General features: G+C 41.2%; 4 protein-coding genes, 1 long non-coding RNA gene and 1 other non-coding gene across 10 annotated transcripts; 3 read left to right on the top strand and 3 right to left on the bottom strand.

Moving 5' to 3' along the window:
* Positions 1-2,555: 2,555 nt before the first annotated feature.
* Positions 2,556-33,496, bottom strand: PROSER1 (proline and serine rich 1). 2 transcript variants are annotated; one of them, XM_086328473.1, is made up of 13 exons: positions 33,357-33,496; positions 30,254-30,319; positions 27,930-27,998; positions 23,087-23,181; positions 21,990-22,083; positions 20,792-20,902; positions 19,199-19,282; positions 15,567-15,645; positions 14,844-14,939; positions 10,462-10,506; positions 5,364-7,038; positions 4,544-4,694; positions 2,556-3,948 (listed from the first exon to the last, which is right to left on the bottom strand). In XM_086328473.1, the coding sequence occupies exons 1-13, from the start codon at positions 33,399-33,401 to the stop codon at positions 3,826-3,828; spliced, it is 2,733 nt and encodes a 910-aa protein (XP_086184599.1). In that variant the 5' UTR covers positions 33,402-33,496; the 3' UTR covers positions 2,556-3,825. The 2 variants fall into 2 exon arrangements, with proteins under 2 accessions (XP_086184599.1, XP_086184600.1); XM_086328474.1 differs by lacking the exon at positions 30,254-30,319 and having other exon boundaries at positions 33,357-33,493.
* Positions 33,497-34,512: 1,016 nt separating this feature from the next.
* On the top strand, positions 34,513-75,689 carry NHLRC3 (NHL repeat containing 3). Of its 2 annotated transcripts, XM_086328475.1 has the most exons (8): positions 34,513-34,833; positions 35,189-35,347; positions 35,640-35,787; positions 38,214-38,414; positions 39,117-39,208; positions 40,338-40,450; positions 41,403-41,630; positions 74,858-75,689. In XM_086328475.1, exons 1-8 carry the CDS (start codon positions 34,750-34,752, stop codon positions 75,009-75,011), a joined length of 1,179 nt encoding a protein of 392 aa, XP_086184601.1. In that variant the 5' UTR covers positions 34,513-34,749; the 3' UTR covers positions 75,012-75,689. The 2 variants fall into 2 exon arrangements, with proteins under 2 accessions (XP_086184601.1, XP_086184602.1); XM_086328476.1 differs by lacking the exon at positions 41,403-41,630.
* LOC147361525 (uncharacterized) lies at positions 75,231-81,942 on the bottom strand. Its single transcript, XR_015137583.1, has 2 exons — positions 81,494-81,942; positions 75,231-76,929 (listed from the first exon to the last, which is right to left on the bottom strand). It is a non-coding gene; the product is annotated as an uncharacterized LOC147361525 (long non-coding RNA).
* Positions 81,943-222,956: 141,014 nt separating this feature from the next.
* On the bottom strand, positions 222,957-457,234 carry LHFPL6 (LHFPL tetraspan subfamily member 6). 2 transcript variants are annotated; one of them, XM_086329271.1, is made up of 4 exons: positions 456,917-457,234; positions 454,889-455,464; positions 250,276-250,374; positions 222,957-224,068 (listed from the first exon to the last, which is right to left on the bottom strand). In XM_086329271.1, exons 2-4 carry the CDS (start codon positions 455,271-455,273, stop codon positions 223,950-223,952), a joined length of 603 nt encoding a protein of 200 aa, XP_086185397.1. In that variant the 5' UTR covers positions 455,274-455,464; positions 456,917-457,234; the 3' UTR covers positions 222,957-223,949. The 2 variants fall into 2 exon arrangements, with proteins under 2 accessions (XP_086185397.1, XP_086185398.1); XM_086329272.1 differs by lacking the exons at positions 222,957-224,068; positions 250,276-250,374 and adding an exon at positions 405,918-407,865.
* Positions 303,188-303,322, top strand: LOC147361524 (small nucleolar RNA SNORA48). The gene has a single exon (XR_015138537.1). It is a non-coding gene; the product is annotated as a small nucleolar RNA SNORA48 (small nucleolar RNA).
* Positions 457,235-501,257: 44,023 nt separating the features above from the next.
* On the top strand, positions 501,258-555,892 carry COG6 (component of oligomeric golgi complex 6). 2 transcript variants are annotated; one of them, XM_086329269.1, is made up of 19 exons: positions 501,258-501,456; positions 503,726-503,869; positions 506,092-506,163; positions 507,467-507,525; positions 511,029-511,140; positions 512,982-513,064; positions 513,402-513,472; positions 516,452-516,545; positions 521,610-521,738; positions 521,816-521,907; positions 523,369-523,433; positions 524,504-524,595; positions 526,021-526,138; positions 535,846-535,977; positions 536,307-536,474; positions 539,355-539,462; positions 540,540-540,593; positions 542,007-542,086; positions 554,320-555,892. In XM_086329269.1, the coding sequence occupies exons 1-19, from the start codon at positions 501,304-501,306 to the stop codon at positions 554,465-554,467; spliced, it is 1,974 nt and encodes a 657-aa protein (XP_086185395.1). In that variant the 5' UTR covers positions 501,258-501,303; the 3' UTR covers positions 554,468-555,892. The 2 variants fall into 2 exon arrangements, with proteins under 2 accessions (XP_086185395.1, XP_086185396.1); XM_086329270.1 differs by lacking the exons at positions 501,258-501,456; positions 503,726-503,869; positions 506,092-506,163; ... (2 more) ...; positions 512,982-513,064; positions 513,402-513,472 and adding an exon at positions 514,237-514,341.
* The last annotated feature ends 9,381 nt before the right edge of the window (positions 555,893-565,273 follow it).

Below are 565,273 nucleotides of genomic sequence, written 5' to 3'. Positions count from 1 at the left end.
GCTGCTAAGTTGCTTCAGTCGTGTCCGACTCTGTGCAACCCCATAGACGGCAGCCCATGAGCCCACGAGGCTCCCCCGTCCCTGGGATTCTCCAGGCAAGAACACTGGAGTGGGTTGCCATTTCCTTCTCCAATGCATGAAAGTGAAAAGTGAAAGTGAAGTTGCTGAGTCTTGTCCGATTCTTAGCGACCCCATGGACTGCGGCCCACCAGGCTCCTCCGTCCATGGGATTTTCCAGGCAAGAGTGCTGGAATGGGGTGCCATTGCCTTCTCCATATATCATGCATGTATGTGTATATTTATTGAATAAAATGAACAATGAATATACTATCCAACCTTAGAACGAGAACATTACCAACACCACAAGCTATTTGAATATTCTTTCCTAAGTCTCACCCCATCTCCCTATAACCACAATCCATAATTGTGTTCTCTCGCTTTTACAGTTTTTAAAATAATATACATATAGGACTTCTTTGGAGATCCAGTGATTTTCTGCTGTTGCTCATATTTGAAACTGGGATTGACTTTTGAATATAACAATCTGTAAATCTCACGAAGCATATATTTCTTTCCAATAATTATACCTTTTACTTCTTTTTCTGTACCTTTCTATGCAAGCTAGGATGCTAGTAAAATGAGGAAATGCATTTTACTTGATCAGTCTCTGATTGTAAAAGGACATTTCTAAATTGTATAATTAAAAACTGTGTGTTATGCTTTTATAATTCCTTTACCTGATAGTCTCCTCCTTTTCCTAGTTTGCTGTGTGTATGTGAAACATTACGGTGATTAAGTTTTATCAGATTTTTTTTTTTACAGAGACTGAGAAAAATTTTTTCTCTACTTGCTAATGTGTTGAATTGCACTTTTAGATTTCTTTTTAAAAATATTTATTTGGCTGCCCCAGGTCTTAGTTGTAGCCCTTGGGGTTGTCAGTCTTCACTGAGACACGCCAGATCTTTAGTTGTGGCATCTGGGATCTAGTTCCCTGACCAGGGATCAAACCTGCTCCTGCATTGGGAGTGTGGGAGCCACGAACCACCAGGAAGTCTCACACTTTTAGCTCTATGTTACTTTATCCTTGCTCTCCTCATGTAAATGCAACTTGATCGTGGTGTATCATATTGTTTAAGAATAATGCTCTGTATATGTAGCTCATGGGGCTTCCCTGCTGGTTCAGACGGTAAAGAGTCTGCCTGCAATGTGGGAGACTTGGGTTCAATTCCTGGGTCCAGAAGATCCCCTGGAGAAGGAAATGGCAACCCACTCCAGATTCTTGCCTGGGAAATCCCATGGACGGAGGAGCCTGGCAGGCAGTCCACGGGATCAGAGTCGTACACGACTGAGCGACTTCACTTTCTTCTTCATTATGTAGCACGTATTTCGTTTTGATGTTTTACTCTCTTCTTGAAAAAGGTTGACTTACATTTTTCTTTCACACTATTCCAGCCTCAGTTTTTGTTTCAAGGTTATAATGTCTATAAGAATGTGTTGAGGGGTGCTTTTCTATTTTCTTGGAAGAGTCTGTTCAGTTGAACCTGCCTGAAAAATCATCTGAGCCTGCTTCTTTCTGTCTTCACTGTTGTGAAACCAACAGACAGGCAGTCAGAGCTAACTAACACCTTGCTGTGTGCTTATTTCTTCCACTTTGCTGTGCTTTCTTTCTGGATGATTTTTTCTTATTCTATTTTCTCCTCCTCACCAATTAGGAGTTAAAAACACAACTTTTAACCCTTAGCATAAAATTTTATTGGGCCTAATGTTTAAAAGTTAAACATTTATCATAAAGTCCCTCCTGAGTACAAGGACCCTGGGGATATGTTAACTTTGATCATTTTTCTCAACTTACTTTATATTGTCTATTATTTCATATGTTAATTGAACCAAATTTGACATTGTTTACTACTATTGTGTTACCTTTAAAAACAAAAAAGGCTCATTAAACTTGATTTGATGTTAAGTCTTCTCTAAAATTCTGGGACACTACTTTATAAAGGCAGATGAGACCCATCTAGCAAGCCAAGTGTAAAGCTTAAGATTAAACTTATGAGGGTTTCCCAGTGGTACTGTGGTAACGAATCTGCTTGCCAATGCAGGACACACATTATGATCAAACTTCCCAACCCAAGTTTGATCCTTGGGTTGGGAAGACCCCCTGGAGGAAGAAATGGCAATCTACTCCAGTACTCTTGTCTGGAAATATCCATGGACAGAGGAGCCTGGTGGGCTACAGTCCATGGGGTTACCAAGAGTCAGACACTACTGAGTGACTGAGCGCGCGCGCGCGCGCGCGCGCGCACACACGCACACACACACACACAGTGTAGACTCAAAAAGAACAAATAACAACTTCTAGTCTGTGCTGGAAGATAATTACAGCCATAAATAGTCCGTGTCAAGTGTTAGTTGTGTTTCAACATTCACGTGAGGTGTTAAGTGAGCATCAGTAGTAGACGCTGACTTCCAACTAAATTCAGACAAAAATGCCTGTATGTTAGCTCCAAGACAAAAACTTAAAATACTTATCCAAGCGCTGAATAAAACACATAAAATCTGTTGTATCCATAAAGTTTATTTTAAAAAACTGTTAAAAACTGACCATACAGGAATATTTATTAATATACTTAAAAAGTTTGTTCCCCATGTTGAAGGAAAATACATTAGCAACATCTTCTAGACACCGTCTTTATAAAAGTAAAACTTCTAGATGCTGAAATGTACCACAGTAGATTCTATAGTTCATACTTTTAATCACAGGATTGGAAATCATTCTTGCTACTCCCCCGATCCCCCTGAATGTGGCAGTTATTTTACTTAAATTAATGACATTCAATCATGTTATACTACCACAGGTCCTTAAGTAGAGTACACACTGCATATTTACTAACAGAGCAAAGTCTTCTCTATCTGTTGTCACTTCATTATTTTAGATAAGCATTTGATTCTAAGTACAAATAGAAATACTACATCCCATGATTGTAAACATTCACCAAGAGCTTCCAGAGTACAATGAGTAATAGAGGTGGCCCAAGGGTCAGTCCAATGTTCCTCACTCACATTTGGATACTGCTGAGATTAAGAAATATGTTTTGAAGGCAAATTATCACAGGCCTTACTTGTATTTCTGTAAGAAAGTAGTTCTGGATATATATATATATATGTTTTTAGTTGAAAACACCTGAAAGTCATTCTAAGGACTATATGAAGCACCATTTTCACTTACCTGAAATACACTGGGTTAAATTCAGCAGTACATGTATGTTTGTTAATGTCAGGGGTTAAAAATAATGGTGGGTCTCAAGTTCCCTTTTGTGGATATATCTGGAATATGGATACTGAGTTCCAGCGATGCTAATAGGAACCACTTAAGCGTATCAAGGGTGGTAACTCCCCCAGGGCCACATGCAACCTGTAAGTCTGAGGCACGACCATTACGTCTGTCAGTGGATGCTGTACAGGCAGAGTTAAGGCTGTATTCGGCTAGAAAGAGTTCAACATCCTCTCTAGTAGTCCCCTACACCGCTCACGTACACCGTTCGAAATGTCATAGGGTGCAGGTGAAAAGTCCCCAAACACTTTTTAAAATACTATTCTCTGTACAATTTGTCATCAGTATATTTACATAGGGGAGTGTTCACACTTAAAAACATTTTTAAAGAACGCAACTGTGTTTTTTTTTTTTAACTCTTATCACAGTTTCCCCAGGATCATCCTTAGCCCCATTTCCTGACTTCTGGCCAACTTCACATTTGTCAGATGGTTCACTGCGGTCCTCGGGCAATTCTGACGTTGCTCTGCAGGAGGATATGCGTTAAAATGTATTCACTGCCACCCACTCTGGGACAGGCCTGGCTGCAGAGAAAATGGTGTTCCTGGTGCTGAAGGGTAACTAGGAAACCCATCCGGCTGAGCTGGGTAGCTTTCCAGAGCTGACGCTGAGTGGACCTGACAGAAAGAACACACAGGTGAGCAGAGTGCCAAATTCCATCAGGCCTGTGCTTGCTTTGGCCAGTCCCACTTTTTTCTTTCTTTAAAAGAAAAAAAAAAAAAAATGCTGGGGCAAGGTAAGTCTGTTCAGTCTCCTGAAATTTTTAAGAAACATTCAGACTTCTTCAGATGGTAGAGGTGCATAGAAATGCCTTTAAAGTGTTTAACATTCTTTAAAAAAAGAACAGGTTTTCTGGAGAAAATTTGCCTCAATGGTCCACTACTTTAGCTTTAACTAAAGAAGACAAGCTAAAATTTAACTGTTACATCTAAAGATTCTGTATGTAAAAATCTCCAGACTGAGATTTAAAAGTCTCTAAGCAGAAAAAACACACAGATGAATATATTCTACCACCTCTGTTACTCTCCTGAAGGAAAACAAGGATAATTTGTAGATTTGGGAGAGGGAATTAATCATCAAATCTCCAGACATTCTGCTAAGAGCCATTTTGGGTCAGTGCTGGAATACCACTATCTGTATGGCAAGGTTATCACTACAGAAGCTATGTTATACCTATTACCATCCTTATTTGCTCCAGGCAGGGCTGCTCACCTGCTGTAACAATGCTGACTGTGCAGCTGCATTATGCTGCAATTCCTGCAGGGATGACTGTGAGGGATTCTGGGAAAATCCCGGGATGCCTGGGAGGGACAAGAGGCCTGGAAAAACTGAACTGCCTGCAGCTTGAAGTCCAGATGATAAGCTGAAACAGAGAGAACGGGTCAACATGCAAGACAGACATAAAAGCTATTGTTTCTACATCTGTCAAATACTATCTTAAGATGTTAAAAAACATCCTAGAAATTCTCTATTGTAAGGAATTTAAAATGTTTCACATAAGTCTTACGCACTGACGTAAAACTTACTTTCCATTATCAAGTCTATTATTCTGAATTCAGTGAGTTTATGTTTTGCTGTTTTGTCAACATAAATCACCAAATGCAAATCTTAAAAGTTATCTGAAAGTGAAAGTGAAGTCAGTCGTGTCCGACTCTTTGTGACCCATGTACTGTACTGGGCCAGGCTCCTCTGTCCATGGGATTCTCTAGGCAAGAATACTGGAGGGGGTTGCCATTTCCTTCTCCAGGGTATCTGCCTGACCCAGGGATCGAACCTGGGTCTCCCGCATTACACTCTTTACCATCTGAGCCACCAGGGAATCCCTGCTGATTATCTGAGCAGGCATTGATAGTTTATACATTTATCTCAAAAAGAAACAGGTTAAGATAAACATTTTAAGCCCTTTTAAGTGTCGGCCCAGAAAAAGATAATTTTGGGCCAACAATTCGCTTCTGACTCATTTTAACTTCGAGATCACGCACGATCAGTCGTGCGAAAAACCATCTCCCCTCTCTCCAGACCATGCACGTACCCGGCCTGCGCAACCAGAGCCGAGTTGAAATTGGAACTAAAGGCAGAGGCGAAGCCCGGGAGGACGGGCGCTGGAGACGGAGCAGTGGCGGCACCGGTGGCGGGCGGCTGCAGCCCCGGGAAGGCAGGCAGTGCGGGGGCCCCAGGGGCGCTGGAGACGGAGAAGCCGGGGTAGGAGGGTGCCGAGGCCGGCAGTGGGCCCTGTGCCACGGAGAAGAGTGAGGGCACGGCGGCTGGCAGGCTGAGGGGGAAGGCCGCGGCCGCCGAAGCAGGTGTCGGGGCCGAGAGTCCGGGGAGCGCAGGCGCTGCGGAGCCGGGGCCAGGGTGCGGAGGCGCCGCCGAGGTGGAGGCGGGGGCGGCGGGCGCGGAGACCGGGGGGTTGAGGGCTGGGGTGGCGGCCAGGGGGAAGTTGCTGGTCAGAGACGTGAATGGAGGCAGGGCGGTGAAGACTGGGGTGATGGGTGTGGAGGAGCCGTGCGGGGCCAGGGGCAGGGCGGGCAGGGCACTCGAGCCCGTCAGGGGCGCGCTCAGCCCCGGGAGGCCCGGCAGCGCGGGGTTAAGGCAGGATGGCAGGCTGATGGGCACCGAGGCCGCGGGGTATGCCCGGCCCAGGGCCCCGGAAAGGCCCAGCGCGCCCACGGCGGCGGCGGGGGCCGGGCCCTTGAAGGCTGAGGGCGTGGGGCTGGGGCTGGTGGGCTCCGTCTTGACCACCACGGGCAGGGTGGTGACGGCGGGAGTCGCGGGGCCGTGCGGGTGGGCGGCGGAGGAGCCGCAGCCCGCTGCGGCCAGCCCCGAGGAGGCCGAGGAGGGGGCGGCGGGTGTGGGCAGGGCGGGTGGCGTGGAGGCCGCCGCGCTGGCCACGGGCGAGGGCAGCCCGGGGAACAGCGCCAGGCCCGGCGTGGGCACCTGCGGTGGCCCGTAGCCCTTGTTAGGGGCTGAGCCCGGGAGGTCGGCACCCTGGTTGGCCAGGGAGGAGAGCGAGGCCAGCCCACTGGTCACCGCGGAGGGCAGGGCGGAGGAGCTGATGAGACTGGTATCGCTGGACGTCAGGAGGCCTTTCAGGGCGGACAGGAGGGGGCTGTTCACAGCCAGGGGACAGGCGACACCGGGAGCCGAGCCCCCGGCGATGACGGAGGGTGTCGGGTTGGACACGCCTTGGGACGCCGGCGTCAGGGTCAAGGGGAGCCCTGCGAAAACCGACGACAGTGAAGCGGAGTTGAGGTTGTTGGTGGCGGCAGCGGTAGAGGCGACGGGGAAGGGGAGGCTGGTGAACGTTTCACTGGAAGCCGGAGTGGCCCGAGGCGCAGCCGTGGCCTGAGGGGCCGGGGCTGGGAGGGTGGGAGGACCCGGCAGGGGAACGAGGCCAGAAAACACGGAAGGAACGGGCGTGGCCGTGGTGCTGTGGACAGAGGTCACTGCGGTGGCCGGCAGCGAAGGCGTCCTGATCACCGTGGGATTCGGCGTCATGGGCTGAGGCGGGTGAATGGCGGAGACCTGCCCCGGGAACACAGGAAGGACGGTATTCGCCAAGTTCATCCCTGGGAGGCTGGCGGTGGCCGACGCTGATGGATGAGTTCCTGCTTTGACGGGGGAAGCCGTAGGAACCGGAGTTGCAGCGGGTGTCGAGGGATTGGAGCCATGCGGGGGAAAGAGTTGACTGGCTGGGGTGGAGAATGCTGCGTTGGAAGAGGAGGAGAGGCAAGAGGTTATCATCACGGCTGAGAGTTCAAATGTTAACTCAAAAGAAAATGGATAAAAGTTTATGTAATATTTAACAGATGTCAAAGAAAAACCAATGACAGGTTTAAGAGGCTACTGCAGTGTACACATTGCTGGATTCCATTTTCACCAGGCAGCCTCGGTTAGATCCTGCAGAGTTCTGGACTCTGATCAGCACAGCCTTCCCGTTCACAGTGAGGAAGCCTTGACAAGTGAGCAAATAAAACTTTCCTTTCCTAGCTTCCCAATTTTAAAAAAATTCAAAGAATTTATTTTGTGATTAGTGTTGGTGTACTCATTCTCTCAGGCTACTTGTCTAGAGCAGTATTACAAGTCATTTCCTCTCTGAAGAGCTGTCAGGACATCATCCCCTCTAGAGGCACACAAGGTGATCGAGTATACTCAGGCCATCTCTGCAGTATTCTTGGTTGCCACTGTGGGAGTTGATTACCAAAATCTCTACAGATTTTCCCCCAAGCACTTTCTCATACTGACTCCTCTTAACCTCTAACTTTACTTGGTTTGTCCTAGGCTTTAGGGGCAAAAGCCATATCAAGTTCATCTTTAGTCTTCACACCTAGCCCAGGGCCTGGCATTTACGTGTTTAGTTAAGTGTTTGCTGCGCTGGATACCTCACGATTACTTCAGCTACAGTTCTCAAACCCACCCAAAGACTTATTCTCAAAACTTCTATAGTACTTCTATTCTGATAAACTCTACAAATAATACAAGCATTTTGGGAATGCCTGGGATTCCCTCCTGAATCAATAAATGAAAACCTTAGCTTCTGATCTTGTTGGTGCCAAATGGAATGCAAGACTTAGGTAGTTAATGTCATAATGACACCTACCGTCCATGCTATATTCACACTGAAGTCTGTTTCAGTTGTAAATAGAGAATGTTCCCTTTGCAGTGATAATCAACTGAAAGACCTTTTCATGGACTAAGACTTCACTTTTTAAATCTACGCATAATAAAGACTCTGGACATAAGGAAGCTGACATGGTCCATAAAGTGATGCACTGTGTTAATTACAGATGGAGAAAGGACCACAGGACAAGAATGGAGGAAGCCCACATCCACGTAATGCATTTGTACTAAGTGATGGCCAAAGGGTGCTGCACTGGGCTGAACAAATTTTACAGCTGTTTTAGACAATCAATATGGGAGGAGAATTGACAAATAGTAAAACATAAATATATAAACATTAAACTCAAAAGATCTGTGAGTAAGTGAAGTCGCTCAGTTGTGTCCGACTCTTTGGGACCCCATGGACTGTAGCCTACCAGGCTTCTCCGTCCATGGGATTTTCCAGGCAAGGGTACTGGAGTGGGGTGCCATTTCCTTCTCCACAAAAGATCTGTAGTTCATACCATATTCATATCATGAGCCGTAATCTAGTTTCAAGAAAATCACTATCATTTTAAATTGAGAGTACATATGAAAATAGGTTTGTAGCTCTGTATTCCATTTGTTTTATAAGAACTAGAAGCACAAGGAATATATGCCTAGTTTCATGTTTGTAAATAATGTACCAAAAAATGATTTAGGTTAACATTGGGTGGGAAACACCTGGTGGGGAAAACATTTGAGAATTCCCTGTCTTATTTAACTTCATGCTGAGGACCATGTAGTTAATGACAGATGGCAAGGGAAAGCCAAGCTTCCCACAGTGTTCTTTATAGCAACCTCTGCTGGAGAGCTTTACGTATAATGACACAAAAGCCACGCACTATTAATCACAGAGCCTGCAGTCAAAGTGGAACAAAACAAAAATGAACCCCCCCACCCCTCAAAACCACACCATGGGAAATAACACTTTCCTTTTGTGGGAAATACCACAAAACACGACGTGTTAGATCCTGTGCTAAGTACTTTACACCCATCATTTCATTTGTCCTCATATAACCCTGACAGGCACTGATATCCCCATTTTAGAGATGGGAAATCCCAGGCTTAGTTGTGATTAAGTCATTTGTTAAAAGATCATGCAGCTATTGAGTGGTGTTCAAAGGACATAAAGTTTCAGTTATGAAAGATGAGTGAGTTCTAGAAATTAGCTGTACAACACCATGCCTCCAGTTAACAATACTATACTGTGTACTTAAAAATTGGTTACAAGGGTAGATCTCAATAAGAGATCTTACCACAGTGATATCAATAATGATGATGATAAAAAGGTCATGCAGCTATGAAGTGACAGAACTAAGACTTCAGCAAGGTCTGTCATACTTGTGTTCTTAAGCACTATACTTATTTTGTAATATGGTTCAAAAAGGAAAAACAATCTTAAGTATGCTAACATAACACAGCAAAGGAAAAGCAAAGTGTGCTCTTCCAATAAAGGTGCTGATGATACTTAATCTGTTTATTCTCTTTAAAAACAGATCTATTAACAAAGCTGAGCATAAAGGCTGAAGTTTCCTTAATCTCCCTTTGCTAGAAGCTAAATCAGCTGCTCAAGGTTACAAAACCAGGTGGTACCAGAGCCAGGATCAAATACTATTATGTCCTGACGTCTCACTTAGGGTCTTTTCCTCCCTGCTATGCTACTGCCTTAGAAATTACCAGCTAAAAAGCACTGTTGCCACACATTCTCGGGGAATGGAATTCTCCCAAGATTCCTACCTGTGCACTGCGATGCTCAGATTCATGTGCTACTCTGCTACGTGAGAACTGGTCCCAGGTTTTGTCTCACAGCAGACAGCATCTCTTTCCTGAGCACACATATCCTCCACTGTGGGGAGGGGAAAACGTCACAGAGCCGCTGCCACGTGGAGGCCTTGCCTCACCTTCACCTGCTGGTTGCGCTTCCTGCTCTGCTGCCCCTTCGTCAACTCTTTCTTCTTTCCTTACGTTAAATTACACTACTCTGAATACTTATTGAAATAACTAAGTCTAAAAGATCTATTTCACACAGCATTTGTCAAAAAAGGGTTTTTATCAAAAAGAAATGTTGTTTATATATTTAAGAATATGAGGCTTCGAATATCATACAATGTGAAGTGAATGCAGATATAATGCCACATAGCACTGAGACGGCTTCAAAGTTTTACAAACTGCAACAGAGACATATAATTATTTTTAAATCCAGTTAATATGGATTTCAAAGCTTTCTTAGATGATTCTGTAAGATAGACATTTTATAGATTATATTTTATATATTGCATGCAATGTCTTTAAAATGTACCACCATCAAAATTTCATTTTCTAATAAAATGTATCACTCTTAAAGTCACTTTTAGCAAGCATTGATTAATTAAATTTTTTAACCAGGAACTTTCCCTAAAGCATAAAGATTTCAAATACACTCAAACTCAAATTGATCTCAGTGGAAAACAGAGCAGGCAGCCAGGACAGACATCAAATTTGGTGCTTACCTTGATTCTGTGTAGGTTTTGACTGACTGGAGAGGTCTTCATTCTCTATGAGAAAATAAATAAATAAATAAAAGTTGATTTCCAGCTTTAATCAAATTATTCACCATCATAATAATCAGAGACTGGGGTAAAAGAAAAAAAATCCAGAATATGTTATGTATACTGTGTTAGGAAAAACAATATATGCCTATTAAAAAAAAAGGAAATAAACAAAAATCATAGTAGTAACTATAGGAAGACTGCAAGGATTATGAGCAATTGTTCCCACCACTTCTCCATATCGGGCTTTAAGCAAACACTGTTGTTTTATAGATTCATTTAAGAAGGCTTTTCGGAAAGACGGTGGAAGGCCTGGTGTGCGTCTAGGAGGGAGTGCAGTAGGAGTGCAGACAGGAGCCACTGTCACCGGCTAAGCTGACAAGCACTGCTGGGCAGCATGCCTACAGTGCAGGGGAGGCCTGGAAGGGGAGGTGGGCGCTGAGGGCAGGATCCACTGCCGCCCGAGGGGCCAATCTCACAAGGTGGGTGCGTCACCAAGCAAACAGAGAGAAAGTGGCTCTGTCCACTGCTGTACTCAGTTCTAGAAAAGGCCCCACGCTAGGAGATGTCAGGGGGAACTGCCCGAGCTGAAGCCATGAGACCAACAGCCTAAAGCACACCCTCTCCAGCCCCATGGGAAAGGACCCATCTTACCAAGCCATTATTCAGAGATACAGTGGCAAACAAATGACCTCTCGTGGCTTGTCAGTAACTGCCCAAGAAAGCATCAGTGTGACAGGCGTAAAGTGCAAAAAGGGAACCCACAAGCCCTGACACAGAGAGTAAAAAAGATCAAGCTTGTTTAAGGGACTTGAGTACAAATAAACTTAGACAGTGTCTATCCAGAGATTTAATGGAAGAAAAAGAACTTTAAAATCCTGTAATGCAAATGAAGAATATATACACACATAATATTGTAAGAAAACAAGCAGAGAAGCTGAAGATTTTAGATATAAAAATCTACTCCAAGTTAATAAATGCAAAGAATGGTGAAGATCAGAAATAACACTACTGAAAGCTAAATTACATAGTTGAAATTAAAAGTTCCATTTAAGATGACAAAAAAAAATTTTTTTAAGTACTGAATGACTAGCTAAGAGACTTAGAACAAATACACTGAAAAATAAGAGTACTAGAAGGAGAAAAAAGAGATAAAATATCATTAATTAAAGGAATATAAAGACAAAATTTTCCAAAGCTTTAAAGACTTGAGTTTTCACATCTAAAGGGCTTACAGAGTTCTAGAAAGGATTAACCATAAGATCCACACCTAAATATCCTGGTGAAATATCTGAACTCCAAGACTAAAGACATTTGTGAACTCTAAAGATAAGGAATGTCTTCTTTGTAAGTTTATAGAAAGAGACTAAGGGTCTCATAAAGAAAATTAGTGAGAATTGGGTTTCTCATCTATAATCCTACAGCTCTACCCTTTTTGAAAAAGCTAATTAGAGAAATTTTCTACTAAAAGAAAATCAGAGTGAGTATATGAGGACAGGGCATCAAAGAGAAGTCACAAAGTTAAGAAGCCATGAGTTCAGAGGCACAGAAGGAAAAACGTATTCCATCAAGAGACACAAATTGATGATCAAGGAGAGGCTGTATGGAAGTCAACGGTGGGATGCAGGACAGCTGTTTTTACTTTCTGTACACTGACAACCACTAAGAATATGAAGATGGTCACTAGTGATATTTAAAGATAGAAATTCTAAGTTTGAGTAGGAGCAAGGAAAGAAAAGTTTTTAAAAAATTTTAAAGCAATGTGAATGAATTCAAGTAAACAAAAATCAGAAAAATGAAAAACTTGGATAAAAGAATAATAATGAGCATAAAAATAAAATGGAAGGACTAAGAACAAATATGCAATTTTTATGAATATCTGAAACCCCTATTAAGTCTCTTCCCCACTGGTTTACAAAAATCAGATTCTAGTATATATCATAATATTAAAAATAAAGATACAGGCAAAAGACTTCTGAAAAATGAAAACAAAAAAGAAGTGTGGACCCAATAAGGGTCAATTCCCAATAAGGCTGGGGTGGGTGGGGCGGGGAGGGCAGGCAGCTTACTTATACTCAGTAAAGTATAAGTCAGCTGACATTTTATACCCAGAAGAGACTTTCAAAGAAAAAACTAAAATAGGAAATCAGTAACAAGCAGCTACAAATAAAATATCCATTTATAATTGTAACAAAAAAATTCCTCTAAAATTCCTAGATACAAACCTAAGGCAAAAAACCTATATGAAGAAAACTACAAAATCTTCTTGAAAGCAGCAGAAATTAACACATTGTAAATCACCTATAACTCAAATAAACCTCCCCCACCCCAAAAAACACTTACTGCAAGCAATAACATAAGACCTGGAAAAACACTACCACTTGCCATGATTTAAAGACACACACGTACATATATATATAATTAAATGGTAAAATTTAATATCATAAAAAAGTCATCTCTCCAAATTACTATATAACTATAAATACATAAATTCAACTCTTTTCTAATTGCATAAGGTGATCTTAAAAGTTCACATGGAAGAATCAATTTCCAAAACTGGGTAAGAAAGATACGAAAATACAGTGAGAGAAAGCTAGCTTTATTAGATGTCAGAATACACTGTAAATCTGCTAATTAAATCAATATAGTATCATCGCAACATAAAGTAACTAGATTGGAACAGAATAAAGAGCCCAGAATTAGAGCCATGTGTGTAAATGAAAACTTAAGATAAATGTATTATTTCAAAGCAGCAGGGAAAACAGATTAGTTAATAAACAGTGCTGGCATGGACGGACCGACTACTGTCTGGAAAAAAAAATTAAGATAACCCTCTACTTCACCCGACATGAAAATGAATTCCAGATGGAGTAGGAATCTTAGAAGACCCAGACTACCTGGCCTACCTACTTAGGGTTAAAAATACCTGACTAAGGTAACATGGTTCCAGCTCTTCTTCCACAACCTCTGTCTGTCTGTCTGTCTACACAAAAATGTAAAACCCTAAGGTTAAAACATACTGTGAATAAGGGCAAGAAATAAAATGACAGATTTTAGAAAAAAGATTTTGCAACTTTAATCAGAGTACTCTTGGCAAACACCAAAACCATTCTGACTAGAAAAAAAGAATTTATTAAACTTTAGTAAGTAACTCTGAATCCTGGGGAAGGGCAAAAGTAAATTAAGACAGAACTTAATTTCAGTTCTAGCCCTACCCTATACACATACAGAAATAAATGGCAAGTAAATGAAAAGCTATACACTTAAAAACAATCATTACAACAGTAATTAGAGAATATAGATGTTGCTGCACTTCTGGGTTGGGGAAGGGTTTCCTAAACAAGACAAAATTCAGGAGAGTCAAATCAAATAGCTGAATGAAATAAACTTTTGTAAAAGACAGACAAAAGAAGGCATCAGCTGAATCAGTCTATCAGATTGGCAAAAGTAAAACAAAAAACCTGTTATCATTCCATTTCAAAAGGGTGTGAGAAATGGTATGCTCATATACCCTCACTGGCTGGTATAAACAGGTGCAGTCTTTTGGGGGAACAATTTGACAAGATAGAAAAAAACATTTACACTTCATATCCTGAGTTCCCAATGGGCCCAAAGGAAAGGCTGGCCTGGAAAGCGTGTGGGCAGGCTCAGCGCTTCTGAGCACCTTCTAACAAGCCTTTCCTCCCCACGGCAGACACAAGGTGCCCTAAGAGCGACGCTCGCCAGGTCAGTGATGCTCTTCCACTGCCTGTCAGCGTCCGACTCAGGAGAAATGGTTCTGTTTCTACGGCCTGGTCATGTTCACACTTACCTCAACATAATAAAGGCCATATGCTACAAACCTACAGCTAACCTCATACTCCATGGTGAAAAGTTGAAACCATTTCCTCTAAGATCGGGAACAAGACAAGGATGTCCACTCTCTCCATTTTTATTCAATATAGTTTCGGAAGTCCTAGCCATGGCAATCAGAGAAGAAAAAGAAGTAAAGGGAATCCCAGTTGGAAAAGAAGTTGTTAAACTGTCACTGATTGCAGATGACATGATACTTACTATACACAGAAGACCCTACATAGATGCTGATCCTAAAGATGCTACCAGAAGATGACCAGAACTCATCAGTGGATTTGGTAAAGCTGCAGGCTACAAAATTAACACACAGAAATCTGTTGCATGTGGACCGAGACCACTCTAGTGGAGCCTGGATGTCACACACTCGGCTCCATCAGCAGGCTTGGGGGCTGTGCTCCCTGTTAGGACAATAACACACCACACATCTGTCCCCCCGAATGTAAGGTGAGAAAGTTATTGCCTTTTAACACCCCATAACAACCTGATTTTACCTGCTGCTACTGGATTAGGAGTATATGGAGGTGGCGGGGGCACTCCTGGAGCTATGACGTTGGCTAACGGTACCAGACCTGCATTGTTATAAGCACCTAAAATAAAAATATAATAGAAAAAAAAAGTACAATTTAGCATCATTCCGAGTTCAAGCTGTATTGACACAGCCACCGACTTTATTTCTAAAACTGTGTCATCTAGTACAGTTGCGTTTTACATGGAGGCTTGGGTGAAGAGTGAGCTCGAATTAGACAAGCAGAGACTTCTATTTCCAGTGCAGGCTCGCTCCAGGCTCAACTCACTGAAGGGCACAGTGGGCAGAACCTGCCAGATGTGTATGATTTGCCTTTTATGTCAAGCACACACACTTGGCCCTTTCAAGTTAAATGCACTAATGATGTCTTTGAATACCAACTATCAAAAAAGGGATTCAAGATGATTTACCCATAAGCAAAAGCTTATATAAATAAGTAACAATGAAAAAAAAATCTACAATTAATTTATCAAAAGGAAAATATCCTAAATGAGATATTAATCCTCTTAGTCCTCTGCACTGTTGTAGACCAATACCCTAGAGTAACCAACTATGGGCAAAGGAAAGCTCAGCATAGCATATTTCATGAGTGCTCCAGATTTCCAGAGTACATATACCAACCTTTACTTTCAACTTAATAAATACAGAGCAAAAAGGAAAAAAAGTGAACTCTGAAAGAGCTCCTTACTTGGTGCAATAGTTGCGTGTGGTCGGCATGGAGGTATCGGGTAAGGAACAGGTTTATGTGGATTGTATGTTGAAGGAGGCTAGAATGAGAGGGGAAAGTACAGCAGTTAGCAGAACATCAAGGAAGCCGTCTCCTGCCAAAACAAAATACAACTTGTCTTTCAAAACATTTAGGTCTAAGACGACAAAACTGCTCCAGCATATCAAATGCCATTGCACTAACAAATAGCACAAAGGAGGGAAATTTCTTTGCTTAATAAATGTGGCTCCTATTAAAGTCCAAAGAGAGATCCTGCCAAAGACTGCTGCTGCTGTTGCTGTCGTTCAGTCGCTCAGTCACGTGCGACTCATTGCGACCCCATGGACTGCGACCCGCTAGGCTTCCCTGTCCTTCACCATCTCCTGGAGTTTGCTCAAACTCAACTCCATTTGGTCTGGTGTAGAGGTGTTAATTTTTTATTTCAGTTGCAGATCATCTCCAACAAAAGGCCAACCTCAGCCTGAACAGCAAATTCTTCTCTGACCCAGTTTAGGTTAATCCAAGGATTCCTGTCTCCTCCCATGGAACACAAAAAACCCACCAAGTTTTGGAGTCTCAGCTACTCAAGGACTTCCCACATCCTCCTGGAAAGTCATCTTGATCGTAACCGCTTTTCTCTTTTTGAAAGAAACAAGCACTGTTTCCTTTGGCATTTGGCATTCTGACAACTCTGGTAGAATGCAGACTGGAATTATGAATTCAGTAGCTTAGTCTTTTTACGTTTGAATCCACAAATCTTCCATTTTAGAGTGTACAGGACTTAGGTATGAAAGAACATTCAAAGAGCTGGTCTCCAGAGGACCAGAGGTAAGCAAAGCTAGGCCGCATGCTGCAACTGTAACTACAGAGATGCAGAGGATGAGAGAGCACACACACCCCCTCGAGGGGGCTGGCACCTACATCTTGGAGCAGACGGGATGCCCTGGAGTGAGGAACCTAGACTCTCTCCAGCACTCTTAATGGCAGCCCTGGATAATGTGCTGGTTCCGTGCAAGGACTATGATCTGTGACTATTTTACTGTAAACAACAGCCACCCAAGTTCTTGTCAGGTGGGCAGCCAGGACTGCAAGGCGGCTGTGTGTTGGCCTCTCATAGTACAATCCTTCAACTCACGAGGTTGTCTTCTCCTGCTCAGTTTATATTCCAATCACTCCCTTGAAAATACGCTCTACCTCCTGGCTCCATTCTCACTTCACTAACACTAATCCAGCCATCATACCTCAACCTTCAGCTCAGTTCAGTTCAGTTCAGTTGCTCAGTCGTGTCTGACTCTTTGCGACCCCATGAATTGCAGCACACCAGGCCATCCTATCCATCACCAACTCCTGGAGTTTACTCAAATTCATGTCTATCAAGTCGGTGATGCCATCCAGCCATCTCATCCTCTGTCGTCCCCTTCTCCTCCTGCCCTCAATCCCTCCCGGCATCAAGGTCTTTTCCAATGAGTCAACTCTTCACATGAGGTGGCCAAAGTACTGGAGTTTCAGCTTTAGCATCAGCCCTTCCATTGATTACCCAGGACTGGTCTCCTTTAGGATGGACTGGTTGGACCTCCTTGCAGTCCAAGGGACTCTCAAGAGTCTTCTCTAATACCATAGTTCAAAAGCATCAATTCTTCGGTGCTCAGCTTTCTTCACAGTCCAACTCTCACATCCATACATGACCACTGGAAAAACCATAGCCTTGACTAGACGGACCTTTGTTGGCAAAGTAATGTCTCTGCTTTTGAATATGCTATCTAGGTTGGTCATAACTTTCCTTCCAAGGAGTAAGCGTCTTTTAATTTCATGGCTGCAATCACCATCTGCAGTGATTTTGGAGCCCAAAAAAATAAAGTCTGACACTGTTTCCCCATCTATTTGCCATGAAGTGGTGGGACCAGATGCCATGATCTTCGTTTTCTTTTTTTTTTTTTGATCTTCGTTTTCTGAATGTTGAACTTTAAGCCAACTTTTTCAGTCTCCTCTTTCACTTTCATCAAGAGGCTTTTGAGTTCACTTTCTGCCATAAGGGTGGTGTCATCTGCATATCTGAGGTTATTGATATTTCTCCCAGCAATTTTGATTCTAGCTTGTGCTTCTTCCAGCCCAGCGTTTCTCATGATGTACTCTGCATATAAGTTAAATAAGCAGGGTGACAATATACAGCCTTGACGTACTCCTTTTCCTATTTGGAACCAGTCTGTTGTTCCATGTCCAGTTCTGTTGCTTCCTAACCTGCATATAGATTTCTCAAGAGGCAGGTCAGGTGGTCTGGTATTCCCATCTTTTTCACCTCCACTAGCTTTCTTCCTAGTGATGCTTTCTAAGGCCCACTTGACTTCACATTCCAGGATGTCTGGCTCTAGGTCAGTGATCACACCATAGTGATTATCTGGGTCATGAAGATCTTTTTTGTACAGTTCTTCTATGTACTCTTGCCACCTCTTCTTAATATCTTCTGCTTCTGTTAGGTCCCTACCATTTCTGTCCTTTATCGAGCCCATCTTTGCATGAAATTTTCCCTTGGTATCTCTAATTTTCTTGAAGAGATCTCCAGTCTTTCCCATTCTGTTGTTTTCCTCTATTTCTTTGCATTGATCGCTGAGGAAGGCTTTCTTATCTCTCTTTGCTATTCTTTGGAACTCTGCATTCAGATGCTTATATCGTTCCTTTTCTCCTTTGCTTTTCGCTTCTCTTCTTTTCACAGCTATTTGTAAGGCCTCCTCAGACAGCCATTTTGCTTTTTTGCATTTCTTTTCCATGGGGATGGTCTTGATCCCTGTCTCCTGTACAATGTCACAAACCTCCGTCCATAGTTCATCAGGCACTCTGTCTATCAGATCTAGTCCCTTAAATCTATTTCTCACTTCCACTGTATAATCGTAAGGGATTTGATTTAGGTCATACCTGAATGGTCTAGGGTTTTCCCTACTTACTTCAATTTAAGTCTGAATTTGGCAATAAGGAGTTCATGATCTGAGCCACAGTCAGTTCCCGGTCTTGTTTTTGCTGACTGTATAGAGCTTCTCCATCTTTGGCTGTAAAGAATATAATCAATCTGATTTTGGTGTTGACCATCTGGTGATGTCCATGTGTAGAGTCTTCTCTTGTGTTGTTGGAAGAGGGTGTTTGCTATGACCAGTGCGTTCTCTTGGCAAAACTCTATTAGCCTTTGTCCTGCTTCAATCTGTATTTCAAGGCCAAATTTGCCTGTTACTCCAGGTGTTTCTTGACTTCCTACTTTTGCATTCCAGTCCCCTATAATGAAAAGGACATCTCATTTGGGTGTTCTAAAAGGTCTTGTAGGTCAACCTTAGTTAAAGTGAACTCTCTACTCTCCACGTCTCCAAGTGAACTGCTGAATATGGCTGCAGAAAAAAAAACACTAATAGCAGTTCAACTGGTCTACCTTTACAATATGCCATTAATCCTCAAAGGGGCCTTTAACACGGCTAACCAATTGTAGTGTATTTCCCTAGGAACCATTTACTTTCCTAGAGTTTCTATTGCACTTTAGACTGCCCAACAAAAAATGAAATTTATGCTTTGAATAGACAGAAAACCAGATATAAGCATCAAGACTTGTTCTGTCACTTCTTTTCTAAACATACTGGTTTGGATGGTCCAAGAATCCGTGCGGCTATTCCTTTGCCTTCATTGGAACAGTCCTCACCATCTTTCTTCAAAGGGGTTCCCTATTTCAAAAAAAAGAAAAAGAAGGAAAGATAATTGAGATTAAAAACAAAACAAACCCATACAAACCCCAAAGCAAAAATAAAACAAATCCAGACCCTTGCTGTGCTACCCTGAAGAAAGAACATAACTTGGCAGGAGTGTAAGGATGGAGCACAGCCCCAGTCTTGCTCTGGCTCATGATCCTGATGCAGCCCTCACAACACGTACAGAGGTTCAAGGAAATACACAATACACATGGGGAGACAGAGGAGGAGAAGTATGTTCTAATTTTTTCACTGCACAGTAGGAGCAGCCAGAGACAGCTCCAGTGCTACAGTGTCTGATGCTCAAAGAATCAAAAACAGTACTTATATTACAGTTGAAAATAAGTAATAAGAAATGGTGTTCTCTGTACCTATTAAGTGTGATCGCTTATACTGACCTCACACGAGACTGCTCTAATTAACAGACGAAAATAAGCTGACACCCTATTACAATGTGTCCCCCAACAGTTTGTGTTCTAAGTGGTACATACTAGTTTGGAGCTAGTTTCCAAGGCGGCTCCCAGTGATCCTCAGCTCCTACGTGTCCCTGTGCAGCCCCCTACATGAACAGGACTGACCCATGTAACAAACAGGATGTTCCAGAACTGAGGGCATTTGACTCCCAAGACTGAGCCATAACAGACAACATGGCCTCTGCCGGCCGTCTCCAGGACTACCTGCTCTGATGGAAGTCAGCTGCCGTGTCTAGAGGTATTCGAGCAGCACTATGGAAATGTCCTTATGCTGAGGAACAAAGACCCCCCCCTGCCTGCTAACCTCAACACTAATTTGCTAGGTTCGTGACTCACCTTGGAAGCTCAGGCTCACGCTCCAATCAAGCGATCAGATGACTGCAGCCTCATGAGAAACCCTGAGCCAGAACCAAACAAACTAAACTATTCCTAGATTCCTGGTCCAGAGAAACTGCATGAGACACTAAACGTTTATTGTTTCAATCCACTAAGTTTTAAGGCTATTTGTCACATTGCCATTAAAAATACACCATTCTTTGAAAAAATTATTTCATAAAGAAATCTGAGGAACACTGGGTGACATAAAAATAAGTGTCTTTCTTGTGGGACTTCTCAGAGACTTTATTATGCAATGTGATTCTCCAAAAAGGAGACACTGCATGCAGGATTTCCCAAACACACAAGTGTGAAACTGTTTGAAGAATACTGAGAATCTGAGAAATAGTCCTTTATTACATGTAAATCAGTGCTTCTAAAATACTTGCCAAAACAAGTCAAAACCAAATCACTCTCTTTTCTGTCTAGCTTGTTGTTCTGTATATTTTACAGAAATATTTTAATATAGCTTATGTATGAGCTTTCTTTCAGTGGTAAATCTATGAATTATGTTGCTGACATAGTAAAATTCCTTTACTTCGTAGAAGCATCAACAACTGGCATTTTCTGTAAATACCATAACTGTGTTCAATTTTATACAAAGAAGTTGCACATGGAGCCACACAAGTATGCTTACTGGGAAAATTCCATTGATGCGACTAGGTTTTCCTTTGGGATACGGATTTCCTGGGATTGTTCCACAAGAAGATATCATCGCATGAGGAGCTTTGCAGCCCCCTTTGAAAGCCTGTAACATAACAAAGAGGAGGATTGTTAAAAAACATAAAATAAACTCACAAAATTTAGCATTCTGGATATTGGGAAGCCCTGCTAAATAGGATGGATTAAGGAAGAGCATCACATTCAATCTGTTCATACATCAGTCAGCACTTCCACTGGTGAACATGACTAAAATTAGTAAGTAAAATCACTTCACTTAAATGGAATTATTTAAATGGTAACCGAATGTTTTTATCGTTGCAACTAGTAGACTCCTACCCAAAGACCTCTTGACGATGGATTCTATAAATTGTGTGCAAGGACTAAATACGACTGGGCTGCAGCTCCTGGGGGAACAGTCCATGCCCTCCTCGAGCAGGTTTCTAACCTCTAATCCAGTTTCCACCTGTCAAAATCCTAAGAAATAACTACCTTGAATGACGAATCAAGTTTTCTAGACTTGGACAAGTACAACTTCTCCCACTAATAGAGACTTTAAATGAACAAACTGGAATTTAGCCTTATAATTATTCATCTTTTCTAAGTTTGATGAAAATAAGCCCGATGACAAATAAGTCAAGTTCCTGGTGGTGGTTTAGTTGCTAAGTGGTGTCTGACTCATGTGACCCCATGGAAGGTAGCCCGCCAGGCTCCTCTGTCCATTGGATTTTTCCAGGCAAGAATACTGGAATGGGTTTGCCATTTCCTTCTCCAGGGGATCTTCCCGACCCAGGGATCAAACCCAGGTCTCCTGCACTGCAGGCAGATTCTTTATCATCTGAGTCAGTTCCTCCTAAACACATAAAGTTAAAGACAAAAGCTTGGAGACATGGCAGAGCTACCAAGGGATTGAGAAAAACACCCCATGAGGCTCATACTGAGTCGCCACTGGCTTCTCACTCTCAAACCATCTCTTCACACCCCAGTGTTCCCCTCTCACCCCTAAAGGCTCTAGTTCCCCACCACAGACTGCAGGGCTGTCATTATTAACCCATCACAGAACAGCAGTCAGGTTATTCATCAAAAGTTAGCACGGTAATAAGATCGGTACTGTTTTTTTCATCAGCATTCAGGAAAACCACGTGCCACTTACATAGCAATCTTGAGGAAATTACCTGTTCAAGCACCCTCTTACACCGTTTCTTCTCAGACATATTTATCCTGAACAAATCTTCAATGGGACGAGAATTCTGTGCATCAACAATGTTTCTACCAAGGAAATACAATTTAGCTTTTCATTTAAGAACCTGGACACACACATTTATACACAGATATATGTGAGTAAGCTTTTTTCCATGATGTAACAAGAAGAGTATGGTTATTCAGTTTTGATTGATGAGTGTAATTAACATGTTTATATAAATATGGTACATATAGTAACTGAATAATGTTTATCTGGCTACTTGAAAGTAACAAAGCAATATTTCAAATTTAAAAAAAAAAAAAATCACTATTTTGAGATTCTTGCAAATCTACCCTGTCTGTGTCAGGAGAGCTAATGGCAATAAAACAAACCCTTGTGGTAAATGCATAAAAATCAAGGTTGATCTAAAAATGAAGTTTTATCTTATGTTTTATTTTAAATTTGTGTTTTTGTGGTCATTTATAAATATATTAGGGACTTAAAAACTGCATGTGCTGGAAATACATAGCAATTTGTAGACTCTCATAAATACATTATAGGAGAGTAGGTTCCTTTTCTCTAACATTCATTTCTCAAATTTATTTCACAATCATTTCTCAAATGCTGTGCTGGGTGTTTTAAATTTTATAGTACTAAAAATCTGCATCCCTACCACGTAGATAAGATCCTTATTTTCACAATTGAGGAAAACAAGATCCAGAGAGAATAAGTGTATAGGAAGCAAAAAAATACATACACTGTCAGAACGTGGAAAACCCATCTAGCCATATGTCCTCTGGATTTACCAACAAGCCTCTCAAGTTATTCCCAGTGGGAAGGCAAAGCAAGTCACCGATACGCAGCCAAATCAAAATAACTAAACTCAATAAGCCCCACTAATTTTACAAGTTTATAATCATGTGTAATGAGCACACTACTTAGATATAAGAATTCAGCTCTATGCTTTCATACATTTCATTAGTTCCATTTACCAATATAATTCTGACACATTAACATACACTAATGAGTTAAAAGATGTTTGAAAAGTTTTCCAAATTTTTCTGAGTAAAAAGAAGAAGAAATACTTACGAAGCTAACAGTTCAAGAGCAACTAGTTTGTCTTTACTGAAGGTGAAACAGTTGAGTATATTGACCACTTCTCCTGGGTGAACAGCCACCATTTTCTATTAATAAAAAAAAAATAATTCTACTTTCAACATGAGAAATTTTCATGCCAGAATCTGTCTTTTGGGGGTGGGGGGTACTGTAATTAAATGTTCTTAATATAAATATGAGATGAAAGCTGCTTAATCAAAAGTAAGTCCTAACAACTATGTGGATTAAAACTAGGCTTTTTCAATGTAATTACTTTAATTGAAGAACTAAGTTCTCCTATGTGCTCTTTCTTATCCACATCTATCAATATGTTCATCTATTAAAAAAAAATATATATTCTACTTTCCTCAGAAAGGCTGTATAAAAAGAGGCTATTTACAAATAAGGGAGACACACTGCTTGAAAAGTTAGAAAACAATCGTAATTTCTCAGTTGGAGTGCTAGGTTATGTCACAATCAGCACTTCTAGTGAAGTCCATGGTACTAAATAGGGTTATTAAAAAAAGGTACTCCAATCACACGATTAGGGGATCAGATCAGATCAGTCGCTCAGTAGTGTCCAACTCTTCGCGACCCCATGAATCGCAGCACGCCAGGCCTCCCTGTCCATCACCAACTCCCGGAGTTCACTCAGACTCATGTCCATCAAGTCAGTGATGCCATCTAGCCATCTCATCCTCTGTCGTCCCCTTCTCCTCCTGCCCCCAATCCCTCCCAGCATCAGAGTCTTTTCCAATGAGTCAACTCTTCGCATGAGGTGGCCAAAGTACTGGAGTTTCAGCTTTAGCGTCATTCCTTCCAAAGAAATCCCAGGGCTGATCTCCTTCAGAATGGACTGGTTGGATCTCCTTGCAGTCCAAGGGACTCTCAAGAGTCTTCTCCAACACCACAGTTCAAAAGCATCAATTCTTTGGTGCTCAGCCTTCTTCACGGTCCAACTCTCACATCCATACATGACCACAGGAAAAACCATAGCCTTGACTAGACGGACCTTTGTTGGCAAAGTAATGTCTCTGCTTTTGAATATGCTATCTAGGTTGGTCATAACTTTCCTTCCAAGGAGTAAGCGTCTTTTAATTTCATGGCTGCAGTCACCATCTGCAGTGATTTTGGAGCCCCAAAAAATAAAGTCTGACACTGTTTCCACTGTTTCCCCATCTATTTTCCATGAAATGGTGGGTCCAGATGCCATGATCTTCGTTTTCTGAATGTTGAGCTTTAAGCCAACTTTTTCACTCTCCACTTTCACTTTCATCAAGAGGCTTTTTAGTTCCTCTTCACTTTCTGCCATAAGGGTGGTGTCATCTGCATATCTGAGATTATTGATATTTCTCCCAGCAATCTTGATTCCAGTTTGTGTTTCTTCCAGTCCAGCGTTTCTCATGATGTACTCTGCATATAAGTTAAATAAACAGGGTGACAATATACAGCCTTGACGAACTCCTTTTCCTATTTGGAACCAGTCTGTTGTTCCATGTCCAGTTCTAACTGTTGCTTCCTGACCTGCATACAAATTTCTCAAGAGGCAAATCAGGTGGTCTGGTATTCCCATCTCTTTCAGAATTTTCCACAGTTTATTTTGATCCACACAGTCAAAGGCTTTGGCATAGTCAATAAAGCAGAAATAGATGTTTTTCTGGAACTCTCTTGCTTTTTCTATGATCCAGCGGATGTTGGCATGGGTTAAATATTAACAGGTTCTTTTACTGCAGGACTTCTAAGAAAGTTAATGTGCATTGTGACACTTGAGGATTATATGGACTGTTACGTAATTTAATATTTGTCTAGGATACCTATGTTTTTGAAAAGCAGGTCAATTTATATATTGATGTTAGCAGTGGAGGAAATTCAAAATCAAAGTCAACATAAGGAGATTCAGTTCAGTTCAGTGGCTCAGTCGTGTCCAACTCTTTGCGACCCCGTGAATCATAGCACGCCAGGCCTCCCTGTTCATCACCAACTCCCGGAGTTGACCCAGACTCATGTGCATCAAGTCAGTGATGCCATCCAGCCATCTCATCCTCTGTCATCCCCTTCTCCTCCTGCCCCCAATCCCTCCCAGTGTTAGGGTCTTTTCCAATGAGTCAACTCTTTGCATGAGGTGGCCAAAGTACTGGAGTTTCAGCCTCAGCATCAGTCCTTGCAATGAACGCCCAGGACTGGTCTCCTTTAGGATGGACTGGTTGGACCTCTTTGCAGTCCAAGGGACTCTCAAGAGTCTTCTCCAACACCACTTACATAAGCATCAATTCTTATTGATGTTCAAAGTTCAAAAGCATCAATTCTTTGGCGCTCAGCTTTCTTCACAGTCCAACTCTCACATCCATACATGACGACTGGAAAAACCATAGCCTAGACTAGACGGACCTTTGTTGGCAAAGTAATATCTCTGCTTTTCAATATGCTATCTAGGTTGGTCATAACTTTCCTTCCAAGGAGGAAGCGTCTTTTAATTTCATGGCTGCAATCACCATCTGCAGTGATTTTGGAGCCCCCAAAAATAAAGTCTGACACTGTTTCCCCATCTATTTCCCATGAAGTAATGGGACCAGACGCCATGATCTTAGTTTTCGAGCTTTAAGCCAACTTTTTCACTCTCCTCTTTCACTTTCATCAAGAGGCTTTTGAGTTCCTCTTCACTTTCTGCCATAAGGGTGGTGTCATCGAATCAACTGAAGTTGTTTTTAAACACTATTGAAGACTCTTGAGAGTCCCTTGGACTGCAAGGAGATCCAACCAGTCCATTCTGAAGGAGATCAGCCCTGGGATTTCTTTGGAGGGAATGATGCTGAAGCTGAAATTCCAGTACTTTGGCCACCTCATTTGAAGAGTTGACTCATTGGAAAAGACTCTGATGCTGGGAGGGATTGGGGGCAAGAGGAGAAGGGGACGACAGAGGATGAGATGGCTAGATGGCATCACTGACTCGATGGACATGAGTCTGAGTGAACTCCGGGAGTTGGTGATGGACAGGGAGGCCTGGCGTGCTGCGATTCATGGGGTCTCGAAGAGTCGGACACTACTGAGCGACTGAACTGAACTGAACTGAACCTGTTATCACCAAAAGAATTAGTAAAACTGCATGCTCCCTTACGTGTTTGTAAACAGACATCTAAAAGTTTTATCGGACGGTTACATATCTGCAAAAGATTGATTTCCTTATATGTAAGTTTATTATATATTTCTGAAGACCTTGGATCTACTGCTGTAGCTCATTTATGAAAATGTCCAGAACGTAACCTAATTGTCAAAGTCAGTCTTCAGTATGAACACAGTGAAATCAGACTGATTTTGTCTCTAAGTGCATGAAGGTGTGCCTGTGCAGCATTCCCACTTCTGAGTTTTAATTCTAAGGTGGGTGGATAGGCAAGGTGGCTTCAGAGCTTTGTCATGAGTTTGCTGTTCTGATAAAATAAGCCAAGGTCCCCAACAGTATTTTTTACAGAAGCTCTCTGCTTTGCTCTCCTTTTCTTTGGTCCTTAGAGAAACATTTTTCAACCCTTGCTGATAGGTGAATGAGTGAGACAATCTTTTCTTTTTTTAAATAAAGCAGAAAAAAAGCAATTGTTAAAGAGAAGAAGCACTAACAGACCCAGACACTTCCTTAAGCAAATTAGTTTAGGAAGATAAGGATCTGTATGTGCCTGTGTGCTCGCTCAGTTGTACCAACTCTTTGCAACCTCATGGACTGTAGCCCTCCAGGCCCTCCTGTCCATGGGATTTTCCAGGCAAAAATACTGGAGTGGGTTGCCATGCCCTCCTCCAGGGGATTTTTCAACCCAGGAATCAAACCAGCTTCTCCTGCATTGGCACGTGGATTCTTTACCACTAAGCCACTGGGAAGCCCTCAAGATCAGCAGATTTCTTTAAAGCTAGCAGTGCCTGATACTCCCAGGGAAATCCTCTATCCATCCAGACCCCATTTGACTTCAGAGCCTCTGAAAATCTAGGCTTTAGCACTGTGCCATCCATATGGTAGCCACTAGACATGTTGCTTGCTTACATGAAAATCAAAGACCTTAAAAATACCATTCCTCAGACAGATGACACATTTTAAGTGCACAAAAAACATATGTGGCCAGTTACCATATTGGATAGAGCAGATACAAAACATTTGTATTGTCACTGAAAGGTCATTTGGACAGCATTGGTCTAAAAAAATGCAGGCATAGATCAGTCTGACTATTCTTCTAAGACTAAATACAGGAAGGTGAAGACACACAAAAACGGAAGTAAATAAAAATGCTGCTGCTGCTGCTGCTGCTAAGTCGCTTCAGTCGTGTCCGACTCTGTGTGACCCCATAGACGGCAGCCCACTGGGCTCCCCCATCCCTGGGATTCTCCAGGCAAGAACACTGGAGTGGGTTGCCATTTCCTTCTCCAATGGATGAAAGTGAAAAGTGAAAGTGAAGTCACTCAGTCGTGTCAGACTCTTCGAGACCCCATGGACTGCAGCCTTCCAGGTTCCTCCATCCATGGGATTTTCCAGGCAAGAGCACTGGAGTGGGGTGCCATTGCCTTCTCCAAAATAAAAATACTTATGAATTTGAATCTTATGTTTTGCTTGCCTAGAAATATTTTCTACTCCAATCTGCCAATTAGAACTCTACAATTTAACAGTATAGTACATGTGATTGAATTTTACAATTTGGGAAGCTTTAATGTTTTTAACATAGTTATTTTTGAATAAAGTATAATGGAATTTAGTGCCTGCAACTAAAGCAAACAAACTGCAACTTGAGATGAATTACAGAATACGAGGAGAGAATTCAAAATACTTAAAATCCTACATTCTAAGGAAAAATAAATTACTTACATGCTGTAATGCTTTCATTGCCTTCAACTGAGGCTCCGCCCAGGAGAAATATCTCAGTAAATCAACCACCTGAAAAGCAAAGAACTAATTTAGCTCTACCGACAACGTGTTTGCAAACATTTCTACAAGATTTATTTCTGTACTCTGAATCGTTATTCAAAGTGTGCTGCTGGGCCCAGATGACGAGGCATAAGCATGACACCAGAGTTTAGACTGTGAGACGCAGTAGCCACGTGCAGCTACTTACATTTAAATCAAGTGAAACCAAATCAAAGAGAAAACTCAGTTCCTTACTGGCATAAGCCACATGGTAAGGGAGGGCTCAACAGCCGTGTGAAGCTGGTAGCTACCATCGTGGTTAGTGCAGAGAGAGAGCATTCCCACTGCCGCACACAGTCTTGGACTAGAAATAAAGGAATGTATAAGGCAGGGAAAGAAGAAAGTACCTGGAGAAAAAGAAAGTTGGAAAAGTACTAGATGGACATAAAATGTTCGCTTAGGAATATAAAGATACAGTATGAATGGAAAGCTTTAAAACATTTAGTGGAGAAGGACAGTTTTAATCATAGAAAAAGGTCTTCAGTAGTGTGGGTTAGTGGTGGCCCACTAACTTCTACTCTCTAACTCAGATGTGGAGAGCATACTATTCTGATTTAGACCACAGATCTATTCTCTAAAAAGGTGAGAATTACCCTGAATCACGCCAGCAGCTTCTAAATAGTAAGTCACTTTGAGAGCACAGCCAGCCAGGCTCTCTCGTACTACCACCAGCCAAGTTCAAGTGAACGAGGGAGACACTGTGCCATGGCCAGGGAGAGGTGCGCAGAAACCACAGCACTGCAGTCTCCGGGTTCACCGCCTCCAAGGACACCCCAAAAGGAACAACAACAAAGACTCAGGATGAGAGGATAATGAAATCTGGGTTAATGAATTCTTTTACTCTGAGTTCCTCAAAATGTTACGGGTTCAATTATTCCACAAAGCAAAGTTAACACTAGAAAATGGGGTGGTATGTAAAGAAGAGTAAAAACACTTCTCACTCTTCACTGAGAGATACATAAGTAGCCAACAGTTATTGTACTTTCTATACAACTTGATAAGAGAGCATGTCCTTCCTTTTATGGGAATAATGTTTTTACTACACACAGTGAATGCACCCGGGACTACACCAACCATAGAACTTTATAAACTATCATGTCTGATACAGGATGGGAGATATGCTTTATAGTAAGTAGGCTTATAAGACCACACTTGGGAAATAGCTTGATAAAATTTTTAATGACTGTAGCAAAGTCATTAAATTTCTACTATGGGAAGTTTTCTACAAAATTTCACACATATACACAGAAACACATACAAGAGAAGGAAAGAAAAGCTATCAGCTATGTAAAATTACAAATCTTCCTGAAACATTTACGTTTAAAAAAAAAGCACTGTGAAAAGTTATGGGACATCTGGAAACCACTCATTAAACAGGTAGCAACATGTGCAAATCACAGAGTAGCTCTCAGGAATTTAGGAGGCAGAACTAGTCTTAATGTTATTCCAGTTTTGAAAGTCTTGAGAAAGAGATGAAAAGTTGGGGCATTTACTTACTAACTCAATCTACAGTTTCATCCACTGTCTACCTTACTCATGTTCCCACCATTTCCCAGAACTGTTCTCCAGATGTACATTTCTATTTCTGCTTCGTATCTCTACCAAGTATTTTCCAAGTATTCCTTGGAAATCCAGCTGTCTCCGCATGTGTGTACATACACGCAAACTTATTTTTCAAAATCAGCAAACTCCTAAAGTTGGGTGAAAGTTTCCACTAAACAATCCCACTTGATAATATCAGTCTTCTGGAAGATACAGAAACTACTTATTAGACACTATTTCTTTTTCTTATTCGTGGCTTCACATAAGAACATATATTACCATTTGTTCCAAGTTGTATAAATTGCAGTGAATTCTGCAATTACTGACTCATAAACACTGTACAAATTTGGGTATGTTAACTGTTAGAAGTTTACAGACATGATACTGTGCTCAGAATATAAACACTTTGAACTGTGTTTTTCAGACACTGCATTTTAAAATCATTTTAGCATATGATACCGTGATGAAAGTGGGTATGCTTATAAAATATGCCAACTATAAATTATGTAAAGTTTTCTGTTAAAACCAAAAGCTTCTAAAGTTCCTGAATAAACAGAGCAACAAAGTAAAAGCAATTCTGAACTTGATCAGTAGGTAAATAAGTAAAGGCACTAATCAGAACATCACTGTTAAAAAAATATATTAAAAAAAAAAAGCTTTTGCTTAAATAAACAAAAGAATACCTGTTCACTAGAGAAATATCCGTGTACATATTCAATCGCTTTTAATTTGTACTCTGTCAAAACAGCCTAAAAACACAGAAAAACAGAATAAATATATGTAAGCAGAACAGCAATATGCATACATGAAAGTTGCCTATGCAACTCAAACAGCGGCAGACCTTCTGTAGCCCTGAGACAAGGAGGCTGATAAAGTCACCATGGTGATGTGACATTCTACCTTTGGGGTTCCATGCTGTTAGGGATACAATTAGACACCAGGAAAACCCCTGGCCTCCCTACTCACTCCTACAAAGGAAAGGAGTAGAATTTTAACAGATAAGATTCTACATTAATAGAAATTAAGTATTCCTGTAAAAGTGATTGCAGTTTTAAATCACCCCAAACTCAACCAAACCATCATTTTTAAAGTTAAATGTACTAGCCATTATTCATTCAGCAGATAATTATTTACTGCACACCTATATGCACTAACTGATAGAAACACATGCGTAAAACAAGGTCTAGTCCAGGCTCTCAGTGTTTCTACTGAGATAGGAACCTAGACGCCAACCCGTGTGCCTGCCACCAACTGGCAGTGTGGTCTCTGGGAGGTATTTTAATTGCCCTGAGAGCCTCTTCACCCACAGAAGGGAACACCAATCACTACCCACCTCAGGATTAAAAGAGTCAAGAGTAAATGTGACACAAGTTCAGAGAGAAGTTTGTGGCCTTGACGCAGCACCATCTAGAGCCACAGGAAATCATGTATGATTCTCCTGGCAACTACATGCTAAGCTTAGAGATGGAAATAGCAGACTGTCACAATCTGGTAACAACCACTCATTAAAAATCCACTAATCCCCTTTGTATGGTGCCAGATCATAACTAGATTTACTGTAGGGGTCACTTTCTAGTATATAGAAATATGGACAGTACTAGTATATAGTACTTTCTAGCATATAAAAATATGGTCAATCATACCCCACCCCCCAAATGAACTAATCCCTTTGCATTCATTCCAGAGCAATCATAATTGTACTTTCTACATGCATCATGCTGCTAGAACACCATGACCAGTCAACAAAGAAACATGCAGGGAGCTCAGTAGTTGAATTTTCATGAAAAAGGGAAAGGAATAGGATTCTGGATAATGTACTCTTGGGAGTTTATTATTGCCATTACTGGACACAATCAAGAGCAAGTTTCTGGCCCAAATCCTGGACTGTGTTGATGCCAAGTCATGTCTTAATTCTTTTATCAGCACTGGAGAGGCCCAGCTGTATCCCCAAGCACACCATAGCTGGAGTCAGAACCCCTGACCTTGAACACTGAACCCCCTCCCTTATCAGTTGGGTAACTTTGAGCTGGCTAGTTAACCTCCAGAGACTAGAAGTGCCATCTGTAAAATGAGGGGTATAGAACTCACATCTCCAGAGCTATTCGGCAGATTAAATCAAATAACGCATGGAGGAAGTACTTGGAACAAGTACCCTCTAAGTGCTCAATAATGAATATTATTATTAGCCTCTTCTTAGAAAGCAGATTACATATTGCTTTCCCCCCTCCTTTCTTCTTCCTATTTCTTTTTCTAGTGTCTTCTTACATGCCTTTGTTTTTAAATGACAATAGTGACAGCTAGTATTACCTACAGACATAATGCTAACACTCAGGAAGAGATTACCTGGTTTAAACTGACTTACAAAGTCTGAGAGCAATTTTGAAAAGCTAACAGTAAATCTCATACTTAGATACACTATATTTTTATCCTATTTTAATAACCTAGTACTATGTTGATGTATCTAATTATTTGGCACAGGCAGAAAAAGATACATCTTGATTTCAGACCAGAAATAAGGGACTTATGTTATGAATTTGACTTTAATCTCTAGAAAAGTTCCTATTCCTTTCATTAGTATTTACCATGTCATCTTTCCACAATTTAGCAGGGAGAGAATATACAAACCGACACCCTAGAGCATCCAAAAGAAATCGACTCCTCTCCCTGAACAAATTGTTTTCTTATAGACAGTAGTTTAACATCAGCTCATTAACAAATTGTGGCAAATTCTAAGTATGTACTCAGCAGGCTGACCTTTTATTGCAGATTTTTATTGGGCAAATTGGATTTGCAAAAGCAGAAATTTTATTTTGACTCAAAAAAAGAATACTCAATAGCATTACAAATGTAGCCTAACATGCAAATTTGAAAAAAAAACATTAACAAAGGATGAAGGAAAACAGCATTTTGCCTTATACAGAATGAAGAAAAACAGGCAATTTTATTAATAATTTCATATGCTGAAATAAATAATAATCACCAGTGCACAAGGTAACAAGTCTTTCCGCCTCAATCAAGGGTCTTGAAAATAGGAAAATGGCGAGGAAACAGCACTGACATTCTAAGCAAAGGACCCTGTATTAACATACGAATGGTCTGTCAGTATTTTCAGGTTTAATTTTGTAAAGGCTTAACTTTTTGCGCTTAAAATACTGTTAAAGCCTCAAGGCTACATTCCAATTTTTTTTAATTTTTTGCTGTCTGGTGGGATGTAGGCTACAATAGTCTCAAAACGAAGCAAAAACCTGGCAAGCAGAAGGAAAAAAGTTTTGAAATGCGAGTTATTTAAGTCCATTCCTAAGAATCTGCCTTTAAGCTTAATGCCACACTTTTTATTAGGATACTAATTTTGTCCTGCCGAGGCAACAGTCTGCTTACACTCAAACTTAAAAATCCTGTCATCATAACCACCGTTAAATAAACTTTCTACGTATTTTTAGTTTTCAGTCAATCTTACTGAAAGATGAGGAAATCGGTTCAGAAATACGAAATCACTTATCCAAAAATACAGTGATTCAAGATTTGTAGGGCGGGCTTGGGAACCGAGGGCTCTAAATATAAGCTCCGCAATACCGGTCTGATTCTCGAGCAGTTTGGAGTTAGCAAAAATCTCCGTTTCGTATCGTGAAACGTATCAAGATATAAACTCCTACCACTAGACGTTAAAATTCCAACCAGTTTTGCAACCCTTATATCCGTATTTTACACAATCTGCTCGCAGTTCCCCAAAAAGGACAAATCATGAGAATTCGTAACTCAGAGATTGAAGGAATTAAGTGTAATTACCTTTCTAATTTCATCCAGCACCATTTCAAAGGACTTTTTGTCCATCTTGACTACTATCTCGACGAGGTTTTAACAGTTACAGTTTCAATTACAAAACGATCATCCCCGGTCCGCTCCGAGAGTAAAAAATGTTTCCAGCTAAGGAAAAAGACTCGAGGAGCAGGAGGAAGGATGCGCAAGAGGTAGAGGACTTCAAAGTCTGCAAAAATTTCTAAAAATGGGGACTTATAAAAACTTTTTATTAAAAACAAAACAAAACAAAACCCGTCAGGCTTCCCCGGCTTCTTTACACAAAGCTTCAGGACCGCTCGGGGAGGAGCCGGGTGCTCTGAGTCCCGCGGAGAAAACCCGGCGTTCGGCGGCCCGAGGCAGAGCGTCTGTCCCCGCAGCGCAAGGCCAGGCGCCGCCGGAAGAAGATCGGGGAAGCAGCCTTCCCGGGGGTAGCGGCCCGAGAAGCAGAGGCACCCGCGCCCCGAATCCTGCGGCCGGCGAGGAGGGAGGCACCAGCTTCTCGGCCCGCACCAGCGCCTCGGCTGCCCCTCACCGCGGCGAAGCTGGCCTCATGGCCCAGCTCTCGCTCATTCCCCGTAGCTACCGCCGGACTCCTGGGTCCCGCAGCCAGGGCAGTGGCGGCCTGGCCGGCTCTTTGTTACCAGCTGCCACCGCTTCCGGGAGCGGGCCGGCGGCCGGCGAGCACCGGGAGCCGAGCGATGGGGGTCACGGTCTCGGGTAGGGGGGCTCCCGAACACCGCAGCGCCAACAGCGCCGGGAGCGCTTCCTGGTTACCCCCACGGCTTCCCCCGCCTCGTAGGGGACCTTCGATGGAGACCGTCGCGCCCGAGTCAACTCAACTCTGCGCCGCCAGATTAGGCCCCTCTATCCTGAGAGCCCAAGAAGGGGTCCTGGTGTGGGAAAGCAGGTGTCCCTGTCAGATGCCTGTACATCTCGGAATTGGATGCCGTAGAAGTCCTTCCCAAAGCCTGAAACTTATTTTTGGAGGGTCACGCCCTTAATTCTAGAGTTTGATTGTGCTCGGTTTTGATTGGTAAGTCCGAATGTAAAAGAATGTACGTCTAGTGGTTAAGGCATATCCACCAGCACCCTGACTTGGTGGCTTGGAAAGGTCCACAGCTAGGATGGGCGGAAGGGCGGTCACGTGGTAAGCCCGGGGCTTGTGACGCGTAAGCGGGGAGGGAACGCGCCGGGAATGCGGAGTCCCAGTGGGGACTGTGTTTCGCTCTGGTGTCCGGTGCTTTTTGGTTCTGAAACCTCGGGCATCCAGGGTAGGCGCTTTGGAGCTAAGAGCTCACTGCGGCGACGAACTGCCTGAGGCTGTCCTTCGGCCCCCAGCAGCTTGCCAGTCCTTCTCCCTCGCCAGTCTTCCCGTCCGGTCATGACGAGATTCTGGGTCTGCATAGCCGGCGCTGGCTTCTTCCTAGCGCTTCTGGTTTTGCATTCGCGGTTCTGTGCCTCTCGGGTGAGCTGGATGGTTAGGAAATGGCTTCTCGGGTAGCAGCATTCTTGGGAGGTGGTCTTGGGATGGAGATGGAGCTGGTTCTCTCACTGGCTCGTCTCAAAACTGCATCTGCGGCCGAACCGCCGACGTGTTGCCCCTTAGCGTTAAAAAGTTTGTAATGTGGTGTGTGTGTTCGGTCGTGTCTGACTCTTTGCGACCTCGTGGACTGTAGCCAGCTGGGCTCCTCCGTCCATGGGATTCTCCAGGCCCCATCCAGGGAGAGAACCTTGGTCTTCTGCATTGCAGACAGATTCTTTACCGTCTGAGCCACCAGGTAAGTACACTCTCAGTTTCCTTATTTTCTTTTCCTCCCCAGCTCCCACCACATCTGCACTTTGCTTTTAAAATTTCCTGGAGAGCTGAGGAGATTCTTTACCGGCTGGATGTGGATTGGCCGAAGTATTCAGAATACTTCACTGGAGCAACATTTTGTGTTGCAGTTGACTCCCTCAACGGATTGGTTTATGTAGGCCAGGTAAGTAAAACTGGGATTTTTGTTTTTGAAGTTATGAACGCAAAGAGAACAGCTTTCCTATGTTACTGTACTAAGTATCTATGTACGTTTATGTTACTCCAATTGTGGAGTTTGTTTTTTTAAGTTAAAGTTAGTGTTTTGGTTTTGAGCTTGATAGAGGTTAATATTGTTTGGTTTTGTAAACATTACGTCATTTCTTGGTTAATCTTTGACTTCTGTTTCTCGTTGTGAAAATAATGATTGCTTCCTTAAAACTGATCCTATCTAAGCAGTTATTTTTGTATACCTTCAGAGAGGGGATAACATCCCAAAGGTATTAGTGTTCACAGAGGATGGATATTTCCTACGATCCTGGAATTATACAGTTGACACACCTCATGGTATATTTGCGGCCAGTACACCACAGGAAAAATCCGTCTGGATCACAGATGTAGGAAGTGGTATGTGTAGTAATATCTCTTAAATTATCTTGCTAGAAACCTCCTCTTTACCCATCTTCTTACTTGTCCATTTTAAAATCAGAGTGGCCGAATCTATTTGTAATTTATTCAGTGATTTGTGAAATCGCCTTTCGAAATTTTTATATCGTTGTTATGTATAATTGAGACATTTAACAAGGAGGCTATCATTATTGTGACCTTTCCTTTAATTTGTCATGGGACTTTGGCATGTTAAAATATCAGTTGCTCTTCTTAGACTACTTCTGTGAAGCCAAATAAAATGGTAGTCTCTAAAAGCTAATAAATGGGGTCTTTGCCTGTTTTTTTCCTTTACCACTTGTCTGAGAGATTCTGCTGAGAAACCAGAACTGCTTTCTTGCCCAGAGTGCAAGATTTGCAGAAACTGCTGGTGGTGTGAATGCTTCTGAAGTCCTGCTGACTTCAGCATGTCTGAAACCTTTCCATTAAATAATTTTAGTAGAGTGTGCAGGCGGTGCTAGTGGTAAAGAACCCACCTGTCGATGCAGGAAACATAAGAGACTCAGGTTTGATCCGTAAGGTAGGAAGATCCCCTGGGGGAGGGCATGGCAACCCACTCCAGTATTCTTGTCTGGAGAATCCCATGGACCAGGGAGCCTGGCGAGCTATAGTCCATAAAGTTGCAGAGAGTCAGACATGACTGAAGTGACCTAGGACACACGCATGCTGCCAAAGTAAGCACAGTTGAAGTTACAGCTGTGAGATAAGTGTTCAGAGATAGCTGTTGCCTGTGCTTGTGATTTAAGATAAGATGATTCAAGAGATAAGCTGGTATTATTATTTCAGGAAAGAAAGAGATCTTAAAGAAAATATTTCTAGTCTTGTGCCAGATAAGTTCATGGCTTGAAGGTCATTCTGTTTCCCCACTTTGGGTTAATTCAGATACCATTCTGGAATTAAAGAGGTCTCAGGTTTTGAGAACAGTGCACTAACCATATCTGTTCTCAGTACCCAGATTTCTGAGCCTTAGTCCGTGAGTCCTTTATTTCAAGCTATATTTTGGATGGTAAGATTTTGATTAAATCAGAAAATCTTGGTTACTTCTGAGCTCATTGTTAGACCTTACTGAAGTTTGACTATTTTTGCTTCTTTTTTTTTCCCCTTTTTGGGATTCACAGTTAAAAGGAGGCCTTTACTTTTTACTTCCTTCCATTCATGTGATCCTTTTTTTATAAAATACTTCACTGGTTCCCAGAAATAAAAAGAACACACAGTTTGCTTTCATTCTTTCCATTATAGCTTGTTTTTCCATGCACAGATCTGAAGACAGTTTTTCTATTTCTTCCTATATTTCAAAGAATAAATGCTCTTTAGTTAAAACATGGCTGCATGTTAGCCATTTAAAAAAAAAAAACACTATTTACGGGTATCCTTTTTCCAATTCCTTAGAGACTTTGAAGTTTGTTTTCTTTACTGTTTTGCTCTCAATTACTGCTACAAAGTTTAGCTCAAGTCTCCAAAAGAAGTATAATAATAAGTCAAGATAGGATGTAATGCAAGCTGATTCACATTGTTTCCAGTTTATCATTTGAATGCGTACCAATTTAGTTGGTCTTGATATGCCTTCAAGTTGGTTTCTGTTAACCGCTTTATGGTTTTTCCTTGTTTATTAATATTCCAGCTTATGCTTTGCTTGTAAGATAATTTTAACTCTATGGAAAGATTTATTCCTTATTTAGGAAAGAAAAGCTAATGGATTAAATGTTGTATTTGTTTCCACTTGGAGAAAATGTGGCTTAAAAAAAGTCAGTATTGTTATAAGCCAATGTTACTTCAATTTAAAAAGAAGCTTTAAAAATTAGCATGAAAATAGATATGTGTGTCTGTATTATAAAGAACTTTTTCATTGAGCTACTGAAACTGGAGATGTGCCCATGAGTAACTGAAATAACAGTTTTCAGATATAAGTTGTTCAAGTTCTTCTTGATTTTCTTTTCTTATGATTCCTTTTTCTTTTTAAATTTTACACCTGAGTATAGTTGATGAACAATGTTCTGTTCGTTTCAGGTGTGCAGCAAAGTGATTCGGTTATATGCATAGATGTAGCTTGATTGTGTTGTCCAAATCATGTTTATTGAAAGTCATAAGATTAAAAAAGTCATGTACCAGTACTTTTACATCATGAGCCTTCTGTTTTAGGAGTCAGTTCACTTTCGTTGTATTTATTTTATTTAGAATCTACTTAATTTTGGAGTACATGAGATTCTAATCTGTGAATAGAACCAATGAAGCTTTGTTGCTTGTCAAATATAATATATTTAATTATTAGCATTTAAACTTTTTATTGCTGTTTAATTTTGTCAATTTTTTTGCCCTCAGCTTACTTGAAAAATGTAAATGTTTGTGCAGTGGTTATATTTGTGAAATATGCATATTTGTCTTTATAGGATTCTATGGTCATACTATTAAAAAATACAATTCCTTTGGTGATCTTGTTCAAGTTTTGGGGACCCCAGGCAAAAAAGGCACTGGTTTGAACCCCCTGCAGTTTGATAACCCTGCGGAATTACATGTAGACGACACAGGAGATATTTACATTGTGGATGGAGATGGAGGCTTGAATAACAGGTTGATCAAATTGTCCCAAGGTACGTGGCTTAGTTTTGTGTGCTGCTCTAAGAGTATGGCTCAGTTGGTTGGGTCTCATTTGTCTGACACTGCGCAGAGCTTCGGTCAGCGCCTCTGTCTTCACATTGCCTTCTGTGTGTGCCCTGTGTCTTCACACCTCCCTTTTCTCTTAGAAGGGCACTGGTCACTGGGTCCACTCTAAACCCATCATCTCCACCTCAGTATCCTTAACTGTATCTGCAAAGGCCCGGTTTCCAATAAGGTCACATTCACACCTTTGGAGATTTGAGACTTGGGCATGTCTCTTTTTTGGGGGGGGTGGGGGGCGAGAGGGACATCTTCAATATGATACAGGGGCATTAAAAATGGCCACCTGTGAAATTGTAATTTGTAAACTCAGAGACAAGGTAATACTAAATAACATTGATTATGAGGGGGAACCAATTTGAAGGAGAGGTTGGCATGAACCCTAAACAATGATATTTGGGTTGTGAAAAATTTAAGTGGAGAAAGCCAGTTGAAGAAGCAGATTGCTTGAAACAGAGAAGGAATTTTTTTTTTAAGCATATACATTAGACAGATTTACATAAACAGAAAGCCAAGAAGGCATAATCAGCTCAGGGTGTACTTGAATAGTTTGTAACTCATGACATACAATATAACATGCTAATGCATAAGGCATTCTACATATTGTACCGACCAGATGTGTTTACCATTTGTAGATTTTATGATCCTTTGGCTGCGTGGAGAAAATGGAACAGGACCTGCTAAGTTCAACATACCCCACAGTGTTACAGTGGATTCCACTGGTCGGGTAAATATATGGTCTGATCTCTGTGTTTGGACTGTCTGATTATATGGGGGTGGGGCATGTATCAATATATATGGATCTTGGTGTACATATGCCTGTCTGCACACCTGGATGTGTGTGTGTGTGTTAGTGAATGTGTGTATCTCAGGGCATCTGGGCTGTTCCTCCAGGACTGGGTATACCCACGTACTCTCCTACATAGCTCTGCAGCCCTGGGCACATGTCACTAGAAACCATTTCACTGAGACTTCCCTGGCCATCCAGTCGTTAGCCCTCCATGCCGCAAATACAGGGGGTGCAGGTTTGATCCCTGGTTGGGGAACTGGGAACCCACATGCTATTTGGGGCAGCCAAAAGATGAAGAAGAAAACAAAACCAAAAAACAAAATCTATTTCACTGTATGTATGCCATGGGTTGTATACATCAAACCCAGTACACTGAATGTCACTTAGAGCCAGTCTACCTTTCTGTATTACAGTAACAGTTCCCTGAAGAACTCAAGACAGCCTGTCGCAAACCTAAGTGAAACCTACTGTTATCATGCTTTATATGTCACTAAAATCTCTCAAGCTTCCTCTTTAAGTGCTTTGGCACTTTGAACAAACTCTCGTAAATCGGGTGGAAGTTTAAGGATGCGGTACGAGTGAACAGCTGGCTTCCCACTGGCCTCAGCCCCTAAGGATGCGGCCTGGTTTTCCACATCTTGGTCTCGTTGGCTGACCCAGGAACTAGGAGGCTGGTGAGACTTGGTGATAGCAGACACTTGTTAGAGGAGTGAGTGAATGACTGCTTCTCAGTGTCTCCTGATCCTCTGCATGACAGTGGAGTGTTCCAGCTGTTTAGCTAGCCAGATGCTTAGCATAACAGCCAGAACATGCTAGGCTTTGGGTCAAGGCCACGTGTGGCTTTCCCATCTGTTGTAAGCTGACTCCAAAGTATTTAACCTTTCTGCAGTTGAATTTCTTATCTGAAAATGGGGCTTTAACATGCTCTTCTTTGGGGTCCTCTAAGTCCTCGATGGGAGTGCTTATGAAACTGCTGAAAATAAAGTCATTTTCTCCCCCTCTTCTTTTTCCTTCCTTTTCATTATGATGTGGACATTCTCCGGTCACTGTCTTTCTGCGTTTGCAGGTGTGGGTGGCTGACCGAGGCAATAAAAGACTTCAAGTGTTTGATAAAGACACAGGGGATTGGTTGGGAGAGTGGAAGAACTGTTTCTCAGAAGAGGGGCCTTCTGCAGTCAGGTAATCATTTCTTTTTGTCTTTAAATGCTTGTTTGATTTGATTTTTGTTAGTTTCTCTGAAGGGCTAGCTGAAAGTTTAAAATATTTGTTGTGAATTTTAAGTAGGGAAAAGGGGGAAGGAAAGAAGTACTCAGAGAACATGTAATCACGTTTCAGATTCAGGCAGAGTGCTCAGTCACTTCAGTCGTGTCAGACTCTTTGTGACCCTATGGATTGTAGCCACCAGGCTCCTCTGTCCATGCAGGCAAGAATATAGGAGCGGGTTGCCATGCCCTCCTGCAGGGGATCTTCCTGACCCAGGGATAGAACCCTTGTCTCTGGCAGTTCTGCATTGGCAGGCAGGTTCTTTACCACTAGCACCATCTAGGAACCGCACCCCGCCCCCTCGCCTCCCCCAGGCAGAGTGCAAGTGGTTAAACTCCCATGTGTTTGAGATAATAAAGGCTGGCCCTTGCAGCCGCTGCCATTGAGGTGCAGTGTATTTTTAAACATAGAATAAAAAGTAAAACCTGGAGTCTATATAGTTTCAGACCCAGCTTGACACCAATTCTCCATTAGTTTGTTTGTGTGTTATTTTTAATACTCTGCTCAATGTTGTGTGGCAACCTGGATGGAAGGGGAGTTTGGGAGAGAATGGAGACATGGATATGAATGGCTGAATCCGTTCTCTGCCCACCTGAAACTACCACAACATTGTTAATCGGCTATACTTCAGTGCAAAATAAAAAGTTAAAAAAAAGTAGTAAGCTAGTCATTTTTGGCTAAGTCTATCATCACAAATCTCTTGTTCCCTCAGGGGCAGAGTCAGATCAATTTTTAAATGTCCTTTAAAAGAACCCTTCAGCAGGTGGGTCTTTTTAAGATATAATATCGTAGGGATACGTACGTGTATTGGAAAAATGAAAATTTATGTTAGTTTTGCACGGCTGATGGTGTGACATCTCCTCCTCAGGTTTACTCCTGATGGTAAATACGTGGTCGTGGCCCAGCTGAATCTGAGCCGGCTCTTAATCCTGGCGGCGCCCCCAGTAGGAAATATCGGTGACTGCTCTGTGGTCAGCACGATCCAGCTGGCCGATCAAGTCTCCCCGCATCTCTTAGAAGTCAGCAGGGAGACCGGAGCAGTCTACGTAGCTGAAATTGGAGCAAAGCAAGTGCAAAAATACATCCCCATGAATAGGTATTTCTCTTTATTCAGTTCATAACTGTTAGTTTGTTTTTTTTTTTCCTGGAGGTTTTTTTAGTTGGAAGTTCAGATCCTCAGATTCTCGAATTTGCTGTTAGATACTCTCAACTGATGTTGAGGCACAAGGATTTGTTTCCTTATTTTTGCCTGACCCCGTTGTCAGAGAGACACATGTTTTTATATCATCATGAACCAGGTTGTGGGGCATTCTTGTGATTTAGTTCCACTTGAACACGCATATGGAGAAGGCAATGGCACCCCACTCCAGTACTCTTGCCTGGAAAATCCCATGGATGGAGGAGCCTGGTAGGCTGCAGACCATGGGGTTGTGAAGAGTCGGACACAACTGAGCGACTTCACTTTCACTTTTCTCTTTCATGCATTGGAGAAGGAAATGGCCACCCACTCCAGTGTTCTTGCCTGGAGAATCCCAGGGACGGGGGAGCCTGGTGGGCCGCCATCTATGGGGTCGCACAGAGTTGGACACGACTGAAGCGACTTAGCAGAACATGCATAAGGATGTTTTAAAGAAATAACTAATGAAGAATAGGATGGGAAAGAGGGACTAGGGTAATAACCCAGTAATTTGCCCTCTAGACTCGTTTGCCCTGGAGGGGAAGCAGAGAAATTAACATGGGTTTGCAGCATAATTTATTGAATTTCATATAAGCAGCACAAACTTTCTCTTTATTTGCTTCATAAACAATGAACTGCTTGAGAGATGGGATCTTGATTAACGAGAACCCACAGGGCGCCACGCCCTGAAGATGCAGAGGTGAAGAGTCAGGGATGTCTGCGTGCCTTTGAGTAGCTCACAGTCCACACGATGTGACAGTGACACGTGCGATTGGACTTCTGGAAGGAGGAGCGACAGGTCTGAGTTGAAGAGTCTTTGCAGGGGAATCAGTTTCAGCTTCAACTTGAAAAACTGAGGACAGGAAAACCATGAGTTTTGGGTAGAGAAGTTATGGAAAATTGCGCCCTTGCTGTGAACCTCGGTAGGCTTTCTTTTAAAGGCCCAACTTGGCTTTGGTTGTTTAGCTCAGGGGTCCCCAGCCTTTGGGCTGGGGACAGGTTGGTACTGCCTGTCCGGTCAGCAGCAGCATTAGGTTAGAAATAAAGTGCACAAATGAATGTGATGCACTAGAATCACCCTGAAACCATCCTCCCCACCGCCCGGTCTGTGGAAAAATTGTCTTCCACGAAACTGGTCCCTGGTGCCAAAAAGGTTGGGGACCGCTGCTTTAGCTGTAAGATGCTTAATCTCAATCCTTAAACAGGAATAAAGTGGCTGGTGTCTAAGCCCTTTACCAAAAGGGATCTTAAAAATAACTAGAATGTTTTTAAAGGTAGCAAGAAAAATAGGTCCTCTTCTCGGTGCCTCTTTTCTTTTTTTCCTTTTTTTACATGACCTCTGTCCATTCCTAACTTTTGTCTACCTCAAAGAAGTTTTAGATTTATTTGTATAAGAGTGTGTGCCAAACACTTGGAGCAGATGAATACTTTCCTGCTTTTTTCTTTCTGCATCTTTTTTTTAACCCGTTTGTTCTGAATATTAGCCTCCCAATTAAGACCATTTTTTCAGTTTGTTCTAGTTTATTCTTGGGTTGGCAGGAAACTTGCCATATTATAGTCTCTTTCACATCATTCTTTGCCTTTGCTCATATCAGCCTCCCTCTTTATCCTAATCATGTGTCATGTGTGTTAGTCACTCAGTCGTGTCCGACTCTTTGTGACCCCATGGACTGTAGCCCACCAGGTTCCTCTGTCCATGGGATTCTCCAGGCAAGTTGCCATTCCCTTCTCCAGGGGATCTTCCCGACCCAGGGGTTGAACCCAGGTCTCCTGCATTGCAGGCAGATTCTTCACTGTCTGAGCTGCCAGGAAAGCCTCTTTATCCCAGTGTTTACAGTAATCTACCAACGGGACTCTGTCCTGTGCTCCAAGGCCGTTAATAAGTGTGCTTGTGCCATCGATTAAGCTGTGTGACCTGAACCAGTCACCTTCATTTTCTCGTCAGTGAAATTGGACTGTCATTGTGTTTCCTCCTTCAGGAAGGCTGTGAGGTTCAGATGTGCAATAGTGAGGTTCACGTGTGCAATAGGTACAGATGTGCCCTTTGAATTCTGTAGTTCCAAGTACATTGAAGGCGTCTTGTTAGAAAAGGTCCTTCTAAATGTGCTGTTTACCTGATACCAGCTATCAGTTTTGCCTTAATTTTGCATTTATTAAAATGCCATAAATTTATGCAGTTAGCCAAATAATAAATCTACTTGGAGGAAAATAAATAATTTGAGGTTTTGTTTGTTTTGCTTTCAAGTCAGCTCAAGAAGTGCAAATGTCTCTTTGAAGGAATATAGGTTTGATTTTTGTCATTTCAAAAATGTTGTATTTAACTTCGTTTTACGCCAGATTCTTACACAACTTGCCGAAAGTAATATTTGCGTGGACCCTGCTAAATGTGTTTATTAGCATGCTTGTAATCCTGGTATTTCACCTTTTTTCTCTGGATTAATGGTTAAATTAATTGAGAAATGCGTTGTATTTTCTGTTAAATAAAAATTTTGCAAAGAAAATGCAGTATTGTCTGGTTTTCCAATTAACGTTTGATTCTGTTGTTATAAAAGCAGTCTATAATTATGCCATTGAATAATTTCAGCGATCATGAAATCACTGGTTGATACTGAGAGTATATCCTCCTCTTCATTTACACGTGAAGTGAGGGCTGAAGTGGGTAAATATTGGGAGAGGTTGTGGCTTTAAGATGGTGGGTGGTACAGATGATAGTGGTAACTACGTCTATTTTTGCTTTAGAAATGGAATCTCTTTATGCCTCTACCATCTAGATCTGTTCTGGGAGAGAGGGGTAGGGTGTTCTAAGTTAGAAAACCAAGGGTAATCCTGCTATTGTGTTAAAGTCCTATAAATCTTAATTATGTTGAGTTGGTTCATAGTGCTTTTCAGGTCTACTGTATCCTTCTACTTTTCTGTCTATTCATTCTATTAATTTTTGAGAGTTTGATATTGAAATTAAGATAAAACTCTTAATTTATCTACTAAAAAATGATTGTAATATATAGTGGAACTATATGTAACTTTGTTCTGTATTTTCCAAGTCTCCCGTAAATGTATTACCATATTTTCATAATTTAAAAAATAAAAAAGAATGAAAAATTAAAAAAAAAAAAGAAAACCAAGGCTACAGGTAATCTTTCTTAACCTCCATTAAAGCATTGAGCCTTTAGATTGGAATGTTTGTCCAGCAAAGCATACATGCAGTCTGATGAGAAGCTAAGGAGACCTATATACTTTGTAAAGCTCAGGCCATATTAAAGAACAACTTCAAGCAATGAGGCTGCTAGGTCAAAAGTAGTCAAGGCTCTACTTCCATTTTGCCTTTGTTGATTTTAAACATTACTGGATTTTAAAATAGGATCGATTGGAAAGCCAACATTAAAACAGGAAACTCAGGTTTTTGCTCCTCAGCCTCAGGAGAGTAAATCCAAATCAGTCTTTTGTAGAGAGTCAGAATAAATCAAGTTTATTTATTCAACAGAAATGTTTGAAACAATGTATAAATGAAGACACTTGGGTGAGTATCATCTGCCCCAGCTCTTCGAACTACCTAGTTTGTAAAACAAAGCATGCTTGCTTTTCAGCTTTTCTGGAAGGGGCCATTTGACGCTTGTGTTACCTTCTTGATACGCAAGAGGGCAGCAGAGTCCTGCTTATGATAAGCACTTCTTACAATCAAAGTGGGCATCTTTATACTTGACCTATACGTGACCTTCTTTATATTTCTGATTTTTTAAAATCCAAGGCTGTAGTGTTAACCATACTTTTAATTTTCCTTCAGCTTTTTTGCATCTTGAGGAAATTGGTTTATAGGTGACATCTTCCAAGGGTTGTTGGAAATATTTACTGCTTTATTGAACGTTTCCATGCTTAAGAAAAAAAGGGTTAAATCTTTTCAGTAATTCAAACTAATATCCAGAAGTGAATAACTCATTTTAAATATTTAAAATTGTAACCTGAAGGCGTACTTAGTACAATAGAAAATGTATCTGTTACCAGAAAGTTATTCTTTTTCTTCCTACTAGCTTTGTTGTTGTGTTTAACAATTTTGCCATGTGGTTGCTGACTCTTACCGATAAGAAAGATGGATTATTTTATAGAGAGGCCCAGGGATTTATCCACTGTGCGCTTACCCATAGAATTCCTGAGTGTATTAAGTAAATCAATCCTCTGAACATTTAATGACATTTAATATAGATACTCTCTTAGTATGTAAGAACTGAATGGAATTTGAACAATGGAAAATAGCACTCTTCGGAACTTTTGTTTCTTCCGTTGTAAGCAAGAAATGATACTGTTATGATTCACTTCTGCTTCTGTGATATTTGTGAAGAAAAGACATGGTGTAACACGTGAAACAAGCATGTTTTGAAATGAGCATCTTGTTAAGTGGAATCTTTTGGATTAAATCTTTTAAAAGGTAGATTAAATTACCTTTGTAACGTCTTACAACAGTGTCATATCCTAAATTTGCTCCTCAGTTTTCGGCCACTTCATTCTCAAGAAAGAGAATGGTAGTAGCATGGTCCAGATCTCAGATTTATTCTTTACCAGAGTCAATGATAAAATCGATGTGTTAAAGTACTATAATGTGTTAAATTTTTTCCCCATAAGACTTTTACATACAAATGGCCACAATCACCGAAGTTTATGTAACATTTTACTTTAAATGTACAAGAGTATTTTAATGATTTGATGTTTACTGTATTTAAATACTAATTTTTAATTAACTAAAGGGATATAGGAACTATGTATACATTTGGTTTTGATCACTAATTTTAAAATTTTATCCAGTTTTTTTCTTTGTGTTTTCTGTGTGTGTGTATGTGTGTTTAAATAAATTTATAAAGAGCATTATGCCCAAATAGGTCAAAACAACTGTATCAAAAAAATTAACTGTAAATTACCATGGCTGAATGCAAGTTATATACATTTAAAGACTCATGGAGGAAAGCCTTATTTGGCAACAAATTGTCTAAAAAAGATTTGAAAGCTTTGTTGGCCAAAAGTATTACAAGCCTTGTTAGGAAACAAGATTGCAACAATCTTGTTGCAATCTCAGATAACAGTAGGTATAAATATAATGGCAAGTTTATAAGACAGGATAGTCTGTGACCCTGGTAAACAGATCTGAGGTCTTGAAGTTTCCTTTGGAATGCCACATTTTAAGGGAAAACCTCAACAAATAGACTCCAGTCCCAAAGCAGGTGACCAAGATAACACAGTTAGGAAATACTTCTGAGACCTTGTAAGGTGATCCTGTAGTAGTAAACGACTCAGTGAGCTTTCCTCTAGAACTAAGCCAATGAACAGAAATAGCACAGTAGCCATTGGCCCAGCCCAGTGAAAGAAAGTGAAGTGAAAGTCCCTCTGTTGTGTCAGACTTTGCGACCCCATAGACTATATACAGTCCATGGAATTCTCCAGGCCAGAATGCTGGAGTCAGTAGTCTTTCCCTTCTCCAGGGGATCTACCCAACCCAGGGATCAAACCCAGGTCTACCCACATTGCAGGCAGATTCTTTACCAGCTGAGCCACAAGGTTAGCCCAAGAATACTGAACTGGGTAGCCTATACCCTTTCCAGTAGATCTTCCTGACCTAGGAATCAAACGGGTTTCCTGCATTGCAGGCAGATTCTTTACCAACTGAGCTATGAGGGAAGCCCTTAGCATTGCAGTGGACTGTGTTAATACTGCAAGTGGTAAAGCTTATTGGTACAGAACTTGAAACCTGGAGTTGGTTTGACCTGAGTTCTGATCCAGGCCCTGCCACTTACTGTATCATTTTGAGGCTCTGCTTCATTTTTCTGATTTGTGAAATGGAAATAATAGTATTTTCCTCATAGGATTCTCGTGAATACAAATAAGATCATGCTTGGAGAGCATTATACTCAGTCCCCAACACACAGGAAGTACTTACCAAGCCTGGAGAGAGTCTCCTGCAGTATTTAAGCCAGAGATGGGCAGCCATGCCACCTTGGATCCTCCCTATTTATAACTCCTGTGTTTAGTCACAGTATTGAAAACTAAACGTATAGTTGTGATAGACTAAGGTACCTATCACATAGAAATGCTATTTTTTTAAAAAACAGACTGTTCGGTTTGCATTAAAGCTATTTATCAAACCATCAGCCAGTTACCAGGAATCCAGTGATCAGATCAGATCCGTCGCTCAGTCTTGTCCGACTCTTTGCGACCCCATGAATCGCAGCACGCCAGGCCTCCCTGTCCATTACCAACTCCCGGAGTTCACTCAGACTCATGTCCATCGAGTCAGTGATGCCATCCAGCCATCTCATCCTCTGTCGTCCCCTTCTCCTCCTGCCCCCGATCCCTCCCAGCATCAGAGTCTTTTCCAGTGAGTCAACTCTTCGCATGAGGTGGCCAAAGTACTGGAGTCTCAGCTTTAGCATCATTCCTTCCAAAGAAATCCCAGGGCTGATCTCCTTCAGAATGGACTGGTTGGATCTCCTTGCAGTCCAAGGGACTCTCAAGAGTCTTCTCCAACACCACACTTCAAAAGCATCAATTCTTTGGCGCTCAGCTTTCTTCACAGTCCAACTCTCACATCCATACATGACCACAGGAAAAACCATAGCCTTGACTAGACGAACGTTTGTTGGCAAAGTAACGTCTCTGCTTTTGAATATGCTATCTAGGTTGGTCATAACTTTCCTTCCAAGGAGTAAGCGTCTTTTAATTTCATGGCTGCAGTCACCATCTGCAGTGATTTTGGAGCCCCAAAAAATAAAGTCTGACACTGTTTCCACTGTTTCCCCATCTATTTCCCATGAAATGGTGGGTCCGGATGCCACGATCTTCGTTTTCTGAATGTTGAGCTTTAAGCCAACTTTTTCACTCTCCACTTTCACTTTCATCAAGAGGCTTTTGAGTTCCTCTTCACTTTCTGCCATAAGGGTGGTGTCATCTGCATATCTGAGGTTATTGATATTTCTCCCGGCAATCTTGATTCCAGCTTGTGTTTCTTCCAGTCCAGCGCTTTTCATGATGTACTCTGCAGATAAGTTAAATAAACAGGGTGACAATATACAGCCTTGACGAACTCCTTTTCCTATTTGGAACCAGTCTATTGTTCCATGTCCAGTTCTAACTGTTACTTCCTGACCTGCATACAAATTTCTCAAGAGGCAGATCAGGTGTTCTGGTATTCCCATCTCTTTCAGAATTTTCCACAGTTTATTGTGATCCACACAGTCAAAGGCTTTGGCATAGTCAATAAAGCAGAAATAGATGTTTTTCTGGAATTCTCTTGCTTTTTCCATGATCCAGTGATAGGCAGGGTAAATTTTCTGGAATTTACATTCTGCTTGGGGGGAACAGAACAGTTTGAGTGGAACAGTAAGACACTGATTAGAATTTGTGGTGCATGTTAACGCTTGATTGGCTAAATAAACACCCATCCCCAGTCTGCTTTACCTTTTACCACCTTAGATACTGGAAGAGCTAGGTGCTTGCTTCCTCAGCTTTGCGGCATCTAGAGGTGATGTGTTATGGTCTGGCCATTGTGGCCCTGGGACTTGTGGAAGATCATCTGGTTTCTTTGACTTAGAAAAATGTATCTTTAGCACCATCTTCTCTCTTGAACTTAAATGTGATGCCTGGAGTGATAGCAGCCCTTTTGGAACTATAGAGCAGCAGACCAATACTCTTAAGGAAGGCAGAACGCTGGGAGGAGCCTGGATTTTTATGATTGGGAAATTACCGAACTGGTCTTCTAGTTCCTTTCTCCAGACTTATGATGTGAGATAATTAAATATTTTAGTTACTTAAGCCTCTGTTAGTTGAATATTTTCTTGCAGATTAAATTATTCCTAAGAAATGCAGTGTTGAATTAACCTGTATTAATTTGGGAAGGATGGATGTTTTTTATGGTTTTAAGGGTCTGTATCTAAGAAAATAAGTCACTCTGCTTTTGTGTCTTATGTCCTTTCATAAGATTGTATTGGTGTTTTTTTTTTAAAAAAAAATACACATCCCAGACCTTTCTTTTGAGACACATTTTGATTCTTGTGTCAAATTTATCCTGTATGTTTATTTATAGTAGTTACTATAGTAGGATTTTTCCCCCCATTTCCAATTAGTTTTTGGTGATACAGAGAAAAAGTATCAATTATTTTTACATATATCTACTCACCTTTATAAGTCTTACTCATCTTAATTAGTTATTGGAGATATTCAGATATTCTAGGTATACCACTCTGAAAGTAAGGGTGAGTATACATCTTTCAATATTTTTATTGCTTGTTTGATTTTTAAACTTTTATTGCATTAGGTACACTATTCAAAACAATGTTGAATGATAGTCATGGTATGGAACATCCTTATTTCTGATTTTAATGGAAATGGTACTTCACCAGTTTATACAGTATTTGCTATTAAATTTTGATAATTTTAATAAGGTTTTTCAATGTCTTGGATTTTTCTTTTGAGGGGGAGGGCATAGGATCTTAGTTTCCCCACCAAGGGTTGAACCTAGGCTGCTGCAGTGAAAGCACTGAGTCTTAACCACCGGACCACCAGGGAATTCCTGTCTTCGAATTTTATTAAAAATACTTGGTTTTATAAAATGGTTTTGGGGATTGATGTTTGCAATATGTTAATTAAAGTTATAGTATTTTCCACATTTATTGTTGGAAAAAAATTTACTTGCTCATAATTTCTTGCTTGGGATTTTATTCTTGAAAGAAAGAGGGCAGTAGAGTTCCATTTATATACACTTCATTATATACACTTCCACCCATTTTCAAAAGGAATTTGAGTTTCTTCACAATAAAATGTTTTAAGTATGTTAATATAATGTCAAAAATTGTGTGAGATGAGGAAAGTACATTTATTCAAAACCTAGGTTAATAATAGGTACAGCAACTAAGCAGTAAGTTAATTCTAAACTCTCTTGTAGCCATAGTAAAGAAGGAAACATGAATATGAAATTTTCATCTGATACAAGGAAGTAGATCTGTTTTTAAGAAACAAAAACTTTTCCCCCAACTTTTCTCCTCATGAGAAGACTGAAAAGGGACACAGAGGTGTGATAAAGACACGAGCTACCCAGGTCACCTGTGTTCCCTCCTCCCCCATCAGTAGACTTCCAGAACCCGGAAGACTCGCCAGGGGATGAGTGAGCTCCTGGGCTTGGGTGTGAAATTTAAGGCTCACCAAAACACTCATCAAGATAAATGATATTTTAAGGCAGTATTTTTTTTTTTTTAATGCAGAAAACCTCTGATGAAGAAAGTATCAGACTTTTAAATAAATACAGGATTCGGCAAGATATGTATGAGGTTGAGGCAATGGAGGCCACGTTATACAAGTGGAGGGTTAGATCCTACTTTCTTTTTTTTTTTTAAGTTTTTGGCCATGCCATGAAGCCTGTGGGTCCCAGTTCCCCTACCAAGGATGGAGTCTGTTCCCTCAGCAGTGAAAGCATAGCCTTAACCACTGGACCACCAGGGAAGTCCCTAGTTTACTTTTCTGTTGTAGCTAGTTTATTTACTTTGTGTTGGACCTGATACCCCAGCAGTGAAAGCCCAGACCTCCAAGGAAGTCCCTGGATCCTACTTTAATTTAAAATGTTGATATTGTCTTCATTTCTTGTAGCTTTGAATTTTAGAATGTTGTATTAAACTATTACTTACCTTGATTACCATATTTTGGGCACCCCGTTAAATTTTGTGCGCAAGCAGAGGGCCTCACTTGCCTCACCCTCATCTGAATTTTTGGAAGAAAAGAGACTGGAAAACCGATCGGAGCCTGAGGAATAGTCCTGGGGACTGACAAAAGAAAGACAAAGGAAGCCTCACTAAGAACGTCCCAGATCAGACTCCTTTTCATGCATTATTTCATCTACAATTACTCCCCAAGGCAGCTATTAGCATAATGGTTTATCTAAGGAACCGAGTGTCAATGTAGAAGAGTAGAAAGCAACCGGACGTGGTTTCACCCAAGATCTACGGGCCCCAAGAGCCTTGGTGTTCCCACTGTTGATAACAGGTGCCTCCTCGTGCTCAGCAGAATTCTTGACATTTGCTCCACCTTTCAGGTCAGAAGCTCTACCGTGTGAAGACAAAAACCACAATGAGAAATTTCACTTGAAGCTGCCTGAGATTTTAAACCCTAGCTTTTCTCCCCCTGACGCTCTCTAAAAAATAACTCTTCTTCCTGAGTTGCTTGTATGTTCAAGGAAGAAGCTTCTGACAGAGTGGTGGTGGGATGCGCCCTTCTCTGTATTGGTCTGCCACGTGCTGGGCCACAGCATTGCTGAGACAGAAAGGGCGGTCAGTTAAGTGAATCCAGTGGCCGTGTACACTTGTGTTATAAATCTAGCCAGTTAACGGTAATTCATATTGAGTGTGGTGAGAAGAGAACTGTGTTTGGAGTCTGAAGTGAAGTTGACTGCCAATACGTGATTTTGAATCATTTATTCATTTCTCTAGGGTTTCAGATTCCTTTTGTATGGGATTTTTTCCATGAAAATATGATTGTATAAAATCCTGCCTTCTTTTAAGCCCACCTGATCCATTGATTTCAGTGTTGACCATCTGGTGATGTCCATGTATAGAGTCTTCTCTTGTGTTTTTGGACGAGGGTGTTTGTTATGACCAGTGCGTTCTCTTGGCAAAACTCTATTAGTCTTTGCCCTGCTTCATTCCGTATTCCAAGGCCAAATTTGCCTGTTACTGCAGGTGTTTCTTGGCTTCCTACTTTTGCATTCCAGTCCCCTATAATGAAAAGGACATCTTTTTTGGGTGTTAGTTCTAAAAGGTCTTGTAGGTCTTCATAGAACCGTTCAGCTTCTTCAGCATTACTCGTTGGGGCATAGACTTGGATTACTGTAATATTGAATGGTTTGCCTTGGAAACGAACAGAGATCATTCTGTCATTTTTGAGATTGCATCCTAGTACTGCATTTTGGACTCTTTTGTTGACCATGATGGCCACTCCATTTCTTCTGAGGGATTCCTGCCCGCAGTAGTAGATATAATGGTCATCTGAGTTAAATTCACCCATTCCAGTCCATTTCAGTTCGCTGATTCCTAGAATGTCGACATTCACTCTTGCCATCAAATTCCTGATGTTCAAGCTGGTTTTAGAAAAGGCAGAGGAACCAGAGATCAAATTGCCAACATCTGCTGGATCATGGAAAAAGCAAGAGAGTTCCAGAAAAACATCTATTTCTGCTTTATTGACTATGCCAAAGCCTTTGACTATGTGCATCACAATAAACGGTGGAAAATTCTGAAAGAGATGGGAATACCAGACCACCTGATCTGCCTCTTGAGAAATTTGTATGCAGGTCAGGAAGCAACAGTTAGAAGTGGACATGGAACAACAGACTGGTTCCAAATAGGAAATGGGGTTCCTCAAGGCTGTATATTGTCACCCTGTTTATTTAACTTATATGCAGAGTACATCATGAGAAACACTGGACTGGAAGAAACACAAGCTGGAATCAAGATTGCCGGGAGAAATATCAATAACCTCAGATATGCAGATGACACCACCCTTATGGCAGAAAGTGAAGAGGAACTCAAAAGCCTCTTGATGAAAGTGAAAGTGGAGAGTGAAAAAGTTGGCTTAAAGCTCAACATTCAGAAAACGAAGATCATGGCATCCGGTCCCATCACTTCATGAGAAATAGATGGGGAAACAGTGGAAACAGTGTCAGACTTTATTTTTCTGGGCTCCAAAATCACTGCAGATGGTGACTGCAGCCATGAAATTAAAAGACGCTTACTCCTTGGAAGGAAAGTTATGACCAACCTAGATAGCATATTCAAAAGCAGAGACATTACTTTGCCAACAAAGGTCCGTCTAGTCAAGGCTATGGTTTTTCCTGTGGTCATGTATGGATGTGAGAGTTGGACTTTGAAGAAGGCTGAGCGCCGAAGAATTGATGCTTTTGAAGTGTGGTGTTGGAGAAGACTCTTGAGAGTCCCTTGGACTGCAAGGAGATCCAACCAGTCCATCCTAAAGGAAATCAGCCCTGGGATTTCTTTGGAAGGAATGATGCTAAAGCTGAAACTCCAGTACTTTGGTCACCTCATGCGAAGAGTTCACTCATTGGAAAAGACTCTGATGCTGGGAGGGATTGGGGGCAAGAGGAGAAGGGGACGACAGAGGATGAGATGGCTGGATGGCATCACTGACCCAATGGAGGTGAGTCTGAGTGAACTTCAGGAGTTGGTGATGGACAGGGAGGCCTGGCGTGCTGCAGTTCATGGGGTCGCAAAGAGTTGGACACGACTGAGCAACTGATCTGATCTGATCTGATCCATTGATGAAGAAAGTACATTGTGATTTCAACATTCACATGGGGAACCTGGGCTCAGTCAATACTTCTACCAATTGCTAAATGTAAATAAGGCATGCAGCCTATCTTGATCAAACCTATCAATAAATGACTGCATAGGGCTAGCTCCACTAATGACTTCATTACCGCTTTTTGTGGTGATCACTGGGACATCTATCAGGATTGTCCTGTCATAAATAGAGGATTACTACGAATAAATGCATTGTTGTTCGTCTTGTTTGTACAAGTTCTTTTGTGGACCATAACCATTGCCTAAGAAATCATTTGACTTCCAAAAACTAACGTTTTAAGAATCAGACTGGACATAGTCTTTCAAGCAGAATTAATCAAATAGCTCTTTGCACCTTAAGAGCTGAGGCACAGTTTGGTTGTATTTCTTTCACTTTTGTATACCCAAAGCCAGGAACAGTGCCTGGCTGATAGTGGGTTCCTCCGAAGACAAAACATAATTGTTTTTGCTTGTTTATTCTATGCTTAAGAAAAATAAACACTCCAAACATTTAGGCTCACAAGCCTGTTACCCAGATAAATATCTGTATGCCCTTTGGCAAATAGGGCATGAAACAGAGCGTTCACCTTGAAGAGGAAAGAGTTGGACCCAGAAAAACTGGTGATTGATGTTAATCAAGTTTTGCCTTATTGGAGCTTATTTAGATCAAAGGCTAATCCTTGCCATTTAGCTCCATTTTCTAACATTTAAGTATTTAATCTTTTAGGAGGATTTTCTTTGGATTTTCATTCATTCAACAAATATATTATTTCGGATATACAGGGTCTTAAAAATGTTGAAGACACTCTCTTTAAGGATATCACAGGCTAATGGATAATAGAAACGTGTAAGGAAAGAGTTAAATGCAGTTAAATGCAATTATAGGAATATATTCAAGCAGAATATGGGCATACATTGGCAATGTTTAACTCTGATTTCCTGAGTCTAGGAGAATTTAGTAAAGAAGCTTGAAATTGGTCTAAAGGATGAGTAGGAGTTCTCCATGTAGAAAAAGAAGAGAAAGACATTCCAGAACCAGGGAAAGAATCTGCAAAAATATATAGGGACAAAATCGCATAATGAACCTGCATGGGTGCTTAGTCGTGTCCGACTCTTTGTGACCCCATGGACTGTAGCCCACCAGCTCCTCTGTCCATGGGATTTTCAAGGCAAGAATACTGGAGTGGATTGCCATTTCCTTCTCAAGGAACTCTTCCCGACCCAGGGATGGAACCTGGGTCTCTTGTTCATTGGCAGGCAGATACTACTGCAACACCTGGGGGCCGTAACAAATTTAGGGGGTTATAAATAGCTTAGTACGGCTGGAACAAAAGATTTTTTGAGATGGTGGGAGATTGCACAGAGAATTAAGTCAGGGACCAGGTAATAGTCCCTGACACCAGGGAACTCTGTGACTGCTTGCTGAGTGTTGACTGGATTCTCCTAATCGGAAGCTCTCCATAGTCCTGAAAGATACAAGGTATGGTGGGGGTCATGTTCCCATAGTATGAGTGGATCCTGCAGAGTGCTTCATTTCCTTTCATCCATGGAATTTGGTTTGGCCTCTTCCTCTAAGAATTTCAAACCTGGCTGTGCATTAGAATCTTCTAGTCGTAACTTTTAAAAAATACACATTTCTCTTTCTCTTCCACGTCTTCCATCAAATCAACGTACTGAACAGTCCCAACCAGCCATCCCTGAACTCATGTTTAGGGGCTTCTTAAGTGGAGAGACATTGACAAATGTGAAACAAAGGTTTAGTGTCAAGGTAAAATTTACTACTTGGGGAAGGTCACATTGTCACTGTGGGCTTTTCCAGTGGCTCAGTGGTAAAGAATCTGTGTTCAATGCAGGAGACCTGGGTTCGGTCCCTGGATTGGGAAGATTCCCTGGAGGAGGAAATGGCTACCCACTCCAGTATTCTTGCCTGGAGAATCCCATGGACAAAGGAGCCTGATGGGCTATAGTCCATGGGGTTGCAGAGGAATCAGACACGACTTAGTGACTAAACGGCAACATTGTCACTGCAAGTAGGATATTTGAGAAGGAAGATAAAAGGCACAAATGACCAATGGCAGGGATTCTCTAAATCATTGTCATAGTTTAGGCCAACTATAAAGAGGGTCTGAACTAAAGCAATTGGATATAAGGAAGGAAGTAAAAGTGAGTGATCTTAATGACTTTAGAATCTATGGCACTTGGATTCCATAGAACTGTATGGAGAGAGAGATAGTAAGGGATTAAGAGTGACTCCAGATGTCCAACTTGAGTTTTATGGAAAAGGAAATGGAAGATTCTTAACAACTTTGGAGAAAATGGCAATGACCTTCATTTGGGACATTGTTTCAATTTGAGATGTTTGTGGTATATTTATCATCACATTTCTTACAGACAGTTGTACATCCCAGCCTAGAGTTTTGGAGAGAGGTGTGGGCTGAGGATAGGAATTTGGGGGACATCTTTGCTTACGTATAAGTGGAAGTGAAACCAGTAGGTGATGTCACTCAGAGTGGAAAGAGTAACAGAAGACTGAGAACCAAAGTCTAAGAGTCAAATTTTAAGAGGAGCTTAAGAGAGAAGAGTTAGCAAAGGACACGGAAAAGGATCAGCTAGAATGATGGGAAGAAATCCAAGAGAGAGCAACATGACCAAAGTCACAGGAGCCAAAAGAATAACTTCAAGAAGAGGATGTGGTCAGCACTTAAAAACATGCTTAAGACACATCAGATGAAATGACCATTTGGTGAGCAAAGAGAAGGTTGTTAGCAACTTTGGTGACAGCAATTTCAGTTTAACAATTAGGAAAAATGAGCCAATTTGCTGTGGGTTGAGAAATCAACTGGAAATGAAGAAGAGATAAGGAAGGAGCAGTTACTTTTTTAAGAAGTTTGCCTAAAAAGAGACATAGAGTGGTAGCTAGCTAGAAAAGATACAGAATTGAATGCACATATGTGTCTGGTTTTCACATGAGAGACTAGTAAAAATTTGCTGAGAGGAAGACAGAGTTTGAAATTTTCAGTGAAAGGATAATTGATAGAGGAAGAGAAGGGAGTCTGGAATGCAGAGTGGGGTTTACCCTAGTTTTCCTTATGGTTTCATCTTCCAGTCATTTGGGGAAAACAAAAGACTGTACCATAGAAGAAGGGAAATTTTCTTTTTTCTTATCTCCCCACCTGTATCTTCCCACTTTCTTCTCTAAAGTGACTCCATCCCACTTGCACTCGCTTTACACTTTGAAGACATACCTTTCATAGGCACAGAGATTTTGTGGCATTTTATGTGGTAGCATGATAAAAGTATTGTCAATAAAAGTATGGTAGTGATTAGTATAAATTCCTCATTCAAAACACACAAAACCATTGACTTAACCTCAAAAACAAGGTAGAATTGAAGTTACTGTTCATTCAATGACCTTACGAAGATCATGGCATCTGGTCCCATCACTTCATGGGAAATAGGTGGGGAAACAGTGGAAACAGTGTCAGACTTTATTTTTTGGGCTCCCAAATCACTGCAGATGGTCACTGCAGCCATGAAATTAAAAGACGCTTACTCCTTGGAAGGAAAGTTATGACCAACCTAGATAGCATATTCAAAAGCAGAGATATTACTTTGCCAACAAAGGTTCGTCTAGTCAAGGCTATGGTTTTTCCAGTAGTCATGTATGGATGTGAGAGTTGGACTGTGAAGAAAGCTGAGTGCCAAAGAACTGATGCTTTTGAAGTGTGGTGTTGGAGAAGACTCTTGAGAGTCCCTTGGACTGCAAGGAGAGCCAACTAGTCCATTCTAAAGGAGATCAGTCCTGGGATTTCTTTGGAAGGAATGATGCTAAAGCTGAAACTCCAGTACTTTGGCTACCTCATGCAAAGAGTTGACTCATTGGAAAAGACTCTGATGCTGGGAGGGATTGGGGGCAGGAGGAGAAGGGGACGGCAGAGGATGAGATGGCTGGATGGCATCACTGACTCGATGGATGTGAGTCTGAGTGAACTCCGGGAGTTGGTGATGGACAGGGAGGCCTGGCGTGCTGCAATTCATGGGGTCGCAAAGAGTCGGACAGGACTGAGAGACTGAACTGAACTGAACTGAAAGTGCACTTTTAATTTTTTGCTGCATCACAGAAGTTGGCAGTCATCCTTCCCAAACATACTTTTTCCTGTTACCCTTGGGAGTATTTTTGAAAAATTATGTATTTATTGGCTGCACTGGGTCTTCGTTGTGGTGTAAGGGCTTCTCATTCCAGTGGTCTCTGTGGCAAAGCATGAGCTCTGGGGCACGGGGGCTTCGGTAGCTTCGGTGTAGGGGCTCAGTAGTGCAGCTCCTGGGCTCTGGAGCATGGGCTCCGTGGTCGTGGTGCACCGGCTTTAGTTGCCCTGTGGCGTATGGAATCTTCCCCGAGCAGGGATTAAACACGTGTCCCTGCATTGGCCGGCAGATTCTTACCCATTGTGCCACCAGGGAAGTCCTCCTTGAGAGTGTTAATTGAGGTACTTCTGAAGGGAATTAAAGTCTGTCTCTGTGCTATGCTGCCCTATAGTCAAGTGAGCCGAGTTAATATTTCATCCAGTTCACCATCTTTTTCTCATTTTTCAAAGTGAAGAGACAGATCACTATGGAGAAAATGTCTTCTCATTGTGGAAGTTTTAGGTGTCTGCAGAGCCTAATGAGGGCACTGTGCATTATGGATTTTATATATTAAAGAATCACACCCTTCCTAAGTGTAAAATTATTCAGACACACCTCTGTTGGTATCATTTTGGAAGTTGTCACACAAAGCGTGGGAAATAGAAACAGCACATAAAGATAGACACAATGTACCTCAGGAAATCAAGATTTTAACCTCAAAGCATGTAACAGAAGAGGCAGTATTTGAACCCAACACACCTATGTTGAGAATGCATCTGTGGTATCTACTGTGTCCCTTATCTTCTAAACCCTCCTGGCAAAGGTGGGATGCCTCTTCAGTGGGACAGGAATTTCTGCAGACACTGTTTCAAGTCATTTTTAGAGTTTTATAGCTATAGCTCCTGGGCACTTATGAGAACCTCACAGTGAAAATAAAAAAATTTTCCCCAGATTTTCCCAAACTGCCCAAATTAAGATCTGTTATTTGTACCCTGGAGATGAGTACAGAGATTGACTTGGGGAAAAGTAACCTCTTTCTGGCTATGAGTCTGAGGAGGCTTGGGAGCAGATAACCTGTCTGGTTATGCATGAGCACCATGGTTGGGTAAGTTTTCTTCCCTCTGAGCTTCTGTGGTTGAATACTTCAGTCTTTCTCTGTCCGCATTTCTGTTGTCTGATGAGGTGTACAGATTGCACAAACACGAGCCTCTGTAGATTGCAAGGTGAGCTTATACCTGAAGAATGGAATATTCATATTCAGCATCGAAGAGCGAAATATCAAATGAAGTAAAACAAAAAGCAGCAGCTGGTAAAGAAAAAACCAAAGCCCAAAGAGGCTAAAATAGGAGCTTCCTAATACTCTTGCAAGGGCTTCCCAGGTGGCTTAGTGGTAAAGAATCCGCCTGCAATGCAGGAGACACAGGTTCAATCCTGAGGTCAGGAAGATCCCCTGGAGAAGGAAATGGCAACCCACACCAGTATTCTTGCCTGGGAAATCCCATGGACAGAGGAGCTAGGCGGCTACAGTTCATGGGGTCGCAAAGAGTCAGACACGACTCAGTGATTAAACAACGGCAACAATACTCTGGCCACCCCCAACAAGTGTTCTATGATTCTTTCTGTAATGTTCTCTTTTCATTCCTTATCTTGCTTATTTGCAATTTCCTTCTCAAAAAAAATCAATACGTCCAGAGCTATATTTCTCTTTCCAAAGAACCAATGTTTGCCTTAGTTCATTGTTTTTGTAATACCTTGGTTTTTCTATTTTGGCTCTTATTCTTTCTTCCCATTCTCTTTGGATTTATTTTCTTCTTTTTATAACTTCTTAAGTGTATGCTTAGCTCATTCTTTTAATATTCTGCTTGTATTGCATAATGGTATGAATCTCCATCCAAATTTTCATAGGTAGTATCTTAATTATAATTTGGTTCCAAATACTTTATTTCCATAATGACTCTTCTTTGAAGTCTGTTCTTAAATTTATAATTATGAAGGACTTTATCTTTGCATTTCTGATTTCTAACTTAATTGTGTAATGGACGGAGAAAGTATTATGTTTGATACAGACTATCTGGTATATTTAGACAGGGTTTTTAACCATGTATATGGTCAATGTTGTTAAGCTCCATTTATGCTTCTGAAGAGTGAGAATTCTCTGTTGTCATTAGATAAAGCTTACTAATTGCATTATTTGAATTTTATTTAATTTTTTTCATCTCCTTGAGCTATTATTTAGTGGGAGAAATATGAATTTGTTTATTTTCTGTAGATTTCAATCAGATTTTGCTTTATATTTTCTTATATTCTCTCTAAACTATAAAAGAGCCTCAGGAGTATTAAAGAACATAAACCCTGGAGTAATTGATTTCCATTGATTGAATGTATCATTAGTTGGATTAGATTAATTTGAATATTTCCTCCCGCTTTCACTTTTCCAGGCTTTTTAGCCTGAGGCTCGTTTAATGCCTTGTTACTTTTATGGTTCCATTAAAGTCACCATGCCCAGGGCAGAGTGTGAAAGGAGGCAGGAGCTGTTTCCAGGAGATCTCCAGCCACCCGGATCTGGACGGTACCTGCTTTCTGACAGCTTTCTGTGGAGGTCTGCCTTTTCATTAGCAGGATTTGTCACTTAACGGGGGACCCCAGCAAGTGGAAGGGGTGAATGGGCTCTGTGTCCACACACCTTCTTACACAATCTGACATAGTCAAAGAGGTAGCAAAAAAGGCCCTGCCAGCCCATCAGATGAGTTGAATTTAATAAATTCTTCTAGTCATAATTTAATGGCCTTCTATTCCCCATCTCATCTTCCTTGTTTCAGTTTTTTCTCCTGATCCCCTTTATAAACTCAAGGAGATACACTGGGTCATTGATACCTGTGGGTTTTTTTTTTCCCTTTTGTAACAGTTAATTTTTTGGAGATAATTTTAGCTCTCAAGAATTACAAAAACTGTACAGTGTTTTTACACTCTCTTTGTCTTCAGATGACCGTCTTTCCTAACCGTATACACCTTTGCCTTACCTGAGCATCTTTCATGAGCACAGTACATTTATCAAAAGAATAGAAATTAACCCTGCTATAATATTATTAACTGAAGTTAATAAAATAAATAAGATACAACCAGATTCACCAGGGTTTCCATTAATGTCATTTTTTCTGCTCTAGGCTGTGACCCAGGATCTCACATTAGATGTAGTGGTCGCATCTGCCCCGTCACCTCCAATCTGACGGTGCCTCCTTCTTCTCTTGTCTTTTATGACTTTGATACTTTTCATGCACAGTTATTTTGTGGAATGTCCCTCACTTTGGATTTGTTCGATGTTTTCTCATGCTGAAGTCCTGCCTTGTTGGGAAGGACTGGACAGAAGCGACGTTCCTTCCCCAATGCACTGTTATCAGGGGTACCTGACGTCAGTATGGAGTGATCATCGTATCAACCATGATCACTTGGCTAAGGTGACACCTGCCAGGAAGCTCTTCTGTAAACTTACTACTTTTCCCTTTGTAAATCGCTACATATTTGCAGGGAGACACTTTGAAACTATGCAGATACCCTGTTCGGACTTAAACATTTCTCCAGGCTACCCAGGGTCTAGTCTTTTGGGAACATAAAATAGAAGCTGAGAGGCTCTGAAAGTTCCTCCTTCCTCCAAAAAAGGAATCTCCCACTGGTTTAGCTTACAAGCTTCCCTCGAAGGTTTTCAGTTTCCTTTTCATTTTGGTCACAGAGGAATTGCTTCTTACTATCTTACAAGCTCGGTGAACACACTGGAAAGAGTATTTGTGTCTTGTCCATTATTTCTCTGTGTTTTGTAATGGAAGATTTTTTTTTTTGGATAATTCAAATATCCTGCTGAAAGCGATCCTTGCTCTGCCCACACGCATACACTGACACTGATATCCATCTCCATATTCTCAAGGCCATCATTATGACGGCTGTACTTTCTGAATCTAAAACCAAGATTCCTCTTCTGAAAAAAAAAAAAAGGACTCCTTTTGATTTGTGAAAAATTTTTATGGGAAAAGACTTAACAATTGTGTAACACTTTTCATATAAAACGTTCCATGCATCATGGGAACTCTACTCAATGCTCTGTGGTGACCTAACTGGGAAGGAAATCCAAAAAAGAGGGGGGATATATATGTACATGTAGCTGATTCACTCTGCTGTACAACAGAGACTAACAACATTATAAAGCAATTGTAGTCTAATAAAAATTAATAAAAACAAAAAGAATTACCATTGTATATACATTAAACTGTGTGATTAAATATTGTCACTTTCAGTCATTTTTTAAAAATAAGATTACCTAAAATTGAGACAATCACAGAAAATACTGGACATATGTTCTCTACACCTCCGGCTCATTAATCACATTGCTCACCTTCTGCGTTTCTGTTTTGGGCACGTGATCTCTTACAACACAGTTGCATCTGTGGAACATCGAGCTCTACTGTTTTTCTGTAGTTGATGATGATGATATGAGCGAATAACTACTGTTTCTAAACAATGGATAGATATACAGTATACTCAACAAAATTGTTCTTAACAATTCTTAAAAATTGTTTTGACAATCTCCTACTACAATTTTATTACGTCTCCCATGTCTGACTTCTATACTCATACTACCGATACCCTTCCTGCATGTTTCTTTCTCTAGAGCTGATTTTTTTTTTGACTAGTGCCATCTGTCATTATAACTCATCTTCCATGCTGAGTGGCTTTGCATGAGGCGATTGCTGGTTCCCTAGCCACTTGGACCTCACAGTTCCCCATGAAAAACCAGAGGACCCCACTCTGGCAGTATTCAGATACCTGACTCATCTGAATTTCCTGCTGAGATGGAAACCTGCAATGGAAAGTCAGTCAAGTGTTTTCTGTTTAGGCTGGAGTAGAGGTTGGGTTCTGTGTGTGTATGTGCGTGTATGTGTGTACAGGCAAGTGTGCTCATTTGGAGAGTGAGGCTAAGTCTCAGTGCGCAATAAAGCAAGGAACAGATGGTGCTGTCAGTTCCAGGCACCGCACAATCGCACACCATATGAGCATTCCCCAACAGTGCTGCATATGCAAACCCAAGCTGCCAGCAATCCCTCTGATACTTAAATTCCCAGAGCTCCGAGAGAGCATATTGCACTGCATTCCTCTGAACAATAAAAATTACTTGACTTTCTGCCTTTCCTCTACATTCCTTCCCACACCCTGCTCCCTGAGGCTAGTTGGAGAGGAGCTTCAAACTAAAATGTTATGAAATCGAGTCTTTAGTCATTTGTTCTCTAAGGTAAAGCAACACTGACACACAGCGATGTTAGAAATAAACGAGTGGGACTCATCATCATAAACGTGAACATTATTTATTCACTGAACAAGTAAGTGAAAATCTCCCTTTATGAGCAAAAGCCCATATGGAGCAGACAATTTTTTTTTTAAGTACAATTCCTGCCCTCAAACCAGTGATCAATCAGAGATGATAAGATACACAATATAACCAAAATATGAGTTGGAATATAAACAGTATAAAGTGAAAAAGAGTTTACATGAATGACATTGTTGTTGATTTCAGGATAAACCTTATGGAAACAGTAACTTTGAGTTAGGCTTTGAGAAAGTCAGAGTTTAGGTATAAGACAAGGGTTATAGTTTACTAATAAATTAATACAAATTATACACATAGTCCCAGATCTATTGCCATCACTAGTTGTTTAGCCAATGGAAAATTAAAACGAAAAAACATTGTATTATCTAGTTTGGAGATTTGGACATTTTATTCTCAGTGAAGACAGTCAACTGCAACATGTTCTCTGTTTGAAAGCTTTCAGTTTAACTGGAACTCATACATTGCTGCTTGAATGTAAACTGGTACTACCACTTGGAAAAAGTAAAGCTGAATGTAGGCATGTCTTAGGATCCAGTAAGTCCATTCCTATAAAATAGTCATCAAAAGGCATAATCTAGAATATTAATAGCATTATGTAGCCCCAAACTGGAAGCTACCCAAATGCCCATTGACTTTAAAAAGTGAAGACTGTATCATGGAATATTCACTCAATGGAATATCATATGGAGATAAATGGATGATATATATATTTATGTGCGTGTGTGTGTGTGTACACAGAGATGAATCTCTCAGGCATAAAGTTGAACATACAAGAGAATAGATAATGTATGATTCCTTTTATAAGTCTTTTGTGCTAACTGCTATGGACTGAATTGTGTTGCCCTACATAAACTGTCTAAAGTAATCTGAGCTGTTAGAAGTCAGAGTAATTGTCACCTTGAGGAATAGTAAGTGGATGGAAGCACAGGAGGGGCTTCTGAAGTGTCAGTAAATTTGCAATTTCTTTTTCTAGGTTCTGGTTAAATGAGTGTGTTCAGTTTATGAAAAAATATCAAACTTTATTTTTATGAGACATCATACACTTTTCTATAATATATTTAATTAAAAGCCTTAAAATATTTTCTTAAATCAAGATAACCTAGATTTCTCAATTATAAAGCATAGTAGGCTTTAGTAGAACTTCCTCTTGATCTTTGAAATCTAATTCTTTGTCTTATTATTATAAAAATCTGACTCAATTTCTAAGTCTCTGATGACTCTTCTAAACAGACAGTATGTAGTTTTCTTCAGTTGGGACTAAGAATTGACGCTCTTTAGGTTCTTCTTCTCTTTAAATGTTGTTGTATACAGTTCTGTCCTTATATTGCCTCTTTTTGCTTTCTCTTCCATCTCTACGTGATCTGTCATCCACCTCATTGCTTCAGTTTCCACCACTGATACGAAAGACCCACATTTCTGGCGCTCTTTCTCCTTTGGTCCAGAGGCCTTACGGGCATCTTCACCCAGATGTCTCACAGGCCCTTTAAATGTCACCCGTACCAGGTGGAGTTTGGTGTCTCTCACAACAAGCTCCCTGCCCTGTACTCTCTGTCCTGGGGGAAGACCACACTGTCCACTTCAGTCAGACTGTCATCCTAGACTCCGCTCTCTCCCTTCTTCCTCATCTAATTAGTCCACAGCTTCTGGCACTTCTGCTCCCTCAAGAGTGCCTCAATCTTGATTCTTTTTCAGTCCCAAGTCCACTCAAGAAAGCCTAAATGACCCTCCTCCAGATTTTCAGCCAGCCCCTTCCTACACACCTTTTCCTTCTACAAGCCTCTATTTATGAAGATAATAAGTCTATTCTTCTAGTTTCTCAGAACAAAAATCTTTGGTTTGTCTTTGACGCATCTCTTACATATCCAAGTGGATAAGTCTATCTCAAAATAGATCCGGAATCTGACCATTTCTTACCACCTCGCTTCCCTCGTATGATCCACACTAGCCGTTCTCATGCCTGTACCTTGAGATCCACCCACCTTGTCCAATGAGCTGCGCCCCAGTGCCACACCATTGCATGTGTACTCTCTTCTCATGCCGGGAATGCCCATCACTCACTTTGCAAGTTGAATAATTCTTTCTCATAGAGTAAGGTGCACAGACACCACGGTCTCTCCAAGAAATCTTCCCTGGACCTTTCAGGCTGAGCTAATAGTCTATTTATCTTTATTAATATATTCTGATGAAAGGGAAAGTAAAATTCAATTAAAGAAAATAAAAAATAAAAAAAAAAAAGAAAAAAAAAAAATATATTCTGAGTGCTGAGGACATTGCCTGCCATGTAGCTGGTTCTCAGTTCAATTCAGAGGGGCTAATGATGAGCAAATCTACTGCACTGGAATAGAGCCCTGCATATTCCCTCTTACATTTCTTATAATAAGTGTCACATCCTATTGTGATTTTTCATTTTCATGTCTAACTTCCTCACCAGGTTATGTGCTATTCAAGGTTAGGAAACGTGTGCTTTAATCATTTATACATTCTCTGTATGCTCATAATAGTGTTCAAGAATGATTACTGAAAGGTAAGAACACAAATGAGTTGAGAGTCCATTGATAAATCTCTCATTCTCACTGCTATGGGCTGAACTGTGTTGCCCTAATATCCATATGTTGAAGCTCTAACCTTCAATGTGATGCTATTAGGAGATGAGGTCTTTGGGAGTTAATCAGGTTTAGATGAGGTCGTAAGGGGAGGTGCTTATGATGGGGATCAAAAGCACCCCTTTATAAGCACTTGTGTCCTTATAAAAAAGACACAAGATTCTCTCTCTCCTGTGTTAGAACACAGAATCAGCTGTCTGAATACTAGCAAAAGAGCTCTCACCACACGTCGATCATACTGGGATCCTTGTCTTGGATTCCCAGCCTCCAGAGCTGTGAGAAAACGAATTTCTGTTGTTGAAATCAAGCAGTCTGTGGTATTTTGTTATGGCAGCGTCACCAAATTAATACACATCCCATCTAATCTAGCTACTTCTAGTTAATTAGTAGCTAATTAATTAACGTGTATGCTAAATCACTTGAGGTGTGTCTGACTCTTTGGGACCCTATGGACTGTAGCCCACCGGGCTCCTCTGTCCCTGGGACTCTCCTGGCAGGAATACTGGAGTGGGTTGCCACACCCTTCTCTGGGGGATCTTCCCAACCCAGAGATCTAACCCCTGTCTTATACAACTCCTGCTAGCTAGTAGCTAATTAATTAATACTTCTGGATATAGTTGAGAACAGGGACTGGGAGCCTCCCTGAAAACACACATAACAGTTTGTCTACAAACTGACTTTTCTGGACGCTACGTTTCAAATTCTTAGTGTTTGGCACAATAAGGCCAAGCTCAATCAGTCTGTCGTAGTACAAAGTCACAAATTTCATTCTTAGCCACAACCAGTCATCTGACAAAAGTGAAAATGAATAACCCCACTGCTGTGAAATCAATCAAAGGCCATTTCCTCCTAAGTAGACATCTATAAGTGCCATGTTTATAAATTAAGAGCAAAATATTGTTACGATATACTTGTAATTACTTTCCTGTAATTGACTGTTAACGTTGGTAACTAATTTTTTTCCTCTTTGGTTGACTCATAGGATAGTAAATAGCTCTTTATTTATGTCACCACAAATAACTTAATTTTTGTAATGAATTAGGTTTTCACGAATCTGAAAAACCAGTTTACTTAGTGTGTTTTTAGAAGGAATATTTCCTTTCTCCACTTTTCAATTTCTCTCCAGAGAGAATTTACCTGGCTCAGTTGATCCCCATGGAAGGAGAACAGGTGGCAAACCTATCTGTGTTTAGAGCCTTGGATTTAATATCGTTAAGTCCAGCATATGTCCATGGCAGATACCCCAGGCAGCTGCGTTCACAGCACCATTTTCTTGGACTGTTGCCAACGGGAAGGTTGCCGTAAACTGTAAATTTGAAACCAGAAAGGCCCAAGTCAAGCTGTAACCTCCTAACTGGTTGTCTGATTCTTTTAATTTGGAGAATCAATTGAATATTCAGAAGGGAGGACACTTTGAAGACTAATTTAAAACGGACCAAGTAGGCAATGATTCTGTAACATTTCCCCATCAACTTGCTTAAAGGAAACCCCACATTAATTCTGTGTGTCTTGCCTTCTCAGTTTGGGCACTAGTTTATTCCTTTTTTTTCTTTTTGCAGTACAAAGTTACATTTATTTATTTATTCTAAAATTTGTATTGGGGCATAGTTGGTTTACAGCATTGTGTTAGTTTCTGCTGTTCAGCAAAGTGAGTCAGCCATATGTAAACATGTATCCCCCTTTTGGGATTTCCTTCCCATTTAGGTCACCACAGAGCACTGAGTAGAGCTCCCTGTGTCATACAGTATGTTTCTCATCAGTTACCTATTTTATCCATTGTATCAGTGATGTATATACATCAATCCCAATCTCCCAAATTCATCCCACCATTCTTTCCCCACTTGGTGTTCATATGTTTGTGCTGTGCATCTATGTCTCTATTTCTGCTTTGCTAATAGGTTCGTCTGTACCATTTTTCTACATTCCACATATATGTGTTAATACACAATTGCACTCATTTATTCCTAAATAAAGAATAAGGAGGAGAACAATAGGTTAATGGTCGTGGTCCATGCTGTCAGTACGTAGCCAGCCTGGTTATAGGATGGTGAATGTTCCTCTTAAAAATAAATGCAAGCAACAGCAACAACAGACTCAAAATAGAAAAGGCGAGTTCCACTAATTTCAGACTCATGCAGTTCAACACTATTACAGTGAAACAAAACCCGTGCCAGGGTGCTGCAGGCTCACAAGTCAGTGCTCTGCCTTTAGGTTCTTACTCCACTGTCTCATGCCACCCCTATGTGTCTCCTGTACTGGATCCTCAGCTCTTACCCTTAGGAGCTCCTTTTTATTTGGGGGATCCCTGGGTTGGGAAGAGCCCCTGGAGGAAGGCATGGCAACCCACTCCAGTATTCTTGCCTGGCGAATCCCATGGACAGAGGAGCCTGGCGGGCTTATGGTCCATTGGGTCGCAAACAGCTGGACACCGCTGAGTGACTAAACAACAAGTATCAGTCCAGGGCAGTTAGTGAGGCACCGGGCATCTCATTACTTGAGTGATAAAATATTTACTTCATCAAACTTCTGATGTCACACATTTTCTCTAAACAAACTCCCTCAGACTCCTTCAGATCAGATCAGATCAGTCGCTCAGTCGTGTCCAACTCTTTGCAACCCCATGAATCACAGCATGCCAGGCCTCCCTGTCCATCACCAACTCCCGGAGTACACTGAGACTCACATCCATCGAGTCAGTGATGCCATCCAGCCATCTCATCCTCTGTCGTCCCCTTCTCCTCTTGCCCCCAATCCCTCCCAGCATCAGAGTCTTTTCCAATGAGTCAGCTCTTCACATGAGGTGGCCAAAGTACTGGAGTTTCAGCTTTAGCATCATTCCTTCCAAAGAAATCCCAGGGCTGATCTCTTTCAGAATGGACTGGTTGGATCTCCTTGTAGTCCAAGGGACTCTCAAGAGTCTTCTCCAACACCACACTTCAAAAGCATCAATTCTTCGGCGCTCAGCCTTCTTCACAGTCCAACTCTCACATCCATACATGACCACAGGAAAAACCATAGCCTTGACTAGACGGACCTTTGTTGGCAAAGTAATGTCTCTGCTTTTGAATATGCTATCTAGGTTGGTCATAACTTTCCTTCCAAGGAGTAAGCGTCTTTTAATTTCATGGCTGCAGTCACCATCTGCAGTGATTTTGGAGCCCCAAAAAATAAAGTCTGACACTGTTTCCACTGTTTCCCCATCTATTTCCCATGAAGTGGTGGGACTGGATGCCATGATCTTCGTTTTCTGAATGTTGAGCTTTAAGCCAACTTTTTCACTCTCCACTTTCACTTTCATCAAGAGGCTTTTGAGTTCCTCTTCACTTTCTGCCATAAGGGTGGTGTCATCTGCATATTTGAAGTTATTGATATTTCTCCCAGCAATCTTGATTCCAGCTTGTGTTTCTTCCAGCCCAGCGTTTCTCATGATGTACTCTGCATAGAAGTTAAACAAGCAGGGTGACAATATACAGCCTTGACGAACTCCTTTTCCTATTTGGAACCAGTCTGTTGTTCCATGTCCAGTTCTAACTGTTGCTTCCTGACCTGCATACAAATTTCTCAAGAGGCAGATCAGGTGGTCTGGTATTCCCATCTCTTTCAGAATTTTCCACAGTTTTAGCAAGAAAGAAAACCACAAAGTTCAATGTGCCACCCCATCAATGGAACATCCAGAATCTGACCCATCGAAATGGTACCTGGATGTTTCTCCCCAGCTCCTCCAGGAGGGAAATGGCCTCTGTTGGAAGGTCTGAAGGAAACTGATGGTTCAGTTGTGCTTGGCTAGGCCTTTGTAGGAGACCAAGCATACTGGCAAGAGAGAGCCAATAGAATCCAAAACTCGTTGGCTTAGATTTGCAGCACGAATCCAGGCGGATGAAGGTCCTCTTTGGCTGTTGTATTCTGCCCCTGCTTCTTTTGGGCAAACCAGCTCACCAGCTTTGCTGTTCTGGCACTGTAGGACTGGCCAAGCAAGGAGGCAAAGCTGGCTGCAGCTGAAGCTTGACTCTCAGCAGACCTCTAACCCCTTTCTTCCTCACTTTGCACTGTGTGATCCTTAAAAACCGATCAATGAAAGAGCCTACATCCAGGGACTTCCCAGTGGTCCAGTGGTCAAGAACCTGCCTTGCAATGCAGCATACGTGGGTTCAATCCCTGCTCAGGGAACTAAGATCCCACAGGCTTCAGAGCAACTAAGCCCTTGCGCCACAACTAGAGTCCGTGCTCCACAGTGGAAGATCTGGGATGCTGCAACTGAGACTCTAAAGAAGGCTGAGCACTGAAGAATTGATGCTGGAGAATTGGTGTTGGAGAAGACTCTCGAGAGTCCCTTGGACTGCAAGGAGATCCAACCAGTTCATCCTAAAGGAGATCAATCCTCAATATTCCTTGGGAGGACTGATGCTGAAGCTGAAACTCCAATACTTTGGCCACTTGATGCAAAGAACTGACTCATTGGAAAAGACCCTGATGATGGGAAAGATTGAAGGCAGGAGGAGAAGGGGACGACAGAGGATGAGATGGTTGGATGGCATCACCGACGTGATGGACATAAGTTTGAGTGAGCTCTGGGGTTTGGTGATGGACAGGGAGGCCTGGCGTGCTGCAGTCCGCCTGGTGTGCTACAGTCCATGGGGTTGCAAAGAGTCCTACACGACTGAACAACTGAACTAAGACTTGACACAGCCAACTAAATAAATTAATTTGAAAAAAAGAGAGAGAGACGATATCCAGTCTACAAGGCTCTCAGTTCAGACATGATCTTCTTCTTGACCTGAAGTCAGGATCCATTATGAATTAAGATTTGGTTTTGAATTTTGTCATATGCAGCATGATTTCCAGCTAAAATCCACTGATGATCACAATATGGTATTCAATGAAAAAGAAGAATGTGCATAAATTGAAAATGCAAACAAAACTTTATTTTGTTGGTCAAAGAAAATAACTGCAAATTTTCTTAAAGAGAGTGGTTAATGACTCTGTTAGTCATAAGCAGGAATTCTAGAGCAAGAAAATTCTGGCTCTGTGTTTCGTTGCCATCTCCTCTTGGATTTCTCTAACTTTCTTTCCAAAGAGGCCTTTTAAATGCATTAAAACTCATATGCCCAAGTAAAATGTAATAGAGACAGGCTGAGCATCCACGCCTATACTTAGACTTCCTGTAATTCTATTCCTCCAAAGAAGGGTACCATTGAGGAGACATCTGATTAGCTATCAGAAGACACAACAGGAACCCCAGGGAAAGTCAGGTTCAAGTTGCCCTGATGTAATTACTGATGCGTTTAATTAAATCATGTACAAAGGCATTAAATATTTCAGCAAAGTCTGTTTTAAGTTGTTTTACTCTTGGAAGACACTAATACAAAATGATTTTCTCAGGTAAATGAGGTTTAGCTGTGTTGGTGGGTTGAGCAGACACACAGCAGCTGCAGGTTTAATTAAACGTTTGCCTAACCGTATAAAAAGACAGTGATATATCTTCATAGCATCTGGCAGCTCCAGCATCCTCCAGCCATTCTTTAATTAGCATGCTGGTGAATTTAATAGAAAATGACTTTAACTCAGGAGCAGATGGCTCTTCTGAGTGACAAGGGGAATGGCAATCTCTGTCATGTTTACTTGGTCTGTGGCTTTCTAGTGGAAGGATCCATTTGGAGCACAGTCCTGATGAAATCAGGGGTCAGGTTTAATATCTTCTGAAAGCAACCACTTTCAAATCTTCTTCAGTTGAAGACGTCCGACTTTCCAGCTTCCAGAGATGGTTTTCCTTTGTCTCTCTGTCTTCATTTTCATATTTTATGACACTACTAGCCTTTCAGTTGTTGAGCTTCATATGAATTTTCAGTTTCTCCAAGGTAGATAAAACAGTCTGTTGGACCCAATACAATCTCTGAAATAATCATTATCAGAGTTTTAAAGCTTAAGAAGCATGAACCACATTCACTCCTAGATGGCAATTGGCTTGAGAGAAGAAGGGAAGAAAGTGTCTTTTCTTTTGCTTATTTCTTTTCTTTCTTTTTTTCTTGCTCTTTCTTCCTTCCTCCCTTTCTTTCTTTTTCCTGCCATGCCATAAGGCATAAGTGAAGTTAGTTACCCGACCAGGGATCGAACCTGCACATCCTCTGCATTGGAAGCGTGAACTCTTAACCACTGGATCCCCAGGGAAGTCCCCATAGATTTTGCTTTTGAAATGAAAGAAAAAGGTAAGAAAATCCTAAGGAATAAGAAAAATGAGAATGTTCATAAGTGTTGGTGTGCTTTGGTTCCTATGGGTCAATTTTTAGGAACTTTTTTTGTATGTAAATGCTCATCGTATGGGTCTCTGGTTACTATGTGCACACTCGTGAGACAGCTGTGCTGCTGCCCCTAGGAAATTTTAAACAACGAGTTTAGTTCACTATGTGGTTAAGATTGACTGGGTCAAAAATGGACAATATATCTATCTGGATTAAGAATATTATTTTTCCATTTATTCTCAGGTTTTCAGGTATGAATTGCAGACAAACTAGTCCTAATCAGTCATATGCAATGTGCATGCCAATTACTGCCAGGTGTAATGTTAAAGTATTGATACTTAAGTTATTATAATAAACCCATAAGCCTGTAACCCATTATTACAAATGAATAGGTGGACTAAAGAGGTTATAAGAGTGGCTGGGCTGGTTTTGGATGTAGGACCATCAGACAGCAGAAACACTCTCTTCCAGGTGCTATACCGCTTGCGTGCATGCTCAGTTGCTAAGTTGTGTCCGACTCTTTGCAACCCCATGGATTGTAGGCCGCCAGGCTCCTCTGTCCATGGGATTTCCCAGGCAAGAATACCGGAGCGGGTTGCCATTTCCTTCTCCAGGGGATCTTCCCAACCCAGGGATTAAACCTGCATCTCCTTCAGTTGCAGGCAGCTTCTTTACCACTGAGCTACCAGGAATGCCTGTTATACTGCTTAGAGACCATCCATTGCTCATGCCTGGAGACACATGTATCACGCCTAACCATGTGCCAAACAGGTGCTGGGGATCAGGAGTCCCTTGCCCTTGCCCTTGCTGAAATCTTCTCTCAAAGGGGTAGAGAGATGTAGAGTCATAAGCATAGTAAAGTGGTGAGAAATACAGTTAAGACACAGGCAACTACTTTGTGAGCCTAGAGGCAGAAACAGAAGATTTTTCCAGGTATCATGTGCAAATTGACTTTAAATTTGGTCTCTCTCTCTTTTTCTTCACCCCAGCTTGATTGAGGTATAATTGACAAATAAAAATTGTGTATATTTATGGTGTAAACGTGATGTTTTGATACAAGTATAATTTGTGAAATGATTACCACAATCAAGTTAATTAACATTTCAATCACCTCACTGAGGGGGCGTGTGGGTGAATGGTAGAATACTTAAGATCTACTCTCTTAGCAAATTACAAGTACACAATACAGTATTATTATTAGTATTCGTGTATCTGGCCGCACCAGGTCTTAGTTGCAGCACGTGGGATCTTTGTTGTCTCATGCGGGATCTTTTGTTGTGGTGCACAGGCTCTCTGGTTGTGGCACATAGGTTTAGTTGCTCCACGGCACATGAGATCTTAGTTCCCTGACCAGGAATTGAACCTGCATCCCGTGCATTGCAAGGTAAATTCTTAACCAGTGGACCTCTGGGTGAGTCCCACAATACAGTGTTATTAACTGGAGTCACCATGGTGTACATTCGATTGACAGAGCTTACTCATCCTCCATGATTAACTCTGTCCCCTTTGCCCATCATCTCCCCGTTTACCCCATCCCCAGTCCCTGGAAACCACCATTCTACTCTCTGAATCTATGAACCCAATTTTTGGAGATTCCATGTACACCACATTATGCAGTATTTGTTGTTCTCTGAGTGATTTATTTCACTTAATGTCCCCCAGCTTCATCCGTGTTGTCACAAATAACAGGATTTCCTTTTTTAAAACAAAATGTTCCACTGTATATATTTATACCACATATTCTTAATCATTCATCCATCAATAGACACTTGGGTTGTTCCTATATCTGAGCTATTGTGAATAATGCTGAACTGGACATAGGAGTGCGGGGATTTCTTCAAGGTTCTGATTTTATTTCTTTTGGATATACCCAGAAATGGGGTTACTGAGCCATGTGGTAGTTTTTTTTTTTGAGGAACTGCTATACCATTTTCCATGTCTGTACTAATTTACATTCCCTTTTCTCCACATCTTCACCAATGCTTGTCTTTTGTCTTTTTGATGATAGCCATCTCACAGGTATAAGATGATGACTCATTGAGGTTTTGATTAGTGATGTTGAACACATTTTCATGCATCTTTTTAAAAAATTCTGGTATTATACTGTTTTGATTACTGTAGCTTTGTAATTTATTTTGAAATCAGGAAGTGTGATGCCTCTAATTGTTCTTCCTGCTCACAATGGTTTTTATTATTCAAGATCCTTTGTGATTTCATATGAATTTGGGGATTTTTAAAAATATTTCTGTGAAAAATTCCATTGGAATTTTTATAGAGATTGCACTGACCTTGTAGCTCACTTTGGGTAGTATGGGCATTTTAACAATATTGATTCTTCCAGCACATGAGTGGAATATCTTTTCATTTATTTGCATCCTTTTCAATTACTTTGATCAGTGTTTTGTCATTCTTATTGTACAGACCTTTCACCTCCTTCATTAAATGTATTCCTAAGCATTTGATTGTTTTTTATGTTCTTGTCTTCCAGTTGGCACATGGCAGAACTACCTGACCTGCTAGATTTTTATCACTTCGCTTCTGGAAATGACTGTACAGCACTCCTAATCGGCCTCACCCGATTTGAGCATCACACGTTTCACCAGCAACAAATTATTACTGATGTATTTTATGCTACTCAGTAGATCCTCTAGTGCACTTTTCACACAAGCACAGGTGAAGCGAGTAACCACTTCTGCAAGTGGCATGTAGAGGCTTGATTAGAGAGTCTCAAAATGCTAATTAATTGTGCTAAAGATTAGGGTTAATTTGTACCCAGTCATCTCTTGGTTTTTGTATTGAAATATTTTAAATTCCCACATGGACAACATTAGAGCAACCAATAGATGTCCACTATATCAAGCTCAGGCTTTCTGACTCCAAGTTTATTGCTATTTTTAATACACTACATAGGAAGAAGGAACCGTGTCAGTCAGTCTCAGAGTTGGCCTATGTTGGGCAGGTGAGGCCCATGGTTCTGATGAACTTCTTGATTCAAAACATCCATGTGTATCACAGACACACTACTCAGCTACAAGAGCCCGGAGGTCTCCTTCAGCATGGAACAGGCAGACGTGTAGCAAAAGATGGAGAGTTTGTGTCAGCATGGGAATGAAAAGGTTAACTTTAAACCAACAGTATCTAGCAGCATTGCACCAAATTGCCCTGTGTTTCCCTCCACCTGGAGTGTCGGCTTTCCTTTCCTCACATTTGGTTCATTGTGTGCTGTTCTTTTGAGCTCTGAGTGGGGTTTTGCCATATTCACCTGTATGACCAAGTCACCAAGGCAATAAACCAAAAATTAATGTTAGTTAAAAACAAAATATTTGTATCATTTTGAAAATTATTTAGTAGATGAATTCTGCTCTAGATAAAAATATCATTCAGTATCATGTAATAAAATAGTTTCTTTCTTGAAATACCTCTGAAGAAATGTCTAAAAATATTTTAGGACAAATGTTCATGGTATTAGAGTCAAAATGAAGCAACTGAACTCTAGACAATAGAAGAGCTAGAAGTGATACTTCTAGTTCAGTTCAGTTCAGTCACTCATTCATGTCCAACTCTTCACGACCCCATGGACTGGAGCATGCCAGCCTTCCCCATCCATCACCAACTCCCAGAGTTTACTCAAACTCATGTCCATCGACTAGGTGATGCCATCCAACCATCTCATCCTCTGTTGTTCCCTTCTCCTGCCTTCAATCTTCCCAGCATCAGGGTCTTTTCCAATGAGTTGGTTCTTCACATCAGGTGGCCAAAGTACTGGAATTTCAGCTTCAGCATCAGTCCTTTTAATGAATATTCAGGACTGATTTCCTTTAGGATGGTCTGGTTGGATCTCCTTGCAGTCCAAGGGACTCTCAAGAGTCTTCTCCAACACCACAGTTCAAAAGCATCAATTCTTCCACACTCAGCTTTCTTTATAGTCCAACTCTCACATCCATACATGACTACAGGAAAAACCAGACAGACCTTTGTCGGCAGAGTAATGTCTCTGCTTTTTAATATGCTGTCTATGTTGGTCATAGCTTTTCTTCCAAGGAGCAAGCGTCTTTTAGTTTCATGGCTGCAGTCACCATCTACAGTGATTTTGGAGCCCCCCAAAATAAAGTTTCTCACTGTTTCTATTGTTTCCCCATCTATTTGCCATGAAGTGATGAGACCGGATGCCATGATCTTAGTTTTCTGAATGTTGAGTTTTAAGCCAACTTTTTCATTCTCCTCTTTCACTTTCATCAAGAGGCTCTTTAGTTCTTCTTCGCTTTCTGTCATAAGGGCAGTGTCATCTGCATATCTGAGGTTATTGGTATTTCTCCCAGAAATCTTGATTCCAGCTGGTGCTTCATCCAGCCTGGCATTTTGCATGATGTACTCTGCTTACTCAAACTCATTGTGTTGGTGATACCATCCAACCATCTCATCCTCTGTCATCCCCTTCTCCTCCTGCCTTCAGTCTCTCCCAGCATCAGGGTCTTTTCCAGTGAGTCAGTTCTTCACATCAGGTGGCCAAAGTATTGGAGTTTCAGCTTCAGCATCAGTCCTTCTAATGAATGAATACTTCTAGTAATGGTGAGGAAAAGTGAAACAATTGAGTTACACTGACTCAGTGATAAGAAAGATAATCAAACTGAAAGCTATTGAAATGTAAGTGGAAAGTTAAATTACCACCATCCATTCTTTCATGCAACTAATGCCTTTTCATGATTACCGTACTTGAAATAAGATGAGTTGGGTTTTAATCTTAGATCTACAATTTTCTGAATCACTGAACTTCTTGAAGACATAATTTTTTCTCCTATAAGATGATTCTAAATACTATCTGCCTGATGCCACTTACAAGAACGTTGTAAATTCACAGGAGAAAATAAACCTCAGTCATCTTACTGTTTGGCTACTCAACATCTAACTGGTATGGGTTTTCAGAATCTAACTCAAAAGTATCAAATAAACATTAATATATATTTATTTCAAGCCCACGTTCTCTATGTAGAGAAAACAATCCAGTTAATTGTAAGCAAATACCATCATTTCAAGTTTCAATCAATACAAAATCCCTTCTCCCTTCATTTATTCCTCATGATAGCATGAAAATGCTAAGAGCCTTTTTATTTCATTTAAGTATTTTATTTTGGTTTATCTATAGTGTCTTTGAATATACTTTGAGTGTGCATGTGTGTTTGTGTGTCTTATCACTGGTTAAGTGATCACTGGTATTGTCATTTAACTGTTTGAATGTAGTGTAGGACCTCCTTTATTTCCCTTTATGTCCCTTTGTGTGTGTGCATGCATATACTCAGTCTCTCAGTCGTGTCTGACTCTTTGTGACCCCATGCACTGTAGCCCACCAGGCTCCCCTCCCTGTCCATGGGATTTCCCAGGCGAGAATGCCATTTCCTTTTCCAATGGATCTTCCTGACCCAGTGATCGAACCCATGTCTTCTTAATTGGCAGGTGAGTTTTTTACCACTGCATCACCTGGGAAGCCCCATATCCCTTTGTTTTTGCTTAGTTGCTAAGTCATGTCCTATTCTTTGCAACCCCATGAACTGCAGCACACCAGGTTTCCCTGTCCTTCACTATCTCCTGGAGTTGCTCAGACTTGTGTCCATTGAGTCAGTGATGCCATCCAACCATCTCAGACTGTGTTTCCCCCTTCTCTTCCTGCCCTCAGTCTTTCCCAGCATCACATCTTTTCCAGTGAATTGATTCTTTGTATCAGGTGGCCTAAGTATTGGAGCTTCAGCTTCAGCATCAGTCCTTCCAATGAATAGTTAGGGTTGATTTCCTTTAGGATTGACTGATGTGATCTCCTTGCTGTCCAAGGGACTCTCAAGAGTCCTCTCCAGCACCACAGTTTGTTGCTCTCCCGCATTTATAATACAGTTGCTTAAACATTTCCTCTACATAAATTTATAACTACATGAGATAGTGTAGTAATAAATAAATTTTGGCAGTGGCAGATAAGATAGTTATACTGTGTTCTGTAGAGCTGTGTCCTCAAGCAAACCCTAAGAAATCCTACATAGTCTATGGATAAGCCATCCCTGCTGAAGAAATTGGCAGGATGGAGCAAAACTGCTTGGTGTTGAAGTTCATGGAGATGTCCGCAGTGAGGCTCAGTCAGGGTTGACCTAACCATGAACAGTTTGTCTTCCTGTGATTTGAGTAGCACAGGAAGTTTCATCTGCTTGCAAATATTCACCCAAGCAAGTGCCTGAAATTCTTTCACTAGAGATTAGTGTATCCAGGGTTAAGTATGAGGCAATAATGTGTGGTTTAGTATCTGGCAGGTGGACTTCCCAGGTAGCTCAGTGATAAAGAATCCACTTGCCAGTGCAGGAAATGCAGATTTGATCCCTGGGTGGGGAAGATTCCCTGGAGAAGGAAATAGCAACCCACTCCAGTATTCTTGCCTAGAGAATCCCATGGACAGAGGAGCCTGGAAGACTACAGTCCATGGGGTCAAAAAAGAGTCGGACATGACTTAGCAACCAAACAACATCTGACAGGCGTTCACTGCATCCACCGCCATTGTTCTACCATAAGCGTGCTCCTCGTACATGGTGAATCTTAACTGAGAGTATTTGAAGATGTATAGGAGCACTTTTTGGTTATCACAGTGCCAGAAGATAGGGCTAGGAAAGGCAGAATTGACTCAGGCAGGGTGACTATATTTCCTGCAGAGGTGAGGCTGTCTTATATAAGGACAAATTGTTCTGCTCCAATCACCAGGCTTTTCTTTCATCATGTATTATATGTAGGGGGAAAAAAAATCAGATTTTTTCCTCTCCCCTTAATGTGCCTTTATTGATCTGACTTATATTCTTTTTAATCTAAGAAAACTACATATCATGCAAAACCTGTGTGCCTGAGGAGATGGGGAAACCCCAAAACAGACCTGGTCTAATTTATAAGCACAACCATGATCAGGGCAGGCAGGGGTGTAGGAGGGAACGGAATTAAATCAGTAAGTCTCTTGGAAATCAGCCTGCTCTGTTTTGCACTCCCAGCCCCTCACACATGTTTGTGTGCAGATCTAACTTCAGAATATCAGAGAACATATAAGAAATGGAGAAGCCGGGCGATCCTTAAGACAGGACAGCGCAACCCTCGGAGATTTTTAGGTTGAAGCTGACTTAGACATGGGAAGGAGAAAGGCAGCCGGCAGCCCACTCAATGACACGGGCACTTCAGGATGTAGGAACAGGTGGAGTTTATCCTGCAGTCATCCCTCAAGTCGTTCCAGCCGCCACAATAGCCTGCATTGAGCCCATTGTGGACACTGGCTAGCATTGATCTCGTTCTGTCCAGTGGGCCGTGATGAAGCCCACGTGCCTCCCAGACAAAGCCTGACTTCCTGTGGGTGACATTTTCGGAGGAGTGCAGAGAAGGCTCCCTTTGTTCTCCTCCAGGTTTTTTTTTTATTAGCACCTGCCAGCGTCTATGGTTCTCCCCGCACCTGCTGAGTTAGCAATCTTGCAGCGTAGTTTTGTCCGCCCGGAGAAGATTGCCCTGACAGCGGAGTTCTCAAGTACTGCAGCCTGCCCCAGGGGCTCTAGCGGTGATAGATTTAGAGAACTGACTTGCCTACTCTCTTCTTAAAGACCACTTGGGGATCATGCAAACATAAACACGTGGACTTTTTTTAGTGTGTGGAAAAATAAAATCCTCAAATGATTTGGTGTGTCTGATATCTGGGTTTAGCAGCCTCTGTACAAAGAACGTGCTAAAATTAGCCTTGAGCAAATGCCAGTGTGTGTTATCAGGAATTTGAAGATATTTAAAATAGGACCAGGAGTCAAGATGGAGGGAATCAATAAGTGTTTTCCAAACAGTTAAAAGTGAAGTCCTATTTCAATGGGATGTTGTCTGAACTTAGATCCAGAATGGGCTATCAGTAGAATAGGGTGATAATTGCTTAATAATTCCTGGAAAACAAGCTTACCCTCTGATTGTAATTGCCAAAATGTGAGGGCTGAACTTTGTACTGATAATACCCTGGAAACAAACTATAAACTAAGCCTCATTTAAAAGGTAAAAGAATTCTGACTGCGGAGATAAGAAACAAAATTTTCCTGTGATCCCGGTCTATCAGTTTCTTCCCTTTCCTGTACGAGCCCCATCTTTGCCTCCATCTCTGTCTCACTGTCTCACCCATACATATAGGGGTCATCCTGATACAAGGAAAAGGTGGAACACTGACTTCTCCAGGGACTGTTCCAAGTGAAGACCCTGGGACAAGGGAGAAAAGAGATTGCAAGGCACATATTTAAACTGGATGGGGTCGCGCTTCTGAGCGCAAGGTCTCCTAGAGATGAGCTCTTTACAACAGAAAGTTGGGGGCCCCTGCATGACAGAAACTCACTTCTGGCCACTGTTCTAATCCTGTGGTCACACACTGCAGGCCAGCCAAAGGGCAAGCTCATTGTTCAGAAGCCAAGTTATCATGATGTTTATTTTTATAGCCAAAGAAGACACATTCATCCATCCTTCTCGCCTTTCTTTTTTTTTGAATAAACATTTAAAATGCCAAGTGTTGTACTAGATTCTGGAAATGGAAGACTGATAAAGACACATTTCCAGCAAACAGATACTTTGTCTGTCAGAAACCATGAACATGTAAAGAAGTAACTGTATTATGGAGAGATTTAAGCTAATAGACAGCCAGGGGGTCTTTTTTCTGCATAATCAGGGGTATCAGGAAAAGATCACCTGAAGAAGACTTAAAAGGCAACCAACATTTCAGGTTAAATCATGGAAAAAAGCTTGAACTAAGACTTTATCCTGAAAAATGATCCACAAAAAATGGAAAATACATTTGTATCTCCAAGAACCAAAATTTAGTAAGAACTGCTTCTGTATACTAGTCCACATAATGAACAGTGATAATACAAGGGTTCATGGAGAGAGGGGTGGGAAAATTCTCCTCTGAATTATATGATGAGCCTACCTGTCCTTTACTTTGTGTTTGACCATCTCCACTCAGACAGTTGGTGGGTCAGCTTGCAAAAACACTCGAGGGCTTACCCATTTTTTCAAGAACTTTCTTAATCTTCTGGGATAGAAAGGATTCTCTTTTGGAACCTCAGCGATCTGTCTATATAGGAAATAAACTTCAACATACCTGGATGCCCAGCCAGTGCATAAGCAAGCTTTTAATTAATTCTTGATTTTTCAGCCAAGGACTTCACTGCCTCTTCTGTCTCAGCTTATGTATGCAAGTCCTGAGAATTTCTGAGGTCCCATGAGGGACCCATCAGATTCTTCTAGACCTTGAACTTTCCAGTCTCCAAGTCATGGTCACTTCTTTCTTGTCTTTCTTTCTTCCAAAGATGCACTGGCATTTTTCATCACTGACAGCTCTAATTATTTTACATTCTTTCCTTCACCCTTATTTAAATGAACTCCTGTGAAGGCTTCCAGAACATGACGTGAGGCGCGTCTACCATGTTGAATCAATAGCCTGTGCAGATTTAGATGTTGACAGGATCCCCCTTGTATCCAGGAAAGTGGAAATAGGCAGAGCCAAGGCAGGAAAAGTGGCTGGGAGGCTGTCCCTCTCTAACTCACAGTGAGCTGCTAGAGAGCAGTCTGCATTTACTGCCTCTACATTTTTCCCTGTGGACGTTCTTTAATCCACTTGGTCTGGCTTCTGTCACCATCACTCCAAGTGAATCTGCTTTTGCCAAGTGTACCAAGAATTGGTTACCAAATTTAGTAGACACCCAGTAGTCTTTCTCTCAGTTGATTCATTGCAAGCTTTTCTTTAAAGTCTCTCCTCTTCTGACATAGAGATGGCCAAGAGGCACATGCAAAGATGCTCAATATTGCTAATTACTAGAGAAATGCAAATCAAAACTACAATAAAGTATCACCTCACACCAGTTAGAATGGTCATCAGTAAAAAGTCTATAAATAAGTGCTGGACACAGTGTGGAGAGAAGGGAACCCTCCTGCACTGTTGGTAGGAATGTAAATTGGTGTAACTGCTACGGAAAACAGTATGGAGGTCCTTAAAAACTTAAAAGGAGTTACCGTATGATCTAGCAATGCCACTCCTGGGCATATATCTAGAGAAAACTGCCATTTGAAAAAATACAGGTACCAGTGTTCACAGCATCGTTATTTACAATAATCAAGACATGGAAGCAACCTAAGCATCCCTTGACAGAGGAATGAGCAAAGAAGAAGTGGTACATATATACAATGGAATATTACTCAGCCATAAATAGGAATGAAATAGTGCTATTTACAGCAACGGGGGGGCTTTCCCGATGGCCCAGCCATAAAGAATCTACCTGCAATGCAAGAGCCGCAGGAGCTGTGGATTTGATCTGTGGGTCAGAACGATCCCCTGAAGGAGGGCATGGAAACCCACTCCAGTATTTTTGCCTGGAGAATCCCAGGGGAGCCTGGCGAGCTACAGTCCACAGGATCGCAAAGAGTCAGACATGACTGAAGTGACTTAGCATAGCACAGCAACGTGGATGGACTTAGAGACAGTCACACTAAGTGAAGTAAGTTAGACAGAGAAAGAGAAATGTCATATAATATCACTTGTATGTGGAATCTAAAAAAAAGAATGATCTAAATGAATTTATTTACAAAACAAGAATAGACTCACAAACATAGAAAACAAACTTATGGTCACCAGAGGGGATGAAGGGGCAGCAGAGGGTGATAAATTAGGAATTTGGGATGAACATACGCACACTACTGTGTATAAAATAAACAACAAAAATCCACTGTATAGCCCAGGGAACTATATTCAATGCCTTGTAACAACTTATAAGGGAAAAGCATCTGAAAAAGAATATATATGTATATATTTTTTATCACTTGGTTGTACACCTGAAGCTAACTCAATATTGGAAATTAACTATACTTCTTTTTAGAAAAAAATTTTTTTTTAATTTTCTCTTTGGGCTTCTCTGATGGCTCAGTGGTAAAGACTCTTTCTGCCAATGCAAGAGACATGGGTTCAATCCTTGGTCCGGAAATATCCCACATACTGCAGAGCAGCTAAGCCCGTGCGCCTCAACTATTGAGCCTGTGACCTAGAGCCTGGGAGCCTCAAGTACTGAAGCCTGTGCGCCTAGAGCCCATGCTGTGCGACAAGAGAAGCCACTTCAGAGCAGCCCCTGCTTGCTGCAACTAGAGAAAAAAAGGCAGCAACAAAGACCCAGCACAGCCAAAAATAAATTAATTGCATTAAAAAACATCTCTCCTCTTTTGGTTGCTCTGCTTTCTCTCCAGGTTCTTCCAGCTGCTGTTGTTTCATCTTTCACATCCCTGCCCCATCTCCTTTGTGTCTGTCATTAAATGTTGACACGATCCAATGTTCTATCATCGGCCATCTTCTGTTACATTCTTCACTATCCTTTGATTTCAAATTTAATGTCAGTCTCTTTCCCTTTCCTGAAGTCCAGACTCTTGTGTCCATATAACTAACATATCACCTTCGTTTGGATTTTCCATGGGCACTTCAAACTCAGCATGTTCAGAATGAAAGCCTGCTTCCTCAACTAATCGGTGTCCCCTCCTTCTTCCCCCATTTTCATGAATGATGCCATCACCTCCTTGGCTGCTGACCAAAGGACCTGAATTAAACCCTTAATGCTTTTCTTTCCTTCATGCCCCATTGCTAATCAGCCGCTAAATTTTGTTGCTGTTTCCTCCCTAAATCTCTCAACGTTTTTTCCTCCTCTTAAACCCTAAAGCCCAAACCTTAATACAGGTCTTTATCACATCTCTACTTAATTACTGCAACAGCCACCTAATTTATTTGACTGTCTGCTTCTGTCTCCTCGCCAATCATTTCTCCATAATTCATAATGCCATTACATTTTTTGTTAGTCTGATCGCATCTCTCCTCCTTTTTTATTAGTTATCTCTTGCTGCCTAACAAATCATCTTAAAACATATTGGCTTAAAACAATGAGAATTTATTAATCTCACTGTGTCTGTGGGTTAGGAAATCACACATAGCTTAGCTGGGTATTTCTGTTTCAAGATCTTTCAAGAGATGACTATCAAAATGTAGGCTTGACTGAGGCTGGCAGATCCGTCTCCACGGTGGCTGTCTCCTGTGGCTGGCCAGATGATGCTGGCTGTTGGCAGGAGGCTCCAGTTCCTCCACACGTGGTCCTCTCCACAGGTTGCTTGAGCTTCTCACAGCATGGCTCTTGCCTCCCCCTACAACAAGTGATCCAGGAGAGAAACAGCCACACAGGAGACCCATTTTGTGACCTAAACTCAGGAGTTATTAACATCACTTTGTGCCACATTCTGTTTGTTAGAAGGGAAAGGAGGATAATTGTGCCATTGTTTGGGGAGAGGACTGGCCTTCCTAGGTGGTTCAGCAGTAAAAAAAAAAAAAAAAAAAAAATTGCCTGCCAATACAGGAGATCCTGGTTTGATCTCTGAGTCAGGAAGAGCCCCTGGAGAAGGAAATGGCAACCCACTCCAGTGTTCTTGTCTGGAAAATCCCATGGACAGAGAAGCCCGGTGGGTTATAGTCCATGGGGATGCAAAGAGTTGGACACAACCAAGCATGCAACATTCGTTCACTCGCTCACTTGGGGGAAGGCTATGAAGAAACTCAAAGACACATTGTAAAACCATCATACCTTTTAAAATCTTTCCATGCCCTTTGCAATACTCATACCATTTTCTTCATATCCTTATCCTTCAAGTCTGAACTACTCATAGCCATACAGACTCACTGTAATTTGGGTTTGGCTGCACCTTTGTCCAGGCCACTCCCTGTGCTTGTAATACCCTTCTTCTTTACACCACTGGTAGCTATTTATCCCTCAAAACCTTACTCAGACACCGACATCACCAAAGTCTCCTCCCTGGTTCTGCATCCCCTCCAGTTGCCTTCTATGAATTAGACTCAATACCGTACATTGTTTTGCCTTACCCTCCTTTGGTTTAACTATTTCTCTATATCTGTAAGGCAAGCCTGGCATCTATAATCTCTGAGTCATCATTGCTTAGCACAGCTCCTGCCATACTTGTGGCAATACCTGGCAACGAAGGGTTTTAATGAAGGTGCAAATCTATTAATAGTAGTGCCTGACCCTCACAAAATTTCAACAAATAAACAGACAAGCAAAATAAAGGACCAAGGACTTTACCAAGTCAGCAGCACAATGTATGAGAGAGAGTAAAGGGTTTGAGGAAAGAAAGAAACAGGATGCGTTGGGAGTGTCTAACTGACCTATTGTTGTTTAGTCGCTAAGTAGCTTTCAACTCTTTTGCGACCCCATGGACTGTAGCCTACCAAGCTCCTCTGTCCATGGGATTTCCCAGGCAAGAATACCGGAGTGTGTTGCCATTTCTTTCGCCAGTGGATCTTCCCAACCCAGGGATTGAAACTTCATCTCCTGCATTGCCAGGTGGATTCTTTACCACTGGAAGCCCAATTGAGCTATTAGGTTAAGACAAAAGGAGAGTGAATTATAAGGGGAGAGAAGAGAATTTGGTTTGGTTCTGAAGATGCAGGTTTGGGAATGCCTGTGGTTCTTTTATAGACTTGCCTCATAGGCTCTAGAAAAAAAAAAAGTGTGTAAGGCAGGGGAAAGTTTACACCAGATATAACTGTTGGAGATATTGTCTACCCCTCAGGTTACTTCATTGTTCTGGCTATAGAGGGAATCACAAAAAGTGGGAAAAAATATTATCAGTGAGGGAGAGAGGCAGAACAGTTCAGTTCCCTTCTCTACGGTCACAAGGGCAGAGAAAAACCTGGCGTGGCTGACTCCCGTCATTCTCTGGGAATCGTTCACACCAGGTGTTCTGGCCTGCTCCCGGCACTGCCCTCTCGAGCGTCATTCAGGAACCACTGTGAGTATAGCACTTGCCACTCCCTACTCCAGCATATGGTGGTTTAGTGATTTTTACAATTTTCAACCGCGGTGCTGAATGTGGTGGTGGTGGTGGTTTAGTCATGTCTGACTCTTGTGACCCCATGGACTGCAGCCTACCAGGCTCCTCTGTCCATGGGATTTCCCAGGCAGGAATACTGGAGTGGGTTGCCATTTCCTTCTCCAGAGGATCTCCCTGACCCAAGGATTGAACCCACGGACCCACCTGCCTCTTCTGTCTTTTAAGCCGATTTTACCACTGAGCCACCAGGAAAGCCTGAAGCACTGAATGTTTGCAAGGTCAGTTCAATTTAATTCTTAATTTTAAAGCAGCACTTAGAATTGTTGATAAGCCAATCCGCATGTAAGCTTGCTTTGTATTCTAAACGCATCTTATTTATTATTGATTTAGAAATAAAAATGTTCTTTCTGTTTTTGCATATGAGAGATAAAACTATTCCCCCGGAAGTGAAGCTAGTTCATCTGTGACACACTTTTTATTTATTTGTATTTATAATTTATTTTTTAAATGTGTATTTATTTACTTTTGGTGGTGCTAAGTCTTCGTCGCCGCACCTGGGCTTCCTCTAGTCGTGGCAGCAGGGGCTGCTCTCTAGTTACGGCGCTCAGGCTTCTCGTTGCAGTGGCTTCTCTTGTTGAGGAGCACAAGCTCTGAGGCACGCAGGCTTCAGTCGTTGTGGCGCTCGGGCTTAGCAGTTGCAGCTCCTAGGCTCCCGAGCACAGGCCCAATATTTGTGGCGAACAGGCTTAGTTGCTTCGAGGCATGTGGGATCTTCCCGGATCAGGGATTGAACCCCCGTCTCTTGCATCGGCAGGCGGATTTTTACCTTTACCATTGAGCCATCACGGAAGCCTGATACCCTTTTTAACCAACATTAGCAGGAGTGAGAAATAGGCTTCAGTGTATGCATTTTTTGAAAATTAGTCTAATTCTGTCATCATCCCATGAAAAATTTGAGCCATGTGCAAATGAATTTGGGGAGAAAAATCAGTGTTCAGGGTAATTTATTTTATTTTTTTCCCCAGTCAATGTTTTTCTCAGTCAATGTGTTTTCTAAACCTTGTTTGTTTCTGAAACTTGGAATACATTTGAGAGAGTTCTCAGATTCGATTTCCCTCTGGAGAGCCTCTATCCATAGAATCTAAGAGTTATCAGGCTTCCAACCATCTCGGCAACTGTAAAAGGAGTCAGCCGTGGAAGCCAGAATGGCATGAATCAAAGCAACTTTGATCATTTTATTAGCAATTTCACCCTTTCAAAAGCTGGAACAAGAGGTTGTCATAGACTGTGTAACTCCCAGTGTGTGTTTTCTCATCCCGCTCTTCCTCCTCTAACAGCAGTTGGCAGCCGGGAAGATTAAGTTTGTCTTTTCTCTCTTCAGTTGGAGTGTCTTAGTGACACAAGGGCTTTAGGCAAACACAAGCAAGTGTGTGTACATCTCAGCCTGACCTCCACAGCCTGTGCCTCATTGGAGAAGCAGCACATCTTCCGATGAGTTATGTGTGCTCATAAAACACAGTGCAATTCACAGAGCTATCAGCTCAGTCATGAAACAAAAACACCTGTCAAAAGAGTCTTATTCTGACTAGTTAATGACACCACCAATAGACAGACAGAGGACAATGCCATCATTTCAGGGGACAGTTTTACACAGCAGGCCTCTTCTGGGGCATTCAGAGTACAGCAAGCTACCTCTGGTCACTAATTAGAGACGCTCCTACACGGATGCGGTAAATCAGTTGTCATTCGGGAACCATGCTCCTCTGTACAGAGGGAGGCTTGGCATCTGTAAGCAGAGACCAAACCCCACAGCAATTACCACTGCCCAATAGTTCCTGGACAGGGCTCCTGACTCAGCAGATATCTATTTTTTGGTCATAGTTCTGAGAAGATAAAGTAGTTTATTAGGTACCCTTTTGCTAATTACATTCATCAGTGCTCTAGAGACTGGGATAAGTTTGGAGAACAACTCACAAAAGAACAGGATCCCTTATAGCACCAAATCCCTGAGTTCATCCTAAGAATACAGAGCTAGATTTGGGGTAGCCAGGCTTCAGCCAACCTAATATGGGGTGCATTGTGGGATGTGGGGGTCTTCTGTGCTGAGCAGAGACAATCAGCCCAGTTAATAGCGTCTACTTTTAGGAGTCATCTCTCAAAAGAAATGTCAGCAGCGGACATGGCATTATGCTCTACTATGGGCCCAATACTCCTCCACCTCACCCTTCCCTAGATCCCGTATGTTGAAGCTTTTAATCCCCTCAAATGAAAAAAAAAATGCACAACCTAAAATCTGAGAATTATATTTTATTTGGTAGAACTTGTTGAGGGTTCCAAGCCTGGGATACAGCCTCTCAGATAATTCTAGTGGACTGCTTTGAAGTGGTAAGGGAGGAACCAGGATATATAGGAGTTTTGCAACAAAAACCAGGTAGTCTAACATCAAAGGATTACTGTTAACTAATGAAAACCAAGGGCTTCCCAGGTGGTGCAATGGTAAAGAATCCTCCTGCCAATGCAGGAGATGCATGTTTGATCCCTGGGTCAGGAAGATCCTCTGGAGGAGGAAATGGCAACCCACTCCAGTATTTTACCCTGGAAAATCCCACAGACAGAGGAGTCTGGCAGGCTATAGTCCATGGGGTCACAAAGAGTTGGACGCAACTGAGCACACACACACACACACACACGCACACACACACAAAGAAAACCACACATCTCAAATCACTGGATTTAGCGCCTCTCCCTGAAGGGGAAGATGCAAGAGTCTGGGCTCACTGAAATCATTCCTTTGCTCCACATCTCAGCTATCTGGGGCCAGTATCTGGGGCTCTCCCGTCCTGAGTCCCCTCAGGGTACACCACTGGAGGTGGCTGCAGTGGTTGAGGGCTTCAAAATGGGCAACTGGTTTGTCTCCACCCCCATAAGGAGTGGGTAGTGGTAGCGACTGGTGGCTTGGTAGTAGCAATCTTTGTTTGCTAACATGGCAGGCAGTATTTTTAGTTCACAGCCTCTTACTCAGAAGGTGATGTGTTTGGAGATAGGGTTTTTTTAAGAGGTGATTAATTTCAAATAAGGTCAGTAGGGTGAGCCCCAGACCAATATGACTGGTGTCCTTATCAGAAGAAATTAGGACACAGACTTAATTAAGACTCATAGGGAAAACCGTATTGAGGCTAGGAGAAGACAGTCACCTACAAGCCAAGGGAGAGGCCTCGGAAAAAAACAACCCTGCTCTCACCCAGGGCTTGGAATCTAGAACTTGATCTTGGACTTCAAGCCTCCAGAAATATGAAAAAATAAATTTCTGTTGTTTAAGCCTCCTAGTCCATGGTATTTTGTTGTGAAAGCCCTAGCAAATGAATATAAGCATTTTCTAAAATCTCATATAAAGATGTTATTTAAACAGATTATGGCTACCTGATCACCAGCATGCTTCTTTAGAAGAGAAAGAAACAAGAACAGCCTTTTCTTGCCACGTTCAGTGGTTTTAATTGAATTGGCTGCACAGAACAATAGTAACAATTTAATCCAATAGATGTATAGATTGACTTACATTTACATGAAATGGCAAAAAATAACTTTTAAAAAATAAGGAGAAATACTATTTGTAAGAGTTTGGGAAAAATGCTTTCTAATAAAGATTTTTTAAAAATTAAAATGGTCAAATCTATTTCTTGGATTTACTGTGAGCAGATATTTTGTAATAAAGAATGAGTTGTCTTTTTTTTTTTTTTTTTTTTTGAGGTGGACCGTTTTAAAAGTTTTTGCTAAATTTGTTAAAATATTGCTTCTTCTTTATTTTTTAAATGTTTTGGTTTTTTGGTCGTTAGTCATGTGGGATCTTGGCTCCCAGACCAGGGATCAAACCTGCAGCCCCTGCATTTGAAGGCAAAGTCTTAATCACTTGCCTGCCATTAGAGTACAGTTAACTTTTTCAAGTAAGTTATCACATTACTAGTTGACTTTGTTGGCCTTTATTTCCTACCCTAGATATTGCTACCTATTTACTCTTTGCTCAGCCCTGAAGGATGAGTGAAATCCTTTCTGCTCAGGGTCTTACAAAAAAGGAATGTAATTTACCACTTGCAGCAGTGTGATCACTGCTCAAGGTGTTTGGGGGAATAGAGAAGAGAGATCAAGAAATCTGCCTGAGAGAAAAAGAATATCACTATCAGCAACATGGATGGACCTAAAGATGACCGTGTTTAGTGAAATAAATCAGGCAAAGGCAAATATCATATGGTATCACGTATATGGAATCTAAAAGAAAATTGACACAAATGAACTTACTGACCAAACAGAAATAGACTCACAGACATAGAAAACGAACTTATGTTTATCAAAGGAGAAGGGATCGGGGAGGGATAAATTTGGAGTTTGGGATTAATAAATACATCCTACTATATATAAAATAGGTAAACAGCAAGGACCTACTGTATAGCACAGGCAATTATAGTCAATATCTTGTAATAATCTATAGTGGAAAAAAATCTGAAAAGAATATACGTGTGTGTCTGCATATAACTGGATCACTTTGCTATACACTTGAAACTAACACAATATTGCAAATTAACTGTACTTAAAGATCCCCAGGTGGCTCAGTGGTAAAGAATCCACCTGAAAATGCAGGAAACGCAGCAGATGTGGGTTCAGTTCCTGGGTCAGGAAGATCCCCTGGAGAAGGAAATGGCAACCCACTCCAATATTCTTGCCTGGAAAATCCCATGGATAGAGGAGCCTGGTAGGCTACAGTTTGGGGTCACAAGAGTCAGACATGACTTAGCAACTAAACCACCACCAGTTTCAATATCTACCTTTGTGCAAAGAAAATGTTTTGCACCCATAACTCATTGGCGTGAGAACATCCAACTTCTGTGGACCTCAGTCTCCTTATCTTTAAAATGAGTGTTGGAACAGATGCTCTTCCAGTGTCAAGACTTTCTATTTTATATCTGTCAGTTGCATCCGGGTAAGCCTCCGTTTTGTTGACATGGCAAGCAATCAGTCCTCTAGGAAACAATGGTGAAAACCCATTCATACTCTCTATGGTCACATTCCTCGAGTCAATTCAAATAGATGAGTCATTGGCCATCTGTAACTCTCCATGCGTTGATTACCAACACCATTGTCAAGGTTCTTACCTGTTTTGTCTGTGCTTCGAGAAATATTTTTTGTGGTTTCGCTCTCAATTTGGTCATTGTTGTTCAGTCGCTCAGTCATGTCCAACTCTTGTGTGATCCAAGGGACTCCAGCCCACCAGGCTCCTCTGTCCATGGGATTTCCTAGGCAAAAATACTGCAGTGGGTTGCCATTTCCTTCTCTAGGGGGTCTTCCCAGGCCAGGGATCAAACCTGTTTCCTGCAGGCAGATTCTTTACCACTGAGCCACAAGGGAAGCCCTAATTTGGCCGTAGCTGATATTAATTCATACGTTATAACTCATCAGTGTTTCACAACTGTCATCTCTCACAAGCAAGCTGATTATGCCACCCACAAAAACAGAAGCAAGCACCCAGCTTGTAAGGTAGCAGATGAACAACGCTCAGTGGATGAGTTTTATGTACTAAATGGTGCATGAGGTTCATCATGCTCCTATCACAGTCAAGAGGATTTGCAACAGAGAGAAGAAATCAGTCATTTAAATCAACTGGAAGAGATAAAAAGAAGAGTTCAAAATCACTCAGCCCGTTAAAACCAATTTAATACCTTCATTGAGTTTAGGACCTTTCTGCCTAAAGTCCTTCAGTAGATTAAATATCCAAGGACTTGGCAAAGAGAAAGGAGCTAACGTTTATGGGCATCTAATATTTGCCTGACATTGTGCAGCATCTTTAAAATACTCATAAAATAATAAGAAGAAACACTTGTGTATACACAATGCAAACTGCTTTACAAGTCCCATCAACCCCAAAGAGTAAGTATGCACCAGTTTTATCCCTATTTTATTGCACTCAACCTTACAACAAACGTAAGGGAGAGTCAACATTATCCTTGTATTGCAAACAAGACACTGTATTTCAGAGAAGTTTCTAATTTGGCCATGGTCCCACAGGTAATAAATGACTAAGGCAGAATTCAAACTGATATCTATCTGGCCCCAAAGTTGTGGTTCTGTATTTCCCTGCCTCACCATGAATCCCGATGTTATTGAAAAACTCTGCTTTCTGTCTTGCATCTGAGAATTTCTAAGTTGGAGAGGACCTTGACGATCCCAAGTTCATCGCTTTTATTTTATAAAAACTCTTGCACTAGTGGGAAGCTTCTGTACAGCACAGAGAACTCAACTCAGTGTTCTGTGATGACCTAGAGGGGTGGGATGGCGGGTGGGAGGGAGGCTCAAGAGAGAGGGGCTATATGTATCCTTACAGCTGATTCACTTCATGGTACAGCAGAAACTAACACAACCTTGTAAAGCAATTATGCTTCAATTTAAAAATAAATAAAATATTCTTTTAAAAAGCCATTGTTTTCTTCAAATGGTTAGCTGATCTGAAACCTGGGTCCCCAACTTCTTTCCCTAAACCACCTTTACTTCTGTAATTGCTAATCCATAGAACTCACACCCAAAACAATGACGTGTAAGCTGGGGTATGCATCAGAAAGCTGATCTACAGTATTTTATTTTTAAATTTTTATTGATTTCTAGTTTTGGCTGTTTTGGGTCTTGGTTGCTGCGTGTGGGCTTTCTCTAATTACAGCAAGTGGGAGCTGTTCTCTAGCTGCTGTGGGTGAGCTTCTTTCCCTGTTGTGGAGCACAGGCTCCAGGGTGTGTGAGCTCAGAAGTCATGGCACACAGGCTTAGTGACTCTCTGGCATTTGTGATTTTCCCAGACCAGGGATCCAACCTGTGTCCCCTGCATCGGCAGGCAGATTCTTAACTACTGAACCACCAGGGAAGTCCCTACAGCACTTAAAAAATTACAGATTCCACAGGGCCACTGTAGATCTAGCTATTGAATCCGATTACCTAGTCAGGAAATGTGTGATTCTGATCACTCTAATTCCACACAGTAATAATATAATTACTTGCTCTAAACTCCTAGAAATTAAAATTTAAGGCACCATATTGCTGCAGAATGACCGTGGGCTGGACCTCAAGATACACTGGGACTTCAGTAGAATCATCAAGTAGACTTGATCAGAGACTCTGGATTTTGACTCAGCGGGACAGTCTCCTGTAGATCTGACCCTAACGATGTCTAAACACTAACCCTAACCCAGGAGGTAAATGACACTCATCACAAAATGACATTTAAGTTCTTTTTCTTTTTTAAATTGGAATATAGTTGCTTTACGTTGTTATGTTAGTTTCTGCTGTACACCACGAATCAGCTATATGTATACATATATCCCCGCCCTCTTGAGCTTCCCTTCCACCCCTAACCCCCATCCCACCCCTCTAGGTCTTCACAGAGCACCCAGTTGAGCTCCCTGTGCTATACAGCACCTTCCCACTAGCTGTCTAGTTTACACATGGTTGTGTATATATGTCAAGGCTACTCTCTCGGTTTGTCCCAGACTCTCCTTCCCCAACTGTGTCCACAAGTTCATTCTCTATGTCTGCATCTCTATCCCTGCCCTGCAAATAGATTCATCAGTACCATTTTTCTAGATCCCATATATGTGCATTAATGTACTATATTTAAGTATCTTGTCATCTGCATGTTTCCCCTTAAATCCACTTCACTCTCCAGCTATACTGACCAGCCCAAAGGCTGGTCTCCTTTCAGCGCTTTTTCCTCTACATGAGAAAACTCTCCCCATGCCCTCAACCTTCCTTATCTTCTTACCTGTCTTTACTTACACTTCTGGGAAGACTTCAAGCCCTTCCATGCGCTGTCTTGCATCCTATACCTAGCCCCTCTCAGTACTTATCACAGTGTTTGTTCAATGGAGAGTTGATTGCATTAAGCAATATTCTGAATAGTAAAATTGATTAACTCAAGCTTGCTGACAACTGCTTTAAATCATGACCTAAAGTGATTCGATTTATCTCAAGATTGTCTCGTTTTCGAATGTATTTGTTGTATCCATTAAACTGATCGTAAAAGGCTCTCCGTGAAAATCTTTTCATTCCACATGTGCCAGTTCTCTATAAGGCTTGAACTGAAATAAAGCTGTGCTGAAGGGCTTTAAAAATATCATTTCACAAGTAATCTGTCTGAGAGAGAATTTCTGAATCTATTTGCAGAGCTGCCATCAATCTGTCACCTTAAAATATTTTCACTAGCCGTTCCCACATTTACCAGTGTTATTGCCATGGAACTCACACAGTGATTTTGTTGAGTGAATGAATGTTGATAAGCATATGATGATGATGCTTGTCAGATGATCCATTGAGGAGAAGTAAACTGAAAACATCACCATGAAAATGAGTGGGTCTCATTATGACCCTCCAAACTGGGACCTGTTGAGAACACAAGACAGACAGGGGATGTGGCAGAAGAAGGAGACAAGCAAGAGAAGGAAAATATTAGAATCAAAGAAGGAAACCAAGCTTCTGCATAAAATGGCTGGCCTAGACAGCAAGAATGAGAATGACATTTTTTTATTGATCACTTTCCCAGTTATTTTATCTCCTCCACTGAACTTATACTTAAACCTTTGCAGAGAACAGAGCAAGGAAATACCAAACAGAAAGATGGGCTTATAATGCAAAACAGTCTCATATTGACCATGTTAGCCCCAGTTCTTTTTCACACGCAAAAGAGAGCTGCTCTGATTGATTCAAGCACAAATGAAATGTATTAAAAAGACACTGGGCAGTTCACAGAATAGCAACAAGGCCACAGACTGTGGCTTTACACAAAGCCACAATACACAATACCCAAAAAAGTGTAAGCAATGCACAAAAAGTCCCCAAAGCACACATCTAAGCTTGTTACTAACTTACACAGCTTGTGCTGCTGCTGTTTTTGGCCCTGGAGCTTGGCCAGCGTCCAGAGGACACCGTCACGAGTATTTGTGCTCCCTTGCAAACTTCATTTACTTCAATTCTCATCACTGTGTGAGAAAACCCTTTGCCTTTCTGAGTCTCTGCTTCCCAGTTAAACTCAAGGGCAGGTAAGTTAGATGGTCTACAGTGAAAAAAAAATGCCAAACATCTTCCATAACCAAACACACAAATCGATAGACTATATTGCATACGTTCAACTACATTAAAAGTAGGGGTTCTGTTCATCAAAAAACTTCATCAAGAGATTTCTAAACCAAAAGAAGATACTTGCTTCAAGTGTACCCAACAGAGACTTGTTATTTGGAATATATAATAAATTCCTCTGAATCCATAAGAAAAAATAAATGAGCAACCATAGCAAAAATTTTACAGAAACCTAAAAAGCCTATAAACATGACATCTTTAATGTTATATATAACCAGCAAAATGGAAATTTACAAAAAACAATTAAGATACAATTTTGTATTCATCCAATTAGTGAAAATGAAAGTCTGACAGGAAAGAATATTTATAAGGACTATTTCTCATATACTGCTGGTATCAGCCTCACTGAAAGTAAGTCTTTTGGAAAACAGTTTAGTTTGGGTTGGTAAAGTTCAACAAGTATGTAGGTTTTGGGTTAAACATTTATTGCTAGGACTATAACACAATGAAAGTGTTGCTTATGGGTAAGTATATAGCAACATGTTTGTGATATAAATTGGAAATATCCAAGTAGAGTGAAATAAAAGCAAACTGAATCAAGATTTTTTTCTTTTTTAGTGAAAAAAATCAGTGACCTGCAACTACGCAGATCATCATTTATGGCCCTTAAAGATATTACTGCATAAAAGAAGCAATTCTAGAAGAAAACTTATAATGCATTCTGTTTATACAAAGATTAAAAACTCAACAATATATTGTTAGGGATAATCCGAGTGATTAAACAACAAAAAAAAGTAACATAGTGATTATTTAAAATTCAGAATGTGCTTGAATGAGGAAAGGGAGGGAAGGAATTCATGGCAGCCACAAACACAGCATCCAAAGTACTAGTTGTCTTTTATTTTTTAAGACTTGTCTGGTGGGATGAATTGTGAGAGTAGCATGGAAGCATATACATTACCATATGTATAGTAGATAGCCATATAGCAAATGGAAATTTACCATATGACACAGGGAGCTCAAATCTGGGGCGCTGTGACAACCTAGAGAGATGCGATGGGTTGGGAGGAGGGAGGGAGGTTCAAGAGGGAAGGGACATCTGTATACCTCAGGCTGATTCATGTTGATGTATGACAGAGACCAGTACAATATTATAAAGTAATATTCTTTGATTAAAAATTAAAAAAAGAGTTGTCTGGAGATTTTATGGCTATTCAACTTACTGCTACCCTTTAATCAATTCAGTTCAGTTCAGTCACTCAGTCGTGTCCAACTCTTTGCAACCCCGTGGACTGCAGCATGCCAGGCCTCCCTGTCCATCACCAATTCCCGGAGCTTGCTCAAACCCATGTCCATCAAGTTGGTGATGCCATCCAACCATCTCATCCTCTGTCATCCCCTTGTCGTCCCGCCTTCAATCTTTCCCAGCATCAGGGTCTTTTCCAAGGAGTCAGTTCTTCACATCAGGTGGCCAAAATATTGGAGTTTCAGCTTCAACATCAGTCCTTCCAATGAATATTCAGGACTGATTTCCTTTAAGATTGACTGGTTTGATCTCCTTGCAGTCCAAGGGATTCTCAAGAATCTTCTCCAACACCACAGTTCAAAAGCATCAGTTCTTCGGTGTTCAGCTTTCTTTATAGTCCGACTCTCACATCCATACATGACTATTGGAAAAACCATAGCTTTGACTAGATGGACCTTTGCTGGCAAAGTAATGTCTCTGATTTTTAATATGCTTTCTACGTTGGTCATAGCTTTTCTTCCAAGGAGCAAGCATCTTTTAATTTCATGGCTGCAGTCAATATCTGCTGTGAATTTAACCCTTTAATATATATGTATCAGCTTATTCACTCTTTGAAATGTGTCCTAAATTTCACGATTGAAAAGGCTGAAGTGTTAGGCTATAGGAATGGTGATGGTGGTGGTATTGGAAGAAATGACCATATTTTTGAGCCCTGTGTGGCACCTACATTTTGGTCCACGGGGTGTATTTTTAGAAGCCTACCTGGAGTTTAGTGTTGGGGACAGCTTCTTCACAAACCTGTTCTTACGCGAGTACCTGTGCACCTCATGAGGGTTTAGCAGCTGTTGATTGTTTTTAGGATTTTCTTTTTTTAAATTAATTTTATTGGAGTATAGTCGCTTCACAATGTTGTGTTCATTTCTGCTACACAGCAAAATGAATCAGCTATACATATACATATGGTGGTGTTGGTGGTATAGTTGCTAAATCATATGTGACTCTTTGTGACCCCATGGACTGTAGCCCGCCAGGCTCCTCTGTCCACGGGATTCTCCAGGCAAGAATACTGGAGTGTGCTGCCATGCCCTCCTCCAGGGGATCTTCCTGACCCAGGGATAGAACCCTTATCTCCTGCGTCTCCTGCATTGCAAGAAGTTTCTTTACCACTGACCCACCAGGGAAGCAACTTACACATGTATCCCCTCTGTTTTTGGACTTCCTTCCCATTTAGATCACCACAGAGCGTTGAGTAGAGTTCCCTGTGCTGTGCAGTAGGTTCTCATTATTTACCTATTTCATCCATGGTATCAATAGTGTATCGATAGCTGTTTATTGAAAGCATTGGGGGAGGGGGAAATGAGTGCTAGGTCCCAGGAGAGAGGATGTGGGTTTAGTGCCCTTGGTGTAGCCTTCTTGTAGCACAACTGCAGTGTTTGCTGTCTAGGCTTTTTACCAAGAGTCCCACGTAGAGACCTCCCTGATCCCTGTCTCTCTCATTCTTTTCTTGCATCTTGCAAAGCCCTCTCCTTCAACCCCTTCTCCCTCCTGTGTTCCTATTTTGTCCGCCTCTGCATCCCCACTCTGTTTTACTTGGGTCCCCCTGACTCAACCGTCTCTTCCTATTTAATACGCTTTGCCACCTAGGATGTTGAATTCCGGCCATGTTTCTGCTCCAGCCAGTTACTGCCGTGTCACAAAGACGTGTGAGTGGTTTCTGGTTGACGTGACTTTATAGCCCTGGGGATAAATAGTAAAGTAAGTTTCAGCCCTGAGGAGGGTGGGAGGCATATGGGAGGGTGGGAGGCATATGGGGTTGCATGGGGAAGGCGTCCACTCTGGGCTGCAGTCACGCCTCTCCTATGGTACCCAGTCAAATCACACCACAGTGCACACTGATTTCCTGCCAAAAACATCTAGTGTGCAGAAAAATCCATATTCTGCCTATCATGTAATTTTTTCTGGCTGTGTGACATGTGGGATCTCAGTTCCCTGACCAGGATTTGAACCTGCACCCTTTGCAATGGAAGCCTAGCATCTGAACCACTGGACCACCAGACAAGTCCCCCATTATATAATTTTGACCTTTCTTTTTCTTTTGACAACCAATACTAAATACTTAGGACTCATTATACTAAAATAGCTAAAAAATATTTACACTAATAAGGACCTACTCAATATTCTGGAACTCGTCTCAATATTCTGTAATGACCTATGTGAGTTTGGACTCTAAAAAAGAGTGGAGATATGTATATATGCAACTGATTCACTTTGCTCTTTAGCAGAAAGTAACACAACATTGTAAATCAACTCCATTAACAAAAGTTTTAAGCAAAATAAATAAATATGTTTACCCCATTTTTGAGTTGCATTAAAAAACTCTCTGTTAACTGACCCTGGCTGCTAAGAAGCAGGACAGCTAAGGGAATGTTTGTGCTGCTTTTAGAAATGGGTTGTTTGAATTTGAATGTCGGCTTCACCCCTTCACAGCTGGCTAACCTCAGACGAGTGACTCAACCACCCTGGAACAACTGCCTCCATCACATGGAAATAGCCATGGTCCTACCCCATCAATTAAGTGAAAGAGTCTATGTAAAGTTCCTGGCACATGGCCAAGGTTCAATGTTAGTTATTATTATGTCATGCACAAGCCACATCTGTCTAATTATAGGGTTTTCCCTTGTGAATGATGGTGTGTGTGTGTGTGTGCATTGGGAGGTGCAGTGCAAGGCAAGGGAGAGATGAACACGTTCACACTGGATGTTTTTATCCCGAGTGGTATGTTCTTTGGGAACGTGACATTCATTTCTCTGGTGGGATAAGCTGGTAGATGTAAAAACAGCCCAGGAGGATGATCAATTTAAAAGTAAGAATATTTCTTAACCCTAAATAGATCACTTTTACAAAGTAATCAAATCTTTTACTTGATTTCCTTAAAAAAGAATTATGCCAGAAAGACATTTGGGCATGTTTGCTTTTAGAAAGAGGTTTACGAACCTGTCTCCATTCTAAATTTTCCTCTGAGGAGGATAGATACGGCAAATGAATGTTAACAGTTAAGGGTTGCTTGTTCTGTTTTTTTTTTTTTTCCTGCCAAAAGACAAGGCTGACTTGCTAAATTTCAAATTGGATTTGGAACATAGATTTTGGAAGAAAAGTCAGCTCTCAAAAGTTTAAGAGAACACCGGGAGGCAAATATGAATTAGATGGATGGGGGAGCGGCATGCCAGGGCTGCCAACAGTTGCAGATTTAATTTCCCTCTGTCCTGCCAACATTTTGGGGAAAGGAGCTGGCTGCTCTTTTAAACAGAAATAAACAATAGAAGCTGACAGGAAGCTTAAGGAAGGCAAAACCTGTGTGTGTAATGGGGTCACCAGGGACTATAAGGCTCCATCCTGGAATTAGCAGGCTTTCCACGTTGGATTCTTCTAGAACTCCAAATCTTCAAAATGTATTTTAATACATTGTTAGAAAAACACGTCTCAAGCCGGTGCTTGTATCTGAGATCTCCTTAGTGATTTTACCTGTAGCTAGTAGTTTTGAAAATTGCGGGGGTGATTTTAAGTCTATTTTATTTAGCTTTCTAACTTCTTTCCTGGGCTTTCCAGGTGGCTTAGTGGTAAAGAATCTGCCGGCCAGTGAAGGAGTCACAGGTTCGATCCCTGGGTCAGGAAGATGTCCTGGAGAAGGAAATGGCAAACTACACCAGTATTCTTGCCTGGGAAATCCCATGGAGAGAGGAGCTTGGTGGGCCCAGTCCCTGGGCTTGCAAGAGTCAGGCACTACTGAGCAACTAACACTTTCACTTTTCACTTAGGTTGGGAGGCAGGAAGTATGGATTCTAGTTGTGTGGGTCTCAGTAATAAATTGGAAGGCTTAAACTATGATTCAGTTTCTCCATTTCAGGATGAGCAGGATTGCAGTAACCAAATATAATACTTTTTCTCTTCCAAGAGGGTGTAGATAAAGAGGGGTAGAGATGGAAGCAGGGCTTCCCTGTTGGCTCAGAGGGTAAAGAATCCTCCTGCCAATACAGGAGACCCAGGTTCAATCCCTGGGTCGAGAAGATCCCCTGGAGAAGGGAATGGCTACCCACTCCAATATTCTTGCCAAGAGAATGCCATGGACAGGGGAGCCTGGTGGGCCACAAGTCCATAGGGGTTGTAAAAGAGTTGGACACAACTGAGCAACTAACACTTTGAGAGAGGAAAGCTAGTGAACTAATAAGCATTTAAGGCATTGCCAAGCAATAGAGAGAAAATGGAAATATATACTACTCCTGAGAAACTTACACAAAAATACTCATAGAGTAACTTTAAGTCAAACTATACAATATGGGGGTCCCACTATTTATTGGATCTTTTCAAGTCACAGGATTACAATGCTACAAAGCCTGTATTTGTCTTTCCATCCATCTGATACCTGGGCCACTTCCATAGCTTCCCAAGATCACCCATCCATAGCTGGTGGCTCTAATCATTATAAAATTCCTCCTCTAGTTGAGATAAAGTCTGCCCTTTCTAGATTCTTTTCATTATTATTTAAATCCATTCCCTTTCAGCCAGAATATGGAACAATCATACATGGGCAAAGATAACTCCCTGAAAGGACTATGCATCACTGCAATCTATGGAAAGTCAACCTTTGACAATAAATACATTTTTTTAAGAAGAGGGATGATGCAAATGCCATTAAGCATAGGAAAAGAAGCACACCCTCTTTAGCCATCAGAGGACTGCAAATGCAAACCAGAGTAAATTATGTCTGCACAAATATCAGAATGGCAAAAATTTTTAAAGTCTAACAAGTCCAAGCATGAGCAGGGAAGTGAAGCAAAAGGAACTCTCTTAGATTGGTGGGTAGAATGTCAAATAACACAAGCACCATGGAAAGCTGCTTGACAGTTCCTACTAAAGCTAACACAGGTCCATCTTATGATCCAGCGATTCACACCGAGAGAAAGAAATATGTTTGTCCACCAAAATACGTGCAAGAGAATGTTCAGAGAAGTTTTATACATAAACTCAAATTAGAAATAACTCAAGTGCCCAGCAAATGAATTAATAGTAGCATGTTCATACAGTGGAAAACTACATAGTGATGAAGAGGACAAAATACTGAAATATACTTCAGTATGAATGTATCTCACAGAAATTAGGTTCACTGAAAAAAGCCAGACACCAAAAGTCACCTCCTATGAGGCTTTCATTCATTCGAAGTCCAAGAAGTGTCAAAACTAACCAATGATGATAAAATTCAGAATTGTGGTTCTCTTTGGGGGTGGGAGACAGATGTAGAGTTGGGAGGAACACGAGAGGAACTGGTGGGGTGTTGGAGATGTTCTATATCTTCATCTGCATGCTGATTACAGCAATATATGCATGCGTGAAAATCGTCAAACTGTGTTATTATTATTAGTTCACCTTATGCACTGCTTATCTCTCAATAAAAAATAAAGAACAGTGAGTAAAGCCATCAAACAAAAAAGACATGAAGTGTGGAGCAGGAGGAGCAGGTTAGAAATAGAAATGAAGAGGGGACGTTGTGTGCTTTGGATCTAGAACACACAAGGAACTGGGGACTGGAAATATGACATTGAACTCGACTAGAACCACTCTAGAGTCTGCAGACAGTACAGTGGCTTAGTTTATTTCTCTCACACGAGTGGATCAAAATTCTGTAAGCTTTCAGGGACTGGTGCTCACTGGAGCTCCCAGAAAAGGAAAGGCAGACTCATACCTCGAGTATGTTACTATTTCCAGTCCAAATGATTCAACCACTGTCCCCTGATGAAAGAGGTTCAATGTAGCCAATTTGCCAAATGGCTGATTTGTTCCTTCTAGGGATGGTGCTACCTAGGGGTAGTTTCCTCCAGGCATAGGCTATCAAGGACTGAGCACTGATCTACTAATATGTTGCTGGCACTTTGGACATTCAGAGAGCACACATCAAGCTTACGGTGGGAGCTCATGCTACTGGAACCATGTATAGCCTTCTTCTCTGACTTCATGGCTGTATTGTGCCAGCACTGGGGAGGAAGCCATCAACCGACTGAGCATTCTGTCTACCTGGTTGTCTAGTGCCTCTTCTATGGTGAAACTTCAATACTTTGGCCACTTGATGGGAAGAACTGACTCATTGGAAAATACCCTGATGCTGGGAAAAACTGAAGACAGGAGAAGGGGACGACAGAGGATAAGATGGTTGGATGGCATCAAGGACTCAATGGACATGAGTTTGAGCTAGCTTTGTGAGTTGATGACAGATGGGAAGCCTGGTGTGCTGCAGTCCATGGGGTCGCAAAGAGTCAGACACAACTGAACGACTTAACTGACTATGATGAACACTCTCAGGTGGGTGCCAACCTGTGATGCCTATATAGGTCTTCATATTTTGTGCCCACATCTAGGTGGCATCCACATGCCTCTTCCCAGACCTCTTTCTGTCTTTCCACTCCTAGATCCCTAGCTTATAAACTGAGCCATTCACCACTGAATATATTTATTAATACTTGTATGTATTTATGGCAGAACCTTTCTCTTCATAAAGCAGGTGATCCGGGATCCTTCCCACATATCTCTGGTAATTGAGAGGATTTTCCATCACCTGTGTCTTTTAGCACCACTTGGGGATGGAGTTATATAAAAACAAAGGTTTATGTTTCGCTTTCACCTATGTAATGAGACTGGAGGTGGTGGTTTAGTCGCTAAATCCTATCTGACTCTTGCAACCCCATGTACTGTAGCCTGCCAGACTCCTCTGTCTGTGGGATTCTCCAGGCAAAAATACTGGAGTGGGTTGCCATTTCCTTCTCTAGGGGATCTTCCTGACACAGGAATCGAACCCAGGTCTCCTGCATTGCAGGCAGATTCTTTACCAACTGAGCCACCTGGGAAGCCCATGTAATGAGATTATCCATTCTTAAACCAAATCTGGCCCTTTTTCTTCCTCTGTCAGCTGGGGACCCCCATATGCAGCAGTAGATGTGAGCTGAAACACTGGCAGTGATATAATAGTAAGGAATGACATGGGGGTCAGGACCCCCTGACTTATACACTCTGGCTCTGGCTCAAGTCCAGACACTGGGCAATGGATCATAACTTTTAAGGGGGCAGCTGCTTCAGTCTCTTGATCTTTCTCCTCAATTTCTTTCGGTTTTATAGCTTGAGCAGTAAACTTGTTGGTTGCCCATCCATCTTGTCCTTAGGGATTCCATTTCCTATTGATCATCTCCAGAGCTTTCTCTGGGTCACACCTCCGTAGTTGCCACATGACCTGAGCACTTATTATGATAAATTTATTCACTTGCTTTTGGATGTTAAGCACTATCAACTGGCCTCCATTATTTCAGTATCTTAACCTCCTCGTTGCTGTCTGGGACAGAATTCTGTAACAGCATCTCCTACCATCAGCCAAGTCTAAAGATAAAAAACACCACTGAGCTTCTCAGTGAGGCTGGTTTCCTCCTGGCTCTCCCCTTGCCTATAGGCAGTTGTGGGTTTCCACTTTTATATGGTATATTCTCTCTAGTAAACCCACTTCTCTGAGTCTTTTGATTCCTTCTACCACTGTTTGCCAAAACCATTCTGGCATTTCTACTTCATTTAGTGTAAGCCATCATTTCTCCAAAGCTTTCGAGAGCTATCTTACTAGCATAATTTCATTGTCTCATGAGCTCTTTGCTAGAGTGCTACTTTCTGTGTCTCTGGAGAGTATACCCACACTGATAAATTCTCTTATATGACTGATACTCTGCCTCTCCTGGATCTGGTCCCCAGTGCTCTCACAGATCCTGTGTTCTTGTTCCTAGAGCTTCTTCAGGGCTGGTCTGTTTTCTGTCCTATGAGGATCAGTGCTTTCCCAGCTGGGTCAGTGCTGCAGGGCAGATGCCTCTGCATCATCTTTGCAGGGTGAGGAGGGGTGCAACCCTCTGAAAGGAAGGAATGGACCACTTCTGCAGGCCCAGGGAGTTCAAGATGACCAGAGGTTTCAAGGTTCTCGAGTGTATTGACCCAGGTGTCTCTACCCCAAATCTCAGCCTCCTCTTTCTAATCAAGACATAGCAGACTTATTGGAGTTGAGAATCTAATAATCTCTGTAGCCCCAAGATTGTTCCTTTTTTTTTTTTCCTATACTCTAGCAGTAGAGGAGATGAGAGTCTTTTTTGTGTGCCATAAATGAGGCCATCTGACTTTTACAATTCACCTTATATCAGTGATTAATCACTCTGGTGGTTTTAAACATATCAGCAAATTTTGACTTATCAGCCAGCCTTCGTGATTCCCTTCTAACAAATCAAATGTGGTCAGATTGACGCTGCCTGACCTGTGAAGCCCAGCCATAAAAAGCAATACAGGGACTTCCCTGGTGGTTCAGTGGTTAAGAATACTTTGCCCTGCAACGCGGGGGACACAGGTTCGGTCTCTGGTCGGGAAACTAAGATCCCACACGCTGGGGGGCGACTAAGCCTGTGCTGCAACTATTGAGCCTTCGTGCCACAATTTGAGAGTCTTTGCATCATAGTGAAAGATCCTGCATGATGCAACGAAGGTCCTGTGTGCCACATGCTCAGTCGCTCAGTCGTGTCCGACTCTCTGTGATCACATGAGCTGTAGCCTGCCAGGCTCCTCTGCCCCTGGAATTATCCTGGCAAAAATACTGGAGCAGGTTGCCATTCACAGCCAAGGCTCAAATGCAACCAAATAAATCGGTAAGTAAGTGTGTGTGCGTGTCCATGTTACGACCCCATGAATCCCATCCCACCGGGCTCCTCTGTCCACGGGATTCTCCAGGCAAGAATACTGGAGTGGGTTGCCAGTTCCTTCTCCAGGGGATCTTCCCAACCCAGAGATCGACCTGGGTCTCCCACACTGCAGGCAGATTTGTTACCATCTGAGCCACCAGGGAAGCAAGTAAGTAAATAAATAAATACAATTAAAAAAAAATCAACACAGCTTCCTTCAGCTATTTCCCCTCTTGGAATCTTTGTCCTGGGAGCTCAGCTACCACGCTGTGAGAAAGCCAAGCAGCTACATGGCAGGAGGACCACACATAGCTGCTCCACTGACAGCTGGCATCAACTACCAGACCTACGACTCGACAAGCCCTTGGATGACTCCAGTCTCTAACGTTTCAGCCACTTCATTTGCTGCTGAGAGGAAGAGAGATGTGCTCCCTTTTCTGGGTCCTGCCCAACTGCAGATTTGTGAACAAAATAAATATAGTCATTGTTGTCACTAAGTTTTACGTTGACTGGTTACAGAGCAATAGATACCATGACACTCACTCGCAACCTTCCATCGCCTTTCTGCAATACGTGGGCAGCGCTTGGTAAGTGCCACCCTGGTTCATAGTCTATACGATGACTATTTCCCTTATATCTTTCAAGCACATGAAGTATTATACCAGCTGGCATCTTCTTTTTCTACCAGTATCTCTTCTGGTTCTCCTCTGATGAAAGTCTTAACAAATTATACAACTATAGCATATGGCTATATGGCAACTGTAGCTAATAGCATATAGCAAAAGCTATGAGGACATCACACACCAAGGGTGAACGGGTTCACACTGTCATAAAAAAAATCTTATTTTAAGTTCTGCTTTCTAGGGCCTCTCCACACAGATCTTGTCACAGACCTCTGAAGATGGGCATTGTCTGAGAAGAAAATTTGTGTATAGGGTATATATGGGGGATTATATTCAGAAATAACATACATAAGAAAATAATGGAGCCAAAATTGGGTAAAAGCAGAAATGGGACTGTGATACAGACTCAGATTAGACCTTGGCAAAGAACATGAGGTAGTCTGCAGCTGGGCTGGCCATTTCTAATTGTCCCAAATTCAAATAGTATGCTAGGTGTTTGACTCACATTAACACAAGTGCAGGGCATAACCTTGAGTGAAGCATCTCCCAGAGGGCAACCCCAGAAAAGATGGTAAAAGCTAACACTGTCAAAAGTTTTGGCAAATGAATCCCAGAATGACTTCTGGTGCAAAGATCTGGGTGATGCACTGCGATTTCTATCAGAGTCCAGATGGCTCTGGGTTGGGAAAGCTGGTGGGGGCTGAAAGCATGAAAACAAGAAGTAAGGGATTTTCAGGACAGGGGGAGAAAAAGCATATGAGGTCATGCATTCTTTGCATCAGGTTATTGCCGGGGACCAGCCCCGGCTGATCCAGGGTATTCGAAGCAGGGACGGCATCGGCGACCTATTTATTTAAATATTTTATCAAAGATATAAAGAGTAATAGGATGAGGATAGCTCAGTAGGAAAATTCAGTGGAGAAAAGAGGCTGAGTAGCTTGGTTTACGCGGGAGACCAATAAAACTTCAAGAAATTTGCACCGCTTACGTAGGCCGCAGGCGTCCTTCCGTTCTCCTGAAGGAGAGGAGACACTAAGGCCTCCCCGGTCAGATCTTAGAAGCCCAGGCATAATTAGCAAGCATGGTGGGTTCCGCGCTCCAGATGGAGACTCAGCCAGAATTTGAGAGAGAGAGAGAGCGACATGGGGAGACCAAGTTTCGGTGAACAAGGCCTGCACTTTATTTTCCAAAGTAGTTTTTATACCTTAAGTTAGCATAGAGGATAATGGGGGAAGGGGTGGAGCAGTTCCTGGTCCTAATCGAAGCCAGGCTTTCAAACTTATCATATGCAAAAGTTCAGGTGAATTACATCATCTTCTGGCCAGGAGGCCTGTTAACATTTTAAGAAACTTATCTTTCTCTAAAGGTGATTATTCCAAAGTCAGGCACCAGCCTCCAAAAAAGCATTGGACAAAGCTGCATTCCTATAGGACAAAGGTGAGGTGGGCTCAATCAAGAAAAGAATTAACTCAAGGGTCCAAGGTTACAAACATTGAGGCTCTACTTACATTTCTATACACCCATTATATCAATCAATACACTGCCAAGGACACAGTAGGTAAGGGGTATGGAGACTTAGCAGCAAACATTGGCCCAACAAGTGAAAAACCCTTCACCAATACAATTTCTAATCAATCTTTTAACTACTCAAAGGAATCTGTGTTTAGACAGTTTAGAACATCTCCTGCCTCTCACAGTTGGGAGGCTCTGAACAATCACATGTGGCCGGAAAAACCTATTCAGGCAGGCTAGAGGATTTCCAAAGGAGTTTGTAGGTTGAAACACTGTCACACCCAGGAATTATTAACTGGAGCTGTAAGCTAACTCTTTTTTCAGAGAGACGTAGTGGGGGACAGCCCCCTGTAAAGTCAGAGGTGTAGGTGAGAGCACAAAGCAGAAAGTAGGCAGACTCTGGTTTGGGGGGTAGATGCTCGAGAATTTCCAGGGGGACTCCTGAGGCTCGATCGCGCCTTTGCGTATGCCGAGCCTCCTTCCTCATGACCTTTGTCATGGGTGGAGCTCCTCATGCTGGCTCCCGGCAGTGATAGAATTCTAGTTGAGCTATTCCAGATCCTGAAAGATGATGCTGTGGAAAGTGCTGCACTCAATATGCAATATGCACTCAATATGCAATATGCCGGCTCCCGGCAGGTTATCCCAGATCGTGGCACCCCATGTAACCAAATCAAACAGAGACCAGAAACATGCTTTATTTTCTGCCAGCCAATGAGTCAGTCAGTTCAATTGCTCAGTCGTGTCTGACTCTTTGTGATTCTATGGACTGCAGCACACCAGGCTTCTCTGTCCATTGCCAATTCCCAGTGAGTACTCATACGTATATACATATGAGCCAGTGAGTACTCGTACACAAATACATAATCATTGCTCCAAACTACTCAATGTTGTACCTTGGTATTGCATCACTGCTCTCCGATCATGCTCAAGAATCATTTATCACATCCCTTTTAGAATCAACTCGTTGAGGACATTTTCTTTAATATCTTTACTGACTTGCCCTTAGTTCAGCAGCAAGTCATTAATTCCTTTTCATCCTACCCCAAATGTCCCAAATATTTTCATATCATGTTAAAATATTTATCCTGGACCAGTTTCCAGTCTTACTTGATTCATCTCATCTCGCTTCAAGGCAAAATTTCCTTTGATGTTAATAGTAAACTGCTTTCTTGAAATGCTACATATGGTCATTGAAAACGATGAGAAGGGATCTTGATCAGATCACTCTGTCAGCCTGTCAAGTCTTTCATTCTTTTAAACTTATCTCCACTGAGTTCCTGTAGACCCTCTGACCTGTGTGGGTATGTTTTCCATTTTAGAGGGAATGGAATTTTTTATTTTTCTGCTTCTTTTAAAAAAAAATTGTTCTCATCGTGGAATGGCAGCATGGACCTAAAATCTGCTTTAAAAATATTTATCTTAAACAAAATTTATTTATGTATTTATTTTTGGCTGTGCTGGGTCTTCATTGCTGCTTGGGCTTTTCTTTAGTTGCGGTGAGTGGGGGCTACTCTGTCATTGTGGCGCACGGGTTTCTCATTGCGGTGGCTTCTCTTGTTACGCAGCATGACTCCAGGGCGCCTGGGCTTCGGTAGTTGCAGCTCCTGGGCTCTAAGGGCACAGGCTCAGTAACTGTGGCGCATGGATCCAGTTGCTCCGCAGCATGTGGAATCTTCTCGGATCAGGGATTGAACCTGTGTCTCCTGCATTGGCAGGTGGATCCTTCACCACTGAACCATCTGGGAAACCCAGAAACACTTGCCTTAATAAAGTTTACTTCCACATTCCTTCCAATTTAGCAGAAAAGTAACTAGTAGATTCTGACTTCTGGCTATATTTTAAATACCTTTTCTTTATCTTTTTAGCAATTCTCAACTCATGCTTCAATATTTTTGAATTGCAAATATCACCTTCTCTTATAAAACTCTTCTTTATCTTTCTAGGCAGAGTTAGTCATATTTTCTTCTGGACACTCACTCACACTAGTTCATCTATTCATTCTGCAGGTGCTTATCGAAGTCGTCTATGTGCCAGGAATTGTACTGAATTCAGAAAATAGATATAGGAAAAGCCCAGCTTTTTTGACCAGTGGAAGAGAGAGAGAAATAAACGGTGACTATACCATAGTGCCAGAACTTTCAACAGAGGCAGCGAAGGATGCTATACAAAGAGAATGCAGACATTCCACTTGGACTGAATCTTAAGTGATGAAAGAGAGTTTCCCAGTTGGGAGGTGAGTGGGACATTTTTTGGTAGGGATGAATCAGTCAGAAGAGAGGCAGACCTTTTTTTTTTTTTTTCCTTTTTTTAAAGAGATTACATGTAACTAACAAAAGCTTATTGACTACAGCCATGAAATTAAAAGATGCTTGCTCCTTGGAGGAAAAGCTATGACAAACCCAGATAGCATGTTAAAAAACAGACACATCACTTCGCTGGCAAAGGTCTATATAGTTAAAACTATGGTTTTCCAATAGTCATGAACAGATATAAGAGTTGGGCCATACAAATGCTAAGCACCAAAGAATTGATGCTTTCAAACTGTGGTTCTGGAGAAAACTCTTGAGAGTCCCTTGGACTGCAAGAAGATCAAACCAGTCAATCTTAAATGAAATCAGCCCTGAATATTCATTGGAAGGACTGATGCTGAATCTGAAGCCCCAATACTTTGGCCACCTGATGGGAAGCACCGACTCACTGGAAAAGACCCTGATGCTGGCAGAAATTCCCAGCATCCCTTCTGGGAAGACAGAAGGAGAAGGGGATGACAGATGAGATGGTTGGATGGCATCACCGACTCAATGGACATAAATTTGAACAATCTCCTGCAGATAATGAAGGACAGAGAAGCCTGGTGTGCTGCCATCCATTGGGTTGCAAAGAGTCAGACATGCCTTAGTGACTGAAAAACAGGAATGAGAAAAGTTAATGGGCTTCCCAGGTGGCTTAGTAGTAAAGAATTTGTTTGCCAATGCAAGAGATGCAAGTTCAATCCCTGGGTTTGTTTGTTGTTTAAACAACGAAAGAAAAGCTGATGAGCCACAGAGATAGAGGGAGGGCTGTCAAGAGGGTTTGGAAGGAAAGACAGATCCTTACTCAGTCACTGGGGAAGCCAGTGAAGATTTATCCCTATGGGAGGGACATGATCACATTTGCATATTATTTTACTATGAAAGAGTTAAATATAAAATACAATAATAATCATTTACCTAATGTGCTTAGTTGGTCAGTCATGTCTGACTCTTTGCAAACCCATGGACTGTAGCTTGCCAGGCTCCTCTCTCCATGGCATTCTCTAGGCAAGAATACTGGAGTGGGTAGCCATGCCCATCTCCAGGGGATCTTCCCAACCCAGGGATCAAACCCAGGTCTCCCATATTGCAGTTGAATTCTTTACCAACTGAGCCACCAGGAAAGTCCTTTTATTTAACTAAAGGAAGAGATAAAAATATTGGATAAGCAAGTAAAAACTCAAGAGTAATATTTATAACAAATAAAACATGGTTTTAGTAGTCTTAGTATTAGCTCTTGAAATCATTTAAGAACACCACTAACATTCCAAAGGTGGGTTGCTGCTGCTGCTGCTAAGTCGCTTCAGTCATGTCTGACTCTGTGCGACCCCATAGACCGCAGCCCACCAGGCTCCCCCGTCCCTGGGATTCTCCAGGCAAGAACATGGGAGTGGGTTGCCATTTCCTTCTCCAATGCATGAAAGTGAAAAGTGAAAGTGAAGTCGCTCAGTCGTGTCAGACTCCTAGCGACCCCCTGGACTGCAGCCTACCAGGCTCCTCCGTCCATGGGATATTCCAGGCGAGAGTACTGGAGTGGGGTGCCATCACCTTCTCCACCGAAGGTGGGTAACAATTCACAAAAGAAAACACCAACCATGGTTTTCTTCATGTTGTTTTTGTTGTTTAGTTGCTAAGCTGTGACCAACTCTTGCAGCCCCGTGGACTGTAGCCTGCTAGGCTCCTCTCTCCATAGAATTTCCCAGGCAAGAACACTGGAGTGGGTGGCCATTTCCTTCTCCAGGGCATCTTCCCTGACCCAGGGATCAAAACCTGCATCTCCTGCATTGGCAGGTGGATTCTTTACTGCTAAGCCATCAGGGAAGCGCACCCAGTGTACAAGGCAGTAACAAATGTAAAAATGATTTCTGTCAAGAAAAGTACAGTGGTCAACAGTAAAGCATAGGGACATAGTTAAAGAAGAATGGTTAATAATTCTCTTGGGGCAGAGAAGGGCCCTGGCTAATCTCTGGAAGGAATTCCCTGGTGTGCGGATGGATGCATCTTTAAGTTATCCCATTAATTAAACTTTGGAGTCAGCATGTAGCAGTATCTCTCTTTATAAATGAATAAATTCCCATTCTGCTTATACTGCAGCACACAGCGTCTTGCATGATTAAGTCAACTCGAGCCTGATAAACTCTGGAGGGTTGAAAATTGAGTTTCTGGATATATGTAAACTGAGGGTTAAACCACAAAGCATAGCCAATATTCCAAGATAACTCAACACGCTGCCCTCTGCTAGCCCTCTCTACTTCCCCACTGACTTTCCTTTAAACTTCAATATCTTCTTGGGGGGAAAACTTTTTCATTTTGACATCACCACTTTGTAGATAAGTAACAGGCACATAATTGGTATCAGAATAACATTGCACTCATTTTTCATGGAAAGCTGCAAGAATAATTGTAGTCTTTGCTTTCTGAGTCCTCTGATAAAGAGATAGAGAGATCTCAAGTGATAGACCAAATGGTGATGTATACAATTCAATGATTATTTTCAGCAAAGGTGCTTCTTGGCTAGTTCCATGAAGTTCCTGGGTCATACCTGAATCATGATGTAGGTTCTAAATAACTAATGAGGCTGTTCTTTAATGTTGAATTTATCTTTGGTTTACCTTCTAATATTTTCTACCTTTTCTACAGGTATATGCAGCCAACCTCAGGAAAAAGGAAGTCACATCTACAGTGTCCCCAAGCTCTCGGTTTAACCATTATCCCCAGAATAGATGCTGAACATGTCATTTTATGTGCTTGCCATAATCTTTCAAAGAAGAGCTGATTCATGTTTTATGGCTTCATCCTCTGTCATGAGGAGAGGTGGTGATTTGTTCTTTTCAAAATAGAACACGACGGGCTGTACACTTTTAGGAGGCTTATACACAGTGTATTCTCAGGTGGTTCAGTGGTAAAGAATCCGCTTGCCAATGCAAGAGACTCAAGTTCAATCCTTGGATCCGGAAGATTCCCTGGAGAAGGAAATGGCAACCCCCTCCAGTATTCTTGCCTGGAAAATCCTAAGGACAGAGGAGCCTGGTGGGGCTACAATCCACCAGGTCTCAAAGAGTCAGACACGACTGAGCACACACACATTTCAGTTGGTAAATGCTTTCTGCTTTGAGTGACATACGGTCCGTGCCACCTCATCCCCATTTAAATAGTATCAGGAAAGGAGGGAGCTAGATGAGTTGGGAATGGACAATGCATCAAAGAGTAAGAAGCTGAGGTCAAAGCGTTACAGTTTATTACCATCATGTTTCACGGAATATATGAGCCATTAAAATTCCAACACCGTGCCATATTATTGAGATAAAGGTTGTAATGGGAACAAGGAATGACAGCACATGAATCCGCCCTAATAGCTCTGGTGAGCAAGGAAAGGCACAAACAATGCCCATTGGTCTTACGACATTGAAATGGGCATCTGATACTCCTGCTCTGAAACCCAAGACTCCAGCCACATATCAAAGCAAGTAAAAATAACACCAGGATGATTAATAATGTCATATTTTAGTGGACAACTTGTATTAATTATTACAAGTGATTAATCATTCTTAATCCTACAACGTGAGAACCATTCCTAACCTGCTCTGGCTCAGTTTTGAACGTGTCTCTTCCATTGCTTGTCTTCACAATGAAGCCGTAGTGAGAACTATGCTGGGTATCCTGGAGCTGTTAATAGCTCATCAGGCACTGGTGTCACAAGTCCAATTCTGCATTCATAAGCAGTACAATCCTTGTATGACTTACCCTTTCTGCAGCTCCGTTTCTTCATCAATCACGTGAAAGAAAATATATCTGCATCAAAGGGTGGCTCTGAGATGAAATAGCGAGCCTAGAGCATAGCCTGTAAAAAATCAGCAGTTACTGTAGTAAAAGCAATCAGGGTGTAATAGGGGAAATATTTTTCCTAGCTTAGTAGGAAAAATTGAGATAGTGTTATACAGTTACAGCTCACTCAAAAGTAAGGTTTACCCTCACACCAACAGAATCCATTGAGGTGTCCTGATCACCCATCCTCATTAGGGAAGGTGCGGTTTACAAGCATCCTGGTGTGTCTGACAGGGATGGTCCACACGGGAGTGAGTCAAATGGGATGCTGGGCAAGTTTTTAGAGCTCAGTTAAAGACAATTGTAAGAAGTTGATGGCTAGGTGAGATCTTTTTCTTGAAGCTTGGTGGTCTCAAGTGGTGGGAGGGGACACATGCTGTACCTTAGGTCTTTCTTGGTTACCTTTTTCATTGTTATTTATTTATTTTCAATAACCTCAGATTCTCAGAGGACACCACCCTTATGGCAGAAAGTGAAGAAGAACTACAGCCTCTTGATGAAAGTGAAAGAGGAGAGTGAAAAAATTGGCTTAAAGCTCAACATTCAGAAAATGAAGATCATGGCATCTGGTCCCATCACTTCATGGCAAATAGATGGGGAAACAGTGGAAACAGTGGCAGACTTTATTTTTTGGGACTCCCAAATCACTGCAGATGGTAACTGCAGACATGAAATTAAAAGATGCTTAATCCTTGGAAGAAAAGTTATGACCAACCTAGACAGCATATTAAAAAGCAGAGACATTACTTTGCCAACAAAGGTCCATCTAGACAAAGCTATGTTTTTTCCAATAGTCATGTATGGATGTGAGAGTAGGACATTAGAGAAAGCTGAGCACTGAAGAATTGATGCTTTTGAACTGTGGTGTTGAAAAAGACTCTTGTGAGTCCCTTGGACTGCAAGGAGATACAACCAGTCCATCCTAAAGGAAATCAGTCCTGGGTGTTCATTGGAGGGACTGATGGTGAAGCTGGAACTCCAGTACTTTGGCTACCTGATGCGAAGAACTGATTCATTGGAAAAGACCCTGATGCTGGGAAAGATTGAAGGCAGGAGGAGAAGGGGATGACAGAGGATGAGATGGTTGGATGGCATCACTGACTCGATGGACATGAGTCTGAGCAAGCTCTGGCAGTTGGTGATGAACAGGGAAGCCTGGTGTGCTGCAGTCCATGGGGCTGCAAAGAGTCAGACGCGACTGAGCAACTGAACTGAACTGAACTGTGATGGCCTCTGCCATGCATGAGCATGAATTGACCACAGGCATACATGTGACCCTTCCCTCCTGAACCTTCCTCCCATCTTCCTCCCCTCCCCACCCCTCCAGGCGGTCACAGAGCACTGACCTTGGGGTGCCTTGCTTCCTACGTCGAACTCCTCCTGGCTCTCTATTTTACGTATGGGAATGTACATGTTTCAGTGCTATTCTCTCCAACCATCCTACCCTCTCCTTCTACAACTGAGTCCAAAAGTCTGTTCTTCATTCTGTAGTAACCCAAAGGGGAAAAGAATTAGAAAAAAGAATAGATACTTGTAAATGTGTAACTGAATTACTTTGCTGTACACCTGAAACTAATATAGCATTATTAATCAAGAATACTCCAACGTAACATAAAGTTTATTTAATTTAAAAAAAAGGAATATACATTGCTAACCAGCAATCCAAGGATCAGCTATTAGTGGAAGTGCAGAATGATACAGATGACACAGGAGGAATCTGGCACCTTTAACAGCAAGTAAGTATGCATTTCATTGACTCAGCAATCTTGCTTCCAGGAACGCATTCTACAAATGCACAAGTATGGAAAGACATATGTACCAAATTTTGCACTGTGATATTTTTTTGAAATAACTGAATGTCCGGCAAGGAGACTTAATGGTTTAATAAAAAGTCCATAGAGTGAAATATTAGGTACCAGTTTAAAAAAAAAAAAAAACCACGAGGATGTTCTCAATACATTCACTGATTTGAGAAATTGCCAAGATATATTTTAAAAGAAAAAAGCATGATATTTAGGCAAAGTTAAAGTGAGTCTGGAACATGGAGTTTTACCTTAAAGCAGGACAGTAATTGAAGATGATCAGAACAGGTGAAAGGATATAGGACCAGGCCAAACTGGAAACATCAAAGTTTTGAGCATCAAAAAGGATAAGGACTATACTAGAGAGGGCTAAAGGTAAATTTCATCCAGGATACAAAAATAATACTACATTAAAAAGTGTGTATGCAAGAGGAAGTTCCTCTTACTGAGAATTTCAGCTAATAAATGTAGAAGGAATGGTGGAATTGCAAACGTATTAATACTTTTGTGACTCCAATGCAATAATTGATTCAGACAAGGATCATCCATCAATAGTAAGAATTGTTGGATGAAAGCTTGTGAAAAACAGGATAGTCACAAGAACCTTAAGATAATGTCACAAGAACCTTAAGATAAATGTTACACAGGGAAAAGTTTCCTAAACAGTTGGGAGATTTGGTGGACAAATCTCAACCAAGTAATCAAATGTAGTGCCATCAATAAAGGAAAAGGCTGAAAACTCAGTGCTTCCTGATGCAATACAATAGAAAGAGCATATCACCACCCATGCAGAAGTCTTGCCAGAAGAGTGTCTTCAATGTAAATACAAGTAGAACACGATCAGACAAACCCAGAGTGTGAGACCGTCTGCCAAACCACTGCATGGAGGCTGCAAAAATGTTAATATTGTGACCTGTAAGAAAAGTTGTGGGAAGCTTTTCTAGACAAAAGTACATTTAAGAGACATGAAAATTAAACTCAATTTGTAATTTTCTGAATTAGAAAAAAAGTACACAGTTACAGAGGACATTGTTGGCAGAACTGGGGAGATTTGTCTATGAATCGTATATTAGATGTGATTGAAACAGTGTTAACTTTGCAAAGTGTAAACATGACATTTTGGTTATGTCGAAGTTACACACTGAAGTATTTAAGGATTATATTTGCACCTCACTCTGAAAGTGTTCAGTAGAACAAATAAAGGTGAATAGAGAGAAAAATGTAAAGGTGGCAAAATGTTAAAAATCAGAAACTTTAAGTGAAGTACATGTTAGTGTTCCTTGTACTAATACACTTTTTGGGGTTTTTTCACCATTGTTTTGAAATTCTTCAGAGTAAAGACTGAACAATACATGTTTAAAATCATGACTTTTTTTTTAAGTAAGTAGAACAGCGTATTTGCGATGTTACCTCCATGGCAGAGACTAAGAGGAATGAAAATATTCATATTTACATAAAGAAACTTTGAAAGGGTAAATTTTAAAATCTAATAAGGTGTTTTAATAGGGAGGAGAGAAGAGGGTAAGAACCATATTCTCAGTAGATAACTTTTACTGAGAGTAAATTTTGTTTTGCTTCTTTATGTAAATATAATATCTATTTAAAAAGCATCGAATTAAATAAAAATGCAATAAAACACGGAAGAAAGAACATAGGCTCCTGAGTCAGACTTCTTGGGCTCAATCCCAGTCCTATTACTTCCTAGCTTACTATCGCTTTAGGTGAATTTCTGAACCATCAACCTCTCAGTTTTCTCATCTATAAATGGACATAATAATAATACCTTCCCACTAGAGTTGTGAGCATCAGAGTACTCAGAATATGCCTGATGTTCATCAAAGGAAGTTTCCCAAAGGAAGAGAACCCTCAAACCAGTAGACAAAATAGAAATTGTCTCCATTTTGTTTCGATTCTCTTTTGTAGAAAAGCTAAATTTGGTTCTTTAAAAGAAAAAAAAATCTGATATATTCAGAGCTGCCACATGGTATGAATTTCCTGGGATCATTGTGTAATGGAGCTGCTTGCTATAGTTTAGTTGCTAAGCTGTGTCCGACTCTTTTGCAACCCCACGGACTGTAACCTGCCAGGCTCCTCTGTCCATGGGATTCTCCAGGCAAGAGTACTGGAGTGGGTTGCCATTTCCTTCTCCAGGGGATCTTTCTGACTCAGGAATCAAACTTGCATCTTCTGCATTGCAGGCAGATTCTTTACCACTGAGCCACCAGGGAAGCTGGAAAAGTCCTTAAATATCATAAAATCAACCTTGTCACTTAATAAATGCATAGGTTTGATTTTTAAAAATCAAGTGATAAGTGATAAAATGCAGGGCAAGTTCCTTACAACTGTAGGAAAACCAGTGCAAATAGACTAGTATGAGCAGATTAACAGCATGGTCATCATATTCCAATTATATCTTCCCTCTTGAGGCTCCTTTCCTTTCTTACTTTTCCCAGATTTAGTTCAGGGGTTGGCAAAGTAGTAAATATTTTAGGCTTTGCTGGGCAAGAGGCAAAATCAAAGGTTTTTATGAAGGTAATTATGTAACCATTCTAAATGAAACCATTAGAAGACATTTTTAATCTGTGTCCCATTAAAAAGAGAGAGAGAAAGAAAGAGGGAGGGAGGAAGGAAGATGGAAAGCAGAAAGCTGAAATTCGCCCACTGGCAATAGGTTGAACAATCCCTGATTTCGTTGCGAGTGATTTAGCTTCAGGAAATTGACACTCATTTAATCTAGTTTTAAGGAGTTCTTTTTCTAACTTAATTAAAACATGACGACTTTTGTTGTTGCTGTTGTTGTATCCTGGTGACTTACTTTAGGACATGAGGGGGTTAAACCTCACACAGGTCTTACTGGACTTACTCCAGTGGAATCACTGGGAATTTGGACTGCCTCCACTGTTTCTCTTTGAAATGTTTACCACTTCAATATTTTTGGGCTTCTTCCATAACCTATTTAACAGAAACCACATTTTCATCAGTGTCTTTAGTCTTTTCCATCCTGGCATCCTTGCGATCTTAAAAAGGAACTCTGTTGGGCTCATTAATTACTTTGCAAGCACTCAGCACTCAGCATTCTTTTTTGTTATTAGCATTGGTGGATGTTAGCCTAAATTACTAGAATTCTTTTAACATACTAGTATTTCTTGGATGAGTAAATATTTCCTTGGATAAATGCCTTTTTGGAATCCAACTTTTCTTGGGAGATCAACACTCACAGAGCAACTTGGGCTTTTCATTCCTAAATAATTGAAGTGAGTGAGATTTCAGTTGAGAGAGTTCTGTGTCCTCTCTTTTTCCACATTTGGATCTCAGCTCCAGGAGAAATGTCAGCAACCACGTAGAACTCTGTCTGCCTAGGGTTTGCCCCAACCAATATGTTACACTTTTCCCACCCTCCTCTGAGACTATGGCCCCACCTCCACATTCCTCATTCTCAGTAGATGATCTGTCCTCATTTCGAATAATTGAGAACATAAATCAGGACCTTAGCATCTATGCACCTACAACTCAAAATTTATGGGCATCTTCACTTGCCTTTTCTTGCTTTGTTCTTATTTCTGAAGACAGCATTGTTTTTCTCATTAACACACCCAACATCTTAGCAGCTTCTTGATCTCACACACTGCTGCTTATTCCAGGATACTACTCTATTCATGAAATATTTATTGCATTTTCCTTTTCTTCTTTTCCACGACTCCTTCTGTGGCCGTAAGTATACTAATATGTCTCCTGTCATTGAAAATGATAACCTTGCTCTCCACCAAGTAAGATAAGAACTAAGAAATGTACATTAAATTCTCTGGTGACTTAGGCAAGACTCGTTCCTATAGCTGTGCTATGCTGTGCTTTGTCGCTCAGTAGTGTTCGATTCTTCGTGACCCCATGGACTATAGCCTGCCAGGCTCCTCTGTCCATGGAATTCTCCAGGCAGGAATACTGAAGTGGGTTGCCATGTCTTTCTCCAGGGGCTCTGCCAGGGATCAAACCTGCATCTCCTGCATTAGCAGGCAGATTCTTTACCACTGATCCACCAGGGAAGCCCCGTTCCTATAGAAGGGCAGGTATTTGAGTCCAGACAGCAGATGTGTGGAGGAGTAGTAAATAGTGCTGTGGTAAAGATGAAAAGTGTAGAGAAATCTTTCAGTTGGAGAAAAGAAAGAACAGTATCTGGAAGATATTATGAGATCAAAGCATTTTTCTGTATGGTTATTTTTTTAAAATCTGGGCAATTTGACTATGTTTAAATGCTGATGGAAAAAGTTGGTGAGCTCAGAATCCCAGACAGCTAGAGAGTGAAGGCTCAAGACAGAGAAAAAAGAAGGATAATTCTGAGATGGTCAGGGGAATGGGATCCAGAGATTAGACAGTGGATCAGCCTCAGACAATGGAGGGGAACCTCTTCCCCTCCAGCTAGAAGCAAGTCAGCTTGCAGACATGGTGCAGGGAAGCTAAGGAAGTTCCTCCTTAATGATACCTAATTTTTCTGTAAAGCAGAGAGCAAGAGTATTTGCTGGGAATTAGGGAAAATAATTAATTTCCGAGGCTGCCTGGAAGTTCTTAATTTGTATTTCTATGGGACATATGTCATACCCTTAGGACCTCCCCAGGAACTGTTAGTAATTAAGACTTTTTAACAGGCCAACTGTAAGTGCTGATTTTCATCATTTATTTCCTAATTTATGCTGCTCTCCAGCAAGAAAATTGCCATATTATTTGGCACAGCTGGACGTCCGTCCCTCTCCTCACAACTGTTGGTTATAAGATTCCTAAATTCTTTACCATCAGGGATTCCTTTCATACTATTTTCCCACTAGTCCTTACATATTTGAGAGATACTGTCTAGCAAACAAACTGCACTTATAAGGTAATAAATAAATTTCTACTTTTTGTTGATTTGATGTAACATCTGCTCTCAGTCAAAAAAAGTAACTGATCAGCATGAGTAATCATGTTCGATTAATCTAATTCTAATCAAGATGGAAAGAATATGACATTTCAGTCATCCTGTGCAGTCTTACTGAGGATACACATTTGATGCTTTTGGGTTTTTTTTTTAATATTAAAAAGAACTTTAGGACTCTAATTTTTTTTTTTAATAGAATCTTAGGGGAAAGGCTATTGATATACTGTAACCACCTCAGCCTTGGTTTTTATTATGGTTTAACCTCTAATCTTAAGGTATCCAATTTTAAAGTGTTTTCTTTCCTGAACCAAGGATGTGAACTCCAGTTGGCCTCTATGCTTATTAACCCTTTAGTGGACCTTTTAAAAGCATCAGCTTGGAAGTAAATAGATACCTCATCAGCAAACCAGACCATCGTGTACAAAACTACTTCAGTCTTGAGAAAGCTATTTCAATAACCCAAATACTTTGAAATAATGGAAAGTTTTTAGTTTGTCTTTGAGAAAAACAGTGAGTAGCAACTTTATAATAAAGCCATTAAGGATGGTTTTGTCTATTTCAGTTCCGGTGTTTTAAAATATGTTATGAAGGTTATGCAGGAAAGTATCTATCAATCAACAGTATATCTTCAGCTCCCTCTTCTGGGCCACAAAACATTCTGGAATACAGATGTGGATATAATAGTTGTAAACACTATCCTTGTGTATCTTCCATGAGAGAAACGATAATAAAAATAACTGCAGTATTATAAATTGCCGAAATATGTAAGAAAAGTACAACAAATTGAAACACGAAGGAAAAATATAGTGTGCAATGAGGTATTAAAACAGGACAGCCTAATTTAAATGGGGATTGAAAGGCTTCTCCAAGGAAGTTCCATTTAATCCTTTCAATGTGAGTAGGTTTAGCTGGAGACTGAAGGCTGGGACGAATCTCCAAGCAGAATAAATAGGACCTTTGAATGCTGTGTGGTAGAAACCACTAGAGCATAAGAGTCAGATGGATGCTTATGGGCGCTCAGGGGATATGAAAGAATTGGAAAGAATACATTTCTGGTAACAGTTGTAGTTTTGGACTGTTGGTTCACTTGCCAAAATGATTTCAGCAAAGGGTGACTGACTCATTTACCATAAACATTTTCCCTTTGACAGTATCTTAAATTAAATTCTGAAGAAGGAGATGACAAGAAAGACTAAGTGACCTTCTCTGACCACATTGAATACTCCCAATCCCTAGTATATTTGTTTGTTATTTAGTCACTCAGTCATGTCAGGCTCGCCTGTCCTTCACTATCTCCCAGAGTTTGCTCGAATTCATGTCCATAGAATCCGTGATGCTATCTAATAATCTCATCCTCTGCTGCCTCCTTCTCCTTACCAGCATCAGGGTCTTTTCCAATGAGTCTTTGCATCAGGCTCTTTGCATCAGGTGACCAAAGTACTGGAGCTTTAGCTTCAGCATCAGTCCATGCAGTAAATATTCAGGGTTGATCTCCTTTAGGAGTGACTGGTTTGAATATTCCTTAGTCTATACAGTGTTACAAAAGTATCATCCATCAATTTCAGGAAAAACTGAGGAACGCAACCACAGGGATGCAAAAATTAAAATAGAAATATTACTATCCTCTCTACCTACTCCCAGTGAATCACACACATGATCACTTTCAAATCTTCACAACCAGAAAGAGCTGGCGATTCATTCATGTATTCATCCGAATTCCTCACCTTGACTTAGGAAATGAAATGAAAACCGCTGGTTGTCAAGTTCATTCTATTTACTCATTGTCCAGGCGGGGCACTGGTGATGACATGGCTTTCTCAGCATCACTTAATCCGGAGGAAGGACATGATTCTAATTATAAATGTCACAGGTCATCAATCTAAAGGTTAACTTAGCGAGATCAGTGCTATTATTTGCAAGAGAAAAGCAGCACAAAGTTAATGCATGTGTCTTCAGTGAATGGAACTTAAAAGGCGCTTTCCTATTCCAGAAGACACAACAGACATGATTGCCCTGGGCTTCAGCCAGTTATAATGCACTGTTCACCTTCTGAAGTCACAGAGAAATCTTTTGGTTAATGACTGGTCTACTAAAGACAAACTTCTGAACGTATATTTGCTCTCTAATGGGATTCGGTCTTAATCAGTTCTCACCACTTCATTTTAGACAGTTATTCTACCTGTTTTTAGGCAAGTAAGTTGCCAGGTATAGTTAAAGCTGAGAACCTAAGACATTATAAGACATACAAAAAAACCCACTAGGGTCCTTCTCAACCATTGCTACATGGCCGCTAGGGAGTTCATAAGGTAATTGCAAAGGATCTAAAAATAAGATACATACAAAATATACACTTTACACACAGATACAATTATTTTCCAAATGTATATGGTCAGATATGCAGATGACACCACCCTTATGGCAGAAAGTGAAGACAAAGTAAAGAGCCTCTTAACGAAAGTGAAAGAGGAGAGTGAAAAAGTTGGCTTAAAGCTCAACATTCAGAAAATGAAGATCATGGCATCCAGTCTCATCACTTCATGGCAAATAGATGGGGAAACAGTGGAAACAGTGGCTGACTTTATTTTTCTGGGCTCCAAAATCACTGCAGATGGTGATGGCAGCCATGAAATTAAAAGATGCTTACTCCTTGGAAGGAAAGTTATGACCAACCTAGACAGCATATTAAAAAACAGAGACATTACTTTGTCAACAAAGGTTCATCTAGTCAAGGCTATGGTTTTTCCAGTAGTCATGTATGGATGTGAGAATTGGACTGTGAAGAAAGCTGAGAGCAGAAGAATTGATGCTTTTGAAGTGTGGTGTTGGAGAAGACTCTTGAGAGTCCCTTGGACTACAAGGAGATCCAACCAGTCCATTCTAAAGGAGATCAGTCCTGGGTGTTCATTGGAAGGACTGATGTTGAAGCTGAAACTCCAATATTTTGGCCACCTGATGCGAAGAGCTGACTCCTTTGAAAAGACCCTGATATTGGGAAAAATTGAAGGCAGGAGGAGAAGGGGACGACAGAGGATGAGATGGTTGGATGGCATCACCGACTCAATTGACACGAGTTTGGGTAAACTCTGGGAGTTGGTGATGGATAGGGAGGCCTGGCGTGCTGCGGTTCATGGGGTCACAAAGAGTTGGACACGACTAAACAACTGAACTGAACTGTGATTTAAAAAGTTGTAAGTTTAAAGCATTGCTAAATTCATAACTTTTTATTCATTATATTTTTTCAGTCATTAGGTAGGAAAAAAGTGATCGTATTACCTTTTTTTTCAAATTAAAAATTAATTATGCTGTACACACTGCTATATTCAAAATGGATAATCAGCAAAGACCTGTTGTATAACACATGGAACTCTATTCAATGTTATGTGCCAGCCTGGATGGGAGGGGGGGTTTGGGAAAGAATGGATCCACCACGTGTATGTATGGCTGAGTCCCTTTGCTGTTCACCTGAAACAACCACAGCATTGTTAATCCAATGGATAACAATGTTAATCCATTGGACATACTCCAATACAAATCAAAAGCTTAAAGTTTGAAAAACAAATTATGCTGCTCTGAAAAATTAGCAACTATGACTACATGTTGAGTTGATTGCTGAAAGCCAGTTTTCAAGTTTTGATCATGCATCACTATCAGTTAAAAGAAATTAGCTCACACATCCCAGTTAATGGATATTTATTAATAAGCAATATGTGTGTACTGCTATGCTATATAATTCAGTGCCTTGTAAAGGTTCTGTAAAAGAAAATTTTAAAAAAATCAGCTAAAAAATAAATACAAGTGCTAAAAATTTTTGTCTGTACCCCTGAAATTCGGAGTCTCATCCTGGAAGCTCACTAGATAGAAGGAAATTAAGGGTTGTCTGTAGAAAGAAGAAGAATCGGGTTAGTATGTTCCGGGAGAACTGTGTGGGTCAGTTAGACCTTGTGGAGAGGGCTTCTGGGTGTTGCTGACATTACATTTTCTACTGACTCTGGCCGTTAGTACTGCAATAAATCAAAGACTCTGATCTACATTGTCTCACCTGTTTTAACATCAGCACTGCTGTTTGGAAAGAATTATATGGTGGGCAAGGCAAAAAAACCTCACTGTCCTGGTGCCCTACATAGACTGACCTGTATTTGGAGCAATCTCGACAGCCTGCTGTGTCCTTCAATTGCCACTTTCCCTGTACCCTGAGGGCTGAGCCTTTTATCCTCACGACAGCGTGAACAGTCCTTTTGAACTGATCTCTGTGGGGACTCACTAGGCCTGGCGTGATCTCACAGAATGAACTTTCTTACAGGGCTGCTAAATCCAGGTCGGTATACATTTGATATTGTGTATCTTTCAAAACGGCTTCCCTGCTGGCTCAGTGGTAAAAATCCACTTGTTGTGCAGGAGACCTCAGTTCAATCCTTAGGTTGGGAGGATTCCTTGGAGAAGGAAATGGCAACCCACTCCAGTATTCTTGTTTGGAAAATCCCATGGACAGAGGAGCCTGGTGGGCTACAGTCCATGGGGTCGCGAAAGAGTCGGACAGGACATAGTGACTAGACAACAATCCTTCAAAACACTTGTTGGTAGTATTGGAAGGTCGTTCTTACCTGTAAAACACAAAAAGCTATCGATAGATGAAGGAAAAAACTGAAAAGCCTGGGAACCAGATCTAGTCATTGTTAGAGTTACTGATGACAGAGAAATGAAGCCCCAATGGCATGCAGGTTTAAACAACTCGAGTGAAAATGTCCCAGTCCTTGGCTTACAGGCTCTCCATTTGCAACGCTTGTGTGTACCATTCTTTGACGATTCACTGATCCACTTCTGACATCATTTTCAAAAGAAGCTCCATTGGTTGCCACTTCCAGCAGCCTGAACTTACGTATTTCTGTTTCCTGAAACAGTGAGCAGTGTGTTCTGGTGACTACTCAGCACCCCAGCCCTGGCAGAGCAGACGGAGCCCCCCGCTGAGATGCGCTGAAAACCTGGGCTTGACTAGCTTATCGTCCTAAGTTCCTGCCTTAACCCTTTGAAGTACATAGACAAGATCCTGCAGAAACCATCCATCATTTTAATGGTGATGAATTAAACCCTGCTTCCTTAGAATAAGCCCAGATGATGTCTTTGCATCACATTAACGCTGGCTGTCTACAACCCACACCCAAAGAGACACCCACTCCTGTAGCATTTCCACCAAAGTTCATTTCCTCTTAAATTTCTTTTCTCCCTTCCTCTCACAATCTCCTTACCCACCAATCAGTCCAAAAAAAAAAAAACTACATGAGGAAGACCGCTTTTCAAAAAGAACATTTTTTGTTTTAAACCTCTTTCTGTTCAGGCTGAGCTTTCCTGATGGTTCAGACAGTAAAGAATCTGCCTGCAATGTAGGAGACCTGGGTTTGATCCTTGGGTAGGGAAGATCCCCTGGAGAAGGGAATGGCCACCCACTCAGTATTCTTGCCTGGAGAATTCTATGGACAGAGGACCCTGGTGGGCTACAGTCCATGGGATCTCAAAGAGTCGGACATGACTGAAATGACTAACACTTTCATTGTTTTCTTTGTCTTCAGGCTAACCTGCAAACTGGAAGTATTCATTAATACTTAATAAAGTAATTTATGCTGAGCCTTCAGCTGATGTTTTCAGAGACCTTTGTAAGTCTTAGCTCATAAATCTTTGTCCAAGAACATCATTATGCTACCAAAGGCGGAAGAACTAAGACACAAAGTTATTAAGAGAATCTCTCAAGATCCTATAGCGAAAGATGCACCAAATGCTTGCATACACTGTGGCCTGAAGCCGCTAAGACAAAGGACAGTGCGGGCTTGGTGCCTGAGCCAGGTGTCTCCTTAAATGTGATGGGATTCTGGCCTGACCCTGCCTGCTCATAGCTCACCATCTCTGGGGAGACCAGACCCCCCCACCCTGGGAATCTGCTGCCTCTCCCAGAATTCCCTATTGACAGATAACAGCATCTCCAGCCATGCTGGGGGTTCTTCAACTTCTCTCTTCTCAATGTCACCAAATTCTATGACTTCTACCTCACAAACCTCTCTCAAAAGCCATTCGCATTCCCTTTCAATCGTTAGTTAGCCCTTTAATTAGTTGTTGCTGTTGTTCAGTCATTTCGTCATGTCTGACTCTTGGTGACCACATGGACTGTAGCCTGCCAGGACCCTCTATCCATGGGATTCTCCAGGCAAGAATACTGGAGTGGGTTGCCATGCCCTCCTCCAGGGGATCTTCCAGGGATCAAATCCAAGTCTCCTGCGCTGCAGGGAGATTCTTTACCATCTGAGCCACCAGGGAACGCCTAGCATTCCTTTGGCTTTTTATACATATTCTTCTCCTCCATCTCCCACCTCTAGAGGGCATGTGCACCCCTTCAGTGTAGCCAGAGCAGGTATAGGTTTCCTGATGGACCTGGAACTACTTCTTTTCTCACACTGAGTCATTCTAAGCTACTTCTTCATCACCTCTTCTTTCTCCCTTTCACTTGTGATTACATCAGACCCACCCTGATAATCCAGGATAATCTCAATATTTTAGGGTCAGTTGATCAGTAACATTATTTTCATCTGCAACCTTACTTCCCTTTTGCCAGGTAACTTGTTATATTCACAGATTTTGGGGGGTTGGATATGGACATTTTGGGGCATCCACTATTCTGCCTACCATGAAGTGAAAGTGTTAGTCTCTCAGTTGTGTCTGACTCTTTGAGACTCCATGGACTGTAGCCCACCAGGGTCCTCTGCCCATGGAATTCTTTAGGTAAGAATAGTGGGCGAGATGGGAGGGGACTTTAGGATGGGGGACACATGTACACCCATGGCTGATTCGTGTCAATGCATGGCAAAAACCACTACAATATTGTAAAGTAATTAGCCTCCAATTGAAATAAATTAATTAATTTACAAAAAAAAAAAAAAAATAGTAGAGTGGGTTGCCAGTCCCTTCTCCAGGGAACCCAGGTTCCCAACCTAGGGATCGAACCCAGATTTCCTGCACTGCAGGCAGATTCTTTACTATCTGAGCCACCAGGGACGTCCCCTGCCTGCCATAGCAGAGTATGAACATGGTCCTATACATGGATAGAGTCATCAAGAGTGGGTAACAGGGCAAGAGTGGAGAGTGTAGCATCTCAAGCCTGTGGCCTCTGCATTCTAGCAGAACTGAGCTCAGATCTCAGCCTCAGCACTTGCAGCCACATGACATTCAGCAGGTCAACTCACATCCATGAGCTCAGTCCTATCCTCTATAAAGTATCTTAGTAAAGGTATCCTAACACAAGTCTGAAACATCAGAATAAAAATCATTTTACCACTTTTTTTTTAATGCCAGGTTCAGCATCCAGGCTGTGCCAGGTCTTAGTTCCAACACTCAGGATCTTCACTGAGACACATGGAATCTTTTTACACGTGGCATGTGGAGTCAATTCCTGACCAAGGATTGGACCCCAGTCCTTTGCATTGGAGGGTGGAGCCTTAGCCACTGGACCACCAGGGAAATCCCGTACCTACTATTTTTGATCTCTTGCTGAGTGCTCAGGGCTTCCCTTGTAGCTCAGTCGGTAAAGAATCTGCCTGCAATGCAGGAGACCTGGGTTCAATTCCTGGGTCAGGAAGATCCCCTGGAGAAGGAAATGGCAACCTGCTCCAGTATTCTTACTTGGAGAATCCCCATGGACAGAGGAGCCTGGCAAGCTACAGTCCATGGGGTCACAAGAGTCAGACACAACATAGTGACTAAATCACCACCACTAAGTGCTCAATAAAATTGCAACTATTATTTTGATGATGATGATGATGAAATCAGTTTGAGCCGAAGTCTGGTGCATCAGCAGTCTAACAAGTGGGAATGAACCCAAACGATTAAGATAGCAAAGAGCCAGTGGTGATCTTGGTGGTGGTTTAGTTGTTAGCCATTTCCTTCTCCAGGGATCTCCCCCAGCCAGGAATCAAACCCAGGTCTCCTGCATCGCAGGCAGATTCTTTACCGACTGAGCTACAAGGGAAACGCTGTGGTGATCGTAATAACAATCATTTCAAACTGACCATAGGGCATCTGCTCCAGTTCAAGCCTGGAGAAGAAAATTTGCCTGGCTGCTAAATTTGCTATATCTCACCCTACCCTCTCTACCCCTTAGAACTTTAAGACCACTGTTAGCATCTTACCTGGTTCTTCAAGGTCATTGTCCCCTGGCAGCCTCTCAGGATGTATAAAGAAGCTCGAAAGCTAATCCAAATCACCAGTGCTTAGGACCTGGGCCTCCAGTTGTATCCTTGTCACCTACATGGTTGGGTAGAGGCGTTAGCCTTGAAGTGATTTAGAAGACTATCCCCATGTAAAACACGCCCTCTTCATCTTGGAAAGTACACCCTCGTGAAGTAGTGCAGGTCACGGCACATTAACTGACAGAAACAATTTAGCAACTGTCATCATATAATAAAATAATGTCATTTTGGGTTTCAGAGAGACACCGACTTCCTGGGAGAGATCTCAAAACAACTTAGACAAAGTAGACAACTGCTTGTTTAAATCAAGTGACAATTAAATATGAATATCATTAAATGACTACGGACTCAAGTATGTATTTATTTCCCATTTTGTTTTTGATAACATTAAATGGGCTTCTTATCTTATTTATATTTTTTAAAGATATTTTTCTGATGTGGACCATTGTTAAAGTCTCTATTGAATTTGTTATAATATTGCTTCTTTTCAAAAATTTATTTTAAACTGGAGGATAACTGCTTTACATTATTGTGTTGGTTTCTTCCATAAATCAACATGAATCAGCCATAGGTATACATATGTCCCCTCCCTCTTGAACCTTCCTCTCACCTCCCACCCCATCCCAACCCCTCTAGGTTGTCACAGAGCCCCAGTTTGAGTTCCTGGAACCATATTTGCTTCTTCTTCTTCTTCTTTTTTTTAATGTTTTGTTTACTGGCCACAGGCATGTGGGATCTTAATTCTTCGACCAGGGATCAAACTGGCAACTGTTAAGTTAGAAGGTGAAGTCTTAACCCCTAGACTGCCAGGGAAGTCCTGAGTGTCTTATTTTAAAATTGGCCTGTATACTAATTAACTTGCTGTGTCTCACCCTACTCTCCCTGCATTCTGGACTCATCTAAAATATCGTAGCACAAGGATACAGTCTAAGTATCTAAAGCAGGAGTGATCACTGGTTGGAATGCTCACCATCCATCTACCCCTTGCCTTCCCTTCCCCTGTGATGGGCTTAACTGATGATCAGCTGCAAAATCTCTGCCAATTCTGCTTCAGAGGTAGGCACTTCCCATCTTGTGGATGACCCACAGGTTTCATCAGAGCAGACCTCCCTAAGCTACAGCACTTCACTTATTTGTAGGGGAGGTTGCTGAACCTGGCAGTTAACTGCCTTCAAAGAACAAAGAGGGGACTTCCCTGGAGGTCTATGGGTTAAGACTGTGCTTCCAAAGCAGGGGGCTTAGGATTTGATCCCTGGTTGGGGAATTAAGATCCACATGCTGCACAGTGCAGTCATAATATTAAAAAAAAAAAAAAAAAAAAACAGAGTCACTCAAATCTTATGAAAGCAAAGTTAGCAGCTGAGGTCAGATAAGGAACTAGATTATTCATTTAAAAATCAATTTTTAATTTGTTAAAGACATAAGTAATTAAAATATTTCCCATGAGGTTAAAAATCTCTTTAGCCACCACTGTAATCTCAGCAGCTTCTTATTTTTCCGGGACTTTTTCTATGTGTCTATTTCCTTTATACACAAGGAAATGTACGTCATTATCATACATCAATTGCAGCCCTAAAAAAACAAATTGTAGCTCTGAAAGGTTAATGAAAAAAATGTATGGATGTAATCCATAGAATAAGAAGTACAAATCACCAATAAACATACGAAAAATATCCAAACTGTTTAAAATTTTTTAAAATGTAAATTAAAATAAGTTACCATTTTGGGTATCAAATTGTCACAGGTCTATTACACCAATATGGCCAAGAGTATAGTGATGGAATAGCAAATTGATAAAACCTTTTTAAAATAGGTATCAAGGAACTGAACAAATATTTAGACTTCAGACTTAGTAATTTTGCTATAAATATTTATTATGATGTTTAAAACACGTGTATATAAGCATTTATATCATTACAATAAGAATTATACTTGATATACACAGTATTTATCAGATCAGATCAGATCAGATCAGTCGCTCAGTCGTGTCTGACTCTTTGCAACCCCATGAATCACAGCACGCCAGGCCTCCCTGTCCATCACCAACTCCTGGAGTTCACTCAGACTCACGTCCATCGAGTCAGTGATGCCATCCAGCCATCTCATCCTCTGTCGTTCCCTTCTCCTCCTGCCCCCAATCCCTCCCAGCATCAGGGTCTTTTCCAGTGAGTCAACTCTTTGCATGAGGTGGCCAAAGTACTGGAGTCTCAGCTTTAGCATCATTCCTTCCAAAGAAATCCCAGGGCTGATCTCCTTCAGAATGGACTGGTTGGATCTCCTTGCAGTCCAAGGGACTCTCAAGAGTCTTCTCCAACACCACAGTTCAAAAGCATCAATTCTTCGGCGCTCAGTCTTAATATGACTTATGTGATGTTTAGAGGACATATAATCCTGAAAAAAAAGAGTCTTTTGAAGAATTTTAAGCAACATGAGCAAATGGGTAAAAAAAAAAAGGCATGAGACAAGTGTATGCATACTAATGTCCACATTGTGTGAAATATACACACACCCAAATCTAAAACTAAAATGATATAAAATGACAATAGTAACAATGCTCCTGGTTGTGAGATTGCTATTGACTTTTATTCTCCTCTTTGTATTAATACTTTTTCTAAATTTTGCACATTTTATACAGTGATGGTTTTTACTTTTATAATACAAAATAAACACAAAGCACATTAAAAATATTGATACAGTGGAAAACATTAAAACTAAGAATTTTGTTTATAAAAAGTGTTACAGTGAAGAGAAAGTGGAATCTATGAAGTGGGTAAAGATTTTGTAATACGTATACTCAGCAAAGGGATATATAGAGAATGTATCCCAAACCATATAGAGCAAGAAGGGGATTGAGAGAGACAGATTTTAAGTCAAAAAGTAAAATCTTAAAATGGGTAAGAAACTTGAGCAGTCACCTCATAAAAGAGAATATTCAAATGATCAATAAAAATATCCAAGAATGCTCATAATCTTTGGCTTCAGACATACATAAATCAAACACCCCAGGATGCCAAAATAAACCTACTGGAACAGTATAAAAGAAAAAATGGTGACTTTCCTGGGGATCCAGGGTCAGGACGTCACCTTTCAATGCAGAGGGTACGGGTTTGATCCCTGGCCAGGGAGCTAAGATCCCTGCTTTCTGGCCCAAAAACCAAAACATAAAACAGAAGCAATATTGTAAAGAAATCAATAAAGATTTTAGAAAAGGTACATACACACTAAAAAAAAAACTTTTTTTAAGAAAAAGATGGAAGATGTCATAAATGTATGTGTAGGAATTGGAATTCTCATACACGCTGGTGCAAGTGGTGGGAATGTAAGTTGGCACAATGACTGGAAAGGCGTTTGGCATTTCCTATTAAAGATAACTGCGTAGGGATGCTAAGATAAATTTAGGGATGTATCAGTATGTGGGAGAAGGGTGTGACTTGTGAGATCAATTCAAACCTTAGATGTACTATTTAATGGGTTCTTACCATGGAACTCTGTAAACCCCGCCACTGGAACCACATAGGTGGGCTCTAGAAACTCAATTATGAAAAACACCGAGATGTGTCTTTTAAGAGGCTAGGGCAATGACCACCTCAGTGCAGAATTCTCAGGAGTCCAGATGCAGGTTCCACATCAGACTGGCTGTAGCTGGGGCTCCAGGCAGTGGTTTTTCACTCAGGCTTCAATACAGACTAGGACTTTCTAGGTCCTTCAGTGGTTGGGGATTCCAGGAGAGCAGCCACAATTTTCGTAACTGTCCATTAGTTGGCACTCATTTCATTGGCGCTGAAGATACTGGGCACGGATAGCACTGGGGAATCGGGGACCCGCCCTTTTCCTCCTCCTTTCTTGAAATGGGGTTGCTTGCCATGTCTCCTTCCCAACTGATGCTCCCCTTCTCTCTGGCGCCCTCTTCAGCCAACTCATGGAAGAGAATCACCACACTCGTTTTAACCAAGTTTGATTCTGTAATATTTCAGATTTAGTTCATTGTTGTATTTAATAGACTTAAATGAAATATAGTACATTGGTAAATGCAGTATATTTTAAACTGCCTATTTAGTCCCTTTTTGTGGCTTTAAATTGTTATAAAAGCTATTTCTTTTCTGAGAGTAATATCCGAAGGCCAGGAAGTCACTTGCATTTTTATTATTTTAATCATATTTTTCATTAAACCATATGGCTGTGCCTTGTCATTAATTAGCCATTAACCAAAGAACCTATCACATTCAAGCAAGAACTATAGTTAGCAAAAAAATCAATATTTTAAATCCTAGCCTTCAGCTCTTCAGGCAGAAAGGTCTCGGGTTGGAAGTTGCCTCACACTGGAAGGAAAAATGAAAGAAAGTGCGGACAGGCCATCTGTGAAGCTGTTGTTGCTACTTGTCACAATCTTGAACTTGATTAAAAATTCACTAAGCTGCCTCTAAAATGTGGATCTCTAGGAAACTAATATTGAACACAGACCCAGTCTATCTTAGAGATTCGTTTTTTGTTGATTCGATGAAAGAAAATGAATAAACCAATACACAGAGTCCAGTCTACTCATTTTATAGATAACAGAGATGAGGCTCGAGATGTCAATTGTCGGCCCAAAGTCACACAGCCACGGAGTGACTAAAACAGTACTAGAACCTGTTATCCACTTACTAAAACCAAAATAGTTTCCTCCATCCTACAAGCACTTTGAACTTGAATTTAAAACACCTCCGGCGCACGGCTGGCGTTTCCTCGGCGCGGAGGAGGGGGAACGCGCTGAGGTGCCACTTCTGTTTGTTCACAAGGAGCGGTCATCAGCTTTGGTGTTGGCAAGTTGTGAAATCTCCTTGAAGCAACTCAGATTAGAAAAGAGATTATTTAAAAAATAAATAAATAAATAAAACACCTCCACAAGTGAATTTTCAAACTCTAATATTTCCCCTAGAGACATTTTGCTCCCGTGCTGGTTAATTTTATGTGTCAAATTGGCTAGGTTATGGTGCTCACTTGTCTGGTAAAAATCAGTCTGAATGTTGCTGTGATGGTGTTTTTTAGATGTGATAGGTAGCTCAGTGGTAAAAAATCCACCTGCCAAGGCAGGAGATCTGGGTTAATCCCTGGGTCGGGAAAACCCCCCTGGAGAAGGAAATGGCAACCCGCTCCAGTATTCTTGCCTGGAGAATCCCATGGACAGAGGAGCCTGGCGAGGTACAGCCTGAGGGATCGCAGAGAGTCAGACACGAATGAGTGACTAACACACTCTTATGTCATACTGAAGAATAAGGCAATCCACCCAGTTGCCTGGACAGGCAGCCTAGCTTTCAGACTATCTGTCCTTGTTGGGGGTCCTGTAACCCTCATCTCTCAATAGACCTTCAGCCATCTTCTTGGGACTTGGGGATCCCTCTTTATTTATAGAAAATTGTCTATAATTTTTAAAGGAAACACTCAGCTCAAAATTGTACCTATATTTTTTTCACTGAAATCTCTCCCTATCCTTATATTAGGCACTTTACACAGTTGAAATTAAATGATATATATTTATTTGGATTCATACAAATAAATTTCTCTTTAAAGATTTTCATGAGCAACAATCCATACACATGAACTGTTTTTATAGTACTTGAAAACAGAGGCAAAAATATTACATAATGCAAGTAGTGCAAAAGAGAGGGTTTGAAGAGTGAGGGATTTTCCCCCAAATTCCTCATTATTATATTATAGCAACATCTCAACTCGAGGAGAAACTACTGAAAATGAACCCATTGGCACAAAATATATTTTCCCCATTCAGTTGGTTTCTTGTGTTCTGCCAACTCCCCAGCAACAGTTGTTGTTGTCGTTCAGTCGCTAAGGTGCATCCAACTCTTTGCAACCCCATGGACTGCAGCACACCAGGCCTCTCTGTCCATCACCATCTCCTGGAGCTTGCTCAAACTCCTGTCCCCCAAGTTGGTGATGCCATCCAACCACCTCATCCTCTATCAGCCTCTTCTCCTCCTGCCCTCAGTCTTTCCCAGAATCAGAGCTTTTACCAATGTCAGCTCTTTGCATCAGGTGGCCAAAATATTGGAGTTCCAGCTTCAGCATCAGTCCTTCCAATGAATATTCAGGGTTGATTTCCTTTAGGACTGACTAGTTTGATCTCCTTGCAGCCCAAAGGGCTCTTAAGAGTCTTCTTCAGCAACAGTAACTTTGCCCAAGCCTGAGATTTGATTCAGCCTCAGACTGTTGCTCATTTCAAAGACTACCTGTTACACACCCTGGAAGCAAGTCCATTATCATTCGTCAAGTGACGAATTCTCCAATCAGCTTCCCTCTCACAGGAGACCACCGGTAAAAACTTGGGCTTGGGCTAGACGTGAAATAGGAGAATAACTGCAAAGTGATTTCCCCACCAGAGGTGGCTTTCTCTCATTACTACAAGGATGGCAACGTGACTGATAGCTGCTGCTGCTAAGTCGCTTCAGTTGTGTCCAACTCCGCATGACCCCACAGACGGCAGCCCACCAGGCTCCGCCATCCCTGGGATTCTCCAGGCAAGAACACTGGAGTGGGTTGCCATTTCCTTCTCCAATGCATGAAAGTGAAAAGTGAAAGCGAAGTCGCTCAGTCGTGTCCAACTCCCAGCGATCCCATGGACTGCAGCCCACCAGGCTCCTCCGTCCATGGGATTTTCCTCAGCAAGTTAATTTACCTCAAATCTCGAAGTAGCTGGCCGTCTGGATGTTAAGGTTTACCTCCAGAGAGCAGTCTCTTTCCTCAATCAAACTTCTGCTGTGATCTACAGACCTGCCACGGTTCACAAAGATTCTCAGCGTGATAACTCACACTTCACCCGTGAGAGAAGGCTTCCTCCCCCACCAACCCCTCCTTCAGTGCGAAGATGAGAAGGAAGTAGAGGCTCACCATTCAGGGTGGGCCATAGTTTCTGTCTCCTGTGCACACTTCTACCCTTGAACCTGCCTGCATTCACTCGCAGGTGCTCAGGTACCAGGGTGCAGGTTTGGACATAAACAATTTTTCCCCTCTAAGGGCCAAATTCTGACACTGATGGCAGAAGATTTTATTTCAGATTTATGCTGTTCTTTTTTTTTTTACAGTTAATTTTTTAAAAAATCTGCACAAACATTTTCTTTTGACATAAGTCATTATTTATTTATGACTGTTGATTAGGTGTGTTGCTTATGCTTCATAGCAGGGGAACTATAATGGACTGGAGATCTTAGCAATTACGCTGCGGAGAAACCAGGCAGCTTATGTGCCTCGAACAATATTAAGGTCATTCGTTACACAGGGTCTAAAATTGAGTTTTTATTAATTTGGTTCATAAAACAGGGTTACTGTTCTGCAAAACAGTCAACAGATTGTCACCAAATAACTAAGTCTTGATATCTGTTGGAGTTCAACCAGGGAAGCAGGAAATTTAGGAGGTGTATGTTAAGAGATTTATTGCAAGGAATTGACTTGAGCGGATGTGGGTGGGGGGATGGGTGGGTGGAGCTGGGTAGGGCTGAAACCCGGGGCTGACTGTCCCGGTGGGCTGTAGAGTTCAGGCATGGGGGCACTGCTGAAGCTGTGGTCCACAGGCAGGATTTCTTCTTCTTCTGGGGAGTCTCAGGTTTGCTCTTAAGTTCTTTCAACTGATGGAATCAGACCTGGAATCAGATTACTTAGCATCATCTCCCTATTTTAAAGTCACCTGAATCAAGCAAATGTCATTCTCCCTTGCCATCCAATAAAGCATACTGGTACATTGTGGACATCTTGCGGGCTATTTTTCCACCTATCACATCTCTCTGTGCTTAGTCGCTCAGTCGTGTCTGACTCTTTGTGACCCCATGGACAGTAGCCCACCAAGCTCTTCTGTCCATGGGGATTCTCCAGGAAGAATACTGGAGTGGTTTGCCAGGCCTTCTTCCCAGGGATGTTCCCAAACCAAGGATCAAACCCAGGTCTCCCACATTTCAGGTGTATTTTTTACTGTCTGAGCCATCAGTGAAATCCATCACATCTTTCTAGTAATATTTATTTTTGAGAGAACCTAGGTCAAGAAATACGATCTTCTTCCCCAAACACAATCCCTCAAATGGTCCCCTCAAAGTATCTGAACATGTTCTGTTCTCAAGACCCTTGCTGTGGGTCTCACAGGGACCTAACTGCACTCCTTGAGCTGGCAACTTGACTGTGAAGAACTTTGTCTGAATTTTCTTCACCCACACATAACACATATAAGTTATTTCTAACCTCCCAAGGAAGTATTCTGAATTGCTATTCAATTTTGAAAGAAGATAACATTTAAGAAAAATTGACTGGGTATTGTATGGTAATGTTCAGTTCAGTCGCTCAGTCATGTCCACCTGTTTGCGACCCCATGGACTGCAGCACACCAGGCCATCCCCAACTCCCGGAGTTTACTCAAACTCGTGTCCATTGAGTCATTGATGCCATCCAGCCATCTCATCCTCTGTTGTCCCCTTCTCCTGCCTTCAATCTTTCCCAGCATCAGGGTCTTTTCCAATGAGTCAGTTCTTCACATCAGATGGCCAAAGAATTGGAGTTTCAGCTTCAGCATCAGTCCTTCCAATGAATACCCAGGACTGATCTTTAGGATGGACTGGTTGGATGTCCTTGCAGTCCAAGAGACTCTCAAGAGTCTTCTCCAACACCACAGTTCAAAAGCATCAATTCTTCAGCGCTCAGTTTTCTTTATAGTCCAACTCTTGCATCTATACATGACCACTGGAAAAACCATAGCATTGACTAGATGGACCTTTGTTGCCAAAGTAATGTCTCTGCTTTTTAATATGCTGTCTAGGACTGGTACTGGAGAAGGAATTGGCAACCCACTCCAGTGTTCTTGCCTGGAGAATCCCAGGGACGGGGGAGCCTTGTGGGCTGCCATCTATGGGGTTGCACAGAGCTGGACACGACTGAAGCGACTTAGCAGCAGCATCAGCAGGATTGGTACAGGGTGGAGGATTCTATGTTAAGGTGGGAAGATATTATATTATTGATATTGGTTTATTTGGATAGTGTTGGTTGTAGAGCTTTCCACTCAAGCCTCAAAATAAAATTTTGCCAAGGATAATGATTAAATTATAAAACACTTTGAAAAGATGAGAATACTATAACTACTCCATAAAAAAAGAATAGAATGCTGGAACTTAAAAATGACTAATGATTATCTTGTTTAATTAAAGAGAAGATGGATTTGTGTGTTTTTTTCCTCTTCAATACTTTTTTAAATGCATTTTCTGGTAGTTAAGAGGAAAGTTTTCTCCAGAGGTTTGGATTTTTTTTTTCTAAAGCTTCATATCTTAAGATACCAATCTTATTTTAAGGTCAAAACAACTTATATATAATTCATCTTTGAATTTCTAGACTAATGAAAATGACTTTCCATTTTCAAAGACTAGGGAAAAAAAAAAACAAAGTAAGCATTGCACATATTTTAAAAATTGCCCTTTAATCTTCTTGGAATTTTTATCTCTTAGCCAACCCTCCATATATTACAGATAAGGAAAGCAGGGCAAAGAGAGATTATTTTTTCTTTTTAAATTAATTTTTATTGGAGTATAGTTGCTTTACAATGTTCTTAGTTTTACTGTACAGCAAAGTGAATCAGCTCCATATATACATATATCACCTCCCTTTCGGAACTTCCCATTCAGGTCACCCTAGTGCATTAAGTAGAGTTCCCTGCTATACAGTTTAGTTATCTATCTTATACATACCGTTAGTAGTGTATATGTGTCAATCCTAAACTCCAAGTTCCTCCCAGGCCCCCCTTTCCTTCTGGGTATCCATATATTTTTTCTCTATGTTTGTGTCTCTATTTCTGTTTAAAGAAAGATTTTAGTTTAGGGCAGATTTGGGGTGTAAATATGGCTTTCCCATATTCTGATTCAGAGTTTTTTTTTTTATGTGTACCACCATTTCCTTTAAGTTATTTGTTATTGCTCCTATTATTTTTCTGACCCTTCAACAATGAGTTGTGTATTTGGAAGTGACCTTCCAGTGACTCATTGGAAAAGACTCTGATGCTGGGAGGGATTGGGGGCAGGAGGAGAAGGGGACGACAGAGGATGAGACAGCTGGATGGCATCACTGACTCGATGGATGTGAGTCTGAATGAACTCCGGGAGTTGGTGATGGACAGGGAGGCCTGGCATGCTGCAATTCATGGGGTCGGACATGACTGAGCGACTGAACTGAACTGAACTGAACTTCCAATGACCTTGGCTATTTTTGCTGAGCAGTCCATAGCCATGGTTGTCCCATTTGTGGGTGGAGGCACCCATTTCAAGGCAGTAAACCACTCTCTCCTTCTTTATTTAACTAACTCTTCATGTCCAGAACTGTCAGACACATTAGAAAAATCCAGGAAAAACAACATACTGCTTCTTCTTAGCTTTCATACTTGATCATGCCATTCTCTATTTAAAATCCTTAGTGACTCTCTTTTATCTCAAGTTAAAATCCCATATAAATATACATATGAAGTGAAAGAAGAAATGGAGTAGTCCTCATAGTCAACAAAAGAGTTGGAAATGCAGTACTTGGATGCAATCTCAAAAGTGACAGAATGATCTCTGTTTGTTTCCAAGGCAAACCACTCGATATCACAGTAATCCAAGTCTATGCCCCAAACAGTAATGCTGAAGAAGCTGAAGTTGAACAGTTCTATAAAGACCTACAAGACCTTCTAGAACTAACACCCAAAAAAAGTCCTTTTCATTAAAGGGGACTGGAATGCAAAAGTTGGAAGTCAAGAGATACCTGAAGTAGCAGGCAAATTTGACCTTGGAGTACAGAATGAAGCAGGGCAAAGGCTAATAGAGTTTTGCTAAGAGAATGCATTGGGCATAGCAAACACACTCTTCCAACAACACAAGAGATGACTCTACACATGGATATCACCAGATGGTCAACACCGAAATCAGATTGATTATATTCTTTGCAACCAAAGATGGAGAAACTCTATACAGTCAGTAAAAACAAGACCAGGAGCTGGCTGGGGCTCAGATAATGAATTCCTGATTGCCAAATTCAGACTTAAATTGAAGAAAGTGGGAGAAACCACTAGACCATTCAGGTATGACCTAAATCAAATCCCTTATGATTATATAGAGGAAGTGACAAGTAGATTTAAGGGATTAGATCTGATAGAGTGCCTGATGAACTATGGAATGAGGTTCTTGACATTGTATAGGAGGCAGTGATCAAGACCATCCCCAAGAAAAAGAAATGCAAAAAGGCAAAATGGTTGTCTGAGGAGGCTGAGAAAAGAAGAGAAGCCAAAGGCAAAGTAGAAAAGGAAAGTATATCCATTTGAATTCAGAGGTCCAAAGAATAGCTAGGAGAGATAAGAAAGCCTTTTTCAATGATCAGTGCAAAGAAATAGAGGAAAACAATAGAATGGGAAAGACTAGAGATCTCTTCAAGAAAATTAGAGATACCAAGGGAACATGTCATGCAAAGATGGGCACGATAAAGGACAGAAATGGTATGGACCTAACAGAAGCAGAAGATATTAAGAAGAGGTGGAAACAATACACAGAAGAACTATGTAAAAAAGATCTTAATGACCCAGATAATCATGATGGTGTGATCACTCACCTAGAGCCTGTCCTGGAATGTGAAGTCAAGTGGGCCTTAGGAAGCATCACTATGAACAAAGCTAGTGGAGGTGACAGAATTCCAGTTGAGCTATTTAAAGTCCTGAAAGATGATGCTGTGAAAGTGCTACACTCAATATGCCAGGAAATTTGGAAAACTCAGCAGTGGCCACAGGACTGGAAAAGGTCAGTTTTCATTCCAATCACAAAGAAAGGCAATGACAAAGAATGTTCAAACTACCACAGAATTGCACTCATCTCACACACTAGTAAAGTAATGCTTAAAATTCTCCAAGCCAGGCTTCAACAGTACATGAACCGTGAACTTCCAGATGTTCAAGCCGAATTTAGAAAAGGCAGAGGAACCAGAGTTCAAATTAGCAACATCCATTGGATCATCAAAAAAGCAAGAGAGTTCCTGAAAAACATCTACTTCTACTTTATTGACTACACTTAAGCCTTGGACTGTGTGGTTCACAGCAAACTGTGGAAAATTCTTAGAGATGGGAATACCAGACCTCCTTACCTGCCTTCTGAGGAATCTGTATGCAAGTTAAGAAGCAACAGTTAGAACTGGACATGGAACAACAGATTGGTTCCAAATCGGGAAAGGAGTACATCAAGGCTATATATTGTCTTATATGCAGAGTACATCATGAGAAACACTGGGCTGGATGAAGCACAAGCTGGAATCAAGATTGAGAGGAGAAATAATCAGTAACCTCAGATATGCAGATGATACCACCTTTATGGCAGAAAGTGAAGAAGAACTAAAGAGCCTCTTGATGAAAGTGAGAGGAGAGTGAAAAAGTTGGCTTAAAGCTCAGCACTCAGAAAACTAAGATCATGGCATCTGATGCCATCACTTCATGGCAAATAGATCGGGAAACAATGGAAACAGTGAGAGACTTTATTTTGGGGGGCTCCAAAATCACTGTAGCCATGAAATTAAAAGACGCTTCCTCCTTGGAAGAAAAGCTATGACCAACCTAGACAGCATATTAAAAAGTGGAGACATTACTTTGCCAACAAAGGTCCATCTAGTCAAAGCTATGGTTTTTCCAGTAGTCATGTATGAATGTGAGAGTTGTACCATAAAGAAAGCTGAGTACCAAAGAATTGATGCTTTTGAACTGTGGTGTTGGAGAAGACTCTTGAGAGTCCCTTGGACTGCAAGGACATCCAACCAGTCCATCCTAAAGGAAATCAGCCCTGAGTATTCATTGGAAGGACTGATGCTGAAGCTGAAACTCCAATTCTTTGGCCACCTGATGTGAAGAACTGACTCCTTGGAAATGACCCTGATGCTAGGAAAGATTGAAGACAGGAGGAGAAGGGGACGACAGAGGATGAGATAGTTGGATGACATCACCGACTCAATGGATGTGAGTTTGAGTAGGCTCCAGGAATTGGTGATGGACAGGGAGGCCTGGCATGCTGCAGTCCATGGGGTTGCAAAGAGTCAGATACAACTAAAGACTGAACTGAACTGGTGAAGTGAAAGTGAAAGTCACTCAGTCGTGTCCGATTCTTTTCGACCCCAAGGACTATACAGTCCATAGAATTCTCCAGGCCAGAATACTGGAGTGGGAAGCCTTTCCCATCTCCAGGGGATGTTCCCAACCCAGGAATCAAACCCAAATCTGCAGGCAGATTCTTTACCAGCTGAGCCACAAGAGAAACCCAAGTATGTGTATATATATGTATAAATTACATAATTTGTGTACTGGAGGGTTGGGATGGGGGAGAGAAGGGAGGCTCTGGAGGGAGGAGATGTATTTATGATTGCAGCTGATCAGCATTGTTGTATTGTAGAAGCCAATACAACATTGTAAAAATTGCAAAACAAAAAATAAAAATGTCCATTCTTAGGAGACTGGCTAAATAAACTATGATCAATCTCGTTAGAAGGTAAGCTGTATGAAGGAAAAGATTTGTGTTTGTTTTGTTCACTGATATGTTAGTATTTAAAAAGGTACTTCACACATAATATGTTTTCAATATGTATTTATTGAGTATATGGATACAATAGAACTCTAAGTTGAAGTAAAAGAGAATGAAGAATCTTTAAAATACAGATATGGAGTCATGTCCAAAATATATTAACAATAAGAACCCACTGTATAGCACAGGGAACTCTACTCAGTACTCTGTAATGGCCTATATGGGAAAAGAATCTAAAAAAGACTGGATAAATATATATGTATAACAGATTCACTTTGCTGTAAGCCCGAAACTAACACAATGTTGTAAATCAACTATACTCCAATAAAAATTATATTGACTATGCCAAAGCCTTTGACTGTGTGGATCACGATAAACTGTGGGAAATTCTGAAAGAGATGGGACTACCAGACCACCTGACCTGCCTCTTGAGAAATCTGTATGCAGGTCAGGAAGCAACAGTTAGAACTGGACATGGAACAACAGGCTGGTTCCAAATAGGAAAAGGAGTATGTCAAGGCTGTATATTGTCACCCTGTTTATTTAACTTCTATGCAGAGTACATCATGAGAAATGCTGGACTGGAAGAAACACAAGCTGGAATCAAGATTGCCAGGAGAAATATCAAAACCTCAGATATGCAGATGATACCACCCTTATGGCACAAAGTGAAGAGGAACTAAAAAGCCTCTTGATGAAAGTGAAAGTGGAGAGTGAAAAAGTTGGCTTAAAGCTCAACATTCAGAAAACGAAGATCATGGCATCCAGTCCCATCACTTCATGGGAAATAGATGGGGAAACAGTGGAAAGAGTGTCAGACTTTATTTTCTTAGGCTCCAAAATCACTGCAGATGGTGACTGCAGCCATGAAATTAAAAGACGCTTACTCCTTGGAAGGAAAGTTATGTCCAACCTAGATAGCATATTCAAGATCAGAGACATTACTTTGCCAACAAAGGTCTGTCTAGTCAAGGCTATGGTTTTTCCTGTGGTCATGTATGGATGTGAGAGTTGGACTGTGAAGAAAGCTGAGCGCCGAAGAATTGATGCTTTTGAAGTGTGGTGTTGGAGAAGACTCTTGAGAGTCCCTTGGACTGCAAGGAGATCCAACCAGTCCATTCTGAAGGAGATCAGCCCTGGGATTTCTTTGGAAGGAATGATGCTAAAGCTGAAACTCCAGTACTTTGGCCACCTCATGTGAAGAGTTGACTCATTGGAAAAGACTCTGATACTGAGAGGGATTGGGGACAGGAGGAGAAGGGGACGACAGAGGATGAGATGGCTAGATGGCATCACTGACTCTATGGACGTGAGTCTGAGTGAACTCTGGAAGTTGGTGATGGACAGGGAGGCCTGGTGTCCTGCGATTCATGGGGTCGCAAAGAGCTGGACACGACTGAGTGACTGAACTGAACTAATACACATACATACATAAGGAAAATGTGTATTGTTTTAAAAATTGTATCATTTGTTTATGAATGATGTCATATGCCATTGCCTTCTCCATATTAAGGTGTATGACATGTTATTGATAATGAATATAATTAGAAGAAAATTTTCACCAAAAACAAACAAACAAAAAATCTCAAACTTCCTAGTGAAAAACATGAAAATATTAGTCACTCATGTCTGACTCTGTGACCCCATGGACTGTAGCCCGCCAGGCTCCTCTGTCCATGGGATTCTCCAGGAAAGAATACTAGATCACCAACTCAATGGACATGAGTTTGAATAAACTCCAGGACTTGGTGATGGACAGGGAGGCCTGGAGTGCTGCAGTCCATGGGGTCACAAAGAGTCGGACATGACGGAGCGACTGAACTGAACTGGACTGTAGCCCGCCAGGCTCCTCTGTCCATGGGGTTCTCCAGGCAAGAATATTACAGTAGGTAGCCATTCTCTTCTCCGGGAATCTTCATGATCCAGGGGTTGAACCCGGGTCTCCTGCATTGCAGGCCCATGGTCAAACCTCATTCTGTCCTGCTTCTTGACCTTTGCACCTCAGATATGGATGCCTAGTATAGCATCCATAAAGTGATCACTTTAGATAATTGCCACCTGTCTTTCAAGTATTGGCCTAAATGTCTCCTCATCCAGGAAGACTTCCCCGACCTCTCTCAAACTGGGTCAGCTTTATCTCCAGTGGGGCAGAACCTCCGGCTCTGCTCATCCTCATTCAGCCCCGACCACAATGCATGCATGTCTTATTTTTGTCTCTGCCTTCTTCAGGAAGATTGTCTATGTTTCTATCCCCAGTGTCCAATACCATGCCTAGCTCATAGGAGGCCCTCAGTACATGTTGTGGAATAAATGAATGAATGAGGAAATGAGAGAAGGAACCATGTGGCCATCACTCACCCAGGCCCTGGATGCCGTGTCTACTAAGAGGTCACACCTCCACCCACCTCTCTTCTCTTGCTGAAAAATGCCGGGGCATCGTGTGGTTGTCCAATATTCAAGACCAGTGCTTCCAGAGCCTGGAATTCATGTGCACCTGTAGTTAGCAGGTGACTTGGCTTTGGAACTTTCACTATTAACTGTAACTCATGAGAGATGCTAATACGATGTGGAGTTAGATTCCATGACACGTGGAGGTCTTAGTAATAGCAGCCTGGGCAGCAGGTAAAGCACGGGCTGGAATCATCATCACCTGCAGTGTCCGGTGTGAAATCAATTTACATCATGCTTCTTCATAAGCTTAGATAACAGAGCAGAAAAATCCAAACTGGGATTTTTTTTTTTTTTTTTTTACTGAAGCAACATCCTATAGTATCTCCGGAATTTCTTATTGAAACAAATTATTGGCAAGAATTGCCATTACCTGACGTAGACTCGTGATGTTGAATAGCGTTGTCCTGAAAACAGTCTCCAAAACCATGCTGGTCCTTGGCCGTTTTCCCCACCAATCAATTATAATTCCCCCGCTGCCTGGTGGTGTGTCTGGCCAGGCTCTTGTGAAAGACATTCTTCCTTCCCCTTGTTTTCATCCTTCCCTCTTGGGGGAAAAGAGAGGGAAATGGAGGAAGATGAAATAGATGTGTTTTAGTGATGAATGTGAGAGAAAAATCAATTTCTCCTTCCCCTAATTTGATAGTTGACTTTTTCATCAGTAATCCCCAACGCCTGTTGTAAATGCACAAATTGTTTACAACTTTGGTTCTTGACTTTGGCACGCAGGTGGCAGGAGACTCCAAATAACAAATCCCAGAGAGGGAACTGGCTTTTTAAAGATTACAAAAGTCTCCTTGGTTATTATTTGACCAATAAAATTAGAAAACTTAGTGTTTCTGTTGTATTACTGCCATTATTTGTGTATCTGCTCATGAGGTTGTGAAAGTCACTCAGTCATGTCCTACTCTTTGCAACCCCATGGACTATATAGTCCATGGAATTCTCCAGGCCAGAATACTGGAGTGAAGAGCCATTTCCTTCTCCAGGGGCTCTTCCCAACCCAGGGATTGAACCCAGGTCTCCTGCATTACAGGAGGATTCTTTACCAGCTGAGCCACAAGGGAAGCCCAAGAATACTGAGTGGATAACCTATCCCTTCTCCAGCAGACTTCCCTGATCCAAGAATTGAACCAGGGTCTTCTGCATTGCAGGCGGATTCTTTACCAACTGAGCTGTCAGGGAAGCCCCATCTGCTCATGAAGAAGCCTTTAATTCCTTTATGTTTTAAAAGAGTTTTTGTTGAGTGTCTGCTGTATATCAGAAATCCTGTGCTGGGTAGAGATGTGGCATCTTGGTTCCTGCATGAAAAAGTGGTGTCATGGTGAATATATGTTTTAATCACATAATAACCCCATAAATGTAAGATAATAACTCCTTAAATTAGAGTTGTTGCAAATATTACAAAAGAGAAATACATAGCTCTGTCAGTCAGCAGTTTCTGAATGCAAATAACATTGGTGTTCATCTCAGCATCAATGAACAATAACCATGTCTTTAGTTCTATAGCCCAGTTGGGGTTGGCTGATCTAAGATGGGCTTTACTGCAAGGTTCTGCTCACAAGGCTTTCGTCCTCCCCTTGGAGGCAGCAGACAGCCCAGGAGTGTTCTTTCCACGGCAAAAGCAGAGGCACAAGAAGACAAAACAAGTGTGGAGGTGCTTTTCAGAAAACTGTGTCATCTACTTGCACGCCGTTGGCCAAAGAAAATCAATACCAAGCTCAGCATCAATGCATAGTCTTCTCTTGGAAATGGGGGAGGGGCATACTTCCGAACAAATAGTCAAGCCCAGTGCAGTGGTTCGGGGAGAGGACATTGTGGATGATTCCATTAGGAATGAACTAAGTGAGACGGAAAAGGAACAACTTGACTAAAAGCTCTGTGATGGGATGGAGGAGGGTCACTTTGAGACACCGACAGAAGGTCAACGAGGTTAGAACTCAGAAAGTGAGCAGCAATGCGGGAGGCAAGCTGAGCCTGGAGGGGTGGGGGCAAACCAGAGTGACCTGCGGGCTGTATTAAGGACTTTGAATTTTTATCCTGAAGATTCAGTATTCAGTCTTAGAAAGGTATTGTTCATCATGCTTATTCTCTTTCCAACCTCTCTTTTCTTCCTTATGAATTTGGAATAGAACAGAAATCCTATGATTATTATTAAATAAAATAACATGGATGTGGTTTTCAATACAGTCAGTTCTTCGTAACCCCAGGTTCTGCTTTCAAGATTCAACCAACCCTGATCGAATCAGAAGATGCAGAACCACGGGTTATGGAGGGTGGACTTTTATGCACCATTGCATGTAAGCGACTTGAGTATCCACAGCTTTTGGTGTCTGGTGAGAGAATGGAGTGGATGCTGGAAATAGTTCCCCACCGATACCAAGTGTTACTTGCTCAGTTACACTTGCGTCTGATTCTTTGCGACCCCATGGACTGCAGCACGCCAGCTTCCTCCATCCGTGGAATTCTCCAGGCAAGAATACTGGAGTGGGTTGCCATTTCCTTCTCCAGGGGATCTTCCTAACCCAGGGATCGAACCCTGGTTTCCTGCATCTCAGGCAGTTTCCCTACCGTGAGCCATCAGGGAAGCCCATATTTAGGTATTATAACAAGGGATGATGTAATAACCTTTTCAAAAATAATAAAATGCAGGAACTCCTTTAGACATTTTCTCCATCTTGGATTGTTCATTCTATTTTATTCTTCTTTATAGACGTAAGATAATACATATGATTAATTTTAACCAAAAAATTGATGTTATAAGATGGTCCCTTTAAAATGGTCATGCAGTTGTATCTAAAATTGCATCACTCATTATATTAACATAGGATATTTGTGCATTTTGCTCAAAAAGTAAAGGTTTTTCCTGAGAGCATACCTAGTAACTATGGATACTCTTCCTTTGGGTGTCTGTATTTCAATTATCCAAATTTACCAAGTGGACTAAAATCAAAGGCCTTGGATTAAGCCTTCTCTCACCTTATCTTCTCCTTATGAAATATTCTAATGTCTACCCAATAGATGGTGGTTGTGGTGATTTAGTCACTCAGTCTTGTCTGACTCTTTACGACCCCATGGGCTGTAGCCCTCCAGGCTTCTCTGTCCATGGGATTTCCCAGGCAAGCATGCTGGAGCAGGGTGCCATTTCCTTAAAAATTCTTAGCAGAGGATATTTTTCATAATGTAAAATGTGTTTAGTATGATCATATACTTTATGATCCAACTCAGGATAATTTTAGAGTGAAATTAAGAATAACGTATAAACCAAGGCTGTCCTGGGAAAACTGGACATCAACTCGCCCTAAGTATATCCAAGTAGGACTAGGCCTATTAAGACAAAATGTGGTTCTTCTTCCCTGTATACTTAGGGAGATGATAATCTGTGCAGGATCCTGGGCATGATTCCCAAGAATTACAAAAGCTGACAAAAGATTGGATGCTGATGACTGGAAGAATAAAGAGTGACTCTGTGGAAAATCGTATGTGTCTCAAAAAGGAGGGGGCTGTGGCATGTGGGGAGGGGTACAGGCTCTGGTGTGGATACACCCGTGTGCTCAGTATGCACCTTGGACACATCGTCTTACCAGCCTGCGCCCCAGTTTCCTCTTCAGCACGTCGAGGCTCGTGAGAATCTGATGAAATAATACGTGACGTATTGTAATCACTCAACAAAGGTGTCTATATGCAGTAAACCAGCCACAGCTACGAGCCCCTGTGCCATGTTACTGAAATCTTCGTGCCCTAGAGCCCATGCTCTGCAACAAGAGAAGCCACCGCAATGAGCCATCCGCACGTCCCAACTACAGAGTAGCCCCTGTTCGTCACAACTAGAGAAAGCCCATGCTCAACAAAGAAGACCCAGCACTGAAGAAAAAAAAAGATGTATAATGGATTATGGAAACAACATCCAGCTCCTCATTACTAAAAAACTAGATAACCGGTAAGTAAAGGGACCAAGAGACAGTGGTCTCCAGTATGGTCCCTTGGGTGACCTATATCCCCTTTCCCCTGAGCTGTCTGTTTTGGGAGATCTGCTTCCTGCTTCAGAGCTATTATTAGTCATTCCAGAAAGACCAGATTCTTTGCAGATGTTGGAGTTAGACAGTGATCACTGACTCTTCATGACTTGCCATCTCTGGAGGGCCTTTCTACCTTCCTGCTTGCTCCTTGGAGTGCTGGCTCTCCACGCTCTTGTAGATGGACACAGCTGCTGTCCCTGCTAAGATCAGCATCTGATACAAGGTGGAAATGCAAACAAGTGTCCAAATCTGCTTTGGAAGAAAGAGATTTTAAGAGTAGAGCAATAGCTAAAATCGAGTCCGCTTGCAGAGATCCATGACATCTTCTGATAACACGTGAATTTGCTCTAGCGACAACACTTCAGAGAGAGTGCTGTTTAATCACTTCCTGCTTTTATCTTTAGGGCTAGATTATACCAGCACCTCCTATGGTTACCCAGTCAGTCTCAAGTGCTAGCTTATACCCAGATACCTACTAGGATTTCAGCTAGATTTCTGTTGCTCTCTCTTTATAGCATCTGCCTCCCTTTATATCATCTCTTTATAGAATCCACCTGCAATGCCGAAGACCCCAGTTTGATGTTGGGAAGATCCTCTGGAAATGGGAAAGGCTACCCACTCCAGTATTCCTGGGCTTCCCTTGTGGCTCAGGTGGTAAAGAATCCACCTGCAATGCGGGAAACCTGGGTTCGATCCCGGGGTTGGGAAAATCCCCTGGAGAAGGGAAAAGCTACCCACTGCAGTGTTCTATCCTGGAGAATTCCATGGACTGTATAGTCCATGGGGTCACAAAGCGTCAGACACGATTGAGCATCTTTCACTTCACTTTCACTTTTTATAGCAATATTTCAAATATATTCAAGAGAACACTTTGGCCATGCACCCACATTCAAGGTCAGTTGGGTCTGGAAAAGGCTGCATGCTGTAGCTCCTTCATAATTCATTAACATATTAAAGACTGATATGTCCTACATTAAAAAAATTGGTTTAACTTTGACTCAGCATAACCAGACTTATTTGACCATGGCACCATTTGGTTATTAACAACTATTAACAACCACAACACTAGCAGTGTACACCCACAGAAATGCAGCTGCATAGGGTATAGCTCTATTCCTATTCATTTCAGATATTCTTTTGAAAACATCTGCTTTTGAAGGCACCCTGTGGAGGTGATTTTGCTTTATTCCTCTTGGAAGGCATATGAGATCAGTAAATTAGCTCCAAAGTGGTTTACATGATTACATGATAAATCTGAAGTGCATGCAAATTACCCAGGAGTCTTTGAAGTCAGTGACCCACTGTAAAGGAAATCAAGCTATGGGTGAGCATGAAGTAGTTTATAAAATTTGAAAGCAGAATGGAGAGCACAAGGCTACCAACTAGTATTTGATTCATCTGTGATGCCCTCATTTTTATGCAGCTGATAAGCGTGGAGTAAATCTGGGGTTAAAAATATGTCAGCCCTCTGAGCACTATACAGGTTTATCATTTAGGAAACTGGAGCTATGTAGGGTTTAGGCTAATGGAGTAGATGGAGTTAGGCTGGACTTTGGTCAGATCTCCAACTGTGCATGCTCAGAAAGGTGAATTTTGTTAATTTCTCTAGGTGTAGTAAGTTCTGAGGGACTGGTCCAATTTCATAAGCCTTGGAGTACAAAAATCTACATCTGAATTCATTCATTCATAATTAGGGCTCTTGCTTTTAAAGACAAGAGGTGTTTTTTCCTATTATTAAGGTAAAAAATTTTGAGTGAAATACACAGATCTTCAGTGATCTGTCTGATGAGTTTTGATAAACATATTTGTACTGAAGCCTCTATTCAGGTTTCCTCTCTTTTGCCTCCACCTCTTCCCTTCTGCCCCCACACTCTGCTACCTGCCCCCATTCAGCCCTTTTGCAACTCTGCCATCAAGGAACAACTCAAAATAATTTAACATCTGGGGAGGAGAGAGTAAGGAGAATCTTATTTTTATGAGACATGTTTTATGAAACATTGTAGAACCCAAGAAAATATCCCTTATCTACCTTTCTAATGACCCAAACGTTCAAATCTTCCTTATGCTATCGGCACCTGTCTCTTAGTTGGAACAGTCACAATGCTTTGATTTTTGTTTAAAATTTTGGCTGCATTGGGTCTTTGCTGTTGTGTGCGGGCTTTCTCTCTGGTTGTAGTAAGTGGGGGCTGCTCTTCGTTGTGGTGCGCAGGCTTCTCACCGCGGTGGCTTCTCTTGCTGCAGGGCAAGGCTCCAGGCGTGTGGACTGGAGGAGGCATGGGCTTCAGTAGTTGTGACAAAGGGGCTTCGTTACTCTGTGGCATGAGGAACCTTCCCAGACCAGGGTCAAACCCATGTCCCTTGCATTGACAGGTGGATTGTTATTCAAAGTACTACCAGGGAAGTCCAGGGAAAATATTAAAAATACCTTCCTCACACATTGTATTTTTCTAGATTCTACCGAGATAGTCAGCAGCCTCATTTCACCCATACCTCCTGTTGTAGCAATTTGAGGTTGAAGAGACACCCACTTTCATCACCATTACACTTAGGAGTCATTACACAGGATGACTTTTATTTAGTTAGCTGATTATTATTCATTCACTGTCTCCAACTTCTCAGGATATATCCTCTTTAGGGCTTGAAGATCCTCATATAGTGCTTCTATTAATTATTAGTCAGAACTTTCTCGAGCCAGTAATGAATCCTAACTCAGATAGGTACAATAGTTTTGTTCACATTATCTGATGTCTCTTTACAATAGCTAAATTTTTTAAAAAATAATATTTATCAGGAGATTTATTGGGTCTTAGTGAATCTAAATGGCTTGTTGAAAATTTAGCTTCTGCTGATTCAATTCTTTGAAGAATCCAAGACTCTGATATTACCTTTACCAGAAGAACAGATACCATATTTCAACAATTAGCACTGCAGACCTTCATTCAAGGATTAAGATCATAAAGTTTAAATAGAATTAGTAACAAAGTGGTGATCAGAATTTAAGTGTGAAACGAACAGAATTTGGAAATCCTAGTGAATTTGAGGCATTAATCAGTTAATGAATCTGAATTCTTTACTAAGTGACCTCGATTCTAATGGCCTGACATTAACATAATTTATGTTATTTTTAGAAGTGAAATCATTTTGGGTTTTAATTTGATGCAGTGATTTAACAGAGGACTTTTTCCAGTAGAATTTCAGGAGCACCGGGTTAGCAAATCATCTTGTCCCTGTGTCATTGATACTTGGCCCAATAATAAAAAATAACAGGTGTTTGCACAAAAAATATCTAAAATTAGACATAGGAGTTGAGTTGGGTGATCTCTAGCTTGCTTTTGTTTGTAATGTTACAGCTGTGTATGGGAGGAAATCCTCTGATGGAAAGTTAGTTAAGGCTTCTTCTTCAAAAATGTAGCAACACCATTTGTGAAAATGAGAGAAAATTTCCCCTGTCCTTTCGAGAAGTGTATGAGAAGATAGGTGCTGAAGCCACAAGCCAGAAAATGGCTTATCTTTCATATCACCTTCAGGTCCTTATAGAACAGTGAAAGGACATAACCATCTCTGGGCTTCCCAGGTGGCGCTAGCGGTAAAAAGGCTGCCTGCCAATGCAGGTAGACGTAAGAGACACAGGTTCGATCCCTGGGTTGGGAAGACCCCTTGAAAAGGGAATGGCAACCCACTCCAGTATTCTTGCCTGAAAACCCCATGGCTGGAGGGCCTGGCGGGCTATAGTCCATAGGGTCGCACAGAGTCAGACATGACTGAAGCAACTTAGAACTAAACTTAGTCTCTACCGTAAATGGAAGGATCAGTTCAGTTCAGTTCAGTCGCTCAGTTATGTCCGACTCTGCAAATCCATGGACTGCAGCATGCCAGGCCTCCCTGTCCATCACCAACTCCCGGAGTTTACTCAAACTCATGTTCATCGAGTAGGTGATGCCATCCAACCATCTCATCCTCTGTCATCCCCTTCTCCTCCTACCTTCAATCTTTCCCAGCATCAGGGTCTTTTCCAATGAGTCAGTTATTTGCATCAAGTGGCCAAAGTATCAGAGTTTCAGCTTCAGCATCAGTCCTTCCAATGAATATTCAGGACTGATTTCCTTTAGGATGGGCTGGTTGGATCTCCTTGCAGTCCAAGGGACTCTCAAGAGTCTTCTCCAACACCACAGTTCAAAAGCATCACTTCTTCAGTGCTCAGCTCTTTTATAGTCCAACTCTCACATCCATACATGACTACTGGAAAAACCATACGCACACATAAAAGTACAAGAGTTCAGAGAACATTCTTAACACTCCTGAAATCCAACAAACAACAACGCAGTTTAATTGGGTAGTTTTTAAAAACACACAAGTTGACTGCAGTTGGAACTGCTCTGACCACTGGCCTGAACAAACCAGTACTTCCCCGCTGCTGTGTTGTGTGTGCTCAGTCGTGTCCGACTCTTTGCGACCCCATGGACTAGCCCACCAGGCTCCTCTGTCCATGGGATTCTCCAGGCAAGAATACTGGAGCGGGTTGCCATTTCCTCCTCCAGGGAGTCTTCCTGACCTAGAGATCAAATCCGAGTCTTTTGCGTCTCCCGCATTGGCAGGTGGATTCTTTACCACTGCACCACTTAGGAAACCCTAGGACCTCCCTGGGTGGACCTAAACTCTTAGACTGCACTGAGAGCTCCTCTACCATGAGGAGATATTTGAATTTCCCTTCCCAGAGCCCAGGGATGAAGATGTTTGAAGAAGTCAATTTAGGATAGGTGACCTGAATTTTTAATGATTTGTATTGACTTTGGGGATTAAGCCCAGTTGGCCTGTTGAGTCTATGAAAAATGTTTAATTATTTATGTTAAAAAGGTTGCATTAGGTACCTAGAGCCATGTACTTCTTCTGAACTGTGATGGCGGGGTTAGCAGGACCACATAACAATCCTCCTTTAAATGTGTGTAGTGCTTTAAAGTCTAAGTGCTTTCATGCTTTCTCATTTAGTCATTTTCAGTTAATCAACATGACCAGCAATGGGACAGGAGTAGGAAGGTGATAATCAATCCTTGGTGTGATATTTCCAGCCTATAACAAAGGCTTCTGCTGATCTACATAACCTAATCTCCTTCTGCTCATGGTAAAAACCTGTCTTCTAGTACTGCCGAATCATTCATGATGTCTTCAATGGGCTATGTTCCCTGCGATTTCCCTTCTGTGTGTTCCTGATGGTAAATATGATGTTAGTCTGGCTTACCATAACATCCTAATCCTTGCATAACAGGGGCTCAGCAAATGTTTGTTGAATATTTGCTAAGAATATCCTTTCTCACCTGGTCCTTCAGGTCTCAGCTAGGACACCAGCTCCTTAAATACGACTTTCTCAAATCTCTCTCTGGTCCAATCAGACACTCTGCTCTATGCGTACATATAACATAGCACTTAGGATCCTATGACGTCACTGCTGATTTATTTCACTCTGACTGTGACTGCCTTGAGGGCAATGACTGTATCTCATTCACATTTGTCTCTCCAGCATCTACAGATGACCCATCGAATACAAAACTCCTGCAGGCAGCCTTCTGCATTCAGGTTGTGAAAGGAAGAGGAGTCCCAGTAAGTGGTCTCTGGTTGGTAACCTTCTACCAGTGAAACTGATGAAACGTCAGTCTCCTCGGTCCCCCAATATTTTCCCAGGATAAGTCCTCTACTTGACAAGTGGTCTGTAGCTGCTGGAGAGACAAATGTGAGTGAAATATAGCAGTTTCTTTCTCTCACTCAGCCCAGAGTGAGATAAATCAGTAGTGACGTCACAGCGTCCTGAATGCTATGCTAGATGTATGCCTAGAGCAGGGACGTATGCACAGTGTATGTGAGTAAACACTTCTGTTCTTCTCCTCACATCACTCACTCTCCTCTGCCCAGACATGCCCCGTGGCCGAGCGCCTTGTCATGTGCATCTTCTGGCCCTGGTCCTGCTCCCAACAATTTTCATGAGATCACTGGCGTTGATTTGGTTTTAACCAAGCTTTCTACCAGATTGTACTGCACAGACTGGGAAAGGTCAGATCTTTTCTCGTATCTCATTAATGGAGCTGCCACCAAGGAACAGCTCCTTCATTGGGCTTTCTCTCAGCTCAGTTTCTCAGCTTATATTCCACCTCTGGGAACCTGGCGAACATTCCCCGGGTGCTGGACCTGATGCATTACTTCTTGAAAAATCCACGTGCCCACTCACTGTCTGGTTCCCTGGACCTACTTTTACCTCCCCTCAGAGCAAATTTCTTTTCCATAAAAGTTTGATGTCTGAGAAGTTCAGTGGTCACCCTGTGTTCTTCATGGTTAAGAACCTTAGCCCCTTGGACAATCCATCAATGAATCCAACCGCTGCCTCTCCCATGAGACTCATCTGTCCTCATGGAGGTGGAGTCCCTGTCAACCTTCCAGAAACTTGGCACATATTTGACTTCCCAGCACACAGGCAGCTCCAGTTCCTGACACAACAGCCCTGAATAAAATAGCATGGAGATTTAAATCTGTGGATACTCATCTGGTTATGATCTTAATTATGGCATTGATAAAATTTAGAAAATCACTCAGAGATTCTGGGGCAACGCTGTCACTTATGGTTTCTTCCCCAGGAGTAATTAATTATAGAGATATTCAAGTAGGTGATTGTCAATTTTCTATATACATGCTGAACAGCACGTGTGACAGAGCTTTGAAATGAAGTTTTGTGTTCACCTAGTGTGCTGCAGGATAAAAGATGAATTCAGCCACTTACACCTGTCTTCACTTCTAGCTTTCATCTTCTGAGTCTTTTCATCTCATTCTTATCTCTTCCTCCCGCCCTGTACATTGTGAATGTAAAATTTCACGTTTCCAGAGAAATTCTCAACGTGATTGTCTGACTGTGTGGCAGTAGAAAAGCAAATGTCCGTATATTTTCTCATTCGAGACATGATCAAAAGAGTGTAGATAAAATGCATGAAGTTAAGAGCAAGTCCTGTGCGGAAGTGGAGCTCTCATATGTGGATCTGTGTGTGAAGGTTAAATAGCACTATTCCCATCTTTCTAGAAAACACATCAGCGATCCCCAGGCAGCAAGAACAGCACAGCAGAGTGCTGGAATGAGGCTCCAGCTCACCAGATCCCAAGCCAGCATTCCCATTTCCCATTTCAGTTTCAAAATGGAGCTTAACCTTTTGAGTCTGCCCTTCACCAGAATAAAGTACTGCTCACAGCCCCACAGGGTCTGATCAGCCACTTGGATCAATGATCAAGCTGTCATTTGCTCTGTAATCATACTAATAGTTTGGGCATGATTTGGACAGGTAAGTAGAAACAGCAGCCAGATAATGCATAGGATGCTGGTCAGGAAATCTGCAAATCCAAGTGTTCTGACATTTCTGGTCGGAATTACTGACCACCTTTTCCCTGACGGACTGGGGTTAGAAATACATGAGAAATTGACTTCCCTGGTGGTCCAGTGGCTAAGACTCCACGCTCCCAGTGCAAGCGCCCTGGGTATGATCCCTGGTTGGGGAACTGGATCCCACATGCCGTCACTAGAAGATCCTGCATGCCTCAGCTAAGACTCAGTGTGGCTAAACAAATAAATAAAAATATTTAGAAAAAAAATAAAACACATCCTATTGATATGGCTTTTCTAATAAAGTGCATCAGTTGTTTGAAAAGACTTTAGAAGACCTTAAGCCACTTCTAATCCCTAAATATGATGTTCTCAAAATGGAAGAATTGAGGTCAAGTTTCTAGAGCATACATAGTGTCCAATTACTGTGGTTGCAATAGAGGTATTTTATGAAGTGGAATTGTTCATTTCTGATATTCTTGTTATTCAGGGAGAGGGGCTGCTATTGACATTATGTATCCAAAATATAATTTATTGGCACTTTTTTCTGTTGTAATTCTATTCAGTATACACACATCTACTGTTTAGTCAACATGTTTCACAAAGGCAGGAAAGATAGGAAATTACAACTCATTGTGTGTGTGCATGCTAAGTCACTTCAGTCATATCTGACTCTGTGACCCTATGGACTCCAGCCTGCCAGGCTCCTCTGTCCATGGGATTCTCCAGGCAAGAATACTGGAGTGGGTTGCCACGCCCTCTGCCAGGCGATCTTCCCAACCCAGGGATCGAACCCAGGTCTCCTGCACTGCAGGCAGATTCTTTACTGCCTGAGCCACCAAGGAAGCCCCTTAACCACTAGACCACCAGGGAAATCCCCAGAATTGCAATTTTTAAAATTAAGTTTATCCAGTCAATTTCTTCTCGTTAATTTTATAGAAAAACAAGACACTCATTAGCAAAGCAGACACAAAATATTCATGTAAATGTTCTGTAAGGTCAGAGAAGTTTTAAAGTCCATTTCAGGAGGACAAGGCAGCCACCATTTTTAATAGAACGCAGATAATGTGAATGCTCTCTTAAGAATTAGACAGAATGGTTAATTCTGATTAGCAGAAATTTGATGAATCTGTACTTTCCCCATTTCCGTCACTTTAAGAGGAAAAAGAACAACACAGCCTGAGATTGCTCTAAGAATTACAACCTTAATTAGAGCAGCACTGTGTCTTACTGCGCAAATGGATGTTATGTTATTAATGCCCACCTCTTTAGTGCTACCTTAAGGCCAAGATATCGGTGGGTTATCATTGCAAATAACATCATGTTCCTGCAGTGCTCACCACATCTCACCCTAAGGCACATGGCTTCTCAAAACTGGAATTCCAAGCCGGGCATTTGTGCTAAACTGAAGTAAGTGTGGGAGAACTCTATTTAACACCAGAAGCGCATTATTAAAGATCTGTTAGGCAATAGTAAGAACTAACCCATCCATGATTATGAATTCAGTCCAGTTGAATTTCTTGAATTTCTCTCAGTTATGTTTGGTAGTTTTCCACGTAGAGATCAATCTTTAGATTTACTCTAGGCATCTGATATTTTCTGATGCTGCATGCATAGATTTTTAATTTCTCCTCCATAATTTGTTTTACTATTTCCATTGTGGTAAAGTATTAAACTTGTTTCAAAATTTTCATTTTGTGATTAATGTTACAATGAATGTTTTATAGTTGTGAAGTTAATAGAGAAACGTTCTGTGTTTCTGTGTGGTTGGAAGTTTCTGAATGAGTTTTCCTTGGGACCCTGGCTAAAAGCAAGCCTGTCTTTGTTTAGGGCTGGCACGGTCTGGGAATAATTGTGAATTCAGGATTAGAAGACACAGGAATATTTTTGTACTCCCGTCAATATAGGCTTCCCAGTGTATAGGCAATTGTAAAGTCATTGAAGAGGAAGTGCATAATGAAATTATTTCTCAAAACGGGTACATTTATAAGTCATGGGTATATAATGTTTGGGGCTTCCTAGTAGTAAAGAACCCACCTGCCAATGCAGGTAGACGTAAGAGCCGTGGGTTCCATCCCTGGGTCGGGAAGATCCCCTAGAGGAGGAAATGGCAACCCACTTCAGTATTCTTGCCTGGAGAATCCCACAGACAGAGGAGCCTGGAAGGCTGCAGTCCATAGGGTAGCACAGAGTCGGACATGACTGAAGCGACTTAGCATGCACGCATGTATGTAACGCAGAGTATGGTGACTATAGTTACTAATACTGTATCACCTATTTGAAATTTGCTAATCTTAAAAGCTCTCATCACAAGAAAAAAATTGTTTTATAACCAAGTATGATGACTAATGTTAATTAGACATATTGTGATCATTTCATAATGTATACAAATACCAAACCACTATGTTGTACATCTGAGACTAATATAATGTTATATGTTAATTATACCTCCATTTTAAAAAGGGCAAAACAGACAAACCAACAAAAATTACACTGGCTCAAAGTCTTGCCATTGAACCAATTTTGAATTCAATTAAGTTATATTGAGTCATGTGTTGTATGTAAGACCCTGTTTTATACTCTGTGAGCAAATGCAGAAATTTATAATATAGTCAGTCCTTAAGGAGCAATGATTTGAAACAGAACTGGCAGCAGAGCAAATTACTGTAAAGAAAAATTCACCCCTGCCAGTGTGTCTTAATAAACGTGTTTATCAAATTTTTAATGAGGCCAGATCGAAAGGGATTGCCTTATGTAGCCCTTGTGACATAATGGAAAATGCAATTTAATAATGAACTAATGATGAATGTGTATGGACTAAGCAAAGGCACAGCTAGTTTTTCAGACTCATTAAATGGAAGATTTGACCTGTGTGTCTGAGTTTAGCACGTGCATACACTCCTGTAAAATGAAACGGAGATGAAAGCTGTGAGTCCATGGTTTGATCTGCCCTTCTTGGGAAAGGCATACGAAGTTTGTAATACCTGTGTTCCTTTACTGCTTTTCCCTTTTGTTGTTGTTCAGTCCTGACTCTTTGTGACCCCATGGACTGCAGCATGCCAGGCTTCCCTGTCCTCCACTATCTCCTGGAGTTTGCTTAAACTTGAGTCCATTGAGTTGATGATGCCATCCAACCATCTGATCCTCTGTCGTCCCCTTCTACTTCTGCCTTCAGTCTTTCCCAGCATCAGGGTCTTTTCTAATGAGTCGGCTCTTTGTATCAGGTGGCCACAGTATTGGAGTTTCATCTTTGACATCAGTCCTTCTCTTCAGAGAATGAAAAAGCTACTAATTTTTCATAGTTTTTAATCAAACAGAAACTTGGACATGAGATGGAATGATACATGGAAATGCTCCAGAGACTGGTTTGTGCCAGGGCATAGCTGGCTGTCTCTAGGGTAAGGCCATCCCAGGTTCCACACTTAGGATAGGAGCCAGATGAGACTACTACACTTCTGATTTTTAAAAAATTTCAAGTATATATTTCACAAAGTCTGGTTATATAAATTAAATTGTACATATTTTTACTCAAACATACACATACTAGTTTAGTAGTTCTAAAATCCTACCTCTATGGAGATGGCACTGTGCATTCATATATCTGAAAATTCAAAATGAATGGGAATTTCAAGGATACTGATGGATAAAGTATATCTCAGAGGAAATTATATTTGATATTAGATTGCTTGGCTTTTACAATTTAATTACTACCTATAGAAGACTTCATTAAAAAGCTCTGTACTTCTGCATAGCAAAAAAAAAAAAAAAAGATACAAATTAAGACAAAACTGTTGCAGGGTGATCTTTCTGGGAAGCAGAGGGTTTGGGGAGCCAGAATGTTGGTGTCCACACTTGGGCAAGCGAAGAGAAGAAGGCAGGTTGGACAAAGAGATGCTGAGCTGCAGTGCAGTCCAAAATTGGCCTCAGACGACACCATGTAGAGCTCTGCGGGTTAAATAGCCCATCAGAGCTATTTTGAGTTAGGTTGAAATGGCCAAGCCTTTATCTTCTCATCTTTTAAAACTGGGTGGAGTTGCTTTACAATAGTTAAATTTCGCTTGAAATTTCCTGTGTCTGTCCATTTCTGGCTATTTTCAGGGGACTTTTGCTTGTTACTTTTGTTTGTGGGCTTTTGTGTCCTTGTTTCTGAGTTCTCTCTTAGTTCCACATGGTGGTTTAGTGGCTAAGTTAAGTTCAACTCTTTTGCAACCCCGTGGACTATATCCTGCCAGGCTCCTCTGACCATGGGATTTCCCAGGCAAGGATATTGGAGTGGGTTGCCATTTCCTTCTCCAGGGGATCTTTTCCCACTCAGGGATAGAAACTGGGTCTCCCTCACTGCAGGCAGATTCTCCAGCAACCAAGCCATTAGGGAAGCCCATAGTCCCAGGAACTGTGTCTAATCCACCCCACAGTGTCTCTGCCCCTGCGTGGCTCACAGGCTCGGAGGGCAGCCTTCTCCAGAGGGAATGGGCTCTGCGACCTACCCCCTAAGCCGTGTAGGGGAGCAAAACTTGACACTTCAAAATGCCTCTTTGGCAGCCAGTGCTTCTTCACCCTCTAGAGACCCCAGGTGACAAAGAGTGAACTGTGGTCTAGATTTAGTTTTGTCAGCTTTAGTTTTCTCAGATAAGAATCAGCCCTCAGTGCTCTGAAGTCACTACCAAGAGCACAGGTCAAAACTCTCCAAATGGAGGACTTCCTTGGCTGTCTAGTCATTAAGACTTCACCTTCCAATGCAGGGTGTGGGTTCAATCCCTGCTTGGGGATCTAAGATCCCACGTGCCTTGAGGCCAAAAAACCAAAACATAGAACATAAGCAGTATTGTAACAAATTCAATAAAGGCTTTGAAAATGAAAAAAACAAACTATCCAAATGGTTTCCTTAAAGCTTTCATCACTAGGCTTGGGACTAGACGAAGTACCTGGTATGCAGAAGAGCCAGCCTCAGTTTTCTCCAGAGAAGTCTCTTCTCAAAATCTAGGACTTCCCTAGTGGCTCAGATGGTAAAGCATCTGCCTACAATGCGGGAGACCTGGGTTCGATCCCTGGGTCGGGCAGATCCCCTGGAGAAGGAAATAGCAACCCACTCCAGTACTCTTGCTCAGAAAATCCCATGAATGGAGGAGCCTGGTAGGCTAAAGTCCAGTGTCGCAAAGAGTCGGACACAACTGAGCAACTTGTTTTCACTTCACTTCATTTCTCAAAATCTACTTAGAACGGTCCTCTATCTGGGGCCATCAAGAGTTGAAGGAAGGGTTCTTGAAACCATTTTCTTTATGTTTCTGACTCTGTGCGACCCTGTGCACTGTAGCTCACCAGGCTCCTCTGTCCATGGGTTTCTCCAGGCAATAATACTGGAGTGGATCGCCATGCCCTCCTCCAGGGTATCTTCCCAACCCAGGGATTGAGCCCTGGGTTTGATCTCTTACGTCTCTTATGTCTCCTGCATTGGCAGAGTGGTTTCTTTACCACTAGCACCACCTGGGAAGAATTGAGAGCAGCCAGTCTTATTCTGCCTTTCACGTCCAGATCTCTACACTATGATGCCTCCGTGTCTCCTAAAGTAGGCAGAACCCCCAGGGACATCCTCTCTATACCACAGGTACAGTAGTATCTGTGATACTATCACAGTAGGCAAAGATGCCAACAGAGCCCAGTGGTCTGGGATGGGCTGCTGGATGGGCTGAGAGTCTCTGGGTGGCTCTGCCCACACAGGGAGAGTTCTTCTAAGGCCTCCTTTCTGACTATGTAAGTTCTTGTCTTCCCTGTAAGTCAAATATTCTTTAAAGAACGATCCAACCAAATTATAAATTGGCAGAGCAACTCATTGGTTTCTTAAAAAAAAAAAAACAAAAACACCAGAATTATTATTTTTGGGAAGAGGTACAGAACTCAAAGGGAGCCTGTAGACCACCTAATTATACTTCTCGGTTTTATAAATGAGGACACTGGTCTCCCAAGAGGTTTTTGATTAGTCATTCATTTATTCAACAAGTTTATTTGACGTCTCCTCTTTGCCAGGTATTACCAAAATGCTTAACGGTTAGTAAGTCAATCCTTGCCCTTCGCAGAATGTATCTCCTAGTGAAAGTGACTTCTCCTAGCAAAGTCCCATAAGTAGACTATTAGGATACATTGCAACCAGAAAGTTCTGGCTTGAACCCAGCCTAAGAGCCTGGATTACATAGTAACCCAGGGCCTTCCACCAATCAGCTTGCCGTGATGACTAGAAAGGCATTTCAGAATTGACTCATTATTGGTAGGGCCTTGGAAGTGAAAGTTAAAGTGTTAGTCGCTCAGTTGAGTCTTGACTCTTTTCGACCCCATGGACTATAGCCCACTAGGCTCCTCTGTCTATGGAATTCTCCAGGCAATAAAACTGCAGTGGGTAGCCATTCCCTTCTCCAGGGCATCTTCCTAACCCAGGGATCAAACTAAGGTCTCCTGCACTGCAGGCAGATTCTTTCTCTTTGAAAGTTAAGGCTCACTAATCAAGAAGACTTGAGGTATTAATCCCAACTGCAGTCTCTGTCACTTGTCTTTAAAGGTGAGTTACATGGAAGAAATATGATGTTTGAGTGCTTTACACCTATTGAGAACCAGCTTAATTTTGCCTTAAACTAAATTTAAAGCACCCTTTGATAAACGTCTTTAAATCCTTACAGAGGGTATCAGCTAGAAACATTCCTGTTTTCTTTTGACCTTTAAAAACCCCTACAGTAGGATGCTGAATTTACAGATCACTAACAGTTTCTCCTTTGCAAATAAAACGAGTTATGTAAATGTTAAAAGGAAATCATTTCTGAAAACTGGGCACCTTGCAAAACAAAACAAAACAAAACAAATATATATATATATGTACGCCAAAAGAGGTCACCTCTTGGAAATTGTAAAGAGGTTTCAAAACTGTCGAACCTAACTTTTGTATCCAACTTAGTAATTTTGATAGCTCTGCTTCAAGCTAGCAATTCTTTTTATTTGTTTGGAATTTCCAATTACGAAAAAAAAGCACCTTGATTCCAGGATGTAAAACCATTCTCAGCCAGGATCAGAGAGAAAATTCTAAAACTCTATAACTTTTAGGAAAACACTAATATAGATGAAGTAGTTTCCTGAGATTCTGAAACTATATTCTCTTTGAGGTACATTTTGAACTTTTTAGAACAGGCGAATCACCTGATTTCTACAAAATGTTATTGTTTATTAAGATTTCTGGGAAAGACTTTGAAAAAGTATCTGTTTCCCTTAGTATTGTTAATATTAATTGAAACTTATTTCAGTGACGTGCCGCTCATGATTATGTGTGAGACAAACACGTATAAATAACACTTCATAAATAAAGTGTGAACATGTGATAATTTTCAGAGGCAGTGAAATCTCATTAAGTCTGTTTTTTTTTTTTTTCTTTTTGGATCCACGGGTAACAAAACTTTCAAAGTTCTTAAATTTATAACTTTGGCAGATTTGTTTGAGATGAAAACCTCTCCTCAGGAGAGGTAGATGAAAATAAAAAGAGGCAAAGGCATGATAATGAGTGGTCTCTCTGTGGGGAGACTGTTTCATGACATAGCTTCCTGCCTCCTATACCACTGATGCCAAATTTGTCATGCCTTTGTGCCTCTTTCCCACTGAAACTACACCCCCTTGAGAAAAAATGCAGTTCAGTTCAGTCGCTCAGTCATGTCTGATTCTTTGTGACCCTATGAATCACAGCACACCAGGCCTCCCTGTCCATCACCAACTCCCGGAGTCCACTCAAACTCATGTCCATCGAGTTGGTGATGCCATCCAGCCATCTCATCCTCTGTCGTCCCCTTCTCCTCCTGCCCCCAATCCCTCCCAGCATCAGAGCCTTTTCCAGTGAGTCAACTCTTCACATGAGGTGGCCAAAGTATTGGAATTTCAGCTTTAGCATCAGTCCTTCCAAAGAACACCCAGGACTGATCTCCCTTAGAATGGACTGGTTGGATCTCCTTGCAGTCCAAGGGACTCTCAAGAGTCTTCTCCAACACCACAGTTCAAAAGCATCAATTCTTTGGTGCTCAGCTTTCTTCACAGTCCAACTCTCACATCCATACATGACCGCTGGAAAAACCATAGCCTTGATTAGATGGACCTTTGTTGGCAAAGTAATGTCTCTGCTTTTTAATAAGCTGTCTAGGTTGGTCATAACTTTCCTTCCAAGGAGTAAGCGTCTTTTAATCTCATGGCTGCAATCACCATCTGCAGTCATTTTGGAGCCTAAGAAAATAAAATTTGCCACTGTTTCCACTGTTTCCCCATTTATTTTCCATGAAGTGATGCCATGATCTTAGTTTTCTGAATGTTGAGCTTTAAGCCAAGTTTTTCACTCTCCTCTTTCACTTTCATCAAGAGGCTTTTTAGTTCCTCTTCACTTTCTGCCATAAGGGTGGTGTCATCAGCATATCTGAGGTTATTGATATTTCTCCTGGCAATCTTGATTCCAGCTTGTGCTTCTTCCAGCCCAGCGTTTCTCATGATGTACTCTGCATATAAGTTAAAAATGTAGAGGAATTAGATAAAAGGATGTTTAATTGAGAGTGAGTGTTGTAATATGAAACCAAGAGTCAATTCAATGTTGACTGGCCAAAGATGGATATAAAATACGAAGGAGGAACTTCTCTGGCAGTCCAGTGGTCAAGACTCTCACCTCCCAATGTGGGGGGCACAGGCTCAATCCCTGGCTGGGAAAGTAGGATCCTCTGTGTCACATGGTGCAGTCAATAAGTAAATTAAATAAAATAAATAATAAAGCTTCTTTTAAAAATACAAAGGAAGCTCATTGCTGTGGAGTTAGGGAAGATTGGCATTGATTGGGCCCTAGTATTCATGGAGAAGGCAATGGCACCCCACACCAGTACTCTTGCCTGGAAAATCCCATGGGCGGAGGAGCCTGGTAGGCTACAGTCCATGAGGTCACTAAGAGTCAGACACGACTGAGTGACTTCATTTTCGCTTTTCACTTTCATGCATTGGAGAAGGAAATGGCAACCCACTCCAGTGTTCTTGCCTGGAGAATCCCAAGGACGGGGGCGCCTGGTGGGCTGCCGTCTACGGGGTCACAAAGAGTCGGACACGACTGAAAGCGACTTAACAGCTGCAGCAGCAGCATTCACGAAAGATTATCAACTGCAGGGGACTGAGCTGAGCCCACAGGAAGGGAGTCCTGAGCACGGGTCACATGCCTCCCGCATTTCACACCTCATCCATGTCTGCAGAATCAGCAGTTTCAAGAGGCAAAACCCTCCATTTACCCATGCTGTTTTTAGCAGTAAAAATCCTTACTTCTTTAAAAGTAGCACTTTGCACTTCTATTTTCATCCAAGGATTCCAGATAGCTTCCTGGGGAAAGAACTTCTTTCTACTTTACAGGATTGGGTCAAGGTCTTACCAGAAGCCATGGTTGCCCTGCACATTTCCAAGTTCAATTTTGCTGTACAGAGAGATACATGTGTGAGAGAACTCTTCTTTAATGAGAATGCCGAGAATGAATACCCAGAATCCCTTGACTGCTTTTTTCCGTGTGGAAGTTAGATTCTTTCAGTAGGACAAATATAAATCCTGTACCGTTATGTCAATTGAACTCTGGCTGACAATGCACTTTTTCATTTCTTCCCTGCCATGGACATTTAATAAAGTAGAGTAGTCTGGGCTGGTTCTTCACATCATATACTGAATTGATAAATAGGGTGGTACTTCCTCTTTTTTTTTTTTTCCTCAAAGAGACTTATTTCAGCTAACCAGCAGGAAAAAAAACCTAAATGTACAGATGCAACATAACCCACATTCGCTCTTTTAAACAGGTTGTTTCAGTGACTTTGACAGTCTAAAGGCACATCCTTATACTTGGAGAGGTGCCTGGAATGGGTAACTCACCTTCCATGCTTTGATGGGAGTACCTAATCTAAAGTGAATCATCTAGGTTTGTTAAAATGGGTAACCAACAAGAATCTACTGTAAAAACTTCAAAAATACTTATTAAAAACAAACAAGCAAACAAACAACAAAAAACAAACAGCAAGGACTTACAGTATAGCACAGGGAACTTAATACCTTGTAAAAACCTATAATGGAAAAGAACCTGAAAAAGAATTATCTGCATTTATCTCTCCATATAAAATCAAATATATATTTATATAATCAAATTGCTTTCTTGTACACCTGAAACTAACTCAACATTGTGCATTAATTATAATCAAGAAAAAATGTTTTTTTTTTTAAAAAAAAAAAAAGAAAAAAATATCACCTAGGTCTACATGAGCCCAGGGACTCATAGGGCGGTGGAATGAGGAGGGTCAAATAGAAGAAGGTTCAGTTGGAAGCTTCTTGACAATAATAAGAAGGTGAAATTAAAAAGAGAATTTAGAGCCACCAAAATGTCTAGCCTCCTCTGTTAATGAATGATGATTATCACAGATAATATATTTAGTGATATTTAAGTAAAAAAGAGAATCTATTGAAAATCTTTTTAATTATTCATAAAATAGTTGAGAAACATGATTAAACTGCACTGGGATAGTAATATATCATTGCTGTATGTTTTATTCATAATAACTTATGAAAACGGATGAATTTGTCATTTCAAATAAAGAAATCAATTGCAGACCCAGAGGTTTCTGTATTCACCTTTGGGTGATTCAAGGTTTTAAAAATAAAAAGCTATAGAAACAGAAGACACAAGGCTTTTATCACCCTCTACATTTAGGGCTTTGGATGGTAAGGGCTCTAAGTGTTACAACACAGTGCAATTTCAGCTACAATGTGCTAAAGTTAAATTGCCATTTATTTGAGGTCTCTGAGATATGTGTTTCATTTTTATTTTGCCTATTTGATCTGTTTCCTGGGAGCATGCTTGGTTCTATATGGAAAAATATTAAAGTTGCCTCTATGCTATGCTATGAAAACTGAGACCAGCCCCGCCTGGGAAAACAGTTCCATTTACCAAGTTTTATTGGGCAGCCACCTGTATCCTGACAATAACTGTGGCTAAAGAAGAAAGCTCTAGTTTAAAATGTGAAAATAGTGGGGCTCTCCCTCAGTGGCATCTTAGGAGAACACATCTTCTGGAGGTAAGGTGCTGGTTTCTTTCTTCTTTTCTTTTCCTTATTTATTTTCAGCTGTGTCAGGTCTTGGTTGGGGCATGCAGGCTCTTTGTTGCTCCACAGCTCATGGAATCTTAGTTCCCCCAACTAGGGCTTGAACCCGTGTCCCTCGCATTGGAAAGCAGATTCTTAAGCATTGAACCACCAGGTAAGTCCCAAGATGCTGGTTTCTTGATGGTGGTATGGGAATAGGAAGAAAATAAAGGCCAACAGGAGGCAATAATTGGCCCCTTGATGAAGAAAAACCTCAAAGCTTTCCATTAATATTTGTGAGAGTTAGACCTGTAGGCAAGAAACTGGGTTTTAAAATTTTCTCTTCTGACCCAGATCCATCCTCAGCTACAGTAGACAGAAGGCAGAGGTAGGGAAGAGAAGGGAAAACAAGAAGTGGGGAGATACTCAGGCAAATCATGAATCCTGAACCTTCAAGATGCTGCAAACAGAAATTGTGTGGGGACCTTCTGAGTCAGAGTATCCCCTCTGATTTTAGAAGGGAGGAGAAGAACAGCTTAGGAAAGACCAGAGTCTTCTCATTCAAAAATAATGTAGCACCTGCTCACTCTAAGATACTGCTGCGAAAATGATGCTCATTTGCCTTAGAACCAGCCAAAGTGAGGTTGCATATTCCAGCAGTAAGAGCCCACACTGCCAACAGGTGTCGGCGAGGATGTGCAGAACAAGGAACCCTTGTGCACTGGCATTAACATCAAACTGGACCTGCCATTGAACTGAGCACTTAACATTAAATATATGTTGCAAAAATTGGGCTCTCCCTAGTTAGGATGTAGCCTACAACAGAAAGAGGAAGTCTGTCACCGATTCTGTCTTTAATCTTTTGACACTCTTACAGTCAGATGACACAGGAAACATTGTTAAACTCATCCAGTTTGCAAGAATAATAGCAATCCTCTACTTTCAAAAAATGCACTTTTTAGGATGGAACATTTCAACACGTAGAATCATTTGTTGGTGTCTTTGAGAAGGCATTTGTACTCCACATCCTATTCTGAAGAAACTCAGTAATAAAAGATCAGGCAGGTGGGAAATAAAAATACCAGCTTTATAACTGAAATGAAGTTGGGAGAACACAGTTTGGTTGGAGAACTGAATTATGCCAGCTAGCCAAATCCTGGAATTTTGAAACACTTCCCACCCAGTCAAAAGAGTAGTTCACTGGAATAGTCCTTTTATATATATGCCCAGTTCAAGTCTTCAAACTTTGTTGTTGTTTAGCCACTAAGTTGTGTCCGACTCTGTTGAGACCCCATGGGCTGTAGTCTGCCAGGCTCCTCTGTGCATGGAATTCTCCAGGCAAGAATACTGTAGTGGGTTGCTGTTTCCTTCTCCAGAGGGTCTTCCTGATCCAGGGATCTTCTGCACTGGCAAGCAGATTCTTTACCACTGAGCCACCAGGGAAGTCCTTTGCCATACAAGGAAAAGTGCTAAATATATTACCATGAAACATCTGGTTTTCTTTAATTACAAGCCATCTTTTGATGTTCTGACTACCTGGTCTTTGTTGCAAAAACCCTTATGTCCTATCTTCTCCTTTACCTCTTTGGAGCAGTCCCTCAGAGCTATCTGAGAAGCTGTCTTCTGGGCTTGAAGTCTTTAGGAATTCTGCCAAATAAAACTTATTTCTCAACTCTTAGGCCGTGCATTTCCTTTCAGTCAATAGCAAGATTGGTTTCTTCTGAGTTCTGTCTCCGTAAGTTACAGATGGTTACCTTCTCCGGGTCTTCACATGGTTTTCCCTCTGCACTTGACTATGTTGTAATCTCTTCTTTCTATAAGGACACCTGTCAGATTGGACTAGGGCCCACCCTAATGACCTCATGAACTATGTTACCTCTTTAAAGACCCTGTGTTCAAATACAGCCACTGTATATGGCTGTTCAAATATAGCCATTCTGAGGTTCTGGTAGTTAGGAGTCAGCATGTGAATCTGGGAGGGGACACGATTCAGCACATAGCCATTTAGGTACTCCAGATTTTAATATAAACCCCTCTTTCAATTTCAAATTTCCAAGGAGAATTTAATGACAAATCTCATTGCAGTTTGATGTTGAAAGAATTTACTGTGCTTTAGAGACCAAAATTAAATTATCTTACCCCGTGGACTTAGAATTTTAAAGTCCAAAGTGCTTGTTAAATTCAACCAAGCACTGTCCTCTCTAATGCTTTATTTTGCTTAGTCCAGCATATAAAATTCTGCATGTCTCAGTTGAGTTGAGACTTGGCAGCTGTAGCCTGGGCTTTCTCCAACTGGACCGTGTGTGGTTTCTTCAGGGCCTCAGAAATGACAACATCAAGGGTCTTATATCCTTTGTTTTTAAAAATAGACTCCAAATAATTAATAGGAAATACAGTAGGAAGCCTGATATAGGGAGCATCCCTGGTGGCTCAGCGGTAAGAATTTACCTGCAATGCAGAAGACGCAGGTTCGATTCCTGGGTCAGGAAGATCCCCTGGAGGAGGAAATGGCAACCTACTCCTGTGGGAAATTCCATGGACAGAGGAGCCTGGTGGGCTACAGTCCACAGGGTCATAAAGAGTTGTAGATGACTGAGCAACTCAACAACAGCACAGTTTGATAGGATCTTACACCCACCAAATTTAGAAAACATGTCAAACCACAGTCCCTAGAGCAGGAAACAATTGTGTTTCCCAGGCCTAGAACTTAATTTGGTAGAAGGCTATATTAGATACTCAAGGGTACCCGAGAAGTAGAGGAAAAACCAGTATATCCTTGGTTTCAGCTTTAACAAGATACCAGTTGATGCCTGTTTTGCAAAATCTACAACCTGTAAAGCAAATACACTGGGGAAATTCATCCAACAAAAGGTTGAAATTGGCCTTATGAATACAGCCTCCAGTGTCCTTGGCTCAGTTTACCTTCAGGCTTATGCCTACATGCCTCTCCGGAGGCTTGGAGCCTTTGATTAAGACCCAGTGAGTATCTGGATAGGGGCTTCCCTGATGGCCCAGCAGTAAAGAGCTCCTGCAATGCAGGAGACACAGGTTTGATCCTTCAATGGGGAGGATCCCCTGGAGGAGGGCATGGCAACCCACTCCAGTATTCTTGCCTGGGAAATTCAGTGGATAGAGGAGCCTGGAGGGCTACAGCCCATGGGATCTCGAAGAGTTAGACATGCATGCACAAGTATCTGGTTAGACATTTCTCCTTGCCTAGGGATGATATCACCAGAAACTGCAATGAAAAGTCAAATGCCAAAATACTGTGCAACCTAAACTTAAGCCTCTTGGGTGTGAAGAAATTAAATGCCAGCCCCTTATAAATTACTACATACCCCAACACTCTGCCCTCATACTATAGTCCAAAAAGTCCAAAGTCACAGTACTGGCCCCACCAAAACTTCCCCAAATGCATATCCTTGTTGCTTGAGGCTCTTCACAGGGCAGCTTCCCATGTGGCAGCTTGCTTCATCAGAAGAAGCAAGAGCCAGAGAGAGTAGGAGAGAGCTAGCAAGACAGAAGCCACCATTTTTGTAACCTAATCTGGACAGTAATAGCCCACCATCTTTGCCATATTCTACTCATTCAAAAGTCTGTAGGGACAGCCATCACTCAAGAGGAGGAGATTGATTGTAAAATGCCATGAACTCTGGGAGGCAAGGAACCCTGGAGGCCATTTCAGAAGTCTCTCTATACCCATCTCTAAAATACTGTTGCTTTATGCATAATGCTAAGTCACCTCAGTCATGTCCAACTCTTTCAACCCCATGGACTGTAGCCTGCCAGGCTCCTTTGTCCATGGGACTTCCCAGGCAAGCACACTGGAGTGGATTGCCATGCCTTCCTCCAGGGGATCTTCTCAACCCAGGGATTGAACCCGAGTCTCTTAAGTTTTCTGCATTGGCAAGCGGGTTCTTTACCAAAAGCACCACCTGGGAAACTCCCATCTCTACAATACTGTTGTTTTCTCCGGTGGTAATAAAGCAGGCATTCTTGCCTGGGCCCGGATTTTACTCTTGGGTCACTTGGAGTAATATTTGTAATTTCCTTTCCTAAATGGTATTTATTCATTCTCGTATAACCTAGACTTTTTTAATTAAGAATATCTTCTCTACCTTATTAAATATTTTTTAGCATCTATTAATCTAATTAAATGCCTTTTCTTTTCACTTTAATGGATTGAATTGCGTTGACAGATTGCCTGATAATAAAAATAAGCCTTGCATTCTTAGAATATATTTCTACTTAGTCATAGTACATTAGGCCTTTGGATTTTATTTGCCAGTATTTTAGTTATAATTTTTTCACCTATATTTAATATTGATGATTGTTTATAGCTTTCTGTTATGTACTATTGCTATAAAATTTTGATATGAAACTTGAGCTGGATTTATGAAAAGAACTACTGAGTTTTCCATCTTTTGGGGGTGGAAAATAGTTTCATAAATGATAGAATCATCTGCTTTTTTAATGATTAGATAAAATTCAGCTGTGAGACCATCTGGTTCTGGAGTTTTATTAATGAACGTCTTTTAATCACCTTTTCAATCTCATCTATGCTAATTGGTCTAATCATGTTTTTTATGTTTTAATTTAATTTGGGTATTTTTTATTTTGTCAGGAAATCTCCCATTTCTTCCACATTCTTGTCCTGGAGTTGAAAGTATTGTTTTGCAATTCTTATTTTCACATTATTATTATCATCATCACAAATTAAATTATCACATTCTTACTTGCTTTTCCACTCTTCTTGTTACAATCAGAATAGATACTGAAGTCCTTCCACGAATAAGATAGAGGATAAATATTCATACATATACATAGGTATTTAAATGCATTAATGAATCAACTGCAATACCCTGGTCCAGGCCATCCAAAGCTAGCACTGAAGGGGGCACTGGTAATTACCAATGAATGAATCACCTGCTCACTTATTAGTGAGCTCAGGATGCCATAACAAAAATACCAGAGACTGGGTGCCTTTAAAAGCAATTTCGTCCTTACAGTTCTGGAGGCTGGTGAGTCCAAGATTAAGGTGCTGGCCAATTTGGTCTCCTGATGAGGCCTCCCTTTCTGGCTGGCCAGTGACTGCCTTCTTACTGTGTCCTCCCTTGACGGAGAGAGAGAGAGACACTGAGCCAGCTCTTTGGTATCTCTTCTTTGCATGCTCAGTCGCTAAATTGTTTCCGACTCTTTGTGACCCCATAGACGGTAGCCCACCAGGCTCCTCTGTCCATAGGATTTTCCAGGAAGGATACTGGAGTAGACTGCCATTTCCTTACCTAGGGGAGCTTCCTGATCCAGAGATGAAACCTGAGCTCCTGCACTAGCAGGTGGGCTCTTCACCACGGAGCCACAAGGGCCCAAATTCCATAACAATGGCCCCATTCTCACGACCTCACCTAAACCTGATTACTGTCCAAAGGCCTCATTTCCGAATGCCATTACCCTGGGGATTAGGTCTCCAGCAGTTGAATTTGGAGGGGATACAATTCAGGCCACATCACCTGCTCAGTTCAGTCGCTCAGTCCTGTCTGACTCTTTGCGACTCCATGAATTGCAGCACGCCAGGTCTCCCTGTCCATCACCAACTCCTGGAGTACACCGAGACTCACGTCCATCGAGTCAGTGATGCCATCCAGCCATCTCATCCTCTGCCGTCCCCTTCTCCTCCTGCCTCCAGTCCCTCCCAGCATCAGAGTCTTTTCCCATGACTCAACTCTTTGCATGAGGTGGCCAAAGTACTGGAGTTTCAGCTTTAGCATCATTCCTTCCAAAGAAATCCCAGGGCTGATCTCCTTCAGAATGGACTGGTTGGATCTCCTTGCAGTCCAAGGGACTCTCAAGAGTCTTCTCCAATACCACAGTTCAAAAGCATCAATTCTTTGGCGCTCAGCCTTCTTCACAGTCCAACTCTCACATCCATACATGACCGCTGGAAAAACCATAGCCTTGACTAGATGGACCCTTGTTGGCAAAGTAATGTCTCTGCTTTTGAATATGCTATCTAGGTTGGTCATAACTTTCCTTCCAAGGAGTAAGCGTCTTTTAATTTCATGGCTGCAGTCACCATCTGCAGTGATTTTGGAGCCCCCAAAAATAAAGTCTGACACTGTTTCCACTGTTTCCCCATTTATTTCCCATGAAGTGATGGGACCGGATGCCATGATCTTCGTTTTCTGAATGTTGAGCTTCAAGCCAACTCTTTCACTCTCCTCTTTCGCTTTCATCAAGAGGTTTTTTAGTTCCTCTTCACTTTCTGCCATAAGGGTGGTATCATCTGCATATCTGAGGTTATTGATGTTTCTCCCGGCAATCTTGATTCCAGCTTGGGCTTCTTCCAGCCCAGCGTTTCTCATGATGTACTCTGCATAGAAGTTAAATAAACAGGGTGACAATATACAGCCTTGATGTACTCCTTTTCCTATTTGGAACCAGTCTGTTGTTCCATGTCCAGTTCTAACTGTTGCTTCCTGACCTGCATACAGGTTTCTCAACAGGCAGATCAGGTGGTCTGGTATTCCCATCTCTTTCAGAATTTTCCACAGTTTATTGTGATCCACACCGTCAAAGGCTTTGGCATAGTCAATAAAACAGAAATAGATATTTTTCTGAAACTCTCTTGCTTTTTCGATGATCCAGGGGATGTTGGCAATTTGGTCTCTGGTTCCTCTGCCTTTTCTAAAACCAGCTTGAACATCTGGAAGTTCACGGGTCACATATTGCTGAAGCCTTGCTTGGAGAATTTTGAGCATTACTTTACTAGCGTGTGAGATGAGCACAATTGTGCAGTAGTTTGAGCATTCTTTGGCATTGCCTTTCTTTGTGATTGGAATGAAAACTGACCTTTTCCAGTCCTGTGGCCACTGCTGAGTTTTCCAAATTTGCTGGCCTGGTAAGTGCAGCACTTTCACAGCATCATCTTTTAGGATTTGAAATAGCTCAACTGGGATTCCATCACCTCCACTAGCTTTGTTCATAGTGATGCTTTCTAAGGCTCACTTGACTTCGCATTCCAGGATGTCTGGCTCTAGGTGAGTGATCACACCATTGTGATTATCTGGGTCATGAAGATCTTTTTTGTACAGTTCTTCTGTGTATTCTTGCCACCTCTTCTTAATATCTTCTGCTTCTGTTAGGTCCCTACCATTTCTGTTCTTTACTGAGCCCATCTTTGCATGAAATATTCCCTTGGTATCTCTAATTTTCTTGAAGAGAGCTCTAGTCTTTCCCATTCTGTTGTTTTCCTCTATTTCTTTGCACTGATCGCTGAGGAAGGCTTTCTTATGTCTCCTTGCTATTCTTTGGACCTCTGCATTCAGATACTTATATCTTTCCTTTTCTCCTTTGCTTTTCACTTCTCTTCTTTTCACAGCTATTTGTAAGGCCTCCCCAGACAGCCATTTTGCTTTTTTGCATTTCTTTTTCTTGGGGATGGTCTTGATCCCTGTCTCCTGTACAATGTCACGAACCTCATTCCATAGTTTATCAGGCACTCTATCTATCAGATCTAGGCCCTTAAATCTATTTCTCACTTCCACTGTATAATCATAAGGGATTTGATTTAGGTTATGCTGAATGGTCTAGTGGTTTTCTTCACTTTCTTCAATTTAATTCTGATTTTCACAATAAGGAGTTCATGATCTAAGTAAGCCACAGTCAGCTCCCAGTCTTGTTTTTGCTGAGTGTATAGAGCTTCTCCATCTTTGGCTGAAAGAATATAATCAATCTGATTTCAGTATTGACCATCTGGTGATGTCCATGTGTAGAGTCTTCTCTTGTGTTGTTGGAAGAGGGTGTTTGCTATGCCCAGTGCATTCTCTTGGCAAAACTCTATTAGCCTTTACCCTGCTTCATTCTGTACTCCCAAAGCCAAATTTGCCTGTTACTCCAGGTCATGGCACCCCACTCCGGTACTTTTGCCTGGAGAATCCCATGGACAGAGGAGCCTGGTGGGCTGCAGTCCATGAGGTCGCTAAGAATTGGACACGACTTCACTTTTACTTTCACTTTTCACTTTCATGCACTGGAGAAGGAAATGGCAACCCACTCCAGTGTTCTTGCCTGGAGAATCCCAGGGATGATGGAGCCTGGTGGGCTGCCGTCTATGGGGTCGCACAGAGTCGGACACGACTGAAGTGACTTAGCAGTAGCCAGGTGTTTCTTGACTTCCTACTTTTGCATTCCAGTCCCTTATAATGAAAAGGACATCTTTTTTGGGTTAGGGTTAGTACCAAATACTCATCTTGTGGGTTTAATTTTGTCCCCCAAATAGATTGGAGAAGGAAATGGCAACCTATTCCAGTATTCTTGCCTGGAAAATTCCATGGACAGAGAAACCTGGTGGTTTACAGTCCATGGGATTGCAAAGGGTCAGACACAACTGAAGCAACTTAGCCTCCAAATAGATATATTCTGCTTCTAATTCCTGGTACCTGTGAACATGACCGTATTTGGAAATAGGATCTATCTATACAGATGTAATCAAGTTAAAATGAGATCATAGTAGATCAAGGTGGTCTCTAACTCCCCATGACAGTGGACATTATAAGAAAAGGGAAATTTGGGTACAAACAGACAGGAAGAGAATACCATGTTTCTAAGGAGGCAGGGATTGGAGAGACATGACTTAAGCCAAGAAGTGCCCAAGATTGCCGGTAGCTGCCAGAACCAGGAGCGGGTCCTAGAAAAAGATTCTCCCTCAGGGTCTCCAACACCTTGAAGGAGGCAAATCTCTACCACCACCATAATTTTGAACTTCTTGCTCCAGAACCCTTAGACAATACGCTAGTGTTATTTTAAATCACACCCTTTGTGGTACTTTATTATGGAAATTAATCTGCCTTACTCTATCATCCGTCACCTTGGCTATTTTACCCTTGAACCATTCAGTTTAATTCCAACAGAAAAACTCTCATCAAATGTTACCTCGTGTCACTTTGTTTAAAAAATGACCCCAATGTGACTCCATTTTCTCTAGTTATCACTAACCTCTTATCTTTTTTTAATTTTTTTTTAAACTGTGGTAAAAGTCACATGATATGAAACATATTATTTTAGCCATATTTAACTGTACCACTCAGTGGCACTAAGAATATTCACATTGTTGTGGAACTCTTATCATCATCCGTCTGTCGAATTTTTCACTTTCTTAAACTGCAACTCTGTCCCCTTTAAACACTAAGTCCCCATCTCCATGTTCTTCTTGACTCTATGAGAAATTCTCATTTAACTTGTTTTCAAGAGCCAAACTACATATATATATATATATATATATATATATATATAAAATATATGTATATATTTGGGCTTCCCTTGTAGCTCAGTTGGTAAAAACTCTGCCTGCAATGCAGGAGACCCAGGTTCGATCCCTGGGTTGGGAAGATCCCCTGGAGAAGGAAATGGCTACCCACTCCAATATTCTTGCCTGGAGAATCCCATGGACAGATGAGCCTGGCAGGCTACAGTCCAGAGGGTTGCAAAGAGTCGGACACAACTTAGCGAATAAACCACCACCACCACGTATATATTCTCCATATTTTTCTCTTTTTTGGGGTTGTGTGTCCAGACACACTCTATGTCCTCTTCTGCTTTCATTCTCCCTTCTTGCAGCTTCTTCTACTATCCTGCTCTCTTTGAGGTCAAAATCAAAATGAAAAATCCAGCTTCTCACTCATTCTGCCTACACCATAAAAATCTTGGAATCAATACCACAAAATTGTGCTTCTTATTATGTGTCAGTTGTTTCATCTGTGCTTATCTTGACGACTCCTCTTTGAGGTGAATATCGCCTCCCACTTCTGAGCCTCCCTCAGGGCTGGAGCAGTGATAAGATATGCAAGAAAGACTTTCTAATTAATTTGTAACCAGCACATGCATATTAATTGCACCCACCACATGCACAATAAATATTGCATTTCAACATGTATGCATCCATCCTGGCCAAAGATGATGCTGTTTTGACCTACTCCCTTCCCAGTGACCTAAAATTTTCCCTACTTGAAGAAAACGAACAGGAAAGAAAGCTTTCTTTAGTCAACATGCAAAATAATAGCTGGGGCATAAGAATGATCCAGCAGGTAATTTCAAGTGCCATGGTTTGAGGAAACATAAAGCTTTTTTTTTTTATGAGTCAACACTATAATCCATTATAGTCAGCGAACACGATAAGGAAAGACTCTGTAGTTATGCATGGAACTCATTCTTTGGTCCCTTTTGTACTGAGAGCTACCTCATGGGAGACTTGAACTATCTGCCCGTTCCAGTCTCTGCCTTTGATAATTCTCTACAGAAGTGATTCAGTACCTGGACTTTTCTTGGCTTCTCCTCACTTACGGTCCAGTTACAGATGGTCTCAGGTGAACCTCAGGTGCCTACCTGTCTCAGTTTGTGCTGCTGTTACAGGACTTTCCAGGTGGCGCAAGCAGTAAAAGAAACTGCCTGCTAATGAAGGAGACTTAAGAGATGCAGGTTTGATCCCTGGGTCAGGAAGATCCCCTGAAAAAGGAAATGCAACCCACTCCAGTATTCTTGCTGGGAAAATCCCATGGACAGAGGAGCCTGGTGGGCTACAGACCATAGGGTCACAGAGAGTCAGATATGGCTGAAGGGACTTAGCATGCACACTGTAACAGAAATACCACAGACCAGGCGGCTTACAACAGAAATTTATTTCTCCCAGCTCTAGAGGCTAGGGAGTCCAAGCCTCTAGAGGCACCAATAAGGTGCCAGATTTGTTTTGTGGTGAGGGCCCTTTTTCTTGTTTACAGATACCTTCTTATTGTATTTTCATATAATAAAGAGAGATCATCTCTCTTTTGTACTCTTTTAAGAACACCAATCTCATCATGAGGCCCCCACTCTTGACCTCCTGGAGGCCCCAACTCCAGATACACTCACACTGAGATTAGGGCCTCTTTCTGTGAATTTAGGGGAGACAGGGACATTCAGACTACAACACTGCTATGCTGCAATCCATGGGGTCATAAAGAGTTGGACAGGACTTAGTGACCGAACGACAACAGGCATTCAGACTATAGCACTGCTTTCATTTAATTGCATGCATTAGGACATTCTTTCTGATTTATCTCCTGGCTTTCCCTCTTCTGCTCAACCAGCTCTGGCCACACAGCAAATTGCCTACTCCTCAAAGATGGCCAAGAACACATGAGTTCTCTCTGTGGAATGTTCTTTCCCCAGACAGACTCACGTCTCACTCCCTACTTCATCCAGCTCTCTGCTCAGATGTCACACCCTCTGTCTTAAAATGCAATTTATTCATAGATAGTTTGAGGTATGGTAAGGCCAGAAGACCAGGAAACACTGCCATGGAAGGACAGTTTGCTGCATGTAGTTGTCCAGAGAAGCGGGTACATTGTACCAGGCTGGACCACCCGTGGAAACACCAGGGTCAGTCAGGATGGAAGCAGGGTGCTATGGGCAAGAGCCTAGACTGTGGTTTCCCTGGAAAAGGCAGGATAAGCAAGGTTAGGATGGTCAGTGTGACTAATTTCAGTAAACTGTCTGATGGAGGAGGCTGTCCCCAGTTGCCTGGTTCCTGGACCTGGAGTGATTAGGGAAGTGGATAGTGGGCCAGTGAGCCCAACACAGGAAGTGATCAGAGTGTGGATTCTGCATGAGTTGGTTGAAATTTGAAACACACAGTAATGAGAAAGCTGTTCATGTCTCTAGGAGTTGGCTAACCAAGAGAAATAGTCCCTACAGGGTCAGGAAAACCAAGATGTCAAAGCTTCAAAATAAGAAAACAAAATAAATAGTTAATAGAATCCTCAAAGAGGCCTTCTCTGACATCCTACAGAAACATCTCATGCTCCGTTATCAGTCTCCATCCTCATCTCCTTTGTCTTCACAGCACCTCACAGAATATACCTGACAGATAATTGTTGTATGTCTTCCTCCACCAGAACATAAACTCCATCAGAACTTATGTGCCATAGGTTACTTAACTACTGAATCCCTAGCATGTGGAAGGACTTAGATCTGTTCCCAACCCACAGGTCATGCTCAACAAATATTTGCTGAATAAATGCATAAATATGATGTAAAGAGGTACATACACCTTGGAATATAATATTCAGGGACAACATTGTATGTAGATTCTGTATCACCAAAAATTACATGGACAGAAAGATGATATACTCTATGGAAATTCCCTGGTGGACCAGCGGTTAAGACTCGTGCTTCCAATGCAGGGGATGTGGGTTCCATCCCTGGTTAGGGAATTAAGATCTCGTATGCTGCCCGGTGTGTCCAAAAGGAAAAAGATGATGGTACACTCTAGAACTCTGTGTTGGATGCCTATAAGATTGTTCTAGTAACGATTGAGGTTGATATAAAAAGTATAGAAAAAGCGTTTGAATGAATTTTTTCAGGAAAAAGAATGAAAAAGCAGTATTTCCATGATATATATTATAAAATTGTCCTGTGTTTATAAAACATATTAAACATTACTTAATATGTAATTAATATGTAACTAAATGAACACACCAAAATTGTTAGTTGAAATTTGACAATTTCATCTACATCTCTATAAAGGTATCTATTCAAATGGGTCAAAAAATTATCATTGGGAAAATTACCTTATATGTGAGGTTGCTTCATTTTCAGGCCTATGCAGTGTTCAGCTTAATTTTGGATTATGTTAACATCAAGGTCAAGTCAAAGAGTATTTGCTAGAAAGCCATTAAAATGTTAAGAAGAGGAAAAAAAATACTCCAAAGTAAATTAATGTCAGTCATGAAAACTTAAGAGATAGAATACGATGGCCATGTGTCCTTTTCTGTTCTCCTTTTGAAAAGAGAAAGATTGCTTCTCCTTCACACGAAAAAGCTATAGTGGATGGCTGCAGAAGCTGAGATGGTGAGGAGAATGAGCTGGAGTTTCTAAGAAGAGAATTAGCTTCATTTCAGTAATAACCATGCAAGTAATTAAAGTAAATTAAATGTTTAAAGGTGGAAAATAATTGCTTGCACACAATTGGAAAATATGCATAAAAATCCTGATGCACGTGGAGCTAGCTTACTTTTAAATGTGCAGGTATAATATATACCTGTATTAAACATGAAGACACATACAAATCCCTGTGGCCTTCATCTACATCTATGAAGACTCATACATCCTTCATTTCTTAACAAATCTTTATTTTCTTTTATACATCATGGAATTCTTCATCTTCCAAGTTATGTAGACTCTTTTGGTGAGAGGGTAATACTGTCGAAAGCAAGAAATAGATTCTGTGAGGCACTGTGATTAAAAAAGAAAAAAAAAACCTCAATGAATTGAACTAGAGAGAAAAATCTGAGGCCTTTAAATAATTTGTGCTAATTAAACATTTAATCTGCATGTTCCCATTTGGAAATATTGCTATTGACATTGCTCCCTTGGCAAACACCCATTTTCTCTCAACAGGTAGGATTTATCAACTACAGCACCAGGAAAAAGAGCCAAACACATGTGGCTACCAAAAATGCCTTCTCATTGTTATTCAACTATAAATAATAATCTACAAAATCTTAAGATATACTCAGTAATTACTATGGGCTGAATGCTTGTTCCCCACCCCACAAATTCATATGTTGAAACTTTAATGTCCAATGTGAGAGTGTTGGGAGGTGGGGGCTTTGGAAGTTCATGAGGGTGGAGTTTTCATGAACGGGATTAATGCCCTTATAAAAGAGACCCCCAGAGCTCCCAAGCCCCTTCCCTTTTTGTGAAGACACAGAGAGAGGATGACCACTTATGAACTGGGGAGCAGTCCTTCACAAGACATAGACCTGACCGCACAGGCACCCTCCCCACAGACTTCCAGCCTTCAGAACAGTGAGAGAAATTTTTATTGTTTATAAGCTTCCTAGTCTATAGTATTTTGTTACAGTGGCCAGAATGGACTAAAACAGTAATAGTCAGAGTCATTATTACTGTGGTTTTTATTTTTCAAAGTGTTAGTCACTCAGTCATGTCCAACTCTTTGTGACCCCATGGACTGTAGCCCACCAGGCTCCTCTGTTCATGGAATCCTCCAAGCAAGAATACTGGAGTGGGTTGCCATGTCCTTCTCCAGGGGATCTTCCCGACCCAGGGATTGAACCTGGGTCTCCTGCACTGCAGGCAGATTCTTTACCATTTGAGCCACCAGGGAAGACTCTGGTTTTTATTTTTATATCTATTTTTTCCCTTTTTCAAATTTATTTTTAATTGGAGGATAATGGCTTTACAATATTATGTTGATGCCATATATCAACACGAATCAGTCATAAGTGTTCATATGTCCCCTCCCTCTGGAACTCCCTCCCACTTCCCACCCCTTCCCACCTCTAGGTTGTCACACAACACTGGATTTGAGCTCCCTGCTTCATACAGCAAATTCCCACTGGCTATCTAGTTTAACATATGGTAATGTCTATGTTTCAATGCCATGAAGCATGTGGGTTCTTAGTTCCCCAAATAGGGATTGAACCTGCACCCCTTGCATTGGAAGAATGGAATCTTAACCACTGCACTGCTAGGGAAGTCCCTGTGGCTTTTAACTTGACCTCCAGCTCTACATTTTTTACTTTCACCATCTCGAGTTCCAAAGAAACATAGCTAGAAACAAAGATTTATATAAATTGATTTACTAAGAGGATGCCACTGAGAGGTACTTCTTCACAGGTCTCTCATATTTTCTGTATGTTTTATGAGCCCAGGTACAAGCTGCCTTTGTTCTGAGCTATTTTTTTCAAGGTTATTTATATAACAAAGAGCTTTGGAAGCTAGAGATAGTGTCTCCCTGGACAGCGAAAGTCAGTTTGTTCATTGTGTAATATATTAAAGATTAACATTTTCTTCCTGGACAAAAAAACTGATCCCATGTATAATCCTATTGTGGTAGCTGAATGAATACTTGGTATGGATGCTTTGCATGCTTGTATTATGAATGCAAGTGCCAGAGCAGATTCTTTTAATAGCAAAAATAGTTGCACGTGGAGACATTCTGGTGCATTGGGGACCTCACAGCTTTAGTGATTCCTTTGAGCTACAAATCTTTGCAATTAGTGAGCTTGATGATTTGAGCCACTGGCAAAAAAAAAAAAAAAAAAATGGCAGCCTCCACTTGGAGATGCCCTTTAGTGTTTTTGACTTGTTGCCTCTCTGATAGAACTCCAGGTCCACCCCTTCGAATAGCTATCCACTTGCTACTGGGATCTCATCAGAACTAAGTGCCCAACCCACGGAAGTCTTGTGATTCTCAGCCTACTCGTCTTATTATAGATGACACAGAACTCAATGACTGACAAGGTAGTAAGGATTAATCAAGTCTCATTTTCAGATGAGAACGCAGGATGCAGCCAGCCTGATGCCAGGCAGTCCCTTCAAAGCAAGGACTGGGCTCAATTATTCCAAAGAACTGGGAACTCTGAGGCCTGCCAGGCTGCCAGGAGGCCACTTTCAGAGGCACTGCCAACAACAAATTAAACAACACTTTCTTTCCAGGAGGGCCATGGATGCCCTTAAGATTGTATTTACATGGAAAGCAGATATTAGCATTCTTCCTTCCCAGAAAATATGGTGATTTAAGTTGAGTCATAAGAGATCTCTAAGTGTTTAGGAGACATCATGAATTGATTGCATAGCCCTCAGAAAACTAAAGAGATCTTTCTAAAATAAGATTACCCCTTGTTACTCAGGGGAACTTTTCAGGGGGAATGCTGAATCATTACTTATGCATACCTGAAAGTCTTATTCCTACAACAGGAATCATTCGGTTAGAAAAGGCAGGATGAAAATTGTCCCTGACTGTAGCTAAAGGGACAGGATTAAAGGCATCACTTTGGTCCTTGGAGGCATTCAGATCGGTCTCAACAAACTGGCCAGGGGCTTCATAGATGATAGAATTGCCCTAGATTTCCTCCTGTGGGATGAGGCAGAAAGTGAAAGTCAAAGTGTCTGTGGCTCAGTTGTGCCTGACTCTTTGCAACCCCATGGACTGTAGCCCGCCAGGCTCCTCTGTCCACGGAATTCTCCAGACAAGAATATTGGAGTGGGTTGGCATTCCCTTCTCCAGGGGATCTTTCCGACCCAGGGATCAAACCAGTGTCTCCTGCATTGCAGGCAAATTCTTTACCATCTGAGGCAGAGTCTGTGCAGTTGGTAACGTACCCTGCATATTTGTGTTAAACCCTTAGGCAAAGTAGAAGGGTCAATGTAGAAGGACCCTCCCAAAGGAGAAATCTCCTGATTTCTAAGGAAGATGCTCATGGTTCATGACATTTATTTGGCTGACCGAGTCTGAGACCCTGGGGTACATAGTTGGGATCAATATTACACCTGGAATATTATTGATAATAGTCTTCATTAGTTCCCTATAAAGGAAATCGAACAGTTCGGTTCTCACCTTTGCAAGTCATGTTAATCCAAGTGAGTGACAATGTGGTGTAATCATGGGAACTTTTTTCAGACACCAAGAAGATGCAGAAACGAGAATAAATGTTATTAGGTGACTGTCTCCTTAGGTGTTTCACTTTTTTGCATGTTCTGTGAGAAGAGCGACTAGCTGCCTCTTCTCCGGACTGTCTTTTCAAGGGTGTTTGTTTTGTGAACAACCTTGGAAGGCAGAGACAGTAAATCCTTCAGAACAAAGGACAGGTTCGCTCACTTCCTGCTAAGAAAGTTTCAGGATCCCTGAGCTTGGGGTGCTTCTCTTGTATCATGGTTGTCTTGCAGCTAGCATCTGACCCTCTGAGAACAGGGGGTTGGGGAATCAACGCCACGGTGAAGACACTGCCCACTGCTTTGTAATGTGTAGTACGTTATCTTTTGCTTCTGATAACAGGTGTCTCGTCTGTCCTTCCAGCATCCATGAAACTGTGGCAGGTTAAGAACAAGTGTCCAAACCTTCAGAGTTCTTTACAGTGATCTCCGGAGGAACCTGTAAGGGAATGAGGGAAGCTGAATGGGTTTCAGATGAAATCTATGCTTTCCTGCATCTAGCAGGGAACACTGGAGTTTAAATTAAACCTGATGTCCCCCTAAAGGTGAGACTGGGTCTTTTGTATCCCTCCCAGGGACAGTCATTGGCTCTGGGTCACCCTGGGATGAAAGCGTGTGGAGGGCATACCATCCAACACCTCCTAGCAAGGATGCCCTGAACACCCAAGGAATCTTCCAGAGCCAGCTGCAGTCTGGGTGAGCAGCAACACACACTGCAGCCTGTGAATGGGATTCCTGGGGTAAATTATGTCTCAAAATACTGAGATTGGGACTTCCCTGATGGTCCAGTGGCTACGACTCTATACTCCCAGTGCAGGGTTTGGTCCCTGGTCAGTGAACTAGACCCCAAATGCCACCACTAACCATCCTGCACGCTGTAACTAAGATCTGGTGCCCCTAAACAAATGCATAAAATACTGAGAGTCCTTTTAAAAAGACACATGAAACAGCGTCAGTGTTTTTTTCTTTTGAAGAACTATAGGGACGAGAAGAAATGCTCAAAGCACATGATCACATATGGTTTTGATTTTCCTCAAAAAGAAATTAGATTATGTTGCTCCTAATAGCAATCTTGAGGAAAATTGTAAAAATTAATGTCTTAGAAAGAATGGTCTGTGAGGCCATCTTCAGAAGAAATGGTGATTACCAAACCAGGATGTGTTCATTTAAAATGTCATATAAAATTATTGCATTTCTCTTTCTGCAAGGATTACTAGACCAGCACAATGGTAAGTGATACGATATAATGATTCTGGAATTCAGCAAGCCATTCGACATAACATCCAGCAGGCATGCTGGGGAGATTGGGGTTAGGTAAGTTTATAACTGCAGATATTCACAACTGATTCATCAATGGTTGCTGAATGTACTGATTGATTTCCTTGGCATCATCTGGCTCATAATCTCAAGCAATGGAATGCTTAGAAAATTGGTGGTAACATGAGGCTGTGAGAGGGGAAGTATATGTTGCATGGTAGAATATGGTCCAAAAAAGGTCCCTTAAGCCACACTTTACCCTTAGGGTGGATAAATGTAAGGTCAGGAACTCGAATCCAAATACAAAATGGATGAGTCTGGGCTTAACAGTAGTACCTGTGAAAAGGGTTTTAAAATCCTTTGGGTCAAAGTTGAGAATAAGTTCAAAATGAGGAGTGCAATGCAAAAAAAAAAAATTAAAATGCCATTAAACTTCCAAGAAAGTCTATTTGTCTATTATCACGAAAGTATTGTTTATCAAAGAGATCATGGCATTGGTCAGGTATATTTTGAATATCAAGTTTATCTCACCCCCTTCCCCAGTAATTTCATAACACCCTCTCTTCAGAAATTTTAGGAACAGGAGTCTTCACAAAGCAATGGAAAGCTCAAAGGGAATAGAAATTCCAAAGTGAAGGAATGTAACTTGATAAGTTCCCTGATGAATGGTGATGGTTTAACTATTAGGAATGCTATCATCAAAGGCCAGTTGTTGATATGCCAGGGTGAGATCAAATTTTACAAAGACCTCCTTACTCCCCCGTGAAATCCACAGAAAGTTGCTGACCTAACGGCAAGCAGGGGCGAGGGTAGGTAGGGACTGTGTAAACATTTCCTGGACAGTAGACACAAGCCCCTTATAAATAAATAGCCCAGGAAGCCAGCCTGCTGGGCCTAAAACTTACAGGAAGCCAGATTGCCTTCACTAATAACAATCCAGAAAGCTGAACAATAGCATTCAACCCCAAATGGCCAGGGCTTAATTAATAATTGAGTTTTTCTAACTTTTGTTCCCACTTCCAACTTCAGGCAAACTAGAGAAAGGGATAAGTAAGTAAGTGAAGTCGCTCAGTCGTGTCCGACTCTGCGACCCCGTGGACTGTAGCCTACCAGGCTTCTCTGTCCATGGGATTCTCCAGGCAAGAATACTGGAGTGGGTTACCATTTCCTTCTCCAGGGGATCTTCCCAACCCAAGGATCAAACCCAGGTCTCCTATATTGGAGGCAGACGCTTTAACCTCTGAGCCATCAGGGAAGAGAAAGGGATAGGTACCTCTAATGAATTACATAGGAAGTCCTGCTTCTGTTAAGCTGCCTACAGCATCTCCATGCCAACAGCCTCTATTCAAGAAATACCTGTACCATCCTTCTATTCCACTGTAAAGGTTTTCCACTCCTCTGCCTGCTTTTGATTGTCTGCCAAATGCCAGTAATGGTGGCTGAGGTTTCTTGGCTGTAGCAAGCTCTGAATAAATAGCCTTTGCTTTTCTCATTTGGTTGATCTTCATTTATTTCCACACTTCTAACTTCTAAGAGGAGTATGACAACTTGGTCAGGATGCCTGGGTCTACTGAGTGGGGTAAGAATGAGAAAGTCCGGGGAATATCAAAGTGTTCTATTGCAGTAATTATCATATATTTGGAGCTAATATAATGTAATAACTAAAGAACTAGCAATGCTTTGCAAATGATTTGCTTTTTACTAGCAAGCCTGATTAAATCAGGTCAAGATAACTGGGCATTGTCCAGAAGAGACAGAGTTGTTAGATTTCAAACAGCAACACATGTACAGCATGTGAGACAGGCAAATGTAGCTGACTGTTTCCTCCAGGAATGTACAATTAAAATGAAATCTGCTGTTGGAACAGAACAGCTGGAATATGAACACAAGAGTTTTAAATTTCTTTCTTAGGCCTATGATACTAGTCAGCCAGAAAAGTGACGGGTTTCTCTCTATATTTTATACTGAGCTGCCCAAACAGGATTAAAGAACTGAGGTTATAAAAATAGAAAGATAAAATGAATGAAAATCAAAGGACATTCAAAGTAGTGATTATACAAGTCTAATAATCTGACCATATTTCTCTCACTAAGAGGCCTGTGATTAGCCGTTTTACTCTAGGTCACAGGGGACATAGAAATGAAAAAGTCTATTGTGGTAAAGTACTTCAGGGAAGAGGAACATGAGACTACTTTACTTTGGGTCACAATAGTTACATTCACTCCAAATTATTAAGTAGGATGAATTAATTATGGGAGTTCATTTGCTCAAAGGCCTACTATGTGCCCAGCAATGTGATGGAAACTGGAGTTGGCAATGGGCATGAAAATAAATACTTTTATACAGTATTTATTTATAAATAGATACAGCACAATGTCCATGTGACAATTTTTGTCAGCTCTCAATATGTATTTGCTGAATGACTTCCCAGATGGCACCGTGGCAAAGAGTCCACCTGCCAACGCAGGGGTCTCAGGAGACACAAGGGATGCTGTTTCAATTCCAGGGTCAGGAAGATCCTCTGGAATAGGAAATGGCAACCCACGCCAGTATTCTTGCCTGGAAAATTCTATGGATAGAGGAGCCTGGTGGGCTACAGTCTATGGAGTTGCAAAGAGTCAGACATGACTGAGTGACCGAGTGTGTGCACACACACACACACACACACACACACACAAACACACAAATGACTGAACAGAGAGTGAAGTCATGCCCAGAAGGATGAGAAAAGACCTCCCACCTGCACTGCATCGAGGAGTCATTGTTAGTGAAGTACCGTAAGGCTGCATGTGTACTGCTGCTTTTTAATCAAAGAGGCCTCAACCCACCATTTTTTTGGGGGGTGGGCATACGCTGCTTTGATTTCTGATCCCTACTTTGCAGTTGAGCAACTGATGGCACAAGGTACCCATGCACAGCAATGAAGATACAGTGTAGCCAGAAATAAATAAACAAAAGTTTAAAAGTGTAAATTATTTAAATTTAAAGTTCTTTTGACAACATCCTCACAGAAACACTCAGGATAATGTCTGACCAAGTATTTGGGTACTGTAGTCCAGCCAAGTCTACACATAATACTTTTACCATCTCAGGCAAGTTATCAACTATTCGTATTTCATCCACTTCAAGGGTCCTAGCATATTTATGTTTTTTATCTTTTTTTGATGGTGAAGGAGGGGAGCTCATGATACTCAAACTTTTTGATAGCATTCTGGAAAAACAGAAGTCTATTTTCCACTCTAAAATTTCCAGGTGAATCTAGCATTAACATTTTTTAAAAAGAAGAAATAATTATAAAATATTATAAGAAAACATGGGTGAATTTTTAAACAGTATTACATAATATTTCCTAAGCCTCTAAAGACTGGGAACTCTATATTAAAAAAGAAAATATAAAAATTGAGAAAAAGCTTTCAACAAAAGTTGAAAAAGTTGTCTAAAAAAAAGTCTAATTTCCTTAATATCCAAAACACAATAAACCAGGAAGAAAAAGTCAATAATTATATAGAAAATCAGACAAAAATCTTGACCAGTCTTCAGCAAACTAAGAAATCTGTGCTTTAAAATTCTAAGAAGAGAGTATTTTTTCACATATCAAATTAACAGAAATCAAAGCTTGATGAGACATTGCGTGTGGAGGAAATGTGAAATGAATGCAACTGCTGCTCTGAGTATGTATTATTACAGCTTTACGAGGTCAACTTGAGAATATAGAATAAAATGCAAAACACTAGTTGCTTTGACTCAGTATTTCTATTGTTTGGAAGTTATCCTATACATAATCTCTCACATGAGCACAAAGACTTATGCAGAAGCGTATTTATTACAGCAACTGCTTGCAAGAGAAAAATGTTTGAAACAACATAATGCACATTAATAAACATTTGTTAAGTCAGCTATGGTCCACCTACACAATAAAATACTAGCAGGTCTTTTAAAAAGTCATCTCTATATGTACAAAGATGGGATCATTTCTAGAATACAATAATGAGTAAGAAAAGCTAGATACAGAGGAGTATGTACAGAATGCTTCTATGTATATAAATTAAAGGGAGAAAAAGATTGCTGATCCTTTATGCTGGGAACGATTGAAGGCAGGAGGAGAAGGGGACGACAGAGAATGAGATGGTTGGAAGACATCACCGACCTGATGGACATGAGTTTGAGCAGGCTCCGCTAGTTGGTAAAGGACAGGGAAGCGTGGCGTGCTGCAGTCCATGGCGCTGGAAAGAGTTGGACATGACTGAGCGACTGAACTGAACTGATCCTTTATCTACACATGTGAGATGACAGTATTTGAATCTTTTTTGAGTTTTTGGAGAAGAACCTCAACTTCTTTTGGGGGGACGCTGTGCCAGGTCTTAGTTACAGGATGCAGGATCTTTTGGTCTGGGCTTTCCTGGTGGTCAGACAGTAAAGAATCTGCCTGCAATGCGGGAGATCCGGGTTCAGTCCCTGGGTGGGGAAGAATGCCTGGAGAAGGGAATGGCAACCTACTCCAGTATTCTTGCCTGGAGAATCCCATGGACAGAGGAGCCTGGTGGGATACGGCCCATGGAGTTGCAAAGAGTTGGATATGACTAAGTGACCAACACACATAAAATATATGGTCTAGGTTTAGAGAAGAATGCTCAAAATCTGGCTAAAGAAATGAGACACCAAGAACTATGGGACAAAACGGGAGGAAAACAACTTCTCTGAGCTGTGTATTCAGTTCAGTTCAGTCTCTCAGTTGTATTTCAAACCTGTGCACTATGCGTACATACCATCTCTTCTAAAGGAATAAATAAACTCAAAGAGATTGAAAACCTTACAGACAGAAATTTTACAAAATCAAATCATAAAAGAAATGTTATTTTGGCAATAGGAGTCACTAATGATAAGAATGTCTGTTCTGTTCATAGCATTCTTGGGTAGCTAAAGACTGCATGTAAGAAGCCTTCATATCCATATATGTGTATATATTTTTCATACTAAAAAACGTAACTTGAATATAAAGGGTCAAGGCAGACATTGCAATTTCTGGACCAAGAAGTGTGGGAATGATTTATGAATCCTTTTTCAACAACGACCTGAACATAATTATATGTCAAGCAATACGAATATAGAAGGAAACCACTCCCCTCCCCCCACCCCCGCTCCTTATTTCCTGCACTCAAGTGGCTTGCTTAAAACTTAATAGACCAATGGTCCCAAGATAACAAGAAAGACCAAAAAATTAATGCGAGGCACAGATTAAAAATGATTTGAGGGGCTCAGCTAACACCAAAAGGTCACTGTAGAGAAGTCTTACAGAAATTAAAAATCTGGACCCTCTCTGACTTTCAAGACCTTAACATCTCTCTGATAAAAACCGATTCCTCCAGTTCCAAGTGAAGTTCTCAGCTGCCACCAGTGACTCTCTGCTACTCTAGATCACCCACGTGGTTTCTGTAGTTTCCATTAGCTGTGAATACTCCGCTGACCCAGTACCTAACATGGATGTGCAGCTGTCCAACAGCCAGCAACTCAGCCTCAGCCTTGTCAGACCTCCTGATGATGGGTTCTATAAATAGTGAATAAAATGAGTCAAGAGCTACTTTGTAATCGTTATCAGGAACATCTCTTTGTGGTTTCAAAGGATTAAAGAAAGCAACAGTTGATTAAAGATATGTAACATCAGTACATGCTAAAGGAAATCAGTCCTGAATATTCATTGGAAGGACTGATGCTGAAGCTAAAGCTCCAATCCTTTGGCCACCTGATGCAAAGAACTGATTCATTGGAAAAGACCCTGAGGCTGGGAAAGATTGAAGGCAGGAAGAGAAGGGGACGACAGAGGATGAGATGGTTGGATGGCATCACTGACTTAATGGACATGAGTTTGAGCAAGCTCCAGGAGTTGGTAAAGGACAGGGAAGCCTGACATGCTGTAGTTCATAGGGTCGCAAAGAGTCAGACATAACTGAGCAACTGAACTGAACTGAACTGACATGTAATACAAATATGGAGAAAGTTTCGCACATTCTCGTTTATGTATAATCCACCATTTTCCAGGATTTTTAACTTTGTAGAGAAAAAAAACTCTAAAATAATTTTTCCAAATATACAGTTTTTATGGTACCTTCTGCATTGACTTACACATTCCACTGACTTGTATACATTCTGTTTAAAGTTGACAGAAACTGTAAAAACTTAATAAAAATGTCAACTTAAATTTAAAGTTGGGTTGTAAGAAAGTGCCATCTGCACTTCATTTAAAAGTTTTGGGCTTTTAAATGAAGTTTTGGACTTCCCTGGTGGTCCAGTGGCTAAGACTCCACACTCCTACTGCAGGGGGCCATGGACTGTAGCCCACCAGGCTCCTCTGTCCATGGGATTTCCCAGGCAAGAATACTGGAGTGGGTTACTATTTCCTTCCCCAGGGGATCTTCCTGACACGGGGATTGAACCCATGTCTCCTGAGTCTCCTGCACTGGCAGGAGGATTCTTAACTGCTGAGTTACCTGGAAATCCTACAGCTGTCTCAAAGGATGTACCTTTATGTGTGTTCAATAATTTATTAGGCTAAAGACAACAAGCATTTTATTATATTACAGTTTTGTGGTTAAGGGAGTCAGACAGGCCTTAGCTGAGTGTTCACATGACATTGACTGGGTGGGCTGGTCTGGAGGTTCCACCTGGCATTGACTGGGTGAGCTGATCTGGTCTACAGGACTTGGTAAAGTAGCTAGAAAGGCTCCGCTTACCTTGGACTCCCAACTGGAGAACCCACTGCTGGGACACACCCAGCAGTCCCAGTGGACTTAGAGGGCAGCCCAAGGCTGCAAAGAGTATTCCTGAGACAAAAGCGGAAGCAGCAAGATTTCTTATGACACAGCTTGGGGATCCAGAGTGTCACTTCCACCACATGCCACCAGTCTCTGAGACCAGCCTTTACTTCTCAGTGGGAGGAGTCACAGAGTACCTGTGGCCATTGAAACTGTGCACAAGCTCCCATGTCCTTTATTTTGAAATAAAATGCTGACTCAAGAGTTAAAGATTGGGAAATATGAAGGTGTAGAAAAAAAGAGCTGTTGGACTAGGGAACTGGTAATAATTTAGACTATAATTCTACCAGATAGCTGAATCACTGAACTCCCAGTTCCCTGAAAGATACAGATAAAGACCCGACACACATTCCTGAGTTGTTTTTATAGGAAGCAGATCCCCCTCCAGCTGAAAACTGCTGACTACAAGAACATAGATACGAAACTGTTTGAAACCAGAAAATTGATGATGCTTGAAACTTCGCCTTGGTGACAACCAATCCAAGAATTGTCCATGAGTTGATCACACCCTCCTCCCTGAACACTATTAAAATTCCTTACTACCCCATCCAGGATGGGTTCACACAGTCTTGAGAGCATTAGCCCATGTGGCGCCCTTTGACTGGCACAGCAGTAAAAGCTACTCTTTTCTACTGCAGCCAAAACTGTCTCCATGTTTCTATTCCGCACCAGTGATCAGGGGCGGAGTTTCCGCAACACTATCTTTAATCTGCCATGTGCTGTTTTATATCCAAAAAAAAATATCATTACAATCTCCCACCAGAGCAACAATAATCAGATTCAACCAAAGAATTGGGGAATTTACAATTGCATGGTGCTGCTGCTGCTGCTGCTGCTAAGTCGCTTCAGTCGTGTCCAACTCTGTGCGACCCCATAGACGGCAGCCCACCAGGCTCTCCCGTCCCTGGGATTCTCCAGGCAAGAACACTGGAGTGGGTTGCCGTTTCCTTCTCCAATGCAGGAAAGTGAAAAGTGAAAGTGAAGTCACTCAGTCGTGTTCAACTCCCAGCGACCCCATGGACTGCAGCCTACCAGGCTCCTCCATCCATGGGATTTTCCAGGCAAGAGTACTGGAGTGAGGTGCCATTGCCTTCTCCATGCATGATGCTGGTTTATATTAATTCATCACTTTTCTTCAAATGATTTTGGCAGCATTTAAACTCAACTTGCTCATTCTAACAACCAAAGAGGTTGGAATGCCCCTCTACCCCCATTTTTATTCTCTAGAATTTACCTAGAATTTATCTAGCCACCCTGTTCTTGTTACACCTTTAACGTGAGCAAAAGAAAGGTGTTTTCCTGTTCTTAGGGAAATAAGTACAGTCTACCTGAAAATATGAAGGGTTTGAGCCATATGTGAGAAGTATTTTGAGCAGTTTGGAATGAAAAGTGGTAGCCATCTACTATTTCTTTTCCTTCATTAGATGTGGAAACGTAATTTGCTCTTACATTTTCGAGTTCATTTTTATTCCAGATGTGTCGGGGTGGGGGAAGACCCGTGATGGTGAGGAATTCAGTAATATGTCATTGAGCACATCCAAATGGGTGGTTCTACCAAGAAATGCAGTGAAGCGAAATTGGAAAAGTGAAGATCAGTGCATGAGCTGAACAGATGTTAGACCCAAAAATAGACACAGGGGCCCCAGAGCTTAGCTGAGACAGAAGCTCTACAGAACAAGATAACAACTTCAGTTTTGGTGTCCTTCTCACAAATAGTGAAAACGTCAAGATGTGTGACTGGAGGGATGATCTGAAGTTATATATATGACAAAGTATGTCATTCTCCAAATGATAAAAAAAAAAAACTGAAACATATTTTGAAAATTCTCCTTTTGTGCAAGTTTAGAGGAAACTGTATTTGTAAAATGTAATTTTCTTTTTAAAATATCACTCTTTGCTAAATAAAAGAATGTTTAAAATACTGTTTATTTTATGTATATCACTTTAGCAGGCGTAGCTGGGTGACCAGATGGGAGAATGGCCAGTTGAATTTTGAGGGTATGTTACACTTAAAATCATGCTCAGTTATTTTAACCTCTAGTGTTTCACTTGATGAGAAAATCAGATCATCCATGGACACTTTAAGGTCAGAAACCTTGTTTTCATTTCCAAACAATGCTTCCCAAAAGAACAGCCATTAATCAGATCAGCAATGAATACTTTTCAGTTTAAATAAAGCAAGTTCTATTTTCTTTGTCTTTAGGAACCGTGACCCACTTAAGAAAACTCAGGCAAGCTAAAATCACTAAAATGCTAACCATTAATTATTTTAATATTGTTATTTAAGAATTTAAACCATAAAAGTTGTTGAGTTTATCATTTAAGATATAATAAAATAAACTGAAAGACACATTTTGCTTTTTTAAACATATATAGGCTCTTTAACTAGAAATGTTTCGGTTCTGAGGTCGGCTTTTGGTGGGAAGATCTAAATTTGGCACACAACGTATATCCTCATGCCGAAAAATGCCATTTATGAAAGCCTAAATATCCAGGTATAGGCTGTGGCTTTGAAGAAAGGAACCAGTGTTCAAGAATCCCATCCATTGATACTCCCACATTTATATTAATAGTACACATCAATTTATAGAACTTTTCCACATAAATTGCCCCATTTGAGCCTCACATGCCTGTGAGGTAGGTTTTACTCAACCCATTCTACAGTTAAAGAAACTGAGGATCTGAAAAGATAAAGATTTTTTCCCTGTCCCCCCAAATCCTTGCCTAGTCCTGAGCCAAGTCAGGACTCTGAATTACATGTTTCCCACTACTCCGTCCTCCTAGCCTCCACCTGGCCCACCAGTGGGGCTTCTCTGGTGGCTCAGGGGTAAAGAATCTGCCTACAATGCAGGAGACGCAGGAGATGCAGGTTTGACCCTTGGGTCAGAAAGATCCCCTGGAGGGGGAAATGGCAACCCGCTCCAGCATTCTTACCTGGGAAATCCCACAGACAGGGGAGACTGGCGGGCTACCGTCCATGGGATCGCAAAGAGTTGGACACGACTGAACACACTCATAAAGTCTGTTCTCCCACCTCTGTTGGCTTGTTGTGTGTTGGTTGTGTAAATGCACTTCCTCTTGGCAGAATACCCTTAATCTAGAAAGACTTCCCTCAATACAACAGCCCACATCTCTGTCACTTATTTCCAGCGCCTCCCACTACTACTTAATATCTGCAATGCATCCCAAGGCATTTAATTGTGTCCCTTCCCCTTCCTTCTCTAATATTTACAAATCTTAGGCATCCAAATGGCACATGAACACTTTGAGTTCCCTGGTGGCTCAGACGGTAAAGAATCCACTTGCAATGCAGGAGACCAGGGTTCGATCCCTGGGTGGGTAAGTTCTCCTGGAGAAGGGAATGGCTATCCATTCCGGTATTCTAGCCTGGAGACTTCCATGAATAGAGGAGTTTGGCAGGCTTCAGTCCTATTAGCACAATTGCTTTAAATCACTTTCTTCATCACTTAGTTACTCTCCTTCCCCCAAGTGCGCAGCACAGCTCTGTGTTTGAAAGTATCTGCTGTTGAGCCTGGTGCCTGAGTTTCGCTCCTCTGAAGCCTGAAATGTCCTCCCTGCTTCCACCATCCCTTCTCCAAATTATCCTGAAGACCCAGATCATGTGTCACTCCCTTTGTAAAGCTGTCCTGAATCATCAGGGAAACGTTAGTCACTGTCTGCCAGAATTTGTCACACTCAGCAGTGATTATGTGCATATCTATTGCTCCCCACAAATAACCTGCAACGTACACACAGCAATCGATACCAGCCATGGTTTCAAATGCCTTCCGTGCTCTTCTCTAATTGTTAATAGAAGGAATTCTTGACCCCAGTTAGATTGTAGATGCCTTTAGAGTAAAGAAAATAGCTTGGAAGACGTTTGTGGAGTGAATGCAGTCTTTGGAGAAAGATAACCTTTGAAGCAGTGAAGTCATCTCCAATGAAATGCATTCATACGTTCCTGACAAGGAATAAAATAACCTTACATAGCCTTCTGGAAATTCACCCAAACATTTTCCAGAGGAAGTTGGAGTGTTTATATGATTTTTTTGTCATAAACAAATCATTATATTCACTGCAAACTTGACAAGATCCTGTTGGAAGAAAATTGATAGGGAGAGAAGATACCTGCTGTGCAAATCACTTTTACGAAGAAAACGTCTGATGCAAAGATTTTTCACAACTCGAGGATGACCATATTTATGTGCTCCATAAAGATTTCATCTAATTTCTAAAATATATGGAATTTGGCTTTCCATAACATATTTAACATTCTGGATAATGAAAAGTAATGAGCTGAATATAGTTTATTATATCAAAGTGAATAGGAGGATCGTTATTCATTCCGAACATTAGAATCTATTTTCATTACATCTTAGTGAATTTAGTCTATTTTAATAATATCTTAGTGAATTTCATGGTATGAAAACATATTTCATGAAAATGTAGAGTTCTTCATCAGGAATGGCAGTACTACATATATAAGACTGTCCTTATGTAGGAATGAATATAGGAACCAGAGCTCAGACCACAGTATCAGGATGACCTGGGAAACTTGCTAAATATACAGATGCTCTGGTCTCAGCCCCAGAAATCTGCATCAACCTCTATACTTTAAGTGATAATGTTTCACACCAAAATTTGGAAACCAGTGGATTGCGTGTGTATGTTAGCTTCTCAGTCATGTCCAACTTTTTATGATCCCATGAACTGTAGCCCACCAGGCTTCCATGTCCATGGAATTCTCCAGGCAGAAATACCGGAGTGGGTTGCCATTCCCTCCTCCAGGGAATCTTCCCAACCCAGGGATTGAACCCAGGTCTCCTGCATTGAAGGCTGATTCTTTACCATCTGAGCCACTGGGGAAGCCAAATGCCCCCGGCCCTCCTTCTTAATTATGGTCTCAGTTTCAAAAACCAACAAAATAGAACCATGGTCCAGGAGTGTCCTGAAACCAGCTCCTACTGGCTTGCAAGAGCTGAATTTGCCCATCTCTCCCCAACTCTGCAGGCTTCCCTGGTGGCTCAGCAGTAAAGAATCCTCCTGCAATTCAGGAGACCTGGGTTCAATCCCTGAGTTGAAAGATCCCCTGGAGAAGGGAATGGAAACCCACTCCAGTACTCTTGCCTGGGAAATCCCATGGACAGAGGAGACTGGCAGGCTACAGTCCATGGGGCTGCAAAGAGTTGGACACGACTAAGTGACTAAACAACAACTCAACTCCACACTGAGTTATAACACATCACTAAGGTAGTCAATGGGGGCGGTATCTGAAAGTCTGCAACTGCTATGCCATTAAACATTTACCAGACCTCCACTGAATAAGAAATCAAAGTCTTGGTCTCTACAAGAGAATTTTTGGGATAAACTTTGGTCCTGCAGAAACTTACTGATAAACATTTTGTTACGGATTTAGGAAGGGGTATGGTAGAGATTCATTTGCTATTTTCCCTTGTGTTGTTTAGTTGCTAAGTCACGTCCAGTTCTTTTGCGACCCCATGAACTGTAGCCTGCCAGGCTCCTCTGTCCATAGGATTTCCCAGACAATAGTACTGGAGTGGGTTGCCATTTCCTTCTCCCGGGGATCTTCCTGACCCAAGGGTCAAACCCACGTGTCCTGTATTGGCAAGTGGATTCTGCACCAATGAGCCATGAGGGATGTTTCATTTTCCCTTAACAAAGTGAAAATTTTAAAGCTCCAGGAAATGAGTTAACACTCATTTTATAAGCAAGAAAAGCTAAAATTTCTTGAGACGCTGAATTTGTTTTTTAAGAATTATGGCCCAAGTTTTCCCCTATATAAGGTGACAGGGGAGATGTAGGGTGGGTCACCAACACTGCTTTGCAGACTTTCTCATATTTAATCAGGTCCAACTGCCCTGTTGTTTTCCAACTGCAAGCCAACTCTGACTCATATTGGGACCTGGTAGGGAGGGTTCCACAGCGTCCACTCTCCCATCCCTCCTGGACTGGCGTTTATGCTCACATGATTGTCTAAAATCCAACAGAAACAGACAGAGTCGACGCTAATTCAATATTTTATTAAACAACACAGGAAACTCAGAGATGTGGCTTTCAGACTTGGATTCGTTCTCCACTGCTGTATGACACACAAGTTTGGAATGCTTGGGTCAACAAGGAGTCCCATGACTCTGAAACATATTCACGCCCTAGAGGGTTGTGGACAGTGTCTCCAGGTGGGAAAACTACAGTTTTGAAAGAGATTAAAAAAACAAACAAACAAACAAAAAACCTATCTTGCAACTTCATTCACTAATGTTCATTGAGTGATAACAGCTTTTAAAAAAAAAATAACTGGCAGAGTGGACCATGTCCAGATTCACTAGAGAATTATGAAAGATCAGATCTGTAAGAATAATAAGTGAATCAAAAACATTCTTCAGGATGGATCTGCAATCTAAGTGCCACATGGAGTCATGGATGTTTACCTCCATGCCAGCTCTCCTGGTACAGTCGTGATTTTAGAAAATTCTATTTTCTCCAGTAAAAGATTTCTGTTATTGACTAACTAACTGGGATATATAGCTCATAAAGATTAATTGACTTCACACACACACACACACACTTACAAAATCTTTGGGACTTCCCTCTTGGTCCCGTGGTTAAGACTCTGCATTCCCAAACCTTCAGTCTCTGGTTGGGGAACGAAGATCTGCATGCTGCGTGGCATGGCTGATAACAAAACAAAACAAAACACTTTTAGCTGGATGATGTGTTCCAGTCTGAAATTTAGAGAATTTATCACCATGTTTATAGAATTCATGATAGACAGGTTCCTTATAACTAGATATATGTCCAAAAGTACACTGTGTTTTAAGACTAAGGGCACACACAGAAATACTCCAACATCTTAGTTTAATTACAAGGCTTGTCTCTCAGCCCCTGCCCTTCCCTGAGTCAGACACTCTACTTCTCCTAAGACTGGAAGTCTGTTGAATTAAAGGCCAGCAGCCTCACGTATCACAAGGGATGATGACTGATGCTTCTTTTGCTATAGGTGGACCTATAGAACAAAATAGAAAAAAAAAGAAAAGGCAGAGGTGAATGATAAAATCATTGCGGGAGAGTTGGTGTGTTTTCCTCAATGCTTAACTCATGCCATTTCCCCCAAATTTGTTCCTCTTTAATGAGAGTGATTCACTGTACGGCCGTGTCTCTGAGGCGAGGGGATGTGGGAACTGAGGAAACGCATCCCAGAGCAAGTGTCTTGTGAGGCCTGGGGGCTGAACTCTGGGTGGTTCTGCCTAAACCGTGCAGCTACGTGGTACCTAAATTCACAGGTGCCAGGGACTATTCCAAGCAGAAATTACTCCCCTACATCCACTTTTCCCTGAGAAATGCTGCACAATGAATGTTTCCCTCTTCTCCTCAGATGTCCAACTTGTGGATAATATTAGGCCCCATATTCATGAATCAGGGGCTTCCCTGATGGCTCAGTGGTAAAGAATCCGCCTGCCAATGCAGGAGACGCAGGTTTAATCCCTGGGTCTGGAAGATCCACTGGAGAAGGAAATGGCAACGTCTGCCAGTTGCAAAGAGTTGGGCATGATTTAGTGACTGAAGAGCAACAACCAAAATTCAAGAGTCAACCTTGTCCACCCGCCATGGAAGATTTTGAATTGTCGTGTTTTATAAGAAATAACATTCCTCAGACATTCAAAAGATGTATCTGGAAAGGGGGTAGGAAAAGATCAAGGAAGAAAAGGTGGTTTCTGTATCTGGAAAGGGGGTAGGAAAAGATCAAGGAAGAAAAGGTGGTTTCTGTGAGCAACTTCTAAAGTATATTCTGTTTGGGTAAAATGTGTTTTACACCCTCTCACTTGAAATCATATTGCAACCGGACATGAAAAAAGATCTGAGATATCCTGCAGTTAAACCAAACATTCTTAGATCTGTCTTTCTTCTTTTTAGTGTGTTAAATTTAAATTGTATTAAATTTAAATTGTGTTAAAATACACATAGCATAAACGTTACCATTTAACCATTTCTAAATGTACAGTTCAGTGGCTTTGAATACCTTCACACTGTTGTGCAACCATCGCCACCATCCATCCCCAAAACTCTTTTCATCTTGGAAAACCGAAACTCTACACTTATTAAACAATAACTCCCCATTTCCCCCTCCATCAGCCCTTTGCGATCACCATTCTACTTTCTGTCTTTAGGGTTTTGAACACCCTGAGAGTGAAAGTGATAATCACTTAGTCTTGTTCAATTCTTTGCGACCATGGATTGTAGTCTGCCACGTTACTGGAGTGGGTTGCCCACCTCATGTAAGTGGACTGGATTATTTCACTAAGCATAATGTCTTTGAATTGCACCTATATTTGTAGCATGTGTAAAAACTTCCTTCCTTTTTAATGACTCAATAATATTTCTTTGTATGTATAGCCCACATTTCGTTTATCCACTCATCAGTCAAAGGACACTTGGGTTACTTCTATGCTTTAGTGGTTATAAATAATGCTGCTATGAACATGGTTGTGCAAATATCTCTTTAAGACTTTGCTTTCAGTCATTCTAGAGCTACATCCAGAAGCAAGTTTTTTTTTGCTTGTTTCTCTTTGGCCTTGCCACATGGCACTTGGGATCTTAGTTTCCTGACCAGGAATCGAACCCTTGCCCCTTACAGTGAAAGCACAGAATCTTAACCACTGGATCTCTAGGGATGTACCTAGATTTATTTTTAATGCAACGTTTCCCAAGCTTTTAAATGATAAACCCCTGTATGTATTGAACCTCTATTAACAGTACAAGAAATCCATGTTCTGTAGCCCACTATTTGGAATATCATTCAGAGAAGGCATTTTGTTCAGGAAAAAAAAAAAGAAAGAAAACAAACCCTGAAAGAAACTCCTTCCCTTGTATAGAGCTTTATACACAAAGGTATTTCATCAGACCAGCCCACTTGTGAACTAATCAACTGCTTCTTGAGAGCTGGGCCACAGATGGAGAACTGGATCCTTGAGATCCCAGAACAAAGCACTCCTGCTCAGGAGGGAAGGAAGCCAAGCTTCCACTTCTAGAACTCAATAGTTAGCACTCCAGGGATGGTACTTCTGCTCAGGTTCCAAATGTCACTCTGACAATTCATAATTAAAGCCATTGATTTTCTTTTCTGGGGAGGTTTTACTATCCAACACATGGGCTCTCTCTTGATTGTGCATTTGCTACTGAATTATACTTCATAACTTTTTCTTGCCAAATTATTTCTAAAAAAATTAATTTTCAGGGAGTTAACACTTCACCCCAAATCCCTTCCAGTAATATGCACAACATGTGGATGCTGAGACTCTCAGTAATAAAAGGAAGGCTGCTGAAGTAGATGTATCCATATATTCTAAAGGAGCAGGTGAACCATCACCTTGCTTCTGCAGGAAGTGGGGTGTGCTGACCTTCATGGCTTATCATTAGCATTTCTAGAGTCAGATGTTACTTACAACCAGCAAACAGATCTCCTTCACTCCCTCTGTATCCTGAGATTCTCCCAAGTTCCCTGGCATTTAAGATGAGCTTCACACAGTGCCTCTTCTGTGTCAACCCATCAAATGCCAAGCAAAAGAAACTTAGGGGAGGGGAGGCATAGAAACACGTGTTACTGCTTGGCACAGAGCTCTGGGAAAGGGGAGGGCAGACGTCACAATAGCAAGAAGTGGGCATTGACAGAAATTCACATTCCTTGGGGCTGGTCCAAAGGAGATCTGGTGGTCCTGAAAAGGGAGCCCTTGGGGAGTTGTCAGTGGTAAGGGTGGGCCCCCACCCACACTGTTGGCATGTCACCCTGTAACTGTATGGACACAAGGGCCCCCAGCTGGCTAGAGAGACGGAATGTAGAGAAACAGCCCTCTCTAAAGCGTGGTCCTTGTAAGTTGGTATAGACAATCCTATTTACAAAGCAGAAATAGAGGCACAGACAGAGACAGCAAGTGTATGGATATCAACGGTGAAATGGGGCATAGATTTGGAGACTGAAATTGTGGTACCTACACTATTGATACTACGTATAAGAGAGCTAACTAATGAGAGCCTACTGTAGAGCACAGGGAGCTCCAGTCAATGCTCTGTGGTGACCTGAATAATCTAAAAAAGAGGGGATATACGTTTTCATTAGCTGATTCATTTTGCTGTACAGTAGAAACTCACACAAGATTGTAAAGCAGCTACACTCCAATAAAAATTTTTAAAAATAAAAATAAAATGGAATAAATAACTTAGTTGTTTTTTTACCACCACCTGCTTCCTTCCAGACAGCCAGGGCCCCACCCTGAGTCCCTCCAGCTGGAATGCCCTGCTCCAGGCATCATCCAGCCATCCGATGGAGGACAATTCGAGGCACCAAGCCCATGCCACCTTCCTCCCCTCCATTGCACTCCAGGTTCCCAGGATCATGGCATTGCCCACCCAAGGGCTCCAGCCTTGACCAGCCTGTAGGGAGCATATTCTTAGGCTGGCGAGGTGGCTGAGGAGTGGCTGTTTGCAGGACAGGAGGGAAGTGGGTTTGGCCAAGCTGAGACTTGAAGGCTGGGGGATCCCACACGTGCCTGAATGAGCACCTCATAGCAAAGGGCAGAGCTGAGGGTGGGAACAAAGTGGGAGTGGGCGGAATTAGTATTCTTGCCCCTAGGCCTTGCAGATGATGGAACTGAACCCGCTGAATCCATCCTATTAGGACACTGGCCAGGAGACATTGCCATACACGGTACGGGGGGCGGGGGGCGGGGGAGGGGCACGGAGAAAGATCCCTTGCTTCACTGGGTACAGTAAATAATCATCTTTATAAAAGTTACTGGCCCTTACTGGGTACCAGACTCTGTGCTAAGAAGTCTACATGCGTGGACCTCACTTCATTAACCATGCCAGAGAGACATATTATCATTCCCATTTTACAGATGAAGAAATTGAGGCTGAGAGGAGTTAAGTCATTTGTCCAGGTTAACATGGGTCATAAGTAGTGGGCAGGGGCTTAAATACCAGAATGAGGTGTCCAACCTGAGGAGGTAGCAGAAAAGGCTGACTCCAGGCAGGTGTGAGTTTGTTTCCTGAGATGGAGAGAGAGCCTGGAAACACATAGGAAGGGGGCTGGAAAGGAGCAGAAAGACTCCCAGAAAATGGAACGGCCTTAGAAAGCGGAGAAGCAAGTTGGAGGCCAAGGACAATGTGCTGCCAAGACCTTGAGGGCTTGTGGGGACTGAAGGAAAATTCTAGCTCCTCCTCTGAAGACAGCCCAGCTCCACCCAAGAATTGTCTTAAAGAAATCATCCAGGAACCTTGCAACCCCACTGGACCCAAACCAAATTCAATTCTGGGAAGATTTACATTTTAGACATAAGTAAACAGCTGGTTCTCCATGTTTGCCATTCAAAGGATGACTTGCCTTAAAAAAAAAAAAAAATGTAACTGGAAAATCTATGAAAGGCCCTCGTGGGCCCCTTCACACAGTTCCAACATCTAAAGTTGTTTTTGCTTGTCTAGAAGCCTGGGAGGATCTGGAGGGCTGAATTTCTGAGAGAGAATTCACAGCAACCAGATCAGTTAGAATCAAAGCAACTAGGCATATAAGTCCTAGATGTGAATTATTTAATAATAAAAAAATACTTATCGTGAAGGTCCATTGAAAGTCAGCTTGTTGCATTTGGGGAGAAATGAAAAGTAATAAAGAAAAGTGACCCAAATAGTTTCCATATGTCTCCTACCTCTTCTTTCATAACCACAGGAGAGGTTTATGAAATATCTGTATATAGGTGAGCCCTTAGAAAGAGCACTTCCTCATTTTCCAAATATATACATTTTAGGACAGTGAAGTGACAGGAGAAAAATAAGTAGTATCAATGCCATGATAATAAAAGGGAAGCACAGAGTATACTGCATCACACTCTCTCAATACGTTGAAGTTTTGTTCTTGGTGCCATGGCCATGCCTGTTCGCTGTGAGTTCCGTTCAGTCCCTCTGTGTCCATCTCTTTGCGACCCCACGGACTGCAGCATGCCAGGCTTCCCTGTCCATCACCAACTCCCGGAGCTTGCTGTGAAGGAGATCTCTGTCAAAAGCCTTTCCTTCTCTAGGAAGAGAAAAATAAATACCAAATATTACCGCATATGTATGGGAATCTAGAAAAATGATACTGATGAACCTATTTGCAGGGCACAAATAGAGACGAAGAAAATGGACATGTGGACATAAGGGGGAAGGGGAAGGTGGTATGAATGGGGAGAGAAACACTGACATATAAACACGACCATGTGAAAAATAGTTGATGGGAAGTTGCTGTACAGGGGGCTCAGTTCCTTGGTCTGTGATGACCAAGACGGGTGGAATGGAGGGGTGGGAGGAAGGCTCAAGAGGGAGGGGATAGTTGCATACTTATAGGTGATTCGTTTAGTTGAACAGCAGAAACTAATGCAACATTTTAAAGCAATTATACTCTAATTTTAAAAAATTAAAAATAAAAACTTCCTTCTCTGACTGCACAGTCTGATATTTTCCCTCCTCATGGTTGCCTAAAACAAAAGTAACACTCCATTTCTGCAAGAGAAAAAGAATTATATTTTTCAGAATAAGAAATGAATGCAGCAGGAATGAAGGAACATGAACTGCGCCTTCCAGCAGGCCTGCTGGTGCTTGCCCCACTAATGATAAGATTCTAGATCTGTCTTTTGGAACACTGTTCTGCTCACTAGAGGCACTTAATATGTGTTAGCTCACAGCACTTCACTTGGATTACCACCCTCCTTGTACAGTTAAGGACATGAGAACATCGGTTAATGAATTTTTATCTCACTTAAACTTTTCCTTAACTTTCTTAAACTTGCATTGAGTCAAAAGTGGATCAGCAAGGTATAAAACTAGGGATGAAAGTAAAAACACTAACACGCCAACTTCGAATAACTTCCTAATAAAGAATAATGAAAAGGCTCCCCAGTGTAAATATAGAATTTGACTGTGAGTGTTGTAATGGGGAATCTATAAATATTTTTTGCAAGCATCCAAAGAATGACAAACATTTGAGAATTGAATTGTATTGAATTGTCTTTTTGTTTAACCTTAGTCTTAAATATGTTTTCTTTTGAGAAGCCTTGTTGTATTATGACATTAGCCCCAGATTCTTTTCCATCATTTTCCAAATAAAGAAAAATTGCTTTTATGATAAACCAACTGAATTTCTCCGGAACTTTCCAGTGCAAAGATGTTGTTACTGCTACAAGAAGCACAATCTAATTGGTAAGGGCACAGACTTTGAAAACTAGGCAACCTGGCTGTGAATCATAGCTCTGCTGCTTGTTTTGTGACTTCGGGTAAGTTACTTTGGACAAAATGTCTTTCTGATCCTCTTTCCTCATGTGTAAAGTGGTGTTAATACTCTTATAGATTTATTGTGAAGATAAAATGGCATGTGCGGAGCTGAGAACCACGCCTGGGACATAGCAAACAATAAGCACGAGCAATATTAGAGACAAAGAAAGCTTGCAACTGGAGAGGGCCATCTCGGGGTTTCACTCTTCATGCAGATGCAGGTACAAACGATAGTAATCTCAAACTCAGAGAAACAGTCCGATAAGAGATTGGCAGAGCTTTTATCAAACAGAGCTCTGAATACTGCATAGGATAAACAGTGTACCAGGAGGAAGGGCAATGACTAATTCATGTGCTGCTGGCATAGACTTCACAACTGGCTGAGGATGTAAGTTGCATAATAGAGAATTTGATTGGTCTATGTGCCAGGTTCCTGGGCTGGAGCTTCTGAACCCTTGAAATTTCCTCAGTGATAAGAGTGTTTTTGTTTTTCATGATGGATCCCATGATGGGTCCCTAGATAGTGTCAGGATGGAGAGCGTCCCTCCCTGGTCCGGGAAGATCCTTTGGAGGAGGAAATGGCAACCCACTCCAGTATTCTTGTCTGGAAAATTCCATGGACAGAGGAGCCCAGTGGGCCACACTGCAGTCCGTGGTGTCACAGAGAGTCGGAAACAGTTTAGAGACTGAGCAAAAATGACAGTGCACATGTGTCAGTGCTGCTCTCTCAGTTCGCCCCACCCTCCCCTCTCCCCACAACCCCCGGGCCCACAAGTCCATTCTCCACAGCGGGCTCTCTGCTCCTGCCTTCTGGCAAGTAGGTTCATCTCTACCTTTTTTCTAGATTCCATATATGGAACTTTTTTTTTTAAGTTAAGGATTCTTTTATGAGTCATGGTATAGACTGGAAAAAAATGTGTTGACATGAACACTGACAAAGTGTGAGCTAATGGCTCAGCCAAGAAGGGTTTCTGCCACCATCCACTGAGCACTTCACATAGAGATAGTAGTTGTCAGTCAACAAATGACTCCTTCTCTTAATTCTATGGTTGTGGTAAGAAGGACAGTTGGGATGCAATCAAGTTAAGCCTAGGGAATAAATGTATTGTCAGGCTACTGTAAAAATAAATTGGCAGTGTAAGCCTGTTTTTTTCACTCTGAAATTCCCTGACTCTCAAAGGAGAAGATGCTTATGTCAGCCTTTGAAGTTAAAGTTATGATAAAGTCAGATCATCATGACACTTATAAGGCCACTAAAAACCATCTCTACAATTTCATGAAGCTTATTCAAGTGTCACAGCTCAACAATACATCAAGAATCCCGAAAAGCCTAAGCTTCTCACTTCAGAGGTGATATTTCAAGATGTTATTGCTGAAGACACGATTTCAGGGTTTTATAGGATAGGATAGACTGATCGTCTATCAGTACTATACTCCAAAAAGTATGTAAACTACTTAATTTGACAGAAGATAGTGAACTTCATACTAGCTGGCTATATTTTAAAACCATCTTCACATGGGCTTCCCTGGTGGCTCAGAGGGTAAAGCATCTGCCTGCTATGTGGGAGACCTGGGTTCAAATCCTAGGTCAGGAAGATCCCCTGAAGAAGGAAATGGCAAGCCATTCCAGTACTCTTGCCTGAAAAATTCCATGGACGGAGGAGCCTGGGAAGCTACAGTCCATGGGATTGTAAAGAGTCGCACACGACTGAGCAACTTCACTTCTTCACATGATGCAATGAAAAAGGAAAATATTACTTTCCAGATTGGAATATAATCAAGGCATAGATTAGAAAACCATAAGCATCCCAGGATGAGACATTCATAAACCTTTGCACGTGACAGAATGCCAGAGGTCGTCTTCAGTGACAAACCACCTTTGGAATTCTGAGTTCTTGCCTTGCCCTGAAAAATAGTTAGCAAAGTCACAGATCACTTGCTCTCTTTTTGATTTAGTAGTTCTAATTCAGTAAAAAAATAAAAGAATAAGTAAAGAAACATATTGAGTGCTAAACCTCACTGATGGCTGATATTACCTACCATCAAGCTGGTACAGGAACTTGGGAAATATTATCCATTTAACTACTATGGATTTACTATTTTAAAAATCATTTTCATTAACAAAAGCAATAACATTTATTTTACGTTTATGAAAAGTTGACAGCCTGTTTCCTGGATGTCTGTTAACTGAGCCTCAAAGTTTAAAAATAGTCCTGATAGGAGATGGGGCTCCTGGAATGATGGTGTGAATATTCAGATGAGGACCTTGGTGAATTTTCTCCCCAGCAAAACACCATTTAACTGGTGGGAGTTATAAAAATAGAAGCAGGGGAAGCAAACATTTAAAATCTCTGGAAATTGCCCTAAGGATATAACAGCAATTGGAGAGATATTTAATCAAATTATGTTAATCTTGTTAAAAATAGAGAAAGTTTTTAGCCTTTGAGTCTCCTCACCCCACCCACACTCTGTGTGAAGGCAGAATTTCTCCTTGTGGTGCCAGAAAAAAGATGGGGTGAGCTGCTCCCCTTCACATCTAGTCTATGTCTTACTATAATTTGTTTAGTATAAATCTGAAGTAGGTTATGATAAAATAAGGTATATAATGTAAGCCCTCCAGCAATCATGAAGAAAATAACTAAAATATATATCACTAAAAATCAATAAAGGAACAACAATGAGATGCCACTACACACCTACTGGAACGGCTACAATACAAAAATCTGACAATACCAATTGCTGACAAGGGTACAGAGCAACAGGAATGCTCATTCATTGACTGAAGGAACACAATCAGTGGTGCAGGGATTGTTCAATTGTGCGGTCCATTCACTGTGGAAGACAGCTGGAAAGTCCTTATATAGGTAAGCATGGTCTTACTAGTCTTACCCTATGCTCCAGCAATCATGCTCCTGGGTACTTAACTCATTTGTAAACTTATGTGCACAAAAAACCAAGAAGCAATTCTTCATTGATTTACAACTGCCTAGAACTGGAAACCAGAGAAGGCAATGACACCCCACTCCAGTACTCTTGCCTGGAACATCCCAGGGACAGAGGAGCCTGGTGGGCTACAGTCCAAGGGGTCGCTAAGAGTCGGACATGACAGAGCAGCTTCACTTTTACACATTGGAGAAAGAAATGACAACCTACTCCAGTGTTCTTGCCTGGAGAATCCCAAGGACGGGGGAGCCTGGTGGGCTGCCGTCTATGGGGTCACACAGAGTTGGACACGACTGAAGCGACTTAGCAGCAGCAGCAGCAGCAGAACTGGAAACAGTTACTATGTCCTTCAATAGGTGAATGAATAAATAAAGTATGCTGCAGCCATATAAGGGGATACTATTCAGTAATAAAAAGGAATGAGCATCAAGTCGTACAGAGACAGGAATAAATCTCAGATACCTACTTCAAAGTAAAATAAGCCCTTCTGCAAAGGCTACATACTGCATGATTCCATTTATATGATATTCTGGAAAAGGCAAAGCTATAAAGACCGTAAAAATATAGTGGCTGTTTAGGGGATGGGGTGGGGAGGGAGGATTAGAGTAATATTCATAGTGGCCCTGGAGAAAAACAAGCAGATATAGGATTTGTTCTGGATGTGGGCTCAGATGTGAAAATGAAGGATGAAAGATGACTTTTCAATTTTTGGCTTCCGTGACTGTGGGTATGGTTACTGTTGACAGAGATGAATAAGACTGGAGGAGAAAATAAATAGAAAAGGGAATATCAGGGTTTTGTTTTGGACACTTAACTTGAATGGTGTCAGATACCTTCATGGAAGCAGGTAGGCAGCTATTGGCTGTTTGGCTCTGGGGCTTGGTGAGAGGGGAACTGTGAGGATGGAGACGTAACCGCGGTTGTCATCAGCATTAAGTGACAGATGGAGTCCTCGTCCCACTCACTAGCCTCGTTCTACTCTGGCCCACCTCTCCTGATAGGAAGTGCCACCTGCCTTTCCCCACCGCACCCAGCTAGTCTTTGACTCTCTACCTTTGCCTATCAGCCTTGCTTCCTGTAAGTCCTCTCTCATCACATCCAACCGGTGAATCCCTATTGATTTTCTATTACTGAGAAAGAATTTGCAAATAATATCCACTATGTATGTTACTAATAATGCTGCAAGCTATAATCCCACTCTCCACCTAATCTTTGCTTACCTAAAAATTCTCAGAAAACAACAAACAAAGCTCATAGAAATTAAACAGGTATGTAATAAACTGGACCAAAGTTGGGTCCTAAAGCTCTGAACTCAAAACCGAAACCAAAAAGGATGTATGTATATGTGTAACTGAATCACTTTGCTGTGCAGCAGAAATGAACACAACATTGTAAATCAACTACACTTCAATCAAAAAAGAAACAAAACCAGGCCAGTCGGTTAAGCAGGCTTCCCAGGCGGCACTACTGGTAAAGAACCCACCTGCCAATGAAGGAGACTTAAGAGACACAGGTTCAATCTCTGAGTTGGGAGGATCCCCTGGAGGAGGAAATGGCAACCTCCTCCAGTATTCTTGCCTGGAAAATCCCATGGACAGAGGAGCCTGGTGGGCTACTGTCCATAGGGTCGCAAAGAATAGAACATGACTGAAGCGACTTAGCACACACAACCAGTTAAGCATTGTTGTTAAGCATTCAATCCTAGATTTTGCTAAAAAACTTATTCTGTCTAAAAATTCTATCCTACGATTCTTGAGGAGTCTATTTCTTTAATGACTCCCAAGTGTGTGTGCACGTGTGTGTATATATGTGTGTACATATGACTATAATAAGATCTGACAAGTGCTCCATTCAGCAGCTGATTTTTCTTTAACAAGAACAAAATTCAAATGACGACGCCTCTATGTAGCTTCCCCTCAATGGTGAGATAATATAACCACTTCCTGCTCTACTCCTGACTGGATCCTGTACAGTTCAGGTCAGTTCAGCCGCTCAGTCGTGTCCGACTCTTTGCAATCCCATGAATCGCAGCACACCAGGCCTCCCTGTCCATCACCATCTCTCGGAGTTCACGCAAACTCACGTCCATCAAGACGGTGATGCCATCCAGCCATCTCATCCTCCGTCGTCCCCTTCTCCTCCTGCCCCCAATCTCTCCCAGCATCAGGGTCTTTTCCAATAAGTCAACTTTTCAGATGAGGTGGCCAAAGTATTGGAGTTTCAGCCTCAGCATCAGTCCTTCCAATGAACGCCCAGGACTGATCTCCTTTAGAATGGACTGGTTGGATCTCCTGTAATTGTGGCTCCATGTATAAACATGTCTGTCGCCTCATTTGATTGCTTCTTGATGGTGGGACCTTTGTTTGTGCTTTATTCTCTCGTGTATACACACAGCTCTTGTCACTTACAAATGATAGCTCGGAAGGGAGGGAGGAAGGGAGGAAATTCTCCACAGTGTGTTTCAAAACCAGTACAGTTCTTGACACGTTATTTTAATATTTTATTTAATAAACCTTCATAATTTACATTTTCTGTTTTCTTTGACAGAAAACTTGACAGCCCCAATTTTTTAAAAAAAATATATGCACCTAGCTATAAGTGAGATCATTAAAAGACAATATTTTATTCAGTTGCTTAACTAGGTCAAAACAATTCTTCCTTCAGTCTCGTGAAGTGCCCAACCCATTTCTTTACTAATTCAATAGCTCAAAACCATTTGCCAGAGGCAAAAAAAAAAAAAAATCAAGTGAGTGAAAATGTCTGCAACAGCGACCTGACACTCAGCGAAGCTCGTGGGAATCGCTCCTTGAGAGCCTAATCATGTCCAGAAGCAGCCCCCAACCCGTGGGAAAGCCTGCTGACAACCTCCAGCAGCAGAGACAGGCAGGGCGCCGAGAGAAATTCCCAAGATTCTGAGCTCAGGAGACAGGAAGTATTCATCGTGGCTCAGGGGTCCTGCAATTTGTGCTGAATGTTTCTCATCAGTATTCGTGAACGTTTCACGTGGTGTAACTAACACTCAGGTGTTTCTGTGTATTTCCTTGCATTGCATTTTTTCACCGCCCCTCTTATTGGCAGATATCTTACTCAAGCACCTGATTGGACAACACTTGGGTCTGAACTGTTGCATCTCCACTTGGATGTAAACACCACATCAGATCACATGAGTGTTGTGAGCTGTTATTGACAATAGCAGTCCATGAAAGAGCTATATGGAGTCCTTCTGGATTAGGTAATGGTCTGATCAGATAGATCTTCTCACCTATGAGAGCTCAGCTTCTTAGGCTTTATAAATATCATCCACGAAGCTAATGGCCCAAGAAATCAAGAGCCATTGTGGACAGAAAATTTCCAATTGAGAGTCAGATGCAGACTTTTAACTTCATGTAGAAGAGGTTCTTCTTGATTTCTTAAGACATGACTGAGCACCAGACTTCAAAATGTAAAAATATTAAGTAGAAATAATATTTACTGAGCACTTGCTATTTGGCATTACATTGTGAGTTTCTCATTAGGTAAATACTATTATCACCTCTGGTTAACAGATGAGGAAACAGAGGTTTAGAGATTATCACTCCTGTCCAGCAAATACATGGCAAAAATGGATCTTCAAGCCAGGCCTGTTTTACAGTGCCATATACTGTTATTGGGCTTCCATGGTGGCTCAGATGGTAAAGAGTCTGCATGCAATGCAAGAGACACAAGTTGGATCCCTGGGTTGGGAAGATCCCCTGGAGAAGTGAATGGCTATGCACTCTAGTACTCTTGCCTGGAGAATTCCATGGACAGAGGAGCCTGGTGGGCTACAGTCCATGGGATCACATAGCATCAGACATGACTGAGTGACTAATACTTTCATTTTCACTTTCACACTGTTACTAGTTCATGACTTTAAACAAAAAAACAGAATGATTTTATCCAAAAAAGAACCAAAGAAGCAAAACCACAAAACAGGAAAGATCAGAGCCTTTTTTTCCCCAGAATCCTGAGATTGAGCCAAACCAAAGATGAATGGTCTGAAGAAAACAGACCAGCCTGTTCTGGCCTGGGGTCCATTCAGATCCACGGAGGAAAAGACAAAACTGACAACAGCTGGCATATGCTCAGAAAAGAAGATCAATAACCCTGTAGCAGACATGCAGAATTCTATACTGTCATTTTTACCTTGTGACCAAAACTATCCTAATGAAATCCGAATTTTATTCTCAAATACTTCTTTTTTAAAAGTTTTTCTTTTTAATGTGGACCATCATTAACGTCTTTATTGGATTTGCTACAATATTGCTCCTGTTTTATAGTGTTTTTTGAGGGGGTGGGGGGTCATGACACGTGTGGGATCTTAGCTCCCAGACCAGGGATCGAACTTGCACCCCTTGCATTGAAAGGTGAAGTCTTAACCACTGGACCACCAGGAAAGACCCTAGATTGCTTTCTGATAAAAAGACATGAGGAAGCCACACCTGCATTAGTAAATATTGCTGAGAAGACAATACAGACTACTCCTTGAAGAAGAAAAAGAAAATACCTGTTTTTAGTCCCTCATTTGTAATAATATTCGCTTCTGTTTCAAACTCAAGGTGCTTTATTTCCCCAGTAGGACATACCTGATCCCCTTGACAGTGATGAGGATCGTACCAGGATGGAACTCTTCACAACAGCTGAAAGTAGTGAACCAGATCTATGTGTAAAAATAGGGTTAATATGGATGCTTGCTCTTCCTTACAGCTTTCTGTATCTTTTTGTGTTTTAACTTATTTTTTGAATGCAGATTATGGCCCCTAGACCACATCTCTTGAACAATAAACTCTGACAGTAGGCTCAAGCATCTGTATTCTTTTCAATAGTTTTTTTTTTTTTTGTATTTATTTTTGATGGCTCTGAGTGTTTGTTGCTGTGGGCCTTCTCTAGTTGCAGTGAGCGGGACTATGCTTCGCTGCAGTGCAAGGGCTTCTCATCGAGATGGGTGCTATTCATGAACAAGAGCTGCTCCTCAGCGTGTGGAATCTTCCTGGACCAGGGATTGAACCTGTGTCCCCTGCATTAGCAGGCGGATTCTTAACCACTGGACCACCAGAGAAGTCCCAGCATCTGTACTCTTAGTAAGAACTACAATAGGGGAAAAGTTGAGTGATCATTTTAATGCCTTGGAGTTTATTGGCAATCTTTTAATGCCAAAATTATCTTCTTGCATTGCCTCCAAGACACTACAGAATGCCATAAAAGAAAGCCAATCCTTGCAATATAAACAAATAGATTTCTAATCTGTGTTTACTTGAGCAGAGCAGACCAGTGCATTTTGAACTTGGTAGAATGTCTCCATATGGAGTTAATTCACAGCACAGTTTCCAAACTAGCTCTCTGAGAAACTTCCTTTGACTCTTACTTTAAGGCCTTTTGCACCCTACCTTTGACCCTAAGGAAAAGTGATGGGGAAAACTCCTTCCAGATGTACTTTGCAATTATTTGTGTTTATTCTTGTCTTAACTGTTTTTCTTCTTAAAGACTATTAGGAACCATCAGATAAGGAGGATTTGGAGTTTAGATTTCAAAAGACACCAGATGTATACCTTATCTGTATATCTAGTTTGAGTAATCAATGTGTCATATCAATTTCCAAAGACTCTGACTAAAAAGTCTACACCGATTGATATTCTCAGACACAACTACAAATAAACTCGAGAGCAACTTTCCACTCGCTAGTTGGGATGCTGCCAGCTAATTAAATGGTTTATTAAATGAATCATTTAATAAAGCCAATGAACTCTTCAAGTTTATATAAAACAAGAAAACAAACAAAGAAAAGAGCCCATGGCCAAAGGTCTTCAGATACAACATAGCTCTATTAAATTCATTCACTCATGCAGCCAGCATTTGCTGAACACTGAGACAGTGGCAGTGCTCAGTAAGAACACAAACACTGTCCCTGTTACAATAGTCAAATGATAGACATAGATGATTACTTCATTCCATCTTTGATTATTGGAGGGTCTACTCTCCCTTTAGCTGAGGCAGGAAGAGTCAGCAACGGTTTCCTTTATGTCTGACCTCAATTATGCGTAGGGTTTAGTTAGGCTGAGAGAGGTATAGAAGGATGTTCTAGGCAGGCAGGGCAGAAGGACAAATGCTACAAGGCACCTGATATCTTGGCTAATTGAGGGAACCAAAAGGAAGACAATGTAGCCAAGCACAATAGATAAAAGGAGGAGAGTGACAAGAGACAGGGTGGTTAGAGATGCACACACCGGGTAAAACAAGAGAAGCAAGAAGTCACAGGTAAGGAAATGATTGGATCTATGGTTTTATGTAGGATTTAGAGGAGAGCAAGTGGGGAAGTACGAAGATGCCTTTGGAGTGTGCAGTTAAGAAGGACATATTTGTCCGCAATGTATGTTTTTCCTTAAAAAGCATCTTTTAAATTTTATTATTAAAGTATAAATGCTTTACAGTGTTGGTTAGTTGCTGCAATGTATTTAAAAAATGTGATGTATAAATATACATATATATGTATATATGTGTATGTTATGCTATAATATGTAATGACATGCAAATGTCTGTGATTTTTCTAAATCTCTATTGAGAGGTGGCTACGTAACATTCAATCTACCCTTGTTAGACATCCATTCACCAGAGGCAACAGCAACAAATACCTTCAAACCTCACTATTCAACCTTCACTAGAGTGTTGGGTCATTGTCAGAGGAATGCTAGGAGTATTTCATTGACTGGAGTGGCAGTCAAAATTTATGAATTGACTTTGGTCAATTATACAATCACTTCTATCTTGGCACGAACAGTGCTTTTTGAGAGTCTCAGGAACCCAGGGGGCTCTGTCACCTTTAGAACTGGTAACCTAGCTCTCGATTGGGCTTCCCTGGTGGCTCAGATGGTAAAGAATCTGCCTGCAATGCAGGAGACCCAGGTTTGATCCCTGGGTTGGGAAGGTGCCCTGGAGAAGGGAATGGCCACATCACTTTCACTTTCAACCTCAGTCTTGGTAACCAGATACTGGGTTCTTTGTCCCACTGCTTAGCAGAGGGCTCTGCTCCAAAAGGTGAGTTGAATCCTGCTGCTTGAATATCGACACGTCTGCTCAAGTGAACCTTTCCTGCTGAGTACTTTTCTAAGTGCCTTAAGTACAAATCAGTAGAACAGATTGGATGACCGTTTTTGTGCTAACTTGCAAACAAATGTTTGTCTATGTGGCAGAATCTCGTGGGAGTCTTGCTTTAATCATAACATCCCATCTGGTGGTAAACTTGTGGAGATACTTACAGCTCTTGTAATCTCCAAACATCCTAAACTCTCAATGTTTGCAACAAGAACTTGAACGTGGGGTTGGCTAACTTAGCTCAGATCTGTTTGTTAACAGATTAAGAATCAGTGGAGATGAAGAAAGTGGAACTATCTAAGGGGCAGAACTAATGTGGAAGAGGGAGAAGGATATATCCAAGATGACTAAGGTTCCAAACACGAGCAACTTTGTTTACAGATGTGTGATGCACAAAGAACACTGGGGACAGAGCTGGGTTAGAAGGAAGATTAATCCAGTTTTGGACAGTGGGCTTGATAAATCTCTGAGTTTGCTAAATGGAGGTGTTGTGTATGCAGTTAGCTATAAGAGGTCTGGGGCCAGCTATGTACTGGGTTGACCAAAAAGTGTTTGTCCCATAAGATGTTACAGAAAAACCCGAATGATCTTTTTGGCCCACCCAATACCTCTGGGAGCCTTCAGAATATGGATGTAATTGAAGGCAGGAGAATACACAAGATTTCCCAGGGAGGTGATGGTGGAGAAGGGAAGAAGGCCCTGAAGAACTGAACACTGAAAGTCTGACTGGAGCATGTAGGTCAATAACGATTTTGTCACTTTAGCAATTTTGTGCATTTTTACATAATTTTGGAGCTGATGGCAAAATTTCTTTCCAAGTAAGAATTGCCTTAATTTGAAAATAATGCTTTTTTTGAATCAAGTGAAGAAGAGAGCCCTAGAGTATGCTTCAATGGTACCATGAAATAGGAACACAGAATGACTATGCAGGAGAGAAAAAGAATTTGGTTTGCTCTTTTAGAGAAAAGAAGAGGCCAGAGGAAGCAGTTCAACGAGGAGACCAGGTTGCTGGACTTAGTGGAACGTCACAACAGAAAGCAACGAAAGGAAGGTAGTGTGCTGTTCCCTTTATAGTTGTTTGCAATGCTGGGTTGTAAATCTCTCCTCCAGCTTCACCTGCTAAATCTTCAGTAAAACCTACAAAAACTCATAAATGCTTACTGCGAGTAATTTTCTTTTATAGAAAACAAGAAAGAGCACCGAGTTTTATATTAGGGGCAAAGAAATTAAGGACAAAAACAGAATCTGGGTGTGTAAGAGGTAGCCTCAAAAAACATGCCCTCCCCCACACTGGGGATTTGCAGAAATTTGGGGGCTGGCTGTGAATTCTAATAGGCTATGGAATTGAAAAGGTTATTTCCTATAGATTTTGACAATAGGCATATCCATCCTTTCATAGCTGGGTTATACATTTTTAAATAAACCATTTGTGTTATTTTAAAATTATTTGTGGGACTTCCCTGGTGATCCAGGTGTTAAGACTCTGTGCTTCCACTGCAGGGAGCATGGATTCAGTCCCTGGCTGGCAGTTGCACATGCTGAGCAGTGCAACCAAAAAAAGGAAAACTGGGGGAACTTCTCTGGTGGTCCAGTGGTTGAGTCTTCACCTTCCAATGCAGGGGGTGTGAGTTCCATCCCTGGTCAGGAAGCTAAGATCCCACATGCTTCTGGGCCAAACAACCAAAATATAAAACAGAAGCAACATTGTAACAAATTCAACAAAGACTTTTTCTAAAGTCCACATTTTATCTTTAAAAAATAAAATAGGTAATCTAGCTATTTTTCAACAGATAATATAGCCATAAGTTTAACAATATGAAGGGCACTTAAAGCAAGTTTTCCTCCCACCCATGACTCTTATCCAGAGATAACTATTATCATCTGTTTCTTATTTATCTTTCTAGAAATATTCCACTGGTATAAAGCAAATACACATTTATCCTTTAAAAATGTTTGCAGAAATTTTAGCATACTGTATAAAGTTTCTGCATCTCGCTCTTTTCTCTTAGATCTTAAAGCTGTTTCTGTATCAGTACAGAGATGCTGCTTTTAAATGGCTGTATAGCTTTCCACCTACGAATGTACCATCATTTATTTGAGTTCCCTACCGATGTGCATCTAAGTTGTTTCAAGACTTCTGCTCTTTCTGAAAATGCCTCAGTGAAAAAGCTTTTCTGTACGTCATTTTGCACAAATTGAAATTTGTCCATATGTCATTTTTGTGCAATTTACTTCATTCCTGTTGCCCAAAGACTTTAAAGTCCCTTGCTCATCATGACAAAGGGCAAAGCCCAGAGGAGGCAGGTGTCATAGAGAACACAGATAAAGGTTCAGAAAGCTCAGCTTAGACTCTCAGAGAGCTGGGCCAGCAATATCAAAGCCAACATATTTCAAGGTAGCTGGAGGAAAACAAAACGATGTAGAGAAATAAACTCGTGAAGACTTAGGACTAGAGAGCTGAGTTTTGGAAGAAGGCATTCTTGAACTTATCTGACCTCAGAGGACAAAGTAAATGGATCACAGAGAAGACAAACTAAACTGGCAAGAACCTTCCCTTTGAGCTTCCAATGGAAAACAGGGACCAACAGTTCTTCCATGGATTATCTTGTGTTATCTTCATAATACTCCATTAAGAGGGTAAGACTATTATTCAGGTTCCATAAATGCGGAAAATAGGGTAAGGAAACTTGATCAAGGTCACCCAACAGATACATGGTGGAATCAACATTCAAACTCTTGGGCACTCTGAGCTAGAAGGTCTTAATCTCTGACATTTGCGTGAAGCTTTAGCCAAACAAGGGCACATAAATCCCGTGTTATAACTAGCCTTAATCCACCCAGCTCTTTCTATTAGCTTAAACCCCAAGGCTTCCTTAAAGACCTGGAGTTTGTCAGTAAAGTGGCTTGAAAACTAATGACTAAAAATTCCCCTCAGGCAAATAATAATTCATCCTAGACGAGTGCATTAAAACAGACAGCCCATATAAAAAATGTTTCCTATTGAAGCTTATTTCTATGTGAGTTACAAGTTAAACACTCATTACAAAAAATACTATGATTGGTATTATAGGCTAATATATGCTAACAGGATTGTGACAAAGAATACTCATTTTAACAATTTAAATGCATAGAGGAACTTAAAGTGAAAGAGTTAGTTGTACAGTCATGTCTCACTCTTTTAAGACCCCATGAACTGTGGCCCACTAGGCTTCTCCTCTCCATGGGATTTCCTAGGCAAGAATACTGGAGTGAGTTGCCATTTTCTTCTCCAGGGGATCTTCCCAACCAAGAGATCAAACCCAGGTCTCCCACATTGCAGGCGAATTCTTTACCATCTGAGACACTGGGGAAGCCCAGAGAAACTTAAGAGCCATGGTAAAATATAAAATATGTTAACAGTGAAGCTATTAGAGCATATGATACATACTAAGTGATCAGTAAACACTTTTTAAATGAATAAGTAATTAAAAGAAAACTACCAGGATATCAGAGGCCCTAAGAAAACACCGTGGCTGAGCAGACAATCCTGTGTAGAAGACACAGCATAATTTTCAAAAACAGGACAAGCAACAGTTCCTCCCCAAATCCTAGAGAAGTGGAATTGTGAAAATTGTTAAGGAAAAAAAAAAAAAAATAGAAGAGGAAGTTTCCAGATCCAACTGCTCATGGAAGTAATTTAGCTTCAGCGTGGCCACAGATGGCCTGATAGAATGATGTTTTTTCCCTGCTCTCATTCACATTAAAAACCTTCTCATTTTTCATCACTGCCGTTTATTTTCAGATCCAAATGCTTTCTTTAATGATCACTTGTGTGTACAAAAATTGACACAGGCACTCAGGATACCAAAGTAAAGAAGATCTGAATCATGAGAATATTGTCCTTTTTCCACACCAGGCGAACTCTTCCAGGGAAAAATCAATTATTTTCTCATTGACCCCATTGGTAGGTATTAGGGCAGTGAGCCAGATCATGGCAACCTCTTGCTCTGCTCTGAGGAATTAGTACAATTTTGTCCCCTCAAAAACTACTCTTCAGATGACAGGCAGTTTCTTATCAATCCAGTAAGCTTGCTGAAAGCTGTCATCACGATCTATTGGTAGCATTTCTAAGAAGGCTCTCTGGAGGGATGCACTCCACATGAGGGAAACCCTGTATCCAAGAGGGTTGCCTGCACACTTGGTCTTCTTGAGGTGGAGCAGGGCCCTACGGTCCTCGTCCCCACCACCCGACCATGTTCTCTGCCTGCCTTTTGCCTGTGGAAAACTTTATCAAAGGATAAGTTTAATCAGAGAAATGCAGAAGCGACGGAAAACAGTCAAAAGAGATTACATAATAATGTAGTCATTAAGCATAGTCAAGGACCGTTCGTTCTTTCTCAAGGACGTAGATAACATTCTGAGCCACATCCTGTGAGCTGTATGATAGAGACTCCCCAGGTGGAGACCTTAACTACACGATGACCAGACTGCACCCACGACATGAGCTGCCCCAATTCTGAGAACGGACTGCAAAGAAATGGGAACAAGTGGACTGTGGAACTAAAGGTGGACTTTACCTAAAACATTCAGGATGATGCTAGTCACACTGCTGCCGCCGCTAAGTCGCTTCAGTCGTGTCCGACTCTGTGCGACCCCATAGACGGCAGCCCACTAGGCTCCCCTGTCCCTGGGATTCTCCAGGCAAGAACACTGGAGTGGGTTGCCATTTCCTTCTCCAATGTGTGAAAGTGAAAAGTGAAAGTGAAGTCACTCAGTCGTGTCCGACTCCTAGCGACCCCATGGACTGCAGCCTACCAGGCTCCTCCGTCCATGGGATTTTCCAGGCAAGAGTACTGGAGTGGGGTGCCATTGCCTTCTCCGGCTAGTCACACCACTGATGACCAATTTCAAGCTGTCAGAGACGACTATGCTGTTTCTGCAAGTGGTCCCTCCCCCACAACTCTGTCTGTAACTGCTCCCACCCCTCGTCAGGGCGGGAGTCAGCCTTTGGATAGATGTCTGCCACCCTCCCCCCAACCCCTATTCCCCCACCCCACTCCCCAGCTGTGCCCCCATCTGAAACAAGGCAAACTTAACTTTCCTTTCCATCAACCTGGCCTGTTACTGGCTTTTGAGCAGTGAGCAGCTAGACCCACAAACTTTTTTCGGTAACATTATGACAAACTCATTCCATTATGAAGGACTGCAAAAAGGTTTTCTTTTTTTAATTAATTTTTTGTTGAAGTATAGTTGATTTACAATATTGGGTTAGTTTCAGGTGTACAGCACAGGGATTCAGTTATACATGTATGTATATTCTTCAGATGGTGAACACCTTTTCAACATGATTACTGGCATTTGTGTATATCTTCTTTCGTAAAATATTCCATTTATTTCGACCATTCAAAAACTTGAGTTGTTTGTCTTTTTATTACTCCTCATATATTCTGAATGTAAGTTCTTTGCCAGATAGCTGACTCTTCCAGCCTTCAGCTTACCTTTCCATTTTCTTAACAATGTCTCTGAAGAGCAGAAAATCATCACTTATCATCTTTCTTTTCCTTATATCTTTTATTTATTTTTTTTCCTTATATCTTTTAAATGTATCTTTAATAAATAAATTAGGGTAAACAATTCTTTACCTGGGAGGAACTTCCTCCCTGTGTTTGAGAGTCAACTGACATCCCGGGACATGTAACCACTGACGTTCTTGTTCGTTTTTCCCCATAGAGCAAGGGTTGCACTTTATGGAGTGCTTTATACATAGTAGTAGAATGGCTAGCAGGCTTCCCAGGTGGCGCTAGTGGTAAAGAACCTGCCTGCCAATGCAGGAGACGTTAAGAGACAGGGGTTCCATTCCTGGGTCAGGAAGATCCCCCAGAGGAGGGCATGGCAACCCACTCCAGTATGCTTTCCTGGAGAATCCCATGGACAGAGGAGCCTGGTGGGCTACTCTCCATAAGGTCTCCCAGAGTTGGACATGACGAGACTTAGCATGCCTGCAGAATGCCTAGTAAGCAGTAGGAGCTCAAAAATTAATTGTTACACAAATGAATATGTTGAAAATTGGAAGGGTCAATTCAGTTTAATGAGTTAACTTCTTTAAGCATTGTTTTCTCTTCCTTAAAAACAAGGAAACCCTCCCCCCACCACTTACCTCACAAGCATGTACAAGGAATCTGTGAGATTCTGAACGCAGCCCCTTATATCAGCAAGAAGTCCCTGATAGATAATTCTCAGAGATTTTATCATTATTGCTATTATTAATATTATTATTTCATGAAAGCTGATATTCATTTGAAAAGAAGTACCAAAATATAAAAATTCTTTAGATTTTTTATACAATTCTAATACATCAGATGCTGCTCACCAAGCCCTGGGACATCTTGAACAACAATAACAAAAAAATTACAACTAGTCAGAACTGGAGGTATAAGCGTGTACCAATTGACTTCATCATGTCAGAGTGATCAGCTTTTTATTCCAGTGAGGCTCGCTAATGTCTAAAACCCTGCAGATTACATAAAAATGACAATGTTATCATTAAATCTGCCCAAGAAATTAGACCTTAATGAATTCCATTGAGAACTCCCAATTTGATGATGTGAGCTTAGGAAGTCATAATACTATTCTGACAAGAAGGTGCAGTTAAAGAAATTTGAAAGACACTAGCAATACGTGAAAATGATGGGCTAATTGAGGAAGCAAAGTGCAATTGTCTCCTCCCAGCAGGAAGCCACAGAGTGGAGAAGCCCCTGTTCAGTGGACAATGAGACACAATCAAACGGCATTCAGCACAGGATGAAATAAGCATCTGAGAGCAGAGTGACTTTTTCCATAGCAACAAAGCCTCAGAAAGTCCAGAATGTTACTGGCCAGAATCTTGTATTGCTCTTCCCGGGTGGCATCAGTCCTCACCGTGGATGATTAGAAGTGCCAGAAGCAAGGGTGATATTTGGATATTCAAGTTAAATTCCTCAATATGCGTTGAAAGAATAAAAATATACTTATATGTGTAAACAGAATGTTCAGTTTCCAAATATGAACAATATATAATTTGGAAACCAATTGAACCAGGAGTTTTAAGGATTTCATGCTTACTCAGCGTTGCCTAATAGAAGAATACCCATCATCCAATCTTTGCTTTTGAAAGAGTTGGTTCTCTTAAGGGGTAGTCAAAGGGTGCAGATCTTTCACTCTAGTCAAGGATTTAGGCTGGGAATAGGAGGTTAAGAGGATCTAAATTGCCAAGACGCCTGAAAGACATTGCTCCTGGCACAGAAGCACCGAAGAAAGGTAGCCCCTTATAAAAGTGGAGGGGCAGCACGTCGCGGTCAGCTTGAGACCACCCTGTCGTCATCCAGAGACTGAACCATGCTTGACTTGGTTTTTGTTGCCTTCAACCACTTCTAAATATTGCCCAGATTCTCAAACTTCATCTAAAACAGACTTGAAATTCTTCTCTCATAAGGATTTGATCATGATTGAAGTGCAGTGTACTTCAGTTAGAATTCTGGTAGCTAAGAATTTAGGTTGAAAGCAGGAATTATGTCATACTCACCTTTAATGGTAGCTCGGCTGGTAGAGAATCCACCTGCAATGCAGGAGACTCTGGTTTGATTCTTGGGTTGGGAAGATCCCCTGGAGAAGGCATAGGCTACCCACCCTAGTAATCTTGGGTTTCCCTGGTGGCTCAGACGGTAAAGGATCCACCTGCAATGCAGGAGACCTGGGTTCAACCCCTGGGTTGGGAAGATCCCCTGGAGAGGGGAATGGCTATCCACTCCAGTAGAATTGCCTGGAGAATTTCATGGACAAAGGAGCCTGGTGGGCTACAGTCTATGCGGTCACAGAGAGCTGGACATGACTGAGCAACTTTCACTTTACCATTAGTACCTTGTGTGCCAAGAAGAATGCCTGGTTGGATGACTAGTGAGTGAATGAATAGGAGGCCTAAAAATAAAATGAAAAACTTACAAAAGTGTTGGAGTTGAAAGGCTACCTTTAGGAAATTAAGAAGCAAACCCCATAACTGAATTATGACACTCTATGACACACTGAGCTATTGATCAAAGAGAAAATTTATTCACAGAGCTTTTCAAATACAAACAAAATAGCACTTTTTACTTTTTACAAAATGAATATTGGAATAAATGTGGTACAGCACAGTACAATAATGGACGAAAGAAAACCAGATCTAACGACTGGAGAATGTCTCTCCTTACTCTCACGTCGAATTCTCTCCTGTGGTGGACACAAAGTCGCCCCTTTACTTCGTAAGAATATCACAGCAGAAACTACTCAGAGAAATATTGCATATTTTTTGAATAATATTGAAATACAAAGGCTTAATTCTAAAGGTCTGCATAAACACTGAAAACAGGTTGAGGGCGTAAAGAGTTTATGCAGGGTATACAAAATACTGATAAAGTGGCTTATTGGTCCATTGATTAGGTTTAATGTATGCTTTACAAAGTGATAATACTGTATTTTAAATGTGTATTAAAAAGAAAACAGAGGAGTAATGCATCACTAAACATCTCGTACAGTCTGTGCAACCACGGAAATGTCTGCATTTGGGCATGTGATTGCATGGGTATGTCTGTATATGCTCGTGTGCTTTCAAAAGTGCCATGACTTACAGGGAACCTTTTTGGGTTACCCTGCTTCCTAACATAATACTGTTTCTACTAGCCCTTTTGATCTCTGAGTCATCATCCTAAAAAAAAACCAAAAACTTTGTTTGCATATATAGATTCATTTTGTGTGTGTATGTGTTCTACATCAACAATACTCTGGAATAGAAACACCCAACACCCTGCAATATTTTTAGCCTTTGGTCCATTTTTCTGTATCATTCCATGCTCTACATTGCTTTTGCAAGTCCTGCACAACCCTTCCGTGTGGTAAGATGTTTCTGATTCCTTTGGGTTTCATTTCATCTGCATCGTATGGTTTAGAAGCACTCCTCCGCCTTCTGAGAGTAGCTGGATGCTTCGGTCCCTCGGGGTCCCTGTGGCCCTTGTTCTCCTCTGTCTGCGCTTGGCGGCTCCATCTCAGTATGGGTACTGCTTCTGTTTCTTGCCTGAGAAGCAAGCCAGCCATGTGCAGAGCAGCATGGCGGCGGCGGCCCCTCCTCCTGTGCAGTAGTAGGCCCAGCCGATTTCACACTTACCTAGGGACACAAGAGAAGGAGAGAAAGCAGGCACAGGTCAGGCTGATTCTACAGGAGGCTCTGTTATTGCTCCCCAGGTGTGGGCTCCTGGTGTACCAAAATGAAACTGAAATCCTCCTTAGAAATAGTCTCACTCGAATGATAATATGGGTTGAAAGTTATCTCAAGATGGAAGAAAGCCAGTGTGGTTGTCTGCATTTCAGAAGGACCTCAAGGCCTATGTCTCCTGCTGGCTAAGGAACAGAAACCAATTCTCCCCAGCTGCGCTGCTCATACCCACGGCTGAAGAAAAGGAGGAATAACAGCCATCAGGATAGGAGAGATGAAGGTATTAGTTCTGATTTAAATCACCCAAACTCATATGCATAATGAGGTACCTTAGAAAAAAACTTCAAAATAGAGATACAGTCCTAAATATAGACACAGCTTTTGCGAAGGGGCTACTCTAAGGAGGTGATCCATTTGAAAGATAATGCTAGAGTGAAAGAATCTACCAAAAAAAAAAAAAAACCTCCTGTAACTAAGAGGCGATAACAGCAATGCTGTAGGATAGAAAAGTAGATATACCACTGATTTCAGACAAGAGCAAAGGAACATAGTCCTTCTTATTTTCCTTTATCATGATAAGATTCTGTGAAGTTTCTTTGGCTGTCGGAGGCTTAACTCACCCACCTATCTACCTACCCACCCAAGTCCTGCCCTTCCCTGAAAGACTCAAGAATCAGGATGGAGCCTTCAGCACATCCTCCTTGAGCCACCATCTTCCCGAGGCCAATTAACTCCTTGTCTTGATAAGGGTGTGTGTGTCATTCCTAATAATTGCTATGTTTACGGAGTCTTCCTTATTTGTGTTATAAAACGTAGTCAACTCATCAGACCAACTGTCCATCAGATGAAAATGGAGAAGTAGGGCAGCAGATAAAGGTACTTAAGAAGGGACTTCCCTGGCAGTGCAGTGGTGAAGACTCACAGCTCCACTGCAGGTCATGCCTGCTCACGGAACTAAGATCCCACACGCGGTGGGGTGAGGCCAAAAAAAAAAAAACAAAAGGTACTTAAGAAGTGTGCCACTGTTGAAAGTGTTTGTGGATGTTACACAGTACTGTTACTAACCACACGCAGATCCTAGTTTATGTGCATGGTTTACACATTTTGTGGTTTAAATTTAGTAACTGGCTAAGATCCAAAATGAGCAACTAACATTCAGTGTGATTTAAAAGAAAATTATTCCTCTATTTCAGATATACAGACTTTCATTTGCTAGGTAATTCATAAGGTAAATCATTATTAAATCAATATGGATTTATTCTGGTATTCTGGATTATATAGAAATATGGCCAACCCTTAATCTAACTTAAAAAACATAAAAATACATACACCACACACACACACACACACACACACTCATCTTTTGAGAAGCAAAACAATGGTCAAGATCAGTATGCTAAGGTCTAGATGTGTCAATAAAATTTAGACAAATCTAAAGAAACACTAAGTCATCCATCCCCTGATTCTTTATTCCCTTCTTCACACTTTCTTTCTTTCTCTCATTCATCCATTAATTCAACAAATATTTTTAAGTGACCACTCTAACTAGGACTCATTGGGTGCTGGGAATCTACTTTGGAAAATGATAAATACAGTTCCCAGTATCAAGGAGCCATCATCTCATCAAGGGAGTATTATTGCTAATGCAGGAGACATAAGAGGTGTGGGTTTGATCACTGGGTTGGGATGATCCCCTGGAGGAGGGTACAGCAACCAACTCCAGTATTCTTGCCTGGAAAATCCCATGGACAGGGGAGCTTGGTGGGCTACATACAGTCCATGGGGTTACAAAGAGTTGGACACGACTGAAACGGCTTAGCACACATGAACTCAGATATTTATATGATAACTGTGATATGTGCTTTGAATAAAAAACATGCAGGATGCTAAGACAGCAAATCATAAGGAATTTTATACAGTGAGGTTGTGTGATGGAGAGCCTTAAAGCAGAAGTGAAATTTAAGGTGAGACCTGGCAGATGAGCAGGGGTTAGCCAAAGATGAATGCTAGAGGCCAGGGAAGAGTGTATTTGCATCATGGGGATGGGAATGTAATGGGGAAACGTAGGCAAATCTGGGTCTTGTTAAAGTATTGTTTGGGTTTCCCAGGTAACTCAGTGGTAAAGAATCCACCTGCCAATGCAGGATATGCGGGTTCAATCCCTGGGTTGGGAAGATCCCCTGGAGAAGGAAATGGCAACCCACTCCAGTATTCTTGCCTGGAGAATATCATGGACAGAGGAGCCTGGTGGGCTACAGTCCATGAGGTTGCAAAGAGTCGGACACGACTCAGCAACACTTTTCAAAGTGTTCAAGTAAGAGATGGGGATGCCAACTGTTCGTGTAAGCAAGCAAGAGATGGGGTTGGGTGTGAGCACCTCCAGAGTTTGAGAGCTAGAAGCCTGAAGACTTCCTCTTCAAATGTTTGTCTAGGCTGGCATATAGACATGTGAGATATTCAACAATCAGTTCAGTTGCTCAGTCGTGTCTGACTCTTTGCGACCCCATGGACTGCAGCACGCCAGTTGCTGAGATAGTTAACTGCTGCTGCTAAGTCGCTTCAGTCGTGTCCGACTCTGTACGACCCCATAGAAAGAAGCCCACCAGGCTCCCCCGTCCCTGGGATTCTCCAGGCAAGAACACTGGAGTGCGCTGCTATTTCCTTCTCCAATGAATGAAAATGAAAAGTGAAAGGGAAGTCACTCAGTCGTGTCCGACTCTTAGCGACCCCATGGATTGCAGCCTACCAGGCTCCGCTGTCCATGGGATTTTCCAGGCAAGAGTACTGGAGTGGGGTGCCATGGCCTTCATCCATAGGTAAATCTTGAGCACCCACTCCGTGTGTTACAATGTTACAGGAGACCCCAGGGGGAACAAAATAGATAGCATCTTTGGTTTAAAATACTTATATTCTAGCAAGACCGATTCTTAAGTATCGCTCACATCAATTGCACTCTCTTGAAGCCATTCCTTGTATATTCTACACATATGTCTGCTGTGTATTTTTTTTTTCATGAAACTAACAATGTAAATGTATCTTGAACTTCTTCAAAGAAGAAAGATTTTTCTTTTTCCTGAGCATGAGTCCTTCCATAGTAAAACCCACATGCTCAATAATAAGAAATTAGCACGTGTTTTACAGTAATAGAAAAAGTCTTTCTGAGTACATTAGGCTATTAGGAAAGAGCAGCTGTTTAAGTTTATATGCTTTAAACAGCACGGTAGTCTGTGAGTAGTAATGGAAACAAAGGAAAACCAGGAAATGGGGGACTATTTTTCCTTGGCCTCTCCTTTCCCCTGTGGTGGCAATAAATTCTTGTTATTATAGTGCAAACACAAAGCATTTTACTAGAGGGCAAGCTTTGTCTGTGATCCTTTCAGGAAATTAGAGGAGCAAATCCCTTTAAACTTTCCCTTTTGCTCTCTGTAATGCTCCATCAAATAGGACTCCAAGCCCACCGGGTTGGCAAACCACTGCTTTCAGCAATGGGGGATGCTATTCTTGACAGATAAAATAGAGGTTAATGGGACAGAAAGCAGCAAACCACAGCCACCTGCACATTCAATGGGAAAAGGTATCCTGGCTGTGTTCCAGGGCAGCCCCAGGGAGAAGGTGGGTGGGAGTGGTGTGGCTGATTTTTTTAGGGTGTCTCAAATTGGCAGCTCAGTTGGTAAAGAATCTACCTCCAATGCAGGAGACAATTTGTGGGTCTGGAAGATGCGCTGGAGAAGGGATAGGCTACCCACTCCGGTATTCTTGGGTTTCCCTGGTGGCTCAGCTGGTAAAGAATCTGCCCTCAGTGTGGGAGACCTGGGTTCAGTCCCTGGGTTGGGAAGATCACCTGAGAAGGGAAAGGCTACCCACTCCAGTATTCTGGCCTAGGAATTCCATGGACTCTACAGTCCATGGGGTCGCAAAGAGTCGGACACAACTGAACGACTTTTCACTTTCAAATTAGTTTTTAGTGCATCTTCTGTTAGTAAGGGACAGAACAGGTACAAAGAACCCAGCCTTGGGACTTCCCTGGTGGTTCAGTGACTAAGACTCTGTGCTCCCAACGTAGGGAATCTAGATTCAATTCCTGGTCAGGGAACTAGATCCCATATGTCACAACTGAAAAAAAAATAAATAAATAAAAAGATCCTGCATGCTACAATGAAGACCTACTGCGGCCTAATATATATAAATAAGGAGTCTTCCCCGGTGACTCAGTGGTAAAGAATCCTTCTGCAATGCAGGAGACTCCGGAGACAAGGGTTTGATCCCTGGGTCGGCAAAATCCCCTGGAGAAGAAAATGGCAACCCACTTCAATATTCTTGCCTGGAAAATTCCATGGACAGAAGAGCCTGGTGGGCTACAGTCTGTCCATAGGGTCACAAAGAGTCAGACAGGACTAAGAGACTGAGCACAGGACATAGAAATAAATATATAAATGTAAAAAAATTAACCCTGCTTACTACAAATAAAAATGAAATTTCAACGATCAGTTCATCTTTCGAGGAGCTGTATTTATTCATTCAGTTGTTTGATTACTGTTTTAGTGTCTACCATGTGACTGCCTGTCTGCCCCTTTATCCCAGTGCTCAGTGTGATGATGTCTGGAGCCCAACAGACAATAAATACCCATTTGTGGATATCAGACACAATATTAGTGCTGAGAATAGAGATCTGAAATTAACAATTATATAATAGCAGTTGTGGACAGCCTGTGAAGCAGGTGCTAAACAGTTTAGAAGCAGCATCTCATGTAACCATTTTTGCCTATGATGCCTTCAGGAAATTAGAGAAACAAATCTGTCATTCCCATTTTGAAGATGAGGACCCTGTGCTGCATGCAAGATAAGTCAATGGCCCAGTATCTCAAATCAGTGATGGAGCTTGAATTGAACTCCAAAACTTTTTCCTGTGCTCAGATATCTTTTGCTGCTGCTGCTGCTGCTGCTAAGTCGCTTCAGTCGTGTTCGACTCTGTGCGACCCCTTAGACGGCAGCCCACCAGGCTCCCCCTTCCCGGGATTCTCCAGGCAAGAACACTGGAGTGGGTTGCCATTTCCTTCTCCAATGCGTGAAAGTGAAAAGTGAAAGTGAAGTCGCTTAGTCGTGTCCGACTCTTAGCGACCCCATGGACTGCAGCCTACCAGGCTCCTCCATCCATGGGATTTTCCAGGCAAGAGTACTGGAGTGGGGTGCCATTGCCTTCTCCGCAGATATGTTTTAGGAAGAATATCCATATTAAAAATTTCCCCAGTTGTCAGATAGTCCTTGTCTTTGCCAGAACTTACATGTTGTGCAGAAATAAGCTATATGGTGCATCTTTGAATTTACCAGTATTCTTAGAAGACTCCGTATGCCTATGTCTACCTGGCACTATTTTAGTTATTAAAGGCTTGCATTTTACAGATCTAGCATTCTCAATTTTGGAGCCAGCGGAACCAATCTGTCACTCTCTTGGCGACCTCATCCCCCTGGACAATGAGGGGGAGTGAGATCCAATACATTTACTTGATCAATTCAGATAATTGATTTTTCCTGAGCAATCACTTACCATAAACATGCTCCCAAAGTGGATGTTTTTGACCCGCCCTGGCCTTAGGGTAGCTGAGTAAGGGCTCCACGTATGGGTCACATTTCAGTTCCTCTCTGCTTGCAAACCGCTAGCAGTCTGGTGGGAGCCCACTGGGCCATCCTCATTCAACACCCAGAAACTTTGCCACAGCACCTCCTACTGTGCGCAGTACTGCTCATTTGAACATAAACCAGGACCCTTCAGCTGGTCCTGCAGGCTGACTAAACTCCCTTGTGTACTCGGCCTGCCTGTGCTCTGCCTTTGAACTTGAGCCTTGCTGGTTTCCAGCTTATTTCTCTCCTCACCAGATCACTGCTGAGTTCCCAGCCTTGTATATAAGCTAGCTGCCTTCATTTATCAAGGCAGGACATCTTTCACTGTGATATTTTAAACTTTTCATCAAGTTAAGGTGTCAATGCAAAGTTTGTGTAGAGAAGAAGCAGGCATATTAGATTTCAACCCTTTTGCTGTACAAATAACGAAGGTAGGAAGGTGGGAGGGTCAGTAGACAGAGAAAAAAACTTTTGTGTTCTTAAATACCATGTGCAGAAGTTTGAGAAGTCTTTTTCCTCTTGAATAAATTCTTTCCTACCTCTTCCTATTCAGACCATCTAGTCTACCTACGCATGAAAACCAAGAACAAAAGGAACCTGTCATGGTACTGTATCCATGTGTTCTTTTGTGAAGTTACCAAACAGAAGTGTTGCCCCCCCCTTAAAAATAGAGTTTAAACATTTGACCTAAAACATACAAAAGCTTTGATTCAAACTTTTAATGGAACAGTTCAGTTCAGTTCAGTCTCTCAGTCGTGTCTGACTCTTTGTGACCCCATGAATTGCAGCACAACAGGCCTCCCTGTCCATCACCAACTCCCGGAGTTCACTCAGACTCATGTCAATAGAGTCAGTGAAGCCATCCAGCCATCTCATCCTCTGTCATCCCCTTCTCCTCCTGCCCCCAATCCCCAAGTAGTTAAAATAACACGTGTGTCTGAAAAGAGAAAGCAGAACTCAAACTTGATTGCTGGGCAAAAAATGTAAAAGTAAAAAGGCTGAGGGAAGACAGTTTGTGAGGTGGGGTTCTTCTGAAAGCTCTTGGCTTGTTTCTGTTTGTGACCAGAGGCAATAACCCATGTTGAGGATACAGCCCATCCTAGACACGACTTCAGAGCCCCACTTATACTCTACTTCCTGAGATGTGCTCCAGGGGGCGCTGTTCACAAGCAGATCTCAGGAACAGGGTTCCCCATGGGTAATTCCCCAAAGAGTAGATAGTATGGAGGCACGTGCAATGGTGGAATCCAGTCCAGCCCAAAGGCTGGGCACGGAGTCTGCACACAGAGCGTCCCAGGCAGCAGCACCCACCTTGATGCCTTCGGTCTCCAGAACTGCAGCTCAGTGAACCGACCCAGTCTCTCTCCTCAAGAACTGCTGCTCTGGACCTTAATGAACCAGGCTGACTGTATCTTTCTACCTCTCCTGCCCCTTAATTTCTAGGTTTAGGAGACTGGACAGTTGGATTAGAACTCTCTGGAGAGTTGAATGATACCCTTTCCGCCCAAACACATAGGATACCTAAGTGTACAAGGGTCTAGTGTGGAACACTGGAGCCACTTCAGCGTATTAGAGGAGGCAAGAAATCCTTAAAAGACTCCACACCTTCTTTGTTTGCCCTGTCTTCTCCAAGGAGGCAACCAGGAATGTAGAGAGAATGCAATGTATATGTGTCCATTGGTAAGAGCTGATACACTCAAGCTAAGCATTAAAGTATTCTTCATAACCTGCATGTCCAAGGGAGCAGGGATTTACTTTCTGGAAAAGATATGTATCTGCAAAGCGCTCAAAATTGCACCATGTCTAAGGAGATATGTTATAGTCAATTTTGATAGGAAAATACCAGCCTTGTAAATTACAGCACGTATTCATTCATTCTGTAGCCAGAGTGGGAGGAAGGCAAGGGCTGTCTAGACAAGCATGTGATGGGTAATTGACTGCTGTGTAAGCTCTCTACTCAAACATGAGTTCATGTTTTATGAGTCTCAGATTTTAGGGGGAAAACCCTTCCTGAGTTACACATTGATTCTATTCTATCCAATGGCATGCATTTATCTTCTGGATTCCCGCAAAGATTTCATTAAAGAGCCATAATTTTAATTTGCTCTGTTCTATCTCTCTTGTTCCCATAGAAACATTTTTAGCTTCACCTTTAGGGTGAGGAGCTGGGGAACAAAGAAAAAAAGAGTTCTCGCAGGTACCATTTACTGCCTCCTATAGAAACAGTGCTGTGCTGTGCTTAGTGGCTCAGTCGTGTCTGACTCTTTGCAACCTCATGGACTGTAGCCCACCAGGTTCCTCTGTCCATGGGGCTTCTTCAGGCAAGAATACTGGAGTGGGTTCCCATTCCCTCCTCCAAGGAAACAGTGCTAGTCATCATCAACTCAGGGATTTACCAGAAAGTACCTTTCGGAGGTCCCACACTTGCACAGATGCTCAAACTCATGAAAAAGCAGCACACCCAGAACAGCAGCCCAAACTACACACCCAGGGAGAAAAGCTAGCTATTACTAGCTATTATTATTACTAACCCTTATGGCAGAAAGTGAAGAACTAAAGAGCCTCTTGATGAAAGTGAAAGAGGAGAGTGAAAAAGTTGGCTTGAAGCTCAACATTCAGAAAACGAAGATCATGGCATCTGGTCCAATCACTTCATGGGAAATAGATGGGGAAACAGTGGCTGACTTTATTTTTCTGGGCTCCAAAATCACTGCAGATGGTGACTGCAGCCATGAAATTAAAAGACGCTTACTCCTTGGAAGGAAAGTTATGACCAACCTAGACAGCATATTAAAAAGCAGAGTCATTACTTTGCCAACAAAGGTCTGTCTAGTCAAGGCTATGGTTTTTCCAGTAGTCATGTATGGATGTGAGAGTTGGACTATAAATAAAGCTGAGTGCAGAAGAATTGATGCTTTTGAACTGTGGTGTTGGAGAAGACTATTGAGAGTACCTTGGACAGCAAGGAAATTTAACCAGTCCATTCTAAAGGAGATCAGCCCTGGGTGTTCGTTGGAAGGACTGATGTTGAAGCTGAAGCTCCAATACTCTGTCCACCTGATGTGAAGAGCTGACTCACTGGAAAAGACCCTGATGCTTGGAAAGATTGAGGGCAGGAGGAGAAGGGGATGACAGAGGATGAGACGGTTGGATGGCATCACTGACTCGAGGGACATAAGTTTGAGTGGACTCCGGGGGTTGGTGATGGACAGGGAGGCCTGGCATGCTGTGGTTCATGGGGTCGCAAAGAGTCGGACATGACTGAATGACTGAACTGAACTGATTATTACTATTATTTTTATTGTTAATACCTCCTGCAATCTTAGTAAGTTATAATATCAGAGTGTGTATTTGGACAGTAAGCTTTTTTAAAAAAATTGTTGAGCATCTGGAGATTTTATTTTTCATTTTACTTTTTAAAAATTTTATTTGTCTCCTGGGTCTTCGTTGCTGCGTGCAGGCTTTCTCTAGTTGTGGCGGGCAGGGTCTATTCTAGGCTGCAGTTCACAGGCTTCTCACTGTGGTGGCTTCTCTTGCGCTCTAGAGCTCTTGGGCTTCAGCAGTTGCAGCTCACGGGCTTAGTTGCTCCATGGCCCGTGGGATCCTGCCAGATAAGGGACTGAACCTGTGTCCCTGCATTGGCAGGCAGATTCTTAACCACTGGACCACGAGGGAAGCCCTGGAGATCTTAAATACTACATTATGGGTCCATCAGAGAAACTGGAAGATCTGAGAATGAGACACGCAGGTGACTACTGGGTGTGGCTACCTGGGAACCAATGTTTCTTCACTTCCACTCACACCTGAGTTTCAGGGGATTTCCCTTGTGTACCACACCACATGTGCTCATCAGATCCACCCAGGGTCCTTCCTCCTAAACTCTACGCTAAATCAGTGCCTTGCATCATCTTATCCTGAAATCCCTGCCAGAATCACATAACCACGAAAGCAGAGGCAGAGACGCCTTGCCTTCACAGCGTCCCTGCAATACAGAGGCAGAGCAAGAGAAATAAAAATATCCTGGTGCCTTCGGAAATGTGATTAAATTTCACTTTAAGCGGCAGAAAAGTAGGGAGAGTGGAGCGGCATCTGAATCCTTAAGATCACACCCATCAGATGGACCTCTGTTCCATGGCCCGGTATCCAACTGTTGGTGGATAGTTTTGTTGCTATATAGTTGCATGATTTACCCATAAAAATGGTGGACATGTTGTCCAGTCTGGCTAGCAGAGTCTCTGCTGGCACAGTTGTTGTTAATTCTTGCCCCTTTGCCCCGAATCCATCCTCAAAAGTTCCACTAGAGATAATGCCCCTGTTAAGACGCTAAGGCGCACACACTGGCTCCATACACAGAGTGTGTATACCTGCTGGTCTTTGTGTTCACGCTGTGAACTGACACAGAATCCCATCTCCACATGGGGGTGGCGGAGATAACCAGCGGGGCCTTATTCAGTGTAGGCGATAAAGATGATCCTTTGGTTTCTGTCTGTAGCTGCTATTTATAAAGGCTGAAACTACCTGAAATTCAGCCCCTCTGTCTCATGGCCGGCCCCAAAGAGTATGAAAGGACCCAGGCTCTCTCTAATTGCTGCTTCCCAGCTTGGCCTGTGGCTGCGGCCAATTTTCCAACAGTCCCAGGAGAAGAGGTGCTGGTTTCCATCCTGACAGCATTTTTATCTACCCTTCCCCTGTTCGCACCTGTCACGCTTTCATCGGCCACTGAGCAGCCTCTGCATATAGTCTCTGTATCCACTGAAATGGAAATGTGTGGCAACCAGGGCTCCTTTGATCTCGGGGAGCTGCCCTCGGTCCAAAAGGTTTCCTTGATGATTGCTCCTTGCTTGTAAGGTAGCCCTTGGGAACGGGCTTAATCCAATTTGGTCAAGCACAACCTTGAGACCCTGGTAAATTACAACCCACCCCCAACGAAAATGCGAGAGAGACGGTGAGGCATAGCTACCGTCCGACAACTTCATTTCCAAGTTATAATGAAAGCAAGTCTCAGACCGCATCCTGTGACGCATACAGATGTTTATTAAACAGTTATCAAAAAGCAGGCACAAACCAGCTCACCAACCTGTTCCGAGAGCTAGTTAAATCCTAGCTCCCTATCGTTTTAAGCGACTGGGCTACCATCTTGCACCAAAGAACCACTGGAAGCAAAGGCAAGGTTCAGGGAGGGATTTTGTTCCTTCTGGCAACAAGTAACTAAAAATCCTCTGAACCAGAGACAAGAAACAGAGTCCTTACGGGTGATCAGACTTCGGCTGACTTTCTTATGGCAGAGTGGATGTGGCAGAGTGTTTTAGTAAAGCTGTTCTCAATGTTTTGTTTTTTAAACTTTTATTTATATTTGGCTGCATTGGGTCTTCACTGTGGTGCGTGGGCTTCTCACTGCGGTGGTTTCTCTTGATGTGGAGTATGGGCCCTAGGCATGTGGGCATAGTAATCGTGGCTCACGGGCTTAGTTGTTCCGAGGCAGGTGGGATCTTCCTGGATCAGAAACTGAACCCATGTTCCCTACATTGGCAGTTGGCTTCTTAACCACCAGACCACCAGGAAAGCTCTATTTTCATTGTTAAAAATACTAAAATATGTATCCAGGTACTAATGCATAAACAGCCACTGTCCCCAAGTTCTCCAAGTGCCCCAATGTCCCCTCCCTCCCCTGAGAACCCTAGGGAATCCTAGCCTCATTCCCAGGAATGAAAAGGCTGGTGCTTGGCCGGTCAAGGCCCCTCGGGAGCCTACTCCAGCATTTATTTTAGTTAGGATTAGTCAGGCCTATGACATTTTGGTTGTTAAATATTTTAGATATCTTTCAGACTTACAATAAGGACTATGTGTCTAGATGGCTGTTTAAATCCTTTTATATAAAGACAGAGAGTATCTCTTTTAGCCAAAACACAATCTTGAATACCTTTAATTTCACTGACAAGAGTCCATTTTTAAAATTTATCATGCTCATTAATAAGACACCTATTTCACCTTTAAAAATTCATTTCTGACCATGGGTGAAGCTTCTTGTGTTGGTCAAGATATGGATAACAAAATGTGTACTACACTGCTGTATTTAAAACGCATAACCAACAAGGACCTACTGTAGAGCACAGAGAACTCTGTTCAATGTTGTGTGGCAGCCAGGATGGGAAAGGAGTTTGGGAGAGAATGGATACATGTGTATGTATGTCTGGGTTCGCTTTGTTGTGCACCTGAAACCCTTACGTTGTTAATCAGCAGGTTATACTCCAGTATACTCCAGGGCTTTCCTGGTGGCTCAGACTGTAAAGAATCTGCCTGCAATGCAGGAGACCCAGGTTCAGTCCCTGGATTGGGAAGATCCCCTGGAGGAAGGCATGGCCGCCCACTCCGGTATTCTTGCCTGGAGAATTCTATGGACAGAGAAGCCTGGCGGGCTACAGTTCATGGGGTCACAAAGAGTTGGATGCAACTGAGCAACTATGATTTTCACTTAAAATAAGACATTTAAATTAAAACAACAACAACAACAACAACACGTGTACTAGTATCCCTGAGTTTCCACTCTGGAGCCTGTACCTGAGCTATGACTTCCTGTGACTCACACACACATCTCATTCCTGAAGTATTTTAAAACGAAGGACAGGCATTATAATAGTGGTGTTAAGAACTTTGAAGAATCGAGATTTTACTCACAAGCTAACGAGTTAGCCTGCCACACTTTCACGGATGCTGGGAAAAGCTAGGAGACTCCTGGATCAGAGATGGAGGGCTCTATTATTACTCAACACAGCAACCAGCACGAGCTTCACATCTGAATCCATCTTTTGGCCTCCTACATTCCACAGGGACTGAGGCGGTAAACTCAATACTTCTGTGTCACCACTGAGGAACCCCAAGCTTCAGTTTAGTTCAGTCACTCAGTCGTGTCCAACTCTTTGTGACCCCATGAATTGCAGCATGCCAGGCCTCCCTGTCCATCACCAACTCCCAGAGTTCACTCAAACTCACGTCCATCGAGTCAGCGATGCCATCCAGCCATCTCATCCTCTGTCATCCCCTTCTCCTCCTGCCCCCAATCCCTCCCAGCATCAGAGTCTTTTCCAATGAGTCAACTCTTTGCGTGAGGTAGCCAAAGTACTGGAGTTTCAGCTTTAGCATCATTCCTTCCAAAGAACACCCAGGACTGATCTTTAGAATGGACCCCAAGCTTAGGGATCCCCAATTTTTTATAATAGACTGCAAGTAAATCCACCCAAACTTTGCCCCGGAGGCAGAGATTATTACAGGGAACAATAAATAAAACTTGTCTTTTGCTCCAGCAAGAGTCATTATCTTCCAAAACTGCTCACTACAGACATCTTTGAGAACAGGTCAGAACAGCATGTTCCCCAGACATGATGAAAGATTGCTTCTCAAGAGCAGCACTAAAGAATCTGGTGAGGACTCTAAGTGGAAGCGTATTCCATTCTTAGGAAGGTAGAATGCTCATTTTCACAGATACAATTTCAAATTAGAATCGAAGTATGGGAGTACTTATTTGCAATAATGTCTACTGCAAGTTGGAAAAGGAAATGGCAACCTACTCCAGCAATCTCGCCTGGAAAATCCTATGGACAGAGGAGCCTGGTGGGCTATCACCTGTGAAGTTGCAAGGAGTCGGACACAACTCAGCATGCACACATGTCCCATTGCAAGTAGAGATGTTTCACTGCTCTCTTCTTATACCCTCTCTCTGGCAAACACTTTTGTAGAGAATGAAATCAAGTCAAATGGCTTCCCAGCTTCCTAGGGGCATGGGAAGATTGTTGGGAGACTAGGTCTAGAATTCAGGTTTCTAGGCTTTCCAATGTCAGGCTTCCAAATGCTGCTTACCAGCGGTTCTGAGTTCTCTTGTGTCAGGAATCCATTTGAATAATGAATAAAAGTTATGAATACTCTCTCCAGGAGAATGCACATATGCACAAGCCTATGACATTTGCACACAATTTCAGTGACGTCACAAATTTCCCGAAGCCTATTGATGGACTGTGGGCATCCTGAATGGTCTGGAGACCTCAAGTTAAAACTCACCCCTAGAACAAGGGTTAATATAACACTGAACTCAGTTACCAATGTCATCAAGACATCCAGTTGCTAACCCAAGTACCGTATGTCTCCAGATATCGTGGAGCTGACATCCTCAGCTATCCAAAACATGACCCCAGATCAAGGGGTCCAAAAAAAAGCTGTCCAGAATAGGCAAAAATCAGTGATTCAAAGACACACAGTGCACAGAAACAGCGCTGAACTCTGTGTGTGTGTGTGTGTGTGTGTGTTTTAAAGCATGGTTCTAAAATGATTTATGATGACTCAACAGAAAAGGACACAAATTAGAAGTGAGGGAATAAGGAGAGAAAGGGGTAATTAATAACTGCAATGAATTATCACTGACAGGGTGACATAAAACTGTTGCAAAACAACTAGAAAAAAGTACAGAGAACTCAAAAGTTTTTTTCAGTCTTGGTTATTTAGTGAAAAGGCAAATCATTCTACACATGTCCTGTTGGGGATGTCTTGGGGATGATTCCATATGACAGCATAGTGGTTAATGATTTTTTAAAAAAATCTTGTTTATGTTTTTTATATCTTTTACATATTAAATTGATGTAAAAGCATATGATATATCCTCAAACTTTTTCAACATGATTAAAAGAGGAAATATGTTTGTGTTTAAAGCAAAAAGGAAGAACTGATATTTATTTGTGCATCTTTATGTATGAAGCATCTTTCACTATCATTTCAATTACTTTAACAGGCAGGTGAAGTAGTATTATCTTCTTTTAGAGACCAAAGAACTCAAGTTCTGAGAGCTTAGAACTCTTCCAGAACTCGCCCAGAATCAAACAACTCTTGAGAAGTGAAACCAAGATTTAAATCCAGTCCAAGTTTTTCCCCTTAAGGGGAAAATTAATTTATCTGGAATAATTCATTCATATGGAATTTTCCAAAAAGATCCAATAAATGAGTTTTATCCCATAAATTCTCTATGTTAATTAGTTCTTGTCAACATTCTACCAGGATAAAAATCAGATGAAGAGTCAGAAAAGATAAGCCCTTTGTTTACTTTGTTATATTTTGGGTTTTATCCTAAAAACATTTTTGAGGGGTTTATTAAAAATGCTCACCAATGGCCCTTTCTTAAGAGGAGACATGTTAAGCCATTTATCTTCTATTTCTATTTTATCTTTTATTATGAAACAAAGGTAAAAATGCACAGGAAGGTCACTAACACATAAGTTTGTGAATTCTCAGTTCTGAGGCAGAAATATTTCTCCTGAGATTAAGAGCCATAGCATAAAGATTTGAAAGAACTGTCTTCTAATGTGTATTACATACACCACATTAACAAATTGAAAAATAAAAGCCATATGATTATCTCAATAGATGCAGAGAAAGCCTTTGACAAAATTCAACATCCATTTATGATAAAAAACTCTCCAGAAAGCAGGAATAGAAGGGACGTACCTCAACATAATAAAAGCTATATATGACAAACCCACAGCAAACATTATCCTCAATGGTGAAAAATTGAAAGCATTTCCCCTAAAGTCAGGAACAAGACAAGGGTGCCCACTTTCACCACTACTATTCAACATAGTTTTGGAAGTTTTGGCCATAGCAATCAGAGCAGAAAAAGAAATAAAAGGAATCCAGATTGGAAAAGAAGAAGTAAAACTCTCACTGTTTGCAGATGACATGATCCTCTACATAGAAAACCATAAAGACTCCACCAGAAAATTACTAGAGCTAATCAATGAATATAGTAAAGTTGCAGGATATAAAATAGACATACAGAAATCCCTTGCATTCCTATACACTAATAATGAGAAAATAGAAAGAGAAATTAAGGAAACAATTCCATTCACCATTGCAACGAAAAGAATAAAATACTTAGGAGTATATCTGCTTAAAGAAACAAAAGATCTATATATATAAAACTATAAAACACTGGTGAAAGAAATCAAAGAGGACATTAATAGATGGAGAAATATACCGTGTTCATGAATCGGAAGAATCAATATAGTGAAAATGAGTATACTATCCAAAGCAATCTATAGATTCAACGCAATCCCTATCAAGCTACCAATGGTATTTTTCACAGAGCTAGAACAAATAATTTCACAATTTGTATGGAAATACAAAAAACCTCAAATAGCCAAAGCAATCTTGAGAAAGAAGAATGGAACCGGAGGAATCAACCTGCCTGACTTCAGGCTCTACTACAAAGCCACAGTCATCAAGACAGTATGGTACTGGCACAAAGACAGAAATATAGATCAATGGAACAAAATAGAAAGCCCAGAGATAAATCCACACACCTATGGACATCTTATCTTTGACAAAGGAGGCAAGAATACACAATGGAGAAAAGACAATCTCTTTAACAAGTGGTACTGGGAAAACTGGTCAACCATTTGTAAAAGAATGAAACTAGAACACTTTCTAACACCATACACAAAAATAAACTCAAAATGGATTAAAGATCTAAACATAAGACCAGAAACTATAAAACTCCTAGAGGAGAACATAGGCAAAACACTCTCCGATGTAAATCACAGCAGGATCCTCTATGACCCACCTCCCAGAATACTGGAAATAAAAGCAAAAATAAACAAATGGGACCTAGTTAAAATTAAAATCTTCTGCACAACAAAGAAAACTATAAGCCAAGTGAAAAGACAGCCTTCAGAATGGGAGAAAATAATAGCAAATGAAGCAACTGACAAAGAATTAATCTCAGAAATATACAAGCAACTCCTGCAGCTCAATTCCAGAAAAATAAATGACCCAATCAAAAAATGGGCCAAAGAACTAAACAGACATTTCTCCAAAGAAGACATACAGATGGCTAACAAACACATGAAAAAATGCTCAACACCACTCATTATCAGAGAAATGCAAATCAAAACCACAATGAGGTACCATTTCATGCCAGTCAAAATGGCTGCGATCCAAAAGTCTACTAGCAATAAATGCTGGAGAGGGTGTGGAGAAAAGGGAACTCTCTTACACTGTTGGTGGGAATGCAAACTAGTACAGCCACTATGGAGAACAGTGTGGAGATTCCTTAAAAAACCGGAAATAGAAGTGCCATATAATCCAGCAATCCCACTGCTGGGCATACACACAGAGGAAACCAGAAGGGAAAGAGACACGTGTACCCCAGTGTTCATTGCAGCACTGTTTATGATAGCCAGGACATGGAAGCAACCTAGATGCCCATCAGCAGATGAATGGATAAGAAAGCTGTGGTACATATACACAATGGAGTATTACTCAGCCATTAAAAAGAATACATTTGAATCAGTTCTAATGAGGTGGATGAAACTGGAGCCTATTATACAGAGTAAAGTAAGCCAGAAAGAAAAATACCAATACAGTATACTAATGCATATATATGGAATTTAGAAAGATGGTAATGATAACCCTGTATGCGAGACAGCAAAAGAGGCACAGATGTAAGGAACAGTCTTTTGGATTCTGTGGGAGAGGGCGAGGGTGGGATGATTTGGGAGAATGGCATTGAAACATGTATAATATCATATGTGAAATAAATCACCAGTCCAGGTTTGATGCATGATACAGGATGCTTGGGGCTGGTGCACTGGGATGACCCAGAGGGATGGTATGGGGAGGGAGGTGGGAGGGGGGTTCAGGATAGGGAACACGTGTACACCCATGGCAGATTCATGTAATTAGCCTCCAATTAAAATAAATAAATTTATATTAAAAATGTGTATTACATTATCAGAAGGAATTATCTGCTTGGGATGGTGGGGGTCGGGGGAGGGGCGTAGAATCTTCTTAATAGACTATCACCAAATCCTTAATTATGGGAAAATTTTAATAAATCTACATATTTATTCCAGATGATGTTCATATAGCCTATTTGTCTTAAAGGCACACAGTTCAGGTATATCTACTCTTTGGTGTTATAAAAGGTAACCATTGAAAAAAAATGAAGAAAGATCTTTAAAAGAGAGACTAACATATTCTTTCCAATAGTTTGGTGGCCATATCTTATTAGTTCTTAATATCTTGTGGCCACCAAACTATTGGGAAGAATATTTCTCATTTCCCACAGGTTTTCTAAGCACATTTCCTTTTTTTCCGTTAGCACTGAATTCCACTGCTACAAATCACAGCAAGTCACTGAATTAGGTTTTTTTTTTTTTTTTCTAATTTTATCTTATTTTTAAACTTTACATAATTGTATTAGTTTTGCCAAATATCAAAATGAATCCGCCACAGGTATACATTTTTAAAAGGCATTGATACAACAACAGGTAAGATCCTGCTCTAACACAATGAAACCAAAAAAGACTTCAGGAAGGAAAGATTTAGAGCAATTTCCTTTTTCATCTACCAGGGTATTTGGTTCTTTAAACTATGACCCTGAACTTGATTACTTTCTAGGAGGTGGTTAAGCCATTAGTCCCTCAGAGAGTATGGTCATGATTCTCTCCAGGATATCACACTCAGCTTCTGATGGCAACTGCCTTGTTAGTCAAAAATGAGCTATAAGGTTTCTTCCTTTCTATCTTCTCTCCCTTCCTTCTCTCTCAGCCTCCCTCTCTTCTTTGAACCATTTAGCAGACAGTAGATATGTGACAAGCAGGTAAGGATCCTATCTATCTAATTCATAATTTTATTCTAAGTATATGGCACAACTTTGGGTACCTAGAATGTGCTTAATACATACTCGTTGAATAAATACATCTATTGAATACTGCTATGAACCATCAAACTGACATAGGCAGCAGTGTTGCAAAAATCCTGTCCCAGAGGAACGAACAAAGATGGTTTAGGAAAGCAGATAGAATTGGATCTAGGATTATACAGAATGGGGGTACTTTTTCCTAAAGCAGGTCTAGAGGCATTTACTAAAGCTATACTTAAAAGTGGAAATGTGTATGTGTATGTGTTAGTTGCTCAGCTGTCTCTGACTCTTTGTGATCCCATGGACTGTAGCCCGCCAGACTCCTCTGTCCATGGAATTCTCCAGGCAAGAATACTGGAGTGAGTAGCCTTTCCCTTCTCCAGGTGATCTCTCCGACCCAGGGATTGAACCCGGGTCTCCTGCATTGCAGGCAGATTCTTTACCATCTGAGCCACCAGGGAAGCCCAAAGTGGAAATGTTAATGCTCTAATGTTGTTGCTAGGGCCCAGAAATGGACGGGTTGAATTCATGCCCCTGAAATGAATAGGTTCTCCCCACTGGCTGAGAAGAAAGTGAAAAATCCTTCATCTCTGGAAAAAAGGCCCCTAAGAAGGCAGAGGGACCCACAAAGCTGATTGTTCTTCCCTTGGAGGTGCCAGGACATTTTGCTCCATCACTTCAGCACCAGCCAAGTTGGACTTCTGTCTGTGGAAGTTTCCAACTATCCTTTGCAGCATCACCTTCCAGAATGTTCCCATGGGTCACTCTGGGCCTACTCAGTTTGGGTCTCAGCTTAACTCACAGAAGCTTCATGGCTTCTCTCTGTCACCCTCTGGCACTAGAGCTGAGTGAAGGAATATAGGCTCATGCTGGACCTTCTAAGTCAGTGGTCCCCAATGTTTTTGACATCAGGGGTTGGTTTCATGAAATACAAGTTTTCCAGGGACTAGGTTGGAGGGGGAGGGTTTCAGGATGTTTCAAGAGCACTACATTTATTCTGCACCTTATTATTATTACATCACTTTCACCTAAAATCATCAGGCATGAGATCCTGGAAGTTGGGGACCCTTGTTCTAAGTGACTTCCAGTGATTAGAACTTGAGTGTCAAGAGTTTGGAGCAGTTCCAGATAATAGCCTTGGAGGAGGTAGAAATTATTGCTGCTTTAAAGACTTGAACTCTGGCTAAATCTCAAGGCACATGCAACACCTTACTGCTAACCAGTCCCCTCAAAAGCAGTCTCATACTGGGAGCACTGATTACCTTTAAGCAATGACCAAGTAGGGAAAAATACAAATAACCTCACATATGCAGACGACACCACTCTTATGGCAGAAAGTGAAGAGGAACTAAAGAGCCTCTTGATGAAGTGAAAGAGAAGAGTGAAAAAGCTGGCTTAAAACTCAACATTCAAAAAATGAAGATCATGGCATCCAGTCCCATTTCTTCATGGCAAATAGATGGGGAAACAATGGAAACAGTGACAGACTTTATTTTCTTGGGCTCCAAAATCACTGCAGATGGTGATTGCAGCCATGAAATTAAAAGATGCTTGCTCCTTGGCTATGACAAACCTAGACAGCATATTAAAAAGCAGAGACATTATTTTGCTGACAAAGGTCCTTCTAGTCAAAGCTATGGTTTTTCCAGTCATCAAGTATGGACGTGAGAATTGGACAATAAAGAAAGCTGAGCGCCGAAGAACTGATGCTTTTGAACTATGGTGTTCAAAACTCTTGAGAAGAGAAAATTCTTGAGAGTCCCTTGGACCACAAGGAGATCAAACCAGTCAATCCTAAAGGGAATCAGTCCTGAATATTCATTGGAAGGACTGATGCTGAAGCTCCAATACTTTGGCCACCTGATGCGAAGAACTGACTCATTGGAAAAGACTCTGATGCTGGGAAAGATCGAAGGTAGGAGGAGAAGGGGACGACAGAGGATGAGATGGTTGGAAGGTATCACTGACTTGATGGATATGAATTTGAGCAAGCTCCGGGAGTTGGTGATGGACAGGGAAGCGTGGTGTGCTGCAGCCCATGGGGTTGCAAAGAGTTGGAAGTGAATGAGCGACTGAACTGAACTGGACTGAACTGAATGAACAGAAACACATCAAGTGTTAGGGGTCTCTTCCTGAACAGAGCGACAGATGCTGCCTGCCACTATCTGGGATGACCCAGCAGGCCAGCATGGCTCACGCACAACTCAGACGCCTGCAGTCCCTGGGCAGAGGCTCAGCCTTGTCTGCAGCCTCAAAAAGTCCACATAAATCAAAGAGTCGTCTCACTTCTGGCCAAAGGGATGTTTGTTTTATTCAATGTCACAGAAGCCGATAGCAGCTTCTCCTGTTATTGAGTGCAAAAGTAGAGGCTTCTAGTCCACATCAGAAAAACTGGGTCACTCAGCTTCACAAGTACCCACTAACACTGAGCTTGAGACAGCTCAAAAAAGAAATTTTCTATTTTCGTTCCCATTTTGGCCTGCTGACCTCCCCACACATGCCAATCTTTTTTTTTTTTTTTTTTTTAAGTGCAGTTCGATCTGAGAGGAGAGAAAACACCAGTCAGGAGTCAAAGAGTTCAAAGAGATGTGGGATGGTCATTGCTCAGACTGCAGAAGAAGAGATCTCTTCACTGGAGTGAAAATTTGGAAAACACTGCCATCTTTTCTGAAATCACGAGGCTCCAGGTTTTCCGAGTTGACGGTACTACTCTTGAGAAGCCGAGAGCATAATTTCAAGAACAGGAAACATGATGTCTTCTTAATCAAATTAAATAGCAAAATGAAAGCAATAATTACTCAAATTTACTTGGCAAATTAGCAAGACAAATTAATTGAAACACTCCTTTTGATCATAAGGATATAATTAGAAAAGTCTTTGGTGGATGAAAATATCTCTGAGGCATGAATTAAATCAATTGGACAACCTGATGATAAAGCCCTTATGCTTAGTGTATAAATCCCAACTTGCTGTTATGGAATATAACGGAAGAATAGAGATTATCAGCAAGTATTCAATAAAAATGGTCCTGTACAAATAATGTGAATAATAATAGCTAACAACTACTGGGCTTTTATTACATGACGATGCCGTGCAACACGGTGCATTATTCTTATCACTTGTCCTGTTTCGTTTCTTTTAAAAATTAATAAAGAGACTCATCATGGTTATCAACTGCACAGCTTAAACCATTGCTGAGCCCATGGTTGTGGACAGACGGTCGTAAAATGTTTGTTCTGTGCAAGTGGCAAACTTGATGATTGTCTTTATCAATTTTCAAGAGAAATGAAACAGTGCAAGAGATATACACCATTACTGACCCTCTGCCCATGGGCTTCTCATGTGGTTCAGTGGTAAAGAATCTGCCTGCCAATGCAGGGGATGCAGGTTCAATCCTTGGGTTGAGAAGATTCCCAAGAGGAGGAAATGGCAACCTGCTCCAGTATTCTTGCCTGGGAAATCCCATGGACAGAGGAGACTGGCAGGCTACAGTCCATGGGGTCACAAAGAGTTGGATATGGCTCAGCAACTGAGCATGCATGCACATCCATAACCATAGACTCCATGATGGAAGGAGCACAGGGCACCAAAACCTGACAAAAACCAGCAGCTGAGATGCCTTTTCTCTTCTTAGCCTCATCTTCCACTTACAAATGCCATTGTGCTCAGTCGTGTCTGACTCTCTGTGACCCAATGAACTGTTATCTGCCAGGCTCCTCTGTCTATGGGATTTTCCAGGCAAGAATACTGGAGTGGGTTGCCATTTCCTTCTCCAGGGGATCTTCTCGACCCAGGGACTGAACCCACGTTTCCGGCATTGCAGGCCGATTCTTCACTGCTGAGTCACTGGGGAAACCCACGAGGGGAGTAAATACTGTCTTTCTAAATTCCTTCTTGATGCCATGTCCCCAGCACCCAGCCCAGGGCCTAGCACATTGGAAGCACCCAATAAATATTCTTTGGCTGAATGACTGAGTGAATGCTCTCCTTAAATAACCTGTCAAAGTGGGAAGAAAAGTGATGATGATTTCTTTCAGGACATGCTCGAAAGAGAGTAATAGCAATTCAGTCATGGCATGCCAAGAAACTGACCCATATTCCACAATAAGGAGGCTGTGAGCCTTAAAAACACCAATACTTGCCAACCCTTGGGAGGAAAGATGCATCCACATGCTATCTATGGAGTGGAGCAGAAACAAGCTCCGATTCGCAGAAGCAGCAGAGACAGGGTGTGGCCCTGGCAAGCAGTATGTAAGCCACTAAAACTGGGCATCAGAGCCATCCTTACGGAGTATGTTCATGCTCCCCATGCAGGGGGTGGCTCCTAACCCAGCTCTAGGGTCCCTCCACGGGTGCTCCAGAATCTGTGACCTCATGCACCGAAGTTTAGCCCTCATCAGTCTTCCGGGAAACAGGAATACTTTCATAAAGGCAGAAAACGGATCGAGTTAGGTGGAAAAAGCATGATGGCCCCTCTATGCCATAGTATGTCTTTAGGTTTCCTTTTGGAAGAAAAGATCACAGAGTCTGCAAAAATAATAGTAACCTGAAGAAATGAAACTCGATAAACCCGAAATACTTCTTCCAGGGACCCATAACTCATTTTCTCTGTAGCTAATGCCAGTTTTGAATTTTTTTTCTCATCATCCAATCTAATAGAAATTTAAAAATAAAAAGACCAAAGTTAAAACCATGCTGTAATTTTTAAAATTTTATTTATATTTAATTGAAGGATAATTGCTTTATGATATTGGTTTCATCTTTGCCATAATCAACACGAATCAGCCATAGGTGTACATATGTCCCTTTCCTCTTAAACCTCCCTCCCATCTCCCACTCTCTCCCACCCCTCTAGGTTGTTACAGAGCCCCAGTTTGAGTTCCCTGAGTCATATACATTCTGTAATTTTGAGATTGCTAAAATGGCTTTAGTGAGTTTATAACATAAGAAGTTATTATCACTAGTAAAGAGTTAAGTGTTTTGTTTTTCTCTTTAAGTTCGACATTCAGAGTTTTAATCCTCAAGGTTGTAAAGATGTAAGATCCTGGGGCATGGTAGCGAAAATTGCAAAACAGGATCTGCATTTCATTACAATCTGCTAATCAATAACACAATACACACCAGCTAGACACCAGCAAGAACAGGGTTCTCACCAAGCTGAGGCCCAGATGAAACAGCGAAGAATTCCTCAAATACTAGAGAAAGAAAGATGCTAAACACTGTACTGAAATATCTCCCTTGGATACGGTTTGCGTTTGGGGAAAAGAAAAAAGGAAAGGCTAGTTTCATGCATTGGAGAAGGAAATGGCAACCCACTCTAGTGTTCTTGCCTGGAGAATCCCATGGACGGGGGAGCCTGGTGGGCTGCCATCTATGGGGTCACAAAGAGTTGGACACGACTGAAGCGACTTAGCAGCAGCAGCAGCAGCAGCAGCAGTTAACTTTGTGTCTGCATTTTTCACTTCCCTGCATTCATGGCAATCACAGACTCATCTAGACTCAGGACAGTGTCGCCTCCAACGAGGGAAGCATGCACAGACAGAAATCTCTTATTTTTTACCCATGCAAATTGGGTGGTATTTCAAGCACTATCTCCTCTACCCAAAGAGCCAGTAGTAATCCCCAGAGGGAAGCAGGTGTTTGTCGTCCATTGAATCAAACAAAAACTGCTTCATTTTCAAATTCACAGACATTTTACATGATATCACATCTGCCCATTTTTCTCAGTATCCAACAGATTTTTTTCCTATAAATTCTTTTATCAAGCAGCACACGGGATATTAGTTCCCTGACCAGGGATTGAACCCCTACCCTTTGTAGTGGGAGCAAGGAGTCTTAACTCCATGACTGCCAGAGAAGTCCCCTTTTTTTTAAGGGAAAAAAAAAGTTCTAACATAAAAAATTTTTCAATCACTTGGATTATAGTAATACTGTTGTAAGACCAATTCCATTGAGATTTTTCTTATTAGAAAAAATTAATGTGAAAAGCAGATGTATGTTTAAGTTTGTGACTCACTATGCATTCATTGTCCAAAAAAATCTGTCGATCCATATATTAGGGAAAAATAAGTTGGCTATCGTTTGGCAATAAGTGTTTTATGGACTCATAATTGTCAATCTAGTTATCACCAATTCTAGAAAAACATCCTAAGAAAATAATTCAGTCAAGAGAAGACTTCTCTTCATTAAACTACTCCTTCCAAGATGTTTCAAAATAACATAAACTGAAACAGACAAAATATCCACTTAGAAAGAAGTCAACACGTGGTTAAGTAAATGTAGGTTTCTCAATCAAGTATTTGTTAAGCATCACAAGTTACAATGGTGCAAATCACGTTGTATTATGGACAACATTTTTATAGGTTGCTATGACCAACCTAGATAGCATATTAAAAAGCAGAGACATTACTTTGCCAACAAAGGTCCGTCTAGTCAAGGCTATGGTTTTTCCAGTGGTCATGTATGGATGTGAGAGTTGGACTGTGAAGAAAGCTGAGCACCGAAGAATTGATGCTTTTGAACTGTGGTGTTGGAGAAGACTCTTGAGAGTCCTTTGGACTGCAAGGAGATACAACCAGTCCATTCTAAAGGAGATCAGTCCTGGGTGTTCATTGGAAGGACTGATGCTGAGGCTGCAACTCCAATACTTTGGCCACCTCAAGCGAAGAGTTGACTTATTGGAAAAGACCCTGATGCCGGGAGGGATTGGGGGCAGGAGGAGAAGGGGACGACAGAGGATGAGACGGCTGGATGGCATCATCGACTCGATGGACACGAATTTGAGTGAACTCCGGGAGATGGTGATGGACAGGGAGGCCTGGCGCGCTGCGATTCATGGGGTTGCAAAGAGTGGGACATGACTGAGCGACTGAACTGAACTGAACTGAAGGAAGTAGAATGTCTCTACAAGTGAGGCGTACCTGAAATGTTCTGATTAGCACACAGAAAAGTTCATGAGTCCTTCAGCAAGGTGTGAATGGGGACCTACTTAACCAGACCTCTCGATGCTCCTTGGTTCTCTGTGGTCCCTGGATGGGTTTTCCTCACCCCTCTCCTCTCCCCCTCCCTGTGCTGTGCTTAGCTTGACTCCTTGCCTGCATCACGCTTCCGTCCATCACCAGATAATCCACGTGCATCACTTTGTTCAAGACTCAGCTCCCTTCCCATCTCTTTCACAAAGTTATGTTTACCCTGGAGTGAAATTGCTCTATTCGATTCCTCAACCCTGACTGTCATTTTCTTGATCATTGTGTTTGTTTTGTCTTCTCAGACAGTGAATTCCACAGGCAGAGTTATTTTTAGTGCATGCAATGACTCATAAATATGTGATTTTGAAGAAATTAATCAATGAATATAAACTCAGCAGAGCATGGACCATTTCTTTTCTTTCTTTTTTTTTTTCATTTCTTTTCTTTGTATCTACAGGTCTTCACATAGTGCAGACCTTCCCATAGTACATTATAAGTAACTGTTAGTCGCTCAGTCATGTCTAACTCTTTGCAATCCCATGGACTGTAGCCTGCCAGGCTCCTCTGTCCATGGAATTCTCCAGGCAAGAATACTGGAGTGGGTTGCCATTCCCTTCTTCAGGGGGTCTTTCCGACCCAGGGATCAAACCTGGGTCTCCTGCATTGCAGCCAGATTCTTTACCATCTAAGCCACCAGGGAAGCCCATATGAAAAATAGCTCTTCACTAAACAACTGGAGGAATGAATATATGTGTATTGCGTTATACACATGTTTGCTGGCTCCAATCCTGGGATGTGTTTTTCTTTCCCGTCCTTTTTCCACCTTTTGTTTCTGTGGAAGATCAGAGACGTTCTCTTCTAAAGGAGTATTACCCATGAAGAGAACTTACCCAGATCGAATTGGCCAGAAATGTAGCCACAAGTCTGCCGGACTTCCTCACTGTCCCAGCCCAGAGGGTAGAGGGCGCAGCCAGCACCGATCAACAAGCCTGCAAAGACAAAAGACAAGAAGGCTTTAGCAATGCCCTTCTGGAGCCCAAGATAAAGGTACCAGGGACAAAAGATCAATATCAGCAATATGACAAAGGAACATAGGGTCTGCTTTTGGGAAAGCACCAACCAAGCTCCCTTTAGCGATCTAAGGTCAATTTAACCCCAAGAACAACTTCAAGTCTGCTTAAAAGGAGAGAGAAGAAAAAGAACAACCCTGATAGACATCTCAGTCTGGTTCCAACTTTGCCTTTTAAAACATTAAAAGCCTTGCAAATCCTGTTTAGGAACTACAATCCAGAAGCCCTTTTTAACCACTCTTGTGAAAAGCCAGCCCAATTCCACCATCAATCCATGTAAACAAGTAATTCGAGTGCCAGCAAAAGACCTCATCAGTTATGCTTCATCATTCATCAGATCTTTTTTCCAATTTAAGTATCAAAACAGAATGTTTCAGCATCATCAAATTTTACCCAGGGCAGAGACAGTACAAAGATTTTCATGCACCACTTAGGCACATTGACTGAACTAGTGAACTGGGCTACGGCTCTCGTGTTCTCTTGAGACGGTGAGAATCATCGTGTTCATGTGTCCTGGAAATACTCAAGAAGACGGCCGCTGATTGGGATCTCAGTGCTTCTTGCAGCAGGTTTGCTAATTAAACTGAAGCCAGTGATGGATTTATTTTCATGTAAGTCAGGTTATCATGGCAGCTTACTCTGAGCCAGTCTTTAGTGACTCATTCAGAGCCACTGATTAGTGAGTCTTTGGTGTTGCATCAAAGCCTAATATGGTCTTACAAGAAACTGAATGAGACCGAGTGAAAGAAAGTGAAAGTGAAGTTGCTTAGTCATGTCTGACTCTTTGCAACCCATGGACTGTGGCCTACCAGGCTCCCCTGTCCATGGGATTTTCCAGGCCAGAATACTGGAGTGGGTTGCCATTTCCTTCTCCAGGAGACCTTCCTGACCCAGGGATTGAACCCGGGTCTCCCACATTGTAGGCAGACACGTTACAATCTGAGCTACCAGGGAAGCACTGACCAATTGAAACAGGGGGCTAAGCTGAAAGTATCATTTTGTCATGTCAGTCAACGAGTATAAACATCACTCGTGGGCCTTCCTTGGTGGTCCAGTGGTTAAGAATCTGCCTTGCAACGCAGGGGAGGCGGGTTTGATCCCTGGTTGGGGAACTAAAATCTCATATGACATGGAGAAACTAAGCTTGTGCGCTGCAACTAGAGAGTCTGTGTGCCACAACGAACATCTCCCCGTGCTACAACTAAGACCTAATGCAGCCAAATAAATAAATAAACATCATCGGTACACACAGTCTGACTGTCTGCAGGACTGTGGGTAAAAAGGCACTAAATGAGGGAGGCTCCTAAATAAGAAAACAGTTAATGTGCTAATGCATAGCCAGAATGCCGGGGTCCCCCAAGGCATCTCAAGGAGACCTTCAGTATTTGTGGACTGAGTCTCTTCCTGTCCCCCTTCTGCTTCTCCTCTACCCTTGGTAGGTGACTTGGTTAGTTGTAACCAGACAAACCATCTGTTTCCTCACAGACATGTAAGGAGAAGCTGCTTTCTACCCCTCTTCCCCAAACTCCATGCCAAGCTCTCTGGAGAGATACCCCACAGAAATAGATACACATTTCCCGCCCTGCTGCCCCTCCCTCTGACTCAGCCCTTGGACCACAGTCAGACGAGCATCTAATAGAAGGGCTGTGATCCTAGGGAATCTGACAGAATGTGGTCCACAGGAGAAGCGAATGGCAAACCACTTTAGTACTCTTGCCTTGAGAACCCCATGAACAGTATGAAAAGGCAAAATGATAGGATACTGAAAGAGGAACTCCTCAGGTCAGTAGGTGCCCAATATGCTACTGGAGATCAGTGGAGAAATAACTCCAGAAAGAATGAAGGGATGGAGCCAAAGCAAAAAGGATACCCAGCTGTGGATGTGACCGGTGATAGAAGCAAGGTCCAGTGCTGTAAAGAGCAATATTGCATAGGAACCTGGAATGTCAGGTCCATGAATCAAGGCAAATTGGAAGTGGTCAAACAAGAGACGGCAAGAGTGAATGTCAACATTCTAGGAATCAGCAAACTAAAATGGACTGGAATGGGTGAATTAAACTCTGCTGCTGCTGCTGCTAAGTCGCTTCAGTCATGTCCAACTCTGTGTGACCCCATAGACTGCAGCCCACCAGGCTCCCCCATCCTTGGGATTCTCTAGGCAAGAACACTGGAGTGGGTTGCCATTTCCTTCTCCAATGCATGAAAGTGAAAAGTCAAAGTGAAGTCACTCAGTCATGTCTGACTCTTAGCGACCCCATGGACTGCAGCCTACCAGGCTCCTCCATCCATGGGATTTTCCAGGCAAGAGTACTGGAGTGGGGTGCCATTGCCTTCTCCAATTTAACTCAGATGACCATTATATCTACTACTGCGGGCAGGAATCCCTCAGAAGAAATGGAGTAGCCATCATGGTCAACAAAAGAGTCCAAAATGCAGTGCTTGGATGCAATCTTAAAATGACAGAATGATCTCTGTTTGTTTCCAAGGCAAACCATTCAATATCACAGTAATCCAAGTCTATGCCCCAACCAGTATAACACTGAAGAAACTGAAGTTGAACGGTTCTATGAAGACCTACAAGACCTTTTAAAGAACTAACACCCAAAAAAGATGTCCTTTTCATTATAGGGGACTGGAATGCAAAAGTAGGAAGTCAAGAAACACCTGGAGTAACAGGCAAATTTGGCCTTGGAATACGAAATGAGGCAGGGCAAAGACTAATAAGAGTTTTGCCAAGAAAATCCACTGGTCATAGCAAACACACCCTTCCAACAACACAACAGAAGACTCTACACATGGACATCACCAGATGGTCAACACCGAAATCAGACTGATTATATTCTTTGCAGCCAAAGATGGAGAAGCTCTATACAGTCAACAAAAACAAGACCGGGAGCTGACTGTGGCTCAGACCATGAACTCCTTATTACCAAATTCAGACTTAAATTGAAGAAAGTAGGAAAAACCACTAGACCATTCAGGTATGACCTAAATCAAATCCCTTATGATTATACAGTGGAAGTGAGAAACAGGGCCTAGATCTGATAGACAGAGTGCCTGATGAACTATGGAATGAGGTTCGTGACATTGTACAGGAGACAGGGATCAAGACCATCCCCATGGAAAAGAAATGCAAAAAAGCAAAATGGCTGTCTGGGGAGGCCTTACAAATAGCTGTGAAAAGAAGAGAAGCAAAAAGCAAAGGAGAAAAGGAAAGATATAAGCATCTGAATGCAGAGTTCCAAAGAATAGCAAGAAGAGATAAGAAAGCCTTCCTCAGCAATCAATGCAAAGAAATAGAGGAAAACAACAGAATGGGAAAGACTAGAGGTCTCTTCAAGAAAATTAGAGATACCAAGGGAACATTTCATGCAAAGATGGGCTCAATAAAGGACAGAAATGGTATGGACCTAACAGAAGCAGAAGATATCAAGAAGAGGTGGCAAGAATACACAGAACTGTATAAAAAAGATCTTCATGTCCCAGATAATCACGATGGTGTGATCACTGACCTAGAGCCAGACATCCTGGAATGTGAAGTCAAGTGGGCCTTAGAAAGCATCACTATGAACAAAGCTAGTGGAGGTGATGGAATTCCAATTGAGCTATTCCAAATCCTGAAAGATGATGCTGTGAAAGTGCTGCACTCAATATGCCAGCAAATTTGGAAAACTCAGCAGTGGCCATAGGACTGGAAAAGGTCAGTTTTCATTCCAATCCCAAAGAAAGGCAATGCCAAAGAATGCTCAAACTACCGCACAATTGCACTCATCTCACACGCTAGTAAAGTAATGCTAAAAATTCTCCAAGCCAGGCTTCAGCAATATGCGAACCGTCAACTTCCTGACGTTCAAGCTGGTTTTAGAAAAGGCAGAGGAACCAGAGACCAAGTTGCCAACATCTGCTGGATCATGGAAAAAGCAAGAGAGTTCCAGAAAAAACATCTATTTCTGCTTTATTGACTATGCCAAAGCTTTTGACTGTGTGGATCACAATAAACTGTGGGAAATTCTGAAAGAGATAGGAATACCAGACCACCTGACCTGCCTCTTGAGAAATTTGCATGCAGGTCAGGAAGAAACAGTTAGAACTGGACATGGAACAACGGACTGGTTCCAAATAGGAAAAGGAGTACGGCAAGGCTGTATATTGTCACCCTGCTTATTTAACTTATATGCAGAGTACATCATGAGAAACGCTGGACTGGAAGAAGCACAAGCTGGAATCAAGATTGCTGGGAGAAATATCAATAGCCTCAGATATGCAGATGACACCATCCTTATGGCAGAAAGTGAAGAGGAACTCAAAAGCCTCTTGATGAAAGTGAAAGTGGAGAGTGAAAAAGTTGGCTTAAAGCTCAACATTCAGAAAACGAAGATCATGGCATCCGGTCCCATCACTTCATGGGAAATAGATGGGGAAACAGTGGAAACAGTGTCAGACTTTATTTTTTGGGGCTCCAAAATCACTGCAGATGGTGACTGCAGCCATGAAATTAAAAGACGCTTACTCCTTGGAAGGAAAGTTATGTCCAACCTAGATAGCATATTCAAAAGCAGAGACATTACTTTGTCGACAAACGTCTGGCTAGTCAAGGCTATGGTTTTTCCTGTGGTCGTGTATGGATGTGAGAGTTGGACTGTGAAGAGCGTCCCTTGGACTGCAAGGAGATCCAACCAGTCCATTCTAAAGGAGATCAGCCCTGGGATTTCTTTGGAGGGAATGATGCTAAAGCTGAAACTCCAGTACTTTGGCCACCTCATGTGAAGAGTTGACTCATTGGAAAAGACTCTGATGCTGGGAGGGATTGGGGGCAGGAGGAGAAGGGGACGACAGAGGATGAGATGGCTGGATGGCATCACTGACTTGATGGATGTGAGTCTGAGTGAATCCGGGAGTTGGTGATGGACAGGGAGGCCTGGCGTGCTGCGATTCATAGGGTCGCAAAGAGTCGGACACGACTGAGCGACTGAACTGGACTGAACTGATCCTAGGGAATGCCTGCAAAGAATCACTGCAGCTGCAAATCACACACTCCAGGACCTGTATGCAACGGTATAGATATGAATGGTGCTGAGGCTGAAGAATAATACAGCAAGCAATAATACAAGGTTTGCTGACTAAGCAAATGCCTCAGTGACCGGTTTCCTTAGGCTTTTTGCCTTAGGATAAATTTTACAGTATTCTGAAGACAACTCCAAGCTAGCGTTATCTGCCATCAGGTAAAGACAGAATTAATGAGGATGCCAAAGTTTGTGTACACTGAATTCCCTGAGTGTTGAATAAATAATGTGGCATCATTTCCATGAGAGTCAGTTCTTAGTAAGTACCGTCACTTTCTGAGATCTGGTGAGCAATTTTTAAATGATGACACATGCAGAAATGCAGTTAGATAGAAAATGTTCAAGAGCAAGAAAAGCAAAGGACAATAACATTTAAATGATGAGTGGTCCCTTAATCTGATAGGCAAACAAATAAACAGTCTCATTTGCTAATGTTCTTTCAGTATGGCAGAAAAATGTGTGTCAGGTGTTCATGAAACAAGCCGCTTTCATACAATATAATGATCCCATAATTTGGGAGACTAAATTGAGGCAAACTTTTCAGTGCCTATATATGGAAGGACTATCATTCCCTAAATAGTACAACACATGGCAGTCAGAGTTCTTTTGTAGAATATTGGGCTGTCTTTGTAAAACTACAAAATGTAGATTCAACCATATAAATTAGAAACAATTTTATACATAAGAAATCTGTGTTAGGTGTAAGAATTTTTTAAAAATAAAATACCATGAGCATATGTTCACATTAAAAAAGTATTCTGTGGAGGGCAACTAGCTTATCTGGATTTTACTCTTAATATTTATGGAGCCTTTGTTTTGTTATCTGCTAATGTTTGCTGACAGTAAAGATACTGCAGAGTCTGAAGATTTGGGAAACATTTCTGGAAAAAAAAGTGCAAGCTGCAAACTCACTAGGCTAAGTAATCCTTGCAATGACTAGGTTCTGTAGGGGGATATCTGGCCTCCAGACACCTTACTACCATAGTCCATTAAGATAGAAGCAAGTCTCAGACCAAATTCAGCGAACTCTACAACGGTTGTTTATTAGCAGGCTGGGACAAAGAACAATCAGATGACCAATTCTCTCAACGCAGTGAAACCCTCCCTCCAATTCCATCAGAGAATCACTCTAACAAGTACCTTCAACACATAGTAAATACAACAAATATTCAGACAGCAGGATCAGGGACATCTCTCATCAAATCAGACAGTCTCTTCCACTAAATGGAATGGGAGAGGGCACTGGGGTCAAGAGTGCTAGACCTGTACACCCCATCCTATAGCCCTGAGCTACTTATAGCTAGTTAAGTTTAGATTTAAGTTAATTAAAAGTAAATATAAATTGGACTTCCCTGATGGTCCAGTGGTTAAGAATCTGCCTGCCAGTACAGGGGACACAGGTTCCATCCCTGGTCCAGGAAAATTCCGCACGCCAGGGGGCGGCAGGCAACCAAGCCCACAGCCACTGAGTCCACATGCCGAAACCACTGAAGCCTGCATGTCCTAAAGCCCGTGCTCTGAAACAAGAGAAGCCATTGCAATGAGAAGCCCATTCACCACAAGAGTAGCCCCCACTCTTGTTAACTAGAGAAAAGCCCATGCAGCAAGAAATATCCAGCACAGCCAAAAATAAATAAAATTTAAAATAAAAAAATTAAATTAAATAAAAATAAAATTCAATTCTTCAATTGCCCTAGCCACTTGGTGCTAGTGGCTACCATATTGGACAGTGTAAAATACAGACCATTTTCATAATCACAGATTTATTTTGAGCTGAAAACAATCAAGGCCCCAAAGACGCAGGACTAAAGTTTGACCTTCTCTCTAAGTGCCTAACGGAGAAGGTAATGGCACCCCACTCCAGTGTTCTCGCCTGGAGAATCCCAGGGATGGCAGAGCCTGGTGGGCTGCCATCTATGGGGTTGCACAGAGTAAGTGCCTAAACAAATACAGATAGAGGGCCTTTTTAGGAGCAGAGATATTACCAGAGATACCTGCAAGTAATATGGGCAGGTGTGGTGGGGAAACTCTAGACAGGGCCTAAAGATCAGAGTCCACTCTATGTCCCACTGTTTCTGCCTGGCCCAGTAAACATTTACCAAATCTTTGCTTTTCTATCTCCATGTCAATTGCTTTCCTCCTCTCTGAAGTCCCAAATGACTAACCCCCAGCTTTCTCTTTGTCTTAGCTGAGAATGATATTTAAAGTGAATGATGCTTTTGCCATTTCAGGGAATTACTCAATTTTTCCTGAGTCCCTCTCATGTACACATGTTGTTAAACATTTGTTTTTCTTCTCTTAATCTGTCTCATGTCAAGCCAATTTAATTCTTAGACCAGCGAAAAGTATCTAGAAGGGTAAAGGAAAATTCCTTCCTCTCCATCACTGGGCTGGCCAGATTCTTACACTCTGTGCCTGATAATGCTAGTGAATAAGCAAAATCATCTTTACTCTTTAAGATTCTCCTTTTCTAGTTGGGGCTAGAAGCCAGGAAACTATATTTCAAAAACTCACCTGCAGACTTCCCTGGCAATCTAGTGGTAAAGAATCCACTTGTCAATGCAGGAGACACAGGATCAATTTTTGATCCAGGAAGATTCCACAAAGCATGGAGCAACTAAGCCTGGATGGCATAACTACTAAGCCTGAGCTCTAGGGCGTGTGCTCTGCAACAAGAGAAGTTGCCGCAATGAGAAGGTCATGCACCACAGCAAAGAATAGCCCCTGCTCACCGCCAGTAGAGAAAGTCCACACAGCAAAGAAGACCCAGTGCAACCAACCAACCAACCAAACAAACAAACAAATCAAAAAACTGTCCTGCTAGCAGAAGCTCTGGTTTATAGTTAGTGAGAAGGTAAAAGGGAGAGATAACTGGTTCCAAATAGGAAAAAGAGTACATCAAGGCTGTATATTGTCACCCTGCTTATTTAACTTCTATGCAGAAGTTAACTCTATGAAGTTAACTTATTTAACTCTATGCAGAGTACATCATGAGAAACGCTGGGCTGGAAGAAACACAAACTGGAATCAAGATTGCTGGGAGAAATATCAATAACCTCAGATATGCAAATGACACCACCCTTATGGCAGAAAGTGAAGAGGAACTAAAAAGCCTCTTAATGAAAGTGAAAGTAGAGAGTGAAAAAGTTGGCTTGAAGCTCAACATTCCGAAAACAAAGATCATGGCATCTGGTCCCATCACTTCATGGGAAATAGATGGGGAAACAGTGGAAACAGTGTCAGACTTTATTTTTTGGGGCTCCAAAATCACTGCAGATGGTGACTGCAGCCATGGAATTAAAAGACGCTTACTCCTTGGAAGAAAAGTTATGTCCAACCTAGATAGCATAGTGAAAAGCAGAGACTTTACTTTGCCAACAGAGGTCCGTCTAGTCAAGGCTATGGTTTTTCCGGTGGTCATGTATGGATGTGAGAGTTGGACTGTGAAGAAAGCTGAGTGCTGAAGAATTGATGCTTTTGAACTGTGGTGTTGGAGAAGACTCTTGAGAGTCCCTTGGTCTGCAAGGAGATACAACCAGTCCATTCTAAAGGAGATCAGCCCTGGGTGTTGTTTGGGAGGAATGATGCTGAGGCTGAAACTCCAGTACTTTGGCCACCTCATGCGAAGAGTTGACTCATTGGAAAAGACTCTGATGCTGGGAGGGGTTGGGGGCAGGAGGAAAAGGGGACGACAGAGGATGAGATGGCTGGATGGCATCACTGACTCGATGGACATGAGTTTGGGCAAATTCCCGGAGATGGTGATGGACAGGGAGGCCTGGTGTGCTGCGATTCATGGGGTCGCAAAGAGTCGGACACGACTGAGTGACTGAACTGACTGACTGACTGAAACCATATTTCCCATTGGCAGCTGCAGCCAGGGATGTGCCTTTCTGCAGTCTATATGTGAGATATGGGGACTGGCTTCCTGGCATTCCTCTCAACCTCACTCACTAATGGTAGATCATAAGCTGCCCTGATATTTGATCCATGCACTTTCTCAGCTCCTGAATTCTACAAAGGAGCTTCTCTGATTTTCACTTCCCCAGATCTAACAGGTCTGTGAAACTTCAAATCCCTGGGTTACATCCCCTCCTTCTTGAAATACCTAGAGTGGTTTCTTTCACTGGCCATTCCCTGGCTGGTATTGATACATACCCTACTTGTGGGGACTTCCCTGGTGGCCCTGACAGTAAAGCACCTGCCTACAACACGGGACACCAGGTTCAATCCCTGGGTCGGGAAGATCCTCTGGAGAAGGAAATGGCAACCCACTTCAGTGGTCTTGCCTGGAAAATCCCATGGATGGAGGAGTGTGGTAGGCTACCATCCATGGGGTTGGAAAGAGTCGGACACGACTGAACGACTTCACTTTGACGTTCTACTTGTGGGAGTGCGGAGGGGCTCACATGTACTTTCTATCTGTCCATTACTTAAACATCATCCTTTTTCTCAATTAAGAATGATCTATAATACAACCTATGCTAATTATTAGACCTTGGGGTAAGTATGGTGTGTGCACGCTCAGTTGTGTCCAACTCCTTGGAACCCCATGGACTATAGCCTGCCAGGCTCCTCTGTTTACGGAATTTCCAAGGCAAGAATACTGGAGTGGGTTGTCATTTCCTTGCGGTAAGTACAGTGATATTAAAAGGCTTTGTATTAATTACCTCTGTGGTGTGGTCTCTCTTAGGGAACTTCTGCTAATGAACTTCTTGAGTGTGGATTTCCAAAGAGGACACTTTAAATGTTAACTAAGGGCCCTTACATTGGAGTCAACTAGAATTTATCATCTATACTGAAGTATTGACGTGGTAAAGTTGGAGACAATTACATAAAAGTAAGAACATCTTTTTTACAGAAGAAATCTGCCATCGTTCAGTTTTTAGCAGTGTTAAATCTTAGACCATGTTGTGGATATCAACGTTTGCTGGAAACATAGTTTGAAAATTCTTGAATTAGATACTACTTAGATATGATACTGTATGCTGAAAATAGGCCCAGAAAATATTCTGGAATGTAAAGTGGTTGCCCGAATGAAATTTTAGTGATCTAATGAGTTTTTATAGCTCCGGCTGACTAATTTGCTCCTGGGGAGTAAATGGTTCAATTAAAATCTCTGGCTCACAAACTTTTATATTATTTACATGGATTTTCTTTATTAGATTTATAAACCTTGTGGTTACCTCATGGGGCTTAATTATGTGGTATTTCAACCGAATTCTTGTTTCACTGCCATGAAAGAAAAAAAAGTCACACTTTTTGAAAAATCTGTGCAAGGAGGAGTGGAAGTGAGGAAAGATGCTGTGAACTGAGGCATCAACCTGAGGAAGGTGGTAACAGAGGTGGGTGGGTGGAGGAGGTGTGAGGTCATTTGCTGCTATAGACTCATTTGCAATTAAAGAAGAAATCTGTTTTTGCAGTCCTAAAGACTGCAACTTTTAAGGGGTCATGAGTCAATCACAAATTAGTGTAAATTAGTTCAAACTTTTAGATTTCACCAGCACCTAGCTGGAATTAGACATCAGGACATCATAGACCTTGACAAAAGTCATTCTGTAGGTGGTCCTGGGAATTCAGAGAGAGACGGCTTCCTAAAAAGGAAAAAAAAAAAGAATCCAAACAAATGACTCAATAGTTCTTAAATTAAAAACACACACAGACACATTTGAATCATGCATTAACTATTAGGCCATTTTAACTTGAGTACCCATAAAGGAGGCTGAGCTCCAAAGAACTGATGCTTTCAAACTGTGGTGTTAGAGAAGACTCTTGAGAGTCCCTTGGACAACAAGAATATCAAACCAGTCAATCCTAAAGGAAATTAACCCTGATTAATCATTGGAAGGACTGATGCTGAAGCTGAAACTCCAATACTTTGGCAACCTGATGGGAAGAGCCAACTCATTGGAAAAGACCCTGACGCTGAGAAAGACAGAAGGCAGGAAGAGAAGGGGGCAACAGAGGATGAGATGGTTAGATAGCATCACTGACTCAATGGACATGAATTTGAGCAAACTCCAAGAGATAGTGAAGGACAAGGAAGTCTGGCATGCTGCATGCAATTCATAGGGTCACAAAGAGTTGGCCATGACTTAGTGACTGAACAACAACCCTGGGTTTCTGGCCTCACTCTGTTCAAGATAATTAAAATATATGAAGAGTCAAGTCAGCACAGAGACCTCTAAAGAGAAGCCAGTATTAATGGAGAAGGGAGAGTCCAGGTAAATGCAGAAAGGTGGATGCTGGGAGCTGTGCTGTGATGCTGTATGATCCAAGGGATCTGTCCTTGGCCCCAGGTACGTTCCTGGGTCTAAATCTTAGGAGACACTCTGCCTGTAAACCACCTTGGGGAGAAGGTCCTAGTGGAAACGGTATTCATTTTTGCACCATGCTGGCGATGCCTGTCATGATACTAATTATTTTTCAGAATCTGAGTGGGGAGTCTGAAGCTCCTTAAGAGTTCTTTGGTCAAAGTGAAAACCCCAGGCTGGGAATTTTCCCTTCTGCAAACCCTTTTCTATTCAAAGTCAATACTTCACACTTAGCCAACGGAATATTAACATAACAATTCGGCTCTTGCCAAGAAGGCAAAACAAACCCCTCCAGTCAGCCAATGCCAATTACTCTCCACAGGTGGTACGAATAGTCTTCATGTTCAACACATAAAGTCTTATTTTTTTTCCAGGCCAATTTTGAGAGTTTTTATGTGATCTCACTTTTTTTTCATGACTATTTGCTCCATTCTTTTCCATGGTTTATTATTTTTTTTTAAACAGCCTGACTTTTTCCACCTATTGCCCCTGCAGTGGTCACACAAGTCCTTCCCATCAATTCATCTTTTGTGTTTTTTAGATACTTTTGTTCGTCCTCCAGGTCCTTTTTCTTCCTTTCTGTGGCAAGCACCGAGGGAAATTGTTTTCTCTACTTTTCTCATGAAAGCTGCACAGTCCTGTAGCCTGTTATCTAGACTTTTCTTTGGAAAAGGTTGGCACTTTCCGTCCCTAAGTCTTCATGTGCTATTTATGTCCATCATATCCGTCCATTTTCAGTCCTCGATAACCAGCCCTTACACAGTGTAACAACAAAATAAATCCAGCAGTGGCGAGAGAACGAGGGCAAAGGTCAGTATTAAACCTCTTTGGACTCTCAACAGACAATGAGGAGAAAAATACTGAAGTATTCTAGAAGAAACAGACTCAGTTAGGCTTTTGCAAGCCATTTTGTTGTTATTGTTGTTCAGTTGCTAAGTCGTGTCCGACTCTTCCGCGTCTCCATGGACTTGTAGCCTGCCAGGCTCCTCTGTCCATGGGATTTCCTAGGCAAGGATACCGGAGTGGGTTCTTCTTCAGGGGATCTTTCTGACCCAAGGGCTGAACCTGTGTTTCCTGCGTTGCAGGCAGATTCTTTACCACTAAGCCAGGGAAGCCCATGTAATAGTTATCCAATAGATAATAGCCTTTAGTTTGCAGAAGGCAATGGCACCCCACTCCAGTACTCTTGCCTGGAAAATCCCATGCATGGAGGAGCCTGGTAGGCTGCAGTCCATGGGGTCACTAAGAGTCGGACACGACTGAACGACTTCACTTTCACTTTTCACTTTCACGCATTGGAGAAGGAAATGGCAACCCACTCCAGTATTCTTGCCTGGAGAATCCCAGGGACGGGGGAGCCTAGTGGGTTGCCGTCTATGGGGTCACACAGAGACGGACACGACTGAAGCGACTTAGCAGCAGCAGCAGCAGCAGCCTTTAGTTAGCAGAAGAGGAAATTGAAGCTTAGAGAAGTAGGTTTCTGCTCATCTACCAGTAAACACTGGTAGATGTATTTACTGGTATTCCAGGGACTTGCTTTCAGGCCAATCTGAGCCAGTTCTCCTAACCTCTACCTTCTATTGATGCCCAAATCCCAAAGTGTTCATGGTCCCAACTCTGACCTGACCTCTCATATTCACATGTGTATTGAGGAACCTTGTATATAAATGGAGAAGTAGGGATGGGGTGGAAGAGAGATTTCAAGTCACCATTTCTCTGTGATTGACTCTCTACAGGGAACAACTCTGTTGTTGCCTGTTACCAAAGAGAAGGAATGGGCTCCTGGGAACCCTACAGATAGATCCCCCCTTCCCTGAGTGCCAGTGAGGGAGAACCAGGATGTGAGTTCCAGCACACCAAGAACTCCATCCATAAAGAGGACATCGAAACACAGAGATAAGAAATGGATTCTTCATCATCAGAGGTTTAGCCAAGAAAAGCACATCTCCTGACACTAAAGCATAATATAGAAACAAGACCACTTCTGCGCTATCAAAGATACTTTCACAAATCACAATAAGACTATTTTCCCACTGAAAACACCCTGCAGAAGAGAACAAACTTTAGATTCTCTTAAAATATTTTCCAAAATGGCTCCTTGATTCTCATTTCATCTTCTTTTCCAGTTCATGGGGCAGAAAACACCAAAGACATACACCATGAGGAGCACCAGAGTACCTGCTCTGTAGCCTAGGGTGAAAAATCAGAAGCTACTCTCAGCCACTAGTGACCTGGCATCTTTGCTTTTTCTAGAGTCCTAGGCAATCACTGGTAGAAAAATTAAAGTTGTTTCAAACAGTGCAACTTAGAGATTTTGTAATTTCTATGTGACTGCTTTCTGGAAAATTACATCTGATTGAAAGCAACATTTTTCTAACCCTCCTATTTAAGAGCTGGCTTCCCTGGTGGCTCAGAGGTAAAGAATATGCCTGAAATGCAGGAGATGAGGGTTTGATCTCTGGGTTGGGAAGATCCCCTGGAAAAGCAAATGGCAACCCACGCCAGTATTCTTGCCTGGAGAATTTCATGGACAGAGGAGCCCCGAGGGTTACAGTCCATGGGGTAGCAAAAGAGTCAGACACGACTTAGTAACTGAGCAACAACAACCAACCAGGGACTCACTTTCAGGCCAATCTGTAAAATGGGGATGCCTCCTTCTCGGGGTGAAATAGTGTATGTGCAGAGATGGGTACGATACTCCCAGTAAGTGTTCAGTGACTGGTCTCTACTGCTAAGCTTTGAACTTTGCGCTGATGTAGGGGAGGGAGGTGGACTCTGTTCGAGCCAATGTGTGTTTGTACTTCTCTCAGAGAAGGCCCTCTTCTTAGATGGAACACAGAGAGGTTCCAGTAAGAAGTTCCAGTAAGAAGAAGGTTCCTCTTCTTAGATGGAACACAGAGAGGTTCACCATGACTCGTAAACACTTGACCCGACAGTCGTATCAGCCATGCAAACCTCAGTTAGCAAGAATGAAACAGCCACAAGCCTGATGGCCCTCAGTCAAAGGACCCATACACGACAATAACGATAAAAACACTTTCATCTGTTCTCGTTCTATTTCTTTTTACTTCTAAAGGCACCGTGACCTTTCTGCGAGGCAGGTGTATCCAGAACTGGTTGTCCCCGCTTTGGTCAGGATGGAATCAGACAAGAGTGGAGATCTGAGCGTCACCCAGGGGATAATGAGGGGCGGAGCTGGGATAAACTCAGATTTCTAGATGCCTATTCTATGCTTTGGTTCACTGCCTTCTCTCTGAGGCTCCTGAGAACAGAGCTGGCCAGGCTCAGTGCTGCAGCTTCAGTTCTGAAGCAAAAGAAATTCTAATTTTCACTGACCCTAAGGTGTCCTGTGGACTTCTCCCGTGGCTCAGATGGTGACGAATCTGCCTGCAATGGAGGAGACTGGGGTTTGATCCCTGGGTCAGGAAGATCCCTTGGAGAAGGGAATGGCTACCCACTCCAGTATTCTTGCCTGGAGAATCCCATGGACAGAGGAGCCTGGTGGGTTACAGTCCATGGGATTGCAAAGAGTCGGACACGACTGAGCAACGAACACTTTCACTATTTTTCAAAGGTGTCCTGTGTTAACAGCAGAGGGAAAATAAAGACACAGTCCCACATTTCCAGAGGAGGGTGGCTGGGGACAATGCTTCTCAGCCTGACACGCATACAAAAGAGCTGGAGGGCTTGTTCAAATGCAGATTCTAGCTCTGCAGGTTGGGGGCAGGGCTGAATCGCCTGCATTTTGAAGGGGCTCCCGGTGAGATGAGGGGCTGCTGAGTGCATCACACTTTGAGCAGCGAGGATCCAGGGGGAACAGTACCGGCCTTGAAGTTGACCTCGTCAGGTCTGAATCCTGACACCACCTCACCAGACGTGTGACCTTGAACAGCATGCTTTTGACTTCCCTAAGCCCAGATTTTCATCTATCAAATAGACACAATGGTACCCACATCTTCAGTATTGTTATTAGAAATAAATAAAAGACTTAATAAAGATGCCCAGTTGGGGCTTGGCATAAGACAAGGGCTTGGTCATCAGTATTAATACTAATATTGTATCACGGGCGTTGCAAACATTTCACCCTACTATACCTTCCGATTTCGGATTCTTCAGTAGCAGCTCCAGGTAACTGCCAGTTTAAACAAACCAAAAAACTGCTTAAGGAAAGCCTTATTGCTTGCTTACATCTTCTGAATCGATGTATTTTCTGAAACTAAGATCACAGCTCTACAGTGAAGAATTATCACATTTCCTCTCTGTTCTCTCCAATATTCTGCTATGAAAAATTGCAAACTTACAGCAAAGTTGGAAGAATTGTATGGTGAACACCCAGATACCCACTGTCTAGGTTTTATGATTAACAGGTTTTTAAAATTTGCTCTATCGCCTATCTTTTCCATTCCTCTGTTGATCCACCAAGCCATCTTTTCTGGGGGGAAGGAGGGGATGAGGGAGATGTTTGTCACAGATTTCCAGCATCAGGACATATGAATGAATTTTTTTTCAATTATTTGTGCCCCGCCCTCTTTTTTCCCTTGGCTCAGTGGTCTGAACAGACTACGAGGTGGATACAAAGTTAGACCCAATGCCACAACTGAGACAACACTGCATCCCTAAGGGCTGATGGTACTAAGTAAGAACCCATCAATTTGGAAGTAACTTATATACAAGTCAGGAGCAAGAAATACCTCTAAGCTTTCCACATTTCTCAAACAGCCACTCTATGACCTAAAATAGGATCGGCATGCTTCTGTTGTCTGACCCAGAAATACCAATAAGAATTTCTTAATCCATTTCACCAAACCCAGAAAGACAACCTATAGATCTCCAGCCCAGTCCAGCCACGCAGCTCAATTTTCTGTGTAGACATGTTTTCTTTCAAGGATGACTGCTGTTTTTAACAAAATGCTGCTGCTCAGACATAGTTGTGTCCGACTCTTTGCAACCCTATTGGCTGTAGCCCAGCAAGCTCCTTTGTCCACAGGATTCTCCTGGCAAGAATACTGGAGTGGGTTGCCATTTCCTCCTCCAGGGGATCTTCCTGACTCAGGGATCAAACCCGCATCTCCTGCATTGGCAAGTGGATTCTTTATCACTAGCACCACCAAAATGAATCACTCCCAATAGGCCTTAAATAAAGGGAAAAAAAAATGTGAACAGAATCATCACCCTGCAACATGAAAGCTTTCCGGGAACAAGGCTCCAACAAGATCCTGTTAGAAAAGTCTGACCTAATCATGAAAACGAAAACCAACCAAACAAAACAGCCACGTGTAAGTAAATGTAGCCTGCAACCATCAACACATCCCACCCCTGCCTTGGAACCTGCAACGTCATCTCCAAAGCAGGCTCTGGTCTGGTCGGTGCGTGTTGACTAACTATGGTTACACTCACTCAGCCAGATATTCAAGAGGAGGACTGTTAGGAACAAAGGCTTTGGAGTTCCCGAGTCCTGTGTTTGAATACTGGGTATGCTACTTACTAGATATTGATGGAAAAAGTCTCCTAAATTTGAGCCCCAAGAGTTCCATCCAGAAAACGGCCACACCAGGTTCTCTTTACAGAGGTGCTGAGGGGATTAGAGAAAACGTCCCTGCAGAGTGCACAGCATGTGGAAGTAGTTTTGCTCTTATGAGATAATGAGGAAAGAGAAGGGAAAAGCAATAAACACTTCTTAAAATTTTATTCGTCCAAGAGTGGCTTATGAGAACAAAGTATACACCAGACCGTGATGCTTTGGAATGGCACAGGTTTGCAGAACTTCTGTTGGGAGTGGAGAGCAGATGATACCATGTGTCTAAAGTCTCACGGGAACACATCATACCATATGGCATTCTAAGCCAGAATGCCGTCCCCAGCCACCTCCAAGCCTTCCCTGGACATACTTATAGATCTCTGCTTTGATTCCTGCTGAAGCACTGACTCCCAGTGTCCTTCCCCTCAGGCCTGTAGAGTGATTGCCCTGGGCGTGGGAAACATCACTGTCCATCTGACTGTGTAATCCCTGGGTGGGACACTGGTGATGGGATGGGGGCCCAGTAACACATAGACAGTGTTGGCTGGAAAAGAGGCTCCTGCAGTACACCATCTCTTGCAAGAACCAGCAAAAGTTGGGGGTTGTGTCCTGTTTGAATGAGACAACAGTGAAACCATCTGCCCCAGCTGTGTGTGGAGGATATGAGGAACTATGCTGTTTACCACATTAATATACAATGAGGCTATGGGTCTGGGGCTGAGGGATAGCTGAGTCGGGAACTTGAGTGTCATTAACAAAATTCCCTTGGAAGAAGTAAGGGGCATGACTGTGGGCTGGGGAGAAGGGGACCAGAGAATGAATGAATCTTTATTAAGGCTGCAAAAGCATTGGGCTTCTCAAGTGGCGTTAGTGGTCAAGAACCCACCTACCTATGCAGGAGACATCAGAGATGTGGGTTTGGTCCCTGGGTTGGGAAAATCCCCTGAAGGAGGGCATGGCAACCCACTCCAGTATTCTGGCCTAGAGAATCCCATGGTCAGAGGAGCCTGGCAGGATGCAGTCCACGGGGCCACAAACAGTCAGACTCGACCGAGAGACTAAGCACAACATAGCACAGCTACATGTGATGAGATGAATGGCGAGTGAAAGGCTTTTTACAGGTTGACATAGAGGAGGCCTACATGCAGTCTGCCGCTATGAGCCATTTGAAGCCTCGACAAATGGAAATAGTTTTCAAAATTCTTATGAAAATGTGATGCGGAGGCTGTCAAATGAAAATCCTATATAGTAACGAAGACAAGCCTATCATGCCTTGAGAGAACACTTTTTTCTTTAAGTTCTAGCTATTCTGACGGCAGATATTCCGTATACCCAGTTTGTGAACAACCACCACAAAAAAAGCCTGAGTTTGCCTACATTTTTGTCTTGACAAGCCACTGCAACAGTGGCTTAAATCTAAGCCTTAAATCTAAGGCTATACAACTGATGTCGAAGACACGGTGAAAATAGAATACGGCATATTTCACAAACATGCTACAGGGTTGTGGGGTGATTCAGAGCACAGTCTCGAAGTCTGATCATGTTCTCTTCTGACTTCCAGATCCTGAGTATCTTGCCTTTCTCTTGGACATGTTTCCTCATCAGTAAAATAGGAATAAAATTCATTTCATAGAGCTGCTCTAAGGACTATTTTAAACACACACACATGTATACATGTATGCATATGCGTATGCAACCATATACAAAAATCCTATATGTAATTATAGGTATAGCTGTATTATTATTTGCATATAATGTACACAAATTATATATGCATATATATGTATTTTTGACTAGAACATAAGACTTTTATAACAGGTTCCAAATAGGAAAAGGAGTATGTCAAGGCTGTATATTGTCACCCTGCTTATTTAACTGATATGCAGAGTACATCATGAGAAATGCTGGGCTGGAAGAAACACAAGCTGGAATCAAGATTGCCGGGAGAAATATCAATAACCTCAGATATGCAGATGACACCACCCTTATGGCAGAAAGTGAAGAGGAACTCAAAAGCCTCTTGATGAAAGTGAAAGAGGAGAGTGAAAAAGTTGGCCTGAAGCTCAACGTTCAGAAAATGAAGATCATGGCATCTGGTCCCATCACTTCATGGGAAATAGATGGGGAAACAGTGGAAACAGTGTCAGACTTTATTTTTGGGGGCTCCAAAATCACTGCAGATGGTGACTGCAGCCATGAAATTAAAAGACGCTTACTCCTTGGAAGCAAAGTTATGACCAACCTAGATAGCATAGTGAAAAGCAGAGACATTACTTTGCCAACAAAGGTCCATCTAGTCAAGGCTATGGTTTTTCCAGTGGTCATGTATGGATGTGAGAGTTGGACTGTGAAGAAAGCTGAGTGCCGAAGAATTGATGCTTTTGAACTGTAGTGTTGGAGAAGACTCTTGAGAGTCCCTTGGACTGCAAGGAGATCCAACCAGTCCATTCTGAAGGAGATCAGCCCTGGGATTTCTTTGGAAGGAATGATGCTAAAGCTGAAACTCCAGTACTTTGGCCACCTCATGCGAAGAGTTGACTCATTGGAAAAGACTTTGATGCTGGGAGGGATTCGGGGCAGGAGGAGAAGGGGATGACAGAGGACGAGATGGCTGGATGGCATCACTGACTCGATGGACATGAGTCTGAGTGAACTCCGGGAGTTGGCAATGGACAGGGAGGCCTGGCGTGCTGCGATTCATGGGGCCGCAAAGAGTTGGACACGACTGAGCGACTGAACTGAACTGAACTGAACATGTTTCAGCTAACTTTCTTGCCTAGGATATATACTATTTTCACTAATATACTCATGAGGCATGTTTCTCACCACTGAAAAATTAGAGAGCATGAAGATACCATGTCACAGATGCCATCAATGAGGTGGTACAAGAGGCCAACATACTTAAAACAGACAATTCTTGAAAGATATTCTTTTCCTATATTCTCCTTCTGGGACATCAGGAAAGAAAAACCTCATCTATTTTCTTCAGGTCTTTTAAAAATACCATCAGTTCTACTAAAAAACAGTAAAGCCATCTGGAATAGCTGAGAGACAACAATTTGGAAGCAATTTCTTTCGAGACAGCTATAATGATTTTCCTTTTCTGTTTTCTTTCCCTCTTGAAATGTCAAGGATAACCAAAACTTTTTACTTTTCCATCTGTGATTTAGTAATCAGTCCCAAACAAATTTTGAAAGCATTAGAGAATTTGTTTCCAATCAGTCTAATGCTGGCTTTAAATTTTTAATTCAATTTTTAAAGTACCATATTTTGTCACTGATATTTAAAAATATAAAATATTTTAAAATGTACTTTGCAATGTGATCACAAAGACTTTCACAATGAGAAAAGAATACTCATGAGAAATAAGTATTTAAAATACTATCATAAGCAATCACAAAGAAATCACTGGGATCTTTTTCAAGTAAGTTATCCTAAGAAACTTATTAAAATAAAGGAAAAAAAAAAACAACTCCAAAAGGATAAATGTTGCTTCTGCTATCAGAGCTAGCAGAAGATAGAGTCAGGAATTCTCATTCTTACCCTGTTGATCTAACTACCTGAAAATGAATTTTGCACAAGCCTTACAATTGAACACCAGATATATCCCCAGGGTCTAATGAGATATATTTAGAAATATATTTCTATCTAGTTGGTAGAGAAAACAATACTAATTGATCTATGCTTCATTAATTGAGCTGGTGAGCATTTGGGTCCGTGCAAAGCTTGGTTGGTTACACAGTGGAAAAATTAAAAAAACTGAAGAGGGTCCACTCATTCTGACATCTGAGAGAAAGTGACACAGAAATCATATTTCAAGCTTGTACTGGTGTGATGCTAGCAGCAAAACCAACAGTCACCATAGAAATTTCTGGTAGGAGCAAGAAAAGGTGGTGTTTGATAACATGAATGGAGTTTGATAAGTTAATAGATGCCAGGTGAAGAAAGGGGGCCTGGAGATGGACAGGTGCAAGGGCAGGTTTGAGGAAAATGCAAGGAGACTGAGTGGGAACCAAAGGAATAGAGGAGGAGCCAAGCAGTTGAGATGGGGTCAGTGACTCTTAAGGAGGTTGGTAATTCTGGGCCAAAGAAGTTAGTCTTTATTCAGCAAGCAAAGGGACCTTCATGTTTGTGATCTGGCTTTTCAAATGTAGGGCTGAAAAGGACCCTCAAAAAGATTTCATCTAGGTACTTCTCAAAATCCGCCATTGAAATATTCCTAAAAACTAAGAGGAGTGAATTTCAGACCTTGCAGAGTCAGAGGTCCTACCTGTATCAGTCCTCCTCTCAAATAGGTCTTCTTTATTTGAGTTGAGAAATTACCATAGGATTTTCCATTCTACTCCACAGATAGCCTTATTTTTTTAAAAAAATATAAATGGAATCCATTTTTTGACTCCAAAATGGAGTTGGAGTCAAACGGATGCTCCCATGGAATATTTGGGGTTCATCCCGTGGCTTTACCTATGTATAGCAAACCACTCTTTTCTCTGTTTTTTAAAAAAATTGTTTTTATTGGTGAGTGGCTAATTTAATGTTGTGTTCAGTTCAGTTCAGTCGCTCAGTTGTGTCCGACTCTTTGCAACCCCATGAATCGCAGCACGCCAGGCCTCCCTGTCCATCACCAACTCCCGGAGTTCACTCAGACTCACGTCCATCGAGTCAGTGATGCCATCTGGCCATCTCATCCTCTGTCATCCCCTTCTCCTCCTGCCCCGAATCCCTCCCAGCATCAGAGTCTTTTCCAATGAGTCAACTCTTCTCAGGAGGTGGCCAAATTACTGGAGTTTCAGTTTTAGCATCATTCCTTCCAAAGAAATCCCAGGGCTGATCTCCTTCAGAATGGACTGGTTGGATCTCCTTGCAGTCCAAGGGACTCTCAAGAGTCTTCTCCAATACCACAGTTCAAAAGCATCAATTCTTTGGCGCTCAGCCTTCTTCACAGTCCAACTCTCACATCCATACATGACCACCAGAAAAACCATAGCCTTGACTAGATGGACCTTTGTTGGCAAAGTAAGGTCTCTGCTTTTCACTATGCTATATAGGTTGGTCATAACTTTGCTTCCAAGGAGTAAGTGTCTTTTAATTTCATGGCTGCAGTCACCATCTGCAGTGATTTTGGAGCCCCAAAAAATAAAGTCTGACACTGTTTCCACTGTTTCCCCATCTATTTCCCATGAAGTGATGGGACCAGATGCCATGATCTTCGTTTTCTAAATGTTGAGCTTTAAGCCTACTTTTTCACTCTCCTCTTTCACTTTCATCAAGAGGCTTTTGAGTTCCTCTTCACTTTCTGCCATAAGGGTGGTGTCATCTGCATATCTGAGGTTATTGATATTTCTCCCGGCAATCTTGATTCCAGCTTGTGTTTCTTCCAGCCCAGCGTTTCTCATGATGTTGTGTTAGTTTCACGTAAACAGCAAAGTGATTCAGCTATTCATACACATGTATCTATTCTTTTTCCATTTAGGCTGTTACAGAATACTGAGCAGAATTATCTGTTCTGTACAGCAGGTCCTTATTGACTATCTATTTTAAATATAGCAATGTGTACATGTCAACCTCAGAGACTCCTTTCCTTTTTAGAGTATAGTAGGCAGAGCTCAGTTTTTGAAGAATGAATCTATGAATACAGGCTGCAGCTCAAAAAGATAGAGTGACAATTAATAAAGGAATCAGAAATGAAATGATTAAAGTCACAGTTAGTAAAGGAACCAGAAATGGAATGGTATCTCTTGACCCTTGGTCCAAAGCTTTTTCTGCAACATCACATTGTCACACAGAAAAGGAAGTAGCTAGGCTGAAGGGCACAGGGCACATCACATTACAAAAGCTCAGAGGTCACTTAGTGCTACCCAGTGAGTGGGACGGAGGCTTCCCCAGTTGGTCCCATGGACTTCATCATGCCCCACCACGCCAGCCACTGCTCCCCAGGGCTGCAAACAGAACCATCTCCGCTGATGTGAAAGAGAAGGCTTAGACCAGTCTTCCTCCATGGGAACTATTCCCAACATTGAAATTCCTAGCTTATTTACGAAGGAAGCCTCTGATAAATGCCTCCCTTCCCAAGCGGAACTGAGCAGCTACTCATGAAAGAATGTCAAGCAAGATTTGCGCCACCCAGGGCTTCATGGGAAGCACCAAAAGAAAAGATCATAACATCATGTTTATCTCCCTCTCATCGCTGGTTCTGGCAATAGTATTACAGTCAGGCAGGCTGAGTCAAAACAATTTTCTAAAAATATGGATCAGCTGAGACCACTGAAAACCTCCTTTTATGGCGTTAATGTTCAAGGAGTTTCCCCTCGGGCTGTTCAGTGTATTCCCTCCCAGAGCCTATTCCCCCAACAGCATTGAGCCTTCTAAAATATACGATTCTTTCTCCTTGCTAGGGGATCCCAGCCTCCAGAAGACTGACAGAAAGGATAGAGTTCGATTCTAGAGGGTGAACCAAATACTGTGATATTGTGAAAAATGAAGTGAAAGTGTTAGTCGCTCAATTGTGTCTGACTCTTTGTGACTCCATGGACTGTAGCCTGCTAGGCTCCTCTGTCCATGGGATTTCCCAGGCAAAAATACTGGAGTGGGTTGCCATTTTCTTCTCCAGGGGATCTTCCCAACCCAGGGATTGAACCCAGCTCTCCTGCATTGCAGGTGGACTCTTCACCGTCAGAGCCACCAGGAAGATATGATATTGCATGGATGTTCAAATTTAGAGGGAAAGAAAATCAACTCCTCACCTCTATTAGCTTTTTACTCAACTCTGTTTGAAGAGCTGCTGGTGACAATCCTTAAGGGGACTCTGGAGGACTTTGCTATTAGTCTACATCCCATTGCATTTCTATTAAAACCAACAGTTCTGGAGTGGGCAGCCATTCCCTTCTCCAGGGGATCTTTCCAACCCAGGGATTGAACCCAGGTCTTGTACACTGCAGGCAGATTCTTTACCATCTGAGCCACCAGGGAAGCCCAAAACCAACAAACGAAGAAAATGCAACTGCCTTCAAACATAGGTCCTTTCCAGAATGTATGCTTCTTAAAGCTGTCTGCTATCAAGGAATGGGGTTTGACTTGAGAAAGGAACCCAGTGCATATCTGATTGCAGAGATTTTCATCTGAGCCCCTCGAAACCCTGGGGGGCTCTCCATGGTGTCTAAAGAGCGTGTACCCAGTGGGAAGTGGCAATGAGACCTGCGGGGTGGGGTGGAGAGCAGGAAGGTCCGGGGCTCCACTGCTGCCTGGTCAAAAACATTCTCTTCTCTCACCTTAATTTTTTACCCTCTTAGGCAATACTTGGATAAAGGATAGTGTATTAAAAGGAAACAGTAGAATGCTATTGTCTTAGTTTATCAACCAACTCCTGCCCCTCATCCCACCCCCATCCCTTATGTCTCTTAAGAAAATTCATCCAAGAAGAGGCAGACACATGATCTGATTTCTTCAAGCATAACTTGGAGTTCAAGAGGCAGCCTGTACTCAGATGCCACAGGTAACACCATAAATCTCTGCCTTACTACTGGGTCAGGGAACGAAGGTCGATCAGGGATCCTCATCTTTATAACCTGGAGGAAGCATAATTTATAGACGGGACACAGTTAACCATGCGTGCCTGACATGTGAGATGCAAGCTGCGTGGTCATAATTTATATTTAAATAGCTTCTTTCAACAAAGGGCTTAAAGAAATTTACAGACTTTTACTTAATTAATCCTTGCAAGCCATCCATGAAGAAGGTAAAGGAAGGTCGTATATCCCCCCTTCCTCTGGCATCTCAAGGTTTGGCCACTTTTCCTCCTCTTTATTCTTGTTTTCAGAATGGCTGAGCTTCCCTTCTCCCAAATGCAGATTTTTATTTTGAAGCTGATTCTCCTATTTCCATATAACCCTATTTCTAGGAGCTCCTGGTTAGAGAAAATTAGTGCCCCCCAGCCTTTTTGGGGGGGGTGCTTTGAAAGGTCCCATCAACTTAGAAATTACCATTTATTTAAAGCTTTAACTCCTGAACTATCTTGAGGTCTGGGAGACTAAGTGTTCACAAATGTGTGCGTGTGCATGTAGGGGGAGAGAGAGAGAGAGAGAGAGAGATGCAATAGTCCTGCCAAATGGCATTAAGAAGGCATAAAAAGTATTTTAGGGGTGGGGGCAGTATCTCAGCAGACACCTCATCATTACACACATCTTTCATACCTCTTTTGGTCCGTTTTCAGATTGAGCTCCGCTGGAACTCTTCCCAGAGTTGCCATGGCTGGGAAATGTGGGGGAGAAATAATCAAGGGAATGAAAGAAGGAAGGATTTTAGTCCCAGACCCTATTCTACACAGGGCTGCTTTTCCTTTGCCTGTTTTCCTATTGATCCTCTGACTAAGCAATGCAACTCCTGAGTATTTTCCTGAATGTTAAGCAAAGATTATAGATATATTTGTAAATTTCTTTGAGCTCTTTGGAAAAAGAAACTATTAAAAAGGAAAAAAAAAAAAGTGCTGTGAAGCATTGGGTTCTCTTGGGACTTCCAGTGACTGGGACTCCATGCTCCCAACGCAGGGGGCACGGGTTTGATCCCTGGGTGGAAAACTGGATCCCACAGGCCCCAACTAAGACCTGGGACAGTCAAATTAATAGACATAAATAAACATTAAAAAAACATTGGGTTCGCTGGACCTGACCTGTGAGATTCTGCCTTTAATTTACCATCTTGAGAAACATTAATATCCATATTCCTCGATGGTTAAGGTTACGTGCTAAGGGTTAAGGTTCTTCTGCATAGGGTAGAACACCCATGAGCCATATGCCATTTCAATCTTTACTTCTCCATATCTGAGATGACTCAGTGAAGGGCTGCAGTTACCCAGCCTGGAAGTTTTGCTGGTACCAGTTTTCCTTCTTGGATATTGTGGATTGATAGGATTCAGCCAAGCGCCACCAGCCTCTAATACAGCACAGCACTTTTTACAATCATTTGACATGTGTGCAGCCAACCTACCTTACAACTCGAAATCTTTCCTCAAGCCAATAATTAGTACAAGAATTCAAGTTTTTAAAAACCTATGGTTTGTCAGATGCTATAAAAATTCCAACCCAGGGCTTTCAAACTTGCAACAAAAGTGTTTGCAAGCCAAAAGAGCTTAACACTCAATCTGGTTTAATCTGCTGCTTATATTAAAATCTGTAACGAACCACACTTTTATAGTACTTGCTGCCATCTTGTTGAGAAAGAGTACAGGATCACAGTCTAAAGTGGTTTTGATATACTCATTTCTGCTCAAAATAATCTGAAGGATTCAGATGAAAACTAAGAGCAGCCTCTTTGAGCAGAAAGACGTTAATACAGAAGTTTCTAAGGCAGCACAAAAAGCCTGTGCTGTGCTGTGCTCATTCAGTTGTGTCTGACTCTATGGAACCCCATAGACTGTCCCGCCAGGCTCCTCTGTCCATGGGATTCTCCAGGCAAGAATACTGGAGTGGGTTGCCATGCCCTTCTCCAGGGGAGCTTCCCAACCCAGGGATCAAACCCAGGTCTCCCACATTGCAGGTGGATTCTTCATCAGCTGAGCTACCAGGGAAGCCCCGCACAAAAAACATACTAATTAGCATTTATTAGAAGAGGAAAGTAATGCTGGGAAGAAGATAACTGGAAGAGGGGAAGCACAAGTTATTTTTAAACTGTAATCAAAAACATTTACGTAGGTATAACTTTTTTTAAGGATTTTTTTTGTTAATGTGGACCATTTTTAAAGTTTTTATTGAATTTGTTATAATATTGTTTCTGCTTTAGGTTTTGACGTTTTGGCTGCCAAGGCATGTGGGATCTTACCTCCCTGATCAGGAAGCAAACCTGTACCCCCTGAATTGGAAAGTGAAGTCGCAACCACCGACCCCCAGGAAAGTCCCTAAGTAGGTATATCTTAATTGCAAGTTTACGGTAGCAAAGTTGGGAAAGCAACTTTTGTTTGTGGAAGTGGGAGAAGCATGGTGCCTGGAAAGGACAGTGTTCTATAAAGATCAAGCTGCACGAAAGGAAGAAATTCATCCAGAGGTCAAAACGCCATGGCATATACCTAATGCTGACTCTTGTATCTTGGGTGAGATGAATTCCACTGTTATCAGCATCCATAAGGGGTTGGAAGGGCTCTGGAGATCAGAGGACTCTGACTGTCAGGGTTGAAAAAACACATAAAATATGATCCAGGAAAGCAAATCCAATGTGAAGTAGAAATTAATAATTGTACATTTAAAAAGACGGATGGCGATAATGTATACTTTAGCGTGACTGCTTTTGCTTCGCTTGATATTTTCTGTTAATGTTCACTCGTGAAAAAAAAAAAACCGACCTGAGTTTAATCAAAATGTGAAGTAAATATTCAGTTTCTCTTTAGTACTAGCGACGTTTCACATCTTCAGTAGCCAGGCTACTGCATTGGGCGTCATAGATATAAAACATTTGCATCATTTGTAGACATTTCTGTTGGACAATGCTGCATTAGAGGAAATACCTTTTAGACCTTTCAGACTATTATTAGGATGGCTGACAATAGTAAGATAATTCTGTATCTTTCCAGCACCAAAAGGCCAGTAAGCATCAATCATTGTATCTACTCTCCACTTTCTTGATTTCTTATGATTATGTCTCAGTTTCACCTATTTTCAAGCTTAACCACCAATGAAATCAATGAATGAGAAATATTATAGTAAAAAATCATTTCAACATAAATCAAGCCATCCTATAATTAACATACAGAAAACAAATTTGGATTATTCCTTTATAGAGCTGTTAATACATAGTATTAAATTCTGCTCTCACAACTATGTTGAGTATAACTGAAAGTATTCATAGCAAACTGAGCATTCTAAGCCCAACAATTATAGAGCCTCCCCCACGTCTTTCAAATGTGGGTACTTCTACATTTATCTGGACTTTGAGAAAAGTGCACTCAAGTGCCAAAGTCCCTTGCATGAGCCCTCTTACATAAATAACAATGAGAGTGGAAACTACAAACGAAGAAAACAAAGTACAGTTTGTTCCTCTTTCTCTGTTTCTCGCCTTTAAAATGAGAACATCGTTGTTCTCACTGAAGAGGAGAAATTCATCAGCCTTGTGAAGATACACATTAGGTACACGTGGAGTCAGCGGGGGAAATGACCTCACCATCCCATGCTGTCAGGCTGAGTAAGGTTTGGAGACGGAGGTGCTCTCCATCTGTGCCTGTTCTTTCCAGGGGTCACTGTCACACTGGTGCTAAAGCAGAAAGACGAGCAGTTTGAACCTCTCTGAGCTTTTCAGAGAAAACACTAAGCCTTTTCCTTCTGATTGTTTAAAACTCAGGTTTCACAAAAGAATCACGTACTCTATTGTTTAATCATTTTCACCCTTTCCTGATTTGCCAATACTCTGCCCCCATAAGCCATCAGTCTGGCTTCTGTCACTTCTACATTGCTAGGAACAATTAACCAACATGGCTCGTTTAGGGCGTGGAACTAAAAGACAAGTTTGAATTCCACAAGGCCAATTAGCTCTCTTCCAACAACAACCCCTGCCATCTCAAAATTAGGGGCCATCAATCAGGAGAGCCACTTGGAAAATACAGAAGAATCTGGGCATATGCTTTCAAAAAAATCAACCCAAATGAGAAGCTGAATGGAAAATAGATTATTCAGATAATAGATTTCTTAGTAATACTATAGAGACCTCTGCTCTCCAACACGGTAGCCAGCCACTAGCACTTGAAAGGTGGCTGGTCCAAACTGAAATATGCTGGAAGTGTAAAAAGACACACTAATTTCAAAGCCTTAGTATGAAAAAAGAAGAGGAAAATACCTCATCAGTACATTTTATATTGATTACATGTTGAAATAATATTTTGATATATTGGGTTACTTAAAATATATTATTAAAGCTAATTTCATGTTTCTCTTTGCTTTTTAACACAGAGCTGTTTGAAAGCATTAAATGACCCGTGCAGTCACGTTATAGTTCTGTTGATGATACAGACTGGGGCTTCCCAGGAGCCGCTAGTGGTAAAGAACCCCCTTGCCAATGCAGGAGACATCAGAGACACAGGTTTGATCCCTGGGTCAGGGAGATCCTCTGGAGGAGGGCATGGCAACCCACTCCAGTGTTCTTGCCTGAAGAATTCCATGGACAGAGGAGCCTGGAGAGCTATAGTCCACAGGGTGGCAAAGAGTTGGACACAACTGAAGCGACTGAGCATGCATGACACAGACACAGCCCATAATCACAGGCTCCATTTGTAATACAAAAGAGCTTAGAAAATGCTGACTCATGAAAGCAATTTCTAAAAGTTATCTGCAATGAAAGCAAAAGAATCCTCCAGCAACAAGAGCAGAAGACATGCTGGAACTGAAGAAGCCATCATAAACACCTCCACTATTGAGAGCAACATGAAGGCTTTGCCAGCGGCTGAAGCTATTACAATCTAGTAGTATCAGAAAGAAATCCAACAGAGACTTCAGAACCCCGCCTGGTCTTTTGAACTGACTGTGGGAAAGCGGCTCTCGCAGTCTGAGAGGCTGGGGCTGTGACTCCCGAGCAACTCAAATCTTCACTTTGATTTTCTCTTGATCAAAGATGGCACCTCATTATCGAAACAGAGTCAAAGGCTCCTGGGAAGAATTCCCCCAGGAGGGTACACAATGACCCAGGGAGACAGCAAGATAATTTGATAATTACATCCCAGAGTTTCCTTAATAATCTCTAAATCCCTAGATACTGAGAAACAAGCCAAAATAGGGATCACTAGGGTAGGAGACCTGGGAGAAGCCACGCTTTGATCAAGGGGCAATTCAAGTCATTCACAGAATTGGACAATGAAAGCTTTGCCAGTCTAGACAAGGGAACATCCAAGCAGCTCTCCTTTATTTCCAAGTTTACGCCTCTGCACTCTCTAAACTTGTGTTCTATAAATAGTCAGGAAAGGAAGTTCATCAGTGTTAGAGTTCTCATTTAAAAAGAATTTTTTCCTAGCCTCCTCTCAAATCTTTCCAGGCTTAGAGGTGACCATTATTTCCCTGTCACAAGTGTATAATTTTCTTTGTTGTTTCATTAACAAATATGAAATAAGTGTGATATTGTGCATATACCTGTTGGTTTAAACTTTTGTGTCCAGGAGTCATCAGCTAACATGTTATGAAGAAATGCCCAAGCCACAGTGGCAAGTGACATTGGATGAGAAAGCTTCCACAGTCTAGAGGCAGCTAAGACAAGCCTTGCTATTATCTGCAAATCAATCAAGAGCAGAAACCAACCATGCCAACTGCAAGTAAATACTAGCAATAGGTTTTTACTGGTGAAAATACTGTTTTGTTAATTAGCATGATGGGTATAATAATAGGATCTCATTAGACGACACTTTGGATTTTTGAAATATGTGCATGAGCAGAAAGTAAGTTAGGCATACCCTCTCTGTTATGTGAGGTTATAAGAATCTAGCCTGGCCAGCATCCCATTAGACGTGACTCTCGCACCTCTTGGAGGGGTGGTGCCTGTGGCTTGATCCCTTGGATCTGTGCCCAGCCATAGGGTTTAGAAGGATTTCTGATTCACGATGCCAAGCAGAAGGCCTGGAATCCTGCCATGTTAATGTTGTTTTTGTCCCAGGTAAACCTTTCATACAATGGAAGGTCAGTGCACCTAGAAATAGAGAAAGCTGAGACTTTATGCAGCTTAAAGGACAAAGTGTGATCTGTGATCTGTCCCGTGTCTGCTTCCTAAAGGCTATTAAGTACGTGGGCCACAGTTTTGTTTGTAATTTACATGTTTGTAACCTAGTTTAGTTCAGTTCAATCCCTCAGTGGTGTCCAGCTCTTTGCAACCCCATTGAAACCTAGAAGCCAGATCATAAGGGAGTGGCTTTCTCTCATCGAGTTGCTTACTATTATCTAACAAAATGAACCTCAGAGTTGTGCATGGCCCAGATGGCTTGGTCAGCAGTCAGCAGCCCATTCTTCATCCTGACCCAGCAAACGAGGCTTCTTTCAGCCCGAGTGTACAAGCCTTTCTACCTCCAGGGGCTAAGAAGCCCCCTCTGAATTCTTTACCTGGTTTGTTCTGACTCACCCCTTAGTTCAGTTCAGCTCAGTCACTCAGTTGTGTCCAACTCTTTGCGACCCCATGAACCACAGCAGGCCAGGCCTCCCTGTCCATCACCAACTCCCGGAGTTCACCCAAACCCATATCCATTGAGTCGGTGATGCCATCCAACCATCTCATCCACTGTTGTCCCCTTCTCCTCCTGCCCTCAATCTTTCCCAGCATCAGGGTCTTTTCAAATGAGTCAGCTCTTCGCATCAGATGGCCAAAGTACTAGAGTTTCAGTGTCAACATCAGTCCCTCCAATGAACACCCAGGACTGATCTCCTTAAGGATGGACTGGTTGGATCTCCTTGAAGTCCAAGGGACTCTCAAGAGTCTTCAACACCACAGTTCAAAAGCATCAATTCTTAGGCGCTCGGCCTTCTTTATAGTCCAACCCTCACATCCATACATGACCACTGGAAAAACCATAGCCTTGACTAGACGGACCTTTGTTGGCAATGTCTCTGCTTTTGAATATGCTATCTAGGTTGGTCATAACTTTCCTTCCAAGGAGTAAGTGTCTTTTAATTTCATGGCTGCAATCACCATCTGCAGTGATTTTGGAGCCCCAAAAAATAAAGTCTGACACTGTTTCCGCTGTTTCCCCATTTATTTCCCATGAAGTGATGGGACCAGATGCCATGATCTTCGTTTTCTGAATGTTGAGCTTTAAGCCAACTTTTTCACTCTCCTCTTTCACTTTCATCAAGAGGCTCTTTAGTTCTTCTTCACTTTCTGCCATAAGGGTGGTGTCATCTGCATATCTGAGGTTATTGATGTTTCCCCCGGCAATCTTGATTTCAGCTTGTGCTTCATCCAGCCCAGCGTTTCTCATGATGTACTCTGCATAGAAGTTAAATAAGCAGGGTGACAATATACAACCTTGACGTACTCCTTTTCCTATTTGGAAGCAGTCTGTTGTTCCATGTCCAGTTCTAACTGTTGCTTCCTGACCAGCATACAGGTTTCTCAAGAGGCAGGTCAGGTGGTCTGGTATTCCCATCTCGTTCAGAATTTCCCACAGTTTATTGCAATCTACACAGTCAAAGGCTTTAGCATAGTCAATAAAGCAGAAACAGATGTTTTTCTGGAACTCTCCTGCTTTTTCGATGATCCAGTGGATGCTGGCAATTTGATCTCTGGTTCCTCTGCCTTTTCTAAAACCAGCTTGAATATCTGGAAGTTCACGGTTCACGGTATTGCTGAAGCCTGGGTTGGAGAATTTTAAGCATTACTTTACTAGTGTGTGAGATGAGTGCAATTGTGTGGTAGTTTGAGCATTCAGGTCTCCACATAAATCCCTGGTTCTCACACTTGGCTACACATCAGAATTAGCTTCTAAAAAATTCCATAGCCCAGGTCATATCCCATACAGATCAAATCAGAACATCTGAAGCTGAGGGCCAGGCATCAACATTTTTAATGTTTATTGTGGTAAAAGTCACATAATATAAACCAATATTTTAACCATATTTTACTGTACAGTTCCGCGGCACTGAGGACATTCACATTGTTGTGCAAATTTCACCATTATCCATCTCCTGAATTTTTCACCTTCCTAAACTGAAACTGTTCCCATTAAACACTAACTCTCCAATCCGCTTCCTCTCCAATCCGCTTCCACTCCATCACCTTGGCCCTGGCATCCACGAATGTACTTTCTAACTCTATGAATCTGACTACTCTAGGTACTCGGTGTAAGTGGAATCAAACAGTATTTGTCTGTACCCACTATTCTCTGGCTGATTCTGTTGGTTAGCCATTTGGGAACCATCAACTTCAAAATTATTTTTTCAGTAAAAACATTGCTAAACTCTCCCCCACCTAATTTAGGTTCCTCTGTAATTTAGTTTTCTCTGTCTCAGAGCTCTCTGTACATTTTCCTATTTTGTAATCAGTCCATTTCTGTATAGTCAACATAGCCATGCCATGCATGGATTAGAATTAGCCCATATAGCTGGGCCATTTCTGTTCTGACACCACCTGCTTCCTAGACTGTATGCTCTATGAGGGCCAAGTACTTGGTTGTTTTCTCATCTCTGTTTTTGTACAGTGCCTGCTACCTAGAAGGTGCTCAGGATATATCTGTGCAAAATAAATGTCAGGGAATTCAATATTTATCATTTCATTGATACTTTCTCCCCCAGTTAAAACTAGCCAACTCACCAAATGTTTGAGTGCTAACTGTGTGATCAGTTATTTAACAGGTCCTTTGGAATGACAGAGAGCTTCCCTGGTGGCTCAGACGGTAAAGAATCTGCCTGCAATGAGAGAGACCTGGGTTCGATCCCTGGGTTGGGAAGACCCCTGGAGGAGGGCATGGCAACCCACTCCCATTCTTGCCTGGAGAATCCCCATGGACAGAGGAGCCCACTACAGTCCATGGTGTCACAAAGAGTAGGACACGACTGAGCAACCTAGCACATTGGAATGACAGGAGGGCATTTGTAAGCTATTTGTAGGCAGGATTAGTGCATATGTGATCATAAGAGAGCTAGATAAAGCTGAAGATATAAAAAGCAAGAACTTAAAGAGACAGTGAGGGCAAGGAGATGTGTGTGCGTGCTCAGTTGCTCATTCATGTCCAACTCTTTGGGACCCCATGGACTGTAGCCTGCTAGGCTCCTCTGTCCATGGGGTTTTCCAGGCAAGAATACTGGACTGGGTTGCCATTTCCTTTTCCAGGGGATATTCCCAATTCAGGGATCGAACCCGAGACTCCTGCATTGGCAGGTGACTTCTTTACTTACCACTGAGCCACCTGGGAAGCCAATGCAAGGTGACGAGTAGCATATATTTATGGGCATTGTCCTCCTAGACTTACGTGAATGAACTTGGCATAGACAGTCAAAATACAAATCATATAGTGCAGACTGTCTCCTGTCATTTCTAATCTGCACCTGTCTGTCAAATTTTTGAATTATACCCCTCAGCAAGTCCTCCCCATCTTCAAGCAGCATTTGCCTAATTCAGTAGCCGTTCGTTTTATCTGAATCAGAAAACTAGATTCACCCACAAAATGCAAAAAAAAAAAAATCACATCTTGAAAACTGATGGTCATTTTTACCTAATTTTGATCAAGCATTGGGCTAATATTTAAATGATTAGCCTGATGACTCACAGGACTGTGCTAGAAGAAACAGATTTGTCTGCGCTCTCCAAAATATTATTTCTGCTCTAAAATACTCATTCTCCTCACATTCTATTAATATCTTCCACTCAAATTCTTGACGATGTAAACATTTTCTAGGCTGTCTCTACAAACCACAATTCCTACATCTGGCATGGATGCGTAACTTTTAAAAAAATGTATTTATGATGTATTTATTTGCCTGTGTTGGGTCTCAATTGCAGCACTCGGGATTTTCATTGCATCATGAGGAATCTTTTGATGCAGTGAATGGTCTCTCTAGTCGTGATGTGTAGGCTCAGTAGCTGCAGTGTGGGGGCTTAGCTGTTCGGCAGCATATGGGATCTTAGTTCCTCAGCCAGGGATCGAACCTGTGTCCCCTGCAATTGCAAGGTGGATTCTTAACTACTGGACACCAGGAAAGTCTTGATAACTTCTAAGTAAGATCTCAGATTATGGGGAGAGAGGCATAAATGTTCTTGCCAATTTCAAGAAACCAACACATAAACACACCAAAAGAAGCTTGTGGGCCCTTCTGCCTCATAACCTAAACAGGTGCCACAGATTAAGGTAATGTTCATAGGCCACAGTGGAGAGTGAGGATGAATACATTTTAGGGAGCTCCAGGGTGAAGGAAGGCATGTGGTAAAGTGTTAAAGGATATGCAAGATTAGTCCAAGCTGCTTGGGGGCAGCTCCAGCCCTTTTTTCCCTAATCTAAATCTGAGTTAATGGCAAGACTCATCCTATTAAAGCAAAGGATGGAATCTGTCCAAACTATTTTTGCAATGGGTAACATTAAAGAGGCCTCATGGGTGTGACTGACGTTAATTTATTATTCTGTATTGTAAGTGAGCTCCCCAGAGTTCAGGATGAATGGGAAATGACGATAGAGCGTTCAGCTCAATTTCCCTTTGTGGTCCAGTTTGGTCTTGTGTCTGAAAAGGCAACATATACTTTTTTTCAATCGGGGCTTGAGATGGTGTAAAATATTATCCAGTTCAGTGCCTTTTCTTTTCAGTAAACAATATACCATTTGAGGAAGAATCCCATCAGTATATTATCAGGGTGTGACTTTTAATATCTCCAAGGTTAGTTTTTGCTCAGTTAAGATTATTTAGAAATTCTTTTCTTTCTTTTTAAAAAAATTTTTTTTCGGTGTGGACCATTTTTAAAGTCTTTATTGCATTGGTTAAAATGTTGTTTCTGTTTTATGCTTTGGTTTTTTGGCCATGCGGTATGTGTGATCTTCTCCCCGATCAGAGAACAAAGCTGCACACCTGCATTGGAAGGTGAAGTCTTAACAGTCCCTAGAAGTTATTTTCTTACAAATAAATATTCCTGAAATTTCCAAATTCACTTTGTAAAATATCTTTATTCTCTTGAAATTTAGCAAATGATAATGTCTTTTAAGTGATCTATGATCTGTTGATTAACTTAAACTCTGTAAACATTTTAAACTACATTTACAAACTTACTACCTTTGATTTCCTTCATTGCCTCAATTATTAGAATTCAAATTCTACGATACACATCAGCAGTTCTTACAAACATAACAAATTAAACCTTAAATATGGTGGATCTTAAGTTATCTCAAGTGGTTCAATATTATTTATGAACTTATTAATATTTCAACTTAAAACCACCAGTCTGAATAGTCAATTGCCCATTTTAATTTAATCACAGGGCTCAGTGATGATAAACACTTACGATGCCATATACATTCAGATTTCTTAATACAAAAACATTTACTGTTCTGGAGTAAAACATAACATTTTAAAAAACATTGCACATGTAATTTTAAGTCTTCTAATGAAAACAACCAAATCACCTCAAACAATTTTGTGGTCATGCTGACATGTGATGGTTGAGATTATATTTCTCCACTGGGAGTGACTGAATATCAACCTCAGATTTTAGCCTAGACATAAACTCCGGGACTGCAGCAGATCAGGGTAGTTTTTCTCATTATCATCATCAACATGTGGAGGAAATTCTGTTTTGACAGTCAATAGGCAACATGGATCTCAAAACCATGCTCTCCAAATAGACAGTCTTATAGCCCAGATCTCTAGACTAAAATCATCTATTTATTTACTTTTCTTCTCATAACAGAATTCTGCTGTCTACATTAAGCTTAGAGTTTATATCCTTTGCTGTTTCAAATGTATTTATTTGGGTTCCACAGACATTTTGTTTCTTTCACTGGATTCCACATATCCCTTTCCTTTAAAAATCCTGTATGGATAGAGGACACCTTCCGACCTGGGGACTCATCTTTCAGTGTCATATCTTTTTGCCTGTTTATATTCAATGGACATGAACTTGGGGAAACTTTGGGAAATGGTGAGGGACAGGGAGGCCAGGCGTGCTGCCGTCCACGGGGTCACAAAGAGGCAGACACGGCTTATCGACTGAACACCAACAGCCAATCAAGGAATTAATGACTTTCCTAGTCTCTCCAATACGGTTGTAGATCTTCTGCCTACAATTTCTAGGATAGAATCTACTTCTTCCAGACCCAGCCCCTGAGTACTCCATATTCTGGAGTTCATCACGAAGTTTACCTTGAATCAGGCTAAGGCATTTCTACACAGCATGCAAACTTTTCGTTTTCCAGATCTTCACCTACAAAACATGTTCACTACCTTTTGATCCTTCTCAGGGAAGTGCCAAGTGGGGCATAGGTGAAACAACTCAGAAACTGATGCTGGAAGAATTAAGCCTGTCACCAAAACGTAGTGTCTGCTAAGGAAAACGACCCAGAAAAGCTTTAGCAAATATCAGCTTGTCACTGGAGGAAAAAAAAAAAAGAGTTGAGCTGCAAATACAAATAAATATGAGGTGCAAAGGTGATGCTTTTCTACATAGTGAATACTTGTCTGAAAAGGGGTTTCACCTTCATATTCGCTGACCCATCTATATACAGAAATACGCAGAACATACACCTTTGCATGAGATTAATATTAATAACAACTGATTTTTGACCCATCCTTTTTTTTTTTAATTTCAAGAACCACTTCACAAAAGTTGTAGTTTAATTAGTCATCAATGACTATGTAACAACCCAATTATTAGAGTCAGATAAACAGTACTGGATGCTCTTGGAAAGAAACAGAGGCATTTCCTTTCTGAGAACTCATGGAAGGTGGCAGATTCCCGTCTGGGACACAGTGTCTGGTATTGTCCTTTCCTTCTGCATAATAACCAAGTGTGGAAGTGGATGGCAGAGACTACTTATTTATCTTTGTACTTGCCACAGGATAAATCAGGATGTTTGTATTTAGCTATCTCAAAACCCTCTTGAAATACAACTGGAAATTAAGAAAGCAAACACAATGTACATGCAATCTTAAGTATGTCAAAAAACTATTGAATAAGCTATTCAATTATGCTGAGAAATAGCTGAGTTTTAGGTAAACTTATTTACAAGTCAGTTACAGAAATTGAAATTGCTTTTTATTTATAACCACATCTTGATGGCCTAATCAGTAGACTAAAATAAACTACCCGATTCAGGCAGAAATCTCACCCCAGACTAGCAGACCCTAAGGCAAGGGAATTATGCTGTAGTAATGCAGATATCTTTTCATACTCAAATTAAAAACAATGTTACAGAGTTCCTGGTATAACCATTTTAATTAAGTATTTATTCGGTCCCTTTTACAGATCTTTCAGAATTAGTGCTTGCCTATAGCCAATTATAAACACCCAGCGAATTTTCAGTTCTCATTATAGGAAACTGAAATGCTCCAACAATAATGCTCCAAAACACATTGAAAAAAAAATTGTCCTTTGCCTTTAAACTGAGGTGCAGATTGAACTTTTATAAAAAGTTGAAAGGTAATACTCATTGAAAAATAAAAATCAAGTTCAAATACAACCAGACCATGACAGACAAGCTGATGCCTTGTCGCAAAGACACTCTGCCTGTCAACTGCAAAACCGGCAAGTCAGTTCGTTTGGCGCTTCCAGGGACATGACCAGAAACAAAATTTAGAGACTATTTTTAATAGTAATGGAAAGGAGGAGAAGTTTGTGTCACGATTTTTTTGAATTGGCTAAACTGGTTGACTTTAAGAAGATAAGGACTTCTCATTTGTCTTATTCCACCTCAAATAGCCTTATTGTTTTATAAAAAGCCCATCACAACAATGAAAGTTAGGGTGTTCCATAGTTGGAAAGTGACCTAATGCACCCTAAAATATGAGGAATTTGTAGTCTGAAGCAGGTGACTTTCACAACATCACTTAGATCTATAAGCCAAAATGGTTTTTGATTTATAATTCAAAGTAGGTTTTCTCTGCAAGACGTATCTTCTGAGTTTATTTCACCTGATATCTAAATACTTTCTATTCCAAATTGAGAACCACTGAGATATTATACATGACTGGCATCAATGGGCATTTTTTGTTATCATACTCTTCTAAGCCCTGATGCACTTTGGAGACTCATATATGTTTTTGGACCAAGTGGTCCTTACTAAGTACCTTCCACCATACACAATCTAACATTGAAATGGAGCAGGATCTTATGGTCCTTGTACTCCATGTCCCCGAGCCTGCCTTCTGTCTATGGAAACAATTTAGCCAAAGAATAAATTTAACCAGAGAAGTGAGAAAATACAGAAACAAAGGAAAAGTCAAAGGAGACCAAATAGTAATAATGTACTCACTGAGCAAAGTCAAGGACCTTTAGTTCCTTCTCAAGAGCTACAGATAATATTCTGAGCCTCATCCTGTGAGCTGCCTTATACTGAAACCCTCACCACATGGAAGAAATTAACTACATTATGACCAGACTGTAGCCCTGCTGCTGCTGCTGCTGCTGCTAAGTTGCTTCAGTCGTGTCTGACTCTGTGCAACCCCAGAGACGGCAGCCCACCAGGCTCCCCCGTCCCTGGGATTCTCCAGGCAAGAACACTGGAGTGGGTTGCTGTTTCCTTCTCCGATGCATGAAAGTGAAAAGTGAAAGTGAAGTCGCTCAGTCGTGTCTGACCCTCAGCGACTCCATGGACTGCAGCCTTCCAGGCTCCTCCGTCCATGGGATTTTCCAGGCAAGAGTACTGGAGTGGGGTGCCATTGCCTTTTCTGGACTATAGACCTGAGCTACCACAATTCTGAGAACTGGCCTCAAGGAAATGGGAACAAACCAACCCTGGAACTGAAGATTAACTGTATTTAGAACAATCAAGATGACACTGGTCAGAACACTGAAGATGAATTTCAAGATGACTGCCAGAGCTGACTGTGCTGCTCCCTCCGTCTATAAAAGTTCTTGTTCCCTGATTGTCAGGATGTGGGGAGAGTCGGGCTTTGGACAGATGTCCACCCAGCTCCCCCATCCCCTGGTTGCCAGCATCCAAAGTAAAGCATTTTTTCCTTTCCACCAACCTGGCCTCTTTATTGGGCAGCCAGATCCCACTTTTGTTTACAACATGACAGGTTCAACGTACACAATAGCTCCACACATTTCCTAAAGGAACCATTAAGTCATTTGGATAAAACATCGGAAGGATCTTTGGCTAATGGTCTTTAAAACTGGTACTTGGTTAGAAAAGAAATAATGTGAACAACAACAAAAAAAAGTCGAAAAACAATCCAAAATAATTTGTTCTATAACAATAGGTTTCTTTTTGGCATTAGTCATCTTCTAGAAAAAAGAATAACTCAACATTCCTCAATGTTATTTAATAGTACGGCAGAATCCCTAAGCCAGGTTCTAGACAATTTATCATTTTTGTTCCCAACAAAAGAATCCTGTCCTGAAGCTTACTCAGTACCAAGTGTCAAAAAAATGTCTAGAATGGGAACTTCTACTTAAGATTAAAATTCTTAAAAGATTTTTACAGACTGGAAATCATTGCTCAGATACCCAAGAATTTCATCTATGGGTTTATGTGCTAAAATTGTCTACCTACCTGAATAACACATCACATTTTGGTTAACAAGGATATCATCTGAATAAAACATTTTCTGTGATTTTGAAAAAGAAAGAAGTCAAGAAACAAAAAGTCTTTCACAACAGTTCAAAAATCCCGAGACCAAATTTATTCATTCACGTGGCTTTCAAGCAGGCAATTGCTTTGTCCCCAGCAGTATTATGCAAGCTTACTTAAGAATGCAGAAGAGCTCCAAGAGCTGAAAATTCTATTCCCATCGCCATGGTGAAAACCACAGACTATGAAGATAACTGCCCCCAGCACAGTAGGGTGGTCTCCAGTATTCCCTGGGAACCCCACCACGGCACTTAAAAACAAACATTACAACTTAGAAATGAACCCTCTGTTAAGGAGCTAGAAAATATCACTTCAAATGTCATTTCAGAGACACTGAACTTTCCCACCTCTCATCAGCAACAAGAACACAAAACTAACAAAAAAATCATCCTGAAAGATAAGAATTCTCCTATATCTGGGGAAAAAAAAAAGGATGAATAACATTCACAAACAGACACTTCCCACATCTCAAGGAGGTGTGGCTCCATGTAGCATAACCTAAACTCCAGTATTTTGTACAAAACCACTCAGAGGACACCCCGCTGGGATGATCAATCAGCACATAGTGGCTTTGGGATGTTTTCTGAGAGCAAAGTCTCAGGAGAATGTTAACATTTTCTTCACTTCCTTCTTTTCTGAAGGTTATTGAATCAGGAAATCATTGTTGCCCCATGAATCTATTTTTAGATGACATTATGATTCTATTAGTATGTAAATATAACAAAAATAAAAACATAAACTTATCACATACAATGCTACATTAATACTTAACACAGAAAAGTATCACAAAATGTGCATGCATGCATGCTCAGTCTCTCAGTTGTGTCCAATTCTTTGTGACCCCATGGACTGTGGCACACCAGGCTCCTCTGTGCACGAGATTTCCCAAGCAAGAACAGTGGAATGGGTGGCCATTTCCTCCTCTAGAGGATCTTCCTGACCCAGGAATCGAACCTGCATCTCCTGCGGCTCCTGATTTGGCAGTTAGATTCTTTACTGCTGAGCCAACTGAGAAGCCCATCACAAAATACAAAAGGCAAGAACAAACACCAGGTAAGATTTAACGTGATGAGTGTGCCTGCCTGTTTGTAAGTTCATTCCAGTCTGGAACACAGGAAGATGATGCTACCTGCAAATCTGCTGCACCATTAAATCCATTCCTCTCCTTGGTTTTTAACTGGGTTAAGACTGAAAACCCTAGTTCACACAAACCAGTTGCTGTGAATAGTAATAATAGCATGACACTCTTTTGACTCAGCAAAGGAAAGTCTTCCTTTATCTTAATCCACAATGCTGATTAACTTCATGTTTCATAATCATGCTTCAATGTATATGAAGAACTGAGCTGCGATCACTCATTCTCTTCTTTGGGCACCAAGTTTAACTCAGTTACTGATTCTGGGTTTTGAAAAGCAAATGGATCTTGAACCCAATAAATTTGCCTTAATGCCTTGCATTTCTCTTCTGGGAAGAAATAGTTAAAAGTTTTAGAGAGTGAAAAGTCAAAGTGTTCGTTGTTAAGTGTAGCCAACCATGTTCTTTTGTCCATGGAATTCTCCAGGCAAGAATACTGGAGTGGGTTGCCATTCCCTTTTCCAGGAGATCTTCTGGACCCAGGGATCAAAGCCAGGTCTCTTGCTTTGCAGGCAGATTCTTTACCATCTGACTAACCAGGGAAGCCCTGAGAGAAGTGAGACGCACCTACTAAACTTTGAAGGAAAAAAAAAAAAAACAATGGCAGGAATCGACAATAACTTTCCCACAGCATAGCACAGCTACGCGGCTTCCAATCAGCATGCAGTATTTCACTTATTCCACATTAAATCAAAGAATTACAAATAAGTTGTATATTATAGGGAAACCTTTCCAGGTGAATGTCTTAGAGATATTTGAATAAAAGGCTAAATTTATTTTTCATAATGTTTTCTTGCCTATAATAAACATTTTTGCATGGGCTGTACATGTTTCAGTTCAGTCAGTTCAGTCGCTCAGTCAAGTCCGACTCTTTGCGACCCCATGAATCACAGCACGCCAGGCCTCCCTGTCCATCACCAACTCCCGGAGTTCACTCAAACTCATGTCCATCAAGTCGGTGATGCCATCCAGCCATCTCATCCTCTGTCGTCCCCTTCGCCTCCTGCCTTCTATCTTCCCCAGCATCAGGGTCTTTCACAATGAGTTGGCTCTTCACATCAGGTGGCCAAAGTTTTGGAGCTTCAGCTGCAGTCCTTCCAATCAGTATTCAGGGCTGATTTTCTTTAGAATTGACTGATTGATCTCCTTGCTGTCCAAGGAGAGTCCTCTCCAGTACCACAATTCAAAAGCATCAATTCTTCGGTGCTCAGCCTTTTTTATGGTCTACTAACCTTAGGATGTTTTATAATTGACAAAATGGATGTAAGAGGTGGGGGTTCTGTTAGTGAAATGACTGGTGCTTCAAGGTATTCAGATTGGCTAGAAGAGAGAGACAGTCTTCATTCTTAGGTATGCATGGTAGAAGAATCTAGAAGAATCTACTTAGCTATGGTGGGTTATACTCTCTGAACTGGCTCCTGTGACTTGATTCCAGAAGAGTGCTATACCCAGGCAGGATTCACAGCACTTCGGGTGCCCAAATCCATCTCTCAGGTTAGCTGAAGTCTTGGCTAGACTTAACACCTAGAATAATGTTGTGTTTATTTCAAGGGGATTCATTCCTTCACATCAGCCGTGATAGAAACACCTAAAAGGATGGAGAGCTAGGATTCAGATGAACTACAGAAAAGGCACTGTCATGGAAGGGCCTGATGGCTAGTAAATATATGTGCTAGTAAAAAAAAACTGTGCTAATTATGCTGCTATGTCTGTAGGGGGGCCATCAGGTGGACAGCTAAAACCTTTGCTGCTGCTGCTAAGTCGCTTCAGTTGTGTCCGACTCTGTGCGACCCCATAGATGGTAGCCCACCAGGCTCCGCCATCCCTGGGATTCTCCAGGCAAGAGTACTGGAGTGGGTTGCCATCGCCTTCTCCGCTAAAACCCTTACCTACCTCTAAATCCTAGCAAACATAGCCAGTTGTTTGCAAAATTCAGTTTCCCCTTCTGGGGCACACACTTCAATAAGGTTTGCCAGCCCACCTTCAGTTGGATGTGGGCATCAGCTGACTAGGCATCAGCTGAAGTCTAGTCAGAGGAATATGAGAGTAATAATGTGGGCCATTAAAGGCATATCATGGCCTTTAAAAAATCAGTGCAGCACCTCTGGGCTCTTTTCCTCCTTCTGTCAGGTGGATATAGGGGTAGCTGAGGCTCAGGGAATGGTACCCGCATTAAAGGGGCCTGGGTCTTTGAGTCATCCTAGGGAAGCTGTCAAGTAACATTTAGTTGGACCATAATGGGAGTGAGGAATAAATTTTAATTGCGTTTCAACCATTATGCATTCTTGGGACTATTAATACAGTTTAGCCTACGTAACTGAATCAGGAGACACTGTCAATATTTCTATAAAAGAACCTAATACTTATTCAGAAAAGCCATGACAAACCCAGACAGTGCAAACCCTAACCCTAACCCTAATTCAATTTTTAACATTTTATTTATTTTATTGACGTATAGTTGATTTACCATGCTCTCTTGATTTACCTACCCTACATCTGGCTCCAGGAAGCGTTAGGGTTAGGGTTAGACCTATATAGTCAAAGCTATGGTTTTTCCAGAAGTCATGTACGGATGTGAGAGTTGGACCATAAAGAAGGCTGAGCACCAAAGAATTGATGCTTTTGAACTGAGGAGTTGGAGAAGACTCTTGAGAGTCCCTTGGACAGCAAAAGGATCAAACTAGTCAAACCTAAAGGAAATCAACCCTGAATATTTATTGGAAGGCCGAGGCTGAAGCTCCAACACTTTGGCCACTTGATAAGAAGAGCTGACTCACTGGAAAAGACCCTGATGCTGGGAAAGATTCAGGGCAAGAGGAGAAGGGGATGACAGAGGACAAAATAGTTGGATCATCACTGACACCATGGACAGGAGTTTGAGCAAACTCAGGGAGATAGCGAAGGACAGGGATGCCTGGCCTGCTGCGGTTTATGGGATCGAAAAGAAATGGACACAACTTAGCGACTAAACAACAAAAGCCTATGTAACTGAATCAGGAGACTGTCAATATTTCTCAAAAGAACCTAATAATTGTACATGACCAGACTAACTGAGAACAGCTTGCATACATTTAGCTACAAGTGATCAACACGCTGTATTTGCAGAATAGCTGAGAAAGAAAGTTGTGTTTGGGAATTAGCAGACAGAATCTTGGTCTACTCCTAGATCTTTTGAATTTTGTTCTTTCCTTTTTCTCATTTAGGAATCGTGACAGGAATCATAATACCCTGACAGAAATAGCAGCTAAGAATGACTGAACTGTGTGTCTGGAACTGTTCTCAGAATTTTATGCACTAAATTCTTTTAATGTTTATAACAACCCTAGGAAACAGATGCTACAATATCCCCCACCATTTTATAAATAAGGAGAGGAGCACAGAGAGACCGTGTTGACCCAAATGTATACCATTGATAAGGGACAGAGAGGGGTCTTGAACCCATGCAGTTGGCCACTGGTGCACATTTGTTTAATCTTATTCCCACACTGCCTGTCTCCAGAATATCATAGGAAATTCAAAGATGAATGACATTTGGGTTTATAAAATTAAGTATTATACAAGGAAATGGCAACCCACTCCACTATTCTTGCCTGGAAAATCCCATGGACAGAAGAGCCTGGTGGGCTACAGTTCATAGGGATCACAAAGAGTCAGACACGACTGAGTGACTGAGCATCCAAGGTAGTCCACGTAGCACTAAGAGGAATACAAAATATTGTAGAGTTTCAAAGAAGGGAGAGAGAATATCTAATCAAAGAGATTTGGAATATTTTAGGGAGGAAAAATGTTTTTTTCTATTCATTTTAATTCCACAAAATTTTCCACAGTGTTTAATGCCAACTCTTCAAAGAGTTGCTAGCCAAGTAATAAGTACAAAATATAGCCACACTAATGTGTACTCAGGAAAATATTCTACCATTTAAAGTAGGAAAATGAGACTTGAATAGTCACAAAATTAGTTTTTATTTAAACTTCATCAGTTCAGTTCAGTCGCTCAGTCATGTCTGACTCTTTGTGACCCCATGGACTGCAGCATGCCGGGCTTCCCTGTCCGTCACCAACTCTCAGGACTTGCTCAAACTCATGTCCATCGAATTGGTGAGGCCATCCAACCATCTTCATATTCTGAGCTAATTTATGTTTCTTTTTAAGTATTGGCTTGGCCAAAAGTTTGTTTGGATTTTTCCATAAGCTGCTATGTTAAAACCCCAAGAAACTTTTTAGCCAACCAATATGTCCGAACTGAGTCTTTCTGTTGCTACTTTCTTTACTAGGTGAAAAAGTATTTGCATTTTCACAAGTATATTGAATCTAACATGCCTATCAAAAAGTATACACACAAGGGCATGGATCAAAGAATTTTCAGAAAGTCAATATAACCTCATAAACCTTTACTTGGGCTTCCCAGGTGGCTCAGTGGTAAAGAATCTGCCTGCCAATGTAGGAGAGGTGGTTTCAATGCCGGAGTTGGGAAGATCCCTTGGAGTAGGAAATGGCAACCCATTGCAGTATGCTTGCCTGGGGTATCCCATGGACAGATATCCTTGGAGTATCCCTGGCATAGGTTATACTCCATGGGATTGCAAAAGAGTTGGCCTTGACTTAGTGACAAAACAACAATCTTTACTCAGATTAAAAAATAAAATATGACTGGCACCTCATAAGCATTCTTCTGCTCCTTTTTAATCACCACCCTATCCCAAGGGTAACCATTATCCTAACTTTAAACAGAATAGATTGGTTTGCCTGACTTTGTACTGATATGAATGGAATCATACATTTGGACTCTTTTGTTATGGTTTCTTTCCTTCAACGTTGTTTGTAAGACGTTTGTGTCATCCATATGGTTGACCATCACAGTAATTTGTTTATTGTAATTGCTGCATAGCATACCATTGTGAATATACTACAAGTTATCCACTTTACTGTTGATAAGTCTTTTGATAGTTTCCATTTTTTTCTTTGGTACAAAAGATGCTTCTATGAACATTCTAATACATGTATTTTCATGCACATAACTATATATTGCTAAATATTGCTGTCTGAAATATACCTAGGACTGGAATGATAGATCATAGGGTATATAGGCACCTAAAAAGGTACTTCCTACCTAGAAATTAAGCTCAGTAAACAATGTTTTGTGTGCGTATTAGCCCAAGTCACATCAGAAAGCCTTAACGAAATAAGCATCAGTTGTGAGAATGGAAGTGTCAACATTCATACAACATATTCATCGTCATTACTCTTTCTAGAGTCAAATTTAGGCCACTTAATTCAGTGGGAACTTATCAAGGGACTGGTTCTTGTCATTTTTCAAGAAATTGCTTTCACTCTTTCATACTAAACTTTAGGGCATGTGCTTCAGTACATCTAAAAATGTCCTAGGGATTCCTGGTGGTCCATTGGTTAAAGCTCTTGCTTCCAATGCAGGGGACTATGTTCGATCCCTGGTGGGGAAACTAAAATCCCATATGCCACACAAGGGGGCAAAAAAAAATGTCTTCAAGGTCAGTTTTGACTGGAGTGCAGGGAGCCCAAGGTCCCCTGCTCTTGCTGTTATGGACTCTCTGGGGACACTCGTGTCACTGGTTCTTCTAGTGCAATGAAGTAAACTTCACGTTGAAGGCTTCAAGCCCCTTTTGCTGTGGGCTCATTTCTTGTCATTTGCGCTATATCGTGCTATGAAATTTCTGTTTATGAAATCATAACAAAGGGCATAATAATGCCAATTATTTGTCTCATCTCTGCCCAAACACCTAAAGGGCATAATCTCTTGGCAGTTGAGGGTTTTTTCCATGCTTATTGGCATTTAGATTCTTGGCAATGTTAGACTGTTTGGGGTACAGTAAACTGAAAGAAAACAGCATGTTAACTTTTTTCAAAATATAACCAAGTTGCTAGAATCAAGACAAATGAATGTTTTTGTCTCTACACTGGGCATGGTATTTTTCTTAAAAAACACTTATAATTCAAGGGACCATTCAGATGTTAAAGTCTGGGTGTCTCCCTCTGCTAACCCTTGGGTAGCACATGATCAGGTCATTTTGCAAAAAAGCAAATACCTCAGCCCTGCTTCAGGCCAACTTGGCCTGTGCTTTTTGTAATAGCAACCCAAGGAGGAAACATCTGGAAAAATACCATGACTGAGCTGGTGGGACCAAAGACCAATGTGAAATGGTCTATTGTTAATTTCCAGGAACTGACACAGAGTGTAGAATGAAATAATTCAGTTGGGCAGGAATCTTGTCAGATTTCTGAAAGGCTTGCATATCACTGTATTGTCTCGCTAGACAGTAGAAGGAAAAATAGCTCAGCAAAGTTGGGGGAAAAGAAATCTTGGTGCGTGTGTGTAAGTGTGTATATGTGTGCATGCAGTGTGTGCACACACGTGCCAGACAACTCAAATCTGTTATCAATATGTTCCTGGTGGATTCCTCTGATGGCAGGGACAACTTGCCATAAAAGTCTCGAAAGAATACAAAGACCAGCTGAAAGAACACTTAAGTCCTGAACTGTGTTTGCAAAGAAGCATCTTGGTTCCCCACCAGACTGAATTCCAGAGGCCATGGCTCTCGGTTTATCCTTGCTCTCCATAGTGAATGGTCAGGGTCTGGTACATAGTTTGCAATATCCAAAAATCTATTGGGTGAAGACTAAATGAATTTATAAGTGAATGGGACAATAAATAAAACAAGCAGCCAAGCGCTACAGTCTAAGGGCTGAATTTGACTCTTGTCAACTGTATACCATTGGCAGTCAATTTATCTCCCTGACCTTTACTAAAAACACTAAAGAAATAGGGGAGAAAAGAAAACAGTATTACCTAGCTTGAGTGGATATTTGATTTTGAAGTGAAAGCCACTCAGTCGTGTCCGACTCTTCACAACCCCATGGACTGTATAGTACATGGAATTCTACAGGCCAGAATACTGGAGTGGGTAGCCTTTCCCTTCTCCAGGGGATCTTCCCAACCCAGGGATTGAACCCAGGTCTCCCACATTGCAGGCGGATTCTTTACCAGCTGAGCCACAAGGGAAGCCCTATTTGATGTTAGGTAGTTAACAGAATAAGGACTAGAAACACCTTTCAAATATCACTTCTCTATTCCACTGCCCATGGGAAGTGTTTAACGGGAAAGGAATGGATGTAGGTTGAAGAAATGTTCAGTGGATGAAATTATGCATACACGGTGGCTCAGGCAGTAAAGAATCTGCCTACAATGCAGGAGACCCAGGTTTGATCCCTGGGTCAGGAAGATCCCCTGGAGAAGGGAATGGCTACCCACTCCAGTATTCTCGCTTGGAGAATTCCATGGACAGAGGAGCCTAGGGTCCATGGGGTTGCAACGAGTTGGACACAACTGAGCGATGAATGCTTTCACTTTCATTTACATATGTGTGCCAACCTCTGAGAGTACAGCATTGAGTAAATATAAACCACAGTGCAGACGGTAAATAAAAATTAGTATTAGCTAAAGTCTTTGCTAGGATTATGACTATTGAAAAGATCTGGGGTGGGGGGGGAAATCTGAACAACCACAACCAGGCTCTATGACTCAGACAAAGATTCTATGTTTGAATATCAACCCCGAGGGGCTGGTATCTTTATCTGTTTTTTCTATTCATCTACCCAAAGGTCTAGGACAATGCCTGACACATTATAGACGGTCGGCACTTATTTGTTGAATGGACAAATAAACCTTAAAACGCTAAAATGAAAAAAATAGGGGGAGAAGGCCTTAAAGAATATTGTGTTAATCACGTTAGTTGGCCGGTTCACTTACTCTCCATCTTCTCAACTGAAGGCAGAGGTCATCAACACGGTCCAGCTGGGATGTTACATAATGGTACCTGTGCCTGTACAGTTTAAAGGACAAAAAGATGGAGAATAAAAGGTTTTCTCTCTTCTCCCATCTACAGCCTTTTCTCCTTTTCCCTACAACCTCAATACTTGGGTAATAAAGTCAGAAGTCTGAAGAACAGCAGAACCAGATTCACCTACTTAATGTGTGATGCATTATTTAGTTATAAGAAGGAAGAGGAAGTGCCAGCTTTCTCTCTTTTACAGTGTGTGCGAACATAAATCAAATACAGGAAAGTTGTAAAGCCATCGTGCAATTTTTAAACTTTTATAACTCTGGTGTCAGGGGTGTTAGAAATCATTTGTAAATGGCATGCAAATCAAATTTACTTCCTCAAGTTGTTAAAACCTCAGTTCTGCTAGTCCCAGTACCAGTTTTTTTTTTAATCTCATTGCCTATAATAGGTATATAAACATTTGTCACAGGCAGGCATTGAAACGATGAATATGTTTTGCACAAGCACATGAGGTTATTTTCATAAAGGTGAAAACATTTTTGTTTTAAAGTGTCATTTACAGATTTCTTCTCACCTTGCCTAGAACTCAGGTTATTAACAAATTTAGAAAAGCCCAAGGGTATATGGAAACTCCTCTCAACTTAAGGAAGAAACAAAGCTGGAACAGACAATGTTGTTTTTCATTATGCTTCTTATCAGTTTCTTTTCTTTGCAATGAAATCACTCTGGCTTATTCATACCCTTTGGAGAATGAGACTGTTTTACCATAAAGACTGACTACTCAGTCATTCTCCCCAAAGGCAGTGTCTGTTGCAAGAGAATCTGCGGGAATCCCTTGACTTTGACTTGTGTGTGGATTGACAAGGCTAAATTGGGTCCGAGTTGCTCGCTGCATAATATTAGATGAGACAAGGGCTGCAAGGGGGAATCCACAAGAGGCTTCCCTTCCTACAAGCATAAACTGAAGCCAAAGTGAGAGATCTTGCTTTGCTTTTATAAAACACATCTTTCTGTACCCTTCTATCTTTTAATCCCTAGCATCTCTTAACGTTCCTCTCCCTCGAAAGGGCAAACAGAAGGAAGAAAGGAGTCGTATCAATGACCAAGTTTCTTTCAGCAAAAATTCTTCCTTGTTAGCCATTCTGCAAAAGTTCATTAGCTGAATAAACCATTCTCTGCAGACCTCATCTCTATTCCTCTCTACTTTCCCCTCCCCCTTCCTTTCTTTTTAACCTTTCAGTGCAGAATTAAGTCTTTGTGATATTCAGCACATCAATGAACTCTCGCCCAGCCTGGGGGGACCTCGGGGGCCAGCGCAGGGGCGAATCTGTGGGCTGCATTCCAATTCAGTGAGGTGGTGACAAGGAACCCAGCCCAGTCGTCAAATAGATCCTGTGTCTGCATATGATTCATAACCCGAACATGTTTAGAAAGGGACAGAAAGGAGGAAGAAGGCATGGGATTTGGAGTTATAGAGTCAGTATTGTGCGAAGATTTAGAGCATTATGGGGGTAAGAAAAAGAGGATTTATTCTTGAGTCCTGGCAGCACTCAATCCACTGGCAGATCTGCTTCAAAAGAAGGCCAGTGACTTTATACAGCAGCTTTCCAAATAAGCTCAAGTTAAAACAAAACAAAACAAAACAAAGCCCACGACTAGTCTTCCCACCCCAGCAGCCCACTTCTACCCTCTCATGGCAAAATAAATGAATGAGTAAATGAATGAATGAATGAAATGAACAAGTCCTTTTCAACTATAGCTGGTTTTGTCTATGATTTTGTTTCCTTTTGGATAATGTAGGGGCAAAAGATGAATTAGCTGCTTATGCTTTTTATGAGATTTGGGGAAAACTGCTGCAAGGATATTTAAACAGTGAACTTAGAGAACGAATTAATTTAAGGGTTCTCATTTATCCACATGGAGTGTAATAGATTCAAAGCTAAATAATCGATTGGCTAGACATACTCTGATTCCTAAAAGTTTTAAGGAAAAGATTAAAGATTTTTTTAAAGGATGCAACAAAACTAATACTGGAGTTAAAAGGCACTGGCTATGTGCCTATTTTTTTATTACCCCCTGATTTTTAATAAATTTATTAAATAAATTTTAATAAAACGCATTTACATTTTATCCAGCAATCTCCTTATAATATACATGGCTGAATATTAAAAATGGTAGGAGCTAATATCACTTTGAATAAGCTGATGCTTATCCTACATTTTAAACGATAGATGTCTCAAGACCCTCATTAAGACAGAATGCCTCAAAGCTCCAGATAGCAGCTATGCATTTTCTTCAGTTATCCAAATAAAATATCTGATTTAGTCACAGAAATCTCACAATAATTGTCTCATCTTTGGGAACTTAAACAGCTTTGCCTTTCTTATTTATACTCTCAGTTATCTCTGGCATTAACATAAACTATCCACTGTGATCAACTAGCCCTGAAGACTGTATGGCATATGAACAGTCATATTCATCATAAGATGCCTGGGAAGGTAAAGGTGGAAAAGGGATTCCAATAATTAATGATATGTAAGATGCTGCCGATGACCAAACCAAGAATTCCAGATCTGCTATTTCTGAAATGTTTCAGCAATGCTACTCTGCCCCCACTTCCCCCACCACCCTAGAAATAAGAGATGGATTAAGTCCAGTTTGTCAACAGGTATAGATTTTAAGTCTTGAGTGTGCTAATCTATCTACTTAGTTTATTGAAATAGTCCCATGGGGGACTTGCCTGGTGGCCTAGTGGTCAAGACTTCACCTTCCAAGGCATGCAGTGCAGGTTTCATCCCGGGTCAGGGAGCTAAGATCCCATGTGCCTTGTGGCAAAAAAGACCAAAACGTTAAAACAGAAGGAATATTGTAACAAATTCAATAAAGACTTTAAAAATGGTCCATTAAAACAAAAAAAGCCAGTCCCATAAAACCCAGGACAATTTGTATTCTCCTATGTATACGGACTTCAATCTTGCTTACAAAAGAGAACAAACATTTTTAAATGTGGAATAAATTATACAGAATAAGGGCTTGTTTCTCTACTCTGGGACATCTTGCTTCTTGCAAAGCACAAGCATAATTTCACTGCCTCTCTTCAGTGAGTTGAGACTGATGTCATTGGTTGGGACCACAGTGATCTGAGATCAAAGTCTTTTATATCACTGAACAAAGAAAGAGAGGAGCATTTTCAGGCAGCTTTGGATGAAATGGTTTCAAAACCAATTTGGTATTCCCACCCTCTTCTCTAAAAACAGAAGTGAAGAAAAGTATTATAATTCTTATTTAATGAAATGCACTAAAAAAATTCTCAGTAAAAAACTTTATAGCCAATAAATTCTGCATTCACTGTGTGTGAAGTAAGAGTTGAGTTTGTATTCTCAAATTAATTAAAATCTTTTAACTTCCACTAAAGCTACTGTATTCTTAATCCCTTGGGCAAACTGGTTTAAGTTGATAATTCCTCCTAAATCCTAATTTTTATTGAAATTTTTAATCATTATGAGTTCTGCACATAGCAGCCTCAAATTAAAAAAAAAAAAAAACATTCCCTTGCCAACAAGGAATTTAGAAATGATTTTTCTTTGTTTCTTGGGGATCTTTTCCCAATTTGAGGCTTGCCAAGACAGATTAGGATTAACTAAAAGGTTTTCTAAAGATATATTTAATGTCCCTGACCTGGGTAGAGTGGCACCTGGTTGGTGGCACCTGTCTCATAACAGTAAGGGACAAAACAACCCCTTGTTTATCCCAGTTTGGCTTTTGCTCTGTGCCCATGCCTGGTTCATTCCCTGGACACATGGAAAGAAAAAAAAGGAAAAGGAAAAAAAAGATATATTTAAAACCCAAGTACATTTTCTAACTGTTAATAGCTGTTAATATTTCTTTCACAGAAGCAAAAATGGAGCAATGATTCGCAGCAAAGTGACCAAAGGCACAAAGAGGTTTTACAGACAAAACACACAGCTTAATAGCTTATGTGTTTCTAGAAAACCTGGATCAGCAGCTGCATTCGCACCTGCTCAGCTGCCCGGACCTTTCTTTATATTATCAGGCAAGCCTCCTTCAAACTGGACTCTCTAGAATCTGTACCCACTGTTTCCATGCAGCTCCCTTCCTAACTCATGTAAACCACACCGTTGGAAATAAGGCTTATTTCCCAAAGATTGCAGTTCCTGAAGACTATGGTCTGGGTCACTATGCAGTCAACATAGAGAGTATGCCTGAGTTCATCAAAGTATAATCTGTACCTCAACTTGAACCCCATTAGGTGGATTTGATGAATGGACCATTCACCCTTTGTGTGTTATTTCTATAGGTAGTAATTAATGTTGTTAGCATTATTAGGGGAAAAGTAAGCGGAGCGCCAAAGAATTGATGCTTTTGGACTGTGGTGTTGGAGAAGACTCTTGAGAGTCCCTTGGACTGCAAGGAGATCCAACCAGTCCATTCTGAAGGAGATCAGCCCTGGGATTTCTTTGGAAGGAATGATGCTAAAGCCGAAACTCCAGTACTTTGGCCACCTCATGCGAAGAGTTGACTCATTGGAAAAGACTGATGCTGGGAGGGATTGGGGGCAGGAGGAGAAGGGGACGACAGAGGATGAGATGGCTGAATGGCATCACTGACTCGATGGATGTGAGTCTGAGTGAACTCCGGGAGTTGGTGATGGACAGGGAGGCCTGGCGTGCTGCGATTCATGGGGTCGCAAAGAGTCGGACATGACTAAGCGACTGAACTGAACTGAACTAAAGACATTGTTATTTAAAAGAACTGCTCTAAAGGAAGCACAGAGGAAAATGTTCCCATTCAGAAACTGGGATCCATCCCATCAGTTTTCTTAACACATCAAAATTACAGGATTTTTTTTTTACTTAGGTGGTGGCTCAGATGGTAAAGAATCTGCTGGAATGCAGGAGACCTGGGTTCAATCCCTAGATCGGGAAGATCCCTTGGAGGAGGAAATGGCAACCCCCTCCAGTATTCTTGCCTGGAGAAGATAAAAACTCCATGGACTGAGGAGCCTGGTGGGCTACAGTGCACGGGGTCACAGAATCGGACATGACCAGGCGACTAACACTTTCACTTTCACAGGAGACGCCAGCTTTGTGATATCTGGGGAGGGAATAAAATGCCTTAGGACTCTTAGCAAAAGTCAGGGGAAGGGGACTTAGTCTAAAGTTAGAAAACTTTCAAAAGGTTATTTGAAAGTCTTGAAAGAATTGCATCTTTACTTTCATTGTAAGAGATACTTAGGGGATGTACTTAGTACAGAGAACTATACTCAATATCATGTAATAATCTGTAATGGAAAAGAATCTGAAAAAGTATATATATATATATATATATATATATACACACATACATGTATATATTTAACCACTTTGCTGTACACCTGCAATTAACACAGCATTGTAATTCAACTATACTTCAATAAAAAGAGGGACATAAATATGGTGAGAGGTGGAAAAGGAGGCTTTTCCTGGCATGTGGCTGCAAATAACAGCTAGAGGTAAGATAAAAACTCCTATGAATTCTACAGTCTGTTTTTGCTCGGTAGTGTTGACTTTGTCCTGGAAAGAACTTTCCTCTTTCCTACAGTGCTGTTCTTAGAAACAGCAATACCTTGTCTTTAAATTCTCAAAACTAAGAAACAGTTTGGACGTAGAATTGAAAAGCGGTTGTGCTTGATCATTTCTGTTTTGCCAGGAGGACATTCTTATTGCTGGTGGTAGCAATATCTAATATCTGTCTATCAGATCATGAAGAAATTCTAAATTACAAGTGTAGATGCCCATAGCATAGAAAGTATAGAAAGTCAAGTGATATTTTCCTATTATGTCCCCAACCACCAGGTTGTCAATCATGGTGAAAAGGTGAAACACTGAAAGTAAAATTTCAAAATGCACCGAAGTGATGCTTGGATATCACATTTGCTATTGGTTTAAAATTCAATTAAAAAGATGCTTTTAAAGGATTTTGCAAAATACAGCTAATAATTTAAAATTACTCTTTATAGATTCTGCTGAATGTTGAATTCATAAACCTTTAAGCCTTAGGTTCATAACCTACTAATCACACACATACTGTGATGAAATAGATTTCAGCTTTAAGACTGATCCTACATATTGAAAGAATTTAAAAACCATTCTCAATGTCATTTAGATGATTTCACTGGGTGAATGACAGTCCACTGTTCCAAGCTTTGTTTTACAAGGTATGAAATCAGATGTTTCGCACCAATAATTATCATCATTTCCAAATGAACATCTACTTGGCAGCATCCCATGTTCATGGACAGACAAGTTCCAGGTTCAAAGTTCGTTCCCACTGTGAAACAATGGGGATATTAATGGGGCCATTTTGGAAACTCACAGCTATCATCTGTTTCTGCTTATGCAAAGCAGTGCAATACGCGGACCTTGGAGCTGGGAGGATGAAGAAGAGTTGAAAAGTGACTTCAGAATGCTAGAAATTGAAGGCAAGCTACATGAACAAGGCTATTTATGTAACATATTTGGATTCTGTTCCCCTCCCTGGCAAAATACACATATACAAAAACCAAACTGAGGACTATGATTACTCATGAATGACAACCAAGCAGACTGGCTATCTTAAAACTTGACCGGCACGTAATGGAAAGAAAGAAGTAAACACAGACAGTTGGTTTGGATGTTTTGCGGTTTATTTACTTTTGCTGAAATCTTCAGGAGATAATTTTGTCTCATGTTCCATTTGGCAGATTATGTCAGAGTCAGAGTCAATAACTTCTGAGCAAGTACTAAGAAAAGGCAAGTTATAAAAGAGGTTACACTGTTATCACGATCTACATAAAAACATCAGCAGACTATGTGGTATGTGTTAATACTCAATTCAGTTCAGTTCAATCGCTCAGTCATGTCCGACTCTTTGCCACCTCATGAATCGCAGCACACCAGGCCTTCCTGTCCATCACCAACTCCCAGAGTTCACTCAGACTCATGTCCATCAAGTCAGTGATGCCATCCAGCCATCTCATCCTCTGTTGTCCCCTTCTCCTCCTGTCCCCAATCCCTCCCAGCATCAGTCTTTTCCAATGAGTCAACTCTTTGCATGAGGTGGCCAAAGTACTGGAGTTTCAGCTTTAGCATCATTCCTTCCAAAGAAATCCCAGGGCTGATCTCCTTCAGAATGGACTGGTTGGATCTCCTTGCAGTCCAAGGGACTCTCAAGAGTCTTCTCCAACACCACAGTTCAAAAGCATCAATTCTTCGGCGCTCAGCTTTCTTCACAGTCCAACTCTCACATCCATACATGACCACAGGAAAAACTATTTTTAATTTTTAAAAAATGATGCTGGTGTATTTCATTTCAAGAAAATACAGTGGGTGACAGCCTCAAGTTCCCTATAAAAACAAACTATTTAAGCCCAAAGCTCTCATTCCAGTTCCTTTCCCTCCATAGTTTATTTTAGGTTGGGAGTCTCATTTGTGTGGCTTTTACTGGAGCCAAGAACTAGTCAAAGGATGCTTCATGTGTATAATTCTCCACAGGTCTCTTACAGTACCAAGATTATCTCAGACATTACACACGAATGTACCTGGGTGGAATATTAACAATGCTTCGATATGCCAAATGACTTTAAGTCTTGCTTCAGGAATATGTGAAGCATAGTGCAATGAAATATTCAAAGTTATACGGACTGTACAGCATTAAGGACTTCTACATTATTGTGCAATCATTGCCAGAATTCATCTCTAGGACTTTTTCTTCATCCCAAACTGAAATCCCCATTAAAAAACAACTCCCTATTCTCCTAGTCTCCTCACCCCTGGTAACCAGTATTCTGCTATCTGGCCCTGTGAATTTGACTAATCTAGATATCTCATATAAGTGAAATTAGGTTGGCTTAATTTTCAAAGGCTCAAGTAGAATAATATTTACTTATCTCAAGAAATGAACAAGCATGGGATTTCCCTGGTGGTCCAGTGATTGGTTTTCACTGCTGAGGGCGTGGGTTTGATCCCTGGTTCGGGAACTAGATCCCACAAGCTGAGTGGTATGGCCAAAAAAGAAGAAAGAAAGAAATACATCAAGCTAATTAAGTTGCTTGTTATTTAGGTATGTGTCACCCTCTTTTGTTTTTTGGTTTTGGCTTGAGTATCTTTAATTCTGAATAGAAAAAAAAATCCTCAATTTTTGCTCTAAAATTATTACAAATCCATTTAGCTTACTTTGTATGCTTTTCCTTTTTCAAGAAACTCATTTGTCATTCAGCTCCTATCATAAACCAGATACTATGTTAGGCAGACCTGGATGATAAAATGGCGATCAAGACAGACAACAGTCCCCATCCTCACATACCTTATGGTGTAGTGGGAAAAACAGTTAACAAAGAATTGGAAAGGCTCTAGCAAAGGTTCTGACAGGAAAAATGCAGGGTGCTTCCAGATACACAAAGCAGAAGCATCAAACTCAGCTTGGGGAAAAGAAAGTTTCTGGGGAAAAGAAATGTCTAAGCTGAGACACGAAAGATAAGTGAGAATTAGGAGGTGGGAAAGAGTGATTCCAGAAACAGGAAAGAGTATCTGTGAAAAAGGACCGGAAAGAATTTCAATGGAGAAAGAGTCAAGCAAGAGAAAGGGACCAGAGAAAGATGAGATAAAGTGGGAACACAGCACAGTGGACCTTCTGTACGTCACGCTGATTCGTTTGCACTGTTTCCAAAGCAACGGAGAGTTGTAGGAGTCTGTGCAGTATTGTGACATGATAATATTTCAGAACGCTCACTCTGACGAGAACCAAATTAGAAGTGGGAGAAACTGGACCAGGTAAAACAAACCAGGAAATTATGGTAGAAATCCAAAGATGACAGCGGCATGAGCTATAGTAAAGGCAACGGAGGGATTAAGCGAAATCTTCTTTATGTTGACTCTCTCGTATGTTCTCATAAGCCAGTATAAATACAAATATATATAAAGTTCCTTTGGGTTTTTCCGTAAGATGTTGAGGAACTTTGTGGTCAACCCAATACATATTATACACACTCACACAAACACTCACACATACACATGTATTTTAAAGAACATATACAAAATAGCTAGATAAAATCATGGTTGTTCCTAAAGGGGCTCTAGCATTAAAGTGAAAATATATATGAAAATTATGTGAAATTAGATAATAAAATGAAAGGGTTTTTAAAAACAGTTGGATCTTAGATTTGGAAATTCAGTAAAAATTAGAAACAGATTTCAGTCTTAGAGACTCAATCCCACAATTCGGAGAAATAAAGTTTTTAAATAAATGAAAGTTGTGAAAATGAGAAACTCCAAGTAGTTAAAGAGAGACTGCCAACTAAAGCTGTCAACAACTGCCCCATGAGCTCAGCCTCCTCACTCTGATGATAATAATGTGGGCTGTGTAGGAAACATTCATATTGTGGGAATGAAAAGTGCAAGGCACATGAGTCAGGGAAAGTGCAAAGTGGAGCTCCAGAAAAATTAATTTATGTGCCAGGCAGTGAGATGAAATCCAATTTAAAATTATGGGAGGAGGGGTTCCCTGGTGCTCCAGTGGTTAAGAATCCACCTTGCAATGCAAGGGATACCGGTTCAATCCCTGATCTGGGAAGATCGCACATGCTAACAGAGCAACTAAGTCCATGCACCACAAATACAGAGCCAGTGCTCTAGAGACCTCCAGCCGCAACTACTGAGCTCACATGCTGCACTGACTGAACTCTGCGCACCTAGAATCCATGCTCCACAACAGGAAAAGCCGCTGCAATGAGAAGCCCGTGCATGTCAACGAAAAATCAGCCCTGCTTGTTGCAAATAGAGAAAGCCCATGTGCAATAATGACGACACACCACAGCCAATAAGTAAATAAAGCTTTTTAAAAATAAATTGAAAATGTATAGGGATTTTTTTTACAAAATTAAAAGAATATTATTATAATTTTTCAAAATGATGAAAACATCCTGTATGAAATGTAAATTCCAGAAATCTGGAATCTTTGTGGCTATCATCTCTCATTTTTGTCTACAACAAATTAGTATGAAGTTTAGAGAGAGGGCACCAAACATGTTTAGAATATTTCCCAGAACTCTCAATAGTAACAGGGCAGTCCATCTTAGCATTTTTTCACTACTAATTCTACGGTTTTAATTTGTACCCTTAAATTGTTTTAGATAGATTTAGTAAGTACAAACGATGTACAATAAATTCCAAATATTTAAAATATGCATGCTAAGTGGAGTCCAGCTTTTATTAATAGTAAGACTCCTTCCTGGGAAGTATTGTCTCCAATTTTCTGAAAGAGATTTGTAGAAGTAATATTATTTCTAAATAGTTGGTAGAATACACCAGAGATGTCAACTAGGCCAGGAGTTTTCTTACAGAGAAGGTATTTGTCTACAAATTCATTTAAAAAATAGATACAGGGCTAGCATCTTTACTATTTCTCCTTTGGTTTGTGTTTTTTGAAGGAATTTTCCATTTCATCTTAGTTGTCAAATTTATTGGCATGCAATAATTCATAATATTCCCTTATTATTCTTTCAATACCCATAGAATCTTTAGAGATATCACCTCTCTCATTCCTAATATTTGTAATTAGTGCCCTCTCTCCTTTTTTCCCTCTGATCAGTCTGACTAGAGCTTTATTAATTTTATTGATCTCCTCAAAGAAATAGCTTCAGATTTCTGCAATTTTGTCATTGTTTTGTCTGTTTTATATTTCATTGATTTCCACTCTGTATTTATTATCTCCTCTCTTTACTTTTGATTTCATTTACTTTTTTTTTTTTTTACTTTTAAAATGGAAGTACGGGTCATTGATTTGAGACATTTCTACTCTAACAAAATAATACTCTATTAGAGAAAGTTTCCCTCTAAATATGTGCTAGCAGCATTCCACAAATTATTATATATTTGTCTTTATTTTCATTCAGTTTGAAATACTTCCTAATTTCTCTCTTTATTTCTCCTCAAATCATGGGTTATTTAGAAACATCTTTTTTACTTTCTAAATTATTGCTAACTTTCAGATATGTTTATATTATGTATTTCTAAGTTAATTCCATTCTGGTCAAACAACATATATCATATGACTTGAACTTTTAAAAATTTATTGACACATTTTATAATTTGGAAGATGATCTATCTTGATAGCATTCCTTTTACACTTGAAAAACTTGTGTATTCTGCTGCTGTCGGGCTGAGTGTTCTGAAAATGTCAATTAGGTCAAGTTGGTTGACAGTGTTGTTGATGGATTCCTCAGTTCAGCCAACTTTGTCAAGTTTTGATGTATCTTCAAAGGAGAATATCCATAATTATCTGAAAATACAATTTCCTTTTACAACACATATCTGTGTGAGCATAGATTTTCTTTATAAACTTATTCAAATCAAAATATTGCAACAGATTGACTGCACAGATATGAAATTTACTTGTCTTCTTTTAAACCACATGTTTAAGAAATTTACAGAAATGTAAACCAATGTCATGCTTAACTATTTTTTTATTTGGGAAAGTATAATTATTTATGTTAACATGTATTGGGCTTAAAATTTGGAAAAAAATAAATGTTATAAAGCCCAGTGATGACGCTATGCTTTATGCAATCATACCTGTCGCAGGTGGCACATCAAATGATATTGAACACGCCACCCCCTCATTCACTCTCTCTTTAGCATCCCATTGCACACCTAACAAGAGCCTTGAAACAGAGCTGCAATCCAAACAGAGGTGGAGGGGGTGAGAAAAGCGACCCAAGCTTTGGGTACACTCGGTCCCTTGACGGCTCTGTGGTTCAGCCACTGGGATCCAACAGAACTGGGAGGAAACCCACAGTCCTGAATCCCTCCATGTGTCTAAATCTCAGTTTCTTCATCCAAAAGTGAGGAGCTTTCCAGAGTCATCATAATGTGTTGTGTGTATGTTATTCACTCAGCCATGCCCGACTCTTTGTAACCCCATGGACTGTAGCCTGCCAGGCTCCTCTTTCCATGGAATTCTCCAGGCAATGATACTGGAGTGGGTTGCCATTTGTTTCTCCAGGGGATCTTCTCGACCCAGGGATCCAGCCTGGGTCTCCTGCATGGCAGGCAAATTCTTTACCATCTGAGCCACCAGAGACATTCCTATTATAATATAAAAAGTCTGACAAATTCTGGTAGATGGTAAGTGCTCATAAAATGCTAGCTGTTGTGTTTTTATTATATTTAACTATCATGCTTTCCTTAGACATCATCGTAATGGGTAACAGTGACCTTCTTTTCTAGTCCAACCTCTTTAAACAGATGTACATTAAATCAGTTAAAACACAGAGCCTGCAAGACTGAAGTCGCAGGATGGCTTAAAAGGGACAGAGACCATTTAATCTGTAGCTGAGATGGTCAAGAAGTATTTAAGAAAGAGCAATCTGGACCGATTATGCAATGATGTATCATATCTCATAAAGAAGAGGTGGATGTAATGGGTAGGGAGGGGGACAGGCCTGAAGGCAAATTTTGCCAACTTCATAGTTTCTCTCAAGTTGACTGAAAACAGAGCTTTGCTGAGTACATTATATACTCTTGGTTTCAAAAAGAGAGGGCAAATACCCGGACCCTCTCTTTCATTTTATTTACAATCTTCAGTTACACTCCTTCTTGGTGCTTGATAGCTGCTTAATTAAATTTATTGGTTATCAGGCTCTCAATCAGGAGGTTAAAAGAGCCTAAAAAAATGACCTGAGACCACCACAGCCATAAGGATATAAAATATGTATAAAATAGCAATTTGGAGACCCAGGATACTTTGTTTTATGCATTTTTTTCCCAGTTGAAGTTTTTAACATAGTAGAAAAAATTATCCTCTTCTTACCAGATTGCTTAAATTTTCTCATTTATCAAATTCAGGATTCCTGAAAAAAAATAAAGACTTTTTCCAGTAAAGTCTTCCATGGTTATGGGAGAAAACTGAGTCTTTGAAAAAAATAATAGCAATACAGAAAAGTTCAAGTATTTCAAAAAGCATACGGTTAAATTATTCAAAATTTTATATCACAAATTCTCTATTTCTTATCAGAAAACACATGTCTGGATATTAAGAAATGATAAGTTCTATCTACAGTATATGAAGCTCCTGGGATAATTTTATGAGAAAAAAAACCCATAAAGTCTCCAGGTGGAGAGAAACTTTCTGGAAAGGTTCACATTTATGGTTTTAAAATACTACTTTAAAAAAATCTTTTGGTATATTTTAATGCATTGGGAATAAAAGCAAACTTTGGGAGATACCTGTAAAGGTCCAATTAATGTACATAGGCATTCCTTTTAAGTATGACAGCTGTTTAAGTTTGATGGGATTTTTTTTTTTTTAATTTTCAATTGGAGGATAATTGCCTTACAATGTTGGGCTGGTGTCTGCCACACAACACTGCGAGTCAGTCATGACTATAATATACCACTTTAATGAAACTTTGGAAATGCTACAAGGTCTGTGTGGGCATTGACTGGCTACAAAGGCAATAAATTAGAAAAAGCCCCGGCCTGGGACTCAGGAGACAGAACTGATCTGGGATCCACCACTCACGAGTCGGGTGTCTTTGCCCAGTGCCTTTATCTTTCCTGATCTCAGCTTCTTGGTGCAAGTGTAACATTGCTGGGAAGAACAGCGTTAGTCTCTCAGTTGTGTCTGACTCTTTGCGACCCTGTGGACTGTAGCCAGGCTCCTCTGTCCATGGAATTCTCCAGGCAAGAATACTGGAATGGGTTGCCATTTCCTTCTCCTGGGGATCTTCCCGGCCCAGGGATTGAACCTGGGTCTTCTGCATTGCAGGTGGATTCATTACCATCTGAACGATTGGAAGGTTAGGCTTAAAAATCTCAGAAGTTTCTTCAAGTTCTGAAATTCTATTTGTAATTTATTCTCTTGCATTGTGAATTTTTGCCTCATCACCCTCCTAGACTTTGCTGCATCACTGCTAAGACCAACAACAATCTCTTTCTGAAAAGTCCTTACTTGACTTTTATTGGGAAGACAGCTTGGGGTGTCATTCCAGGGAATTCTGTCCTCAGTCATGACCTTTAGGTCTCTCTTTCTCTCCTTGTCTGAATAGCTGAGCACTGCCACTGTCTTCCACCAGTACTTCTTCAGTAACTGACAAGTCTCCATCTCCAGGCCTAATGATCTCATATTGTGCAATGAAAATGAATTGAGGGAATGGATTTGGGTGTTTAACAATATTTAGAGGTGTCCTGTCGGAGAAGGCAATGGCACACCACTCCAGTACTCTTGCCTGGAAAATTCCATGGGCGGAGGAGCCTGGTAGGCTGCAGTTCATGGGGTTGCGAAGTCAGACACGACTGAGCGACTTCACTTCCACTTTTCACTTTCATGCATTGGAGAAGGAAATGGCAACCCACTCCAGTGTTCTTGCCTGGAGAATCCCAGGGACGGGGGAGCCTGGTGGGCTGCCGTCTATGGGGTCGCACAGAGTCAGACACAAATGAAGCGACTTAGCAGCAGCAGCAGAGGTGTTCTGTGAAACCCACTCCAGTAGTCTTGCCTGGAAAATCCCATGGATGGAGGAGCCTGGTAAACTGCAGTCCATGGGGTCACGAAGAGTCAGAGACGACTGAGCGCCTTCACTTTCACTTTTCACTTTCATGCATTGGAGAAGGAAATGGCAACCCACTCCAGTGTTCTTGCCTGGAGAATCCCAGGGACGGGGGAGCCTGGTGGGCTGCCATCTCTGGGGTCGCACAGAGTCGGACACGACTGACGCGACTTAGCAGCAGCAGCAGCAGCAGCAGCAAAGGTGTTCTGTAACTCAGGGCTTTGTAAAATAACATTATATATTGAAAGTAACATTTCCAATTTCAAAAATTACAAAAACAGACGATGAAAGAGGTCAGATTAACTACCCACCCAGATATCAAAATGACCAGGACAATGCCCAGTCCTAGTGGGCAGGGCAGATTTCAACAAACCTTCATTAAAGTACTCTTTGGAATCACTTCCAGGTGGGATATAAAAAGAGACAAATAATCTGACTAAGTACTCAGGGGTTGGCAGTTACCTAACACTTGCTTTTCATAACTTACATAACTTTCCAAAGAGTTATTCAATCGTCCCCGTAAGCACATATTTGGTACAATCCACATATTTGCTGCAGAATAAAACAAACAAAAAGCAGTGCAGTTAGAACAACCTGGCCTCTTCAAATGGCAGCTCAGAGTCCTTCCAGAAGACCTGCTACTTTGGAGGACATCAAAGCTCATTTGAGATGGAAACAGCTTCTCCAAAATGGGTCTTCAAAGATGGCAAAGTACTGCGGAACAGCTTTAAATTTAGGCTTTACTCTCTGGTCCTGTAAGTATAACAGATGGATCTTCATAATTAGCATCACATTTGCATTTTTCTCTCCTCAAAAAAAAAAAAAGAGCTAATAATCTTAGAAGGAGAATGAAAAAGCATCATTCGATCATAGTTTTATTGATCTTACTTGTAATTTGTATGCTGAGTCCTCTTTATGGTCCCTATTATTTCCAACCCTCTCCTAGGAGATGAACAAATGTGCAAACCAGGAAATGAGCAGGTCAGGACACAAACTCTGAAATGACTTGAGAATGAGAACTAACTGGAAGGCCCTGATAAAGTGGAAGAAATATTAAGATTCAGATACAACGCTAAGCCCATCAACATGATTTCCTACAACAGAACAGCCTATTTATCTTTGTGTATATTTCTAGGAGACTCCCGTCCTCTCTGTGCCGAATAATTGCCATCACTCAGAAGCATTTCGTTTAAAGGTACTATTAAATAAATGCAATCATTGGGCAAACTGCCCTCCCAAGCAAGCTCTCCTGGGTCTATAGCTCCAGACAGCAAGTGGCATGGACTAGTGTGGGGCATGGAGGCTGAACAGACATCACCTTCAACAGCAGAGCATGCAGGAGTGGGAAGAGACTCTGGGACACTGAATATGGAAGAAAGGGTACCCCCGGGGAGCAAGGCCAGTGTAAACGAAGACCACATCCCATCCCATATATAACAGGTAGCACCTTGATAATCCTCATAACTTTCCTGTGAAGCTGACTTCATTCTCATTTTGCAGACAAAGTAACTAAAGGGAGAGAACATGTTGCCCGAAGTCCTCTAGTAAAGTGGCAAAGCCGGGATTTTCATCTAGGTCTTGTCCAACAGCAACTTCATTATCATAACGCATGCACCATGTTTTTTTAACTTTTTAATTTGTATTGGGGTATAGCAGATTAACAATGTTGTGATGGTTGCAGGTGAACAGTGAAGGGACTCAGCCATACACACATGCATGTATCTGTTCTGCAAACTCTTCTCCCATCCAGGCTGCCAAAAAACATCGATCATGGACCATTTTGACCTGCCAACTCTATTCAGTAATTTTGCTCTGGTAATGGCTTGGCTTTGATTCATTCATACCCAATCCTCTGTAATCAATAGCATGACTTTGCAAGTCACCTGAATAGGGATTAAGAGTGTAATCAATGACCATGAAACAGAGACGAGAAACTGGTCCACAGGGAAACTTGACCCTAAGCTCCTGAGGGCTGACTTCTAAGCAATTCAGTTAATTAGCCACAGGCTATTCAGTGAACAAATTAGGGCCCAAATCCTCTCAAAACACAAATCTGAGCTGACCCTTCCAGGCATACAGAGTTAATATGCACTGATTTTTTGTGTCCCCTCACTGAGGACACTATAGGCCTTCTGAGTGGCCCAAACACATGAAACTATAATGGAAATTATAACCGTATTTTTAACGTTTTTGTTGTTGTTGCTGTTGTTTTGTTTTGAAGATGATACACCTAACAACTAGTTTTTTAAAAAATCAGTGTTTTCATCAAATTCATTAATCCCCTACTCTGGCCCAGAGGCAAAATCAGACCTTAAATTCTTGAGTTGGGAGTATACCAAGGAAGACTGCTGCTGCTGCTGCTGCTAAGTTGCTTCAGTCGTGTCTGACTCTGTGCGACCCCAGAGACGGCAGCCCACCAGGCTCCCATGTCCCTGGGATTCTCCAGGCAAGAACACTGGAGTGGGTTGCCATTTCCTTCTCCAATGCATGAAAGTGAAAAGTGAAAGTGAAGGCGCTCAGTCGTATCCGACTCTTAGGAACCCCATGGACTGCAGCCTTCCAGGCTCCTCCATCCATGGGATTTTCCAGGCAAGAGTACTGGAGTGGGCTGCCACTGCCTTCTCTGCCCAAGGAAGACAGTGTGTCCTAAATGAAAAGCAACAGCATCACACTTGGCACACAACTGCTAAGATCTGGAAACGCAGGCAGCCTGAGAAGGCCTCCCCTTCCCCACCCTGTTGATTCTGGGCTTCAGGCCTCTTCACCAGCACACAGAGCCTGTGCACAGGAGACTCGGTGCCTCCACCACTTCTCACTTGAGCTAAAGTCACTTAAGGGCTAGGTTACTGCAAAGCAGAAGGAAAGAGAAGGAAACAAGAAGAGGGTTTGTATGAGTGGCCTCTACCTGATACAGTATGGGAGCCACTGCCGTCTCCTCCTTCTGTAAAGTCTTTTATGTTTTATTAAAAACATTTTTTTAAATGTCTGTTTTTTTGCTTATTTATTTTTGGCTGTGCTGGGTCTTCACTGCTGCAGGGCTTTTCTCTAGTTGCAGTGAGCAGGCACTACTCGATGGTTGCGGTGCACTGGCTTCTCACTGCGTGACTTCTCTTGTTGCAGAGCACGGGCTCTAGGGTGCGCGAGCTTTAGTAGCTGTGATACCTGGGCTCAGTAGTTGCAGCTCTCGGGCTTCAGAGCACAGGCTCAGGAGGTGTGGCACACGGGCTTAGCTGCTCCTCGGCACGTGGTATCTTCCAAATTAGGGATCGAACCTGTGTCTCCTGCACTGGCAGGCAGATACCTTACCACTGAGCCACCAGGGAAGCCCTGTGAACTCTTGATAATTTTGAAAGGGCTGGAAAGGGAGGAACAGAAAGGATAAGGTGAAGGAAGAAACGAGGAGAAGGGAACTCATCTGGGCTGCTCTTCTATTCCTCCTCCCTCCCCTTGACACCTTCCCTTTATCTTCACTGCAGTTCCTCATACCACCTTCTTCCCAGCTCCTAATCTCCTCCACTGCAGCCATGTCCCGGGCCCCAGCAATCACACATCCAGACGTCTGGGTGTCTTTCCCACATCTCAGGAGTGGTAGGAAGGCACAGATCTCAAAGCTACAGAATTTCAGTGAGAACAGACTTGTTGGCTGCCTTTAATTTAGAAGTCTGTCTTTTCATAGGAACAACGTTCTCCAAGAAGACTAAGTTTGATAAAACTGTTATTCAGCGCATATTTTGAGTTAAATAGGCTTTCAGGGGCTGGCTTTAGATCTTAAACCATCATACTACAATATTCTGAGCTCCAGTGCTTCCACGTGGGAGCTTTGCCTGTATTGCATTATGAGTGCACATTTGGTCACTGCATAGATAAATGAGGAAAGGTGTAAAACAGAGAAGTGTTTGGGCTTCCCAGGTGGCCCTAGAGTTAACGAACCCACCTGCCAATGCAGGAGATGTGAGAGACGAGGGTTCAATCCCTGGGTTGGGAAGATCCCCTGGAGGAGGAAATGGCAACCCACTCCAGTATTCTTGCGTGGAAAATCCCATGGACAGAGGAACCTGGCAGGCTACAGTCCATGGGGTCGCAAAGAATAGGACACCACTGAGGCAATTTAGCACACACGTACAGAGAAATAGAAGAGGCAGGAACAGTGTTAGCTAAAGAATCTGGCACATGGGATAAGTTCTGTAATTATGAAAAGGAACACCAGGCATTACAGACACTAAAAAGTCATCATTTGTTCCAGCATCTCTACTTTTATTTTCTGTAAATGACATACAACTTTCTGTTACAAAAAAAAAACGTCAATGTCTGGTGGCTGCTCTAGATTTAGATATGAAGAAGCGCTACTAAGAGAAATCACATGGCTGTAATTCTTTTTAATGGAATTTTTGTTGTTTCAAACCATCACTCATGAGAGAACTCCAAATTCGGAAAGGTAATGGATTCTAATTTCCTAGTGTTAATCCGACAAGATCATTTGAAAATATTTAAACTGCCTGGAACAGAAATCCTTTACTGGAAGGCTATCATAAATTCCTTAATGAGTTTATTTCAGGACAAAAAAGAAGAGTAATATTCTATTTCTTTTTAAGGGAAGAGAACTAATAGGATTAGATTTGCAATGAAAGGAGCTTGAGGGGAACATGGCCAGCTGAAGTTGGCAAAACCACATAAGCAGATGCGTTAGGAACCATCTGATCTGGGAGACATTGATCCCAAAGCTGTTTTACCCCAAAATGTCTCAACCATGTGGATGCGAAAATGCAATCTTATTTCTAAGTTTGTAGCTATCATAGAGCCAAGAGAGGTGCCACTTATCTCACAGTCAGAGGGAGAAGCTTTTCAGTGGCATTTGATACCTCTACTTCTCACAGAAACAGAAGTCCGGCCCAACTGGAAATTGCACCAAATGACCACTGATATTCCTTAGTATATTTCATGACAGTCACATTTAAATATGTATTACCCTATATATGTTTGAAATGTACTTTAATGGCAAACCCAAGAAACTAACACCTAATTCTAAATCAGACAAGTTAATAATTTTTTACTTAGGTAAAGGGTTAGAGCTATAATCAATATTTCCCCATCTATCACAGTCAAGACTATGAATGGAAATGGCATTAGGAATTATGGAAAATTAATGCTGCTAGGAAAAGCATCTTTTTAAGGTCAGAAGCACTATGATTTTCCTACAACATTATTTACGAAAGTTAATTTACAGTTTTGCCACTTAAAAACTATCATGAATGTGAACAATTTAATATGCACTTGACCGAGGAACCTGGCAGGCTACTTAAAGTCCATGGGGTCAAAAAGAGTCAGACACTATTGAGCTGTTGTCACTCACTCACCCAAGGTTCAGGATTAAAAGGAGACTAAATGAATGCACATTGTCCTACCTTTCATTTACACGGTAGAGTCTATTTTCAAAAGAGAATATAACTATATAAATAATGATCCAAGTATCCAAGCAGCTAAGCTTTCATTCCTGCAGAGCCCATCAGAAATGACACTGAAATCTAAATGGGATTATGTCAACGAGGTGATGGTAACTGTATCTGTGATTTAATTGCCAAGTCGACCCAAGACAAATGGTAACAGTCCAATGATAATGGGCTGAAAGAAACAAGAGAAATTTCAAATTAAAATGGAATAATTTTACTATCAGATTTATCATCCCTGTTTCCTTACTGTGGTATCTCTCTTATTCACAAATATTTAGCTGGAAATCTCACATATTTGGAACATAACTGAAAAGCAATTAATCAAATCACAAAATTCAGGTGATAAAACTCTCAACTGTGTGTCAGAGGAGAGACTCTCTTATCCCATCAATGTTACAGATTATTTGCTCTTACACCTGACCTAAAAATATGACAATCTTGGTGACTTGTTTTCTAAGTTCAAAGAACCTTAGAAGTCATAAGTAAGTGGGGTTATGACTTGGTATGGGTTTTATGAGAACACAGATAAATAATGGCCAGACTAGTAGAGAATACAGACAATCTATGAAACTGACAAAAAGCACAATATTCTGAGGAGACAGCAGCAAGACCTAATAGAACTCAACAGGTCCTGCTGGCATCACTGTATCATATCAACAGCAGAAGAATTATGATCGTTCTTATATATGATTCATTCAGAAAAGTTCATACTAGGACCTGCCTGGTGGCCAGTGGTTAACAATCCCCTTGCTAATGCAGGGGATTAGGACCGTTACCTTCGCCCCAGAAGCACTAAGTGGATTTTTTCTTGATTTGAACGACTGAACAGTGGTAAGTAAGTCTGATCTAAGTCAATGCCATTTTTGTAGGTGAAAAGTAGTCAAACATTGGCAATTTCACGTGGCCGTAGCAAACAGTATACACTTCAAGGCACTATGGACCACTTTGTGATGTGTTTACCTTCTCCGTGTTATAGCTTACTTAGGACAATTATAAAATTAGATTATAAGCACACAGTCCCTGGTGGCTTAGCAGTAAAGACTCCGCTTGCAACACAGGAGAGGGGGGTTCGATCCCTGAGTCAGGGAGATCCATCCCCTGGAAAAGGAAGTGGCAAACCACTCCAGTATTCTTGCCCGGGAAATCCCATGGACAGAGGAGCCCGGAGGGCTACAGTCCACGGGGTAGCAAAAGAGACACAACGAAAGAGTCGGACTTTCAGGCTTAGCGACTAAACAAGCAACACCATAAGCACACAGTAATTGGACAGTGGGACCCCTGGAATGGAAAATATGGTTAATGGTCTAATGGAAATCAGGATGATGAAAAAAGAAAGTTAATATTGAAAGACAAGATATTAGAACCCTCAGCTACCACAGTTTCACCATGAAGAGTTTAATTTAATATCTGATAGTATTTTATTTCTATCACCCAGAACGTAACCGGTTGTTGCCTTATGATCACCCAGGAAATCTGCACCAAGGCTGAAGTGGAAAATGCAAGGTTTTTCTCCCAGTCATGAGTTTCATTTTGTTTATTTGCTTATTATTTATCAAGGGTCAAAGGAGTAGTTACAAATAGTTTGCAGAGCCAATGGAAGAAATTATTCTTTCTGGAAAAAAAGAGAAAACTAAGAAAAGTATAGCAACTAAGATATTGGGTGACCAACAATGGAAAGAAGAAAAACATCAAATGGCATTCTGATTTTATTATGAATAAACACCTTTCCAAGCTGGGTGCATGGGCTTCCCAGGCGGCACAGTGGTAAAGAATCTGCTTGCCAATGCAGAAAACTCAAGAGACACGGGTTCGATCCCTGAGTTGAGAAGATCCCCACGAGTAGGAAACGGCAATCCACTCCAATATTCTGGCCTGGAAAAATCCCATGGACGGAGGCACATGGTGGGCTACAGTCCGTGGGGTCGCCAAGAGTCAGAAGTAACTGAGTACAGCACAGCAGCACAGCAAGTTGGGTGGATGCTTTTTGATTTATGAAGAGCACGATTTATAACAACTGATAATCGTTTCTGAGAAACAACCTGCATTCAATCTATTATATAATGTAGTCAGAGACAGAAAAGAAGGTACTATACCCAACACTGGTACTATTTGTAGAGGATTAAATGAGATTGTTCTGTACTTAAATGTGTATTATTCAGAAGATTAAAGTAGTACATTTTACAAGTACATAAAGTTCTTTACAATCAAGCATATTACTATAATGGTGGCTTGATTCTTTACATGTTCTATTATTAATAGCACATGTCTCTACTGCTAAAATTCTCTTTCTGATTAGTCTCATAAAATAGAGTTAACTGAAACAGGTTTAATTTCCCTGTTTGTTTTTAGCTTTATCAAGTGACACCCTTCACTAACATTTCTAAAGATTCAAGTATGTTCACACATTCCTGTTACATTTTGGGGGGAAAAAAAATCTTACAAAAGCACAGCAATAAAACTACAGACAGCGGAAGTACAACACTACAGGAAATGTGTGTGTGTGTGTGTGTGTGTGTGTGTGTGTATGTGTGTGTGTGTGTATGTGTGTGTTTTGCTCTCTTGAGAATACATGGGCTTAAGAAATATTTTTGGATCAGGGCCATGAACTGAATGAACGTAGACTCCATATAGCCCCAAGAGGACCCCTGCATCATAAAGGAACAAAAGCTTTCTATAGAAAATACATTATGTATGGCTACATCAAGTGAAAAAAAAAAAAGGATTATAAAACAGAGTGTAAAAGAGGTCAATGAATTATACCAGTGTGTCCCACTGCCCACCAGGCTGCAGAAGGAAGTGAAGCAATCCAAGGAATCCCTGAGGTTTAATCCGGACAGAGCTTCACAGAAAAAAATCAAAACAGTGAGCTGCGCTGAAAAACAATCTTCAGTCACCCAGATCATCGAGTACTAATCGAACTGATAGTTTAAATGTTTGTCCTTCCGAGAAAAACTCTTACATACTAAGCCAGTGAGCCCAGGTTTTGATATGCAGTGTCAAACTCAGAAACAGAAGCTTCCTTTTAGAAAAAAGCAAGGGGGCTCTAGTGTGTGCTAACTCGTATTCAACTCTTTTTGATTCCATGGACTGTAGCTCGCCAGGCTCCTCTGTCTATGTGATTCTCCAGGCAAGAATACGGGAGAGGGTTGCCATTGCAACTGCAAACAGAAGAACAATGTCTTCAAATCTAAAGCCGAAGGACTTCCCTGACAGTCCAGTGGTTAAGACTTCACCTTCCAAAGCAGGAGGTGTGGGTTTGATCCCTGGTTGGGGAGCTAAGAACATGCTGAGGGGCCAAAAAACCACAACATAAGACAGAAGCAATACTGTTGTAACAAACTCAATAAAGACTTAAAAAATGGTTCACATCCAGAGCAAAAAACAAAAATCTTAAAAATAGTCAAAAACCAAGCATGAGGCAGATGCTCCTCCATTTCTTTATAAACACCAGAGTTGTCTCTCTCATCTGCTGGAGCGCGGGGCAGCAGGAAGACTTTGCACGGAGGTTTGAAATGGTCCACCAGGATGCTACCCATACATGACCATCCTCTGCAGTCTCTTTAACTCTTCCTTTCAAATATGGAGTTAAGATGCTGAAGACTGTAATTCAGCGAATGGAAGAGCAGCAGGAACAATGATGCTGGGAAAGACTGAAGGCAGAAGGAGAAGAGGGAGACAGAGGATGAGATGGTTGAACGGCATCCCCGATGCAGTGGCCATGAACTTGTGCAAACTCTGGGAGATGGAGAGAAGCCTAGTGTGCTGCAGTCCATGGGGTTGCAAAGAGTCAGACGTGACTTGGCAAGTGAACAATAGTTATAGGATAAGTTAAAAAACAAAACAGAACAGAGATATCCATTGATTTTACTAAACGGAAAGCAATTCAGTTAAAATAGAGGACCTCCTACTCTTTTTCACCTTATATAACGCCCACCCCTGTCCAGCTGGCCCTCTCCTCTGTCGTTCCAATCCACCCTCTGGCTCTGTCCATCTGCGCCAGTTTCCTCCGCCCAGAGAAACTAACCTTGCTGCTCCTCTGCAGACGGGCAATAAGTACACGTGCCAAAGGCACCTGGGGAAAGCAAAGAGGCCAGCAACAAAGCGTCTCCCTGGAATCCTGACCTTTCAAGGGCTTTTTTTTCGAGATGTGCTCTTCAGAAAAAGAGAAGCCTGCTGTCTTAACTCACCTACATACACTGGGAACGGGAACACAGAAGGCCATTCATTTTTTTTTTTTTTTTGGCTTTACCCTGGGAGTCAAGTCATTCTTTCTTCCTAATATAATACCTTTCCACTAGCTCTACTTGAAGAACTACATTTAAGTGCTAACACTGAAGTTATAGCTTAAGACAAAGCTGGTTTCTTCAAATAAAATATCTAAGCAACCTATCCTATGAGTGCAGTAAAAAAGTAGAATCGGGCTAATTAAGTAAGATTGATTGAGCTACATCAATTTCAGACTTCTGCGGTATTTTTACTGTAAGTCTGGAAGTATATCATGATTGTGCATTTAAACTCATGCAGGCCCTTTCATTTAAAAATATAGAACCCTTTATCTTGAAAAGCACATAAAAACTTTTATTTATTATTTTTTTATAGTGCTGAATTAAAAAATTCTTTATGATAATGATTTTAATTTTCATGAAAAGACATGGCATTGGCAAGGCAAAGCAAGTACAACCTGATGCACTGCTGCTGCTGCTGCTGCTGCTAAGTCACTTCAGTCGTGTCTGTGCAACCCCAGAGATGACAGCCCACCAGGCTCCCCGGTCCCTGGGATTCTCCAGGCAAGAACACTGGAGTGGGTTGCCATTTCCCTTCTCCAATGCATGAAAGTGAAAAGTGAAAGTGAAGTTGCTTAGTCGTGTCTGACCCTCAGCGACCCCATGGACTGCAGCCTTCCAGGCTCCTCCATCCATGGGATTTTCCAGGCTAGAGTACTGGAGTGGGGTGCCACTGCCTTCTCCGAACCTGATGCACAAAGAAGCTAAATGAAAATCGAGGCCCACCATTGGTCAGGGAGTGTTTCTCCTTCAGCCTCATACTACCTATTTGATCTGAAGTGAGTTCTTTGCTTTCTCCAAGGAGGCCGCTGATTCACTCATTATTTCTTTTTTAAATATTTAATATATACTTCTATTTTGAACTACATTGAATCATAAACAGTTGCAAAATACTACAGAGAATTCCCATGTACACTTCACTCAGCTTCTCTGACAAGACAATCTTTTATAACAACAGTCCATGTTGACACAATAATCAAGTCAGATACAGACATTCAAGTACATTTTAAAGATACAACCTTGTGTATTCCGCTAAACAAATGCCAGGGAAAGACCCAGTCTTTCCGTATTAAGGAGCTTACATTTTAAATAGACACACAAAGTTAACTCAATAGATAGGCAAGGCAGATGGACTAATGGAAAATCTTCACAATAACTGGAGAAAGACCTCAGCAAGCAAGACATGTGTGTGACATATTTAAAGGAAATAAGAATCAAACCTTCTCCTTAATACACTAGACCATCAACCACCAGAGAGAATCAGGGGAAGACCAAAGCCAAGACCAGACCCAGAGGTTTTGAGTCTACATGTGCAGGTCTGAGCTCTTTTACTACAGCCTCATGGCAACCCACTCCAGTATTCCTGCCTGGAGAATCTCATGGACAGAGGATCCTGGTGGGCTATAATCCATGCAGTCGAAGAGCTGGACACACTTAGTGATTAAACCACCACCACCAGGCAAATGCAATGGACTTTAGAATTACCCACTGCTTTGAATGGTCCATCTCAGTTTCCACTGCTTTGAATGGCCTTCCCAGTTTTCCCACAGGGACTGTGGACAATTAAGAACTGACATGGGGCTTCCCAGATAGTCCAGTGGTTAGGAGTCTGCGTGCCAATGCAGGGGACGGGTTCAATCCTAGTCTGGAAGATCCCACATGCCATGGAGCAACTAGGCCTGTGTGCCACAACCACTGAGCCTGTGCTCTAGAGCCCAGGAGCTGCAATTACTGAAGCCCACACGCCCTACAGCCCATGTCCTATAACAAGAGAAGCCACTGCAATAAGTTGCCCTTGAACCTCAACTGGAGAAAGCCTGCACACAGCAACGAAGACCCAGCACAGCCAAAAATAATTTAAAAAAAATTGAGAACTTGAATCAACAGTGGATCTCAAACAACTATAAACTTTGAATCAGCCACTCTTGTAAATTATACCTTTGCAAGACGAGGTAAGAACCCAGAAAAATGAAACCAGGTTCCTGAAACCTATAGTTTTACTTTAAAATATAATCCACCACCACTTGGTCTTCTAGATTGCTGACTCTCTTATTTCTACTCCCTATAATCTGTTCTTAAGAGTTGTAATCCCAGGGTTCTTGGGTAAGAGTTGGGTTCACTTTAAGTTTAAGACTGAAATTCTTCTTTCTGTAATTCCATTTTAGCACCTGATTAACACTGATGCTTTCAAGAGCTGCTTTCTGTTGATAGAGTGAATTCATCATTATACATATTCATCCCTTTGGCTTCCTAGTGATACTGTTTAAAGCGTGGAGAGGCACTGTTTACATCCAAAAGGTCACGATGCATATAGTCGCTGGCATTTTAACTCATTTGGAAAAATAAACGTTATCATTGTTTCACTGGAGAGTGTCCTTCACTGTTTTTTCTTTACGTTGTCATTTTGGAAATCCTGTTAGTAAAAGTCAAGCAGTTTGCAGCTTTTTTAATATCTAAATCATTTACAAAAACTCACTAAGCAGGAAGTGGGTGCATGCTCAGTCCTATCCAACACTTTGGGACTCCGTGGACTGTAGCCCGCAAGGCTCCTCTGTCCATGGGCTTTCCCAGGCAAGAATACTGGAGGGGGTTGTGATTTCCTTCTCCAGGAGATCTTCCCAGCCCAGGGATCAAACCCCCCTACTCCAGCATTGCAGGCGGGCTCTTTACCGCTGAGCCACCAGGGAAGAAGACACCCAGTTCTCCACCTGTAACTACTACAAACTGGTGGTCAGCAGCTGCTTGGGTTACTCATTGAAAAACACAGGAAATGGAGCAGTTGAAATTTGCACAGCACGTTCTCAAATAACTGTATATAAATGCATCCTCTGCTCTCATCGAAGAAGAAAAAGCGTCCCTTTGTTGACACGTACCATTGGTATTTTCACTGTGGAATTAATTAAATCATTTGGATGACAAAGCCCATTTTCCATTTTGTTAAAAATAATAACCATTATTTTAAAAACTTCCAAGAGTTCCATTAGTTCCAGACAGAGCAGACAGGCTAGTCACAGCAGCAGTGACTCCTGCTTAGAAGCCTAAGGAAGAGAAATGGTTTATGAGAACAATAACCCGACTTTATTTCACTGGGGAACAAGGCCTTCAAGTCTCTCGTACCGCTTATGGAAGATGTAATGCATTTATCAAATGTTACGAAGCGTTTACTTCGTCTGCTCTAGTCATCAGCGGCAAATAAGGTTACCATGTGAGAGAGCAGAAAGAAAGAAGTGGTTTTTTTTTTCTCCCTAACCACATTAAAATCACACGACCAATGTGGCTGCTTAAATGAACAAAACACATACGAAGAACAAAATAATCATAGACATTTGACTGTATTTATGAGGAACCACGGCATTATGTGTGCACACCTTCACACCCCTAAAAAACAGTGACAGGGTAAAAGCATCATCTTCTAGACACTAGGAAAGACACAGACACACTCGTGGTAATTGGTTGTTGATTTTTAGAGCTTTGATTGCCGAGGCTGCATGTGGTAAAAACTGGACTGCATTACTCAGCATGGTTAACAAGTTAAAACGAACAATCTATTAGAGAACACAAGGAGGACACAAGTTTCTTGCAGGCAAAAGCCATTGCTAACAGATTTGGACTCACAGCTAGACAAGTGTCACTTTCTTTTAAAGTTTGTATTATCCAGCCTGAGCCCAGTCTTCCTGTGGGAAACTTTTGGAGTGGCAGAAAAGTGAGCCCTTTTGGAGGTAAATTAACCCTTTCAAACTTCAGAGGGCTATTTAGAAAACTACCACTCGAGGATTTGGCTTCACTCCCATATCTGTAAAAAGTTGAACTTGGAGTGCAAAAATACACATTTCGATTTTTGATAAATTGGGAAGACCAAAGGATCAGCATATTCCCCTACATGATACTATTTGACCTAAGATTCCAGAACGAGCCCAGAGATGTAAAGAGCTGAGGGAGGGATATCTAACATATCATTCTCTCTAGGTTTACCTCTGCATTTTGAAAACAAATAAAATAATGCCAACCCCACCAACACCCCCAGAAAAAGAGGAAGAGCAAACATATCCCAACTCATCTTATAAGAAGTAGTAACATATCCTGATGCCAAAAAAAAAATTACAAGAAAATTATAGACCAACAGACTCAAAGACCAATGGCAAAAAGTTTCGTAACAAAATATTTAAAAATTTAATCTAAAAATACATAATTAGGACAGCATATCATGACCCATGAATGCAAGGCAGTTAATATAATTCACAAAGGTAATTTGGAGGGGGAAAAGAGACTTTTCAACTATGGAGCTGTATCAACTGGGTATCTGTTGGAAAAGAAACAAAAGAACCTTGATTCTTAACCTCATATAACACTCAAAAATTAATTCAAAATTGTTGTTGTTTTTCAGTCACTAAGTCATGTCTGACTCTCTGGGAACCTATGGACTGCAGCACACCAGGCTTCCCTGTCCTTCACTATCTCCTGCTGCTGCTAAGTCGCTTCAGCTGTGTCTGACTCTGTGAGACCCTAGAGACGACAGCCCACCAGGCTCCCCCGTCCCTGGGATTCTCCAGGCAAGAACACTGGAGTGGGTTGCCATTTCCTTCTTCAATACTATCTCCTGAAGTTCACTCAAATTCGTGTTGATTGAGTTGGTGATGCTATCTAACTGTCTTAATCTCTGAAGGCAGCCTTCTCCTTTTGCCTTCAGTTATTCCCACCATCAGGGTCTTTGTTTTCTCTAGTCTTTGGAAAAGTTAAAATTGTACATGGACTTAACTATAAGAACCAAAATTTTAGGAAAAAAAAATAACAAAAAAAAATTGTATCACCGGGTTAGGTACAGATTTCTAAAGCAAAGATTTATTATGCACAAATAATTGAAGGAAAAACTGCAAAAATGAACTTAAGCAAGGCTGAAACTATATTATTTGAAAGATACAGTTAAGAAAAAATACTAGCAACAGACTGGGGGAACATGTTTGCAAACAAATATCCTAGAAAAAAGCTTCTATCCAGAATATATAAAGAAATCTTACAATTCAAGAAGATGACCAATCCAACTAAAAATGAGCAAAATATTTGAGTAGACACATCACAAAAAAAGATACATAAGTGGGCAATAAGTACATGAAAATATTTTTCACATCACTAGTCATTCAGATCAGATCAGATCAGTTGCTCAGTCATGTCCGACTCTTTGCAACCCCATGAATCGCAGCACGCCAGGCCTCCCTGTCCATCACCAACTCCCGGAGTTCACTCAGACTCACGTCCATAGAGTCAGTGATGCCATCCAGCCATCTCATCCTCTGTCGTCCCTTCTCCTCCTGCCCCCAATCCCTCCCAGCATCAGATTCTTTTCCAATGAGTCAACTCTTCGCATGAGGTGGCCAAAGTACTGGAGTTTCAGCTTTAGCATCATTCCTTCCAAAGAAATCCCAGGGCTGATCTCCTTCAGAATGGACTGGTTGGATCTCCTTGGGAAATGTAAATGAAGCCACAATGAGATATGATTACCCACCTACTAGCGTGTAATTAAAAAGATGAATAATATCAAATGCTGGAAAGGACGCAGAGCAGGTGGAATTCATACACATTGCTGGTGAGAATGAAAAATGGTACCAACGCTTTGAAAAACAGTATGGCAATATCTTATAAAACTGAAGATATGCTTGCCATATGATCTAGAAAGTCCATCCCCAGGAACTGATCCAAGACAAGTGAAACTTCAGTCTGTACAAAGGCAAAACCACAGCAACAATTTAATCAGGAGTCAAGGGTGAAAGCCAACTATAAAGGGACATAAAGGAACTTTTTTAGGGTGAGGGGCTTTGTATTTTGACAGTGGTGGTGGTAAACATTTGTGTGCATTACCAAAATTCAACAAGCCATGACCCTCAAAATGGGTGGATTTGATCGTACGAAACACATTGACATATAAACTGGGGACCTCCCTGGCGGTCCAGGGGTTAAGACCACCTTCCAGTGCAGGGGTTGCAAATTCAATCCCTGGTTGACGAGCTAACACCCCACATGACTGGTGGCCAGAAAACCAAAACATAAAACAGAAGCAATATTGTAACAAACTCAATAAAGACTTAAAAAAAATAAAATTGAAAATGATATAAATGGTTTTGTTTATCCACTGCCTTTTGGTAAAGAAACTGACCAAGTCCCAGGGGAAACTACCACAGGAGAACACAGCGAGGTTAAGATTTTCAGCTGATCGAGAATCCAGATCGTAAAATAAGTCCAGCACAAGCAAACTACTTTCCAACACTATGAATACAACCCAGGAGCATTTTATTTTATAGGAAAAAAAATGTTCAGTGGGGGGAAAAAACAAGAAATAACTGCTGTTTCTGGGTACATTAAATTACATAATGGAGAGACAGCTCAGTCCTGTGACAGATGTCCAAAGACGGTCTGCAGCAGCACACCCTGGAGAACTGAGGAGGAAAGAGTGAGCTGGGGAGAGGATGGAGAGGAGAGCTCAGTGCCAACCTGGAGAAAGAACAGCTGGGAAACAACCCAGGAAAAAGCACCAGGCGAAAGAGGGGAAGGGAAGAAGCAGAGGAAGAGCTGGAGAATGTCAAAGGAAACAGACAGAGAAAAATAAGAACAGGCGTCAAAGCAAATGAAAGCAAGCAGAGTTGGGAACCACCTAGAATGAGTCAAGAGAGAAGAAAAATATGGAAACACCCACAAGGAAGGAGAAACATAGAGTGAAGGAGCATTAAGCAGAGCAGCTTTGGACAGGAATGGGAGACAGGAGGCATATTATGGAAATAACTGAAAGAATTGCTTTCCAGATGCTTCTCACATAATTTTCCCCCCTCTTTTATGAAATGGAACCTTCCTAGGGCCTTTCAAAATCTTATTTGGCTCCCTTAAACTTAAATCAGGTCAGGCAAGGTTTCTCTTCCAAGGACATTTTAATTTACACATTATTTTTTAATAATTCTTTTCAAAGATTTCAATGTGTTTAGGAGGTGATTTCCCACTCTGAAGCAGAAGGACAAGAGGAAGGTATAGTATAAAGACAGACATGTATTCTGGATCCAGGATTCTCAGCAGTTGTGTGAGTTGGAAGTGAAGTGACTGAAAGTCTCTCAGTCGTGTCCGACTCTTTGCAATCTCACGGACTCTACAGTCCATGGAATTCTCCAGGCCAGACTACTAGAGTGGGTAGCCTTTCCCTTCTCCAGGGGATCTTCCCAACCCAGAGACTGAACCCAGATCTCCCACATTGCAGGCAGATTCTTTACCAGCTGTGCCATAAGGGAAGCCCAACATGTCGCTTAATTTTTCTGTGTGTAGAGTATACGTATTTTTTAACACACAGCTTTTTTATTCTTAAATTTTTATTTAAAAAAAATTTTTGGCCATACCATGTGGCATGTGGGATCTTATTAGCCCCCTGACCAGGGATCGAACCCATGGCCCACTCACTGGGACCGTGGAGTCTTAACCACTGGACTGCCAGGGAAGTCCCCCGTGTGGCTGTATTTTAACAAAGCAACCTCTCTTGCAGTTTCGCTTATTTGACTCTTCTTCGTTGTTCCTTTGTTCAGTTGCTTGTATCCAGCTCTGGGTGACCCCATGCACTGTAGCTTGCCAGGCTTCTCTGTCCCTGAGATTTTCCAGACAAGAATATTTGAATGGCTTGCCTTCCTTCTCCAGGGGATCTGCCCAACCTGCGTCCCCTGCATTGGCAGGTAGGTTCTTTACCACTGAGCCGCCAGGGAAGCCTTCTTTCTTTAATCCTTCCTTCCCTCAATCCTTGCCTGGTGGCTTTTTTCTTTCTCTTTTCCTTCCCTTCTTGTGTTCCCTTCCAACAAATATTGAGAGCATATGTTATGCCAGCTACTTAGGACACGAGTGCCTTGAGGGGTTCCATTCTACTCAGGGTTGGACTGGCTTGGAGACAGCTAATTCATCGGTCACTTTCATCATTTTTAAGAAGCACCTACTGACTGTTCTATCCTTCAATATGAAATCTTTTAAAGGATGAAAGCAAGAGTCTCTTTCCATTGGAAATAGTAAGACTTTTGGGATATAGCATTTTTCCTGTTATGTGTGATTATTTCTCTTCCCATTTCCTAAATGTCATGTCTTCACCATTCAATTTGGAATGTAAATACTGAGCCTGACAACACAGCCTGAGGCTGCACACATTGATCCTGTGAATTTAAGGAAAATCATTTGTGGCAACTACAAAAGCTCCAACATCCCCAAACATTCATACTTTTAGAAAAATGTGTCTCATTTCATCAAATATTTTGATGTGCAAGGAATCATTCAAAGGAGGTTTGGAAATATCCTAACTGTAGTTGGCACATCAGCATACCTTTCAACTCTTTTAGATTACCACAATTATCAGAAAGAATGCTGTATAAGAGGAATTTTTTTTTTTTTTTTTAATGTCCCCAGGTGACTCAGTGGTAAAGAATCCACCTGCCTATGCAAGAGACGTGGTTTCGGTTCCTGGGTCAGTAAGATCCTCTGGAGAAGGAAATGGCAATCCACTCCAATATTCTTGCCTGGGAAATCCCATGGACAGAGGAGACTGGTGGGCTACAGTCCCATGGGGTTGCAAAAGAGTCAGACATGACTTAGTGAGTTCTTCTTATTTTACACTATTCAATGAATCCCTTGAGAAGCTACTGAAATTTCTCTTTTCATGCTGTGTCTAACTGAGTTCTGCAAACTAGCAGGCATTTGAACCCAAACTTCGACAGGATGCTCGGTCACCTACATGACACAATCCTGGACAACACAGCAGTCTCAGGAAAGAACAAGGCTCACAGCTACCTTCACACAAATCAAGGCTCAAGAACCCAAGGACTGATTCTGAACAAACTGACAAGCAACTCCCATCCTTTTCTTTGGGAAAGTGATCACATCTCGGCCTGCCTCAGAGTTGCTCTAGCTTCTCCCAGTGCTTTCCAGTGATGCCTGAAAAGGAGACATTTGAGCAAGCGCCCTGGTACAGATTTTTAAAGCATGGGCTTGTTCAGGAAGCAAGAGTGTGGGAAAGAGACAGGGAGTTTGGGACTCGTCAGGTGCACCCTAGTGTATTTAAAGTGGACAGCCAACAAGGACCTGCTCTATGGCACAGGGAACTCTGCTCAACGTCATGTGGCAGCCTGGATGGGAGCGGAGTTTGTGGGAGAATGGATGCATGTACATGTACAGCAGAGGCCCTCTGCAGTCTACCTGAAACCATCACAACATTCTTAACTGGCTATCCTCCAATATAAAATAAAAAGTTTAAAAAATAAATAAATAAAATAAAATGTAAAAAAATTAAATAAATAAAAGCATAGGCTTGCAAAGCATCATGCATGCTGGTTTCAACCTGCGGAAGAGAAAACACAGACAGCAGCAAGCCCAAGAGTCCCGGCGTCTTTCAGCAGTGTGGCACGATGACTTCTCGAAGAGCAATAGCTGGTTCTTTTAAGCTCCTTGGTACAGAACCCAGGACAACATTTGCGGGCTCTGAACAGTATTTGATGGTACAACAAATGCAAACAGTGTGGGTTATTTTGAGAGTCGTGCTCTTAAGTGATTTAAACTCCTAACAGATGCTCTTCGTGGGAGTTATCTGCCTTAGAGTAGACATGCAGTTTGCTCTTTGGAAATACTAATGGGGAGAAAAGACTCTCTTTGTGATCGTGCCAATGCTTTAAATCCTAATGTCCTCGACCACATCTGTTTACAGCTACATGTACGAGGGCAAGTGGGAGGAGGGGCAAGCAGAACCATCTGGAGAACTTGAACACAAGTCAGTGTCCCTGGGGCGAGTTCTTCCTTACAGACGAGGTCTGTACTCAGAGATGCTCAGGCTCGTCTCTGCCCGGAAGGATAAAAACAACTGATCCTTAGCTAGTAATACCCAGGGAAAGGACTAGAGAAGAGCAGAGGTGGAGGAATAGTAGCAAAAGCCAAGACAAAAATTGACCTGGAGACTTGCTGTTGAAGGATGTGTACTGAAAAAAATAAAAATCTCAAACTACCAGATAATGATACATCCAGCTGGAATTTCTACTCCTACGGGCATTTGTCACATTATGAACTATTAGTTTTTTTCAACCCCCGATTTTTTTTTTTTTTAAGTTAGAAACCTCTCACAACAGACAGAAGAGCAGACCAGGATTTGTAGAAAGTAACAAACAGACTAGGGTTGCGTCTGTCATCTGGGGATTATTGCCAAGTCAGTCCCCCATCTCAGGTCGGTGATCAGCAAAGGTGGAGCTCTGGGTTTCCTGATAGCTCAGTTGGTAAAGAAAGTGAAAGTGAAGTCGCTCAGTCATGTCCGACTCTTTGTGATCCTAAAGAATCCACCTGCAATGTAGGAGACCCTGGTTCGATCCCTGGGTCAGGAAGCTCCGGTTGAGATGGGAATGGCTACCCACTCCAGTATTCTGGCCTGGGGAATTCCATGGACTGTATAGACCATGGGGTCACAAAGAGTCAGAAACGACTGAGCAACTTTCACCCAGTAAGCCTGGAGATGAAGCTGCGATACCAAAAGGAAGGAGAAGAGATGACTCAAGGCTCAGACACACTCCCCTAAGAATTCATTTATTATCAAAATGTCACAGCAAAACCGCCCCCTGGGTTGAACTTCTTTTGGACTCTACTGAAAATCTCTTAGCTTTGACTGCCTTTGTTTGTCTCTCTTTTCTTTTTCTTTCTTAACATATGTTCTACTCTGACTCACACATTGTGTCTTTGGGAAAGCTCAGTAAATTGAAAATACCCATCTTTTCCTCCCATTCACATAACTGTCAGTGTATTTAAAGTCATTGCTCTCTACAAATATTTCCAAATGCTACCGTCCTATCTCCATACAGCTGCACATCATTCAAGGACTTTTAGAGAAAGGGAATAAACTTGAATTAAGCAACAAATAAATGCCATACACTGGGCCATGCACTTTCCTTTCTGTCCCCTTCTACGAAGTGGGGTGTGGATGCAACTCTCACCAGTTGTACAGGTAAGGAAACAAATTCAGGAGAGTCTCACCAGTGGTAAGTTGTGGAGCCAAGAATCAAACCTGAGTTTGTGTGATTCCGACTCCTGGTGGTGTACTTTTCTCTGCTTCTTGTGATGCTCAGAAAGCCTCAGGAATTGAAGTCTTATGAGGACCGAACGAGAGTCGCCTTTGAAGGGTTTGGAATCATTCTTCAGGTTAGGACTGGGGATGTTATCATGGTTATTTATCCTTAAGGAAAAAGTGAGCTAAGCCAAACCACGCTGTAGTCATGGGGGCTATTTGTAGCTAATGCTCTCTGGCTCCAAGTAGTGTCCATGAGCGAGTTCAGGAAGAGAAAGTGGCTCCCTGGGGCAGCTTCTCAGGCTCCCCAAAAGCACTCTCCCTCTGTCCCACCCACAGAGCCATCCAAGGCAGTGGCAGGAAATGAGTGGCAACACTACTGTCAACTCAGACTGAGAGACGCTATCAAGCGAGATGGGTTGAGAAGGCTATGACAAGAGTACAGAGTCAATCGGGTAAGCCTCACTGACCTCCTGCCATTTCTGCATCTGGTATGATTTGGCCAAATGATTTCTATCTCATATGACTTCAATCCCCCCTACTCTCATCCATACAACTTTCCCCCAACCACAGAATGTTTTGTTCATTGATAACTAATGTTTGGTTCATTAACAACTTCCGTGTTGTCAAAACTGGGAAGGTAGGTGCACAATCCACAGGGTATGCTTCTTGGTGTGACTTCACTGTGTTTACTTTGTGCGACTTCACAGAATGAGCGACTGAACTGAACTGAACTACGTTTACTCCATTGGCATTCATGTAATTAGTGGAAACAGCAATGATCACCTTGGCGGGTTACACTATTCAACATAACCGAAAGTGTCTGATATAAAATAATCTAATTGACCCAAATTTTCCTATTAATACATTCAGTTCAGTTCAGTGGGGGTAAAATAATAGTATTTTAATCTCTAGGTGGGTACCTGTGACAGTCCATGAGTTGCCATGTAGGTATAGAGACTACAGTTGGATGAGGAAGAGCTGATGACTTCTTTCAATCAGAGAAAAATTAGGAGGATCATTGGCAGGAAGGTGTGGCACCTCATAGCTCTTATTCTTTGAAGTGGGAATTCCCTTGCAGGCACTGGTTTCCTGAGGGGTTCTGTTTTTGCACACCCATGGCCTTAAGCAAATGAACAAATCCTGATTCATGGATCCCAGATATAACACTGCAAGCACTCTGCTAGTCCCACTCATTGGGCGATAGGTTTTCTAGCTATGCAGACTGAATACCCCTAATATGTGGGTGCTGACTGGACTCGGAGGCCCTCACTGTGATGTGGTAGCCTCCAGCTGACTAAAGGACCTCCAGAATTGCAGTGTTCATAATCATGATTACAAAATCTACCCTGGTAAAATATGCCAGTCACAAAGGGAATTATGAACTAGGGAGATGTTTAAAAAAGGGGAGTTTTCAAGTAGGTCAGTGATTTACATTTCTTTCTGATAAGCTCAGTGATGAAGTAGTTCATGAATTAGAACTCAAAAGAGTGCGGCATTAAAAACAATCTCCAGTACAGCATGGAAACACCAGTGAGAACAGGTGGGTTATATCAAACTAAAAGTGATATTTGGGGGCCAGTGAAGAATTAATGGTTTTGAACTGTGGTGTTGGAGAAGACTCTTGAGAGTCCCTTGGACTGCAAGGAGATCCAACCAGTCCATTCTGAAGGAGATCAGCCCTGGGATTTCTTTGGAAGGAATGATGCTAAAGCTGAAACTCCAGCACTTTGGCCACCTCATGTGAAGAGTTGACTCATTGGAAAAGACTCTGATGCTGGGAGGGATTGGGGGCAGGAGGAGAAGGGGACAACAGAGGATGAGATGGCTGGATGGCATCACTGACTTGATGGACGTGAGTCTGAGTGAACTCTGGGAGTTGGTGATGGACAGGGAGGCCTGGCGTGCTGTGATTCATGGGGTTGCAAAGAGTCCGACACGACCGAGTGACTAAACTTACTGAACTTACTTAAGTCTTTCCAGGAGTAGACTGTATAAAAATAAGTGAATTGAGGGACAGATTCTAGACAGCAAAAGATAGGCATCATTTCACACTTGACCCAGACCAATAAAGTGAAAATAAAGATGAAAGTCAAATGAAATTGAAGAAAAACTCAACCCTAGTAGTTGCTAAAGACTATTCATATTGAATTTTGGACGAACTGTGATAGTTGACTCCATGTCAAAGAATGAATGCAAAAAAAAAAAAAAAGTTTTAACCCCAAACTGCTACAAAAAAAATGTAAAGAAGCCCAAACCTGCAGTTCTTTAATTCTATGCAGTGAAATGTGTTAGCTAAAGGTATAGCTAAGTGTGATTTTATTTCTGTAACATTTGAAAGACTGAATGTAATAAATTCAAACATCAAGAAAACACAGTCTTCTGTCAGATCTAATGTCTTGATTTGGATTTTAAATACGTGATCACTACGGAAATAAAGAATATGACCTATTTCCAGAAAACTGGAAATAATGAACTTGTTTCCTTAATTAATAATATACAAAGGGGGAAACATGGCTGTAACTATTATTCAAGCTAATTATCCTGAGATGAGATATCAGACTTACATACTCAATGAGTCCTTCATATTATATTTGAGAAGATTTTTCTTTTTCTTTTTGTCCATATCGAGAGGCATGTGGGATCTTAGTTCCCTGATCAGGGATCAAACCCACACCTCCTGCAGTTGGAGGCATGGAGTCTTAACCTCTGGACCACGAGGGAAGTCCCAACTGTCTTCCAGACACTTATTACCTAAAGAAGAACAAAGAGCCAGTAATCTTCAGGAATGGCTGCTGTCAAACCACATAAACCAGGGACCACAACTGATTAGCTGATTTGAGTAGTTAGGACAGATTTGGTTGCTATGGCAATAAAGGAAGTGTTGTTGAAGATCTGATCAACTGAGAGATTCCTTATTCTCATGAGATTTCATAGAAATCAGAAGCTACAAAGAGAAAATGCCCACCAGGTTATTGACTATGGCCATAAGATAATATTTTGAGATCAATTCCCCTTTGAAGCATTTAGCATTGCAGGCAGATTCTTGACTATGTTAGCCACCAGGGAGGCCCCCAGAAGAGGGGGCTTTACCAATGCTAATTTTAAGGTGACCTGAGACAGCTAGTGGCATCCCCAATCTCTCATTAACAATATGTTCAGTGAGGGGGTTCCTGGACATTACATGAGAACGCAAAAATTTTAGGGTCTTCCTGTCTCTGGAACCACTGAAGAACTCACTCTCCTAATTTAGGAACTACTTATCCAATACATTCAAAGACTTCAAATGGCCTTTATGAGATTACTGCAATTTGGGTTAAAGAAAATGAGAGTTCCATTGATCACAGACCATGTCCCCCACCCTCTGCATCCAATTCCAGAAGGAACAGATAGGAGCTGCATATATCACGTGTAAAGATGCTCGCCTAGAAAAGATCAACTGGGGAGTCACTTCATAATCCTTATTATCATTATTATTTTGGTGACACTTGGGGACAAGCAGGATCTTAGTTCCCTGACCAAGGATTGAGTCCTGAGGCCCCTGCAGTGGAAATAGGGGGTCTTAACCACTGGATTGCCACAGGGAAATCCTTACTTCATAACCCTCATTTGAATCAATCCTCATTTTGAATCAATATGAAGAAGAAAAGGAAAGGAGTCACCTGTATGGGGAGAGTTCCTTTCACTGAAAAATGGTCCAGCAGAGCCCAGTAACAACCCACTGAGAAGAGGGCCTCTCATCTTGAAGGGAAACAGGACTCACAGAGCTCAGTGGTGGCTTCCTCTAAGGTCCCGTGACCATGACCGTGATGGGGGCAAGAAGTACATCCCTCCCCTGCGGCACTGCCCTCTGTGCTCCTTGAAAAAGTTTTTTCCTCTTAAATGCAGGCTTCTGATCAAAGGGGGCGCTCTTTTGTGGAAAAGAGGCTCAAAAAAAAGGGGGGGGGCTCCATTCCTCAGCCCTGTACCTTTCTCCAAGTAGAGTGAAATCTTCAAGAGTAAGTGAATCTCCTCCCAGCTATCTTCAACCTTCATCACTTTTCTTTTCTGAAAGGGGTCTCCAGGTCAACAGGGCTAAAGAGTCCTCTTGTCTATCATGTGAATACAATACTCCTTCCCCTTGGTTCCATATTCCTTCCTTTCGATGTCATTAAGGTCTTTTAGCAGCAGCAGCAGCAAGAGCTCCTATTCTTGAAATAGCATCCAACTGCTATCTTTTCCACCAATCTAATACATAAACCCAAATCATCATAACTACCTTCAATAAGGCAAACTTAATATCTGCAGATCTGTGTGAGCCGCTGTGTGTCTTAAATTCCTTTATCATTTTTCTCCTACTGCCTTTCTGAAAATTCTTTACTCCTTGATTCATTCCTCTTACTTATCCTTTCATTTTTTTGTAATAGAAATAGAACATGAAAAGTTTCCTTTATAGCTGTTGTGGGGTAATCATGCATTTCTGCCTGGCCTTAATCATTCGATGCCAGTGAGCCTCGCCAGCTCACTGGCATCAAATGATTAAGGCCAGGCAGAAATGGCCTTAATCATTGGCTGGGGCTTTGCTCTTGTCATCAGATGGGCTACCTAGTATCGAGTGGTTCTTGAAAAAAAAAAATACTGGTTGGTTTCTTGAACTGGGCCAAGATTCATGCAATATCTTGACATTTCTGTCACCAGCATAATTCTTCTATGGTGTATCTCTTCATCCTTTGCTATGTCCTAAATATAAAGTCATGGTTTGCATTCTGAAGTTCATCAGGATTATTCATAGTCTGCAGGAAATTATCCAAATACAGCTTCCCGATCAAAAATATCCAACATTACCCTTTTACATTCCCATTACTCACTACGTAGGACTTCTTTACGCATGATAAAAAATTCTCAGAGGAAGCCGAGTGTTAAATCCTGGTTTCTTCCATCAAAAACTCAATCCTGATTTCATAAGGGAATTCATGTTACGATTCACATCTTTTCACTTTTCGTACCATGGGGAAATGCCAAGATGTGCCAGTAACAGGGTCAAAATTCAACATTCTCGTCAAGTAAATGCCCAAGCATTGCTTACTATGCTAGACATGCTTTAACTACTTTTGTCTGCCTTGGGCTAGCATCCCCGTGTAAAGCCTAGGGCAGCAGGAGCTATTCTAAGAGAAAAGTCATATTTATAAAGATTTAACGCTAGGGTACTGGTCACTGCCACAGACATTTCTTAGCTCTCTTGCCAAGAGAGTCATCCTCAAAGCACTTCAAATTGGATGCTGTCTTTTGTCTCCTGGCCTTAGGACAGCTCCCTCCCCGCTTCTCCCCACCAGGCTCTCAACTCCCTCCTTCCTAGTGCTACCAGCAGCCAGGAAGTCACTAAGTGTTCAAAATACTCCTGGGAATCAGATTCTCAGGGTCACTGGGTCCCTATCAGTCCCAGCCTGCCCACTTCTCTAACAGATGCAAACCACAGCCCACCACTCTCTCCTCTTTATAACACAGCTCGTGGTCCTCTGGCTCTTTCCTTCTTCAATGCAACTGATGACTGTCTTCACTGTGTTTCACTCATACGAGATGTGGGACATAGGAGGTTCTCAGGATGCTCGTCTACAGTTGAGAATAATCCCAAGGGCCCCTACAATGCCCTTGTTGCTTTGTTAGCCTTGGGAGCCAGCCAATGGGTAAGTACTTAGGACGAAAAATAAATCAGGAGAAAGTTGTCAAAAGAATCTAACGTACACATATGACTGATTCACTCTGTGTGCAGCAGGAAACTAACACAACACTGTAAAGCAACAATACTCCAATAAAAATTAATTTCAAAAAAAGGAATCTAAGAAGCTCTGTCTTTGTAAGACCACATGGATTAACAGAGTGAACTTGAACTAGACATCTGTGGTTTCTGATGGGTCCAGGGAACTCCATCTACCTCCTCACCAAAGTGAAACAGAATCAAAGTATGATTAAAGTTATCTCTACAAAGCATGTGCTGGGTATCTGGGGTGTGCTAGGCTCTACGGAAACCAAAGTTGAAAATGCCACACAACATCTCTTTTTGCAAGGTTCTTATAACCAGCTGTGGTCTCAGACACAGAGACTCACAATCACATGGCGATGGCCTCGTTACTACAACAGAAACACATGCAAAGCACTATGAGAGCCAACAATTAATCATGCCTCCAGAAAAAGTCACGGGAAGATTAGGAAAATATTGCAAGAGGCAATATTTATCTCCCAGGCTTGGAGTAAAAATGGCATTTTGGGTTGAAGAATCAAGCTAACCATTTCATCTCCTGACTCACTTTTAAAATATATGATCCAAGTCAAAATAGGCTCGCTAAAATGAAATACTCCTTTTGTAAAATGTGATGAAACTAAACGGGCAAGATAAACTCCTCTTCAATATCACATATCAAATACGTTATCTGCCAGGCCCATTAGAAAAAATGCAAAGGAAAACCATCTACTATGTTTAATTTATTAAGAAAGCTCCTGTCAAATTTGGAGACTAACAAGTGTCAATTTCAATTCAATTTAATGTTTTGCAATTTATTCTGTTTAAATTTTATTTTCTCACACTGTCAACTTTTTAATCACCATTATGTGTCAGTTCTTTTCTATGAAAATTAAACATTGGCTGCTAAGGACTAAGCTGAAAAGGAAACTTCTTTTAATTACAAACACAGACTTTAGAAATGCCAATAAATCAAAACAAAAATTTCTTTGCTTTTGGTTTTTAACAGATTGCATTTCAGCTACACACATTTCCAACTCACTAAGTGGAGGAACGGGTGCACCCACAAATTCAGTCTCCATGATATGGATTTTACAATAAATAGTTTAAAAGATAGACATGATAAATGATACCAAAAAAAAATTTTGATACTTAGTTCAACAATTTTCCAAACATGAAGTCTAACTTCTAAAAGCACCTCAGTGAAAAAAGGCTGTTTTAAAAACAAGTGTAATAATTGCTCAGGTTTTAGATAATGCTTTTCAATGTATAAAATGTTATTACATAATAACAGTAAACATTTCAGCTCGGGTCCAAAACAGGAGTCTGATCATCATTTTAGCTTCTCTCTAACTCTCTACTTCAGACTTTCAGACATCTGCTCAATAAATACCCATTATGTGTCTACAGTGAGCAAAGCTCTATTCCAGGCTTTGATGATGATCTATCAATGAAAGAAGAGAGTCCTCCCTGGCAGCTCAGCTGCTAAAGAATCCGCTTGCAACGTAGGAGACCCCAGTTTGATTACTGGGTCGGGACAATCCCCTGGAGAAGGGATAGGCTACCCACTCCAGTATTCTTGGGCTTCCTTTGTGGCTCAGCCGGTAGAGAATCCACCTGTAATGCGGGAGACCTGGGTTCAATCCCTGGGTTGGGAAGATCCCCTGGAGAAGGGAAAGGCTACCCACTCCAGTATTCTGGCCTAGAGAATTCCGTGGATTGTATAGTCCATAGGGTCGCAAAGAATCAGAGAGGACTGAGCGACTTTCAATTTCACTTTCTCCGAGAAGGACTTAGAGACCAGCCAGGGAGACACACACATACACACACACACACACATACACACACACATGCACAAACCACAACCATAGTACAGGTTTGGTACAAGTAGAGGCTAGATGCTGGCCTTCTTCTAGTGAGAAAGAAAGTCTTCTGGGGGTATTCATCTCCGTGCTGAATTTTGAAAGACTGGGGGATGGAGAAGTGTTAGCCACAAGGGAGAGAGAAGGCTACTCCAGGCAAAGGATGCAGGAATTTCTATCATTTCCACTTTTCCACCTTAAAAACATTACTGAAATCTGTTCCTTTCTCTCCATTCTGACTGTCATTGCTTTGTTACAAATCCTCAACATTTTCTCCTGAAGGACATTAATACACACGTTTCCTAGAGGCTTTTGGTACCATGATTAAGTTGGGCAGAAAGGAGAGGGCTGTCACTTGACCATGGCAGACGACAACGCTGCTGTACAGCCCATTATCCATACACAGAACAACCAGGAGTTTCTTAAAAAATGGTCATGAGATAGTTCTGGTGTCTTGGAAATTCTCTCAAGCCTCTTTGCCTCACAGCCTCAGCTCTGACTGCCTTCCCTTATTCCTGCAAACAAATTTATCAAGAACACATATTGATCTGCTGTTAAGTTGGATTTTAGTTGGCTTTATGTTACATATTGTTACTTACACATGTGTTGTACCATGTGTATTATATATGTCACAGGGGGACCAGGATGCTCAACCTTAGAGAGAAATCAACAAGCCACTATAATTCATTATTAAGGCATTAGAAAAAGTCTTATAGCACAAAACTGTAATCTAAACATGATTATCATTCCCACTCATGGTTATCCTAGAAAAATACAAAGCTTTTCCAGTAAAAGGGACTAATCTAAAAACTTTTTCAGCAATGCATCATTAAATGATCCTCATCCGTATGGCATGAGGAGACACATGGAAGGCATTTATTCTTTTCCATCTGGTCTCACAGGAAGAGAATAAATATTCCAGACAGGTGAGGTGGTACTCACAAACCACTCAGCAAACTGGTGCCAGGGCAGGACCAAAACCTGACTCTCAGGTCTTCTAGTTTTCAATCCATTTTTCTTTCAACTTATCTCACTGGCCCTGGACTTTTAGTAGTTTATAAGCATGTCTTCTCTCTGTGGTGGAGTACATCCTTTTTCAAATATACTATAATCACTCATTGGAAAAAAGAACCAGACTACAGAAACTAAAATCGTTGATTGCATGCATGCAAAGTCACTCAGTCATGTCTGACTCTTTGCGACCCTAAGAACTGTATCCCGCCAGGCTCCGCTGTCCATGGAATTCTCTAGGCAAGAACACTAGAGTAGGTAGCCATTCCCTTCTCCAGGGGATCTTCCTGACCCAGGGATCGAACTCATGTCTCTTGTGTCTCCTACATTGGCAGGCGGGTTCTTTACCACTAGTGCCACCTGGGAAGCCCTAAAATCACTAGTTAGTTTTATCTAATTTAAAACACCATCCCCTCTTCAGTTAGCAGCATCCTTACAGCTTCCACCTCTCTTTGCTAAATGCAGGACTCACCCTCCCCTGCTCACCCCAGATGTGTGTAAGATAGACTGTGAGAGTCCCCCAGGCAGAAACAAACCTCTCGTTCTCACTCTCCTGGCATCTTCATTGTTTCAGGACTCCAGCTTTAAAGTCAGATAAATACCACACGGCTCCACTTGTTGTATTTATTTCCCAGGGAATATGCCTAGGCTCAGCAGTGAGAGCAGGAACTTTTATTCCTTCTCTTAATGAACTTGAATGGTTTCTTCTCTTCATTATTAACTGTAGTCCCCACTCCCGTGCAGCTCTTTCCGGCAACTGCCGCTAAAGTCCCTTGAAGGTACTGGCACTCCAACGATAACTTCTCATTATGCGAGTGGTAATTACAGAGTGAAGGGGACAGCCAAAGAGATGCGTGTGAGTGAGCAACAAAGGTTTTCACGGAGTTCTCCTCTCCAACGTCCTCTCTGTATCCACACCAGCAAGGTTTTTGACACCACCTCACCTGTCTCCTTCAAACTGGTGTGCTTTAAGAACTAAAGGTCTCTGGGAAAATGCCCAACTCTTCCAGAATAATAACAGGACAAGATCAAATATACACAGACTCACATACACACATACACACAAATTGAGCACAAAATGCCATACTGAGATGTATATTACTAACCTTGCAGGTAGTAACTGAGATCCTTAGAAACTCAGAGTGAGAGAATGAAAGTCAATGTGAATTCAGGTGAAACATGAGGCATTTTTGATCCCCCTACAATGCTATTCGAAACTTTTTAATTTCTTCCAGTATAAATGTGTCCAATTTCACTTTGTCTACTAGGTTATTCTACAAGATTTTACAGAGTTGAGCTCCCTGCAGTCTTCTTTCTTTCAAGGGCATTGTCAGCAATCTCCCCTGCAATGTCAACCACAGAAGTCCTTCTTGGGTCACTTTTCGTGAACCTGTCACATGCAGATATTCAGTAGGAAACGACCTCTCGGTGGATGGGAGTAGAAAGTAAGACACAAAACAGTTATATTACCTACAGTTTATGAGAGCCAAATACTAATGTAGTATTTACAGAGTAAACGCCATTGACATCGTATCAAAACTGGAATCTGTTCACAAGTTCTGGTGGGCTCCAATAAAACACTGAATGATTAAAAACTCCAAGTACAAGCGTTCACATTGAATCAATAGGGTGATTGATTGTAAATACCACATGGAGGTGGTATTTACATGAGGAGGTAAATATCAACAGGCAACTCCTTGGCCAGTTTGCTGATACATATTGTCACAAATTTATAATTAGACATCCAACTTGTGTACTAAGTTGCTTCAGTTGTGTTCAACTCTTTGCGACCTTATGGATTGTAGCCTGTCAAGCTTCTCTGTCCATGGGATTCTCCAGGCAATAATACTGGAGTGGGTTGCTATGCCTTCCTCCAGGGGATCTTCCAGATGCAAGGATCAAACTCCCATCTCCTGCATTGAGGTGGGTTCTTTACCACTAGCGCCACCTGGGAAGCCCAACTGGGCACCCTGACAAAGAGAGACTTTATTTATTTTTAAAGAATATTTCTTTGTCTGCGATGGGTCAGTTGCTGCACATGGGATCTTTGATTTTCGTCGCAGCACGCTGGATCTTTAGTTTCCACATGTGGGATCTAGTTCCCTGACCAGGGGTTGAACCCAGGGCCCCTGTATTGGGAGAGCAAAGTCTTAGCCACTGGACCACCAGGGAAGTCCCAAAGATCAACTTTAAAGCTTAATAAAACATCAGGGCTCCTTCAGAATCTCTTTGGAGTCCTTTCTGTACGACTAAGGAGTAGTTAAATCCAATTTCTTTGGTAGAAAAAAAAAAGAGAAATGGGGAGAAAAACAACTTTCCAGAACTTGATGACCACAGAGTAGATTTCCAATTACACAAAATGTCCTCAATATGTTAAGACAGAGTTTGGAGGAAGGGTAAGTATTCAATTCACCATCATTGATTCCAGAGTAAGAGTGGATAGTTTATATTCCTGAATAAAACTGCAATTGCAACATCAGAGGTTATCTGCCACAAGCCTCTGCTTACAGATATTTTATGGGCATGCCTTCTTTATGACCTGTATTAAACATTCTGCATCTTGTGGTCTGAGAAAATGTAATAAAAAAGGTTTAAGTAATATCACTTTAGAAAGAAAAGGAACAAATTGTCTCCTTGTAACAATACAGCTTTTCTGTTTTATGGGTTTGTTTGAAATAACAATACAAATTATTTTTCAGTTTCATGGACAGAAGTTCCCTTGTCTTTCTTTTTCCATTTTTCTTGGTCTGAGTCAGTGTTTCAATTTTTGATGTTCAACCAGGCAAGACACATTGGTAATGACTTTTTATTTATACTTGGTCTTCACCTCATAATTTAAAATATTATTATTTTCTCCCTCATTTGTTCAAATGGGATCTCTCAAAAAAAGAAGAGAAGAATGTTTCTCCACCTACTTTTTTACTCTTCTGGAGTCAAATTAACAAGTCAGTGTGAAGTAAATTTAAAGGATACTCTTAGGGTTAATTTAATGCCACCGCAGGCTAATCCTGACCTGGCAGGGAATAAATAAATAGCACTTGTTAAACTTTGCTGGTGCTAAGTACCCGACAAAGGGAGCTGTCAGACGATGTCCCAGTCCATGAGGACAGACCAGGGGCAGGGCCTGGCAAGTGCTGCGCATCACACAAAGTGCAGCCCTACGGGAGCAGGTGGAGGGGAGAAAACTCAAGCAGGAGAGACCCCGACAAGTAAAGGGTCTGGTCCTCCTAGTTAGATGATAGTGAAACGCAGTCTTCCAAGAAGGAATTTGTTTCATAGATCAATGGCGCTCATATTTTAGGCTGAACTTGTTGAAAACAGACTTCAGGGACTTTCTTGGTGCTTCAGGAAGTCTGCGTCCCAATGCAGGGGACACGGGTTCGATCCCTGGTCGGAGAACTAAGATCCCACATGCCGTGGGGCAACCAGATCCGTGAGCCACAACTACTGAGGCTGCACGCCACAACGAAAGACCCTGCATGTTTCGACTAAGACTCAACACAGCCAAACAGAAAAGTACATAAATACTAAAAACAGAAGACTCCAACTCTGCTCTCCCAGAGAATCCTACACAAAACCTCTCAGCTCTGACCCAGAAATCTGGGCTTGTGATAAGCTTCCCATCTGATCTTGATGCATGTGGTTCCCAGGACCACCCTTGGAAAACCACCAAGTAGACAGATGGGGTGGGGAGTGGGCAGTGTGGGTGGGGTGGCAGACCAGGCGGGAGGACCCGTCTGTGAGACTACAAGTGAGGCAATGTGGTGGCCACTGAGCGACTGAGACATCACGGAGGACTTGCTTGCCAAGTGGAATTACCTGAACTTGATCCTGAATGTGCTGGAGGAGGATCCATTTCAGTGTTAATAAAATGAGAACTAAGAACAGATATGCTCAATAAATTTAATGATAGTCACAGAGCCGAGGATCAATATTTTTCAATTTGATTAGTTGATCCATTTTTTAAAGCTGTGAAAAAAATGAGAAATGCCTTTTCTGCCTTCATTTTTCACGCAGACATTAATGTCAGAATACAGTGGTTTCATGTGCCCATGAGATTTTGGGGGGCTGGCAGCACATCTCCTAACTGATGATGCCAGGTGGCTCATGCTACTGCAGATACCATCCACGGCCACACACAAGGGGGCTTCCGGGACCATGCGCATCTTCCGGTTGGCACCATGACATGTTCTGAGATGGCCCTGCATCCCAGAGGGGACCACGGTGGCTGGGATGTATCAATCAACATCACAGGGGAGCCCTCACCCATGAAAGAGCAAGCAACAGGCTACCTTGATCAGAGTATAAACGAAGCAGCACCAGTCACTGGTCCAATAAAAAACTCAGAGGACCCATTCTTACACCACTCAGGCAGAGCACAGGCAATGACAAGTGACAGTGATGCCCGGAATAAAGGGCTGAGTTCACGGCACCCTCGAATAAAACAGCTACCTCATAAAAAAGCATCCCACAAAGCAGGAAATGAAAAAGCATGTGGGTGACATAATGTGCTTATATCTGTGTTCTGACTATATATCACCAGTGATTTTTAAAACTATTTCATCCAAACTAAAAAAAAAATTACCCTTTCCCATAAACTGATCATTTACTATTTCTATTAATGAAATATGACAAAAACACATGATCAATAATGTATTTAACCTAATGGAGAATATATCCTGGCTTCTTCCTGTATAAGAATATTAAACTTATATTAATGAAAAACAAAAATCTGAACTACAAAATAAAATAAACTCTATTTCAAAGTCAGTTAGGGGGACTAGCCTGGTGATCCATGGAGAAGGCAATGGCACCCCACTCCAGTATTCTTGCCTGGAAAATCCCATGGACGGAAGGGCCTGGTAGGCTGCAGTCCATGGGGTCGCTGAGGGTCGGACATGACTGAGCGACTTCACTTTCACTTTTCACTTTCATGCATTGGAGAAGGAAATGGCAACCCACTCCAGTCTTCTTGCCTGGAGAATCCCAGGGATGGGGGAGCCTGGTGGGCTGCTCTCTATGGGGCTGCACAGAGTCGGACACGACTGAAGCGACTTAGCAGCAGCAGCAGCAGCAACAGCCTGGTGATCCAGTGGCTAAGACTCCACACTCCTAATGCAGGAAGCCTGGGTTCGATCCCTCATCAGGGAACTAGATTGTACATTTTGCAACAAAGAGTTCACGTGCTGCAACTAAAGATCCTATAAGCGGAACACCTAAGATCTGGTGCAGACAGATAAATAAATGTTTAAAGTGTAAAATAAGTTCAATTAGAAAGATACCATTTGAATAAAAGCTTGCAACCAAAATAAGATACCATATTCCAAAGAGGTATTTGGTCCTTGGCAAAACTTCTAAATTCTTACTAAAGATCTAGTAAGATTTGGCAAAAAAGCTGAGCCTAACGAGATTCTGCCGAAAGTAGGTAAACATTTTAATGAAAACCGAACTGAAGGCAAAGTGAATTCTTATTGTGTTTTTTCAAGTTTCCAATATAATTTGCATCAACTATAGCATCACTATAAAAATGTCTGGTTAAAAATATTTAATATATTTCAAGTGTAAAGAATCTGCAAACCACATTTACAGCGGCACCAACAATAATATTTAATAATGGATGTACTCAATATTCCAGAACCTGTGAGGAGCCTCTTCCCTCCAAGATGATGGCCAACAAATACTCCCAAGCTTAGAAGTGGTGTCTTTCATATTTAATGAAATACACAATCTCTGAACCTCATAAAATTTGAGACCCCTGCTCCAGTGCAAAGGAGGGTGTTCCATATGGTCTCTGCGGTTACATACACTGAATGTCTGATAAGCTGCTGACAATATCTGCAAACAGTCACCGACCAAACGAGGGTAGTAAAAGAGAAGCTTTGACACCTAAAACTTCACTCTCATTTCCTTTTGCTCCCGAGCATCTGCTTTATGCTTTCAGACCTGGTCTTCTCCTGGGCAGCCCACCCAACTCTCCCCCACCTCCCCTGACGTCACCATCACCAGGTACCCACTGGCCCAGCACCGGCATCTCAGTTTCAGACCCTCATTATGCCCAGATTCCTCCTCCATGACTCTGAAGCTTTTCTGCTCCATCTCAGTCAGACCCTCTCCTTTCCCTAAAGCGCTGCTGTATACACAGTCAGCACCACCTCACTGAGTTTAGCACTTCATGTGCTTCTGCCTCCCTGAGTAGGTTTCACAAAAAGGAACTTACTCCCAAGTATTTTTAGAATTCTGTTAGCATCTCTAAGATTTCCCTGGTGGCTCAGACGATAAAACGTCTGCCTACAACGCAGGAGACCTGGGTTCAATCCCTGGGTCAGGAAGATGCCCTAGAGAAGGAAATGGCAACCCACTCCAGTATTCTTGCCTGGAAAATTCCTTGTATGGAGGAGCCTGGTAGGCTACAGTCCATGGGATCTCAAAGAGTTGAACACAACTGAGAGACTTCACTTCTTTCTTTCTTTCTTTCTTTAGCATCTCTACCATGGGAACTATAGAATACCACGTTTAGCAATAAAACTTGATCTGCAAGTGAGCTCCTTGTCTCTGGAGGATTTGTGAAGAGGAACATGCTTCTGTTACTAAATCCCCCAGTTCCATACTGTAGGATGCTGTCAAGAAGGGAAAGAGTCTCCTGCATACAAACCAAGGACACGGTCATTCATAGCATGTGGGAGTCCATCCCTAGATGAAACATGTTGTCTCTTGTTTGCTGATACATCTACTCTTCAGTTAAGTGGAAAGAAAGCACGACTTTCGAAAGGGGGAAAAAAAGACCCAAGGGTTTCCTGGTTCTAGTTCTAGCTTTTCTCATGATTTATGAGAAGTTCCAATACTTTGGCCACCTGATGAGCTGACTCATTGGAAAAGATCCTGATGCTGGGAAGGGCAGGAGAAGGGGGTGGCAGAGGATGAGACAGTTGAATGGCGTCACTGACTCAATGGACATGAATTTGAGCAAACTCCAGGAGACCGTGAAGGACAAGGATGCCTGGCGTGCTGCAGTCCATGGGGTTGCAAAGAGTCAGATGTGACAGCGGCTGAACAACAACAATGACGAGAAGTCTCTTAGAAGGGTGTCATGGTCAACAAATAGCTAACAAATAATGATAGTCTCACTGAGCATGAATCATCTGTCTACTGATTTCCCTTAAAAAGTCAGTCATGGATAAACTTACTCAAAAAGGAAGTGGATGGAAGCATGAAGTTACAACGAATCAATGCCAATCAATCAATCAACAGCACAGAGCTGGAAACCAATGTCCAATTTTGAGGGGAATTAAACTAAGAAAATGTTTTCAAATGAGGACAGTCATCCCATTTACACAATCAAACTAAAGCACGGTCGGCATTTATTGAGCACTTACTGTCTACCAAGTACCATTCTAAGGGGGAACAGGAAAGAAGGCTTCTAAGAAGTGAGTGAGTGTCTTCACCCACCAGGTGTGGGTTCGCTTCACCCTGTGATTAAAAGAAGTTCTGAGAAGGGATATCTGAATGGAGTATAGAATACCCACAGAACACTTTGTGGAGTCCCTGGGTATTTATTGGATTTTTCTTTAGGAAACCAGAACAAAACTGTAAACGTTTTTCTGAGTCTCTGTGGGGTTCCAGACACCATGGCAAATGCTGGAAATCTATTAATGAATAAGTACCAACTGAAAAGAACTCAGGACTAGAAAGGAACTAGATCTATGAACACATAAGCCTTACTCATGTACTAAGGACATACTATGTGTACCTTGTAGGGATATTTGGTCTTTTGAATCTAGCTCCATTATCTAGATTTTCAGATGAATCCACTAGAGTGAGCATGAACAGAGGAAGGGAAAGATGACACCAATGCCTTTTTGGATTGAGAGACAGGGCATAACAATTCAGAAAACATCTTATGAGTACTGGGGAAAGTCTTGGCAGAAGTACTTCATCTCAATTCACAGAGGAAGTCTCTGATCCCCTCCTAAGAGGAGTTTAATCAGCCACGAAGCCAGGCAGGGACTGCAGTTTCCAGGGCTGTCTCAGGGTCACTGCAAAGCTACTGTGTGATGACAATATTGTGTGATCACAATTTGAAATAGAAAAACAAAGACAAATTAAAAGGAAGGACAAAGTAGGAATAAATAACAGAGACATCATCAACAGTAATCAGGGCATGTTGACACTGAAAATCCCCCATGACTGACATGAACACACTTGAGATGCAAGTGCCAGGGTGAGACAGAGCCAAAGACCCATCACCATGGATCCAAGCACATTTATGTCCTATTTCATGGTCTGATTTACTTACACTATGAAATTAATCTGTTTCCCATGTTATCACAAACTCTGAAAATGAGTTGATTTGACAAACTAGAAAATACAGATTAAAAATAAGAAGAAACTCCACAGGCACAGGAAATTCCCATTAATATTTTGGCAATGATTCTTCCAAAGGTGTCAATCATAAGTTGTTGTTTTTTTTGTTTTTTTTTTTCTTGAGAAAGTCAAGAGTGTTAGTCAAGAACAAGAGGGAGAAACTCTGAAGCTGGATTTGGACTATGAGATATGTAACGTTAACCCTTAGGATAAAGATTTTTAGGCATATTTAGGTGAAAGTGCTCATCACCCAAAATATGATAACCTCATCCAAATTTTATACTAGCATCGTGATGTGGTGGTGGTGGTGGTGTAGTCACTAAGTCGTACACAACTCTTTGTGACCCCATGAACTATAGCCTCCCAGGCTCCTCTCTGTCCATGGGATTCTCCAGGCAAGAATACTGGAGTGTGTTGCCATTTCCTCCTCCAGGGGATGTCCCTGACCCAGGGACCGAACCCACATCTTCTGCTCTGGCAGCCGGATTCTTTACCACTGAGCCACCTGGGAAGCCCAGCATCCTGATATAGAAACTTCTATATCTATCTATTTATATTAATATAAAAATGTCTGTTTCAAACAGAATATCCATTTACTATAATTCTTGCAACTGGCTCTATCATTTGTTCTCTGTTGTCCAAGGTAAAGAGTCCCTTGTGGAACTATTAAGAAGTAATGATATCAAGGCGAACCTCCTGAGGGGAAGGCCATTTACTATGACCCCCAAAGGGATTTGTCTTAATTAGTAGCTTGTGAATAGGTCTTAGACAAACTACCACAACAAAAACATCTGTGTGTGGACCACTCGAGACTTTTCCTCTCACATGGACTCCTTAGTTTAAGGGCCCAGTTTTTTTCATTAGGCAAAAATCCCTGTAGTAAGATTAGATCTGGAGCTGGCAAGTCAAAGCAGAATGCGGTGACTATGCAAACACAAAAACAATATAAGCTTACTTCTTACCAATATTACTAAAAGAACAAATTTTGGAATCATAGAATTTGAAATCATTTCTAAAGGTCTGAAAAAAGTACATGTTGCAATGTTATTTTAGTATGGAAAAAGTGGAATTAACTGAATATTCACAAGTAATGAATGAATTATGACATAGCCATAGGGACAAAGCATTCTTTAGCTATTAAAAATTATATTCCCTAGCATGAATATTTTAATCGAATGTTGTCCATATGCAGATTCAAAAGCAGAGACATTACTTTGCCAACAAAGTTTCGTCTAGTCAAGGCTATGGTTTTTCCTGTGGTCATGTATGGATGTGAGAGTTGGACTGTGAAGAAGGCTGAGCGCCAAAGAATTGATGCTTTTGAACTGTGGTGTTGGAGAAGACTCTTGAGAGTCCCTTGGACTGCAAGGAGATCCAACCAGTCCATTCTGAAGGAGATCAGCCCTGGGATTTCTTTGGAAGGAATGATGCTTTATAAAGCTGAAACTCCAGTACTTTGGCCACCTCATGCGAAGAGTTGACTCATTGGAAAAGACTCTGATGCTGGGAGGGATTGGGGGCAGGAGGAGAAGGGGATGACAGAAGATGAGATGGCTGGATGGCATCACTGACTCGATGGACGTGAGTGTCAGTGAACTCCGGGAGATGGTGATGGACAGGGAGGCCTGGCGTGCTGCGATTCATGGGGTCCCAAAGAGTCGAACACGACTGAGCGACTGATCTGACCTGATCTGATGCAGATAATTATGTGCAAATTATTAATGAGTATTGTAAAGCAGCAAATATAGAAAACTGAACTGTGTGAAAGCCGGCAAAGCAGTAGTACATGGAAGGTAATGGAGAGTTTCATTTAAGAAGGGTGGCACAAAGGCTAAGTGAGAGAGGATGTAAGGTTAGACACAGGACTCAAGCAGAAGATCATCCTCCATCACCCTAACAAACAAGGGGCAGACAACACAGGAGACGTGCAGATAGCCTGGTAAACGCTAGGGAGGATGGGGGGGCGCTTCCAAATTTATCTTTCCAATTTTAATGGTAATATCTCTAATGGGTAAGATTATTGGTGAATTTTACTTTAGTGTTATAACACTTTTTTTGAATTTTCCAAAGTTTCTATAATGAACATATACTACACTCACAACAGAAACACATATTATTTATAAACTGAGAAATGATTTTTTAGTTTGACTTGATTAATTTTTAAATTGAGATATAATTGACATACAATATTACATTCATGTCAGGTACATAACAGTGATTTGATAATTTCATACATTATAAAATGATCATAATAAACCAAATATTGAATGAAATTTAAAAACACACTGGAAACATTCAAAAACTTTAAAACTGTAATGTTACACAGGAGGTTTATTGGAACATGCATTAAAAGGAGAGCAAATTTTTGTGGCGTAATGTGCCCCGTTCCAGCTCTCCCGCTGTCAAAAATACTTCTCCATCTTGTCTGTTTGCTTCCAGGGGTTGTGTTTGGGGCCATGGCTCCCGCAGCTGTACCAATAATGTGATTTTGGAACTCAACCAGAAAATGGAACTTTGCCCCTAACTCAAGTCTAACATAAAAATGTCACAAACACAAAAACAATAAGTCTAGATTATCCCAAATGCCTGTCTGTCTGGTCACAGGTTTTTAACAAAACTACATCCTGCTGCTTTCCATCTAATTCTGCCTCTGGCAAAAGCATTTTATGATGTCATGAAATACACAGCTTATTGGTATGGATTCTATTTCCTTTTAATTTTTTTTACATGAAATATTGATGCAGTTCTCTTTGTTGGCTTCAGAGTCCATGTAGATCCCATTTGGGTTTTACAAAAGCACCAAAAATCAATGCAGCGAGGAAGAAGTGGAACTATTAAGGGAGAAAGCTTACTGACCGAGAAACAGGATGTAGCTGAAGATACCCGGCCATGACTTGCAGGTACCTGTCACCCTGTTCCCACCACGGAAGAGAAGGGCTTCAGACACGGAGCCCAGTTGGCCTTTCACATCTGTGAGATGATGTTTAAGGTAATTTAAAATCTCCCAGGTGGCTCAGATGGTAAAGAATCTACCTGCAATGCGGGAGACCCAGGTTTGGGATTGGGAAGATCCCCTGGAGAAGGGAAGGGTTATCCACTTTAGTATTTTTACTTGGGGAATTCCATGGATAGAGGAGCCTGGCAGGCTACAGTCCATGGGGTCGCAAAAGAACTGGACACAGCTGAGCGACTAATGCTTAGAAGGAAATCACTGATCATAGCCACAAGAATTATCGGTTACCTCCTTAGTCAAGTAATAAATTATTTTTCTCAGTTTAAAAAGATTCACTAGATGGAGTACACTTACACAGGTTCTTTTCAGTTCTACTCTCCAAAAGTAGTTTTCTAAATTTTGCTTTACTTTGCTGCAGTTGTAAGGAAATTTAATGAGAGAAAACTGTGGCTGGTCAGAAAAATCATGTCTTCAGTGAACCCAAGATCTTGAAGTATAAACCGGGTGGATTCTCTTGGGGAAAATCAGCCACTGATGGAAAATTCAGACCCCTTCTCCCTCTTGTCTTCCACTTCTTCCTATTCTTTTCCTCCCTCCCTTCCTGTACTGAAATGACTTATTTTCCTTTTTGGATTGTTTTCAATTAACCTGAATTTCTCCCAGAAGATCCAAGCACCACAGAAGGAAGTTGAGGCCAGTTATGAGTGTTTTAAATACCAGCCTTCATCTCACCCACTTTACAATAAACTATTTTAGGGAATATCTTTCATTATATGCAGAAGGGGTGAATATCAACATGAGGAGGTGCAGATCTGTGTGTGGTAGGCAAGTTCCCTAGAGATTTGTATTTGTGACTGCCTACCATCACTCTAACCTTCAGAATGACTGATGGGATGTTTTTTCTTCCCTTCCCTGGATCGCAAGAGAGAACTTACTGATATTTACAGTGATGAAAACAAATGACCAAACCTGGCAGTTTTCATCTAGAGTCAACTCACAATTATCCACTTGTAAGCCTGTGGATTTTCCACGGCCAATTTTCAATTCCAAAAGGTTTCTCCTGATACCTTCTATCCTTGAGGGTTATTTTCCCTTCATTAGTCAGTTATTGCTCAGGGAATACCAATGACATTTAATATCAGGTTAAGCAAACTATGAAGGAAGATAAATTGGCAGGAAAAACCACAGTGCATACAAAGCACAAACAGGAATGTTTTTGGAATATATCATCTTTTGTATTATCAACACCACTTTCTAAATGAACAATGCCTTACAGGCATTTGAAAACTCTGAAAATTTTCTTTACATATCAGATTCAGAGAAATGGATTTGGCTATTTTTCAAGTGTTTTACAATTAATTATCTAATGTATAAGTGATTCAAAGAAAAATCTGTTCTTCTGTCACCTGATAGTCATCTTTTATCCGTTGCATCATGAGGTGTTGGGAAGGAAATAAGGAAAGAAAGCTAAAAAGCAGTTCAGTTTGCTACTTAATAGATTTCTGGAAGAATGCTGATAAATTCAAGTCCAGACTAGAAGGTAGACTAAAATAGGATTTCCCCATGTTCTACCTTGGAATTTCAATTATTTTTATGTATTCCTTGGCTTCTGCCCCTATGAATAATCAAGAACTAGGTAATATGACAGAGAAGGCAATGGCACCCCACTCCAGTACTCTTGCCTGGAAAATCCCATGGGCAGAGGAGCCTGGTGGGCTGCAGTCCATGGGGTCTCGAAGAGTCAGACACAACTGAGCAACTTCACTTTCACTTTTCACTTTCCTGCATTGGAGAAGGAAATGGCAACCCACTCCAATGTTCTTGCCTGGAGAATCCCAGGGACGGGGAAGCCTGGTGGGCTGCCGTCTATGGGGTCACACAGAGTCGGACACGACTGAGCGACTTCACTTTCTACAAAGTTCTAGGCTATGTCAGGCACCTTTCAAACAATGTTTCCAATGCTGACAAAAATCCTGGAAGACAAGTATTATTGTTTCAACTTTACTGGTAAGAAAGCAAAAGTTCAGGGCTAAGTAACCTGCTCAAGGCTATCAAAGTCCCTTGGGTCAGTGGTGGCATACGGGCTTGACCAGAGAATGGTTGACCCACAAACCCTCTCCATACATGGCAGGGAAACAGGTCTTAAATCTCCTTCCTAACAAGGGCAAAGGGCTGGACACAACTTAGTGACTGAACAACAACAACGAGACTGTAAGCATCTGATGGAGGGTGGAGTTGGAATCCCTAGTAGGACACGGAACTAGAGGATACATATCTTTGCATCACTCATTCTCACCTGGGCAGTGCTCAGTAAGCGCTACTGATTGTGGCTCCATTGTGGTAGGGAAAGTTTGATTTGGTGTCATTTTTGTTTCTACAGAAAAGTCAGATGCAGCAACGCAGCTGCTCTGTGTGGGGAGAGCAGTGATTTTGCTACCAATGGTACAGATTGTGTCAGCTAATATAATAATTTGAAACATGTACACAACCCTGTGCTGCTATCAGTAATAGACAAGTAATACACATACCAATCCATCCCAGCGCCCACCAGGAGCAGAAGCAGGGGACAGACTGCATCATCCCAGCAGTCACTAAGTATCACTGCCAGTGTGATGAGGGCGGTCACCGTGCCTCGCTCCACTCTAAAGATAGATTTGTCAGGAAGAGAGACACCGCAACCTGTCACTATTCATGGGCGTGTAATCTCCTGAAAAGCAGGGGTCATTCTGAGCCCCTTTTATAGAATAGAAAGAAATGCTGCCATATCAGGGTGTCTCATTTCAAAAGAGAAAAAAACAGCAGAGCTCCTCGATGGACGGCTCTGCTTCGGTGATTTTAAACAACTGGGTAGCCCTAAATAAAAGACTGAAATTGTGTCTCTGCTTTGGAAAAATCACTAAAAGTTGTTTGAATATTCTCGTTAGCTTATTCAATAGTACTTAACCAGCAAAGTGAAAGTGTTAGTCACTCAGTTGTGTCTGACTCTGCAACTCTATGGACTGTAGCCCACCAGGCTCCTCTGACCATGGGATTCTCCAGGCAAGAATATGGGAGTGGGGTGCCATTCCCTTCTCTGGGGCATCCTCTTGACCCAGGGATCGAACCCAGGTCTGTTGCATTGCAGGTAGATTCTTTACCATCTGTGATACCAGGGAAGACTGCAATACAAACAAAGCCACCTTCTGAGGCAGTGACTGCTCCCACAGCAGTCACCACTCAACTCTATAGATGGGTATGTGTCCTTTCATCCAAAGGGCAATGATGAAATTGGAAGTCTTTCTGAGAAGCTAAGCATATAATCTTGGAAGCTTTGGGGAACTATCATATAGATAAAACCAGTCACCAAAAAGTCTTTCTTCCAAAAATTGCTAAAAATGATAAATGGACCATTGGTCAATTTGGGCCAAACTATATGCATTTCCTACATTATTCAAGAAACAAATGGAGATGGAATAGACACTCCTCAATTCTCAAAAAACTCTTCAGTGCCTTTGGGACTTGATTTTTAGTAGGCAAAAGAGCACTCTCTTCATTTTCAGTAGACAAAGGACGTGCTTTGGACGGGAGCTCTCCTGTCTTGCTCCAGTACCACCGGCTTCCTCAGAGACTTTGGGTGAAAAGCACTTAACCTTTTTGCATTTTAGTGTGTCCAACTGTGAAATAAGAAAGATAATGACAACAACAATAATAAAGCTCAGGACCTACATACCTCACTGAAGGGTTCTATGAATTAAACATACTGGGCTTGAAAAGTGCTTTTATGCTGTAAAAGCACCTAACACTTAGCAAATTCCCATGTTAATGTAATATACATGGTCCACAGGATTTCATCAGAGGCTCTGTGTGGTGAACAGCTTTGCAGGTTACTTAGTAGATAAGTAAGGCTTTAGGTAACATTAAAAGAGATATGTTCTTGGGCTTCCCTGGTGGCTCAGTGGTAAAGAATCTGCCTGCCAATGCAGGAGATGCCTACTGGATCCCTGGTCTGGGAAGATTCCACATGCTGAGGAGCAACTAGGCCCATTTGCCACGACTACTGAGCCTGTGCTCTAGAGCCCGGAGCTGCAACTATTGAACCCACAGAGCCACAACTACTGAAGCCCACGCACTCTAGAGCCCCAGCTCTGCAACAAGAAAAGCCATCGCAATGAGAAGCCTGAGCACTGCAACTGGAGAGTAGCCCTGGCAGCAACAGAGACCCAGCACAGTCAACAATAAATAATAAAATAAATAAATTAATAATACTAACAAAGATATGTTCTTTAACTGCTTTTGCTGTTTATCCCAGGGAGGACCAGGAAGAAAAGCAATTTTAAAACATCGGATCCAGTTCAGTGAGAATTATGACTGTCTGAGTAAACCATGAGACTGACAGTTTTAAATCAAGCTCTGAAAAGAAATAATGGATAGCTGTGTGGTGATGCTCCATTTTATGCCAGCAATTTACTCCCCTTTCCAATCCTGCCCTTAATATAATCACAATGACCTCTTCTCTCACGCTCCACCATAACCTGTCCTTCTCTCCCATCAAAGATGAAGTCTCTGATGCAGATTTCTCAGGTGAGATAAACCCTGCTTCTATCAGCCTGGCCACGTGGGGAAAATCTTAACTATCAAATGAAGTCATAATTATTTTGTTAGGTGATATAATACATATTAATCGTAATGAACTTTAAGCCGATATATGATCCCTATTAGATTGCCAGTGTAGGTGCTAAGCCTTGGGCTCTTGCCTCCCAAAAAGAGTAACACTGATCAAGTACAGTGCTCCTGTGTTCTGTGGCCATGAATGGTGCTTATTAATTTAAAAACAGTGCCTAGATATTTTTTATAATGTAAGGTTTCAAAAATACGTTATCAAGACACACTACTTGGTCTCAACACATGTGACTACAGATATCACTTTAGATTCTACGTTCTTCATCATGAACGTGGAAGATATGAATAACAGCTTCCTTGATGGAAATGTATTCCACTTATGTGGCTCCTGTGCCTTCTTTTTATCTCTTGGGTTACTTTTCTTTCCCCCTTCTCTCATGACTGATACATTTAAACACTCCCATCTCTCCTTTCCTATAAAGACAGTTGTTCTTTTGTTGTTCAATCACCAAGTCGTGTTTGACTCTGAGACCCCATGGACTGCAGCATGCCAGGCTACCCTGTCGCTCACCATCTCCTGGAGTTTGCCCAAGTTCATGTTCATTGAATTGATGATGTTATCCAACTATCTCATCCTCTGATAAAGACAGATCTGCCAACAAACTGTTCAATCCTAGGGTTTGTGTTTTTTTGGCTTGGAGGGTTCTGTGGCACCTCTTCAAGTGGTTGTGATTGATGCTCACATTGCAACCGGTTTGCAAGAGTCATTGCATGACAGTGACTGAGCCTAACAGCATCAAACCTAAACACTAACCATTGGGAGGCCTAGGGCACTGCTGTGCACCCTGAGGAACTGCTTTGTAAAGCCCACAGCTTCTTCTGTCTCTAGTGTTAAAGAATCTCCTTGATGGGCCACTGACTTAAAAGACAGGAACCTGGGTTCTAGTCCCAGGGTTAACCCTGAGCAGATGCAGGACCTTGGACAAGGTACTTCAGTTCCCTAGGCCACCAACATTCTTACCACCACAATTTGGACTTGTGCTATATAGTAGGTCCTTGTTGGTTATCTATTTTATATATAGTGGTGTGTATATGTCATCTGAAACTAACACGATATTGCTATCAACTATACTCCAATGTAAAATGAAACTGTCTTTAAAAAAGTTAAACTTGATGATCTTTCAGCTCCATATTATTTCAGAATATGTGTGTATGTGTGCGCATATATATATATATATATATATATATACAATATGATCCCATGACTTCTCATAAACACGGTTTTTTAAGATATGCTAAAGGAATGGAGAAAATCACTTTTTTTTTTTTTATGACTGATCCTGATTTTCTATGCAACCTTTAAAGAGCTAAGGTATAAACTTCTGTTTCAGTTCAGTTCAGTCGCTCTGTCGCGTCTGACTCTTTGCGACCCCATGAACCGCAGCATGCCAGGCCTCCCTGTCCATCATCAACTCCCGGAGTTAACTCAGACTCATGTCCATCGAGTCGGTGATGCCATTCAGCCATCTCATCCTCTGTCGTCCCCTTCTCCTCCTGCCCTCAATCTCTCCCAGCATCAGGGTCTTTTCCAATAAGTCAACTCTTCACATGAGGTGGCCAAAGTATTGGAGTTTCAGCTTTAGCATCATTCCTTCTAATGAACACCCAGGACTGATTTCCTTCAGAATGGACTGGTTGGATCTCCTTGCAGTCCAAGGGACTCTCAAGAGTCTTCTCCAACATACTTCAAAAGCATCAATTCTTCGGCGCTCAGCTTTCTTCACAGTCCAACTCTCACGTCCACACATGACCACTGGAAAAACCATAGCCTTGACTAGACGGACCTTTGTTCGCAAAGTAATGTCTCTGCTTTTTAATATGCTGTCTAGGTTGGTCATAACTTTCCTTCCAAGAAGTAAGCGTCTTTTAATTTCATGGCTGCAATCACCATCTGCAGTGATTTTGGAGCCCCAAAAAATAAAGTCTGACACTGTTTTCCCATCTATTTCCCATGAAGTGATGGGACCAGATGCCATGATACTAGTTTTCTGAATGTTGAGCTTTAAGTCAACTTTTTCACTCTCCTCTTTCACTTTCATCAAGAGGCTTTTTAGTTCCTCTTCACTTTCTGTTTAGAATCCACCAAAAAAAAAAAAAAATCCAAAAAACAGTTCACATAAAAAAGAAAAGGTAACAGACATGAAATTGAAAGCAAACCAACAACTGAAATAAAATTCAAACTACTATTCCTATACAGAAGTTGGAAAGAACAAGTAAGGAATAATAGCTAACATAATAGATAATGTAATGGAATACAGAGGATCCTGTGGGGGAACTCGGCCTCTCTTACCACCTCTCTTCTTCCTATTCATTGATCCTCAAAGACATAGGAACTGTTTAGGCATTTTTTATGTCCTGAATAGAGCTGCAATACAAGTACAAACCAAGAGGGAAATAAGTCCATATAAGCTTGAGAGGGGAACATACTAGGTAGACAAAATCAGAGAATCTAAAGGGTTGGATGGATGAATCAGCCTTATAAAATACCCCAAAGAGAGACTATTCTAGTTTTGCCAGTGGTAGGGTATTCCTCAGGTGTATCAGTTTCCATGGTAATTCCATCTCCACTCTAGAAAAAAAAAAATGATGCTAGATGCAATGAATACTGATGTGCTAGAGTGTTTAGGAAAAGAAAAGGACTTCAGCAAATAAGCAGTCACTCATATCGGAATTACAGCTACATCTGTGGCCATGTAATTAGCTGGAAAGCTCAGCATCTGTCACAAAATTGCAATGACAATCTGTGAACTGATAACACTAACAATTAAAACAATAACACCACAAAGCCTCCAAGAAGCTTTAATTATTCATTTAATTTGGAAAGTAAAGCTGGAGAGGACAGCCGCTAAAGATCCAGCTTTTTATACTTGTTCCTACTTCTTTGATTCTTGAAATTTTTCTTTGTTCATATGATCCTCTACTGTATTTAATGAGCCCTGATTTTATGGAAGTCTTACCCCCCCAAAAAAATTGTGTTCCCTGTATTTCCAATTACATCAGGCATGTGGGCAAGTTGCTAGCTCTCTAAAACAGACAATCAACTCCAACTTCACTAGAATAAGGACCACTTTGGTATTTAATGCACTTAAACAGTGCAATTAAAATAAAGACAGTGACTGCTGTGTGCTTCTAAATGTAGTCGACAAACATTTGTGAATCTTCCCATGCACATCTAAACTACCCTTAAACTTTACAGTCAAGAAGAGGTAAAGGAATGAGCAACAGACACAATACAGTCTGCTCTGCAATAATGCCGTGGAGGTGTTACAAATTTTGAGCCCTAAGCAAGGAGGGCGAAGGGGTGACTTCTGATTGGAGATCAAAGAAAGGCTTAGGGCAGAGGTGGCATTTGAAGTCATTCTTAGCCTGGGCAAAGAGGGATAGTGACATTTCTGACAGCTGGGTGAACATGAAGGGTAACTCAGAGGGACAAGAAGAGCAGAGGGAGCTTGGGAGATATGGGGAATGGCTGCAAACAGCAAAGTCATAGATATAAACCAGAAAGGGAGGTGGAGGATGGGTTACATTGGGGGCTGGTTTAAAGAGTCTGGATTTTACTTGGAAGTCAAGAAGTAAGTCGCAAACATTTTAAAATTGGGGAGCCGCAGTTAATCATGATTCTTTAAGGATTATCTGTCCCATAATGATGGGCAGGGTCAACTTTGAAGGAAATCTCTGGTGTTCACCCGGTGGAGGTGGGAAGGAAAGTGTTAGTCGCTCAGTCGTATCCGTCTCTTTGCAACCCCATGGACTATAGCCTGCCAGGTTCCTCTGTCCATGGGAGTCTCCAGGCAAGAATACTGGAGTGGGTAGCCATTCTCTTCTCCTGAAGACCTTTCCAACCACAATAATAAACAGTCTAAGAAGAACTTGGTGAGAACATGACATGGAGATGATGGGAAAGAAGAGCAAGACGCTTCCTCCCAGCGCGGGTCGGTCCAATACAACTTTCCGTGATGACGTAAACACTCTGCACCCGCCCTCTCCACTGTGGTCGCCACAGTCACACATGCCCAATCAGGACTTACATTGTGATTAGTGTGAGAGTGTGTTAGTGTGGGTTTCCCTGATGGCTCAGATGGTAAAGAATCCACCTACAATGCAGGATACCTGGACTCTATCTCTGGGTCGGGAAGATCCCCTGGAGAAGGAAATGGCAACCCACTCCAATACTCCTGACTGGCAGGCCATAGTATATGGGGTCACAAAGAGTCGGACACGACTGAGAGACTAACACTTCACGCTTCGGTGTGACAGAAACTGAATTTTAAATTGTATTTGGGTTGGGATGATCCCCTGAAGAAGGGAAAGGCTACCCACTCCAGTATTCTGGCCTGGAGAATTCCACGAATGTACAATCCATGGGGTCGCAAAGAGTCAGATGCAACTGAGCAACTTCCACTTTCCACATGCATCTCGTGACTACTGTATTCAGTAGCACAGTTCTCAAGCAATAAATGCTGCACAGTAAGATATCAAAAACAAAGAGAAATAGTATTAAAAATGTTTAGGTAACAGAAGGCAGAAATTTACACACTTTTTGTAAGTTCCCCCAAATGTTGATCTGAGTCAAGTGCTTGTTAAAATACATTGAGCTGTGACCTTTTTGAAAGCAAGAATAGCTTTCTTTTCATCTTTCTGTCTCTTAGTCCTTAGTACAGACCTGAGCACTGTAAGGACTCAATAAACAAGTCTGAATGAATACATGAATGAGTTCATGAGTGAACACACTATGTGCATGCAGGTTAGAGCTCACCATTCAAAGAGCTGAGAGCATTAAGACCTTAGGCAAATGCTTAATGTGTGCAGGACACCAAGTATGGGCTATTTCTATAGCTTCATTCCTTGATTGCTCTAAAACTCAAGATTCTAGAGTATATGGACAGAAACATCTGGAGAACTGAGATTTCTTTTTTTTTTTTTTTTTAGCAAAATTGCTATTGTTACTTTTCTCAAGAGTTTTAGCAAAGCCAAAAGAATTCATATGAACGATGGAAACTGAACACCATCATGTATTTAGAACACCGTCATGCATAATGCTTTTAGAAAGTTACTTTCTGCTTCTTAAAGCAACATGTATTTCTTATAGAAACTCGAATATATTCACATAATAAAGGAGAAAATAAAATTATCTACAATTCTAAAACCAGAGGCACTCACTGTTGAGGTATCACTGTTAGCAAACCAAACATAGATTTGCCCACCTGCTCTCAGCAAACCTAATATACTGACACAGGATGGTGGTGAAGGAAAGTGCAACATTTACTGCAGGGCACCAAGCAAGAGTCTGGCCAGCTTGTGCTCAAAAGATCCCAACTCCTTGATGACTTTCAGGGACAGGTTTTTAAAGACAGGATGAGGGGCAGGACTTTCTGGTGGTCCAGTGGTTAAGACTCTGAGCTTCTACTGAAGGGGGAACCAGTTCAATTCCTGATCAGCCATGCCTTTTGGGCTCAGTCACTAAGTCCTGTCTGACTCTTGTGATCCCATGGACAGGAGCCTGCAAGGCTTCCCTGTCCATGGGATTCTCCAGGCAAGAATACTGGAGTGAGTTGCCACTTCCTTCTCCAGGGGATTTTCCTGACCCTCGTCTTATGCATTGCAGGCAGATTCTTTAGTGCGAGCCACTGGGGCTTCCCAGGTGGTACTAGTGGTAAAGAACCCGCCTACCAATATCGGGGATATAAGAGACACAGGTTCGATCCCCGGGTTCAGAAGATCCCCCGGAGGAGGCCACAGCAACCCACTCCAGTATTCTTGCCTGGAGAATCCCATGGATAGGGAAGCCTGGCAGGCTATAGTCCATAGGGTTGCAAAGAGTCACACATGACTGAAGCAACTTTGCATGCATGCATGCACGCACCTGGTCAAAACAAAACCAATATAAATAAATCTCATAAATCTCATTAAGACGGGGTGAGGGAGAGAGTTTTAAAGTGCGTGATCAGCTTGTGGACATGCCTCTGATTGACTGGTTGTGAGGTAATTGGAATTCAACATCATCAACCTTCTGGTTCCAACCAGCCTGGGGTCTACATGCTGGTGGTCAGCATACAATTACGTTTTTCCAGCTGGTGGGTTTCAATATCTGCATAATAGCTCAAGCATATAGCTCAGGTTATCTATAGCCTTTGAGGAGGAACTAAAGATTCTTGACTTGGTTTGATAACTAAACTATTATTATTTTGTCTTGCTTGACTGTTTTCTTTTGCTTCTGCATTTTCTTGCTTCTATGATTAAATCTGTTCTTTGGAACTCCTAGAAGGCTAGTTTCTCTACGGACAAGAAGCAGGTGTAGGACATGGGGCAGTCTGTTCCAAGGAGACATCACTCAGTTCTGCTCATTACAATCCCCCCTTTTATCTGATACTCTTCAATCTTGAGGAGGAACAGGTACAGAACAAGAAAGGAAATAAAGTTTTGGATAGAGAAGTTAATCATAAACTTGGCATAGGAACTTGGTTTTAGGGGGACACATTTTTATTATTATATTTGTTTTTTTTTCTGTATATGTATGTGTGTTTATACATATACATAAACCTTTTCTCCACAAAAAGTAAATCTTCATATCATGAATTATGTCAACATTCTTCTAAATAATTTCCATAGCCACATAACATTCCATCACATGAAAATGCCATGGTCCACCTTTACTGTTGATCACACACATTGTTTCCAGTCTTCCAGAATGCCATTTGGAAATTTATATTGAGACTTAAAATATCTATAGCCTTGACTTGTTATTCCACTTCTAGGAAAATATCTTAAGGAAAAGAAAAAATGGGCATCAAAAAATTATTTATAATAGTGTAAGACTGGGACTTCTCAGGTGATCCAATGGTTAAAGAGTCTGCGTTGCATTTCAGGGGACGCAGGTTTGATCCCTGGTCAGGGAACTCAAATCCCACAGCAACTAAGCCCACATGCCTCAACCAGGGAGTCCAGGAGCCACAAGGAAACTGTTCCACATGACACAACCAAGATCCTGCGTGCCTCAACTAACACCAACACAGCCAGCTAAATAAATACAAAAATAATGTACGATCGCAAAAAGATTTCAACATCAAATAATAGAAGGTAATAAGTTATGTTAAAATGAATACTATAAAACTTGTAAGAGTTGTTTAAAAAAATTGCAAGGTAGAAAAGATAAGAGTAAACAAAAAACCCATGTAATATCAAATTACATAGGTAATGTAAGTACCAGTTTTTACACCAAAATGTATACATAAAAGGGGGTAAGAATAACGTACATATCTTAATTGTGTGTGTGTATTAGTCCCTCACACACAATTAAGATATGTATGTTATTCTTACCCCCCCTTGCCTGGAAAATCCCATGGACAGAGGAGCCTGGTAGGCTGCAGTCCATGGGGTCGCAAAGAGTTGGACACAACTGAGCGACTTCACTTTCACTTTTCACTTTCATGCGTTGGAGAAGGAAATGGCAACCCACTCCAGTCTTCTTGCCTAGAGAATCCCAGGGATGGCGGAGCCTGGTGGGCTGCCATCTATGAGGTCGCACAGAGTCGGACACGACTGAAACGACTTAGCAGCAGCAGCAGCAGCAGTCCCTCAGTCATGTCTAACTCTTTTCGACCCCCTGGACTGTAGCCTGCCAGGCTCTTCTGTCCATTGGATTCTCCAGGCAAGAATACTGGAGTGGGTTTCCATATGCCCTGCTTCAGGGGATCTTCCCAACCCAGGGATCAAACCTGAGTCTCTTATTTTTCCTGCATTGGCAGGCGAGTTCTTTACCACTGGAGCCACCTGGGAAGCCCCATATCTTAATTAAAAAATACTTTATTGCTACAAGTGCTAAGTGGCATCTAAGCCTTCAGTGAGTTGTGGTCGTATCAGCAAAGATCACTGACCACAGATCACCATAACAAATATAATACAGATGAAAATTCACGATATTGTGAGAATTACCAAAACATGATGGAGAGACACGAAATGACAAATGTTGAAAAATAGGAATAGTAGACTTGCTTGACTCGGGGTTGCCGTGAACATTCAGTTTGTAAAAAAACAAACAAAAAACCCCCACAGTATCTATGAAGCTCAGTAAAACAAAGCACGGTAAAATGAGGCGTGCCTGTATTAGCAATGCTTGTCCTTGACAGAAAGACTAGAAAGCAACTATATGTGGTTCCACTCCCAATGTTTCCACATAGTAAAAGTTCTATGATAGAAACAATTTTCTCTTAAGGAGTCCACAGAGCGCTGTGGTCAAGACCACAGGGTGCACTGATGCTGTCATTAATGTCGTTCGGGAAGACATCACGGCCCACGTCTTAAGGACGCCGTGAGACGAGTTTCTCCATTTTCCTATACAGAAAAGCAGGTGAGCAGGATTTCTAAGCAAGCATAGACTTAACAGGGAGTCTGAATAGGGTGAGTGTTTTCATCCCTCTTTGGAGAGGGGCACATGGATGTGGTGACCTTACTTAAAACCTGAGACAACAGTCATTGAATGTTAATTTCATCCACTTCCCATTATAAAGGAAAATCATTATGTGACCATGTCAGAGTCCTGCGGCCCCCTCAGGGGATTCTGCTAATGGTGCCCCAGATACATCAGGCAGCTAGACACCACCATGCTGAAACAACCATCCACAAAAGCACAGCTAAAGCATGCTGGCCTCAAATGCTGTTGTTATCACTTGTAGGGGCTGCCTTTCAGAAAGCTGCTGGGGCTTCCCAGGTAGCTCAGCGGTATAAAGGATCTGCCTGCCAATGCAGGAGACACGGGTTCAATTCCTGGGTTGGGAAGATCCCCTAGAGGAGGAAATGGCAACCCACTCCAGTATTCTTGCTTGGATAATCCCATGGACAGAGGAGCCTGGCAGGCTATAGTCCACGGGGGTCTAAAAGAGTTGGACATGACCAAAGCAATTGAGCCACTAGGCTAAGCAGTTCACATTATTTTTCAACCATTCATTTCCTCCTTTGGCAGATGACTGAATGAGTGAAAGTCGCTCAGTTGTGTCCGACTCTTTGCGACGCCATGGGCTATACAGTCCATGGAATTCTCCAGGCCAGAATACTGGAGTGGGTAACCATTCCCTTCCCCAGGGGATGTTCCCAACCCAGAGATTGAACCCAGGTCTCCTGCATTGTAGGCAGATTCTTTACCAGCTGAACCACAAGGAAAGCCCAAGAACACGAAAGTGGGTAGCCTATCTCTTCTCCAGTGGATCTTTCTGACCCAGGAATCAAACTGGGGTCTCCTGCATTGCAGGCGGACTCTTTACCACTGGGGAAGTCCAGTGGCAGATGAGAAAACATTAATTAATAGCTTGTTAATTTCTCTCATTCTATATATGGGAAAACTGAAGGACAGACAGAATAAGAAATGCCCTCAGAGATCTATTATTTTAAGAAGCCTCCAAACTGGACTTTCATCCCAGTCAGTCTGGCTCCAGAGCCTGACTCTTCCAAGTCCTCTCTCTTCCCCATCAGCTTTACCATGCTTTTAACCTCTGCTCTGAACCTTATTTGCATATTAGCATGAAGGTTTTATACTTACCTATATTAATATGCAAAACATTTCTAGCTAATGTGAACAATTATCCCAACAGCATCAAACTGAAAGAGAAAATAATTCAACAAAACCCCTTTCCATAGTTAGAGCTCATTAAATTATAGATTTTCTGGAGTACTCCATTTGAAATGGGTTCCATCGTCATTTAAGATTTAATTGGAATAAAATTTGCCAAACTTACTAGACTGTAGTACTCACAGAAGAATAGAAGTGCCCCATGCCAAAAGACATTTTTCTCTGACTGAGATTCTGTATCTTACTTTTCTAATGAGTTAGTTCAGAATTTTCCATGTTTATTAACCAATTGTATCACTGATTTCAAGAGCTGGAAGCAAGAAAGTGACTGTGTGGCTATGAACTGTTGTACCTTTAGGTAACTATATTCCAGGTGTCAGGCATTTAGTTTGAACATGAAAGGATGGTACCCTGTTCTCCTACCCTAAATTGTCTGTGCTCTCCACACTCATATCTGTTGGCGGAGGGGAAGGATGGAAAACAGCTGAACTCAATCACCTTCCGAGCCAAAGAATAAAATAGACATTCAGAAACAGACACTGTAGATCAAACAGGGACAAGTCCAGTTTCCAAGTCCATTCCCTGTACATGGGCTCAGGACCGTGTAATACATTTTATTAACAGGAAAATACAGCTGGAGTCAACGGATTTGTTCAGATTTCCGGCTGTCGGGGTCCCAGGACTTTTACTATCAATCCCCAGTTTAACGCCTCTCCTACTCTGACCTCTACTTTCACTTCACAGGATTCAGTGAATCTGGTCAATCAGGTATGGAATTCCTCTTATCATTCGCTTTATGATAATAATACCTTTCATGTGTACTGTAACCACAGTTCTTAAAGCATTCATTGAGGGCTCATAACATTGCAGTGACATGCATAGAAAGAAAGGATGCCCATTTTAGAGCGAAGAGACAAGAGTTGTGGCCCCATATTGAGAATGAACACATTTCCCTCCAACAACCATACTGGGATTTGTTTATAAGTATATGGTCATTCCATGACTCAAACCTTACAGACTGCCTTCTGCATGCTCAGTCACGTCTGACTCTTTGTGACCCCATGGACTGTGCAGCCTGCCAGGCTCCTCTGTCCATGGTATTTCCCAGGCAAGAATACTAGAGTGGGTTGCCATTTCCTCCCTGGGGGATCTTCCTGACCCAGGGATCAAACCCTTGTCTTCGCATCTCCTGCACTGGCAGGCAGATTCCTCATCTGGGTCTTACTACCTGTCAAAACCTGCTGGGCATCAACTCAATATTGATTATGTGCCTATGAAGTGCCAGACACTGAGCTTGGGGCTGGGGAGATAAAGAACTTGGGATGTAACTCGAGGATTTGTTGTATAAATAACCCCCAGTTTGTGCTATTGTCCAGACAAGGCTGGCACCAGTAGTGTGAAGGAAAAGAGTTCAGCCTTCAGGAACCCACATGACCTGGAGTTGAAATTCTGGCTCAACTGCTTACCAATCACGTGAACTTGGGAGTTATTTTACTTTTCTGAGCTTCAGTTTCTTCATCTAAAACCAATGAAAACAATCTCTCAGAGCAAACATATAGGGAAAATGAGATTAATTGATTTAAAGTGTCTGGCACAAGATAGGTATTCAAGCAGATTCATTTTGATATTTGGCAAAACTAATACAATTATGTAAAGTTTAAAAATAAAATAAAATTTAAAAAATAAAATAAAAGTAACCCTATGGAAAGGGGAGATGAGAGGAAGAGGAAGAAAAACATGCAGAGCTCAGCCAACTCCATCTCTTGATACCTTGATGAGTCCAGTGTTACGAAATGGGGCACAACAGATCCTAAAGAAGACTCGCTCAAAGCCCAGCACTTCAAAACTGCACACATGCAGTCGCGTTTATACCTCCCAAATGCAGAGAAGGACCAAATGTTTGAGTGCCAAAGAAAGATACCCCTCCTCCACACAAGACTAGTAATTCAGCAGTCTGCGTGCTAAGTAGCTTCAGTCGTGTCTGACTCTTTCCAGCCCCATGGACTGTAGCCTGACAGGCTCCTCTGTCCATGGGATTCTCCAGGCAAGTCCTGGAGTGGGTTGCCATGAACAGCACAGAGCTACAGAGAAGTGTACAGCAGACTGGATACAGTCACCGCAGGAAGGCAAGCAATCTGTCATCAGTGAAAAGCCTAATGACATCCCATTTTAGAAAACATTTGCCCAGCTGGCCACTTCGGAGATCCAGAGGTCACTCCTGCCCTCAGTGTTTCCAGTGTCTGGCTGGGCATGAGACACTAGTCATTACTTTCCAGGAAACCCCACGTACAGCGTGATGCCCAGAGGCCAGGACCACAGAACTGGCAGCATCACCGCAGCGCAGGTTGCAGGTGGCTGCCTGAAACCTCTGTACTACCCGAAATCCTAACCCACCTGAATCCAAAATGCAGAAGCCCATCTCAAATCTAATTCCTGGCTAAAAAAACTGTGGAGCCAGAAAAAGAAAATTGAGCAATTAGACTTCAGTAGGGAATCTGGACTTAGTGATAGATCATTTCATTCATCATCCTGGGCAAGTAAACTGCTTTCCAAAGCTACCAACGGGCTTTCGGCCAAACCCCCACTTATTGCAGTCTCCGCAAGAGGCAGACCGGGGCATGATGTCAGGTTTTATGGTAATGCTAAGCAAAAGTAAGATAGGAAATTGGGTGATCACTAAACCATGGGGTCTAGTTACTGGCACTGACTGCGAACACTGTAGGGGGAGGTCAAAATGAAAGAGGTCTCAAGGAGCTGATTTTATTCTTGATTCATGGGCTCTATGTCATTAACATCACATGATGGAGGGAGAGAAATGAAAGATGAACTCTCTTATTTATAGGATCTCTACCCAATTCCCAATAGGAATCTCATGTCATCCCTTGAGATGCTGTCATGCGACAGAGGCATGTGGGACCTAGAAGAGCAAAGTGTGCATTTTTAAAATATGTGGTTCAATTTTACCACTGTAATCTATTCCTCTTTCACAACAAGAAGTTGTTTTCTTATTTTTTACAGTTGTAGGAAAAATCAGTTTGGAACTAATGGATTTTTACTACTTGTATAGGAGTCCATCAGTGATAAGTCTTCCTGCTTTGATTTCGTATTTAATCTTCTGGTATTATGACAGCAATCCCAAAGATGGGGGGAGACACGCATAGCTGTTTAACTTAGGGTTTATTTTCTCCACTTCGTTTAAAGTGTTAAGCATACCAGAGATGACGTTAATGGCCTTATCTGATTTGATTTGAGTAGCAATCTTTTAAAATTAATAACTCTGATGTCAGCTTCCCTGTCATGTTGCCAAGTTTAATTCCCACTTCTGCCACGATTAACACTCTAATGAAGACACTGTCTGATTTTAGCGCTAGTACACACTTAAAGAGCTTCACTCTTCTCAGCTACAAAGCTTCTGCAGTGAATCACGATAAATCAGCCCCAGTGACAGTACCTATCAGTTGTAAGATTAAAAACCACTAAACATTTCTATTTCTCTCTAAACCTGGATTGCTCCATGATGTATTCAACATTAAATCATCACTTTCATTTCCAAATGTTTCACTCTGTTTTAGGGGATTCTCCCTAAACCATTCCACAAAAGGTAAGTGATTTGGTTCCTGGGAAGACCTAGAGGACAAGTGACTTTCCCAAGAGCAGAGTTCTACAATGTCCAATCAAGAATTGATTGCGTCCATCAAACCCCACCTCTGCCTCTACAATCTGAAATGAGTGAATAAAGATGTGGTATATATATACACACTGGAATATTACTTGGCTGTAAAAAATAATAAAATAATGTCAATTGCAGCAACATGGATGGGCCTAGAGATGATCATACTCAGTGAAGCAAGTCAGACAGAAAGACAAATATCATATGATATCACTTGTATGTGGAGTCTAAAAATAATGATATAAATGAACATATTTACAAGACAGAAATAGATTCACAGACAGTAAACAAACTCATGGTTACCAAAGGGGAAAGTGAAAGTGTTAGTCACTCAGTCACGTCCGACTCTTTGTGACCCCATGGACTGTAGCCTGCCAGGCTCCTCTGTCCATGGAATTTTCCAGGCAAGAATACTGGAGTGGGGTGCCATTTCCTTCTCCCAGGGATCTTCCTGACCCAGGGATCAAACCAAGGTCTCCCGCATTGCAGGCAGATTCTTTACCATCTGAGCCACCAGGGAAGCAGGGAGGGGATGAATTAGGAATCTTTCCTCTTCCTCCTGTGCAGCATGAGCAAAAACAAAGGTGTTTATCTCACAGATAAGGGTTAAAAGTGGAGTGCGTCTCACCATATTAGTGCATACAGTAAGTGCACAATAAGTGCTGTTATTCCTAGTGGTACTGTTATCGCTGTCAGCAACAGGAAGTCAGTGGTCTTCCAATTTCCTGACCAGGATTCTTTTAATTCAGCCACTATATCTCTTATGTGAATATATCTTTCATTATAATGCCAGCCTATACTATTATCCTGTCTCATATCTCATTCTATTATTCTCTTTTACTATAAGGTTCGAAATTATCTTTGATCAGCCCAGAATATTTTCCTTCTGTGACAGAATGTGTTTTTCTCCTTTAGCCTAATTTAGTTAAAACTCAATTTTCACAAAGTCTGTGCATTAGAACCAGGAAAATACTTGGTCAGAAATAGCCCCACTTCCTTTCCCCCTGACAACTAGTAACGATTTTTCTCCAAAATATATTGAGGTTTCCCATAGGGTCCATTTCAATTGAATGGAATTCTCAACCGTATCACCACCATGGAAGATGACTATTGGTGACATTTCACAAAAACAAGAGGAATATAAGATCCATTGTTCCCTGCTCTCTTTCATTTACCCCATGAAGTGTGTAGGCCAGGAGCTTCCTCTTCACATGGTCATGGAGTTTTAGAAGAGGCATCCACCACGTATTCAAAAAACTTGACAAGGGGCTGGCCCAGAGAGAGCCAGGGCAGAGAAGCAGGATGCTAAGGAAAATAGGAGCCAGGAGTCAAGCAATTAACTTTTTTTTTTTTCATGCTTCACTGTAATTAGCCAGATCAAAGGGGACCTGGGCTTAAAGAATTCATCAGCCCTGTGACTCTCTGAGGACAGTTAGCAAATAGTCCTGTAAGCTTTCAGTATGGCTAATTGTCCACAGGCAGACTTTGTTTTCTTGTAAATCACTCCTTTGTGAATCCTTGGCCAGTTACTCACATGCTGGAGTGCTGTACTGGAGAACAGTTGCAGGACACATATGGTTCCCGTGTCCTATTTCTTGTGTGTTGCAGGTGGCCCGTGAACACCCCAAACCCACTCTGCAAGGTAGGCACTGGGGTTCCAAGTTCTGTGACTTGATCGATGCCTCATTGTTAGTCTGTGGCAGGAACTGAACTCAGATCTTTCAAAAAGTCTGTGATTTGCCAAGGTCTCTGATCATTAAAGAATCCCCTGTGCTGCTTATTAAAAATACACTTTTTAAGTCAGGAGATCTGGAGTGAGGCTGAGAAATAGGATCTTTAAAAAGCTCCAAGTGATTCTTATTTTTCCTCAAGTTGGTAAGCCAGCTGCATCTATGGGACTTTCTATTTATGCCCAAGAAATTGAAAACAGAAACTCCATTTTGCAGGAGTCTTATGGATTTCATGACTTGTCAGTCTCTTCCAGTCATTTCTTTAGAGACTCAGAGTAATAAACTCATTTCTATCATAATCCACATCCATGTCAATCCTCTGCCCAGAACCTTGGGTGGTTTCCAATTTCGCTCAGCATCACAGCCAGAATCCTTACAATGGCCTGCCAGGGCTCCACGATCTCACTCTTACCTCTGGGAAACCCTCGCTCTTTCACTGACTCATTTCTAGACACATAGCCCCTTGCTGTCCCAGAAGCACTCCAGTTCCCAACCTGGACCTCCATTCGAGCCTTTGCCTCTCCCTAGGACATCCTTCCCTGAGAGATGCACGTGGTCAACTCCCTCACTTCCTGTTAAGTCTCCACTCAAACTCCAGCTCCATAAAGTCTGCCCTGATATCCCATATAACGTTCAACCATTCTCGACTCCCGTAATTCCTAATCCCCTGTACTAACCACCACTTGTCAGGAAGATCTCCTGGAGATGGAAATGGCAACTCACTCCAGTATTCTCGCCTGGGAAACCCCATGGAAGAGAAGTCTGGCAGGCTACAGTCTATGGGGTCGCTAAAGAGTTAGACACAACTGAGCGACTAAAAGACAATAGTATATACATACCTTATATACTTACTCTAAGGCAGGGGTCCCCAGCCTCTGGGATCTAATGTTTGGTGATTTGAAGTGGAGCTGATGTAACAATAATAGAAATAAAGTGCACAATAAATATAATGCACTTGAATCATCCCAAAAACTATCCATGGAAAAATTATCTTCCGTGAAGTAGGTCCCCTGGTGTCAAAAAGGTTGAGGACTGCCGCACTAAGGCAAATGTATATATATATACCTTCAGAGAAGGCAATGGCACCCCACTCCAGTGTTATTGCATGGAGAATCCCATGGACAGAGGAGCCTGGTGGGCTGCAGACCATGGGGTTGTTAAGAGTCGGACACGACTGAGCGACTTCACTTTCACTTTTCACTTTCATGCATTGTAGAAGGAAATGGCAACCCACTCCAGTATTCTTGCCTGGAGAATCCCAGGGACGGGGGAGCCTGGTGGGCTGCCGTCTATGGGGTCACACAGAGTTGGACACGACTGAAGCGACTTAGCAGTAGCAGCAACATACCATGTAATAAGATATGCTTACTGTTTACTTGCTACAGAATAAGCGATATCAAAGATCTTTGTCTACTGATATAGGCGAAGTACCTAGAACAGTGCCTGGTATGCAGTAGGTGCTTAATAAATATATGTTAGGCTAATGAATATAAGTGAACCAAGATTTCATACAACAATACTACACCTAACTATGTCAATGGACTCAGATACAGTCCATCCAATTCTCTTCTAATTCATCTTATTAAAGTGTTGGCTGCAACTCATTAGTTGGTCACCCAACAGTTTGAAAAACACTGACATAATTAAACTCCTGTTGCTTCTTTGCCAACAACTTGCTGGCTGCCTATTTAAGTCATCAGACCAATTTCTCACAAGGTGCCACTTAACCAGTCACATACAAAGAGCTCCCTACAAAGGATAACAACTGTAAGTGGTGATAGAACATGTGCAAATGAGAAAAATGATAAAATAATCAGATTAGAAGTTTTGGCATATAATCATGTCTGCAGCAAAATGCTAACTCAGCTTTGAAGGTGTAAAGTTGTAATAAATACGAATATTCATGTAATAAACATGACTATAGTAAGCAACGCATCAGTGAGTCATCCGGAAGGAGAGTAACCTGTTTCAAATTGTACTAATTCAGTTACAGCAAAGTAAGGTTTTAAAATATTCAGTTTAATCATCATTTTTGGTGAATTTTCCGTTCAAAACTGTTAAGAGGAAAGAACTGGTTTTACGTCAGATGAATCATTTCAGAGAACATGATCAGTAGGTCCTGTGTTATCACCAATGACCAATTATTTGTAGTTATATTAATATTTTCAGTTCAGTTCAGTCGCTCAGTCATGTCTGACTCTTTGTGACCCCATGAATCACAGCACGCCAGGCCTCCCTGTCCATCACCAACTCCCAGAGCTCACCGAGACTCACGTCCATCGAGTCGGTGATGCCATCCAGCCATCTCATCCTCTGTCGTCTCCTTCTCCTCCTGCCCCCAACCCCTCCCAGCATCAGAGTCTTTTCCAATGAGTCAATTCTTCGCATGAGGTGGCCAAAGTACTGGAGTTTCAGCTTTAGCATCATTCTTTCCAAAGAACACTCAGGACTGATCTCCTTTAGAATGGACTGGTTGGATCTCCTTGCAGTCCGAGGGACTCTCAAGAGTCTTCTCCAACACCACAGTTCAAAAGCATCAATTCTTCGGCGCTCAGCCTTCTTCACAGTCCAACTCTCACATCCATACACGACCACTGGAAAAACCATAGCCTTGACTAGACGGACCTTTGTTGGCAAAGTAATGTCTCTGCTTTTGAATATGCTATCTAGGTTGGTCATAACTTTTCTTCCAAGGAGTAAGCGTCTTAATTTCATGGCTGCAGTCACCATCTGCAGTGATTTTGGAGCCCCCAAAAATATTTTCAGTTCAGTTCAGTCACTCAGTCGTGTCCGACTCTTTGTGACCCCATGAATCACAGCACGCCAGGCCTCCCTGTCCATCACCAACTCCCGGAGTATTCTTTAATCTTAGTTTGGCTTCAGGTTTCACAATTTATGCTATAAGCATGCCCCATTAGTTTGCCAGGACAACCATACAAAGTATCACAGACTGGGTAGCTCAAACAAGAGAAATTTATTTTCTTGTGACTCCAGAAGCTAAAAGCCCAAGGTCAAGGAGTTGGCAGGCTTGCTTTCTTTAGCAGACTCCCTTGTTGGCTTGTAGAAAGCTGTTTTCTTTCTGTGTCTTCATCGCACCTTTCCTGTGTGGCTCTGTGTCCTAACTGCCTCTTCTTTAAAGGACACAGTCGTACTGAGTTAAGACCCACTCTAATGACCTCATTTCCACTTAATTATTTCTTTAAAAAACCCATCTCCAAACACAGTCACATGCTGAAGTATTGAGGGTAGGGCTTCAATATACGAATTTGGAGGAGACACAATTAAGCCCATAATATCCACATTCTTAAGTCTAATGCCTAAGACATACGCAGGAATGAGCATATTAATTTACACTTTTACCTGCTTCCATATATGCAGCCAAAAGCTAAGATAAAAATATACAATTTCACATTCAGTGCATCTAGCCTCTGTAACATGAACAGAAACAGACTGGATAATAATGTCAATGAATGAATTAAAACTGATTTAACTGCAGTTAAGATCTCAAGCTGATCTTGTCAACTCAGGAGAATAAAAGAACTTGCTTTCCTCAAAACTGAGGCTTTCTTCCTAGATATTTCATTTCAGATTGGTCTACACAGACAGGTCTATTTCTCCTAAAATCCTAGGTGCCAATTTAAAAGGAACATCTATCTCTGGCAGGATGAAGCAACCAACTCAGGAGGAAATGTGAGGTTAACTGAATGGTTTAGAATCAACCACATAGAGATGTGATCAGCCTCGAAGCATCCTAGGAATCACGGCTATTTCCACATTGCACAGGGTGGAATCTGAACAGAATACCGTTGTCAGTGGAATTCAGAAGAGAACGGGTGTCAGCATTTTGTCAAGTCAAACCTTGTCAGAAGGCCCCTATGGGTAGAGGATTGCGCCAGATCCCTACGGAAAGAAGTGAGTGGTTTTTTTAACTTGGTGGATGAAAGATTTAGTGGCGCTATGAGAACCGTCAAAGGACGTGAGGGCTCTCAGGCAGAAGAAGAAGTCCACTTATTCTCAGAGGCACCCAAATACAGTCTGATCAATTGGTTCAAACCCTGAGAGGCTGACTTTGGCTAAAAGAGAGAAGAACTGTCCAACAGAAGTCATGGGGTCAGTGAGTCCCTCTCCCTAACAATTAAGACTAAGGGTCACGCGTGCCCTGGAGGGACTCGCGTCAGGATGACTGAAGCGACTTAGCAGCAGCAGTGGAGAATATACTTTCTCAGTTCCTTCCAAATCTGAGACTCTTCCATCATGTTCATTCCCTCTAAAGGTTTCCAGTGAATGACAATATCTATCTACCTTCATGCACTGTCTAAATAATAATATTTTGTCTACAGCATAAGTAAAGACAGTATAATCCATTCAAGGTTGCATTGCCTTACTATCAGAAAGGAATTACTCCATAATTTCTTGCCACATGTAAGTGATACCATATGATATTTATCTTTCTCTGTCTGACATCACTCAGTATAACAATCTCTAGGTTCATCCATGTTGCTACTCTAAATGTCTTTTTTTTTTTAAGAGATGATATCATTTGCTGGTTGTTATTTTTTGGTGCAACCAGAAAATAGTGGGATACTGAATATGGGAGATTTTGATTGTCTTGGGTGTCAGTTTAACGTTCAAGTGGCAAAACAAACAAAAATAGAGCTTCATTCTACACCACGATATTCTTAGTCATCTTCATTACAATATAACTTTCTAGGGAACATTGTAAAGGTTTCCAATACTCCTATTCCATGACCAATAGGGCAATTAATCGTGATTCTGGACAAAAACAAAATATGTATGAAAACAGACCTGTTGTTACTACTGCTAATATATTTGCAAGGCATTTAACAAGAAATGAGGATCTGAATGTTCAGTGGCAAATACAGTGATCAATTTGATCAACTGTGAGAAAGGACCCCAGAGGCATAGGAACAAGGGGAGGAACACGGAACAGACTTCACACTTTGCTGAGCAGTAGAAACCAAAATCACTTAATTTCTACCCAGCCAGGCTGGGACGATCATCCACAGTGAGAAACATTTCATGCTCCTTATTTACTTTATTTTTTGCTTGTCACCCCTAAATTAATCAGGACCACCACCGTTCAGCAGCCTAATCAACAGAACTCCATCATCTTGTCAGCTCCTTAAGAAGAAGGAAGTCGGGGTGGGGCAGGGGTTGGGGGGGCTGGTGGAGAAAGCTGGGGTCGGGGAGGGGTGGGCAGAGAAGGAAGGCAGGAGGTGGCTAAGGATTGAAAGAGAGAGGAAGGTGTGAAAAAATAATGTGAGATCTCACATACAATCTAAAGCTGAGGCAGCCACGTAATTATAAAGCTAGCTTTTCTTTCACTTGACAGCAGAAGAAAAGGAGGTGAAGAGAAGCTTTTAAATGAAACATGACATTCCCTTATTAAAGTCTGATTTCGATTTTAAATGGCTTAGAGCTTTGCATCTTTACTTCCCCACTCAAGGAGTCGATGTTTAAAAAAAAAAAAAAAAGAAAGAAACTGCAATATTTGAGGACAGCATATGCATGTTTCTAAACACACAGTCTTTTTTATCAACCCTTTTAGGTTGATAAAAGCTTTAAATGTTATCCAAGCAGTAGTTGGGCACTATTTGGTGTGTATAAATGTATTCTGACTTACAGGGAAAATGCATGGTAGGCTTTTGTTTAAAAATAGCATGATGCATAACGTGTGCAATGCATTAAGAATTTATTGCCCGTTTCTGCTTCAATTCCTCTTTACAGGGGACAGCCCACAGAAACCATGCATCCTTACAAGCAGAGCTCGGTGGCCCGCGTTGCACTGGAGCACTGCATGCTGGGACCTGCAGACGGCCGACAGGATGGCAGCTATAGTACATTTTCCACGTGGTGAGAGGTTCAATACGCTTCAGATTTTATTTTCCATCTCATAGCAAAAGATGAACACCACTGCTACTTCTTTCCTCCCCATATCGGAAATGAGGCAGGACCCCATGGTCCTCCCTCCCCTCCCCCTCTACGTTCTCCACCTGCCTTTTGTCTGCAGAAAAACTTTAGCCAAAGAATAAGTTTAATCAGAAAAGTGAGAAAATGCAGAAGCAAAGGAAAGCAGTCCAACAAGACCAGATAATCAAGTTCGGTCATTAAGCAAAGTCAAGGACCTTTACTTCCTCCTCAAGGGCTATAGATAATATTCTGAGCCACATCCTGTGAGCTGTCTGGTAGATACTGAAACCTCCACCAAGTAGAAGAAGTTAACTGCATGATGACCAGACTGAAGCCATGATATATGCTGCCGCAATTCTAAGAACTGGCCTCAAGGAATGGGAACAAACTGACCCTGGAACTGAAGATACTTAGAACAATTAAGACGACGCTGGTTAGAGCACTGATGACCAATTTTAAGATGACTGTCAGAGCTGACTGTACTGTTTCTGCATGGAGCCCCTCCTCTCTGATAAAAGCTCTTGTCCCACTGGTTGGTTGGTTGTCGGTGGTAGGCAGCTGGCCTTTAGACAAGAGTCCAGCTCTCTGTCCCACTGGTTGCCAGCTTCCAAAATAAAGCAAACTTTCCTTTCCACCAACCTGGCCTCTTTGTTGGCTTTAGAGCAGTGAGCAGCCAGACCCCACTTCCGGTAACATACCCACTTAAACATACCCTCCAGCTCAAAGGACTTTCACATTTCTCCCAAAGTTAGAGGAAAATGCTCCAGTGGCTACAGTTTGCATCCGCTTGATAAATACTGTAAATAACATTCATAATAATGCCCAATACTTATAAGGACATTTTGCATTTGGCAAAATATTGTTACACATTATCTACATATGCTGCTAAGTCGCTTCAGTCGTGTCCGACTCTGTGCAACCCCATAGACGGCAGCCCACCAGGCTTCCCATCCCTGGGACCCTCCAGGCAAGAACACTGGAGTGGGTTGCCATTTCCTTCTCCAATGCATGAAAGTGAAAAGTGAAAGTGAAGTCGCTCAGTCGTGTCCGACTCAGCGATCCCATGGACTGCAGCCTACCAGGCTCCTCCGTCCATGGGATTTTCCAGGCAAGAATACTGGAGTGGAATGCCATTGCCTTCTCCGATCTACATATGAGGTGGATGTTATTAGCCTCATTTTATAGAAAAGAAAACCGAACCTCACAGAATGCAATTCAAATATATAATATTTCAATATTATCTCTATAATATTTGATTAATAGAAAATGCAATTCACCCACAGAAACAGAGCAAATAAATGACAGTTCCAAGACCCCAACTCAGGTCTCCAGACCCTTTTCTCCCTTCACCCTTTTCTATCCCTTTGTCCTTCCTTCCCTTTCCTTTCTCTCCTCTTTTCCTTCCCCTTCTTTTATTTATTTATTTATTTTTCCTTCCCCTTCTTTTAAACAGCTTTCAAAGTCAAAGTGTTTATCATCCAGTCATGTCCGACTCTTTGTGATCCCATGGCCTCTAGCCCCCCAGGCTCCTCTGTCCATGGGATTCTCCAGGCAAGAGTACTGGAGTGGGTTGCCATTCCCTTCTCCAAGGATCAAACCCAGGTTTCCCACATTGCAGGAGGATTCTTTACCGCCTGAGCCGCCAGGGAGGCCTATTAACAGCTTTCTTGAGGTATAACTGACATAATAAGCTGAACTTACTTGAAGTGTACAATTTGATAAATTTTGATGTGTATACAAAAGTAAAAAACATGACCATAATTAACACAGGTATCCATTATTCCATCAAGTTTCCTCCTGATTTTCCGTAATTCCTCTCCCCCTCCATTTCCCACTCTGCCATCCCAGATAACCCTTAACCTGCTTTCTTTCACTACGGAATAGTTTGAATTTTTGAGAATTTTATATAAGTGGAATCATACTCTTTTTTTGTCTGGCTTCTTTCACTCAGCATAATTATTTTTAGATTCATCCAGGTTGTCACATGTATCAAAAAGTCATTCCTTCTTATTGCAGAACAATATTCTAGTGAATAGGTAGATCACTGTTTGCTCATCCATTCACCTGTTGATGAACATCTGGACTATGTCCAGGTTGGGGTGATTATAACTACAGATGCCATGAACATTTGTACACAAGTCTTTGTACGAATATATGCTTCATTTCTCTTTGGTAAGTTCCTAGGAATGGAATGGCCAGGTAACATGGTATGTATCTATTTTACTTCTTTAAGAAGCTGCCAGGACTTCCCTGGTGGTCAAATGGTTAAGAACCCGCCTGCCAATGCAGGGGACATGAGTTTGATCCCTGGTCCGGGAAGATCCCACATGCTGGGGGCAACTAAGCCTGGGCACCTCAACCACTGGGCATGCATGCCCAAAGCCCACACTCTGCAAGTATAGGAGCCACCACAGTGAGAAGTCCCAGAAGTGCAATGAAGACCCAGCACAGCCAAAAATAATAATAATAATAATAAATAAATAAATTTTTTTAAAAGAAGAAGCTGCCAAGTTGTTTTCTGAAGCAGTTGTACCATTTCATCTGGCTGTCAGCAGTGTGAATGTTTTAGTTCATCCACATCCTTACTAACATGCAGGTGTTGTTTAGTTGCTAACACTAAGTACAGTTAGTCTTTTCAACCATAATCACATTGGAGATCGAAAAACTAGGTAAAAATGGCATCACCCATTAAAGACAGGGTTCAGCCTATCAAGTCATAAATCCTGAGCAGGGTTGGTTTATAAGTAACATTCCTCAAATTTCCTTTATCTTCCTCCCCCCAGTTACAGTGTTTTTCAGAAGAGCTACTTTTGCCCTGAGGCAAAGGGGTGGAGATGTCTGTAGTAACTATAAAGAGGGCTGCTTTGTCCCTTTCCTGGAGTTGTTCAGTCTTGTTCAGTCGCTAAGTCAAGTCTGATTCTTTGCAACCCCAAGGACTACAGCATGCCAGGCTCCTCTGTCCTCCACTATCTTCTGGAGTTTGTCCCAATTCATGACCACTGAGTCAGTAATGATATCTAACCATCTCATCCTCTGTCGCCTCCTTCTCTTTTTGCCTTCAATCTTTCCCAGGAGTGAAAGTGAAAGTCGCTCAGTTGGGTCCAACTCTTTGCGACCCCATGGACTATACAGTCCATGGAATTCTCCAGGCCAGAATACTGGAGTGGGTAGCCTTTCCCTTCTCCAGAGGATCTTTCCAAGCCGGGGATCGAACCGAGGTCTTCCACCTTGCAGGCGGATTCTTTACCAACTCAGCCACAAGAGAGTAGGTCACTAGAAACCGAAAATCCAGAAACAATTGTTTCTTCTGCTGCCCCAGGATTTTATTTTTAGCATTGAAACCTGGTAACAGTGGGTACGCTTACTCCTTGGAAGAAAAGTTATGAACAAGCTAGATAGCTATTGAAAAGCAGAGACATTACTTTGCCAATAAAAGTCCGTCTAGTCAAGGCTATGGTTTTTCCAGTTGTCATGTATGGATGTGAGAGTTGGACTGTGAAGAAAGCTGAGCACCAAAGAATTGATGCTTTTGAACTGTGGTGTTGGAGAAGACTCTTGAGAGTCCCTTGGACTGCAAGGAGATCCAACCTGTCCATTCTGAAGGAGATCAGCCCTGGGATTTCTTTGGAAGGAATGATGCTAAAGCTGAAACTCCAGTACTTTGGCCACCTCATGCGAAGAGTTGACTCATTGGAAAAGACTCTGATGCTGGGAGGGATTGGGGGCAGGAGGAGAAGGGGATGACAGAGGATGAGATGGCTGGATGGCATCACTGACTCGATGGACGTGAGTCTGAGTGAACTCCGGGAGTTGGTGATGGACAGGGAGGCCTGGCGTGCTGTGATTCATGGGGTCGCAAAGAGTCAGACACGACTGAGCGACTGAACTGAACTGAACTGAACTGAACGGTGGGTACATGGGAAACTATTTTTTATATAGGTCTGAAATCATTAGATCTAAAATTCTTCACTAAACCCTATGTTAATCAAGAGTCCCTCACGCAACTGTCCAGAACGAAAAACGGGAAAGGGGAAAGAATGGAAGAAAGTATCAAAATAGAAATTAGTTGCAAGTAAGTATTCTTTACAGAAATGGATCACTTTGCTTCCTGAATAGAAAAGCTAAGTAAAACAAAGCAAAACAAACAGTCAAAGAGAAAAATGGCAATTTGAAATAATGAAGTTTAAACCTGCAATTAAATCACTGTAACTAGCATCTGTGATTATTATTAATATTTTAAAAATATTTTCTCATGAAGTATTTCAAATATACAGAAAGTCATAGATTAGTATAGTGAACATTTCTGTATCCCCGTCTTGATTTACCAAATTATAACATTTCATCAAACTTGTCTGCTTCTTAAAATAACACAATATTATAATAAAGTTGCTCTTGACTAAAAATTTACAAATGAGAATAAACTGCAAACTATATTTAATGTACTTCCTCCCACAGGCAGTTTTCCATAGTCTTCAGTAATCAATCACGGCCCTCTTTGCCCCCAACCTTTATTGATTGATTAAAACTAGTTCAAAAAGAAAGGACATATAATCACCATCCCTGACAAATGCATGGGAGGAGCAAAGCAGAGGGTTTAACACAGAGACGGGGAAAACTGAACTTTCTAGATCAATTAACTTGACTTTATAAATGAGTAGAGAAATTTTGCTTTATGAAAAATGAACACCGTCAAACCACACTATCTTTTTTTGTGTGTGTGAAATATCCACAGCGTTTAAAGAAAAGGCAAAGGCTGGGAGGACAACGGAAAACTTTTTTTCCTCTGCATTTTAGTAGTAGCTTGGACTCAATCACCAATTTGAAGTCTATTCTTCTCTGGAGCAAAGTTACAGTGAAAAGGTTATTTGCTGTCTGTTTTCTGGTGCTCCATAGTCAGATTTTGTGGGCTGTCGGGTATCTGCCTTATGGAACAAAAACACACGCAGAGCTGTCCTTGAGAAATGCTTCATAATAACATCCACGCAGGGTCCCTTCCTGCACTTCCCCTTGTAACTTCCTGTCTTTCCCTCTGTGTTCCCCAGCACTTTTTGGAGCACCTACCTGTAAGAATTCTCTCCCAGCCCAGCCATTGCCTGTGGGTTCTCTGAAAAGTTTCCTTCTCCAGACAAGTGGTTCACAAACCTTCCCCCTAGATCACCTAGGAAGACCTATAGTCTCTCAGTCCTAAAGTGGGATGAGTGAAATAAGTCTGAAAGAGAAAAACAAATATCATACTAATGTATTTATACAGGGAATCTAGAAAGATGGTACAGATGAACCTTTCTGCAGGGCAGCAATGGAGACGCAGATGTAGAGAACCGACTCGTGGACACAGTGAGGGAAGAGAGGGTGGGACGAACTGAGAGAGTAGCACTGAAACACACACGTTTCCATAAGTAAAACAGACAGCTGATGGGAATTTGCTGTATGACTCAGGGAACTCAGCTCGGTGCCCTGTGACTACTTGGAGAGGTGGGATGGGGCTGGAGGCGGAAGGGAGGGTTACCATGCTGATGTATGGCAGAAACCAACACAATATTGTAAAGCGATTCTCCTCCAATTAAAAACAAACTAATAACAACAACAAGAAAGACACTGAATACCGTTGCCTGTGATATATATATATACATGCATATATATACATTAACACATTAACTATCTATATATATGTAGTTGCTTATCTATTTTATGTATAGTAGTGTGAATCTGTTCATCCCAAACTCCTAATTTATCCCTCCCCTCCAATCTTTCCCCTTTGGAAGCCATAAGTATGTTTTTTTATGTCTCTGAGGCTGCTTTTGTTTTGTAAAATAAATTTGTTTGTATAATTTTTTTAGATTCCACATATAAGCAACATCATAAGACATTTGTCCTTCTGTGACTTTCTTCACTTAGTGTGATGACCTCTGGGGTCCATCCAAAGCATTCTCAGCATTCATCTGTTCATTCTTCAAGAAATATTAAGTTCCAAGTGTGTTCCACAGACTGTGACAGATGCTGGGGAAAGGAACAGGGGATATTCTGGGTGTGGCCCCAGCCCTGCAGAGTTTATAGCTGGATACGGACTCTCACATTCCCCCATCCTCCAAAACGGTTAATAATAAAGGCACAGAACAGAGCTACAGAACATTTGTTTCTCCCTCCTGAAGTTTAAGCGCCACTCAGTTATCTATGAACATCAGTCTATTCTCATATAAATGTTTCCTTTTAAACTTCCTCAGTTCCATGGCTACAGTCTAGGGTACAAGAAAGCCAGAGAGAATTGTTTAGATCATTGGGTCTCAAACTTTGTTGTGCATTAGAATCACTTGTGCATTAGAAACACAGATTGCTAGGCTCTACCCTACAATTGGTGATACAGAGTAGTTCAGAGATGGGGCCCAAGGATTTACCTTTCTAACCAGTTTCCCAGCGATGCTGGTGCTGGTGTGGGGTCCACACTGTGACAGTCACTGGTTTAGATTACCCCAGGATGACCAGCCTCCTTCATAAGAAACTTAGGACACAGGGGATGACTTGCATCATCTCTCATCCGTGGTGATGAGGACTATTACTCTAATTTTACACATGAGGAAGCTGAGGCCAGTGAAAAATCAATGGCTTGTCCAGGAATAGCTATGTGTCTCCTGACTCATCATGAATGCAAGAGGTCAGATTTCTCTGAGTGAAACTGAACAGGTTTTACAGAGACTAATAGCTAGATCCTTACAAAGTATTCAAGGAATTCTGCCCTCTTTCCAACTCTGAGGACCAGTCAAGAAAACTGATGAGCCCATCCTGACCCTACTCTTTCCAACTCGATTCTCAAAATCCAATGATTAATCTTTGTAATCCCTACTCCCGGTCATGACATCCATCTTGGCGGGAAGTTGAGTGATGAATGAAGAATGTTTTAGGCTGAAGGTCAGGAGACCCACATTCTGGCCCGGTCTCAGGCACTGAGTATTTAAACTGGTTGAATTAATGTAACTGGGTTCACTTCTTTCATCTGTGAATTGAATAATGGAAAGATGACTTCTAACGTCCCATCAAGCTCCAGCAAGCACTCTGCAATTTGCTCTGACTCCCCTGGTTAGGAATGAACTAAAAAAAATGGATAAAAGGAGGGCTGGAGCCACAAGAGACAAAGCTCTCGCAAGCAAGGGTCTCTTCCGAAAGCACAGAGAGACTCAACCTCTCTCTGCACCTGTGGCTCAGAGGGGCAGTGACTAGTCAGTCCTCCTGAAGTCTGATCAGTCTGCTCCCAGTTTACAGCCCACAGAGGAAGAGGGGTTTGGCATCAACACTGGCCCCTTGGTACTATGTTTGTACCCGCTCTGAAAAGCAGGTTATGGTGGTGATTCTGTTACAAATGGGGACCACAATAATCAAAGCGGGAAAAGCATGCTACATGCGAAAATAAAATTTACCAAAGAAATGTGAGCCACAAAACCCACCTGTGCAGCTCATTATTATTCAGCCGGGGTTAAGCGAGTGCCAAGGGATGGGTGGATGGAAGGCATACCCCTTATTAACTCAGCAGGGCCCCCAAACCAGCAGCAAAGTGCAGGACTCAAAATGTAAGATGTGTGTTTGCACTTACAGAAAGGAAAGAATTTAATATCCCCAAGGCTGAAGAAGCCAACCCAAGACACAACTGACTGATGTAAAAAATTTAACTCCAGCCAGCCAAAAACCAAAAGAAAAATTGTGACATGGTCAAAGACTCCTAATTCCCATATAATAATGCCACATCTTAGCTGCTGCTGCTGCTAAGTCACTTCAGTCGTGTCCGACTCCGTGCGACCCCACAGACGGCAGCCCACCAGGCTCCTCTGTCCCTGGGATTCTCCAGGCAAGAATACTGGAGTGGGTTGCCAATTCCTTCTCCAATGCATGCATGCATGCTAAGTCACCTCAGTCATGTCCGACTCTATGCGACCCTATGGACAGCAGCCCACCAGGCTCCTCCATCCACAGGATTCTCCAGGCAAGTAAACTGGAGTGGGCTGCCATTTCCTTCTCCAGCCACATCTTAGAAACAAGCTCAAAGACTGCGTACGAGCAACATGTTGAGTTTTCAGGGCATTGGCAGGAATACAGCGGGTCAATCAATAACTAGCAAATGGGTCCTAGTCATTCTTTGGAAAGCCTTCTGAGCCACTGCTGCTGAACTGCATTCATTTGATCCTGATAAGACCTGAATCCCCTTTAAGTGGAGTGGCTGCACTTCTAACAGCTCTGCCCACTTGGCTCGCAAAGACTCTTATTCTGTTTTACACCTGGTGGCTTCTCTGACAAAACCCTGTCCCTGCCCATGAGCCCCAGTCCCGAAGCAGTCCAAGCCAGGGGTGATTCTGCTGGCTGCCTTCAAGAAGTGAAGTGAGGCTCCACACAACTCCTGCGCCCACTTCCGGCTTTGCCGACTTTCCCATCAGGGGTCGAGGATTTTTTTTCTTCCCCCAGAAAGCCTGAAGCACACAAAAGCGATAAATCAGCAATAGAAACAAGGTCACAGGATTTACAGCACATGATCCAAACACGTGCTGAGCCAAATTGGCCTTTAGTCACTCAAATGGACATAAACCGCGCCTGGGCCGACACTTGATTTTCACCATTTGCCCTTACTGCAAGACAAAGGCTGTCGCCTCAGCCTCCCTGGGAATTTCTCTGTGGCTGAACAGCTTCCTAAATGCTGGCCTTTGTGCGATAATCATTTTCAGGCATTGCTTTAAATCATCTTTCTCCTGTACCAATTTATCTCTGGCCGACAGCAAAGCTGTGTGTGCCAAGGTAGGCGATTGAGTGGCTCACTGATTAGCCCTATATTAGCATCAACCATGCCTTCCCAACCACCCCGAAATGTGCGTGCTGGTGAGGGAAAGTGGGGAGAGACCCAAACTGAAGAAACTGCTAAAATAAAAAGCATTATTAACTGAGCGGGGAAACCAATAATCAAAAACGTCTGCTTTCATTTAAAAAAAATAAATTTAAAATAAATAAAAAAAATAAATTTAAAAAAAATAAATAAATTACTCTGGGTATTCCACAGGAGAGACAAAATGGGAGCTTGAATACAGTTTTCAATGAATTCAGACCTCAAAAGTTACATGTAATTACAGTATGCCTTGGCTCTCTATTCATGCTACTCACTTAATAAGTTTAAACTAAATTTCAACCTAGGCATTTTTTTCAAAGTGTTTTGCATTCTAGCCTATCCTAGGCTAGAGGCTCGAGACCGTGCAGGCTAATTATGGGTTCTTTTTTTTCTAATGCTTTTGGTATAGTCTCCTAGCTGCATTCCTGCAAGCTTCACTTTTGAGATTGGAGCAGACAAAACCCTACAGGGGCAGCCACAAAAATCTAGCAGCTCTGCCACACTTGCAGCAGCCTCTAGGAAATGAATGCAAAACATTTCTCTCCTGGCAAAGGCTCCATGCCCCTGAAATGAAGTCATCTATTTGCAGGCCATCCTGCCTTCCGTCATGCCAGCCTCAAATACCAGACAGCACATGACTAGCATCCCGCCCCACACAAGCATCCAACTGGTGAACCTGAGCCTGATTTTGCTGGCGTGGGGGAACAAATCCCTAGAGAGCTGCATGCAAAAGATGATTCTAATTGATCTCTGTATGTTTCTCATTTGCATATAAAAGATAGCCCTTGAACACACAGGCTTCCCATCAAGTCCCACTGGTGTGGAAGGTCCTTAAACACGGCCAGTTCATAAGGAGATGAACCAACAAGGATGCGCTGGCGGTCAATGAACAGATTGATGAACGTAGAATGCAGACATCAAGAGGGACTTAAAAGAAAACTGACCTGTGCTAAGACATCGACACACTAGATGACCTTGGCCAAGGCACTTGACCTCTGTAAGCCCCAATGAGCCGAACAGTAAAACCAAATAAAATCAAAATCTTGAAGAAAATCAGATGAGGAATTTAATTTACTCAGATGAACTTTCTGGAGTAATTTATGATCCCAAAGGCAACAGTCAAAACAGGAAACCAACTTCAAAAGTACCAACACAGAAGGGAGTTGTATCACTTCAACTGTTCAACCGATTACACTAAGTCTCTTAAATCAGCCTGTGGGTGTTGTCTTAATGGAAAGCACATGACCTGACTGACAGCAATTTAAATCTTTCACATTGGAAACAGAGTGCATTGTGTCATTTTAAGAAGAGGGTTTTGTTTTTTTTTTAATTCTGATCTCCCTACGTGATCCCCAAATAATACCTTTTCCTAGAAACTGCTTTAAAGAAACCCTTCCATAGTGTTAAAGAGAAAGTCTTGCCAATTGCTCTATGGATTCAGAAGAAAAAGACTGCAGACTGTAGGGGGGTAATGAGAACTTTTACACTTCTAAATTATATAATTAGCTCCTGAGTACCCAAGACTATTTAGCATGCACTTTGCTGACTGGAAAGGAAAAACGATAATGAAGTTCAAAGAGGATAAATGAAGAGACCACTTGTGAAGCCAGTGAATGTTCATGGTATGGGAGGGGAAAAAAAAAAAAGAAAACTACAACCCTATTTGCTTGCTCCAAGCAGTCAAGATTTTCAAGAGGATCAGATGACAAAAATGCTTCTTTGCTCTGATTTTACAGAGAGATCTTAGCTCCCTTTTCTTTATTCAAAATCTGAAGTAACATCAAATAATCCAGGTGTCAACTTTCATCACTACACTGTTGTTGCAGTTCAGTCACTAAGTCATATCTGACTCTCTGTGACCTCATGGACTGTTCATTAGCTTCTCATTTTCATAGTTTTTCTAAATTTTTCTAAAACTTTCTGACACCTCACACTGAACTACGTGAAATCTCAGGCCTGGGAAAATCTCTAAAGGCCATGCCTGTCTGGTATTTATTTCAGTCCTTCTACGATTGTATTTCTCAGCTTTAGGATACATCAGAATTACCTGGGGGGCTTTGCAAAAATATAGATGCTCATGGGGAGAGTGAGGAGAGAAAGGGTGGGATGAATTAAGAGAGAAATAGCATTAACATATATACTCTACCATGTGTATATACTACCATGTACCATGACTCAGCTCAGCTCCATGCTCATTGTAATGACCTGGAGGTGTGGGATGGGGGTAGGGGTCATAGGAGGGAGGCTCAAGAGGGAGGGGATATATGTATCCATACAGCTGATCCATGTTGTTGTACAGCAGAAACTAACACAATATTGTAAAGTGATTATCCTCCAATTAAAAACAAATTTAAAAAAATACAGATGCTCAGGAACCCCACCTGACTTAATAACGCAGAATTTCCAGAGATGAGGCCCAAACAGGTATGTCCACTGATGCTCCCTGAAGACTGGCAATGACGACTAATATCCAGTCCCGGATGGAACACCCAGGGAACCGACAAACCAACAGAGCCAAAGCCTACTTGGCTTCAGTGTGAAAGCAAATTAATAAACCAGGTGGTAAGTAGAGTAGCTGCTGGGAAAATCAGAGCCCAGATATGTGAGAAACTATGAAAAATATGTAAATATTTTACAACTGGGGTTTATTTCTGGTAATATTGCTTCACACTATCCAAATTAGTCAGATTTTCCATAATCCTAAAGCTATGTCTACTCACACTAAGACTGCAGCGGAGTAAGCACTCCACTGTGTACACAGTAGTGCACACAAGTGTGTGAGAGCCCCATCCTTCCTGTCAATCAGACACCAGGCATCTACAAACCTTCATACCTCCATTCTGCACGATAGATAAAGTAACAAATGAAGCACCCTGGATATTAACAAAGACAAAAACTGAAATGAGGGGAAACCTGCCCAAAGCAATATCATGAGGTGATGCACCAACCACTGGAGAGATTCAGAGGAACGGTCCGTGCTAGACAGGCTTCCGAGCTTGGTGAATCACTGATCTCAGTGGAAATCGGGATGCATGAGTATCTCCCAAAGTTTCTGCCCACCCTCTCTGTCTGGGAGCACATCACCCAGCAGCCTGGTCTTCATAAGGGGTTCATCTGAACCAGTGCCTTTCACCACGTAAAGGGTGAGATAACATACAGGGACCGACAGTTAGGACAGAAAGGGGCAAGAATCAAGAATGAGACCCAGCTTCTCAACCAGAACAAACTCTGCGGGAAGCAAGACCAGACACAGCTTCAGGTGCATCAGGTCAAATCAGTCCAGCACGAGGCTCTCTGAGACCATGGTGCCCCCCACCCCACAGATGTGGGGACCAGCTGTCATGTCAGGGACACCCAACGAGAGCAAGAGTGTGACCTGGGAGAGAGAATACTGAAGCGGGGCATTCAGGAGTGGTGCTCTGTAAGAATAGCTAGTCAGCACTAACAGATTCTAGGGGCAATTTCCCAAGAGCAAAAAAATAAAATTAAAAAATGAAGAGTTCCAGGCTTCCAAAGACTGTGAGGAAGCAAGCAATTAATGAGTCATGAACTCAGCCACAGGGAAAGAAAGCTGAACTCCAGTCATCAGAACTGGGGTCAAAGGGAAGACTGGGGTCTTTGAGGCTCATAGAGAAACCAGCTTCCAAAAGAGTAGCCATATCAAGGCCAGACAGCAGCAAATATCACGGTGATGCTGAGTGGAAGAGTGTTCACCGTAAATGCTTTAGATCCCCCTGCCTGAGGGGTAAGTGGTCTCTAAAGTGGGGATTCCCAACCCTGATGTCTATGAGAATCGCTGCGGTCAATCTAATCACATCAAACTCTGGGCATGGGGCTGGGCACTGTTTTTTTTCACTGCTTAGGGTGATTTCACTGTGTAGCCAGGATGGAGAATGACCGCAGGACTGGGAAAGGGTGACTACTGGGTCATATGTAGCCTGAGCTGTGGGCAAAAGGCACCGGACTCAAAAGCAAGAGCTTGCTGAAATCCAGGCAGGATCTGAAAACACATAATCCATAATCAAATTCTATATAATCCTAAACCTGTACCTACACAGACACTGATTTTGTTCCTTTCTTTTAACAATGTCCTTACCTTCACAGGTCTCAGGTAGCATAAGATATCAGCAGCCTTTTAGAAAGATCATTTTGACAAATGAGAGGCAGAAACAAAGACCCCAGTTCAGGCTTCAATCAATATTTCCTCCAAGTGGGAAGTAAAGATTTCCTATTTTTAAACGACCTCCATAACCATGGCGGCTTGCTACAATACTTATATGACCTTTTTTTATTTTTGTGGTCCTTTTATCTTGAATTGAATCTTAGAAGGCCGAACTTCAGAGTGTCCAAAAATATCCCTTATTACATATAGTCAGGTTCTACTGCTAACTATCACTTGCTGGATGTGTGTTTCATGTACATTTCAAGTGATGAAAAGGAGATAAGAAGTTAAAAAGTGAGAATCACATTTCCTCTACTGTACATGAAGAATGTCGGGCTTGATTATCAGGTTTCTATCATTTGGTCAGAGGCAAAGACGCAGGATTTTATGTAGCAACCGGACTGCTGATAAGATATACTATGTGCTCGGGGTTGTTATGTATGTTGTTTATTAACCACACTGACACAGAGCGCTATGAAGCAGATGCTTTCCTCACATTACGGAGGTAAAATGTAGTCATGATAAAGAGGCATCATCTATCCGAGTATTGACAACATGTCTAATGGTACTCACTGCAGAGCAGCTAAAAGATTCTCGACTGTGGACTTGCTTTGCTGATGACTTCTCAGAAGATGGAAAAGAATAAAAAGGGAGCTCGTGCACTGAGATTTAAATCTGACCAACCAACAAGGACAGGTCAATTAGGGAAGGGAAAATTAATGGAATACTGAATGAAGTGGTCCTCTTGACACTCCCTTTTAGACCCTCCCTCATTATGTCTTACCCATCCCATTGACTTTCTCATTGTTTTTTACTCACCGCCACCATACACAGCCTCTACCTAGCCCATAATTCTCACAGCTACCAGCGTAAGCATTTTACCATCCAACTTCTGTTACGTGGTTTTCCTCCTCCAAACAAAAAAAATCTCTCCTCTTTAACAAGCACTTAGCATTTACTGTTTGGCAGGCATTGGGTAAGGACTTAATAAATGTTACCTCAGTTAATCCTCACACAAAAAAACTTACAAAGAGGTTGATGTTTTAACTTCATTTTGCAGACAGGGAAACTGAGGCACAGAAGGTTTTAGTAAATTACCTAAGATTACACAGCTAGTAGGGTTTCCCAGGTGGTGCAGTGGTAAAAAATCCACCCACCAGTGCAGGAGATGCAAGAGACATGGGTTTGATCCCTGGGTTGGGAAGATCCCCTGGAGGGGGAAAGGGCCACCTACTCTAGTATTCATGCCTGGGAAATCCCATGGACAGAGAGCTTGGCGGCCTGCAGTCCATGGTGTCACAAAGAGTCAGACTAAACGACTTAGGGACTGAGCATGCACACAGCTAGTAGGGAGCACGACAGAATTCATGCCCAAGAAGTCTGACTCTGGAGTCTGTGTTCGTAATCAGTACACTGTGGTTGGCATGGCCAAGTCTAAGCTCTTCAGCGTGGTAGAAGTCCATAACCAAAGCCTTCAACACAATTGCACAGTACACGTCCTATGCACCCCACACCCCACAAGTCAAAGCAGATGGCTTAACTGTGTCACACACATGGCCTGCGCTGTCCATCTGCACATGTACAGGCAATATCCTCTCATCCTGCACAGACCTCTGCATCCCCTTCAAGATTCAGCTGGCATCTGACTCTCGAGATATAGCCTTCTCTCTACAAGACCTACAGTTCAATTCAGTCGCTCACTCAATCCGACTCTTTGCGACTCCATGGACCACAGCATAAGACCTACAAGTGGATCTGTAAAATTTGCGCTCATCCAAGTCAAATCTCCCTGGTCTCTCTACATCTGAGAGGAGATTCACCCTGTTTTGCTTATAATTACCTGTGCACTAGTCTATTCCCTCTTCTTGCAAACCACAACAAGACTGTTTTGTTTGTGTGTCATTTCCACAGGACCTCCTATAGTGTCTCACTCTTGTTGATTTCAGTTGCCCTAAATCCTAATGAACAACAGAGAAACAGGGGCTGAATGACAGTATGGTTAAATGGAGTCACAGGTTGTTACTTGACTCTCTCCAAAATGTGTTTAGAAATGGACATTGAGATAGGAAGCTCCTGGTGGTGGGCAACTCTCCTATGTTCTCGGTCCTGTGAACAATTTCCAGGCAGACACAGAAGGAATATTTATCAAGTCATTGAAAGATACAAAAAAATGTAACAGGAATAGAAAATCGATGATAAGACAAAATCAGTTCCAAAAAAGGATTGAAACTAACATAATCAGAATATCATCTGAATAAGTATAAAGACCTGAATGAAGCCAGCAACATTAGAATGTAGGATGAGAGAAATACAAGCTCAGGAACTTTTGCAGAGAAGAAAAACAACCAAACCTGCCTTGATCCATGCCAGTTTGGACAATGTACACACTCACCTTTAGTCTTTATTTAATCCTCTATATAATCTTATACTTTATGGGCTTCCCTTGTGGCTCAGTGGTGAAGAGTCCACCTGCCAATGCAGGAGACACAGGTTTGATCCCTGATCTGGGAAGATCCCACATGCCACGGAGCATCTAAGCTCGTGCACCACAACTACGGAACCTGTGCTCTAGACCCCAGGAGTGGCAACTTCTGAGCCCACGTGCTGCAACTACTGAAGGCCACGTGCCCTAGAGTCCATGCTCTGCAACAAGAGAAGTCGCAACGAGAAGCCCGCAAACCGCAACTAGAGAAAAGCCAGCAGAGCAATGAAGACCCAGAGCAGCCAATAAATAAATAAATCTTACATTTTGAGCTTCCCTGGTAGCCAGCTGGTAAAGAATCCGCCTGCAATGTAGCAGATCCTGGTTTGATTCCTGGGTCAGGAAGATCCAGTGGAGAAGGGATAGGCTACCCACGCCAGTATTCTTGGGCTTCCCTGGTGGCTCAGCTCATAAAGAATCCTCTTGCAATGCAGGAGACCCGGATTCGATCCCTGGGTTGGAAAGATCCCCTGGAGAAGTGAAAGACTATCCACTCCAGTATTCTGGCCTGGAGAATTCCATGGACTGAAGAGTCCATGGGGTCACAAAGAGTCTAACATGACTGAGTGACTTTCACTTCACTATATTTTAGAACTGATATGTGTAAAGTGCCCATTTTACAGAAAGTATGCAGTTTCTTGTTACTATTGTTGTCATTATTATTATGATGGGTTTAGGTTTCTAGAAACTCAAAACCAGCCAACCAGGTGACATATTACAATGGAGTTAATTAACACAGGCTTAAGCTGCATTAATAGACATGAAGATCCAGATAACTGGCCGGAGAACTTGGCAATAGCCCTGGATTCTACAGAATATTCTGGAGTGATGTAAAAAACTGTAAAAAGCCCAAGAGAGAAATCCTAGGTATGGAATTTACTTTCCTAGTATTTTCTATCACAGCAGATCCACTCTCTAAGTGCGTCTATCCATACAGGGCCCATTTATTTTACAAAAGATGAAAAAGTAAGTACAAGTTCCAGAATTAAAGCTGGTATTAAAATCCATGAGAGAAAAGGAACAGAGAGAAGCTTAATGGAGCAGAGGTTTAAGAATAAAGAAAAATAAATACAGGGGGTGAACTTCAAAGGAGAGTTAGCACTATCTTAACATGGAAAAGAAAGGATTGTTTGAATAATCATATTAGAAAGGACAGGGGAAGATGGCACATCTACAAATAAAGGATAATAAAAAAGCAAGTATTTCAGGGCGGCTGAAATACAAACAGGCCATCCTTGACCGATGTAAAGAATGTACTAATGGTATGAAATATGAAACAGATACTTAAAGGGAAGAAAGTCAAAGGATATAGGAATACCTCTGTAGCCTCAATAATTAAATATTAAACAAATATCCCCTTAGTACACACATGAAGGAAAATCCAGTGTATACTGATTTTGTATAGACTGGATTTCCATTCAAATAACTAGGGTGTGATGAGCAGTTGTTAAAAGAAAGATGCAATTCACAGGCAGGGCTTGGAAAAAAATTAAGGGGGTGAGGGAGATTCTAAGTGGTCCCATAAAAACCACATTTATTAAGACACCTTTCAAAAACCATTACAATTTCCTATCACAGAATTTGCGGGAACTGAACACATCTAGAGCTGGAACCATTGCCTGACTCAGTAGTTCACTTAAAAAAAAAAGAACAAGACCTTGATTTAACCCTCTGGAATATTTTGCAGTTATCCGTGGTTTTCATTTTTTTATTTACTTTTAATTGGAGGATAATTGCTTTACAACATTGTGTTGGTTTCTGCCATTCATCAACATGAATCAGCCATAGGTATATACATGTCCCCTTCTTTTTGAACCTCCCTCCCACCTCCCACTCCATCCCACCCCTCTAGGTTGTCACAGAACACTGGTTTGAACTCCCTGTGTCATCCAGCAAGCTGCCACACATTGGCTATCTATTTTACACACGGTAATATAGATGTTTCAAAGCCACCCTCTCAATTCGTCCACCCTCTCCTTCCCTCACTGTGCCCACAAGTCCATTCTCCATTAGTGAAGTCGCTCAGTCATGTCTGACTCTTTGCAACCCCATGGACTATAGCCTACCAGACTTCTCCATCCATGGGATTTTCCAGACAAGGGTACTGGAGTGGGTTGCCACTGCCTTCTCCAAGGGATCTTCCTGACCCAGGATCAAACCCAGGTTTCCTGCATTGCAAGTAGACGCTTTACCCTCTGAGCCACCAGGGAAGCCCACTGCTGTCTCCACTGTGTCTCCCTTGCTGCCCTGCAAATAGGTTGTCATCAGTACCATCTTTCTAGATTCCATATATATACATATATGCATTAAAATACAACATCTAAATCATCCAGAATCTCCTTCCATCTGAGATGACCCTACAAAAGTAAAGTCACCATTATAGCTTTGGTTGAGAGTAAGGAAAAGGATCCAAGGTCCACACTATGAGTTAAGCCAGAACTCAGACAGAAGCATTACTTGGCTTACTTCCCATCCTGGGGCTCGGAGGCCAGTCGGCTCTACACTCATTGACATTCTCCAGTTCTGTGCTGATTTGTCCCAGGAAACCCAGCTGAACCTGCTTCTCACCTGCTTCTCAGTAGGGGATACGTGCTGCTCTCCTCTCCCTCTCTGAATGAAAAGAACTAGGCCTCTGAATACTGTGCAAGCGGACTTAGAAAAGGAATTGGTGGTTGTTGTTTAGTCGACCAGTCACGTCTGACTCTCTGCAACCCCATGGACTGTAGCCCACCAGGCTCCCCTGCCCATGGGATTCCCAGGCAAGAATCCTGGAGTGGGTGGCCATTTCCTTCTCCAGGGGATCTTCCTGACCCCGGGATCAACCCCGCATCTCCTGTGTTGCAGGCAGATTCTTTACCACTGATCCACCAGGGAAGACCCAGAAAGGGAAATTTAAGGACTTCTAATCAGCCCCTCGGTCACCTCCTAGTTTCCTTAATAGGAGCACGGAGACCCCAGAGAGGAACAGTAGTGACAAGCCAGCAGCATCTTGAAGCGCCTGAGTGCCAGCCTCAGGGCAGCCCTCTTTCCCAGCAGCCAGCCACTAACACAGACAAGTGTCCCCGTGACTGTTCATTCACCACAGCGTCACCTTTACAAACAAAAGTGGGATTTTCCCATCCCTCTCTCTCTGATATTAAAAATTATTTCCATTTTAGGAGAAAGTGGCAGGCAAGATAAAACACAGCAAGAAAGAGAATTTATGAGCTGCTTCCCGTACATCTGGGCTACAATTCTTGCACTTGTCACCCCTGTTGACAAGCTTAAAATAAAACCATGAGGTTTATTTTTAGGTCTCTAGATATTCTTCCAGGAATTTCCTTTAAATGCATTTCTGTCCTCTGGCAAGAAGAATTAACACAGAATGAGTAATACAGGTATTTATTGTGTTGTTTAGACTCTTTGGAAGAAAAAAGTGTATATGACTAGATTTTCCAAATAATGACTCTCTTGTTAAGAGAGAAGGATGCCTAAGGTAGTGCCAGTTAGCTTCTATTGAAGACAGCTGGAGGCCAAGGTCACTATTTCCCAGTACCTGATTAGCAGAGATGCCACTGCCAAGGAATAATATATACTATTCATGCTAATTTCCCTATTTTTATGTAAACATATTTAATGATACAAACCTTGGGTGCTTTGTTTTTTATTCAATAGACTTTCATGAATCCCTGCTATACTCAAAGTCACAGACAAGAAGGATGGAGAGGACTAATGGGTGGATACCTTAGTATCTTCATACTAAGGTGATGGGCTCTGTCCCGGAAACGTATGAACACATTCTCATCTAAAGTCTGAGGACGGTGAAAACAAATAAATCTTCTTGAGTTGGTCTAACTTGATGTTCTTATCTCCAAAGCACAGAGGGGGAAATCTAAGATTTAGGAAAGTTAATTTGCCCAGCAAGAAAGAGGTGGAATTGAAATTCAATCTATTCTACTGTAATTTTTGCTTTTCTCCAATTTACTGAGCTATTGGTTGGGAAACAAAGGGAAAAAAAATGCAATCCTGTGCTCAAAGTACTTATGGTCCAGAGGGAGAAAATACAGAGATACAATAAGCAGGCACCATGCAATGTGAATGAAAACAAAGTGATTTTTTTTTTTTAAGTTTTGCACGAAGAGCCAAGACAGGGAAAGTGTTATAAACAAGAGAAGCATACACTGAGGCTTCTCCAAGGATTAACTTATCCAAATTAGCATGATCCCTGAGTGCTTCCTAGGTGCTTAACATAAAGCAGGATGCATAGCAGGTGCTCAGTAAATAACTGTTGAATTACTGAATGAGTTAGTAGGGTTTCCTTAGGTGAACATCAAGTGGGGAGAGCTGGGAGCTGGAAGAGGGTGAAGAGGAGAGTCGGAGTGCCGTGGAGCATCGTACCTGCCTGTGTTTAAGAACCTGAACTGAATCCCCCTGGGGATGACAGGACATCTCCCACTGGGATGTGTACAACGTGGGTACTCAAGATCAGTATTCTCACATCCCATACATTCAAAGGGCACCATCCACTTAATAATTTATAGGAATAGCGCCCCCCACCAGAACTGGGCATATGGAAGGAGGTAAATGACACTGCAGACCTGTGACTGAATCTGGAGAAGGACCACATAGACAACAGCCTAAAAATCACAGCCAGAGTCCAAACTTCCAACCATATGACATCAAAGAGGTTCCTCAAAGGACCTTCCCTATCAAAGCCACGTGTGTGCTTAGTCACCTAGTTATGCCTGAGTCTTTGTGACCCCATGGACTGTACCCCACCAGGCTCCTCTGTCCATAGTATTCTCCAGGCAAGAATACTGGAGTGGGTTGTCCTTTCCTCCAGGGGATCTTCCTGACCCAGGGATTGAACCCACGTCCCCTGAGTCTCCTGCACTGCCGGTGGATTTTTTACCCGCTGATCCATCAGGGAAGCCACAGTGCCAATTATAGAATGAAGAAGAGACTCCATCTGAAACCACTGTTTCTTGCTCACTAAAGACAGGAAGATATTCAGTTAAATTACAAACGGTAACAAGGGCGGCATTCATGTGGTATCTACAGTATTACACACAATATACACCTAATGCCTCAGCGTTTTTTCTAATGGAACATATTATCTTTATTACTTTTCACTATCGGTCTTATTCAGACAAACTGTTTACGATTAATTTGAAAAATAATAAAATTCATAAACTTGTATAAGTCACACAGAAACATCCCGAAATTTATGTCCTTTTATCATCAGATTGATTTCACACAGTAACTATTTGCAAGTTACCTCACGCCAGGATCATGTATTACAACTAATGGACAGATTGCAGCTTTTTTCCCAATGGTCTGTATGAGGAAAGGTTACTGGTCTAACTTAAAAACATGTATTAAAAGCAATCTAGACATGTCACCACCTTGTCTATGTCACCATCCCCTCGTGACACACTATTAGGAAACATCCCTTGTTTTCTGGATACATTGTCTCCAGTTTATAATAGAAAAAGAAGCTGTACTGGTAGAAACAGCTTTTATGCCAATGTGAATTAATCAACCTCATTGTCTCTGTGTTGACAGCCATGCTTAGATTTTGTTCCCCTTTGGACACATCAAACTTTTAAAAACAAAGAAAAAATTAAAGCCACCTGAAGCTCCAATACTTTGGCCACGTGATGGGAAGAGCCAACTCACTGGAAAAGGCCCTGATGCCGGGAAAAACTGATGGCAAAAGGAGAAGGGGGCGGCAGAGGAGCAGGTGGTTGGATGGCATCACCGACTCAATGGACATGAGTTTGAGCCAACTCTGGGAGATGGTGAAGGACAGGGAAGCCTGGCGTGCTGCAGTCCCTGGGGTCTCAAAGAGTCAGACACGACTTAGTGACTAAACAACAACAAACAAAATGGAAAAAGTTGGTTGAAATGTACAAAATGGACTCTGAGGCTCTAGTAAGATTCCAGACAACTCAAGTGAAAACCATGTTGTGGGGTTGGAGCAGACATGTAAATTTAGAAATAAAACTGTACCCCATAGAAGTACCAAATTTAAATTAGGGATTTATGAACCCAGAGTGTTAAGCAACCAAAGCTAGCGAGACCTCTTGTAGATCTGCAGCAAGCACCATGACGCTCCATCAGCTGCCAAACAATAGATATGGGTGGTCTAGAGGCTTTGAAAACCTCCTAACAGAAGCTCAACCGTCCCATGAAAAGCACAGGAAATCCAACTAAAGAGCAAACAACTCGAGCTGAACAAATACTTTACAGAACACAATTTCATAATTCAACCCTTCTGCCATGATACACTCAGGAAAGGAGAGTTAGGGACAAAGGTTCCATGACATAAGCAAAGACTGTGAGAATACATTCAATGGTTCTTTACCAATCGCTGTCAAAAGGCAACTATGGAAACAGATGTGGCTTTTATATTTTCCAGTATAGTCATGTGCCTCTGCTTTTTGATCTTTTATTATTGATTTATGTTTCTAAAAGCCCACACATCAGCTCTATACAAAATATAACTCCATGGAGGAGCATGAAACATAGAAACTCTGGAAAACGTTGCCTGAAGCCTCCTCCATTCATCCCTCTGCCCTGGATGGCTGCAACGCAGAGTAATGCCACCTCCTGCCTGATAACCTGGCTTCCCCGCAGGGTTTGCCCTCCCCAAACCACTTAATTTTTGTTCTGATGTCAGTTTGCTCTCTTAAAAAACAACACTAATCCTACTGTCCTGTTCAGAAACAGGACTACCAAAGGAAGTGTGAAATCACACCTTCCACCATACAACCCCAACTGTATGAGTTTACTAACTTTACTAACACCAACAACAGTTTTTCAATCTATTTTTGTTGTAGCGTCACCATTTTTGGCTAATAAAATCTTACACACAATCCAAATGATACAAAGCAGATAAAATGGGTTCTTATTAGAACATAAGTATTTCATATATTCATGCATTTCAAATTTCTATCATTTCCTTTTTTATGAAGACATAAACTAATGCATTTTAATTGTACTATGTCTATAGCTCATGGGAGCAAATGGGAAGAACTCCTCCAGACCTGGAACATAAAGTAAATGTGGTTCCCTTCTATGAGCTGCAAAGTGTGAATCAACGCAAGATGGATGAGATACATAGTCCTCTGTAATAGAGACATTTGTTTACAGACCAGCAAAATACAAACAACTGTAACCCTGTAACACTGTAATTCCAAACTATGTTTCAAAAAAACACTAGTTTCACAAAATGTTAATACGTTGCAAAGAAAGAGATGCATGGTCAAATAACACTGGAAACAGTAACCTCTTATCTCCCACCAGCCTGCAGGTGGTGGTACTTTCTCATTATAGCCCTGAAGAAACTGGTTATTATTTGCCCCGTAGCTTTCCACTCTTGCTGTCTTCAAATCCTTCCCTACACCTTTTTTAGAAAAACACTCATGTGATTTATAATAAAGACATATATGATCTTCTTTCACAATTCCTAGCTCACAGCTCCCCAAACCGTTGGAATGTCCTGAGCAGTAAGAGACACGAGGGCATCTTCTGTTATATTTGGTCTTTTGTCCTCAGTCCCTGAAATCACTTTAGAGCCATAAAGGTGAAACTGTTTTATTATTCATAACAAGACCCTGACTTTATGTTAATGAGATGACTTGTGGGAAGCACCTAAGGATGGGGCTGGTTGCCGGGGAAACCCAACCTTGAATAGAGGGATGGAACAGTCAGCCCCACCCCTGATTTTCAGGGAGGGGAGAAGGACTGGAGGTTGAATCAACCACCAACATCCAGTGATTTAACCAGTCACCCTGCGTAAGAAGCCTCTAGGAAAGACCAAAAGGAGGGGGTTTGAAGAGCTTCCAGTCTGGGAAACCAAAATGCTTCCATGTGCCATGGTGCTGACACCAAATTCCACTAGGACAGAACCTCCTTTGTTCAGGACTTCACTCTATGTCTCTCTTCATCTGGCTGATTCATATTCTTTAATATCCTTTGTTTAAAAAAAAAAAAAACAAAAAACTGGTAACCTAGTAAGTAAGCAGGTTTTTTGAGTTCTGTGGGCCATTCTAGTAAATTAGTCAAATCCAAGAGTGGAGGCTAGGGGTCACAGGAACATCTGACTTATGGCCAGTAGGTCAGAAGCACAGGTAACAACCTGGGCTTGTGATTTACATCTGAAGTTGAGGGCAATCTTGGGGGACTGAGCCCTTAACCTGTGGAATCTGATGCTATCTCCGGACAGATAGTGTCAGAATCCAGTTGAATTCCAGGATACCCAACCAGTATTGGAGAGTCACTTCTTGATGTGTGGGAAGCCTCCCTCATGTTGGAACTGGTACTGAATCGATAACCCATTCATATGAGATTTCTGAAAAGTAGCTTGGAAAATACTGCTATAACCAATTTGATACTAACCAGTTTCATCTCATGCTATGAACGTTTGTAAAACACAAAATTAAATCAAAGAAACAAGAGAATCACCGTTCTAGGGATTTAGGCTACTCGGAGACTAGTAATTTGAACATTCACATTTGATTCTAGAAGGCACTTAAAAGAAGCAGGTGGTCTAGTTCCTTCTTAATCATATCTGGACATATGGATGTTATTGGTTAGGGCACAATTTTAAGCTGCTGAAACAAAGAGCACCCCTTCAATACAGAAGTTTAAACAAGACAAAGGCTTATTTCCGGCTTTGAGGAATACCCTATGGGGTATGAAACAAAGAGCACCCCTTCAATACAGAAGTTTAAACAAGACAAAGGCTTATTTCCGCCTTTGAGGAATACCCTATGGGGGCGGGGTGAATTCCCTCTTGAGCAGCTCCACCACCAGCACATGGATATCTGAACAGCAGGAAAGGACACCCACTCCTTTCAGGGCCCTGGGGTACCCCACACCACTTCCATCTGCATCCCACTGACCAGAATTTGGTTACCTGCCCTACTAGCCACAAAGGAAGCTGATGTGAATCCCCTAGTCGGGGTGCTGATGGAAAACTATCAACTTCTGCCACCATGGAGCCAGTGGCAAAGATATAATATAAACTAATAAAAATAAGGGCATCCTCTCTTATCATTCAAGTCCATGGCAAGAATGGAGATACTTTGGTGTACATCAGTCCTTCCTTATCAGAAGTTTCACTTCCTGCTGTTTCAGTTGCCTGCAGTCAACCAGTCAGAAAATACTCAATGTAACATTACAGAAATAAACAATTCATATATTTTAAATTTCATGCTGTTCCCAGTAGTGTGATGAAATCTCATGCCCTCCAGTTCCATCCCACCCAGGGCATGAAGCATCACTTTGTCCAGCTCATCCCACACGCTAGGCATTAATAGCTGTCTTGGTTATCAGATTGCCTGTCCTGTAGAACAGTGCTTGTGTTCAAGTAACCTGTATAGTACTAAATAATGGCCCCAAAGCACAAAAATAGTGCTGTTGGCAGTTTGAACATTCTCTTACTGTGCCTAATTCATAAATTAAACTTCATCATAGGTGTGCATATATGGGACAAAACACAGTATACATAGGGTTCAATAATATTCATGGTCTCAAGGCATCCACTGGGGGTCTTGGAACACATCCCCCATGGATAAGGGGCACCACCATGCTTTCAAAAATACCAGGCTTAAAAAAAAAAAAAAAGAGAGAATACCAGTCTATTTACCTTATTTCTATAGCAGATCAGAAGACTTCTACACTTCCAAGTCTGAAAGAGGATAATAACGCCACAGATACTTACCTACTTCTTTGTGGCCACAAGCAACACCCCTCATTCTTCAAACTCCCAGCTGTTAAATTTCCAATGAAGAATCCATGTTTGAACATCAGTAGTGACAGTCACAATAGCTTCAGGGAGGCACATCAGACAGTACCTGTAATCGACTCTTGTCCTCCATATAAAATACATATGTACCCTTGTTTTGATTCTAGTTAAGAACATTCAGAAAAATCAAAACCAGGCTCTGCTTTGCTTTGAATAAATTCTATGCCAAAAAAAATTACATTTACAGCATCAAAGAAATCATGTTTTTCAGTAATGACAAGTAAAAGACAAGAGATAAGGTTTTTAACATAAAACTAATCTTGAGGTAGTTGGCGGTAATCAGAACTACCTATAAAAATTTCCATTTTTTATTCTTTTCAGGAGCATATAATACAAATGGGACTTGATCCTATTTCAATAGTAAACATTTAAAAAATATTCTTTAGGTCCAGGAAATTGAAGCTGTCTTATTAACCCTTCTGTTCCCAGCCAAGAATAGGTTAAATGAAATCTCAGAACCAGTCTGCACAGTGCCTAGCGCATGTGGGTTTCCAAAGATGACAGTAATGCGCATTGCATTTATGGCTGTGTGGTTCACGCACACAGTAATAGCAGAGGAAACAACTGGATTTCTTCAACAGAATTCTATATGTCAATTTTGTGTGTGTGCTCAGTCGTGTCCAACTGTGAGTGACCCCCTGGACTGCAGCCCGCCAGGCTTTTCTGTCCATGGGATTCTCCAGGCAAGAATAATCCAGTGGGTTGCCATTTCCTACTCCAGAGGATCTTCCTGACCCAGGAATCGAACTCACGTCTCTTGTGTCTCCTGCACTGGCAGGTGGATTCTTTTACCACCACATTACCTGGGAAGTCCAATGTCAATTTTAAATATTCCTTATTTCAAAGTGGGGCTTCCCTGGTAGCTCAGTCAGTAAAGAATCTGCCTGCAGTGCAAGAGACCTGGTCTTGATCCTGGGTTGAGAAAATCCTCTGGAGAAGGAAACGACAACCCACTCCAGTATCCTTGCCTGGAAAATCCCATGGACAGTCCATGGGGTCTCAAAGAGTCGGGCACAACTGAGCAACTAACACTTTTCACTACTACAAAGTAGCTCTACAAGTGTCAATATGTAAAGATCTCAAAAAGATATTGTAAATGAAAAACTCAGAGGCCAAAATATTGTCGTTAATAATGACAACATAAATTGCATGTTGTCATTTGTTGAGAGGAGATGAAAGGAAAGCAGGTATTCATACATGTTTGTACATGTATTACATACTTTTCAAATGATATCCAAGAAAGTATTAACAATGGATGTCCGCTGGAGGAGACCTAAGTAGGTGTGGGAAAATGTAACAAGAGATGCTTTTACTACATATGGTTTCATACCTTTATAACTGTAGGCGGTATCCATGCATCACTCATTCAAATAAAATTAATAATTACATATTTTACAATTGAAAAAAGAGAGTGCAACCTTCACTCTCTTACCATTTAAAATACTACCTCTATTATTTTCCTAGGGCTGTCATAAAGTACTGCAAACTGGGTGCTGTAAAACCACAAATATTTGCCTCTCACTTCTGAAGCCTAGAAATCCAAAATCAAGGTGTCAGCAGGGCCATGCTCTCTGCCAAGCCTCGGGGGGAGGATTTTCCCTTGCCTCACACAGCTACAGTGACCCCAGGAATTCCTTGATTTGTGGCAGCATAACTGTAATCTCTGTCTCCATGCCACATGATGTTTTCTGGGTTTATCGCCGTCCGAATTTCCCTCTTCTTACAGGACATCAGTCATATCGGATTAGGGTCCACCTTGGTCCAGTACAACCTCATCTTAACTTGATTATGGCTTCCCTGGTTGTTCAGACAGTAAAGAATCGCCTGCCAATGCAGGAGACCTGGGTTCGATCCCTGAAGCGGGAAGATCCCCTGGAGAAGGAAATGGAAGCCTACTCCAGTATTCTTGCCTGGAAATTCAGAGGGATGGAGGAGCCTGGTGGACTAGACAGAGTCTATGGGGTCCCAAAGAGTCAGACATGACTGAACGACTGAACAACACTAACTTGATTACATCTGTAAAGACACTATTTTTCCAAACAAGATCACGCTCACAGGTACCTGGGGTTCAGATTTCAACACGTGTTTCTGGAGGACACAATTCAGCTCCTAACACTAGGTCATTCACTACATTTTGTAGGCTTCATTTCTCTGTTGCTTCTTTCTGGTGGGAATTCAATACAGTAGAGTGCCTGGATGATCCTGAGCATCACTTGTCTTCCTTTTAAAGATTTGGTTGGCACTGTAAAAATGAAAATGCATCCCTTTGTGACAGAAATCAAAATAAAAGTTCAAAAGAACAGAAGAGCAGATGTATTTTACCTATGTTAATAGGGAAACAGGGCTTTCCTGTGGTTCAGACGGTATAGAATCTACTTGCAATGCAGGAGAGCCAGGTTTGATCCCTGGGTCGGGAAGATCCCCTGGAGAAGGGAACGGCTACCCATTCCAGTATTCTTGCCTGAAGAATCCCACGGACAGAGGAGCTTGACCGGCTATAGTCCACGGGGATCACAAAGAGTCAGACACAACTGAGCGACTAACACACGATAGGGAAACAAGGTCATTATACACCACTAAAGGGGAATTTCAGGCACTTGATGAGGTTGCTCTGTGAATTCAGAGGTAGTGAACACACGCTGTTTTTCTAGTAGTTTTTAGCTGGTTGAAACTGACTCTCATAGACATATGTGCTGCTAAATTTTATAGCTAAATTGAAGCAATAAGAAATTTAAGCTTGGTTAGAAACAAAAATGTGTTAAGGAAAAAAATATGCCTTTCTTCTGCTGTGATTTTTACCTTTTCCTTTGAGAGTCATAATCATTTGTTTTTAGGTATTACAGGTAATAAACAATTATGCTCAGGTCATAAGAAAGAAGGGGTAAGGGGTTAAGAAGAGATCATCAGCATTCTAAATAAATGACTCAAGGAAATCAAGATGAGAATAAACTAACCCAACCATTCACAAAGCATTCATTAATATTAACTGATTACCTACTTCAGCCTTCTACTTGACAATCCATAGGAAAGGAAAAAATGAGACATGGTCATCTCACCATTCTCTTTGCTGCTTTTATATATTGCCTTTTCCATGCTCACCTTAACAAGAGATCTACTTATTAGGTAACAGATCTACCTACTTAGGTCACAGACCTAAGTTTGCAAGCAGCAAGTAGTAAACTTGCCTTATCAAAAAAAAAAAAGCAATCTCTAAAATATTAAAATGCACTGCAAAGTATCATTATCTTTGAATTATACAACCAAGTGATTGCTTACAAGGGCAAGGAAACCAAGAATGAAGAGGGACAGGAGGGAGGCAGTGGCTTTCGTGGACAGTCTTGTCTGTGGCAGCCATGGGCTTGCACCACTCGGAGGGGAGCAGGGTCAGCAGAGTGGAGGCCAGTCACTGCATCTTTGGTCCCTCAGCATGGATGCTGAGGCCACGCCTCCCCAAGGTTGTCCCAGCCAATGACTGAGCAGGGTGAGCATAACACTGAGTCTAGCCATTCTTGCCCAATTACGGACTCTTACTGTCCTCAGAGATTCCCTCAGAAGTGCACTGAAGTCTGATGCTCTTTTCACCTAACCCTCTTCCTGCCTCTCTCATTTCACAGGTGTCAGCTCTCCAGCCCAGTTCGGTCACCCTGTCCATGTTGCCCTCTTATTACTCACTAGTGAAACCCCCAGCTCCGATCTCCTGTATGTCTGACCCGTTGAATGCAGTTAAAATTCCACTTAAACTGGTATCATAATGAATCAGTCACTAGCAAATCCAGTTCAGATTTATCTTGTGTCTACTTGAGACTTCATGGGCGGGTGATGGGTGGTTTCTTTGGAGGCAGTCACTCTTCCTCAAACCATGAAGCATGATTCTTTATTTTCCAACTCCGGAGCTTTCGCCATCCTCTCCGCGTCTCTATTCTAATGCATCCGCTCTCCAGAAGCAGCTCCGACATTGCCCTGAGGTCATTACAAGGCTGTGCAGCACGTCCCCTCCGACAGGCTTGTACCTCCGCACCTGTCATTTTGATTAACTGGATTCCTACTGACAGGAGCCCTTGAAGCCTTGCGGGAATTTTTCAAGCTCATTCACTGTTCTCTATAGGCAGTGTCTTCCCACCTCTCACTCCATCCCTCCTCCTGCAAGGTACACGAATGCACTGCTGTCTCAAAATAAGGGACAGGTGAGGTCACTGGCAGCTCTATATTCACAGTCCTAAACATACACACTAAACAATTCCACGTGGCTTCAGCTAAGACAGGTAAAATGCTAGATATAGGCTGTGAAACACAAGCTTATGAACCAAGGAAATCACAGTTACAAGGCAAAACAGAAAGCTAAGACTAACACAGTGAAAGTCCACCTTCTAAGTGTGCAGGTTCCAGTCTTTCAGTTTATTTGGAGGCAAATACACTTTCCATTTATTCCGTGCCAGAGAAGGAGCCTCTACAACTTCCACGTGAAGAGATTTCACTGCTATAAAACTGCATTCAAATGTTACAATGGGTGTAATCACCTAAACGCAGTTATTAACTTACAGCTTGGGTTTTTTTATCTCAAGTCTGAATCACAACTCCTTTTGATTTTCTCCACGTCTCATTATCCATCTTTATAATTTTTAATCAATTCGTTGGGTTTCTCCCACATGTCGTAAAGACAAGGAAAGAAATACAAATAAGCAAAACCCTCAATAACTCAGAACCCAAACAAGACACAGTTACCAAGAAAACAGGTCTGGGCCCATTCTACTAGACCATTATTACAGGACATGATTGAGTCAGAACATGAAGTGAAGTCGCTCATTCGTGTCCAACTCTTTGTGACCCATGAACTGTAGCCCCTCAGGTTCCTCCATCCGTGGGATTTTCCAGGCAAGAATACTGGAGTGGATTGCCACTTCCTTCCCCAGGGGATCTCCCAGACCCAAAATCACTTAAAAAAGTAACAAGAGTCAAGGTTGAGTTACCATGCTGAGCAGCAGCCTAGAACAGTACAGAAAGGAGGAAATCAATGTGGGTTCCATTTCTAACTCTTTATTTCTTGAACTGTGATTTTACTTCTTGGATGCCATGCCATTTTCCCAATTTTTAGAATAATTTGTAGACTAAGCTGATGGTCAATGTTAGTGTCCCCAGTGGTGGCACCATTCTTCAGATTTGATGCAGATTTGAGGGTCACTTCTCATGATTCTGGACTACCATGTTTAACCTGGATTCAGTGGAGACATAGCTTTGGGTAAACTCAGGATAGACAGGAACATACAAGTTGACACCTGTCGAAAGCAGTCAGAAACATGGCAGAAGGTGGGCGGTTCTACAGGACAAGTGATATATAGCCTTTCCAGGAAGCCAGTGTCATGAGAAAAGGGGCATACCTTGAGTAAGGAGACCTTAGAGACATCAGATGTAAGACACAGTCCTGACTGGCTCTTGGCGAGGACAAATCAGTTGTAAATCATACTTTGGAAACAATTCTGAAGTTTGTATATGAGCTGGTATCGAATTACATTAAGGAATTACTATCCATTTTGTTATACATAATAATTTTAATCTGGCTACATAAAAAATATTATTCTTTGAGCTATCCACTGAAGAAATTAGATGTAGAAAGTAAGGATATTTGTAATTTACATTAAAATCTCTCTACATAAAATGTGATTTATTCATCTACCATAGGGTGATACATCCACCCCTGGGAGAGGCAAACATTTTCTGTGAAAAGCAAGACAGTAAATATTTCAGGCTTCATGGACTATTGTGACTCTGTTGCATTTACTCAATTTTACTGTCCTAGCACAAAAACAGCCACATGTGTGCTAAGTTAGTTCAGTCGCGTCTGACTTTTTGCGACCCAGTGGACTATATAGCCTGCCAGGCTCCTCTGTCCAATGCATAAATGATTGTGCATGGCTATGTTTCAGTAAACCTTTATTTACAAAAACAAGGGGTCTATGGGTCATCATTTGCTGACCTCTGATCTACTCCATTTAAAAATGGATGCTGGGCTCATTGCAAACAGATGGTTGGCTATAGTATAAAACACAGCCCAACATACGGTTCCTGTTCATTTTGAGATCCATGATAACCGGCAAGTTGTTTTCCCACTCAGCTAGTCTTTTCCCCAGCATATGACTCAGAAACTTCATTTGAAAACAAAACAAAAGCAATTAGCCAATAAAGTGAAATAACAATGTCAGAAGAAAATTTAACTCTCAGAAGACTCTTACGTCCCAAATGCACCAGGAACCTCTGGCTTTGGAACTGATTAGCGTGGGACCAGCTTTTAAAAATAAGTGGGAAAGTCTTTGGGCCTTTCACCACTGGGACCCAGTTTACTCTTTTAGGTCTTCAGGACACTGGTGCAACTCAGCAAATCAATGTTTTCATACACAAAGGCTACACGTGCCCAGTGGTCTGAAAGAGTAAACACAGGTTCCCAACGGGTCTGGGACAACTACTGTCGGTGGATAAACCACTGGGAAAACTGGACTCAATTATCCTGAACACTGCATAGATGAGGTCAGCACCTCTTACAAAGCGGTTATAGCTTCCACTGGAATAGAGGTGTCTGTCTGTCTGGATGCTCATAAATGAACGATACTTCCAGAATGATCCCCACAAACTCAGACTGCCATCAAGATGACTCTAGACATACAGAAGTCAAGATCAAATATTTAGAGGGTTAATTAAGTTGCACCATTGGTTAAGAGTTTACCTATAATGGAATGCTTTAGTCTATTCAGTTTTGTGCTCTGCCATTAAAACTGCATGTCATAAACTTTTATATATATATAGCATGTCATGAAATTTATAGCATGTCATGAAACTTGAATAGACCTAGTACCTAAAAGAGTTTCATAGAGATGAGTAAAAATGGAGAGAAAATTCATGTTATATAGATTCTTTATTAATAAAAAGAAATCTAAATCATGATTTAAATTTTGAGGGGAAAAAATCCACAGAGTTAAGATAAGATAGCCTATAAATTCTTTGGAAATGAGAAGTGAGGTCGGGGTGGAGGAGTGAAACCCTTGCCAAGTTTCAAGGTCATAAAAGGAGTTGAAATAAAATACAAAGCTATATATAGAACCATATTTTTCATAGTAATATACTTTATGGTTCAAACTGGTCAGTTAAGTAGCACGCTTGTGAAAAACACATTAGAGTCTTCAAATTAATTCTATGTATTATTTGGAAATTCTTCATTAAAATTAACTAGAAATGTCGTAAGAAAAAAATTAATATTGTTAAGCCTTATTAGAAAGTTGTTTGTAGAAACATGTTACTTACTTTAAAATTTCTGCTTTTAAGTATTATATCCACCCAGGACATAATACATACATTACCAGAAATACTGTTGTATTTCTACAGTAATTTGCACCCTGACACTTATGTAAACTTATGTCAAAAGGAGGGGAGATTTATCTCTGCCCTAACCCAACACACAGGATTTTTTGATGGGAAATAAGGTCCTTAGGGATATATGTAATCTACATAATACAATAAGTTTTCAACACATTGTTTGAGTTTGGGGGGTTAGCAATTAATATCATAATTATGAAAACAGTTGCATCCTTCTTGAAAACTAAGTTGAAAAACCTATTTTAATAGAAAATAATAAAATTACCCTCCTTTCAAAGAATTTGAAATTGTCAAACCCCTGTATAGCTGGTTGGGGATTACTTGCTTCTTGACCTGTACCAGCTAGTCAGAAATGACACTTCTCTGCTGGATGCTGCCAAACCGGGAATAAATCTTTGGACAAAAGGTTCAGCCAGTTTTGAAATCATAAATTTTTTATGAATCAAAGAACATACTGAACTTTTCCAAGCCCTTTTTTGTCAATGCTTATTCCTTCTTTTGTTTTCTAACATTGTTGAGAATGAAGTGTCATTCTGATATAAATTACTAATTTCATTTGTCAGAATCAATAGGTTAAGTGAAGTCAAAATGCCCAAATAGGGAACAGTATTCGATTTTCTACCTTTGATGCAAACTTAGCCCACTTTTGTTTTGGGAAAAAAACAAGTCTACATATACCCACTCTCACCCCACTCAGGGCTCCATAGGTGGCTCAGTGGTAAAGAACCCACCTGCCAATGCAGGAGAAGTAGGTTTCATTCCTGGGTCAGGAAGATCCCTTGGAGGAGGAAATGGCAACCCACTCCAGTATTCTTGCCTGGGAAAAGGACAGAGGAGCCTGGCGGGCTACAGTCCATGGGGTCACAAAGAGTAGGACACAACTGAAGTGATTTAACATGCACAGGCATACGAAATAATGCTCACTGATCTATAAGAAAATACAACTTGAAATTGCATTTGGTCAATTGATTTTTCAACCAAAGTGCAAAGGCAATTTGATGGGGAAAAGATTTACAACAAATGATATTAGAGTAATTATATGTCCATATGAAAAACAAACACAGACTTCCCTGACAATCTCGTGGTTAAGACTCTGCTTCCAATGCAGGGGGCATGAGTTTGATCCACGGTTGGAGAACTAAAATCCCACATGCACGAGGCGTGGCCAAAAAAAAAAAAATCCTTTAATTTCCACAATAGACCAAATTCATTGTTGTTGTTTTTCAGTGGTTAAGTCATGTCCAACTCTCTGTGACCCCATGGACTATAGCTTGCCAGGTTACTCTGTCTATGAGATTTCTCAGGCAAGAATACTAGAGTGGGTTGCCATTTCCTCCTTTGGGGTATCTTCCCTACCCAGGGATTGAACCTGTGTCTCTTGCATTGGCAGGCAGACGCTTTACCACTGAGCCACAAGGGAAGCCCTATAGACCAAAGTACAAAATCTAAAACACTTGAACTTCTAGAAGAAAACATAGAAATGATCTTTGTGACTTTATGTTGGGCAAATATTCCTTATTAATAGATACAAAGTGCAAGCCACAATGAGATACCACCATATCAGAGAATAGGCTAGAGTTAGAAATACAGATCACACCAAATGTCGGCAAGGATGCAGAGCGAACTGGAATGCTCATATACTGCTGGCGAAAAGTGAAAGTCTCTCAGTCGTGTCTGACTCTTTGCGACCCCGTGGACTACTTAGGAAAACAGTTCAGCTTGTCAAGTTAAGCACACATACTCCACACAACCCTGCAATCTGATTCCTAGTCATTTACTCAAGAGAAATGGAAACTCAATGTTGACACAAAACTTTTAGGCAAATGCTTAGGGTAGCTATATTTACAATCACTAAAAACTGAAAAGGGGAAAAAAAAAAAGCATACTGTTGTTTTTCAGTCACTAAGTCATGTCTGACTCTTTGTGATCCCATGGACTGCAGCACACCAGGCTTCCCTGTCCTTCACTGTCTCCCAGAGTTTGCTCAAACTCATGTCCATTGAGTTAGCAATGCCATCCAACCATCTCATCCTCTGTTGTGCCCTTCTCCTCTTGCCCTTAATCTTTCCCAGCATCAGGGTCTTTCCCAAATGAGTCAGCTCTTTGCATCAGGAGACCAAAGTATTGTAGCTTCAGCTTTAGCATTCCTTTCAGAGAATTTTCAGGGTTGATTTCCTAGAGGGTTGATTGGTTTGATCTCCTTGCTGTCCAAGGGACTCTCATGAGTCTTCTCCAGCACCACAATTAAAAAGCATCAATTCATGGGCTCTCAGTCTTCTTAACTCTCACATCCATACATGACTATTGAAAAAACCACAGCTTTGACCAGACAGACCTTTGTTGTCAAAGTGATGTCTCTGCTGTTTAATATGCTGTCTAGGTTTGTTACAGTTTTGCTTCCAGGGGAAGCGTTAAAAGATTTCATGGCTGCAGTCACTGTCCACAGTGATTTTGGAGCCCAGGAAAATATAATCTGTCACTGTTTCCACTTTTTCCCCAGTATTTGCCATGAAGTCATGGGACCGGATACCATGATTTTAGTTTTTTGAATGTTGAGTTTTAAGCCAGCTTTTTCACTCCCCTCTTTTACTTTCATCAAGAGGCTCTTACATCCTGTAACTAGTATATATAATACCATGGTGTGATCCATCCCTTCAGTGGTATACTACTCAGCAAGAAAATTCACACAAGCAAGATGAATGTAACTGCAAGTAATAATACCTCAAGAAACTGAACACTACTTCTAGCATCTTTTTAATCCCTGCGGATCCCTCATTCCATTCACCAAAGTCAAGTTTCGACACATTAAAGAATGTGCTTGAGACACAGATAAAACATAAAACTTCTATATTTTAAAATTTTCAGTTACTGACATAATGATAGCCCTTTGCACCTAAAAGCTTCTACTTAGTAACTCAGAATATCTTGGCTAACTTCCTTAATTATATGTGAATATCCTAAATACAGTTGACCTGGTCTTTTTATTGGACAGCGTAATTATTCAAACATCAGAAAAAAATTCACAAGAACATAAAATTTTGAAAATCAGTACCCTCTGCACCACGTAGCATTCCCTTCATGAATCTGAAACAGTAATGTGATTCTCTCATTCACAAGGTTTTTTGATCAAAATAAGTTGTACACATGGGAATCTAACCCGTGTCACCAGGCCAGCTTAAACATGTACCCTTGAAGACTGTCCAGAGGCAGGGGCCAGCATTACTATAAGTAGAATCCATTAACTGAGAGGAACACACACAGCCACATTCAAAGGCTATGATTGTGACAGTAATTGGTAAACTGAATATTCTGCAAAAAGTCCCTTTGTTCTTAATGGCTTTGAAACCATCCTTGGGCTATTCCACCGTCACCAACTTGAACAACAGTGGTGCGCACTGGTGCATGGAAGGATCAAAAGCTGTGTTGAAAGGGCCTGCAATTAATAATAATTGCTCCCCGAGTGTCTATTTTACATAAAGATTCCACTTCATAAGGGATGCATTCAAGTCCACCAGATAGGCTTAATATTTTCCCTGTGGGTGGTCCTTTCTGGGAAAGTTATTCAAAGGCTCTGCATGGGGCTAGCAAAACATCATTAGTAAGAAGGATACAGAAGAATTATGAGACAAAGCACACCTCGTCAACTGGTGACATCTTACAGGGCAACCCATGCAGTTTGTGAGGCCTGTGAAATGAAGGATTCCCTGAGACAATGAGGATACAATCGCTTGTTTAGTCAAGTCTTATTATTTATGGGGGCTCTTTGGGGAGGTGGTGACTGAGAATGGGTTTGACACTTGCCAGCTTGGTTGTATGTATAACTATTATTTTCCTATGGGTAATTTTATTTTATTTTCCTATGGGTAATTTTAAACAAAAGAGGGAAAAAAATTAATGCTGTTGAATGGAGTTAAAGGCAGAAATGTAAAGCAGCAACAACCAAATAAAGGGAAACCAGAATCATTCCTGTGACTCCAACAAAGTGAGAAATTTAAATAGACACCAGCACTCTTATGCTCACATTAGAAAATCATTCATTTTAATCTTCATTGGGGCTTCCCCGATGGCTCAGCGGTAAAGAATACGCCTGCAACACAGGAGACTTGTATGAGACGCAAAATTCCCTGGGGAAGGAAATGGCAACACACTCCAGCATTCTTGCCTGGAAACTCCCATGGACAGAGGAGTCTGGCAGGCTACAGTCCATGGGGTCGTAAAGAGTCAGACACGACTTAGCAACTGGAACAACAACAATCTTCACTGGGAAGCAAATGAATACAATTAATGAAATATAATTTTTAAATTATTTCAATAATCACTAATAACCATGAATCATGGTAAAGCTGATTAAGATAACTGTCCCATTCTTCAACCCTCCTTGTAACTATACTCCTTGAAATGAAAACTCACAGTTTGATCCACTGAAGTTAGACTGATCTCATGACTTGCTTTGACCAAAAGATGCAGTGGAACTGATAGTGTGCTGGTACTGAGGCTATATCTCAAGAGGCCAGGATTGCCTTGGAATTCTGCCCTGCTGTCATGGGAACAAGACTGAGCTACCCTGCTGGATCATGAGAAACAGAGAGAGCAATCTCAGCTGAGACCACCCTCTACCAGTCACCAGCCAATCCCTCTGAAGCTGCAGACACATGTGTGAGAGCAGGTGAGATTATCCTAGGCCATCCCAAGCCCGATGAACCACCCTGCTGACACATAAATTCATAAGAATAATTAATATATGGTTGTTTTGCCATGAAATTCGAGGACCGTTTGTTACACAGTACAAGCTAACTGATATAATTGCCTACCTTTTCAAGTTGTTCCTTGGATTTCATTCTATACCATTCTCTTTTCCTGTCCTTGTGTTTTCAAAGTTACCAATATCACCACTACTAGTCCTATGACTCCTGATTACTCAGTCCACTTTGACCTCTGCCTCTCCTGTAATTTCCCACTAGTCCCTTAGTTTACTGCTGCTAAGTCGCCCCAGTTGTATCTGACTCTGTGCGACCCCATAGATGGCAGCCCACCAGGCTCCGCTGTCCCTGGGATTCTCCAGGCAAGAACACTGGAGTGGGTTGCCATTTCCTTCTCCAATTCATGAAAGTGAAAAGTGAAAGTGAAGGCGCTCAGTTGTGTCCGACTCTTAGTGACCCCATGGGCTGCAGCCTACCAGGCTCCTCTGTCCATGGGATTTTCCAGGCAAGAGTACTGGAGTGGGGTGCCATTGCCTTCTCCAGTCCCTTAGTCTAGCAACGTCAATACAGAAGTGAGTCTCATATCTATCTGCTAAAGGTAGAAACATTAGTCTTCTAAAAGCTCTCCTTTCCTCACTCTTGTTTCTTTAACACATTCTTTAGTCACTAAAGTAGAGACATTTTCTTACTAAATCAAAATCATTATCTTACAGGTGACTTCCCTGGTGGTCCAGTGGTTAAGAATCTGCCTTGTGATGCAGGAGATGTGGGTTTGATCCCTGGTCAGGTAATTAAGATCCCACATACCATGGAGTAACTAAGCCCTTGAGCCACGACTAGAGTCCGTGTGCTAGAACGAAAGATCCCACGTGATGTAAAGACGGTCCCGTGTGCCATAACTTAGACCCAACACAGCCAAATCGGTTAATTAACTATTTTAAAAATCATCATTTTACTAAAATGCATGTCTAGATATATCATTCCCCATCCCAGATGGCTGAATGGCCCTCAGTTACCTATAGAATGTTCCAAATTCTTCAGCATGGGATTCAAGATGCTCTGTCATTCGATTCAATCTTTCCTTTTACTCATTCCCTACAGCACCTCTCCATACTTCTTCAGTCACATCAAGCTAGAATGATCGCCCAAGCAGACTACGCTTTTCCATATCTCTATGCCTTTCACGTGTTATCTTCTTCCCCTCTTCTCTACCCATTGTGCTCCCAACCAATTGACTCAATGCCTGACAACTCTATGACCACTCTTCTGCAACAGGCATGCACCCGCTCCCATCCACTCACACCTCCTTATGAGTGTGTTGGGTAATCTATTCATTACCCTGAGCAACTCTCATGAGCCTCTATTACGGTAATTTTTTCATACAGGTGAATCTATACTTGGTTGAATGCTGGAAGGCTGTACATTCTTTGGCAGCATGGCATCCGTCACATGCCCAGCACAGTGCTTACTATGTTAAATGCAATATTCTACAGATCCTGGGGTACCAGAGGAGAGAGGAACTCTCCAGAGAGAACGTAATTTTGTGCCCAAGAATCAAATCCAGATGTGAGTAAAATAAACACCTTTGCTCCACATAAGACATGAAAAGTTACGTACAGCAGAAAGTCAGCTTTTGACTTTCCTTAAAAATTTTACATTTAAATATCACAATACAGCATTAGTTACTTCACCCCATTCAGGAAACTGACAACTATGATTATGTTAAATTCAACCAGAGTCAGGACCCAGAGGTGCTGTCACACCTGTCTGTTCTCACCCTTGCCTGTCTGGTATACTTAGCAGAATAAGATAAGTGAAGGACAATTTCTGAATACAGTAAAACTTTGAAAAACAAAGCTCTCTGTTATGCAAACTTTTTTTTTCCATTCTGCTATAAAGAGAGGGGAAAAAAAGTTGATATCAGAACTTAAGCCATGGCTATTTCTGGCATATATTATATTCAGAAGAGAGTTCTGTAATCACATGCACATTTTGCCTCTAAAAAGAAACACAGTGACCCTGAGAAAAGTTTCTCAATTCCTCTGAGTCCCCACTTCTTATGTAACATGAGTGGTTGAGACTAACTTCACACTTAACTTCAAGGATCTTATTAAATATCAGTTTTTGAAACTGATATTCACAATAATGAACGTGAGGAAATGCAAGGCGAGATACAAAATTGTTGTGCTAAATTATGCAGGATATACCTATTATACAAAGAGCAAAAGACACCAATATAATTTTGAAAGATTTTTAACAAAGGTGAAAAATAGAGTATTTTCATGACCTTCCATTAGTTAGAAATTTCAGTTAATAAGAACAATCTCTCCTACATAGATGATCTAATCAAGGTACCATTGTAAAGAAATATTAAAATACTGGTCTTACAGAGAGTGGAACAACCACAGGCTTTGTAGATGAGCTATGGTGGGTGAAGGGGGATTTCCCCAGTGGCTCTGTGGTAAAGAATCTGCCTGTAATGCAGGAGACACAGGAAACATCAGTTCGATCCCTGGGTCAGGAAGATCCCCTGGAGGAAGAAATGGCAACCCACTCCAGTATGCTTGGGAAATGCCATGGACAGAGAGCCTGGCAGGCTACAGTCCATGGGGTCACAAAGAGACTGGACTGAGCATACACACATGCATGTATGGGGCCTTAAACAAGTAACCTCTATGTCTAACTGAAAAGCAAAGATAGTTAATTCCTGCCTCACTGAAGATTGTAAAGATTGAACGAGATATTGTCCATGCAGTGCCTAGAATACAGGAGACACTAAGTGAATGTTAATTTCCCTTTCTCTACCATCCCCAAGAAAGTTTAAGACCACATTAAAATGCATGATTGGAAGTTACCTCTCAGCTATGTAACACTTTTTTTCCCCATCATTCAACATTCTTTTATGATGCTGAAATATTTTATTCTCAACAATAATACTTGCTTCAAAGTTCTGTTTATGAGATGATGGGATGATGACCCCATAAAAAGACCCACTAGAAATTTATTCATCAAAACAAGTCTGACACAAGTTTTGCTAAAGTTGCATGAATCTGAGCAAACTCCAGGAGACAGTGAAGGACAGGGAAGCCTGGTGTGCTGCAGTTCATGGGGTCAAAGAGTTGGACATGACTTTGCAATCAAACAACAACAAAGCTGGCATATGAAATAAAGTCAAGGTCTACCTAACCATAACTTCCTGGAGAAGGAAATGGCGACCCACTCCAGTATTCTTGCCTGAAGAATCCCATGGACAGAGGAGCCTGGCAGGCTATAGTCCATGGGGTCACAAGAGTCGGACATAACTTATTGACTAAACCACCACCACCAACCATAACTTTGGTTAGTAGAAATACCACTGAGAAGAGAAACCCCTGATCTAACCTTCACCCCAATACTAGGCAGGATATCCTATTTTAGGATGGGAAGAACCTGTTATTTTCTTAAATGATGTTTTCTGATCTCTAAATGCCACCCTTTTTGCATGTATGAAAGCAAAGTTGACCTTTTAAAAATCCTTAATGAAAATGAGGAACATTCTATAAAACATTCCATTCTATAAAGTCTCTATTAATTGAAGGCAGTTGTTCTTAGATCTTGGTCCACTCAAGGTTAAGTGGAAAAAAACAGACTAGGAAGAGCCAGAACCCAGAACTAGAGCTCCCCACTGGAGAGATGCTGCTCTGGGTGCCGAGACAAGGGCCAGCCTTCCCTGGTGGCTCAGGGAGTAAAGAATTTGCCTGCAACGTGGGAGATCCGGGTTTGATCCCTGGGTCAAGAAGATCCTCTGAAGAAGGGAATGGCTACCCACTCCAAGGAGAGTTCCAGGGACAGTGGCGCCTGGAGGGCTACAGTCCATGGTGTCGCAAAGAGTCAAGACACAACTGAGCAACACTTATACACTTTTATCAGACAAACACAGCATCTAAGGAGATGGTAACAGGCAGGTGCTGGAAGTCTCAGCAACACTTAGCAGCAAGGGAGAGATGAGGTTGAAGACCATGGGCCTCTCCTCCAGGAACAGGGGAGATGTCCCGCTAGGAAAGTGATATCTGACACGCACAGTGGAAGCCTGCTGGCCCCATCCCCCAGGCCGGGATTCAGGGACAGTGTCAGGTTTCTGGGAAGGGGAGTCTTGAAGGAGAGGAGGTCTTTATTCTAATGTGATTGGCCTAAATGAACAGGAAATAAGATGTGGATGCAGACAAGGTTCAAGAGGGGCACTTGGATCTCAAAAGCAATATCCAAACTAGGGCAGAAAGCCAGAACTGAACTAACTGAAGAAGACACTGCAGGTCTTCAGAGTTCCTTAAGCTCTAAGGAGCCTTCACCCCACCTCCTCCAGTGTCATTCCTTCCTAGAGAGCATAGTACATTCCACAGAAGAATTGTGAAAGACGAAAACAGTCACTGAAAGCGTTCCTGATCCAGGTAGTGGGAGATCAAGGAAAAAGAACTCCATCTCCACCTCCAGAAGCCCCAGTCCAGTGGAGGAGGCAGAACGTGACCGTTGTAATGCTGGAGATGGTCACTACATGCTGTAGAACACAGGCCAAGCCGGCTAACGGAGATCTGCTTCTGGCACGAAAACCTTCTCAAACAGACTGAAATATGTTTTGTTGAACTAAATCCTTGGGCCGGTACAGGAGCAGTCTCCTATCTTCTCTTCCTTAGAAAGGTTTCTTTGACTTTCTTATTTTTCAACATTTAAGAAAATCCTTCTCACTCTTTTACTGAATGTCTTCCAAATTCTCTCAGAGCATTGTGGAATCACACCACCGATGATTCTTGCCACCTCCAAGACCAACTGAGCTTCTAAGATGGTTTAGGAAGTCATCAGAACACCACACAGGAGAAAGGGCACTTGACAATCCATCAATAGGGCTGCTGTCCAAATCCACTAGGTTATTTCCTAGGCAGGAGTTTATGTGAGCTCAAAATTGACATCATTAATAATTAGAAGTTAGCAGACACCTCCTATCAACACCAAACTGCATACTTTGCCTCCCAAATGGTGGTTCGATGAATGAAATATATGTCATCATCACAGTTATTCCATGAGATAGTCTTTATTATCTTTACTCTGCTGCTGCTGCTGCTAAGTCACCTCAGTTGTATCTGACTCTGTGCGACTCCATAGACGGCAGCCCACCAGGCTTCCCCGTCCCTGGAATTCTCCAGGCAAGAGTACTGGAGTGGGGTTACTCTACAGATGAGCAAATTAAGATTCAGAAAGCAAATAAATATTTCTCAACGTACTTTACCTAGAAAGTAAAATCCTTGTTCAGTTCAGTTCAGTTCAGTGGCTCAGTCGTGTCCGACTCTTTGCAACCCCATGAATCGCAGCATGCCAGGCCTCCCTGTCCATCACCAACTCCCAGAGTTCACTCAGACTCACGTCCATCAAGTCAGTGATGCCATCCAGCCATCTTATCCTCTGTTGTCCCCTTCTCCTCCTGCCCCCAATCCCTCCCAGCAGAATCTTTTCCAATGAGTCAGCTCTTCACATGAGGTGGCCAAAGTACTGGAGTTTCAGCTTTAGCATCATTCCTTCCAAAGAAATCCTAGGGCTGATCTTTAGAATGGAGTGGTTGGATCTCCTTGCAGTCCAAGGGACTCTCAAGAGTCTTCTCCAACACCACAGTTCAAAAGCATCAATTCTTTGGTGCTCAGCCTTCTTCACAGTCCAACTCTCACATCCATACATGACCACAGGAAAAACAAAATCCTTGTAGTGGGGCAAAAATTCAATTCCTGCTGTCTCCAAAGACTGTAGAATCTAAAAAATCCAACTCTCACCTCCAGTCTTAATCTTTTCATTACTACCTGGGAATACTCCAGGGCACTACTTTAAGTTATGCAAATTACCTAAAATTATACAGCAATTGACTATTTCCAGAGCAGTGTTACACAAATCACATAACAGCTCTGCTAAACCTCTTGACTGCACATTGGCTCCAACATTGAGCCTGAGATCTTAGCCTGGCAAACGAGACTAACCCTTCACCTCCCGGCCCCAGTTAAGCGTTCCATATTCCTCTCTTGCCTTCTCCTTCCTCTGCTTTCCTACTCTCTACACTGGAGCCAGCCTGCGTCCATATCCTTGATGCAGCCTCTGACCAAAGGCCTTTCCCACTCAGCAGCTCAGGATCCAGATGACTCACCCTGGAAGTTCTGCCTTCCTCCTACCATGTCCCAAGCACTATGTGACTGCTCCCTCTTTATGCTCCCGCCATACTTTGGGATGCCAGGACTACAGTCCTTACCACCTTGCATTAAGACCTGTTTGCCAACCTCTCCCTAAAGCCTTAATTAATCAAGATGTGGTCTATGAACCTGCAGCACTGACATCTCTGGGGGATCTTGGATGCTCCCCAAACCAATAGCACCAGAATCAGCATTGCTAACAAACAGTTCCTTGACTTGGGTGCACTTTAGCCTTTGAGAAGAATGTCTCTCACAGTCGGTGAATTTTAAGACAACGGTGGTGGAGTTTTATTATCCTTAGAACTTAGCACAGGGTCCGGCACTGAGTAAATTCTGTAAATGTTTGTTGAATCAAAGTGTGTCTGTGATCTCATTTGATTCTTACAACAACCTTCTAAGAGAGCAACTATTCAATGTTCCAGACTTCCCTGATAAGTCAGCTGGTAAAGAATCCACCTGCAATGCAGGAGACCCCCGGTTCAATTCCTGATTAGGAAGATCCCAAGGAGAAGGGAAAGGCTACCCACTCCAGTATTCCTGGGCTTCCCTGGTGGCTCAGATGGTAAAGAACTGCCTGTAATGCGAGAGACCTGGGTCAATCCCTGGGTTGGGAAGCTCCCCTGGAAGAGGGCAAGGCAACCACTCCAGTATTCTTGCCTAAACTATCCCATGGACATAGGAGCCTGGCGGGCTACAGTCCATGGGGTCCCAGTGAGTTGAACATGACTGAGCAACTAAGCACAGCACAGCACTCATGTTCCAGATGAGAAAACTGAGTAGGGACTCTAAGTTTCCTAAAACACATAGCCAATTGACTACCAAGATGAAGTCCAAATCATTTAACGTCTAGTACTATATTCTTTTCATTTCTCTATTCTATAACACATGCATTATAAATAAGAAAAATATTTATCCAGTAATTCACAAGATGTGTGCATGTGAGCTCAGTCGTGTCCAACTCTCTGTGACCCATGGGCTGTAGCCCACCAGGCTCCTCTGTCCATGGAATTTTCAGGCAAAAATACTGGAGTGGGTTGCCATTTTCTACTCCAGGGCATCTTCCTGACCCAGGGATCAAAGCCACATCTCTTGTGTCTCCTGCACTGGCGGGCGGATTCTTTACCACTGCTGCCCCTGGGAAGTCCAATTTACAAGATACTTATTTTATCAATAGTATTAGAATATCGCCCAGGTAGGGTTAGTAGAACCCTTGCTTTCATATTCATGAACTCATTCACTCCTTCCTTATAGCTTTAATTGTAGAAGATCTTCCTAGTAGGTTCTCATCTTTTTCTTTGTTTTTTGTGTGTCTTCTGTGGCTGCACCACCAGACCAGGGATTGAGCCAGCGCCTTCTGTATTTAGAAGTGCGGAGTCTTAATGACTGGACCACCAGGGAAGTCCCTCTGGTCTTTTTCTTCTATGGCTGTTCTAGAAATAGTTGCAATTTTGATGTGCCCACGACAGGAGGTGAGCTCAGGGTCTTGCAGCTCCTCTATCTCAGTCAGTCTCTCATTCATCCACTTCTTTATGGAGTAAAATCTTATTGAGCACCCACCACTCATGCCTCTATCAAAGACATAGAGTCTTGCCAAAGCCATTCCTGCTCTCCTGGGGGACACCCGCCAAATAGAGAGCAGCCCTCACCCAGCATGAGATGTGCCATGTAGGGACTCCAGGGTGCCGTGGAGACAAAGAAGAGAGACTCAGGACTCAGATTTAGAGTCGGGTTATCTACAAAAATGAAAATCAAACATGAGAACTTAGTTCATCTCATTCATCTCAATTTTCCAAGAGCACACCTGTGAGTGTGCACATTGCGTATATACTGTGTACATACAACAAAGCGGAAAATAGGAGGTCAGGCACTTGAAACAACCTATGGCACATGCAGCCAAACAAACTCTGGCAAGGTAGGATGGAGAAAAAGACCCACCGGGGTACCATCTGGTTTTCAATGCATCAAAGATTTACACACTCTCCCCATTACCATTAATGGCTGTTATGAACATAATTTGTCTCCACGCACCAGGGGGAGAATAAATTCCTCACAGAGGGGAAATAGAGGGTATTCAAAGAAAAAATATTGTATGCAGAAAGCTGATGACTGCTAGCTGGTAATGAATGCAGTAAGAGTAATAATAATTTTTTTAAATCCTCATTAAATGAGCCATAAAGGTCATAGGGCAATATTAGAACACACACAGCATCTCTGAATTATCCAACAGAGCAGCGATAATAAAAATGGCGTTTCTAAATGCAGGCAAAGTAAATTAAAAATAAAAATCAGGATGAAATGACAATACAAAGAAGGTATACTTCTAATAAATTTACATCACAAAGGTCATAGAAAAAGCAAAAACGAAAGGAAAAAAAAAAGTAGAAGGATGGATCAAATAAGAAAACCCATCCTGTGGTAGTCCATTTTTTCCTGAAGTCACTAAATCTGCTGCTGACAGAAACAAAATACAGAGAGGTATTTTGTGCAGAAGCAAACAGCAGACACACTCCTAAGTGACTAGGATAAATGAGACCGGTGGGTTGCTAAGTGACTCCTACAGTTCAATATAGGTGTTAATCTAATGAGACAAGGGACCACAAGCGTTCGTCGAGGGTAAAAGTGTCCAAGTCAGCAGTGCAGAGGCATTCTGAAGAGCAGCATGGTTGCATATTTTAATGCCTTCTTGGCTAATAACAATCAAACAGACAAGCCAGTGGAGGACCGGGACTTGGAATAGCACTTTTACTTTCCTGGGAGCAGCATTTCTTAAGGTGATTGGAGGCTTTGGCTCCTCATCAGTTCTTGATTAAGCCATTGTCATGTCTCTGTATTTTATTATTCCTACCAGGGTAACAGATTATAGTCACGATTGCAGATCATAAAATATAACAGCTAACTCAGGGGATTGGAGACGAAATGAAGACTCAAGAATGGCATGTTCCTTTGCTCGTCAAAGCCCCTGCTTCTTTCCCTGTAAAATGAGGTTAACAGACACTCTCCCCAGGAATGTTGAGGAAGAGAAACGACACGTGTGGTGTATTCCCCAGAGGCAACCAGAACTGTGTTATAAGTATGTATGTCTCATAATACTATGCGGGGCCACGGTGAGGTCTCAGTAAACATGGGCTTGTATGATCACTGCCTTGGAAGGCCTCCTGCCATTGACAGTCATTAAATCCAGGAAATTCTGAGCAGCTTCCCTCCGGAGAGCTTGTTTTTCAAAGAAAGTACAGTACAAATTTAGCCAATTCAGCAGATGAATTGCCAAGGCCACGAATAAACCCTGTTTAGCATACTCTGAATATAGTACCTAGCACACCATTATAAATATATACTGCTTAATGAGGAGTATTTGATAAAAATGGTAAAGTCTACTGCCAGGATTAAATGAGGTGACCTCTTTGGATTCCCTCCAAATGGAGGCAGCAAAGGAAAAAGTGAACATTAAATATCTATCTGTATGTTTGTCTGTCCTTAATCCATCCAGACTGTATCATCCAGACTGAATCAGAGCAACACATATCTATGCATCTTCCTATTTATAAACTGCAGTAAGTGGCCCATTCTTGAGTATAAACTCAAGAACAGTAAATCATGATCCTCCATCCCACTTGTACTACATCACCTGCAACCTCCCCACCCAGAGGAGAACCCTATTTCAAAAAGAATTACTGTGGCACCAAATGAGGCTCCCATAAAACTGCACTGTGAAATCACATTATTTTGGTTGTCTTTGGGAAATATACAAGTCAAAGGCATCCAACCATGGGGAAGTAAACTGAGTTTGGACCTAGGAAATAGAAACACTGATGAAGGATTCTTTGCTTATTTGAATATAAAGGTTTTGTGCACAAAGAGTTAAAAATATCACTTCTATATTTTGCCAGGGAACAATTCTCATCTGGAAACTGGAATGGTATTAACTCACAGGTGACAAAATGAGAAAAATGCCTATGGGGGAAGGTTCTGTAAAGTCGTCTCCATATCTTACTATATCTTGATATTGTAGAGCTGCTGCTGCTAAGTCGCTTCAGTCATGTCCAACTCTGTGCGACCCCATGGACGGCAGCCCACCAGGCTCCCCCGTCCCTGGGATTCTCCAGGCAAGAACACTGGAGTGGGTTGCCATTTCCTTCTCCAGTGCATGAAAGTGAAAAGTGAAAGTGAAGTTGCTCAGTCATGTCCGACTCTTAGTGACCCCATGGACTGCAGGCCACCAGGCTCCTGGGTCCGTGCGATTTTCCAGGCAAGAGTACTGGAGTGGGGGTGCCATTGCCTTCTCCCAATAATAAGCAAAGGGCAATCAATTAAAGATTGTTTCCTGATAGAGGAACCACACTGGGTGACTAGCAATCTCAAGGTATAAACATTCTTCTACATTCCAAAGTCCCAAGAACACTCTGAAGACCAGAATGATAGATACTGTTTCAAGACACCATTTGCCTAAAGTAAAAAACCAAACTGTCCTGAAATAAGCTTGCCATCAAGCCCATCCCATATCTAGGGGGGAGATAAACCTAGGGAGAAAAAACAGAAAGGGGAGCAATCAAATCAAATTATAATACATCCCATCATAGGGCCATAAAGTATTCTTTTAAGAAAGCAATTTCAATCCAGTTTGTGTCAAAGAGTCTCATTTCTAAACGCTACAGTCAAAAAGAAAGCTGTGTGGTTTTTTTTTTTAATTTCATTTTGAGTTCAAGTTTACTGCAAATTACATATGACAATGCAGTTCTTAAATAGTGCAAAATGACACTCCAACTATAATTTTGGCGTCGTGGTTTTTATATTTATGTAGTTAAAATAAGCTGGAATGCTGGCAGAAGCAGCAGAAGACAATGAGGAGGAAATGACCAAAGAAACAGAGCTGGAAAGTGATGGGGGCTTTGAAAAGGATTTTGATGGGAATGGTGGGGTTTTTTGAGTCTGGATTAATTAAGTTATTTCCGAATGAAAACTGATCATTATAAAAGAACATTCTGTATGTTCTGTAAGTTGTATGAACTCTGTAAGTTCTTGGCAGAGTTGATTCGAAAGTAGGGGGCTGACAAACCTGTCTTTTGAAATTCTTATTACTCGTTGCGTAAGAATTATCAGTCTGAAGTGTGCAAGTCCGGGTCCTATGGACACACTGTCCTGGCCACCCAACTGGGGCTCCCAGCCCATCTCTGTGGGGATTCCAGAGCCAAACCAGCTCATGGAGTCCTGTGGAAAATAACGAACATGATGAGAAAGCTTACTGCCAAATAAAAAAGAGCCCAATCAATAGAGATGCCACAAGGCCATTTCATTTATATTTTAACTCAATTTCAAACTATTATGCCCCAACATATATCTGAAAGCCACACTCAAACAAATGCAGACAGGGCTTTCTGGAAACATGAGAAACTGTAAATATCTTTTATAGAAAGAGTATGTCTCTCACGTTCAAGAGTCAATGAATGGTTTTATCCTATTGGAAAGACAAGAAAGCAAAAAGGAGGAAGTCTTCAAAGGGAACTGCTCACCACCTCTTTTAGGAATGTCGAAATTGTAGGTAGCTGGAGAGAGGGACAAAGGAACATTTGACCACTGCTATTCTAGTACCTTCTTTTGGACTATAAGAAGGCAACTGATTTTTGTCCATGCTATACTTCAAGCAACCCTCTGAGAACAGAAGCATCCCTCAGAAAACAGAAATGGTATCTCCATGACTCCCAATCCACACATACCTTGCCTTCATTGTGTTTCACAGATACTGCGTAGTCTCCAAATTGAAGGTTTGTGGCAACTGTGTCAAACAAGCCTCTTGGCTCCACACTTCCAACAGCATCTGCTCACTTCACGTCTCTGTGTCACATTTTGGTATTTCTTGCAATCTTTCAAACTTTTTCAGCGTTATTATATTTGTTATGGTGCTGTGATCAATGATCATTGATGTTGCTACTTTAATTGTTTAAGGAAACAATTTACCACGAACCAAGGGCACTAATGGTGATGTATCCGCCTGCCAATGCAGGAGATGCAAGAGACATGGGTTCAGTCTTTGGGTTGGGAAGAATCCCTGGAGCAGGAAATTGCAACCTGCTCCAGTATTCTTGCCTGGAAAACCCCTCGGACAGAGGAGACTGGTGGGCTACAGTCCATGGGGTCACAAAGAGTTGGACATGACTGAAGTGGCTGAGCACACACACAAGCACGCATTTTTCTAGGCTGAACTGAAATTGATAGGTAGAAGCAACATTCTCAGAACTGAGCAGGTCACTGTCCTGAGTAACTGATCAACTGTTTTCTAAAGTACTAGGACACCTCACTCAATGTTCATATACCAAAAAGGGGTGTTTTTCTTGCCTAAGTTTATGTTGCATATCTTATTCTGAACTTTTAGACAGCATCTTTCAGCTTCATATTGTTTTCTTTCAACATTTCGCGAGAGGCAGTATTTCCCATTCTCTGGTGTACAAAAACTATGAAAATATGCACCATCCACTTAAACAAATGGATGCCCAAAGGTCTTCTCATCCCAACTCTGGTTTCATGAATAAATTTGTCAACTTTTATCGTGTTTAACAATAGCCAAATGAACCAAAAAACAAACTCGGAACCAAGTAACTAAGGCTATTTTTTATAGTTCTTTATTCCATTATTAAAATTCTCACCCTCAAAGGTCTATCATATAGGCCTACCTTTAAACTCTTCTTTATCCCATTTACCCTCAAGAAAACATTTTTTATCTTGACCTTTGCTGGGCTTTTGTTAATGCCATGTTTGTAACTCTCACCAGGCATACTGTATTCGGCCTATGTTACACTTAGTGGTCTACTGGTTTCTACGTGTTCTCTTAATTATCTCACTGACTCATAGCTTTACCATCACCATATAATGGCAAGTGCAAAATTTATGTCTTGCCAGGACATCTCCTCAAATGTGGCCATCACATATCCAACTGCTTGCAAGACCACTCCCATGCCAAGTCAACAATGTTCAAAGTTGAAAGCATCTATTAACTCAATGGGCTTCCCTGGAGGCTCAGTGGTAAAGAATCCACCTGCAGTGCAGGAGATGCAGGTTCAATCACTGGGTCAGGAAGTTCCCCTGGAGAGGGAAATGGCAACCCACTCCAGTATTCTTGCCTGGAGAATCCCATGGATGGAGAGCCTGGCGGGTTATAGTCCATGGGATGATAAAAGAGTCAAGACACGACTTAGCGACTAAACAACAACATAACACTCAACACACCTTGACCCTCTGAACTCATTTTTGAGTTAGTGACACAATCCACTCCTAATACCAGGTCCTGATAATTTCACTTCCTAAAGAGATTCAAATCCCAGTCTTCTTCTCCACTTCAACTGTCATTTTAGTTTTGACCTCTCCTTAGGCAGATTGATAGTTTACAGTGAACGATGTCAGATCTGTGATCTCCGAAGAAGATTTAGCTTTGGGACCAGGGACCAGGCTTGATCTTTTGTGTAGCAGAGTTTTATTAAAGTGAAAAAGGGACAGAGAACGCTTCTGACACAGACATCAGAAGGGGGTGGAGAGTGCCCCCCTCGCTAATGTTAGCAAGGAGTTATATGCTTTTTTAATTAGCTATTACAGTAAGTCAAAAGACTGTCTCAAGGTTGTAAAGATCTTACTAGACCCACTCCCATAATTTACATTTTAAGATAACAGGATTAGCCAGAAGGTTTTCAGGAAGGAGAAACTGTTCTCAGGCAGGATACATCGTTGTTACATATCCTTAGTACAGAGTTTAAACTGAGCTGTTTGTTGTGTAATCATCAGTTTTTAAAGGAAGGCTTAAAGAAAAAAAACATTTTATGTGACTAAGGAATGTAGAGGAAAAAAAAAAAGATGTTTGTCCTTTCCTCCTCCTTGAGAATTCTAGATCCCTTTCTCCTCCTTAGGAACCCCCTCCTCAGGATTTCTTATCAACCTGCCTAGGAATTGACTCTCTCAAGATGGGACATTCATTTCCTAATGATCGTGTGTGCATGCATGCTAAGTCCATTCAGTTGCGTCTGACTCTTTGAGACCCCACAGACTGTAGCTCACCAGGTTCCTCTGCCCCTGGGATTTCCCAGTCAAGAATACTGGAGTGGGTTGCCATGCCCTCCTCCAGGGGATCTTCTTGACCCAGGGATCAAACCTGAGTCTCTTGCACCTTCTACATTGGCAGGGGGATTCTTTACCAGCGCCACCTGGGAAGCCCCTTAATGATCATACCTCTTTATAAACCTACTCTCTACAGAAGGCAGTCTTCCTAAAGCACACATTGCACTGTTTTAAACCCTTTACTGACTCCCCTTCATATCAAGTTAAAGCCCAAATCCCCCAAAACAGTCTAAGAAAGAGCTGGTCTGTGAGTTAAGCTCACAGAGTTCAATAGCATAGAATAAGGGTGAAAACCTCACAGCACTGTGGCTCCTCGCTTTCCTAAACCAAAATCCCCTGCTGTCTATACAGGGCTTGCCAGCTCTTCTTTAGCAATGGAACGCAGGGAGTGGAGCTGAATCTGGATCTAACAGCCATAAACACAAGCAAATCTCTCTCTGCTTTGCCTAGCCCATTCCCTCCTAGGATCCTGGAAAGCTTTGGAGGCTGGAAGCAAAGGAAACATATTTCTTTGCATTCCAACCACAAACTCACAAAATCTAGATAATTGAAATCTAACTTCACCTCTGAGAAGATTTATATACTTTTAAAAGATCCAGCAGGATTCATCAAAGTCATGGCAGGAAAAGAGGAGATGATGCCAGAACCTTAGATGATAGAATGATAATCAAAGAGCTAAGCAAGAAAATATTCAGATAATTAGCATTTATGTGCAATAACAATTTAATCATGATTAAAGCTATGGTTGGTTGAAGATGGTTTCACTTTAAGTAATATCAACTGTCAATCTGGTAACAACTGTGTGTGTGTGTTGCTTTTAAGTGTTTAAAGCAAAAGCCTAAAATAAATGAGGCTGTCTCTTGAAGAGGAATGTTTAAAGTAGGGAAAAGCCTATAATTTCTTTTACCCACGGTTTACACTCTTCATCTTCTTATCCAATCCGATTCAGTAAACATGAATCCCTAATCCACATTAGGGCAACCATACAACTATTTGATAGAAAGTATTAACAAGAAAAAACTAACCATTTCATATAGTCTAAATTTTAGCCAGTCCTAGGAAATTTCAACAGATGGATGCCTCATCCTATACATCAGGCTGAAAATGAATGTTCATGACCATATACACAAAAGGTTATAAATGTAATAATTAAAGGGAAAACATATGAACTGGACAATGATATTTCACCACAGGACAAGGAATTCCTAAGTAGTATTTCTATCCTGCATAAGTAATAATCAGATAGCAAAATAGCAAGTTTTCACAGAAATACCTGGAAGTCATCCTAAAGCTAATACAATCAAATATTAAATAAAACATTTAAGACACAGAAAAATTTAAGAGTTACTCATCCAAGGCTCAGAATTGTAGTGGATTGTTGGTTTTATAAACTTTGTGTGTGTTTGCCACGCTGCCCACTGGGAATCAGATGAAAATCTGATACCTTTTTCCAGAAATGGGTACAATATGCACAAACACTGGGTCAGATGTATATCTTCTATGAATGATGAAATTAGAAGTCCTGAATTAGAGGCTCAAGTCCTATGCTCAATAAACCACTACACATGACATGTATTGCCTATTATTCAAATACCTCTCATTAAAGAACAAAAGCTTCCAGATGGCCAAAGGGCACATGAAAAGATGCTCAACATCACTAATTATTAGAGAAACATAAGTCAAAACTACAGTGAGGTATCACCTCATACCAGTCAGAATGGCCATCATCAAAAAAGCTACGAATAACACATGCTGGAGAGGGTGTGGAGAAAAGGGAAGCCTCCTACACTGTGAGTGGGAATGTACATTAGTGCAGCCACTATGGAAAACAGTAAAGAGGTTCCTCAAAAAGATAACTATAGAGTCATCACATGATCCAGCAATCCAACTCACAGGCATATATCCAGAAATGACAAAACCTCTAACTGGAAAAGACTCATGTGCTCCAATGTTCACTGCAGCTCTATTTACAATAGCCAAGACACGGAAACACCCTAAAGGCCCATCAACAGATGAGCAGATAGAGAAGATTCCATTTCACAATGGAATATTACTCGCCCATAAAAAAGAATCAAGAAATGCCATCTGCAGCAACATGGATACACCTATAGGTGATCATACCAAGCCAGAAAAACACAAATATCATTTGATATCCCTTGTATGTGGAATCTGAAACATGTTACAAATGAACTTATTTACAAAACAAACAGACTCACAGACACAGAAAACAAACTTCTGGTTAAGAAAAAGGAAAGGGAATGGGAGAAAGATAAATTGGGAGTTTGAAATTAACAGATACACACTACTACATGTTAAACAGATAAACAACAAGGCCCTATAGTATAACATGGGGAACTATATTCCATATCTTGTAATAACTTATAATGGAAAAGAATCTTAAAAATGATGTATATAAATATAACTGAATCAGTTTGCTATATACAGAAGTGAACACATTAGTATATCAATTATCCTTCAATCAAAAAAGTCAATGATTAACCAAAAAAAATTAAAAAGGTAACCTGAACAATTTTTCCTCTCTTTCCTAACTATTCAAATCATAGATATTTCCAAGCTTAGTTCAAAACCTACACATGGGTCCATGGCATCTGCTCTGATCGTTGCAGAGAAAACTGAGGTTTGTTACCTTGAGAAGATGTACAGCTTTACATCTCCCTCTGTGTCACAGCAAGGGAAGGACCGTGTTACAGAGGAGAGAGGGACAGGTGGGGACTCGCCTGATTCATGTTTGAACCCCAGCTGGCCAGACTCCATGCTAGCTTGCTCCATGCTAGCTTGCTCCATGCTCTTGGCCTCTCTAAACCTCAGCTTTCTCATCTGTGAAATGGGGCCAACCCTCCCTAACAAAAATGCAGCAAAAATTACAAATGAAAGTGTCCACCTGATGGTGAGTATATACTAGATCACAATTCCTGTTATTTAGATTTTTCATCCATTTTTGTGTGTTTAATCTTGTACTCCCAGCTCCAATGCAGAGCAGGCCTTGGCATCAGGATTTAGCTGGATGATGACACGCCGAGGTTCCTGCGAGTTGAGACTCTCAAAAGAGGCTGGAAGCATGGAGAAAGGGTACTGGCAGGATATGGTTCCTTCCTTTACCTGCAAAGGAAGTGGTCTAACACATTTCCATTCTATTTCTTCCTCCATGCTCTGCCTCATCAAATGGAAACACCATCATGACCACATACATGGGTGACCAAAGCTACGGCCCCCTTCTGAGGGTAGAGATAGGCACAGGGCAGAGATATGGAGGCAGAAAGATAACAGAAGCTCTGGTGTGTGGTCCAGCTAATGCCCACAGCTTCATTTCTGAAGCTGCAAATACACTTGCTTGCATTTTCACACTTTAGCACACAGTTAAGTGATGACTTTTTAAAATACATTTCCCCCAGGCTACTAGCATTTCATTCTCTGTCGATATGCGATTTAAAACCATGATCATGAAAACCCACAGACAGTAGTATCACTTTAGTTATAACGTCTCCCCCTGCACTACAGAATCTTTATGTCCAAGGATCGAGAGGGACAAGTGGCCAGATTTATCATTTGCATCATTTTAACTCCAAAAGGTCTACTGTTTGGTAATAAGTGATATGCCACGAAGGTATCAACTAAAGGATAAGGTAAGAAGCTGCAAAAGATGCTGGTAGCAGTGTGACCTTCACAAAGTTCAAAAGCCCCGGGGCAGGGAGGATGCGGGGAAGGTCTTCCCTGCGGGTCTCCTGTGCCTGGTTTCTTCCTGTGGCTCTCACCTCCAGCCATGGGACAGCTGGGGTGGAGGCTGCCGAAGCCTCTCCATCATCAGATTTACTTTCAGCAACTGAAGGCTCATCCGCGCTGACAAGTCTGATTAGAAATCATCAATTTACTTTTATATCTGCAGAGACCAGAAAGGGGCCAACATTTACTTTCCACTCAGGTTTATGTACTGAGCGAGCGGCCCTGGAGGACGTATCTCTTCCTTCTGCTTTATTACAATTCAATTTCGCTTGTAAACTAAACCTCCCCCTGGGGATTTCTTAAAATATAAAGGTTTCTCTTACCTCTTCTTGGGACAAGGGACTCTTTGGCAATTCCATTCTGAACGTGTTCCTATGTCTCCAAAACCGAAGAGGAAATAAGCTCATTTGTCATTTCTCTAATTTTAAGATCATTTACCCAGAGTTCATACTGACTAAATTTGGGTCAACGTGATTTACTGGTGCAACACAAGCTGCAGTCTGTAACATACTAGCGCTTGCGGAAGAGAACAGATTGCTCAGGTTTGTGGCATTTACTGCTTTAAATTTTATGCTAAGAAAATTGGTGCAGGCTGACTTCAAAGACGGTAAATTAACCATTAGTTCAAATCTGCGGTGTGACAGGTACTAGTATTAAGTACTTGTTCTCGCTATTTCATTAGGAATCAAAGAAGCAAAGCTTTCATACTATTAACTAGAAATGGAAGCTTAGAATATAGGTTTAACTCACAAGCAAAACCAGGAGGGATAGAAATTCAAACCTCATACAAGTATATATTAGAACATTTACAGGGCTGCAAACTTAGATATGCCGAACAAAGTAACTGCAGTGAAATTTTGCTTATCCCTCCCTAAAAAAAAATCTACAAATAATAAATGCCAGAGGGTATGGAGAAAAAGGAACCTTCAGGCACTGTTGGTAGGAATGGAAACTGGCTGCAACCACTATGGAGAATAGTATGGAGAGGTTCCTTAAAACCTTGAGAGTAGAATTACCATAAGACTCCTTATAAAAATGACTAAATCAATATGACGTGAACTATCTCACAGTAACATTTATGATTCTTGGCTATGTCAGTAACTGTCTGCTGGTTCAAACGTTACTAAAATGGGAACAGGTAAAGGAAGATAATCTTTGGAAATGAATTTCATCAGAAATATCTGCACTTAAACAGACCTCCGTTAAAGCACAGGGCTTGTTGTTTAGTCAAGTCTGATGTTTTTGTGACCCAATGGGCTATAGCCTGCCAGGCTCCTCTGTTCATGGGATTTCCCAGGCAAGAATACTGGAGAGGGTTGTCATTTCCTTCTGCGGGGTATCTTCCTAACCCAAAGATCAAATCCACATCTCCTGCATTGGCAGGCGGATTCTTTACCACGGACCCACCAGGGAAGCCCTACCGAAAATTCCAACATATCTGTATTTTGCTATCATGTATGACAGCAAGGAGAGATAAGAAAGCCTTCCTCTGCAATCAATGCAAAGAAATAGAGGAAAACAATAGAATGGGAAAGACTAGAGATCTCTTCAAGAAAATTAGAGATACGAAGGGAATATTTCATGTGAAGATGGGCTCAATAAAGGACAGAAATGATATGGACCTAACAGAAGCAGAAGATATTAAGAAGAGGCGGCAAGAATACACAGAAGAACTATACAAAAAAGATCTTCACGACCCAGATAATCACGATGGTGTGATCATTCACCTAGAGCCAGACATCCTGGAATGTGAAGTCAAGTGGGCCTTAGAAAGCATCACTACGAACAAAGCTAGTAGAGGTGATGGAATTCCAGTTGAGCTATTTCAAATCCTAAAAGATGATGCTGTGAACGTGCTGCACTCAGTATGCCAGAAAACTCACAGTGGAAAACTGGAAAACTCAGCAGTGGCCACAGGACTGGAAAAGGTCAGTTTTCATTCCAATCCCAAAGAAAGGCAATGCCAAAGAATGCTCAAACTACCACAAAACTACACTCATCTCATACGCTAGTAAAGTAATGCTCAAAATTCTCCAAGCCAGGCTTCAGCAATACGTGAACCGTGAACTTCCAGTTGTTCAAGCTGGTTTTAGAAAAGGCAGAGGAACCAGAGATCAAATTGCCAACGTCCACTGGATCATGGAAAAAGCAAGAGAGTTCCAGAAAAACATCTATTTCTGCTTTATTGACTATGCCAAAGCCTTTGACTGTGTGGATCACAACAAACTGTGGAAAATTCTGAAAGAGATGGGAATACCAGACCACCTGATCTGCCTCTTGAGAAACCTGTATGCAGGTCAGGAAGCAACAGTTAAAACTGGACATGGAACAACAGACTGGTTCCAAATAGGAAAAGAAGTATGTCAAGGCTGTATATTGTCACCCTGCTTATTTAACTTATATGCAGAGTACATCATGAGAAACGCTGGGCTGGAGGAAGCACAAGCTGGAATCAAGATTGCCGGGATAAATATTAATAACCTCGGATATGCAGATGACACCACCCTTATGGCGGAAAGTGAAGAAGAACTAAAGAGCCTCTTGATAAAAGTGAAAGAAGAGAGTGAAAAAGTTGGCTTAAAGCTCAACATTCAGAAAACTAAGATCATGGCATCTGGTTCCATCACTTCATGGCAAATAGATGGGGAAACAGTGGAAATAGTGGCTAATTTTATTTTTGTGGGCTCAAAAATCACATATTCAAAAGCAGAGGCATTACTTTGCCATCAAAGTTCTGTCTAGTCAAGGCTATGGTTTTTCCAGTGGTCACGTATCAATGTGAGAGTTGGACTATAAAGAAAGCTGAGCGCCAAAGAATTGATGCTTTTGAACTGTGGTGTTGGAGAAGACTCTTGAGAGTCCCTTGGACTGCAAGGAGATCCAACCAGTCCATCCTAAAGATCAGTCCTGAGTGTTCATTGGAAGGACTGATGTTGAAGCTGAAACTCCAATACTTTGGCCACATGATGTGCAGAGCTGACTCATTTGAAAAGACCCTGATGCTGGGAAAGATTGAAGGCAGGAGGCGACGGGAACAACAGAGGATGAGATGGTTGGATGGCATTACCAACTCAATGGACATGAGTTTGGGTAAACTCAGGGAGTTGGTGATGGACAGGGAGGCCTGGCGTGCTTCGGTTCATGGGGTCGCAAAGAGTCGGACATGACTCAGCGACTGAACTGAACTGAACTGATGATAGTACTGGACACAAGAAGTGACCTAGCCAAAATTGGGAAGTGAATGATAGTCACTTTAGTCCTGTCTGACTCTTTGCGACCTTATGGACTGTAGCCCACCAGGCTCCTCTGTCCTTAGAATTCTCCAGGCAAGAATACTGGAGTGGGTTGCCATTTCCTTCTCCAGAGGAAGGAAATTTTGCTATCATGTATGACAGTACTGGACACAAGAAGTGACCTAGCCCAAATTGGGAAGTAGAGGAGTGGTAATTAACAGTGTAACACAGAGTGCAGTCCAAGCATGTCATGGGCCCCAAGTCAGAATTGGGCTCACGTGAATACCTGGATTCAAAATTTTCCACAATGATTTTGAGCAAATCATCCATCAAGTGGATGTAAATGTTGTGCTAAGGCAGGGGTGTGCTGAGAGACTGCAGCAGAGGGACTGGCAGTCACACATGGGAGGCAGCTCCCACAGGCCTCCCCCAGAAATAACCAACGTTGGTCAGGTTCCAAGGAAACACACAAAAGGCAGGATTCCTTCAACTGTGCCATCAGAGAAGGCTTTATAGGGAAGTCAGCATTCAAAACACACCTTCAAAAACAAGTGGACTTCGGGCTTGCATCAAGGGGAGGAGGGACGTGGCCAGACAAGGCACAGACATGAGACCTGGGTAAAAAATATACAGGAAACACTATGACATTTAGGCTGGGCAAAGCACAGTCCAACATAAGGATGCCAGTAGATGGTGACATGATAAATGGGGCAGGTGCTGCTGCTGCTAAGTCACGTCAGTCATGTCCGACTCTGTGCGACCCCATAGAAGGCAGCCCACCAGGCTCCGCCATCCCTGGGATTCCCCAGGCAAGAACACTGGAGTGGGTTGCCATTTCCTTCTCCAATGCATGAAACTGAAAAGTGAAAGTGAAGTCACTCAGTCGTGCTCTGCGACCACATGGACTGCAGCCTACCAGGCTCCTCCATCCATGGCATTTCCCAGGCAAAAGTACTGGAGTGGGGGTGCCATTGCCTTCTCCGGGGGCACGTGAGGCACCTTGTAAACAGCCTTTATCCACGGGAAGCATGAGGGGCCATGATCCCAGCCAAGAAGATGACTCTTGGTCACCACAAGGATGGACAAGAGGGAGGCCGGTGAACAGGAACGTAGCCCGGGCAAAAGACAGACATTGGCCACTCAGTACGGGTCCTCTGAGCCATTTGAAATCAATGTGACAGGGCACCATGACACTGCAATGAAATGTAATTTAATGCCTTTTTAATTAATGGCTTTTTCACAATTAATGGCTTTTTAAATGGTCACTCAGAGATCATGACTATCGCAGTAACATGTCTCAATAACATGTCTCAGTACAGTTACATATTATATAAACTTGCTCATAGAACATTCAAGGCAGTAAGATGTCTCAGCCTTCTACAGGATTCAGCCTCTGATGCCAAAACAGATGACTGTTTTACAGCATGTTCTTCTGCCCCATCTCTAGCCTCAATTTCAAAACACATTTTATCTTTCTCTAAGAATGCACTTGGTACAGTTTTTAAAGAATTATATACAAGCATCAAAGATATTTTATTTTTATTTTGCTCAATCCCCCCCAGGATCCGAAACAAAAGCCCTACAAGCCCTGAACTGAGCTTTAATCTTAGAGAACATCACTGCAACATACAACCGCAAATATCACTGGCAAGGTTCATTTTGTGAAGATAAAAAAAAAAAAAAGATCTAGCTGTAGAACACAATACTGAAGCTGGCTGTTGTTGGAATATCAATGACATCTTTCTGAGGGAGAGTCCAGTGACCAAAGCCCTGAATTTATAAACTCCCTGAGGTCACAACCCTATATTATATTTACTTCTTTTGTTTCCCACGGCACCCACAGCATAAGGCTGCAGCAAGATTTTAAGATTAAATGAGAAAATCTGTACCAGAGTGTTTTGTATATTAAAAAATGATATATTCAAAGGAGCTAATATCAGGGACTTCAGTGGTGGTCCAGTAGTTAAGACTTGGAGCTTCCATTGCAGAGGGCAAGGGTTCAATGCCTGGTCAGGAAACTAAGATCCTGTATGCCATGCAGTATGGCCAAAAAAAACCCTCACAAAAATCCTATTTTTTGTTGTTGTTGTTGTTAGGGGAGAGAGGTTCAAAAGGGAGGGAAATAAGTACACATATAGCTGATTTGGGGTTTCCCTGGTGGCTCAGACGGTAAAGAACCTGCCTGCAATGTGGGAGATTCAGGTTCGATCCTGGGTCAGGAAGATCCCCTGGAGAAGGGAATGGCTACCCACTCCAGTATTCTTGCCTGGAGAATTCTATGGACAGAGGAGCCTGATGGGCTACAGTCCATGGAATCGCAGAGTTGGACATGACTGAGCAACTAACACTTTCACTTTTCATAACTGATTCACTCTGCTGTATGGCAGAAACTAACACAACATTATAAAGCAATTATACTCCAATTAAAAAAGTTAAAAAATATTTTTTAATGTAGCTAGTATTAGGTGAATGGAACTCTAAAACGTTAGTTGACTTGGAACTCTAAAGAACTGATTTTCCTTTCAGTTAGTTTCTGTGGTTATTCAAAAAGGATAAAAACATGGATAGGTAGTAATCAAGCTATGTATCAGAGGAAAGATGAGGTTTAAAGGAAGATACTTTGTGGAACCTAAGGATAATATTTTAAAAAATAACCACCAAGGTAAGCCAGAAAGAAAAACACCAATACAATATACTAACGCATATATGTAATTTAGAAAGATGGTAATGATAACCCTGTATGCAAGACAGCAAAAGAGACACAGATGTATAGAACAGTCTTTTGGACTCTGTGGGAGAGGGCGAGGGTGGGATGATTTGGGAGAATGGCATTGAAACATGCATAATATCATATAAGAAACAAATCGCCAGTCCAGGCTCGATGCAGGATACAGGATGCTTGGGGATGGTGCACTGGGATGACCCAGAGGGATGGTACGGGGAGGGAGGTGGGAGCAGGGTTCAGGATGGGGAACACGTGTACACCCGTGCAGATTCATGTTGATGTATGGCAAAACCAATACAATATTGTAAAGTAATTACCCTCCAATTAAAATAAATAAATTTAAAAAATAAAATAAAATAATGATCTCAGGAAAAAAATAAATAACCACCAAGATGGAGAAAACCCACAACATGGAAGTAGGAGCTCAAAGAAACAAACACACCTATACAGATGGTGGGCTGCAGTCCATGGGGTCGCTAAGAGTCGGACACGACTGAGCGACTTCACTTTCACTTTTCCCTTTCATGCATTGGAGAAGGAAATGGCAACCCACTCCAGTGTTCTTGCCTGGAGAATCCCAGGGACGGGGGAGCCTGGTAGGCTGCCGTCTATGGGGTCGCACAGAGTCAGACATGACTGAAGCGACTTAGCAGCAGCAGCAGCATACAGATGCTGAGAACACCTATTCAGATCGCACCTCAAATGATGATCTACGGGGGTCAAATACAGCTAGTAACAAGGTGTATTTACTAGGTTCCTAAGTAATAAGTCACCTGCCAATAAAAATATTATTAGTTCAAAAATTACTTTGGGAAATACAGCAGAGTGCAATAGCAAACTGTAAGTGGAAACAAAGTTCTTTCTTTTAGTTCTTTCTCAGTCTGCTTCTATTCATTATGTTATCTTCATAGCTAGAATTCTGCCTAACCAGAGAGCAGGACTCAGTAAATATCTGTGTAATGAAGCAAGCTAATTAAGTGTTTAAGTTAAACTGTAAAATTTTGAGTCAAATATACCATTGGTAATGGCCGCCATTTATGGGGATGCTACCTTTTCAGGCCTGATATTACCTGACTTACATGTACACCTCGAAGAAACCCAATGAGTGTTACTAAAAAGCAGAGACATCACTTTGCCAACAAAGGTCCATCTAGTCAAAGCTGTGGTTTTTCCAGTGGTCATGAACAGATGTGAGAGTTGGACCATAAAGAAGGCTGAGTGCCGAAGAATTGATGCTTTTGAACTGTGGTGCTGGAAAGACTCTTAAGAGTCCCTGGAACAGCAAGGAGATCAAACCAGTCCATCCTAAAGGAAATCAACCCTGAATATTCACTGGAAGGACTGACACTGAAGCTCCAATACTTTGGCCACCTGATGCGAAGAAGTGACTCAGAAAAGACCCTGATGCTGGGAAAGATTGAGGGCAGGAGGAGAAGGGGGCGACAGAGGATGAATTGGTTGGATGGCATCACCGACTCAATGAACATGAGTTCGAGCAAACTTTAGGAGGTAGTGAAGGACAGGGAAGCCTAGTGTGCTGCAGTCCACGAAGAAGTCGCCAAGAGTCAGACACAACTTAGTGACTGAACAACAGCAGCAACAAAAGATGAAAGAACTCAGGCTGAGTCAGTTGCTTGCCCATGGCCATGAAGCTGTTGAGGGGCAGAATTCATCCCTGTCTGCCCAGATCCTGCTTTACAAGACAACGCACAACCACAGAATCATGTAAACACAAGAACAGAAGGCAGCACTTGAAGCTTTGTTAATAGAAGGGGGGAAAAGGCATTAACATTTTATTTTACTTACAGTCTTACAGAAACAGTTTCTTCTGAGATCCGACCACATGCAAAATCCTGAAGCATCCCACGTGGGGAAAACTGTTGTTATTCTAATCCCAGGCTGCAAGTAATGCTACAAAAACAATCTGCCACAACTTACAAGCTTAACAAGCTAAACAGGGAAAGTATAGAGAAATGAAAACATGTCCCTCCTCCAATATTTTCCACCATCTTAAAAACTCATCAGAGTCAGATTTCCAGATCTGCTCTAAGTAGACTGCAAGGAGATTATGGTAAAAACCACACCACACAAAGCACGATTGTCTGAAATTACTCTGAAGTCAAATGTACATAAAATGGTGCCACACAGAGAAGAAGAGCTGGCTGCTGTGTAATTTCATGAAACCTGCTGGGCACCGAGGTCATGGGCAGCCAAAGTGAATTTTAACTGGTGCCAACCAGGAGGCTATAATCAGGACAGCCACCAGTGGGCGGGTGAGATAAATGAACCAATTGACTTTCTTCCACCAGGCGATCAAAATAGGAATGCCATCTTTATGCATGAAACAAACAAAAAAAAAACAAATGTTTTTTTAAGTTAAAATATTCATCCTTCACATCTCTGTCTTTTCACCACATTTCTAGACTCTTCTTTCTTCCAGGCACATTTACGTGAGTGAACAGCATGCAGTGTGATTTCTGTTCCTACCTTGAGTTTTCCTGCAACCTACTCCAGAAAAATAAAATCTATTCCTACACAGCACAAACTTCTCCATAACCCTGGTCCACCAGCATAGCAGATGTTGAGTGGCTGGTACTATCCAAGGGCAAGCTTAGAACTGATGATGGAGTCAGACACAGCCAAGAACCTGCCTTCCAATCAGGACAGTCAAATGGTAAAAGAAAGTGTCAGGATGAAAAACCATGTCTTTTTAAGAGTGAGTGAAGTAATACTGGGGCTTCCCAGGTGGCTCAGTGGTGAAAAAAAAAAAAAAATCCGCTTGCCAGTGCAGGAGACACAAGTTCAATCCCTGGGTCAGGAAGATCCTCTGGAGGAGGAAATGGCAACCCATTTCCAGTAATAATGGCAACCCAATACTCCAGTATTCTTGCCTGGAGAATCCCATGGACAGAGGAGTCAGGCAGGCTACAGTCCATGGAGTCACAAAGAGTCAGACTCGACTGGGCAACTGAGCACAAACGCACATAGTTACACTTCTCATAGGAGGTTCTCAAAGACACTATGGATCTATATATCTTATCTCTCTCATGAGCTCTTTGCCAATGTTGCCAACTACCCACGTAACCTTCCACCTGAAGTCCTTGAGACACAAACTGTGGATTGAGGAGTTGTTCTTTGGTCATTATCCTCCAGATCCTATGAGATGCACAAACTGAATAGGCTCCCAAGCAGGGCAGCTTCTGCCAGCCTTAGCCAATTGGGCTGCCGACCTTGAGTCTTTTCTCCTCAGCACTGCCCATTGAAAAAGCCAAAAAGGGACTTACTGGTGATCCAGTGGTTAAGAATCTGTGCAGGGGATGTGGGTTCCATCCTTGGTCCGGGAAGATCTCACCTGCCACAGGACAACTAAGCCCGTGTGCCACAACTACTGAAGCCCACGTGCCCTGGAGCCCGTGCTCGGCAACCAAAGAAGCCACTGCAAACAGAAGCACCGCAACTACAGAAAGCTCCGCATGCAGTAACGAAGACCCAGGGCACCAAAAATAAATAAATAAATAAAAATTCATTTAAAAAAAAGAAAAAGCCAAAAAGGGGCTGGTACAGGACAACGGGAGCTCTGGACATATTGCTATTGATTAAATTCCTTTGCAACATGCTTTTGCATTTGTGGGAGTCACATGACTTATGTCAGTGCAGCCACAGGATCACTGACTTGCAATTGAATTGGTTCTGCCTTGATGTTCTTATTTTCCCTCTCCTCCAAGTTCCCCAATAAGATTAAGTCTCACTGAACTGCACTTCAACTGCTTGGGCCTTGCTGCCCCCTCCTTACGGATCAGCACAGCAAGGCTCTGGACTCTGGGAAACATAAGAGACAAATATAGACACAAAAGCTAGGATGGAAATACAAGCAGTGTGGCCTGGCAAGTCCCGTCTCTGTACCTCCTAGAAGAAGACTGTGGTTTTGAGGTGTGGGACTCCCGCAGGAGGCGTGGTTTACGAGGCAAGGTGACTACAGAGATTGTCAAGATTATAATTTTCTATTTAAATTAGCCAACGCAACCCCTGAAAACAAAACAAACCTACAAAACACATGAACAGCAGCAGAAACGATGTCTCGCCACTCACTAAATTGCAGAATATAGTGACTCTACTGTAGGTCCCACCTAGACAGGCAGAGAACGTGGAAAATCTTATATCTGTATCCAAGACAATGATGCGCATATAGTTGTGGGATAGAAACAGTATAGGGAGCTTGGATATTAACAGGGAGCCAAATGTGGTCAGGAGTGAGGAAAGGCTATATTGACTTTGACCATGAACCTATGTCCCCTTTTCCAGCTACACATGTGCTGGAATGCCACAATCCCGTAGGGAATCCAGGTCTTCCCAGGTGTGCCCAAACCCCTCCCAACATCATCAGGTACAATCTGCTACCCATACAGAAGGTACCTTCATAGACTGCAAGAGGGGACCATTTGGGTAACCTCATCATAAGATAACATTGGGGTCAGAGTTTTAGAAAAACTCTGGAGCTTAAAGGTGGAGATAAACGCTAAGAAAGTCAGGTCTCATATGCAGCAACTCTCACCAAGGAGCACTAAATCACATGAGAATTAGATGTCATCACAGAATCATACCAATTTAGAACTTAAAGGCACATTTCATTTTTTCAAAAATTTGATTCGACAAACATATGGGAACTATAACTTACACTGGAATAACACAAGGACATTTCATCGTTCACGGCCTTCAGTGCAACTGACTTATGGCATAGAGATAATAATCATTGATAATATTAACTCATTAAGGCATAACTAGTTTCCTGTCTTGCTCTACCATATTACACATCTGTAACATGACTAACATAAGCTATTACATATAAGCTATGAAAGGAATCTATTAGGTCTTCAAACTACACTCATTTACTCGTCTAAAAATAGGAGCCATAAAACCCTTTTGCCTCGATCTTAGAAATGTGTTCAAAATCGTTTTCTGATTCCCACAGCTTCGCTGAGGTCTTCTCCATCTCTGGCCGAACCTGCTATAACAATAGCCTCTTGCTGCCTTTCCTGGTTTTGTTGTTTCCCCAGATCAGCCTTTATTCCTCATTGCTACTAGATTATATAGTTCCTAAGTCAGTTTCTCCCATAACCACTCAAAGACTTCAATCTAAAGTTGACCTTAGGTAAGTGTAGAATTCTTACCATTAAACAAAAATACAGACTTTCAGACCTGATTTTGTTCCATTACCCCCACTCCATACTTTACAGGATATTGCCATTTCCTGAACGCCCATCAGATCTTTTTATAACTCCTTGGCTTTGAGAATTTGACATTTCCACTGCTCGAAATTCCAAGGAGTCTTCTGCTCATCTTTCAAACCTAGTTCATCTAGTGCCTCTGTTATGAAGCCTTTGCAGACCCCTCCAGACACGAGGTCCCTTCCTCTCCTGTGCTCCTACAACATTTTGTTCACACTTCAGTGGACCCTGAACATTTTTAAACATTGGTGATTTTTGCCCATTCACCAAAACCCCCAAAAGTTCATAGTATGATATAATCTGCAACTTGGCTAAGGCGGGAACTGGAATTAAGTATTGTATTTTAGCCAGGATCCAGGAAAGCTGAAACCAGCCTAAGTATTTCAAACACAGAAAATGCAATATAATACAGGAAACGGGTTACACAGATGATGGAGGAGCTAAAAAGCCACATAGATGTTAAAGAGGTGACCCGGAAACTGGCATCAACCAAAAACTACTACCATCCATGAGACTGGAATGGTGTTGGAAGAAGAGGGCATCACCAATGACTGGAAGAACCGGGCTGTGTACCTGGTGAAGGATTGTTGACAGTGGCTTCCAAGGGGAGCTGTGACAGTGAAGGTCAGGGCTTTCCAAAAGGAGAGACAATTGCTGCCAAAGATGCTGCCAAAGGGAGAGCTAGAGAGAGAGACATACCCTGGCTTCTCCTTCCCTCCCGTTTTCCAAGGGCCTCCCATTGGCCTAATCTATCCAGAGGCCAGGAGTCAAGGCTTCTGGGAAATGTAGTCTCCTGTGAAGCAGGAAATGACTGGCACCATGTGAGGCTGGTGAGCCCCTCACTTGGCAGCTGAATGAGCCTCACCAGCCTCTCAACAACTATATGCAATGGAATGGACATCTGTGTCCTGAGTCCTTTGGACTGTAATTATACCTCACACATTGGTTTCCTCCATAAGACCATGAGCGCCTCCACAGTAGTGACCTTATCTCAACTTATATCCTGGTGTGGTATTTGACATTTGGTAGGCACTCAATACGGAGAAGGCAATGGCAACCCACTCCAGTACTCTTGCCTGGAAAATCCCATGGACGGAGGGGCCTGGTAGGCTGCAGTCCGACTCCTGCAGGGTCGATAGGAGTCAGACACGACTGAGCGACTTCACTTTCACTTTTCACTTTCATGCATTAGAGAAGGAAATGGCAACCCACTCCAGTGTTCTTGCCTGGAGAATCCCAGGGACGGGGAGCCTGGTGGGCTGCCGTCTATGGGGTCGCACAGAGTCGGATATGACTGAAGCAATTTAGCAGCAGCAGCAGCAGGCACTCAATAAATACTGCTCAGTTCAATTGAGTCACTCAGTCGTGTCCGGCTCTTTGCGACGCCATGGACTGCAGTACGCCAGTCTTCCCTGTTGATCACCAACTCCCAGAGTTTATTCAAACTCATGTCCATTGAGTCAGTGATGCCATCCAACCACCCATAAACACTCATGCCCTGGATTTATTACATGTTATAACTCAGCACTTCCTAAAGTTTGTTGTGCTGGCCACTAATTCAAAAAGATGCTACTGCCTATCATAGGTAAGTAGGACTCTGCAATTTCCAAACAAGTTTGTGAAACAGTGTTAAAGTTAACCTGGAAAAAAAAAAAAGTTTAGCTGGTCTCATCGTACATTCAAGCTGCAGTTAAAAAAAACAATACTGTGGACTACATGGCTTAGAAACAACAGAAATTTATTTCTCCCATTTCTGGAAGCTAGAAGTTTAAGATCAGAGGGCCAGCACAGTTGGGTGGGGGCTCTCTTCTCCTTGTATCTTCACATGGGCAGAAGGGGCGAGGTGCTCTCTTCAACTTCTTTATAAGGGCACTAATCTCATCTGTGAGGGGTTCACCCTCATGACCTAATCATCTCCCAAAGTCCCCACCTTCTAATACCATCCCATGAGCATGAGGATTTCAACAAATGAATTTTGTGGGAGGACACAAATATTCAGACAGAGCAGCTTGTTTCTTCATTGCAGATAATACAGTTCATTCAGAGCTTTCAAAATGTGCTTGAAGAGAGAGATGTAGAATTATGCAGCATCATGCAACATATATGACTACAGAACATACATGTTTTCCAAAAGACTAACACTACACAGGGACATCAATTAAGGAGTCACTGCTTTAATTATCTTCACATTTGTGAAATTTTATTTCTTTGAAATATTCCCATGAGGTAGAGAAGAACAAGGTCACTTACAGATAAAAATGTTGCTAATAAATAACTAAAACTAATACATCAAGTATTAATTGAATATATAAGATGTTATTTACTATTCTAAATATTATAGAGCTAGAAGGAAAATGTAAATATTCACCTATGTTAAGAGACTTATTATTCCTAATGGCCAGAAATTCTGAATTCTACATATAATACAAAATGGAATTTCAATTATTGCTGAAATAGTATGGTGATAGCATTCACAACTCAGCCAATAATTAATGGGATAACTTTGGGTGTCACTCTAAAATTCAGTGTTCATAACTGTTTAAAAAAAAAGAGAGAGAGAGAGACAACAAATAACCTGCCTCACTGGGGTGAAATAAGAACTGAATATGTTCTAAGGATCACCAGTCCCTGCAGGGACCCCACTGCAAATTACTTAGGAAAACACATAATACTACACTTTCCCCATGCCCCCCAGGAGGTTGGTACAGGGATCAAAATACTCTAGATTCTGTGCTGTAATGAAATTTATTAACTTTTGATAACCAACTGTTTCTCCAATCTACTTGTTTCCCAAATGGTTCTGCTTTTCCTGTTTACAGCTACTGGTATCCCCCAGGAATCTGTGATCCCTCGAACATGAATGTGATGCCTTATGAAAACAAAAATATGAATTTTAATGATAGCCAGGAATAAACGTTTTAAACTTGAGGCTGTTATGCTTTCTGATTATAAGCAACACACACACGAGGACACCCTTGGCAAGCTAGAGTTAGCTGCAAAGTTCAAGAACCAATAACGTAACAGTGATGACTCTGTATGAGGTGCAAATTGGATGCATCTTGAGATGCTGCCTATGTATTGTAGAGTGAGATAAAGCTGTCTTGAGTGTGTGTTTTTTTTCTTTTGAAATGATTATGAATTTACATGCCTCAGCTGGTTTTTCCTATAACTGAAAATACATGTTTTACAAGGCAATGGGACAATTCATAAATCTATGCAGATGTAAATCTAGTGAGATTTAGTTAGTGTGTCAGTGAGACTTGATTTAGTTTAGTTTATGTGGTTTTTCAAGTAGTCATGTATGGATGTAAGAGTTGAACCATAAAGAAAGCTGAACATCAAATAATTGATGCTTTCAAACTGTGGTGCTGGAGAAGACTCTTCAGTCTCTTGGACACAAGGAGATCAAACCAGTCAATCCTAAAGGAAATCAACCCTGAACAGTCATTGGAAGGACTGATGCTGAAGCTCCAATACTTTGGCCACCTGAGGCGAAGAAGTGACTCATTAGAAAAGACTGATGCTGGGAGAGATTGAAGCAGGAGAAGGGGGCAACAGAGGACGAGATGGTTGGATGGCATCACCGACTCAATGGACATGAATTTGAACAAACCTCGAGAGATAGTGAAAGGCAGGGAAGGCTGGCGTGCTGAGTCCATGGGTTTGCAAAGAGTCGGACACAGCTTAGCGACTAAGCAACAACAAATGTGTTAGTGAAACTAACCAGTCCAGACAGACCCTGACCTCAGAAGTGTCAACTCTCCCTGTGTTAGCTGGTGGCAACAAAGGGAAGTAAGTCAAAAATCAGATGATTCTCTTAGAAAGACTCTACTCCACAAGAAGGAAATGAAGATTTGGACATTATGGGTATAGTGGCTTTTAAGTGGCTCAGAGTTCAAAGCAACTCACCTGTGCTTTACACGGTAAGGTTAGAGGAAGGAGGAAACAGTAGTTCGTGATCTCTAAGGTGTAATTTAAAGAGGAGCAAGAAGAGCTCTGCCTGTTGCCCCAACTAGCCCAGGAAATGCCTGGATTTCTTAAAAATTAGAGCAACTTCTTACGGTGAGGACACTGTCACTAAAGGGCCATGCTGCCCATTAACACATCAACACTTATTTGCCTTATTTCTCAGCTGTCATGTGACAGATAACCTGGATGTGAAGGAAAGCAGAACGCGACAAATCGTCATGGCTGATCAGGTTTAAAGTGGAGCAGGGGGAGGAGACGTTGCAAGCCCTCATCCCAAAGGATGAAAGACAAGTCCAGGTGGAGCCCTACAGTGAGGGGCTCCGGAGGGGCCATGATGCTTTCAGCACAGAGATGGGTTTGTGGCAAGAAGCACTCTGTCGTCATTACCGTCGTGAGTGGCACTTAACCATCAATTAGTTGAAGAGATGGTCTCGCCTGGCTTCTCTGAACAGAACAGTGTCTCAACTGGAAAGGTAGTTGTTTACTACTGATTTGCATTCTACACTCATTTTAAACACATATGCGACTCGCATCCAAACGAAATATGGAATAATGCCCATTTGGGACTCCTCCGAGCCCTCTCATTATAGCACCAGCAATTTCCAAAGATGAAATCTACAGATTCGGACGCTGACAATTACAAGCACCCGTGGGCAGAACTTCAGTTCAGTTCAGTCGCTCAGTTGTGTTGACTCTTTGCGACCCCATGGACTGCAGCGCGCCAGGCCTCCCTGTCCATCACCAGCTCAAACTCATGTCCATCGAGTCGGTGATGCCATCCAACCATCTCATCCTCTGTCATCCCCTTCTTCTGCTGCCTTTAATCTTTACCAGCATCAGGGCCTTTTCAAATGAGTCAGCTCATTTGAACTTAAGATAGCCTTAATATGTCCTTACAGTGTTCTTACATGCTTCATTTACAGAGCCCGTAAATAAGATATTTTTCTAATGCATACGTCAAAAGTTTGGTATTAAGCTTTAAAAAAGTCTATTAAAGTACTTAATGATGTATCGGAAAGAACATAATTTTGCGTTCCACAAACAGAAACGTTACAACCTCTATCTTCTCATAACACCATTACTACACTTTCAGCGTGTCAACATTTTTACTAGACATGATACTTTTCAAAGGCTTTCTACGTGCCTGTTAAAAATTGAATTGAGGATAAAACTCAACCCAAGCTGGTTTTTAAAAATTATGACAAAGACATGACTTAAAATACAAGATGGAGATGGTGGCAATTAAAGTTTATGAGCAAGTTACTGCGAGAAAGGCAGAAGCCACTGACTCCTTGGAGGACTTCTCTTATAGGTGGTAAATGTCCGTGGACCACAGTGCCCCCTCTGTGTTGTCCCATTCATTTGCAGGTGACATTTTAACCTCGAAGCAGCCACAGCAAGACGATTCAAAATGAAGTTGACACTGTGTCCTTTAACGAGTTCCAAAGTACTGCAGGGGTTTTACTGCCTGATGTTACACCATATGCGCACACTCTGGACACAGCAGGCAGGGTTAAGCAGGATGCTTCTGCACTCAGCCATTCTCCTGCTTCCTGTTGTTGTTGGAGCAATCCTAAGTTTAGCTAAACATAACCTTTCTGGGTGGATCATTTTTTAGAAGGAGAATCCACCTTATAGCAGAGTGCCCTGTAATGTTGACTGTATTTTGAAAGCACAGACATTGAGTAAATTCACAGAACTCAGTGATTTGGTGCTGTGCTGTCTTTATGAAACCTATTTTATGAAAACTTTCATAAAATTATTTATCACTCAAGTTTTTATGCGTAAAAGCTTGAACAAGTATGAAATGAACAGGAGGAATTCTTTCTGAAGCATTTTTTGGTCAACTGGTCTATCACTAAAGCGGTAGTGATTAATGGCAAACTTTTCAAAATCTTTTCTTTAGCTCAAGTTATTTTTTAATTCTAAAATGACGATTGTCTTGGGTAGTGGGGATATATTTACTTACTCGGGTCCTCAAAAGGTTTGAATCAGAAAATCCCTCTTAGGCTTCACATTCAGAATTTTTTTCTGCAGGATATGAGTAATCTATTTGAGACATGCTAATAAGAACCCATAGCCTCAGCTCAATGTCAGTAACTCTTAACAAGTGAGAGTTCATGAAGAGCATATATGAGGGAAAAAACAGACCTTTTAAAAGTATACATAACTTCTACTATGGTCTTTTCCCTTGAGTTTTCTGTAAAGTAGAACATTAAGCTCTTTATAATTCCCCCAAATCTATAGATAGTTTAGAGAGAGAAGCATAAATCTCACAAGTCTCAGATTTACTTCCTGTTGCCTTCTTGCATGAGACATTTAAAGGTAATCAATAAAAACTGATTCCTCTTCGTAAGCACTTTCCTGTTCTACCAGAAACAATAGTAGCCTCTGCCCCAAAGTGAAGAGGAAAAAATGAAAAGTAATGTTTACCAGGAGAAAAAGAAATTATCCAAGTATTTTTCCTGAGCCAAGTGAAACACAAACTGCAAGTCAAAAGTTTATTCTTAAAGGAAAAAAAAAAAAAAAAAACTTTTAAATATTCCTGGCATTAGTCCTGTTTTTCAAATCTGAGGTATCAACAAGTTTTTAACTCCGGATTTGTATTTCCACTCTCTGCAAAAACCTCATTCCGTTTCCTAATGGCTTTCCAGTACTGTCCTTCTGTAGGAATCTGTACATCACACGCAAGACTTGTGCTCAATGCTGAACAGTAAAGGAAGGACAGTTAAGCCCCCCAATTACCTCCTAGGGCAGAGTGAGCCACAAAACCCCAGGGAACAAGTAGATGAGAACAGAGTTACATCTGGTAAGGAAATAAAGAACTGCAAACAACTGGATCTCTTACTCCAAAACACAACACTCTGGGCCCCTTGCATTTTCAGCACAAGAATTTTCATACTCAAAACGTTACTTGAAAGTTTAATATTAGATAATCTGAAATCATCTGTTGGGATGTCTCCAATATGTAGACTCTATCTGAGGACTCTGTAGTGTTTTCTCCTCTTCTGGATTTTTCACAAAAGACTGCAAGAGAGCACCCAAAGAAAGAGCCGGGTTGCAGACTCTTACTTTGCGATGAAGTTACAAATATATTTTATATATTTTCCTGGCTTCCTGTTTCCCCGTGTTCTGTACTATCTGCAGAGGTTGTCATATTTCACCAAGGCGGATTATAAATCAGACAAGTTCAGCCCGTCAGGTTGAAAAATGGAGGTGAAAGGCACAGCGGAAAATAAATAAAGTATAATTAAAACCATATGACCAGAAATATTGAAGCAATACTTGCTGGAGGAAACCCAAGTAAAAATCAAACCTTTTCTGGTGTTAGTGAGACTAGCCAGTCCATTTGAAATAAGCACACATCACTTGTTAAAAATTCCTTTTTTTTTTTCCTTCACAGCAAAAGCAGTCCTAACAAAGTAATTAAGCCTATCTTTGTGGCATAGTGAAATTCATAATTGTTCATGTAAAACTGATCTCTCATTTAAAACTGTAATCACTTATTTAGAAACATAATTTAAGATGGGGCAAGGCTCAATTTTATATCCAACAAAGAGTATTAAAGGCTTATGATGACAATGTTGACTCAAAAACCTTTTCTACTTTTCGTGAAGTTTTCATCTCTTAAGATCTCAGGACTCCAGAAAGACACAGACACTGCAATTGCTGGTTGTTGATTGTAAAGAGCCAGTAGCTATAAAATCCAAACTGTCTCCTCTCCAACATTATAAACAACCTAGACGTTACTGCCCCACAGAGGTGGTGCTTAGCAGACCAATGATGTACATGTTTGGGGATATACAGAAATTAAGAGCTCTTGATGTTTATAAAGCAATTCCAGTAAAGAATCTCTGACTTTGGCAATCTGTCCCCAAAGCCACTCTATATCCACATCTCCCTATCGTTCCAAGTGTCAATTACCATAATCTCAGTAGACAGCTGGAACACAATTTTCAATATTGCTCCAGGATTCCAGTAAACAAGTGAAGTTGAGTGAAGTCACTTACCCCCCAGAAACTGAATTCCTCCGGCCACTCTTCCTACAGTCCGGGAGATGAGCTCCGACACGCAGCAGCCCATGAGGGCAGTGAGCGCCACCAGGAGGAGCAGGCCACAGCCCAGGCCGGTCACGATGGTACAGATTCTCCATTCCGCGCTGGGAATGCCCTGGAAAGAGGCATAGCGCCCACACTCCTCAACCATCACCATCATCTGCCGACTCTCATCGTGCACAGGATACGAGCACCTCCGGAAAGTGCCGAAGGACACGGGCTTGCCCAGCTGTGATCCCCAGAGCCAGTAAGGCATGAAGAACCCCACGCAGGAGGTGGCTGCACAGAGAAACGAGAGCAGCGCCCAGATGACCCCGGTGCAAGTCAGACTGGATGCCATCTTTCACCTGACAGGGCAAGGAGGACCCAAAGTAACTGTTCGGGGTCTGCAGGAAGAAGTAAAGGCCGTCAAACTACCGGCTCCCCGCAGGTAATCCACAGTTCTGTGATGGGAGAGTGGCTACTAACAGAACGGATCTTCAGTCTTACTGGACATCATCTTCCCATTCTCTGCAGTAAGGATGCTGATCCCTGGAAAAACCACAACATTAAAGATTAAATGTCTTTACAGAAAAGATACGACCAACTCAGTTGGTCTGCAACTTTCAATTAACACCCATTCAGAGACACCTCCATAGTTCAAAAGTGAGAAGAACCCATTCTATCAACTTCTCGGTAATTCAAATTTTGTCAGACTGGCTTAAAGCTTTTTCATGTACACATGTTCCCTAATTAACTCGGACAGCTACTTACTTAAAGAAATGCATAACTTATTCCTACTTGCCAAGCCAGTGAATTCATTTCCTATCCTCACGTTAAAAAGAACGCAGCATTTTTACTGGCGGTAAACAGAATTCTGAATGTTATACTAAAATAACCATAATGTGGTTTATTCAGTTGGCTTACAAGTTCACGCTCATAATTTGCAGCAACTTTTCTGTGTTCCTTTAGGTGCATTAACTCTCTGCATGAGCCCGAACAAAATAATTAGACTCATTTTCACAATTACAGACTGTCTAGGCATACAGAGTGGATGGGACGCTTAGGCGTCTTGCCATGCTTATTCAGTAGTGTTTGGGAATGCCTTCAGTCTCAACTATCTTCTCTAGTGTCAACAAAAGAAAGCCTGTGTACGACTCATTTTCATATCTGCAATTCTGATTAATTGCTTCTAATTAAATTATTGGAACCATCTTCCTCATTGAATGAATATGTCTCATCTGAAAAAGAGTCCATACCTTCCAGTCATTCCAGGGGTTCCACTTGCATCCTGCCCTCCCTTTTCAAACAGAGTTCCTTAGAACCACTTTCCCTACTTTTCATAAAGAACACAGAAGCCCAGAGCCCATGCACCCCACGGTTCCATTCCCAGGACTCCAGCTCTCAGAGTCCATCTCAAATCCTCCCCCTCTCCTTTCCAACTCCCACCCCTGCCCTTTGCTTTCCACCCACCGCCCCTTTTCCACTCCAGTATGTCACTCACTCCAGGGGAGCTCCGGCTACTTTTTTTTTTAATCTTGTCAACTGATGTCAGCATCAGCATTAGTCGCTGAAGTTGGTCTGTCTAGGCCCTGAGGCTGGGGCAGACGCGGGGTAGGGGGGCACTGAGTGGGTGGGGAGGGGGCCCTCACCTCGAGCTGGGGCCAGGCACCCCGGGGGGTAAGACCAGACAAGCCCTTAGCCAGCCAGCGCCCCGCAACGGCCGCAACCACCCCCACCCCGAAGACACACAACGATCCTTTAACTCCCCAAAGGGGAAGAGGGACATTTTCCAGCCGGCCCTGCGCGGAGGGAGGAGGTGAGGATGGGGTCCCCCACCCCCCCGCGGAGGCAGACGGACGCGGCGGGCCGGGCGAGCCGGCGGGGAGCCCAGCTCAGGAAGTCCGGAGCCTCGGGGGCAGCCCAACTCCGGCGTCCGGGGACGAGGGGCGAGAGAGAAAGGCGCGGAGCCCGCGCCCCGGGGCAGCCGCGCGCTGGACTCACATGGCTGGCGGGCGGCGGCCGCCCTCCTTCCCGGGGCCGGGGCGCACTCACAACTTGCTGTCTCTCTCCGGCGGAGCATCCACGGCGCGCCGGACCGTCCTTCCTTCTTCGCCGCGGTCCGCGACAGCCGCGGAGCCTCCGGGGCTGGCCGCGGGAGGGGCGCGTAGGGGCCGGCAGGGGGCGGAGGTCTTCGGGAGGACGCGCGGCGCCGCGCCCGGGCAGCCCGCGCTGCTCGGGCTCTCCGGCGGCGGCTCGGGCGGAGCGCTGGGGCGGCGCGCGGGGCGCCGGAGCTCACGGGCGGAGGAGCCGATCTGATCTGCCTTTGGCAGGCGAGGCACGCAGCGCCTCCTCCCCTCCGCCGCCTGGCCCTCCTCTCGCCTGTCCCCTCCCCTCGCGCCCGCCGGGACCCGGAGCGGACGCGGCCCGGGCGCGGCCGGCGGGGACACTCCCGGCGCGCGGGGCGGGGAGGGGGCGCGGCCCCTTGGAGCCGGGGTCCCCTCCCACCTCACTCCCCTAAACCTGGGCGGCTTTCTCGGCCCCTCCGGCCCCGAGCCCCCTCCCGCCCTCCTCGCACCGTCACTGCTTCCAACCCGAGAGTGGGATGGAGGCAGACAGACCGAGAAGTAGGGGAGAAAGTTGCTGGTCCTCTGGGGTGCTCCCCGGCGGGGGGGCGGGGGGACAGGAGGGGGTCTGGGAGCTGAGACACGCTCCCTGGCTGCTCTCCTGAGTCTGGTGTTTGGGGTGTAAGCTCCGGCTTCCGACCGCCTTTAGGAGATGGAGATGGAGAGCAGGGCTCTAGAGACTGGTGCAGTGATTCCTTTCGAGCTTTCCTGGGATGTGGTCACTTTGGAAGGGGGTGAGCAAGGCCAGTGTGGGCGTGGGAATGGGAGGCAGAGAGCGGAGAGCCCCCTCTGGGGTTCCGTCTGGCAGCCGCCTTTCCAGCCAAGCCAGAGGGAAAAAAGCAGGGGAAGATTCCAGCAAACCTCTCCCAAGAGACCTCCTCTTTGGGAACCTCTTTCAAAGCGTTTCTCCCTGTCTGTCCCCTCTCTCCCCCTTCTGTTTCTGTCTCTCTGTCTCTCCTCTCTCTCTTCCCCTCCCTCTCTTCCCTTCCACCTTTCGGTCCAATCACTCTTGCAATCAATACCTCCATTCAATTTCTTTACCTAGAAAACACTGGTTTTAATTCCCTCTCTGGACGTCAGTTCTTTTTTGCTTGTCCTTAGCGCTAACCCCTTTGGAAGTTGAAAGCCACATTCAGCAGACTGTGGGAGTCCTTGCTGAAGGCGGTATTTTAAGAACCCTGCCATCTGGGAATAGCAGTTTGTGAAGTAGCTACTTCCCCACATACAGTTTTTGTGCTTTTTCAAAAGTTGAAAGTAATCGCTGGATAGATATAGATTTCATAGTAAATTTTCAAATTACACCATTTTAATTAGCCATGGTGGTGCACATTTTTGTTTTACTACTACAGATGGAGATGTCATGCTTACACTATTAATTTGAGAGGCTTTGTGTAATTAGTTCCCACTCTTTATGAGGTCATAGACCTTTTTAAGAATATGATGAAACTGATGAGAACCTTCTCACCCCCCTGCCAAAAAAAAGACAAAAATGCACTTCCGTATCAAGCTTCACCACAGTGGTTCTCAAGCAAGAGAAGAAGGCAGTTTATAATCCCTCCCAGGGAATAGTCTGCAAGATGTGGAGATATTTCTGATCATCATGACCAGGGCGATACAGCTAATATCTGGTGGGCGGAAAGGCCAGGGATGCAGCTAAATACCCTACCAGGTACAGGACAGCCTCCCAGAATTATCCATCCCAAAATATCGACATTCTGAGGTTGAGAATACCGGTTTCAATAAAATGTCAGACTGCTCCCTGTTCCCCCCCCCCCTCAGCCCATTCATGATTGAAGTCCCTGATGAAATGCCTTGATTTAAGTTATTTTTGTTTGTTTTGTACAAGTTGCTGATTAATGAGCTCAGTGACTGTGTGATAATGGTTGCTCTGACTTTCAGTTCTGTATCCTAACCTAGTTTTTAACACAGAGCCTTTAGATCTGTATAATGTGCAGGTAAAAGGTATGACTCCATAAAGACAAAATAATGAGAATGATATTTGGACTCACTCTCCACATTCCCGCTGTGGATATTAGTCCAGGATGCTCATCTCGATTTGGAGTTTGAAGCTCTGAGATGGCCTATTGAGATTAAGTCCTTGCTGTGTCTCAGTCCCTACACTGTCTTTTTTTTTTTTTTTGGCCTTGCCACGTGAGATCTTAGTTTCCCCACCAAGGATCAAACCTGGGCCCCCTGCAGTGGAAGATAGGAGTCTTAACCACTGGATCACCAAGGAAATACCCCTAAGTCTCCTTGATAGATTATTTTATCTAGTCCTCAAAATAAAAAGGAAAAAAAAATATGAAGGAGGTGCAATTATTATTTTACAGAGAGGTTAAGTAATTTGCCTGAGACCTTACGCTAAAAGGTGGACTTCAAAAAAATCTCATTATCTGAACTATTAAACAGAGTAAATGCTGTTGAAGAGATTCTGCCTAACATGAAAATAATGATAGAGGAGGAGGCTTTTTAAAAAAAGTCTGTCAGGATACAGCATCAATTACTTGTGAAAGCATAGTGTATTACCTACTAGGACTCAAAAATTTCTATCTTAGAAATGATTGTGTTACTAGCTCAGTTGTGTCCAACTCTTTGGGAACCCCATGGACTGGAACCCACCAGGCTCCTCTGTCCATGGAATTCTCCAGGCAAGAATACTAGAGTGGGTTGTCATTCCCTTCTCCAGGGGGTCTTCCCAGCCAAAGGATCAAAGCCCGGTCTCCTCCATTGCAAGCAGATTCTTACCATCTGAGCCACCAATTTGAACATGTGGTCACCTTTCTGAGCCTAAGTTCTCTTATTTGTAAAAAGAGGTCAGAAATAGATGATTCTGCTTCATGACTTCTAGCATCATGATTATATCAGATCAGATCAGATCAGATCAGTTGCTCAGTTGTGTCCGACTCTTTGCGACCCCATGAATCCCAGCACGCCAGGCCTCCCTGTCCATCACTAACTCCTGGAGTTCACTGAGACTCACATCCATCGAATCAGTGATGCCATCCAGCCATCTCATCCTCTGTCGTCCCCTTCTCCTCCTGCCCCCAATCCTTCCCAGCATCAGAGTCTTTTCCAATGAGTCAACTCTTTGCATGAGGTGGCCAAAGTACTGGAATTTCAGCTTTAGCATCATTCCTTCCAAAGAAATCCCAGGGCTGATCTCCTTCACAATTTGAGAAAAAGTTTAAGGGTTATCTAGTTTTGTTCACCGAGAAGGCAATGGCACCCCACTCCAGTACTCTTGCCTGGAAAACCCCATGGGCGGAGGAGCCTGGTAGGCTGCAGTCCATGGGGTCGCTAAGAGTTCGGACACAACTGAGCAACTTCACTTTCACTTTTCCCTTTCATGCATTGGAGAAGGAAATGGCAACCCACTCCAGTGTTCTTGCCTGGAGAATCCCAGGGACAGGGGAGCCTGGTGGACTGCCCTCTATGGGGTCGCACAGAGTCGGACACGACTGAAGTGACTTAGCAGCAGTTTTGTTCAACTATATAATTTTACAAATGAGGAAGCAGAGCCTCTGAATTCTTCCAGTGTCTTACCCAAAGTTGAACCTTGAATCCATGTATTTTGATTTCTCATTTCATTCCACCATGTAATGATCATCCCACACTACAAAATCATCTGAATTATTCCTTGAGAGCTTGTATACTTACTTTATAGGCAGACTGCATTATCTTTAAAACCCTTTCATTAAATTTGCACCTTCAAAGGATCTTTAAATTACATTCCAGCCAGTTCTCACAAAGCAGATGCAGCTCAAACCTCTTATTTCAGGCTTGAGTTTCTAGTATATTTAGATGGTAGTCCTGTTGAGTCATGAGATCATGAATGTAAAAGTATGTGGAAAACTATAAAGCATCCGTGACAACACTCTTGGTTGGGTGCCCAGTATTAATTCCCAGTCCCCTCTCCCTTATTTGGGCTTCCCTGGTAGCTCAGCTGGTAAAGAATCTTCCTGCAATGCAGGAGACCTGCATTGGGTTGGGAAGATCCCCTGAAGAAGGAAAAGGCTACCCACTCCAGTACTCTGGCCTGGAGAATTCCGTGGACTGTATAGTCCATGGGGTCGCAAAAAGTTGGACATGACTAAGCGACTTTCACTTTCACTTACTTTCTCCCTTATTCACTCAATACTTTTGGTCAACACCTGACCCTATTCTAGACAATGAATCAGCTGAGGTGTCCCCTAGAAAAGACTGTATTTTCTGCTAAAAGAAGGAGACATGAGAAAACAGTTCATCAACCATCTTGGTTACCATTATTAAAGAATAAGATGTTTAGAGCTATGGCAGCCTTCTTGTAACCATGAGGGGAATCACAGAGATCCAGTCCTAGCACCCTAAAGTTGTGGAGCCACACACCTCCTTTTGAATGTTTTAGAAGTGAGTCATAGATTATTAATAGTTTTAAGTTACAGTTATTTGAATTTTCTGCTTTTTAGTGTCTGAAAGCATTTCTAATTGATAAAGCACTGTACAGAGAAAACATATGTTCAGTGATAAAAAAAAAAAGCACACATTAGTCAACATTGTATCCCAGTGTTTGGCAATAGAAAATAGATACTCAGTACTTTGAACATTAATTGAGGGAATTCATAAATCAATATTATTGTGATGATTTTTGTTTCCTAGTGCAGCCTACAGAGTGGGTGTTTTACTTTTAAACAGAGAAAGTGTGCTATGTGAAATTAGGGAAGAAATGTGATGGTGAAATATAGGAAACACCATGAAATCAATCATTTCTGACCATCAAGGAAAAGGGATTTCTGACCATCAAGGTAAAGGGACTTCTTTGGTTCACATTTGTGGCAGTCACTATATTTTGGCTGATATGGTTTCTATTCCCAACCCTCTTCTTCCATATCTTTCTCTCCCATCAAAGCAATGAAAGCTAAAATCTCCATCTCCCAGCCTCTCTTCAAGTTTGAGGGTCATTTGACAGTGCTACCCAAGGACAGGCAAGGGGAGGGATGCTGGGCCCATCACAGCCACATCCTCTTTCCTCAGCCCTAGAAAATGGATGTGGTACACCTTTGCAACAGGCGTCTTTCAACCATGAGGTGACAAGCGTGACAAGCCCACGCACTAAGAATGGTGGAGTAAAATAGTGAGTCTGGATCCATATTATCACTTTTAGGCTTCTGCATTATCCTCAGACTTCTCTTGGGTGAGACCAGCAACCCTTCGCTGTTTAAATCTGGGAGTAGCAATAAGTACGTACCTGCTGGAGTATTCAAACTAACTGTTCTTTTGCCACGCAAGAGCCAAAATCACAGAAAAGTCGATTAGAGCCTGACACTAAGCAGAGCAGAGAGAGGGCAGAACAGTGTCGAGGGGGAGTTCGTTCTCCAGCAGTTGGTGGCTGCAGTGTGCATTCGTCATCTATAGCATGGATTAGAGACATAGACCTGCCTTAAAACTTGGCGATAGAAATGGGAAGAGCTTTGAAGATAGTTGACAAAATGTGCTCAGTCACACCCAACTCTTTGCGACCTGATGGACTGTATCCCGCCAGGCTCCTCTGTTCATGGGATTCTCCAGGCAAGAATACTGGAGTGGGTTGTAATTTCCTTCTCCAGGGCATCTTCCCAACCCAGGGATCAAGCCTATGTCTCTGGTTTTTCCAGCATTGGCAGACAGGTTCTTTACCACTGAGCTACCTGGGAAGCCGAAAATAAGTAGAGACCACGGTGAATTCTTCCTTTTTGCCACTTCCTTCCTAAGCTACCCATTCCCTTCATGAATGCCATCTTTTTTTTTTTTTCTGTAATTAAGCCCACCTTTTATTGAAATTTTGTTCCAATAAAACATATCCAAGCCTGAATGGAAAGTGCTTTTTTTTATTTCCTTCGGAGGCTGTATCTCTGATTCATTTTTTTTTTAATTTTTTAATTGGAGTATAATTGCTTTACAATGTTGTGTTAGTTTCTGCTGTACAATGAAGTGAATCAGCTATATGTATACACATATCCCCTCCCTCCCACACAGACCATCCCACCCCTCTAGGTCATCCCAGAGCACTGAGCTGGGCTCCCTGTGCTATACAGCACACTCCCACTAGCTATCTGTTTTACGCATGGAGGTGTATATACGTCAATCCTCTCCGTTCGTCCCAATCTCCCCTTCCCCTCCCCACAGACCCTGGCCCCATGTCCACAGCCTGTTCCTTTCATCTGCGTCTCTACCCTTCATAAATGCCTTCTTAAAACAGGTTTAAGCAGGTATTGCTATGCTGTCCATCTTATTGATAAGGAATAAAAAAATCTCATGGGACAAGTGACCTTTCGGGTTTCCTGGTCTCCATTTCAGATCACCTCTGGATGAGATTATGGATTGCTTGTAGGATGCTTAGTCTCCTGTTTGTATCCATACATTTACCATAGCTGGCCCAACATCCTATTAAAGTAAGGTTACCTATTTCATTTTCCAGGAACTTTTCTTCATGCATTTGATAGACTCAAGACCCCTCTTCCCTGTAGAAGCTGCACATGTCTCATTATGTACAATTTCTAAACATAGTGATTTGTCTGACCATATTCCCCAGGAGCTCTCATGGAAATAAGATGCATACAGTCTGTGGCCTGATCCCTGGGGTGCTGTCTGCATTATTCATTTAAAGTTTGTGAATTACTTTGGAGATATAAAGTGCCATATAATTTCTCTAGATTATTCTTTTATGAATTAAAGGAGCATACAAATTTTAAATCAATAACTTATTCATAAGAAGAAAAAAATGTGAAGTGTTAAATCACATTTAACATAGCAGACACTTCACATTAAACCATCAAAATGGGAAATGTCCATAATACATTATATATATATTTTTGCTACATGACCCAATATGCATTTGAAAGCAGTGCATAATTATGCTTAATACTGAATCGTGTTACACTTTTGCTACTTTTAAATCATGCTTCTTTTTTCTTCCAGTATCAAAAAATCATCTTAGGTTTTTTCAGTGTTACAACCATGTTTTCTGATTTTAAAAAAATTTTCCCAGAATATGTAGAAAGAGGAATATAATGAGCTTCATAGAAAGAGATAAAAATTTTTGTGTATGTGTAGATAATAATATCTATCAGTCAGTCATAATTTTTAAGAGAATTCACAAAGATCTGTTCTATTGTATTTAAAGATCTTAAATCCCACCTTCCTTCGCCAAAGTAAGATGCACTGCATACTAATACACTGACTATACTAATACAATGGTCTAAGAGAACAATGGGCTTCCCAGGTTGCTCCGTGGCAAAGAACCTGCCTGTCAATGCAGGAGACGCAGGTTTGATCCCTGGGACCGGAGGATCCCCTAGAGAACCAAATTTGCAGCCTGCTCCTGTATTCTTACCAGGAAAATTCCCGCCAACAGAGGAGCCTGGCAGGCTACAGTGCATGATGCCGCAAAGAGTCAGACAAGACTTAGCGACTAAACAACAGAGGAAAGCCAAACCGAAATGCTGAATTTGGTATTATAATACTAAGAGAAGTTAACAAGCACTGATTTTTCTAAAGTTAAATAATTTCATATTACAGCCAGGTGAAATGGGAGTGTGAAAATGCTTCTTCACCAGTTTCCTGGTTTTCCCCAGGAGAAATTTAATTTCACCCTACCTCTCTCCACTCATTGGAGCTCTTGGGGCAACTAGAGTCTCAGAAGGGAACCCACCCTCCAGTGGGTGTGGTCAGGGCTGCTCCTCTCTCATGGGTGAATCTCCCATAAGGGAGGCCTGCCCTCTCTGGTCCCTGTGGCCAAGATGCAGAGAATGGGTGAGTCTGCCAACTCTGGGCTCCGTTAGCAGGCCTCCTGCCACTCACTAAACCACATCCTCCATTTTAGCCATTACCAGTAATAATGATATTTTGGTCTCCATCTACTTCTTTTTTGTTCCCTCAGTTTGTTGTTGTAGTTGGGGAAGAAGTGTTATTTACTGATCCCATGAAAAAAATCACAAACTGAATGTAAAGCACAGGGAGCTTAGTTCAGTGCTCTGTGATGACCTAGAGGGGTGGGATGGGTTGGGGTGGGGGCAGGTGGGAGGCAGGCTCGAGAGGGAGGGGTTATATGTGTATGTATAGCTGATTCACTTTGTTGTACAGCAGAAACTAACCCAACATTGTAAAGCAATTAGACTCCAAGAAAGAAGTTAAAAAAGAATTATTAAAGAAAGAATTAAAACTGAATGCATGCACGTTTCAATATTAGTTAAATATTACTATTTTGTTGGGCTTCTCAGTGGGTGCTGCTGCTGCTAAGTTGCTTCAGTCGTGTCTGACTCTGTGCAACCCCATAGATGGCAGCCCACCAGGCTCCGCCATCCCTGGGATTCTCCAGGCAAGAACACTGGAGTGGGTTGCCATTTCCTTCTCCAGTGCACGAAAGTGAAAAGTCAAAGTGAAGTCCCTCAGTCGTGTCTGACTCTTCGAGACTCCATGGACTGCAACCTACCAGGCACCTCCACTCCAGGCAAGAGTACCAGAGTGCATTGCCATTGCCTTCTCCGCCAGGGGCGTGCTAGTGGTTAAAAAACCTACCTGCCAATGCAAGAGATGTAAGAGACATGGTTTCCATCTCTGGGTTGGGAAGATCCCCTGGAGGAGGGCATGGCAACTTGCTCCAGTATTCTTGCCTGGAGACTCCCATGGACAGAGGAGCCTGGCGGGCTACAGTCCATAGGGTCACACAGAGTTGGACACGACTGAAGCAACTTAGCACACACACATACACATGCCAGCAACACCAGGTCTTTACTAATAGGGGTCAAGGAGAAAAGAGAGAAATGAGTTTTCAGCAGTTTCCACTGCATCAGAAGGCCAACGAATGTATCTTAAATGCTGTGCTGGATTGAGTCACCAATTAAAGTGAAAGGGTGGATGAAAAGAGAATGCTTTTTTGCTAATTATGTCTCTGAAAGATCAATGTCTCTCTTAAAAGCAAAAGAGTATGGGCAAAGTGATGAGAAGCAGAAGATATAAGAACAGAAATAGAATTTCGAGCTGTGGACAACGTCAACCATGTCAGCAAGTATAGACATTCAAAGTGGTGATGGCAGAGTTGGGGAGAGGAGAGAGAAAGAGGAAGGAGGGGAAGGAGATACAGAGAGAGGGAGACCAGCAAACAGAGGAGACAGGTGTTGTGTTTCTGGGTTTTGGTTCTGATTTGCTTTGTTTCCAGGGAGAGAAGGTAAAGAGCTGTGTCTTTTACCTTGAAGGCACAGATATAGGATACCTGCCACGTCTGGTGAGGGATCCTGTGACTTAGTTGCTATCACAAGGATGTAAGTGTGTCATAGGGAGGCCACATCCACAGAAAGTCAAAGAGACATTCACTAGGTCAACTGGTAAAACTGATATCGTATCATCAAAAAAGTCTACATTATATATTTTAAGGGCTTCTCTGGTGGCTCAGGCAGTAAAAAATAAAAATATCCCTGTGAGGCGGGAGACCCAGGTTTGATCCCTGGGTCAAGAAGATTCCCTGGAGGAGGGAATGGCTATCCACTCTAGCATTCTTACCTGGAGAATCCCATGGACAGAGGAGCCTGGTGGGCTATTGTCAGAAATAAATATTTTTTAAAAATTCATCTTTTATCTGCATCATTCCTCTGAAACCTAAGCAATGACAACAGTTCCTCCCTCAGTGCTCTGTATTTAAATATATATATATATTGCAAAAAGCAATTTTATATTATACATTTCTATGTGTTTCTTAAAGGCATTAAATTATATCTTCTGCTTTGGAAATATGTCATGTAGTAAAAAGTTTAAATTTAGGATGTGCAGTCTTTAGCTATCTAGAACTCTCTTAACCAAATCAGCCACTCCTTGATTGGTGCATGTAAAAATTTTACCATGTAATTGAAATAAGCCATTACTCACCAGTTTTTAAAAGTAAAATGTGGGAAGATTGAAGGATATATTTTTCTTTTGGCTTTTCTGTATTCCCTAATCTTTCTTCAAATAACTGGATTACTTATATAATTAAAATGTTTAATTAAAAGTGGAAGCCAATTATCAATTGAAGGAGCTTTCGGAAACAGAATCACTAAGCCTAACGCACTGGATAGAACTACCAATGCGGAAGAGAATTTCAAGTCAGAGTAAGGAAGGATAAGAGTTGTCCCCAGTGGAACACGCACTTCAAAAACCTGTGAACTCCAACACCATCAGTGTCCACCCAAGTTGCAGACCTGTGTCAGGAGTGTTGTAAAAGGCAACCCAGGTTTGGTCTGAAGTTCTTGAGCAACGGGCGATCCCTAACACTTTTGGCACCAGAGACCAGTTTAGTGGAAGACAACTTTTCCCCAGATCGTGGTGGGGGCTGGGGAGGGGGATGGCTGGAGATGATTCCGCAGCATTACATTTGTTGTGCGCTTTCTTTCTATCGTTATCACATCATTATCACATCAGCGCCTCCGCAGATCGTCAGGCATTAGATCCTGGAGGTTGGGGACCCCTATTCTAGAGATTTTTCCTCTTCCATTCTCCTGGAGTCAACATTCTTTAGCACTTCTGTAATAGCTCGTATTCATTTCCAGTGAGTCTCCTACATTTTTGCAAACTGCCTGGAGAAACTCTAGTCTCTTCTCACTAAGTTGTGGGTCTCATCCCTGCCTTACCCTGGGATTCTCGCTTCAGACCCCCAGTGGCAAAAGACGTCTTTTTTCTTTATCTCCCAAGTAAGACTACACCAGGTGGCAGATTTTTTAAAGGCTTAGAGAAAGATCAGGGTGGAGTGTTAGAGCCGTATCACAGTCCACCTAGAACGGAACACCAGAGCCCCCTGCCATGGGACGTCTCACAGGAGCTGCTTCTCCTTGGAGAATTCTGCCTACGGCCGTCTTCAAGGCCAGGTGGGCCCCTCTTTCTGTACCATCCTTCAGTTGCTCCTTCCCACGCCTCTACGTTTTCTGACCTGCTTAGCACCTGTCTTGCTTTGGAAGCTCAAGTCTGTGTGCTCTGTATTGTTTGAGCACTCCTTTCTGCCTCTTTGTGCCATTGCTGCCCATCCTCTGGGGATGACCACAGACACAGGCACTAAACAACACTCTCCCCCTGACCCAATTTAAAAAAAATATTCTCTTGCTAAGGGGATTGGAAATTGCACCTTCTTCAGCTGTTCATTGGCTCAAACCTCAGCCTACTATTTAAAATGATAAAATAAACTTATTTAAAATATATTATTAGATGATGTTTCAAAAGGCACTTCTTTAAAAACATAAAGTTCCATGACCTCTTAGAAACCCTTTGAGCCAAAGTATAAAAGAAAAAGCCCACATTATTACTGGTTTGAGAAAGAATAAATAGAATACACCAATACACTGCCATCAAAAAAATGTATGTTTTCCAAAAGGAGTTAGAGCGAGCTTCTGATCATCGTAATCAAAACCCACAGGGTTTAGTGGTCGAAAGAACACTATGTGGGGCATCAAGGACCTGAGTTTAAATTCAGAGTCAGGGTCTTGACCATACTATGACTCAGGTATCAGTTCTATTACAACCCATCTGCATAAGGCCGTGCCTTTACCTAATAAGGCCAGTCACCATCGTGTGCGACCACTTGCCTGAGATGAAATGAATCAGTTAATTTATTCGTATTAGTTAGTGGTAGAGCTTGAATTAATGGTAGTGCTTGGATTAACACGAGCATTTTTTTTTTTTTTTATGTTATATGTTTGTTTCTTTATACCAGAAGCCTCCTAGTGGCAGAAAGGCAGCAAAAAGGACCTTCAATAATTTTTTTTCCTAGGTGTAAGGGTAAATATAAAATTTCAGCCTAACTGTGTGACTTTTCTGTTAATAACTGATTCATACCCGGGGTCTCTTCTCCTAACAGGTAAACATGGGAGAAAAACTTGATTTAGTGCAGTTATACTAAAAATGTCATTAGCCAAGAGAAACCCACGTTCTGTCCTTGCTCTAAACTCCCTGTCAGTTACATTCTGTTTCTTCTACTTTTGTTTTTACATATATGCCTATTATTTCTTCCATGGTCATGATACTCAGTCAAAAATTATGTGTAATGTGTTTACTTCAAAAAGTTAAGGTTTTATTTACGACTTGCTTTTGATCCAAAAGTATTGCGAGTCTTATTTGAACTTGGCTATTGCTTGGAAAACAAATAATTATGGTGTAGTGAGAGAGGAAAGACCGGGTTTCCTTGTTTCAAAAGAGCGTCCAAGTCTGTTAAACAGAGCAGAAAAGAATAAACATCCGGTTTTTGTTGGATGCTTCTTAACCTTCGTTTTTGTCTGTAAAGAGACAGAAACAGGAGATGCACAAAAAAGGAGATCTAAATACAGGAAAGTAGTCAGAACACCCAGCCCTGGGCTGGGCTTAACTGCTAAATTGTTGTTTGACCTTGGCCAAGTAACAGTGAACAGTGATAGACCTACTCTGATTGTTCTCTCCTCCAAAAACTAATCGGTTCTTTAAAGAGACAGATGGTTCGATTACCAATAACCAATCAGGCCATGATCAGGCAATTCCCTGCTGTTCTGTGAATGCTAAAACTACAAGATATCAATTTTTTGAGGGTTCAGCTGACCCCAGCAGCAACAGGGATGGAAAGATGCACCATTTTGCAGTGGATTAACTTTTTAGGAGGAGGAGAAGGGGTGAAAGAGGATGAGATAGTTGGATGGCGTCACCAACTCAATGGACATGAGTTTGAGTAAACTCCAGGAAATAATGAAGGACAGGGGAGCTGGGCGCAGTGCAATCTGTGGGGTTGCAAAGAGTCAGACATGACTTAGCTCCTGAACAACAACAACTTTTTATCAGGGCTTCCCAGGTGTCACAATGGTAAAGAATCTGCCTCCTAATGCCGCAGACGTGGGTTTGATCCCTGGGTCAGGAAGGTCTCCTGGAGTAGGAGATGGCAGTCCACTCGAGTATTCTTGCCTGGGAAATCCCATGGACAGAAAAGCCTGGGTGAGCTGCATCCATGGAGTCACAAGAGAGTTGGACACGACTTAATGACTGAGCACGCACTTAACTTTTTCCCAATGTTTTATTCTTGTACTTTTTAGACAAAAAGAACCCCCTACAGGCTTAATGACAAGTCTCTTATACTAATTAGTGCTGGAGAGTGATAGGCCAATCTGCCATCAAGCGTCCCAATGTAATAAATTAATCCAAACCATCTATGTTGAATCGCTTGTTTTTCCCTAGCCAGGTTCTGCAGAATTTTTCCTCTGCCATCCAAGATTCATTCAGTTACAACAATAAGAAAATCCATCATGTTCAAACCTACAGTAAAAGTTTGACCTACCCTTCTCAGATGAATTTGAGGGTGCAATTAGTTTGCCAAGAGCATGCAAAGACCAAGACCCTGTTAGGGGTCATAACAGTGTAATGAGTCTAAATTCAAGGGCTTTTCTTGATTTATTTATTTATTATGCATGCCACACCATGCAGCATGTGGGATCTTAGTTCCCCAGTCAGGGATTGAACTGGGGTCCCTGGTAGTGGAAGCACAGATTCTTAACCACTGGACACCGGGGAAGTCCCACTTCTCTTATTTAATACCGAAGAGAAAAGTTATCTTTTTTTTTTTCTTTTGATCTTGGTATTTTCCAATTTCTTGGATTAAGTGTTGATGTACAATAAAGGTAAATACAAGGACAAGATGAAGCATAATGACTTGCTGCTACCATGACAGGACTGATCTGAATTGGATTTAGCCATAGAAATACCTCCAATGGAAAGAAAGCCTGTTTGGGTTGAGAGCAGCAGAAAATGGGCTCAACCACTTACTGGTTTTTCTCAACGTGGATAAATCAGTCATTTAGCCTCTCTAAAACTCCATTTGCTCATCTGTAAAATGGAGCATGTATCTTTGCATAGCGTTATTCTACAGACTAAATGGAAATACACATATACTTATCACACTGCCAGGCACAGAGTAAACTGCTCAACAAATGATAGCTATTGTTTTAGGAAGATCACTCTTCTACTAACTTAGAATTTATTTAGCAGCAAATATTCCCACACATTCAAATCCATAAAAAGTTCTGACTTATTCTCTTAAGATGATAAAATCAAAGAGATCTTCAAAAAAAAATCAATATGTGATCTGGTGTTTCCCATGATTTCTTTTTAAGAGAGAAGACAAATTTTGACCAGTTTTTTCATACAAATAAAACAATCAAAATATACAGTATGCTGTGTTATACAAAATGGTAACCAAGAAAAGTTTTCCAGTGGAAATATTCTTTGACACTTCTATACATCAAATTAATGAACATTGAACTTTGAGGAAGAAATAGAAACTTATGTTTATTCTGAGCTCAAGAAAGCCAAGGGTGAAGCCCCCCAAAGCTAAATTCTGTGGGTCTATTTTATTTTCTTTAATTAAGTCCGACTCTGTCTACACCATAACTCATCCTTTCTTTGTTTCCCTTTCCTATCTCTGAATCTCCCTGGAGGAGGTCATGGCAACCCTCTCCAGTATTCTTACCTGAAGAACCTCCATGGACAGAGGAGCCTAGCAGGCTACAGTCCCTGGGATCACAAAGAGTCTGACACGACTGAGCGACTAAGCACAGCACCTCTGAATCTATCTCCATAATGCAGTTAGCAGGGGCATATACATGAAAGTTGCGGTCTGTAGGTCAGGCACCTCAATAGTCCCAGTGAGTGAAGTGAGGTCAAAGTCACTCAGTCCTACTCTTTGCGACCCCATGGACTATACCAGTCCATCCTAAAGGAAATCGGTCCTGAATATTCATTGGAAGGACTGATGCTGAAGCTGAAACTCCAATACTTTGGCTACCTACTGCAAAGAGCTGACTCATTTGAAAAGACCCTGATGCTGGGCAAGATCGAAGGCAGGAGGAAAAGGGGACGACAGAGGAGGAGATGGTTGGATGGCATCACCAACTCAATGGACATAGGTTTGGGTGAACTTTGGGAGCCCCTGTCATCGGACAGGGAGGCCTGGCATGCTGCAGTTCATGGGGTCACAAAGAGTCAGACATGACTGAGCGGCTGAACTGAACTGAACTGGACTATACAGTCCACGGAATTCTCCAGGCCAGAATACTGGAGCAGATAGCTGTTCTGTTCTCCAGGGGATTTTCCCAACCCAGGGATTGAACCCAGGTCTCCCGCACTGCAGGTGGATTCTTTACCAGCTGAGTCACAAGGGAAGCCCAAGAATACTGGAGTGGGTAGCCTATCCCTTCTCCAGTGGATCTTCCCAACCCAGGAATCAAACTGGGGTCTCCTGCATTGCAGGTGGATTCTTTACCAGCTGAGCTATGAGGGAAGCCCCATACAGTCCCAAAGTCCTTATTAAATAACACCAACTCCTAAGTGGTATGGCCCTCACTGATTTACATCAATTCTAGCTAATAAAAATTAATGGCCTTTGTGGACAAAACAAAGGATACTAGTTTGCAATAATATCAATAATCTTCTAATGCTTCACCTTACTGACCTTTGTGAAAATAAAGATAGATACCTGAGTATAAACCCAAGAAAAAGTTATTCCCGCTGGAACCCACTTCAGACTTCAGAATTGATGTAGAAACCCCCAGACACTGCTTTATCTTGATCAGTTTTAGGAAACCAAATAAATGTTATTTTGGTTGCTAATTAAAAATATCCTTCCAGGGCAGAATTGCAGTAATGGGTAGAGTAGGATGCTTCAGTGTACAGCGATTTTTTTTAGTAAAGACCCTTAGCCAGAACGGCGTTGTTACTCACTAGCGCCATCTTGTGGTGACCTAGGAATATGGTTTGCACTTCAGGAAATTACTCCCTGATGCGGAACTGCCTGAAATCAAACATAAACTCTTAACATGCAACTATTCCCTGGTTTGAGGATTTCCAGGTTTTTAGAGACCCGTCATTCTCACACCAATTCTCTGCTGTTGGCTGAAAGGCTAATCTTAACACTCTTACAGAGGTTAAGTAAGCTGGGCATAAACAAGGAAACTCACATCAATAGGTATCGTTTCCGTTAATTTGAAGGTTTAAAAAATATGAAGTTTCCTTACAAAAGAATTCTAGATAATGCATGTAGACACCACCCACCCCCACCCAGAAGCTGGAACTTATCCCCTCTTCCACTCCCTGGAGAATACGTGGACTCAATGCCTCTCAAAGAATAAACCACGGAAAGGAAAAACTAGTAACTTTCCAGTGGGGAAGTCTGACAGACCAACATCTTAACCAGGTGACCTATTAAACGATGAACATCACTGGCCATGTGTGGAGCCCTGATATGAGATGACCAGAACACACTTCACTTCCATGGCATTCTTGCCCAAAATCCATTACTCCAGTTGACTCACATTCGACTAAACCATGCTGGGGGACATTCTACAAAATACCAGATCAACACTCCTCACAACTGTCAAGGTCATGAATAACAAGGGGAGAGGCTGAGACACCATCACATATCAGAGGACCCTAAGGAGACAGGACGGCTAAGTGCAATGTGGGCTCCTGGCCGGGATTTTGAAACAGAAAAAGGACACCCATAGGAAAACTGGTGAAACCCAGATGAAATCTGGAGTTTAGTCAATAGGCGATGGCACCCCACTCCAGTACTCTTGCCTGGAAAATCCCATGGGCGGAGGAGCCCGGTAGGCTGCAGTCCATGACGTCGCTGAGGGTCGGACACGACTGAGCGACTTCACTTTCACTTTTCACTTTCCTGCATTGGAGAAGGAAATGGCAACCCACTCCAGTGTTCTTGCCTGGAGAATCCCAGGGACGGGGGCGCCTGGTGGGCTGCCGTCTATGTGGTCGCACAGAGTTGGACACGACTGAAGCGACTTAGCAGCAAGATGCCAATGTAAGATGCCAAATAAGATGCCAATAGTAAGATGCCAAAGTAAGTCCTGCGATTCATGGGGTTGCAAAGAGTCGGACGCAACTGAGTGACTGAACTCGAACTCAAAGATTCCAATGTGGCCTTAGTTTTGACCAATGTACCACAGTGTGTAAGATGAAAACATCTTAGAGGAAACTGAAACCGGTGAAAAGGTGTAAGGGAATACTCGCTCTTATTTTTGCAAATTTTTTGTACATTTCCGAGTATCCCAAAGTGAAAAGTTTATCTTTGAAAAAGTATGAAGTATTTGCTGTGTATGCTGGATGTTCTTGAGGACACTTCATATTTGAACAACATGTCACGGATTAAAATGTGTTTTCATATACTTTCATTTAAACTTCCATGGCAGCCTGCAAGGCAGTCAAGATTGGGATTATTTCCATTGACAGTGTTTGGAAAGCAGAAACTAAGAAGTTCTGTCCTCCTCAAAGTCACCCTAGGATTAAGCAGAGCCAAGTGGTGGCTCCACCTCCAAGACTCCTTTTGTACCTTACAAGTTTCTCACTTTTAAATTCTAATTGCAGTGATTCTATTGGGAGTGACTGCCACAATCACACTGGGAGTGATTGACATGAGACCGCTAGATTTTAATGTACCCATGTTACCCTGACCCTTCTGTGGGAGGATTTGTGTGTGGAAAATAGTAATGACTGCTATGATAAAAAAAAATTGAAGTGGGAAAGACTAAGTCAAAGTTCCAATATTTACTCCCAGACTTCATCATGAAGTAATAAAGTTCGCTCTGCCAAGAAAAATCCTTTTCATCCTTTAAGTCTTGGCTCAAGAATTATTAGATATTTTTCATGTCCTTTTTCCAGGCTCCCTGCTGCATCTGAACTCTCCAAACTCCATACTTCTGTAGCATTTTTTCACTGCTTCTTTTCTTGTTTGAGATAAATATTAGAAATATGCATTCATATTTTTGCTGTATATAAAATGACTCTCCCATCTCTCCTCTTTTTACATCCTTTGCTATCCAAAAGTAATCCTCAAACATAATTTTTTCTAGCCAGATGGCTCATTAGGAATGGGCATGTTAAATTCTTTAAGTTAAAAATCTCAAACTCAGGGACCAGCAAAGAAATATAAATGAGTAAAGTGGATCCAAGTATAAGGAAAAATCAACTGACTTTCTCTTTTATTTCCCCATGTTTATAAAACCAACAAAAATGGATATTTTTCTGCTATAATAAAAATGGTACTTGATGATAAATGGTAACTGACATTTGACCTCAGGATTTGTAGGGAACAAGAGAGTGATTGGAATTGTGGCAGACAGAAAAGTCAATGCTTGATTAACTTGAGAGGCTCTGAAAATTATGAAAGGTCCTTTGAAAGACTCAGATGTTGGCTTGATTATTCCTCAAGTCCACCATATAGAAGAAATTAACGATTCAGTCTAGCACTTAAAGGTCCAGCAGAAGAGTAGCAAGGTAAGGGGAGGTGGGAGAATAGAGGACAAATTCCCAGGGAAAGATACGACAGTCATATTGACTCACAAGGCTAACTCTGGGCAAAAGGGCGACAGAGGCTGTACCTTCTAACCTCCTCGGTTCTTCATTTCCCGTCTGGGGTTTCTTTCTTTTCGTAGAATGTTAAATACCCCGAGGTAAGGCTGCTCATGCCAAGTTCAAGGCTTCTCAGTGAAATCTGGCCCCTTCCACCTCTTCATTCTTTGTGGCCATTTAACATTCTCCCAAGTTCTCTCAGCTGAAATACTAACCAATGAACCTTATCTCTCTGTCATTGGATACATTTTAAGTAGGACTCTATGTCTGTGACGTTGAGTGCCGTTTTCTGTGCTTCTTGACAATGAAATAGTCTCTGCTGTGAATTTTCTGTCTAAATATTTTGCCTAGTTTCTATTAGGTTACCTAGAGGGGATTGAACAAATACATAAATATATTAGGGATTTTGGAAACCAAGTTTCTTACTGTTTGGAAGGGAGCTACAATCAAAGGAAGAAAATGAAAATGAATCCTGTATTGTTGATTGGAAATAGAAGGATTGATGTGAAGCTATGGTTTTCTGTATATGTAGATGAATATGTAGATATCCACGTAGGCAGGGGAAGGTATGAGATAAGCCCAGAATATATTATTATGACAGAAAGAAAGCAAATACTCAATGATGGAATTGTATCAAAAGGGCACAGAAGCCAGTTTGAACAGCCTCCCTCTGGCCAAGTCTGAGACAATCTGAGCAGAAAGATAAATAATAATAACCACAGATGTGACTCATTGAATGAAATAGGAAACAATGAGTCCTAAACAAACAAACCAAGTTTTAAACTTGTTTGATAAAAAATGGGATATTTACATAGTTTCAAATTACTCCCATGAAACACTTATTAAATAGAAAGGAGAAAGTCCTAATATTACAGTGAAGAGTTCTGTAATATGATGAACCACCTAAAACAATCAAAGTGAATATCACCAGTAATTGGACAAATTAAAATTCTGTACCAGCTGATAAGATGCAATTACAGCACAGCATCAAGAACTGTGATGTTCCTACCTGTAACACATCCTGAATCTCATTAGGAGGAAAATCAGAGAAAGTGAAATAGAGGGGCATTCTGTGAAATGACTGGTCAGTGATCTTCAAAAGTGTCAGAGTCATAAATGTGAAGAGAGGTTGAGAAACTGTCCCAGACTGAAGGAAAATAAAGAGAGGTGACAAACTCATGTGATTCTGAACTGTCTTTGGTGAAACTTGAATGGGATCTACGGATTCTTTTTAAGACCAAAAAGAATTTGTTCTTCAGCCTGCGCTGGGAAGGACCAGAAGAAGTTTAGGAAGACAGTAAACATCTGGGCCCAGGTGGCTCAGTGCTAAAGAATCCACCTGCCAATGCAGGAGACACAGGAAACCTGGGTTCAGTCCCTGGGTGGGGAAGATCCCCTGGACAAAGGGCATGGCAGCCCACTCCAGCATTCTTACCTGGAGAATCCCATGGACAAAGGAGCCTGGTGGGCTACAGCTCATGAGTAGTTCAGCTGAGAGAACTTGGATGAAGGGGAAACGGTCACAAAGAATTCCTATTTGGGGGACGGAAGGAACCGGACTTCCCTGAGAAGTCTTGAGTATGGCAGAAGCAGCCTTACTTCCAGGTATTTAACTTTTTATGAAGAGAGGGAAGCCCTGCACTGGAAACAAAGAATCGGGAAAGTGAGAAAGTACAGTCTTTGTCGTTGTCCGTGGAGTCCCAAAGAGTCCCACACAAGTGAGCACACACGCGTACACAAGTGAGCACACACGCGTTATCACTAAACGTCTGGGACACCTCATGATAGTCCGCCTCCGTGGGAGAGTCTGAGGTCACCTAGACTGCACCCTTTCTGGCTGGCTGGGCTCCTGCGAGCCTTCCTTCCTTCCCCGCCTCCCTCCTGTGTCTGCGCCTCCTCCCCGCATCCCGCTGCTCCAGGCCCCGCGTGTGTGCCCAGGCGGGCACCGGGGACCAGCAGGGACTTCACAGTGGATGGGGCAGCCGGGACAGCAGCCTGGTCCAGAGGGCTCATTGCGCACCTTGTGCTGTCCTGGCTGGCGCGCCAGCCTGTAGGGGGCGCCCTCCACACCACCCCGCGGGCTGCGGGGCTCCAGGGTCTTCCAAGGATCCCAGAGGATTGAGAACCTGGGGCCAGAGTCCCAGCGGCGGTCCTGGCGCCTCCTGGTCTCAACCTCGAATGTAAGGGATGCCGTGGTCGCGGGGCACCCGTCCGGGTCGCACTTGTCCCCACCAGTACCGAGAACAAGTCTAAATTCTCACGCACTTGAGAATTCTCACCTCTACTCCCTGTACCGGTTGTTGTTCAGTGGCTCAGTCGTGTCTGTCTCTGCGACCCCATGAACTCAGCACGCCAGACTTCCCTGTCCTTCACCATCTCCCGGTGTGTGTGTGAAAGTCGCTCAGTCGTGTCCAACTCTTTGTGACCCCGTGGACTATTCAGTCCTGGAATTCTTCAGGCCAGCTGTTCCCTTCTCCAGGGTATCTTCCCAATCCAGGAATTGAACCGGGTCTCCTGCATTGCAGGTGGATTCTTTACCAACTGAACTATCAGGGAAGCCCATCTCCTGGAGTTTGCTCAAACTCATATCCATTGAGTCGGTGATGCCATCCAATCATCTCATCCTCTGTCGTCCCCTTTTCCTCCTGCCTTCAAACTTTCCCAGCATCCGGGTCTTCTCTAATGAGCTGGCTCTTCACATCAGGTGGCCAAAGTATTGGAACTTCAGCTTCAGCATCAGTCCTTCCAATGAATATTCAGGATTGATTTTCTTTAGGATTGATTGGTTTGATCTCCTTGCAGTCCAAGGGACAGTGGGTGTCCTCAAAGGTCTTGGTGATACTGATGGTGAACACACAGAGCCAGGAAATTTACCCAGCCAGTAGATTTTCAAAGTTATTTTCCTGATTCTGCTGTCTTTATTGGGGTTGTGCTGGTGGGAAATATGTACTATCTTCCCTGATAGCTCAGATGGTAAAAAATCTGCCTGCAATGCAGGAGACCCTGGTTCAGTCCCTGGGTCAGGAAGATCCCCTGGAGAAGGGAATGGCAACTCACTCTAGCATTCTTGCCTGGAGAATTCTATGGACAGACCATGGGGTCGCAAAGAGTCAGACATAACTGAGAGACCAACACTTTCACTTTGATCTCACGTGATGGGGGTCCGCTTGCGATTTGATTTTACCTTATATTACAAGCTGATCAATTAACCTGTTACTATTGTGAGGATGCTGGCAGTAGATATAAGAGGCCTGGATCAGGGACAAAGTGTTTTGTTACTCATGGTACAGGAAGCAGTATGAACACCATCATTTGCATCTGTCCCCTTTCCCCCACTGATTCAATGGACATGAGTTTGAGTAAACTCTGGGAGTTGGTGATGGACATGGAGGCCTAGCGTGCTGCAGTCCATGGGGTCGCGAAGAGTTGGACACGACTGAGCGACTGAACTGAACTGAACCTTTCCCCCAAAGTCCCACAGGGGTGACACAGAAAGCCCAGATGCCACCCTCACACGCAGTGGGTTGCAATACAGGGAGAAACAATGAACTAGGGGAACCTGTTCTTTTATGGAGTGGGTGGCCATTCCCTTCTCCAGGGGATATCCCCGACCCAGGGATCAAACCCAGGTCTCCTGCATTGCTGGCAGATTCTTTACCATCTGAGTCACCAGGGAACCCCTTTATAGCAAACAGCAAGCCTAATCTTTGCCCAGAACATTGCCTCATCCCGTAAAGTTGTTCACTGCAAACAGAACCCTGATCTATACCCAAAGGAATAGTGTGCGCCATAAGGATATTTGTGGCAGCATTCATAGTATTCTTACTACTGCAAGACCGTGACCAACTTAAGTGTCCATCAATAGTATATAAGTAAATTAGGTTGTATCCCTAACTGAATGAAAAGGAATGAACTAATGTTCCATTAAAAAATATGAATGAATCTTACAAACCTGAGGTTAAATGATTGCATCCAGACACAGAAAATATACAGTGTATTGTTCCATTCATATAGAGTTGAAAAATGAATGAAACTAGTCTATGGAGATAGAGGTCAAAAGAGACGGGGTCCGGAAAACAGTAACTAGAAAGGGCTTCAGGGAGATGTCTCAGATGCTATGCGGTGTGTTTTATTGAGCCGAACATCCAAGATATGTGCAGTTCCCCAGGTTTTACTTCAACAGAAGTTTTAAATGTGGAAAGAACGCTAGTGCGTGCTTCCATAAGTGAAATAATACGAAGATGCGTAAAAGAAATGCTAATAACTTTCCCTGCCTCCTAGTCTCCTGGGGTATTCATTTTTTACTAGACCAGTACGCATCCTTATATATCATCTCCTAGTTAAACAAGCAAATACAATCACATCTATATAAATATCTCTGCTTTCTCTTTTTTTGCTTTTATCCATTGCATAATACACTTTATAGACTTTAAACTCTAATATTTTTATTCGACAATTTGTAAATGGACTTTCTGTAAGTCAGTAGCTATAGTTAGAACCGTTATGTCTAATGTTTCTACCCACGCATTTATAATTTTATACAAATAGGTATGTATACTGTTGTCTGTTTTTAGTGACGCCTTTTTTTTTTTCTATGCGTTTTGCCACCGGTACACAATCTGTCTCACTTGACAAATCTGGTATTTTTCTCCCTACTTAAATAACCATTTATAAGTGAATAATTTGTATATTTACTCATTCCGCATATAAAATGAAAATTTATGTACATATGTATAAAATAGGCTCATATCAACATTCTCATACTTATTAATTTTATTCAAGGTTTCTGCTCTATCTTGTTCCCCAGATATATTTAATGTAGCACTTTCATCTGTGTAATTAATCAAACCTCCTCAGACACTTAAAATGTTATAGAAATACACATAACTATTGTAAATACCATATTTTTAATGTAGAAAGAGTGTGAACGGCTTTACTTTCCATCACAATGTATGTATTTGGGCAAATGGTACTTTCTTTGCATTTAACATAATGCTTTATCAGGATATTTCGTTTGCACCTACTGGAAACAAAGGAAAAACCAGGGTCAATAACATGCATTAGATTTTCCATCCAATATCTGCATTTTATTCTCTTGACTCTGCTGAGGAAAAATTTCATTACTAAATCATTAACGTATTGCTTATAAGGATTTATAGTCAGCTGACTAGTTGTTCTTTTGTTATACTTAATTTAAATTATCCCTTACATTTTGAAGTTTACCATAATTCCAATAAATAATTGTTTGCTTTCCATTTTTTAAGAAAATCATCCTGTATGTGGACATTTATTGCTTCAGAGATCAAGGTTAATTAACATGTGGAATTAAAACAAACTCAGTGACATGTTATGGCACTTTCATTTTTTTCTTTAAGAAAAAAAAGAATTTTTTTACAAAAAAATAAGTATTTTATAAAAATTTTACACTGCTTTATATACAGTTCCATGGGACTGAAGAACATCATTTCAACGACTTAAAAATTTTTTTCAATTAAAAATCCATGATCATATATTTGTCAAGCCTAGCAAAGTATATAAACAAATGCTTATTAGTAATTTTTATTTTGATGTCAGTTTCCTATCAGAGGCAGGTGATTGATAAGCTTTTGAGTGTTAATAACAAAATTAATAGCAGTGTCCATCCTTTACTCTAAAAAATAGAAAGTAGGCTCTAGAAACAGGACTTCAAGGAATAGCCTGGAGTTATGCAAGAAAAAGAGAGGATTTTTCTTTGTAAATCATTATTCATCTGATATGATTTTTGGTCTGAGGTCCAAAGAGAGATTGGGTCTGGTTTCTGCTATTTAAGCTTTGTAATCACATCTTGATTAAAGAGACTCCCCTTAAGAAAAATCTGGAAAAGAAAAAAAAAAATTGCTTTCTTTCCTCTGGGAGCACACTGTTTTTGCTCCTTCAGATGTAAAGAGCAGGGCTGGCTCAATAACACATAGTCCACATTCTATCAGGCCTCTCACACCAAGACGCTGGATCTCACAAACGTTGCTACTGACCTATTGTTGCGCCTCCCCAGGCTCTTCTCTGGGCTCTTCCTTCCTCTGCTGCAAAGTGCCAGTTGGCTTTGGTGTTCCATGGCCTTGCTGAATTTCTTTTATTCAGTTTATTCTGAACTGAATTTCTTGTTCGGAATAAACCACTCTGTCTCTGACACTAGGCAGCTCTTGAAAAGGATTGGCCCCAAATTGCAAACCAAGTAACCCAGGGGTCAGCTATTCATCAGGATGGATGGACTCATTCATAATTCTATGCCAGTGGAGAGCAATTCCAATTTTACTGCACAGTCACTGTTGACAGCTCTGCTTTTGCACCTCCTATGATAAAATGTCGCCTGACTTCGGCCTCACTGTTTCCGTGTGATTATTGCTTTAATCTGATGAAAATTGCACTGCATTAATATTTAAAATGAAAATCAGTGATGACTCTGTAGCAGAGTGACAGAATGCTGCTGCTGAATGCTGTTGAGTTTCTCATTAATATTAATTTGTAGTTTGTAGAGAAATGGTTTAACAATCATTGAGCTACACACATGTAATTCAAATATTGATGAACTGAACCATAAGTCTATAACCATGAAAGAAATTGCTCATGACCGTCTGTGTTTGATTTTATGGTCTTTCTTAACACTTTTAAAATTTATCATATTTCAGTAATAACATGTACTTTCTCTAGTAGGTTGGTTATTAACAAATATTTTCCAATTTCTGACTGGCATCAATTTGTTTGGTTGCCAGGAATGATATAAAGTTTCCCAATGAGATCTGTATCTGAAGGCACAATAACCCTGATATTTATATTTAATATTATCTACATTAATCATGATTTACTGAGTATATTTTAAGAACCAGGGACTGAACTAAGACTCTGATTTTCTTTAGTCTGAAAAAAGGATGCTGTTGATCTGAAATTAATAGAATGCTTATTTTGAATGGTTTTTCTTGATTGTGGCAATTAACTTCCATTTAGCTATAAGCACATACATCATGTCTGCAACATTAGATAAACATATGCCCATAGAATAATAATTAAAGATCCACCATCGTAACTGGATCTGTTTGTAAATTCCAAACAGAGAATTTGCTTTTTTATAAGAGAACAGTTTATTTGTTTATTAGCAAATATTTATTAACAGGCTTCCCTGGTGGTTCAGAGGGTAAAGCCTCTGCCAGCAATGCAGGAGACCTGGGTTTGATCCCTGCGTTGGGAAGATCCCCTGGAAAAGGAAATGGCAACCCACTCCAGTACTCTTGCCTGGAAAATCCCATGGATGGAGGAGCCTGGTAGGCTACAGTCCATGGGGTTTCAAAGAGTCAGACACGACTTCACTTCACTTTCTTTCATTTTTCACTTTAAGACATTATACTAATTCTTACTGTGTGGTATATAGGTACATATGGAGAAGGAAATGGCAACCCACTCCAGTGTTTTTGCCTGGAGAATCCCAGGGATGGCGGAGCCTGGTGGGCTGCCGTTTGTGAAGTTGCACAGAGGCGGACATGACTGAAGTGACTTAGCAGCAGCAGCATATACATACATATACATGTATACATACATGGCTACATGTATTAGCCTCAAAGTATTTTACCATAGGGCTTCCCTGGTGTCTCAGTGTAAAGAACCCGCTTGCCAATGCTGGAGATCCCGCGGGTTCAGTGGCTGGGTTGAGGAGATGTCCTGGAGAAGGAAATGGCAACCTACTCCAGTATTCTTGCCTGGAGAATCCCATGGACAGAGGAGCCTAGAAGGCTTTAGTCCACAGGATTGAAAGAGTCGGACATGACTTAGCAATGAAACAACCACAATTTTACCACAAGCTAGAAAATTAATGAGGCATGGATACGATAATCATAATACAAATTCCACTTTTATCCATTTCATTACAACCTCCCTGGGTTTGTGAGAACCAGAGAGAGGAACAAAATTATCATAGAGATAAAGCTTCTCTTTGTAATATTTGGATGCACTTTTACTGAAAAGCACACAGCAGTTGAACACAGCACATTTTCTTTCTTCCAGTCTTCCTTTTTAAATGTTTCCTTTTCTTTCTTCCCTTCCCCATCTTTCCCTTCCTTCCTTCTTTAACATAGATCTTCCTCCACCTCCCTCCTAAGAGATCCACTGAGTCTGTGCCGTGGATCAAAAGTCAACACCTTTTAAAAGCTTACACTATAATTTGCTGAATTCCAAATGAGTTAGTTTTCCTTTCTACTCTTCTGAGGAAAATTAAATAGGGGAGAGGAAAGAGTGAACAAGGAAAGCGAACTCAATGTAATAGAGAGTGTCATACCAAGTGAAGTAATTCAGACAGAGAAGGAGAAATATCATATGACATCAAGAGTCGGACACGACTGAGCAACTGATCTGATCTGATCTGATATGTGGAATCTAAAAAGAAATGATACAAATGAACCGACGTACAAAGCAGAAAGAGACTCACAGACTTAGAAAATGAACTTACGGTTCCCCAGGGGAAGGGATACTTAGGGAGTTTGGGCGGGACATGTACACACTGCTGTAACTAAAATGGATAACCAACAAGGACCTACTATATAGCACATGGAACCCTGCTCAATGTGATGTGGCAGCCTGATTGGGAGAAGAGTTTAGGGGAGAATGGATACCTGTATGTGTATGGCTGAGTCCCTTTGCGGTTCACCTGAAACTATCCCAGCACTGTTTATAGGCTAGACTCCAACACAAAATAAAAAGTTCAAAAGAGAAAAAACAAAGTTACATGAAGTGGAGAATTTTCACTCTTTGAGTTGATTCACTGACAGACACTAAAACTTCTTTCATACAAACACACAGTGGGCATCCTCAGAAATCCAAAGGGGGCAGAATTTAGAATATTCTAAAAGGTGGGTTCTGATTGCTGGTAGGCTGTGCACTCCCAGGCCCGGGGCTCATTAGGAGCCCAGGGTAGTGCACAGAGGGGCAGTCATGAGCCATGATTTGGAGTTACTCCAAATGTCCTCCACCTGCTCCACATCATTAATGTTTTCTTATTAATATTTTTAAGTAACTTCAAGGTCCCATGTCATTTTTCACCCTCGCTGTCTTTAATCTAGTAACACACCTTTCTGTTTCTCAAACTGGATGATGAGAACCCCACAGATAGGTATGAGGCACCTTCCAGGAGCATCAGTATCTTTTTCTGTTTTTACTTTTTATTTTATACTGGAGTCTAGCCGATTAACAATGTTGTGACAGATTCAGGTGAGCAGCGAAGGGACTCAGTCATACATATGTACCCATTCTCCTGCAAACTTCCCTCCCCTCCAGGCTGCCACATAACATGGAACAGAGTTCCCTGTACTATCCAGAAGGCTCTTGTTGGTTATTCAGTTTAAATATAGCAGTGTGGACATGTCATCCCAAACCCAGGAGCATCAATTTCAGTGAAAAAGTGCAACTGCCACATTATCTCCCAGAAGAGACTCTAATGCTATTCCAAGCACCACCCAATTGTGTGTGTGAATGCATGTGTGTGCGTGCATGTGTGTGTTTTATACTTTTGTGCTGGTAGGATATTAACAGTTCTGCTAATCATAAACAACGCTGGCAACTATTTCTTCTGATGGCTAAATGGTCAAAAGAGGGTGTGGAAGACAGCAATACTCGCTTTGCAATCAATTATGTAGCTTCCATCACCTAAATTGTCTTCAATATCTGTGCCTACGGAATACGGCTGGATGATATCACACTGAATTAATAGATTTCATAACTCTTTGTAACAGCCGGACAGCTAGTCCTCCAGAGGAAGCTCGGACATCATCAATTACTGAGCTAGTTAATCTGTAAAAGGAGAAGGAAACCTATCAGAATCTGAAATCACTTCTTGTTCTTAACAGGGTATGTGTTATTCACCTATCAGTCAATAAATAAGATCAGAGATGGTCAAAATAACTGAGATATGGCAGATGACTTTCAAATATAACAGCATTCTCCTTGGAAGTGGCCTTCAGAGATTTGGTGTTTCTGCTCCAAACCACAGATTCATGCTACTGAAAGGAACTTCAATCTGATGCCCCACCAAACTGAGAAGTCTCTTCTGCACCTTCCAGGGGAAGATTCTCAGCTGGTGCCTGCTTCACCCCATCTACGGAGAGTAAATGTGTGACAATTTCCTTGTTGGATAGTTTGAAACAATAGACAGATGTTTTCACCAGAATGCTAATCCTTCTTCCCAGAATCAGGTCACTTTGACTCAAAAGCCCACATTGTTTTATGGTACCACATTGTCTTTGAATGAATGTCTATTATATGCCAAAATGATTGCAAGATAATTATTAAGAATAGAAAAATTAATGAAACTCAGCACCTCCTCATAAGGTGTTTAAAACCTGCACATAGAAGAGATAATAAACACACATAATTATTTCTAACTGAAATGTCAAAGAGAATCTTTAAGTTCTATGAACCTTTGTTCCAGTGAGGTAAAAAGAACAATGCCCAAATGGAACCAGGTTTCATGAAGATATTCTAGAAGGTATTCTAGAAACCTAGAAGGTAGCAGGGACACAGAGGTAAAGAGGGGAGAGCACTGAAGGCAGAAGAGAGGGCATGTGCACAGTGGGAATGAAAAGCACTGGACGTGTTAGGAAACAAGGGATTAAGTGCTTGCACTGCAGCACAAGTATAGGGAAGCAATGAGAATAAAATATAATGATGGCCTTGGTCCATCTGAACGCAGAGTTTCAAAGAATAGCAAGGAGAGATAAGAAAGCCTTCCTCAGTGATTAATGCAAAGAAATAGAGGAAAACAATAGAATGGGAAAGACTAGAGGTCTGTTCAAGAAAATTTGAGATACCAAGGGAACTTTTCATGCAAAGATGGGCTCAATAAAGAGCAGAAGTGTTATGGACCTAACAGAAGCAGAAGATATTAAAAAGAGGTGGCAAGAATACACAGAACTGTACAAAAAAGATCTTCACAACCCAGATAATCACGATGGTATGATCACTCACCTAGAGCCAGACATCCTGGAATGTGAAGTCAAGTGGGCCTTAGGAAGCATCACTACGAACAAAGCTAATACAGGTGATGGAATTCCAGTGGAGCTATTTCAAATCCTAAAAGATGATGCTGTGAAAGTGCTGCACTCAATATGTCAGCAAGTTTGGAAAACTCAGCAGTGGCCACAGGACTAGAGAAGGTCAGTTTTCATTCCAATCCCAAAGAAAGGCAATGTCAAAGAATGCTCAAACTACTACAAATTGCACTCATCTCACACACTAGTAAAGTAATGCTCAAAATTCTCCAAGCCATGCTTCAACAGTACATGAACTGTGAACTTCAGATGTTCAAGCTGGATTTAGACAAGGCAGAGGAATCAGAGATCAAATTGCCAACATCTGTTGGATTATTGAAAAAGCAGGATAGTTCCAGAAAAACATCTATTTCTGCTTTATTGATTATGCCAAAGCCTTTGACTGTGTGGATCACAATAAACTGTGGAAAATTCTGAAAGAGATGGGAATACCAGACCACCTGACCTGCCTCTTGAGAAATCTGTATGCAGGTCAGGAAGCAACAGTTAGAACTGGACATGGAACAACAGACTGGTTCCAAATAGGAAAAGGAGTACGTCAAGACTATATTGTCACCCTGCTTATTTAACTTCTATGCAGAGTACATCATGAGAAACGCTGGGCGGGATGAAGCACAAGCTGGAACCAAGACTATCGGGAGAAATATCAATAACCTCAGATATGCAGATGACACCCCCCTTATGGCAGAAAGTGAAGAGGAACTAAAGAGCCTCCTGATGAAAGTGAAAGAGGAGAGTGAAAAAGTTGGCTTAAAGCTCAACATTCAGAAAACTAAGATTATGGCATCTGGTCCCATCACTTAATGGCAAATAGATGGGGAAACAGTGGAAACAGTGACAGACTTTATTTTGGGGGGCTCCAAATTCACTGCAGATGATAACTGCAGCCATGAAATTAAGAGACACTTGCTCCTTGGAAGAAAAGTTATGACCAATCTAGACAGCATATTAAAAAGCAGAGACATTACTTGGCCAACAAAGGTCCATTTGGTCAAAGCTATGGTTTTTTCCAGTAGTCATGTATGGATGTGAGAGTTGGACTATAAAGAACGCCGAGTGCCGAAGAATGGATACTTTTGAACTGTGGTGTTGGGGAAGACTCTTGAGAATCCCTTGGACCACAAGGAGATCCAACTGGTCCATCCTAAAGGAAATCAGTCCTGAATATTCATTGGAAGGACTGATGCTGAAGCTGAAACTCCAATACTTTGGCCACCTGATGGGAAGAACTGACCCATTTGGAAAGACCCTGATGCTGGGAAAGATTGAAGGCAGGAGGACAAGGGGAGGACAGAGGATGAGATGGTTGGTTGGCATCACTGACTCTATGGACATGAGTTTGAGTCCAGGAGTTGGTCATGGACAGGGAGGCCTGGCATTCTGCAGTCCATGGGGTCACAAAGAGTTGGACATGACTGAGCTACTGAACTGAACTGAACTTTCTATTGATTGAGCCTGCTTCTCTTACTGTCCATATTGCAAGGCTGTAGGTCTCATGTCCTGTATAGTCCAGGAAGCATCCTAAATGAAGGGTGCATGCTCCAGAATGCCAGGATTGGGAGCGTGTCATTGTTTTCTTTGCTATTTTTCAGTGCTTAGCACATGGCAAATGGTTACTTTCCAGTGGGTCTGCAAATGTGGTGGCCCAGGTAGGTGGATTTATAGATTATATCATCTAACTTTAACTAAACATCATCACAAAATGGCAAATAGCTTAAAAAGATGCCTTCAGAGAACTCACAGATTGAAGATAATACTAATAATACAATTACAGACAAGTTGAAAGTTGCATAGCTGATATTCCTTATCCTCCAAGTATAAGATGGCATTGGTCACCTTACAGAACCAAAACAGGGATCATCTGATGAGACCTGATAAATAGTATCTGAAAATGTGACATGTGAAATATAGATAAATAGATATAGATATAGATAATATAGATATTATATATATATATATATAGATAATATAGATAATACTTCCTTCACTTCCACAACTGTTCGCACAAATGTCTATCAGTCTCTCCCTCTAGTAGAAAATAATTCTTAAAAAAAAGAAAAAAAAAGAAATATAGATAAAGATCCAGCACTATTCATGGTGAACGTTCTCATCAATGGCATAATAGTATTGTGTCTTCGTGACATCTTGAGGTTTTTTTTGCATGATAGCCCTTGAATGAGGTATTAAAACAAACTAAACTTAGAATGAGAGCAGCAACTTTGCTTGCTGTATCACAAAGTATTAACCACAGTTTTTAAAAATATGAAAAGTGAAAGTCTTAGTAGCTGAGTCATGTCTGACTCTTTGCCACCCTATGGACTGTAGCCTGCCAGGCTCCTCTGTCCATAGAATTCTCTCAGCAAGAATATTGGAGTGGGTTGCTATTCCCTTCTCCAGGGGATCTTCCTAATCCAGGGACTGAACCCAAGTCTCTTGTATTGCAGGTGAATTCTTTACCATCTGAGCCACCAGAGAAGCTACCAAAATATGAAGTAAATATATGTATACATAAATATGAATACATATAGAACATTTCAATATAAAACAACTAAGCAGATAAAATACTTCTAAATTTTATGCCTTTGTAAGTCAACATGTATGATCTATGAATAATAAAAATGTAGGGATTTTAAAAGTTCTCTGAATATTAATAAAAATTATTCAAAATACTTAATTTTCTCTTTATCTCAACCTTTTACCTTTTGTGCCTATTTAAGAATGAAGCATATGCCTGTTCATATCGCTAACATTATTACAGTCATAACTTAAATATATAACTATAAATATGTGTGTATCTGTACTCCACATATTCTCAAAATATTTTAGCTGTGAGGAAGTGATAATTTTGAAGTTTCACATTTTGGAATAAAGATGCATCAAAGGTTTGGGGCCAGGAAGTTATATATCGATATTTCAAGATATATCAAGAGCTGTATTTAAGAAAAAAATCTGATGCCAAGGTACCTTAAGAGACTATTTTATGGACTATAAGAGACTATTTTATAATGAACTGTAAAAGGGAAAGAAGGGAAGGGAGGGCTAATACATTGTTGAGATAATTCACGTCTCGAATAAGGGAAGAAGGGTTGGGACTAAGAAGGGGAAGATGGAAGCGGTAGACACGGGATTTCAGTGAAGGCAGGAACAACAGGACTTTAGGCAGAATAAGGGGAGTAGAGGACAAAAAGCAGCAGTAACCATGACTTTCTCTTCTGGGCAAAGAATGAACGGTGAAGATATTACTAATAACAGCATGCCGTGTTTTTAGTTTGGCTTGGAATAGAATATATTTTCTATAATTTGGGTCATTGTTAACTCAAATAAATCAGCCTATTCATTTACTCATAAAATTTTTCAATTTATTCAACAAATACAAATTCCAACTACATTTCAGAAACTGCATGATATATCAAGTAGTCAGAGCTGTATGAGATGGTCTCTAGACTCAGGAAGCTCACAGGTTGCTGCTGCTAAGTCACTTCAGTCATGTCCGACTCTGTGCGACCCCACAGATGGCAGCCCACCAGGCTCCCCCATCCCTGGGATTCTCCAGGCCAGAATACTAGAGTGGGTTGCCATTTCCTTCTCCAATGCATGAAAGTGAAAAGTCAAAGTGAAGTCGCTCAGTCATGTCCAACTCTTAGCGACCTCATGGACTGCAGCCTACCAGGATCCTCCATCCATGGGATTCTCCAGGCAAGAGTACTGGAGTGGGGTGCCATTGCCTTCTCTGAGCTCACAGGTTTGCGGGAATTATAAAAACATGTCGATGATGACTTGAGGTGTGAGAGGGGCCACAAGAGAACCACCTGGAGAGTGATTTGGTAGCACAGGGAAGGGACAGCTGGCCTGTCTCAGGACAGTTTTGGAAAAGACGTCTTCTGAGAGTCTAAAAAAAGTGCTTGAAGGGAAGAAGAAAGAAAATTGAGTCCCAGGAGGAGGGATATGATGGCCAAGGCAAAGCATAGTGTGGGGGAAACTGAAGCAGGAAAGAGTTCAACAGGCATCAGATTCCGCGTGACAGGAGGACTGCTTATCTGCTAAGAGGCCATGGTCTCAACTATTCTGAAAACAAAATCAATACCAATCAATGAAAAGCCAAAAGCTGCCAGATTTATGCAGAACAGTGACAACTGGAGGCCAAATAAAAAAGAAGCGGAAATAGATCCTTCATATGTTAAAGCTGCAGTATGGAAACTGAGCAATGAAAACATTAACTGTGGCTATTTAAATTAGAGACATTACTATCTGGTGAGTAAATGTGGCATGTGTTAAATAAGAGAGGCCAGCGGGCAACCTTGTAGACAGGGACCCCAAGAATGAAAAAGTAGACACAATTGGAAGTTTGTTTCAGGAGATTATATGCACCCACACAAGGAAAGAGGGAAGGGTCAGAGCTATGGAAAGTACAGAGATGTTTACACCTTGGTATTTAAACCACGTGGAGCTTCCTAGGTGGCTCAGTGGTAAAGCATATGCCTGCCAATGCAGGAGACACAGGTTCTATCCCTGGGTCAGGAAGATCCTCTGGAGGAGGCAATGGCAACCCACTCCAGTATTCTTGCCTGGAGAATCCCATGGACAGAAGAGCCTGGTGGGCTACAGTCCAAGGGGTCACAGAGTTGCTGTATGCGTACATGTGTGTGCTAGATGAAACTTGAAGCTGAAAGGGGATAGGAAATGTGTGAAAAATATGTATACTTTATTTATCTGAGAATGTAGAACTGTTACATGAGACTTGGCAGGAATGGAGGATTACTGTATAGTTCCACTGATGGTGTGTGAAGTAGCCTGGGTAAATGTGACAAGTATGTATTATGGATTGATTACTTAGTACATCTTGCATCCACCTTATTTCATCTAGTCCTCATTATTCAATAACTCCACTAGTGTTACAGCATTTTGCAGATGAGGAGACCAAGAACTACAGGCAAAATGTGAGTTGTCCAAGGACTTATGGTGGTAGAGTTGAGATTTAAATCAGGCTTTCTGACTTCAAAACCAGGGCACCAACCACTTTACCAGTGGTTTCAACATATCAGTAGCTTTTTGGAGAATTATCATTTGATGACTGAGGGTTCTTTACAAATGTATAGACGGCTTTTATGTATAGAAAGGAGTTTTTCCATGCATATTCATTTTCACCAGTAGTGTATACATTACAATTTTGATTGTAAGATACAACTTAAATATTAAGTAAATCTACTATGCCAAAGTCTTTGACTGTGTGGATCACAATAAACTGTGGAAAATTCTGAAAGAGATGGGAATACCAGACCACCTGACATGCCTCTTGAGAAATCTGTATGCAGGTCAGGAAGCAACAGTTAGAACTGGACATGGAACAACAGACAGGTTCCAAATAGGAAAAGGAGTACGTCAAGGCTGTATATTGTCAGCCTGCTTATTTAACTTCTATGCAGAGTACATCATGAGAAACACTGGGCTGGAGGAAGCACAAGCTGGAACCAAGACTGTTGGGAGAAACATCAATAACCTCAGATATGCAGATGACACCACCCTTATGGCAGAAAGCTAAGAACTAAAGAGCCTCTTGATGAAAATGAAAGAGGAGAGTGAAAAAGTTGGCTTAAAACTCAACATTCAGAAAACTAAGATCATAGCATCCAGTCCCATCACTTCATGGCAAATAGATGGGGAAACAGTGGCAGACTTCATTTTTTGGGGCTCCAAAATCACTGCAGATGGTGACTGCAGCCATGAAATTAAAAGACGCTTGCTCTTTGGAAGAAAAGTTATGACCAACCTAGACAGCGTATTAAAAAGCAGAGACATTACTTTGCCAACAAAGGTCCATCTAGTCAAAGCTATGGTTTTTCCAGTAGTCACGTATGGATGTCAGAGTTGGACTATAAAGAAAGCTGAGCGCCAAAGAATGGATACTTTTGAACTGTGGTGTTGGAGAAAACTCTTGAGCATCCCTTGGACTGCAAGGAGATCCAACCAGTCCAATCTTAAAGGAAATCAGTTCTGAATATTCATTGGAAGGACTGATGTTGAAGCTGAAACTCCAATACTTTTGCCACCTGATGTGAAGAATTGACTCATTTGAAAAGACCCTGATGCTGGGAAAGGTTGAAGGTGGGAGAAGGGGATGATAGAGGATGAGATGGTTGGATAGCATCACCAACCCAATGGACATGAGTTTGAGTAAGCTCTGGGAGTTGGTGATGGACAGGAAGGCCTGGCATGCTGCAGTTCATGGGGTCACAGAGAGTTGGACATGACTGAGCAACTAAACTGAACTGAACTTACAAATCTAGTGGTTGTTAATTAATAGTCAACTTTAAATTTAGGATATTTAATTTCCCCAAGCATTTAAGTACAACTCATAAGTTTTATTCATGTATTATTTCAAATATTTTGTATTAAAGTCATGCTAGTTATATTCTCCTAAATATTTAAATTTTTGTGATTGATTTAATTATTTAAAACTTTTCAACTTAAAATGGTTTATATATCTGTTTTTCTAGTGTACTTCAAATAGACAAGCAGGTAAAATTACAAATCTAAAACACAAAATATTCTTAAGTACTTAAATGATACTTAAAAGCCTAATATTAAAGATCTGATGATTTGGATTTATTTAAACTTGTAAATGCTATTCAAACTTATTAAATACTATTATATCTTTTAAAATTAAAATCACACAGACACAATCTTCAGGTTGAAAGTACAAGTTTAAGATGTCAGATTTAAAACCAAGATAGCCTGTATTTTTCAGATAATTATACACTGTTCAAATTTTCTATTTTCTTTTTCATTTATTCTCTGCAGTTGGGGTCACCTAGATTTGCCCTTAACATCCCAAATTGGTACAAAAATAATGATTCCAAGGATTTGATTTTATCATTATTTTCCCTATACTTATTTTTATATCTTCCTGCAGTTGCTAAGTCATTTATCATCTTTTGACTCAAAGAATTTCAGGCTGTGGTTAGAGATTCTAGACAGAGACCTTGAACCTAGTGGCAATTTCCAAAATAATTCTACCTAAGCTGCCTGTTAATATGTCAATCCTGTTCAGAAAGTTTCATCTGGCTACTTATTAGCCATTTTATTTTTACTATAATTTCTGACAGAACTTGTATTATAACCCCATCATAAATATAATTGTCTCATTTGAGTGTACAACATCTCATACCCACCTCACCAAGTCACAACTAATCTGTCTGCTCAAAGCGAATTAAAATTTGTATGACAGCCCCTTCTACCCCATGTGCTGGGGTTGAAATTAAACTTTTTACTATCTTGTTGAAATTTGTACCTTTTTAATATAGATTATTTCCTAATGTATCCCACAGACCACAAATTTACAGTTATTGTATTGACCAGAATTACCTCTCCAATACTGTGCGCTCCTGGGTTTGAAACCAAGCAAGATCCTGTTGGGTCCAGGAGACAGACACCCTCAAGTCCCCTGCCTCTTCTTTGTAAAAAGCTTTAGCCTCCTAGGCCTTCCCAGAGTTCCAAAGAGCAAATTTAATCAGAGAAGTGAAAAAAAAAAAGGGCAAAAACCAAGGAAAACAGTTAAACAAGACAAAATCATAACAGTCTAGCCATAAACAAACTCAAGAACCTTCGGTTCTTTCTCAAGGGCTATAGATAATATCCTGAGCCATGACCTTGAGTTGTTTTACAGATATTAATACTAACACCCCCACCAGGTAGAAGATGTTAATCGCGTGCTGACCACCAGCACATAGACCCCAGACCAGTTGGAAGGTTGATGACTAAGATTCCTGAAACATCACTCTGTTACCTCACCATCAACCAATCAGAGAATTCTGTACAAGCTGAACACACGTCCTGGGACTCTCTCCCTTAGGCTTTAAAAACCTTTCCTTGAAAGCCATGGGGAGTTCGGGTCTTTTGAGCATGCACTGCATGTTTTCCATGCTTCACCCCACATTTGGCCCCTTGCAGTAATAAATGCAGCACTTTTGTTCACTGCGACCTGGGGTTGGTAAATTGGCTTTGCTGCTCTTTGGTCAAGCAGACCAAGTCTGGATCAGTAACACATCAGAATCATAAATCATGGTGTCCTGACCAATGGATGGGCATATAGTCAAGGTGGACTCACTTTAGGACTTTGAATGTTGAGCAAAGGCAGAAAAAAGGATTAGTGGCAGTGCCCTACAAACTGGCCAGTGTTTCCAACTACTGGGATCCCGAGTTGTTGCTGGTTCCCAGTTGGGTCTTCAGTCTTCCCGTCAGTTCTCTGAGCTGCCTGCTCAGCTGGTAAAGAATCCGCCTGCAGTGTGGGAGACCTGGGTTTGATTCCTGGGTTGGGAGGATCCCCTGGAGAAGGAACCGGCTACCCACTCCAGTATTCTGACCTAAAGAATTCCATGGACTGTATAGTCCAAGGGGTCGCAAAGAGTCGGACACCACTGAGCAACTTTCACTTTCCCTTTCCCACCCTTCCAGTAAATTACTGTTTCTTTGCAAACCCAAACTCCAACTGGTACAGGCAGCCAAGGGAGGCTACACATATGACAGACACACACACACACAGAAGTGCACCTCGCAAAGAAACTAGAGAAGGAAATGGCAACCACTCCAGTATTCTTGCCTGGAAAATTCCACGGACAGAAGAGCTTGACAGGCTACGGTCCATGGGGTCACATAGAGTCGGATGCAACTTGAGTGAATTCACTTTCTTTCTTTCTTTATCAAAGAAAAGGCTTTAGGCCTTATCCAGGCTCCAGTCAGACCAGCCATACTGTTATTCGTTCTGCAGATTTCATTTGAAGAAAATATGAAATCGTTTTATCACTAAAAAGGTCTGAAATCATCACATTCATGACTGTGAAGGTTTCAGTCATGAAACCTTTAAATTGGATAATTTTAAGGACAAACTGAAGGATGAGGACTATGGCAGAAAATGTCTGAAATAAAAAAAAAAAGAAAATGAAAAATTGGAAACAGCTTCAAAATTCATAAGGTTTCAGAGGAAAGAGAGATAACAGGAATTATTTTCATGTGAAGACCCTCAATGCCTAAAAACTGAGTTCTAGGTAGTACAGCAAAGAACAGAACATCCAAAGAAAAGGCTCAGGGAGCTGTGATTACAGACAGGTAAGAAACGTGGGATCCATGCTTCAAAGTCCTTGAGAGAAATACACAGGAGAGACAGCACGTTACAAGGACTTTTGCAGAGAAACTGAAATAACTGAAAATGAAAGCTAAAATTCGTATTCCATTTCTCAGCTTTTCTAGAAACTAGAGCGTGGACATGTATTTTAGGTTCAATTAACTGGACATATAAATGTAGAAACACCATCTGTGGATACAAAGAAACTGGCACTTCAGGGAATCAAGAGAAAGTGACACAAAAAGCATACACAGGGAGAACTCTTCAGGAGGTGACAGCAGTTTAAACAAGTCTCCAGAGACAGAGCTGTGCTGTGGAGGCACCTGCAGTCGAGGGTCAGTTGGTCAAGTGACCCGTCAATCCAGGCTTCAGTAGTAATACCCATGTGGTCCCACTGCTAATGTCTGAGGGTTCCCTTTTTTCCACATCCTCTCCAGCATTTAATGACTGTAGAATTTTCAAAGATGGCCATTCTGACCTATGTGAGGTAATACCTCCTGGTAGTTTTGATTTACATTTTTAAAATAATTAGTGCTGATCACCTTTTCAAGTGCCTGTTGTCCATCTGTATGTCTTCTTTGGAGAAATGTCTCTTTAGGTCTTCTGCCCATTTTCTGCTTGGGGTGTCATGTTTTCGTTTTTTATACTAGGCTGTATGAGTTGTTGGTATACTTTGGGTATTAAGCCCTTGTAGATTGCACCGTTTGCAAATATTTTCTCCCATTCTGTAGGTTGTCTTTTCATTTTGTTCATGGTTTCCTTTGCTGTGCCAGAGTTTATAAATCTGACTAAGCCTCATTTGTTTATTTTTGCTTTTATTTGTCTTGGGAGACTAATCTAAGAAAACATTGCTATGATTTATGTTAGAGCATTTTTGCCTATATTCTCTTCTATGAGTTTTACAGTTTCATGTCCTATATTTTCAGTCATTGTGAGTTTATTTTCGTATGATCCAACAATCCCACTCCTGGGCATATATCTAGATAAGATGAAAACTCTAATTTGAAAAGATGCATGTATCCCAACATTCACAGCAGCACTATTTGCAATAGACAAAACATAGAAGCAACCTAAATGTCCATCAACAGATGAATAGAGAAAGACGTGGTCTATTTATACAATGGAATATTCAGTTCAGTTCAGTCGCTCAGTCGTGTTTGACTCTTTGCGACCCCGTGGATCGCAGCACACCAGGCCTCCCTGTCCGTCACCAACTCTCGGGAGTTCACCCAAACTCATGTCCATCGAGTCGGTGATGCCATCCAGTCATCTCATCCTCTGTTGTCCCCTTCTCCTCCTGCCCCCAATCCCTCCCACCATCAGGGTCTTTTCCGGTGAGTCAACTCTTCGCATGAGGTGGCCAGAGTATTGGAGTTTCAGCTTCAGCATCAGTCCTTCCAATGAACACCCAGGACTGATCTCCTTTAGGATGGACTGGTTGGATCTCCTTGCAGTCCAAGGGACTCTCAAGAGTCTTCTCCAACACCACAGTTCAAAAGCATTACTCAGCCATAAAAAATATTGAAATAATGCCATTTGCAGCAACATGGATGGACCTAGAGAATATCATACTAAGCGAAGTAAGTCAGCCAGAGAAAGACAAATATCATATAATATCACTTACATATGGAAACTTAAAAAGGATACAAACTAACTTATTTATAAAACAGAAACAGACTTGCAGACATAGAAAACATGATAAAATCCATGTTATCCAAGGGGGAAGGGGGAGGAATAAATTAGTATCTGGGATTAACAGGTACATACTGCTATATTCAAAATAGATAAACAACAAGGTCCTACTGTATAGCACCCCTGGAGAAGGAAATGGCAGCCCACTTCAGTATTCTTGCTTGGTAAATCTCATGGTCAGAAGAGCCTAGTGGGCTACAGTTCATGGGGTTGCAAGAGTCGGATATGATTTAATGACTAAACCACCATTGTATAACACAAGGAACTATATTCAATATCTTGCAATAACCTATAATGGAACAGAATGTGAGAAAAATTTATATTATACACACACACACACACACTCTGCTGTACAGCAGAAACTAACACAGCACTGTAAATCAACCATGTGCATGCATGCTGTGTTCTTCAGTCGTGTCTGACTCTTTGCGACCCTGTGCACTGTAGCCCTCCAGGCTCCTCTGTCCATGGGATTCTCCAGGCAAGAATACTGAAGTAGCCACGTCCTCCTCCAGGGGATCTTCCCAATCCAGGGACTGAATGCTTGGTTCTATGTCTCCTGCTTTGGCAGGTGGGTTCTTTACCACCAGCACCACCTGGGATTTCACTAAAAAAAAAAAAAAAGAACTCTATCACTTATAAAACCATAAAACTTCAATACTTTTCACTCAATAAGCCTCTAATAAGCACATATACTGTGTAAGATACTATGCTGAAGATCTAGGAAGGCAAAGATTCCCATCATCCAAGTACTTAAGAGTCTAGTGGAGGAACAACAAACACTTAAATTTAAAAATAATCGAATGACAGAAGTTAGAGATGCCGTATATTATCTACTATGGAATTTGCATGACACATCAATTAACTCTGCCCAAGGACAGATGGGGAGCTATGTGAAGGTACAGAGAAGTGATATTTGAGTGGAGTCGGAAGGACAAAGAGGATTTCACCAGTTTCACAGGGGCAGACATTTCTGGGAGAGTGACTTGTATGTGCCAAGGTATGGAGACTTAGAAATTTGCAATGTGTTTGTGGGTCAGAAAACACAGGTGTTTTGAGCATGGTAACCATAAGCAAGTGCCTAGAAATAAAATAAGAGGGATACTCTGAAATCTCATTATGAAGGTGCATGTACACCATCTTCTCTGGTGGCTCAGAAGTTAAAGCGTCTGCCTCCAATGTGGGAGACCCAGGTTCAATCCCTGGGTCGGGAAGATCCCCTGGAGAAGGAAATGGTAACCCACTCCAGTATTCTTGCCTGGAGAATCTGGGGTCACAAAGAGTCGGACACGACTGAGGGACTTCACTAACTTACTTACTTACTTATGTACACCATACTAAAAAGTTACTTTATTCAATAATTGCCACTATGGTTTTTAAAGCCACAAAGTGATAGGACCAAATTTACTCTAGAAAAATAATCCTGGTGTCAGTGCAAGAGTAGTAAGAACAGGCAACGCAAACACAGAACACACTTAAAAGTTTAGCTGCTAAAGTTTTTGCCTATATTCCAAGTGAGAGGTGTACATAACTCAAAACAAAAACCGAGGAAGCAGAAATAGAATTTGAAAACTATTGCTAACTTGGTAAGTAAGTACGTGGTGTGAGGTTAGCCTTATATCCTTGGGAAGGATTCCATGGCCTTGGATTACTTACTCATTTACTCATCATAAAATACTAACGACATGATAACATGGTAATGATTCTGATGTTGCAGAATACGCACAAAGAACAGTGCATTGAAAGGATCTAGCACTGAGCCTGATTCTCAATACATTTGGATGCTAAATAATAGAAGCTGTGGTTTTTTTATGGACTTTCCAGGTGGCTCAGGGGTAAAGGACCCATCTGCCAATGCAGGAGCCGCAGCAGACATGGGTTTTAACCCTAGGTCAGGAAGATCCCCTGGAGAAGAAAATGGCAACCCCCTCTAGTATTCTTGGTTGGGAAATCCCATGGACAGAGGAACCTGGAGGGCTACAGTCCTTAGGGTTGCAGAGAGTTGGACACAGCTGAAAACGCACTCGTTGCTTTTAACAGAAGGAAGAATGTAGAGGATTGAATATTCTATTTTATTCTATGATACACCAGATATGGCTTTAATAAATGCCATATTATATTTTGATAAAGTCACAGTGAACAATATGGTGTGACTTCCACCTATTTCAGAAACTAAAGAGCCAGAAAGCTTTAAAAAAAAAACCAAAGCGGGAGACAGGGAAATTGATGAGGCTTTTCTTTCAACTGCTACTTGGAAGGTAAGAATGTCCACATTTTACACTTCAGCATGGTTCTTCTGTGGTTATGTAAAAATGCTTTACTCTTTTATATATAAGTCTTTGTTCTCTCACTAAATTAAAATATTTAGGTCAGAGCCTGTCTCTAATTCTTTCAGTGTCTATTATCATAAGGCGTTTAGTATACATAAATACCTTTACATTTTCACTAAAATAAAACCTTTATTTTATCTTCAATAAAATTTTATCTTTATCTTCAATAAAATTGTTACATATAAATATTATACATACACATATTAAAATAAATACATATATAAAACCTACATCTCTGATGACGCTTACCTGAATATTCGTTTTTAACTGCTGGAAAATATTGAACTGTTTAAAAGTATTGATTTCTAGCCCTTAACTTAAAATTTATAGTTAGCCTTATAAAAGAATAATAGGTGAATATTAAAAAGCATATAAATTGCTTTAAACATCTTTAAATTTTACAGTAATTTTCCTGTCTTCATCCTACTATATTTCTAATTTCCAAATTAGTTATGACCAACCTAGGTAGCAGATTGAAAAGCAGAGACATTACTTTGCCAACAAAGGTCCGTCTAGTCAAGGCTATGGTTTTTCCAGTGGTCATGTATGGATGTGAGAGTTGGACTGTGAAGAAAGCTGAGCGCCGAAGATGCTTTTGAACTGTGCTGTTGGAGAAGACTCTTGAGAGTCCCTTAGACTGCAAGGAAATCCAACCAGTCCATTCTGAAGGAGATTAGCCCTGGGATTTCTTTGGAAGGAATGATGCTGAAGCTGAAACTCCAGTACTTTGGGCACCTCATGCGAAGAGTTGACTCATTGGAAAAGACTCTGATGCTGGGAGGGATTGGGGGCAGGAGGAGAAGGGACGACAGAGGATGAGATGGCTGGATGGCATCACTGACTCTATGGACGTGAGTCTGAGTGAACTCCGGGAGTTGGTGATGGACAGGGAGGCCCGGCGTGCTGCGATTCATGGGTTGGACACGACTGAGCGACTGAACTGAACTGAACTTTTATTACAATGGCAAATTCAGAGAAGTACAAATAAACACAGAAAAGTGGGCCCCCTACCTTAATGTACTCAGTTAATATATTCAGTAACACATGAGGGAGATTAGAAAATGTCAGTCTGTTTGGAAAGGTACAAAATGAAACGTGCAAATCTGTCTGCCAAAGGAATGCCATCCTAAAAAAGAAAAAAAAAAGCCCAAATTTACACGTACGGGTATTTCACACACACGGTGATCACACTACACACACTGTAACGCATCTTGCTTTTTTCACATACTGTATTTAGGAATTCTTTGCGCATCCACATTTAAATCTCCTTCATAGCGGAAAAATGGCTGCACAGTATTAAGTGAACTTAACTAGAATTAGCTTTAACTGAACATATTTGCCCAGGCACAGGTCTCAGTATATGTAAGTCTAGCTCAGACTTTCACAGATTGAGGATTACGAAATCTCTTTAATCCCATAAATCGTAATACCCCAGCTCTACACCTGATTTGAATTTCAGTCCACTTTGCAAACGCAGTCTCACGTGAGTCTCCTCCTCCCAGCCTGAAGTCTTGCTCCGCCTCCCTCGATTTCTCCACCCGCCCCGACCAGCTTCCTAGGAGCCAGGCTGAACAGGAGGGGACGGGGCACAGCCGTCCGAGGGCGCATGCGCGGCCTAGGCAGCGCATGCGTGCTACGTGGCTACTGGCGCGTCCCTTTCCTGGGCTGAGGTGGCCGGCGCCTGTCCAGGGACGGGACGCCAGGCGCTATGGCCGAGGGCAGCGGGGAAGTAGTCGTAGTGCCCGCGACTGGGGCTGCCAACGGCCTCAATAATGGGGCCGGCGGGACCTCGGCGCAGACCAGCAACCCGCTGTCGCGGAAACTGCGTAAGATCCTGGACACCCGGCTGGACAACGACAAGGTGAGCGGGGCTGGAGGGGCCGAGGGTCGCGCATCCCTGGGAGCCGGAGTCGGGGGGTGGTCGTCTGTGCGGCGACCTCGCGCTTGTCCCTTGTCTTCGCCTCGAGGTGGGCACCCAAGGCCCGCGGGACCCCTCAGGCTGCGTTGCCGACGTGGGGCAGGTGAGAAGGGGGAAGCCGAGGAGACCCTGGAAAAACGAAGTTTCCAGGGTGTACCTCTATTTATTTAAAACGGTTCCTCGAAGATTCTGGGTCTGGACGGCAAACGGTGGAAGAGGGGTTCTCCCTGACCCCGACAGGTGTTGATCGTGCCTTAACGGCATAAAGAAAAAAAATGTAGAAGTGAGAGTTTTATAGGTAAATGTGTAGACACCTGACAGTAAGGTATCGATAAGAATTTGTGTGTAAAAGATAACATTATACTATGATGAGTTAGAAAGATGGTCCACATTATACTATGACTAAGAAAGGTGGTCTTTAGGACCACCACTTATTAGATATAACCAGCAAACTGGTGCATTTTGGTTTAAGTCCCTTAACTTCTCTAAGCTGATGTTAAATCTCTTAATTGGGAATACCGCAAGTTACTTTCTCAGGGTTGTTGCGAGGGTTCAATGAGAGAAACCAGGTGAAATGGTCAGCACAGCGCTGCAGGAGTTGTTTCTTGTTAATTCTCAATAAATGTTCATTTTATACAGTTTATTAAGGGTTTAAAGTGTCTGTTATTGACATGAATCTTCTCTTTTAATACAGCTGCTCTGGTAAATTAACATTATTTCTTTTTTACTCATGAGAAAAATAAGGTATGGAGAGAGGGTCTCTGGGTTAAGACATATATCTAGTAACTGGCGAGCTGTCCTTTGCCCCCTAGTCTGTGCTATTTTGTTCATTTAGCGTTTACTGACCACTCATTTAGCCTCGACTCCAGGACGTATCAAGGCTGTGTTCCAAAAAAAGAAATAGCTTTATTTTATCTATTTTTTGCCATAAATATTTATAGCTATTTTTTCTGTCTCTTAAATATTAAACTGAATTTAAATAGCCTTACAGTTTTTTTCATTCCAGCCTTTTTAAAAATTGAAGTATAGTTGATTTGCAATATAGTGTTAGTTTTAGGTGAGCAACCAAATGTGTCCAGTGTTTTTATGATAACGTAATCAAAACATGGAAAGTCCAGCCTGTTTGAACATGTATTAGTTCAGGTGTAGGAATTTCTGTCTGTAGGATTTAGGGTGTTATTGGACACAATGGGCTTGGTCCTCTGCCCTCTCTACCCATGTTCTCTCTGTTAAAGACCTCTTTTAGTCTCATAGCTTTTTAAATAGTAAAAAGCATGATGATGCTGTAATTTCTAACCCTGTTCCTGACATCTCTACCAAGCTCCAGTTGTCTACGTGACACCTCCAGTTGGCTACCTGATCCATATCACACAGATAGCATGGCCAGAATTCTTGATTTTCCTCCAAACTGGTTCTCTTCCCCTGTTAGTAAAGAACATCACCATTTACCCTTCATGCAAGAAGCATATAAGTGTTTTTTTTATTCCTGTTGTTTTCTTTTCCCGCACATCTCACATCCAATTCATTACAAATCCTATAGGCTCAATCTTGAAAAATATATTCTAATTTTTTTTGGAGTATCTCTTTTTTTATCTGCTTAAACCATCTTGGGCTAAGCCACTGGCCACTGTCAAATCTTGCTTGAATTATTTTGGTTCAGAAGTCATGTCAGAGAGGCCTTCCTCTCTTAAGTCTAAGTTCGGCTCCCAGTTATTCAGTTCCCAGCCTAGAAGCTACCGTTAGTACTTATTTTTTAGATAAGCCTTCCAGAGTTGGTTTATGCAGGTGCCAGTAAATATGCATGTACTGTACATAGTCCTTTTTTTTTTTAACACTTGTTTTCACTTACTTATATCTTGAAGCTCACGCTATGTAAGTACATACAGAATTTCCACTTCTTTTCAATGGCTGCATCACAGTCTCTTTAACCAAGCCTTTTTAGATGAACATTAAGGTTCTTTCTAATCTTTGCAATTTCAAACAATCCTGCAATGAATAACCTTGTATATATGTCACGATTCACAAGTAAATATGTCCTTACTGTGTTTCAGAAATAAGTTTGCTGTTCAGTACTGTGAAGGTCTTCCGGTATTTTTTGGATTGTGTAATGGAAATAAATTCTTGGGAAATGATTTCAGTAAGTTTTTGCTTAAGATTAGAAAAACATTTGAAAATTGGTCCCAATAATATTCTTTTATTATCAATTATGTAGGACATGTTGGAAGCTCTTAAGGCACTGTCAACCTTTTTTGTTGAAAACAGTTTGCGGACTCGAAGAAATTTACGTGGAGATATCGAACGCAGAAGTTTAGCCATCAATGAAGAGTTTGTAAGCATTTTCAAGGAAGTGAAAGAAGTATGTAAACTCTTTTCATTTAGCATTTATTGAGCGCTTACTGTATGCTTGGCTTTGTGCTAAGTTTTTTTATGAATAGAGTTGATACGCTTGCTATTTGTGTACCATGTTCAAATAAAAAATTTAACTATTAACAATTCCTTCAGCAGCATCATTCTTTGGATTGGTGTGATTTCTAAATCCATAACCTCCACAAATGCTGCGTCTTAGAATGTTGAAATATTTGGGAAATTCTTTTACAAATTTTAGCATTTTAAACAGAAACAAAAAACCATTTCTCTGAGTGATTTTCCAGTAGAAATAGTCTCTTGTTGAATACATCTCCCTTGGATAACTATTTTTCCCCTGGAGATTAATAGGGACCGAGTAACCTTATTGCATCTTAAATTATGAAATTTTCAGATTAATTGCAATCAGTTACTTCAGCTAATAAATAATTATTCATTATATTTGGGTGAGCAGTCTACTCACCATAGGGTGAAAATGAATTTTGTTTATTATGTTATAAATTACATTAAATTAGAGTAATATTACATAGTTAATATTTCTATGGGAGTTGTATGGAAGTGTCATACATGGTACCAGTGAGTGCTTAATAAACACAAGGCTATTTTTTTTTTAAGATTTATTGTTTGTTTGTTTGTGGCTGCCCTGGGTCTTCGTGGCTGCGCTGGGTCTTCATGCTTCACGTGGGCTTTCTCTAGCTGCGATGAGTAGGAGCTACTCTGCATCAGTGTACAGGTTCTAGGTGCTCAGGCTTCAGTAGTCGTGGTGCATGAGATTAGTTGTTCTGCTGCATGTGGGATCTTCCCAGACCAGGGATTGAACCCCGTTTCCCCTGCACTGGCAGGCAGATTCTTAACCATAGACCACCAGGCAAGTCCAGTGTAGACTGTTTTTAACTGTGCAGTAGTGTTTCATTGGCTGAAGTCTAATAATCTGAAAGGTTAAAAGGAAAGTTTGGTAGTGTTCATAAAACTAGGGAGGGATAGTAGTGATGAGCACATCTAAAGTGTACTCTTTTAAACACCATTTCCCACTGAAAAGAAGTACCAAAGCGAGGAAGCCATAAAAGACCACTGGGAAGTGTGAAAAGGACTATGGAGCTAAGTTAAGGGGTTTCCACTGGTCAAAGATAGGATGATTTGAGGATCAGTAAAAATGACTGCAGTGGACTGAAGCTCGTCAAGCATATTTATGTCCATGAGGGATACTACATTATTTACAAGTCAGATTCATTCAGTGTACTGGAGTGCATGCTTCGTCCCTCAGTCGTGTCCAACTCTTTGCAGCCCATGGACTGTAGCCCGCCAGGCTCCTCTGTCCATGGGATTTTCCAAGCAAGAATACTGGAATGGGTTGCCATTTGTTAAAGTAAATATTAGAAATAAGTTTTTCTTGACCTAGTTGGCTAATAATATAGTGCTAGTCTCATTAGATTATACAGTGAGATTTAAGGAAATAGATTAGTTTGCCTATTTGTACCTGTTTGCTGTTGCTGATATTAATTGCTATTTTGAAATCATTCTTTTATTCACTTCAAAGCTGTTTAGGATAAACAGTAAAGGTCAGAAATAGAACTATTACTTATGATTCTATTACACAAAAATAACCTGTCAGTATTTTATTGTGTGGCCCTTCAGGACTTTTCCTGTGTTCTTCTGCACACATATATGTGTATTTTTTCTGAAAAAAACAAACAAACAAACATGGGGAGGTGTTGTATGTGTTTTATGAGCCCTTTTTTAGCCTTATATAGACATTTTTCCATAATAACACACACACACATAGATACTATCATTGTTAATGGATGCACAGATTTCCTTTGTGTGGTTGGAAATGGTTCACACTTGCCATTTGTTTTAGGCAACTCTGTGTTGATCATCTCTTACATATATTGTTGCACATTTATTTGATTAATTTCTTAGGATAAATTCTTAGTATGAGAATGTGAATAAACACGTATTCATATTCTTAAAAATTTTCCATTTTCCTATTGTCAGACCCTTTCTAAAAAGAAATATGCTAGTTTTTTAAAATATCTTTTCATATTCTAGACGTTATTCTTTTAATCATTTTCAGTCTTAAATACAGAATCTTTTGTCATGCTTTGGCAAAAGAATATCATGGAACAAAAATAAAGATTTGGCTAAGATAAGAGAAATTGCTTTAACTATACCTAATACTTTAACTATATCTAATGTTACTTTTTTCCTTTTCAGGAACTTGAAAGCATACATGAAGATGTTCAAGCAATGAGCAGCTGTTGTCAAGATATGACAAGTCGCCTACAGGTCCGGTATAATGACTGCATTGTAGCCTAGTTCCTGATAAGACAGTAAACTTTCAGAAATTGCTAGTTAAGTCCACAGAATGTGTGGATATCTGATACATCATGCCCTGTAGTAAGTTTGAATGTAAATTTTTAAAAATTATAACTCTCTTCGTGTTTCTTCAGTGATGGTTTGCTAATATTGTGTAGTTAACTCCAGAAACCTTTGTATTTTGATCTTGCCAGTATAGAGATAACTGTGTGAAGTTTTGATAAACTTTTGAATTCCATAATATTCCACAAATGCAGCACAAATAAATTCCTTAGTAGAAAGCCTTAGGAATACTTTCAGACTAAAGCTATGCCCAGTGAAGACCCAGCTTAATTATGATTTATACTCACTCTAAAAAATATCTCAGGAAAATGTCTCTAAGTGTAGGGCCGTTTATTAAAGCAGTCTAAACCCCTAGTTTGGCTGCAGAGTTAGCATTGATCTACATACTTCTGATTCACTTTATGCCTTTATGTCTCTACCTGTTTCCAACCACTGACTTGTTTCTCCTCTCGTTACTGACTGCCTTATTTTATAGGATTGCCCAGTTCAGGCCACTGAGAGAGAATCTCATTGGCTACACTTGTTGTTTGTTTCAGTTCACCTTATAAATGTTTTCCTAGTCTTTGAAATACCTTTTCATCAAGTTTTCATTCCTGATCCTTTCAGCTCTGGTTCAGGGGAGAGAGGATTGCTTAGTATGACTTAGTATGACTTGGTCAGGAATAGCACTCTGTCTTGTAGATGGGGCTATCTCTAATCTTCACTAGAACCCTCTATGAGGGGTATTTTTTGTATATTGAGTTATCATTGACTTAGCTTACAACTTCATTCAGAGATTCCCTGGTAGCTCAGCACAGCCATAACTGAAGCCATGTTTTCCATCCTTCAACTGGCCCTGCCAGTGCCTCTGTTTCACTAAAAAGCATCAGGAACTGTTAAATTCCATCATGGTGACACCTTTTTCTTTCTTGTAAGCCTTATGTATGTAGTATTATGTGTGTATTGAGAATTCTGAGTTCTTCTTTTTTAACATTTATTTATTTTTCTTTAGAGGATAATTACAATATTGTGTTGTTTTCTGCCTGAGTCAGTTCTTAAATGTAGTATGTGAGCCTTAAAACATCTGTTTCAATTTTTTGGGCCTTTTTTATATCTTTGTGTTCTGGAGTGTAATCTCATTTGCTGTTGAACTCCAGTAATTGGCAATGTTAGTTTTCTGAAGTATAATAGAATTGAAATGTGCTAATATTAGATATGTTTATAATTTTAGGCAGCAAAGGAACAGACTCAGGATTTAATAGTAAAAACCACTAAGCTTCAAGCTGAAAGGTAAGCTTTTCTTTATATAATCAATTCTTCATTAATTTGGAGATAATTCAAAAACTATAAATAACTTCAAAGCAGAGATAAAATAATCAAAAAAGTGATTCAAAAATGATACAAAATATGAGGTTTTAAGCTATTATCCAAGAGTAAAACAAATACAAACAGTGTTTAGGAACATTGATAGCTGGGACTGAGATTATACCTTTTTGGAAGTGATGATGTATTGTTCGTTTGCTGTATAATTCAAAACAAGCAGTAGATTTTTAAATTTTTTAGTAATTGTATTATGTTTTTTCACAATTGCCTTTCATTTTTAACTTAATGATTATGTACGCTGCTGCTGTCAAGGTACAGAACTGTTCTGCCACCACACGTCTCTTTCCCATTGGTGCATGGACCATGATGAGGAAAATTGCACACTATGCTGAAGAGATGGTTGGGTTCACAGAGCAGTCAACTCTAAGGAAAAGCAGGTGTTGAATTTCTGTATTCAGAACTAAGCATGTGCCTTGAGCATCAGATTAGAATGTTTTTAGTATCACAACACATCTTTTGTAAGTTTCCTTGCAGTTAGAGACCCACCTGTGAATTTTTCTCTTATGTTTTTGTTGGCTGACGTGAGAACAAGTGTGGATTCAATTGAAAATTATGTCTAAAACCAAGAGAGAAACATCACCAATCCTGTATACAAAGTTTATTCAAACCCTTTCTGCTGCTGCTGCTAAGTCGCTTCAGTCGTGTCCCACTCTGTGCAACCCCATACATGGCAGCCCACCAGGCTCCCCATCCCTGGGATTCTCCAGGCAAGAACACTGGAGTGGGTTGCCATTTCCTTTTCCAATGCATGAAAGTGAAAAGTGAAAGTGAAGTCGCTCAGTCGCGTCCGACTCTTTGCGACCCCATGGACTGCAGCCCACCAGGCTCCTCCGTCCATGGGATTTTCCAGGCAAGAGTACTGAAGTGGGGTGCCATTGCCTTCTCCTGGCCTGAGTTAAATCTTTGTCTTGCCATCTTTAGTATGTAGTACAATCTCCTGTAACTAATTGTTGGTTTGATTGAGTCTCTTTTCTACAAAGCTGAGCTCCTTGAGAAGTGACAGCCTCTTATTCTCTTTTTATGTCTCAGTGCAAAACACATTGTAGATTCAGTAAGTGATTTTGAGTGAATAAATATGAACTTTGTTTTTTAATATTGGTGAAATCACTATTTATTATGTATTTTTTTGGTCTCTTGGAAAGGCCCATCAGCCAGATTTCTCTCTGGTGAATGTTAATGTTTATCTTTGAGGTGTAGTATGTTATAGTGGAAAGGATGTAGACCTTGAAGAGCTGAATTCTAATCTAAATCTTAGGTAAGAGCTCGTTAGATTTTTAATCTTACATGAGTTCTTTGTTAACTCCCTCAGGCTCAGTTATCACATGTGAAAAAAAGGAATAATAAGCTACATTGCAGGGTTGTTGTGATGAATAAGTGATTTATATTGAGTGCTGAACACACTGCCTGACTTACCTCAAGGAGTACTACCCTCCATATCCCTCTCCGCTTTTTAAACAGAGATGTGTAGTCCATCTTGTTTCTTCATTGGCTTTGGCAACTAGAAACAGAAGCTATTCTGTACTTAATTAGATAGTTTTCCTCAGCTGTGTTGTTTATGTTCTCATTCTTTCTTATTTTTTAATAGGTTTTATTTTGATTGTGTTCTTTGCTATAAACCTATATCTTAGGTTTTGATATTACAGCTTACATAAAAATATAAAAGCAATTTATTTTGTCAGAACATATGTGATACATATTCTTTTATTGCCCTGTAAAAGGTTAGGAGAAGGCAAGAAAAAGTCACTTTTTTCTGCTTCTCCTTTCATTTACATGTGTGAAACTTGAAGAAAATTACAGTTAGATTAACTTGAACACCTAGATACAGCTGTTGTTAACAATGTGGTGTATTTTCTCTCAGTTAGTATGTGTGCATACTGAATTAACAGCTGACCCTTGAACAACACAGGTTTGAACTGCACAGGTCCACTTATATATGTGTTTTTTTTTTTTTTTGTAGTCCTACACAGTCCACAGTGGGTTGGAGCTTCTACTCCAGAGGGCTGGATGTAATATATGCAGATTTTCCTCTGTACAGGGTAGGGTAGGAGTCCCCAACCCACACATTATTCAAGGGTCAACTGTGCTAGATTCAGTTAAAACATAATGAAAAAGTAAACTAAAGAGATTAATTTTCCTTTGTGCCTGGTAAATTGACTGTGAAGATAGATCCAAAAGAAACTCCCAAAAGATTTTCATTGAAATGGTTAATTTGTATAGTCTCAAGGAATTTTATGAGGTGTTATCATTAATTTAAATCCGGTATGATAATGATTTGAGCTTCTAAAAGTATAAAACAAAACATGTTAAGGTAACTTGTAGATATCAGTACTTAATAAGATAATTAAGGACATAGGTTTTTTAAATCTGTATAGATTTAAGTAGGTGATTTACATTGTCATTTGAGAAAAATAGAGCATTACTGCCACCTGGAGGACTTTTTCTTTTTAGCTCTTGTCATTCGGCAGGAGCAGTTGACATTGTGAACTTAAACCTGGAAACCCAAGAGTCCAAACAAAACAAAGATGACATGCGTTGTTCTGTCTGTTCAGATACTGTTTGTTCAGTTTCATTTGAATATTTTGAAATTGGAGAATATTACTTCCCTGTGAATACTATTAATGAAACACTTTAATTTTATTTGTATATCTTCAAATCTAAAATCTAGAAGGCAGGAATGTTGAATTTCTGCTCGTGTGGTTTGTATTCCTGACTTGCCTTTTGATTGTGACGCAGCTCAGTCCTGCAGGTCCCTGCAGGTTGAATTGCAGACTCAAGTGTGCTTTTTCCTAATGGTCAGCTAGTCTAAGTTGGCTGCACTCAGGTAATATAATTTGAAAAGATGTTTTTTGTTTGTTATGATAGTGTGCAGAAAAAGTGGCTAAGACAAAAGAGAGGAGTGATTTTTTTTTTTTTTTTGGATTAATGAAGAATTACAAGATGAGTTCTTGGCTTCAATTTTTAACCTAAAGTAAATAGTAGGCTTGATTTTTGATTTGTTGTGTACTTCATGGACCAGCTTCAAAGGCTTAGAACTTTTTAGTGACTGAGAAGAAATTAATTGGCTTATGTCTCTCTCACAACTTTGTTACCATAAGGTGAACTATTCACATACATATAAGTGGCTAAGGATTTGTATTGCCTGTACCATTCATGAACTTATTTCCCCTTTTGCATAAAGGTTAGTCTGTGGCCTCTTACTGTGCCCTCTGCAGAGGTAGGACAATATCAGCTAATTGATCACCTACGTGCTTGATGAGCTGCTAGTATTTGAGGCAGAAATGAGGCTTCTGAAGATACTGAGACAGTTTCACGTCTTTGTCTTAAAAGTTATGAGAGAGGTAACTTGTTTTAAAGCTATGTAAAATGCATAATGTGCTTGATTTTCTGTTCCCTTTTTAAAAATATTACAGTCAAAGGTTAGAAATAAGAGCACAAGTGGCAGATGCCTTCTTATCCAAGTTCCAGCTGACTTCTGACGAAATGAGTCTTCTCCGAGGTACAAGAGAAGGACCCATCACTGAGGTACTTTGCTTTCTGTTGAAATCACTTAAAGCATAGCAGTTACAGATGTTATAGAGAAATCACTCTTTTCTAAGGCTTTATTTTACCACCTAAATTTTTTTTTTATTTAAAAATGTTTTTAAGCTTAGCAATTTAAGGTACAGATTTTAAATTATCTTATTTTTTTTAAAACAGTACGTGTACTTCTTTTTTGTTTTTTAGGAGTCAGAGTACAATAGGGCTTATAAGGAAAGCCTACATCACCTCATCACGTATTCCACTCCTTTCCATCTCTAAGTCCTTTGGCAACCATTTTCAATCTTGTTAATTGCTTCTTTTGTAGATTCTATATTCTGGACCTTTGGTGAAAAGGAGTATGCTTTGGATATCCATGTTAACTATTTGCTATGGATGAGCTACCATGGACTAAGTAATTAGCCTCTCTCTCCACGGCTCCTTTCCCTCCACACATACATGTTCTCTTTTCTTCTGCCTCACAGTGCAGTTATATGGCATGTTCTGTTTACACTGCAGTGATGTTGCAGTGATTACATGTTCTTTCTCTCACAACTTTTGGTCTTTCCTGAGATTAGAAACTTCTTACCTTGTCATCTGATTCTTTTCTGAACCCATGCCATTCTTTCTAAAACTTCAAAATGCTAAACAACAAGGAAAAGTATCATTTCTCTTTTTTCCCTCTTGAAAATACTCAGTTTTTCTTGAGAAGAATCCTTCAGTGTCCTAACTGGGAGGACCTGCAAACCTGTGCCTGGGGTCTGAGGGCAGGAAGAGTTCCTGAGGGGGCCCAGGGAGGGGGGCTTACTGAGTGACTCTTGATAGATGTCACCGTTATCTTACTGCCTGGGCTGGGATGGAACCCATCCCTTGAGTGTAGGGTGTTAAGTAGGTGAGAGAATTGTAGGTGCCTTACCTATTGGTATTTATTGCCCTTATAGTTTGAGGAACTTGGCGCATTTTAAATATGTGACATTGCACCTTCCCTCACCCCGCCTCAGCAGAAATAATCAACAGTATTAGGGATTTTAAAACATTAAAAAAGTTTTTTATTCATCAAAGAAAAATAACTCATCAACTGCTTTTCATGGTTGGAACACTATTGGTGGCTATCTGGAAACTAAGGCTCCAGTACCTTTTTCGAGAGGGAAGAAAAGCTGGGAGTTCAGCGTCAATCAGCTTGTGTATGTTTATACATTCAGCTTTGCATTCTGCTCCTGGATGAGGGGCAAGAAAGGGTTATATGGTAGACACATAAACCATCATCTCCTGTGGTGATGAAGCCATGCTGGGCTTTCTGTGTCTTAGATACGTAATACATAGCATGTTTTCCTTTATGTTATAATCTTCAGGTTTACATTACTCTTTCACAAAACTGTATACGTCTTGAAGACAGAGATTTTGTCTTTATAAACTTTTAATCTCCACATCTTAGTACACTGTTTGGCACATACGTTTTAAAATGTGAATAATGGGCTTCCCTGGTGGCTTAGCTCATAAAGAATTCACCTGCAATGTGGGAGACCTGGGTTCGATCCCTGGGTTGAGAAGATCCCCTGGAGAAAGGAAAGGCTACCCACTCCAGTATTCTGGCCTGGAGAATTTCATGGACTCTGTAGTCCATGATGTCGCAAAGATTCTGGGGGATGCAACTGAGCAACTTTCACTTCACTAAATATCTATTATACATTTTACAAAAATTTAGAGAAAGTTGAGATCAGTATAAGAAGGCTTCATTAGAGTAGGTAGAATAATTTCTTTTTCCTTTGTTATGATATTTCGATTTAGAGCAATATAGTTTTACCTGAAAACATGGAAACTTTAAAGTTACATTCTTAATTTTAAAGGATTTTTTCAAGGCACTGGGAAGAGTAAAACAGATTCATAATGATGTTAAAGTTCTCTTGCGTACAAACCAACAAACAGCGGGGTGAGTAGCCTTTTCAATTCAAAATTTTAAAGATTTTCTAGATTCTTAAAGTGTATGGCATTATGTGAAATAGAAGTTTAATCTTTATGTGTCTTTGGATAAACAGGAAGTTATACCCTGGTGTTTAGCATAAAACAGCAGTTGAGTATCTAAGTGATGGTATTAAAACTTGGCAAAGTTTATTTAATTATTAAAAAATTACTAAAAAAATTATTCCACAAAATGATAAAAAGTTAATAAGCTATAACCAAATCATTCTGTAATTAAAATAATTAGATTCTTAGATTTAGCTATTGGCTAAAACTTTTAAATAAATTATAATCGTTAATTTTTTTAGTTTAGAAATTATGGAGCAAATGGCCTTGCTTCAAGAAACATCTTACGAAAGACTTTACCGGTGGGCTCAAAGTAAGTGGTCTCTTTGATGCAGTCTAGATTCATGAATGCTTGATTTTATTTCACTTAGTATTTATTTGATAGCATATTTTGATTTTAGTAATAAAAAAATTTGAACATACTGTCTTTGTGTTTGCCTCATAAGTATCTACTATAATTCAGTACTATATATAATTAAGGATGGAAATGAAAAAATAATAAGGTCAGTATCTGTGCCCCAGATTATCTTAAAGTTGATTAGACATCCCTTGTTGTTAATGTAATCATTAGGGTGAATTAATTTTCTGTTGCCTCTGTAACAAATTTATTTCAATCTTAATGGCTTAAAACAAAAGTTTATCATTTTATAGTTCTGTAGTCAGAAGTCACCATGCTAAAATGAGAAGATGTGCATTCATTTCTGGAGGCTCTAGGGAATAATCTGTTGCCTTGCTCATTCACTTTTTTGGCATGACTTAGTTCTTTGAGTCGGAGGACTGAGCTGTGAGTTTCCTTGGCTACTATCACAGGGTTTTCCTGCTTCTAGAGGCCGCCTGCATTGGCTTGTGGCCCCTTGCTCCGTCTTTGAAGCCAGCAATGGGTAGATGGAGTCGCTTTCTCACTTTGAATCTCTCCTGCCTCTTCTTCCATCTCATATCTCTGACTTTTCTGCTAGCCTCTTCCACTTTTAAGACATAGATGATTACCTTGGACCCACTTAATGATCTGGGAAAATGTCCCTATTTAAGGTCATCTCACACGCTAGTAAAGTAATACTTAAAATTCTCCAAGCCAGGCTTCAGCAATACGTGAACCGTGAACTTCCAGATGTTCAAGCTGGTTTTAGAAAAGGCCGAGGAACCAGAGATCAAATTGCCAACATCTGCTGGATCATCGAAAAAGTAAGAGAGTTCCAGAAAAATATCTATTTCTGCTTTATTGACTATGCCAAAGCCTTTGTCTATGTGGATCACAATAAACTGTGGAAAATTCTGAAAGAGATGGGCATACCAGACCACCTGACCTGCCTCTTGAGAAACCTGTATGCAGGTCAGGAAGCAACAGTTAGAACTGGACATGGAACAACAAACTGGTTCCAAATAGGAAAAGGAGTACGTCAAGGCTGTATATTGTCAGCCTGCTTATTTAACTTCTATGCAGAGTACATCATGAGAAACGCTGGGCTGGAGGAAGCACAAGCTGGAATCAAGATTGCTGGGAGAAATATCAATAACCTCAGATATGCAGATGACACCACCCTTATGGCAGAAAGTGAAGAAGAACAAAAGAGCCTCTTGATGAAAGTGAAAGAGGAGATGAAAAAGTAGGCTTAAAGCTCAACATTCAGAAAATGAAGATCATGGCATCCAGTCCCATCACTTCATGGGAAATAGATGGGGAAACAGTAGACACAGTGGCTGACTTTATTTTTCTGGGCTCCAGAATCACTACAGATGGTGATTGCAGCCATGAAATTAAGACACTTACTTCTTGGAAGGAAAGTTATGACCAACCTAGATTCCATATTGAAAAGCAGAGACATTACTTTGCCAACAAAGGTCCGTCTAGTCAAGACTATGGTTTTTCCAGTGGTCATGTATGGATGTGAGAGTTGGACTATAAAGAAAGCTGAGCACCTAAGAATTGATGCTTTTGAACTGTGGTGTTAGAGAAGACTTGAGAGTCCCTTGGACTGCAAGGAAATCCAATCAGTCCATCCTAAAGGAGATCAGTCCTGGGTGTTCATTGGAGGGACTGATGTTGAAGCTGAAACTCCAATACTTTGCCCACCTGATGTGAAGAGCTGACTCATTTGAAAAGACCCCGATGCTGGGAAAGATTGAGGGCAGGATGAGAAGGGGATGACAGAGGATGAGATGGTTGGATGGCATCACCGACTCAATGGACATGGGTTTGGATGGACTCCGGGAGTTGGTGATGGACAGGGAGGCCTGGCGTGCTGCGGTTTATGGGGTCACAAAGAGACATAACTGAGCGACTGAACTGAACTGAAGGTCCATCCCCTTAATTCCATCTTCAAAGTCCCTTTTGCTTCATAAAATAACATATTCACAGGTTTCAGTGATTAGGGCTCTTGGGAAGACCATTATTTCGCCTACCACAAGTGGTTTATGTATTTAGTTTTAAAATGTTTCAATAGTGTGTTAGTAGAATTACCTGTTAAAAACAAAGGAACATGAGGTCTTCACCTAGCAAAGGTTGGGAATTTCTGAACATGTCCTGTTTTTTGAACAGAGTAGACATTTAATCAGTATTTTGTAGACAGAATAATCAATATAATTTTACTAGTATGTATTAGTTACCCATATAAACATTCTAGCAAACTGCTTGAAGATTGCCCCTGGGGTAAAGAACTGGTGATGAACAGTTAGTATTCCCTTCCCTTCTTGACATTGCTGTGTGTATAGCAGTTATTCGGAGAAGTCAATGACACCCCACTCCAGTACTCTTGCCTGGAAAATCCCATGAATGGAGGAGCCTGGTGGGCTGCAGTCCATGGAGTCGCTAAGAGTAGGACATGACTGAGCGACTTCACTTTCACTTTTCACTTTCATGCATTGGAGAAGGCAATGGCAACCCACTCCAGTGTTCTTGCCTGGAGAATCCCAGGGACGGCAGAGCTTGGTGGCTGCCGTCTGTGGGGGTCGCACAGAGTTGGACACGACTGAAGCGACTTAGCAGCAGCAGCAGCAGCAGCAACATAGCTGTTATTTAGTGCATATTTGTTCATTGATTGGTTTCTTCAGAATTCTGGTTTCTTATAATAATAAAATATGTTGTATACCTCATAGCAGATGTGGTATATTGAAGTTAAATAGATATTTAAGCTTGAATGTTTAGTTTAGCAGCATTAACTAGTTTTTTATTGGTATGTTCTCTAGGCTTTTCCAAGCATTTTTTAAATGTGGTATTTAGACTCTGGTTGTACAATGGACATAATAAGGGCCTAATTGTATTTTAACCAGTGTTACAATGTTAACCCTTTTTCAGGTGAATGCAGAACACTGACACAAGAATCATGTGACATATCTCCAGTGCTAACTCAGGCAATGGAAGCCCTGCAGGACAGACCTGTTTTATATAAGTGAGTGACTTTTTCCTAATTAATAAAAAAGCAAATCTACTTTTTCTTTGGTAATTTATGTTGACTTTCAGTGTTAATCAAATTTATATACAATAGTTTGAGCAGTATAATAATTTACAGTGATATTTTTATCTCACCTGGGTACCACTGGAGCATCTGCCTAATTGCATATTCCATGCTATAGAATGCAACACAGATATGAAAACCAAGATGTCCCAATATCTAGACTGCCTCTTATTTATGCAGAGGTTAAGGTCTTTCCTGCATTCTGCCATCTCATTAATTACCTTGGAATTGTATGTAACTAAAACTCCTGTATTAACACTGCCCTGAAAGGGTGGAGGTCACATGGACTAATAAATAATAATTACCCAGAGATGAGAAAAGAAGATTTAAAATTAGAATTCCATTAGTAGGATTCCAGAAAAGAAAGAGTTCAGGTTTTTAATCCTGTAAGTTATGGCAGCCAGGTGCTATGTGATAATGCTTTGGATAAGAACTTCATGCATTATTTACTTATATATTTTTTATTTTTCTGTGTTTTAGTTTTCTTTTACTTTTCAAGTCCTTTTTTTGTCTTCAGTCTTTAAACTTTTTAGTTTGTGTTGGGGTATAGCCAATTAACAATACTGTGTTAGTTTCAGGTGAACAGGGAAGGGACTCAGCCATACATACACATGTATGCATTCTCCCCTAGGCCTCCCTCTCATCCAGGTTTGCATGTAAAATTGAGTAGAGTTCCATGTGCTGTACAGTAGGTCCTTGTTGGTTATCCATTTTGAATATAGCAATGAGTATATGACCTTCTCAAACTCCCTAACTACCCCTTCCCCCTCATCAACCATAAGTTCATTTTCTAAGTCTGTGCCTCTTTCTGTTTTGTAAGTGAGTTCATCTGTTATCATTTCTTTTTAGATTCCACATATAAAGGTTGTCACACGCTATTTCCCCTTCTCTGTCTGATTATGTCACTCATGTGGCACTCTCTAGGTCCAGCCGTGTTGCTGCAAATGGCGTGATTTCTTTCTTTTAATGGCTGAGTAATAGTCCATTGTAGATATGTACCACATCTTTTTTATCCGTTCCTTCAAATCCTTTTTCATTTTTAATGTCTGGAATAGTATGAAAATGGGAAGACCAAGTAGGGAGTTAAAATTTGGGAAACAGAAAGCCAGAGAACTCATGCATTCAGTCCTGCTCTGAGTCATGTCTTTTATCTGCTTCTATATTTTTAGAAGATTTCCTTCTTACTCTGTTTTCTGATTAGAACATTACTTGTCCTGTGATAAGATTTTAGAACACAAATGCTGGGACTTGACAGATACATAAAATAATCATACCCCAGTGTTACTTACTGAGTACTCACTATATGTTAAGCACAGTTCTAAGTGTGAAAGGCTTACCATCAATAAAACATCACCTTCAACTTGCTTTACTTTATGGAACCAGACGTAAACAAATCCACTTTAGCGTATACATTAAGTGCTTTTCTAAAAGTCAAGTCTCAAATGCTTTGTGGCTCAAGTAGTCTGTGGTGGGCAAAGGGGTGTACATTAGTGAAAGTTTCTTCCGGGAAGTAGGTATAAAATGAGTTCTGAAGGTTGATAAGCATTTTCCAAGATGAAAAGGGAGGAGAGAACATCCCAGATTTAGGGAACAGCAGGTGCTAGTGCATGGGTTGAGGAGGAACATGTACCTCTAGGGACTCGCAGAAGCTGGTTGCTGGGTTAGTAGCAGGAGCTGGATCACAATAGATCTGCATGTTGTTCGGGTTCCTGGGATAAGCTGATGCTCATTATTGACCATCGGCTCAGTGGATCTTAGCGTCTTTGAAATTTCTTTCCCAGTTTTTTCACTGTAAGGTATTGGTGTTTGGTTATGATTATAGTACCTGAAACATTTGGTGCTTGTTTAATAATGTGTAACAGTGTCCACAGATTCATATTTGTTCACAAGGTTAATTGTTTTTTAAAAAGGCCTTCAGGTATTTTGGGCCTCTGAAAAGGTCAACTGACTTCTACCATATAAATGTATTTTTTCTAAGTTTTGATTCTTGATTGACACTTGGAAAGGAGCAGTATTGCATAATGGTTTAAATGGTGGGCTCTGAGTTAGACTGGGTGTTTTTTTTTTTTTTAGATTTTTTGATGAACCCACATACCTTTATAGGCTTCGGTTTTCTTGAGCTGTGAAATGAGGATGAAAATAGTGCTTGTCGTGCTGGGTTGCTGTGAAGATTAAAATTGGAATGTTCCCATAAGGTGTTGAGCATCATGCTTCACTCATCACAAAGTACTGGCTATTATTTTTATTTTGAAAGCAGATAAAGTGGAAAATTTTCAGCTAAAGAGAAGTGTATTTAAGGCCTACCTGACAGCAAGGCAAAATGCTTGAGAGACAATAGAACTGAAATAGGCAAAGAAGATGTATCTTCACAGGAAACACAGGGGATGGGGGCCATAGTGCAGTGTGGATGGTTAAACACTTGGATGTTGAGTGCAGAAGAAGGAAGCTTTTAGTGCCAGTTAAGTACCATAAGATGAACACTGAAAAAGAGAAATTTGGCCTTTCATCTTAAGTAATCACCTCTTTCAAAGTGGTGGTTTCTTAAAATTTAGGGAAAAACTTTATAATGTATTATGTTAACCACCAGATGGCACTATATGAACTTGATTTAAATAAAGTAGAGAAGCTACCCAAACATTATTGGGTCTCAAATGTATAGGTATCACATTTAAGAAAATGTCAGTTATTGAAGTCTTTGGGGAAAATTGCCGTACTCAGATTTTGTTAGGTCTTATATAACTGGAATGCTAATGCATTATTAACTTTTAATACATCAATTACAGAAGTGTTTTCAAAAAGAAATTTATTCCAAGTAGAAATGGACAAATTGATGTTGTCTTCTTTACTGGTAAACCATGTCAGTTATTAAAGGATATAATAATATCTACAATGCTGATTTTTTTTTATTCTTTATTTGTTGTATTTCTTAGAAAGGCTTTTACGTTATTCTTCTATCTTTTAATTTTTTTGGACAAATTTTTTTCATTTTATTTGCTTTTTGACCAGAATTTTTCCTTTTCTACTATGGATAAACATAAAAACTGGGGATTTTGATTTTTTTATTTTAACTAGAGGCATTTTAGAATATTTACATAATTTTGACATTCACTTTTATAAAGCTACATTTTCAGTTTTTGACCTTTGTTGGAAAAGAATCTCTTTTTGGTCAAGGAAATTTTCTTTTGTCTCTGGGAAAAGAGATTTCATGTCTTCAGATATCACTGAAGGTTCATTTTAGCTCATGCTCTTCTTGCTTCAAATTATATCTATTGCAGGAAAATTTAACATTAATGTTAATGTTTATTTATATTTTATAGTAAAAAGGTTAGATTCTGGTGTTTGTCAGACTTTTAAAATTGCCCCTCCCCGCATTTAAAATGCCAGTGGATTCAGTGGTTTCTGATATAACCTGTGGCCACAGTGAGTAGTCCTAGAAACAGAAGTTACATTGTTTCTGTTTATTATGCAGTCATTTGGGTCCCCAGGGGAAGATTAGGTTTACATATTTAAAAAGTTTGTGAATTTTGTGCTGTCATAAATCTGATCACAAGTCACTTCATAGAACTGATGGTCTTTAAAGGAAGGCATTCTGTACCCTAAGCATTTATATTTTTAAGAGCATGAGGGAAGAAATAGAAATAAGCACCTTGGTTCTAATTTGTTAAAAAAAAAACAGAGTGAATGTAAAGCAACTGTGCACTTTTGCAAAACTTAGCTTGATAACTGCATTTTCATCTTGACGTATTGCTGGTATGTCACTGCATGGAATTTCAAAACCATTTCCTTTTAACTAAAACCAAAAACCACACACAACCATGATCTGGTTACTGGTACATATGAATGCTCAGAGTCCTAACAATTTATTGCTATTGATTGCTTTACTACACTTTTATTTAAAAATATGCCCCCTTTCTAGCTTTCTTCTGTTAAAAAAAAAGTGGGTTTTTCATGAAATCTATAGCATATTAAAGAAAGCAGTGTAGCCTGAGAAATTCTTTTGAAAACTTTGGTGAAATTTTTGTAGTTTTTCTTTATAGTAGGGTAATGAAATAATTCTCAACATTTAGTAGAGTACTGTTCAGAGATGTAAAAATTCATGGATCTAGAATCTGCTGACATAGGACTACGAAAAAATAGTTTGTCTTCCTGTGTACCTTTAAAACAGAACTTTGAGTTGGGCGACAGTGGCGACAGAGAGAAACAAAGGCAGATTCTAGTCAAGGAAACAGGGACTCTTGGTACCTTTAAGCCATCCTATCATTTGACCCCAAATGGTCTGATCGTCCAGTTCAAAATCTTTTTTCCCTAAAAATTTCCTTAGCCTTGAAAGTCTTCTCTCCTGCCCCACCAACTGTAATTGATAACTTGTAAATATATGTAAAAGAAAGTATTTGCTCTTAAGGCATAGCTGGTCAGTAAATTCAAGTAGCATGTAATATGTTTAACATTGGAGTCAAAATAAGCTTTTAAATACGAATAGTATATTTTGGTGGTATTTGGTATAATTTGGACAAATTTTGTTGGTATTGTAGTAATATACATGAGAGTTTTTTTAGTGTAGCAGGAAAAGTCTTATATTTTGGATTACAGAGTTCTAACTGTAACCAGCCTCTGAGAACCACATACTAGTCCGCCTGTGTGCAGTGGAGTGTCATGTTTTGGACGAGGGGTGGGACAGGACAACCTGTAGAGTTCAGGGTTTCCAGCTTGTCTCGAATTTTACTTTTACCAAATCCCCTGCTCTATCCTTTATTGCCACAACCTCTGTTACTGATTGTAAATCCCTGCATTCCTTCTTAGACATAAAAAGATGCACCTTAGGATTGGATTATCACTATGATAAATTTCTTTATTAAATATTTTTTGTTTAAAGCAGTATTGCTTGAGAGAATTGTGTAAAAAAAGGTGTTAGATAGCTTATCTGAGAAAGTGCATGAATAGTTTGATATAGCCATTAGGAAGAAAAACAATTGTTTGTTAATAACCTGTCTCTTCTAGGTATACCTTAGATGAGTTTGGAACAGCCAGAAGAAGTACAGTGGTTCGTGGATTCATTGATGCTCTTACAAGAGGGGGCCCAGGAGGTACCCCTAGACCCATTGAAATGCACTCCCATGACCCTTTGAGGTATAAGAGCAGACAGTATTGGGGTATTCAGTGTTTTTCTAAAGGAAATTTTCACCAACATTTAGTTTTTCCATTAGATACGTAGGAGATATGTTGGCTTGGCTCCATCAAGCTACTGCTTCTGAGAAAGAACACCTCGAAGCTCTTCTGAAGCATGTAACTGCACAAGGTGGGTCAGCCGGCGGCTCCTGCTCGTCTGAGAGGTAGCACATCACACAGGATGTCTCTGTTTCTGTTCTCGCTGCTGTTTTTCGTGGAGATAAACTCTTTACCCGAGGTGGTTCAGTAAGCGGCCTAATTAGTCTTACTTTCTCTAGTTTCCCTTTTCCGGTGAATTCCTCTCCATCACTTTAACTGATAACATTTTTATACTGGACCTTTGGGGCCTTCCCTAGTGAGCCAGGACCCCTCTGCTCCGCTTTCAAGGTGCCTCTGGAGTGCCTGGTGTACGTTGTCTCAGATCTTGTACAGCACTATCCTCTAAAGGCAAAAGGGGATGTTGTCTCCGTGTTGTCTGCAAGCACACAGACTCAGTGACTTTTCTTAAGGTCATGAAGCTCCTACTTCTTTCTTTTCTATTAATACTACTCAGCCCCTTTTTTCATTCTCATGCGACTGTTTCACAACTTTTTGAATAATTGCCTATGTACTGAATGTACTTAAAATTTTTGTCGTAATTTCAAAGAAGAAAAATGATTATTTTTGAGTTGCTAACATCTGTTTGCAGAATTTCCAGTCTTTTTAGTTGTGACTATCTTGAGATGCCTGTGATAGACGGGGTTAGTGGATAATTAAGATGTTCTGGTTTTGATAGGAAGGGAAGGGACGTGTTGGGAGGGGTGTCACTTGCCTGTCTTGCATGGCGTGGCCCCACACCATGCTGGTTCATCAGGTCATCTTCCAGGAGAGGCCAGTGTGCAAAGGGGTGCAGGACTCAAGCTCCTCATTGATGCTGAGACTAGATTCAGCATCTGTGATAGACTCGCACACAGTCTGCACTGTTTAAAGTTGTTTTCTGTTATCCTCATAACCCAATTTAAAAGAATGTATTTCTTAAAAGCTGTTAGTAAAGTATACATGAGAGGCTGCCTTAAGAGGCAGGAAGAAAATAATTGGAGTTAGAAATAGGTTCTTCCGTGGGAATGGCATGAATTCTTCTAAACTTCAGTTTCTCCATCTGTGAAAATGAAGGTGGTTACAAGCTGTACATGTCCAAGTACACGGTACAGACCTTGGGAAGTGGTCAGTAGTTAGTAAATGTCAGTTTTTCCATTAAATTGTAAGGTGTGTTTTCCATCTTATACCTGCAGTTTGTGTGCTTAGTACATCTGCCTAGAATAAGGAGTTTGTGGAACAGATCCTAATACATCTACTCATCACCTCCTTCAGTTAATTAATTTCACAATCTTTTTTCATTAATCAGCAGTCAAATGAATTGATAAAGCTTTAGGTTCAGATATTAATATAGTTAGTAATATCCTAAAAGATATTGAACTTAATAAAATACCACTAATGATTATTTTAAATGTTTATCATTAATCGCAGATATTAGTGTTTGTTGTTTTTTTTTGTACTTCTGTGAAACAGTGCTATATGAAAAAAATTTCAGTTATGTTATAATTAACCGTAGGTGTTGAAGAAAATATTCAAGAAGTTGTTGGCCATATCACTGAGGGTGTGTGCAGACCTCTAAAGGTAAAATACTTTGATATATTATATAAAATATTTTATATATGTTATATGGTTAAATTATTGCCTTATTTGGAGTTTAAATAAATAGCCACTTGAGCTGTAATTTTGTCAAATTAACACATTAATGTCAGATAATAAAACTTACTTTAAAATAATCATTGCCAATTTTCTATGCAAGGTTTTTGTATACTATTACATGTATTTATAATGTAAAATATTTTAGCAGATCATGTTCATTGGTATTACGACATACTCTAAAATCTAAATGCTTTCAAAAGTGTTTATTGAACATCTCCTACATATGTATTATTCTTCTGAGTGCTGCAGAGATGTAAAGGGACTAGAAAATACAATATCTGTGTTTAGAATCTAATTAGAAAATAAGAAGATATAATGTTTTCTGCAGCTTAAGCATAGATGTAGTGTAATATGTAAGTAAGCACATTCAGTGTAGTTTAAATTGTATTTGTTAGTTAGGGAATGTGAAGTAAGGGAAAGATTAGTGAAGGATGGATTTTAATTAGAAAGATTCCCGGTAGTTAATCTTGAGCATTTCAAGTTAATTTTGAACTATAGCTGAGATACTGCCCTGGTAGTAGTATAATTAGACAAATATGTTGGAGCCAACTCAAGATCCATCCACTTTCCTGTTCTCTAATTAATATTAAAAGAAACTTGGTTTAGTTGTTTAAAGGTAAAACTTTTTTCATTTTTTTCCCCCTACTGTTGGTTCATAGAGCAGTACCTTTTTACTGATAATTTTAGGCATGTAATTTTAGTTCAGTTTATTGCTGAACTAAATTCCATTATATGCTGGTTAGAAAAACCTCAAAATGATCTCATTGTATGGATTATTTCTGATAGCGTTGCCTTGAGCCAAATTCTGTAGGTAATGGATCATTTGTTCATAGAGTATACCTGTGTTAAATTTTTTGTGTTGTTACTTAAAGAAGTTTGTGATTTCTATAATCATGAAATTTAATCTCTTTAATGCTGTTCACACCACATGTGATTAATGAAGAAAAAGTTACACTTTTAAGAAATGTTTAATTTTTTGTCACATGTTTTAATAGGTTCGAATTGAACAAGTAATAGTTGCTGAACCTGGGGCAGTTTTATTATATAAAATTTCTAACCTCCTCAAATTTTACCACCACACAATCAGGTAAGTGGAATGGTTAAATGTGCTCATTAAATCCCATGTCGTACTTCATTTCCGTTGGAACACAGTGTAGTAGTTGTGTGTGTGTGTGTTCTATTTGCTGACTAAGTGTAAACTAGTAGAACCTCCACACCATGTGAGTCAGTATTTGCATATTATACATGTTGTAGTTTGAGTCCGTTATTTCCTTTTTCCTTTCTTTTCCAGGTGTAACTGTACACACACACTCACAAACACACATTTGCACTCGCACAGCTTATGTAGCAGTATAAGTCTATAATAGAAGTATTTTTTGAGTCCTTCTGTATTCGAGATCCATGGCACTTAAAGCAACTCTATATTATACTCAGAACAGGGCATAATTAGTAAAATGTCCTATTCTGGATGTAAATAACATAAATTCTTCTTTAACATTTAGTTCTCCATTAGTGGTAAAACAGAATCATAGCTTTATCTTCTCTCAGTAATATTAATAGCTATCTTATCTTCTCTAAATTAAAGTGATTTTATCTGATTAGAAACCACTTACTTATCTAAAATACAATCTTTGACTCCAAAATTTGCATTCATTTCACGATGCATATATCTTTTGACAGCATATGTACACTTGAGCCCTGTTGTAAATGTAAGACCATGTTATATGTGAGTTGTGGTAAAACAATGGTGTTCCAAGCTATATTTTTGATAGTCTATTAAAAAATCATTTTAGATGACTTTTTATAAGCATGCCAGTATCAGGAACAGAAGAATCACTTTCAGTACATGAATAGAATAAAATTGCAAATTGTTTTATATACATGGTTGTGTTACAGTCTGCAAAAAATGAGAAACCCCACTGGACAAGTCTAAGAAATATCCTTGTAGGAGAAAATTGAGAATTATAGGATGTACAGTAGTTATTTAAAAATGTTACCAAATTTTTCATGATTATTTTAAATATACTTTTTTGGCAGCTGTATAATCATACTTTATAATTTGAAGATGTGTTACTGATATGGCATAAGTTTTATTTAAAAAAGCTCAGTATTAATAATATTTTCTCTATAGAGCTACTGATGGAATGGCTTCCTTTAAATTAAAAGCAGATCTTCTTTTAATCTTCAGATAATCAAAACATGCATTTACTGTAATAGCGGAAAAATAGCCACGTGGATTTTTGCATGCTATAAGGGTTTAGTCTAACCCACTGCTTTTCTAAGAGATCATGAGATATTGAAAACACTGTAGTTTGCTTTCATTTGTTCGTCACCTAACCTAAAAGAAAAAAAACTCATTTCTGTATGAAACTAGAGTAATTGTTTTAGTTCACAGGTTATATTCTATATAAAAACTTTTATTTAAATCTAGATCTTTTAAAAGAATTCTACCCAGTTATAGAGCTAAATTGTTTAGACCTGCTTTGCAACCAGAAATATTCTTTGCTTTTAGTGGCATTATTGGAAATAGCGCAACTACATTGTTGACTACCATTGAAGAAATGCATTTGCTGAGCAAAAAAATATTCTTCAACAGCTTAAGTCTTCATGCCAGTAAGTTAATGGACAAGGTATGTTTGAAAAATGCAATTCTTATACTGTGTGAGTCTTTCACATTTAAAAATGCTGTTTTACTGTTTTTACATTGGTGACAGTTTTTTTCCCATTTCATTTAGTGTTCTCTTGAGTTCTTCCTATGAACAAGAAAGTTCATTTCGGGATGGCTTACTGGATGTAGGCTTATAGTCTGTTTTTGGAACAGTATAACATCGAGTCATAGTTGGAAGTAGAATCTCAAAGCCCTAGTTTTACTACCATTTTTCAATAACCCACAATTTGTAATTAAAGCAGACTTTCTGTGTTTAATAGGTCAGAACTAAAATGACATACAGATTGAAAAACTGGGACTTTTAATAAATACTTTTTCTAAACAGCTGGCATATATTTTTACACTGGTGGTCTAGCTTTTTCCTTATGGAATTTATGTTCCTTTGAGTTATATACTACAATTATGAAACAAGTAGGATAATAAAGAATTCCATAAAAGCAAAGAAAAAAAAATGAAACAACAAACAAAAACCTGAAAGAGTTCTGTAAGAGCTAGTATTTTACACTGAGCATTGCGTTGTGCAAAAGTAAATTGGTGAGACCTTAGGGAATGGGTTTATAACAATCAAATCCTTCTTTGTTTTTGTTTCATTATTAACGACTCAGGTTTTTCAGGGATGTATCACAGTCACCATTTTTGTTTTAAATTATGCTGCTCTATCCAATTGCCTGGTTATATTAGACGCAGGTTTGTAGTATGGTGTTGAGCAGTCAGTAGCAATCCAGTTTAGAGGCCCTGGATTTTACATTCCTAAGCTGAGGGAAACTTTTAAGAGTCTACTGTCTGACCCTAACATAGGATTCAAATTTTCTGGAAAAGCAGCATGAATTTGTGGAGATGAAGTATTTCACTTATGTGTTTTCCTGTACCACCAGAAGTTTACTAACAGGTAGTCTGTTCTTGTTTTAGATACAGTTATATAAGTTATTATTTAGACACAATTTTTCTAAAATCATCCATCCATGACACAAAATGTTGCTTGCTAATGAGAGCACAAGGGCAAACAGTGAAGGTCTGTTGGTCTCAGCTTGCTCTTCCATTCGTGGAAAACAGTCTGATAAATCAGTGCTTACTGTAGCATCCCGTGCTTTATGGCAGACATCCCCAATGTGTTATGCTGGCACGTGAGGGAAGGATACTAGTTTAGCTCAGTCGCTCAGTCATGTCCGACTCTTGGACTGTATGGACTACAGCACGCCAGGCCTCCCTGTCCATCACCAACTCCCAGAACTTGCTCAAACTCACTTCCGTTGGGTCTGGATGCCATCCAACTATCTCATCCTCTGTCGTCCCCTTCTCCTCCTGCCCTCAATCTTTCCCAGCATCAGGGTCTTTTCCAATGAGTCAGTTCTTTGCATCAGGTGGCCAAAGTATTGGAGTTTCAGCTTCAGCATCAGTGCTTTCAATGAATATTCAGGACTGATTTCTTTCGAGATTGACTGGTTTGATCTCTTTGAGGTCCAAGGGACTCTGAAGAGTCTTTTGCAACAGCACAGTTTAAAAGCATCAGTTCTCCGGCACTCAGCTTTCTTTACACTCCAACTCTCACATCCATACATGACTACTGGAAAAACCAAAGCTTTGACTAGATGGACCTTTGTTGGCAAAGTAATGTCTCTGCTTTTTAATATACTGTCTAGGTTTATCATAGCTTTTCTATGATAGCTTTTAATTAAAAGGAGCAAGATCTTTTAATTTCATGACTACAGTCACCATCTGCAGTGATTTTTGGAGCCTCCAAAAAATTAGTCTCTCGCTGTTTCCATTGTTTCCCCATCTATTTACTGTGAAGTGATGGGACTGGATGCCATGATCTTGGTTTTTTGAATGCTGAGTTTTAAGCCAACATTTTCACTCTCCTCTTTCACTTTTATCAAGAGACTCTTTAGTTCCTCTTTGCTTTCTGACATAAGGGTGGTGTCATCTGCGTACCTGAGTTTATTGATATTTCTCCCTGCAGTTTTTATTCCAGCTTGTGCTTCATCCAGCCCAGCATTTCTCATGATGTACTCTGCATGTAAGTTAAATAAGCAGGGTGACAATATACAGCCTTAATGTACTCTTTTCTGAATTTGGAACCAGTCTGTTGTTCCATGTCCAGTTCTAACTATTGCTTCTTGACCTGCATATAGATTTCTCAGGAGGCATTGTAAGGTGGTCTGGTATGCCCATCTCTTTCAGAATTTTTCAGTTTGTTGTGGTCCACACAGTCAAAGGCTTTGGCCTAGTCAGTAAAGCAGATGTAGATGTTTTTCTGAAATTCTCTTGCTTTTTTGATGATCAACGGATGTTGGCAATTTGATCTCTGATTCCTCTGCCATTTCTAAATCCGGCTTGAACATCTGGAATTTCACAGGTTATGTACTGTTGAAGCCTGGCTTGGAGAATTTTGAGCGTCACTTTGCCAGCATGTGAGATAAGTACAGTTGTACATTTGTTTGAACATTCTTTAGCTTCGTCTTTCTTTGAGATTGGAATGAAAACTGACTTTCTTCAGTCCTGTGGCCACTGCTGAGTTTTCCAAATTTATTGACATATTGAGTGCAGCACTTTCACAGCATCATCTTTTAGGATTTGAAAGAGCTCAACTGGAATTCCATCATTTCCACTATTTTTGTTCATAGTGGTGCTTGCTAAGGCCCATGTGACTTCGCATTCCAGATGTCTGGGTCTAGGTGAGTGATCACACCATCATGGTTATCTGGGTCATGAAGATCTTTTTTGTATGGTGGTTCTATGTATTCTTGCCATCTCTTTTTAATATCTTCTGCTTCTGTTATGTCCATGCCACTTCTGTCCTTTATTGTGCCCATCTTTGCTTGAAATGTTCCCTTGGTATCTCTCATTTTCTTGAAGAGATCTCTAGTCTTTACCATTCTGTTGTTTTCCTCTATTTCTTTGCACTGATCGCTGAAGAAGGCTTTCTTACCTCTCCTTGCTAGTCTTTGGAACTCTGCATTCAAATGGGTATATCTTTCCTTTTCTCCTTTGCCTTTAGAGGAGGAGTATATGTGTCCATAATAATATACATATACAGAGGGGTAGCTTTCCAGAGAGGGAGTTACAAGAATTGAACTTTGAAGAACATAGGGGATTAGATAGGTGAAAAGGTGGGTGAGTAGAGGTCATCCTAAGTAGAGGAAACAAAAAGAATATGTAACTCTTTGTTTAATGAGACAGGATGGAATGTAGACAGAGAGGTCAGGTTGCAGACAGGGTAGTGAAGGGATTATCATTGAAGTAGTTTTATGAAAATACATACTCTAAGGGAAGAGCCATAAGGGGACAGATTCTTGAAGGGTAAAGGTAAGTCTTCAAAAGTTGGTGACTGATAGAATGTGGTTAAATCAGAGGAAAGAGTTCAAAAATAATTCCTAAGTTCCCAACCTGGGAATATTGATACTAATTGCAAGTATCTGGAATAAAGAGAAAGTGCAAAATGTAGGGGATAAGATGACGATATGGTCTAAATTAGACAAGACACACGTGGGATATCCTCCTATATAGTCAGTCTCATCCAGCAGGGAGCCGTGCATTTGGATTTACAGGGTTTTGTGTGTAAAGAGTTGAATCCATGGGTTTGTATGAGGTCACTAGGAATCACGTTTAATGAGAGTAGGGCTTCTAGGACACAGTCTTGAGAAACAGTAGCATTTAAGAGAAGAAGGTAAGCCCAACAATGGTGGGATTCTGAAGAAGGTTGGAGAGGCAGGAGAGAAATGAGAAGAGGATTTTATCAGAAAAGCCAGGAGAATAGAGGGGAAAGCATGGTTGGTGGCACATACTGTAGGAAGAGTTCTGTTAAAAAAGAGGCAGCAGGTGTGTTATCTTTGTCAATATTAGGTGATCCATGACTTACTGAGGACAGTTTTATTCATGTGGTGGGGGCAAGAGCCAGATTGCAATATGGGAAAAGCACAGGAGAGTATTACCCAAAGCTTTACTAATTGGAAAACATAGGAACTAAAAAAAACTAAAAGCAAAATGTAGGAGGCATTCTTATCGTGAAATCTGAAAAGAGAATAATAAAGCAGAATGGTAAAAGGAAAAATGGACATACATTTCTACAGTCAATTAGAAAACAAAAACAAAATTGCTTATTTGTTGAAAAGATCAACAAAATTGACAGCCTTCTAGCAATTCTTTAAGCAGTGACAAAATTTAAAATTATAATATCAGAATTGGAAATAATAACCAGAGAGGAGGACTAAAACTTATTAGATATTTAATCAAATTATTGAGGGAAAATATTAGTAAATGAGAAAGTAGAAGTACTTCCTTTACCATATAAAGATTAATAAAACTAACAGCCAATATCATGATTAACATAGAAGCACTATTACTATGTTTCTGTTTAAGTCAAGAAAGGACACAACAAGAATACTTGCCAAGAACTGCTTATTTAAATAACAGTCCAGATAAAGTAATGAGAGATACAAACATTTTAAAGGAAGAAATAGGGGATTATTTGTGATGCTCTGATTGTACTTCAAAAACTCAAGGAATACAATTGGTGACAAGATCAATATACAAGGATAAATAATTTTCGGGGAATTTGGCAATGTAGAAATCTGGCAACCAGGGAATTTGGGGAATTTGGCAACTAGGAATCTGTCTTTACACCTTAGACAACTGCATTAGCAGAATTTGTCCACTGTAACTATTTTGGAACTCTGGAGTCTACTGAAGAATTGCAAATTCTAGGAGAAGGCTTGAATTATAAATTGCAGTCAGTTTTGGTCAACTTCAACTCTCAGCACACTTGCAGCTACCCATCTCCCACCCGCAGGGCTGTGGGGCAGCTGTGCACTTGTTCCTTGAGTGCCTTGCACACAGCTTGTAGAGCCAGGGTGGATAAAAAGGACCCTGTCTTCTGTACCTCTGGGATCTGCTCTCATCCCAGAGCTGTGAAGAGGAGGGTGGCCATTGTTTCTGCACCTCCGCGTTGTGACAGACTCCTCCTCCTAAATTGGTCAGTTGGCTAAATTGACTTCCTGGTGATTTCAAAGGTTAGCGCATTTTTTCTACCCGCTTAATGTTTTTTCTTTTTCCCATAATGGGAGTCAGACATTAAAAACATTTAAAAACAACTGTATATACAAGGAAAATTAAAAAGTAACCACATGTTCAGGGAAAGGAGCAGGCTCAGAAAGACCTGAGAACTTTAGTTTACACCTCAGCCTGATCCTTGGCACAGAGATAGCCTACTAGTTTAAAAAAAAAAATAGTAAAAAGAAATGGCACCCCCTGGAGAAGGGAGAGAATTTATTTCCAGGGTTAACAAATAGTGTTTTCAGCAAAAAATCACAGGGCACACAAACAGGGAAATGTGGCCCATTCAAAGCAAATACCTTCCTGCAAAAGACTTGCTGGCACATCTACCAGCCAGACTTGAGAACAGTTATGTTAAACACGAGTCAGGAGAACAGTGTGTGAACAAAATGGAAATACCTGCCAAGAGTTAGAGAATCTCAAAAAGAAATTCTGGAGTTGAAAAGTATAGCTAGCAAACCAAATGAAGTCCTCAGAAAAGATTATACATCCTGACCAACTGGGATTTATTCCTGGATTGGAGGGATAGTTCAGCAAGTGAAAGTCAGTCAGTCATAATTACCACATGGATTGTTTTTTCAAGTCCTTTGCCATTTTCCTACTAAGTTGTATCTTATTCTTGTTATTTTCTGATATTGTTATACATTATGAATATTAAGTGTCATATATATTACAAATCTTTTCTCCATGTCATCATTTACCTTTTGATTTTGCCTGTAGTATATTCTGATACATCCCTTTTAATGTTTATACCATAAAATCTAACATTTTTTTTTCTCTATTGTTTCTCCTTTGGGAACTTGCTATAAAACGTACTTCAAAAACTTTCCCACATCAATAAAATATATATAGAATTTATTATATGCTAAAGCTAATATCTATTAGTGGGAAAGTGTTAGAGTATTTAATAAGCATGTTCTTAGGTTTTTCTGTAATTTCACTTTTATATTGAATTTTTAATCTACATAAAGTTTATTTTTGTCCATGTGGGGAAAGAAGGATCACATTTATTTTTCTCAAATGGTTATACATTTATTTTGTTTTATTTTCATTCAAAAAACCCACTAAGTTCTGTATTTCTCTTATAAAGTTAAAATGAAAGTTGCAGGAAAATACAATGGTTAATACAAGGAAAATTTTAAGTGTGGTGTCTTGCAGCTAAATTCTAGAACAGAATAGGATAAAAACAGGGAAAGAAAGAATTGTAATTTGAACATCAGATCAGATCAGTCGCTCAGTCGTGTCCGACTCTTTGCGACCCCATGAATCACAGCACGCCAGGCCTCCCTGTCCATCACCAACTCCCGGAGTTCACTCAGACTCACGTCCATCGAGTCAGTGATGCCATCCAGCCATCTCATCCTCTGTCGTCCCCTTCTCCTCCTGCCTCCAGTCCCTCCCAGCATCAGAGTCTTTTCCCATGACTCAACTCTTTGCATGAGGTGGCCAAAGTACTGGAGTTTCAGCTTTAGCATCATTCCTTCCAAAGAAATCCCAGGGCTGATCTCCTTCAGAATGGACTGGTTGGATCTCCTTGTAGTCCAAGGGACTCTCAAGAGTCTTCTCCAACACCACAGTTCAAAAGCATCAATTAAGTACCAATTAATACTGCAGCCTATGTGAGATTAGGTGAATGAAATTATTATTTATTGTTATCAATAATTATGCCCTGAAATGTTTTTCTTAGATATGAATTGGGTAATAGGCATATTTTAACATTACATTGAGATTGGAATATGATACTGTTTATAGCTCATGTGTTACTTATATGTACACAACCATTGCAGGTTTCTTTCAGAAAATCTTACTTTCTCCAAATTTTAATGTTCCATATTTTATGTTAAGTATACTATCATCTTATTCTGCCTCTTATAAACCATTCATCTCTTCCAAGAAGATATAGCCTTATGAGGAAAACATGTATTGCAGAATGGTCTTCACTACCAAAGCACCCAGTTTTTGTTAATAGAATTTTAAAGTGGATTATAAAATTGTTAGGAAGAATAGCTTTTATATAAAGATATAGCCAGAAACGAACTCTTTTATGATTCCTTTTTTGCTTTTAAAAAGACACATTTGGGAGCTAATTCTTTATCTGGTATGCTAAAGGAAAATTCAAGGACATTATTTAATTGAAAGATGTACCTTTTCCCTAACAAAGTGTTTGAAGCCCTTCAGTAGTCAAGTGTGTGTACTCCCTTGTTTATCAGGCTCTCCTGAAACATTCATAGCTGTGCATCTAGCAAAATCTAAAGGATCCCCTAAGAGATACAGTGTCATATCAGTTTTAGCTAGAGAGGCATTTTCTGAAAAGTTCTTTTCACTATAGTAATTCAATACTAATTTAAAGGGTATATTTTATCATAAATGAAACCCATATCAAATTAATAGTAAGCAGGGTTGATTTGCCTAGCACTCTGAAAAGAAAATCTAAATGGTCCTTTAAATTTTGATTTAAATTCTTGGATATCACTCCTGTTTAGAATGTCTTATTACTGTTCAAATTGTAGTTCTTGGAGGAGTAGCTTGGGCATCATGTCGGAGTTTATTAGTTTAGCTGAGAAGAAGAACCTCAGGCACCTGAGATTAAGATTCAGACCTGCTGAATCAGAATGTGCATTTAACCAGATTCCCTGGTCATTCGTTTGCATCTTAAAGTTTGAAAAATGCTTTTTAAGAGGAATACTTCGAGATTTACATTATTCCTTACAGATTATTCTGCCAGGAAAAACAGACAAAAACAATCTTTTCAGCCAAAATGCTTTTGAAATTTTAAATAAAACTATGTGAAAAAGTTGTAATTTTTTTGACATTTCAAACATTAACTTGTACTCTTAAATTTCTTTTGAATAATTTTATTGACTTAAAATTGTAATTCCATAAATAAGTAAGGTAAGAGGAAGCTTTCAGAGGAAATGGTTGTGGTATAGAATGTGGTGATAGTTCCAGTGTGTGTTACCGAGAGGGGCCTCATGTGCCCACAGGGCTGGAAAGCCAAACTCTGACCGTGGGTGTTTGGACCGAAGTAAGGGTTTATGTTGTCTAGTCAAGGCTATGGTTTTTCCTGTGGTCATGTATGGATGTGAGAGTTGGACTGTGAAAAGGCTGAGCGCCAAAGACTTGATGCTTTTGAACTGTGGTGTTGGAAAAGACTCTTGAGAGTCCCTTGGACTGCAAGGAGATCCAACCAGTCCATTCTGAAGGAGATCAGCCCTGGGATTTCTTTGGAAGGAATGATGCTAAAGCTGAAACTCCAGTACTTTGGCCACCTCCTGCGAAGAGTTGACTCATTGTAAAAGACTCTGATGCTGGGAGGGACTGGGGGCAGGAGGAGAAGGGGACGACAGAGGATGAGATGGCTGGATGGCATCACTGACTCAATGGATGTGAGTCTGAGTGAACTCCGGGAGTTGGTGATGGACAGGGAGGCCTGGAGTGCTGTGATTCATGGGGTCGCAAAGAGTCGGACACGACTGAGCGACTGATCTGATTTGATCTGAAGGGTTTATTTGCAGAGTGCCAAGCAAGGAGAACAGGCAGCTAATGCTCAAAAGATGGGAATTCCTCGATGGCTTTCAGGCAGGGTTTTTAAAGACAGTGTTAGGGGAAAGGATCTTAGGATGCATGACCAGCTTGTGGACCTTCTGATTGGTTATTGGTTATTGATTACTTTATTGGTGATAAGGTAACAGGGTGATGTTCTGGGAATCTTAACCTGCTGGTTCCAGCAGGAGTCTGTGTGTTTGTGATCAGCATGTAGTCACCATTCTCTGCCCGGATGGGGGTCTTACTTTCTCCAGAACAACTCAGAGTATGCATTGGATTGTTATCTATATCTTTTCAGGAGGAACTAGGAGTCCTGTGAGTCTGTTGTAATCATTAACCATTTGCTTCTGCTCTTCGAAACTCAGGAAAGGCGTAGGAGACTAAAGCCTTTTGTTCCACAAACAGGAAATGGGGGACACGGAGGGGCTTTTGTACCTCGGAATGTCCTGTAGGGTCCTGCTTGGTTTCAGTCTCCCCTTTTCTTTGATACTCATCAGTCCTTAGGGGAACAAGGGCAGGACAAGAAAGGGAGTCTGGTTTTGGATAAGAGATCACTCATAAACTCAGTGAGGGAACTCAGTTGTAGGGGGACTTAGTTTCAAGTATATAGACCCTGAACCTGTACATATTGGGCCACAATATCTGAGACTGGGGCATGACAGGGAGTGGTGATTCTCAATTATAGTTGGGAAGTGCTGGTCTCTCTCTGAATTACTTTTTTCTTAAGACTAGGGCTGAACAGAATAGGCCATTTCAAATCCATATGAAAATATAATCCTAAATTCAAAGACTACTAAGTTTTTCCTCATAATTTTTTTTTTGTATTTTAAAAGTACAATTTCTACACTTCTGATATATTAATTCTGAGATAATCTAACAAAAACTTTTGTGTTACTTTCTGTGATTTTCATTAGTACAATAGAGAATAAACGATAGATGATAGATTTTGTAATGTGTCAGCCAGTGCTTTATGTCTTTCATATGAATGATTTTACTGTGAACTGGCATTTATTTAGACACTAAAATTTAGTAGAAAAATATAAGCAGTGTATAGGTCATCCTTTATTTTAGGTTGAACTCCCACCACCTGATCTTGGACCAAGTTCTGCCTTAAATCAGACGCTCGTGTTGCTGCGTGAAGTTCTAGCGTCTCATGATTCTTCAGTTGTGCCGTTAGATGCCCGTCAAGCTGATTTTGTGCAGGTGTGTTGTAAATTCACTCTTAATGACCATTGCTCCTTTAATGTAGATTCTGTTGGAATTCTGGCATTTCATAACCCATGTATCTTGACACCCCTTCTCAATGTTTTTTCCTTCAAATAGTAAACCATTTCCCATTAATTTAAAAAGTAATATATATTCAATGATGCTTAAGAGTTATAGTTTTTATGCCATTTAATCTCTTTCATATGTGCTTCTGTAAGTTGGTCCCTTCCTCTTTAGTTTGGCATTCACTGTGAAGTGCCGTTAACACAGACCTGTGTCACTGGTACAGAGATGAAGGGTCTGTTTAATTCTATTTCTCATTGTAGGTTTTATCGTGTGTCTTGGATCCTCTCCTCCAGATGTGTACTGTATCAGCCAGCCATTTGGGCACAGCTGATATGGCCACTTTCATGGTCAATTCACTATATATGATGAAGACGACATTAGCTCTGTTTGAATTCACTGACAGACGTCTGGAAATGCTGCAGTTCCAGGTTAATTTTGCCATAACATGACTGCTCACTGTGATAAAATCTTCTTTTTCCATACATGATCTCAGTTACTGGCTATAAGCTAACTTCAGTGACCTGATTTCTATGAATCCCTTGTTATAGTCTGATAATACCTCCCTTCCCCCCAGGCATATTCAGTATTTTAGTTTAGTTTGGGAGAAGCCAGGGTATGTAATGAGTAGGATATTTTATTCAAACCATAGTATGTGGTGGTAGACTGGAGCTTTTCTGACTAATTTGAACCATTACCCTGTATGCAGATTTCAGTTTCCGAACTGTGAATAACGTGCTATATTTTTCGAACTGCGGAACTTGTGCGGAAGGTGTTGCAAAGGACAGATACATTTTTATCTATGTGTAAATCAGTGTTAGGCACAACATTACAATTTGTTAAATCAACCATGCTGGTCCTTAAGCCAAATGGTCTCACTTAAGAGTCACAACAAAGCCATTTATAAAATTTACCAGACACTTGACTTCTGAGTTTGAAATAGTGATTTGGTAGATAAAATGTTTTAGAAAAACACAAAACTCTGAATCTTCTTTATTATCACAAGAATATAAACAGTTGGCAGTGGCTGCAGTAAAAATATATTGTTTTTGGTTTTTCCAAGGAATGAGTTTTGAGACCTCTAAATTCATGATATTTCCTGCTCTTTCTTTCTTTTCTTTTTTTTTTACAAAATATGAGGTATGATTAATTTTTCTTTCTTCCATAATTGTTTATGTATAACTAGTAAAAATCTTTAAAAAAAATTCATTGGTTTTTAATGTATTTATCACTAATTCAACCCCAAACTGCCATTTGTCTAAATCTGTTCCTGAAATGTGCAGATATATATCAGTTGTCCAACAATCTGTTTTATCATTAGTTATCCTTGTTTCTTAAATATCCCAAAGTTATTTTTTGCATCCCAAGAGGACACACCCTACCATGTGAGTGCTTATTAGGTCTGTATCATGCTTGCTGTTAGGCGGTGGCCAGTGCTGGTCTCATGGGCCAGACCAGAATCAGTGTGGAAGGACTGGGCAGTGGTGTGGCTGCTTGCTGGGAGGCACGCCCCTGCAGTAATGGTTTTCCCTGTTTAGTAAAAGAGTCTTGATTTTCAGATCTTTTCTATCAATAGCCTGGTAATTTTCTTCCATTCTTAAACGCTTCTTCCAGTGTTCTGAGAAATCCAGGCTAGTCTGATTCTCTTTAGTTTTGCAATAAACCTGTTTTATTCATGTGGAAGCTTATAAGGATTTTCCTTTGAGTTCAGATATTTCCTCGGGATATTTTTTAGTATGTCTCTTTTTTTGTTACTTCCATTTTGGACTTTGCAGAGCCATTTCAGTCTGAAGATTCAACCTTTTTTTTTTTTTTTTGCTCAAGGAAGTTTTCTCTTATCTTTAATTAATTATCACTTCTCCATCTGTTACTTTTTATATTCTGAATATAAAAAGCTTCTGTCCTTAGTTGGCTTTATCTCCTGAACTTGTCTTTTAATTTGTGTTTAAACCTCTTCACTTTAATATATTTCTTTGATATTTATTCTGTATTACTTATTATTCTTCATTTTTCTTTCAGACACTAATTTGGTTCTTAGTGGTAACTCTTTCATTAAATATTTATATTTGCAATCTTATTTTTCATGGATTTTCAAAGAGACTAGTAAGTAAAGGTTCTAATTGTACTTTCTTGGGCATTCACTTGAAAAAAATTAAAGTGCCCTGTGTCTTTCAATCTACATGTGTTAGTCGCTCAGTCATGTGACTTTGCAACTCCATGGGCTGTATCCCACCAGGCCCCTCTGTCCATGGAATTTTCCAGGCAAGAATACTGGAGTGGGTTGCCATGCCCTTCTCCAGATCTTCCCAACCCAGGGATCGAAGCTGGGTCTCCCACATTGCAGGCAGATTGTTTGCTGTCTTAGCTACCTGTGTTACCTCAAGAAAAGACACTTGTTTTCGTTACTCTGGTGGCTTTCCTCTTAGAACGTATCACCTTTTTTAAACCAGTTTTAAGTTTTTTAAAGGGAGGGCCTCAGCTTCTGTAGAGGCTTGGACAATGGCAAGCATTCAGGTGGGAACATCATCTGTTAATAGTGAACTGTGTCATTGGTAAACAGGTTGATAACAGTGAGGGAGGAACAGCAGGAAGAGCTCCAGGCTTTCAGGCCTGTACTGGTAAAGAGGAGGGAATTCCCTTCCTGGGAATTTGTCATCCCACAAAGGCAGTCTCCGCCTGTGACTTCTGCCCCCATTAGCCGTAGGTAGCTTCCCCAAGAACAGCAAAAGCAGGTAAGCGCATACAACTCCCACCTGCCAGCATAGTCTCTGTAGGCAGCCCCTGACTCTGACGCCTCTGACTAGTCTTCTGCTGGGTCCTCGCCATCCCCTAGTTGTCCCAGATCTGCTTTCTTCAGGAGAACTTACAGCTTCAGCCCCTGTGGGATTTCCTCCGGGGCTCTCCAGATGGCATATCTGATTGGCTGAGTCAGTCCAGTAAGTTGGGAGCATGAGGCCGTGTGGATGTGAGGAACAGCGAGTCCTCATTCTCCCAGAATTCTTCCTAAGTATTTTATTTTACATTGTTGTTGTTGATGAGTAGTTTTTGTTTGTTTGCTTCATACTAGCTTTTAAAAGAGCTAAGAAGCAACTCAGTTTTTTTTGACTAGTCCCGGAATCCTCAAAGAAGACTTTCTTTCCATTTGTGAGAGGACTTCCTCTTTGAGGAAGGAAAAATCTTTATATAAGAGCAGTCCCTGTGCCTCAGCAAGGAACACGATGAAGAGCTAAGAGTCCAGGCTAGTCTACTTCTACTCTCATCAGTCCTATTCTTCTTTTAAAATGTTTTCTTTTAATTGTATTTTATTTTAGATTGAAGCACATTTGGACACACTTATAAATGAGCAAGCTTCTTATGTTTTAACCAGAGCAGGCTTGAGTTATATTTACAACACGGTACAGCAACATAAAGTTGAACAGGTAAGTACGTGGCTGTTTCTAACTAGAGAGAAATACCGATTTAGACTGTGTCTTCTAGAGCTAGACTCATTAGAATCTTGGCTTTGCCACTTAAAAGCAGTTTTTCACTGGGAAAGTGACCTGTCTCTGTTTCCTCATTTGTAAATTGAGGGTACTAATATCTGTAACATAGGGTTATTCTGAAGATTAAGTGAGATAATGCCTGTGTAGTGCTCAGATGACTACCTGAAATATGGTAGTGTCCCCAAATGTTAACTGTCCTTTTTACCATAGATAGTTTGGGTTAAAAGTAATGAAAATATACAAAAATTAGTGTAGAAAAATGTATAAATTAATACAGTGGTAAATTTTTCAGAGTCCTTCATCACCATCAACTAATTGAATGCTTAGATTACTATATATAAATATCAGTCATTCCCCACTTTAATTTAGCAGATCATGGTCTATTATTTGGAAAGGTAAATACTTCTGGGGCATATGATCTTGTTCAGTTACGGAACTCCAGTAGAATTAGAACACGGAGTGGGAGAGAAGCCTAGGAAACCATGTAAGCATTTTTCTTTAAAAAGCAAAAAACTCTTTTAAATAACATTAAGATGAAGAATATTTTATAGCCCAGGAACTCTTAAGTGACACTCTCAAAGATCACAGGTTTTGAATTTTTTCTTTTGATAAGGTAATACGTTTCCACCAGAAGGAGCTGATTCTGCTACCTTTTTTATACTATCTAAAATTGTCAAAATGAGACTCTTAGAGTCCCTGTTTCTCACTGCCGTTTCTCAGTACTTAACTGCCCTTTTTTCTTGCTTATGATTTAATCTGAAGTATCCTGCCGTTTCATTGTTCGTAAACGTATGTGCTCCTCACTCCAACACCTATTATTGAGGACCTTCATGCTAGTTGTACAAAAATTAACAGGTCATAGTCCCTCTTTTAATTGAGGTTGAAGATGGGACCTTCTTTGGAAATAAACTAAATTTTCAAATTTTGGAAGTCTGCTAATGGACTGTATTTCATAAGTGAACTGTAACATATAGCACCTGTTTTCATCTTGTTTTTGGCCTTTTGTTCCCTAAGGGCCCTTTAGCTAATTTGCCCAACCTAGATTCTGTGGCACTGAAGGCTGCAATGGTAAGTACACAGTAAAGCATGTCAGTATACGTTTCCTTACGGAATGTTATTCTTACTCCTTCTCATGTGATAATTTGCTGTATTCACAACTGGTTCTGGGCATAATGATTGCACATGTATTCCTTTAAAGAGGTCTGATCAAGACAGACATTGGTAGTAATATCTCACTGTGCCCTAATAGTCGTATTATTCCTGTTTAAGTTTTCTTCAGTTTCAGAATTTTACTCCTAACCTAATGAAGAAACAGGAATGACAACATGAAGAAGTTAGGCTATATATCATTAGAGAAAACCACCAATAAGAGCTGCATTTATCATGCAACTAAATAAATGTATAAAGAATACAGTTGTGAATTGTGATAATGCTGTGAATTAAATTATGCAGGTCCAAAATCTCAGAGTCAACCCCTTCATCCCATTTACTATTAACCAAATCGTGATGATTTTGCTCTCTAATTTTCTCAGATATCTTCTCTTCTTTCCACTCCTGTTGCCCTTGTCTGAGATGCTGCAGGAGCTACCCGTTTGTTGCCCTTGCATCTGCTATGTACGACCTCCCCTTTGATTCTTTTTGCTGTGGCCAGAGTTAGCATCTTAAATTCAAATCAGATGATTTCCCCCCTTTCATTATTTCCCTCCTTTAATGGTTTTCATGATGCTTTTACAGTAGAAATTAGAATCTGTTAGAAAATCTTTCAAGTCCTACATGGACTGAGCTCTAGTAGCCATTCTTTCTCACCTAAGCCTTCATCCACTGTCCCCACTACGCACACACTTAACCTAATGTCAGTTCATCTTCACGATTTCACTTAAAATGTCCTTTGCTCAGAGATGCTTTTGCCAAACACAAAGATTAGATCTGTGTCATCCTGATGGATGTTTTTGTAGTATTGGTACCTTGGTTTTTCCTTTATTTACATTTGTTTACTACCTCTCTCACTAGACCATGAGCTCTGTGAAGCTAGGGATTGTCTTTTTTTGCTCACCATTATATTTACATTACGTTATAAGGTACCTTACCAATAACAGGTACTCGATGAATATTAATAATGAATAGATGAGCGAATGATTAACAGATACTCTGGATTTTAAAAAGTAAGGCAGACTTGAAATCTGATGACTTAACATCTTATTAATATTATTACCCAGAAGTTTGGTGAGGGAGATCAAAATGAATGGCTTGGATTTAAAATTTTAAAAGTAGATATTGCTGATACTGAGTACCTTAAAGAGTTGACACTTGCAGTCAATTTAGTTGGAATATATAAGAAATAACTCATTTTGATCACAAAGACCTCGTTATTTGGAATATGGGGTTTTTCCAAGGATTTAATCCTTAAAAAGGAATGATTACTAGGGAGGTCTGTTAGCAGATATGTGCACTTTGTGTTTTGAATTTCTCTGTTTCATTTAGGTTCAGTTTGATCGCTATCTGTCAGCTCCTGACAACCTGTTAATGCCACAGCTGAACTTTCTTCTAAGTGCCACAGTGAAGTAAGTATTTATTGGTCCCAATTATTAATAGTTGGTAAAGATTCACAGACATTTCTTAGAAAAAAATTGTTTTTTTAAAAAAGGAGATTTAATCATTGAGGATTTATAGTTCTCAACCTCTCAGCACCCCTAAGAGATCTGACCTTACCCTGTTCATACTTGTTCCTTACATGTTTGTAGTTTGAAAGTGTCTGTTTAGTGAATGCTTTTTTTAAAAATAATGGGACTTATATAATTGAAGCTACAATGTGATAATATGAAGTTCCATTGTATTAATATAATGTCAAAATTGCACTGAATATGTGATGAAAAATTAGTAATATGTTCATTATGCAACATAGATGTCCTGCTGTTTAGATCATTTTGGACTCTGGAAGTTTCTATAAATATATTATAAAATTGTTCGATATCATGTATTAGAAATGTGTTCAAGACGAAGGACTATACATTAAAATATAAGGATATTACAATTAGAAGAAAGAGAAATTATACTGGGTGACTTTTCTTGATTTTAGCAAAAATATTGACAAAATTTTGTACAAGTAGGAAATCAGACATCTGTACTTTTTTTTCTTTCCATTCAGCTAGTGTATTAAGTGCCCTGTGTACCGGGCACTGCAGAGTAAGATTTAAAAGCCAGTTTCACTATCTTAATAGAGATTATAGTCTGACATGTCAATTACACACTTGAACAAATATTTACGTTCAGTTCAGTTCAGTCGCTCAGTCGTGTCCGACTCTTTGCGACCCCATGAATCACAGCACGCCAGGCCTCCCTGTCCATCACCAACTCCCAGAGTTCACTCAGACTCACGTCCATCGAGTTGGTGATGCCATCCAGCCATCTTATCCTCTGTCGTCCCCTTCTCCTCCTGCCCCCAGTCCCTCCCAGCATCAGAGTCTTTTACAATGAGTCAACTCTTCGCAGGAGGTGGCCAAAGTACTGGAGTTTCAGCTTTAGCATCATTCCTTCCAAAGAAATCCCAGGGCTGATCTCCTTCAGAATGGACTGGTTGGATCTGCTTGCAGTCCAAGGGACTCTCAAGAGTCTTCTCCAACACCACAGTTCAAAAGCATCAATTCTTCGGTGCTCAGCCTTCTTCACAGACCAACTCTCACATCCATACATGACCACTGGAAAAATCATAGCCTTGACTAGACAAAGTACAATAAAGAAAGAACTATGCAACTTGAAAAAAAATGCTTTAAATATCTGAAAGGATGTCATGGTACAGAGGTGGTCCACTTGCCTTCTGTTGTTCTGAGGAGCAATATGTAGAGCAAGGAGGCAGCTTTGGGCTCAGCATGACGAAGAATTTGGTGTCAATTAGAATTGGCTGGAAATGGATTCTCTCAGACATAGAGTTAGGGTTCTAACTATAACTAACCTAATGAAGAAATTGGAATGACAATGAAGAGGTTAGATTATGTATCATTAGAGACTTCCCATATGTCAATCATCCTTGGCTTATAGTTCTTGACTTCTGAAATGGATTCCAGTCTTAATATATTACTTTTGAGTGTGACACTCACCAACCTCTACTCTGTTACCTTCTTAGGGAGTTCCCACATTAGTTGTGGTCAGTGTAATTGATTTTATTTTATTTTTTTTACTTTTATTTTTTTTTATCTTAAAAGATCTCATACTATCAACATAACCAAAATTCTAAAGAACTGGGAGACTATAAAACAAATTCCTTTATGCCATAATTCAGATTGTTTGTTTTTCTTAAGTTATTTACTTTGTTTAATCAAATACCTGTAACTTTTTTATATTTAACCACTTGTTTTAGTACTTAGTACTATATAGGCATGATATGCATTTGATCTTACTTATAAGGCATTTGAAATATTAGGAGGTAACTTTTATTCACTTAAATTTTGAACCTTTTCAAAATGGTAATCTGTTTTTAAATAATTTAAAATAATTTCTGTCTAAAATAATTTCATATCCATATCAATTTCTATTCATAGTCTATTTAAAATATCAGTTGTTTCTTTGAAATAGAGCTTTGCAGTGTAAAACTTTCTTTATTCCTGTCTTGTTCTGTTAATGTTCTGTTTTTTTCAGTGTAAAACTCTCTTTATTCCTGTCTTGTTTTGTTAATGTTCTGTTCTCTATAACTTTGCTTGTCTCTGTGGTTGTAGTACCTTGGGGACCCCTGTCACTCTTCTCTTCTTTTTTCTTGTCTTGTGTTGACTGCCTCTCAAAGTGGGTTTTGATTGAATACTTCAGCCTTGGAATAAACTATGGAATGAATTTAAGTATCCAGGAAATGAGCTTGTATTAAAAATTAAGTAGAAAATTAAAGCATTTTTAAAGAATCCTTCCTTCCTTGTGATGAATTGGAAGGGCCTTGATCTTTTTTCAGTGCCAGACTCCAGCATTTATCTTTTAATAGCATAAAAATAGAGGTTGGACTATAGAAACCACAGTCATGCATATTTATAAAATATTCTGTGTCTTCTCTTATTGATTTAGAGTTCTTTGTATGAATAATTTAAGAAATAGAGACTATAGATGCTTCTTAAAGTGAGTGAGTAGAAAAGTGGATATGATTTGAGAATTCTTTGATTCAGGAATCTTCATCTGTTGCATATGGTATAAACAAAGCAAATTTCTTTAAAAGTAATGACTTTGGGTTTTTTTGTTTGTTTGTTTTTTGAGGTAAATGGAATACTTTTCTTCTCTTTCACTGCCTCCTTTTAAGCATCTAGGGGATTCTCCAGGCAAGAATACCCGAGTGGGTTGCCATTCCCTTCCCCAGGGGATCTTTCCAACCCAGAGATCATACCTGGGTCTCCTGCATTATAGGCAGATTCTTTATACTAGTGCCCCTCAGGAAGCCCTCCTTTTTAAGCCACTATCTTTAACTATCAGGAATACCAGTATAAACACAAAGCAGATTTGGTAATAGGGGCAAGGGTGGGCCTACCAAAGAAATAGTGGCTACTGGAAATGTGCAAACTGATAAATGGCTGGGACTCAAACTGTGCTTTAGAGACCTGGGAAAGTCTAAGCCTTAAAAGTGAGGCTAATGTGTCCTACAGTATAGGCTACTTAAGACTCATAAAGAAAAGACAAACCTCTAAAAGATCATGTGGATCTTTACTGAATTAACTGCCTTCCAGAACAAAACTTAACACTCCTAAATATGGCAAAATACAATCAACAGTGTAACATTTATGGTGCTGGACATGCAATAAAAACTACTTGGGTATAGTACTAGGAAAGTATGAACCAAAACTAGAACCAAATCTGTCAACAGAAACAGACTCACCGACACAGGTTACAGAATTAGCAGGTAAGATCTTTAAAACAGCTATTTCAGATGTGTTCAGGGACTAAGAGGAAAACTCACTGGGTAGAAATAATCACCAGTTGGACATTCTAGAGGGAAGGATCAATCAGCTTGCAGAGAGAACAGTAGTAATTGCCCAGACTGAAGCTCAGGTAGGAAAAAATTAAAAGCTGTAGAAAGATGAAGAATCTTAGGTGGTGAATTGTGAGACGATAACAAGCATTGGAATATAAGTGAAGTGTCATAGTGAGATTAAGGCAAAAAAAATTGAAGGCATAAAAGAATTTTTTTCAAATGTGATGGAAAACATGAACCCACAGATTCAGGAAGCTAAATAAATCACAAGGAAAATTATACTAAGGTACACCATAATCAGATTATTGCAAACCAGTGATAGAGAAAAAAAATCTTAAAAAGCAAGATTTTAAGGGGAACAATGATATTATTTGTGGGAGCAATGATAAGGCTACTACTGACTTCTTGTTAGAACAGTTCAAACCAGAAGACAGTAAATCACATCTTTTAAAAAGCTGAATGATAAAACAGTTTCAACTTTGTGTATTCGTCAAAAGTATCTTTCAAACTGAAAGCAAAAAAATACATTTTGAGATAAGATAAACAAAAGTAGAGAGCATTTATCACCAGTATACTTCACTGCAAGAAATGATAAGGAAAGTTCTTCAGGCTGAAGAAAAATGATACTACAGGAAAACTCATGTCTACACCAGGGAATGACAAGCGCAGGAAATGCTAAATATAAAAGATAGTGGACCTTTAAAATAAAAATACTGACAGTGAATGTGGGATTCTTAACACTGAGAAATAGAGTTTATGGCTACAAAAAGCATAAAGGATGAAGTGGGAAGGGAGTAGAAGTACACTGTGGAGATGCTGAAGGTTGCTCATGAAGTGCTTAATATTGTGTGAAGATAAATTGTAAACCCTACAGCGAGCACTAGAATCAATAATATGCCAGTGGATAAAACAGAATGTTAAAAGGACAATTAGATTAAAAGGAAAAGAGAAAAAAAGAACAGGTGGTGTAAATATAAAATGAATAATAGAATGATAAACCTAAACTCAGCCCCAAATGTAAATATATTAAATGTAAAAGGGCTACACACTCCAGTTAAAAGGCCGAAAGTATTAGATTGGGTGTAAAAACCTGGCCCAACTGTCTGCAGTCTATAAGAAATCCACTTTAGGGCACGTTTAAAAGATCATATTGTACCATGCAAATAAAAATTATAATAAAGCTGAAGTAACTATATTCTGATGTTAACATCAGGAAAATTAGGCTGATGGGAAAATGATGCTACCAAAGATAAAGAGGGATATTTCACAATAATAGGATCAATTCATGAAGAAGATATAATAGTAAATATGTACAACTAATAGAGCTTCAAAAAACATGACATATAAGCTTATAAACATGACATATAAGCTTATTCTTACATAAGAAGAATAGATAAATTGGCATTCATTTTGATATTTCAACCCTCCTCTCTCAATAATTAATAGAAAAAGTAGAAAACTACTTGTTTGGTGTAAAGGAACTGAACAGTGTCACTAATCAGCTCAACCTAATAGAAAATATCACACACAACTACAGAAAATAACATTCTTTTAAAGTGCATATGAAACATTCACTCAGCTAACATAAGAGCAAATAGATGTAAGAAAGCCACTAGTGAGTATTCCTGTCTATGAGCATGGTATACCTACCTGTTTATCCAGATCATTTTTTACAATTTTCAGTAAAGACTTAGTTTCTTCATATAGTTTTCCATGTATATTGTTGGGTTTATTCCTAGGAAACAGTTTTGTGACTCCTTTGATAAGGTCTTTTATTTTCCATTGCATATTCTCATTAGATGTTGCTGGTAAATAGGGAAAAATACTAAATTTTGTACATTAATTTTGAATCTGACCAGGTAATTAAACTCTTAGTTCTATTAGTTTATCAATTGTTTGCCTTGATTTGTTTTGTTTGTTTGTTTTTGGTACAGACATCTGAAGTTAATGAATCATTAATTATTTTCAGTATTTATGATTAAACTTACTATATTGACTAGGTGCTCCAAGTAAATAGTAGATGTAATGGTGAGTGTACATATTTTATTTTGAACTTTACTGAGAATGTTTCTGATATTTCATCACTGAAGTGTGATGTTTGCTGTAGATTTCCAGTGTTCCAATGTGGGCACACGATATTCTTCTCTAACTGGGTATGTAATGTAGTAGTCTGTAAATTCTCAATGTAGTTCCAATCAAAATGCCATGGAACCAATTTATTAAATATTTACCTAGAAAGAAATGTATGAGAGCAGACTCCAGTCACTTTTGACTATCTCCACAGTTACCCCTCTGGTCCAAGGTAATATCATCTGTGCCTGGATTATCACATTAGCCTTGAAACTATTCTGCTTTGACCCTTGCCCTCTCTACCATTCCCACACCAGCCTCTACAATCTAAGTTTAGCATCTCAGCTAGAGTGATCCTTGAATGAATTGCTTTACTTAACCCTCTCGGTAAGTCTGTACATTAGTATCTCCATTTTACAGAAAAGGACATTTTTTTTGGAAAGGTTAAATAATTGAAACAAGGTCAAACAGTTAGCAAGAAGCAGAGTCAAGATTTTCAAATCCAGTATTCCAGAGCCTGTTCTCTTTAGCTCGTACTATATTTTTATTAACTCTTTCTCTGCTGAGATTATATTGTTTTACTGTTTTAAAAGGAAACTTGAAAATGTTAGGCGTATGTGATAGGCTGTATGAGACATATGTGAGATCTGTGCCTTGGTCTCACCTCAGATATGCTTTAATTTTTACTGTGAATGACAGAAAGCTGACCCGCTGTGGCATCTTTGGTATTTATATTGTGATAAAGAGAAATCAAAATGTTCTTTTTTTTTAATGTTCATTTTTAAACCAATCTATTATACATAAGTATATTTTTTCCCCTTAGTTTTTCGGGAATAGTTAAACTGTTAACACCTTTTCTCCTATGGCATGTTTGATTGCTTCTTAACTGTGGTGCTGTAATAAAGCTCAATTTTAGTGATCACAGAACCTGAATGTTGAAATAAGTTATTTTTAGAAGTGCTGGGTTTATGGTAATGTTGAAAGTTTTATCATGTTGTTATGGCAACCAAAATCTTAAAGTACTGATTAATGACAAGCTCACTGATTCTGGAAGTAGCAATTCATTTCTTATCATGGCTCAGTACTTTAAATAATTATTTAAATTGTACGTAAGGTAATTTCAGTGAACATGTTTTAAAACGAGAATGGTATCTCTATTTAGTTATATAATAATGTTTATTAGCATTTTCAGAATTTATAACTGTAGTTTTATGCTACTGTTGACATTTATAACTGGACAAAAATAATTTCTTAATGTCTGGTATTCTCACGGATAGATAACTAAAATTCTTTGCACTTCTGTAAAATTGTGTAACAAGCTCATCTTTATTTTTTCTCATAGCACATTAGCTACATGATTATTATCTTTGATATTGATATACTAGAATAGCAAACTATACGGTGGGGGGAGAGGGGGGAAACAGCAACTATACTTTGCAAAAGTAAGAAGACTTTCCAGACCATGGAAATAAGGTGTGTAGGGTCTGGGAGACCAGCATGTCTTTTTCATGTCATATTGAAACATTGTTAACAGACCCATCAAAAATTACTTAGGGGAGTGTACCCTTGTTTGATTTTCTGTTTACTGTTGATTAAAAGGTTCCAAGATGAAACTTCCCTGCTCTATGAGATGTTAGTTCATTTTATATGTAACCTGATTTATTCTAATCTTCCTTTTCAAATGCCTGTAAATGACCAATTCCTCAAAATGTTTTGTGAATCAACTTTACCATCTTAATAATTTCCTATATTAATGAATTACTTGTATGAGTCATGTTTTAAATTTTTTGAAATTACAGTGAGAATGTCATGTAAAGACATGTAAAGAGACCAAGAAAGTTAATGATCTAACTTTATAGATGAATCTTGGCTTACATTCAAAAGCTTTTCCCTTTTAACTGGCCTTTTGCATATCTGCAAAAAGCATATCTGTGAAAAGCGGGATTTATCTTTGGAATTTTAACATAGAGAAACAGTTCTAAAAGTATTACATCCATCAGGTGTGTGATTGGCTGTGATTGATCAAAATACAGAAATTAAAATCTGAGGTGGGTACCCATACTAGAAAATAGCATACAGGACTGGAAAAAAAAAAAAAAAAGTACTGGTTTTCTTTACATGTACTTGAAAAGATCAGTAGATAAAGGATATTCCACGTTTTCAGAAGCAAATGACTAGACTGAGATGATTTGCTGGTCATTTTGTATTTATACAGTTCTTGAATTTTTCTACTTTGGACACTGATTTTATTTTTCACTATAATGATTCATCATTATTTGACCTTCATATTTCACACATAATATTAGTGAATAATTTGGACCAAGACACCAGGCAGGCAGAAGGCAGACAGATAAGATATATATGATAACTTTTTAACATAAGGGGTGAACTTACATAGTAATTAGCATTAAAAATAAAAAGGAGGAGATAGTAAAATGGCAAGAAAATTGCTTTATTACTTTAGAAACACTACCCATTTATGTAGAAGTCACTGATACGTTTCATTACTCAGGGAACCCAGTTCCACAAAGTGATGTATGTGGATGCATATATGTGTGTAAGTGTATGAATAAGCATATATAGGTTTTTTAACAGCAGTTCATTAAAAACTCTTAGCTCAATGAAATGATGCAGTTTTAAAGCTGAAAGTATCTAGTAAAGGTTGTCAAGGTCAGTATTTTGTTTTATGACATTGGAATTAGCCTTGGAAAGGTTAAATTACTTGTTCAAGGCAGCAGTAAGTAGCAGGACTTGAGCTAGAGTCAAGATCTTCTGACAGTAATGGCCTTCCCTGTACCGTTTTACCTCTGCCATGTATCACTCATTAGGAGAACATTAATGAGTATGAGCATATGGACCTGTACCTGGCTTGGGTAGTAATAAGTGAACTTCTAACGTTTGTCCAGAAATATGGAATCACTATCAGTCTCAGTTCTTGCTCTTTACAGTTTGGATTTGACTCGGATTCACTTGGAGAATCTCCATTTCCGTTGCATTTCTGTCCTATTGACTTTAGAGGACCACTTCTGTTCCCTTCCCTTTTTCCTTTCCACTCTGTGAAAGCCTTTTTTGTCCACAGGCTTTTGTATCTCTCATCTTGTTCAGTGCAGCCATGTTCATTTTTTGATCCCTCCCTTGTCTTGGTGGCTTCTTAAACTGGGGAGTGGAATGAGGAAGCCCTATACCATCAAATACAAACATTTAAAGTGAATTACAAACTCTTACTTGGTCTTATTGGCTTGGTTTTATTTAATTATTTATCTTAGCAGTATTGCTTTATTCTGGTTTTCTGTGTTGCAGATTTATAATGATTTTCAGCTGTCTTGTGAGTTGTGGCTTATAAGTGGAAATGTGCCCTGAGTTACAACTAAGCTTTAGTAATGTTAAAAGTTTTCACTGCATGGATTTGAAATTAAAATTTTAAATTGATTATTTCAGAATTTTCAGTAATTTATTCTACATTTACCAGTTATTAACTCTGGATTTTTAAAAAATGTGTTTAATATTCATTTTTGTACCTTATTCTGATTTTAAACTTATTGTAAGAAGGAATAGCCTTGTTTGTATGTTTCACATGTAGCTTAAGTACACACTGTGTTCAGACTGAGTACAGATTTTAGAGTATGAGGTGTGAGTAATGTTTTATAAACCTCCAAATATCTTACTGCTTTCAGTAGGGGAGGGAGAGGGATGCATTGGGAATTCGGAGTTAATTGATGCAAGCTGTTTCATTTAGAATGGATAAACAAGGTCCTACTGTATAGCACAGGGAACTCTCTCCAGTCCCCTGGGATAGACCATGCTGGAAAAGAATATTAAAAAAGAATGTATGTATGTGTAAAACTGAGTCACTCTGCTGTACAGCAGAGATTTGTACAACATTGTAAGTCAACTGTACTCCAATAAAGTATTAAAACAATTCAAATAAAAAATTTTACTGATTTTAGTACAGAACTAGAAGTGCTATATCTAAAATTCATTACTTGTTGCAAATGAGTATCAAATATTACAATTAACAGATTTTTTAAATGCTAATTATAATATTTTTCAGCTATGTCACTTATCGAAAATGATTGTTGTATCATTTTGATGCATCTATTGTTATGCTCAGTTAATTATAGGAGCGATCACTAATCAGCAGATTAAAAAAAAAGTCTCCAAGCCTCATCTGGTAAAGTAGATTACCAAATCAGTTTCTACCATCCTCCCTTCCAACAAAAAGGTAGTACAGCCAATAGCCTTACTCCACTCTGATCAGAAAAGTTGCTCAACGTATCTGCCTTCTACCCAGTCTCATTCTGGAAGCTTTAGGGAAATGTCCGGTTGTTTTAACAAATCACGGTTGCTCAAATCGAGAGTTTGGACACCCCATCGGAACAGTGTGCGATGACCCAAGACCATAAGTGGACTCCCTTCCTCATTCCATTCAACCAGTTTTATTCTTCTTTAGACCAGTGATCCCCATATTTCCACAGATAATCTTACAGAGGTATAATTTTGGTCATGGATGTTCTAAGAACTGGTTATTTCTAGCACTGAAGGACAGGGAAGTCTTCGTGGATGAGGGAGTCCATTTTTCCTGAGAATTAAGAGCATTGAAAGGTGGATGAGAGACATTGCAGGCTAATGAAGGTATGTGGGGGAGCAAAGGGCCTGAGGTCAGGAAGAGCAGGGCAGATAGGCCAGTCAGGGGTTGAGCTGGACTACAGAATTAGAGTAATGATGCAGATGGTATTATAGAATATTTTGAGTGAAAGGGTAAGAAGTTCTGACTTCTCTGAAATTGGAAGAAGACATTGAATCGCCTTGAAGGGTCCTGGGTAAGGGGGAGACATGATAAAAGTTACGCCTTAGAAAGATTAATCTAACAATGCTTCAGTTGCTCAGTCATGTCTGACTCTTTGCGACCCCATGAATCGCAGCATACCAGGCCTCCTTGTCCATCACCAACTCCTGGAGTTCACCCAAACTCATGTCCATCGAGTCGGTGATGCCATCCAGCCATCTCATCCACTGTCATCCCCTTCTCCTGCCCCCAATCCCTCCCAGCATCAGGGTCTTTTCCAATGAGTCAATTCTTTGGGTGAGGTGGCCAAAGTACTGGAGTTTCAGCTTTAGCATCAGTCCTTCCAATGAACACCCAGGACTGGTCTCCTTTAGGATGGACTGGTTGGATCTCCTTGCAGTCCAAGGGACTCGAAAGAGTCTTCTCCAGCACCACAGTTCAAAAGCATCAATTCTTCCACTCAGCTTTCTTCACAGTCCAACCCTCACATCCATACATGACCACAGGAAAAATCATAGCCTTGACTAGACATACCTTTGTTGGCAAAGTAATATCTCTGCTTTTTAATATGCTATCTAGGTTGTTCATAACTTTCCTTCCAAGAAGTAAGCGTCTTTTAATGCAGTCACCATCTGCAGTGATTTTGGAGCCCAAAAAATAAAGTCTGACACTGTTTCCCCATCTATTTCCCATGAAGTGATGGGACCAGATGCCATGATCTTCGTTTTCTGAATGTTGAGCTTTAAGCCAACTTTTTCACTCTCCTTTTTCACTTTCATCAAGAGGCTTTTTAGTTTCTCTTCACTCTCTGCCATAAGGGTGGTGTCATCTGCTTAAGCTACACTAAATGTGGAGGAGACTGGCTGGAGAAAGACCAATGGGATTTCACTTTCTCCTCCCAGCAGGAGTTAGTTACGGTCTGAACTGAAGTGATGGCACATAAATATGACACTGACAGAGACAGGAAACAGAAGTAGGTTTGGGAGTAAAGCTTTAAAGACACGTTTTTAATTTAGTTACTGTGAACATCAGAAAAGTGTTTTCATCAGTGCTTGTGTGCTCAGTTGTGTCTGACTCTCTTTTTTGCCTCATGGACTGTAGCCTGCCTGGCTCCTCTGTCCATGGAATTCTCTAGGCAAGAATACTGGAGTGGGTTGCCATTTCCTCCTCCAGGGAACCTGCCCATCCCAGGGATCTGGGATGTCCTGTGTCTCCCACATCTCTGGCATTGGCAGGTGGTTTATTTACCACTGAGCCCCCTGGGAAGCCTGTGTTCATCAATAGGTATAGTGATATAGGAGTAGAAATAGTTGGAGTTGATGAACTAAATGTCATGAAAACTATTCAACAATTAATGCAGATTTGAAGAACCCAATGCTATTTTTTTCTAAAGACATTTACTTCAGTTTATTTAAAATTATTTATCTTCTTTTATGTGCTTATATAGGAATGTGTGTTTGTAAAAATGCTGTGATTTGTTGTAGACAAGTGTCACCTTTGTGGGAGAGATGAAAAATTGAGGAGATGTGATTATTAGTATAGGAGCTGTAGGTGAAACGACTGTATATTGTAAGTTATTCTGAGATTTGAAGGACTGATACATTTGAATGGTTATAAGCCTCTTTACAGTTAATGTGTTGTCAGTTGCATTTGCAAAATCAGTGCATTGATAGTGGGTTGCAGTTTCTATTTCTTGTTTAGTAATTCACAATGGTATTAGGCAATGTTCCATCCTAAACATCACAGTTCTACAGAGTGAGCAAAACACTGCCCCTGCCCTTCTGCAACCTACATACTAATGGAGAAGATTTCATAAAGAAATAATAAATATAAAAAAACTTTTTATCCCCAAACTAAGATAACTTGTGTAGTTGTACAATGATTTTTAATAAGATGTGATAATTATGAAATACTTTGGTTCAAGTATGGAGCTTTCTTGGAATGCTTAGTCTTTCGTTTTCAGATTATATGTTAACACAAATCTGTTTGTCTGTCAATAGAGAGCAGATCATAAAACAGTCTACAGAATTAGTCTGCAGAGCCTATGGGGAAGTGTATGCAGCTGTGATGAATCCGGTCAATGAGTACAAAGATCCTGGGAGCATTCTACACCGATCGCCACAGCAAGTGCAGACACTTCTCTCCTGATCATCATCTTTGAGTGTGGTAGCAGAATACTGCGTTCCTAAAACCCTGAAGGTTTTCTTGGTTTTTAGTCTGTTCATCTTTACTTTGAAATCTGATGGTTGCAGTTTTCTTTGTATCATAAGAATTTGAATCCCAGTAATTGCTCTGGTCACAGTAATGTGTAAGTAGCATGTTGACCTGGGTTATTAGCAATTGCTCTGTATCTGCTCTCCACACAGGACTCTCTTCTTTGCTAACCCTGTCTCTAGCTCTGCCATTTTGCCTCAATTCTGGAATACACATATGTGGAAAAAGTAGAATGAGAGGTTTCAGGGATTTTTATTTTTAAACAAGATTAGTTCTAAATTTAACTGTACATTAAAAATTATCTAAACTTAAGAGTTAGTTTGAAGATATGACCTAATATTAATAAACATCTCTTTACTTAAAGATTCATTTGCTTCCTTATTAGATATTGTGAGTAGGTATGCTTAAACGGAGGAGCAGAAATATACATTCAGCAAAAACAGAGAGCAGTCATTTAAAGGTGGCTTTCACTCTGGGTCTGCCCTGGACTGAATTCAAGGTGAAATTCAGCGTCAGCTAGGATGTAGGTGTGAGGTGTGTAGACATCCTGTGCTGCATGTCAGTCTGGTGTTTAAAGGAATGTGTTTGTTGTACCATGTGGACTCTAAATTCAACTGTCTGTTCATTTTGTCTGGTGTTTAAATCAACGAAAAACTGATGTATTCTATCACTGGAGGGAAAATGCCAAAGTAGCAAACTTCTAATTGATGACATATCTCTTCATATGATGCCCCTTGCAAAGAATTGTTTGGGCTCTGACTTTGAAACTTGACCAAAAATGAGATTCAAAATCAGTTGTTTTTTTTTTTTTAAACAAATCTAAATGTATTTGATGTGACTTGACTTTGTTGGTAAGATGTTGAGGACAGTTCTTATTAGCAAAATCTTAATTTCTGGTAGATCTATAAAAAGAGCTATGTCCCCAAATTACAAATGAGAGAATGAGATATAAGGAAAACCTTGGTTAGGTTAAAATGTTTTGAAAAGTAGTAAGATAATATTTATTTGGCAAATACAGAATATATAACAAATTAGTATTATCAGAATGGGGCTGTTCTATCTGAAATTTACAATTGTATTAATATGATTTTTCGGATCAAGAATAATTGGTTACATATCATCTCTTTTGGTGTTTGATATGTATTTTAATCTTTTTCCTTCAATAAATGTGGTATATTAAAGAAAATAAAGTATGATGTAAGGCAAGAGCTTAAATTTTATATAATTTATATCTATTGTGAGAAAAGATTGCTTGCTTATCATTAGTGAATTCCTTTGTTTTCTAGGGGAAATAAAAATATATTTATCTTTTTACCTAAGTTTTTCAAATAAAATACTAAAGTGTTTTTAGAACAGCGATCATTGCAGTATTTTTGTACATCTTATCAGTGTGTTTTTAGAAAACAGGCTAATGGGAAGGAAAATACAATACAGGGCCAAATTGATAAAACCAATGGAAGGTGGGCGAGCACAATGTGGTGTCAGTGTGACCTTGAGAACTTAGTTAAAATAAAAGACTGCAAGCGTTAGTTGAGTAGCTTAACACTGTATTTGCTGTTTACTTCATAGTTTACATCTTGAGCTGTTAAGTATAACCTTAGGTGATGCAGGTAAGCCTTCCCTTTAGAGAGAGACGTTACTTGCCTGACCAAAGCCTTCTCTGGTGGAATGTTTCCAATTCTTTTTCTGTGCTTGTACTCAGACCAGTGAATGTTACCTGAGAAAAACCACGCCCAGTAGACTGACTGACTTTTTAAATTCATGAGCACAGTTTCAAATGATACTCGGTGTTGCTTGGTGTTGCTTTTCTGTCTCAGGTGAACTCAGCTCCCTACTTTTCAGGACGACCTTCACCCTCACTTGGTTAATGACCTTCATGATTCATCGAGATGGAAGCTGTCAGATTTATCTCCCTCGTTTTTCTTCTACCCTCCTAGTTTATTCATCGTCTTCGTCTTTCCTCCTTTTGTGTTGGAGACGGCGTCCTCCTCCTGTGACAGGCAGTTCCCTTCCTCTGGACTCCAGGTTCCATTCTCCCCTTCTCAGAGACTTTTGTCTCGAGTTAATCCTTTATTTTGCTTCAGCAACTTGTGACTTCTCTGTAGGATTATTCTTGACAGCATACACAGTGCTCTACTGTTGATAACATTTTTAAAAACTTGCCACCTCCCGGATCCTAATACCTCCATTTCTCTGCTGCGTTTTATGGTTGTTTATGCATGTAGTCTTAACATTTCTGCTGCCATTGTGTCCTAAATTACCCCTGTATGGCTGGCTTCAGCATCCCCACACCACTGCAACACAGCCAGTCGTGATGAGATCCCCATAGCATTGTGTGTTGTCAGATCCAGTGGATTCTTCTCATTCCTTCCTTTATTAAACTTTCAATAGCATTCCACACATTTCTATCTGAAATACTGTACTTTCCAGGCTTTCACAGCACAACTTTCTGCTAGTTTTCCATTCACTTCACTCACCAAACCTTCCCTGATTCTCTTCTTTGTGACCTTTAAGAGTTGGCATACTCTAGGGCTTGATCTTCAGTTTTTCCCCCCCCTCAGGAGTATTTTTTATTATCTCAGCACAGCTCAACTTTCTCTGACTACTATTAGCTCACATTCTTAGATCCATCCATTCAGTGGAATACTCTACAGTAGTGAAAAATGAAACAATTTCCAAATACATAATGTTGAACAGAACAATCACAGAATAGTATGAGTCCATTTATAGAATTTTTAAATAAAAGATAAGGCAAATTTGCACATTATTCATGGATATGTATGTGGTAAAGCTGTAAGGAAATATGGGAAAGGGTTAATGCAGACTTCAAGATTACCTCATAGGATCCTTAGAAGTTACTAATGTTCTGTTCTTATGCTTGATTGTTAGTATATGTGTGTTCATTTTTTTATTTTCTAAAATATGAACTCTTTATATATTTCACAATTTTTTAAAAAAAGGTTAAAAGAAATTGTTTAGCACAGGGCCTAGAGTAAAGTTAGAATTCAGTAGAATTTATATCTTACCAAATAGAGAATATCCAGAAAGAGGAAGAAATTTCCAAAAGGAGGTTTTTATGGATATGTTTATAATTATAAAAATGATAAAGTTATAATTTGATAAAAATTATTTAAAAATTCTGGAGTTGAAAAGTATAATAACTGAAATTAAAATTTCACTATAAGAGTTCATCAAATTTGACCAGATAGAAGATAGGTCAACTGAAATTATTTAGTCTGAGGAACAGACAGAAAAGAATGAAATGAAAGAAACTCAGAGATTTTGAATATTGTCAACAATATTCAGACAATGGGAATCTCAGGAAAAAAGGCGGGGGGAGGCCGAAAGAATATTTGAATAAATATAAGCAGGAGACTTCACACATTTGATGAAAAGTTTAATATACACACTCAAGAAATTCACCAGATTCTATGTAGGGTAAATTCAAAGAAATACACACAAAAGTACATCATGCAATCAAATTATCAAAAAAAAAAAAGCCTAGGACCAAGAGGGAATCTAATACATGAGTGCGTGTATAGATGTGTTTGAGCACATATGTAAAAGGGACGTTTCAAAAGTTATTTCTTAACACGGTGTGTTGAAACTATATCTGAGACTGGCTGACTTGTGTAATGATGCAGACAGGTGTTTAAAGACATGTAAGAAGAGGTTTCCAAGAGTGCTCCCTGCTCATTATGTTAAGAAGAAGAATGTTATTTCAGTTATTGGGTGTGCTGACCATTCAGCATCATGTGGAGAGAGGTGTTTATGTATGTAAAAATACAAAATGCAAGTGCGAAAAGTTGGTTCTTTGAAAAGACAAAAAAATTGACTACCCTTTAGCTGGATCAAGGAGAAAAAAAAGATACAGGTTACTAAAACCAGGTACAAAAAAAGGGACATTACTGCTTTACAGAAATAAAAATGATAAACTACAAATAAATATGTCAACAGATAATATAGATGAAGTGGAAAAATATCTAGAAAAACTGATTCAAGGGGAAAAAGAAAATCTGAATAGACCTTTAGCAAAGAGACTTAGCAGTACAACACTTCTAGTTTTAAAAAAGTCTAGGGCCAGATATCTTCACTGATGAATTGTATCAAGTGTTTGAAGGAGTAACAGTAATTGTTAATCAAATTCTTCCCAAAAAATAGAAGAGGAGGGAGCACACCCTAACATATTCTGTGAGGCCAGCATTTGTTTTTAGTATAAGCAAAGCCAGAAAAGGCACCACAAGAAAACTACAGACCAATATCCTTTGTGAATACTGACACAAGTCCTTAACAAAAGACTAGCAAATGGAATCTAGCAACACATTAAACAATTATATACTACGATTAAGGGGATTAGTTCCGGGTGCAAGGTCAGTGAGACATGGAAGTCAATGCACTATGCAGTATTATCAGTATAAGTAAAGGAAGAAAAATGCATGGTCACTTCAATAGATGTAGGAGAGTCCAACAAACATCCTTTCATGCTAAAAAAAAAGAAAATGGGAATAGAAGAGAATTTCTTCAACTGAACAAACATGAAAAACAAGCTAGCGTTACTTAATGCTGAAAAATTGAAGGCTACCATCATTAAAATTATGAACAAGGTTAAGGATGGACTCTTGCCACTTCTTTTCCACAGCATACCAGAAATTCTAGCAGAGCAGTTAGGCAAGAAAAAATTAAAAGGCACACCAACTAGAAAGGAAGAAGCAACACTGTCTATTTGCGAATTGATTATGGCCATATATAAGCTTCTGATAGTTCAGCTGGTGAAGAATCTGCCTGCAGTGCAGGAGACTCCGGTTTGATTCCTGATTCAAGAAGATCCCCTGGAGAAGGGATGGTCTACCCACTCCAGTATTCTTGGGCTTCCCTGGTGGCTCAGATGGTAAAAAAAAATCTGCCTGCAATGCAGGAGACCTGGGTTCGATCCCTGGGTTGGGAAGATCCCCTAGAAGAGAGCATGGCAACCCACTCCAGTATTCTTGCCTGGAGAATTCCCATGGACAGAGGTCCCTGACGGATTACAGTCCATGCAGTCGCAAAGAGTTGGACAGGACTGAGTGACTAAGTACTGCACGGCACACAGTTACATATGAGTTTCCCAGATGGCGCTAGTGATACAGAACTCACCTGACAGTGCAGGAGACACAAGAGACGTGGGTTCAGTCCCTGGGTCGGGAAGATTTCCCTGGAGGAGGGCATGGCAACCCACTCCAGCATTCTTGCCTGGAGAATCCCATGGACAGAGAAGCTTGGCAGGCTATGTTCCATAGGGTTGCAAAGAGACACGACTGAAGTGACTTAGCACAGCACATGGTTATATATATATATATGTAATGTGTGTGTATATATATATATATATATATAAATACTGAAGAATAAAAATATTAGAATCAATAGTGTAGCAATGTTGCAGTATACAAGATCCGTATGCAAAAGTCTGTTGTGTTTCTAAACATTAGCAATGAGCAATCTGAAAATTAAAATAATTCCATTTATAGTAACACTGCAAATAATAAAATTCTTAGGAGTAGATCTAACCAAGGGAATGATTCTCTGTGGAAAACCACAAAACCCTGTTGAAAGATGTTAAAGATGCCTAAATAAATGGAAAGACATTTCATATTCATGGATTGGAAGACAATATTGTCAAGATGGCAGTAGTCCCAAAATTGATCTATAGATTCAGTGCAACCTCTGTCAAATTCCACCTACCTTTTTGTGTCCCAGAAATAGACAAGCTAATCCTAAAATTCATATGGGCATACAGCAGACTTTATGAATAGCCAAAACAGTCAAAGTGAAGTGAAAGTCACTCAGTCGTGTCTGATTCTTTGCGACCCCAGGGACTATACAGTCCATGGAATTCTCCAGGCCAGAATACTGGAGTGGGTAGCCTTTGCCTTCTCCAGGGGATCTTCCCAACCCAGGAATCGAACCAGGATCTCCTGCACTGCAGGCGGATTCTTTACCAACTGAGCTATCTTGAATTTTCCCAATTTCAAATTTTATTACAATGCCACAGTAAGCAAAACAGTGTAGTATTGATTGGCATAAGGATAGACATATAGTTCAGTGGGACAGAATTTAGAGTTCAGAAATAGACCCATACATCCATCATCTGTTGATTTTTTTTAACAAGGCTGCCAAGACTGTTCAATGATGAAAAAATAGTCTTTTTAATAAATGGCATTGGAACCACTGGAAAACCACATGTAAAAGATTGAAACTGAACTATATCTCATATCTGAAAATCAACTCAAAGATTTAAATGTAAAAGCTAAAAAACTCTGAGGAGAAAAAAGTGAAAGTGTTAGTCACTTAGTCATGTCAGACTCTTTGCGACCTCATGGGCTGTAGCCCGCCAGGCTCCTCTGTCCATGGAATTCTCCAGGCAAGAATACTGGAGTGAGTTGCTATTCTCTTCTTCAGAGAATCTTCCTAACCCAGGGTTTGAACCAGGTCTCCTGCATTGCAGTCAGATTTTTTACAGTCTGAGCCATTTGTAGGTATAAATCTTTGTGGCCTTGTATTAAGCAACAAATTTTCATCTTCCATGCAATATAATGGATTTTTCAGTATAAGTAAAAGTGCAGTCACATAATACTGTTGAATACTTGCAGGAGGTCAATTTATTTTTCCTAATTATTAATAGTTAATAATATGCTGTTAACAATTGTAAATAGATAGGCCTTACATATGATTACTTTTGGACTATAGTTGTGTTTAAGCACAACTGTCTTGAAAATACATATTTATTCCTCTTTAATATGCTTTTGGAGACAGATGACGTAAAACAATCATAAGTTGGCTATGAAATGAATATAGTAATCATACTAATAATAGCATGCTAGTCTATCAAATTCAACTCACATTAATGCCAGTGAATGTTAAAAACTTTCCTAGCACTGATAATTTAATAAGTAAAAATGAATGGTCTAAGTTTATGAAAATGAGTTGAATTGGGGAAAATTTTTGATGCAGCCAGAAATATCCATATGAAATATTTGCTTGCTCTGAGGGGATATATCATTTTTTGACAAAGTATTCTGTCACTGTGTATTTTAAACAGGGAAGGTCCAAGCCAATCTGGGGTTTTCGAGGTTTATTACTTTGCCACCACGAAATTAATTTACTTGAGTATGCTCTTCATTTCCACTAATGTCAAGATCTGAATTTCCCTTGGAGGAAGCATTAATTTTTTGCCCACTAACCACAAAATGACAAGAGACAAGAGTGATTTTTCTCATGCAAAGCCATCATCAGAAGTTGGGTCTCCTGGGTTGAGCCCAGCCTTTCTAGGGGTGTCGTCCGTTATGAGCCTAGTTTGCAGGATTCAGACAAGAACTGGCCACTGTTGCTAGCCAGGCCTCAGATGCAATGTAAAATGGTAATGGAGATGAAACTGAGGTAGATAAGCGCATTTGCCGTAGAAGCCAAGTCTTAAAAAGGAGACCAAAGATGTGATTCATATTTCACAGACTTGCAGTATGTATTTAATGGGAGATCAGGAATCTTCCTTGCTTAAAACCCATGTTAGTTCCGTTTCATAAACAAAGATGTAAGTAAAGCAAGCATTCAAAGGCCAAAAGGCCATCGTTAAAAACAAAGGTAAACAACAGAACACCAAGTTTGAGCTCCCTGCATCGTACAGCATAGTCCTACTGGCTGGCTGTTTTACATATGGTAATTTATGTGTTTCAATGCTCCTCTCTCAATTCATCCCAGCCTTAGAGGGGTGGGATGGGGTGGGAGGTGGGAGGGGGTTCAAGAGGGAAGGGACACATGTATAACTATGGCATTCATGTTGATGTATGGCAGAGACCAACAATATCGTAAAGCAATTATCCTCCACTTAAAAATTTTAAAAAAGGTAAACAACAAAAAGAAAAACATCAAGGTACCCTGCCTTATTCTGAATCTTGCACAAAAGAAAACCACTTATCCACTGAGTATTAACAGGTTAAAAGTGAATCATGCAATAATAAACCATAATGGCATTTGCAGAAACCAAAAATGTGCAAATTCACTCTTATGATTTATCAAAAGACTCTTTGTAAGTGGTAAATCGTTAACTGTGGTGTTGCTGTTGGTAACCGCAAATCTTAGGGGGTGGTTCAGAATTAGTATTGCTTCCTACTTTCTGTGTGTCATCACGGTGGGGTGAGGCTGTGCCATTCTGTCATATATCTCAAATTTCCTTATATGTGGACACATTTCTGGCTCTTTCTTTGCATTCTTTTCATGGGTTCATTTATTTCTTACACCTATAACTGATTTTTGAATTGTTTAAGTTTTATAATGTGTGTAAGTCGTTCAGTCATGTCCAACTCTGCGACTCCATGGATTGCAGCACACCAGGCTCCTCTGTCCATGGGATTCTCCAGGCAAGAATACTGGAGTGGGTTGCCATTCCCTTCTCCTCGGGGTCTTCCCAAGCCAGGGATCAAACCCAGGCCTCCTGCGTTGCAGGCAGATTCTTTACCGTCTGAGCCACCAGGGAAAAATCTTGGTATCTGGTAGGGTGTTCCATTTTATTTTCTTCACCTAGAGTGCTTTGGGCATTCTTGGCTTTTTGCTATTTCACTTAGGTTTTAGAATCAACTTTATATTTTTCAAACAACAGTTGGGAGTATGGTTGTGATTACTTTGAATCTATGTATCAACTTGGATAGAATTAATATTTTTATGATATTAATAATCCAAGTTATGAAGATGTTGAATTTTCCTTATCTAGTTAAGGTAGTTTTAGTGTCCCTTAGAAAAATTTTATCATTTTCTCTAAATCTTAGAAAATTTTGTTGCACTTTTTTCCGAAGACACTTACAATTCTTATTTATGGTGTAAATGCTATTCTTAAGGTGCATTTTTAAATCATTGGTTGCTGTATATAGAAATGGAATTGGTTTTTGTCTGTTGTTTATATTAGATCCAAGCATTAACTCATTTATGATGATTTTGCTTTGGATTTTCTGTATAAACGTTTGTATTATGTGAGACTAGATAACAGTTGTGTTTGTTTCCTTGCAGTCTGTGTGCCCTTTATCTCTTTCTCATCTTAATATGCTGACTTGGACCTCCAACACAGTGTAGCTAACAGCAATGATATGGGACACGTAATTCTGACTTTAAAGGTGATGCTCACAGTATCTCACCACTGACAAGAGAGAAAGTTCTTTTGATCTTCTATACTCTTCGTTATTAATTATGAATGTGTTGAATTTTATTAAAGGACTTTCACAATCCATTGAGATGAGCTGAGCATGTGGCTTTTTTCTTTTACTTGTGGTAAATGACATTTATATTTTTTTCTGATGATAAACTATTCTTGCATTCCTGGGATAATCCTAAATGGATCATTTTATTTTCTCTTTTTTGTATAAAACACTGGGTTTTTATATATTTTTGTATGTTGACTAGTGACCTTACTAAATTTACCAATTCCAAATTTTCTCTGTAGATTCTTTTGTAAACTTTTATGTATATATTCTATCACATAGTCTGTAATTAATGGGAGTTTTGATTCTTCTTATGTTTTCCAGCTCACTGGTACTGTATGATGTTTAACCAATACAGTACTATAGTGTTAAATAGAAGTGGTGAGAGTGGTCACTCTTCTCTTTTTCTAAAATATGGGAAAGGAGGGAAAGCTTTCACTGGGTAGATATTTTGTAGATGAACCTGGAGCTACCCCATGTCCGAGGTCACGGGCGGCGCCCACGAGGAGCAACCCCATATCCAAGGAGCGGTGGCTGCACGGGCGCAGGAGGGCCGAGAGGAGCTACTCCACGTTCAAGGTTAGGAGGGGCAACCTTGTCCAAAGTAAGGAGCAGTGGCTGAGCTTTGCTGGAGCAGCCGTGAAGAGATACCACACGTCTAAGGTAAGAGAAACCCAAGTAAGACGGTAGGTGTTGTGAGAGGTCATCAGAGGGCAGACACACTGAAACCATAATCACAAAAAAGTAGCCAATCTGATCACACGGACCACAGCGTTGTCTAACTCAGTGAAACTAAGTCATGCCGTGTGGGGCCACCCAAGACTGACAGGTCATGGTGGAGAGGTCTGACAGAGTGTGGTCCACTGGAGAAGGGAATGGCAAACCACTTCAGTATTCTTGCCTTGAGAACCCCATGAACAGTATGAAAAGGCAAAATGATAGGATACTGAAAGAGAAACTCCCCAGGTCAGTAGGTGCCCAATATGCTACTGGAGATCAGTGGAGAAATAACTCCAGAAAGAATGAAGGGATGGAGCCAAAGCAAAAACAATACCCAGCTGTGGTTGTGACTGGTGATAGAAGCAAGGTCCGATGCTGTAAAGAGCAATATTGCATAGGAACCTGGAATGTTAGGTCCATGAATCAAGGCAAATTGGAAGTGGTCAAACAGGAGATGGCAACAGTGAACGTCGACATTCCAGGAATCAGCGAACTAAAATGGACTGGAATGGGTGAATTTAACTCAGATGACCATTATATCTACTATTGCGGGCCGGAATCCCTCAGAAGAAATGTAGTAGCCATCATGGTCAACAAAAGAGTCCGAAATGCAGTACTTGGATGCAATCTCAAAAACGACAGAATGATCTCTGTTCGTTTCCAAGGCAAACCATTCAATATCACAGTGATCCAAGCCTATGCCCCAACCAGTAATGCTGAAGAAGCTGAAGTTGAACGGTTCTATGAAGACCTACAAGACCTTTTAGAACTAACACCCAAAGAAGATGTCCTTTTCATT

Source organism: Bos grunniens, chromosome 12 (assembly GCF_055505025.1).
Source record: "Bos grunniens cultivar Pamir isolate PY7600 chromosome 12, Bosgru_T2T1.0, whole genome shotgun sequence".
Lineage (NCBI taxonomy): Eukaryota > Metazoa > Chordata > Mammalia > Artiodactyla > Bovidae > Bos > Bos grunniens.
Note: the sequence above shows the minus strand (reverse complement) of the source record. Positions and strands in the feature narration are given on the sequence as shown.

Bases quoted from the DNA above. Each gene is read 5' to 3' on its own strand.
- PROSER1 (XM_086328473.1), bottom strand. From the start codon at position 33,401: ATGGACAAAAAGTCCTTTGAAATGGTGCTGGATGAAATTAGAAAG. The intron at 10,507-14,843 runs GTAAAATCAGGT...ATTTTCTCATAG, and splicing joins TCCTAATCCAGTAGCAGCAG to AGAATGAAGACCTCTCCAGT. The intron at 7,039-10,461 runs GTAAGCACCAAA...CTTCCAACGCAG, and splicing joins AAAACCTACACAGAATCAAG to CATTCTCCACCCCAGCCAGT.
- COG6 (XM_086329269.1), top strand. From the start codon at position 501,304: ATGGCCGAGGGCAGCGGGGAAGTAGTCGTAGTGCCCGCGACTGGGGCT. The intron at 516,546-521,609 runs GTGAGTGACTTT...TGTCTCTTCTAG, and splicing joins GACAGACCTGTTTTATATAA to GTATACCTTAGATGAGTTTG. The intron at 535,978-536,306 runs GTGTGTTGTAAA...TTCTCATTGTAG, and splicing joins GTCAAGCTGATTTTGTGCAG to GTTTTATCGTGTGTCTTGGA.
- LHFPL6 (XM_086329271.1), bottom strand. From the start codon at position 455,273: ATGGCATCCAGTCTGACTTGCACCGGGGTCATCTGGGCGCTGCTCTCG. The intron at 250,375-454,888 runs GTAAGTGACTTC...TTGTCTTTGCAG, and splicing joins AGGAATTCAGTTTCTGGGGG to GCTTGTTGATCGGTGCTGGC. The intron at 224,069-250,275 runs GTAAGTTCTCTT...TTGTGTCCCTAG, and splicing joins TTCTGGCCAATTCGATCTGG to GTAAGTGTGAAATCGGCTGG.
- NHLRC3 (XM_086328475.1), top strand. From the start codon at position 34,750: ATGACGAGATTCTGGGTCTGCATAGCCGGCGCTGGCTTCTTCCTAGCG. The intron at 35,348-35,639 runs GTAAGTAAAACT...GTATACCTTCAG, and splicing joins GATTGGTTTATGTAGGCCAG to AGAGGGGATAACATCCCAAA. The intron at 41,631-74,857 runs GTATTTCTCTTT...CTTGTCTTCCAG, and splicing joins AAATACATCCCCATGAATAG to TTGGCACATGGCAGAACTAC.